This window comes from Pezoporus wallicus, unplaced genomic scaffold (assembly GCF_028554395.1).
Source record: "Pezoporus wallicus isolate ANWC-B61680 ecotype Strahan unplaced genomic scaffold, APGP_CSIRO_Pwel_v1 contig_5935, whole genome shotgun sequence".
Lineage (NCBI taxonomy): Eukaryota > Metazoa > Chordata > Aves > Psittaciformes > Psittacidae > Pezoporus > Pezoporus wallicus.
In genome coordinates, this window is record NW_026637215.1 from 2,260,756 (window position 1) to 2,837,471 (window position 576,716).

The 576,716-nt window shown below is 40.0% G+C and overlaps 2 protein-coding genes and 1 non-coding gene across 23 annotated transcripts; all 3 read right to left on the minus strand.

Annotated features, from left to right (window-relative positions):
• Positions 1-12,429: 12,429 nt before the first annotated feature.
• Positions 12,430-285,771, minus strand: ATP2B2 (ATPase plasma membrane Ca2+ transporting 2). Of its 13 annotated transcripts, XM_057404267.1 has the most exons (24): positions 256,475-256,794; positions 195,596-196,079; positions 137,736-137,933; positions 114,458-114,715; positions 113,350-113,475; positions 105,917-106,042; positions 102,554-102,646; positions 96,673-96,714; positions 94,783-94,947; positions 92,389-92,603; positions 90,707-90,949; positions 68,433-68,674; positions 67,629-67,863; positions 62,124-62,303; positions 61,042-61,129; positions 53,150-53,256; positions 52,255-52,446; positions 45,065-45,278; positions 39,931-40,142; positions 36,728-36,835; positions 32,851-33,033; positions 26,401-26,572; positions 20,406-20,461; positions 15,870-16,006 (listed from the first exon to the last, which is right to left on the minus strand). In XM_057404267.1, exons 2-23 carry the CDS (start codon positions 195,792-195,794, stop codon positions 20,454-20,456), a joined length of 3,606 nt encoding a protein of 1,201 aa, XP_057260250.1. In that variant the 5' UTR covers positions 195,795-196,079; positions 256,475-256,794; the 3' UTR covers positions 15,870-16,006; positions 20,406-20,453. The 13 variants fall into 13 exon arrangements, with proteins under 13 accessions (XP_057260254.1, XP_057260243.1, XP_057260242.1 ...); XM_057404271.1 differs by lacking the exon at positions 20,406-20,461 and having other exon boundaries at positions 12,430-16,006; positions 26,486-26,572; positions 256,475-256,795; XM_057404266.1 differs by lacking the exon at positions 20,406-20,461 and having other exon boundaries at positions 15,835-16,006.
• A 156,424-nt stretch (positions 285,772-442,195) lies between these two features.
• IARS1 (isoleucyl-tRNA synthetase 1) lies at positions 442,196-549,225 on the minus strand. Of its 9 annotated transcripts, none has more exons than XM_057404249.1 (34): positions 549,135-549,225; positions 546,789-546,908; positions 546,119-546,275; positions 545,513-545,632; positions 542,645-542,727; positions 531,667-531,784; positions 528,808-528,955; positions 526,762-526,849; positions 522,808-522,868; positions 521,164-521,259; positions 516,228-516,350; positions 514,728-514,819; positions 509,029-509,127; positions 496,611-496,737; positions 492,001-492,086; positions 491,502-491,696; positions 487,925-488,011; positions 487,162-487,245; positions 481,453-481,600; positions 478,541-478,661; positions 474,599-474,690; positions 474,153-474,230; positions 473,559-473,680; positions 470,353-470,455; positions 470,065-470,148; positions 462,659-462,833; positions 461,781-461,884; positions 461,423-461,518; positions 459,211-459,387; positions 455,463-455,574; positions 454,355-454,480; positions 449,288-449,431; positions 448,184-448,336; positions 442,196-442,767 (listed from the first exon to the last, which is right to left on the minus strand). In XM_057404249.1, exons 2-34 carry the CDS (start codon positions 546,905-546,907, stop codon positions 442,685-442,687), a joined length of 3,801 nt encoding a protein of 1,266 aa, XP_057260232.1. In that variant the 5' UTR covers position 546,908; positions 549,135-549,225; the 3' UTR covers positions 442,196-442,684. The 9 variants fall into 9 exon arrangements, with proteins under 9 accessions (XP_057260232.1, XP_057260234.1, XP_057260235.1 ...); XM_057404251.1 differs by having other exon boundaries at positions 442,199-442,767; positions 492,001-492,074; XM_057404252.1 differs by having other exon boundaries at positions 442,199-442,767; positions 492,001-492,074; positions 526,762-526,845; positions 528,804-528,955.
• On the minus strand, positions 548,430-548,564 carry LOC130596540 (small nucleolar RNA SNORA84). Its single transcript, XR_008971546.1, has one exon. It is a non-coding gene; the product is annotated as a small nucleolar RNA SNORA84 (small nucleolar RNA).
• Positions 549,226-576,716: the final 27,491 nt, after the last annotated feature.

The following is a 576,716-nucleotide window of genomic DNA, read 5'->3' on the forward strand; positions in this document are numbered from 1 at the left end:
GCCTTAGGTGTTATCTATTATGTACCAGTTACCTTGAGTGTCTATTAACTTTCTATAAGAGTATCTCATGTTAGTATTTTTAATAACTAATTTGCTCTGGAGAATGAGAATAGGCTTTGGATCTCACTTCACTCCATATCCAGATGTCCATAACGCTCTGTGTGCAGATGGATTTTAATGCCGCTATAGTTTTGGAGGAAGTTTTTCTGGTATTTTTGGATTTAGATCTCTTCTTGGGGGTTGGAATTAACTGATCTTAAAAGTTCTTTCCAACCCAACCCATTCCATGATCTGTGATCTCAGACATGCTTTGGAACTTTGCTTTGTGTTCTTTAAAAAGTTTTATTTTCAAAATGATTGCTCTTTCAAGACTTTTGTATCATCAAGGTCTAAATCTGGACATGACAAACTTTATCTGAAGTGAAAGCCATATGAGGCAAAAGTAAAAAAAATAGAAATCAATTTCTATTCCAAACACTTTCAGAAACCAAGGATAAAGAAATAAAATATGAAGGTTTTCTTTGGGACTTCTTTTGAAGCATCACTGAAGTAACTTACTGACTTTTTCAGAAACATATGTATGCCTTCAGAATCTAAAATATATTTCAAAAGTTTGTATAAATATGCTTTTGACACGTAACCCCTAGAAACTGGAAACACCAGGGGTAGTTATTTCTCTTTAAATATGAAGATTACAGAGGCCAGTATCTCAAGCAGACAGGAGCTACTAAAATGCACTTTGCCTTTTGCTGTTAGCATAAGGTATCACAGATGGCCCTTGTCCAGAATTTCAGAAGCACCTGAAGACAGCTACATTCTGGCTACTAATGCTTCATCCAGGATGAAACAGAACCTCCTGTGAAGCTTGTTCATTTCTTTAGACATCATAGTAACATTCCAGATGATTTCCAGCACAACTTCTCAAAGCTAGTGGTTAGGCAGAATGCCTTTTATTAGACTTTTTGATGGACTAGGGTGACACTATGTGGCTAATCTGAGCAGTGAAATATCAGTTGCAAATTATCTCTTGGAATAACTCATAAGGAAAATCTAACCTCTTAATTCTAATGCTGAACAGACAAGGTTAGAGCCCATCAGGTTTTATTAACGTCATATGAAGTGGTGAACGTGTCTGAACTTTTTATTCCTAACTGTAATGTTCAAAGTATCACTTGATGTAATTATATGCAACAATGAAAGAAATTATTACACTTAAAGTAGACTCTGCCTTGGAAGGGATAGAAGAGTTAGGCTGTGATCTAACCCTTTTTAGAAAGGGAAAAAAAAAATCTGTAGATATTGTCCTCTCTATCATCAGCTGTGTGTTGCCAAGTCTGTTAGGAAACAAAGAGCAGGTGATATTCCTAGTCCAATATCTTCAGCCCTTTCCTGTTGCCTTGAAGTTAATTTTATTTGTCCCTGTCTCCCCACTCCTTCCCCCATTTCATTCCTTCCCTGGAAGCACTGCTTGGGTCTTATCCATCTGTTTGGATGTGGACAGTCACAATCTAATTCTGCAAATAATAACACACCTCTGTATTTGCGTGGATCATGTCAAGCTGCTTTATCCCTACAGTTCGTGGCTGGCCACACACATATTTGGGTGGCAGTCTGTGTCAGCTCATACCTTGAATCAATGTCACTCCTAATTCCACAGATTGCAAGAAGGCTTCACTGGTTTCACCTCATGACAATTCAAAGTCATCAGCTTGTGAACTTATCCCATGTCCAAGGAAAACTCCCTTTTACATGGGTCGACATAAGCTTTTAATACTTTAAGTATGTCAGGTCCTGTTTAAAGCTTTTCAACATGTACCTGCATATCATTTGGGAAAAACAGTCTGAGTGTGACATACTGCATGGCACCCTCCAAGTGTCTCAACCTGACAAATAACCATCACTTTAAACTTAGGCCTTATCTTGCTATGAAAGCAAGTCTCTTTCATAGTTCTGCAGATAAAACTCCATTTTCAGGTATCCACTTGTAAAATTTAGGGTACGAAGCAGTTTGAGCCTGCTACATTGTCCAGATATCGTCTATTGCAGTGGCAGTAAGTGAGGATTTATATAATTAGCTCAAGTAGTTTTGCATAATCGTACAATCAGATCCTGCTCTTCCTTCCTGCACCCCCGTTTCTTGGTTTGAACTAAGAGTGAGGCAATTTTAATAGTATCTATACTTCTTTGATGCAATTTCTCCAAAGGTTTGTCCAGGCCTCTTCCCAATTTGCTGTAGTGTTTCCCCCAGAACCAGCATCAGTCTGTTTGGAATTCAGAGACTGGCCTAAGAGGTTGTCTCCTCAGCTGCTGCACTTGGCCTATATTTAAACCCACAGTGGGGATGAATCTAATACTACTTCTGGAAATGGACCTTCTTTGTTGTCCCTTCATAGCTTTTTTGTACACCAACATTTACCAGATCCACCGATGCAGTTTGTGACCACAGTTCCCTGTCTCATGAGTTTCAGCTTGTTAGTGACACTCAGCAACTCTCAAGTCTGTCAGTCCTTCAGAGCCATGCAAGTTTTGCTGGTTAAGGATCACCTGAGATGTTGGCTCCCAAACCAGATGTCAGTAGTCTCCTTGGCTATCGCTGCTGCTATTAGAATTTCTATCCCTAGATAATATTTTTACAGCAGAACAGCTCTTTTCCAAATAATTTGTTTATCCAAAGGGAATTTCCACAGTTAGCATTTATAACATAATAAAACCCAGCCCTGGCTGTTTTTATTGTCTATAATTCACTTGAATTTTAACACTGACCTCCAAAAATTAGATCTTAAAAGTTGTAATCCATCAGCATATTACAATCACGTTTAAGACCACTTAGCTATTACTAACGGGAGCTGGGGAAGGAGGCAGGCAGAAGTCATGCCTGATTTTTTTGCCAGGTCTCATATTTTCCTAGCCAAAACATTTCTGTGTGTTTCATTGATCCCAGGTATAAGGAAAAGGTAGATCTTCAACATTTATCCCCTAAACTTTAACATCCTAAATCTCTAGCAGCTAGGCTTTCATTAGCACAATAAAAGTGCTATCTTACAATGGGAAGGTTTCTTTTTCTCCAGTTGCCTTCAGTAGCAGCACTTAATTCCCCGTTATTTTTCTGGAAGTCGACGTGATCCTCCTTAGATTAGGTACAATTATAATTTTATCCGTTTCTGTGGTTAAGGAAATGTATTTTACATAGCTTACACTCTTCAGTTTCCATCTTCCCCACTGACATTTTTGCTATCGTATGGAACAGATTTAAGTTCTGACACAATTTTGACAAACTCTTGAACATTATTGGCTTTGATGCTCTCTGCTTATCATGATTTGTAAGTCACAGGCTAAGTCAATTGATCAGTTGTCAACTTGTCTTTCAAGTCCTTACTATTATCTGGTTGGCAGCCTGTACTGGAAGTCTTCTTCTCAACCACCTACAGCCAATGCATGTACTCACCACCTACGCTGATGGTAGTTTCTTAATAACATTTCAAGTCGTAGAATTAAATGTAGCTAATTCAGGCCCATTTCTGGCTGCACATCCCACAGCATATTTAGAGCTTCAGCTTCAAGCTGTATGCTATGTGCCCAACTCATTTTTCTTAAGCTTTCACACAGACCATATTGCTGTTGAGACAAGTACTGTACTGAGCTTTCCAGCAGAAGGAAGCTGTGTTGTCCCTCTGTTTCCTTGTCACAGTGGTTTCAGCAAACTATTCTAAAGAGCAACCCAATGACCTTTTTTTAAAGCAGCTGTTGAAGGAAGCTTTGATGATCTACATAACTCATGGGTAGATTTGAAGGTCTGCATTTAAAAATATGGTAAGAAACTACAATTAAAAGATGATAAGAAGAGAGCTGGTCTATTTAAATGATTACAGATTAATTTAGCCTGCTGGAGAGTATGCTATTCCCCTGTTTTGAAAGGAATCAGAAGAGTTATTTGGAGCTTGTAGCTACATTGGTATGATGTGTGGAAACGTGTTCTCGTACCCAGGGCACAAAGTTCTGGCTATAGAAACCCAATTTACAGCCTCAAGTCCAGTACACTCTGCAAGCCAATCAAGAATTCTTTCTCCTTGGCAAAGACCTTTCATCTCAACAACCTGCAGCTTCCCAAACTTAGTTCATCCTCCTTGTCATGCCTCAGTGTTCTTCTGTCAGTTATCCTATGCATTCACCAGTGCGCAACAGAATTCCCTCATCTGGAGTGACATTTGTGATGTGCGTTATGCTTATCTGTGCTACAGCAGATAAAGTGCTCCTGCAAAGGGTTGTGAATCACATGCAGGAATAGCTGCCTGTGAAAAAGACTAGTCTTTTAGCTCAACGTAAAGCTAAGAATGGTTTGATGTTACTTGTTTATTCGTCTTTCTTATCATCAAGATGGATGATTTTGTTTATTTTTGTGTAGAGAAGTTCTACATATTATTCCTAAAGATTAAAAAATGTATTACTCAGTCGCTAGACTGTTACCAACCTTTTTTTTTCCAGCCATATTTAAACCAAATGGAAAACAAACCCAACAAAGAGTCCACGGAATTCGTATCACCATCTACATTGCTATTCAGCATGGTTTGTTTGGGGTTCTTTTAAATAACTCCACAAAACCCTCCTGAACCGGTGTATAATCTAATGCTGCCAAAACAAAAATAGCACCCAGAACAGTTTAAATACAAAACTAGAGCAACCAACAGAAAACTGGGAGGAGGGAGCTAAAAAAGGAACATTTATCAGAATACAAAAGCAATTCTTGGAAACAGTTTTTCCTTTTGATCAGAATAACTTAACATATCAGGGACTGCTTCAAAACTCAGCGTTTCCTGAGAATTAGTGAAGCTTGAAGAGTGTGTTTCAAGTGATAATCTATTTCCATGGTGGTGGCAGCTTACACAATGAGATGCAGTTCATGAGATTCAGTTCTAATGGCAAATGGCTCTCAAGCTGTATTTTAATCTATGCTGAGGGCATATAAGATGGGTGAATGAACACAGTTTATATCCTAGAGAAATAAAAATTCATTTTGAAGATGAACTTTAAATCATTTGTAATTACTCATTCTCCATACAAAAGTGCTGATGTGGTGAAAGCAACAGTTACGTGTATGAGATTCAATGAACCCACAGAGGAAATATTTGCACTTTGGTGACACTGTGCCATGGGGGCTGTAGGGCCTGTGGATAATCAGAGCCCTACTGATTTTATACTCATTTTCTCTATTGTTATTCATAACATGTTCTTAAAACCTGGGTTGTACCAGCTGTATTTTTAACTCTGTTTGAAAGAGAGTATTTCTTGTATCATAGACATTATATTGTGGGGAATGCCCTCTTCCCACACCAGTGCCACTGTCAGAGGATTGTATCTGCATTATGAAAATTAAGTATGGGGAATCATGGCAATTATTAGCACATGCATTACCATAGGCCCCAGATCCTGGAGCATTCAGGCTCTCTTATAATGCACAATACTTAAAACAAAAGCAGGTTACGATTTTTATAATTGCATCACTCAGGAATTGTTCTTTGAATGCAGCAGAATGTTTTCTCCTGTGGCTCTCACATACAAAGAACAGCTTTTCTTCCTTCTCTTTTGGTAGAGACTAATGGAGTCTGAATCTTGAGAGAACAAGATTCTAAAAGATCCTGTTCTAATTCATACTCTGTCCAGTGTCCCTTCTGTCATCCCTCTTTGGCAGCTGTTTCTCTTAGAATCATAGAATCACAGAATAGTTCGGGTTGGAAAGGACCTTAAGATCATCCAGTTCCAACCCCCCTGCCATGGGCAGCGACATCTCACACTAAACCATCTCACCCAAGGCTTCGTCCAACCTGGCCTTGAACACATAGATGCTCCGTATAGATAAGTTACAGAGGTTAACGGATGTTGTACAAATCTGACAGGTTTAGAAGCCTTTGTGTGATACTGTGTGTGTCCAATACCAGATTTTTCAATTGCAAACCTCTGAAGGTTTGTCAGAGATTGTAGGGACAAGAACAGATCACCTTAGTTTCTGGAAATGTAACACTGCTTTGGGTTGGTTTTTTTTTTTCCCAGCTTTCCATATCAAAAAGCACATCTCTGTATTCTGATTGGAAATTAGCTATTTTTTATTCCAAAACCTGTGCCTGGCATTGCCCTATGTCTGAAACCAAACCGTAATAATCCTGTTGGCAACACAGCTATGGTGTTATCTATCTCAGCCTTTAATGCCACAAGAAGCACAGAAAATGCTTTGCATGCTTTCTTAATTGCAGAATTGGAATCTGAAGAATAGGTTGAAAATTCTAACAGCAAAGTTACTCCAAGGAATAGAATATGAATATAATGAAATTGAAAATTATCATTGCAAAGGGAAATGGAGATCCACTATACAAGAGGAGGTTTAAATAAAACCAAAACAGCCCACAAAAAAAGCACCAAACCCCAATTATTTCCCTTAAAACTAAACCAATACATTAGTGTCCTTCCTCTGCATGAACATGCTTTAAAATCTTTAACATCAATACTAAACACCCATCATTTCTTGAGATAGGCAGATTAAGCACAAGACTGAGCAGTAAGAGAGTCTGATGGAGTTGAGTTTTTAAATGAATTTAAAGATATATCAGAAGGGTCTTTAAAATCCGACTGATTTCCAGTGTAGGCAATTCCTACCTTAATTCTGCCTCTCTAGACAGCAATACATCATAACATAAGCGCATGCCTTGCTTATAATCAAGGATTGTTTCTAATCACAGGACATGTCTTCTCACACTGAGATACTCTGGGCTTCCACATCAGTGAAGGTATGCTAAAAAGCAAAGATCTATGAAATTAAAAGTCCATAGTTCTCTTGCACCCTAATTGGCCTCCTGTCTCTGAAGCAACATACAAAAAAGCACTGATAGCACTTCTGAGAAAGCTTACACTTGAGTGAAGTCACAGCAGGGAAGAGATGGTTACAGAAATAAAATATCTCTGGTCTATTAGTTGGAAAGCGAACTAAAGAGTAATAGTAACTGTGAGATACTGAAAACTAGAGAACAATGTATCACAATGTGGCACACTTTCAAAGGAAATGAACTTTCAAGTAAACACTACAGAGTTTTAATTATTTTTTTTTTTTAGCAAACTTTCTTACTATGTTAGGAATTTTTTAACTATTTACTTAAATTTTCTTACTAGAAATTTTCTCAAAATGGTGTTCATGTGACACGTTCAAAGCTGATTTTCACAGGGCCACAGCAAGGAGAACAAACGGAGAGAGCTGTGCTGATTTTTCTGTCCTCCTGACACCATTTAGTTGCGGTCTCAGAATAAACATGGTATTTTTTAAAGCTGCTACCATGGTAAAAGCTTCTTCTCTTCTCCTTTGATGATTCCTGCAAAGCCTTACCTTCAAGAATTGGTGTCTTCTGAGCCCAGTTGATCTTTTCTAAAACCAGACTTTTTTTTTTCTAATCTGGTAACATTTTTTGAATGTTTTGTGGAAATAATTTATAAGGAGATGTCATTTGATACAAGGTTTAACTACCTGAGTTAGTCTGAGTTCCCTACCAAATGTCAGATTGTTGGGGAACCTAGATAATGGAGGGGGGGTAATTTGGTTTTGTATAAAGATATGTTTTGGACCACATAGCAAGGGCCTTACATGAGCTATCAAATGAAGGAAGCTCAAATTGCAACTACAGTTTCACCCCATTTCAGGATTCAGCAGAACACTTAAGTATGGTGAGACTGCATTGACAAAGAATGTATATCTCAATCAAACATTTTATTGACTATAACTAGGTAGCAAAATATTCCCCCATGTGAGGAAATTCCAAGTTCTATCAGCTATCATTTTCAGTGTCCAGTGTTCGGAGGGATGGCAGATTTCCACTCTGCTGTAGGAGCTCACTATTAGCAGAAGGATGCTCTGCCAGTGGTGTATTATAGAGCAGCCTGCACTTTTTTAGGAACAAAACATACTGGCAGGATTGGATGGGCAGGAACACTGAAGAGACAAAATGCTTTGACATTATTAGGTAGTGCTTCTCTCCTTAAACTGAAAAAGAACAGAATAGCAATTCAGTCATCCCTACAGCAACCTCACCCAATGGGGCTTTTCTCTGTGTTTTTTTCTATTCAATGAAAACAATTCATATCCAGGAATTACGTGATACAGGGAGACTGGGATATACATGTTGTGGTTTAATCCAGGACAATAGGCTATTAATAAGAGGAAATAGGTAAAAAGGCATTTTTCACTAAGACCATTTTTATCACCTCAGGGTTATAAGTAATAATACAGAAAAATGTAATAGAAAAATGCTGAAAATATCCAAATACTTCGCAAGCAGAGAAAATAGGATAATAAACCCAACTAAAAGTGATTTTAATTCTTGATGGTAAACTCCACCAAAAGAGTGCATATGCAGGCAGAAATGGCTTCCCTAGTTGCAGCCAGTGCAGTACATCCTCCAGCAACAGAGCTCATTCTCTGCAGCCTTGCTGGTACTCCAGCAAGAATGGTTGTTAATGTGAAGTGTGATGGCATTTTGTCAGATGAAAGCATCTGTCTGGCAGAAAATAATTTTGCTTTAGAGCAGCCACCAAACAGATGCTTGTGACTCTGCATTTTTGCTTCTGAAACCATAATTCCCTATGATAGGCTTGGTACCTTAGTGGCAAGACAGTCACAGGCACTGAATGCTCTCTCTTTGGGGTATGGGGAACTCCATAGGCATCTGTTCAATTCCCTCTGTTGTAGGCTGGCTAGAACAGTCATTTTAATCTGAAATAATTGCAGTTTGAGTCTATGATCAGTTGTTGCTGCTGCTTCTCTGCCCCAGCATGAGCCCCCACCAAACCATATGGTAAGACCAGTCATGGAACTGGCTAGAAAGCAGTGGAAATTATCCAGGAATAGTAAAAACCCAGCAGATAAACAGTCTGTTCCACCCATGTAACTACATAAACACTGGTGCTGGCACCTAAGGGAGTGAGTGATGCTTTTTTGGTGGAATAGCAAGTTTATCATATCATAATATGATAATGTAATTACTATGATAATGTAATAATATGTACATAATATGGTATGTACTACCATATTACTATGCAATAGTGTTAGGTGTTCAGCATGCTCCTCTGTGACAGAAAACATTCCAACTTGATTTAGTTGCACCCCAAACATAAAGCACTTTTTACGTACACAATGACAGGTAGCTGTCTTCTGTAACTCCTGTCACCTTTGTCTTTTAGAAAAGAATTCCAGACATGGATCAAAATAACAATTCATTATACCTATGCAAAGTAAGCATAAGAAAGCTTTCCTCGTTGACATGTTTTGATGAGAACGTACTGGTAATATATTCCTGTGGTTTGTTATCAAATAATGGTTGTCTTATTTTCTTTAATCTTTCTAGAAGACTATTTAAAATGCATCTCACAGATCTTAAATAACTTGAAACAACCTGATGTTGACCAGGAGGTTTTAGAAATACATACAGGGTCCTCTTCAACAGATACCGTAAATGCTTTAGAAAGTTCTTCCAAGAAAGCTACATAACTTGCTTTCTAATGTCCATTATTGTACCAACACTGCTTATACCAGATCATCTCCTAATGGTTCTTAAATGCACATAGACAAGAGACAGAGGGAGGTGCTTTATCATTTGCTTGAAAAGAGAACAAGTCCATCACAGACAGAACGAGTGAAATACATTCCCTTACTTAGAACTGGAACACTTCAGTTCAGGTACCAGGCAAATGTAATGTCCCAGATACACTGATAATCAAAATCTATTTGAACATATGGGAGAAAATGTTGTTGTATTTCCCCTGGTTTGTGTTTTTTCAAGTCTGCCTTGTTTACCAAGTTGTTTAATCTTATTTCTCTTCAGCTCCCATCAGGTTAGATCATAATATGCCTGTTAATACCTGTTTGTAGAAAGAAAAAAAAAACAGATGCTTCTTTATCTTATTTAGTACCTCTTATATCAATGTTTTGGTGAACAAAACTCAGTATTCCCTGAACAGATTTCATGTACCAATAGAATTAGAAATACGGATTTGTAGTTTATAATCCAGGAGAATTTACATGTGGACCCTAGTACTGATCTGGGGCATGAATACGTTTTATTACGTAATTCTTAATATCATGTTTATTATGTCAGCATCGCACACTGGAACAGAGACATGGAGCTGTTGGAATAGAAACATAAATAGGAAATGTCTATTGCTTACCTTTTTGTAGTTCCTCAGAAGCAACTCTAATAATACAGTATTACCAACAGGAAGCTGGAAGTATTGAACCCTGGTCCTCTCACAGCCTGTGTAAGTAAATGTGTTGCTAAGTGAGCTACTTACTTCAGTGTAATCCAGTACCACAAAATGTGTCATTTGGTTTTGTATCACAGAAGGGGATGCTGGAGATCATCTGCTTCTGGTGAAAGAGATGCCAGGTTTGGGCTATCAGCTGAGCAAGAGTTTGTTACATCTGTTTTCCAGCTAGAGGTCTAGACCTCACTTTGGGAACCTCAGCCTATTCACGAATTTGGACTGAAGGTGGAAGAGGCTGGTAGGCAGAGAATACTACTTTAGTACCTCCTGTATTCAAACTCAGTTCCTAGATCAAGCCAATAACAAACAATTAGGATTTTATTTCATTCCATTCCATTATATAGCAAACTCTATATGCACCTGCATTTTCTTCCTTTCCCTCCCTACTTTTCTCTTTGCCTCTCCTTCATGCACTATTTGTTAACCATTTCTCCCATTCCATCTCAGTAATATCTGCATCAAACAAATACATATAGTAGCATTTAGTGTAGCATCAGTCTACATGATCAGCACCTAATATTTCTATCAAGGCATGCAGGACTATCCTCTTTGTCTTCATATGAGTGTATTTATTTCATATGGGCGTGAGAAGAAGAGCAAGAATAAACCATGTCATTCTTATTTTGTATCAGGACATCAGTCTTAGTTTGCTGTGACGGACTAGTAACTTTAACTTCAAATACTATGTGCCTTTCTGAATCTTCAGTCTGAGGCAGAATAAAAAAGGGTAGTGGGGAATTTCATCCCTGTTATTCTTCTAAATTCACATGTACAACTCACATCCATGCAGTGCTAAGAAAGTATTTCACAAACATTTTTTAGAAGGTACAACTCATAAAATACATCTCTGAAGCTGACAGAGGCTTAACAGATATTCACTGCTTAAAACGCACCCTGCAGCCATAGTCCTCTTTCTTACTCACACGTCAACACACAGACACTTGTTAGTGGAGACAGAGTGCTGCAAAAGCACTTGGACTGAGCCTGTAAGTAAAGGTATGAGTGTAAGGAGGAGGTAAATGAGTGACAGAGAATTAGAAGATAAATATTTCCAGATTGTTACCTAGGCTGAGCTCACAAAATCAAAGCAGAAAACTGTTTAATTCCAAACCAGTTATAAAGCTAAATTAATATAAGAAATCTGTTAACTAACAACTATTTTTGTAGGGTTTTTGTTGAATTTACTGTATTGAATACGTTTTTATTTCTTGGTAAGTTATCTCCCACTGTAGTATTATTTCACTGTAGTTTTGGCTGCTGTCAAATATTTCTCATCATACAGAATTTGTGAGTAAAAGCTTGAAATCAAGGTGGGAAGACAGGAAAATCTGAAAGTTGAAGCATTTTACCTTTAACAATGAGATTATGTGATAGTCACTCACCTTACACCTTGTGGGAGAAGCTCAGCCCACTATATCTGTTTAGCTAACTTCAAAACCTTGCTGTTGCCAGTACAGTTGCGTGTATGACCACAGGCTGTACTGCAGCTCATGGAACAACAGCATTAGTCTAAGCTGTAAAAACAAGAAGGAACTTTGGGCTGAGGGTCTAAGCACCAGAAAGGGAAGTCCCTTATTTTGCCCTAGCACTGCATATGCAGTGTTTAAGTTCTTAATGCAGGACACGAGTCCTGGACTGAACTCCCTGGTTTCAGAGAGTTTTTTTTCTGATTGCAACAGACAGAGGGGGAAAGAGATGAAAAAAATATATCTAAATGAAGGGATATGTTATGGGCCAAAGTGATAGGAAAAGAGAGTTCCATGTCTGTTGGTTTTAGAATCAAAATTAAATTAATTGTTTCAGACACAAATTTTCTGTACTTAGTAATTCCAGGTGAATTCACTGCAGCATCATTCACATCAGCCACTCCCACCATTGTGCACCACCACCTCAGCATGGACCAAGTCATCTTTCTAGGCATCACCCTGGCCTGTAGTCGGGCAGGGACCGGAAGCACCCTGGTCTGGCTCACAGTCGGGGTGTACTGAAAGTGTAACCACTGACTGCTGAGTAGGATTCTTGCTGCCAGTCCACAAGCTTTATATACACCTCTCCATTAAAAATACCTCAGTGAGAATCCACAGCTAATCCTAATGACTTCAGGTGAAAATAAAGAAAGCTGTTACATTCAGACCATTATTGTTCATGCTGCTTTGTGAATTTATTTCTTTAAATTTTCCACTTGTGCTCCTGCCAAGAGAGATCTATTAGACAGAAAGCAGCAAGAGTAAAACTTCATCATTTTGTTTCAAACTATAAAATAATTTACATCACATATTTTTCTTACTTTTGTCTTTTTTTTTTTGGTTTTTTGTTTTTTGAAACCACAAACATTCCAGCATCACACTGTAGGAATAAGAATAACAATAGAAAGCATAACCTTTTGCATAGTATTAAATGAACAGACAGAGTTAAGTTCTTTATTTACAATTATTGTCTAGATAAAAAAATTCATAAAAACAGATGAATGAACATATATTAATAACCCCTAGTGGGATGGATTGCCAATGTACCACTGTATTGTTGTCCACAAATCTCATGCTGCTAAATACAGTACGTAGAGAGCGAGCATTTATATATTGCAGGGAATTTTAACAAACTGATCATTTTGGTTTTTGATCCATTGTTCCCATCACAGAGAGGTCAAGCAATAAAAGAAAGGAATTGTGATGCACGACTTGTAGTTGAAAGGTCATAGCTATTCTGCTTTAAAAAAAAAAAATCTATCATTTATCATATACATAAAGCACAGTCTCTGCTCACAAAAGCCCAAGTTTTCTATGCATCTCAGTTTATATATGTTTTACTATATATACACAGAATGCAGTGTTCATTGTCTTAACAGTTTTCAAGTCTGCAAATGGTACCTTAGGGAGGGGTACTCCTACAGGAGAATTAAAAGACAAATGAAACCAAGAGAAAACATAAAGAGTGTTTGGAAATAAAAAGGCAAACAGTCAGTGTGAAGATGCTGAAAGTAAATTGTTCCAGTATTAGTAGCTTCTGTAGATGTTCAAGTCCAAAGCTAGAGGCTTCCCTGTAAATAGATAACACTTTTTTTTTCTTCCGAATATGATATCCCAAATAGGCCATAGAAACCCAATACATGTTATACAAAGGTTAATCACCATATTTACAAAGCGAACAATCCTGACTGAGTTTCAATCACTTTGTTGCTAGGAGTTAGCTAAATAATTATGTTTCCATGCTAGCTTTTTACTGTTAAGAAATGGGTCACACTATGTGTTGAAGAGAGAGTTGTATATGCCTCCAAAGACCTGTTCTGCTGTTGAGTGAAAGGTTTGGATCAGATAGCGAACTAAGACTTTGAGCCAAAAAACATTCAAGCTTCTACACAAGAGTCCGGAAGCTGGCAAGTCAAGCTGATTAGAGCGTTACCTGGCTGAATAGTCTTGATGCACCCTGAAAACGTTTTAGTCACTTCAGTCTGCAGTTTGGCCATGAGTCTAATCTTGTTTTGGAGAGTTCTGGCTTGGTTTAGTGCTTGTGACTGCAGAGATGCACCACTTTATGAGCCAACTCTAAGACAACCAGTAAGACCTTAACAAATCAATTTATCAAGCTAGTTTGAGAGTGTTTTTCAACACATCTGGCAGAATCAATTGTGTAATTCAAAATGTCTTTTGCACTGTACAGTTACGGAAAAAGATCATATGCTGAAAAGTCTCCAAGCAAACTTTATATTAAATACAAAAATCACTTATGAAAAATCTGTGATCCACAAAGTGCTTAGCATTCAAGTGGTTGACAAAGCAATTATAGAAGCTCGTAAGTTTTATGTTATCAGGGCTGTTACCATCTTGAGAAATCCTTTTTTACCCTCCATACTGCAGGTTTTCTAAACAGCTTTCTTCGTAGAAAGCTCAAGGTACAATAACGCAGGACTGTGTTACAGTGATACCTTGAGACTACAGGAAGACAAGCTCAGTTAAAAAAACAAAAAATCAGACAAAGCAAACTCAATATACAATTAATAAAGTTTCATTCAGGCCTAATAGTGCAGAAATTATATTGTTTCTTTAAACAAAATCAAAGCAACAACCTACAGTGATTCTCATCCAAAATGCCAACAGCCCATACTTTGCAAGTAGTAAGGAAATCAATGCCTAAAGTACTAACTGAAAGGGATTAACACAATATATCACAATATTTTAACATTAGTTTTTATCTCCATATAGACAACCCAAATATAACTTATTATATTTATAAACTCATATAATATCTCTCTAAAAATAGTTTTGGAAGCCATTGCCATATGTTAAAAGAATGAAACAGCCTCCTTTAGTGTACGTTGCACCAAAACAAAGTCAAGCATATTACTGGGGGGAAGAGACAACCTGATAATTTTGATTTTTATTTGAAACAAAGGAAGCCTGGTTTACCTCCCTGTATACAGGATCACAATGCTACATCCAATGTGTTATATTTTGGCTTCTTTTGTTATCTACTAGCAGTATCTACATTATTTAACACCCAAGAAAAAAAAAATCAGGCAGAAATCAGAGCACGGTTGTAATAAAATATCCAGGGTGCGATATTACAGACATTTTCAATGAGCTGAGCTGAGCCAGTTTTATACTACTTCGGCAGGAAGTGCTTTCTTAATCCTACAAATAGTTAAGGATATTATCTACAGGTTTGTAAACAAATTACATTCTTTTTTTTAGGACATAAATAAGTTAAAATAGTCAGAGCAATTTGAGCAGAAACAAGGCAACATGCCAACAAAGAAACTTTATATATATAACTATTTATATATAGATAGATATATACATATATATAATTAATTATGTATATACTTATATGTATATATCTCTATATATAGTCTCATAAATGTTTACGTTCCTCTGTCCAACTGGTGCAAATCTACTGTGCAAGTTAAGCTTTGCAACTTCAAAAAAGTTATTTAAATTAATCTATACAATTGAGTCCATGCCACACAAGCATTTCAAAAAACTCACAGACCAGTGAATTGGATAAATAGCCTCAGAAAGAAGTCCTCTGCAGTTCCTGCTTAAGGAGGAAAAAACAAAAGGGAAGAAAAAGAAACCAAAGGAGAGAAAGAAGGGCCAGAAGTGTACAGTACGTTCATGCAGGAGGGGTGGTTGTGTTTGTCTGACAGGGAACAAGGGAACAAGGGGGGGGGGGCTATGTAAATCAGCCATTCATTCTTTCCCCAAAACCATTGTGATCAACAATTCATTCACTTGCCTCAGAGTGAACTAGAGTTCAAACAGCTTTTCAGCCAGCATTGTTTTTAATATATATATTTATATATTTCGGTTGCTGTGGGGGTTGTTATTTTATTTTACTTCTTTTTTTTCTTTTCTTTTCCTCTTTTTTTTTTTTTTTTTTTTTTTTTTTGCAGTGACCTTTTCAGCTAAAGTGATGTCTCCAGGCTATGTATTGGGCTTCCTGGACTAGAAGAGGTAGCTGATTTACTTGTATCAGTTGTAAGATTTATTCCACTGTCGATAGCACTGTTGTTCTTGTTCAGCGAAGACGGTGGACTCGAGTTTTTCTTGAGAGCAGAGTCTTCTTCTAGGTCTGTGTCATCAATGAGTGGGATGTGGGGCTGGGAATCTTCTATCCTAAATTCAGGATGAGTCATAAAGTTGTGAATAGAGGTTCTAGATTCTGGTTTTTCTAAACCTTCATAGAGAGAGCTACGGAATGCCTTCACGACGCGGATCTGGGGGGAGAGAAGGAAAGAGGGGTCAGAGGCAGCGCCTTTGAAGGGCGACACTGTGCTAGAGAATACTTTGTGAAAAATGTAGCGTATGGTTAGGGCAGTGCAGGCAGCTGAAGTCCACAGTCTCTGGATGTTATGTGCATAAACAAGTGGCTCAGTTATGTGCATTTTGAATATCTGTATCAACTGCAACATTAAAATAAATCAAGTTTAAAGCCATCAAAGAACTGATGGGAAGTAGTGGTTAAAGAAAGCGAACGTCCACTCGTGTGGTACATCCCTAGTAAAAGACAAGCCATGTTAATTGTAATGCAAATGTAAAACCATGCATGTTGATAGTTTTGCAGTGAGTAGTAGGAAGGCTTTTTTAATTAAAAAAGTCTCTTTTGTATTGTTAAAAAACCATTACACATAACATATCACACTTCACAAACAGAAAAGCACAGAACACAGACACGGTTGGATGGGCACGTATGAGACACACACAGGAGCCAAGTGTAAAAACTAGAACTAATATCAGTGGTTTAAAGCAAAATCTAAATGAGGGCAGCCAAGAGCACAAAAAGCCAAGCAGACAAAGCACTAAGCGTAATCATGCTACCACGGGGAAAAAAAAATTCACAGTTACCACATGAACAGAGATAACTTGCACACAACAACTACACTTGGAAGCCTGGATAATGTGAACATAGTATTGTTGAACCAACTTTTATTTTTCCTTCATGCATATGTGAGGTAAACACTCGAGTATAGACCCACTGTTCTAGCCATTTAGCTTTTTAATATATATAAAATGTGATGAAATACTGTATTGATTGTTGGGTTGAATCGGATTGCATTGTTAAACAACAAGGTTTTTTGGTTTCTATGTCTCAGTTGTAAAACTGTGAAGTTAAATTCTGGAAGCGATAAAATTTGTGCCATATATGCAGTCTTTAAACTATAAACTAGGTCAAGCTGAGTGATGCCAGGGTCAGGCTCATGTCATTAACCCCCTGACAGTAAGAACACATGAAAATGAACTGCAAGGCTCAGCCCAGTAGACCGTCAGGGACAGCGCAGAGTGCTTTCTCAGAAGAAAACGAGAGGAACAGAGCAAGGAGCATTGCAGAGTGCAGGCACTAAGTCCTCTGCGGGAGGGCAAAGGGAGGGATGCTACCTGTACCCCAGTGACCTACCAGCTCTGAAAAGAAGGGAAGGTTTGTGCTGGTTTACTGCTGAAAAGAACATAACTTTTTGAAAGAGGGAGGCGGGGGCAGAGAGGAAAAAACAGAATGGCAAAACGTGATCTGTTGGCAAATGTTTTATGACTAAGTATGAAGTTCTATCCTTTTACTTCCATGTAGTCTATGAGTGAATTTTTAGCATTTCTTAGAGAGGAGACCAAAGCACAAGCAGAGGCAGAAAAGGTGCAAGCAGGCATTGTGAAAGCTTCTCCACACACATTTGAAATGGTTTTGTGGTTAGCATATGTATCTTTTTACACATAAATATGCTGCACATCATCGGTTAGCCTAATACACCCCTAATTTGTAAAGCTTTAATTCCTCTTTCAATTAGCAGACTGCATTTCAGTCATGGCATGGGGTCACAGTGTTACAGCTGTGGAGTCTAGCTGATCCTGTGGTTGGAGTTGTCAATCTGTACAGAATTTCAGCATAGCTGAGAAGGAGCTGACTTGTACTTTGATCTCTTTGAACTTTATCCTCATTTATGTTCTCTAATTTGGATATTTATAATCTTTCAAAAATAACAGCGGAAGTCAGTCATGCCATCTTAAGATATATGGCCTTCAGTCAGTCCAAACATTTTTCCTTTCTTTTGTACGTATATATTTGGTAACAGCGGGGCACAAAAAGTAGTTCATGGGACTGCTTATGTTCCAAATAAAAAGATTGGAGTGGTACAGAACAGCTAGTCCAGATGCTACTATACTAGAAGATTTCAGGAGGCTGGCAGAGGTGCAAGAAAAAAGGCAGATGAGAATAAATGTACAGGCTACAACTACAGAGTGTACCTAACACCTCTTTGGCAGAAGCCCCTGGAGTTACAAACTAGGGATTTAGGAGAGCTGAATCTCTTTGAGCTGTGCTGCAGTATGTGATGGTTCTGTATAGTGAACACACTGAGATAAGAGATTCATTTGCATTACTAAAGATAGGATTGGTACTCATAGGGAAGAGGTGACATACTAATTCCCTCATTATCTATACCTTTCTATATTGTATTTTAAAGTTCAAAGTAATATAGTCTAAACAAGAAAAACAGAATAGTATGTTTTGTCAAGGCAATCTTTAAGACATGTTACTACATCGCCCTATTTTAAATCAGGAAACTCTGCAATACACTTGCTTTATAGTATGGGCTGATACAGTGAAATTTTCTGCAAAGCTACCTATTATTTCTGTTAGCTAACTAATAATAACAGCCATCTTATTCAGTTGCAGCTATTTGCTATATCATATCAACAAAATAATTTCATTTTCTTGAATACAGCCATTTCTTATTGCATACATTTAGGTTCTATTTGCTAGCTGGATTCTTTTCAGTAAAGGTAAATTTTTATTTAAATAAAATGTTTACAATTTGATATCATGCTTGAACAGATGCAGAAGAATCTAATGGAATAAGGCTTTTCTTCAAGTCACACAAACTGCATTTAAGCCTCTGTGGGTTATAGCAAGGAAGGAACCGATTTCAATTTATGAGGCTCCAAGTTCCCTAGTAGGAACTATGTTGCATTTAATACCAAAACTTGGCATCAGAGTTGCATTTCATACCAAACTTTTAGACAGTCTGACTAGCTGACTAACAGCTTACACAGCTGAGGGAAAACTGTAGCTTTAGGTTATATCTGAAAGCCAGTTACATCTGCCTGCCATGACCTGAATTTGGTACTCAGCAGTGACTGTTTGAACAAAGGATCCACTGAGAGAAAACAGTGCACTAACATACTGTGCTTGGACATGCTTACACAGTCTGTAACTGCAGAACAGTCAGCCAGCAGTTGTAGCCCGTAGTGTGAAGACCTGTGGCAGTTTTGGCATGGACTGTGCAGTCTTACAGGAACATTTAGATGTCAATAAAATAGCTTCTAATTGTTCTTAGTGATTTTTTAGTGAAAATATTAGAACTAGTTCAGATCTGCTGATACCTAAAGTAGTTAATCTTATGAACACAGTGGTAATGCAGAAACCAAACTTGGGCAAACCCTAAAGCTGAGAATACATAAAGTTAGCTTTCTAACAAGCTTTCTTCAGTAGGGAGCTGTAGAAAACTACCTTCTTTCCTTAAAATATCCCTTAAGACATGCATATGTATTTTCCACTAATTTTTGCTTAAGGAGAAACTCCCTCCCCAGCTTTAAATTCTGCATATTTAGCTTGGCATCTAGAAGAAAAACGTTCATGTTTTTAGTGTCACACCTCACGCAGTGACAGAATTTCTGCATTACAATGTAATTCAAAATGTTAATAGTCTGTCCCCCAATGTTGAAAATTATTGCTTATAAGAACAAACTTGTTCCTTTCATTATGTATGTTAGTGGAAGCTGAGGTTTATTGGATACAGAAGTGGTATTCTAATTTCCATGGAATATTCTACTATATTTAAGCTGAGAACAAAAAAAAAAAAAACAACACTGTTTACCCACTGTTACTTGGCCCAACAGCAACAAATTCTTTTAATACATGCTTAAGTTCAAGATTTGAACTAGTATCTGGTGTAAAAATGTTCAGGGGCTTTGCTGAAACAAAGTTCATGTTACTTTTCTGAAGATAAAGCGGATGAACTTTCATATAATGTTATGGTCTACAGCATGTAAAAGCACGGACATACCCATGATGGATAGAACCCAGAGGGCGCTGGTTTATTATGAACTATGTAAGTTCATGTCATGATGTTACTTTATGATACTGACAATGCCAAAAAAAGACAAACAATGTGATACAGCTCCCTTTTCTCACAGTAATGGAGACAACAGAAAAAAAAAATGAACTGCTTTTAAACAAAAGACTGTGGGGACAACACTTCAGGACATTTTTGACACTGCTATAAGTTTCCACTTCTTTCTTCTCTGTAGCTGTAATAGAAAAAACTCTTCATGTTCATCCCACCTTGAAAGTTAGATTTATTATACTGCATCAGGCAAGAAAAATAAAAGAAATAGATTTTTAGATACTACAAATTTTTCCCTTCAGAAGAAAAAAGATGACGTTCAGAATCTCACTCCTAAGTACAACAATCTAGGCAAAATACACAAGGCCTGTTAAGCATCAACAGATGTATTATGGTTGGTAGTGTGTGGGCTTATACTCGAATGTTTACCTGGCTTCATATAAGCCAAGTATCTTGAGTTTGGTTCACATTCATTTCAGGCTCAAGGTTAAAGACTCACAACCTCTTTTTATTTCACTCTCTCCTGCTGAACCCTTTTGTCCAATGTTCTCTAGCCCTCTGGGAAAACAAACACATTTAATATTCAGACAGTAGAGAGTAGGGCACTGCAGAAGCAAATAAATTCAATACTGAAAGATCAGTAAGGTGATTAGTATAAAATTGTAAACAAGAGGTCAATTTTGCAAAGAGATGCCAACTCTTAGGTGCAACTGATACTATTCTATATTAAGACTATAACTATGCAAAGGCAAATAAGTTTGGTCAAGTACTACTGCATATGTAAAGCTTTGAAACAGAAGGCCTATCTTCAGCATATTTGGGTTTGTTTAGTTTTGAATCCTACCACCTTTATATGAGTAGAATGAGATTATGTATCCACAAGAGTAGGTATTAAATGTGTTGGAGTCACCTCTAAGTGCTGTGGCTAGTATGCTGTAGATTGTATGATGCAGAAGTTCAACAAATTCAAAGATAAAATACCCACTAAATTTTAGAAGAGTTTTCTGCTCTGATGAGTGAAACAGATGCATAAGATTATCTGCGCTACTCTCTTCTTTCTACATAAATACGCAATAAATCCAATAAGAGCTGCTGAAAAGTCAAAGCATATGCAGCAATGGAATACCTGCATATTCTGTGAAATCCTCAGCCCTTAGTCTCATTTTGCAAAAGGCCCACCTGGCTCTTATTGCACTGAATTTTAGGGCATGAGTTCAGAATCACATGCAGGGCTTCCACTTTCTGTATCACAACTTCTTTGTTACAGGATTGCTGCAGAATTATGGAGTCTGACACTTTGGTGTCAGATTTGGCAGAGTTGAAACGTATTATGCAACCCTGTTGTAAAGAATGAATTTCTGCATTAGGAGTCTAAACCTTCTTGTCATGCTATATCTCCTTTTGAGGACTTGGGTTTATATTTAGACTTTAAACCTACTTAAGTTTCCCTGCAGGGAAGAGCTACAGAAACTGATTTTGATCTTGCATATCCCAGCAGGATTGTGAGAACTTGGTTATAATCAGTAGGAACATCTAAGTTTTAGTACGGTATCCCTGTTTCTAGTTTGATGATGTTCCCAAATAATGCAGCTTCTACAAATATAACTTCAGATGTGGACTTTATAAAGTTCTGCTTCTTGCACTTCCTCAAGTGAGAATTAATCCATGCTGCCACAGAAAGCAACCAGCATCTTCCCTGAGCCTAGTATGCCCACTTGACTTGCTCTGGGATTTGCATGTCCATCAATACTGGGCAGTAATCTTGGCCTTGCCATTTATTAAAACAGGGAATTGTGGGATTTTTTAAGAAGTTTGTTCCCATTTTCTTCAGAAGAAAATCTGATCCAAACTGAAGACTTCAAGTTTTAGTTGTAAAGTTTGTCCAGCTGAATGATGATTACATTTATAGGAAACTAAATATGTAAGAAATACAGAAAAGCAAAAGCTGCTGGAACAGCAAATAATTTTTCTTGATACAAAAGAATCTGATTTTCTAACACAACTATTACAAATAACTATATTAAGCTCTCTCTTTAAAATTGTCTTTTAGTAAATGGACTGTAATATGCACTAGAATGAAGTTTGCTGAGTGTCTTAGGTTAGTTTGATAACCTGCTGATGCCCTTATGCCATGCTGAGGCAAATATTGCCTGTACAGAGCTTCTGCCTGTAAATGACAGTTTCCTGAGAAGTCTGATAAATTTCAACTATTTCCTTAATTTTTCTTTTTTTTTTTTTTTTAAAACCAACCAACCAACCAACCAACCAAACCCTAAAAAACCTTCAGAGATTTACATGATGGACAAATATTTGAGAGTATTTTGTGATTCTTTGATAAGATTTTAATCGGCTGCTATAGAATTTGGAGTCCTCACATTTTCCTATGTCATTCTTAACAAATGGCTTGTTTGAGGCCACTCTTGCTAGAGTTAATATGAAATACTCACTTCTAAAAGTCTCAGAATGGTGACGGACCTCAGCAGGACAAAGAGAAAGGAACTTGCAAATACAGCAGCTAGAGCTGATTCATGACCTGGGAGGCTGCCTTTTGGTGGGGTCTGGCTGGTTGGTTGGTGTTTTTTCCCTCAATGTTTCCAACACTTAACAGTACTTTTTCATTATCATCTTTTATGAAAGAAATTAATTCTTTTTTAAGGGACCTGCAGTTTCTGGCTGCTTCCACTTAGGAACAGTAGAGACTATATATAAGACTGACAGGAAGGTGGAAGAGCAAGGACAAAGGAATATTAAATGTGAGTCTGTCTTGGGAAGTTTGAAACCATGTTCTTTTGAAGGGGACCCTACTGGTAATATAAACATGTGAGAACCAGACAGAAACAGATTAGGATAAATAATAACTTGTTTACTTTGTGTACAGTGAGATGTACTCATCCTCTTCCTAATTAAGCAATGTAGTAGCAAAGCCTTGCAGCATACACTTCATTTCAAGCACAAATTAACTAATTCTGAGCTTCAGAAGTAAAAAAGATGTTCCACTAAATCTGATTTTGCTTTTCCAAAATAAAACCATGTAAAATACCAACCAAAGCTAGGATGGGATAGCCTGCTATCTAAACCCGCTTCTAACTCTGTTGTGTAACAACTTTACAATGATAGAGATTATGTGCATCCCTGCAGAGGACATGACAAAACCTGAGAACTTGGCTGAGACCATATTACAGACAGACTCTTGGTTTCCCCACGTTTTTGTTTTCTGTAGCTTAATGTATGCATGTTGCACATGCATGCATTGAAATAAATGTTCTACTTTTATCTAAGTATATAAAATGCCAGGTTTCAATTTGCAGAAATTTGCACTATGTTCATATAAAGCTGCAGTGTTTTTCACTTAAAAGAAAGATAAGAGACTCCCGATACAGACCTCATTGTTACCAGGTAATGCTGACAGCCACACATTTTTCACTTGTTATTGGCAAAATACCGTGACAGCTAAAAAGTATCACTTAGAAGTAGAAGTAGGGAAATTTTAGTACTGCAATAAATATTTCTCTGTCTAAATTGCTTTGAATTAAGGTATTCCCCAACGCTATGAAAGACTGGAATGAATTCATATTTATGAATAACTGAAACTTTCAGGTAATAATTTGCTAAGCTCTTTCATAAACCACTGTAGATGTGGCTGCATATGACAGGCAGGTTTCTTTTTAAGCGTGAACTAACCTCGGAATTAAACATTCATCTGCCCAACATACTAAAATATAGTTTTGTATTATTTAATATATTATCATATGATATATTTATAATAACATATATATGTTATTATAAATCTTCAGAAATTCGTGAGGTGTCCCAATGAACTATAGATTTAAAAGCGATATCATTAGTGAAGGACTGCATTAAATGCTCTCTGAAATTAGACTTACATATTCTTTTTAATAGAGTAGGATGTGATTTTTGTATTTTTAAGTACTGATCTCAGAATATCTGCGTTCTGGGCACCCAAAATGACACCAATATCCTGATTGCTGAACATGCTGAGCACCACTTCTCTGAAAATAAACCCTCCTGATAGTAGCTCATATTAGACCCTTTTGTCTTGGCCGCAGCCTGAAGTTTTTCCCTTGATACTCCCCATAAAACATCTACCTATGCAGTATTTTTAAGATCCCTGAAGAGCAGGAATGGCTTCAAAATCCGAGGTATAATTATCCCATTATTCCATTCTTCCCCATGAGAAGAAGGTAATGATTTATGGTTTAATTCACTCTGAGCAGCTCAGAGGAACGAAGCCAGTTCTGTCCAGCCACACACATTTTAGCTGAAAGGTAGACCTACGTGTGCGCTTTGGAACTGAAATTTTCTCTGAAACTGCCAATTGACAAAAACAGACACCTTTTCTATGGCATCTGGATTAGAAACAGTTTTCCAGGTTCTAGAAGATGAACCAACTGTTAATTGGAAACAAATTTAAAAGCAATTTATTTCTTCGTTTGGGTTTTCACTGTCGTTCATTAGATTTTTGTCATTGCATTAAGAAATCAAAACTTTCCCTAAGGGTTATAATTGATACTCACACTGGTTTGATACTAAACAGGCATTATAAATATTTTCTCTATATATAGTCATAAAATACTAAGTGTCCAAAATAACCACTTTAAAAGTCCCAATCTCTAACCGTCTTCTGCAATGGAGTTACATATCTTTGGGTAGCTGAACAAATTAATCATGTGGGGTTTATTTTACTGAATAAATGTGGCTATAACTGATGAGCTCCGTAGGCCACTTTCATTTTTCTAAATAAAGAGACATCGAAGACTGTAGCAGATTATGCTTTCTCCTATTACTTAACTTCATCCTGTAACCTAGTAAGGCATTTTGTCAAGACACAAGGCTATTCGATTCTTAGTTGCTTTGCTGCAATGGAGAGAAGAGGGAAGATAAGTTGTGCATTTTCATTTTATTAGATTTATCCCTTCAGACTGCTGGCTGCAGGCTGTTATTGTAACATTTACCACAGCAGAATGAGCTGCTCTCTGTTTCCTGCTCCAATGGAAAAATTAGATTATGGGAAATGGTTCCCTGGTGAAAGGCTGGTTTGTGTGAAGTGCTTTGTGTCCTGCTCAGTATGGAAAGGAGGGAGTGTGGGCTCCGAGGCCTCAGAAGCAGATTACACTGCCTGTGGCCTGGCTGTGGCACACACCTCAGTGACTTGGCTGCTCTTGACTGTGCCCTGCAACGTCTGGTGCTGTCAGAGTAAAAGTTAGAAAGCCAAGCAGCAAAAGATAGAACTTTTCTCCAAGGAGCAGCTGCCAAAGTTGGTACCCCTGTGTCTCTTTGGGTTCCTAGCAAAAGCAGTTTCTCCTTTAGATTTTAATTCCCACAAAACTTCTAATGCATGTCTAAATGCTTGATGTTCAAATACTGAGGGGGTTTACACTCAAACAGAATGAAAAGGTCAAGCTGCTTTTCCTTCGGCAGAAGTTCTGGCATTTTATTTCCTTCTCTTGTCTGTCCCTGTCTGCCTTGTCTCTGCCTGCCTTCCCTCTGTTGGACACAGACAAGGCTGGTTTCTTGGCTGTTTGGCCAGTTCTTCACTAAAACTTGCATAAAGAATATAGTGCATTGTTTTGTAAAGTAAGTGACAAACTTGTGAACTGATTCTATAAATTTAAATGTTTTTTTCATGCTGGCTATGCTGTAAAACACAATAGCAACTTACACTCCAAAGTACAACTACAAAACCAAAGTTCTCTCTGTAAAAACCTTCCTGAGCAACTGGAATTTAACTGTTGTTGAAGCAGCCTTTCTTGTTAGCTGTCTCAAAGTTTTTATTCACTTCACTATTTCTTCACTGGATGCTTTGTTTGCAGCTAAAAGAAAGCTGTGTCAGATTTCACAGTTTATAAACCTGTTACTTCTAACAAAAAAAAACTTATTACCACGTTTATTTTGTTGTTTCAACACTGCCCTTTTAACTTGTCTAGATGCCTCCTTCCTTGATGCTTACCTCCTAGTGAATTTAGTGACAACTGACCTATTCTTTCACCAGTCATATAAACCTTAATCCCTCAGCCTTGCATCATGTACTAGATTCTCTATTTCCTTGTTCCTTCCTGCACCTGTGCTAATTAGAGTACATCTTTCCTGGATGTGAGTAACCTATATTACACACAAGCTCTATTGCTCAGTAGAAGATATTCGTAGAATCATTTAATGTACATATTCATGAGCAGTAGAAAATATATCCAATGAGACTGAGAAAACATGACACAGAAGCTTCAAATAAAAGCAGAATCTCCAAACACGGGATAAAAATGACTAGAAGGTCCTGTCCTAACAGCAAGTTAACAAAACTTGCAGTGGATCATGGAGAGTATCTACTGTACACAAAGTAATCATGTTATGTGTTTCTAGCTACGTGCAAACTAATAAACATAACGGGACAAGAAGGGAAAGGGCAAAGTAGCTTAGTCTCAAATGACTGCTACATAAGTTGGCATCTCTGTAGGTCTGATGCATTAAGAATACACACTCACGCCCAGCCGCAGCAGCAGATGTGCTGGTAGGAGAGGAAAGAGCATTGGATAACGATACGTGACTAGGGCTAGAAATATTGGTTACATCCTGGGTCTGGCTTGTGACGGAGGACTGTCTCCTTAGAGCCCCCTGAAAGGAAGTGCCACTCTTGAAAGTATTGACTACTTCGATCTGTAATGGAGGAAAGAATGAGACAAGTTGCTTAAAGTATGGATACAGTTGCATAACTAACAGGAATAATAATGAAAAAACAATAAATCAACCGTGCACACAGTTTTACTTCAATCGAAATAAATACTTCTAAAGTGTTCCTTTCAATAGTTTTTAGGTATGAAATGATCCAAATTTTCTGCCTGGCTAAAATGAAACAGCTCTATAGGAGACAGTGGAGCTACATCAGTTTAAACAACTAGATTTGAAATAACAATCTTTAAAACTTAAACAATTTTATTTGTATGTAAATAAAATAAATACAACCAGCATACCTGCTATATCTAAACTGTTTTCCTGCTAAGAGTAAATTTACTTTCTTACTGATCTCTAAGTGTTCTCTCAGAGGGAGAAAAATTCAGTCACTTCATTGGAATTGGGGAGGAACAGGGACAATACCCAACAAACAAAAAACCTTTAAAGTATCCAGATTATGACTGGATTTTGCTTACAAAACCAGGGCTGTCACTATACCAGCTTGATCAAATAGGAAGTGTTCCACTATCTCATCTGACTTTTTCTACAATGAAAGTTTGTATAAGCACAGTGATAATGAATATTGATATTTTATAACTACAGATTTAAAAATATTCATATTTTATCTTTATACAGAGCACTTAAAATCACACAGAAAATTATGTGGAACTGGACTGACTATTGCAGCAAATAATATTATCATTTTCTACTTGCTATTTTGTTATGTCTGTTGTATGCACTTTTTGATATATCCTTCCTGAATATCTGTTTTATTCATCACCACAGAAGATGAGTTAAAAAAAGAGCTGAGTATTTCAAGGCATTCTTTGTCACCAGTATAACCCAATAAAAAGCAGGCTCTGCATACAGATGTGAACCGAGGGATTGGCAGTAGATATTATCAAGTAGTATATATGCGACAAATACCTCCACCCCAAAATGTCCTCTTCGTTACATCAGTACATCACAACATGTAGTAGTAGTAGTAATATCAATTACAAGAATTCAACCAACTACTTGTTTGAATTAACCCACTGTTACCAGATTTGTATCTTGCAAGCCAGGTTGCAAGGTACACAGCCTAGAAACTAGTTGGGAGAAGTGGTGTATTGATCAATTAAACCAGCACAAATCTTGGTGCAAGCCCTCCTGAAGAGTCAAGTTGAAAGCACTATAATAAACTGGCTAACATTTCATGCTGTGGTCAGTTTTAGGAATAAACAAATTTGTATGGCTTCATTTTAACACTACAGACATATCCCCTCCCACAATCTGATCTTTGGGCAGAGGTGTTTATTTTCCTGCCTGGTTTTGGGGGAATAACCACATCACAACCAGCTGTAAAAAGAATGAATGGTCACTGCTGTAAAATTGTCACACTGAACTTCTACTATACAAACACAAAATAGCTGATTTGTTCCCTGATGAGTCTCTGAGAGTCCTGTTTACCACATCCATTGAAATGTACACACTCATAGATGTACAGGATTAAGTAGTCATCACATCTCACAGCTTTGCTCTCAGTTTTTTTCTGCAGCAGACTTATTTTAAATTGCATGTCTCATACAATTATCACAGTAAAACATTATGATACAGGGTGATTTTGCATGTGGAATAGGGGTACAAGTGAATCATTAGCTAAGGTTCACATTTACATATAGAAAAAAACACATGGCCCAAACCACTGGTTATGTATGAAGGCATATTAAATACTCACCTGAAGTGTTCAGTGTGTAAAAGTGGAATTAAATACAGATCTTGGGTTTTCATGATCTAACACAGGTGTCAGAGCACTCTTCAAAAGAGACCATTCAAAAAAGATTTTAAAGACTTAGAACATGAAGTATGTATCACTGGGGAAGACAGATGATAAGTCCTAAGCCAAGGGGCAGTTCTAGAAGTACAAATGTCTTCCTAATAAACTGAAAGACCTTGGTGCAAGAGTGAAAAGATAAGGGAAGATCAGTATTCAGTTGTTTCTCCAGAGAACAAGAATTATATGTATGTATGTTATTTACTCATTCTCATGAAGAAAGTAACTACAGCTCTTCAGGGATAAAATTCATAGTGGGAGGACAACAACCTTCTCAGAATCTCAAATGCCCAAAGTTCAGGGCTGTGTCATACCTGAAGCCAAGAATGAAGAGAGGAATTGGGCCTAAAAGTTTATCTTCCAAAAATAGAAAAAGACAAAGAAGAAAGAATTCACAGAAATGTATATATATAAAAATAATGCATTTTAAATTAAGATGAAACTTCTTAATTAATAAAGAATGCATTAATTTAGAACAATTCAAGCTGCTAAAAAGGAGAAAGTAAATGATAAGTCATACATCATGAGAAGTTTGAATCATGTTTTGATTATAGGCCTTCAGGGAGAGAAAAAACCCTGCTGTCCTACATTTGAAGCTTATTTGTCAGGTTGGAATTTTCACCTCTCTCATTTTTCTGTACTGTATTCAAAAAGATGTCTTTGGAGTAAATCACTTTTGGAGAGACTTTGGAGAAAGTCTTGGACGTAGCATGGCTAAATAAAAATACTGGTGATCGGCAGCTAAAAAAAGAAATAGAAATCTTATAGTAGCAGAATAGCCCTTGCTAAATATTCTTTTGTGGTTTAACACAGAACAGACTGTCCGCAAGCATTTCTGTTGTCATTAGTGGTAACAGGACCCAGGGCTCATTCATCTCATCTCCAACCAACAACTTTTCTCATGAAATAAAACAGTATCCATGGGCTACTGCCATCTTTTCTATATTAAAAGCTCTATGGAAAGCCATAAAATGAGGCGCTAGGTTTATAGCTAAATTCAAAACCACTTGCCAGGAAGACTTTCATTGTTATTGGGTTTGCAGTGGTTCAAGAGAAGAGTTTTAATGCAGAAAGGAAGGGAAAGAAAATGCAGTACAGCACCTCCATGTATTCTTTAGTATCTAAAGAGGAATAATGTATTTTTCAGGAGCAGTTAACATGGCAGCTGTATATTTTTCAAGTTTTGATTTTATTCTCAAAACATTTCTAGCTAGTTATTTCCCACGTTAAGCAGATAAAGCAAATTGAATTACAGGATGAATAAAGCAGAGAGAAGCTTCAGGCCTGGTGCTGTGAAAATCTGACATGGAGCTTGAAAAGTTTTCAAATCTACACACTTTACCATTTTTCCATACTCAAATGTGAGGTAACTTGAGAAACTTTAATGTATACAATTAAAAAAGAAGCAATGATTTCTGGTTGTTCCTCAGATTACAGAGTTTTGCCTGCTAAACTTCCCAAGGGCTCTTGGACCTGCCAAGATGGTACGATGAGTCTTGTCTCTTCCTTCAGAATGAAGAAGTTGTAAGAACTGCAATAAAGAGTTGGAAAACAATGCTGAAAAGCAGCAGAGGTTGGCAACTCCTGCCTTGTATGCAACTTGAGACCGCCTTTCTATCTTTCTGAAACTTGCATAACTAGGATGAGTCATTTGCAGAATTTCATGTCAGTGGCCTTCCAAGAGAGTTATCCAGTAAATAAGACATGTATCCATCCAGAAAAGCCCTGGAGTCTGTTTATGAGACAACAGAATATCTAAATGAAGTAGACAAAAAATGAAAATTAGAAGTAGAAAGTCAGTTTCTTTGCCTTAGTTATGTGCATTTTCATACACCTTTCTTTAAAGTATGTTCATGCATGTCTTCATAGAAATATATCTGACACTTCAGTATGAAGAATGGCCAGCGGAAATCCTTTCACTGGTGTCCAGGTTTGAACCCTCAGGTTTAAGAGAGTGCATAAAAAGAAAAGAAATTTCTTTATACTGCTCAGTTTTTGTCAGTTTGGATGAGGTTTTATTGGGAGCATTACAAGGGAGATCTGTCAGAAATCTGGGGGAAAAAAAACCACAAACCCTATCATAGAGTCTTTATAACTGTCTTAGGAGTGCTGTGGCTATCTGCCCAAAAAGAACTGAATAGAAAACAAGCAAATATAATCTAATATGCATCACAAGCATATGATGGTGGCAACTGGTCTCATTAGGATTTGAATGATCAATCTAATTGTGAGAGAGTCTACAGTTCATTCCTAATCTTACTGTCATCCTTATGTATATAAAGTGAGGGGATGCTCTACCTTCTTCTTCCGCAACTCCAGAAGTGCATTAGACATCAGAGGATTCTTGCAAATCCTCCAGCTCCCCAAGGATGCTACAGACATCCCCATCTTCTTCCATCAACTCTTCTTTAGCTGGCTTCCTGAGAAATGTAGTACAAGTGTATGAATTTGGATGGGCCACAACACACAGCACAACAAAATGTGCTCAACTCAAGGTCCATCCAACAGCAGATTTAATTTGACCTGCATATAAGTTCATCACTCTCCAGTGGACACCTTGGAACTCTTTTTGAATCTGTTGGGCCATTTTCTTTTTTCATTATCATTCCACAGATGTGAAATGGATGTAAAAATCAAAGTCACTAAATAAACAAAATGAAAGAAAAAAAATCACAGAGGCCTCTTGGCAGGAGAGAAATAATACATCCTACTGAAGGTATTTCTACAACTAAGAGCAGAAAGGAAGCTAGGAAGATGGATGTTAGCAAAGAAATATTATTCATGTTCATTTCGTTTTAAATAGCATCAAAGACTAGTAATTTATCTGTGAATTAAGTGAATAAAGATATGGAGAACTAAAAGCTACCTCTCAGACTAGAAAAAGAACTGAAAGGATGTAATTTGCTTCTTTGTGCTTGTAGTTGTTTACACTCACCACAACCAGAAAGATATCCTGACAGAAATGCCAACAGACAACACTCTTCCTATAGCCACCAGGAAGAAAAGAATGCATATTTAGAGGTCATCTTTTCATAGAGATACCTGGGCACCTGTTCGTCACCTTTCTACAGGGACAATGTGAATTTTCTCTGATAACAAGTGCTCCTGACTCAACAGAGCCAAGACACCCAACCTCAAAGCTGAAGATCCATATTTAATTACTTACCACAGAACCTTGGGAATTGACCCAAACACTGAAATCTCTCTAATGGCAATTTTTACCCTCTTGATTTTTTGCTCTGTGGATGTGCTGAAGAGACCCAACTGGCCTAGTTTCAGCTTAACTCCCTCACTTTTTCTAAAGGCACGGCTGCACCTCTTTCTCCAAAAAAACAAAAAAAGTATCAATTTGGAGATGAGGAAGGGCACAAAGTACTGTTTTCCTTGGATGAAGACAAAAATCAAAATCTACTGAGATAAAGATATTCTTTCAAATTTTGTTTTTCTTAATTATTCACCTCTTGCAATCATCATGTAAGACATTCACATCTGGCGGGTACATATCTCTGTCAGAGCTGCTCTCTTCTACAAGCTGGCACAACTACTTGATCTTAGAAAAGATCAAGGAGAGAGCGCCGGAGTGTTATAAAACATGCTACTGCACTGCAATGAAAAATGTGAAACAGGTCATAGGGTTTTTAGCACTACAGGACATATTTGACCAGATATCCTCGTCTGTACTATATTTAGCACCATAATTCAGCGCAAATATATAGTACATTAAAAAGTGCCACAGATTTTTGTATTTAGCAAAAGGGGTTAAAATAAAAAGATAAATATAAATATTTTGTTAAGAAATCATCCACAGTGACCCAACACATACATTTCAATATTTAATGGATGCTTAGGCCCTTACTACTAAAAATAAATCCAGAACCACATTTTTCATTGTCTAATAGGAAAGAAAATCAATTCCTTTTAATCACGAGATATATATGGTAGTGCCAGACCAGAAAATATTACCATCTTTTTTAATGAAATGGTACTTTAGACTCAACAATTTCAATTACTCTGTGATTGCAAAAGTGGCAGCAACAAGCAGTTCTTGACAAAATCAAGCAGTTTGCATGAGAAAGCCTTCAGAACATTTTGCTAATCATTGTCCCAGCTAGCATATTCCAAGTGGTGCTATTTTATGGGCTGTCATCCCTGAAGTCGAAAAATAATGTCCATTCACAGTAGTCTCAGAAAAGTATTCTTATTTGTGCATATTATCATTTTGCTATCCTTTCATTTAATTTCTCCTGCTGCACACACACATACCCCCCTTTGTTCAGTTCACCTGTTTTACTTTTTCATGTGCACCTCCTTTGAAAACAGTTCAGAAGTTAACCAGTACCATCAGCCACACACTCAAACGCTGTGGCTTTCCTTACGACGTTATCTAGCCTTGATCAAAGATTAAGGGTGTTTTTTTTCTAGACCTTGTGGGCATTTACTTTTAGCATACCTGGGTTTGGATTCTGTTGAGCCCTCTGAACCACAGAATTTGTCCACGTCGAAGTTCTCTCTCTGCATGATCAATTTCTTCAACATCTTCATTGAGTTCTTCCTCGGGGGCTTCCTCCTTCTCAGTGAGCCTCCCTGCCTCCTTTAAAAACTTTAGCCTACTTGTTGGGATGGTTGCAATGACCTAAAATTACAAAAAAGTACTGAAAACATAAGCCTCATTCAATAACCATAGTGCAATAATCTGCTCATTGCAGAAGAACATTGACATTCTAATGAAATCTACAGTCTTCCAGGGAAGCTAAGATAAGCATATTCACAATAGTACTTTACACTTACACAACTCCATCTTAGTCCAGAAATACTTAGTTTGCTGTGTAAACAATTAGCATTAATTGCATAGCTAAACCACATTGGCAATCCACAGCTGTGGAGTAAGTCTAAGGCTGGGAAAAATGTTCTTTCTCAAAAGACTTAAAGCAGATGTTTTTATTTGAAGGTAGTTATATAATCTTGGCAAGATCAATACTTCTGCAGCTAGAGTTTGGGTATTCCTAATGACTTAAGATAATGAATGTTAATGTGAGCTGAAAATTAGTTGCACCTCATGCTTAAAAATCTTCTCACACTACACTGGTTCCTGTGTTTAGCTTCCTTTTCGTTTGGCAGGTTGAAATGCTTTTGTCAGCATGTCTCAAAAACGAGGTTTCTGAAAGGGATGGGTTTGACTGCCTCCCTGTTGGACTTACAGACCTAGCTCTTCCTCTGTGTCCTTGTAACTAATAAATCCTGATTAACTCAGCCCCAATTCTCATTCTGTTTGTCCACCAAAGTGGTCCTTGGATATAATTAACATAGGAGACAGCAATAATCTTAAAGATGTGCACATTCAGTGTGACTCTCCTGGGTTATTTTCTCTTTGTTCTAATTCCTTTTGCCAGCTTACATAAAAATACATGCAGTTGGCCATTTAAACAAGACACAACCTGGAGCATATTGACCACTTAAAAAAATCCCAAATTTCCTACAAAGTTAAATCCATAAAAACTATTTAGCAAACAAACAAACAAAAAAAAGTGCTGCAATTTTCTCTTTTGTTTGTCTTTGTTTCAGCATGGAGCAATCGCATCTCTGAAGCCCAAATGTGCAAAAGACAGGAGATAAAAACAGTTGCAGGAAAGCTGGTGAGGATGTATCTTACAGTTCTGGAAAACTGAACTGGATGTAGTGAATACACATGAAGAGGCACCAAATATTTGCAGGATAAAAAGAAACTGCTGAGTTTGTGAGGGTCTCCTTGAACTTCATGAGCCACAACTCCACTTATATTCTTTATAAAATCAAAGAAATGTCAAAACCCCCACCAGCTTCACCACTACTACAGAACCTTCTTAAAATGCATTTTGGGGTGGAAAACCAAGATGCAGACTTGGAAAATTAATGAACTGGCTGACACCAGCAAAGACAGAACAGGGTTAAAAAGAAAAGGTAAGTGCTAGTCACTTAAATACTTACTGAAACTCCAGCTTTCCAGCTTTCAAAGCACTACAAAGCCAGCACTCTACAGAAAGGAGCTACCTGGGAGGGTTTGGCATCTGATGGAAGTAATGGTGGTGAAGTACTTGCAAGACAGTACACATAGAAACAATTGTATTTGGTGGTGATTCTGTGCGATAGAACATACTTCCTCTTCACGACCTCTCTCAGCCAGGCTGACACATTCTGCTCCAATTCTTTTCTTAGGGTGTTTGCATGTCTTTTTGTTTGCTCATTTGTTTTCCATATCTGCAGACACCTGCCCAGTTCAGGTAATGGCACACTCAATTGGCCGGATTTAGATTAAGAAACTGAATATACTCCCCATAAAATTCTCATAGTTTTAAAAGGTGATCAATAATTCTGGGACTGTAACATGAAATATTTTAGAAAGACTTGGCTTTCAGAAGTGATGTGGGCCACCTTTTAGAAAATGGTCCCTCAAAGCATCTCAAGAGTGGCTTCCTAGAAGTAAAACCTTAAATCATGTTTTAAAGTGCCGGTTTTAACATCTCAGCCTGAAAATCTTGATTGGTTCTAGTGGTTCAAAGGAACAGAGCACATTCAGGAGACTAATAAAACAAAGGGATAACAAGTTTGTTTCGTGCTGAACTAGAATTAGTCATAGCAGAAGAGAAAAGGCTGAGAAGGAGGGGAGGCACCTCGACTAAAGGAAAAGTCTCTCATACTGTAGAGCTGCATGAAGAGAGGACTTGCAGAGAGTGTAAATCATGCAAAGATGCAAATGCATTTGTTTAGCTTGTGTTTTTCTTCTCTGGACACTAAATACTGCTGGGCTACAAGGGAAAGAGTTTTACCCTCTGTATTTGCTTTATGTAAAAATGTAGTTTTTCAGTGCTAAAATTGTTGAGGTATTCCAACAGCAATTTTAATTTGATGGCTAGGCTCTCGTAACAAGGCTCAGCCAACTATGCCCATCCTTAAACAGCAAAGAGATGCTGATATTATTCTTAGTTTTCAGTGGTCAAGTAATAACCATGTATAACAAAATTTAGAAGTCAAATAGTACATTGATCGAAGGCTGTGGGAAGTTTATTACAGCTGGTCTAATAAACCTGCTAGGATTTTTCTCCTTTTCCCTGCTTTTCTTCCCCCCTTTCCCAAAGTTGGGCATTTTCCCATCAGTTGAAAACAAATCTTTTCGTTCCAAGAATTAGCACACTGACTTTAGATCTTCCTCCTGCAAAGCAAATCCCATCTTCAGCAGAACAACCTAATAGTGGTGGGTTTCAGCAGCATATGCATTAAAAGCTGTCATGTCTCTGAGGCCCAATTGTCCAAAATACTGTTTTCCATTAGAGGACAACTAACTAGATTTGAAAGCTAGCATCTGATCATTACAATGCCATCAGAACCAAATGAGTATTCAATTGCAGCTGACAATTTCTTGCTGTTTCTTCACAGTGGCAAACTAGCTGATCTCTATGTAGCTTCACAGCTGAGAAGCAACACATAATTTCTCATTTTTACTGTGTCAGGTGGCATCAGCTTAAATACATTAATAATGTATTCAGAGATGAAAAAAAATAATGTTATTAAGTTTGCTATATGTGTTTGTGCTTAAAAGCATCGCAGTATGTATTTTAACAATACTGACTGTAGATGTGTTGTAACTTCTAGTCAGATAATCACATAACTTGTCTCACTGACACGTGCTTTTACATCTCTTATATAAGTTTATATGAGCTAATAATGACACAGGGTGTAGCAGAATTTTAATGTGACACATGAATTAAACTGCACTTTCCTGCAACTATTATAGGAAAAAGATCCTTTTTTTTTTAATCTGCTCTTCCATCCTGCAGGGAAGTAGGTGGATGAGAATCACTGAGGGTATGTGTTAAATGCACTGGACTTAGTCCTGCACCAGTAACAAGGCTATCATGGACTGGCTGAGTGGGTGTTTCAGCAAGGAAATGAGTGGGTTGATAGAGAACTGGAACTAAACATACACGTGCTGCCTTGGGTACTCTATTGCAGCGAAGGTCACCATGCACTGGCCCTTCCTATGCTCTTTTTGTGACTAGAGGACTAGGTTATGAATCAGTGTCTTTCCTGAAAAAGCCTAACTGAAGATGACCTTGGTGATAGCACGTCCTGCTTAGGGAAAGAAAAGATATGAAAATTAACAAAAATCAAAAGGAACAGTGGGATAAATTATCCTTATTGCTCTGTCTGCTCTTGAAGTACTTAGAGAGCACCTGTATTTCGGTGTGTTCTACAAGTGGCATTGTGAGAGAGCAAGGAAACAGGATAGTAGGACTATGAGCAATATCACATCTTTGATGGTTTATAAAAACAAAAGACAGAATTCTGCATACCTGACCCCATACAAGTTCTCCTAGTCCAATAAATACACACCACATCCACTGGTCAAGCTGCAGGGGGGAACAGCTAAATGGTTTTCCTCCAAACTGGACAATTACTATCTACAAAGAAAAGCAGAGAAGAAAGGGGGTCAGTATTTGCTGGGGACAAAATAAAACAAACTAAAAAATTACCCCCTCCACATTCCTCCCCCCAAAAAGCCCCAACAACTTTCAGTCATATTTTACTTGAGATTTTAATTTGTCTTGTGCATATTATAGCTCTGCTGGTTTCACTCCAACAATATTTTACCAGGAGAATAGTCAAACATATTGCAAACGACCTTTAGTTTAATGGACTCAATCTAAAAAGCACCAAAAGCAAAATGCTCTCATATTCCACATAGGTTGTTTGGCACTCATTTGGCACTACCCGAGGTACAGTTTGGGAACCCATCCAGCAAAACCTCAGAATCTCAGTCACTACAAATCCAGCCGTATAAACTTATTCACCTCAAATTAGGGGTCAGAAAAAGCCATAACAGTTCAGACTAAGGCTTCTGCAGCCTCACACCTAACGAAGGTGATACAGGAATGCCCAAGAAGAAATAATGACTGTCCCCATGTGATCTCCCAGATTCTGAGTATTCTCAGCTGGAGATCTGTTGATTCTGGAATAGTTTATTTTGAAATGCCCACTGCATGAGAGATTTTTCCTCTAATTAACATTTTATTGCACCGTTACAAATGTGTTACCATGGACAGACTGATAGGATACCAACTCTAGTCCTGCTGGAGAAAGAGGGGGGGACAACCCCACGCCATGCAGCAGGATAACCAGCACACAGAACCTGACCAAGTTTCTAGGCCTGGTTAGATTGTGAAGGTTTTGCTGACAAAGTCAGATATTACTGATATTTTTGTTAGTAGTGCTGTTGCATAACCAGGGAGCTGAAATCACAAGCCAGAGATTTATACTGACTGTCAAAGGCTGAAAAACACAAGTTCACAAAGTGGTAGTCAGGTCTTAGACACAAAAGAACACTAATACACAAAGTGGTTGATTCCCTTTGTGAGTGAATAAACACAAACTATGAACACAAATTCACCCATGTGAAGTGCAAATACACAGGAAGAGGGAAGGGACAGGGAATGGAAGGTAGTAGATAGGAAGGAGGAAAATGATTGGAGAGAGTAAGGAAAAAGGAGGAGACAGAACAAAAACTGTGAATATGACACTCAAATTCTAAGCAAGAAATTGCAAGTCTGTATTGAGAGATTGCTAAGTGCTATATGGCAGATACGGCATGTTTTAATCCATCTGCCCTCACTGTGACAAAACTTTACTGGTTCTGAAAGCAGAGAAAGGATTTAAAGAAATCTATTGCTTGTCTGTGGACAGGAGTGGTAACTACCCTGTTATTTCTCAAGCTGTTGTAGCTCTCTCAGGAGCACTTTCTGATCCTTACTGAGGAGGCATTCTAATAGTCTCCATATTTGTTACCTTGAAAATTTGGCCACTGCTTCTACTTTTTCTTTGTGGAGGGATTTAGGAGGAGGACTAAACTATTAGTTAATGGAACTACTGCACTCAAAGATGAAATAGCAAAGCCATTAGTCTGTACTTCACAGAAGGCGTAGTAAATATATATGGAACTAAGACAGTCTGCAGTATGAAATAAAGCCACTTCTGTAATCTCCCACATCCATCTACATAATCTAACCTCAATCATTTTGGTTTAGAGTAAGATGCTTGGCTCACTCATCCAGCTATTAAAACACACAGCCAAAATTCCAAATACTTTCCTGAGATTGCTTCAGCAAGCAACATTATGCAAGCTGTATTTCCACAACGTAATACACGAAGTGGAAAACAGAAAGATTAACCTTCTGCTGTCTCAAGAAACATGACCTGGTTTTAAAAAGAGACTTAAAAGCAAGTAGGAGTTACAGCCTTTCTTATGTTACAATGGCTTTTTCGATTCACTGTTGGAGTGCAAACCTAGTGTTTTGAAGTTTGCACTTAAAGTATTTCAGCTACTAGGGAAGCAGGAGAGAGTGAGCAAAATCAGCAGCCAGTTCAGAAATGTGGCTAGTAGCTACATGACACTGTTCCTGCAGCCAGACAACTGAAAAGTAATGCCTAGAACTAAGAAAACATCCTCAAACACTACCCATGATTAAAAATAAATAAAGAAAGAAAGAATTAGAGATGAGTGTGAGTTTGTCAGGCCTCTCCTAAAGGCATTTTAGTTCCTGTTAGTAAACCCATGTTTTCAAACTAGCTGTTAAAGAGCATCACTGTCAAGTTCTACTACCAATCACTGGTGTCCTTTTTCCCATACTTAGTTTGAGTGGTTTTCCCTTTGCTGTTTCAAACCACTATAGCCCAGTTTCTAATAGCTCCACCCTCATTACTACTTCCATGAGAAATATCCCAATACTGACAGCTTCCAGCATACCAATGCAGAACTGAGCAATAATGTCGAGACAGAAATAGCTCAAATCTAAGCAACTATGAGGGCTGCAGCAGGCTCCTAAGAGGTAATGTCAAGTGGTATTAAGTACAGGATAGAAGTCAGCAAATGGATGGATACAGGAGTGGAAGGAGGAAGCTGAGTTCTTACAGAAGAAAAATCACAACTATTTGGGAAAAGTGTATTTCTGTCATGATGCTCACACATGACTGAGACAGCAAACTCTTGAGATAGACATGAAGAATTACCACCAAGGCACAGTATTACTGAGAATGTTGAGTAACATTAGGCAGTGGCATTTACCCTCAGAAGGCAGTGGCATTTACCCTCAGAAGAACAGATCAGCATTAGCTATTTGAAAGCTAATTTATCTATTCACAGAGTAGTAAATTAAAGTAAAATGCTTTTTTTTTGCTATTGATTGGTATACTATTTAATAATTTCTTCTACAAAAAAAAAACCAAACAGTTCCAAGACCAAAAAATCGTAATGGATGTTATTATTGCACATATTCAGATTAATTTAGGGACTGACCTACTTAAAACAATAAAAAATTATGCTTTACTAGTACGACTACATAACATACTCCATTACTAACACTTGCACTGATTCAAAAAATATGTGAAACTAGGTGCTTTACTGTTAAGTGTACCCCCTACAACATTTAGGTTTAGAAAGAAAGAAAATGTACAAAAGTTACACTTCTGATGAACACTTACTAATTCTTGCCCAAATCATTACCTGAATAGCAAATGTACCCAATACAATAGTGCAAAAAATAGGATTTCTGAAGATGCCATCAAAGACATTCCTTTCACCATGGATTTTCCGTGCGTTGATTTCATTGAAAAGCTGCATCATGACGAAGGTATTGAAGATAATGGTGTAGTGCTCTGAAGGAGGAGAGTGAAGGGGTGCATTCCTCCCACTGTCAATCTTGAACATTTTCTCACCTAGGCATAAGACAAAAATAAAGGTTTCCAATAGAATAAGTTAATCAAACTTAAAAGTGCATTTCCGTTGTTTGCTTTAGCTAGTTGACTCCTGTGCTCTGCTTTACCAGCTTGCTTTCTGCACTTAATACATATACGCAGAATTTATAACGCCAGTAAGCAAAAGTTATCTAAACTTCTTGAGCAACGAGCTTCTCAAATGACAGAATCATAGAATAGAATCATAGAATAGTTAGGGTTGGAAAGGACCTTTAGATCATCCAGTTCCAACCCCCCCGCCATGGGCAGGGACACCTTAAGCTAAATCAGATCACCCAAGGCCTCGTCCAACCTGGTCCTGAACGCTGCCAGGGATGGAGCATTCACAACCTCCCTGGGCAACCCATTCCAGTGCCTCACCACCCTAACAGGAAAGAATTTCCTTCTTATATCCAACCTAAACTTCCCCTGTTTAAGTTTTAACCCGTTAACCTTTGTCTTATCACTACAGTCTCTAATGAAGAGTCCCTCTCCCGCATCCCTATAGGCCCCCTGATGACTTTTACCTATTAACTCAGTATATCTATGCAAAGTTTTCAGTAGTGCTTTTCCTATAACCAAGTAGTAATTATTCTAAGCCAATTCTTTCTGATTTTCCAAGCACCTGAGACCATGTCTGTGATTTTCTACAATAGGTAGAAGCAACCACTCTTCAGCAGGTTTTACCCATTTGCTAATTCAGTATGGCATAAACTCTTGACAAGCATTCAAGCATTTTAATGATAAAACACACAAACATTCCTGGTTTTAAATGGATTTGGGTTTGATCACGCTGCTTGTCTGCTTTGCAAGCACACCATGAGGCACTGCTCCTTATTTGGATGATTTTACTCGCTTTTAGATCTAGTCAATAAAAAAGCAAGATACAACCTATGATGAGTAACTGTAAAAATGAGGAAAGTTTTGAAAAGATACTTGTACCTGAGGGACCTCTTTCTTTGTGGAATGGTTTAGTTTGGAAGGAACCTTTAAAGATCACCTATAGTTCAATCCCCCTGCCATGGGCAAGGACATCTTTCAGCAGAATATGTTGATCAAAGCCCAATCATAGAATCATAGAATAGTTAGGGTTGGAAAGGACCTTAAGATCATCCAGTTCCAACCCCCCTGCCATGGGCATGGACACCTCACACTAAACCATTCCACCCAAGGCTTCATCCAACCTGGCCTTGAACACTGCCAGGGATGGAGCATTCACAACTTCCATGGGGAACCCATTCCAATGCCTCACCACCCTAACAGTAAAGAATTTCCTCCTAATATCCAATCTAAACTTCCCCTGTTTAAGTTTGAACCCATTACCCCTTGTCCTGTCACTACAGTCTCTAATGAAGAGTCCCTCCCCAGCATCCCTATAGGCCCCCTTCAGATACTGGAAGGCTGCTATGAGGTCTCCACTCAGCCTTCTCTTCTCCAGGCTGAACAGCCCCAACTTCCTCAGCCTGTCTTCATACAGGAGGTGCTCCAGTCCCTGATCATCCTTGTGGCCTCCTCTGGACTTGTTCCAACAGTTCCATGTCCTTTTGATGTTGAGGACACCAGAACTGCACACAATACTCCAGGTCAGGTCTCACGAGAGCAGAACAGAGGGGCAGGATCACCTCCTTCGACCTGCTGGTCACGCTCCTTTTGATGCAGCCCAGGATACGGTTGCTTTCTGGGCTGTGAGCGCACACTGAAGCCGGCTCATGTGCTCATCGACCAACACCCCCAAGTCCTTCTCTGCAGGGCTGCTCTGAATCTCTTCTCTGCCCAACCTGTAGCTGTGCCTGGGATTGCTCTGACCCAGGTGTAGGCCCTTGCACTTGGCATGGTTAAACTTCATGAGGTTGGCATCAGCCCAGCTCACAAGCGTGTCGAGGTCCCTCTGGATGGCATTCCTTCCCTCCAGGGTATCAACCGAACCACACAGCTTGGTGTCATCGGCAAACTTGCTTTGGCAAAATCCAGTGTGACTTTGAACACTTCCAATGATGGAGCATCCACCTTCTCTGGGCAATCTGTTCCTGTGTCTCACCACCACATTGTAAAAAAAATTCTTATGTGCAACCAAACCTACACTCTTTCGGTTTAAAAACACTGCCCCTTGTCCTTTCACTATAGGACCTGCTGAAAGGTATCTCTCTGTCTTTCGCAGAAGCCCCCTTTATATATCAAAAGGCTGCAACAAGGTCTCCCCTTAAGGAGCCTTCTTGTCTCCAGGCTGACCCAGCCCAGCTCTCTCAGCCTGGCTCCAGAGCAGAGCTGCTGCAGCCCTTGGAGTGTCTCCGTGGCCTCCTCTGGACTTGCTCCAATAACTCCATGTCCCTCTTTTGCTGTTGCCCCAGAGCTGGACCAGGATTGCAGGGAGGGTGTCTCACCAGAGCGCAGCAGAGAAGGAGACTTCCCTCCCTGACCTGCTGCTCACGCTCTGGGGGTGCATCCCAGCGCACGGAGGGGTTCTGGGATCAAGCACACTCTGATGGCTCATAACCAATTTTTCATCTACTTTCTTATGCACAAAGTTTACAGGTAACAGTTATTGAAAGAGGCATTGTGTCCTGGGCTCAGCAGTAGCAGTCATTTTTCTCCTTAGTAGCTGGTGCTGTGTTTTTGACCGGCTGGGCTTAAACCATGGTACACTGTCTTAAAGTAAGGATGGTCATTCACATGAAGCATAACTAATGAATGAAGTACCACAATATTACCCCATTTCATAACCAGTGTTTTGTTAATGACAGCAAATTAAAACTTCTCTATCCTACTAGCATAATATTAAGAATTTCTGAAGAAAGAAGAAAAGTTTCTGCAGATTTTCGCCAGAGAAATTAATCATTAATTCCATCAGCTATCAGTGAGCGCTTTCTTGCCTTGCGATATTTGAGCAGTTCATGTTCAAGTCACTTGGAATAATGAGCATGTTTCCAAAGAATTTGGCTTTTAGACTTTTGATAGAAATTAGATTAGGATATCACAAATACAGCAGTAACACAATATGAGGCCACAAAACTTAGAGTGCAAGAGAGCAGATAGTTTAAAGAAGAGGTTTATGCCATACTGGATTAGCAGTTGCTAATCTGGATTCCTAGGAAATCCAGACCTCCACAGAGGTAACTAAGTATTGTATTCAAATATTCTACTTACTACATAAAAACAGTAAAGGAAAAAATTAATGGAAAAACAGATATAATAATTTTATCCATTATAGATACATACACACATACAAGCACACACATTACATCTATTTGCTTTCATTCAGTACACACACGAACACAAATACATGAATAATTCTTCCCTCAGTCAAAGTATCTGTCCTTAAATCTCTATTATTGCATTGCATCCCTTAAAAAGCCTAAAAGCAGAACATGCTGCTATTGTGGAGTGGCACTGGTTAGACCCATAACTACTTTTATTTCCAAACATTCCAAAAGGCACTATAGTACATCAATGTTATTATGCCTAGTTGCTGAGGTTATGATTTATTTTTAATACTACAGTTTGACAGAACTAGACAATGACTTCTGGATTTCCAATGTACCTGATGTCTTAAATGCACTACTGTATGTTCAAACACAATAGATTTATTGCCACATCATAGAAAAAAAAAAAAAAAACCAAAAATGTGATGTACTAGTCTCTAGAGAAACCAAGTACAAAAAAAAAATAAACTATTAGTTGGTCAAAATAAAACTAATTCTCATTAATTTGGGATTTAATTATCAAAACACTGCATTTAGAACATCATCTCACTGCAGAGCTAAGACCCGTGGAGTTTGGAAAAGACTATTTCATAGGCTTATCAGAAAATTGGTTGTGCTGCGTCCTTCAAAGTATGCATGGATTTTCCACAGACACACAGAAATAATCAGAACAGGGTGAAGAGAGGTCAGGAGAAAGTATTTTAAACCATAAAACTTATCAAAAAGCCATTAAAACTCCCCATAAAGTCCACAGAAGTTCTTGTTCCAAGATTCATATCACATGAATTACCAAGAAGAAGGCTCAAAAAACTCCTAAGAATCATAAATTTACAGTTACAGCTTATATGGAAGTCAGTACATAAAGAAAAAAATCTGAAAGAGAACACACGTAATTTAAGGATGATGACACAGTGACAAGAACACAATACCCAACTGATAACATTATCAGTCCTTTGAGCAAAGTTCACTTACTACTGTGAAGGAACAGAATCTATTATTAGACCCTGCTAGTCCCGGCACCAAGAAACATTCCTCCTCCTTCCCTCCCCTCTCCAAAATACAGCTTATGAAAAGCATCTGTTGCTAGCAAAGCCTGAGGAGGAGTCCAGCCATCTCATAAATTAGATTTTGTTTTCCCCTTTTAATATCCATCCTAGATATAAAATGTCTAAACAGAGTGCTATTTGTATCACTTAATACTAATTACTTGCTTACCAATACTACAGAAGATCAGCATTATTCCTGGACTATGGCAAACATTTTGCTCCTGATTAGAGCTTCTCCAGCTATTGGTAAAATGGATCTTGATTTTTGCTATGTTTATATTGTTGCTGTTAATTTTTTGCTACATGCCTATTAAAGATGACAGATCTCAAAAGGAAACTTCGGAATAGAAGAACCAGGCTAGATACTCTGCTTAAAATGCAAACCTATGCTACACTTTAACATGAACTTTTGGCAAAGCCCGGATTTTGTTAGGAGGCAGAAAAACTCACTGAGGCCTTTCCCAGGGGAAACAACAACTGAAAGGTGACTCAGTCGCTCTATTGCATGTTTTCTATTACCCCTACTATTTCTGATCCCATTAAACACTTCACTTCTGCTAGCTCTTTCACTAAGACAGACTTATATGCATTAAGTGGTTACATTTACAGCTTTCTGACATGTTCTAAACCAAGCAACAGGCATAACAAACTTCCTTACCGACAAAAAGAAGTGTAAATATGAGAGTGAGCTGATACACAGCGTGGCCCAGAATGTTCTTCATCATGGTACGGGATATAAGAGGCTTGTTCCTGCCATATGGCTTTCTCAGCAACAGAGCCTCAGTGGGAGGTTCAGTGGCCAAAGCAAGGGAGGCAAAGGTGTCCATAATGAGATTGACCCACAGCATCTGCACGGCTTTCAGAGGAGAGTCCTGTGGAGACAGAAAGTTTCACATTTCCTAGAAAAATAATGGTTGTCAGGTCTTTTACTGGGATTTCATTTCTTCCTGTGTGATGCCAGCAGTGCTGAAGATGGGACACTGAAATCCACAGCCCTTTAGTCTGTCCTGCTATGTCCTTTCTTGTCTTCTTACGCAAGACCAGTATGACAGGACACACAGTGATCTGAGCAAAGATAAATTATTTCTCTTCAGTCCCTTAAATCAGGAATATTTACAATCACACAATGCTTATGAAGCGTAACAGGACGCTTTATGACAGATTTTACAATATCCTCTGTTACTTCATGCATCATGCTGAACTTTCCAGCTGAATTTAGGTAACTAGATAACACAAGTGGGAGTTCCTTTCCTGGAAGAAAAATTATACTGGAACAGTTTAAAAAGTAATGTTTCCGTTTACTATAAATGCCCTATCTGTTTTGTCAGAAACAGCTTGAAATTATTAACAATTTATGAAACAATTCCTGAGACATGTGAACACATCTTACATCGATAAGACCTTTTAAAAACAGTGGTGAATAAAAAAAAGCCTGATATCTGGATTAAAAAAAAACTCAACACCCCAAAACTCATTAAAATATATCAAATATGAAAAAATAATGAATTCCTTGTTATTTCACTGGGTAACAGGATAGTATATTTGAAACTCTGGAACTGGAAAGAAAAACTCAAACATTACTAATTTTCTGAAGCAAATCTCCAACCACTAGAAGGAGCTCTTTCCTCACTCAAATCAAGAGTCTATGGTCATATTACAGAGGACTTGAGATCTCCTTTTAAAACATCCCAAAAGAAAATAAATAAAACAAACTAACACAGATCTCCAGAGAACTCGAGATGATTATTAGAGAGTTTGGATTTGAAATTCACTAGGGCAGCTGTAATGATAGATGCAACCTCTTCAAGGAGCCATATCAGGAAGAATGAAAGAGGTTCTTCTGTATCTAACAACCTCCTTCCTATGCTTTTAGACTGAAGCCAGCATGGGCAGCATTAGTAAGGTCTGCTTTCTGTTTCGGATAGATGTTTTTTATTAGAAAAATAGAATCTCAAAGGTAACAAGGTATCAGCATGACAGATCTTATGATGGAAGGGAGTTAATCTGCAGTGTGGAAGTTGGAAGATCTGAGCACCTATTTTTATGCATTACATTACCATGCTGCTGTAATAACGAAGCAAAAAAATCTATGGACCAGTATACGAGCCAAATCAAAGCCAATAAATTCACCTCATGAACTCTGTCCTTTTTTTCAAAGAGTTAAAAGTTCATTTTTAATGAAATATTGTCAAATAATGAGGGCCAATTCGGTATCTCAGGAACATACGGAGAGCAATGGTAAGTGGTTTGGTCTCTTGTGGATCTGGTTTATATTCCAACTCTCCCTTGCGAGAAACTTATTTCCTCTTGAAAACATGTATTTAACATCCCTACAGTTAGATATATTTTGATACATCTTATTCATAAACAAAAAAAACCAACAAACTAATTTTTGGCTTATTTGAAGGGATGGAGAAAAGCAACCTCCTGTTTCTAAGTTCTACAGGTTGGCTACATTAGGGAAGATTAGCATAAATAGATTTTTGACCTCTTGGTTATGTGTTGCATTAACTGGGCTTATGTGGAGAGTTCAGTCACTCATTTGGTATGCAGCTGCAGAAACAGGAAACATCTTTGTCGTTAGAGGTGGCTAAAAACCTGAAAGCAATCAGGACAAACTTGGTTCCAAATTGAGGCCTCATTTGTTTTTTATTAATACTAATGCCTCAAACAAGGAGAGTACTTTCACTAAAAGCAGTTTGTTGCTAGGGCACAGTATATAGAGAAAAAAGAAAACATGGTTTCTACTGAACAATTTTCCTTGTCATACTTCTACCTGTTGGGTTAATAACTTTTCTAGAGAAACATTCTCTACTTTGAAATGTTACAACAGCTGAATTTCCACTCCCTGTGCTGACTTCTATGTCAGTAAAACTGAATTTGTCTGTTACGCTTAACAAATACAGTTAAATATTCAGGTGTCTATCAGAGCCTGATGTATTCCTAGCATAACGAAGAGGCAGATTATTTCAGTCTCTAAATCACGCAAGTGTAGTTGGCAGTCATCAGTTTTGGCAACAACTTGTTCTCACCATTTCACACTGCCAATCACCTTGTGTGGCTATGGTGCCCCTAATAATTATCTATTATTGGCAGTGCTACACTGCTCAGTCAAGTGTGAAAGCTCATTCTAAGCTGAAGCCAAAACATTAAATACACATTAGTCTGGGCAGGCAGTGGAATGAAATTTCCACTGCAACTCTATCTGATTTCTGATTAGTTGGTGGAAGCTGAGGAAAATACCTATCAGCTAAGGAGCTTAGTCTTCCATTACAGATTTTAGTCACTTATGCAAGTGGGATGCAGATTCAGTGTTCTTCTCATTTTGGTCACTAACTGACTAGCACTAGTTAGCTTCTAACTCACTTTCTGAAAAGTTTGGGGATGAAAGCTGCTCAAATTGCACCCAAAATCACCAGTTATTTGTCAAATTCCTTTCCACTTGACCTTGGAATAGGTTAGCTTTGGCCTAGAGGTAAAAGGAAAATGTCCCTTAAATCAAGTGATGTTACACTTCATCTTCAAAACACTTAAAAGTACAAACTGCCAAAGGCTGGAAATAAACTACAAATCTTTTGTGACATGCAGAGCCTCACAAATTTTAGAGCTTGTTACTTTTGATTTAGATGACAAGCTGTAGGAGAGGAAAAAGGTATTTTCACCTTTACCTCTTCACTCCCACTTGTCAAGAGAACACATGCATGGGTTTAAAAAAATGAGCATTTCTGGTGGGTTAATCTTATATCCACTAATGCAAAGAAATGTCAGCCCTCACTTCTGCTGCTAGATCATCCACTAACTGTATGGAATTGGCATCCTCAATTCTATCTCCATGGCTCTAAGCCCTCCCAAAACAAAGCTAAACAGTGTATACTTTGATTTTATATTATAGCTTTTTCAAATTTGCCAATGCTATGATTTTAGGATTTGCCAAATACAGTTCTGCATTCAAACATTATAACCAAGTAAATTACTGCCTTATACATGTAAGTGTAGATCATCCTCATTTCTTGAACAAGATCTGTAAAAACAAGTGATTCATGCAGTAGTTCACTGCTAGAGTGCTTTTTAATTTACATTTAATTTTCCAAACATAATGTACTATAGAGTCACTGGTTTCAATTCCTAATGTCTGCTAAAGCATTAAGTCTTTCTCAGATTACAAGAATAATAATTTGAATGCAAAGTCTTTTTCCTCTCTGTCTTTGATGCAACCTTTCTGAATAGTTACATTGCCTCAGCGGTTGGATATAGACAAAATTTGGCACAGAGGTAACCTGCTAGCTTTAGACTTCCAGTGAAAAGCTGTTTCCATTTGACTGACCTGCATTTTAAAATCTTTATTTTGTACATACCCAGATTATTTTTACAGCTCCAAACATAATGACCTAATATTCTCTTGGTACTGTGTAGGGGACAGGAAACGGGATGAATCTTCTGGCTTTGTAAGGCGCATATAAACCTCTATATGGTACCTAGAGATGTGGAGCAATGACTCATTTGAAGTGCAAAATTCACAGTAAATGTAGGCAGAGCTGCAAAGAAGAACCCTCATTGAGTCAGGCAAGGGCTGTGCAAAATGGTTATTCCAAGGATGAAGTCAGAATATAAGAGTTTATTTCTCATAAATCCACTGGAAAAAAGAAATCACTGGCTTAACCTGAGGTAACAGTTGCTAAACAGAATGGACAATTACATGAAAACTGGTCAAGATAACCATACCCTGATCAGTTTAAAAGCATGCACTGAGCAACCCAGAGAGAAGAAAGCAAGAGGTAAAGGAATTAGGTTATTTGAAAGACAAGGTGAATTAATACATCTTGGCTGCATCGTGTCACAAACTGCACTGGCATGGGACTAGTAGCAACAGTAGTTGTGATCTCATTGGTGGGTGTTATCTACACGCTGGAAACAAAATTAAGAGCACCTATGCAGCCGCAGAGGGAGTGATCACTAGTCAGCTTTTAGTCAGAGCAGGTAAGCATAGAACCTTCATACTCCAGTGTCCCAGTATGCTGGCTCCAAATTGCAGAACATACTTTTTGAGAGGTGACATAAGAAGCGTGGAAGAAATGTTACAACCTCCACAGAATTTGTCTCATTCTAGATTTGATTAAATATCACCAAAAACGTAACCTGGGGAATATTAATTAACCTGAATATTAATTGTGAACTAAAATTATATTCTGCTTGTCAAAGAAAGCCAAACTGACTACCTAAAAGCAAAGTAAAATCCAGTCTGATGTGGACCTTAAAATGTTCATTTTGAAGGTCACAGAAAGCTATGCTGCCTATAGATTTTAGCTTCACTTGTTTGTTAATAACTTAAACGTTTCAGTCAAGCTGGTAATTTAAGACCTGTGTACAGTTTTGCAGACTTAGATCTGTGTCTGTGCACCTAGCCTGTTTGCAAGGGGTTTTTTGCTATATTCATGCATTTCGAGATAGAGCTATTTTCAGGGTACGGTGATGTGCATGTTCTCACGGGTAATTTTTAGTAAAGCCTATGAGCCAAACAAACATAATGCCCTTTCACTGGCTAGAGCCTTTGGGTAAAAGCCTACATAATGATGTCCATTGTAAGCAGAGAAAGAACCGAGAGCTGCTCGAGATCATCAGCGGTGAGGTCTTTGAGCATAAACTGAACTACAGTGGAAGTAACTGCTGCCCTTTTGCTATAATTAAAATTTTAGCTTCTTTGGACCTCTCTGTTGGATTTGCATTTTTACTGCCAAATTAAGGAACTGCATGAGAATCTATCTGGACAGAAATACAGGAATTCTAGGAGGTGTACATTAAAAACCTTTAAACAGGGACTACAGACTTGACAGGCTCAACGATGGTCTTATAGACCATAAGGGCAATATAAAGACACCGGTCCGTATCCAAGCCCTACTAGAAGCCAGTGAAATTATTCAAAGGATAAAGAAAGCTCTGGAATGAAAAGTTTGCACTGTTTATGCACTTAGACTAGATAGAAAATAGACTTTACACTGTAATGTTTAACCTCTTAAAGAATAAACCAGATTATCCCTCAATTAACAAATGGAATATATTACCCTTCGTGTTTTCATCAAGCAACTGAAAAAAGTACTGGACATCAACAACAACAAAAAAATCACCTTAAATAAGTGTTAGTAGGCAGTAACTGAATGTCTATAAAACAGGGTCTTAAAAGGAATCACTCACAGCGGGCCCAGTCACAGCATTCTCACCATGCTGCCATTAGCACTCTTTTCTATGCTGTTTTGTCCCAGTGATGAAAATCCAGGAGGATTGACTTTCCAGAGTTTCAGTCCTTATTCCAGTACCGTCTGTTACCAACAGTAATCACTTTACAGCTAAGCATTTTCTCAGTATGCTTCGAAATAGTTCCAAGGGAAAAGTTATCCAACTTCTGCTGCCAGGTGAGGAATTCTGTGGCACAGAGCAGCTCAGCTGTGACACCCAGGCATCAGCAGGGCCTGAGGGCAGCTGGGGGAGCTAGCACTTGGCAGCTTACAGTTTTGACTTTTTGGAAAGCAAGTGAATTCAGGTGTCAGTGCGCTCCCTGAACAGGATGAAATAGTTATTGCATTTGTTAAGATCGCTTCCACTTCCTTCAAAAGCAGCCTTTTTGCATGTCTGGAACTCCCAGCACTATCCTTATGCTCACTCAGCAGGGGAGCTGATGGGTGACAGTCCCATCCACCCGGCCACTGCGTGGCGCTAGCAGAAGCTGAAGCTTGCTCACATGCCTGTATGTGTCAGTCAAGGCTTAGGAGAAGTTTGACCTCATGGTTTTGTAAAGGTACCTGGGTTTCAGGTTTCAAGTATCAATTCCATGATTACAATGTAAGTTTACCCTGGAACAGAGCTAATGACTTATTCATTGTTTTGCTGAGGTGTGCATGAGGTGAAATATACCCACGAAAACAGGCCTGTGCATCTGCATGATGCACAAGAGAGGGAAGAGGCAGCTTCCCCATTGTGTGTCTCCACCAGAGGAGGCAGTCTGTAACAGCACCTGTCTGCAGCATCACAATGACACTTTAATTTAGGGAGGGACAGCACTAAAACCTGCATGTTGTGTTTTATCCTCCATTAGAAAAACCTTCTGTACTAAATACATCTTTTCTTTCTAGGGAAAATAAAACTGCATTAGTCAAAAAGTAGTAATTTGAAGGGGGGAAAAACTGGCGTTTACTTCCACGCATGCTTTTTGCAAAAGATGTAAGACACATTGCAAGTACACCAAGACTGCACTGGGGGATTAACATAAAGGGAGAAAAAGAAATCACAGTCCAGCTGCATGTGGCATTTAACTGGTTTGTCATTTGCACCTGAAATTAAAAGGGATCGCCTGAAAGCAACACTGTTTTTATCAGTCAAAAAGCCTCCCCTGCTGGGATTACCTCTGTGTGTCAGAACTGCTCTCCTGAAAATAATAATAATCCCATTCCATAATCCATCAAAAATATACATTTCATAGTGAAATATTCTGAGAGGAAAAGGCCAAGTCCCATAACTTTGTCCTTCCAACCCCTGACGTTTTCTGTCCATCATCACAAGGTTCAGTCATGACGATAATATGTAAGCAAACCCAGGGAGCTATATGGAAGCAGCACAAAAATTAGCTGCCCTTAAAAGTAATCTGCTTCCAAGAGAAGACAAATTAGTTGACTTCCTTACGTGAACTGCTATTTAACACTTAGCAGCTTGATCCTAAATACACTGTTAATGCTCGGAAGAATTTCAGATGGTGTACTTTCTGCTTTGCAAAGTGAGAATCAAATGTAAGCCACTGTTACTTAAGAACAAAAAGTTACCTCAATAGGATTTGACCCCATACTTTTAGCAACGGCTCACCTGGGTAATGCATGCTCCAGTGAAAGCCACAATGACAGCCACAATGTTAACAGTGAGCTGGAACTGCAGGAACTTGGAGATACTGTCATAGACATTGCGTCCCCACATTACAGCCTTCACAATGCTACTGAAGTTGTCATCTGTCAGGATGATGTCTGAGGCTTCCTTTGCCACATCTGTTCCAGCAATACCCTGCAAAAATTAATTGTGACTAAAATTACCTCCTAGAAAGCACAGAGACAGAATACAGATCTTCATACTCATTCGAAGTCCACAGTTATGCAGAGACTTCCCAGCATAGTAACAGGAAATGCTGAATATATTCTGCATTTTCTGTTCACTAGGAAGTTTGCTAATGTGGCCTATTTTTGAAAGTAAGGACACAGAAGAGGGGATTGATAGCAATGGAGTTCATGTGATGATCGTTTTGAGTGGTTTAAATTACCAGCTTGATGACTACTGATCTTCTGAGTTATTTTTATCATTGATTATATCTTATTAATATACATGAACAGAAATGCTAACAAAAATTAGTTATGTATATAAATATATAGTCTAGAATATTAATGTCTTCTGAATCAGAGTACACTGGGAAGACATCTTTACACTTAGTGATGGATTTTACCAAAGCGAAATAGTGCTCCACTGTTGTGGAGAAAATAGTTTCATCTTTCTGTGTTGGCACAGGATTCTGCACATGGCCAGTAATTACCTCAGACAAAATACTGGAAAAGTAACAAAACACAGTGAATGAAAGGGTTCAGAAACAACATCATTCACCCCCTCCAATAACTAAATAATAATCAAGCAACTTTCTCAGCACGTAATGAATGAAAAAGCTCTTACAGCAAATCTACAATGACACAAATATCCATAAATATGCTCAAGATTATACCATTGCAAAGCCAACATCAGCTTTTTTAAGTGCTGGTCCATCGTTGGTTCCATCACCAGTCACAGCTACGACCTGCCTCTGCTCCACCTGGGTGCTGTCAATAATACCTGCAAAACATGTGTGTGTGTATACATACACATACATATAAATGATTAGTAAGATAAAACTCCCCTCTAAAAAATAGCAGGGCCTCTGTAACATAGATTACATAGTACCACACAAGTCTTGCACAGATCAGAAGAGTTATTTTTTTAAGGAAAAGAACCATGAAAGCTATGTCATCACTACTACACACTACCAGACATCACCACTAGAATTTACATGAGAAGTTCTGATCCCGCATCATCAAAACATCAACAAAACTTGCACAGAATTCAAAGGGAATGAAATCAGATCATTTTGTTCTTTTAGAAGATTTCTACTATTTAAAATCATGTGTCACAGTAAACACATTTCATCCCAGCTCTCTGATTAAACATCAGTGGAAAGGATTTGCCAAAGACTTAAGTTTGTACTTAAAGCTCTCCTCAGCTGGGACTGAACTGCAGTGTCTGCTTTACTGGGACACCTTCTGGCAATCAGTTTGACCTAAGCTAACATGCCATTAATGAATTATATTTAGCTGGAGCCAGTTTAGCATTTTAACAGCCATGTTCGATTCTGCCAAATACTGATTAAGAAGATGTAAAATAATTCTTTAAAATCTGGAGCCAAATGTTTTAACAAACAGACATAATAAAATAATTCTGACATTAATTTTGTGATCATTTGAGAAAAGAAAGCACTTTTCACTTCATGAATCAAGTTTCATAGAGCTAGCCTGAAGGGAGTGTTTTCCACTTATGCAGATGGAGAAAGTAAGGAAAAGAATAAAGAGTTTTTCTAAGGCAACAGAAGCAGCCCTGGTTTTTGATAGGATGGGGATCTTTCACCACTCATATTTGCATTTCCATGTCAGAGTCCATTCAAAGCTGAGTCTAGAATACAGGATTGTTGTGTAGGATACAGGAACACCTCTCCAAATTAATTAGGTGGGGAAATGACAAAATGCCTTTTGCTAACACATTTTGCACAGTCATAACCTCTAGAAGCAATTATCAAAACCTTCCCAGTGTGAAAAGCTTTCATTCTACTCTGGAATAAAATAACTCACATATCAGATACCTAAGCAGAAATAGGAAATTGCAGATTACAAAGCAATAGCTGCCTCTTGGTAAGGTTCAGGTTTATCGGGCACTCAGAAGATTGCAATGCAGCATGGAAGCAGGCAGTGCCCTGTGTTTTTCAGTCTTACAAAAAGCAGAAAAACCCCTGTTTGCCTTCCACTGGCAGGATGAACTAAGATAAATGGCACATTATTCTGATAACATCTTAGAATTAGAGCTTTCAATTTGTTGGGGTGATTTGCCTTTGGTATTACTAAATAAACAGGAACATCAGATGCCATTACTGTTAAAAACATTATTTTGGTCTTCCTTTCCTGTTATTAACACATCTTTTGATGTTAAATTAATAGTTCAAGCTTATTTTTAAAAAAGAATAGTTAAAATCTCTGACATGCTATAGTATTAACTGCTCCAAACAGGTAGATAACATCCTCTCACAACTGGATTCCAAATGGGAACACAACCCAAATCAAGCTGAAGAGGCTGTAACAAATGCCCTCCTATGAATAGCACTCTAAGGTCAATGACAGTACTACCAGCTGTCCTCAGCTAATTGCAAAGTCGTTTACAGGGTTCAGTAGTTGTTCACAAGGTTTAGCAGTCATTTTTATGTGTAAAATCAAACTATGCAGCTGGGATAAGACCAGCACAGCAGGGGAATTCCTGAAACTTGGCAAAGCTTCCACCCTAAAAAACTTTTGCTGTTTCATTGGTCTGTTCCCTCATCTTATGCTGTTGGGCCACGACTTTTTATCTGTCAAAAAGACTTTTATTCGATGGCCACAGGAATACACCTAGAACATAACATTACAGTGTGTTCCACACACAGACTCTGCTGATGTGGCAGGAATCTGGGAGGAGTCGTGTGGCTTGCATCAGGCATAGGGTTTACAGAGCAAGCAGCTTGTTTCTGAGGAGGGAAAAGCTGCTATTTAAAACAACTCTGTATAGCTATCAAGAGGGGCACTGTATGCACAAGCTTGCTAGAACAGGTACCGGCACTGAATACACAGGTGAATGTGAAATACATCCAGTACCTCCCACCTTCCTCCCATCTAACATTAATCAAAAAATTTCAAGGCTAATGTCAGTGTTACATGTAATATTACAGACAGCACTGGTGATTGTGAACAGTGCTCCACAGCTTCATGGTATTAGAATACAGGAAAATGGCTAAACCACGTTTCTGCACCAAGCATGCACCACAATGTGCTTTAGGTTACAGGGGAACCATGAAGGCATCAAGGCCTCCCACCAACTACAGAGACCTAAATGATATTTAGAGAGTAGAAAACTCGAGATTCAAGTGCAGTATACTTCCTGCTTCGTTTAAACTGGCCTTACGTTCATTGCTTCAGGGAAGAGTTGGCTGAAGCTGAATTTGACACTGTGGAACAGGTCAACTTCCTGAATTATTCTTCATAGGAATTTGAAGGAAAGTGAGTTTTAACATTTTCTTATAAATGAAAATTAAAAACCACTTGCAATTTATAACATGCTGATATTTAATTTCAGAATTTCAATGAATACACTTCTATCTATATTTATAATCCCACTTAGTCTCATGGCATGTTCACATTAATTGAGCCATATATAATACCATCCTGTGCAATAATATGTGAAATATTTTAGTAATTAAGGGCAATTATTAAAAATCTTTTCTTCTTTAAAGTTCTCTTTCTGCTTATTAATCCATCGGCTTTATATGAGAAAGGAATAGTTGTTTTCAATATCACAGAAAAACAATTCCAGCCTAATTTAAGCATATTGGAAGGCACAGCTTCTTTAACTGATAAAGTGAATATTTACTATACCTTCGCATAAGAAGATGCTCTTTCCCATCAGTTCTCAACAGTTGCTTCCCATTTTAAGTAATGAAAATATTGAAGTATTTCAGCAATAGTATAAGGACACATCAGTATAAATTCTATGAACTTGTTATATTTTGAAATAGGGTAAAAAGTGGAACTATACCAATGGGTGTCATAAACCCCGTAAAGAACTGTATTTCAGTTGGATTGAGATATCAAACCTTTTCACTGCACAGAAACAGTTGGTGATGCTAAACTTTTTGTTTTCAATGTAGCTCTACTTCAAAGCCATAAATACTTGAGACCAGCTGTCTGCCCAGTCTGCAGTGCTGAACCATGCCTTTGTCTAGTCCCTCAGCAGTAGTAAAAACAGAAATGCAAAATGAAAATGATCCTTTAGCAGGGTGGAATTGTGCTATGTTAAGGAGAAAAAATACTCCCTCCAGCAGCTGTATGTCATTAAATATTAAATATAAAAAAGTTTACTTTGTGATGTGTGTTTTTACCCTAGAGCAGATAGAATAAATCAAAGAAAAGAAAACCCTCTTGATCCCTCAAGTGTCTGAGAAAAACATAACATTTTAACAAGAGGCCCCAAACTAGTGAATATTTCAATAGTTTCTTGTAACTTTTAATGGTCCTTGGAGTATTACCAGCCAAAATTGCAGCATGATTTTCCACAGACTTGTTCTTGAACTTTGGATGACAACTTCCTTCTGCAAGTAACAGAGGAGCCGACAAGGAGAGGTGCCATGCTTGACCTCGTGCTCACCAACAGGGAAGGGCTCGTTGGAAATGTGACACTCCAGGGCAGCCTTGGTTGCAGCAATCACGAGATGGTTGAATTCGAGATCCTCAGGACAGTGAGAAGAGCGTGCAGCAAGCTCACTGCCCTGGACTTCAAAAGAGCAGACTTTGGCCTCTTCAGGAACCTGCTTCGGAAGGTTCCATGGGATATAGCCCTAGAGGGCAGGGGGGCCCAAGACTCTTGGTGGATATTCAAGGATCACCTGCTACAAGCTCAGGAGTGTTGCATCCCAACTAGAAGGGAGTGCAGCAGGAGGGCCAGGAGACCTCCTTGGATGGATAAGGAGCTGCTGAGGAAGCTACCAGGAGAATTGGCTACCCTGGATTTAGAGAAGACTGAGGTTCTCAATGACTTCTTTACCTCAGTCTTCACTGGCAAATGCTCTGACGACACCACCCAAGTCTTGGAAGGCAGAAGCAGGGACTGTGAGAATGAAGACCTTGGGCCCACTGTAGGAGAGGATCTGGTTCGAGACCATCTTAAAAACCTGAACATGCACAAGTCCATAGGACCTGATGAAATCCATCTGCGGGTCCTGAAGGAGCTGGCGAATGAAGTTGCTAAGCCACTGTCCATCATATTTGAGAACTCATGGCAGTCAGGTGAAGCTCCCGATGACTGGAAAAAGGGAAATATAACCCCCATTTTCAAGAAGGGGAAAATGGATGACCCGGGGAACTACAGACCAGTCAGTCTCACCTCTGTGCCTGGCAAAATCTTGGAGCAGATTCTCCTGGAAGGCATGCTAAGGCACATGAAAATCAACAAGGTGCTTGGTGACAGCCAGCATGGCTTCACTGAGGGGAAATCCTGCCTGACCAATTTGGTGCCCTTCTATGATGGGGCTACGGAACTGATGGAAGGGGTAGAGCAGTTGATGTCATCTACCTGCACTTGTGTAAAGCGTTCGACACTGTCCCACACATCCTTGTCTCTAAATTGGAAAGACATCAATTTGATGGACGGACCACTCGGTGGATAAAGAACTGGCTGGATGGCCGCATGCAAAGAGTTGTGGTCAATGGGTCAATGTCCGGCTGGAGACCAGTAACGAGTGGTGTCCCTCAGGGATCGGTGTTGGGACCAGTCTTGTTCAACATCTTTGTCGCTGACATGGACAGTGGGATTGAGTGCGCCCTCAGCAAGTTTGCCGATGACACCAAGCTGTGTGGTTCGGTTGATACCCTGGAGGGAAGGAATGCCATCCAGAGGGACCTTGACACGCTTGTGAGCTGGGCTGATGCCAACCTCATGGAGTTTAACCATGCCAAGGGCAAGGTCCTACACCTGGGTCGGAGCAATCCCAGGCACAGCTACAGGTTGGGCAGAGAAGAGATTCAGAGCAGCCCAAGGAGAAGGACTTGGGGGTGTTGGTTGATGAGAAAATGAACATGAGCCGGGTCCAGTGTGCGCTCGCAGCCCAGAAAACCAGCCGTATCCTGGGCTGCATCAAAAGGAGCGTGACCAGCAGGTCGAAGGAGGTGATCCTGCCCCTCTGCTCTGCTCTTGTGAGACCTGACCTGGAGCATTGTGTGCAGTTCTGGTGTCCTCAACATAAAAAGGACATGGAACTGTTGGAACAAGTCCAGGGAAGGGCCACGAGGATGATCAGGGACTGGAGCACCTCCTGTATGAAGATAGGCTGAGAAGGTTGCGGCTGTTCATCCTGGGGAAAAGAAGGCTGCGTGGAGACCTCATAGCAGTCTTTCCAGTATCTGAAGGGGGCCTACAGGGGTGCTGGCAAGGGACTCTTCATTAGGGATTGTAGGGATAGGACAAGGGGTAATGGGTTCAAACTTAAACAGGGGAAGTTTAGATTGGATATAAGGAAGAAATTCTTTACTGTTAGGGTGGTGAGGCATTGGAATGGGTTCCCCAGGGAAGTTGTGAATGCTCCATCCCTGGCAGTGTTCAAGTCCAGGTTGGACAGAGCCTTGGGTGGCATGGTTTAATGTGAGGTGTCCCTGCCCATGGCAGGGGGGTTGGAACTGGATGATCTTAAGGTCCTTCCCAACCCGAACTATTCTATGATTCTATTTGTTAGATACTTAGTTGCTCTATCATTTTAACTTGCCACATCTTCAAAACATTAATTGTATGAGTATTAGTTGCATATGGCATTCAGTAGTAGTAGGTATCTCTTGGATTGCTGCTTGTTTTTTTTCAGCTCTATTTCATTTATTTCCTTTTTCCTGGCAAAGGTTTTATTTTCCTCTTAAGGGAAATCCTGACTGATTCAAATGAGGACTCCCAAGGGACTTACTTAATCCACTTGATGAAACACAAATTGTTGTGTGTTTCGGAAACAAATAAACTATTAGGCTGTACAAGTCATGTCCTTCAACACTATACAACAGTCTTTTCAATGCTCTAGGGAAATGAGTAGACTTCAACTAACTTGATGCAGTTTTAATACTGACCTATAGACTTAATATTTCTGTGGTCCAACCCAGTGGTCTCCAAACCTTTTCAACATGACCACCTATGGCAGATACCCCAAAGTATGTATTTTATTTATAAATTATGCATATGTAATACTGTACTAATATATTTATGTACATTATAAAACATACATTAGAAAAGTATTAGACAGAAATGAAATAGTGTCTAAAAAATAATCTTCTATTTAATAATGGCAAAATATATGTTCTTCCTGCATCCCAGTGGATTGTTCCTGATGTGCGTGCAGCCCACTTTAAGACCACTAATCTAAAGAGTACCTGGAAGGGGTGAGTAACAGCAGGATGTCTCCAGCTGCCCCATCTTTTGCACCGTACCATGGCTTACCAGATTTCTCAGGAATGATTCATGCTTCCAGAGCTCCTCACATACACTGGTCTCAAAGCCAAAGGACCCTACTGAGCCAATCTTCAAATTCACAATGGAACTTTAGCTCCAAAAGCACGTAAACATTAAAAAAAATTACATACTGCTCAAAAGCTTTTATCAATCATGTACGGGGTCTTATCAATAAAACCTTGCCATATCAAAAGGATTCCCTACCTAAATGTGAATTATTTAAGGAGCCAAGCAGCTGATAACATCTAACTGATAAGCCGAATCTTATCCTGAATGTCAGCTCCTGCAAGAATTGCTAAGATGGGTCTCCCCAGACTTTTTAGGGCCTTAGCAAAATAATCTGGTTCTTTCTTCATCAGGAAGCCAGCAAACACCATCTGCTGACAGGGCTTCTGCCGGCACCAGCCCCCCAGCTTAGAATGGCCAGAAATGACGTTATTCCTAATCAAAAATTAGCTGATTTCGTCAGCTGTCTTTGAAGTGTGAACTTCAAGGTCAACAGAGTAAGATTTCAAGTCATGAAGAAGTCAGTAACAGATAGGAAGAAGGCTTTATAAAGAAAATCATTAACAAATCCCTCTTTTATAGGAGCATTCCATCTGCAGTGTTGTAAGAGAACATCATTTGTGTGGTGCAGTCTGAGCAAAAACAGACTAAAAATACAGCCAGAAATCTAAAGGAAGCCAATACATCTCATAGCATGAGTGAGCCTATAAGAAAATGGACTAGGCTTAAAAAGCCCATCTCCATTCATGTAATGATATAAAGGGAAGGCTCCAAGTTTCACCATCTCCAATAACTGCTATTGTAACATGAAAAGCGTTTTATCTTGGAATACTCGTTAAAAATAACTGTCAGAGAACAGATGCGCTTCAGTGACTTGAGATTGTTCTTGTTTTCTTCATAAAGAAGTATAGGCAAAGAATACAAAATCTATGCCCCCTCTTGTTTCATATGAATAACTAAGTAATATTTTCTTTGCGACCAGCAAACACACATTTCCCCTTCCCAGCTACAGCCTCATTCTAGTCCAGTTAAAAGTCACAAAGCAAATATGAGATAGGTATTTCTGTTACTCATGCCAACCAGTTTCCTGTTCTTTTCCATTTGAAGACTCGGGTAGAACACAAACACAAGAGACTTGGTTACTGAGAACACTTCCTTGCATTGTGCATAAATGTGCAATTAAACCCAAGAACACAGCTATATTTGTAACAGCAGAATTTTCACAACACAGATGATGTGCTGAGCATACTTGAGTAACTTCGGCATTAGTTTCCACATACACATAAAGCTGCCAGCACGCACCTTTGACCAAAGTGTGTTTGTCAGTGGGAGATGAGCGAGCAAGCACCCGAAGCTTTGGCCAGATTTTGTCGATCCTTTCTTGCTCAATCTGGAGGGGGAGACACAAAAAAAAACCCAGAACAGTAGAACTGTTAGCCTGTGATTAGCAACATGCAAACTACATTTATGTCTGTGTGGCAGCTGATCTGCTTCACTGCCCTGGTCTGCAAGCTTACTCCAAAAGCACAGAAAAATTACAATAGCCATCAAAACTGCAAATGAAGACAAGGTGAAAACAGGCAGTTTACTACTGTCGAAGCTCAGATGTTGGCTAACGTCGGTATATTTGCCACGGTACCTAATTAGCTTTTCTTATCATCTTTATGGATTAATTCCACTCTGTATCATGACTCTAGATAGAGGATGTTGACAAGTAGAAGAGTGTTATTCTATTCTAACTTTGAAGCCAAATCCTTCACTCCATTTTGACACCAATAGTGGCAGAATTTTCTCTGTATACCAGTATAACAAGTACAAACCTGTTGCTTATACTAACATTCCCGGGATTCCATCAACCAATGCAAGGAATAAATGACTATGTCCATTCATTGGTGACAGACTCAAAGGGACAACACAGCATTTGCTTTTTTAAAGCTGACTTCAATCAACTGTGTGTTAGCTTCATCTTTTATGAGGAGTTAAAAATCTTCTGAAGAATAGATAAAGTTATGCAAATGGTTAGAGTGAGTGGATATAGCAGTACACTAGATAAACTGCTATAAAGAAATGGGAGGAGCTGGTTCTCAGTACACTAAAATTCTATGAGAGAGATCTGCAAACTGCTGTTGAGTTCCTTCTCGTTGCTAACAAACCTGCTTGAAGGTGCTTAGTTTGATTTCTTGTAGACTGGTGCTGTGGTTCTAAACAGCACTGAATTAGGCTGGCACTAAGCCCAGAGTGGCTCTGCATGAGGAGAAGGTGGCCACATTTTCAGTGGTATTCTGAATTGCAGAGGCTAGCAGCAGAAAGAAGTAGCAACCTCTCCAACTAGTCTTTACTGATATGAGGTATACTGTATACGAGGTATTCAGTATATGAATTACCTCTCCTTTCTCATTTCGGATCCTTCTGTTGAACTCTTTCCCTTCAAGGCAGAGAAAGTCTTCTCCTGGATGAATGATTCCACATTTTATGGCAATGGCACGTGCTGTGTTGATGTTGTCTCCAGTGACCATGCGGACTGTAATTCCAGCTCGCTGGCACTTTCTTATGGCTTCTGGGACCTACAAAAGCAATTTAACAGGAGAGAAAGTTCCTAGGTAAGAGATAAAGTTTAAGTAATTCTGTTTTAAATCAGAATATTTTAAGGCTAGGAAATTCATGAAGAAAAAAGTGAAATCATATGGTTTATGGCATATTATAGCTATCTGACTATTACAGAATTGAAGTTATGCCTCAGGCAAGACATGTCTTGTACTGAGGAGCACGCAGACCCTTTTTAAGACAAGCTGCCTAAAGCTTCTCCTGACTTTACTAAAAAGGAGTGCTCTACAGCTTTTCTGACCTTTAGCATCAGGCAGAGCATGCTGTACACCTCAAGAACGGCCTAGACAGACACCTTCAGCATACCACCACTTCTCTAAATTTCATTTGTACCTAGAAGAGCCTAAGGGCATCCCAGGACTCCTAATGAAGGCAGAAACCCTTCCCAGAACTAGTGAAACTGAACTTCCTTACTACAACAGATAGCAAGGAACAGACATAAAGCATTTCTAGGTTGCACTGGTTCTTACATGTGGGGCAGTAGAGAGGTATGAGAAGCAGACAAATGACACTCAAGAGAGGAAAAAGATTCCCTAAAGATGAGCATGACTTAGATAAGCATTTGAACATTAGGCAGTGATCCTAAGTAAACCTCCAGGAAATCTGAAGGTTATCCCTCAAATTAAAACAGCTCCAAAGACCTGGCCCTAGATGCTTGCTCTGCAGTGTTGCCTAACACTCTTAATCTGTGTAATTCATACATAAATCATACTTGCATAAATTCCCCAAATACACAGCTGACCACTGACTGCAAATTGCTGCGGTATGACAGCTGAGCTCCTTCAGTAGACAGTTATGTAAAGTAACAGGATTGTCTGACTGTGATGAGTTATGTCAGCAGTCATGTATATAGAGAGCTGTTGATTTCCTACATAAACTAATAAGCAAAGGATATGATTATGAAAGTGATTTTATCATGCTTATTGAAAACTAAGAAATAAAACCAGCACCCCCCCCAAAAAAAAGAAACCAAAAAACCCCAAAAAAAACCCAAACCAAAAACCCCACAAAAAAAAACAACAAAAAGCCCCAAAATAACAAAGAATTAAAGAAAGGGTTATCAAAATGATATTACTGGCTACAATAGCAAAGCCTCGTTATATTCTACCAGTTCAGTGCAGTTTGCCGATCATAACCTCTATCATAGATATAAGTGTATTGTAGAACTCAGTGCCAATTAGAAGGGATTAATCTCGCCCATTAGTACAGAAAACATTAAGAAAAACGGCCACCATCTACAAGATTACCCTGTTACTTCTGTGCATCTCTAGATATTTTAATTTCCTCTATAGCTGCAATATGTGACACTGCCGAGGGCAGGGCATTGCCTTTTGCATGACAGCCACTGCTCTGATCCAGTGTGGCAAATGCTGGCCTTCTAATGATTCCATGGGGCCAGAGAGGCTATGTATCTCAGGCTGCACGTCAGACTGAAATTACACACCCTTAAACCATATTGTAGATAATGATTACTCTAATCAGTGAATACAATTTCACACCATGTTTCTGCATCTTTAATAAAGGCAGCTGCAAAGCTTCCATTTCCCCTCACTGAGCTAAGACCTAACTGAGGATCGGACTAGTACTTGCCCCATGACTACAAAGGAAATCCCTCCACCCTGAGGCTGCATCCATACAATGTGCTGTTTGGAGAATGACTCTGTCAATTCTGGTGACAGACCCAAAATGAAGAAATAAGGGACAGAGATTTATCTTCCCATTCTCCTATCTCTACTAACAGAATATTATTCCCACAAGTTGGATCCTAGAAACATTATTTGGACTTAAAGCCTTTTAGCATTATGAGCTAGACTTCTGCAGGGGTATACAGTCTATGGGGGCATTAAATCTATTGCTTAAGCAAATGACTCCTGATCTAGCCAGTTGCCACAGTAATAACCCTATCTATATCCCATTTGCCAATTTGGAATGCCCTTAGTAGCCACTTTAACTGTGGTGACTGTCATGCATAGGATAGGACAGATTTAGATGACTTTCTGTAAAACCAGCACAGTGGATGAACCATGAAGGAGAAAATAAATTACAGTGCAAACAGAAAAAGGTTTAGTCAGAAAAAGTGCCAGTCCTATTACACAAGGTCACGGGAGGACAACCTAGTTTCCAAACCATCTCAAAATCAAATAGAACTAGAGATATAATTCTATTTTCCTCTTCTCTCATTTTTTGGACAGCTGGTGGGTGGTAACTGATTTAATACTGTGTACAGTAATTACAGTGAAAATATTGTTCCTATTTTTTTATTGCTGTAAGGAAGAAAGAGTGTTGGCAGACTGAGTGGGCAGGGGAAGCACATATTTTCCATTAGTTCTGCAGAGCTTCAGTACACATTTTAAAATCCTCTGGTCTGCAAAGAAAAACCTCCTGGTGCATGCACACATGCATAAATTTCCCAGTGCAGGAATATCTATCAGAATCAGGTGGCAAATAAATAGGTGGCATTTGGAAGTGGTTTATGTTCATCTCCCAGAAATAACAGCTTGTAGGCGTACATTGGCAAATCAGTGTAAGTCAGTTCAGACTCATTAAAATCAATCCAGAAAGACTGTCAAAATCAACAGAGAATCTCTACAGGAACAAGACATCATTCCATTTGTTCTCATATATTTATCAAAGAAAAAAACACATACGCACACAAAGATAAATATTAAGCAGGTAGTTCAGCGCTGCTGACACGGAATTAAGCCAGTGTCTGAATTAACCAAGGAATTATGCAGAAGTCATGGGTGCCCAGTGGTTACACTCCTGATAAAGCTGTTCAGTTGCTGGATATCACTGTTCAATAATTAATCCAGATAGTTCCTTTTCTTGTACAGAAGGAAATGCAAGTGCAAGAAAGCTCCCAGCATTATCCTCAGAACAGATGGCATAACTCTGAACTCATGCAAGCATGGCACCACTGACACTGCAGGGAGTCCAAGGATGCACACCAGCACTGTGCCACAGGAGCTTAGTGGAAACAAGTAGGCTTCCATTTTGCATGTGTTAACTAAGTCATCTTAGGGAAAAGGAGAAAAGCAAGCCTTTCCCAAGAAAGATGTGAATGTAATTTAAGGGAAACTAAAGGTGACCAGGATGGTGACACTGGATTGTTTCATTGGATATACCTAATCTAACATTTGTGTCAGAACAAATGCTGATACCCATGGGAATAATAAAGCAGCAGCTGCAGTAATAGTTCTATTTTCTTATATTCTTCTTCCTTACAGAAGGCATTTGGAATGTGGTGTCTAGTGGTGACTCTATTTAATAAGTGGGCTTAATTCTGGCAAAATACTAAGATCCCTTATAACAAACAGCTCGACATCTTACTATTTGCCTTTACAATGAGGATTTCACCACTGTAGTATATGTATAGTATGATGTTCCCACTAAGTCAGGTATTCCAGACCTAGCCAGTTTGTCTGAACGTTACTAGGGTTTTGCTGGCTTGGGTTGTTTTTTTTGTTCCTTCCTTTCTCCTTAGGCACTGCTACTACTTTCTATCCATGTATGGTGTAATAAGAAATTAAACATTGTTTTAAAAGTTCTCATGACATTATTACCACTTTAAAACAGCAAAGAGGGAATAGGAGGGGGAAAAAGAAGAAAAGGCAAACCCCAAAGCCCCCCAAACCAATTGTCCAACATTTGGTAAAATTTTGAAATAATAAACATTTTACCATGTGTCTTGCAACAAAGTAAGAAGCATATTCTGGTGCTGAACTACAAGAAATTCAATACATTATTCACATAATTATCTAGAAATAAAGTGCTTCCCTGCCTTCACCTTCTTTGATCCTTTACACGGAAGTCAGAATTGACCTCTTTATTTTTAGCAATGTTACTCATTTTTACCTCAAGCTCCTTAGCAATCATTCCCTATGAGAGGAGAGCGGTTCTCTTCTAAAACATCCTCATCATAATCTCATGACTGGATAGTTTGCAGCTATTTTCAATAATGAGTGCAAATCCCTCATTATTTGGATAATATGCTACCCATCCCCTCAGTCTGTCACACACACACAACCTGACCTACAGCTATTTTCTCACATGGACCATGAACCAGTTTGGAGGGAAAGAGGACTGAGTCACAGCTCCAGTGGTCACTGGCACTTAGAAACTTTCTGGGTGAAATGTAGGTGAGCTAGAGCATTAAGGGATTGCTGCAGGCAGAGCATTTTAAGGCTTTTAAACAGTTTTAGGTGTTCAGTGTCAGGTGTAGGGACAGATGGGTTAGCAACAAGAGACCATCTGACAACAGATAAAGTGAATGCTGTGTATATGATGGCTGTAGAGATAAGGAGTTTATTGTAGAGTCTGCACCTAAGCAAGATTAATCTACATTAGAACAGAAAGTAGTTATGCAGTTGGTATCTGTAGTTGTAATGTTAGTTTCCAACGTTACAACAGTCAGAAGAGTGTACTTCATAAAAGACTTGGGGAAATAAATCTGAGCTTCTCCAGGCAACCTGTGCTAGTGTCTCACTACCCTCACAGTGAAGAATTGCTTCCTAATGTCTAATCTAAATCTCCCTCTGTGAGTTTAAAGCCATTCCCACTTGTCCTGTCACTACAGGCCCATGTCAAAAGCCGCTCTCCGGATTCCGTGACAGCCCCAAAATCTTGTAAGTACAGTAGCAGGCACATGCTTCCAATATGCACAGCCAGTGCTGACCGTCTCAGTTAAGTGGAAATTTTAGTCGTATTTGTACAAGCCATTGAAGTATAGTAGCCATGAAATCTGCAGCCTTTCCATAGCAAATTCCTTAGTGCAAATACGCTAAAACCAGTTTTCCTGAGTAGCCACCAGTTACAACCTTAAGACAATTAGTAAAGTGGCAACTGTTACATAGACTCCTAGCCTGCCTGCAACTTCTGTGGCAAGCGAGCCCACTGCAGTTAAAATCACAGGATCACAGAAACATGGCAATTCTAATCACTGCACGTCTTTACTGTCAGAGTTGCACATCACTGCATTACTTAAAGGAAAATTCTTTAAAACTTCTGCTGAATACTACACCTGGAGAGAAGGTTCAGTCATCTCAATGCTGTCATTCAGAACGCCCTATTCTGCTTTATTTAAACAATGGTTGATTAATAGTTGATTTTTATCAGGTTAATTATTCGACTTATTATCAAGAAAAGTCTGTTTCTAAAGTTCACTCCTGCCTGCTTTGACAGAGCTAATTAAAATTGAAAAAAAATAAAACCTGCAAGAAACCTGTAGTTTCTTGGTTAATGTTCAACTCTCTGAGAAATGCTTTAGAACATAAGAATCAATATACCTCTGGCCTTACTGGGTCTTCAATGCCAACAACACAAATGCAGGTCAGGTCAGACAATATGTCATTTTCATTGTCCCAGTCAGGCTCTGGGCTGCTGCTGAAGTCTCGGAAGGCAACACAGATGGTTCTCAGCCCATCGCAGGCCATGGGTTCTATCACTTTCTTCACCATTTCATCTCGGTCACGGGGTCTGAAGATCCGAGGTTCACCAGCTGCATTAAGGATCCTGGAACATCTGTTTGATTTGAGAAAATACATAAGTCGACTGTATATATGCATGACTGCTGACAGGTATTCCCTTGTGTGAGCATATTTTATTCCACAGTTTCCTTTTTGATGGCAAGATTTGAATTTCCAGTCTAAATATCTACATTAAACAAGAAGATTCACTACTGAACTGCCAGAGAGATTTTGTTTGCGACTTATTACAAAGACACTAAGAGCCCTGCAGCCATTATTTCCTCAATAACCATGTAATTAATGAGCTGACAACTTACAATGAAATTGAAAACTCCTTATTTTCCAAAGGGCTTGAGCATAAACCATACTGAATGGTCTGACCTAAATGCAGACCCAAATCTTTGGCTAGCCAGTGGTAAGAAAAACAAGCCAAAGAGTCTTGCAAGAGTGAGCACTTAAAAAATATATATTTAGAAAATAACAGTAACAGGTTATACTCCTACAGTGTGTCATATTTCTGCTGTAAGTAGCAAGTTCCCAGGACCAAAATTCTCCCATTGTCTTAATAGTGTCAGAACACTTTGCCTTTTGGAAAAACACAGCAACTAATCCACTGGAACTTACTTCTTCAGCACGATTTCAGAGGCTCCTTTGCTGTACATTCGGAAACTGCCATCTGGCATTTTAATGACAGTACTCATTGACTTTCTCACAGAGTTGAAGGTGTAAACTTTATAGAGCTTCTCCTCGGGGATGAGGTTTCGAACAGGCTCATAATCCTGCTTTAAATCCAGGACAAATCCCAAGAGCCCACACTCCGTCTTATTGCCGACCTGGCGAGGCAGGCCACCCTCTTTCTCTGGTGGCTGAAGAGAAGGAAAAACCAGATATTAATTTCTCTACTGATGAGCAGTATACCACAGCTTCTGAACAATGAATGCAGAGTTGAAATGGACTGTTTAAGATCTGAAACTCGCTGCCACTAGTCTTCCAAGTTTTAAAAACCAGCAAAAAATCTCACAGAGCTATAACCAACTTAAAGCAGCTATTCTCACAATGAGGAACATTTCCCTAGCCAAATAGCTACATTTGGTATCTTGCATTTCTTCACTTTCAAATGAACCATTGGCAGTTGAATATCTTGTGATGGTAAAAAATTAAGCTCAAAAAGAATTCATTCTCATTTGTCAAAACCAGGGGATTTAATTTTCTCACCTGCTTAGAATTACATTGTTTTGCTGACTTTCATGGTTGTCTGCTGGTAACTCAGAACCACGCAGCCACTCACTCACTCCCCCTTCCCTTCCTCCCCCCACTACCAGAGGGATGGGGAGGAGAATGGAAGGAATGTAACTTCCACAGGTTGAGATAAGAACAGTCCAGTAACTAAGGTATAACACAAATCACTGCTGCTACCACCAATAATAATGATAAAGGAAATAACAAGGGAAGAGAATACAACCGCTCACCACCCTCCGACCGATACCCAGCCTGACCGAACAGTGATCTAGCCCTTCCGGGTAACTCCTCCCAGTTTATATAGTGGGCATGACGTGCTGTGGTATGGAATACCCCTTTGGCTAGTTGGGTCAGGGGTCCTGCCTCCACTTCCTCCCAGCTTCCCCTCCTCCCTGGCAGAGCATGAGACTCAGAAAGTCCTTGATCGGAGTAACCATTACTGGGCAATAACTAAAAACACCGGTGTTATCAGTGCTGTTCCCAGGCTGAAAGTCAAAAACACAGCACTGCACCAGCAACTAAGATGGAGAAAAATGACTGCTACTGCTGTACCCAGGGCAATGGTTAAAGAAAGATCTGTGCTTTTCTTCCTACCAGGCATTATTTTATGTAAAAATAAATCTATGTCTAATCATAGCAGCAAATTTCAGTGAAAAAGGTATTTCCAACAATCTATAATAGTTCTGCAACTAAAAGTTGCTGTTTCTGTAATTACCGTATTTTAGTCTGCTGCTTCAGACAATAAAGGCTTTATATGTTATGAAAAAATGGAGCAGACTAGTCTAGAATTAAAGAAGTGTTGCTTAAGCCAGGGCTAAACTATACTTAGGGGAACCAAAAGGAGAAGCGCTTTCAAAACTTTCATTTGCATGGAAAATAGATTTGACTCAGGACAAGACTGTAAGTCATCATTTTTAATGAGACTTCAACTACTCAAATGTTGCAGAATTAGGACTGCAGGACAATATTCATAATCCACGTTTAATTCCACTAAAGACTTCAAAATTCAGCCTACTTCAGATATAGGATTCCTAAAGCAATGGAATTCGCTACACTGCCCCTCAGTGTGATGAGGGGGTCACGTAGGGATTGATTAAAGTTGCATACCAGTAATCCTACTTAGATTTGAATTCTTGAAAAAATACAGCCCCAAAAAGGGAAAAGGGGACCTTTAAATAAGTATTAATAAGTATGTATACATTGCAGATACCCACCAATTGCAGCTGGGGTAGAAAATGAAAGTCAGATAGATAATAATAGACTGGTATAGAACTGTGGCAAGAAAATAAACACAGATTTTTCCATAAGAATCATCTTTCCATCACCAGGAAAATATATACCTGATGACAGACAGAGCCATGTAGTTTCTTTTTCAGAGAGAGGCATCTACGGTGAAGAACAGGTAATAAATTTGGTAGTAATAATAGGTAATTTGATAGGCTGAGAAAGTTGGGGCTGTTCTTCCTGGGGAAGAGAAGGCTGCTTGGAGACCTCATAGCAGCTTTCCAGTATCTGAAGGGGGCCTATAGGGATGCTGGGGAGGGACTCTTCATTAGGGACTGGAGTGACAGGACAAGGGGTAATGGGTTAAAACTGAAACAAGGGAAGTTTAGATTGGATATAAGGAGGAAGCTCTTTACTGTAAGGGTGGTGAGGCACTGGAATGGGTTGCCCAGGGAGGTTGTGAATGCTCCATCGCTGGCAGTGTTCAAGGCCAGGTTGGGCAGAGCCTTGGGTGGAATGGTTTAGTGTGAGGTGTCCCTGCCCATGGCAGGGGGGTTGGAACTTGATGATCTTAAGGTCCTTTCCAACCCTAACTATTCTATGAGTCTACCTAAAAATCTCTGTCTCAAAGAGATTTATCCTTCCAAAAGGAGTTGTAACATCTTACCTCTATATAAGCCATTATTTTTACTGAGTTATATGGGTTGCATTTGTGTTGCTGTGACATTTTAGCCTTACTCCAGGGGCAATGTAAAATTCTGATACTCGGCGAAGATGCTAGCATATTAATTTTATTATATGCTATAACAATTTGCCCTGCTAGAATCCAATTATACTGTGATGTAACCTCTCCCTGGATTCTCAAATTCACTCAAGAACCCCTAATGTAAGATGCAAGTGCTCATAGTTATGTGTATTTGGAAGGATTGTTACATTCAGATATGAAAATCTCAGGAGTCAAAAAGACAGCCTTTAAAATACAGTTTTGTTTAAAAACATTTTCATGACATCGCAGGTGCACATCTCCTGAAACATGCTAAGAACTTCAGCTTTCTTAATGCAATAGAGTAGTCATCCTCTCTGCCTGGGTAGGGATGCCAGGAAAGGCCAGTTTCTCCATGTATATCCTGTCAAACTCTTTCCATTTCAGATTTAAATCCTCAGCTAAGCTTTGGTTCTCTCTGCCACCAAAGTCAATAAACCTTGACATTGACTTAAATGTGAATGTGACCAAGCAACTAGCAAACATACACTGGCAGCCAATAAAAGACATCAGTTTCTTTCCACCAAAGGACATACAATCCTAGACAATAGTTAATTTATACATAAGATTTCCTCATGCCCTGATATGAATGGACATTGAGAAAAAAAATCTACCCACATTTCACAATATAAAAACTAAATATTAGAGTCCTTCTAGAATGATTTTCATTTAGCGAAAACTAGATCACATTCTCCTCTTCTTACCATGCTCTAAAAACAGATTTCTTTTACAGAACATCTTTTGAATGCAAATACGTAAGCAAGGAGAAAAAATACCAGTGACAAGAAAATGAACAGACATTTCAGAAAGGTTTCAAACCCTGACAAGTGGCCACCTCCCTCTAGAGCAGCTGCTGTCTCCATATTCTTTGTACGTTACATTATAATAAAGCATATGGTGGTGAGAGCTGGCAAGCAGCACTTCCTTTCCTGTACTGCTTCAGCTCAAAATCTATATGCCAAAAGCAGTCTTCTTGCAGATTGTTCCTGACAATCCTTTGCAGAAGCTGCTGGCTTTTAAACCTTCCTACCGTGCTGTATCTAAATTTATTTCTTGCTGAAATCTGCAGGTTTTGGCACCTGGAAAACAACTGAAAGGACAGCCCAAAGGGGTTACTTTTAAATAATTAACTAGGAACAACTTCATTGACTCTTCAGAGAATGGAAATCCTTTGATAACGTGTGAGAGAACTGTGATTTGTAAATGGGAACTTCACCTTTTTGAATGCTGTTTCTCAAGAGCTCAATGGTAGAGCTTTTGCTAGGCGCAAGGCAGCCACATACTGTGCAAGCTTCTACTAGGAAGAAACTGATCCAGTATCTTCCCCAGCAACAACCTTCCACTGATCCTTGTAACACATTTGCAAATGTTTTTTCCAAGTCTTTATATTATTTAGGTAATAATAGTATTTGAAGTGTAAGTGAATACTTGCATGTAAAACAAACTGCAGGCAGAGGTACAACTACCAAATCAAAATAGGTTTCTAGGTCAAAGTACAGCTGTATTATTAAGCCCTAAAAATAATCCAAAAGCTAGTATTGACCTAACAGGGAATCTGGATTACAAAAGGTGTTTTCAGATTTTTTTCACAGGAAAATAGTTAACTAGTAAGATGGGCTAAGAATGAAGAAAGGGAAAACTATGGGCCTAACTTCTAGAGGTGCTTTAACTTTTAAAATCAGATTACTAAATCATAATGCCTCGATTTTTGCCATAACACTTATTAAACCTCATTTTTCTCATTGCCCCTTTTGATGTGAAACGGGAGGACCTAGCAAGAAGATCCAAGCAGTCTTTCCACATTAAAATCTTAGGTTTTCATGCATTCTCTGAAGTAATTTGTTTTATGTTGTTCTCCTGTGTTCCACACATTGAACCACTCCTTTAGAATAATAAAGACTGGAAATACAGCAATTTTATCAAGATAAAACCCCAAACGTTTCTAGGCTATGATATCCATATCAAATGTTTCATTTCAACTCCATTTGCAACAGGCAAACAGAGGAAAATACATTTTTAAACTGCAAAAAAAAAAATCTACTCTGGAATTTATTTATTCAGCAAAGAGAAAACAGACCAGGCTGTGCGGGGTTTTTCTCTGTATGTTTAAACATTGTATGTGTAAAACCAAGAAGGATCAATGCTGCCTGAACCATGGACTACTTTTATTATTTAATTCCTAATACTGTAAAAAGGAGAACTACTAAAAAACTAGAGTGCTATCAAATTCAGAGATGCTCCCTCATTACATATTTTGAATCAGTGGTTTAATGGAAGAAATCTAAAGGAAGATCAAACCACACAAAATTGATAATCAATCGTTAGGGTTGGAAAGGACCTTAAGATCATCCAGTTCCACCCCCCCTGCCGTGGGCAGGGACACCTTACGCTAAATCATATCACCCAATCTTAAGTATCAGCTTTTTGTAGATATAGATGTATTCAACTGACCTCAAGCTAAGCCAAGACAGACTTAGAAATGACTGTTTATCTTAGAGAAAAACTTCAACATGGAAGGAGTGTGCTTTTTCTAGCCAAGGATTAAGAAACAAAACCTGCTTGACTAAATAAGTTTTCAATTACAAAATGGGAAACAATTTCAGAAGATGTGTTGAAATAAGAGAGCAGTAATAGTAGACATCAGCTCTTCTAGTTTTCATTACAATTTCTCATAGGGAGATCCTGTTAACTACAGAAGTTCAACAGCAGCACTGGTTTTCTGTCTTTCATAGGAAGACCATCTCCACAGATCCTTCACCCCAGCTATAATCTGGATACTGGGTACCAAACACCATGAACAAATTTGCTTTATCTTCTCCTTGCTATTTGTTCTAAGAGTATTTATTGTTTTCTCATGGTATTACCTCTTCAGAACTACATGGGAATGCACATCCCTGTATAAGAATGCAACAGAAAATTGGTTAAAGCTTCCCTGGAAATCGGCTGGGTTTGATATGCACAGATTCTCTTACAGAAATTTGTTTTACATTTCCACTTACAGCTTAGAAATGTTGCTTAATAATCCTGTCTGGCTTTTCCTAAACAACACTGTGGAGCTTGCCTTTGGTTCTACTGAATTTCTGTCCACACTGTACTTTCAACACTATCTCAGCACACAGCACATTGCTGTCTTTCTGGGCAGATCCCAACTGCTGTACTAATTATACACAACTAGGATAATACCAATTAACCAAATTAGAATGCTTAAATCTTTTTGTAGATGAAAACAAGGAAAACCAAACCAGCATCCTAACAATAATAACCAGCATCACCTCTATACTGTTAAAATGTCAGGAATTTACTTTCATAAGGCCTGTATACGTTAGGAATAAAATTAGTGCTCATATCGTGTGCAGATTTGGATCTTTGCTGCCCTTGAGGACACACCTAGAATAATATTATTGCCTTGACTCATGAGGAAGATCCCAAATTGTCCTCAGACTTTTTTGAATTTTAAGTAATTTTGTTCATCTTAAGAATTAAAAAAGTTGTTTTCTGTTTTATATAGAGCACAAAAAGCAACATGCTTTCTAACAATATACATGCTATTTTACAACTCAGAATCATCACTGCAAGGTACAATGCTGTTGAAATTCAGTTAAATTAAAATCAAAAGTCAGTTTTAATTGAGGTCAGCATAAGGGATTGAAAAAGAACAACAAAGAACTTGGAACTGGTTGTGTAATACAGAATCAACCACCTCCCTGGGCAACCTGTTCTGATGCTTGACATCCCTTTTTCAGGGAAGAAACTGTTCCCAACATCCACCCTACACCTCTCCTGGTGCAACTTGTCCCATCACTTGTTACTCGGGAGAAGAGATTGACCCCACCTCACTACCACCTCCTTTCAGGTAGTTGTAGAGAGCACCTGAGCATCCTTTTCTCTAGGCTGAGCAACCCTGGTTCCCTCAAGCCACTCCGCATCACACTTGTGTCCAGACCCTTCACTAGCTCTGTTGCCATTCTCTGGCCCTGCTCCAGCACCTCAATGTCTCCCTTGTAGTGAGGGGCCCAGAACTGACACAGGATTCGAGGTGCAGCCTCACCAGTGCCCACTGCAGGGGAACAATCACTGCCCTGGTCCTGCTGCCACACTGGTGATACAGGCCAGGATGCTGCTGGCCTTCTTGGCTGCCTGGGCACAAGCCCATGTTCAGCTCTGTCAATCAATACCGCCAGGTCCTTTTCCACCAAGCAGCTTTCCAGCCACTCTTTCCCTCTCCAGGTTTCCTGTAGCCCCTTCAGCCACTGGAGCTGCTCTCAGGTCTCCCCTTCAGGAGCCTTCTCTTCTCCAGGCTGCCCCAGCCCAGCTCTCTCAGCCTGGCTCCAGAGCAGAGCTGCTCCAGCCCTCGCAGCAGCTCCGTGGCCTCAGCTGCACTCCTCAGTTCTCCTGTCTCAGCAAGAAATGAGTAGTAATAGTGAAGCAGTTTAAAAGACTTCCTTCTACTGACCAGACATGTGCTGCACACCCCAGCCAACATGGAGCAGGCTCCTCAGATGAGGAACAGCAGTGTCACAGGCACCCACCTTGTTATTTGACAACCATTTACTTATCAGATCTGCTCAAACTTTCTAGGAAATTGGAAACGTTTGACTTATTACTGTATAGGGTGTGAGAAACAATGTATTTGTACAGTAGCCAGAACAATGGAACCAGTTAGGTAAAACTGGCATAATTAGATCTACCACAACAGCTGGAGGATACTCAAATTCAGGCTTCCTGTATCAGATCAGTACTCATGCAGGATAGTTACTTGATTCTCTTCTAGGTTCGGCTGTAAGAGTTACTTTTCTTCTTAGTCACTGGTGCAGTACTGTGTTTTTGGCTTCAGTCTGAGTTAAAGGCTGGGCTTAATCCACATGAGATTTTTAGGAGGAAAATAATAATTTTTTTTATATATATGATCTGAAGAATAACCTGAAAATGATGCAACAATCTATTTAATTAATGCAATGCTCTGGTACCATCTAATCCTCATCACTAGTGCTCCAGATGGATACAAGTTTAGTCAGATGCAGCATGAAAGCAGTGCATTTCAACATCTCTTGTTGCCTCAAATAATGTCAAGGCCAGCTGTAATTATGTAACGTATCAGTGTGACATTTCCCATCACCATGGCAAAGTTCAGGGAGCAGCAGTGGTGTGGCTCAGTGAAGATGGACTCATACTTGTTTTGGCTTACGTAACAGTAGTAAGACAAAAATGATACTATCCATAAATTCCCTCCAGAGTGATTATGAAAGAAGATTAAATCATGCATGAAGAACAGACTGAAAGCCTGGTGTGACAGTCTCTACTCCCTCTCTCACTGACTGTTACCTACTTTTACATTCAAAGAGAGCTAATACTTTGCCCATAGTTTTAATAGCAAATAATTAGATTACACTTTCAGTTTGAAGGACAAATTTACCTTTGTTCCATTTGAATTCAAAAAGTATAGGGCAAAAGAATATTAGGAAATCCATGAAAATTGCTTCTTCTTACCACTAGTTAAAAGAAAAAGATGGATATGCCAGTCCTGCACACATCTGTCACAGACTTACAGACTAGTTGATGCTGACAAGCACCAGCCTCCCTCTTCTGGGAAACCATCTAAGCCCAGGGTAATGTAGAGCAGGTTGCTCAGGGCGGTGTCCAGCTGGGTTTTGAGTATCCACAAGGATGAAGACTCCACAACCTCTCTGGGCACCCTGTGCCAGTGCTTGACCATCCCTTACATTAAAACTTGTTTTCTTACATTTAAATGCGATTTCCCATGTTTCAATTTGCTCTCGCTGCCTTTTTGTCCTTTCACCAGGCACCACTGAGAAGAGTCTGGCTCCATCTTCTTTAGTCCCTCCCACCAGGTGTTTATACACATTGATAACATCCCCCTGAGCCGCCTTTTCTCCAGGCTGAACAGTCCTAGCCTTCTCAGTCCCCCACTTGCATGTCAGGCCCTCAGCTCCTTCATCCAGACCATTAATGACATGAAACAGCTTTGCCCCCCTTACTGAGGATACACCAGGATACACTGTTAGTGATCAGCTTCCAGCTGGACTCTTATCCCAATCCTCTGCGACCAGGTTTCAACCTGTTTCTTGTCCATTTTCTACTCCCTACATCATCAGTTTTTCAGTTCACTCTCAGGAGCAGACAAAACATTTCTGTTCCCTGTGCATATATTTTCAGACATGCAAAATGTTGACACTTGAGCAATTTGCACTATTCGGATGAGAACACGGCTCCTAGTTTTGTTCTACGTACTGTTAGAACCAAGTAGAAAAAAACCTGCTATTTCCTTTAGCTTCTCAAGCAGAGAAAAAGGGATAACAAGAGGAGAAGCAATATCTGAGGTGGTTAACAAAGCTAAATTTAACTACATTTATCTATGCAATTAATTTAATTGGGCCCAGAACAAGGATTCCTGATTTCAAAATTATGAAAACATTACCTGATCTCTTTTAAAACTTATATTTAGACATTGCAGTTCATTAGTGACTCCGCAATCAAGACATGCCGCATGGGCTATTCTGGTACCCTAATTTGAACTTTCTTCTTTTATACCAAATAGCCTACATTTCAAGATTAAAAGAATGGAAAGTGAAGACTTGATGCATTTCAAATTTAAGAAATAATATTTTTAAATCTCTCCGTTCAAACGACAACAGTTCATGGCTGTATTTAAACAGAGGTACAATAATACACCGTGTTACAGTGAAAAGAACAAACTCTGCCTTGTTGTGATACTACTGATTAATCGCAGTTATGATTAGGATATTCCATCTTTAGTGTCTCCAGATGAGATTAAACTGATTTTTACAGGCACAGACTTTCCTCCATATTTTCCCAGAAGAGCCTTGATGTATTTATGATAGTTTAAGATGGTATTTCTCTGTATGAAGGGACTTCCCCATTGTTACTGATCAAAACCATTTGTATGTTCCCTTAAAATGTATCATTATGGGACAATCTGGCTCTCACACTCTGAACATTATGTATTCCATTTCCAAATTTGGACACTAAAAATCTCCACTCTTCTCCTTTTGTATAGTCCTATTCACAGGGAACTGGCAATTGGTAGATTTATCCTAGTGCCATTCCAGCTTTGTTTAATTGCAACAAAAGCTGTTGACAAGTAACCTAAAATAATTAGACATAGCAATTGTTATTAACTTACTTTAATTAACATCCAATTTACTTTAAATATAGTCTAAGTACAAGGTTTCAGTTCAAGCTAGCTATAAAGAAAGAAGCAAGAGCGTCATGCTCCCCTATTACAGATATCGTCTGAACACACACCAGGGACAAATATGCCATTTCTAAACCCAATTGATTAAAATTAAGAACAGATTAACAGATTGCATAGATTTTTGATACTTTGTTCCTTATATTTGGCAAAATGCTTGCTATATTCCCATGAACAACAAATGAGCTGAACATTTTTCTGTAAGTGCGAAAGAGAAACTGCACCTAACTCAGAATTGTAATTGGTACCTTCATAATGAAACCCCAAACATCTGCTACCTTGCTTGAGATGCATTCAACTGAGGTTTCACTGCATGCTGGTATTAGACTGCCTTCATGAGTGTTGCAGGCAGAGAAAACACAGGAGACAAACTGCATAATGTTGAGCTGATTGGGTAGTGAAAATGACATTCCAAAGCAACAACTGCAGTTTAAAAAGTGTATTTCAAAATTAAAACCAGTAGTAGGGATTTACACTTTTGTTGTCAACATTAAAAGCATTAATGCATCTGTTCTAGGGCTGAAAACTCATCTTTTAGATTTGAGAAAACAGATACATTTTCTTTAGTTACAGCACTGATCTAACTAGCTATTGTACATTGGGAAGATGTCCTCTGAGCCACTCTAATACACATATTAGCAATCTATCAACAGTTTTCACCCTCACATCTCAAGACTCTTCCACCAAGGTTGCCTCTGAAAGCTTTACTCAATGGTTCTGAACTTGTCATCATCACAGTTCCAGTTACATGAGCTTCCTCACTTTTAACCAGTTAACTCTCTCGCTCAAAATGAACACCTCCACTAGTAGCCTGAAGTTCATGTCATGCATGCTCCCTACTAGCCATTGACATGAATTTCTGCCACAAAGTTGTGACACCTACCATCCAGTCCCTGTTACCTAAGGATACCAACTCTCATTTCAATTTGTGTTATCTACTCTGTGCTGTTTACTAATTACAACTGGAAATCTTGCAGTACAACGTAGACCTTAAACCTTCATTTGAGGATAATGAATTGGGGAAAAACCAAAATGTGCCCTGGAATAATGATTGTATCGTACAAGAATTCAGTCATCACGTTAAATAACAAAAAATTCATAGCCTTATATGTGCACATCAAAAGCCTGAATTTGAACAAAAGAAATAGTATCTCCAGACAGCTGATCTTTGCATAAAGTTTGCATTAGCACAGAACATATGAATACTTTGGATTTTCTACTTTTCTACTAAATACATTTCAGATAGGAAAACTGAATTTCTAGAAAGACCAAACCAAAGCAAAAACTACCCTTAATACTCACTGTGTTTCTGGTTGCAGCACAATTCCAAACCACTTGTACAGTTTAAAGAGCTAAATTTAGCAAGGGCAAAGCAAATCTAGCCACATGAAACGTAAAATGAAGTTTTTTCACTTGACTGATGCTACTGATTATAGCCCAGCATAATTACAGATTTCTGCTAATATTACTCATTTCCAGGGTGAGGAAAAGGGTTCTTCAAGCATCCATTTCTAAATGAGTCTAAAAACATGAACGGCAGCTATTTTGCTTTTCATACAAAATGTACTCCTCTAAACCTATATGAGCACGTATCAGCTTTTTAAATTGGTTTTCGTTAGTTTGGGTTGTTTGGGGGTGGGACAAATGCATGAGCTTTTGTGTATACAATATCTTAGAGTGATGCTTGCCTAATATTTTCTCAGAGGCATTTTTTTTGCATGATTTGTGGGGTAATGTTTGAGATCCATTATGAATTCAGTCCTCTGGCTGTCCCTCTCCCTGTCAGAATACTAAGAATGGTGTCTTTGCTGGGCAGCACTGCAGCCTGTGAGACTGCAGCCAAGTTTGATCTGATTATTCATCACAAGGAGCTGGGACAGGAATGATGGAGAGGTTGAACATCCTGTCCTTTATAGGAAAATTCTACCCAAAAGACTTGTTCTCTCACCTCTTCCAAATACACCACCCTTCCTAAACCAGCACTGACCTGCCAACCCTCCTGCTTTGGAGTAAGGTAGCTTAACTCTCTGGCCACTTGAATTAAGTGGAAATGACAGCAAAAAAAGAAAAAAGCATAAGAAATACATGGTGGAACTTTTTAAACACAGTATTTTCATCCAGTATTACAATGAGCTGCACCTACTGCCCAACACTCATTCATAATGTTGGATGGATGAGACGTCCCTGCGCCTCTATGAGGACTTGCCAGTAGCCAGCCATGCTCTCTTGCTGGGTGTTTGTGCTTACACACAAGGCAGCTTTGTAGTCATACTTCTTAAAGTTGTCCTAGATTGTTAAAACTTCTTCCAGAGGTTAAGCTTTTCATGCAAGGTGTCTGCCAAAGCAGGTCTGTCATTCCTTCAGCGCCACTACAGAACAGTACAGTTTTGGCTATGTTAAAATACTCTAACAACCTTCCCTTTGAAAACTTCCCACTTCCTCTGCTAGATTCCAGGTAGGAAAAGGATTTTCTGTAAGGGATACCTACTGTCCATCAGAATCATACGTCCTTGAGAAATCAGATCCATCAAAGTCCCATACATTTGAGAAGTCCATGCCCCTTGCAGTTTCCTCAGAATCTATGGTTACAGTTCTTCAACCTCGTGAAGATTCTAGAAGAATTCTAGATCTTAATCTTTAGATTCTAGAGATTTCCCCAGCTTATCCAGCACCACCTCTAAAAGCAGAAAGGCCTTTTCACACTGACTTGTAAATAACACACAAATAGGATTGACTGTAACCCAGAGGGGTCAAGAGCTTCACATATGAGGAAACTGGAAGCTTGAAAGAAAAACTATTAGTGAGGTCAACCTGCAGAAGAAAGGAGAACTAGAATTTGAAGCATAAGTTCTTAGTGACTGTAGATTTAATACCAATTTTCTAGGACTAGCTATTTAGCAAATAAAGTAAGTCTTCATCAGTGCAATCTCATTCATAAAGAGGAGCAATGCCAAGTTGATTTAAAGTCTTTTTCAAGTCTGTAAAGTAACTCCTGTACATTTGTTGCTCTGAGATTAGCAAGATGTTCTCTGTCATGTACTTTATTGCTTATCTGTTGTACTTCGGGCATTGCATCAGAGTTTGGGTGGTTGTTCACCCCCTGCACAAAGAACAGACCATACTGGAATTCTGAGAGTAAAAAGAAAACTTACTTAAAACCTACATAGGATGTAACAGAGACTATATATTTAATGTAACATACTTGAAAGAAAATTAATGTCATATCTCACTGTGAGCTGATACACCCACTCCATTGTTTTCTAATATGCCTGTTTGTGTTTCTTTGATTTTAAAACCATTACCATTTCCTATAAAATTGGTATTAAATTATCACATTTGAAATTATTATCTTCCTGTGCCTGATGATAGCACAAAGAAAACCTACACTAAAACAGATGTGCCTGAAGTAAGTGATTTACACCCACTCAGATAAAAACAAAAGCTCCCATCAGGAAAACATGCTCCCTGGTAATACCCCCTCCAAAGTGTTAGCACTAAATTCTAACCAGCATATCAATCAGCTCCGAAGTGGAAGTGTGATGACTCAGTGTAAGTAAGGTTTCAGAGGCATGAAAGAAGTAAGTATTGAAAACACTGGGCCAACATTATGTAATTAAAAAAACAACACACCAAAAACCTCCAAAACAAACTAAAAAACCCCACCGCAGTACAGAAAACCACAGTGGTCCTAAAAATGCTCTGACAACAGTAAGCGATATTCACATATCTACATGAAAACACTTTGGAACAGCTTGCAGGAAGCACTGACTTCTAAAGCCTGTGTTCATCCACAGGCATATTTGGCAGTAGCTGGCACTTACTCCTGAAAGTGAATCATCTTACGCCGGTACGAGATGAGTAGAAAGTAAGAACATGAAAGTAAGACAAATAACATAAAAGAAAAATGCTATGCATGGTAAGAGGAAAACCATAGCAAGTTAAAAAGCTCATTTACTCATTTTCTTACAAGCAAACAAAAAAACCCCCAGCTAATGTGTTAAATGATATTATAATAACAAAAGGCTTCCAAGCGACTGTCATTCCTGTTTATTATCTTGCAGTGATTTATTTATTCCAAAAGGAATAAATGGAATCTGCAATTACCAAGCTGTAAAGATGACCAGCACTAAGGAGGTTTTTTAATGCCTTGTTTTCTGTCACATGAAGAAAGAAAACACAGAAATATAATTTAACTTGATCATAACTTTTTAGCTAATATGGGAATAATTTGTCATGCTACATCATTGGATGATCTTTAAGGTCCCTTCCAGCCTAGCCCATTCTGCGATTGTACAGTGCAGGATTATCTTATTTACCCATCTTCTCTTGCCATGTTCATTTATGGCTGGGGCAGGACGGTCACCCCTTCCTTTGACAGTACAGGAGACTAGGAACAAAGTGTAAGAGTTGTCAGGAGCTGCATTCCCTTTGTCAAGTTCATTTACAATTACAGTTTACTGTATAATGAGAACCCCAGTGAAAGAACTAGCTCTGTCTGAGCACTTCTTTCACCATTTCTGCCGCTGCAGAAAGAAAACCTGCCTTGCCTCTGACAACTTGGCCACTCCTGAAAATACACAACCTTCCAGAGGGTTCAGCTATGTCAACAGCAATGTACAGGATGGCCCTGTTCTGATCTCTGCTGCCTTACCCCCTCTCTGCTTAGGGAAATCCAGCCCACAGCCAGCTACCAAAAGCTTTCTAGGCAGCTGATTCCATTCTGCCCCTCACTTTAAACTCTCAAAAAGCTTTCTGATAGCAAGACAAAGCCCCTGCACCCTGAGAGCAGAGAGCACACGACCGGGATAACACCAAGTCCCAGTGTGTCACACATTCAAGCAGTCTTTGCTAAATAGAGTTATTTCAATTATTAACTCAGCAGCTAATTTAGGGAGAAAAGCTATCTTGATACCTCTTATTATATAAGACTTCAATGGCAAGTGATGTGTGAAGATCATTATTCTCTGTAATTACCACTCCTAGAATCAGAGACAACTAAATACATGATCTGCTATCTCTTATAATTATTATTTACACAGTAAATACCATGCACACTGTAAGTTTGGGGCTGGGTTTTTTTTGCTTTGCAAAAAAAATCTGAGGAACTGCTTACCAAAAAAAAAGTTGCAAAGAAAGTACTGTTGGGTATTTTTTGGTGATGATTTTCTTGCTTATATATAGAAAGAGACTTTGGCCTGCATTGTCTGTCCTCATCTCTAATGTCTATCTACATTATACAGCTGCATAACACTGGGAACAAAATATGGGAAGTGGGAGAAAAATACCAATTTACAAAAATATCAATATGCTTTTTTAGCATACTTTGTAAACAAAACAAAACAGGGTTTTTTTTTTAAAACAGTTCAAAGTTCAATCAAATAAAATAATATTTTAATTTTAAATGGTCCAAATGCACTATTCAGCTGGAGATTCAGAAATGCTCCACAGTTATTAATGCCATCCCCTGAGCACTTCAAAAACACGAGCATGTACAATTTTCATGTTTCTACTAACAAACTAACGTGCCCTAAATCCAGCCCTACTGAGCTGGAAGATGCCACCCTGAAATCCTGCACTGATTTTCTACATGACTTTCAGCAAAGTAGGCTTTCCTCTATGTTTCTCCTTGTATCATCTATTTAGTAACTTACTGTACCCCTAAGACCTCAGAACGCAAACTGGAGAACCTGGAGCAGAGCATCATGAGCTCGTATAAATCCACTTGTTCTTTTTCAGACAGTGAGAAAATGGGTATCTTTGAATTTCTGCACTAGTTCATCAATCTGCCAGCTGAGGATTCTCTTCTCAGTACATTTGTGTGACATTTTCTGGACGTTTTAATGACACTAGAAGGAGAGGATTTTGCCATTCCATATGTATCCCACAGTGCCAGTGGAGGGAGATGACTGAAGCCAGTTACTCCTTCCTCCTGCCTCCTTCATCCAGCGCCAGATGACGCTTGACAACAAGCTAGGCCAGTGCCATTCATTACATGGGCTAAGTTGCAAAAATTCATCCCAGATCTGTTTCTCACTGTTTAATGGTTTCCAGTATTGTTATGTAAGGGTAAAACCTTGCACAGATCTATCCTGACATAAAATGTCTGTCCAACAGCACTCCTCCTCCTCCCTCCATCCTTCTCAACCTTAGAACACAAATAGAGGTAGAAAAACCACTACGAAGGATGGGCTCTGCTCAGGTTGCTGCCAAAAGTCACTCAAACTACTGGTGCAAACCTCCCTGGGATCAAAGCTTGTAACTGTTCACGGGGGAAAGGCAATGCAGGGAAATAAGGAAAGCCTCACGGCTGCAAAGGGGGAGAACACTGCGGAGAACATGGGCAAACTGCTGCTGCCAGCTTCCAAACGCCTTTCCTCCTCATGCTCCAGTTTTTCCCTCACCGTGCCCTCATTGCAGCGTTGAGCTCTCTGCCTTCTCCCACTGTCTCTTCTTCCGCCAAGCTGACTTGCTTTCTCATAGGCAGGCCAGCCCTGACTGACAACTTGACTACGTCATAGATGACTGATCTTCTTCACAGACTTCAAGCCAACAACTGGAGCTGCCAGATATATTTGTGCTTTAATGTTAATGGTAGGGAACTATGCAGGGAATAAACCAGAATTTAGGCCAGGCCATTTACTTGCGTTGTCATTTAAAGTTAGTATAAATGAAAGCTATCCTCAGTCTATCCTTAGTATTTTGGGGTTTTTTTTACCACTCTGTCCCCATTTCTGGCCTCATTTTTCGTGTATGTGTTTTTGTTGGGGTTTGCTGGCGTTTTTTAAGGTATCTATTTTAACTTAGAACATTGTTAGCAGCAATGGGGGAACTCATCTGGACAAAATACGAGATGACCTGAACCTTCATGTGCAGTAAAAACAAATGGTAATTCTGTCTTTTAACACACGAAACAAAGAGCTTGAGAAGAGGTTTTTAAGAAAACCGTACCCGAGAGTAAAAATATCTTTCCAATTTCAAATACCAAAATAACTAAAAATGTCATTTGCAGGATAAAAGCTACCTTCTCATGGTTCTGCTCGGAATAAAAAGAGGATTCAAGTGACATCCAATAGCAGCTTCGTTCAGCATGACTGCTCTTGGCAGACAGCTACAATAAAGCACAGGCTCTTTTGCTGTTGCCTCAGGAAATATAAATCCTCATGATTTTCCGTTGATAGGTACAGCATAATCTGATCTATTGGGCTTGGAGCTTTGTGTAGAAATGAAACAAACAATCTTTCCTAAGCAGTGAGGGTCTCCTGCTTCCATTCCATTTTGAAAACAAGGCTTCACATAAATAAACAGACACATAATATATGTATACAGGCAGATAAAAGCAAAGGTCAGTGCTCTGTCAGACAAGAATTAGAGAGCTGCAAGCAACTACTGTTAAAAAGATATGACATATCAATCCTCTTTTTCATCACTGATAACTTTATATGGTAATGTGGGGAAATGTATACAAAAATCCATAAACCAACCTTCTACTACTCAAGTTTTTAAATGACCCAGTAGGAAGCTTCCAAATATCCGTATTCCTCAAAACAACTTTAAAGTTTTTTTCAAGAAGTGATGGAATTATGAAAGGCAAAGGGAATTTGTTGGCTAAATAGTATATGTGTGCATATATATATATATATATTATTTTTGAGACAATTTTTTCATCCAGTTAAAAACAGTAGACAAGATAAATTCAAGTATTTGATAAATGAAATCCAGTCTACATTTGACTGAAAGGAATAAAAATCAGTAAGAGAAGTATTAGTGCTTTGCATGAGGGCTGTTCTGAAGGGAAGATTATGTATTCCCACAACCCAGATAGCTGTGCTACATTTGGATGCAAATATATTCCTCACAAATAAAAAGAGCCCTTCACCTGGCTACTACATCCATGTTCTCAATACCCACAACAGATTTCCACCTATTCCTGCACAGCAGCTGCTGTATTAAAATCTTATTTTCCATTACTTTTACCACTTCACTTCAGTAATTTCTTCTGGTTTTCCTGTATCCTGGGTTACCTCCCTGCCCTGCCAGCCTCCCTCCACCCCTCTTCCCCAAGAAAGCATGAAGTGCATCCACTCCAGTCTCCTGCATCAGACAGTCAAAAGGACTCTATTCTTAGCAATAAAATTCTGTGCCAAAATCTCTTGAACCGCTTTCAGAATAAAGTTAGAAATTTTGTTCCACTTATTTTAATAAGATAATTCATTATCTATTCAAGGAAAAGGAATTATACTAAGCAAGAAGGTGAATTCACACCTTCCTTTTTTTCCTCGTAAATCCCAAAGGCTGTGCCTGTTAGCTCCATACTCCTGCTCCGCGCCGATGCCCTGAGCCAGCCCATTTTCTCAGCACCATCTCCCACGGAGGATGACCACTGCTCTCCTCCATGGAGAACTCCTCTCAGGAAAGCCTGTGGAGAATCCCTGCTCTTCGCTGCCCTCCGGGCCCTCCCTGTTGCCTCGTGAGGAGTGGTGGGTCTGAGCAGAATGTGGAGACCCTCATGTAGGGCTATGGTAGAAACATGGTTGGAATTTGGGTGCTGGTAGCAACTTTGACAACTTCACTGTTTCATAGGTAGATGTTATGGTGTCACAAAGAGGTGTTCTTCAGGCAGATGATAAACAGGAAACATTGCTTTCTGTGTCCTGGCTTCCTTCGCCCCTTTCAGTTTTATCCAATAAAGGCCTTTTTGTTCCAAAGTTTTACAAGGCCACATTCGTTACTTGATTAACATTTACAAACACATAGACTTGCCTGTGACATCTCGGCCTTTTTTCCTTTGAGATCCTCAGCTGAAGGATGCTGTTGCATTGTACCACACGCTACGCAAATGCAGTAAATGGTCACTAGAACTGAGAACAGCCCTGCAGCTCCAGACATGCACCTAATACACGCATAAGTAGCTTTTTTGCTCCCCAGGCACTTACGGAGTACCAGCTGAAATGCCTATGTTAGATCCTAATAATAACGGGTTCAGCTGGGTGTTCTCCACTGGAGCTGAAAATCCCTCTATTAAATACTAACTGCAATCTCTTCTTAGTAAGAACTCATTATACACATCCCACAACCATGTCATCTGTGCCCTCTGACAGCTTTCAGGAAATCAGAAGAAATACTCTTCTTACTAAAACTGAATTTTTGCAAGCAGGAGCTCAGTAGAGGAGTTCAAATCACTAGCAGTGGTATTTGGAGTCTCTATTTCATGACTTCTCCATGATATTCAAGACCAATGTGCTTCTGCTCCAAGTGCATGGAAAATACTCCCAAAATGCAAATTTTGTTTTCAAGGTAAGAGATACTTTACAGTCCTCATCACAGCTCACATGCAAAAATGTATGAAGTCTAATCTTTATTTCTGTGTGGGAAAGCTATCGAAAACATGACTGTTGGAAAAGAAAGGTTTTCTGGAGAACAGCTCCACAATACCAGCATAAAACCGGCATTAAAGTGGCTCTGCAGCTAATGGAATGCAAAAGCAGCTCACTCAGTAACTTGATCCTTGGAAAGCGTTAAAAAGAACTATATTTAATGATGCTATTGTTCAGTTGGACTAATTTCTGTTTAATTTCTCAGGGAAATTCAAATCTTTTATCCCAAACAGGGATATTATTTTCTTTTTATATTTTTATCAGTGGTTCAATTGCCCCTTAATCAAAAAACAATGCAAGAGGGAGTATTTATCATTCAGCAGAGCATCTTGACTAATTTTATGGTCCCATATGTGATCACTCTGAACAGAAGTTCATACAAAGCGCAATTTACAGCATACACAGAACTAGATGACTAAAAATAGCATGTGTAAAATTCAGTCTTATAACACATGCACCCTTTGGGTTTGAGCTGATGTTCACAATATGATTAAATATACTCTGGGTGCACAAGTATGCATTCAGTATTAGCAGCTAGAATCATTCTGTATGCTTTATCCTAGAAACAACTCCCTTAGGTGTTTTCAATTGTATTTATTTATGATTTAAAAGGGGCTATGGAACAATACCTTGTATCTTACACTTTAGCTAAAGCTTGTTATAAACAATGAATAAATGAACTCCTCTGGTATTTGGAGTTGTTATTCTTGTGGCAGCTGTACTGCAAGGCTTGATTTTATGACAGAATTATAGCTAAAAGTCACCATTAATTTTACATAGAGAAGTTCAAGTAGTCATCTGCTATGCATCCAGCACAAAGGTGATTTCCAGGGGATTTCACCCATTTATCAGTTTGACAGAGAATCAGTCTCTGTGCGAAGCTAAAAAAGAACTGAAATGGTGAAATACTGACTCTTCCTAACAGACACACGTAACTCACTTCAACAGGAAACAATGAAGTCAAGCCAGAGTTAAAAAAAGTTCAAAATTATACTGAGACCAAAGTGAAATTTTAGAACTATTACTGACCAGAAATTTTCCAGTCAAATGGAACTATTACCACAAGAGAAAGACAGAATGTTATATTTAATACTACATGCGCTTCACTCTGGGAAGTCTGATGCCACTCAGAAACCTAAATCTAGTCTGAGATTCAGAGAGGGCAGTGGAATGGATGTTGAACAGAAACACTGGTTACTGTGTTTGATCTCGGGCATTCAGAATGAACAGTTAAATGTAAAACAAATGAAGCAGAGCTGACATGGAGCCTTGCTCTGCCAGTCGCACCTGACTTCACCGCCACCCAACCTGCTGCCTTCTGCCTTGTTGTTCCTTTGGAATGAACAAAATTCTGCTAACATTAGTAATATTCTCTCAAGGCCCTCCCAAAGTCAGATGCCACAGTGGCAGCAAGGACTGATGCTGGTGACCAGCATCACCTCTGTAGCACTTACACAAACACAGTTATATAGCTTTCTCCCAGCCTTCACCCCAGTTTATCCCTATTACCTTGTCTTAACCACAGATGTGTGCTGAGGATGAGTTTGATTCTGTCTCTTTCTACAGAAGGAAGTATCTAATCTTACTTAGGCTGTAACAATACTAAAATAAGATGTATTAAAATAAGATGTTCCTCTCCCTAGCAATCAAATGTAATCAAATAAATTTCTGAAATCATCATTTACCCAGCAATAGTAAAATACTCTTGCTAACTTACAAATGTGCAGATAAGATTCCAAAAAGCCACTACCATCAAATATGCACTATTACACAGCATTTATACTGAACCACCTGAGAGTGGAAGGCCCATCTTGCACTTTAGTTATCAGGGTCAATTTTGACAGCACATAGGAAAAGGACAGAATAATATCCAGCCTCAGCTGACCAGAGCTGTTTCTCTCTACAGTGCAGCTGTAGAGAGGTGCACTCACATTGCTGTCTGGTTGCACCTAGAAGGTGGCTACCAATGGTGTCTTTGTGAGCAGATGGAGTGTCTGTGTGATTCCCTGTCCACTCATGCTGTCGGAAGCAGCTCCAGCTGCCTCAGGGGCTGGTTCTCCCCACATTTCCCTTTCCAGAGGGATTTCAGTGGGAACAGAAGAGTGAGCGCAGTACAGCACAGATGACTGTCTGAAGGGTGCCTCAGCTGTGCCTTGACGTCAGACACTAACCCTGGCCACACAGCCCTCGGGAGCCTTCATTTCAAAACCACGTTTGCTACAAACACACTTGGTGTATCTGCGTCAGGTTTCTCTAAACAGCCTTCTTCCAAGTATTGATTGCTACTAATATCCAGATGTTTACACTGCAAGAATTCCAAGGAAATACATGCTCCAGCCCTCAGCAGCATTTCTGTACTTGTATCCTGTTTTCTGTGGTTGTATTTTAACAGAATACTCTTAAACATGAAGTGCAGGCAAGGCTACGTTAAACAGCTCAGCACAGAGCTATGAAAATAACACATAAACCCATAAACTAAACAAATACATTTGTTCTGTAATACTAAGATTAAGCTTGGTCTTTACAGGAGCAAATCTATTGGAACTGCAAAAGTTTTCAGCCTCTTAATTAGCTTCTTACAGAAGAATCTGCTGCTGTTAGCAAGCAGGATATTTCCACTTTGCCTTTCTCTACAGAGTGAATAAAATACTTCTGGATGTAATTCACTTCAAACCAGAATGAATAAAGATCATGAACCTCATTGATTTAACCAATCCAATTTATCCTATTTCAGAATTGAAAGTTCTTAGACACACAGAAATAACTGTGCACATATGAAGTCTCAGTGACAACTTGTTCTGCTTTTAAATTTAAGTGCACCAAAACTGGGCCATACCAATCTGACAGCAGGAGAGTTTTAAATGTAGCATGGTCTTGTACTTGTTAAGTACATCCCTATCCTTAAAAGATACAAATATATAGTTTTTACAGCACCTGTTCTCATTTTGAGGACCTCAGTGGTATTTAACGCTCTATTATAATCGACAACAGGACGTTAAGGAATTAACATTGCTTGAAACATTACAACTCCTAGTTTTCATTCTGTTGACAGAGAAAGCCCACGTACCAGGATCTTTGTAGTGTAAGCACTGTTGATAGCAATTGCGTTAACCAGCAGTTCGAGGGTTTTGGCGGGTATGGAGTCTGGGTCAGGGATCTCTTTGTAGTGGACATCCCCAACGTAGGCTTGGACCACTGTCATCCGGTTGGTCGTCAGCGTCCCTGTTTTGTCGGAGCAGATGGCTGTAGCATTACCCATAGTTTCACAAGCGTCTAAGTGGCGGACCAGGTTGTTATCCTTCATCATTTTCTGAGGAAAAGCAAAATAAAGAGCTGTCAAGAGCTGCTTTGACACATTTATAACATCAGTCAGGAAAAGCAAAATGCATGTATTTAGTCTTGTCCATGAGTACACAACGCTCACTGAACTAGAACTCTGACTGGGGATGATAACCCAATGCTTAGTCACAGACAAACAAGCAGTGACTAGCCCTGCAATAATTTTGCCTTCATAAACCGACACAGTCCTGCCCTTTTTTGCAATATATGTACATTTTAAGGAATAGCCAGAACAGCAGAGATTAGCTAAAGAAACTGAACATAGCAAGATTTTTTTTAAACAGTGTCATTAAATGTTAAATAGTAACATTACATGTTTTCTATTCCCAGTGCCAGGATGAGATGTGGCAACACACCGAGGGACCACACATTTGGGGAAAGAAACAAACTAGCAACAAATAACCAGCAACCACAAAAAACCCCACACTACAAAAAACCACCACGGTAGAGTACTCCATTCCACAATGCACCTGGAAATGCAGTGTCATTGCTTCTGTCTTCTCAACATTAAAACCACCCTGTGTCCCATCACCTGACATTACTGTCAGACACTAGCATATCCTCAGAGGGTGCAGTACCACCCCTTGTACACACAGCTGTATGGCAGCTGGACACTGCACATACAGATACTCACCTGTGTGCTGCATGTGTTGTAGGAAGGATATAAGGAGACTGGGAAAGCATTTTAAAAGCAGCTAAAGTCTTTATTAGCAAAATGCCATCCTTGAGAGGAGCTCCTTTTTCCTGATGACGATGATGTTTGGCTACATATAAATAGAGCTATTCCTTCCTAATGTTCAGACATTAATTTGGGTACATACTAAGTAAACGTCACAAAATCTTCATCTAAGATTCGTAAAATATGACCAAGCTGCTAAAACAATCTGAGAAAACTCCTGAGATAAGAGTGGTCCACAAGTGCAGGATTTCAATCCTCTTTCATTTCCTCACAGAATCATTTACACTGGCTACAAAGAACTGCAACTGCACTTCAGAAAAGGACGTGAAAGCTCCGGTGAAACTCTCATTTCTTTGAAGTGTTCCTGAAGGCTTCAAACCCTTGTAAAAATTCTGTACTATTGCACAAGTAAAATGTGAAGACAAAGTTATTCTGTGTCAAAATCTCATAGTAAATTCTGCTCAATGAATTCCTGGTGCCCTTGCAAACTAAGTAGGTGTTTCTGCTGCACTGGGTGGTTTTAAAGACACGTATTAGAATACATGTGTACTTGCAGTTTTGACAGATACTTTTAATATAAAGCAAAGTGTCACTTCAAAGGAATTCCACTCAATATTTTGAGCACATTTATTTACAGGCCACTCTTCATCACACCTAATAAAACCTGAAGACTCACTAGTAAACTCAACTGAACAGCATTTTCTCCCGTAATTATTATTAATGCCTCTTACCTTTACAGAGTAAGCCAGAGAAATAGTGACAGCAAGTGGAAGTCCCTCAGGAACGGCAACCACAAGTACAGTAACCCCAATAATGAAGAATTTAACAAAATACTGAACATAGACAGGAGTGCACTCAGGCAACCACTGCTTCTTGTTGACCACAAACGTGTCAATGGCAAAATATAGTACCAAAATTATTACAGTGATGGCAGACATCACCAAACCTGAAAAGAGAAATAATCAATTACTATAAACCAAAACACAATTAAAACCATGTGCAATTAGAAATCTACATTAGAATTTTCTTATTCTACATGACACTTTTCACCAGTACCAATAATGATGATAATGATATACTTTACAATGCAGAAAAAACATTCCTATAATGCATTTACAACAGCCCTACATTTCAGTGAATAAGGAAATGCTGAACTCTACAGAACAGCTGAATCATATCATGTTAATTTTTAAGCACCATCTTACTGCTGCCACTAAAGCTTCACAGTCGGTCTGGTTCCACAGGAGCTCGCTGTTACTGGAGGGTTTTCCCTTTAGTGCAGTACTTTGGTACAACATTTAGCTGTCCTTTTAACCTCCACCTTTCACAAATTACTGGTCTATCCACATTCAAACACTCATCTTTCTTTTAAATAAGCTTATCTTAAGAGGCTTGAGAAAAGGAGTCTCCTGTAGTTTATGTTGCTGTATAAGATATTTTAGGAAAGCCTTATTGATGTGCCTGACTGAATACAATGAGGCAATGCTGCAGGATCATCCACAGAGCAGGTTTTCCCTGCTTTTCTTGAAAATGTGATAAATACCAGTGTGTCCAAGGTTTCCCTTCTCAAAGGGCCATTTGTAAACCACATGTATTTTTATGAAGAGAGGCTCAAGGGGTCTGACACTGACAACAGAGCACAAGAGACACCAATTCATGGAAGATCTCAGGGACTTAATATGCTCTCCCAGTGACACAGACTTTGCTAAGCAAGCACTCCCCCTCTGCAGTTTTGTGCCTGGATTTGAGCATACAAATACAAACTCCGTTGGAACATCTATTTTGCCTTCTGTGATTGCTGCTCTTTGGCAGGTTTCTATGCAGCCATTAAGCCTGCATTTCAGTGTGAATTAATTTCTCTCTAATGAGATCATATGGGAGATGTAGAATGCTGTGAATTTCATGTCTTGACTGGGTAAGCTGAAGGATGCTAAGGTTGACAGGAAGCAGATGAGCCATGGAGACTGGTATATGCCAGAGGATAAAGGAAAACCATTAAAATATTGTAAAGGCAAATACTCATGACAACGCAAGACATCCCCACAGATTGCCCAATGACAAAGAAAAATCAAATGAGGCAATAATTAATTGAATTCCTATTACTTGCCACATTTTATTTAGAAATCGCCGTTATCGCTTTAAAAGTGATAGTCACATCTATGCAGAAATACCAAAGAGAGTAATAAACAGAAGGCAACGCAGAAAGGTATTTAAGGTATTTAAGATATTAATGATCATGAGAAATGAAGTGGTTTTATATCAATGCAACTGTTTTACAACTAGCAACAAAGCAGAGAAGATTAAGGAATATGAAACTGGCCAAAGCATGAAACTGGACATGAAAGAGATGATACCTACAGATTCTAAGCCATGGACTGTTCAGGTGGAGATAGAAGTGGCATCATGGTGTTACATGATCAACTAAGTGTAATGAACTTAGAAAGGAATGAGAAGGACTAGCAGGGGTAAAATCAAACTGGTAAAGAAGGATAAAGGAGACTGCACAGAGGTAAAGTTAGGAATCTGGTGTAGGGCGTCTGCCAAGGATCTGGATAGAGATTAAGTTCTCTTTAACACCACTAGAAAAAAGAATCTAATGAATATTATGTCATTATGAAAGAGTTTCACTTTCTACCTACATGTTGGAGAAGTGCTACTTCTAACAGTAGGGACCAGGTGGTACTGGATGTGTCATGTTTGGGTAAAAGGCAGGAATATGGATATTAAGAGAAAACAGAATGCTTTCTGAATCAGTAATAGGACATGCTGTGTGAGTGGTATTTTGTGATGATATTAGAGATTCTGAAACTGTGTACTCAGAAGTTCTAAGTGGAGAGGAAATTAAATTTGTAATTACTGCATTTGGGAATCTTAACTATGACATTTTGATTCAAATATTCATTACAATCCAAGTTGCCTAAAGCTTCCAGTTTCTTGACAATCAAAGCTAAGTTTTAGGAGAATAAAAGATCTTCAATACCACATAACTATCTTTAGAAAAGCATTAAGATGACCCATTTCTAAATATTGCAGTAAGAGGCCCATCCTGCTTTAAGAATAACTGCTCTAAACCCCTTTGTCGCCAGTATAACATACTGCTTCCTCAGTCAGTTATCCAGTCATACCTGCTTTGCCTATCTGGACTGCCAGCTTGGTCAGCTTTCCCTGAAGAACAGATTTTTCCTTCTTGTGCATGTTGGATTTCTTCTTGTCTTTGTCATCTCCCTCTCCCCCTTCTGCACTCTTCAGCGGCTGCATCTCCATGGCAGCAGCCCCATCCTGCTGCTTGGCTAATAATGCAGAACAGAACAGTTACTCCAAAACTATTCATTCCTTTTATTCTAATGTTGATACTGAATTCAACCAGCAACAGTCATTGAAGGGGCTGACTGCAACATGAATGACTATTTCTATGCACAGGATTACACTTCACTCCCATGGCAGTCAGATACCCCTGTGAGACCCAGGGGGCTTCTGCATGGCACAAATGTACAAGCACACCCATGTGCACCCCATAAACATGGGTATCAGGGCTGCACTCTTTGTCAAGCACCATGAAAGTCATTGGGTTTTATTTATTGGTTGATCTTTTTAAACCACCGATGACATTCTGTGTTATACACATATATATCACTTAATGTCTTGCAGATTACTTGCAGGTTTTCCTAGAATAGATCTCAAAAGCTTTGGCAAATAGACAGTCTGTGTTTCTCTAAATGTTGTTATGCCTCATAGATTACAATGCACCCTTACAGTCACACCTCTCATGAAAACATTTTAAAGGTAACGTAGTCCCACAGATGATCTATGGGCCTCATCTCTTGACCACATGGGCACCGCAAAGACCAGTGGATCACGTTTCATGAACTGCTATTCTAGGTAAAACCAGACTTTAAAAGTTTCCTTAGCATTCGGTATTCAAGTAACTTAACCATCCGATGGGGACACCATCATCAGTCTCACATAAAAAAAAACACACCATTTAAGGGCCAAACCATCCGTTCTTGAAAGAACGAATGCTAATGCTCATATAAGGAAACTTTATTTTAGTATCAAAGAGAGAGACATGTTTTTTTAAAGCAATGACATTCCAGTTTATATATGTGTATGTATCTGGTTTGTATCGAACACAGACATAAGTAAATTAAACAGAATGAGATGAAACAGCTTTGCTTTGACATTCGTGAAGAGCTTGTACAAAACTGTGCTTATTTGATCTGGAAATCTAATTCGACTACCTAACCTTAAGCCTTACTTGTTTAATACCATTTTATTTAATAGTTTTGTATCATTAACCACTGAGCTTATCTGTTCAGTTTCTGATCTATCACCTCTGCAATCTTCAGTACTATCTGAAAAGAGAAAGCTGTAGTTTAGTTGACTTCTTTGGCATGACCCAAAGAAATTGTGATAACTGTGTCTCATACAGTAGAAAGGGAACCATGACTTTGCTTCAGAGAAAGCAAACTATTTATTTCAATTCCATCCTGAGATTGAACGTTAAATAAGGAATTCCCAAGATTCTTAATCTTCCTGTTATTTATCCTTATACTATACTCTTACATTGCTGAATAACCTCTTGGCTTTTAGGTTTTCTTTTGTTACTGCTTTACCTTCTCCCTGCAAAAGAAAATGTGTCCATACAATGCCATTAAACACCAAGGTGATGAGACATATCAAAAATAGGGTTGGAAATCCACTAACAATACATAGCATACATAACTTGCACAAGAAAATGGATTTTAAATGAGCTTTGTGACATGAAAGCATAATCTATAAATGGCTCATTAGAAATACTGCTCTTCTCCTATCCTAAATATCTGTAAGTTATAAACACCTGGGAAGGTTTCTTTGTCAGGTTTGGTTGGTTGGGGCGGGGTCGAACATTCTGTTTGAACAACAGGGCCACTTTTACACACAGGCAGAAATCACAGATTTTTATGTTACTTTTTAACAGAATTTAACTACATGCTAAAAATAAAATCCACAACCTCCTTAATACGAAAGAAGATTACCTTTGTTCTGGCTGTTCTCCATATTCCCATCCTGCATTTTGCCTATATGATGAAAAATTTCAACAGACAACAGACAGTAAACAACCTTTGCCCAAGACAGAACATGAAAATGGGAATTTACATAAAAAAGGGCAGACAAAAGCAATGAGCATGTTACAGGTACTTCTTTATGGTCAGAGACCATTGCTATTATACATCTACTTAGGACGACTTAGCTGGACACATTCATGGACTGCAGTCAAGTTCAGTGTTGTAACATATAAATATTAAGTATCAGCACATGATTTTGAGCAAATTGCAGAAGTTGAGAGGGTGAAACTAAAAAAAAGAATCCAGTGAAAATTAATATTTGAATAATATTCCTGAAATGAAATTTCAGAAAACTGGGACTTAAAAGAACCACAGGCATAATTTTTGCACACCGCAGTATACAGCATGACTATCTTAATGTAGTCCAGAATTAAATTCACTATTTTAGTAAATTAAGACAAAATATAAATAATTGTGTCAACGAATATGAATAAAAATGTAAATCATAAATGGTTTTTAACTTGCATTTTCCTCCCCTAGTTGTATTACTTAGCAAGTTAATCAAGTGCCATGAGATCGTTCTATAGTCAGGTTTATCCTGAAGATATACTTGCCAAGTGCATCCAATTTCCTATTTTAGCTACAGAGAGCCTCAGCGTTCTAACGTCCTTATGTGATTTCTTTCTTTTTAAAACTGAACATACACCATTTGAAAGTGTCTCTGAAATACCAATGGCAGAACACAAACTGGAGTGGACAAAATCTTGGTGTTTGAATCACCAGCAAACAATTTCAAAGGTACTCAAAATTTCTTGGTGGGACCCTTAGGAAACTTTCACAGTGACATCGGAATTTATCTCATTGAAAAGACTGCTTGAGTTTTGTCAATGTGACAGTCAGAAGGGATGACATTCTCTTTGTATAGTTATGTATAATGCACAATAAATAATGCTAAAGAAATTTAATAGTTAAACCACCTTTACAGGATTTCTGACACATTCCAATCAGAAATGCATCGTTAGAGTTTATAAAACTATAAAGGCTAAGGTGCATTTCCTGCATCTTTGTATTTTCAGTAACTGGGAGATCACTAAAACCTTCCCTGTCCAAAAGAGGACAAATGGCCAAATCAGCCATGAATTCATCACTTCACCCCGTGCTAGCGAGCCGCAGGAACTGAGAACCTCCAGAGTACAGGAGGCCAATCACAGCAAGGGGGTCTCAGATTTCTAACTCTGTTCCCATCTTGGCTGTAATAATATATAGTACATTCCCCTTTGCCATGAGACATGCATGGACGAACCCAAACAAAACCAAGTTTGTTTTTGCTGTGGAATTTCCTGAAGAAATTGTACACAGAGTTCACAGTTGAACTTGCTATCTCTCTAATGGCTATTTTTTTAAGAATGGTTTTTAATAAAGTTAGTGGAAGACATAAAGCATCTCTAGAGATTCTGGCTAGAGGATAAAGCCTTCCTTAAGAACTGGAAAACCCTCATTTAGAGCAGTCTGCTCTATAGCTCTCTTTTCAGAACACAAATCAAAACCTTAAAGCAGTATAATTGATGATTCTGCCATTTAAAAACCAAAACAAACCCAAGCCCAAGGCTTGCATAACTGGAAAACACAACTTTTTTTTTTTTTCTATGTAAATCCAAGTATTTAATTTGATGCTATTTATTTGCTGTTTAGTAGTGGTATTATAATTGTTGTAATGAATTACACTAACAATTCATCTACCCTGGCTACCATAAACCAGCAGGACACCAAATGGATAATCACTAACAACAGTGAGAACACCAATATGTAAGAAATATATTCTTAACCTCAGCAGCTACTGCGTTTAGGTTGTTGGGGCAAGGGGAGAGTCATCACAGCTAGTGATTTTCTGATTATGTAGATGGAATAACAAAGAACAGGTAATTTAGGTAATTATGACAGAGAAAATATAAAGAAAAGAATGTAAAGGATTTATTTCCTCCTGTTCAGAATAATTTTAAGCTTGCACTTGGATATAAATTATGAATAAAGAAAGAAATTAAGAAAGAAAATGAGCTGACAGAATCACTACTGCTGAGAGATCCTTTCTCCTTTCAGTTAGTGCTAGGACCAGAAATACTATCCCATCTTTCTGTTTTTTTTATGCATTGTTTAGAAACATTAAAGGGATGAGTATTTACTGATATTTTGATAATGTTTTATACATAATTCTTTTTTAAAGTGTAATCTATTTTCCCATAAATGTTGCAAATCTTTTCTTCTTTTCTTTTTTGAAATAAGTAAAAGGAACAGTGTTTGGGCCCTGGAGTCCAATTCTGAGTTTATTTTTATCACTTTTCCAAGCAAGGATGATGGTTTGTTATAAGAACACAGAGCCTCCTACTATGACTTGCATTCTGCAGTTGCTCTGAAGGTTCTGAATTTGAATATAACACATTCTGCATGTTGTCTTTGCCTTACTAAAATCTGTCCTTTGGAAAGCACCCATGGCACCGGTCTTGAGCTCCTACTCCGAAAGACAGGTACTTCTCCAAATAAACCTTCCAAGACAAGACTCCCACCTACCTCCTTCTCCCAGCCCTTTCTGAGGAGTCAGTGGCACAGAATAACAAAGATCTATCACTGGCATTAGAAACTGTTTGTACATGGGAGGAACTGCTCGGTATCACCTGAAGCAGCTAATGGAGCTGTGTTCTTATGTGCTGTGATGGAGCAGAAAAGCACAAAATACCCTGTGGTTTTTCCACAAGGGCTCCTCTTGCAATGGAAATGAGTTATAGCCCTCTTCATGCCAAGTTTTAGTCTGCAGCTAGCAGGAACAGACGCACATTGCAAATCTATATATAGGGGGGAAAATGACGTCAAATGGATCTGCAGTGAATACTTGGAATTCTCTCATGCAGGCTGGTATCAGAGCCAACGCATTAGTAAAACACAGGTTGATTACAAAAGTACAGATCTGACTCCACTTTACCTAACAGGAAGTTTTAGCCAATTCTCCTATGCACACACTAAATAACTTCACTTACAGTTCAGAAAATACTTTAAAATGTATTAAAACTGCAGATTGTTCTGCAGGAATTGCACAGTGATGTGCATGCATGTGCCAGAACTGACAGAATTAACGGTACCTATTGAGTATTTCAGCTGAGACTTTTCTCTGGGTCTGCTGGGGTATTTCTAGACCAGAATATAATTTTCAGTAACAAATTCTGGTACCAAATGGAAAAACACCCCCAACAACCTGATATGGAGTAGGAATGGAGCAGTGCTCTAACAACAGCGATGAGCACTCCTTTCTCTAATGAAATCAAATTTGGGGTAAACAAGCTGAAACAGTGATTGTCGTTTCCCGTATTTTCTTCTAAAAAATTTACCCTTTTTAAATGCGCTTTAAAAATAGATGAATTTTCATTAATTACATTTCTGTAACATTTTCTCATCTACTTATTCTAAAAACTGAACATATTGCCCGTAGTTTTAACAGAGACCATCAAACAGTTATGTATTTTAATCTCAACTACTAGAACTCAACAGATGTTATAGCAGTTCCTTCAATACACACAGATTGTGTCACAAACCTGCACAAATTTAACACTATAAGCTCACTGACTGAAAACAACTGATTTCTTTTGTGTCAACTCTATATTGACAACTAAGACAATATTCTCTCTGAAATGGTAACATGTTTTCAATTAAAAAGCAACAGTATTTCCTGAGCTAGGTACTTATTCAAGTATATAATATCTTTTTCTTAATTGGAGGTACTTGCTACACAGAGGTATAGGACTTCAGGTAAAACATGCTTCTTTCCAGTCACATCTCAGGGAGAATCCTCTGACATTATTGAAAAAACATTATTTCATCCCTACTGAAAAAATATCTGCATGAACTTGGTCTCCTTACTTTAGACCTTACTTTTTTCCTTCCTTTCTCCCATCCAAACCCCCTTCCATACATATCTACTTTATTCTCTAACTCATCCCCATCGCTAAGTAGGGAAACGCGTCGTATAAACACACCGGAATTTGGCAATTCCCCAGACAATTTCAAAGAAGGGCTGACCCTACTTGCCAGGAATCTGTTCTCCTCTGCACACAATGTCAGATAAGTTGAACCGTGGAAAGTATCTCCTGTTCATGTTGATCAAAGATCTGCAGAATTAGTTCTACCACCTCACCTCAAAGGAGTTAAAAGCAAAAACATGCTCAGCTGCACAAAAAACTGACTTCTGCACTTTGTGCACTGAAACCAAGTGAGGATCTATCTCTCAACTCCAAGCTAAACAGGACAGTATTGTTTCTGATGGGAAAGTATATGACAGAAAATCACATACTTACTTAAGACACTGACTTAACTTCCCTTGGAACTCCATTTATATACAAGGTTCAGGCAGTAAGACAGAACATAAAAGGTATTTACCAGGCAACTAAAGCTTGATAACGTGGAAACGAGGTTAGAACTATTTAGGACTCATCTCTGCATCCTGCTGAGTGGCAGTTGTCACCCAGCAAAGCACTTAAGCAGATGCTTAACTTTGTGCAACTTGCATGACTGATCGTAACTGTGACACTGCAGTCTGCAGAGGGACTGGGGGGTGATACCTGGCAAGACTTGGTATGCGTACATCTGGTTTACACACAACAAAGTAGAATTATAGAGCATAAAGAATGGGGAATGATACATTCATCGTTCATTTCCTGGTTCTTGGTCTCTAAGGAATCTGAAATCACAGTGCAGGAACCAGGATGATACACGTTCCTGTCATGCAGTGAGATGTAGAAATGATAAATCCTAGTGTCCCCACAAACTTAGCATGTGAAGGAGCAGAGTTAAAATCTGGTTACATGTTTCTTTTGAATCCTAATAAAATTCTTTTAAAATAGCCTAAGAGATTTCCTTTGCCATTGCTTTAAATAAGATATTGCACCAGTAAATCTTCGTACTTGTCTAGTACTTGGCATTGCTGTGTCAGAAGCTCTGGTTTCACATGCATAATGCAAGAATGACTGACCTGCATGGAAAAAACATTCTATCACCAACACGATGAAAAGCAGAAATACTGTTGTCAGTGTTCCTGGTGCAGCACAAGAGTGGAAGGGTTTTATGGCAAATAAAGACTAATGCATCTGATTATTACAAAAAATAGAGCTGCTGCCTAGACTAATATTGACCCATTCCACTTAATACTGTTATTAGACTATTCAAAGAGATATCTGCATGCTAAGAAGTGGGGTCAAGAATCTGTAATAAGAGACAGCCAAAACTGACTACTGCAATATTTTTTTGTTTCTTTTTTGTAAATACAGGCAGGTTCATTAGATGATCCCTGTCTAATCTTCCAAAAAAGATGCTCAGCGCAGCAAAATTCCTAACAGACTGTTAGTTGAAACCGAGCCAGATTCCTGATCCCAAGCACTGTTTCTCAGAGCTGCATGAAGACTAATGAATACTTATGAGAGTGCCACATCAGAAGAAGAGAGAATCATTTTATCATGGTGTTCTTCAGATCTATGCTGGCAAATATGTGAAGAACTTTACAATGAAGGCAGCTCAAAAGTTTTGAAACTAGCCTTGCTTAACTGGTCCTTTTAACTGCAGTTTTAATTAATGACAAATACATCATAATTCCTACTTCTTCCTCTCCCTGCTTAAATCTGTGTGAATGAAGTCAGTTGTAGCATCTTTGTGGCATCTCTTATAAGCTACCATAGAGTTTACGGAGTAGGATCTCTCAGAGGGCAATCACATGCACATATAACATCTGTGCAGTTCATCAAAGGAGGAGGGGATCTTACAGAGTCAGGAGAGGAATCTATCAAATACAGCAAACTGGGTGTTCGTGACGTACCATTGACTAAGCTGGCATTTGCATTACCAGTGGCATTTGCACCTGCTGCACCATCTGTAGCTGAAGGAGGGTGGGAGGAGGGATGGGAAGAATCTACTGAGCAATAATGGATAAAAAAACAAAATATAAATAATAATAATAACAACAACATGAACAAATGCACATGACAAAACAAAACCATTTATGGAATACTGAGGCTTTGTTTTCTTCAAATCAATCTCGTTTAAATTAATTAACATAATTTTCAAAAGCAAAATATCATTACAGAGATGTTACAAAAGCAAAAACTCATACATGGAATAACAATAAGTAAATAAAATGAAAGGCATTTAATAGAGTTGGTGAGAACTGACAGTACACAGTATTATGTGCATTGCACTGGTCCTTTTATGTGTGATTTGTTTAATATAATGTTATGCAAATATTAAAATGGTTGAAATATTTCCCTTGAGTTTATGAATTTACACATTACATTTGTTTTTACATTATTATATTACGTTTATGAATTCACAACATTACAGATCTTGTATTTTATGTCATGTTGCATATTATGATGTGTTATTGCTGATATAACCCAGTCTAACATGGGCTCAACCTATATCCTACCATAACCTAGTTAATATGCACATTGACCTGAACAGAAACATTAAGCTTTTCAATATTGTACGTGGAAATGGCAAATGAAGTTTTGAGGAGAACAAGGAGTTATTTTAAATCCAAATAACAAATGGAACTGGTTTGTTATGAAATGAAAAACGTATCAGAAAATAATTTTTTTCTGGTTTTAGCCATTATCTGCAAAGTAGCGAAACCGGTCAAGAAATCTTTCCTAGCAGGAAGGTGGAAAACCCAAGGAAGGTTTTATTACTTTATTATGTGTTTTATACTAGAGTTCACAAGTTTAGCCTCTGTACATAATAGATTAACTAAGCCTTGTTTGGTTCGTGTTGGTCAATTGTTCTCAACGGAACACAGAAGTCCTGTAATGAATCCTGACTGAGACTCTTGGACTCCTGCAGCACCTAACCCATAGTGGCTGTTTGCCACTGTACTGGTTTGGTATTCAAGAACGATAGCCTCCTTTTATTTACAAATGGTAAATTGGGAGAGGAAAATAAACAGCAGACAGGAGTTAAAAACATGCCCTGGGTGACTACGTTCGTGCAAATTTTAATTGCAAATTTGACTGCTGTGCTGGTAATAACTTAAACTGTTTTGGTTACTCATGCTTATTTTTTATGCCATTTGGATAGTCACACTAACCAGCGCAGCATGAACTACCAGCAGCAAATCATGCATTCCAACATTTAATAGGCTGTAATTTGCTTCAGAGTAACTGATTATTCAAGCTTAACATTAAGACTTGCAACACCAACAATGCACGCACACTGAAATGTTTGCCACGAACAATCCTGCTGATTTAAATTATTCTTAATTTAACTGCACTGATTCAAAGACAATTATCAGTTCAACCATGATTTGCCCCAAAGCTGCTGGCTAAAAGCCTCATCCTTTCATTTGACGTGGTACAATTCTTACTCTACCTGGAAGCTGATGTCCATCCTCCTGTTTCACACCTGCATGATGGTTTTTAACAGAATATTAATGAACAATAAAAGCATGCACCCACAGGAGACTGAAACAAACATTTATGATTTGCAGGGTTTCAGAGAGTTGCAGGTTCATACACAAGAGTACATTATTTGAGGCTGGGCCTCAATCTACAGCCAGCTCTGCCCAGCACAAAGCTGCTACCAACAGTAGAAAACGTGAAGGGATTTTCTTGGTATTGTAGCTATATCCAATTAGATTCAGTGTCTGCATATAAAGTTCTTTGATACATGTGTCAGAGTCTCTGTGTCTGGGTAGTAAGTTACAAGCACAGTGCAGTGCATTACTCTGCTACCTCTGATTTCTCTTTCACTGTCTTTCAAGGCCATCTACAAAGAGACACGAGAGAATCATCAGTGTCCTGAGCAAAACAACACACAGAGAAGGCCAGCCCAGTTAAACAGGGACAGAAGGGCAAATGACTGTCACTTCCAAACAGGTACTGAGCTTCCTCTTCCTCACCTATAATACCCTTTGTCACTGCCAAAACAGATGCTGCCAGACCTCAAAAGGTCCATGGCCAAGAGCCTTTCTTTTAATCGCAGCAACATCAAACTCTAAGATACTGTTCAAAACCAGTCTGACATGGAAGAGCTTTACTTTGGGAAGTTTCAGCCTGAATGGTCCCGGAACTAACCATGCCTAGCAGGTATTGTGAATTTCTGGGTAGAAATGAAAGGGTAAACATTGCATAAAGCCTTCCATCAACTCAAAAGGGATCTCCTCAGAGAAACAAGTGCAGCCACCTTTTCCACGTATTCGGAAATGGAAATTGTAGGTCATGAAAACCATGTGAATTTGGCCTTCCTAGCTGCAGCTTCAAATTAATAGGATGGAAATGACAAAAAAGTGGAATCACACTTCCTGACAGAGACTAAGTCAAACGTTCAGTAAAGCTCTAGCTGCTCTTTTTCATCGATGGCAAAACCCACTGAAAAGTGGTGAAATTACTAAAACCCCATCTTAATTAGCCCTAAAATTAACTCTGACAGATAAATATTCTTAGAACAAACTTGGAACGAGATTCTGAAAGGAGACTTGAACAATGTACAAGACTATGAACCAAACCTGGAAAGCACACACATTAAATCATGTTTCTGCTTATGGGTGCAAGCCATAAATTAGCAACTGCTTATGGCATCACTATATGAAGGCAAAAAAGTCTACAGAGACTTCTTGATTCCATTAACTGGCATCAGACTTCAAAGCTAAATTCTGTCAACAGTTTTTGCTACTTTCTTGTCTCTTATTAGTCTTAGCCAGAACTTTACACCTTAAGAAATTAAAATGCCTCTACAGTCATTAAACACCCAGGCAAGCAAAAAGCCACCATGAATCTCTATTTTACTTTTGAAGCTCAAAGAAAGAGGCTATTTCCATGGCCAAGTTGTTGGTTTTTTTCTGAAAAAAATAGTACATAGAGTTAAATGCACAAGAGCAAAACCTTAGCAAAGTTTTGGTGAGTATGGGTTTATGTAAAGAAGACATGGCAATGGGTGGGTGCCCATGTGTTCCCTTGATTGCATTATGTACTAAGAATCCACAATTTCACACTGGAAAAACATCTTGTTATCCAATGTATTTATTGGTTAACAGCTTTGGCTGTTTTTCTGTGTGACATGTAATGACAAAAATGTATACAAAAAAGGAAGTTGTTAAAATCATATTTATTTGTCAGAAATGGGGGAGAGCCCTGGCTACACAAAGCCCAAGAGCTTTCTTCAGAGCATATTTATGTGTTGTGAAATTTACCTTTCTTATCTTTCTTTTCTTCTTCTTCTCCTCCAGCCCCTAGCAGGGTGAAGATGATGCCTGTCTGAGAATTCACACCCACAGCAGTTACCAGCATCCGTCCAGAGCCTTCCATGACGTGAGTACCTGAAAATATGCAGTGAGAGTTATATGTAGCTGAAAAAATAGAAAGAACCACCATTAAATATTTTATGCAAGACTTTTACTATAGTACTGAAATAAATTTGTTACATTTAAAAAATCTATACTGAGGTAATATAATTACATACCAAAAATAACCCCTATTGTATATTATTCTCTACCAAGAATGGATGCTTAACTGCAAATCCCAGGCTGCACCTGCATGAACCACACACATCAGATTCCTTTTTCAAAAGCAATGTTGTCACTAACCGAGTTTACATAATTGTGGGAAAGTTTAGCTTCATCTAGTTAATTCTTGTAACTGAGCAGTCTTTCAGAGTTCTGCAAGCATTCCTCTGTGACTCTGGTCAAGACTGCACTGACTGCACATGCAATATTGTCACATAAATGAAGTGAAAATACATGTGCGGTTTCTTCTCATCTTGCTCACTTGATTTACATGCATAGAAAAAATGTTTTTGAAGAGAATTTCACGTCTTTAAAATGAAAAAAGCCACACAAAGTCTTCAAGGAGATGTTACAGTAAACCAGCAGAATCCCAAACAGGTACTTGAAAACAAATTCATTGTGAGAGATTTCTATTACTGCGGTACCAATCAAAATGTACGTTAAGTTTTCCTGAGAAGGATCATTTGTTTAACTAGATAATTTTACCATTCTTTAAAGTAAATTCCTTTCCAGAAATATTTCATGCTTTAGTGTACAGAAATTGTTTATTTACAGCTCTTGTTCCTATATTGAACCAAACAATAGATGCATCCAGGTCACACATAGCCTCTAAGAAACCTTTTGCTATGAGTTGTGGGAGCAAAAACCAATAGAAATTCCCAGAAGTGATAGAAAATATTCTGATTTAAATCTTGGAAAAATTTTACAACCGAGCAGAAAACTGTTATGCCCATTAAGCGTAAGTCACTGTGCGAACACAGAGGAAAAGCTGTAATTTCTCAACACAAGAGCAAGGACGGGAAGCTTACTGGACTTGTACTCTTTTAAATATTCTTTCCTGTATATGAAGGAGGAAGTAGTTTGGAAACGATGAAAACAGACTGTAACACACCAGCTGTCAGCCCTGAGAAACAAAATCACAGCACACAAAAAAGACGAGTGTACATTTATACCTCCAGGTGAACTACGGGAAGACCCATGGTTAACTAGAACCTGCTCAGGAAGTATTCTGTTATTTAACAATTGGTTTTAATCCTAGGTGCTACAGTTCTAAATACATTTTATTTTAAGAGCAGTCATTATTCCCCATTTGCAGCTGTGGAACACCAGAAGAATGAGACCAGATGGAATCAGAACAAGTTCACCAAAAATGTGAGATCCACTGACCTTCCTTAAGACAACACCACAGTTTCATTCATGCTGCAGCAGCACGAATTTGGCAGGGGCATTAACTGACTTGTCCTAAATAGTGCTGTGGCTAATGAGGTAAAAATTCTGGTAAGCTTATTCTCAGCTATCTTGCCCCTAGTCACTCACCCACGACCATCACCAACTACCACTCAACATTTTAAAACCGAAGTTGTTCACTGGGGCTTGTAGTTCTGGAATGTACTGCAGCAGGGCACACCTGAAACCATAACAAAAGAGCCATCTTCAAACAAGCTTTCTGCTAGCTCCTGCAACATGGACTCCTGACTGACTGCACCATGAGCTGGCTGCACTGAGCACGTGGGGAGTAGAATTGATTTCGCAATGAGAATCTTATTGGGCATTCAGGTCTCCTAACCCTGAATGGCCACAGAAAGATCTTTTCTCCCCTCCCTTTAAAAAAAACCACTGCTTTTTAGGTACAGAAAATATACTCATTTCAGTGAGTTCTCTCAAAAGCTAAAAAAAGTGAAGATATATGGACCTGTGCCCTTATACAGATTTGTATTATATACACACACAGACACACAAACGCTTGCTGTTCATCCAGTCGCTGTCCTAGAACATGGTAAGCAATGCAACTATCTATTTATAATCAAAATATCTTTCTCTAAATAATCAAAATCTCTCATGTTCTTAAAAGGAAAATAGAAACACAGAACAGAGAGAACATCTGTCAACACTGAACCTAATTTGAGAGCATAAATATCTCATCAGAACACTGAGAAAACTTCAGCAGAAAGAAGCCAAATAAAAACCAAAATGCACTAATGGTCAGACATCGCAAAGAAAAGCAACAGACTTTCTCAGTTCATTGACAACTGTTCCTGTGGCTTTGTGAGACAAAATTTGAGTCCTTAAAATGTCATTTGCTTTCTTTCATATGATTGATAGAGAAAAACATCACAGGCATACAAATCAGGACTGCCACCCAAACAACAAAACACAAGTTATGTTCAAGCCTAAAGGAACAGATCTTTAAAAACCAAAATAAGCTGCATTGTATTGGCTCAGACAAAACAGAAAATGTCTGAAACTTCACTTCAAAATTAGAGGAGCCTTTCTTTTTTAATGTTAACACCATTTAAAACATATTTCAATTAAGAACTTGCTTTTAATATTCCCATGTCTTTTTCTGAAGGACTCTTTGTACTGGACTACAAGGGTGGGTAGAAATATCCTCCAAAACTTGGCACACACATTTCTGTTTCCAAACCACTCTATTAAGAAAACATGTACCCACCAGATTTCACCACCCTACACCAGGAAAAGACAAACCTGCCTTAACCTGAAATGCCTTTCTGAACCTTTTCCTAACATTAGTTTTGTAAAACATAATTCAAACCTGTTCAGGTGCACACAAAAGCATGTTTTAGAGATGGTACTAATTTATCATCACATTATGTTCCGCTAGTGCTATGGAGAATTCAGCAGCATCTAAGCTAAGCCACAGAACTGACCTCCTTTCACCTAACTGGCAATTTCACCATTTAAATGGCATTATACTACCTTGAATAAAGACATGGGCACTGTAACTTCAATCAGCTATTGTTATAGAAATGGAGTTTTGGAATGAATGTGTGTTTTTCACTGATCTGCACACTAAGCACATATTTCAGCTTCATCTTGAACAATTCTACTGGCCCCTTTCCTTCTCAAGACTGGTTTTTCAATATTAGTAAAATCATTCTTTCACATGCTGAGTATTTAATTTCAAGTTAATTAAATACTTACTAAATTACGACTATTCCAAGATACAAAAGGAAGAAGTCTAGTTTAGTAAAAAAAGATAGAAACAGGTTCAATGGATAAGAAACCTATTACAGCGTGTACTTCTCAGACAAAAATGCCACTAAGCATGAGACTGCTCAGAACTACCTGAGTTTAATAGTAGTACTGGTGAAATAGATTGGAAATAGAGCTGAAAAACAAAAACGAAAGCTAGAGCTGGGCAGTTTGGGGGTTTTACACTGATTTGCTACTTCCAGCAAACTTGGGGTGAACAAAAGTTCTCAGCATATCTAAGCAGCTGTTTCAGTCACTGCAGTTACTAAGAGGTAACTGAAATTAATAATAAGGTGAACAAACCACCAGAAGAAACCCCCTCATCCACAAGTAACTTCAACAACCGGAACTTCTGAAGTGAGCTGCTCAGTTCGGACCATTTCTGATGCACTGGAAGCCCAGGGCCGAGTATTTCCTGGCAGGGAATGAAGACAGAATCAGAACTGCTTTTCTCCAAAAAACAACTGACCCGGTTCCTCACTCCAGCTTCCTTTTTTTTTCCAAACCTCACAAAGCACCACAAAAAGAGATTTCTTTTGTATATGTGTTCTTAAATAAGCTCTCTTCGTTTCAGATCCTTGTTGTGCACTGATACAAGTAACCATCTGTAAGAGTCAGGTTAGAGTAAAGTAGTGATCTGTCAAGTTCAGTTCAGCAAGAACTATACTGGGTGAGTTCCTCTATGTAACTCTTTCATACCTTAATCAAATTAATCTAAATGCCTGGGGAAAAAAAAAGGTCTAAACAGTAAGCCTCATAAGGCATTTTATTACTATTATAATACATGGTACTCCAAAATACTTCACTGTGTGCAATACTGAGGCCAGACTCGTATTCAAAATGTCTCTATTTAGGAGTCATGGATTTCTGTGAACTTTGAACTACACAAAACTTAAAGGGACCCATCAGCTTCAATCAAGGCAGTTGAGTAGCAGTTGGTTTGCTTACCCAAGCTGTCTTCATGGTTGGTTGATATATGCCATGCAAAAAAATACTATGTCAGCACAATCTCATTTAAGCTGATCACTACTGATGCAATGGCTTATGCTACACCATGAATGCTTCTTCTAGTTCAGTCTGTTACTGAACTAAAAGAAGGAAAATGTTTTAGACAGAAGTACAGTGGAACTATATAAGAGAAGCTGCTTCCTTTGGTTTCAGGTATATCATATCAGCCTATCTATTTCTATCTCTGCCTTCCTAGGTGGCACCGAATGTGCTATATACAGATGGAAATGAACTATCTGCTTTAGCCAGCACTTGTACTCCTAGAACTGCTTCTCAAGTATGGTAAATGACTATCTGGATGATCAAACAGGACATTAAGCACAGAAACTCATTTAGTTTAATTATGTCATCCAAACTGACTGCATATTAAACAAGTTGTTCCAGGTGCCGATGGTGAAAATAATACTCCCTGATTGGGGTGTTTTATCCTGCACCAAATTTAAACTCACCAAACTGTGGCTCCAATTCAGGTGTTACCTTTTTTCAGTTATTCCTGTCAAGCCTGAACTGTTTTTATTTCCAACAGATGATTAAGGGAGAACAGTGGCAAGCAACATCCTGCCAACATCTGTCTAAACTACAGAAACCTACCTGAAGATAACCGAACGATGTCTTCAAGTACAAAGATAAGAGGAAAATTTATGGTCTGTCTGATGGTTTTGCAGGGGATTGATTCGGGTGAGGGTTTCGTTCTTTAGACAAGTTGTATATAAATACAGATCTGGGCTAACATCCAAGGCAAACTGAGTTCTAACACCCACCCCTGAAAGACATGGTGCTTTACAAGCTCTCAGGTTTTGGGCTACTAATGACTTCCACTGGGCACATCAGCTCTCACGTCACTGGGATTAAACTTTGTACTGTATCGATGGAAAAAGGTCTTTCTTTTTTTTGCTTGAGAGAGTATCAACTCCTGAACAAACAGAGTTTAGAGATTTTCTAACACAGTGTGAGTAAAACATCATTAGTACAAGTATGGAACAAAGGTGAGTGTAGTGCTTGTTAAAATATCACATTAATTCCTCACCTTCTTTGTAATCACAATAGGGATTACATGGGAAGAGAGAAAAATAGAGTACACACTTGATTTAACTCTGCAATAAAAACGTAAAGACAAATTTCTCTCCTCATAGCAAAAAAATCTGAGTTTTAGTAAGCAACACAAAACCATCTTTTCTCCTAACTTGACTGCTTTCCCTTTCTCTCCCTTTCAGGGCAACACCTTCATGTTTTTCACAGCCAGCATGGAAATCTATGGGTATTGAAAAAGATCTGATTCACTTTAGGAATATGTGAGTGTACATGAATCAATGGAAACCTCATGATCAGAAAACCTCTAGAACTCAGCAACAGTTGATTTTGATAGAAGCCAATGATATTTCATGACAGAAGTTTCTATAAGAAAATATCACGATTAAAACGATCTCTTTAAAACGAAACCGTCTGTTGCAGTTACGATGTTTGCAGAACAGCACAACTGCCAGCTAAGAAAAAAGAAATGAAAAAAACTGCACAAATATTTCAAGGACAACACTGGATTACTGATTTTGTTAGGAACAGCACCGGTGAGCTGCCCTTCCTCCAAATATCCCTGCAGGCCTCCCTGCTTACACACCAGAAAGCATCTCCAAGAGAATCCTAAATTAATCCAGAAGATAAACCAAATTACTGTAAATCTAGCAAAAATGAGTCAGTACCTTCACACACTGGATGTCAGGTGGATGTCAGAACACTCCCTTAAATTCCCTTCAGTACCTCAGGGAGCCAGAGGGACACCAAAACCTCAAAAACCCCAACTGGCACTGTCCCCACCAACTGAGCATTTCTGCATGAGCTGCAAATGCTCAGCTCTTCCTCGTACCTTCCTCTCACAAATGCACCCTTTGGAGTTTGCAGATACACCACTAAGCTTTACTATCCTCTATTTAACATGTGTAAACACATTTTCAGGCATCCATAACTTGGAAACATTTAGGGTTTTACAACATGAACATCAAAAGGCCTACACTTGGCAGCACACTGCAGCAAAATAATAAATAAAACCCAGAATATTTTTAAAGAAACTAAAGGATTCTTTTTATTTCCTAAAAAGCCATTTGTTTTGCTGGTTTAGTCTCAGAAGTGATAGAAACTTTTTGTGTCATTTGAAAACAATAATCCAGTACACAATTTCGGGGAGCAAGATGCTTGCAGCTTGCCAAAGTTAAAATGAATTAACATGGTCTTCTGCAACATGAAGTCCGTGGCAATGGCCAGTCCACCAGTAACATTAGCAATTCCTTCATCTTAAGTTAATGCAGCTATGTTTGACTGAAGGCTGGTGGGGTTTTAGCAGCCCACAATTCCATATGTTACATGATAAACATTCATAACCTGACAGTCAGTGCTCTCATTATGTGATGGCAGGTGTTGCCTGAGAATCTCCCGCTCAGGGAGGCAGGCTGGGGCAGGAATGCTGCAGGGCTGCATGTCGACCTGCTGCACCACCACATCAGTGTTCTATTTGGGGTGCCCCTTGGCTGACCCTTGTATATCCAGACAGCAAAGAGAATCCTTTCCATGTATAAAAAGCTCAAGTATATTTGAAAATGACTGTTTCAGGTTATAACACATTGATGATGACTGTGGCATCAGCAGGCTGTTACGTTGTGATGACATCCCAGCTGGGATATTGACAATCAACCTATTTAGAAACTATGAGGATTAAAAAAATCACATTCTATTTAACCAATTTACTGTATAGAATTATATTACAAAATACAAATACTACAAAGAGCTTGAATTTACCACAGAAGCTAAGCTCACAGCATTCTAGTATTCTAGCATTTCCTTCTAAGCACATTGGGTTTTCTCTGTTGTATCTAGCACATACACCAAGTGTTCAAAGAGACTTTAAAATGCTTGTTTCCTCTGAAAATACTTCATTTCCTTCTCACTTTATAAAGCACGGCAATCAGAAATAACTGCACAGAATCAAACCTCCATAGCATGTCCTTTGAATTACAAAGAGAAGGCCAGTGTCTGTGTTCAAAAGATCAGTTACTAAAACCTGACGGTGTGGTAAAACGAAACAAAGCAGTGCATAAGAGGTAACTCAGCAAGAATTCCAGCATATTTACCTGACAGGAGCATTGGGTCTTTGTCAACAGACTTGCGGACTTGGTCTGACTCTCCAGTTAAAGAGCTCTCATCGATTTTAAGATCATTTCCTTGAATAAATATCCCATCAGCAGGTAGAAGGTCACCTTTCAGTAAGAAAATGGTAATGGAAAACCAGAGTGGTTTAGTAAGATTGTTCTTATAACTACATCATAGTTTTCATTGTAAAATCACAATTAACAACAATTGCATTAAAATGTAAAATGAAAGCAGAAGTGAAAGAACTACTACCATATCTGTCCATGTTAGCCACAGAACTCCAATCCTGTTGGGAAGGGCCTTTTGTATTGCGCATAGTTTTTGCCTAATCTTGTCCCAGAATCAAAATGCATCACATTTAACATACAGTGAACACAATAATCACTGAGATTTGGCAGGGGGAGTGCTGCTGCTCTTGAACATGCCATGCAGGTTCCTCTATTAGCCTGCACAGGAATGAATAGTGGCTGATGAAGGTCAAGTTGCCCTTTCCCCTTCCCCACTCTGGAAGCCCTTCGCTGAGTCCAGGAGAAACCTGAAGGTTGACAGAATGGGCATTGTGCTGGAATTCACCATCTCAGCCAAACACAGAGCTCTTGCAAAAGTCACTGGAGACCAGGGCTTTCCCTGGAGCACATAATTAATTATAAAACATCATTCACTAGATGCATCTGATCTGGGGGAACTTACAGGATCCATGGCTCTGGAGCAGCCTACCAAATGGGGTACCCACAGAGGCACAATTCCCTTTCACAGAGCATTTCAAAATACTTCCTCTTATTACTAAGAGGACAGAAACGAAACATTCCAAACAGTGTCCTCCTCCGTGAAAGAGAATTGCCTTTGTATGAACAGTTATTGTCCTTGTCAGTGAGAGACAGTGAAGATTGCAACAGTAACATGAATTACCTAGTGTAATTTGACAGCAAGTATCTCAGGTTTTCCTTCTACCCTAACAGCCAAATTGTTATCTTATCATAGGCAACAATAACACCACATAATTCTCTTTTACATCCCTTCCAGTGAAATGAGTCTGTTCTGCTAGAAAGGGAAAACAGAATAAAGTTCAGGAAAGTTGCCAGAACTTACCATATTTCACCTGTGCAATGTCACCAACTACTATCTCTGCCACTGGGATCTGGATAACCTGTCCACCTCGCACAACAGTAAATTTCTGTTCTTGCTCAATACGACTTTGTAGCCCACGAAACTGTTTCTCCTTGCTCCAGTCATTGAAGGCAGTGACAAGCACAACACAGATAACAGAGAGTAGGATGGCAGCACCTTCAATCCAGCCAGCTTCAGCCTCACCTTCATCTTCAGCTCCTCCTGTTGCAGTACCACATCCTGCAAAGACAATGTGAAGAACTGGTTAGTCACGTGAAGACTGGGTTGATCATGTTTATCACAAGATGAAAAACTTGCTGTGAAATGACAGCAAGGGTAAGAAGCAGAACTGCTTTGTGAAGTCCTGTCTGCTAAATGAAACATGGCAGAATAGAGGAAAAAACAGAGAAATAATGTCTGAGGAAAAGAGAAAGAAATCAACAGAAACTTTAGATCTTTTATTTTTCCTGCTGAACAAGGTATCCCTGATAAACCTAAACTAAACAAACAGACGAAGGCACCAATTCTGTTATCCAATTAGAAGGATTGACAGCTTCACCTGGTCCATCAAGCACTTCCAGAAAGAAGGAGTAACATCAATCAATGCAAAGCAGTGGCATTAAATTATTATAAGAGATTAAATTAAAATGGATGTAAGAAATATTTTTCACTACATACAATTTCTAAATATTTCAACTCAATGCACTTATAAAAAACACTTGTTTAAGAAAACACAGAGTTGATCTAAGAGTATTAGTATTCAAATGTGATACTGAAATGTATTAGGGACCACTGAGTAAAAATAATAGCATAATATCAATTCATCATTCTTCCTTACAGAGGAATACAGTGGGTCGTGCTTATAGAACTGGATGTTATTTTTGCCACAAGTAAAACAATAGGAAAAAATACATTCTGTGTATTAATTCTGAAGTGTTAATTCTGAACTGCTTTAGACACGTTGCTAATTATTTATTTCAAAGTAATATGCAACTAAAATGTAAACCATTTCCTAGATAGTGTTCGCAAAACAAAACCAATCTAGCTCTCCTTCTTGATGAAGTAACGCCAGGGAAAAGGCAGCTTGTCACAGTGGGCAGCAAAGTACAGTTCAGAGATCGCAGCGGACAGGAGAGAAGAACCAAAGGCTGAGCCTGAACAGCACAGCCTCCTCTCCCAGGTCCGAGGGAAGAAGGAAATCTCTTCACTTTTCACACAAAACTGACCCAAGGAGGCATCCAGCATCACTCCTGCATCTTTGCCAGGTACCAGGGAGCTCAGCCCCTTAGCAGCTGCGCTGCTTCCACCTATGGCTGGAGTTTAATTTTGGTATAGTCGTCACCTGTCACCAGAGGGAATTAAAAAGCAATTTGATTTCTATTTTTAAGTCACAAAGATTTCCCTGTAGCATAAGCACCATAATTCGTTAACCAGCCGAGTAATTACTCTTGCGTAAGAACAGCAACAAAATTACCTAAAGCCAAAGGAGGAAAGATGACACTAATGTCCATTTAAAGAAGTTTAAACAAGGTGACTTCGGTTCTTTCTTGTGTGCAATAAAGATGGTTCTGTTAGTAAGGGCCTTGTACTGCGGATGAAGGTTCACACAGGTCAGTGGTCTAAGGACATCTTTGCTAGGAAACGCCCTTCTCTTGGGAGTGTGCTTTGCCTTTCACTTGGGTTAAGTCTACATTTAAACAACAGTAAGATTTCAGAGCAATTTCATTATGGTTTTAAAAGAGATTTTCAGACAGGCAGGATTTAAAGTGCCACCTGCCCTTCAAGGAGTGACCCATCTGTCGGGAAGCGTGTTCTTGAACTATGTTGTGTTCTTGCTTCAAAGCTGTTTCAGAATTATTCCCCTCTGATGGTGGAGGGGATGGGACTTGCACCTCTATTGGTGTAAGTTTGTAGAATTCTTGTTCTGCCATTTTGTCCCACAGGATTTTCTAAAACTTCTAGAAAGACCTAAAAGAATTTACAGGAAGAAACTGGATGTGTTCGTAGGAAAAACCCCACATACCGCTTAACTATACACTTATACTATCTGTCCTCCCTACTGTAGAACACAGAGTGACACAGTATCGACTTTACAGGTAAGAGGAAAATAAGGAATAGAAATAAGACACCCAAAAGACCTAATAACATCATGCCTAAGTAGCAAAACGTAGTTTAAAGCATCTAATGTCTATTAAGGAAGCTCATATGAGCTTTTAAAAACCGTGTTAAGGTGCGAGATTGCCGTTATGCTTTCACAAGATAGTACTTGTTTCCCGATGCTGCTAACGAATCTGACTGAGATTTTATTGAAAGGCACAGCCCAAAAGCAGCACAAAAGAATCTGTAATGTGCATGTGTGATTTGTGCTGGGGTTTATTCCAAGACAGTCAATTGTGAAGTGCTAATTTACAATTAAATTTAACACAGGTCCTATCTGTCAGAAGATTCCATTTCAGAGAAGTAAACAAGTTTTAATGTGAAACTCTTTCCTACTGCAGCTATGAGCATATGCTATGTGTGACATTCCCCAAAGCCTCGGCCTCGTGAGACACAAAATGCATACTGCATCTGAAACTGAGATTATAGATTTGACTGCAAGTCAAGAATGTAAGGAGCCTGAACTCCGCTGGCACCAAAAGAGCAGAGGAAGCCATGAGATGCATTAGCTTATTCCAGAAGTGCACAGGAACAGGCAGGTGAGCCGAGGCCACCGAGGAGTGGGGGGACCTGAAAGTGCCAAAGCAAAGGACATTCAGAAATACAAAAAGGGACTACCAGGGTTGTGTCTTCCATAAGACATCGCAAAATACGTTACCAAAAACCTGTGGGAGGAGAACGGCATTTTATAAGCTTAAATTTGACCAGAAACGGGTCAGCAAAGACTGTTGAACAAGTTCTCTATAGAGAGGAGATGAAAGGAAAATCAAATCCAAAGGTGAAGAGGATCCAGGAAAAAAAGAAAAAAGAAAAGGAAAGTAATTCAAACCAGCACACTGAAGTCACAACAGCCTGGGCTGCTATCTCATGAGAAACATGGGCTACAAAACCTGCTCAAGAACCCGGGGAGCACCCAGCACTCGACCTGTACTAGACCCATTTATGCACCTAATTAATTGCCAGTCATTTCAAAATCAGCCTGAGAAGCCTACTCTGCATTAGCACTGTTTTACTTATTTATTAGGTTTAGAAAGAAAAACCAAGATACTGGAAGGGAACTGTATGACAGAAAAGACTTGAATACACTTGCACCAAAAAGGGAAGGTGAGAAAGCAAAGGAAGATACACAAGAGCAGGTTGCTTCCAAGGTCACAGACACCATTTCAGTACATATTTCTTGTGAGAGCAACCAAATCTGGGCAAATGCAGAGAGCAGCAGGCAAGCCCTGTGCAGGTCAAAGGAATCTGTGGTTGATTTCAAGGAGTTCTGAGGCGATTCTTAAAGCTGCTTTGAACAGCACCGCGACTGCAGTGACAAACTGCACGGTCTTCAGCTGCAGCGTGGTAATTTTTAAATCAGAAAAGGAAGGTTTTTAAAACCTGTGAACATCTGTATGCTTAACAAAGTCCCAACCTACAGCACACACCTCTCAGCCCCTCATCTCAACCTACACAGTACTATTTTTAAGCCGAGAATAGCTTGTGGCATTTCAATTCCCAAGGAAAATCTCCCAACACTCCCAGAGGTAATTTTTTTCAGTCACTCAAACTGGTTTTGTCATCAGAAAGACAACAGTTCCCATGATAAAAACTTCTGATTTAATCACTTTCTGCAAAGACATTTTTCCTTAGCTGCAACTCCAGCACCGATGCTATTAAAGCAAACTGCGCAGCTCAGTTACAGCTTTGTCATTACAAGAGTTAGGCTCTTGCTACTACCACTCTAAGTGATGTCACTTTATCAAACATATCCAGTTGGAGGGCAAAAGGAACGATAACCACAGATTATACAATGAATATCACGGAATCACTGTCTTAACAAGTATTTTTTAAGCTGTAACAGATACGGCAATATTTATATTTACATATTCCTTGTTGTGTCTTATCATTTGCTGCAAAATTAGTCCAAAAGATACTGAAGTACCAAAGTGCTTCCCAAAGCCCTCTGTGAGATGCTGCACCATCAGTGGCTGGGGCACAAAGCAGCAAGGTCAGCGGCTGCTGGCAAAGCTTTGAGCTTTGAGTGTCACCCCAGAGCCACGGCTGACTGCAGAGGTGCAGAAATGACTGGAACTCAGAACAGCAGGGTTCTGCCTTGCTCTCACAGCCTCCAGGGACTCCTGCACCCGTGACAAACATCTGCTAGTTACTTAGAGCGAGCCAGATCGCATCCTCCAGAAGCACAGAAGGGCTTTACTAGTGCGAGATGTTTAGACTACACACATGACTCAGGTTTAGGGGCTGCACATTCTCTGCAAGTGATTTTTGGATACTTACTTGAAAAGCATTTCAGAATTCCTTATTTGTGATGCATCAGTTACTTACATAAGGACTGTGGCGTAGGGGGGAGCAGAAAAACTCATTGGGTCCCTGTAGGTTATTATGTAACTGCCAACTTTGGAGTTCACTATTAAATATTTACACATTTCCTTGCATGTTCATGCAAGGAAACAAACCTGTAAGCCCTGAAAGCGTGTATATATTCACACAGTCCTCCAGCCTGACAGCAAACATTTGTGAGCACAGAAATGGTCATTAAAATACTCAATCAGCTTCAAGACATGCGAGATGCTGATCAAGATTCTTCCTGGAACCTCCAAGGGAAGGCATTTTGTAAAGATCAGTTGGAAGGATAGGGCCCTACCTCCCCCAGAGGCAATGGAGAGGAATGGGACCATGAAACTATTTCTATAGTTCCTATTTCATATTCAGTTTAGTTTCCTTTTGTTGCCACAGGGAAGGCAGAGAAAGGCAACTCTAGGAATGTTAACCACAAGTCCTGTTCTTAGGGATTGCAAGGGGAAAGTTTAACATCTGATTCACTATAATTTCACTGCACCTTGCTCAGATCTAACAATGCCTGGTAAATACAGCCACGTATTCAAAAGGTACCACACAGTTCTCAAATGTAAGAATCAGACCTTTGGAAGCTGCCCTTTGTGTTTATTGCTAAGAGTTCAAGTGCCGTTACTCAACAGCGCTTGCAAGGTCATGTCCTAGCTCAGTTTTACTCGCAGGATTAATACTTCTGGAGACTCTCTTCCTGGAAAATATGTGAGAAAACTTGATATTTCATCCCAAAGTTTTATCATTACCTCATGGCCCCAGCTGAGAATTGAGTCGTGCTTGGCAGCCTGGAAATCTACCTAATGAGCAGTATCTAAAAGCAACCCAGTTTGTTGATGACTTACACAGCTCTAATGAAGGGAAGGCATCTATGGGACTTAATTCTTTGCAGTGCAACACAGATTTGTAGAAAGCAGATGTAGATCACTTTACATTGTGAAACTATTGTTTAGTTTGCAGGTCCCATATGATACAGTATGCACACTTGGCACTTTACAAGGTCTTAATGCAGTGTTACTGAAGCCAGCTCAAGTCTTGAACTGATGTCATTCATCTGTATCATTGACATCCAGTAATGAATTTGCTCTGTAAGCACATTTTGTGCTGGTGAACAGTACAGGATTGATAGTTTTGATACTGTCAAGCAAGAGCAGAGTGAAACCATTACTTCGGACAAACACCTGGCTCCCAAAATGTAATGTTCCACTTCACCCCATCTGTATTTCAGAAGTGATATGACTGGTTTTTTTCTGAGTCCATGACACACACAGGATTATTTCCATACTTCCTTTAGAAGTTCTGTTCTTGGGCAGAGCATGATACCTAGATTGGGCTTTACTTGCTGAGTCCAAGAAGCAGTGTTTAAATCTTTGTTTTCCTTCTTGTTGCTTCTACAGAGACACCAAAGGTATGGATGGTATTCCCAGGTCTATCATTCCAGATTGCCACACTCCAATCAAAATATCAATTGACACAAAAACCCCACATCACTATTGGGTGAGCAGAACCTCACTTGCTCCATTTCACTCAAAGGAAATAGGGGAAAGAGAGAGTCAGACAGACAGACAGACAGTATCCCTAGCCAGCAAAGTGGGAGGGTAAGAATCAAGAAGTTTGTAATAGGGAAGCTTCAGAAAAGACTGTCTGCTAAATAAGACTTAAATGCAACCTTGAGTAACCTAGAAATAGGCTATTTGTGAGAATTTTAAAATACAGTAAAACCCATTATAGCATATTATAAACAACCAATGCAATACGTTTTCATCCAAACACATATAAAAGAGCAATTACATTCACTTAAATGTATTTTCAGTGAATAGGTTTGCTGTGCAACCCAGTATGAATTAGCAAACCAAGTGTTTTCACACATCATCAAAACCACTTTCTCCATAATAATAAACAAACTTAAAGAGCTTCACAGGCATTACTGCATGTACAGATAGTAAAAACTTGTTCAGAAAAGACTAAATGATGAAATAGTCTTCATTATTTCGGGGTTGAGAGAAGTAAAGACCACTGGTTAAAATCCAAGGTTCCCAATCCAAGGTAATATATTCCATAGATGAAGAGCTCTGCCTGTGGTGGGAAGGCCTTGCTGCAATAATTGTAATAAAGACCCTCTCTAGGAAGGAGACAGCCTATAAAGCGTGTGTATCTGTTAGTATAGCCTGTAACCAGCTCATACAGAAAAGTTGTCTTAGAGGAGCCTTCGTAAAAAGGAACAGCCCATTTAGGTCCTGAACACACAGCTGAAGAGAGAAGAACACAGAATGTACATTCGGAGCTGCAATTACCCAGGCATGCCTTACAAACATGTCAGAAAGCCAAAGCTACAGCTAATTTCTAAATCAGGAGGAATGCTCCCATTTCTCATGCAGCAATCCCCAACCACATCCAGCACTTCCCCAGTACAGCTGGATGGAGAGGAGGATTTGAACACTTCCTCAGCTACTGCTCCAATGCAGATCACTGATAGCACCGGGAAACACAGAAGCCCATGAAAAGAAATAAATTCTTCACAGCAAACTGGCTGTCACCAGGCTCTTGACTTGAAACAGACCTAAGAAAAACATTCAACATTAGCACAGAACAACAGATATTTCCTCAATGCCTAATCACACTGAGAGCTCCTTTCTTACTTATGCTTCCTCTGCGAAATCCTAACAAACAAAGCCTATTCTCCTCCTGCCTGGAGCAGAATGATCACTGAAGGTCTTTCAGGTGGATGCTCGAGTAATGGATGCTCATACTGCCCTATATTAGGGACTCTTTGGTCCCTAATATAGAAAAAAAAGTATTTGCTTCCAAAAACATTCCCTTTTTTCTTTTTCTTTGTGTGCTTGATGTTCTAACCAAGATGATTTTAGAGAAAGACTGTATTTAACAGAAATCCCCCCCAAAATTTGCAAGACACTGTTAAAAAAGGTCAAGACTTTGCCTGGAAATCTTGACAGATGTTTCATTGGAGCTTCTGAAAGAATCAAACTGAGCACAGGATGAAGTTGTGATTGCTGACTGATACACTTGATACACGTAGACCATTTAAAGAGTAATTGTCAGCTTCTTGCAACCTACAAGCCCTGCAGAGAGAGGTTACTAAGAATAGGCTGCTGACCTTAACAGGCCCCTTCAAACTGATTCATGGATTCTCAGAGGTCCACAGGCCACAGCTTGAAAGCCACTGCTCAAGAACATTTGCAGCTGGGGAGCTTCACACAGGCAGGATACTGCAAAAGGAGGAAATTAAAGCAGTCTCTTTTGAGCTTAGGCCATAGCAAGGTGCTGTAGAGCCAGTCCTGGAAACCCCTTCACGTCCTCTGCTGCTGTTACTCCCTCATTCATCAGTCATATTCATGAGAACAAGAAAACCAGGATGAATAAGATATGGAAGATTTGTAGACCTCAGCCACAAAACCAGCTCATAAACTGCAGCGTTTATTACTTTCATTAAATTTCTTATCTTCATTACTTTGTTCTATAAAGCTTTAAGCAGTAAAAAATCATGTCAGTAAAAGATTAGATGTTCTAGCATAATGCCTTGCAGCAGAAAGCAGTAAAAACTTCTATTAACATTAGCAAATAGTGGGAACCTATAAAAGTAGTTGCACAGTGCAAACCCATGCTCTAAGGAAATGTGTTTCTGGACCCCATTTTCCAGTTCAGTTTCATCCCAAAGGATGAGGTCCCATCTGAAGGCACATCCTGTTTGTGCGCTCTCACAAAAGCAGCCAAAGCACATTAAGTGGGGAGATGTACTTCTGAATGCATCCAAACTCACATGTTAATGGAGATATGTCCAAAGCAAGCTAAAGCAGCATGTAGTTAGGATAACCTCCATTTAGAACATACACTCTGTATTCTGCATACTGCCTTTGGTTTCAACTCATCTAGTTTTAAGAATCTGAAAGTTGATGCATAACTGACACAAGATGAGCACCTCCTAAAGAGAAAAGGCAAAGCTGCTTACACAGTAACTGAAATTTAATGGAATCAGTTGTTTAAACCACTGCTTTTCTGATAGAATATATGTATGATACATTAAAATCATAGAATCATAGAAGAGTTAGGGTTGGAAAGGACCTTAAGATCATCCAGTTCCAACCCCCCTGCCATGGGCAGGGACACCTCACACTAAACCATCTCACCCAAGGCTCTGTACAACCTGGTCTTGAACACTGCCAGCGATGGAGAATTCACAGCTTCCCTGGGCAACCCATTCCAGTGCCTCACCACCCTTACAGGAAAGAATTTCTTCCTTATATCCAATCTAAACTTCCCCTGTTTAAGTTTTAACCCGTTACCCCTTGTCCTGTCACTGCAGTCCCTAATGAAGAGTCCCTCCCCAGCATCCCTATAGGCTCCCTTCAGATACTGGAAGGCTGCTATGAGGTCTCCACGCAGCCTTCTCTTCTCCAGGCTAAACAGCCCCAACTTTCTCACCCTGTCTTCATACAGGAGGTGCTCCAGTCCCTGATCATCCTCATGGCCTCCTCTGGACTTGTTCCAACAGTTCCATGTCCTTTTTATGTTGAGGACACCAGAACTGCACACAATACTCCAGGTGAGGTCTCACAATATGCCTATCTATATTAACACACACATACACATGCACACACAGATGCACATACTTAACAAGTAGTATAATTCAGTGCCATTACAGCCTGTATTAACTCCACTGCAGCAGATGTGGGCTCTTAAACCACTTGTCCATGCTTTATTCCCAGCAGTGGAGTCTATGGGGTGGGGGCTCGTTCCAGTCGCCCTCTGGCTGCACTTTAACACAAACCCTCTGCACATCTAGGCAGATCTGAAGTTGAGAGATTTTAAGATTCTTTCCCCCAGGTCGCAGTTCAATACTTGGTTCCACATACACGTGCACACACTTCACACCGAGTTTTAGACATTTTGTCCCAAAGCCCTGTTTTATTGTTACTGCTTTCTCAAACAGAACAGGAAGAGCAGCAGCCACGTGCTCTACACCTGCCTTGTCACCAGCTCTGTGTTCACAGGTAATACCTGCTTTGTTCCAGTCAGCTGTACTGAAACAGTTTTATCCAGATAAGAAGTTGCCATTCTAATTCAAACCCACCAACAGATGTGAACCATAACCACATGCAGACCTTGTGCTCTCCCATAGCTGGTTTGACCTCACGCAGAGCAGCTGGTGAACAGCACCCTCCTTTGAAAGTGCAAAGCACTCCTACCACCTCATCCAACTCATGTCCCACCATGAACAGATTGTGCACATGTGAAAAATAGTTGAGATTTTAAAACTACTGAATTAGAAATGATTTTTTTTTTAATTGCAATTAAGAAACCAGTATTCCTGTGTTTCACACTGGTTTATTTCACAAAGTGTTAATGCTAACTATTGACAGGAAAGATGTTCTCAGAGCTTTGGGGTTTTCAACAGTTTGGGGGGATTTTGATGGGTTGTATTTTTAAACAGCAGGTAAATAATTTTAAGATAATATTTTGGTTCCCTTTACCAAACTGATCACAGTACTTGTATCCCTCTGCAGTACTGATATTCAAATTTCAAGTTCCTATTGAAAAAGCAGGGTAAGCTCCCATGAACAGCCATACACTGGTATTTATAATCAAGTTGTCTCCAAGCAGACAAAATGCAGCTGGAAATATTATGACAAATTGGTCTTCACAGCCATGAAAAACAGATCTAGGTGGTGATGTGTTTCAATTCCTACAGGAGACAGCTGGGTTATACACCAGGAGGAACTCCCTGTGTGGACCCCTGGACACGTTAGCAAGGAGAGGCACTGAATTTCCATCACTGGAACCTTTTGAAAGTAGGTAACATAAATTTCTGTCAAGTGTGGCTTAAATATTGTTGATAATGCTTTTGGGTATGGGGACCGACTAACTGACCTCCGAGAACCCTTCAAGTAGGTTTTCTCATATCCTGCCTCTTCTTGCTTGCCTTGGGATGCTGTCAACAAGCTGGGGATTAGCCAGACCAGGGAGGAGCAGAAACTGGAGCACTCCGATTTACATACCCAGCCCTTGCTTCAATGCCACACCCCTAATACAAGAAGGGCTGGGAGCTTAAAGTAAAACAGAGCTTTGCTGTCTGTGTAAGATGAAAACAGGACCAAGCAAGACTTGTTCTCTCTGTTCCAGTCCCAGTCCTCCTGGTGCCCACTGGGTGTTGGGGATGATGCTCAGATGACTCCCACAGCACCTCCCCTGCAGGCTGCGCAGCACCTCCACCCAGTGAGCCAGCCCGAATGCTGCACCCTCCCCAGGCCACAGACCCCATCAGCAGAAGCGTGCCAGTAAAGCCAGGTCTGTCAACCCCCCTGCACAGCCCAGCAGCGCGCACAGATGGAGGCGGCTGTGCCTCTGCCCAAGCTGCTGCGCTATCCTCAGCAACAGCATCTGGAGCACTGGGGTACAAACCCCCAGAGAGGCTCTGCAGGCTCAGGTTGTGTCCTGATGGGGTTGTCAGTGACAGCCAAACACCTACAGCCAGGTTCCACCTGGAGCCACCAAACCATCCTTGCATCAGGCTCTCTCTCCATGGCCCCACACCACCCAGGGCACCCACAGGTCATCTGGTACTGCAGTCCCAAACCTAAACCTGTCCCATCTTCTGCATCTTGAAAGCAACATGAAAAGCAAAAATGTTTCAGAACTTGAACAGAGCATCCAGGTAATGACAACTCACATGTGCACAAATACGTCTTTAGAAAAGCAGCCTTATACAGTATGGGAAGACAGCAAGGTAATCTGCATGCAAGTTAGGACGTGTGTACTATACTAGCTGGACACTCCAACCTGCTCCTGGATATTTAGAACTTGCACTGAAGTACAATTTAGGGCAGGAATTAAAAAGTAAGAGACTTTCTTAAGCAAATTCTTAAAGGAACTAAATTTACTTAACCCAACAGATTGGACTAATATCACTAGAAGCCATATGCTGATTCACCTCATCCCAGCTTTGGAAGGAAAGAGAGTAAATGATGGGGTTCTGGTGGAACAAGCTGTTTTTAAGAGGGCAAATACTTCCGTTTCTCCTGGGTTTAGTCCTGTTTTCCAGGATGTCAACTGCTTCATGCCTTGTACTGCCAGACAGTCTAAAATATCCTTTGTAAATCTCATGGTTTAATTTTTATGAAGAATGACAGGAGTATTTCAGTGTGTGCAACAAGACTCTTCAGAGGTTCTCCTTTGAAAGCTCTGAAATCAATGAATACTTTGAGAGTAATTTATTTTATGGAAAATGCTATTTTCTAACTGCTGCATTTCCATTGTCTCAACCCCTTTTGTGAGTTTTGCTCTTTGGACAGAACAATAAAACCTCCTGTGCAGCAACAGCCAAACAAACAGTGCTGCCTGTTTAGCAGCAAAGATGGTAAAGGATCCACAGTAGGACACATTGGCAGTGAAGGCTGCACGGCCCTTATACCCTCTTACTTACAACCTGGTTTTCCACTGATGCCTGGAGAATGCTATGTAACACACTCTAGAGACTCACAGAATAACACACTTCAGGTTTGTACAGTACAAAGCAAGGTCTGAAACAAAAGGGGGGCGGATTCCAAATCTGTTCTAACTAAGGGCTAAAATGAAATCAAGTCAGAACTAAAACCTCTGAGGAAGTACATGGCATGGCATCAGATTATGTTGTACTGGGCACATGCCTGGCAGTCCTGCCAGACTCCAGCCAGTGCTTACAGCCTGCAGATTGCGCCAGTGATGGGCTCAGGACCTGCAGCTGGATTCCCCAGCCAGGCCAAGGGGTTCCGAATTTACCCTGACAGTGAGGACTACCAGGGAAGCTGTTCCCTGGACCTTTTGTGAGATGCCCTGCGGAGAAGAGCTGGAGGATGTTGATCAATGAGGAACTGAACATGAGCCGGGTCCAGTGTGCGCTCACAGCCCAGAAAGCCAACCGTATCCTGGGCTACATCAAAAGGAGCGTGACCAGCAGGTCGAAGGAGGTGATCCTGCCCCTCTGCTCTGCTCTTGTGAGACCTCACCTGGAGCATTGTGTGCAGTTCTGGTGTCCTCAACATAAAAAGGACATGGAACTGTTGGAACAAGTCCAGAGGAGGCCACGAGGATGATCAGGGACTGGAGCACCTCCCGTATGAACATAGGCTGAGAAAGTTGGGGTTGTTCATCCTGGAGAAGAGAAGGCTGCGTGGAGACCTCATAGCAGCCTTCCAGTATCTGAAGGGGGCCTATAGGGATGCTGGGGAGGGACTCTTCATTAGAGACTGTGGTGATAGGACAAGGGGTAACGGGTTAATAAAACAGGGGAAGTTTAGATTGGATATAAGGAGGCACTGGAATGAGTTGCCCAGGGAGGTTGTGAATGCTCCATCCCTGGCAGTGCTGAAGCCCAGGTTGGACAGAGCCTCGGACGACATGGTTTAGTGTGAGGTGTCCCTGTCCATGGCAGGGGGGTTGGAACTTGATGCTCTTAAGGTCCTTGCCAACCCTAACTATTCTGTGATTCTATGTTTGCTAATGATTGTTTTCAGCATCTGCAACAGAATTCTGGAACTTTCTGAAGCGATCACCCAGGGGTGCAGGGCTGGTTTGCTGTCCCACTGACACGGTGTGTGAAGAGGATGGAAGTTAAGATTCAAATCACTGCAAAGTACTGAAATGAATGAAATGTAGCTGCTTTTATTTTAAAAAGGGCTTCACGTTTTCTGACATACCTTTTGTGTTATGCAAATGGCATAAAGATATAATGGATCTTCAACATACCACAACTATTACATGATGACATTTTTACAATACCAATGGCACACACACAGGTTGTGGAATCAGTTTTTCATCATAATGTTTGTAGCTGGAAGGGCTGGCAAAAGACTTACAGTTGTTTATTTCTATGTACTGCTATGATTTTAGGAGAACTCTGAAGCAGTATTAGTGCTGGCCTTACAAACCGGATTTTTATGCTGCTTCCATTTGTGTATTTTTTAATGCAATCTATGTTACCACATGTAAAATGCTTATAAAAATATATTAAGATCTAAAACTGCCACAAAGAACAGAGAATTAACTTTGTTCAGCTGACTCACTTCTGACATTTCTTATTCTTTCACTCATTATTCAGATCTATCAGTGCATACTAATGAAACCCAGGGAGACGGGTTTTTAGAGACAGGGAGACATGCAACATTTCTCTGAGGAAAACCTTGTGTCCTGGGATCTTTAACTGCCCTGGCAAGACTCTGGGGATGTAAAAGTTTGGCAAAGACCTTAAATATTCATGTGCTTCATCAAGCCTGGGAGCAGCCCTTCTGAATTAAAATGCTAAGGAGAATGTAGGATGAAATCCCGGATGTAAAAGACAAGGTAAAAATGGATAAATGCTGCATTACAGTACTTGGTTTATTTCAGTTATACCCACTGCACCTCATCAGGAAGCAAATGAACTGAATCCCACAGAGGATGGCTCAAGATTTTCACGTGGTTATTTATCTAGGGTTACTTTTAACTAAGTTTAATGAAATTTGGTTAAAGCTCCTCAATAATTCAGGCTTTCACTTTCTGTAACTGTTCTGAAGCAACAGCTTATCCCCCAGGGTCACTTGAGCAAAGGGAGCACACAAGTGTTTCTTGCTCAGATGAAATCTTGATCCATGCACAGATTTGCGAGTGCTTATTTCTAGTGCTGAGGTCACCCAAATGATCAGTACTAATAAAGACAAAAACAATAACCCCGGTCTGTTTCCATTTGGCAGGAACTGACTGTACTCTCTAATTTACTGCATACCACTTCCAACACCAGATGAGTGGGTCGTGCTCCTGCAGAGCTAATCCTGCTATTTGTTTTATACCCAGCGTTTGCCTCCTGCCCAACTGACACCTGTGTGTTTCTCCTGTGCCAATATGTGTTTGCGTACACAAGGGTCTATTTTCAGGTTTCCTCAGCAGGGAATCTTGTATGTTTTCACAGGTTCAGAATAAGCTGATTTCATCAGAAGAACGTAAGATTTCCAGAAGCCCCAGAGAAAAGCAAACCAATCTCCCACATGTCTTGGAAAAAAAAATATAGGAATTTTAAGATCTGGGCAAGAAGTCTAACAAAGCAAACACATTTCTGCGAGAGCAGGAAGGACGATTCAATACTGCAGGAGTGAGCTACTCCACCTGAAAACACTACACCAAACATATCTGTGTCACACCAACAAAGAAAGAGAAGGGATGAAAATCACAGATTAAACACAGGGAACATGAGAAGAACGTTAATCTAAGATCAAGGTGCCCATCATGCATGGCAACGCAGAAATGGTCTTTTTCCCTCTTTTACCACCCTGCCTGAACTACAGAAACCGCTCCAGCATTCACCCTCCTGTGGAAACCAAGAAGTGCTCTGCTGCTTTCCTCCCAAAGAGGAAGGAGGCAGCCCCTCCTGAACACCAAAGCACTGCCCAATCGCACCCCGTATTCTCAACGCGCATCTTGCCAGGCTGCGATGGTGGCTGCTGGCTGCTGACTCAGCATGGCCAGCTCAGATTTCTAGCTGCGTGCTCAAACAGAGGGAAGATTTCTCTATATGCAGAGAAACCCACCCAAGAGCAGAAGAAAAAACCTGCACGTGACTTCGATATCATACACTGGTACAGAGTTTTGGCCGAGTTACAAATACAGGCAAGGGAAGGGGGTAGGAATTACCCTAGGAAAAAATATAAGATAAAGCCCAAATAGAGTGAATTTATGGAAAAGGCTAAAATCTGGATTAGAAACTTCAGCTGTTCACAACTGCAAATACCAAGCAATAAACAAAATTCTTAACATGACCTTAAAGCTAGGTTAGAAAGGTGGCATTCCTTATTTCCCCCTGGATGCAGCGGAAGGTCTGAATGGCTGCTGTACGCTGTTATACTAAATTTCCCTTTAGTAGCCTAGACATCATGTGAGAAGCAATAAAACCCCAATCTGATCTGGGGAAAGCTGAGAAGTGGAACCACAAAAAGATATTGCCTGTGACCACAAAACTTTGAAATGTGTTGAAGGAGTAATGTCTTAATTATGTTATACTACTCTGTTGGTTTTAATCCAAGAGATTCCATAATACCTATACTAAGCGCTGGGGAACTGGGACAGACAGTGTATCTTTAGAACATGACACTGTACTTGAGTCTAGCCAAAACCCAGCAGACAGCCTACTGCAGCTCTTCTGCTCCAGCACAATCTGCACTGAGGGTCAGGAACCTGTGAGGAGGAGAACTGCACTGACCTACACTGACAGAGAGAATTCTTTAATAAAGGTACACAGTACATCACTTCCTTCCACAAGTACCTAGTCACTGGTCAAACCTTTCCCACTGAGCCTTATTCCTACAGACCTGCCCAATGTGTTGCAATGTCAAGAGATGTATTTTGAGGGTATCTTCACAGAGACAGCCCAGCATTTCAGATCCCAGGCAGTGGATCTGCACAAGGTAGGAGATAAGTCGGTTGGTTGTAGGTTTTTTTCCCCCTCAGACTGATTCTTTTTATCTACCCAGCACGTGGCTGACTTTGCTCCTGTGGCAAGGACCTTTACAGCTACCTGGCAAACGTGGCACTGACAAGCATGTTGGCTCTGGCATTTCCATGTCTGACTGTGACCTGCTGTCCCCTCAATCCTTACACATGTACTGTTCCGGTTCACATATAAGGATCGCAAGATTTGCTGGAATATGCACTGAACACACCATGAGTACAAGTACTCCTCAGGAAGGCTTAGCACAGAGACAAGATGGGCAGCTATCCTCACAGGAGCTGTGGATCAGCTGTATCTTCTCTCCAGTTGCACAGACATCCTTTCCGATTTAAATCTCCGACATAAGTCCCCACTGACCAAGTGACACGACACATTATGGGAATGATAAGGAAACAACTGAGTTGTGAACCCCAGAAATACTGTCTCTTGTAAGGGAACTAAAGGATGAGAGGTCAGCAGGCACCCCAGGCCCAGCCCCAAGCAGCAGCTGCCTATCAACGCCACCAAAAGCTTAATGAAAGTGGCTTCAGAGCACCAAATTCCAGGGGACCATGCCCTGTTTCCATGTCTTCTCTTCATTAACTTGCTGCATGAGTACAGGGACAGCTGACCCAGCCAAACCTCTGCTGAACAGTGTATTAAGCAGTGTAACCCATCATTTAACTTCTGTTTCAAGGTGGAGTTTTGCAGTGAGAATTTCAACAGAAGACACCTCAACCACAAAGACTTTTTCCTGTTTTTCCCCATAAGCTGTAAAGAACTGTACACCTGAAAACAGACATCATGCTTGCAGCTTCACACTGAACTCTGGGATGCTGTAACATTCAACCTCAGGCTACTCTTTTCCCCCTTCATGATCCACAGAAGGAAACAGAATTCAAGAAGAAAAGCTGACAGGTTTGTTACATCCATGTAAATAGTAACTGAGTGTCACATGTTGACAGGAGTGGGTTTTGCAAGTGGGTGATAAGAGCCACATGTGATGTGAGGCCTGAAGATAGTAACAAGGGAGAGGACCCAAAAGGCTCAGAAATTGCTAGTGGGGGTGTTAGCAGAAGACTGAAGACTTTTTAACAGCTAATCAATGCACCAAACCTGGGCAATGGGGCTGATGTGCTCTGAACTGCAGGGCAGACTGAGTGAAAGTGGCTTCAGAGAGGGACAGCAGCAGCACAAATCACAGTTAAGTCATTCCCACAAGAACAGGCTGTTTCAGCAGAGACCTAAGGGGAAAGAGACTCAAAAAAAAACCCCAAATAATCCCAAAGCAAAACTAAAATGAACAAAAAAAACCCCAAAAATACAGGTGAGAGACTCCTGCACATCTACAGCTAAAATGAGACCAAGATCTGGGGGGAACTGAGAGAAGAACTGCCGTTTCCCACTCCCTTGGTGGGTTTCTGAGTGTACTCTCTCTTTCCCAAAGGATGCTTCGTTTCCTCAAGTGATGCAAAGGTTTGAGACCCCAAGTCCAGCTACTTCATCTCATGAAGCAGTTCTATTTCTAAAACAGGACACTTGGTATTTCGTTACAAACTGCACACAATAATGATTTCACCATTCACTGATACACAAAGACAGCTTTCAAATTTAGTCCCAGACTAACTACATCAAAACGTGAATGCAGGATCCCAGATATTCATTAACTCCTTGTTACATATCATAGCCTTACTGCTCGGTTTGCTCAGGGAACCCAGGAACCCAGGACAAGGATTTTGCTCTGAGGAGCAGTCTTTTTGAACTGAAGCGGCACCCCCGTGTGATCAGCACTGCAGTACAGCCACATCTGCACCAGGTCTGCCTCTCAAAACACATTTGCTGGAAGCAGCCGCAGTTTTGCACTTTGCTGAAGAAGGAGCCCGTGAGAGCTGTGAGGATCAGTCATTGCCACCGGGCTGACAATAATTTATGCAGGAGTTCTCAATTGTTCTTAATGGCCTGCCAGATGATAAAGGGAATGCAAAGCAGATCACAAAACCAACTCCAGCATAGCCGCTGAGAGCAACGTTCTTGAAACTCACTCCTGCTAAGAAACAGGAAAACACAGGAACTGAAGTGGCTTCCGGAGAAGCAGTGAAGCAAAGCTCCGCTATCGTCCAGTAATTCCTGGAGATGAGATTTTGTGACTGCAATGGAAAAATTAAACCATGATTTCCAAGATTCACCAAGATTTTCAATGGAGAATTGGAGTAGAACAAAAACTTCCTATACTGTCAACAACAGATTATTACTCTTTCCAGTTGGTTAAGAAACGTTGCTACTGATACCTCAAAACCTCAGAAATACCAACTGTTTCCAATAGTCTGAACTGAATGCAACTCAGTAGGTAATAATCCCAGACTGGTTTGTGTTGGAAGGGACTTTAAAGCTCATCCAGTTCCAACCCTGGAGCCTTGAACACTGCCAGGGATGGGGCAGCCACAGCTTCTCTGGGCACCCTATGCCAGCGCCTCAGCACCCTCACAGGGAAGACCTGCCTAATGGCTAATGCCAAATCTCCCCTCTGTCTGGTTAAAGCCATCCCCCCTTGTCCTATTATCTACTTATTTTTCCCAAGATAACACCAAACTGTGTTGTAGATGTTTGGAAATGCAATTATGCTACAGTCAATGGACTTAAATTTGGCAATGTATCAACATTCATAGCTTAAAATGGGCAATGAAACCGATCTAGAAATACACACAGAAAAATCAACTTCTGAGCTTGTAACTGCCTTATACAGCAAAAGGCATCAACATACATACATTAGGCTACACCCTTAAACAAGGTTCCTGAAGCAATTCATGGACACTGGTATTTTCTGGATGTGTGGTCTCTTTGTGTACTTCACAGTAATAGAAAATAGAAGATCCCCTCTCTTTGCGGACTCCAGCCTGTCCAAACCCTTTCCCTGCTACCTGCCCAAGACTTACCATCTTTAGTGGCTTCAGCTACATCTCCCTGACCAGACTTCTCATTCAAGTTGCTCCTGGACATAAACCATGGACTTTCTTAACAGGAGGAAAACGCATCTGGCTAATGCCAATGCTTCTGCCACTGACAAAGACATTTCTGTGGAAACACCAACTTCTGCATCATTTGGACTCCAATAGAAAGGCCCATGCTCTGTTCATCATCCTTCCCTAGGCACAGATGTCAGGGACATCAAAAAAGCATACGATGATCATAGGCACTTTTAGCCAGGACAAAAGAATTTACACAATTATCCCATGCAATGTGAGGTCCATCTGCAGTACAAACTTCCCTGTGACATGAAAAGCGCTGTGTCAGTACGTACCATGGACCTGCAAGGAAACTGCCTGTTCCCAGCAGGGTCTCACACCTCTCTGCTCATAAAGGTTACACCACCTGTATTTATATTTTAACTTCCTGTAAGTCTTTTCCATTGCAACAGTACTGAATTTATATTTACAACTGGTTCTAGACTCTGAAAAGTCCACGTGGATGACAGCAAGGTGATGAGTTCAGACAGTCAGCAGTGATGAGCGAGCAAATCAGTGTGGACAGGAGAAGAATCTCACTGACTCATTTTCCAAATTAAAATGCATTTCATTTGGAAAAACAAAAGAAATAAAATAGAATTTAAAAGAGGAGGCTGCCTCTATTTTGTGAAACAATGCCTTTCCATGTTGTAAAACAAGCATGCACCAGGAAGTAGTGTCCTGTTACACACAGGAGACTTCTTGCTGAGCTATAGACAAACTTGATTGTCACAAGGTTTGTATTTCACACATTGTCATCTACCAGCAAAATCAAATACCCACAACTTTTAGGGACTGGGAGGAGGAAGGGGATGAAGAGAGACAAAGGAAAGAACAAAGTTAAGAATGCATCATGCAGGAAGAGGAATTCTGTCCAGCAAAGCTGCCCATTGGCTCCTCAGCCCACGGAGCTGCAGCGGCTGTGAGCAGGCACAACCTGCAGCCTCCCACTTCTCCTGTGAAGGGCTGCAGGAGAGACCCGAGCCCCAGGACCAGCTCCCCTGTGCCCTGCTCATCACAAGGCTCCGTGCAGGGCTGGGCAGCACAACCACCGAGTTCAGCCAGAAACCACCAGAGAGTGTTTTAAAGTGGGCTGTGGAGGCATGGAGCACATTCAAGAGTAGACAGTGAGCAGGAAGTGCCAGCTCCCCTTCCCAACAGTGGGCTGTATCTGCAGAAGAAAACATGCTCTTCTCATGAAGGAAATAAAACTTGCAACTAAATGTGCATTTCAGTAAATCATTTTCATTCTGGGAAGAGTCAGAAAAGGAAAATACAGGTTTTCACACTTCCCAAAGGAGGATTTCATACTTGACCTAGTCAATGGGCAGGGACTCCCTATTACCCCCCAGAGGCAATATTACCCTCTCACTTCAGGGAAGCGACATCAGTGATACAGACTGTGGCAAGGATGTTAGATATTACATGGCATTTATTTCCATACTCTGATACAACAGCAGTGCAGAGATGGACCAACCTAGAGCAATGTGGAATAACTGAGGTTTAGATAGGTGAGCAGACGCTTCCCAAGAGCTGCTGCCCTCTCAAAGAACTACATCTCCCCAAGACAGGCCCATGTTTGCTCAGAATCCAGGTTCATGTTCAATTCAAGAAATAGTTTAAATTGCCCAATGTACTGGCTGAAGTAGAGGCAAAACAACATACTTTGTTCCTTCACAAAAACTTTGCATTTTAGTCAATATTAGACTATATCCGATTTTATTTTATAATTGGCTACAGAAGGTTATGCAAAACCCATCAACTCAATTTGAAGTATGACTATACCCCACTTCACCAATAGCAAAATCAAGCTTAATATGTGTCAGGTTTGCTATGTTCAGGACACCTACCAATAAATGTACAGCAGTTTGTAATATACTCATTTCAAAAAGAAAGAGAATCTCCCACATACGTGCAACTGCTCAACTCTGGCTATTGTACAGAGGCTCAAAAGGCACTGCAGATTTACAGCAGCCAGGCACTTCCAGCTCAGCAACACAGACGTTTTCATGATGGCACTGGCACAGAAGTTCTTAGCAAACACTTGCTCAACTGGCAAGGTCCAGGACTGAATGCTGGGGCTGAGTGGCCCAATCCCTTTACTGGTGTGGGCCCTCACTTTGATGTCGTAAGTGGTATCGGGCTTCAAACTCATCAAAGTGATACTTGTGTCCTCGGTGGTATTAAGCAGGGTGACAGACGTAGTGTTACACACTTACTCCTCACAGGAACGTTCTCAGAATTAATCCATACATGCCTGGGAGACACTGAGACACCACTGTGACAGAGGCCATAAAAATACTGGGTCTCCGACGTCCGCGTGCTGCCTGTTGGAGATGGGCTGCTTCCAGCTCACCCGGATGGCAGTCGAATTCACAGACTCTGCCTCCAGCTTTCGAGGTGGGGCACTGGGCACATCCCCATCAGAGCACAAATGCAATATTCCAGTGACTCTTAACATTTGCAGGATGGCAGAAATTACAGATACACCCGACCTCTGAAGCCATGTGTACTCCTCTCCCCTTCCCTGCAGTACCCTGCTTGCCAAAGACAGCCAGCCCAGCTCTGCTCTGGGGGTGGCTGGGCTTGTGCTCCTTGAACTGAAAATGCTCTTGATGCACATCACTGGTGAGAAGTGACAGAACGGCGCCTGCACGCATGGAACTGGGGGATAAACAAGCCTTTACTTAACAAAAGTAAGGGACCTTTACAATGCGTTCCAAAAGCTGGATTAAAAGATATTCGGTAATTTGATTTATTCTCCTCATGTAAAACACGGCAAGAGGAAAACGATTCTAAAAACATAGAGAAAATGGTGACCAGTGAATAAAACCCTGTGCTGTGGGAAAACACAAATGCTTTTTCCCAGGCTGTGCTGCTGAGCTTTCCAGACTATCTCAGAATTTCAGAGGTGTCATACCTACCCGTGGGAAAATAAAGGTTTTAAATGCAGCACTAAAGTAAGAAGAATAGTGATTTTAAAACCCAAACAAGACTGCCTGCTGACACATCTCCCCTCTTAACAAAACCCGTAACAATCCTACTTCCCAAATCCCATTCCCACCCAATAAATTAAAAATAAGAGGACAGTCCGCACGTTTACACGTAAGAAAGAAGGTTGCAGAACCAAGTTCTAATGTTGTAAAGCACCATTCATGGTTTTCAACGTCCCCAAGGTATTCTACTATGTCCAGTTATTTGAGGTAGTGGCAATAAGTAACATTTTCTTCAGTTAAAAGACAAATGACTCCTTTATCTTTCCATGCCTAAATCAGATACCTGCTGAATCAATAGCCACATATTCAAAATGCAGTTAGAAAGCAATAAAAGATTCCTGACTGGATAGAAAGGATTAAAGAATCATAAATAATATGCAACAGCTCTGCATAGCTACGTGCTTATTGTGCTTGTAAATGGAAAAGGAAGAAGGAAGGGTCTTCAAGGAAAGCAGCCAAACGAAACTGAAGCAAATGTAAAAAGTATTTTAAGGCTATATTTAGAGGAAGACATTCTTCCTGCATTTGCCAAGCTGTGCACGTCATTTCACACAGCATGTTTTAGCCAGCTTTGTAAGTCTATGAGAGAGCGGGGAGGGGGGGAAGGAATCTGTATCAGTTGCCAGAAATGGAAATCTTACATTTATGTAGAGGAACAAATACTTTAAGCATGTGAATCCAAGACAACTTTCTGAAGGGGGGGAAAGGGGAAGGAGGGGAATGGGTGTGCAAGCATGGTGTTAAATTTTCTAGATACCACAGAAGAATTCTGCAGTATCTAGTTTATAAGTAACATGATTTAGCCTCTAATACTCCCTTTTGAGTCCAGGCTCACTAGCCTTACCTATACCACTAAAAGTACTCAAATGAGTGAATTTCACTAAATTCAGGTCTTCAGCTGGTGTGTTACAAACTATCTGACAACTTGCCCATGTTCATGCAGACAGGATCCATCAGTTACAGAAGCAACTAAGTACTTCTCTTCTATAATGCAGTAAATGACCATCTTGGATAAACAAACACCAAAGGCAAGCACAAAGGTGAAAACAGAAACAAAACTATTCCAGATTCGCAAGAATATGGTGCTTTTTCTTTAATGTGTTTAGCACATGTCACAAGGTTTCACTATTTGCATAAAGAAATGTCAAGCACACAAAAAATATGTCAGTACCAGATGTAATGGTAACAGGCATAAACCACGTGGAAATTTCCTGTTAGTGACCTTCTGGAGGGTGGGGATGGAATTCATTTGAGAGATAGGGCTGGTTTTACTTCAACTTACACAAATGACTTCTAGAAAAAGGTTTTACCTTCATTCCCTTCTCCAGGCGGCTGATAAAATGAAAGTCCCAAAGATATGATGGCTGCAATTTCCAAGATTATAAGAGTCACATCCTGCAAGGCTTCCCAGACTAGCTGTAAGAATGTTTTTGGCTTCTTTGGAGGTATAAAATTTTTTCCAAAAATAAGCTTTCTTTTTTCTAGGTCTGCAGCAGTGCCAGCTAATCCTGTAAAGAAAATAAAACAGCACACATTAAAATTGCAGTGGAATAGAAAATGCCTGCTTAGATCTGCATCCCTGCAAGTTATTTCTCCAAGAGCAATTACAAGCTGTACCACCTATGGCATATTAACAAATAGACAGATATTCCACTTAAATTTTGCCTTTGCAAGACGATACATCCTTACATTCTGAACAGAATCCTTATGGGCTGCATTTGGTACTCATTCCTAACAGTTTAAAGCATACAAAAAGTCAGTAGGTTTACTTTAATAAGACCTATGTATACAGATACATACATACATGTAAGCAATGACTTCTGAAAATAGCCCATAAAGCACAAACACAGTATACTGGGGATGTAGCTGGAATAGCCATTGGCAGCTTTTGGTAACAGCCACAGAAGCAGTATTACATATGTCTGTTCTGACCTCAGGTCCACAACCTTGAAGTATAATGCAATAAAGCAAGTCTCATTCTACTGCAGAGCAGCCTCTCCTGCTGCATTCGTACTGCCACACACCACTAGAACGAACTGTTGGTTAAGTGAACAAAGGCAGCAAAAGTGACAGGTTGCATATGCAAAGAAAGTAAAAAAGGGAATGATACGGTTCCTTAAATCAATATAAAAATCCATATTTTGCACGACACTTCAATTTAAGAACACTTCAATGGAAGGATACAGCGTAAGAACGTGCGGTTGCACTGAACAACCAACTTTGTGTTTTTTCCCCTATTTTAATGATATTAATCTATGCAGTCTAGCGCCTGTTCAGAAAACAAAAAGGACCTGCAAGTGTTAGGATGGAATAACTGTGCGCATCCTCCGTGCTCAGCAGCATGAGGAACTGCAATAAGATCAGTGGTTACATATATCAGCCAAAAAACATTTGACATCATTTGGAACATTTACAAAACTGAAGGTTTTGAACGTGCTCAGCAACATCAAGTTATTCACGCTTATTCACCCTAACGTGACATGATGACAGCACTTGAGTTGAGAGTTGGCCTCGGAGCTATACGAAGGTGCCTGCAATAGAGCAGGAGGAAACGATGGAGCCCACACTGTAAGGATTCAATCCTCACACAGTTTAGGGTAAGCCCTTGCTCCCTGAAGCATGTCAGTATCCGGAGGTACTGGCACTCAGCTGTATGTCTCATTCCTTCAGGACTGGTACAACTGTTCCCAGCAGCGTGCACGTGCCAGGAAGCCTCCTCTTGGATGGAAGCACCGGGCCCAAGCGTCATTCCCTCAAACGAAAGTGATGCTTTCCTGAACAGACCAGTCCTGCTGCAGTGCAGGAGAAGATGTCAACTCGCCTTTCACTGCGGGTATATGATTACAGCTGCTGGGTAGCTTCTGGCTCTTGGTTAACTCATCAAACTTTCATTTCACCTTCAGCTTTTAAGAAACGCTATCCCCCTCTCCTAGATAAAGGCAGGCTGTAGTTATCGTTACCTCACCTCATCTAATTTTCAGTGCCTGGTGCCACAGTAACAGCCAGGTTCCAGCTGTTAGTGTGTCTACATTATTTCTCCATGATTCAAACAATAACACGTCCAACCTCTCCACTCCTCCATGAGCTCCCAGTCAGCTTCCAAGGTAAACACTTCCCACTGCGAAACAGGAATTGCAAGCGATGAGCTGTTTGGGTAGCTGCCCTTCTGTGAACCAGCGCAGATCACAGGAGTGGGGACAACACACGGGAGGCACTCACCACAGCTGGGATCCCACACAGGGCCAAGCCTTCAGAGCCACCCACAGTACCACCGATCAGCTTTCAGAGGGCTGCAAAGCCTGCCAGCACAAGGAAGGATTTTCACTGCAAACAGCGTGCACAGTGTGAAACAGGCCCCCAAAACATAACCTCGTGCAAATACAGCAGGGACTTCACGCATAAAGAGGAAAGCACACGGACAGCACTGGCAGTGGTAAGCATTCAGGGCAAGCAAAACTCTGAAACGGGAAACTCCAGAGCACTTTGGGAAGTGGAAGGAAGAGATGTCTGACAAATGCCTCTGTTCCAGCACAGAACATAGGCGCAGGGTGGTGGGCCAGTTCCAGTGGGGAAGGAGGTGATAGGGTACTCAGCACCCTGAGAGGGATGGCTGAAATGGCACAGGGAATAGCTGTAGTCTTCAGCAATCCTGATAGTCTCCACCTAGACATGATGAACTCACCACTTGGAAATAGTGCTACAGACCTTCAGGAGGCCATAAAAAGTACACATACGCTGTGTACTGCTCATAATGCTCATACAAATACATGGCCAGCCTGAGAAGTCTCCAAAGCAAAAGACCAACACTGGAACTCAAAGAGCTGCCTTCTCTCTAAGATAAAAACTGTTTTCATTTAGTCCCCATAAGGTTGAGGACCAGACTGGATTTAAAGCATCTGTGGTCACAATTACCTTCTAGACTACAGTCTAAATAACCCATGCTGGAATTCAGACATAAATTTCACTTAATTTTTCTCTTTCATTTTTTAATACTAAATACTATTTTCTTAAGACCCCTGAAGAGACACCGGTAAATCATGTGATTCTATTCTTTTCTGTAAGTCTGTGTCTTGGTGAAATTATTCACCAAGTCAGTGTCACCTAAAATAAACAGCACGTTCAGCTTCAATTAGGAAATCTGTTTTCTTGTAAGTCATTCAGAAACACTGGAAAATCAAATGCAATGTTTAGTTCAAGCCAAAAGGTTTCCCTTTTCCTGAGATCTGGCCATTGCTCAACAAAGCTCCTGCAGCAAAACTGTGTTTTCTTGTTTTCTTATCTCCCACTGAATGCCAGAAACTAAAATACTGCATTTAGAGAGAAAGGGAAGGAGAGAATGCAGAAACCTGCAGACCAATTGATGAAACCCCATCTCAACAGTCCTAAGCATTACTGCAGAGATAAGGTCAGAAAGGGACAATAAAAGGAATACAGAGAAGCCAAAGTTATAAAACGAGATACAGCAAAGGGAAACGTGATTGAGAATCTGAGACAATGAGAGAGGTTTATTCTGCAAAGCTTCCATAAAGTCTCCATACCATAAACTCGCAATTCCACTGCCAGCAGAAGGTATGGTGGAAGCGGGGGGGGGGGGACGGGGGACGGGACACACCTTATCCACTTGAAATCACCTGCTTTATTCAGAAACCTTATTTTAAACAGTGCTAAAGGTGTGAAGAGGCTCAGGTGCCCCCGGCCCCCGCCGCAGACCCGCAGGCTGCTCTGCCCTGCTCGCGTGCGATGACAGGCCGGGCAGATGGCAAAGACGTCAATTACACAGCGAGACGGGAAGTGGACATCTGCCCTCACCAGGGCTTCCACCCAGAGACAGCTTCCCTGCTGCCAGCTTCTTAATGGGGTTTTTCCATTTTACACATGCTGACTTCACCACTGCTCCTGACGAACACTTTAGTCATATTTCTTGCTTGCCCCTTCAGTGTTGAGTCCTGGGACGATAATGACAGAGCACTGCAAACCCAAGTAATCGGAAATATCAGTTTTATATGGAGGTATAAAACATCTAAAGAAGTGAAAAAAACCACAGTGGGGACTAAAATAAAATCATACATGGAAATAGCAGTTCAACGTGACTCCACGTTACTGGCTAAAGCAGCAGCCTTCCACCTTGCCTTCTGCATGCTAGCAAGCCACAGACTAGATGCTTTTATGTTCATTTGTCCACACAGCATGAATTTTATTAAGTGCTTTTCCATGTTGAAGCTGTGCAGTACACTTTGACCCAAGTGTTTTGGAATGATTAGAAAGATTTGGGTTAAGTTTATCTATTAATAGCATCCACAGGTTTAGGAAACACTGAAAATTTATTACTGATGCTTACAGCACTTGAGCAATTTCTTAAGGTTTCTCTCAAAAAAGATGCCCCACCCCCCCCCGTTTGTTTGAATTGTGTGGGAGAATCAAAACAACTGCATAAAAGGCCTTTTCCACAACGTCATGCAGTACATGAAATGCATTTCAGCTTTCATCTAGCATTCTTGCTTTTTTGGAGGGAGAAAAAGACTAAAAACCTGGAGAAGCACCACTTAATGAATGTTCTCTGTTCCTTATCTGCATCTGTCAGTTACTGCATGCTGAATATAGAGCCATCATTTCAATTAATGCTTCCCAGAAAATTGTATTTCTCCCACAGTCATCTCCACTGCAACCAAATGGAGCATGACAGAGAACGATTTTGACACTACAAAAATAGCAGAGGCACAGAACTACTAAAGCAACAGTTTAAAAACGGCAGAACTTTAAAGAGAATGTTTTACATCTGCTTAAATGACGAGATGAAGAATGGAGAACTCACATTTGCACCAACTTTGCAAATAAGCCATTCATTACCTACTAACCTTCTGTACATTTTCTGATGCATCCAGAAAAGTAGATTAAAATCTCAAATGGCAAAACCTGTGAACAGTGTCATTTATAAACAACAGCACAGGTACCTTCAAATGCAACAAACTTGTTCAGACAGGAAAAGAAAGGTTTCCCAGTGAGGCTGAGCTGCTATTGGAATTAACCTATAGAGGCAGACCTACTGTTTTGCCTGGCCAACTCCAATGAGGATTAGATATGACATGCAGGAATTCTGCCTATGAGAACACAGCCCTATATTTTATCTCATGAGCTCCTGTCACTCTTGTCTCAAACTCTCCTCTCAAATAATGAGCACTCCTAGCATCACATTATGTAGGTCTTCACCGGACCTAAAAAGTAAAATATCACAAGGTACCACCTTGACAATTCTCTCTGCTGTTTTTCACCACTGCCATTTATTTCCCATTTAACTCTGAAACAATCCCTTGCCACTACTGCAGCTGTGCTTTAGCAGAACTTGCCCAGGCCCACCAGCTTCTATAGCTCTTACATAGCTTCTCAGAACTCCTTAAATTACAAATATTAGCCCCATTACTGCTGTTGTAACACAGAATATTCAAACCCACAATCTCATTCAACAGTTACAGTGGGATTTTACACTCTGGTTTTGGAAGTAAATTTCTGTGCACTATTTACATTTTTCTCTCTTGAAACAGCTCAAAGTGACACCAGGCCTCTTCTTCTTCCACTTCAATCTAAGAAGTATTACCTATCCAGCAACCGGAAGAGCAGAACTTCTCAATTCAAATGAACAGCTACTAACTAACAGAGTCAGTTTCTGAGATCTGCCTTAGGAAACTGTGCCTACCTAAGAAATAGGGCAAGGCAAGGACACACACACAGTAAACAGTGATTACTGTTATGGTTCTGATGAGATGCTAAGTCCTTACAGTTTAATGACAGCATCAAGCACACTATGATGCAGCAATCCAACACAAGTCTTCATTAGGTCATGGAGATTGCATGCCGCTTGCTCGAAGGGTATCTAAGTAAAATGAACACTTGCTTTGCGTCCAGATATACCACAGAAATATATGTTGCCTTAAACTACCTGTTTTACTGGCACAAGATGATTCTTTTCAGAGTAAAACATAGAGAGATGTGAAATGCAAAGTGAAAATACTCCCACCTAGAACAGATACCCTTGTGACCTCCCATGTTCATCAAGTATGTTGCTTGAGAAAGTTTTGGATGCAGTACATTGAAATTCTGTTTAGGTTACACTAAATTCAAATCAGTTGAGAGAATTCAGTCCATCAGCAGCAGAGTTTTTAATGAGAGCATTTACAAGTTTCAGCAAGCCTATTCTGAATTCCACTAAGTGAACGAACCTCAATGTATAATAATTTCCTTCTAATCTCAGAACAACAAAGCTGCCTGTAAAGTGCAATGAATTTCATTACCTGTTGTCATTAATACCAGTTGCTTACATTTGTTTACACCAATTTTAAGAAACTTGCCCCAGAATGACAAGCCAGGGGAACCACAAATCACTTAGTTCATGTCCTGTAAGCTTTATGCTGCCAGTGCCACTATTCCTGCTAGTCCATTCAGCAGTTCAGCCCCCAGACACTCGCAGGACTTAGAGCCTCCTCAAGTCAACCACTCTACAGCTCCCTCTGAACAGCTAACACAGAAAAGAGGGGCCCAGACACAGCAGAAGCAGGAAATGAATCAATTTCCTCTCCCTTTCCTCATTAATCATCCTCCCTCTTCACATGCAGCTGGTCCCTATATCCTGCCCTCCTGAGTTCTGCTACCCTGCAGCACCCAGACCACCCTTCAGCAACTGGAAAGCCACAAGCTAACTACAAAACCCTCTGTGTAAACCTTCCCTGTTACAGGTTGCAATCAAATCAAGCACTCTTAAGTCACACAAAGCACATAAATATGTCTCTAAATCCATGACATTTTAAGAAAGAAAGTAACTGAAGACATTAACATTCTTTCTGATGCTAATATAAGGAACAGATACTTAAAAGCTTGCTCTTCTACAGTGAGTTTCTATCTCTCAGTCTCTTTCCAGCTATACAAATGCATCAGCAGCTTTATCTCAATTTAGCGAAAGGCTGAAGTTCTTGCCCCAGACAGTCTGGTGGCAGCTCAGTAGAGTAAATTTGCATCTCTTGGAATTTCTGATGCACATTCCACTGCAAGATACCATGCAGGATTTATTAATGTCAAGAAGCTCTGAATGCCCCATAACATGTTTCATTCATTTCTCCATCTAGCCATTTTGGTTTGATTTCTTCTCTCTTCTTCTATTTGCTTTTCAAAGAAAAATTACTCTGAAAAGAAGCTATTAACCAAGATGACTGATAACAGCAGAAGCAGAAATGTCTCCCAACAGCGACTGTAACATAGCCCCCCAGAAAGCCACTCATCTGAAATGTGTTACGATTTCATAATAATGTCGTGACTGGACAGTGCAGTGCATAACCATGAGCCCGTATCAAGGCAACAGGCAAGACATCAAACGCTAAAGGCAAGAGACGCATCCTAAGAGATGACTAATACTTTTCTTGCATTAACAGACAACAGAGAACTTTCTGCGAAGGCTGGTAATAAAGCATGCACTGAGAGCTCAAGGTCCAGTGTGAAGAAAGAGAAATCAGGATTTCTTTTTCAGAAATGTACTGCTGTCAGTGGCTGTTGAGGGGGAAGATAATCATCCCACCAGAAATCATTTCTTCAGCTCCTATTCCACTCTATAACCATTACTCTGCTTACACAGATCTCGCCTTGCGTACCACAGGCTCCTAGTGATGCTTTTCATTTGCTCTATCTTTACATAGTATGAAGTACAATAGTCATTATGGACTCAGAGCAGCAATACTAATAAATACTGATAACCCAGCATGTATATCCACCATCTAATTCCCACACCTTACCAACCAGATAATATAAAGAAGACACTAAAAAAATCCTTGTTACATTATATGTAACAGCACAGTGAAGATATTCACCTAGCACTAAGAGACAGATAACCCCTAAGTTATGGAAGTTCTCTACTGCAGTTAAGCTGACCAGACCCAAGCCAGTGGGCACTCCACAGCTGCTTGGTGCTTCAGGTTTGTCCAGCATCACACACCCTCAGCAGTTCACTGGTACTGGGGATTCATAGAAGAGATGGAGAGGAAACAGGGGAACGTAACAGTGTCTTGTCTCCATCCCCCCTTTCCAGGCAGTCAAAGCCTTGAGACAGTTTCTCCAAACATCTTTTTTTTTTAGTTATTTAAACAAAGGTAGGATTTCACTCCCATAGTACGTAACACCATGGTTTAGAGCAGGCTGCACAAATGCCCTCTGCACAGGCATATGTATGACCTACAAAGCCCTGGTTTCCCACTGAAACAGACATGTAAGATGGTACCATTTCAATGAAGTTGTTGGAGAATATAAGGGAAATAGTATCAAAAAAACATGCTATTACAATGCTGAGTTATAACATGATTGTTTCAGATAAAGTTAAAGCTTTTACTTTCCCTTAATATTTAAATCAAATCAAGCATCTCTGACTACAGCTTAAGACACACTTGTTATTCTGCAGGATCAGGCTTGAAAAGCACTAACATATGAATCAGGTAACGGCAGAAGAAAGCAACCATGTAAGTCTAACAGAGGAGATCCAAGGTCTTGGCCAAGAAGAAGAACAAGAAAAAATTAGCACATAATAAAGTCAAAGTGGAAAGCATTCCTTAACTAGCACACCTCCATAAGCACTTACCATCCCTCTTACTGGACCCTACAAAACAGTTCATCACTTTGTATGGCCACCACAGGGGATGGGGAAAGAAAAAAAGACCCTGAAATCAACCGGTAATCATCTCAAACCAAAGTTTGGGTAGCACTGCTGACAAGGAAACCACTCTGGGTGCTGCAGCAGCAGCTTCTGACTGCCTGTGTGGATCCAGCACAGCCTGGGGAAATGCATGGCCCCAGCAGAAACACTACCAGCAGCCATGGTCCATAGGGAGGCCCTGATCATATGGCACAAGTCAGTGCCTGCATGAAAGCATCTGTGTGCCTGCTGGGAGCTGTGCGCATGCCGGAGTTCTTCCAAGGCCTGGAGTAGGTCCATTGCCAAGACCAGAGCTGCCATGGGCAAGCAGCAGAGCAGGGAGGAACACAGGGTCCATGCATGGGATACCCTCCTAGCTGAAGAGAGAAGAAAAGGACAGAGCCACACGTCCATCTGTGAACAGGCCTATACTCACTGACACTTACAGAACTAGTTGCTAGACTGTCTATTCTTCAGAGGTGATACAAAGCCTTCAACTTTAATTTTTTCCCATTTCTCATTATAGTGCAACTTGTTGTCACTTGAAGTGAGTATTCTGTTCAACAGAAACAAATGTCAATGAAATGTCCCAGAAACTGAGGCCACCTGCCTGAAATACAGATGAATATGTACTAAGAAGAACCACCCAAGTCTTCTCCACATGACAGTGTTCTTCCAGATGATGTGGCCTAGGCTTGCTAGAGACTTCTCATGATTTTCTGTTCAGTTCCATAGAGCATGTCCACTCAGGATAACAGCCAAAGTAATCTGAGAAAGCAAATGCCCAAGAAATAAAGCATGTGCAGCTGGGAAAGCATGGCCTGAGAGAGGAAGACATTATGCAGCTGAAGACACATTAGACAGACTTCTGTCAGCTCAGCATGGGGCTCTTACACAGTATCCTGGAAGCCTAGCACACCTCTCTTTATACGAAAGACCTTTATATGTCACTGCAATCCCCGGAGTCTTTAGCATAAGTTTCAAGAGTTGATAGCACACATTTATTTGATGAAGCCTATTGGAAAGGTTAAAAGTAACATAGTGTAACAACATACACCCTCATAACAGCAGCATGGAAAAGAGCGTTTTTTCTAGGAGAGGCTACGAATTCTGGGTTAAGTAGCTAATTCCTCATACAAATATTTTAATCACATTAAAATAAAAAACAGAAGAAGACATCTTACACTCTGAAGAGAGACATGTTTTTGTCATGTCTATTAGGGAGTCAAACTGAAAATATCAAACCCAGCATGATTCTTTCTCACCCCTAGTTGAGAAAAAACAATAAATAAGCCTGATAGCAACGAGCTGCCTTTTTCTGAAGTGTTACCTCCAAGTGCTGCTACTTGGCAACTCTTCTTGAATTCGCTGCTATCTTTGTCAGTGTCATCTGCTCTTCCTGTGAGTAATGTCAGCTCATCAGCTACACAGCAACTGCACTCACTTCCAGCTATGCCTTTGCAAGAGGCAGAGCAAACGCTGTAGTGTCTCTTTTGCTGCTGCGTGTTCAGGAGAGTATTCAAGGTATGTAAAAGAAGGGTGAGAACACTAGAGAAAACAGAGCACTATGATCCTTGTGCCACCTGCAAGCAACACGAAACGCCACTACCACTCCTGCAAGTGACAACGATGTCACTCAAAAACACAACGTCCAACTTGTGAGGAGACAGTAACATAGTAAGATGCTTTTTAAGCATCCAATGGACTACATCCAATGGGTAGTAACATCAAAATAACTATTCATTTGAAACCCCTAACATAGAACACACACTATTGTGCTCCCCATTACCCATGTAACACCACTGCACTTATCACTGCCCATGTGCTCCATCCACTTCACAAACAAGTGAGACCTGTCATTTAGACCACCTTCTGCCTTTCCTGTATACTTAAGCAGCACACAGACTTGGAGGAACAAGTGAAAGAAGCTGTAAAATTCCACCCCAAGGTGCCAACATCATTACTACTACAGTGAATAGATCACACCTGAACACAGAAACATAGCCAAAGTTCAGAGCCACTGGGCACCAATGCAAGTCGAACAGGCTCCCTATTGCCCCATTTCCTAGATAGGTGAGAAAAGGTGCCAAAGAAAGTCTCAAGACTTTCCACTCTGCTGGCAATTAACTAAATCAGCCCACAAAAGCTGTCTAGGTGTAAAGGAACAGCAGAGGAGAGCAGGGCACTCACTCTCAGTAGCAATGTTTTAGTAGGGATGAGGGCACTATGGAACAGAGGTGATGTTACTCCTCCACAGAGTACTCAGCCTTACATAAAGACAATAAAAAGAGGATAATACCAAGAGATGTCTTTTTTAACACTGTAAAAAATGACAATGTTTTCTTGACTCCTGTTTTATTTCTGAATTATTAGAAAATGTAAATGGCAACCAAAGCAATCCCAAGATGTACCGTGGGATACAGCATTCTTTTATTATTATACCCATATGCAGCAGTACTATTAGGAACACAGACGCCTCCTAATTTAGCACACTAAAAAGCCCAAAAGTATAGACTCCCTTTTATACGAAGCACACATTGCCAACCACCTTGATTAGCCCTCAAGGTAACTAACCTAATCTGAATGCAATAATCATTACTGAAGTTCTCCAAATTATTTTTCAGTGCAAGACCAAATTAAAAGACTAACTTAAATTATAATGTAAGTTCCTCAAGGAAGGTGTTTACAGTCACCAGCTGCAGCAAGAGCATTAAGTCAGAAACAGCTGAGGACACCATATATTTTTATGCACAAACTGGTGACACTTCAAAAATCCAATCTTCATAGAAATATTCAAGACCATGTAATACTTAAGCAAGGTTTGCTTATAAGTTTTCTCCACAGATGAACAGTATATCTGACTAGCCTGGTCTTCACTCTATCGAATACTAACTTCCATCATATATTCTATAGGAAACAGAGACTCTAACCTGCATCCCACCTTGCATTTTATCACTGGGATGACATGGAAACCCTTTCAGCTGGTATGGGGCACCTAAATGACCAGAGCTATGGATCTTGGTCAGCTCAGACCTATGGGAATGTCAAGTAGCATAGGCAAACCTGAGCCAGAAACAGCACACATATAGCCAGCACACACCCTGGGAGACTTCTGGAAGGAGACAACTACAGATCCAAACCCCAGTTCTCACAGGTGACAAAAGCAGAAGACATTTTTGGGGGTACAAAAGATGGAGTTCCAGCAATCCAAACTGTCACTGAAAATTGCTCAACTACAAAGAAGCTCTATTCAAGGTGACAAAAGTGGGAAAGGATTTGTATTCGACTCTCTTTACTTACTAGATCATAGTATCTACGTGTTCATTATGTTAACAATTGCTTGTTCCACCTTTTCAATTTTGTGTTCTGTGGTTTCAGGGGTTGAAAACATTTTGTGTCCTTTAGCAAGTGCACATTCAAGAGAATGCAATACGGCAGCTCTGCATCAAAGCTCTGACAGGAGAGCACTCACATTACAAACACTTAATTTGGGCTAGACACAGGGGCAGAATCTTGTGTCATAACAGAAGCACCCAGGTCGTATTAACAACCATTCCTGGGCAACCTCAGTGAGTAAACAAAAATCATATTTTCTGAATGCCCCCTAAAAAGCTTAAGTTTTCATTTAAAATGAGACCTCAAATTAGATGTCATTTAATCAGTTTGTGGCTGTAACCCTCTTTCTTGCACAGCAGTTACCTGTATTTACATTGTGACAGCCATTTCATTTTACTTCTGGCTTATTAATTCATTGCTGTGCTTAATCCAGCTCAACTGGGAAGAGACACTCTTAATGCAAGGTAAGAATGTCCATACTAAGAGATAATTCACAACGGTCAAGCAGGAATACATGTTCCAGAATGAATAAATAGGTAAATCCCTTAGTTTGGGTTTGATTTAGACAACTTTCACCTCAGCTTCTCAAAGCTGCTGCTAGAGAGAAGTTCCTCCTCCTCCCACAGCTGTGGCAATACAGACATTAGGAGTCGAAACCATGCATCATACAACAAGAGAGCCCAACAATTTACTTTGACAATTTAGAAACAAAATCTTGCAAGAGAAACAAAAAGACCAAGAAGCAGAAAAGAAGCAAGAAGAGATTAAAGAAAGGCAACTAAACACAGCATTCTTATTATCTGAAAATGAAGCAGAATTCTACACTTCCATCATGTAACACAGAGACACAGATTTAGAGGCTCAGATTCGGGGCTTAATTACATTCTTTACACTGAAAAAGATGGAAAAAATAAATAAACCTGATTATGCTCACCCCCACCCCAAAAAAAAAAAAAAAAATATTTAAATCATTCATCTGACTTAGCCAAGAGATGTTTGTCCTACTAGGAACTTTAATCTGAAATCTTATTTGATTTCCATATACTTCTCTGCCGGTAGCACAGTAGGCTTCCCTTTGCCCAGTTCCTGAACTGGTCAGCTTATTTCCTTGTATAGTTCCCGCCTCACACAAAACGTTCTGGGGAAAAACAGTCCAAATTCATGGTACGGGTGGAATCCAAAATGCAAATTACTACTGGCCAACTGTTACACAAAGCTTATGCAAGAGAAGTCTTCCCAAGTCCTTTTCAATGGCCACTGAACACAGCATCATCTGTGACTTTATATTATTACTGAAGTTCAGGTTTTCAAGCTCATAGAACAGAAGGCACTGGAATAAGTCTTTCTTAAATAGCAAAAAAAAAATTCCTTTCCCAAGGAAAAAAAAAACCCAAACAACAGAGGTTTGGAAAACTGGCAGCCTCACTGAAGCCCAGAGTGTTCCAGAAATGCAGGCTATGATTTCAAAGTATTTTGCCATTTGTACAACCATTTTGCTTACAGCTGCAATGCAGCATTCTCTTCAGGACTGTGCACTGCACTTAAAGGATAAAATGACCCAACTGCCTACTCTGTTCCATCATTATTCATTAATGAAAAGACTGGGCCTAGAGGATTGTCATTGCAGGATTAAAAAAAAAAGGTTCATTAATACACCCCTTAAGCATGCCACACGTTAACACTAAACAAAAGATGAAAACAGGAAAATCAGACACACTGTCAGTGGATGCGTTGGCAATATTTAGAGGATGTTACCGGCTTAAATAGTACTGATAACATTCTATTATATTATGAAATAATTTTGTTGAATGTAGAAAGTGCAAGCACCTTGAAATAAGGATGAAGTCATTCCTTTCAGGCAGACATCTTGAGTATGCATCTGCTTTCTACAGGTTATGTAAATGATAAGCAGAGATGAACTGAATGGTCATCCTGAAATATTCAGGATGCTAAAAGGCACACTCTATGTGTGTGTGTGCTGCCCTAGTTCCGCTATTCCTTCTGTTTTATACACAGTTATATATTTATACCACATGTTTATTTTTCCCTGTCTCCCTATGCACCTATGTCTACTGCTCTTCCTGAAGATTATCTTAACAAATCTTCCCTCTACATCCTTTTCCACATTCTTTATTTTCCCCTTCATTTCATCTCAAAGGAACCAATGCCACTGACAAAGATCAGATAGCTCTTCCTTCTTTCCTCTGAGCTTCTGCTGCTCAGCATAGTCCTTACTCTCTCCTTGAAACTTCTTCACCACTTCAGGGAAACTGCCTGTCCTCTGAGGCCACAACTGTTATTTAACATTGCCCCCCTGTTTGGGTGGGGGTTACTTGTTTGCTTTTTAAAGACAGAAGCATGAGCATAAAGTAAGTAAAATCTGGGGAGATCAGCATGCAGCAATATCCATATACTGTTGAATTACTGTCTTCAAAGATGGCAAAAGAACATTATGCCCTTCACAGACAATGAGCGACACTGAATGAAAGCCTTTTTAAGAAAACAAACAGACTAAAAATCTGACACAGAAATACTCCATTTATTTAATGATTATGAAAAAGAGCAGTCAACAAAAAACTTCAAAAGGAATTACCTGAGACTATAAATACCAACTACTGATACTACTTTGCATTTATGTGTCCTCAAGATTTTAGACCTTATTGGAAACACAAAACATTCCTGTTATGAAAACAGGCTTGTGCAACATAAAAAGACGCTAACAGCATTAATCTTTAAACTTCCTGAGCTTTGTTTTGTGTCACAGCCTTTATTTGCAATTAAGCTTAGTGCACATGAAGCTGCCACCCCGAGAATACAGCCCCGGATGAGTAATTCAAGCTCCCTTTACACTGACCTACCAAACCCTGACCTATCAGACCTGCCCAGCAGAAGTGAGAAGGTATTACAGTTTCCTTCAGATCTTGATATCTGAGCAATTCATTCAACCAGGGTACCAATTATGTTTGATCCCCTCACCTTTCCACCTTCTTCTGGACTGGACTGATTTGCTGTGAAATGGTAATTCCAAACCAAGCTGAATTTCATCAGTGACCTGAGATGAAAGGTTCTGAATATTGAAAACAATCTTTAATTCATCCAGTTTGTTCACTTATTATAGTTTAAATGCTACAAAAACACTGGCTCGTCATCTATAGATAGGCATCTACCACACTCTTGTTTACATGCAGTCGGGGTGAAGATAGTCATCTGCATTGCTGAAAACGTGCATAAGAACGCTTCAGAGAGCTTATGTGTCCTCTTGTGCTCACCTGTATCAAAACACCAATCTGCAAAATGAGAAATGTTTCCTTGTCAAATGGTTGAAGACGAGTGATATCATGAACTGATGCAAAACCATCAATCCAGTCCACCTAATAACGCTTTTACCTGATTAATACTAAATTATTTAATAACTATATTCTAGAACCAAATACAGCAACTAATGCAACCAACACAGACCTGCCTTCTCAAAACATGATGCCTTCAAAGTGTATTCATGGTTGGATTCACTAGTTCCCTCACTAGGAAGGCCTTTGCTCTCCCTACCTGCAGCACCAGGCACTGATGCCTCTGACTTCACCAGACACACAGCTCACATCAAGATCACCAAACTCTCCCAACCCTAATCATATAACAAGTGGTGACAAAGCCCCAGGATCTCAGGCTTCAGCAACAACCCTATGAGCCCCAGCAGGGTTCTGGGGAGTCCCAGCTTACTCATGAGCCCTCACAGAAACCAAGCTGGACACGTGCTGTCATCACATCATCTCCAACTGCAGCAAAGAAGCAGAGTGCTCCAGGACTGCTTTGTTTTAATAAACAATTCAGAGCTTGATCCCACTTCTGCAGCAAGCAGCAGTTTTGCAGCAGGGATCAGCAGAGGGTTCAGGGTCCAAGCATGCTGCCGGGGCTGCTTCCTGCTGTTAAGGCGCCTCTTCCCTGCACATACAAAAGCAAACACCTTCCTCCCCCACAGAGCGTTACTCTGCCCTTCCTAGGACTGATACATGACAGACACCAGATGCAATTGCCAAGTGGAATATGTTATTGAAAATCTCCTAAAATAGGCTGAGGCAGTTAGAAAGGCCCCATGTCAGCTCCCCACTTGGAAATTCGTTTTCATTTGTATCTTTAAGGTGGTTTTCCTCTGCAATGGCACTCCACATTTGTTTTTGTTAGATGCTTTCTCCCTGCTGCTGAATCCAGACTGCATCTGCTGTGCTTTATGTAATGCTGCTTTGTGCAGCATCACTGGACCTAAATACAGAATTTCAACGGGAAACCGCACCTAAAGATTTTGCTTTCATTGATTTTAGGACATGTTGTTGATTTTTTTTGTTGATTAAGAAGCAGCATCACTACTAAGGCCTCAGCTTCTTAAAGTCAAATTCCCTGAGGCTGAAAATCCATCTGATCCTGAATCTTGGATTTATCAAGCTGCTGCCTTCAACACCCTTGGCTTGTCCTTGAAAGGGCTTTCTGCAGTCATGACTCACTCTGCTACAGCACTCATTTGGCTGTTAGAGAAAAGAGCTGAGTGACAGAGAGGTAATCACAGAGGGACATCTCCATGTGACAGGGAAAGCAGGGAGATACCTGGGGCACATGGAAGGAACACCAAGCACTCAGATCAGTGTTCTTGCTGTTCAAAAATGGAGAGAACTGGTATCTACAATTCAATTTTCCTGGCTTCAAAAGCCCTTTCTCAATTCACAATTTCATTTCTGTGTAGGGAAAAACACAGCAGAGCCAAGCTTTTCCCTACAAGCAACCACTTAAAGGGGGAGAAGCACACAGCAGTAAGTATTTGAATCATACAAGTATTAGGAGAAAAATCACAAACCACAAACAGGCAAGTAATTAAGCTGTTTGCAGGCTACTTTGCTCTTCACATACCACATCAGTAGTCTGTAACTGGCAGGGTATTTGCTCTCCAGAAAGAAACTCTTTTAAAATTGTACTGTTTTTCTGGAAACTTTGGGGTATCATTTTCCAAGTGGTACAAAACCAATGACCAAATGTTCTTGTACTACCATAGACTGCGGAGACTTCTTTCAATAGGAAAATTCTGTCTGGAATTTGCCTTCAGACAGATGAAGCAAAACGTCTGAAAACTGCAATTCCAGCAGCGATAACACAGGATGCTTTCTGGAACGTATTTATTTACCTGAAACCATGTCTGGTCATTAGGCTGTTTGTTTCCCAATAAACACTAATAATCTGGGATCTGTGTGATATCATCTAACTTTCTCATCTTTTCTCCCTCTCCTCTGTCTGCTCAGTGTTTACAAATTATGATTAGATATTAGTCCACTATCTGGCACAGTGGGGATTGTAATTATGATTGAAGACCAGCAAAACACAAATATATTGAAAAATAAAGCAATTTACATCTCAAATTTGGCATATCCCTTTTCATTATGGATATCTGAGTTCATTAATCCTCCCTGAAATTCACATGGAACAGTGGTACCAAAGGCAAGCGTAAGATACCCCTCTTCCTATGTCCCCATTCAGGTCAGCTCCTGAGCCAGCCAGGCATTTTTCCAGACCTATTTCCAAGCACAGTGACACAAACAGCTCTGCTAACATGGAAAACCGGGGGCAACAAATAGCTGGGAACCGGAGAAGGTGGCAACAGGACAGCTTAAAGCATCTGAACTGCTAAACAGTATCTAAGTCTTCAGACAGCATAGATTTACAAGCACCTATCACACAAAGTACCAGTGCTCTGAGAAGTACTGAAATTAAAAGTATTCATTTGCGGCACTCCAGTGGCAAGCACAGGTTTACATGTCCTCTGCACACGAGCCAGCAGTGGTCTCTTTATGCTCATAGCAAGGATTGTTTACCCTCACAGCAAACCAGCCACACGCCTTTTGCTTTAGAGTTCTAATCTTTGCGTAACATAATGCTCAGGCTATTAACAGCAGAGCATCTCTTGACCCTTACATGCCTCTATATTTCAAATGTTTGGATTTTCACAAATCTCAGGAAGCTTTTTCCCTGTTAAAAAAAAAAAAAAATTTAATCGACACGGATTACATAAAGTTTGTATAATAAATGTCGTAACAGAGATCAAAAGTATTTATTCTTATTTAACTCACATCTTTCACGTAATAAAGCTTTTATCTACACGGAGACAGAGAGAATATACACAAATGTAGGAAACATATGGGGATACCACAATGATGATGCAAGGGGAGGTGCAAACTATGACTGGAAGCATGAGGAGCTCTGTTTTAGGCTCACAGGCTGGGCGTGTATGTGGTAAAACCCACCTAAGTACATGCAGTTCTGGTGTCCTCAACATAGAAAGGACATGGAACTGTTGGAACAAGTCCAGAGGAGGCCATGAGGATGATCAGGGACTGGAGCACCTCCTGTATGAAGACAGGCTGAGAAAGTTGGGGCTGTTCAGCCTGGAGAAGAGAAGGCTGCGTGGAGACCTCATAGCAGCCTTCCAGCATTTGAAGGGGGCCTATAGGGATGCTGGGGAGGGACTCTTCATTAGGGACTGTAGTGACAGGACAAGGGGTAATGGGTTAAAACTGAAACAGGGGAAGTTTAGATTGGATATAAGGAGGAAATTTTTTCCTGTAAGGGTGGTGAGGCACTGGAATGGGTTGCCCAGGGAGGTTGTGAATGCTCCATCGCTGGCAGTGTTCAAGGCCAGGTTGGACAAAGCCTTGGGTGAGATGGTTTAGTGTGAGGTGTCCCTGCCCATGGCAGGGGGGTTGGAACTGGATGATCTTCAGGTCCTTTCCAGCCCTAACTATTCTATGATTCTATGATTATACTTGCACAAAAAAAAAAAAAAGATGTGATATCTTTACAACAAAGGAACAGACTATGGTAGAAACACATCTCAGAGATTAGACCTGCCCTACATGGCTTATGCTGATAGAAATCCAGTTTTTCCAAGCCCATGGCTCATTGTCAGTAAACTGATTTAATGCAGAAACCTAATGGAGTCTGTTTAGAGCTAATGGACAACTCTGAGAAGGTCATTTAAAACTCTCTTTTTCAATGTGCAACACAAAATTCACGATGAGCAAATACGCTGTTTACACGCACAGGTTGGATTCAGCTTGGCACTTCTGCTGTTGAGGGTTTGGTAGATTGAAAATAGAAAGGCTGTAACTGCTTTTGAAAGTTTCAGAAAATGACATACCCTACATTCTAGTTATTTCTAAAATTACACACAGTTGAAAGATCACGTTAATGGTCTTTTACTTTGGATCTCTTCATGCCACAAATCCGACCTGGAAAAAGATACGAGACCTCTAGGAATGATCAGTACAACAGCATTTATCTTTAAACACTTAGAAAATAAATAACCACTGACTTGGATCTGAAGCTGAGACAGTAACATACATGCAGATAGGGATTTAAGTAGATGTGGAAGCATCTGAAATGTTGTAAATTCATGCAAAAACTCTAAATCTCAGAGTAATTCTTACTTCAGTTACAATGCAGATTTCCATCGATTCTGCTATTTTAGCAGACTGACTGCTTGCAGCTCACACTCGCTTTTGCACCACATAAGAACTCCAAGACAAGAAGCAAAATGTTTCAAAAGCCAGGGAAAGCACTGCCTTTTCCTGAAATGCTACGAGTGACCTGGCCTCCCATATATTTTTGTTGTCAGCAAACTAACACAGTGTATGAATCCCAAGTGTTCTTGGCAGTTTGTGACATTAAAAAAGCCAGAAGATACCACAGGGATGATTATAGTTATATTTAATTAAATGGCACAGAAAGTGTCAGTCTGATATAAACCGTAAGAAAGCAAACAGGCTTTTCCTATGAATGTGTTCCCCCAGTTGTCCTACCCCCATTCCCTGAGGTATTTTCAAAGGTTGTATGTCTCTTGATATTTATCTTTCCTTTTAGTTAATTCTAACATGCCGATGGGTTTCTGCTTCGTTTTAAGCAAATCCACATAACTAGAGCCACAAGTGCGATCTGGGCTGTAGCTCTCTCTTCCCAGACTGCTTTCCAGAGGTAGATGAACACAAATTTTGCCCGAACTACAGCTCATGCCAAGACAAACTGTCTCCTTGCTCTGCCTCCAGAGTGCACAGGGACCTGAGTGTGGACCACAGATGCTTAAGTGACGATAGCACTGGAGAAGTGTTGCCCCCATCCACGGTCTTCAGACATCTGTGTGACGTGAAAGAAGGGCTGAGCTGAGTACAAAGCAACCAAGCACATCAGCCCAGGTTATCTCATCCAAAGGCTTCATTGGGATGTCAAACCAAGCGGTGAACTCATACAAGTCTGTGGGCTTCACATGCATCTGAACCATTACAAATAATAGTTAAAAGCAGTGCAAAATGCTGTTAGACAACATTTTGAGTTCTCACAAAAATAAGTAAGTTAAACTATCTACACAGTTACAACTACAATTAGTTTGAGGGTCCAGGTATCACAACAAATCCTAGAGCAACAGATCTGCCTGTAGGTACAGAGGTACAATGCCTCAAGGGTTTCTCAATTATGCCCTTACAGATCCCAATAAAAGCAACACTGGAAAACACAAGATGCACTTACAAGTTAGCAAACTGTCCTGCATGACTAAACTAATTCCTAAAGCATTAACATTATTTCCTTTTTAAGTAAAGGTAATTACACAGTGTTCTATAAAAAGATATATACATGCAAGGCAAAAAGCTGCCACTGCCAAGGAAATTATCCATCTATTCCAGTTGTGCTGCTTCCAAAAATTGCCCCAACAGTCAAATTAATCAAATGGTTTATAGCAAAATTCCTAAGAAACACTTTTAACTTTAAAGATCCATAGTGTGCAGTTCACTTCGGATATTTCTACCATTTAGTTTCAGTGCCACTGTCTGGGAAGACTTCTGTAAGACATTGCAACTTCTCTTGCAAAGGGCTTTAACAGTTCTAAGCTCAGGAAACAAACAAAAACTTATTTCCTGAGATTCTATAAGCTAAACATAGCAGGAAAATCTTGTAGATCCTAAAACTGAGGATGCAGCTGTAACCCTATAGCATACAACCAACACGTGACCACTTCCATCTTTGAGCAGAGAAAATTCTAACCTAGCTCATCTTACTCCTTTCAATTAAATCAGTGGACAAGCTGCCTCAAGTACACAACAAATTGAAAATGACAGTGAGAACCATCTAATACTTCTTGGCTCATTTACCATTCCAGCCATTGAAAGGGATTTGAAATATTTTTGTCAAAACACAGATGGATATTGGCTTTTCTTCGGCTTGATGCCACTAACTGTGAATATCAAACCTTAAAAGGAAAAAAAAGGCCAAATTCTGCAGCACCTGAACACTGGGAAACCTCAGACAAGTCTTGAAACTGGGGGTCAGATCCCTAAGAATACGTTACACCCTGTGGTACTGGCACAAAATCTCATGGAAATACAAGATGTGGCAAGCCAGCAAAACTCCAGCACTCCCGCATACAATCAGGTGCGTTCCTTGGAGCACACAAGGAAAACTAAAGGAAACAAAAAAGAAGAAATAAAAAGACAGTATTCATAGGGAAATTCACAGGCTTTCCAGGGAACAGAGTAGCCAGGAGGACAGCGACAATAATGCAGGAGTCCTGGCGAGCTGGTATGGAATGGCACCCCCAAGGCTGATTCCTTGTTTCCAGAACACCCTGTAGTACTTGCACTTTAAAGGCTTCTATCAATATTAAGGATATCCCTGTATATTCATCCCTTTCATTCAACCCCAAACAGCTGATGGAAGGATGGAAAACAATCCTGGAATATACAAGCAGGTAAGTTACACCATCCAAATACACCTGTTTCCTGGAGGGACAGAAACACTCCGAAGCTGCTCCAGCCCCTGCAAAACAGGCAGAGGCTGTTACTAAAATACTGTCTTGGTTCATGCAGGTTCCTTTGACTTTTCATAATCCTACGCGTGCTGAAAATTCAGTGAAAAACAGATTCCTCCTACCAGAGATCTGTTTCATACGTCACGCAGTTCCTCTGGATATAAAACTGATCCCCAGGAGAAGGGAAAGATGGGCAGTTTAAAAGGACTGTGATAGCATAGGATTGGCCAGAGTCAGGAATAACAGCGTGCCCATACTTCAGATAATTGCAATAAGCTCTCTGGGATTTTCTCAGCATTAAACCTGATACGCTGTCACCCAATCCTTTCATCTGCACTGGTTATAATTAGTGATAAATAACTTGCAAATAATGAGAAATAGCTTGTCAACAACACTTCATTGCTCTTAAAACTGCTATGTGAAGTAAATCCTGGCAAATAATCACACAGCGCATACATATGCGCATATATACAGACTCCCACGACCAAAACCCTCCCAATGCCAGATCTTCAAATGATATGAACACGATCTTCAGGCTAAGAAATCATGAAAATCAGGCTCATGGGAACATGACTGACAGGCTGAGAAAATGGGAGCTCTTCAGCCTGGAGAAGAGAAGCTACGTGGAGACCTCAGAGCAGCCTTCTAGTACCTGTAGGTGGCCTACAAGGATGCTGGAGAGGGACCCTTCACCAGGGACTGTAGCAATAGGACAAGGGGTGATGGGTTTAAACTTAAACAGGAGAAGTTTAGGTTGGATATAAGGAAGAAATTCTTTACTGTCAGATTGGTGAGACACAGACTGCTCATCCCTGGCAGTGTTCAAGGACAGGTTGAACAAGGCCTTGACCAACCTGGTTTAGTGGAAGGTGTCCCTGCCCACGGCAGGGGCTGGAACTGGACGATCTTATGGTCCTTTCCAACCCAAACCATTCTATGATTGATTCTCCGCACATTCATTTATAGCCCTTATATGCTGTATTCCTACGTTAGAGGCCTAGGTGATATGAAGTGGGAAGACTGCCAAAATGTGTGGAAGTCTAAGAGGATGACTGGGGAGTTTAACTCCTGCATAAGGGGGAAGAACCACAGCTTGAGCTGGAAGGTGGAAGCAGGGAAGTGGCTCCCAAGCACTAACTCCCTTTAAACACCCCCATATTCCATTGGGAATGATGCAAAAGGACAGGGACAATTCAAAGTGAAAGTAATTCATCAGATGAACCTGATGCCTTGGTTTTCCACCCTACTGAGACAGCAGCCTGAGCCTACACACTGCCTACGGAAGTTCCAGCAGGTCACTGTCAAAGGAGAGCACTACCAGCTCCAGCCTCTACACCAATCTACTGAAGCCTTCTCTTATGGTTTCTCATGGAAACCAAAGAATAGTTAAGTCTTTTACTGCAGAGAAAGTAGCAAGCAGGTAACAAACTCCGCAGTTCTGATGAGGGAGACAGAAGATAATGGCAGTGTTGGCTTCCAGGATATTCATAAGTTTGAGATGCCTCCTCTGCCGTATCCTGTTACAGCTGGGTTGTGATCAGGTAAACAAAGACAGGACTGGAACCTGAGCTCTGGGGACACTTCTCCTGCTTCCTTTAGCTGCTCTCTAGTTTTTGCTAGAGAAGCAAGCTTTGGCAGAGCAGTTTCCTGAAGCCCCAGGTCATGTAGGTTTAATGCAGCTCTTTAAATTCCAACAACGTTTTAGGAAACTACTTGTAATACTCAAAGCTTCAGGTGGGTTTTTAAACACAAGGACCACATTAAGAAGTTTATGCAAGGTGCAAGGATGGAGCGTGTTGCTCTGCCAGCAAGCTCTCCAAGCAGAGGACATGCAGGGGTTTGCAGCAAGCTCTCGAGAAGAGTTCATGCAGTTTTAATTCCTTCCAGAGGAGGACAGTGGTCTACAACAGAAGGAACTGAAGGGCTGCCTTTCATCTGGCAAGTTCTCCGTTTCCCCATGCCGGCCATGCAGACACAGGTTCCCCAGGATTTCTGTGTGCTAACAATGGCAAGCCCCAGCCTGGGCATTATCTTGGATAATCCAAACACCAGTGCTTGCTTAAAAATGACCTGGAGCTTTGGAACGATCACTGAGGGGGGGTTCAGATGTCAAAATCACAACATTTCTAAACAGGGACAAGTTCGACCAGCATGCAGGATGCTGAAATACTTTAAGCGCTTATTTGGACTATATGTAAAATTCAAGAATCAATTTATCTGTACAACACAGTGATTTTCTGGATGAGCCTGTACCATTTTAAAGGCTTGGCTTCCACAGGGAGAAATTTCTTATGTAATATTTAATGTTTGAAAGAAAATGCTGAGAAGGCATGGATCTTAATTATTTAGCTTCTGACACATACCCTCCCTTTAAAAATTCAGCATCTGACTGCAGATCTAAAAGACTTCCCTATAAATAAGTTATCCTCTCTGAAGCTGTAACAGATTTCAGAAAGTACTGCAATGGCTCTTAGCTGATCAGAGGAAACACGGTGCTACTGATATGTAAAAAAACCATGTATTTGAGTATTATTTTAAGGCACCAAACCATTCCAGGTTGCTGGCATTCTTTAACAAAGCAGCTTTAACAAAAGGATGTGATTTCCCCTGCTCCAAGTACTTGCTTTCCAAGAAGTACTTGACTGAGGGAGTAGTTACAGTTTCTCTTATCTGCAACAGACCTGTTTCTGCAGTAAGTATCTTCTAAAGCATTCTAAATTAATTAAAGAAACCTCAAGAGACAGTAAACTAATTACTCTGGGCATACCTAAGATGCTGTGGAGTTAATCTCTATGAACACAAGTGAGTTAACTTTGTATTGACATACTGGGCCAAATTTATTGCCAGAGAAATTAACTTCAGTGGAGTTAAGCCAGGAGTGAATTTTTCCTCATTAAGTAGAAACAGGTCTATCATCTCGAGTGTGAGGATTTACTGCCTTTTGGGAAAATCAGATTGCACTTTCGTTCTATAACTGACTGCTCTTGCACACTTGTCTGCTTCAAAATGAACAGAAGTTTTTGTTTAACCACCCAACAGATTGTTACAGGTGACCCCTTTGAAGTGAGCACTGACTTCACTCCAGAGGATGCAAGCAGTACTGCTAAGCTATGTAAGTAACTTATTCCCAAAGCTACCCGAACTTTCCCTGTGGTGCTCAAAGCAGGAGACAATTCTGATGTCTAAATGTAGCACAAAATGTCTTCTTGGTCCACATTTAACCCAACAGAGCTGTGTCTGAAAATGCAACTCAGGGAAATTTCCATCTACTGCATGGATTCCACAATTTTTCCCATTTAAAAATAATTCTTCATCCAAATTCTGTAACAACTGCTATATACAGTGGTTACAGAATATCATATAATAATTTTTCAAATTACTTTGTATAGAGGAACAGAACTCAAAGCAGTAATTGCTACCAGTTTTTAGGAAACAGACAAGCTAAGCAGCCAAACTAGTACAAAGCTAAGCATCTCTATGTGAGCATTAGAAGTCCTACCAGCTTAAGAGACAATGTCTTCAAACTCCCTCAGCTCTAAACATTCACCTGAAGTAACCACGGTGTCCTTGGCTGTGCTAACAGGACAGCACTGCAGTCATGCATATCAGGACAGCATTTGCAGCACCATGGGGCATCATGACAGTAGACCTGGTGCTCATCAGCATCAGCCACTCTTCCAGACCACTTTGCCACTCAATCTTTTTTTTTTTTCTTCTTGAGCTTTCCTAAGCCATCTACTTAGAATTCAGGAATATGTCATGGAATCATCACATGGTTTAGGTTGGAAGGGACCTTAAAGCTCATCCAGTTCCAACCCCCCTGCCACAGGCAGGGACCCCTTCCCCTAGAGCAGCTTGCTCCGAGCCCCTGTGTCCAACCTGGCCTTGAACACTGCCAGGGATGGGGCAGCCACAGCTTCTCTGGGCACCCTGTGCCAGCGCCTCAGCACCCTCACCGGGAAGAGCTTCTCCTTAATATCTAATCCAAATCTCCCCTCTGTCAGTGATGTCACGTAACTACTAAACACTAAGGGTAAAACTTGGCTCTTTTTTAATTTACTGTATTCTACTTTCCACCACCCTCTGGTTTACATCAGCATCTTAAACAGGAACCTATTTTCAGCATGACCGTAAGAGACCAAAAAAGTACCTGAGGGCAAACTGAAACAGGCTTTGAGGGAGGCTGCAATTATTCAGAAATAGAATTTGTGAGAACTGGCATAGATCCTTAAAACCAAGGGAACTTCCTTGACACAAAGCAAAGGCCTCATATTATTCTTAACATTTCCTGAAGTGTTAATACCTTAGTTAGCCCACCCCTTCTTATGAAAGTCATTCTTAATAAATCTGCACTTCCCAGTGCTATTCATGTTACCCCACCAGCTTGTTTCTCACAAGTCCTTCCTTCAATGTGAGTGTAAGAGGACAGCAGCATAGAAAACTTAATCAGAAATCAGCCTGACTCAGGGACATCCGGATACATGGAAATTTCCATCACTGCAACCTACAGAGCAAGCACAAGGAAGGAGAGATGAGGCAGGGAGGTTACTCCCTTGGCCTGGGATCTAACATCTCATCTGTCCCCATACCAACTACTATCACTTAGTAGCACGTACATAAAGTTTAAATCTTACTTAGACTTATTCTCATCACTATCTTGGCAAATGTAGCCTGAGTGTGGCTTTAAACACGTCTGTGAGAAAAAAAACACCACCAAGTTAAATTGCATTAGGGAAACATCCAAAATTACTAGCTTTAAAATCAAAACCCCCACTGCAGAGTATTATGCTGATCACTGAGAAAATTGCTATAAAAGCCAGAAGGCTGTTTTCTTTGCAATACCAAGAGGATCTTCTCCATTGTTCTGCCAAGCTTCGCAGCAGTCACAGAGATGTTTAGCTTTTTCTGAGGTTCATCACCACAGTACAGCTGCTGTTTCGCCCACAGCAAAGTGTCAGCCTCCTGGAGAGTTTTAATTAAATAAAAGGCAATTTTAGATGGGGGGGGGAGAGTATCATGACGAAGTGAAACCTTGTTATTTGGATGTCAATCTGCATAAAGCTATATTGGCTTTTGATTATATTTATAAATGGCATTCAAATCAAAAGCAAAACTTGCTGAATGATTCTGCTGAAATTGGGTATCAGCAGAATTTAGGCTGATGGACTCGTTAATTTATACTTTTTAGTACATATTTCAAAGAAAAAGCAAACCCCCAGATTTCAGGTATAAGAGTCCTTCCTTCTCAGGCATCCATCTGATGTTATCTCATTCTCCAACACGGCTCACACTGAGGATGAAGCATGGTGCTAGTTTTCTATCACCTGGAAGGAGGAACTGTGGGCTACTACTGTTCCTTAGGAGTAACCAAGACCCAAGGGTAACACTCATCTGAGAAGCAGAAGTTTCCTAATTACAGTTTATTAAGAGAAATGTTCCTTATTAAAAATTACAGTGAGCACCAGTACTGAAACCTTTCTGCCATCTCTAATATTAAAGTGTTGTCAGTGCTGTAAGTGCCAGTCGACTGTACAAAATGACAAGTATCCAGGCACATCCCTTGCAACAACTGGCATCTGCTTTGGAGTCATTTTAGTTGGTTTGAATGGCACTAATTAGAAGTAGTTACATATAAATGACATCCCAAAGACTTGACACAATAAACATTGCTATCTAGTGCCATTCATTTGCTCTTCCCATTGAAATATACACAGTATTTACGATAATTTCCATGTTCAGTGCCACCTTTATCCCACAAATAAGGTCACGAGACACACAACAAATACATGAAGCACCACATGGAAGTCGAATACATAATAAGTTATCAAATGCTCTTTAAAGTGACTAGGCCAGGGTTTTGATTGCTTCTGAAAGTTGTGAACATACTTCTAAGAATGTAGATTAGAAGGTTGTCTCTGTACTTAACCTTGCAAACAAGCCATGAAGGAGTTCTTCACAAACACCTCTTGGTAACAACTGCCCAGGCAGTTTTACATATACCAGCAGAATTTCCTTCTATTCCTCTGCTCTACATGCACAAAACTGTAGGTCTGGAATGTGAAAGTACAGGCCAGGCAGACATGGCCAGCAGTAAGCAAAGCAGCAGCTAACTACAGAGTTGGAACCTGGCCGGGTACAGAACGTAAGGCTGGAGATGAGAAGTTCTGTGACAGAGAAACACTGCTTTATTCACCTGCAATTAAGATCATTAATAGATGTAGCTGCCTCAGGAAAAGGCAGCAACCACCTAGTGACATTCTTTGATTTCCACCATCCTAGGTTTTTTTGCATCCCACTACCCCTATTAGACTTGCAGCTTTTCCCAATACCTGTTCTATTGCAGAGCGTCTTTAACACCACTTACCAGCTCGCTCACAACCGTAGCGGCACAACATTATTTTCAAACACATTTAAATAGTGCTGTTGGTTAAATAACTCATCACTAATATGATTTCAGGAATCCAGAGTGTCCTCTAAGGTGCAACTTTTAAGATCAACTGTACACATAGAACAGAAAAGTCAAGGTGACCAAGTTAAATCAGTAACTTTCAATGCAATGCCAAATTTCTGACAAACTGCATATTGCCAAAGAATAAACTATTCATTAAATGATTACAAATTTAATTCCTCTTAATGATGCTTTGGGTCATCACATTTTTCTATCATGGGAAGGAGAATAATCCTAATGGCTCCCATCCAAACCAGAACACTCACAAAAGATTACTGGGACCTCACAAAATTCTGAATCCCTTCCACCACCTTTTAAAGATTTGCACATGCCCTTTAATTTTCATTCTTTCAGATCTCACACAATAAATGCAGATGTATTTTTTTTTCCTAAGCGCTCCCATTCCTAGCTTTAAAGCTAGATACACTTCAAACAGCTTGTCAGGAAGGCTCTGTAGTCTCGATGTGTTGTAGTTACAGCATAATAGCAAAACTCCCTGTTCACTGAGCAGCATCACCGTGTAACAGAGGAGGATGAATAGAATCTTGGAAACATTTCTCCAGCTCTAATTCATTCTTTTCCAGAACACAGCCAGTCAACATGCGACCTTTTACTTAACACCCAGTTTAGCATCATCTATGGGTAATCCAATCCCAAATCAAACTATCTGAGCATATGCTGAAATTTAAGCATACTTAGTGCATGTGCTTTAAATTAAGTAAATGCTCACAAACTCTAATGCAAACAACATACCGGCCGGGATCCTGCACACGCTGAACTTCCACAGCACTGCAAAGTATCATGCCTAATGCAATTTTAGAGATCTGAGAATATTCCTAATAATAACCTCCTAGATTTGAGCAGATTGCATGCTTCTGTCATTCATGTGTCACTGTGAATGCCACAAAGACACTTCTTAATAACCGGAACCAAGCAGCCTTGCGAGCACAAGACAAGCACTGAGATGGCTGTGGGGCAGTGAAGAGCACACCAGAACACTTGGGACTTTGCTTGGAGCTCTAACAGCTCATTTCTATCTGTACAACCCCATCATCTAAAGCTGTAAACAGAAATTGTGCTGAAGAAGAGGCTATTGTATTTATATGCTTTGCTGCTCTGAGAGCAGGGCACAATAATCTCTGAGAGCATTGTCCATTAAACCATCATGTAAAACAACTTGAACTTTAAGAACCTGAATGTGCACAAGTCCATGGGTCCTGATGAACTCCATCCATGGGTCCTGAAGGAGCTGGTGAATGAAGTTTCTAAGCCACTGGCCATCATATTTGAGAAATCATGGCAGTCAGGTGAAGTTCCCAACGACTGGAAAAAGGGAAATATAACCCCCATTTTCAAGATGGGGAAAATGGATGACCCAGGGAACTACAGACCAGTCAGTCTCACCTCTGTGCCTGGCAAAATCTTGGAGCAGATTCTCCTGAAAGGCATGCCAAGGCACATGAAAATCAACAAGGTGCTTGGTGACAGCCAGCATGGCTTCACTAAGGGGAAATCCTGCCTGACCAATGTGGTGGCCTTCTATGATGGGGCTACAGAACTGATGGACAGGGGTAGAGCAGTTGATGTCATCTACCTGGACTTGAGCAAAGCGTTCGACACTGTCCCACACGACATCCTTGTCTCTAAACTGGAGAAACATCAATTTGATGGATGGACAACTTGGTGGATAAAGAACTGGCTGGATGGCCACACACAAAGAGCTGTGGTCAATGACTCAGTATCTGGCTGGAGACCAGTAACGAGTGGTGTCCCTCAGGGATCGGTGTTGGGACCAGTCTTGTTCAACATCTGTGTTGCTGACATGGACAGTGGGATTGAGTGCGCCCTCAGCAAGTTTGCCGATGACACCAAGCTGTGTGGTTCGGTTGATACCCTGGAGGGAAGGAATGCCATCCAGAGGGACCTCGACACACTTGTGAGGTGGGCTGATGCCAACCTCATGGAGTTTAACCATGCCAAGGGCAAGGTCCTACACCTGGGTCAGAGCAATCCCAGGCACAGCTACAGGTTGGGCAGAGAAGACATTCAGAGCAGCCCAAGGAGAAGGACTTGGGGGTGTTCACTGATGCGAAACTGAACATGAGCCAGGTCCAGTGTGCGCTCGCAGCCCAGAAAGCAACCGTATCCTGGGCTGCATCAAAAGGAGAGTGACCAGCAGGTTGAAGGAGGTGATCCTGCCCCTCTGCTCTGCTCTCGTGAGACCTCACTTGGAGCATTGTGTGCAGTTCTGGTGTCCTCAACATAAAAAGGACATGGAACTGTTGGAACAAGTCCAGAGGAGGCCACGAGGATGATCAGGGGACTGGAGCACCTCCTGTATGAAGAGAGGCTGAGAAAGTTGGGGCTGTTCAGCCTGGGAAGAGAAGGCTGCGTGGAGACCTCATAGCAGCCTTCCAGTATCTGAAGGGGGCCTATAGGGATGCTGGGGAGGGACTCTTCATTAGGGACTGTAGTGGGGACAGTCCCTAAGGGCTAATGGGTTAAAACTTAAACAGAGGAAACTTAAACAGGGGAAGTTTAGACTGGATATAAGGGAGAAGTTCTTTACTGTGAGGGTGTGAAGGCTCCATCCCTGGCAGTGTTCAAGTCCAGGCTGGACAGAGCCTTGGGTGACATGGTTTAGCGTGAGGTGTCCTTGCCCATGGGAGGAGGGTTGGAACTAGATGATCTCAAGGTCCTTTCCAGCCCTAACTATTCTGTGATTCTAACTTCAACCAAATTTTGCTTTTCCTACCAGGTATTTGTAATAACTATTATTCTGCAACCAGTCCTCACCAAAAACAAAAAGTCTCATTCTGCCTTTTACGAATGTACATGCCAGAACTGTGCTCTCTGACTATTTTTTATTTCTAAGTCATCTGCTCATAAATGAGGATTTGAATTCCTTTTCACCAGTAACTGTGTAACCTTCTGAGTATAAAATGTATGAAATCTTTGGGGAAAAGACATCCAGTGTGAAGCTTGTCCTGTTAGGACAATGTGAGATGAAGCCCAACTACATAAATCCATCATTACAAATAACTACCAGACAATACTGTTGCTTGCAAAACTACTACAAGTACTTGGGCTACTGACTCAAGACTGCTGCAAGGACTTCAGTATAATTTACAAATCATAAGACAAAGTACGCTAAGAATTATGTGAAAATTCTTTGTCACTAAACTTGATTAAGTAATCAGATGCTCTTCAAAATCGCAACAATATTTATGTGTACGGGTCCCTGGAAAAGCCCTTTTCAGTCTATCTCTACCCACAGCAGCTGACTTTTCTTTCTTTCCATTAAAAGATCAGTCTAGGGAAAATGGATCTACCTTTTCACCTCAAGTTTCTTGGCTTTGGCAGAGCAGCGCCATTCCCCAGGGCTGGCACGGGTCCCCACAGCTATTAGAATCACTATTTCATTAAAGCAACTGTTGCCATGATCCCTAATAAGTTGGTTGCTCTCTCATCTAACCAACTAGCAAGTTATTTACTACGAATACAGAAATATTATGTTGGATATCTATAAGAATATCCATGTAAACAGCATTACATTTTAGGAAATACCAGTCAGTGGGAATTCCTAACTCATGGCACCAGGTCTGCATTCATTAACCTGTTATGAAGATGGAATTTTATTTAAGAAATTCATTTATCCCCTACTTCACTTTTACCATTGTAACTCTTAGGAATGGTATTACGATAAATTAATTTCAAAATGGCTTCACTTGACGTTGCCAAATGAAGCAGTGAATGTTCACATTCACTTGAATGAATTTATGTTACAGTACACATTAGGATGCAGATAATAAAGAAATACAGGTAAGTGTCAAAAGCCAGTGTAAAATGGCTATCCACTTCTTTCTGTCATTATGAAACGCATAGATGTTCCATACAAATCTTAGGAACTATAAAAAAGATTCATAAAGTTTACTTGTACAGCAATCCTTTCAAATACCTATGAGTTATACCATAAAACCTGCTCCATACCTGCTCTGTGGTAGACGTGGTCAGCATTTTCCTCCATGGCAGAAGGAAAATTTCAAAATCAGTTAAGAGTAAGAGCATTCTGTCTCACGTCGATATTCATTAACATAAAGATAAATGCTAGAAGAATGTCCAAATGCAAAGTTGAGTGAATACATTTCACTCTATCCTGATTTTTTACCCGCACTTCAAACTGTGAAGCTGCTATTCTGAAAAAGCAGAAGAAAAGTACCATGCCTGTGACAAAGTTGTAGGCAACAACCCATACCCTGAAGAGCAATTTCCGTATGGTTACATGATACACTGTGCTGCTTTTCAGAAGAGTCTATCCCTAATAGATATGCACACCTACAAATCTACAATGTTTTTTCAACAATTGCCACTTATTCTGTTAATCCCTTAACACACTGCCTTGCTTCGTGCTCTGGAATAACCAAATTCCAAGGCAAAATACAAATGCAACATGAGGTGTTCAAAACAGGAGGGAAGTGTGCCTGTGATCAGCCCCAGCTCTTCCAGCACCAGCATCCTTCTTAAACTGTTTACCAGCAGCACCTTTTGGGGTTTTTTTGGAGGGGAGTGGTTGTTTCATTGGGTTTTTTTAAGCCAGACCACTGAAGCCTCTGTTAGAAGAACTATGCATATGTCTTCCCTAGAGACCTTGAAAATAACGACTAACTTCTACAGACAGCATCTCTTTCCTATTTAGAAAGCAGCTCAATTTACCAGCCCATCCTCCTTTCCTGGCAGCAGGGAACTGTGCTATCAAGGCTCCTGAACATATTCAGCTGTGACCTACAGTCGAACGCCCTTCGTACATCTGCATTCTGCACACAGAACAGGGAATGAAGCATTGACCTTGCGCTGCACAGAGTAAATTCTAAATATAGCAGGATTTCTAAGTATTCCAATGTTCTTTCACCAGTTAACTGTTAACTCATGACAACAGGCAAGTATTTTCCCTGAGGCACACGTTTTTCCTTTGTTGTCCTCTTATTCCAGGTTAGAAGAACATCGGTAAATAGCCAAGATGACACGCAGCTTATTTCTACAGGTAGCTGGTTAAGGTACTTTAAGGGAAAGGTAAAATGCACTCAGGACAAGTGATGCAGTTAACAGTTTGAATTCTGAAAGTCAGATCTTACTCCTCAACTATCTGGGCTTTTGTTTCGTTAAGTCTAGACTATATATATATAATATGGTGTTGAGGTATTTTAATTCCAGTTAACATCACATTTGGGATGCTGTCTCTGTGGAGCAAAACGGTAGCACAAAAGATCTGCAAAATAGATTTTGTACTCTGCCCTAAACATCCTAATGGGGGAGCAGAGAGGAGTGAGGAGTTGAAGCATCCTCCCTAGTACACAGAGATGTCCAGAAGCATATGCTGAATCAAATGTATCAATGCAGGATTTACAACACACCATAGTGCTACCATATAATAACAGCTGTTGCTGAAAGGAGATAAATAAAAGCAACACTCCCCCTCCCTTCTTTAGATTTATAAGAATTTCAGTCTCTGCTTTGAGCAAGTTCTGTTTTTTCCTCCTCTGTTGGTTTTTCTTTGTAGCTGTTGAAGAAAATGCCTTGAATGCTGTGAATTGTCAGCTGAAGCACTCAAGTATTAACACACTGGCCAGCTTCATAGGTAGCTGTTCTTGCCAATGTAACTATAAAGAGAATCCTAAGGAAAAAAAAACACCAAACAACACTGCCTTCTCATTTTGCAGCAGTTATTTCCCCCTAGCTAAGAGCTTGTCTTTAAGACCCACCTCTAGCACATTTTTCCCCTCATGGGTACCCAAGAAACAGCTCTGTGATGGAGCACTTCCCCGCTGGACACTCAGCCTGTGTCCTCAGCACGTGCCAGAGCCTCTCCTCATGGCTGCTCTCAGAGTCTTGGCTAGGACTTTTCCATGCTCCCACAGACCTGTTTCCTTCAGGGGACTCTGCATTTCTTCTGTTCACTTGGCCTCCAAACCTAAATTCTTCCACTAAGTGTCAGCAACAGCAAAAAGCTATTTTGGACGAAGATTTCAGCAGCAATAGATAATTTCCTGACTCCTTCATGAAGATACTTGGCTAGTGCCTTTCTTCCACTCGCCAAAGCTTGAGCGCATCAATATTTAGTGCAGTCGCAGGACGGGACACCTGAGCTGTGATTCCTTCCCTAGTTCAAGTATTTACAGCAGCATGGCATGGCAAGAGACTTACAGGTTAACTGTCCAAGTACTCCTGCTTCTTCAACGAGTCCTGTAGCCTGAGACAGAGCCATAGGCCCTATGCTAAATGACGTACAAATGTCTTATACTGCCCTAAATACCTGCCCTTCGCTCCCAAGTGTGGCATCTAAACCATACAGATATGGGCCTAAAACTCTCCCTACTTGTTCTGAAGAGTGTCCACACTTGAACAAGGGCAAACAAAAATTACACTGTCCTAGAACATTAAAATCCTGCAAAAAGAAATCCCTCGGTAAATGTCGTGCTGCACATTCAGTACTGACCTCTCAAAGTTTCCATTTCCTGTGATGCAGGATTACAACTGAAGTCTTTCTATTATTTTAGCCCATATTTAAGACATTGGAACACTCAAGTACCAGATCAGAGGCAGATGGCAGGTTAAAATGAGGATTTGTGAAGGGCTATAAATCAAAAGGTACAACAAGGAAACTAATAAAGAGAATATTATTACCATAAAACGTAATGAGAATTCTAATACACAAAGCTCAATTATTTTTCCACATAATAAAAAGCTTTCAGCAGGAAGTTTGCATGCAATCTGAAGCTAAGGATAGAGCATTTTTACTAGAATTATACTAAGTGTGAGTTGCTCTTCCTAATTATTTAAAGAAACTTTATTTTTTTTATGAAGCACAAAAAACACAAGCATCCATGTAGTGCACTACTACTTCCACAGTATTTACCTTTATACCACATCACTGGCATATTGTTTTGCCTCTTATCTATCAACAACTAGGATCTGGGCAATATATCATAAAACAGACTACTATTATGGAATTCATCAGAATTATGTCTTATACACATGTGCAGAATTAAAACTTCTGGAGCAAAATCCACAGCAAGAACAGCAACACTACTTCCGGCTGATTCCAACGGTAACAGCCTTTGTTAAGTAGTAACTGGCAATGATGATGATGATGCCAAATTCGGGATGTAAAGAATTTCACCTTGCCTGCAGGTACCACAGCTAATTAATAATAATAATAATTAATAATAATAATAATATATAATATTATAATATTATATTTTATACAAATAATTATTTTGTACAATTATTGTATTATTTGTATTTTATACAAAATATACAATTATGTATTATACAATAATACAATTATACAATAATACAATAATAATAATTATTGTATTGGTTGTATTTCTACTTGTTTCCAATGCTGCTAAGAGCATTTCTTTAAAATACTTTCATTTTTTGTAGTAAATGTAAATCTATGATTCCTCTTGTAGAACTGAGCAACTTAAATGCTGGTGTGAAAGCAAGCAACATTTCTGTCATATACCTAACAGATAAATAGGTTTATTTGTTCAATGGAAACTATGACATTTCCTTTCAATACAACCCAACATCTGAGTTTAAGCCTTAAACATAATACATACATTTGTGTATAAATGCTGATCTCCCCAAGTAAAATATTATTGAAGGAATACAACTGGTCATTACTTGACTAACAAAACACCAAAATGCTCAAACAAAATAGCTCTGAACAATACTGAATGACAGCAAAAGTATTTCCCTGCTCAACACCAACATACCCGCCTCAAGAGCAATTCCTGCTCTGTCGCACACCGCAGGTAATCTCTCTCCAGCTTCGAGCAGCAATAAGATGCAGTAGGTGGATCTTCTGAAAAGACTACACAAAACCCATTTTTGTCTTCCAGAAGACTTCTGCATCTTCCCCAGGTGTACTCAAGTTGAAATTTGTTATAGACATATTCCAAGCTGAAGCAATAATATTGATGGTATGCATGTCAAGGACACCTCATGCCAAACTCTAACTTCTAAACTACTACAGGCATGATTTTCATCTTTTTAATCTCAGAACTGTGGGAGCAGCTACCTCAGCCCTCTCAGGTGCATTCATCTGTAATTCCCTATGTGGAATTTCAGCTGGCTGAACATTCACAGTAAAAATCACAAGCTGCCACTACCTTTGTGCAAGAAAGACAAGGGAGAGAAGCGCAGAGCTCCAGATCACATGCAGCGTTGGCTGAACAGAGGCAGCTGATGGCTACAAAACCACTACATTTAAATATACAGCACCTGAAACGCAGGGGAGTCCCCTTTGTAAATCTACAATTTAGAACATGCAGCAACTAATCAGTTACAGGGAATAAAGGAAGTAAAACTGCTTTTAGTTTCGAAACAACAGATGAAAAACATCATTTCCAAAATGGTCTGAACGAAAGAGTCAAAATACAAGATTCTTCTTCCAGGAAACCCTCTTGAGAGTAATTCTTAATCACTGCATTGCTGAGTTCGTCCATTTTAACAATTAGCATCTATGAAAGCTGGAAAACTTTAAAGTTTTCCAGCACTTCTCTTATTCCCTACAAAACCACAAAGTAAAAATGACATCATCTTGGAAAGCAATGCCATGCAGTCATGCAGATACACAACTTGATCATTTTCCCTTTGAAGTCGTTTCAGACACAATGCATTAGGCTCCTGCTAGACAGCTGGTGTGACTTTGAAAAAGTCTTTCCAAAGGCCTATACTTGAAGCAGATTCTTGCAGAGCTTAGAAACACAACTGCCCCATCCCTACTGGTCCCACATGATAAACATCTGACCTCTACATGGCAGGCAGTCCCTTTCTATCTGCAACAAGAACAAATATCCATACCTAGACCTGTGCTACTGTGGTAACTTCACTGACTCAGTTCACTACAGCTCCACTGTTTTGTCCAAATTCCTGACAGTTAACTGAACATTATCTTTGCCTGCAAGTCATCTCACAGCTCTTGCTGGGAGGTTTCCAGATGTCAGTTTAACTCTCTTTCAGTTTACAGCTGTTTCAGGTTTTATTTTGTTGTCTTTTATAAAATCTCCAGCTCTTGTTCTAATTCCCTTCAGCCTTTTTTGAATTGTAGGGACATCTCCAATGTTTCCATGAGAGAAAAACTCATTCAGAACCTTGTTCAAGGAACCTGCGTCGTGTCAGAGTGAAAAGCAGAACAGCCACAGTAAAATACTTTGTTTTCTGTGTAAAGAAGCTAGAGCTTACGAAGAACAAGTACTTAAATTAGGAGCAAGTGCTACCTTACAAAGCAAGGCCAATATTTCTGCTATTGGAAACAGGTATAGCTATCTCCATTTAGGCAGACATACCATTGCAGTGTTCAAAACCAAATCCATTGCCAGTATTGAACACAGCTAGACTGAAATTTCTGTCTTCCTTTGCATACCTGCAATTTTGTAGACAATTCTTTCAAACATGACATTCCCTAAATGTGGCTAATTTTGTTAACCCGGTCTTCTAAGTATTCAGTATCCTATGAAAGAGATGCATTTCTCGTTTTGTATAGAAGAAAACAGTTTGGGAATCCAGCTTTCCTCCATAGGTTCAGTTCTTCCTCCTCCTTGTGCAAGCTTTGAAATAAAATAACTTCCAGGGTTTTATCTAGTTAGAAATGTAACATGGTCTGTTGGGTTTTTTGTTTTGTTTACCATTAATAAAATTACCATTAATAAAATGTCCTTTCACTTCTGGTCCCCAGAAGCTCCTAAGATTCTTATGCAGTTCAATCATTTTATTTTCCAGGAGTATTACTGCTGCCTACGAAGATTCCAGGGGGCTTTGACAAAAGATGGAGGGAAAGAGAAGAGTAACTGCGATCTAGAACAGCATCATATACACAATATTATTAGCATTATCAGTGTTAATATTCAGAGTGAAAGAGTATATTTTCATTCAATCTAAACACGAACCTTTAAACAAACACACCTGGATTGAAGGAAAAAGCAAAATATATATTTATCCTGGGGCATTGGAAGTCAAACTGCAAGCAAGAAAACAACTTCCAAGGATGGTTGACACCACATTAAATTGCACTGAGTAAAGAACAAAAAGCTAAGTGAATGTGACACTGAAGAAGATCCATCTTACCCTTGTCAGACATACTTTTTGATACAATTAACCCACAGCTACGGATTTCCCTTTACATCTGCTAGCCTAGCACTCTCAGTGCTTTATTTAGGTGACTTGGTCATTTAAGATTCTTTTATTAGAATAAGTGAAATAAAGTTGTCAGCTCTTCAGGGATGTCAAGGTGGCACTTATCAGTCGCTGATTCAGATTTATAGAAAGGTCAAATTGTTGAGCAAGGGTTTCTGTAGGCTGAAGCTTCTATATTTTCCCTCCTCTTAGAAGGATTAGAGCAAAGCCGTAAGTACACTGCCCAGAAGGACGAATGTGAACAGCAGACTCAAGCAGTAAATTGCAACAGACTCCCAGCTGAAAAGTAGACCCAAGCAAACGAGGTCTCACATAATAACTTCCAGCAATACCATGTTTACTGATGAGAAACACAGTTGTCAGTGAAGGTTTAGGCCTATTACATCCTCTTGACAGATAACCCCTTCTGGAAAAGCAAACTCGCCCAGTGAGCCACTGGCTCCTTGGACAGCCTGCTGTACAAGAGTTAATCTGAACCAGTATTGGACAACATCATTGCCTGTTAAGAAGAGCATTTACCACTGAATTCTGGTTTGTTTCAGAAAGCCTAGAGACTGTTCAGTACCCTGCTCCCGTAATGCTGATAGTGGTTACAAATCCACAGTTAGCTCCACGTATTTAATAGACTGTATCTGGGAATGCAATTTTGTCTCCCCGAACAAAAAAGCCCCCAAAACCCAAACAATTTTTCCTACGTTAATTACACCAACTGCACTGCAGAGATCATGCCAATGGTGGGCTCTTTTTACACAAACTAAGCTCCTTTCACCCACTGCAATATAACAGCCAAACAGAAACAAAAACTGTTGCAGTGCAGAATTTGCCATTACGTTCCCTGTTACACATCACCCAGCTCAGCGTGAGCTATATAATAAGACAGTAGCTTTTGATAAACTGAATGTATTAATTAATTTTGGCTGCCAGCTCACCTTACTTGCACATACTGACTTGATATTAAATAGAGTGTCAGGTGTTCCCCTCTGAAAAGACATGGACATGCTTATTAATTAGCTTTGCCTGCCAACTCACTTTAATGAGTTGTTGGACTACTGAATAAACCAGTGTTTGGCTTTTCAGTAAGGTTACTTTGCACTGAACCTAACACTTTATTGCTAGACTATTATCTAGTCTTTCCTCTTGCCAACCCATGCTATTAATGCTCACTCAGCTCATGCTGAAATGTATTTGAATCCTTAGATTACCAACCTACCAGAGCCTCCTACTGCACTTTCACTTCCACTTTCTTCTCTAGTTTCCCAGTCTTTATAGCACTTCCAATGCACTACAGACTTTAAAGCTATTATGTTTTCCTTTAATTAGTCTTTCATGATGTTGGAAACCGAATGGGAGAGTAAAGAGCACTGACGTTCAGGCAGAAACAGAGCTCCCACAACGAACTTTGATTTGGAAAGAACTCTTAGGAGTATGCCTCTGTTGACTACTAGAAAAACTACCTGGCTTACTTTGCTTTACACACTGAACTCAGTGTAACTAATTAAGGTTCCATAAATTGCTATTCCAGAGTCTTCTTAGTGCTCAAAAGCAAAATTATCTTGAGTACTTTCCAAAAAGGCTTTAAGTAGGAAACAGTTGACTTTAAACTGCTTGGTAAAATAAAGATATTTTAAACAGAAAAGTATGTGCTCATATGTCCTGGGTTCAGCAGTAGCAGTCATGTGTCTCCTTCGTGGTAGCTGGTGCAGTGCTGTGTTTTGACTTCCAGCCTGGGAACAGTGTTGGTGATACCGATGTTTTCGGTTGCTGCTAAGTGATGTTTACCCTGACCAAGGACTTTGTGAGGCTCATGCTCTGCCAGGGAGGAGGGGAAGCCGGGAGGAAACAGAGATGGGGCGCCTGACCCGGGCTAGCCAGGGAGGTATTCCATACCACAGCACGTCATGCCCAAGGTGGGTGGGGGTAACTGGGAGTTACCTGGAAGGACATGGGCTTCCGGGTGGGACTCATTTCTTGGCCGGTGGTATTGTATTCTCTTCCCTTGTTATTTTCTCTTATCATTGCTGCTGGTGGTGGCAGCGGTGGTGATTTGTGTTGTACATTGGTTGCTGGACTGTTCTTGTCTCAACCCGTAGGAGTTGCACTCTTTCGATCCTCCTCCCCATTCCTCTGGGAGCGGGGAAGGGGAGAGCCTGGGGCGGGGGGGGGGGGGGGCTCGACTGCCGGGCACTACTCACTGGGAGTGAGTGAACAAGCTGTCTGGCTAGGGTTTAAACCATGACACCATACCACAGCACGTCATGCCCAGGATGTAACTGAGAGTTACCCGGAAGGGCTGGGACTGCGGGGTTGGAGGAGGTATCGGTCGGTGCTTGGTCAGGCTGGGGGGGGGGGCGAGTTATCGGTCGGCTGGTGGTGAGATGATCTATTCTCTTCGCTTGTTATTTCCTTTATCGTTATTATCATTGGTGGTAGCAGTAGTGATTTGTGTTATACCTTAGTTACTAAACTGTGCTTATCTCAACCCGTGGGAGTTGAATTCTCCTCTCCGTCCCTCCGGGAGTAGGGGGAGGGCAAGAAGGGGGGGAAGTGAGTGAACAAGCTGTCTGACTGGGTTTAAACCACGACATCATATGATACATTATCATTTCCAGTGTTTTCCTATCAAAAATGACTAAGATATTAAAGTCTTTTGACAGCTAATTTTTTTTAATAATTACATCTCGATTTCTTAAACCACTTGAAGCACCAAAATCCATTATTTTTAACAATACTGTAAAACTGTATCAGTTAAAAAGACTGTGTCATAAACACTGAATGCTAAATTAACAGTATCATTGCTAGAAAGTATTTGAAATTATTGTGATATGCCCAAAACTCAAAATGTATATTGTTTTGCTTAAGAAGAAAATAGACATTTCACTGACTTGAATAAAGCGTTAAATCAGGAGACAGAACTTAATAAAAAAATACTTGTGTGTCTGAAAACATGAACACAAGTAGCCAATTTTCCCATCATTTAAACTATGGAACTTCACCCTGTAACTTCTACACAGAATTCTATCATGGGGAAAAGTGGCAGAAGTTTTCATAACTCATTTCTTGCAAAAATATTTTTCTTGAAAGCCTTTCCAGCAAACACCTACTTTCATTCATTTCTTTAAAGATTCAGAAATTAAAACTGATATAATTTTAAATGGTATGAAAATTACTGTGTAATTTGGTTTTTTTTAAAGCCAGAAGCCAAGTCTGACAAATGCTGGTCTTAAGATAGTATCAGCTGGAAGCTGATACTACATTTACAGAAGACCAGTTACTCATTTGATACCCCTCACTCAATTGCATCAATTCTATTTAATATCTCAAATATACTTATTCACAGTCATGCTGAAGTTTTTAACAGTCAACATCAAATCTGCTGCCAAAATTTAATACTCAATGTAGACATAACCGACCAGTTGTACCATCACCACCAATCTGCAGAGCAACCTAAGAAGATCCAGTTCCACCAGAAAGCCCAAGTTCAAGTAGGAGAAACAGTACCAAGCAGATAAAGGAGATACAGCTCTGCCCAAAGGCCCAGGTTCACACAGGACAAACACATGTTTTCCTAACAGCAGGGAGCTCAGATGCCAGGATCTGTGTGTGCCTTCCTCCGGCTCTGCTTTCTGGGCCCACTCCTGTACCCAGAAGGCTTGAGGGCATGTTCACAGGAAGTCCTGACCCTCTTTCTGGAGTAAAGCTGAGCCACTTTTCAGACAGATCCTGTACATACAGGAATCTATTTTGGAGATTTCTGCATTTTTTTTACTATGGTAAAAGTAGTAGAAGGACTTAAAAATACCTAACAAACCAGGTGAAAAAAGTCCTAACCAATGATTAAATAATGCTATACTGCCCTACTGGGAACCACGTTTCTGGAGAGGGATTTTTATGGTATAGGAGACAGGAACCTCAGCAAACAGTTTAAGCCTGCTCCCTCAGCAGAGAAGAGGAACCAGTCAGCAGTCATGATGCCTGTTTACCTACACATATGCTAGTGATTTTACTCACACTGCAACACCAGCAAGAAGAAGTCAGCCACCACCAGCCCCTTGGTAATCCAACAAGGTTACCGTGACTTTCACAGACAGTCCCAGGCATGTAACACTATCAGTTCTTAATGACAAAATGGATTTTTTTGAAACACTTCAAGATGAACATAGCTTTAAGTCTATTCTCCTCCTCCTGCCTCCCAAATTCAAAAGCTGGCAAAAATTTCTTCTTAAAAGGTACCATGGCAACGTCACGAAACTGAATCCGTAAGAAGCCCAGGAAGACTGAAGAAGTCCCCCAAATAAAATTCAGGACCTTAAAGAAACAGTGCAAGTTAAATGGCTCAAAAGAAGAGTAAGAGAGGAGGAAGGTCTCACTAGATCATGGTGAGATAGTGACCTGATCAAACAAGAAATCTCAGTGTTTCCAAACTGGGTACCAGATTCAGGCATTCATTTTAAATACCTCATTTAAAATGCAGGTTTCTGTCCTTACATGAACATGACTGGACAGAAAAGATTACAGGCTTGCAAAAGCGCTGCCTGATTCTGCAGAAAGTGCCAGCAGTCACCATTACCCCAGGAACAGCAGCTCCGACTGACTCATAGGAGCACAGCTGGCACCAGCCCTGAAGGGACATTTCATGTCCACAGACCAAGGTGAGGTGTCCCTTGTAGCAGCTGCTGAGCATGGGAATATTTAGAATCACAGAATAGCTAGGGTTGGAAAGGACCTTAAGATCATCCAGTTCCAACCCCCCTGCCATGGGCAGGGACACCTCACACTAAACCATCTCACCCAAGGCTCTGTACAACCTGGCCTTGAACTCTGCCAGGGATGGAGCATTCACAACCTCCCTGGGCAACACATTCCAGTGCCTCACCACCCTTACAGTAAAGAATTTCCTCCTTATATCCAACCAAAACTTCCCCCAAGTTTCAACCCATTACCCCTTGTCCTATCCCTACAAACCCTAATGAAGAGTCCCTCCCCAGCATCCCTATAGCCCCCCTTCAGATACTGGAAGGCTGCTATGAGGCCTCCACGCAGCCTTCTCTTCTCCAGGCTGAACAGCCCCAACTTTCTCAGCCTCTCTTCATACAGGAGGTGCTCCAGTCCCCTGACCATCCTCATGGCCCTTCTCTGGACTTGTTCCAACAGTTCCATGACCTTTTTATGTTGAGGACACCAGAACTGCACACAATGCTCCAGGTGAGGTCTCACAAGAGCAGAGCAGAGGGGCAGGATCACCTCCTTCGACCTGCTGGTCACGCTCCTTTTGATGCAGCCCAGGATACGGTTGCTTTCTGGGCTGCGAGCACACACTGGACCCGGCTCATGTTCATTTTCTCATCAGTGAACACCCCCAAGTCCTTCTCCACAGGGCTGCTCTGAATCTCTTCTCTGCCCAACCTGTAGCTGTGCCTGGGACTGCTCCGACCCAGGTGTAGGACCTTGCCCTTGGCATGGTTAAACTCCATCAGGTTGGCATCAGCCCAGCTCACAAGTGTGTTGAGGTCCCTCTGGATGGCATTCCTTCCCTCCAGGGTATCAACCGAACCACACAGCTTGGGGTCATCAGCAAACTTGCTGAGGGCGCACTCAATCCCACTGTCCATGTCAGCGACAAAGATGTTGAACAAGACCGGTCCCAACACCGACCCCTGAGGGACACCACTCGTTACTGGTCTCCAGCCGGACATTGAGCCATTGACCACAACTCTTTGTGTGCGGCCATCCAGCCAGTTCTTTATCCACCGAGTGGTCCATCCATCAAGTTGGTGTCTCTCCAATTTAGAGACAAGGATGTCATGTGGGACAGTGTCGAACGCTTTGCACAAGTCCAGGTAGATGCCATCAACTGCTCTACCCCTGTCCATCAGTTCTGTAGCCCCATCATAGAAGGGCACCAAATTGGTCAGGCAGGATTTCCCCTCAGTGAAGCCATGCTGGCTGTCACCAAGCACCTTGTTGATTTTCATGTGCCTTGGCATGCCTTTCAGGAGAATCTGCTCCAAGATTTTGCCAGGCACAGAGGTGAGACTGACTGGTCTGTAGTTCCCTGGGTCATCCATTTTCCCCTTCTTGAAAATGAGGGTTATATTTCCCTTTTTCCAGTCATCGGGAGCTTCACCTGACTGACATGATTTCTCAAATATGATGGACAGTGGCTTAGCAACTTCATTTGCCAGCTCCTTCAGGACCTGCGGGTGGATCTCATCAGGACCCATGGACTTGTGCACATTCAGGTTCTTAAGATGGTCTCGAACCAGATCCTCTCCTACAGTGGGCCCAAGGTTTCCATTCTCACAGTCCCTGCGTCTGCCTTCCAAGACTTGGGTGGTTTGGTCAGAGCCTTTGCCAGTGAAGACCAAGACAAAGAAGTCATTGAGAACCTCAGCCTTCTCCAAATCCAGGGTAGCCAGTTCTCCCGATAGCTTCTGGAGGGGGCCTACATTGTCCCTAGTCTCTCTTTTATTTGCAATGTACCTATAAGAATCCCTTCCTGTTATCCTTAACATCTCTAGTCAAGTTTAATTCTAACTGGGCCTTAGCTTTCCTAACCTGGTCTCTAGCTTCCTGAACAACATCCCTGTACTCTTCCCAGGCCACCTGTCCTTGTTTATACCTTTTATAAGCCTCTTTTTCCCCTCTCAAAAAGTTTCCTCAGCAGCTCCTTATCCATCCAAGGAGGTCTCCTGGCCCTCCTGCTGCACTCCCTTCTAGTTGGGATACAACACTCCTGAGCCTGCAGCAGGTGATCCTTGAATATCCACCAAGAGTCCTGGGCCCCCATGTCCTCTAGGGCTATATCCCATGAAACCTTCCTAAGCAGGTTCCTGAAGAGGCCAAAGTCAGTGAGCTTGCTGCACGCAAGCTGGGCAGGGCAGTGAGCTTGCTGCATGCTCTTCTCACTGTCCTGAGGATCTCGAATTCAACCATCTCGTGATTGCGGCAACCAAGGCTGCCCTGGAGTGTCACATTTCCAACGAGCCCTTCCCTGTTGGTGAGCACGAGGTCAAGCACGGCACCTCTCCTTGTTGGCTCCTCTATTACTTGCAGAAGGAAGTTGTCTTCCACACAATCAAGGAACCTCTTGGATTGCTTGTGCCGGGCCGTACCGTCCCTCCAACAGATGTCAGTGTGGCTGAAGTCCCCTATGAGAACAAGGGCCTGCGAGCGTGAGGCTTTTCCTATCTGTCTATGGAGTGCTTCATCCGCAGGTTCTCCTTAATCAGGCGGTCTGTAACAGATCCCCACAGTAATGTCCCCCACAGTAATGTCTCCCATCGCTGTTCTCCCTTTAACCCTGGCCCACAAACTCTCTGTTAACTGCTCACCTGTTCCCAGACAGAGTTCCACACTCTCCAGCCTATCCCTATATAAACAGCAACTCCCCCTCCCCACCTGCTGGGCCTGTCTTTTCTAAAGAGCCTGTAACCTTCCATTCCAACACTCCAGTCATAGGAGCCATCCCACCAAACATTTATAGGAGAAAAGAGAAGGACAGGAGAGACAAAGACTTTTACATCCGGGAAATGGTATTGATTGTCACTGCGCAGCAAGAACCAATCTATTTTTCTCTGTGATTTTGAGCTGCCAGCTGCAGCAAAGCTCATGTCAGCATCAATATCTTTGGAAAACTGGGGCAGCAGAAAGCACTGCCAGCATCTCATGGCAAAACATGCCACACTGATATCCTTGTTAAACAGGATTAACATCAGGAATTAAAAATAACATCTAGGTTGGGGGAAAAGAAAACCTACAGCACTGATTTCACCTTAAGAGTCTTTGTATGTTGGTAATGCTGAAACAGTTCTCGGCATAAGTTATTTTAAATCATTTCACACTCTCCAGACCTTTTACCATGCACACACTTCAGGGCTGAAGGCAAAAAAAGAAACCTCTGTTTTTCTCAAGATGCTTATTTAACATTCAACACACATTAATACACACTTATTCTCAGCTTGTATACAATATTTTGGAGCAGCTATGCACATGTGTGTTAACAAACTGGGTGTATTCTTTGTCCTCTACTAATAGGTCACTTTAAAACAGCCAATAAGACAATCTGAGATTGATGACTTCTGGCACCTGTTATTTCATATTTAAGCAAATGACTTCAGCTACACTACAGCATTAAACAAAAACAATGAGGAACAACTCATTGAGGAAAAAAGAACCAAGACTCTTGCTCAGCTAAACACGTTTTAATTTCTCTGGCAATACAACACACTGCTCGTATCCATCTTCTGATCCAGTGTGCACAACAGGATTGGATGACAGTTCACTTCTGGAGTTTCAGATTATGGCTTTTACTTTGTGGATTGAAGCAGTTTAGCTTTCATGTCTATAAGCAGGCGAAGGCGTAATACAATCAGAGACTTCCTTGGGAACAAATCCAACAACATATTTATACCTTTTTCCTTAGCCATCTTGTAAATCTTTTGAATTTATCCTTCAGCACCTGTAGCTTTGAAGCATCACTGACAGACAAGGCCAGCACCACAGATGAGCAAATTTAGCACCCCAGGGCCAGCTACAGCCCTCCTGTCACAGCCTCACACAGCACAGTACTGCTCCTGCCTGATGTGCCCATAACACTGGTTATCACCAGTAATTCCCTTTTATGGTTCCCCTTAGCACATTATGTCTTAAGTCAGAAAAACAAGTGTCTGAACACCAAGCTAAGCACCCTGCTCTGCAGCTTGTTTCACAGCTTCTCGCTGCACTGAACCAACAGAGAGGTCAGCTCTGTCAGGCTGCCCTTACACCCTCCCTATGCGCCTGCACAAACCCACTGGCTTGAGAAAACAATAGAACAAAGGAAAAGCCTGAGTACTTCACCATCATCACAAGAGGGGTACACAGTCAGCAGGCAAGCATGCCTCAACACTTCAATGGTTTTCAAATTGCTTTTGAAGGGAACAGGGGTGGCTTCACTGTTCTGCCAGGTTTTGCTTTAAGCAAAAACTAGACAGTTTTCAGAGTGAGAATACTAGGTTGGGACGTGGCCAGTCTCTTCACTGATGTTTTAGCCTTTTCATCAATTATCACTCACTAACAGGAGTGTTCTTTATGTACTCCAAGATTCCCAAGGGCTGGAAGTCAACTGCATGACTACAACTCAAGGAAAGGCACAGGGTTTAGCTGCAGCACGGCTACTGACTGGATGATCCCTGCTATCAGTGCCAAACCACGCAACAGCCACAGCCCTACTGGCAGGGCAGAATGATGATCCTGTGCAACAATACTTTACTACCTTTAATTTTTTTTAAATGATGGCAAAAATAAATAGGTGGGCAGGGGGAAGCCCAACCAACCACCAGTGGCTCAGAAAGGAATTATCATTCCTTTCTATTTCAGCTCCTGTACATGACTAAAGTGCAGGAAGCACAGGGAAACTCAGGACTCTCCAATTTGTCACCCAAACTTCCAAACTAAAGTAACGACTTGAAACTGCTCAAAAAAATGGGGAAAGAAGTACTAGATTTGTTATATTGTTTAAGCAAAGAATTAACTGAGGGGCCTAGAACAATGCTTACGCTAAGTGCCAAGATTATCAATACAGACTTGCACTGTACTGTTAGAGCATGGCCATACTCATGGTCTTCCTGCATTAATGCTGACATGATCCTGAACAAACAGCACTCAGCCTGTAGCATCAGAGCAACTATGCCCTCATTTAGGAAGTCAAAGTGAAATTCTGCTGCGGTTAATAGATCCTTACTGAATGCAGTAAGGAAATTCTCCTCTCTCTTTTGTATCTGCTTCAAGGGCAAGCTCTCCTTTTCAAGCACACCTGCCAAGAAGTGGGCTATTCCCTATTTCTCCTCATCTCCAACTCTAATCAGAAAAGAGAATCATGACAGCTTTTGAAGTACTCTAGAAATCTGGTGGATTTTCCTTCCTGCTACTCTTTTTTTTTTTTTCCAGTCTTTTTGTACCTTGGAGGACTATACCTAAGCTGCCTTCATACTGAAAAAGACAGTTCCACTGTGGGAAGTGGTGGGGAGGAGACACTGACACAAAATGCAAAAGGAATAATCAAAGATGCAGCATAGCTCAAGGAAGCTCAGGTTTTCAAGTCTCTTAACAGAACTGACTCAGCTCACAATTCACACAGCAAAGGAGTATCTGCAGTCCCTGAAGAATTTCATTGGAAAGCAGGGAGGAAACAAGGGTTTAGTAAATGCTATTGTTACAGAAATAGCAGCTACATACACCCAGCTATTTGTATTATACAACAGAAATGCTCTGCATTTAATATAATCTGTGGTTGCATTGCCAAGTTCTGGACTGGCAATAAGGATGGGACATTAAAAGTGCATTGTTTAACCAGCTCCAAGGCAAGGATAAGGCATGAGAATCCTAATAAGCATTCAGAAAGGACATTTTTCTTTAAAAGTTAAAAAGAAAACTACTATAGCATGCTGCAAGCTATGGCAGACTGTGTCACCTATCAGCAGTGCATAATAGGTTCTTTATGTCCTTTTTTCAGGATGTGGGTGGAGGCCACCTTTGTCCTTCCACCTCAGGGGATGCGCAACTGCAAGTGTATTTTCTAGAACACCCAGACAGATACCGGTAAAATATTACTGGAGATGGGGTAGAAGAGAAGTCAGAAACTATAAATGCATCACATTAAAGGAAATCAGTATTAAGGAAAAGCAGTTATGTTTGTCCTGGAAGCACATTAAGTTGCCTGCCAAAAATACATCTTTGGCTTTATTTTCCACTTCCCTCACCTTTATAAATAACAGGCATGACAAACACCATCAACCTTTGACTTCTTGGAAAACAGATGGAAACAGTAAATTTGACCAGTCTAGATTTGAAGGATAAGTAGTGATTGCAAAAGGGGACAGGATCATTACTGCATCACACATGCTTCTTATCCCAAGTCTGTTCAAAAGAAAAACAACCACTCAGTCATGGTAATTCCTCCTGCAAGGCTACTGAACTTAGACTTACACTTTGAAAAGCACTGCCCCATTTCATCCAAAACCCTGCTTCAACAAATAACATGTAATCCTCTTCCATGAAAAACAAACATTACTGTTACTGTGAAGAATGGCACTGTCATCACCTGCGCAACCCACAGATGATCCTTACAAAGACTTTAGCACCAAGGTTTCTGACTTCCCATGGCTCAGCAGGAAGCAGCATTACTGCTGGCAGTGACACTTGGCAGAACGTCTGGGGACACCTACCAGAGATGCAGGTAATGGTTTTATTTTTTGATCTGCAGGTGGCATTGGAAAGGGAACATTTCTTGCACCCCTATAACTGTCAGCTGAGACAAGTGGTCAAGAGCTGCGCTCTTCCATTTCCTCTAGCAGGGGCAATCACAAAAGGATAAAACCACTGCATGTCAAGTGGTTGCTTTCCGAGGACAGCAACGTCAAGCAAAAACTCCTCCAATCTCTCTGATAGACTGCAAAGACAAAGCTTAATTTCATCAAGGGCAAACTGGGTACATCGATTGGATTATTCATTTGGTTTAATGGACTTTGCTTTCCTCCTGCAGCTTTCTCAAAGCAACAACAAAATGAAGATAAATCAGCTCTCACTCCAGGCTGACACACTATATATATTTATGGATTTCTAAGCCCTGCAACACAATAGAAGCAAGGTATTCATTATACAGCATTTGTTCTCTGCAGTGCTGTTACTCTCGCACAGGCTCCACAGAGAACAGGCATGATGGCAGAGGAAAGGCTGCCAGGGAGCTCGGCTCCATGCCTCTCCCCTCCCTTCAGGTCTGGCTTTAGCATTACTGATAAAACACATAGCTTTTCCTTTCCCAGTACTGAAGCCACTTTAGGAGGCACACATGAAAGTGCCCACGACAGAACACACTTTTGATCCCCCAAGCAAAGGGCTAATTGCCTTCTTCTGAGGGAGCACCACTAACGTAATCAATTTCAGCAGCTGATGTAACTGCCAGAGTTCATGAAAGCTAAAAATCACTTCCCCCATCATCATGTGCACAGTTGCTATTATGTTAAAGATCTGGCCTCATCTTTTCGCACACAATAAATGAGCTGGTTATGCCAACAAACTCAAACCACTATTTCTAACAGGATTACACATTTATCAACCGCACCACATAATGGCAACATTTTCCATCACTTATTATTCTGCAAAAATGGAATGACACATTGTATTGCATCATTGTACTTAGATTAAGGGGCGAGACAATTATGGCAATACATCACACAATACATTATGACGAATGTTAACCTACGATAACCTCTTTAGAAAGAGGGAAAGAATTACTTGAAGTTGCTGGGCCAGACTTTCTTTTGACTTACAACACATTGTAGCTGTAATTGAGCTGTTTACAATGAACAAACATTAGACCTGTGCAAAACAGGTGCAAAATCTCACACCCATTCATTATGCTGTCCATTGAAATCTGGGGTGTAACAACAGAATGTGTGTCTGTACTTAGTGAATACTGCCTGCAAGGATTAAATGGACTGCCTTAAAGCAAAGCGGAATTCAGTTTGTGTGACAACAGTCTTCTTTCTAGAAGTGTTGCATTTGCTAAAGTAAGATAATTGTTGAAGGAAAGATGCCATCCTGGGTAATCACATCAATAAATCAGCACTGGCCTCAGAAAATCTCTGATGCTAACTAATGCAACAGGCAGAAGACATTCACTTGCCTTCTTCCTTTCCTAACCTACCTCTAAAGCAACATCAGTTACAGACAGAGAAGTTCTTTGCAAACCATTTAGCATTCTCAGAGGAGCAGGTGATCTAGCTTATATTTATGTTAAAAGCTTTGTGAGGAAAATGCAGCGTGCAATATTCCTCCAGTTTTCTACAAGTAAACGAACAAAGCCAAAGTAAATCAGCAAGTGGCAAGACACGCCAAACCCCAGAAACAAAACAAGCAATGAAATTGTACTTATCACTTTGAAAAATCAAAGCCATTCATTTGAGATGCTTATGTTTGGGTAACCTTTGGAAGAATGTTTGCTGTTCCATTACACAAACAATGGAAATATTAGATAAGGAAAATAACTGCAGTTGCCAAGAATCCTCCATGCACTCCTCTCAAGCCATTAAACATGTAGATATTATTTTATGGATATATAACATACTGCCTACAGCAGGGATGTCAAAAGTCCAGAGCCATTTCCCCTAACCCCTGAGCCTGGCTGGCTCCCAGGAGCACAGTGCAGAAGTGCCTGACTCACCACGTGTACGTGGCCCTGCACTGCTATACATGCCGAGATACAGAAATGAAAGAGCCAACTTCAACCTCATTAAGGCCAAGTATTACAACTTGAATAGGCATGTTATATAGGGCTTTGAGATAGTACTGCAGGCCAAAGCAAACCTCCTTGCCTCACATGAGTTATTAACACCCAACCACCTTGCCTAGATTTTTTCCATCTGTTCACAATCTTGAAAGACCTGCTACAGTAATGGTGTTTAATGTGAACTTGGGTCAGACCCAGCATTTCCCCACAGAACAGAGCTGCAAAGGGCCAGATAAGTAATAACTGCTTCAGCACTTTTCTCCATAGTGGGAGAGCTGGGGCAGGAGCAGCCCCACGCAGGAGGGGAGGCCCCAGCTCACTCAGTGTGTCCCTTCCCAATGCTCACCACTCATCCCAGGGAGGCAGGCACCATTCTGGCTTTCCCAGGCATGTCCCCAAAGGTAAAGGCAGCACAAATCCATCAGCGGGACCTGTCAGGGGTTCAGCAACTGCAGCAGTAATGTCAAAATGAAAGAGCATCCAGAACTGCCTTCCCTGCTGGCTACCCAGCCTCACAGCGCAGCCATGCGTGACCTGCCGGCCACAGCTCCCAGGAGCAGGCACGGGCACACAGGGACTGAGCAAGCCAGGGGAGGCAGCCAGTGTCCGCAGAACTGCAGGAACATGTCAGGTTCTCACAAGTTCTCACCAGCTCAACCACACTTCCCACGGCACGAATAACGAGGTGAAATCCGAGTTTAAACTTCGGTGGTGGATTTTTCCCACGCAAGGTAGGACAAAGCAACTCTTAGAGGCCTTTGCCGGGACAACTCTGATGGCTTTTTTCAAGGGGAAGGCTGCTTCCGTTGTTTAAAACAACCCTTCCATGTGGACAGAGCATGTACAAATAAGGACTAGACATATACTTAGAGCTTGGCTTTTGGCATGGGTGTGTTGGCAAATTGGCCCGAGTTATGTTTTGACACCACACACGAAGTCGAGGAACCAGCCAACATGGTGACCTGGAGAGGGGACGACCGGGTCTTCTTACACAGCACTTTTCAGATGGAGTTTGAAGCTTCCCAAAGTACTTCAGCTCAGCCTCACAAAAAGATTTGTGGACAGCTACATGACATTTGGAGGTTTACGCGTGACTACGTGTATTCTTTTAAAAACAGATAAAATGATGCCATCACCAATGTCTTTACTTTCATAAACTATTTCTGATAGTGTGGCTTTATAGATTTCAATCTCTGGCAATTCAGTATTTTATATTTCTATTTTAAACTTATTTGTCTAAATCAAGTTTCTTTCATTCCTTTCCCAATTAGTTTCTAAATTGTTTACATATGTGTAGCTAATTTAACATACAGCAACATTACTATACGTGGTGCAGCTAACTGAAATTCAGCCTGTACTAGCAAGATCAGCTTCAAAACAGAATATTAAGTTATTAAAGTTGTATTTTTATAGAAGCAAGCTTAAGGAACCAAAACTAGTGAGTACTAAAAGCAAGTGCTTAATTTCGTTGTATTCAGTCTGTCTTCTTCTACCTCACAGTCACATCTGTAAAAGGCAAGACTGTAATAATGGAAAATAAATGCTCTTTGCTGAATTTATACTCGGTCCCTATGTACATGTAAAAACCATGCATTTCAACAGATAGCAACTTAATCTTTGTATCTATCTAAACCAAGGGCAGTTATGATGATTCAATCAACTTCTACACTAGAAATACCATCATTTAACTGCTATTTGGCAACCCCTGGTTGCCATGAGACCTTTTTACAGTATTCTAAAAGAACAGCTACAAAATACAAAAAAAAAAAATCAAACTTGCATTTTTCACGTAAAACGGGATTCCTCCAGCTTATGTAATAATATTACATCTGAAAGCTCCTCACACGCTACCAGAGCGTTCCCAGAAATGGGGAGACTCAGTCTGTCAGGCATCTACTAAACACCTGCAGAAAAACTTCCCTGGTAGAGCTGTATTATCCCATTATCACCAACGTGTAAAGTCTTTTAGAGCTGCCATTTGAGGCCTGATTGCATATATATCACCAATGGAAGACTTTGGTCTCTATAGAAAAATGAGACAAGCAGCACTATTCACAGCTTCACTTCTTGCACACACTGGAAATTCCTGCATCCAAGTATTTGAAGCGAGAAGTCACAGAAGTTAATTCCCTACAGTATTTTTATGAGGAGTAAGCATTTCTTTAATATTAAGGGAATGTAGATGAAAAGCTTACTGTAAACTGGTGCATACTACATGAAATTGTGGGTGAAATATGGGTAAGCATCAGAAAGACTGGATTCCAATCTCATCTGGCATTCACCCAACTAACTCATTACATTTTACCAGCAGTCCTTCATAAGGTATCACTAATCACAGAACCACAAGATCATTAGGGTTGAAAGGGGTCTCATCCAGTCCAATCCCCTGCCAAGGCAGGCCCACCTAGAGAAGGTTATACAGGAACGTGCCTGGGAGAGTCTAGAATGTCCCCAGAGAGGGAGACTCCACAATGCCCCTGGGCAGCCTGTCCCAGTGTTCTGCCATCCTCAACTTCAGAACTTCTTCCTCGTGTTGAGGTGAAACTTCTCATGTTTCAGTTTATGGCCACTGCTCCTCGTCCTGTCACTGGGCACTACTGAAAAGTCTGGCATCATCCTCCTGGCGCTCACCTCTGAGATACGGATGTGGATTTAATGAGATCCCCTTTCAGTCTGCTCTCCTCTAAACTAACCCAGCCCAGCTCCTGCAATCTCTCCTCATAGGACAGATGCTCCAGACCACGATCACCCTTGTGGCCTCTGCTGGACTCTCTCCAGTACCTCCTTGTCTGTCTTGTACTGAGGAGCCCAGCACCAAACACATCTCCAGACGTGGTCTCACAGGGCTTGAGTGAGCCTCAGCCTGCATGGAACATTACAGAGCTGCCACTACAGCTCTGCCCAAGGTGGGATTCAATGGTGTCACTGTGCACAATGACAGATCCTGCTTGTTTTCTGTATTACTAGAATATGAAAGTGAAACTAATTGGAATAAAAATAGTTTTCAAGCAAATGCACGTAGAGACACATTTGTATTTTTGCATATAAAGTATTTCCATAGTTTGTTGTTTGTTTTTTTGTTCTTTTTTATGAGCCCTTAAATGGTAGCTATTCATTATAATATAATCACTTTAATGAAGGAAATCCCTCAGGCACAACTGAGAGCTGGGATCCACACTGCATCTACAGCTAGAAAAGCAGTCAAAGAAAATTTAAGAAGAGACTGAAGCCTTGTAACCCATAACAACATTATTAGTTCATTCAGCATGTAAGTATTATTCTACTCAACATTCAGCAACCTTCTAAAGCTCCACTCTAAATTAACACAGAAAGCACTGGTAAGTGTATCTTCACCAACAGGGCAAACCAGATTTGACTCATGCATAGAATATCTTACCTGGAGAAGTTGAAGGCCTTTGCAAGACCTTCAAAAAGGCACCTTTAACACAAGTGATTGATTCTACCAGTCCATAGGTGGTACATCAAATATTAACACGGGAATTGAATTGCTGAGTAAACTCTGAGCTAATTACTACTTCTTACTTTCTAAATATCAAGTAAGCCAGTAAATTCGGATTAGACCGCATTTTACCAAATTATAACGTGCCTGCTTCCAGGCTACATTTTTTTCCTGCTCCAGTAACTACTTAAGCCATACCGCTCAAAACAATAAAGACTTCATGGAAATACACTCTGAAAGAGTTTAAAGGCCTGGGAAGAACCAAATTCTACAGACAAGTAATTTTTGCCATTCCATTCATATTGACCCCAGACCCTTGCCCAGCAGTTTGTTTGGTTTATTGAAAGAAGTAGTGTCCCACAGTAATGCTTATTCTGATATTCCTCATGAAATTGTGTAAAATGTGCAGCACTCCAGACAATAAAAACGTGGCAGTTAACTGTGCTTCACCAAAATTGTACTGGTTGGAAAAGTGCTTTTCAAGCGTAGCAGCAAAATATGGGATTTCATAAAGATATTCCCATGGGGAATCCACGGTTTGTTGCAAATACCAAAAGATAAAACTCTGTGGGAGCCTACGTCAATAATTTATTTGTAAGTCACGTATACTTGATGCTAAAATTACATTTCCATAGAAGAAACTGTTATGTTTCTTTCCTCTAAGAACAGTCCTATTTTCAAGGATACCCTTTTCACTGTATTTTAACTTTGTATGCTGCGCTTGGATTTAAGAAAAACGAGAGCTAGGCACTTATATGTAAGCATACATTTATATTGACATAAGCCTTTAGTTTTTTCTATGGACTTCTTATGGATATACTTTCTCTCAAATGAAAATTTCCAAGTTTGACATGACATATTTTAGACAGATTCACCCCTAAAATGGTTTTTCCAAGCAAAACAAACAAGATGAAAAAGCAGTATGACTGGGAATTCCCATTATGTGCTCTAATTCTGAATTAAAACCCAGCAGAGTCTCCAGGATTCAAAGGCTATGCTGATTGCCATTTGAAGCTGGAAATGTTTTTTCCACAATGCACAAGTGATGAAGTGCAGGTAAGGCTTAAAGGAAAGTTACCTTATCTGAAGTATCAGATATAGATTACTGCTGGAGTCAGCATGCCACACTAGTTGGATCCATACGCTCTGTTCCGATATGAGGAATTAAGTTTCCCTGATGTCACAAATTGAACAGATAACGCAATCAACATCTCCTTTGAAGTTCACATTGACCAGGTAACCGCTAGAGCGAGTTGGCAGAACTTTACTGAAGTCACTGAAGTGATCTCGCCTCACCCAGATGGAGACTTCAGCTTTGACATTCTACAAAGCGCTGCAGGATATTTAAGATGCTGAACCTCTAGAGGGATATTTATAAATCAGTGTTTAATCTGTTATGGAAATACAGAGACCCTGCACTTCAGTCTGGAATTCCCCAGATGCGTCGGAGATAGGTCAGAATCGCTGCATATATTCTCTATTGCTGCATATCCTCTGAAGCGTTGAATCTCTCGTGTGCAACAGCTATTAGGCTACTCTGACTGACAGGCATCTGGAAGTCCCAGACAAGTGGCAGGGTCTCAGCTTCCTATCTCTGCACTCCTACTGGGAGCAATCTCCAGGCAGGAAAAGAGGTCTGCCTGAAGGCTCAGGTTTGAGCAAGACCAGAAAAGGGGAGAGATCTGTCATAAAATGTTTGACACTAGTTACTCAGAACCAGTTAACTTGGTATTTAGAACACAAGACTGCATGCGAATGCTGAAGCACTATCGAAGCTGGCTGTTCACTTGAATACAGAATTAGTTTAATAATCCTCTTCTGAAAAGATGCTGTTCAGAGCTTTATAGTTTATAATGGTTAAACAATACTGAGTCTGTATATGATAAGCTGTAGGACCACGAAGAATTTACTTGAAGGCTAGGCAGTTATAGCTGCTTCTTTGGGACTTTTCGACTAGAGTTATTTATAATATCATTCTATGTGATGCTACAACTGACACGTTTAGAATTGCCCCACTAAGTCAAGCTCTTTCAAGCATTTAAGCAGTGGAGGTAACTAAATGATCTTAAAAACAAAAGTAACTTCAAATTAACATCCTGGCTACTTTAGAAGCACAGATAAGTATTACAGACTCAAAAACTTTATCATTTCTAAAAATGTTCATTCTCCTTGGAGATGAAAATACAGCGATTAAAATAGTATTCTTAAAATTAAATAGAATTTTACTCTCACTAAAAATGAAAGAATTGGTGAAAAAATTGCATTAGGAGAGGGAAATGTCCCACCATTGTCAATGTTTTACGGGGAGATACTTGGCATGACTGATAATCAGGTAGAGAACTCCACACTCAGAAGGATACTTAAAAGTTACGACTGGTATTATTAAATGTAAGAAAGTCGGGAGTTTGATTATGCATACAAAGTCCAGCTAATACAAAGATCAATACCATCATATATTGATGACTTAAGCAAAATTAAGTGAAATGTGATAATATTGTAAGCCAAGATTAAAAACCACAAAATACATAAGTATATTACATATTGAGCTACAGCATAACATAACGTGTATCTCAAAAGGCCATTTCATATTCTCATATGTTCAAACACCTCAAGATTCTTCTGAAGCAACCAGTCTGCACTTCCTTACCCTCAAGAGCATATATGTCAATGCCTCTTTATAATGCCATAAAGCAGGTGCTGATTTTTTTGTCTGCCTTTTATGGAAAAATTAATGCATTTAGCTGTTTGAATAAACTGCACTTCTTTTATTCTCACGTTAGCTTTACCCATAGCTAGATCGCTTTTATCTTTTTTCTCCAGAGACACTTCTGTTTTATTATTGTTGGCAAAAATGGCAGCACCGTGACAATTATGTTCAGGTTTGAAACAAAACCTCTTTCTTTCACTCTCTGGGGAGCACTTATGTAAAGTCCCCTGTTCCAACTGAAGTGAAATACACTTACCTTCTGTTGGTGATGTCTTCAGATGTCTGCAGAGCCCCTCTGTTTCCCCATATGTCTCTTTAATTTTTACTACTGCTTCTGTCCCTCGAAGTTCCATGAGGGAGCGCAGTTCTTGCAGTGTGCATCCAAACTCTCCTGCATGGTTGGCCTCATTTCTTTGGTTCTTGGAATAAAAATCGCTATTTGTCATGTCACCCATTGTTGCTGATTATATTGCTCCACTCGTTACAGTTGATAGAATCTTAAAACTGTTTAAAAATTGAAGGAAAGGAATCTTGAATTCCAATCGGAGAAATTAAAAAGAATCCAGTATGTGTCCGGCAAGGACGTGGAGGATGCCTCTGGCGTGCAAGGTGTCCCTGACTGGCTAGTGGTCTGCAGGACGGCTGCTTTCAAGGCTGCAGACCAGCTCCACTCCATTCACCATTGCCCATTATGCTGCACCCAAGCTGTAGAATCTACATGGTCATTTCTTCCTCTGGACCTTTGGGAACAAGCAGAAAGGACTCATTACAAGAGTGAGCAATAACGCTTTACAAAGGTGATATCAAATTTACTCTATTGTTGCAGGTTGAGTTGTCATTTAAGAAAAGCTATGCAGAACTGCTGTAGAGATCTGTTAAGTGCTGCGGGGAGTCAGAGCAAGGATAACACTAGCTCTGTTGTACATGAAGCTCTCTGAGGCTGAAGCTAAATGAGATGGCTTATGAATATTAATAAGTAACCAATTAGTCCAGCATGCTAGATGCACCTCCAGTATATGCTCTGGTTCATACAGCCACATCAACCTTTGACAAGAACAAAGACTCGCTCATAAAGGCTACAAGGTAACTAAAATTAGTTAAACACTACTAGTTTTCATAACAGGTTAAAGCACAACTGGTTTTCAGTGCAAGGACAGTAAAACTGGTGGAAAACCTAGAACCACTGTTACAAATTCAGAGCACATTTACATACATTACTCCTGGCAGCATGGCTTCCTGTGAAAGCAAGCAGAGCCCAGGACAGAGATGCAACGCCTGAAGGGTCCTGCCTGAACATCCAGCGCTATGCTCCATGTCATGGCACTGCCTCCTGTCAGCCCAGCACCAACACAGCTTCCCCCCACAGCAGGGATAAACACACACCCCAACACACACGCAGTGTTGAACAAACCACATTTGGATCATCTGGGAGACAGCCGATGACTTGCCAAAACCAGCCTTTAAAAGCAGTTCCCAAGTTCTAATGAAGTCGGTTTAAACACTGCTAAAACCAGCTATTACATTTGGCACAGAGTTTTAACAGAGATTAAATGTTTCTTTTTTGCTTCAAGCGGGTTAGTGGGAGTGCACTGTCTGATTTATAGGTCTCAGAATAGTTTTTCATAATAAAGATCTTTACAAAAGCATACTATCAGTTTGTCTGATGATGACTGACAAGCCTGTCATAGTCAATGTACATATTTTGAACACTCTAGGTACAGCAATGCACAGTGGAAATGGGTACACACATAAAAGGCGTATACAGGATGCTAAAGTGTTTAAAGTCCCAATTTTGTATTTTGTAACAATTTTAACCTCCCTCCCACATATTAGTTAACATAACACATAGGCTTGGTCTTTCCACTGCTCTAACTGCACCGTCCTTGGTCCACATGTGAGGAAGGTCAGGTCCGCTGCATGCATTAGTTCCTCTCTGCCAGTGCTGGTATCTGCTGTGGAGCTGCCTAATGCACCTTGCTCAATCAGACAAACTGAACCTCTACCAGCCCTCTCATTTACAGAGGAAAAACATTCCTTTGATTTCTCTGGAGGAAGGAAAAGAAGGAGGGTGGGGAGGAGAGATGAAGGACCAGCTTTAACACAATATTACAGATGCAATTAAAACAGCAGGCAACTGCTACATGCTTTGTCTACCTGTCCTATTTATTGACATATATTCCAATGCCAAGAAGTGCCAACATTGATTTGATGTCTTGCTTTTCAAGTTCACAACAAGAGAACAATTTCTGCACAAAATGTGGCTTACAGTGAGCAACAAAGAACTGGAGGTAGTAATTAAAAAGGGCCTTTATTTGCCTAGCTATAGCCAAGAAGGAGATATTCTGCTCTGCCAACAACACTCAGCTTTCCATGCTTGCATGCTGAATTCACAGCATCAATTCATTTTTAGACAATTCCCTATAAAGCAAACATAAAAGACCCGACTATTGCTTTATCTGTCTTTAAACCAGATGGATCTGTATTCTGAATAGGAATAACATCAGCCTGGAGCATTGTTCTGAAGGAACTGCAGGACAGAGATAGCACACATACCCAGTAAAACAGACTTCGTCCCAGGAGCACTGCAGCACCACAACCTCCACTGATGATATGCCCTCCCTTCCCCAAAATGATGATTTCAGACTCTTTGCGGCTTCATCTATGATAAGATGCTGCCGACAGTCACATTAAAAAGCAGATTCAGGTTTGACCATGGAAAAGGATACCCAGAAAAAAGGCTGTGAAAAAATGAGGCATCAATAATAATTATAATGAATAGCTAAAGTAACAGACTGGTGTTTACTTCCAGTAAAGGAATCTATTCCTTAGATAAGTACACATCAAGCTCTTGAACACAGGACATGTAAAACAGCCACCATGTTAAAAATGCAAACATGCCACTCCCCTAACAGAGAATTTACTGGGCTCTGCTAGTCCTGTGGGGTTTCAAACATTCCTCTAAAAAATAAAACTGCTCTAAAGAGCATTTGCCAAGGAGAGCCATATCCTGATCTCATTACAGATGCAAAGGGCACTGAACTCAATGTCAAAGATGTTTTCTACATGATTTTTCTGTGGAATGCACCCACCACCCTCAATCAAATCATCTCTTTTGACTCACTGTGCCATCACTACACATTAATATATTTGCTTCTATTTTTAGAAATTCACTGTCATTTGTCTGCCACAGCAAGACAGGTTTGCTGCTTTTTAGCATGACTCATCTGCCTGCTTAATTTTTAATTTCACCTTCAATTAAATATTAATCTATAAACAAATATGAAGTTCACACTTCCTTCACTCCGAGTTTGTGCTCTTTGCATTCACCTAGCATTCCAACACCAGGGAAACACCATCTCCTGGTTTTGAAAGGCAGATGACAAAATATAGAAAGCACAAGGCATGACTAACATTATTCACTGATAATGCATCTCTCATCCCCTGGAATGGGATATGGAGGTGTCACTCGATCCTTGAATCTCTCTTATGAGAAGCCCAGGAACATTGCCAGGGAGCACATCAGGTGAGCATCACTGACACATGACCATCTCTCCCTTCCCCAGTGGTTAATATTCCTTTAACAAAGGCTGAGAAGAAGAAAACTGGAGACTGGCATATGGCTGTACTACCCCACCAGTAGGGTTCAGGCTTTGCATCTCTCAAATAGATCAGATTAATACAAGTGGGTGAAATTTAGTGCCTTCTCTACAAGAAATCCAAGTATTGCATTAGGTTTGGGAAAGTTCAGCACCCTGAAATCCTGAGAGTGTAGCCTCTGACACCATCCTAGCACACGACCATTTCCTCTTCGATTAGGCGTATGTGGTCTCACCATTCCCTATGACAAGAGTTTATAGGGAAAACAGTCCTCCATGCACATGCTCAGCAAAAGAGAAATAAGAACTCCAGTAACTGAAAAAATAATTTCACATACGATGTCACACTGTTCTTCCAGACAAAAGCAGTAGCTTTTAATAAAGCTCGTTTCTTCTTACTTCTCTTACTAATGCTTCTGAAACAAGATTTAGAAACATGAAATTTAGGTTAAAAGGTTCCTAAAGTGCAGCATGCTGTGGGCAGAAAGATAAAATAGCAGCCTGTCTAGATCCACTCCAGGTACCAAAAAGTTTAATGTACTAGAAAGCCTGAGTAAAACACTACTCTCTTTTTTGTCATTTAAAAGTCAGAATTCAAGTCTTCACCTTGGTCTAAGATTCTGTTTGGCAAAGATGTTGCAGATTTTTGTGCACAAATGCATTACAAACTCAAGTTATTTTGTTGGTTTGGTTTTTTTCCTCAGTGTCTGTGTCTTGGGGAATAGGCTTCCAGTCCTGTAGAGCCCAAGTCAAATATTTTTAATCTTCTAGCTGCTTAAAGGAAATGCATGCCAATTAAAACAGAAGCAATTTGGATGAGCTAACTACAGGCCTGCTGGGAAAACCAGTCTTTGATTTCCCTAATCAGGAAAAGTCTCATCTTGGAAGCTTGTAAATATTTTCACAGTGTGTCAGAATGACTTCTGAGTAGATACCATCACCACAGCGCATTGATGCTGACTCCCCAAATTCAGGATATACTCATAATTCAATTGTTTCTTCTAACCTGTCATCTCAGATTATGCTAACTCTGATCTCAAATCCAATGATGAAGGGATCTCTTGCATTACACAGGGAAGGATGGAAAGGGAATCACTTCTTTACAAATTGGCAGAGGCACAGCCAGGTCCAAAGGCCAGGGCAGAGCAATTAGCAAAGCCTAGGTACTGTTCACTCCTCGTGCAGCTGGGCAGAAGGCATACAGATTGGGTTCCTCATGAATGAAAGGAAGGAAATTAGCAGCTCCCACCTTCTGTATGTAGCATTACTGTCCCACTTGCATTAGTGTTTGACTGTAGATATAATGATAGCTGGTGCCTTGGGACTTACAGAAAAACCCCAAAGTAAGGGGGGGAAAAAGCACAGGAAATGTCACATCTTAGTGAGTAGCAGATGTTTAACCAGATTCATCTCTATTCATTTCATTAGAGATACCATTCCTTGAGAAAACAGGCCTGGAAGCAGATTTAAGGAAATCTTCTCTTGAGTCTGAGCAAAATCACCTGAGAGAGGCTTTTTGAGACCACAGATCTCAAACTCTGATGAGAGCTGTGGATGGAAAATAATGAACTCATGGCCGACCTTTTCAGGGTGAAAACTGCTGAGAAAGAAAACCATAACCAGCTCTGGAGAAGTCTCCAGATGTGCAAAATAAATTAAGTTTGGCCCAGTTGTACCACCTTTTACTATTTCTGTTCTTTTCATGTCAAGCACAAAATGCCCATCCTCTTGTGAATATAATCTTTGCAGACCAGAATGGGAAACGGATTGTCTATCCAAGCAGCCAGTGAAGCTAATCAAACACACCTACAGATGCTCAAACTCACACTCTCTTAAAACAAATACTGACTTTGAAGTTTAATTATCAGGAATGCACAAGATGCAGAAGGAACTAAGGAAAAACACTGCTTGAATAAAAGCAGGTTGGCACCTTCACAAGTGTGAAATTTGTGTTTAATACCAGGAAGCTAAGAGTTGATAAAAAAGGAGAAACTGAACTTTGTAGCTTAGTGTTGTCAAAAATAACCTGACTTCATCATTACATTTATTAATGAATTTCAAGTCACGTTTAGTTAGCTTGCACATAATTCAATCATGACTGTGAGGGTGCTGAGGCGCTGGCACAGGGTGCCCAGAGAAGCTGTGGCTGCCCCATCCCTGGCAGTGTTCAAGGCCAGGTTGGACACAGGGGCTTGGAGCAAGCGGCTCTAGTGGAAGGTGCCCCTGCCCATGGCAGGGGATTGGAACTGGATGGGCTTTAAGGTCCCTTCCAACACAAACCAGTCTGGGGTTCTATGATGAACACGCAGGGATGAGACATTTGTACACTCCAACTAAAATGGATCCTTCATTCAGTTGTCCTTAGAAATATGTTTCCCCTGTTAATATGATGACATAAATACAAAGTTAAGGTATTATTTTAGAAAGATTAAAAAATAGGTTTGTTTTGGTTTTTTTTTCTTTTCTGTTTTTTGTTTGTTTGGGTTTTTTTTAAATTATATATATATTTGGTTGGTGTTTCATTTTGGTTTTGTTTTTTTTAAATCATAGGCAACTATCTACCATAATCCCTCAAGTAAACAATTGTTTCAGTCCTTTCAGTATGAATCCATGCTTCCAACCAGCTTGGACTTCTGGTAGCAGTTTTGTTATCAGGTAGGATAGATAATGATTCCATGCCTCCTGTAAAATATGGTTGATTATCTGAAGCAAAAAAAAAAGGCACTGTCACAAAACAAATACTTCTTAAAGGGGCACAAAATGTCATTTGTTGCAGTTGTACAACAAGCCTATTTACCTGGGACTTCTACCAAATGGAATCAAGCTCACAAATTTGCTGCAATTTTTATCCTTTCTTTTTTACCAGTACACTGAGATAAACCTCAAATAGCAATTGTTAAGTAAAACTACCTCCAGTGCCCTGCTACAGTGTACAGTTATTCAGCCTACAACTCGATACCAAGTCTGTTTTCCACCATTACTCATGTAAATGTTTACAGCAAAGCCACATGAACTACCAACAGGAACAAAACTATTAAAGGAATCAATTCAGTCCCATTAAAGTCAATGAAATGACTCTGTCAGTGACTTCTGGGGGATTGGATCAGGTCCTGCACATGAAATCCTTCCTCCTCTGATGCCAGAATTTCACTCTTTATGAATGCTGTTAGGAGATAGACTGCAATAAGAAACCAAATCCCATTTATTATTGCTTATCACTGAGCTCTTGTCTGAGTTACAGAATATTCTTGGCTTTGCTGTGCAACACCCCCAACCCCTGGCGACTTCAGGTGCTGCTGCAGAGGTGCCCAGCTCACCAGCCTCAAGGGGCACAGAGCCCTGCTCACTGCAAAGCCACCTCCTGTGCCTCCAGTAAACTCTGTACTAACCACAAGTGTTAAGAACCCTCTCTCATTTCTTGCTAACACTAAAATGAATTTGTTTTGCTTTGCTCTCAGTGATAAAGTGAAAGGTTGTTTTTCATTAGCTATTTATCTTCTCAGGACTCTAATTCCACACTAAAGCAGCTACTGGATTCCTTTTATTCACCACCTCCCTACACACATTCCTGCTCTTCAGGGTTGCGCTTCTGGCACTGAACAGAGACCCATTCTACACCTTTGTAAGCTTTAGAAAATTCTGGTTTTCATGTATACCTGCATTCATTTTATACAAACACAGCACAGTTGTTCCAAGGAAGGAGCAGTCCCAAACTTCATTATCAACTTAATTGAAAACATAATTGGAAAAAAAGCTAAGGATATTCAGAATTCAGATAGTCAGCTATCATTAAAGCAGACGTAGAAAACAATTTAGGTTAAATGCTCTAAGAGCAACAGCTGATCAGCTAAGGAACATATCCCAGAACAGATCTGGGATCCAGCACAGATCATGGAACCAGTTACCAAGCTTGGGGCAGGGGCATCCTCTCGCTAGCATAAAACACACAAAAGATGCATTATCCATCTGTGGTGTAGTAGAGAGATCTACGGATCATGTATGAGCTCCTTGTACATTTGCACTTACACATTACCAGATATCTTAAATCTAGAATTTGAATTACAATGTGACCTTTACCATCAAGAAGGTATCGGCTTCAAGCACATAATGTCAAGGAATTTTGAGAAGTCTATGCTCAGATCTACCTGGTATCTGATTATATCTCATTTTAATTATTAAATTCTCCAGAGCATCTTAAAAGCAAGAGGTTCTCTAGCGCCTTACAAATAGCATCTTCAGATTGATAGACACGGATTAAATGCATCCGACAGTCCTACTCTACCACACACCACCAAAAATCTGGGGGCTTTTTTTCAACCTGTGCTCATACGGGACACTCAATTTGGTTCCTAATTTTCTTTTCAAGTCCATTATTAATAATTTCATTACAACAACATTAACTGGCCTCTCTAATCTTCATACCTTAAGACTAATTCAAAGTTTTAATACTGTGGTAGATGCTGCCATTGCTCCTGGTAAGTACACATAAATCTTAACCTCAATTTACCTCCCCTTCTCAGATGTTGAAACAGTATTTGACAGAGACTTTTTATCTTAAAAATATTATCTGTGTTTGAACCATCTATCAGCCTTTTAATCAATAAGCTACAATTTCTACTCACAATCCTCCTTTGGCCTGTAAATGTCAGAAAACCAGCATGGGAAAGTGCCTTGCTAATTGTTTAGAGAGTTCTTGAGTGATAGCAGAAACATTTCCGGTACTGGCCCAAATTTTGTCATAAAAGTAGTCTCAAATACTTAAATGAGGCCAGAATTGTATTTTTTAAATAAGCTGGAGATAAATGGAGGCCTCTTCCTCCATGGATGGAAGCAAGAGCAGCACATCTATACTTCTGAGGAAGCACAATGGAAGAGCACTCATTAATGTGAAATACACATTTGATGGATTACTTTGCAGTAAAAGTTGACAAGTATCCTGGTTTTTATAAGTATGGCTCTACAGCATAGATAATAAAGACTGAGGAAATCCATAACTGATCAGCTGCAGCAAAATTCATTGTGGTGTGTCTTGTTCTGAACATTGAGGGTTGAAGGCCAAAACCAACTCTTGCTTGGTCAACCTGTATCTCCTTACATCAGCTCAAATGGCAAGGATGAAACCAGAATAAAAACCGAACCTCTGTCAGCAATCATGGCAAACAGGTCAGTGGGGTTTGTACTCTTAACATGAAATGTAGATAGAAATTACATCCAGCATGCAAAAGTCCCAGTGGCTGTTTTACTAAAACCACCTATTTTAATAGCCATATTCCTGGGATCGATGATTATTTAGGAGGTGTCACAGTTTATTCTAGAACCTACCACAACTACTTCACAACACATGCAATTTACAGGCAAGATTAAATCCACATATTTTTCACGGAGAAAACCTTTCACATTTTAACATCTATTTCCAAGCTACTGCAGTATGATCGAGTATTGACACTCAGATCCCCAAGAAAGAAATTCAAAATTCTACACAGCAACCCAAGGGAAACCATTCAGGGAAAAGATTAAACCAAACAAAACCAGCCCTGGACTTGCTATGCTGTTTTCTCTGTTCTTCTCTCAGCAGCTACCATATAAATCAACCAACCATCAGCAGTGAAAAGGACTGGTTACCTACCGATAGACAAGTCCACCTTTAGAAGAAGGAAAAAAACTCGGAGCATATTAACAGGCTGCCAACTGAAAGACAGGAGAGTCACAGCACAGCCATACCAAAATGGAATCAAGATTGCTATATTTAGCCAAAAATGCTCCATTTCGTAGAATCACAGAATGGCTTGGGTTGGAAAGGACATTCAGGTCATCCAGTTCCAATCCCCTGCCATGGAGGCAGATACCTCCCACTAGACCAGGTTGCTTTCAGCCTTATACATGCAATAATGTCTTTTACCTACAAATGGCTTTAAAACTGAGAGCAGAGGAATCAATTTTTGCAGTTACTCCGCCTTATATTTGTCAGAGGGTTCTCAAGAAGAGGTATCTTATTATGCTATTATGATTTAAAGCCATGAAAGCAATACTGAAGCTTTTAGTGCAGCACCACTGGTGGTTAAAGAGATTAAGAAAACCCAAGTTCCATGCAAGAGGACTCTAAACAGAATAATGAAACAGGAAGAACACAAAATATGAAAGAAATACCATCTGATTGTTAAAAAAGCACAATATATCGTTCCTTCATGAGTGACTACAAATATATACAAGTGGCATTGGAACATGCACATTTCTCACACACACTGCTCCCATAATGGCTGTAAAAGAAAACTGCATGCTATTTGTTCAAAAAAATTTATATGTAGTCCACCAAAATGAGAGCAGAGAGACCAAATTATAATTAACAACTGTGCTTGGTGCTGTAAGAACCATCAACGACAGATTTCGGTGGTGGTGTTGCCCACATATTTCAAAGCAAGTGACCATCTTCATTTCTGGGGCTCGAACCACAAAAGGGCTACGTGCAGTACCAGGATATCAGCCACGTGGAATGTTTTAGTTTTGCCAGGCAGGATTTTTAAGCAAAGAGCCAACACATCTCACTGAACAGGAGATGCGAGTCCAGCAGGTGCCAGTCACAGACAGACCAAGTGGTCTACTCCCACAACACATCACTCAAAGCTCACACCAGTGCTTCCCAGCAGCACAATGTACATCTGTAAAAGCCACACAAGTTCTAAAAGCTTTCTTTTAAGCTCAGATTGTTCTTATCCTGCTTCCTACCTAGTTACATCAGCCACCAGCAGTGAAACAACCCATGCCTTCTCTGGGTCTGCTCCTCACACACACTAACGAACAGTACATGCTGTATTCCTCACTGTATGGCTGCCCTGCGGAGTCAGACCCATCTCTGGACCACCTCCATGACATCAGAAGGCTGCCCTGCATGCCACCCAGTTGCCATGCATCTTTCAGTAGCGAAGCACCCCAACCTGCATCATCACTCCTCTGCAGTGGAGAAAAAGGCTGCTCCAGACTGCGCACAGCCTCATCTTTATCTTCTTTTCTATTGACAGCTTTTCGCCTCCCTTTGACTTACCTGATCATTCCCCACAGACACACAGTACCTCCCTATTTTGTACAGTAATGGGTAAGAAGACACAAAGCAATTCCTATTACAGTGCTGACAATACCGTTGCGTTCTTTCTTCTGTTTTGCTCTAAATCTCATCAGGAATTATGTCAAATTAAAACACATAGCTGCCTTACCTACCTCCTGAGATCAGTTAAGTAAACATATAAAAACAAAGCCTACCCTGCTGCGTGACCATACGTTACACAGCATGCCTAAACATAAACCATATACGCCTCAGAATTCAAAAGCAGCACAATGTGAAAATATAGCAAATGTAAAAATCAAACTTTAAGAGATTTTGGATTACTGAAAAATGAAGCTACCAGTATTTTAAGACCCCCAGCACACATATTAGAATTAAGTTCCTATAAAACTTCACATCTGTTTAAATCTCCTGTATGCCACTGAACTCTGTGCATAAGTACGCAAACACAGGAAGAAAAATCCTTCAGCTCTGCTGCATCTTGGGGAAAACAAGTTATATGGTAGAAGACAAAACGCACCTTTCTTCATAAACATGTAACTGCATTGTGCTCCAAAAAAACCTGCATAAAACTTTTTTAGAGTCATATCAAAAGGCCCAGCTTTACAACATTTCTCTTTAAAACCTTCAAATTACCTATCTTAGCTACTGACCATAGATCCAAACCTTGAGAGCTTTTCATTCCAGCTTCAAACGCAAACATCCTCAGCCACAAGCATGCGCAGATTCTGCAGGTAATACAAAGTTACAATAATATCTTGCAATTGAAACTATACTTTGGTTAGATTTTCCTTAGAGGTTTTCACAAATACAGCCAACAGAGCTAGAAGAGAACAAACAGCCACCCCATATAGCTCCCACACAAAGAGAAAGCCACCTATACCTCTCCCAACTTGTATGGCCAAACATCAGGTAGCTTATTGCTATTACCTGCCACAAAAAGCACATGTGATTCTTGTTCTATTTAACTGGGGGAGAAGGGTGGGCAGCATTCATGGAAGACAGAATCTAACATCTACCATGAAATGTTTAATCTATAAAAAGAAAAAAAAAAATCAAACATGCCTTCTCCACAGTGGTTTCTAGCTATGAACATCTTCACCACACTGAAATAGAAGCAGAGCTACCAGAGAGGTAAAGTCAGCAGCACGTAAATCCATGTAAAAGGATGGGAGAGAGATGAGAGAGAAAGAAAAAGAAAATTCCCTGCAGGACTCAGTTGTACAATAGAAGCTGTCATCCAAGGTCACTCTTAAGAAAGAGAGCAGCCAAAAAGGAGGTTTTAAATCTCAGTGGGCATTAGCTGAAAGACATACAGTGATGGCCTGCAGTGATTTTAAATAGGACATTCACAAAGGATTAAAAGTATATATGTATCAGTCAAATCAATCAAAATACCAGACTTTTGCTAAACGCTCCCTGCACAGATTACTCTCACATACAGAGAATCAAGAAGTTGTTTTGGAAAAGAAATTACAAACCGCAGCTTTATTGAAATCATAGGGACACACCGTATAAAGGCCTCAACCACAAGAATGACGTTGCTCCTTTCTACTGAAAACACCTGAGCAAGATGACAAAGGTTTAACACCACTGGGAATAAAATAAAGGAGCAAACTAGCACCCTGCGCTAGAGCTGACAGAGCGGGGAGCGCGCTGCAGGGGGGGACTGGCACTGTTTGATCTCAGCTCCTCCCGAGTGGTGCGGCACCACATCACCTGGCCACGGCTGGACATGCAGGGGTGCGCCAAAGCTGTCCCAGAAATTCCTTAGAAAGAATAAAAAGAATCTGGGGAGAGGCATTTCAAAAGCAAACTGTTCTTCACATTCAGCTCTAAGGAAAGCTATTTGATTTAGCAAGCTGTTTTAAAAGGGTGGAGGGGGAATCACTCTTCCCTCAAAAATGTATACAGCACAGACACTACTCTTCTGCTTCACAACAGCAACATTTGGAAAACTATTTAACCTTTCTATTTTTATCTGGGTGCATTCAAATTACCAATAATGTACAACATGCTGTAACAAAACCACTGATGGAGGGTATAATTTTCCCTCAAGCACATTATCCTAGCTGGTGGCCTAGAAAAATACATTGATAAAACAGCAGCAGACATCAGTTGATGGATAAAAAGCGATCACAGTTATGTAGTAGATGTTGCTGCCCAACCTTAAAATCATACAATTAGCCAAAAAATAAAAACAGTAGGATGGGACATACTAACACCACCACGTTATTTATGGGGCCATACTAAAACTCCACCTACAAATATGGTTTTAAATAGACCAACAGATTATCATCTCACAATTTAGCTATTAACACACAGGTTTATTTTAAAGCCATCATCATGCCTGGTACTTTTATTAAATATCTTCTTCCTTGCCAAGTTCAATCGGGATCTCATCCTAACCATGATGAGCTTTTAATTTTCTTTTCTATTAATAGCAACTTAAAAATAAAATGTTCTCTTTCGAAACTGTAAAGCTGTAACTTTCTTTAGGAGCTGCAAGGGGGAAGAGAGATTAATCTTCCCACTCTGCATCTCTTAATACACATTAGCTATCTGCATGTATGGGAAAAAAGTAAGAGGACAAGTAAGAAAAAGGAATTTTCTCTAAAAGTATCTTAACTGTAATTCCACACAAGCATTTATCATGGCTCCAGAGCAGTAATAGGGAGTTATCAAAATACAGGAAATAAATACTTCAAGAATTTCCACCTAGGTTTTGAATAATTCTCAGTAATTCTCTTGTTGGTCATCACTAGATAATAGATTGATGAATGACATAGCTGAAGGATACAGAGGCTCCTGCCCAGCAAAGCTCGTCAGCAGATACTCAAATTTCAGCATAATTGGGTCCACACTAATTCCCCTGCAAATGAGGGAAGATGGAAAGTTAGAGACGAGTATCATAGCACTTTGGGCCATCTGACACGTGGATTGGATTGTTCCAGCTGCTTTTCTTCTGTTGCCTCCTTCAAGTAACAGCAGAAGAAGGGACAGACAAGATCATCCACAGGCATAGGATCTAGAATGGGTTATCACCACATGCTGCAGCACTCGCTTTCACCATCACACTGCAGTGCTGCCTTTACTTGCAAGAAATGGAATCAATAATACCAAGTCCTAGGCTGTCGTCGAAATCAGAGAGCTCTACTCTCTCCAGAAAAGCAAGGGACCAGTAACTTCAGCCTGCACAAACACGAGAGAGGGCAGAGCCCACGGTACATGGCAGTGCTGGACGGACCCACAGGTGTGCTGCTCCATGCATCCCTCCAACCCAGCTTCCCACGCTGGGAGCTGCATTGTCCTGCTGTGAAACCAGTGCACAGGCCAGGCCCTGTGCTGCTTCGAAAGGCATTTTCTCTCATTGAATGCTTGTGACCTCTCTTTTAGGATATGGGCCTTGCCACAGCTCTTCAGGCCTATCTTTATCTAACAATTGGAACACTGAAATGTGTTTTAATGAGGGATAAACTGAGACCATCTGGATGGCTCAGCTGCTACAGAGCATAACTGTTTGCTGATTTTAACCATGTCTCTCACAGAGAACATAGACCTGTGGTGCACAAAGTGCACTACTTTGATTTCTCCTTGTAATCAAATGTGTTGATCTAAAAATCCATTTCCAGCAAATTGTCTGTTTTGGGAACAACTCCCTCCTCAGCTCTGAACCATGGGGATGGGGATGAGCAAAGGCAATTGGGCTGAACAGGTATTTTTTAAGAGGCTGACAGCGAGCATTCTCAGTGAAATCTTCCATTTTGGAACATGAGCACTACTTATTCATGAACAAATGTACATTTTTCAATTGTAAATCAATACTGAGTGCTGGGTAACTATACTGCTATCAGAATATATAATTTGTTGACCCTATCTATATATATTCTGCAAGACAAACAGTGAGTCTACTTGGGGAGGTAAAGAAAACAACTCCTTGTAGGTTAACTTCCCATGTATCCTTATGGCATGGTCATAAAAGTGGCAGCATGGAACAAATGGAGCAGCAAAAGCCTCTTCCCACAGCTCCACAAAGCACTGCCTTTTTCAGTATTACCTTGCTGTTAGATAAGCATCTTAGGTTTATGTCACTCAATCAAACTGCACCATTTGTCCGCAATTACCCAGCAATTTTAGCTTAGGATAAGCCTAGGATGCTGCTCAAAGTGGGGCTTTCCATGCTACCTGCTGCCCCTTTCAGCCATCACTACCCTCAGGCCACCGGCAGTGGGGTGAAAATATCTAACTGCACCACTTTTATTTGCCAGCCAAGATTTATACCTGATTGTACAGACCAGAATGCTGTGATTTTAGTTTCTCAAGATGAAACTGTTCCACTATGTAGGAAGAAAAATCAAACCACCACATATTTAATGGTCAGCAGAAGAAAGCATGAGAATAGTTCTATATACTATTAGAATTCTCCCTAGGTAGATGGGAGACTTCGGCTCAAATCTCAAACGGAACAAGGCACCAAACCCTAACTTCCTATGTTCCTCAGGTCCTTCTACATTAGAAGACAACAAGCATTAGCGCTTTGTGAAGCTCCAAATTCTAAAGACTTCAGCAAACTTCACAGCTGCTTTTGAAGAGACCAAAACTGCATGTGAAGGTGTTGGGAACGGTTACATGTGTGTGTAATGACTTCCACCAAAACAACAACATACACCCTTAACAATCTGAGATTGAAACATTCTGTTTCAATTAGTTTAAGTGCTGTTAATTATGCATTCACCAGAAATGACAGCTTTAACTTCTGATTCCAAGCAGATCTGAAAATTAAAAGCATAAACCCAATGACTGTTCTTGTAAGTAGAACACACTTGGGGATAACTGAGATCTTATGGAATTTAGCATATTTTTTTTTTAGCATACCTTTTCTTCATCTAAATAAAGTTTCTGGGGAAGAAAAGTAAAGGTCCTCTGTTGATTATACCTCTCAAAAAGTGATGCAATACAGAATGTTCTGGCCTTTGACCATAAAGTGATTATCTGAAAATGAAATTTAAGTAAGCCTTGCATTCATTTCCTATCAGAGTATCAAAAAAATGCCTAAAAGAGAATTTTTGGAAGAAGTATCTTGAGACATTTGGAAGAAAAACCCCCCAAAATGCTGAGATAGATTGACAACCCCCATTTCTGAAGCTACATCTAGTACATTGTATTGCTTTATTGATTTGTTGGGTTCTCAATTCTTTTAGGTATAAACGCTGCTACAGAAACATCAGTTGGTTACTATGGTATTTTGCTGCCCATTTCTAAACCAAAAGGGCTTTGCTAAATCTCTGAATTCTTGTCACAACCGAACTTCTGAAATTCCCTGACCATGAATGACAGTCACAGATTCACTCTAACTCCGCGTCGCTCCATCGGTCACCGGGCCCAGGCAAAGGATTCCGTTATTAGAGATGCAGATACATCTACAAATGAATCAACAAAATTTAATCCCTGCCTCTACAGGCAGAAGGGGTAACAAGGAATTACCTGCATTTTGTCACAAGTTCTGCAGAGATCCATGTCTAAAAACAGCAAGAATCAGTGATACTATCAGGTTGTGTACCAGGTGTACTAGTTTAACACAACCATATCGTAAACACTGGGATTTCCATGATTAATCTTAAGAGCACTGCTTGACTCATCCTCCTGCACTGACTTAATACCTGAAATCTGCAAGTAAACAAAAAATGTAATCCAGCTGTTCCCGAGGTTTGCATACTAATCAGCTCCTATATATTTCCAAGAGAAGCAAATTCACACCTCCTGACAACAGATTTGTTTTTCATAGTTATGTTCTGTGGACCCATCTGCAATATTTCACACATCAGGGAATTAAAGCCACCTTACTTCTAACAATTTTGAGCAATCTCTGAATCTGTTTTTTAATCAGCAATCATACAAGGACAGCATTCCCCCTCGGCAACCTTGAGAATAAAGAAAGGAAATTGTCAATTTGCCAACAACAATCTTGGCATGTTTGAATACAACCCAAAAAAAAAAAAAAAAATAAACTTATATCTCAGAAAATTAAGCAAAACTAATCGAAACATAAACCACATCTGTGACTTGCATGCACCAAACCCACGTGTCATCCCAAAATGCATATGCAGTCTGCTGCTCCCGATGTCAGGGAGCAAGCCAGCCAGGTTGTGGATTACCCAGATACCACCTCTTGGTACAGCTTACATAAACCTGGTACTCCCTCTGTAAATCAGTGCAAAGACCTGAGGTGAGCACTTTAAATACACAGCTTTATTCGCATCTATTTGAGTGTCCACTGTTTTGCTGCTTTTGAAAATGAATGTAAACCACTTCCTCAGATGTGTTCCTCACTAACCTGATGTTTAGGTTGCTTTTTGTAATCCCTTGCAAGAACAGAACTTAGCAAGTTCAGGCACAACTATTTAAGAAAGCACCTTCGGTCCTATTGTCAAAAATTATTCCAGCACTTGGGAGCTGCACCCATGGAATACACTGAGCAGAACAGACTATCTCCGTATCTCTGTACCAGCAGCTCAAGTGACCTTCAAGAAATTATGCAAATAGTAAAAATCTTCATCTACCATCTCAACTTATTTTAGCATTTTTCAAAGCTGCAGCTCGCCCATGCCTTCCCATGACTGCCAAAACCACGTACACTGTACACCTTCTTTTAACAGGGTGAAAAACATTCCTGTAGCACTCTCTGTACTCCTGCTCTTCACTTACATCACAGCCAAAAGGCAATGACACAGGAAAATCTGTGTATGTGCCTGTTTATCTGCTTCTCTGGTTGACCTGATCTGCCACTTGCAAGCACACAGGAACAACAGCTTATTTGCTGAATCTGTTTACCCCACTGTCATTCAAGATGTAGCATGATGCTTAAATAGGCAACAGTCAGATTAATATAATTGAGGATGCAGTTCAGAGTAGACAGGAAGCCACGCTGCAATTGCAAAGCGCTTTTTCTCTTATGATTAAAACATCCCCAGGGTTCTATCCGTATAAAGACATACCCGCAGCAGAGATGCACAGAAGCCAGAGGACCAAGAGAGACGAGTTCTTCCTTTTCAGACTAGCTCCACGGTTTGAAAGGAAGAAACATGAATCACGCGAAGTTGCCGTTTTCATTGCATAAGAACCACTGGCGGATTTGTCATTCCTTTCGACACATTATCATCAGAGCTATATTTCTATTACAGAAGACGTTTCAGGCACCAGAATGAAATCCCAGCACACAGATACAGAAAATCTCTTAAATGGCCTAATTTTCTTTTACTGCAGTGACATATGCCTCTCTGCTATTCCCAAACAGATTAGAAAGACTCTGTCCAAACACAACAGAAGAAAAGCAAATAAGGAGCAAACCAGTGAATGAAAAGGAGCTCAAGTCTTCAGCATCACAGGACTGACCAGCAAAATTCAGATTTCTTTGTACTGTCATTGCTATTCCCAGTAGAGGAAAAAACAGATACGCAGAGTACAGGCGGCCTCCTCCTGTAGAGATCCAAACACTGTTATCACAGATGGTAGAGGAAAAAGTAATATTGCTGCTGTAGACGCTTGCTGAAGTCTTTCTGACTAGTCTCACGTAAGCTATTTAGTACCTCAGCACAAAAATATGAAAGCATTTCACTTTGAATTACTTGTCCTTGCTCACAAGTTGTCAAGGAAGTCTGAAGAATAGTAACACCAAGAGTAAAGTAACAGCGGTGGAAAAGGGCTTATCAAAGCCTACCATTACCTGCAGCATTTCACAGGTCTAACGACGTTCAAAAGCAGTGTCCACAGACAGAAACGCTCTGCTGCAGCCAGAACTGCATGACAGCCACATCCCCCCCACTTGATAACCACCAACTCAGTGTTAAAACTTGGTATAATGATTTAAGTGACATTTGCCCTAGAAATGAGCCCTCCAACTCCTACTGAAGCACACAGGAGTCACAAGTGGAATAACAGACAGAAACTATTTCTGTATCTGTGCAGAGTTGATCTTTGCCTTTTCTCTAGCCTAGATTTATATCTCCCTTAAGTGATCAGTGTTGGCCTAATTCTACTCCCATTTACTTCAGCTGAAGCTTTGCCATCAACTTCAAAAAAAAATGGATTTAACCCAATAGAGTTCATTTTGATAAATTCTGCTTGCAGAGAGGAGGACCTCTGCTTCTCCATCAGAGGATAGGATGATGTATTTTTACAACAGGCTTCACAGCTAGATGACATTGCTATGTCCTACATTCACATTTTGGTTTTGAGCAACACTGCAGTTCTGAAGCAACTCCTACAACCATCCCTTTTTATTCCATGTTAGTTCAGTTTGCAGAACAGCTTTGGGGCTCATGAACTAAATTTCTTTTGGAGGAAGCAAAGCAGAAGCCCCACTGCAGGTTCACACCAAAAGCACCCACCACGTACAGATCTGAAACAATTGCAGGTCTTTGGAAAGCTGTCACATGCAGTGAGCCCATGCTGTCCAAAGGCTCAGACAAAATCTAGCCCAACATAAAACCTGCACAGATGCAGAGGCCCCAACACTGACTGCTTCAAGCTATTGATCCTATTGATCTGCTCCTAATGCACCAAATGACCTGCTGATACAGACACATTTCTAATTCCAGTTCTACTTCTTATCTCTAGAATCTTTTTATTTCCCATTTAGCATTAGAGATATTCATGACCTTCTGTGGTTTATTACCAGATTCTTACTTAAACAAATTTCCTTTTTTGGATTATGGCCTCAGACCTATGCCTCCAGCTTACAGGGAACTGACTCTATTTGTTTAAAATTCTCTCCCAGAATCAACCTTCCCAGACATTTTTAGCCAAGAGATCATTTGTTTAGCAGTGCATTAACCAGTACTGCTCTGGAACATCTCATTTTATGCACTAGGCCTAAGAACTGCAGTGAAACTTAGGCACCTGCAAATCCATGATCAGAATACAATATTGAAAGGAACACTACAAAAGGAGCCCTTTGGAAAAGGGTCAACATTTCAAAACCCATATTACCTATGTAGCAGGAACAGCAATATTTTAGGCTTTTCAGCTTCGGCAGAAGGACGGACCATTACCGAAGGTATGCCTGCAAACACTACAGTGGGAATGAAAGAAGATGTACTGAAAGACTCATTTAAAAAAACACCGTCAGAGAAAGAGTAATCCCAACACAGCACGGCACAGACACTCGACAGGGACAGAAGTCTGACTGCTTTCATGCAGGTCGAATACGTCAGGCTTTACCCAGCTAAAATTCCCTTTAACAACTATATCCTAAAAGTCTTGGGAAGCCTTCTGTCTGAAGGAGCATCTCGTTCTGCCAGCAAACTGCCTCGAAACCAGGATTTACTTTAATTTATTGCTCACACCCCAAGATTAGGACAGACATCTCCTGACTGGCAGAGCTCTAGCTGCAGGACTGCCTGCCCCTTGGCTCTGCTCTGACCTAGGCTGGGCACCTCTACCTCTGCTCCGCCTCTCTGTTCTACCCATGGAGGCCTCTGAAGGATGAAGTGAGAATTCCCCTGGCAATCCTCCTTTTAACAAGGGAAGGAGCAGTAGTTACCCACTCATTTTTATCCCTGTAACCGTAATCAGCCCACCCTGTATTTCAGCAGCGCCACCTTCAAGTTAATAGAGTGTAAATTTTGTCACAGCTCATTGTCTTCTTTTGTTTACTATTTTGTGGTGCATCTATCACTAATCCCACTGCAGCATAATTCACCAATGGAAGGTGACACTTCCAGGAAGGGTGCTTTAACAACAGAAACACTAATTAAGAAGCACTGTAATTATACTGCAGAAACAAGTGACAAACTTCCTGCATAGCACCAAGTACATGGACTCAAGCAGTCCAGATTAAGTCAACGTTTTTTTCTCATTGCCCTAACTTTTATATAATTTCACACAGTAAATGGAAAACTCATCTAGAAATGTGGGGCAGGTCACTTAGCACTGTTGCAAGCAACTCCATAATAATATTTAAAACGGAAAGACTTTGAGACTATACCTGTAATGTTTTTCAAATTCCCTACACAGGACAAGCCTGTGCTGCTTTCACTCCTCTTTCAGCACCTTCCACTTCTGCCTGTCTGAATTCCACCTGATGGAATCAACTAAAGACACCAACAGAAAATCATATACCTGTCATGTAAAACTATAAAACATCAAAAAGGAAGCCAAGTTGGCCACACAGAAAGCATAACCTCCTACACCAACCAATAAAGCACGAACTGCCGTTTCAAGTCAGTGTTCCAAGACTGGTAGGACCCTTTGACTCCAGAGGTCCCATCAGACCGACAGTTGTACATGACTCACAAAAACGCAGGCTCACACTTCCGTGAGTTTCTACTTTCAAATTAAACCCAACTTTTTTAATCCTTTTCTCCATTTTGTTTCATAACAAAACTATAGGATAATTTTGGTGGGAAAGGATCTTTGAAGGTCACCTAGTCCAATTCATTGCCAACTTTAAATGTGAAATAGGGTCATACCCAGCTGAGCTCTGAATATCCTCAAGGATGGAGATTCCCACCCATCTGGGCCACTGTTCCCATGTTGGAACATCCTCCTGGTGAGCAAGTTCTTTATATTTAATCAGAATTTCCCTTACTGCAACTTCTATTACCTCATATCCTTTTGCTGTGTACCTAAGAGACGAGCCTGGCTCTGCCTTCTTTTATAACCCTCCACTGGGCAACTGAAGAGCAACCCCCTAAGTCATCTCTTCTCCAGACTGAACAACCCCAGCTCACTCCACCTCTCTTTGCATGCTGTGTGCTCCCTACCTTGATGGCCCTTCACTGGACTTCCTCCAGTTGTATTTGTCCTGTTCTGGGGAGACCAAGACAGGTCCCAGCACTCCTGCTGTAACTTCACAAGTTTTAAACAGAGAGAGGAAGTTAAAAAGAGTGAAGTTGACAGTTATTAAGAAGTTTAGTGACCAGATTTTAGCTCAGGCATCCTGCAAATCACAGTTAAGGTCTACCTGCCATACCAAACTGGTTCCATTGCTCATACAATGCCATCATTTACACAATACCTCCAAGAGTAAATGAAGAGTGGATATAATTTGCCAAAATCATTGGGAGTAGGACTTCATTTTCAGAATCAATGATCAGTTTTCATAATTGGTACTGAGGAAAATAAGGAAACATTTGACGTATAATGAAGCACTTCCATTTGATGGAAAAGGTAAACCTAGAGTGCATTTTCAGAACCACATTTCAACCTCAAGGTCAAATTCTGCAAATAAAGATTAACTACATTTATTACATACAGGATTAGCCACGTAAGAGCGATTCTTTTAAAATCTCTTTTCCTTCAGTCCACAAAATATTGGAATTAGGGGATTCGACTCCCATCAGTGAAGGAGTTCAATACATTTATAAACCTCCATTCACTGTTGCTATCAAGCCACCCTTGTTAAAAAAAAAATAATTTTGATTGTTAAGGGGAAAATAAACATATATATATCTGTTTACTAGCTCTAGCAGGTTGCATAATTCCCCCAAATAATCCATGCAATACTGATACTTGCTATATTGGAAGTTTCACAGCATACACAAGAATGCAATACCTAAAGCTGAACACCAACATTAGGGTCCAAGACACTATGAGGCTATTAATCATCTCTACCTTTGTTTTACAAATGCAATTTGAAAAAGGAGGCTGTGGTAAAGGCAACAGGAAATCAAAGCAGCATTCAGAGATTAGTAACTCAACCAGCTTTCCCAAGACTGAAATTTATCCCAAAGGGAAAGGTCTGGACATGCACTAAAGTGGGCAGGCATCATGTGAAGTGGCAGAAAAACAAAGGACCAAATCAATTAGTACTTCAGTGAAGCCACAATATTAATAAAGAGAGAACTTGTGCATGAAGTCATTCTCTCTTGTTTAACCAAAGTAAGATCAGCGCTCACCTAGAAAAAGCAACAGGGAGGCAGTTGGCAGCACTGGTAACAAGGGGTAGCACCCTTGGCATGGGAAAGGATGTTAATTTAGCTCTTAAATGTCTTATAGTCTTATCTCATACTCAGCAGTTGGGCAGCAGGAGTTATGCAACTCTGCAGCACCCGTAGAGATGTGGAAAGTGGAGTCTGTCCACAGCACCAGCAGAGCACTGCTGTCATACTATGTGTCAAGGAAGATGGACAAGCAGAAAAACTGGAGAATGAAGGAGTCATTCAAACTGTCTAAAGAGAGCAGGAGAAGACCTTAAGCCTCTCCCAAAGAACTGTGACCCAATGGAGATGATAGGGAAAGACTAGTATCGATACAGACCTTCACCATGGAATTCAGCTGAAAGAAAACCTACTGATGCTGCTTTGTAGCATGGCTTTCCCACTCCATCTCATGTTACTAACCAACATCCTCACTTCTGCTTCTCAGGTACCAGAACTTGACAGGCACAGACTAGTTTGGCTGAGTTGTCTAAATATGAACATCATTTCCAGCCTGCCTAGACAGTTTTTAAAAGGAGAACCAGCATGAAAAAGATATCTGTTGCAGAGAAGTCAGCTGGTTACGGTGGATATGGTGATTCAGGCTCTAAGCCTTCTTAAATTTACAACCCGCTAACCAAATCTGTGTCCATATTCAGATGAAGTGATTGGGCAGTGAAGTTCAGAGCAGTAGTCTTTTAGAGGCAAATCCAATTAGGATTGGATTTCATTTCTTTAAAGGTGCCTAAAGTTCCTAAACAATGACTGAACAGCTTTCTAAGGCACCCTGCAATAACCTTTATGTTACGATGCACATGGATTTTGCAACACATAGAAATCTCATTAGTAGCAAGAAGGACTGTAGGACTTAACCCACATGATGCATTACCATTGACATGCTCCCTATGGAATTAATAAAGAAAATGCAAACACTTTCTAAGTCAGTTTTTTACAACAGTAAATAGCTTACAAATGGTTCCACAGCCACTTTTACTGGTGCACATCGGCTCCAATCATTCCTTTACCTCAGCTGAAACCTCAGCCCTTAATTATCAGCCACTGTTAAGACCTGATATGTCTCCTGATACTAACAGCATACCTTCCCTACAAAAACTTATAATCATTCTTTGGGAGTTTTATACCTTCACTTAAGAAACTAGGCAATTACAGCTTGCTCATGTTCTATTTTGTGGTGCCAGTAGTTTTCTTCACCTTGAGAAAATTTTGCATCATTATTCTAATTACAATAAGTGGGAGTACACAAAATCTTTCCAACAAAGGAAAGAAACTGAGATGGCAGATGCTGACATTTTATACTGCAAAATACCAGAAGGGGAAATAATGAAATACTAGAACTGCCACTTACCCAGGTAAGAGTCAGCTGCTGTAAATAAAAAACTACATTCTTTGAAAATCATTCAGGTGTTGATGAACTGCCTCAGTCATTTATACTGTTACAGAATAAACCTACAGTGACTAGAACTGTTTATTTAAAAGAATAGTTGCCAGTACAACACAAACAGTATGTATGTGTTTGCGATGCATTTATAACCCCAAACCCCATGCAGGCAAGTTTTCCCTGGTGTCCTGACACACCGTCACGCATGGAAAACACATGTTGTTTCCTGAAGAGCTTTCACATGACATTACCGTGCTGAACACAACTGTGCATTTAAATGCTCTACTACACCGTTTCCATGCACAAGAGGGCTGCCTGCCTAGCCAACTGTGATACCCAACGTCCGAGATGCCATGGAGCAACTGCTCCCCAGCGTTTTGAGGAGAGTGAAGGAGTTGAACACTTTAACAGTTTCCTCTTTAAGTTCTCAAATTTATTAAGGTCTCTGTGCTAGGAAAACTAGAAAGTTTGGATTCAAATAAAATACATAATTACGCAGGATTTTCTCAATCAGAGAGAACTTCAGCGAAATAGAACGAGGACCCTACATGTGTACCTGGTTTAGATGGGCAGAACTGAGGAGTCACAGCCACCTCTTCTGCAGAAGAAACCTTTGGATATTTATGCAACCAGAGAAGTCATAGCACTCTTTTAAAATACAGAGTAAATTCAGTTTCAGTCTGTCCTCCAGATAGCACAGATTTCTCTGTGTTGTACTTGAGTAACCTCTTACATAATCCATCAACTTCCTTATTTTAAAATACATATAAAATACTCTGAGTTTGAGTCCAGTGATAACAAAGTAGTCACACAAATCTGAATGCCTCTTAAACCCACTTTCTTCTTTTGACAACTGCCTGAGAACAGAGAGTGCAGTGAGCTGTTCTTCCTTTAAATTTAGCTTCTACCTCTGTGGAAACTCCTTCCAATACTCCAGTATTCATTGCCTGGTCTTTCCATTCAAGCGGAAAGGGACAATGGACCTGATTTGGCTGGCCCATTCTCATGACGAATTATTAGCTTCATAGCTACAGGGAAGTTACAGAAAGGCAAAACTGAGCACACGTCTAAACAGAAAACACCATTTCTTTCCTTTACATCTGAGCTGTGGAAGGGTTTTGTACCTGTACTAGTGCTTGTCCCCAGCAGTGGGATAGCTGCCTGCTGTAGCAGCTCTGTATCTCACACCTCTGTCTCACAAGAAGAGCAGCATCCAGCACTGGTACCACCCCAGACGGATGTGGTGTCCTCAGAGTCCACGTGAGGCTCTGGACTTGCTCATGAATCTGGTTGACATGGGATTTTTCTGAAATTAGAACATTGCCCCATTTTCAGTAAAGCCTCCAAGATGCCAGGGTTGTCCCTGTTAGCAAGGACACTCCTTGAAAATGAGGACATCTGATAACCTTAAAGAAGGAGGGTAATTAATCTCATACCTGCAACATTTTCTCCTAAAGAAACAGTGATAAAAGTAACCTCCTATTAGAATACCATTAAATGCAGTTATTATGCAATGCTCGTTACATAACCCCGCTTTACCAATGCCGGGTATTTTATTTTCAGGCAGAATTCACTTTCACAGACTTGCCCACATATGAACATATTTAAAAGTATGGATTGCCTCTCTCAAAGGACAGGAAAAAAGCTTTGGTCCTAGATACATTTTCAGCTAAATGGATGAACGGCAGAATGTCTGCCAGTATCTCAGATGTAACTTGAATCCTTAAGAAGTCTTTTTGAGAATCCCTTTTCAGCTAATTCCTTTCAGAGGAGTCATAAATTTCATATAAGCACTTGCAAATCCAAATATATCACCCTATGCAGATATTTGGTACCATCTGAATTTCAGATAAAACTGCACTGTGAATCTGTTCAAAATTTAAGGATAAGCAAAATTTGACTAAGTAAAGCATGACAACTTGCACATTTGTTGCTGTATTTATCAAAACTATTTTTGTCTTCTATTTTCCTTTATCCCTCCTTCCAATGAGGAGCAGGAATAGTGATGCATTCCCTGTTCTAATAAAATATATAGTCTAATTTTACTTAATAGGTTCAGTTGGTTTAGAAATAAATTATAACTTCCAAAATAGACATTTGGATATTTTGCTTCTTGGTGTCTCAGCCCAAGTTCAAGGCAAATAGAAATCCACAGCTAGGAAAGAAATGAATTAAACAACACTGCATGTGAAATTCTGACAAGGCAAGATGCATTTTTAAAAGATTATGTTTAAATAGGAAGGATGGAAACTTTCAAAACAGAAATCCCTGCAAAGTACAAGCATTATTATATAAAATTCATTAATAAGCTGCTTTTTTTTCTTTCCAGATATTGGAAATATTGAACATTTACTATTACCTATTAAATTCATCCCAAAACACTGCATTGATAAGGAGCTTGGAGGTATGCTATGTGACAATTGCTAATGAGAGTATAAGCAGCTGGTTAGTATTTCAGGTATATCATCATCCTTTGGTAATAAATCCTGACAAAACAGTAAGCTTAGTTTTTCTTTTACATAAATGATTCTATTATAATGAATCATTTCTATCACTGTACCTTCTAAAATTAAAGCGTAGGGGATGTTTTCAAAGCAATTATCATTTGCCTTCTGGCTGTACAAGCTAATAATGGACATTTCTCTATCTAACAAGCCCACGTATCTGCCTTATGACTTACAAGTAACTCAAGTTGCTACTCATCATACACACCGCTTGCATACCTTACCTCCGAACACTAAATACTGTCCACACAGCATAAAATTATCCTATGCAAAGCATAGCAAGAAAGTTACCATTAGAAGCATTAGTGTCCCGTACCTGAAATCCTCCAGCCACTGAGATTGTGTTACTGAGCCAAGAGATGAATTATGCAGATGAGAGGAGCTACCCGTTACAGCAGGAAGGCACGAGTGACCACGGTGTGATGTACTCACCCAGGACCAGCTCCAGAGGGCTCTGACCATGAGCTAGAGGAGAGGTACCTCTCCTGGAAGGGGAGCACTCTCTCTCCACCCCTGCAGCCTGGTCTCTCCTCTCTCCTGTCTGTCCTCGCCCCGCTCCCCACGGAGCACACACTGCCTGGAGAAAGGCAGGAGCAGCAGTGCGCTCCTAACGCGCAGCACGCAGCGAGGGCAGCGGAGGAGGGAACGAGAGGAGGTAGTTGCTCCTTTATTAACAAACCCTGAAAAATAAAGTGACGTTGTTACAGTTTCCCATTCCAGAGCTTTTAAACTGTCTCTTCTCCAGCTCGCAAGGGAAGGCAGCAAAGAAATTGGCTTCATCTGCCCTGTCAGCCCCTGTGTGCCTCATTTTTTTAATGCACCGCGGCTATGCAAGAGAATAAAGCCTGGGCTTTGTGCACACCTCAGGCTATTGAGCAGGGTAAAGACAGTTCTTTACTCATGAAACAAACGTTAAGCATGTGCAAAGCTAAGCCAGGCAAGATCCACTGAAGTTAGAGGCACTTAAAGCAGAAATAATGACTTTTAGAAACCACTATTCGGAAATGCCACTGTAAAGACAGGAAGGCAGTAAGAGCTCCAACCACTGCCTGCGAGATTTACACAAGTGTTTTATATGCAATGTAAGACTGGTGGCAAAGGAAGTCTTCACACTAAACCCAAAATACCATGCGAGTTATCAGTTATATCTGAAATATCTGAAAACACGAGGTAGTGGATTAAATGGGATCAAGCAGAAGATGAAACTGAATCCCAGGCTCCCTCCCTCTGAATCCCTCAACTAAGAGGGGAGGCAACTAAGTCATGGCTCCTATTGCTCAGCTTCTCTGCAGAGGTTGTGACACCATGTGTAAGCATACCTCTCTTGCTTTGTAAAACCTATCTGAATGGAACTATAACAAATTCAACTTAGAGCTTGGAGGAAATAAAGGAAAAGAGAAAAGGGAAAGACAGGTCTTAATAGTGTCCATTTTTAAAAATGTCCACACAAAAATAAGCAAGCCATGTAGCAGTAATCTACATTAAATATATATATGTATATATAGACACACATACACACACACCATGTTCCTACTGGTTGTATGTCTGTTCTGAACATCCATCATTTCCTCGTTTCTCCTCACGTTCTCAACAAACCAGTAGGTACACCTGCAGGAGCCCCGTGGAGGTTCGGCTCCCCAGAAGAATCCTGTCTGCTATTTTAACACTAAACACCAAACTGTCAAAATCCAGTCATTTCCCACAGATACACATTCTACCCCATTAATAAAAGACAGAATTGTGATTAGAAAAAAAAAATATAAAATATCCAGAATAAAGGAAGCTTTTAGTGTTGCCTTTTAAAACCATCCTCAAATTATCTCAGCAAAAGTTAACATATTTTAATGGTGCAAATTTTTTATCACTGTCACACTATGAAAAAGTGATCAAATTTCCATTTCAATCTGTAAAGCATAACATTTTCTCCTACAGACCCAATAAATATTTGTGATACAGTGATAGTGATATTATATCTTAGAAGATCAAATTCCACCTGTTGATGGGTTCTTGACCAATCTGAATTTAAAGTATTTCACATGTACAGCAGACCTCCTGTGACAGCGCAGTTGAGAAGAACAAGCAGTCTCAGATTCTTGTGTTTGTTTTGTGAGTGTAAAAACCACTAGAGAGAGCCTCACCCAACCATTAAAACAGTTAAAATCTAAGTAATTAAAACATTTTAAAATCTTACAGAAATTAAACATGGCCCTATGCAACCTGTTAAAAAGGTACACTTGAGGCATGCAACTGATCAAAAAGAAAACAAAATCGTACCTTACCAAGAAAGCAGTATGTGCAACATCCATAAAACACGTTTCTAAAGTACCAAGAAGAAACTGCTATTGGTAAAATGACTTATTTCTTGAGTCAAAGAGATAAATATGATCAAGATCTATTTGATACGACTTGGTCTATTAAAAAAAGCATGGTGTTTTATTCATATGTCATGTCTAAAGAAGAACTTGAGCAAGTAAGCACTGAAACTGTAACAGATTGCTGGGCTTCGTACGCTTACAAACCCAGAATGTTAAATCAAGTTAGAATTAAAACACGTTTAACCCATCTTTTACTGGTGTTTACAGTTATTCTACACTGATGACAAAGCCTTGCAAATACAGGTATTAAAATACAGGTGTATCCTCAAATATACTTCTCTGCCTCACAGGTACTTACAGTCCAAGCCAACTTCTAAAATCACAGCACACTGTGTCACTCAGAGCAGTTTGCTCAGCACCACCTCTCCACGCACCCACCCAAAGCCCCATTCACCCCGGCAGTCCTCGGCCAAACTTACAGCTCATTTCCAACCGGTTCTGCTGAAAAGTAACTCTTTGATTTATCAGGGGTTTGCACACATTGTACAGAATAGTATGGAGCTGATTTAAAGCAGACAGAAAGTAACCCATAAATATACTTCATGATTATTCAAAGCCCAAATGGCACCACGACCTGCCAAAGTACACGGTGCACTAAGCACGGGAGGCCCCAAACGCAGCCAGGTCTGTACACCCGAACAATGAGTGCCTGGAGCTCGGGGAGGGAAGAGGAGCGGGCAGAAGGGAAATGTCACCTCCAAGCAAACACTGCTGGCACTGCAACGCTTACACACATAAACACTTCTTCATACTAATTCCCATTTTTGAGACCCTATGTGTTTACTATCAGCACTCTGAACCTCAGCAGAGGAGTCTAAAGTTAACTAACTTATTTACCTTACCGTTACGATACTTTCCATCCTGAATAACTTGGGAATTGGTTTATCTACATTTATAGAGTTACATGCTTATTTCTTTGTTACTACTGTGATCAACCCAGAAAGGAAAAAATCTTGCGGGGGTGCTTAAAAATTATAGAACAAGACGACAGAAGTTTGGTTCAGAGGGCAGGAAATGGACATTCAAGACCATTCCCAGATACTACTTTAGGAAAGTCATTTTTGCCACTTCTCTAAGTTTGCACGAACCCCAGAGTAACTGAATGTTGTCTTCCCATTATATTAAAAGAATCATCTTTGTTAGCCAGATACATACACATTTCCCTATATATAAACTTAAGTTACTAGCCTAGGTAAATTTGTTAACAAATAGAATATTGTTTCTTATCCAAGTAGATAGTAGAAAAACTGTGTAATCTATGTAAGATAAGATACAGTAAGTCATACAATATGATAGATCACTGTATCAAGGCATATATATGGGGTTAAATGAGAGAGTAAAATGTCAAGACTTTACTAAAGAATGGAGGCGATAGAAAGCCAGTGGGAGGGTCCTATTGCTTGACAGAAGGGCACAACACACTGCTGGTTCCTTAAGCCATATCAGCTTTGGAATTGCATTTTTCTCTCTAAGAAATCAGAAGGTCATTTTCAGCCACGTTTTAAAATCTACAGTACCATTAAAAAGAAAAAAAGGCAGGAGAAATTAAGAATTAAATGAATCACAGAACTGGGAGATAATGAATTTGGCAAAGGGCAATAGGAAACAGAGGACACCTTTACTTCTATTTCCATAAATTTAGTAGTGTGTTGTCAACACTAAGAATAAAACAGCTCATTTAAAAGAAACTAGGATGTTTAAACAAAAACTGCCTACCAAAAGCTTGAGATAAAAACATGCACTTGATGAAATCAATGCACTGTATCTGTTATCATTTCAGAGGTGACCTTTGTATTAGACATTCCATTTCTCATCTTCTGAACAATTTTGCTTACACCACCTTTCTGTAAGCAAGTTGGAAAAGGTGTAAGAATTATGAATGATGAAAAAGGCTACCAGGGATGCACAACCAGCCCCAAAACCTGCGTAACTAAAGGAAATTCTACCTCACCTACAGAAAGGGAAAACCAAACTCAACTGCACAGATTTTTTTGTGCTACGGCAGCAGTATCCAAGACATACCACTGCAGCACATTTTTAGACATATAGACAGCACCTGAGCTGTAATATTTTATAAAGGTGTCAAATTTCTGTCCCCAAAGGTAACTGGGAAGTGCAAGACAGCCATTATGTCTCCAGATTTTAAAGACAATCACAAACCCCTGTAATACAATATTGACTATCATTATAATACACACCAACGTACAAATACAAATGCTGAAACTCTACAGCTTTATGCAGATTGAGTGCAAGGATGAAGGATGTCCTGAGCCAGTCGCATAGGGAGGTAGTCACTGAACAGCCTCCTTTCAACACCAGCTTCTGGGCTGTAGTCTGAATACATGCAGAAAGCCAGGGAGCAGCAACCTCCCCTTCTCTCTGTGCCAATCAGGAACTGAGCCAACATATCTTATAGGAAAATCGGACATAGGGAGACTTTCTTTATGCCATGAACTTAGATGCCTAAGCAAGACAAGACAGTCTTGGTCCACTGATTTCTGGCATCAGAATTGGCAGGCCCCAAAAATTAAACGCTTAGCAATTTTCAAGCCAGAATAACATAAAGAAATAAAATAGGGGAAAAAAATGAATCTATTTCATAGTCTCTATCATCTATGCACATTTCTTTTATCTGTAAGATTGCCCGATGTCCACAACACAGTTTGGTTACAAACGACTCAAACATTCTTGTGCACAACTTTATTAGTCTGAATTCATCCAAATGCATCTGTCCTGACAAACCTTTCTGTAATACAAGAATAGATTTTCTGCTTGAGGAGAAAGTTTCAAAAGTAAATGTCTGATACTTTTTAAAGTTCTATAAAAGATTTCTTTTAGAGGAACGACACAGTCTTTTTAAGTAATTCATCTGCTTTTTAAGTAGCTAGAACAGTGTAAGCCTAAGTTGCAAAACTCCTTTCAACCTCAGTAAAATTATCACTTAATTATATGCTAGGTCAGAACTCCCCACCCAAGAGAACAGGATTTAAATATCACATTCACATACTCTTCTCCTCAGACTGTTCTCACAGGCTGAATTCATTCCCCACCATGTTTTTTTCCATAATTACAACAATGAAAATATACAAACTATAATAAGAATGTCCCAAATACTTGGCCAAAACACAAATACAGCTTTAAAAATATCCTTCTCTCATTTAAGAAGGCCTAATAATCCCAGATAACAAACAGTCAAGTAGGAAGTTCCTGGAATTTACATGTTAAAACTGTTATACTCTGATCCCAACTACAGAATCAGCGCCACGTGTGCATCGAAGAATCCCAAATCCACAGGACACCCAACAGAAACCCTTCCGTGCGAGCATCTCCCAAGTCAGCCAAGCAGCCGTGACACCCAGTCCAGGCCTATGGGAATAGCTGGGGCTGGGCTGGCGCTTGGGAGCTCTTGGCTGGCTCTCAAAGCTGGCAGCAGCCATAGAAGACATGCAGGTTACAAAGCCCTATAACAGTAACTTGCAAAGAAGCACTTAGTGTGTGATGTCCCTGCCGATGGCAGGTGGTTGGAACGAGGTGATCTTAAGGTCCTTTCCAACCCTAACTATTCTACGATTGTATCTCCCAAGAAACTTTAACAGTAGCTACTCATGGAACAATTATGCAGCCTCTTCAGCAAAATGAACAGAGGAAAGTAAGTCTGCATTTTCTGACATCTGATTTGCTTTTGCTATGAAGTGCCAGGTATTTTATTAAAAAAAAAAAAAAAAGAGATCTTGACCTTTTTAATGAAAAAGAGAAAAAAACAAACCTGCCAAAACAAATAAAACATTCACAGAGAATGAGAAAGTCTGGTATAGCTTTTAACACATCATTTAGCAAAAGAGAATTTGCAACTGGTTGTAGTACTGGTCATTGCACATCTCGACAGCTGTAATTTCTGGAAAAGTATGTTTTGCAGTTATTTGAGTGGTGCAACTATTCTATTTAAATTATTTGTATTTTATTGATCTGGAACCCAGCAGCTGCTTACCCTTTAGCAAGTGCAGTACAACTGCTTCTCTGAACACCCAGCCTTTGCATGGAAGTACTGGGACATTTTGCACTTTAGACAGATCAGATATAACCAATACATGTAGTATCCCTGCTATTGTCTTTTACATTTTACAGAGTCAGAGTGATTGCTGTTTAATAAATTACTGTATTTCCCTGAAATTCAGGCACATCATTAAGGTCTTTAAAGAGAAGTCATCAAAATAGAAATTGTTCTCTTTTTTTCCTGAGTGTGCCAAGGGCTGGAGGGATCACAAAGACCATGCTGTTTTCCCTGCCTGCTTAGCTGAAGACATGCAAAAGCCACCTGGAAGGAGAAGAGCATCACTGCAACGTGTTTTCTAATGGAACCTTCAGAATTCTCCTTTCAGACTACTAAAATATACACATACCCAAAGATGTTTCAGAAGATGAAGCAGGAAAATAGAAAGAAACAGTTTACTTGTCCTTATACAAATGACAAATCTCTCGGGTTAATAAAGTTTATACCAATACCCTCATTACTTCATAAATCTGGGAGTGTTTCCTACAGTCATTCAAGCACTATTGTATCATGGCAGCACTATGCCACCAATGCCAAAATTCCAGAATACTTTCTCCAGAGCAACTTTGCAAAACTTTTCTTGTTTCCAAGAAATGACCCAACAAACAGGTAATGGGCCAGGGGGAAATATTCTGCTCCAGCAGCACATTAATGCAAATTAGGAGGAGGCAAGATTTATGCTTGATTACTCACCAGTGTCCTATCTTGCATCAACTTATTTGCTGCAGTAGAAGCCACTTACCAGCCTGAGAACTTCCATGTTCTTCATCCAGCAGAACCCAAACGATAACAGAGACCTAAGCGATTACCCCTCATAAGTGTAAAATAGTGTAACAAAAAGTCATTCTTCACATTTCAACTGTCTCTAGAAAAACACACATGAAAATAAGAAACCATTGTGCACCTGTAAAAATCCCACCAACCTCCTCTGCCAGCAAATGCTACTCAGTTTGAGTTTCAGAACAAGCCCTGTATGTAATACGGTTTCAGCCTGGGCATTCTGAACAACTGAGTTAATTTTCACTTCACCACGTGGAATTCAGAAATGCTCAAGATGATAATTTCTTGCTGAGATTGGAGATTAGTATAAATCCAACCATTCCATACGAGTGACTAAAAAATTCATCATCATCATTCATTTTGCTCCTGTTTATTCCCCCAGGTTAAATTTAAACCATATTTATATTAGTATTTTGCATGAGCATCATAGTATAAGTTAGAAAAGAAAATGCTGCCCAATGTTATTTTTAAATCTAAAAAAAAACTGGTCTCCAGCAGAAAAACTTTAATACTTACAAACATCATAAAAATATAAGCTGGCAGTCCTCAAAAACTCACCTCCCTTCTTGTACAGCATCTTATATTTTTCTACATTTCTGAAAATGATTTGTAGAAGAGCTTAACACATCATAACACCGAAGGGATACATTTGGCTTATAACAGGTACAATGGAAAGTGATATTGAAAAGGAGAAGCCTTTTTACCATTACCAAGAACCCTTAAGCATCAAACATTCATAAATATGTTTACATATATTTATAAATTATGAGTGGGTGACTTTGATATGGAAAGCTTTTGCAAGCAGCAATTAACCGTATTTGTGGTTTTTATATATAATCTTATGCACAAAAAGGACAAAAATTGGAAAAGACAATGTTGAAAAGGAAAACCCATTTCTAAAGATATTTCCATCTTCTTTCCACAAGCTCAATATGAGAAGCATATTGACAAGACTGTTCAGACAGGCCAGTATTACCCCCACAGAGGCAAACTGACATAAATTCTCTTACAACGGCCTGGAGGAACCCTCTTCACAATCCTAACACACAGTCAGGAGGAGTTATCTTCATTGAAAGAATATTTTAGCACAGAGAAAAAAGACAAAAATTAGTTACATTGCTCACAGGACAAATTCTTGGTTCTGGTCACAGGATTTGGGATTTCTTTCTTAGGTTCTGGGCCAGTAATTTGCCTTTAATTTGGAAGAAAAGCAAACCCGATCAAACCTGTTCTCTATTGCACCCTCAGTGAACTCAGAACATACACACTAAGCTTACATGTTGTAACAGATATGCAGGCCTGCATCTACACCACTCAGCACTCAGACACCCCTATTTAACAGTGGATTTTTCCAACACTCAACTTGTGACTACACTGGTTAGAAAAAACAGACCCCAAAATATGTCAGATTCAGCCCTTATTCTATACTACCAGGAAGAAAATAGATAGCAAAGGTGAAACTGTCACTTCCCACCTTAGTATTAAAACTCATGGTTTTGACCATCTGGAAGTTCTCACTGAAAAAGGTATCGTGTTGTATTGTACCTGTGTTCTTCAGGAAAATACACATCATCCTTGAAAAACATTAGTGTCACAAGCTATCAACAGAAAGGTTAAATATCAAAGTCAAACTATTCCTACCTCCTCTATCATACACACAGAAAGCATGGAAACTTTGGTTGCAGGTTTCTATTTACTACCTTTAACTATTTACTACCTTTTGTTATTTTTTATTTTTTATCATATTAGGAACTTTGCAGTTAACATTATAAACTTCATATATGTTTATGCATATATGCTCTGCATAAATTACATAAAATCTTGAACTTCACAGATTGTTTCTATGATAAATCTACAAACAGCAAAGATGCTCACTGGACATGCTGGCAAGAGAGCTGCACCAAGGGGACTGACTTAAGGTCCTTTTTCCAGTTTAAGAACTGATTTATTTTATACTGGTCTCTGAAAGTATTAGAAGTTAAAAATCACAGCAAATATCAGGATGTTCCCCTGTAACTTCAGAGATCCCTTGGATGCCTAAATTTTTGCTTGGTTGGGTTTTTTGCAGAACTGGAACAAGATTCTCCTGAAACAATGGAACAGTTTTAGTGAAAGTAGTTCTTATGGGTCATTTAAAATGTTGCAAATTTGAGAACCAGCTACTTCGAAGCTACTCACAGTAGTAAAACTCTTCCTATGGACTTTATTATCCCACCTCTCATCTCAATCTGTAATGAATGGGTTACAGCAATGCTCACTCAAATGTTAAAAATAACATTATTAATTCAGATTTTAAAGCCAGTCTGTTCCCTGACAGCTGATGAGAAACAAGGTCACAATTATTTCTTTGACAAACAGGCACCCCAGGAAGAGGTATTTTCTTGTAGTACTCTTGCGTTTCCCTGTATGTCTCATCTACCTGTTACTGCTGATCCATAACTTGGGAGCACGTGACTTCCAAGCTCTCTCTTATCATCACATTGGAGAGGATCTGAATTTACTACTCCAGAATTACTGTTCCTGCATAATAGCAATGAGTTGGATTTGCTTCCCAATACAAATGCCTGGTTCGTGCTTAGCTCAAAGGATTTTGCATTTACGTTGCTTGGTTTTAAATACTTCTATTGTATTTCTTTTTTTGGGTTGGTTCTGCCCACCCTTCTGGATGAGAATCTTCAAACATGCAGACACAACGATTGCACTGCAGAAATATTAAGGACTTGTATGCCCTTGAAGTATGACAAGCATGATGATTGTTTTAATCTCCTTTTAAGCACTGCAGGTAGCAGTCCAGTCCTGCTTCTATGTTTTCAAGTGGTCAGTTGGCTTTTCCCAAACAAAACTCACCACATTCTTACTGCAAAAGTTAAAATTATTCTGGGTGCTCTGGAACAAAATGGTGCAAATACACAAGGAGAAAGTTGCACTTGCTGTTAAGAAATAATACTGTTACATAAAAGCAGCGAAATGGGACGTTATTGAAATGGCACATGGACTTCTCAGTCTGGTCACCTGCCTTTCACACCAAGCGGAAGCAGATCTTCTCACCATCCTCTGCTCTGTCAGCTTGCCTGCTAACCCGATCCACATCTTCACACACCAGAGCCTCAGCCATGAGGGAGCAGACTTCTAACAGATGGTAACGGTGTAATCTCTGCTTCCTCTTCAGTTAATAGCGCTTCAAGTGAGTCAGGATGAACTGACAGATTTCCAAGAGACCCAGTGTCACCTGGGGACGTGTCCCCCAGGCTCTGAGGAAGCCAACCCCCTGCTATTCAGCTTGACCTAGGGCTGACCTCATGGGCACAGGGAGCAGGAGGGGTTGGGAATCAGCTATTTAAAGCTCATTACAATATCAATGTCAAGCTCAAGGGACTGCCAAGTCCACTTAATCCTTCCTGCTGAAAACATACCTTCCAAACCGAAAGCCTATTTATCTCAATCTTACTTACGCAAAGCTGACTTATTTTCTTCTCCTTCAAGAAATCTCTGGAGTTACTGCTCCATTAACTTGAAAACTGTTCAATGCTGCACAGCACCTCTTCATTTTACCCTCTTTATACATGACTTAATGGTTCCTTTACTTCCCGGGAACTACCAATAAACCTCGCTGTAATCTGTTTACTACATCCTGTTCATCCAGTTTAGATTGTCCTAAGCATCCGCAACAGCTTAGACATTCCTTATGTAACAGGGCTGGGACATCAAGACTTACCATGCCTGAGTGCACACAAGCCTAAAACTAGCCTTCCACAAGTCACAACACACATCTCAATTGAGCTTCATTTATATTTTCTATTAGGAAATGGATACTTCAATTCTTTTATGTAGGTGACATACATTCCACGGGTTTGCCATCGTTTTAATAGGAAGAAACATAAAACATAGATTTTGTTTTTATTTTTGCAACATTAACATTGTATTGAGTTTGTATCTTTCTTTGAAACAGCCTTACTAAGAGGAAAGTGAAAGCACAATAATATATCCTGTTTCTGGCTGGAAAAGACATTCAGTCACTGTTTTATTGTTCCAAGGAAGTTGGAACCATAGACACAATAACTTCAAGGAATTATTGCCAATACTCAGAGAGGTAGATACTGAAAGAATAATCAAGTAGATTCAATAGGCTTCTCTTTCACTCAATAATGTCCACATGGGGCATATGGATCAGTACAGTATGAAAAACCATCATGATGCCTGTACTCCCCTGAACTGTTATGTGGGCTGTATCCACTTTTTAAATTAAAAGTGAGGTTTTCCCCTGTGAATGATGCTTCTACATTTCAAGTAGCACACTCTGGCTCCCAGGAAGACCTTAGTGTAGTCTTTCAATATATAAAAGGGGCTGATAGGAAAGAGAGAGACTTTTTACCAAGTCCTTGTAGTGACAGGAGAAGAAGCAGTTTTAAACTGACAGGGAGACTGAGATGAGATCTTGGGCAGAAGTTCTTCCCTGTGAGGGTGCTGAGGTGCTGGCACAGGGTGCCCAGAGAAGCTGTGGCTGCCCCATCCCTGGCAGTGTTCAAGGCCAGCTTGGATGGGGCTTGGAGCAACCTGCTCTAGGGAAAGGGGGTTGGAGCTGGATGAGCTTTAAGGTCCCTTGCAGCCCAAACCAATCTGGGATTCCATTTCCTACATCAGTTCTGGGATGAGATTTTCATACTGCTCAGAAAAAAAAAAAACCAACAAAGTAAGTTATAGCTGAATTTTTGAAAAATCGAAGTGCGAAGTCATGGCTAAAACAAGATTATTACATTTAGAACCCAGAAGAAACAAAACACAAGCATTAAACCACCAACTCAAATGTGCCATTATAGATACACAGGTGCAGAAAAGTAACTGCTGTCAAAAGTTATACTAGCTGCCACTCCTCTGCCAGGAATCCCTCACTTGAAGCATCTTTAGAAATCATTTAAGACAACAGAAATCACTCAGGAGAAAACAATTCTAAAGACTGAAACCTCCATAAACCCTCATGAACAGTGCCAGTCTTTGCAAAACTATTCTGCCAAGAAGCTCACAAAGACAAGAGAGGGAGAAGTCAGTAATTCCAAACCTGATCAGGCAGTTTCATTTCTGAATGCTTTAAAAAGATTTCTTAATACTTTAGAAATTACTCTCAGCAACTCAACAACTTTTGATGAGAGGACACGTCACCACTTCTTTTCACTATCTTCCATTGACTTCGGATTATCAACCAGAAAAGCACACAATTTAACCCCAGTCGGATGGCACCCCAATAAAATCTCATCTGTCCAATTCAGTCCCCTTCTATACAGAAAATCCACCTGGGGTTCACCGTGTAATTTTAGTCTCTTTAATAAATCATCACACAAAAGATCTAATACTGTTTTAAATACTGTTGTTATTAATGCCATTATCACCAGGTAATCCAGGCTGAAATTTGGAAGCAGCAATATCTGACTTGAGGGTAAACCCCAGAAAAGAAGCTGGGAAAAGAAGCTAGCCATTTAGGGAGAAAAATAATACATCAGCCTGTCAGGGGTTTAAACCTTTCAAACACACTGCAAAAAAGGGTACAAATAGAACAACATTACTGAAGAAATCAATAATCACAAGCACGACATCCATTTCTCACCCTATGCTGATTTTGGTGCAGCTCTTGCACAAAACAGAGGATCAGAAAGAGCATATTGCCCTTCATTTAGGTTTTCACACCAATCTGGAGTTATTCAAAGGCTCTTTCCCATTCTTCCCACACAGCTGCACAAAGAAGAATAGATGACTAGTGGGACAATAGAGACTAGAAATTAATATAGGCCGAAAGCTAACTTCAGGAGGCAGAAATAGAGGCCTACAGATGGGGACAGGGTTTGTGTGGATTTTTTCCTTAGGACAAGGTCTCTCAAGAGAAATGTCTGGAAAACCTCAAAGCAAAAGGGTGATAATTTTGGTGTCCGCTACACAGCTGCTGCAAGTGGCCGGAACCAAGGGATCAGACAACGTAAATAGGAGGCATTAGTCTCTGCAGCACTGACTGCAACAGAAACCCCTTTACTCCGTATGTCTGGGGAGGGGGAAAATTGAGGACCTCAAGCCCATCATCTTCTGAATTTCTTAGGTTTCTGTCAAATGCCATTTTTGCCTTCAATCACCATGACCTCCTTCACAGCAGTCCAGAATGAATTTCCTGAAAAGACTGCAGTAGGCTTGATGACATGGGGTTTTGTATTGCTCAGTGTCATTCATACTGCTTATCTTCTCTTCCTAATTGTGGTATGTGTGGGTGTGATGTAGCTGGTAGAGCAGCTGGTTTCAGAGAAGAGGACGATGCTAGCATGCTGACAGCTCCTTTTTCTGCTACCTGGCAGCTACACAAAGTTGCAGCCTTTCTCTGACAAAGTCAAGGGAGGTGTTAAGCCCACAGAAAACAAGAGGCTTCCTCCCAAGCCAAGCTGCCCATGTCTGACTGTGCTCCGAGAGACACTGGAACCAAACCCATCCACAAACCAATGCAGTGATACCAAGCGGGCCTCAAAGCAGGACATGCACAGTGGGGTCCAGTTACTCACTGCAGCCCAACATGCAGCTACAAACCAGCCCCTAAAGGCTCCCTGGCAGTGCTGTGCCACTCTGAACGGAAAATACACCAAACTAGACAAGTGTGTAAAGAGAATTCTAAGAATATACCATGTTTGATGGCACTGCAGATCACCCATCCCTCAAAACAACTCCCCCAACTTGTCATTGTTCACAAGCTTAACTACCAACCCCAATCTTAAGGCTTTTCTGTCCCTTGCCACATGGCATGGTTTTTACTGTGTGCTTTACAACAGACACCCAGCTAGAGAACATATGCCTACATGACTGGTTTTCCACTTGGACCGATACTGAAGTTACAATTTATCATTTCAGATCACAAGAAAATAAAGTCCCAACCTTCCAGGCTGAGAGCACCACACCTCACTCTTGGCTTATTGCTGACATATGTGCTATTTTAGACAGATAAAATCCAAATAAGTAAATTTTCCTGTCCTAGCTCCAGAGTGAACTCTCCACAGGCTCACTGGAAAAGAACAGAGCACTCCAGAGGCTGGCACTGAGACTTAATTCGAAGGCTTCACAACAGCAGCTGCACCCTGATTTCAGAGCTGAACCTCCACCGATCAAGATTGCTTCAGGCAAAACCTTAACATGTAGTATTAGCACAAAAACCTAAGATAAGGATTGCATTAAATATTAAGTAATACTCTCATTTAAACACACAATCTCTTCATTTTTCACACTGTCGTAAATTCATTCTTCCTTCATTTGGTGAATAGGACCATACAAACATAGGTCTAAGCACACTGGTGATCTGCTGAAGTCTACCAATTCTATCATCCCTACGACTTGCTTGAAACCAAGCATATTCATGTAAGTGCCTTCCATTTAGACCTCACATGTATGTCAATAAACACACAGAGTAAATTCAGCACAAACTATCAGGTAAAGGCAAGTCTTACGGAGTCAGTTATTCCTCAGAATGCTTAAGATTAATGACATCAGGCAGACAATGATAGGAATAATGTCATTCAGGGGCTTTAAGAATTACTCACAGTTGTAATCCATTTTCCTAATCCAATGATTGGTACTGAACAATAAAACATTCTGGTCATCTGCTGCAAAAATATTTCATAAATAATTATTTTATTCACTGATACTGTAACAGGAGTAATTGCGCAGTTAAAATAACACGTTTTTGGCCTAGTATACCCAGCAGAACTGGGGATATTTCCATGTTTAACAGGTGAATTATAACACACATGGTATGAATAGGTACCTGGAAGCATTATAGACTTCTGCATTTAACACACTACAATAAAGTATGTCTGTAATAATACAAGTAGATCTTCTGAAATACAGTACTGACATTTTCTGGTAGAAGATGCTGGGTTTTCTTGCAGTTTGTACTATTAATACATTGGCAAAATTAGAGGTTACGCTCACAAAACAGGTTTCCTTCCTCTCCAGTTTTATCAAAACACTTTTCCTTGGGGTTCAGCATTCTCTCCCCAGGAAACAAGGCTTTTGTAATGCTACCCATTCCCTGCTCCCGACAAATTAGGAATTCATTTGCCAGTTACAACCAACTGGATGGAAGAAAGGTAACTCAACACCACAGGACATCATGCTCAGCATATAAAGTTGGGAGAAGATGAAGAAAGTGGGGGACATTGGGAGTGATGGTGTTTGCCTTCCCAGTTATGTCACCGTTAATGTGTGATGGAGCCCTGCTTTCCAGCGGATGGCTGAACACATGCCTGCCCATGGAAAGTGGTGAATTCATTCCTTATTTTGCTGTCCTTGTGCATGCAACTTATGCTTTACCAATTACACTGTCGCCATTGCAACCCAGGAGTTTTCACTTTCACCCTTCTGATTCTCTGACAATCCCATCACGGGGGAGCGAACAAGGGGCTGTGTGGGGCTTAGCTGAGGAATGGGAAGGGAAGGAGGGAACTGAGAAGGGAAAAGCAGTTGTGCACCTACCACAGTAAGATATGGATATCATGAGGGTGGTCTAGAGACAGAGGTGGAGATCAAATGCAAAAGGTTAATTACACGGGAAGGAATGTGGACGTTATAGCATAAGAATTTAGGGGCACAGCACAAGATCTGTAGGTAGTCCAACTTCAGAAATTGCATTGTTTGTAAAACAATTTGTCTAGCTGTGTGTTCATATGAAATAACAGTTCAGTCATGTCAGCTACCATCTAACACACTGGAAACAAACCACAGATAAAAGATACAACAGAAAAAGAACTACTATTGATATGTTCTTAATGCTTCTCACATGAGTTGAAAGATGACAATACAATTGTCAATAGGTGAAATCCAGATGGAGCTTCAGAAAGCTAATTTAAGCAGAACAGGTCTTTTAGATCTGGTTTCAAGGTAGAAGATTTCTGCACTCCTTGTGCTCCAGACAGGTTTACTCATCACTAAGGTTTGCCCAGTTAGCCTTTCACCCCTTCACTGAGGATATAGTTGATCAGTAAGATCAGAACTCCCAATAGAACACACTGCATTACCTGCTTCCTCCTCCATCACCTTTAATGGTATCAGCCCAAGCTGAACAGGAATTTTAAAGTGATTAAAAACAAAACCCAAAAACCACATACCAAAACCCCACCACGCTCCTCAAGAATAAGCAGAGGAAGAAAACGCTGAGCAGCAGCTGTCACGGAGCGGGAGGACAAGGACTCAAATAGGAGAAGAAATTGCCAAAATCTTTTAAAATACCCTTCTTTAAGAAAATTAATCTCTTCTAGCAAAGCCAGTTTTTTTAGTCTTTTAAACCGCTACAAATAACCGCATAACTGTTTAGTGTTCTATTCTTTATGTGTTCTTCCTTAGAAAACCTGTCAAAAGGATTGCACAAAAAAAAAATCTCAGCCTTTGTAGACAGAGGAGTCCCAGAGCTACCTTGAAAATCATCCTGCACAAATACAGCCTTGTACAAATACACATCTAACAGCAGCTGCAATACTGGAACACAACACATGTGCCTTAAGTGCTCCCCTTCGCAGCCCTAAAAGTGTGTTCAGATGACAGCACTGAAGCCGGCATAGGAGAAATGCTCCTCTTTATAACCTCGTTCCTTAAGGATAATGGCACAAAAATGGTAGACTTGATAGACATGCCATTGCTGCTATCAAACACACACAAGGGATGTGGGAAAAAAAATGTTCTTGGGAATGTTAAGATTGCAAACCTCAGTGCTCAAGGGCAAAAAAATGCCATTGGCGTTGTTAATGGAATCTACTGCACCTTTCACAGGGTCTAACCAAACACACTCACCGTGGGCTAACCAGGTTCAGAACTGCACATCCTCTGGCACACATAAAACTCAACACTGGTCTAAAATGTTTATTTTCAAATACTATGGCTCTCTTCTCATGAAAGCAAACAGCTGAGACAAAGCCTATCCTACTGAAGTGATTGGAGTCAAAGAGGAATCACGATTCTGTGACCTTCTGAAAAACAAGTGTGGCTTCAGCAACATGCACTGACATGTGCAAGGGGTTACCAGAGCACAGGTTTTTGATATTGCCACCTAAATGATCTGTTGCCTTGTGCTGAAGCCATCATGAGCCTATGTTTGTGCGTGCTTTCTTCAGCTCATTTTCAAAAGCAGCCTGCTTATATAAGTATGTACTTCTGAAAAAAAAACCCAAAATTCAAACAATTAGCTTCAGACATACCCAATTTTAGGTGTTCCCTTTTCTCTGACATCTACTGGCCATAAAATAACAACTACCTTTAACTGTGATTCTGACAATAATTTCGTAATTTAAAACTAAATTTCTAGATAAATCTTTGCCAAAATGAGAATTATATTAAAAGAAAAGAAAAGAAAAAGAAAACACGAGGCGAAATTCAAATGGAAGAACATATATTACTGCATTGCTTCAATTCACGGTATGATTTGTCTGATTTAACCTAAATAGCCCAGCTTTTTTCCACAGAACATAAATAAAATTAAGGTCAAAGAAAAGATTCACTTGCTACCTCTGTGACAGATTATATTCTTAGCATGAATCCAAAAGATAATCATAAATTGCAAATAACTTCCATGTTTCATGGACCGAGTGATGAAGACAAATGAGACTGCTCATGAAAGCACATACCTGTCCAGACAGGCATTGCTGCCCAAAGTCCAGATGAAAAGAAAGAAAAGTAACAGCATTTCAAAGCATTAGAAAAAAGCACATAAAGCTTTTACATTTTATTCATGTTGCTTGCACATTTGAAAAATGAGCAATAGCTGTATCATAATCATGTAATTTATATAGACTGTAGTCCTCAATTTGCATGATACAAAATGTTTCATCTGGTGAATGATCTGATTAATAGTCCATTATGATTTGCTTGGTTTGCTTCTCAGAGGTTGTTTTTCCATTGTAGAAATCAATGTTGTAGCTAAACTGTTTTCTCCAGAAAATATTATTAAAAAGAATAACTGGAAAAGAGTTATCTGATAGCCAATTCATGTATGTTTTATAAATAATTAGAGGGTCTTCTGTTCTACATACCTCAAAATATTCAAAAAAAAGGAAAAAGCCAAGACCAGATACATGAAAAGGCCTGGACTGGTTTCAAATGGTGTGTAGAACTTTGGAATATCTTCACATGCAAAGAGGTGATACCTGTAGGTGCATGTCAAAATTATTCATCACAGTTCTATTTTACAAAAAGGTGCTTTTAAAGAACACACAGGGACAGGACAAGGGGGAATGGCTTTAAGCTGACAGAGGGGAGACTGAGATGAGCTCTTAGGCAGAAGTTCTCCCCTGTGAGGGTGCTGAGGCACTGGCACAAGGTGCCCAGAGAAGCTGTGGCTGCCCCATCCCTGGCAGTGTTCAAGGCCAGGTTGGACACGGGGGCTTGGAGCAAACTGCTCTAGTGGAAGGTGTCCCTGCCCGTGGAAGGGGGTTGGAGCTGGAGGAGCTTTAAGGGCCCTTCCAACACAAACCAGTCTGGGATTCTATGATACGATGAAAATGGAGACTAAGGAGTCCTTCAGTACGTGAAACAAAGTCTACAATAAGCCAATAAACTTCTAACAATAAACTTTTAATAACCCCAAATGCATCTCAAGATGTAAGCTCTACTTCCTTCAATAGGTATCAATCACTTCACCTGCGTTCCCCCTCTTAACCCTCTTAATTCTGGTGTTTCTATGTTTCAGCCTATCTTCACACACCAGGGTCTTTGCTGTGTTCTTGGCCCCACGTGAGCCTGCCTCTTCCTATTTCCTGATATGTATTTACACACAATATTTATTCAGTCCTTAGACTGCAGGGGTCACACGTTCAATTTACACTAAACCAGCAGAGGGGGGGTTGTAACAACATTAAAATATGCAAGCACCATCCAACCAAAAACCAGTCCCTTGACAAACTTTAATGACTATGAGAAGAACGCTGCAATGAAACTCTATTGCACCTATAAACCAAGACAGACATGACCATAGCATTTTCTAGGAAGCACATGAAGTGGTATGCAGCTGTCATGTATCTGTAGTCTACAGATATGCCTAAAATAGAGGCTGGGTTATTGCTCTCTCTCCCCATCTAGTTTCTTTAATACGAATTTTGTTTCTCTGAATGACCTGGAAATTTGGCTGGTTTAGCCATGATGCACCTGATACAGACACGCTGGCTGCCTCATCTAGTGTAGCTCCATTAGAAAGAAGCAATTTAGGGTAAAACCCTGTAAAACAGATGCAATTAAAAAAACACTGCAAGCAGTTAGTAAATAACACAGCTGGACACACATGAAAATAAAGGCTGAAATGCTTTAAATAAACCTCGTTAAAATTCATATTAAGATAATAAATTTGAATTACTTCAATTTGAATTACTTAAATTTTTTTTCTTTAACCTATGAGTATTTTACTGGTCATGGTCCTCATTACTCTGTAGGACTGATGTCAAGGGTATCTATGCATATGTAACCTATATTACTTTTTAAAATCTAAGATAATGTATGTCAGAACCAGAGGATGTTTCGGGGAGGCCACAGGGTTAATGGGATCTTTTAAGAAAAATATATTGGCTTATATTTAGGACTTCCACTTTCATACAGCTTTGGAAACATGCTCTCTAGAATAAAACAGAATCATTTCAGTTGAAAAAGGCCTTTAAAATCATCAAGTCCAACCATTAACCAAGCACTGCCAAGTCCAGCACTAAATCATGTCCTTTATGTGCCATATCTACACATCTTTTAAATGCCTCCAGGGATGGTGACTCCACCACTGCCCTGGGCTGCCTGTTCCAGTGCTTGACAGCCCTTTAGAGAAGAAATTGTTCCTAATATCCAATGAAAACCTTCCCTTTTGTGCTATCACTTGTTACTTGGGAGAAGAGACTGACCCCAGCTCACTACAACCTCCTTTCACGTAGCTGCAGAAAGACAGAAGGTCTACCCTGAGCCTTCTTTCCCCCAGGCTAAATCACCCCAGTTCCCTCAGCTGTTCCTCATTAGACTTGTGCTCCAGTCCCTTCACCAGCTTCATTGTCCTTTCCTGGACACACTTCAGTACCTCAATGTCTTTATTGCAGTGAGGGTCCCAAAACTGAACACAGAATTTGAGGCTTTCCAGCCACTCCTCCCCAAGCCTGTGGCATTGCATGAGGTGGCGACCCAAGTGCAGGACCCAGCACTGAGCCTTGTTGAGCTTCATACAATTGGCCTTTGCCCATTGATCCACCCTGTCCAGATCCTTCTGCAGAGCCTTCCTGCCTTCAAACAGATCAACATGCCTGCTAGATGACAAGCATGGCAAACTACATTGCCTCTTGAGGACTGCTATTAAACATATCTCTCCAGGAAAATCTACTGATGAGAGTTCTTAGCCAAAACATCAGAAGTTAAAGGCATTTCTACCAGCACAATCAATATCTGACAATCCCAAAATTCAGTTCTGCTGGTTTTATGCATGTGTTATCCCAGTAAAGGGCACCAAGCTATCTCCCTCAACACCACACTTGCCATTTTCTTGCCGAGAACAGCATACAGCAGGAACTGCCGTGCTTGAGTTTTGTCGAGATGTGCTTTGTTGGGTTTACTACAGTAACCCTACTTACCCCCAACAACACACAGTTAAAAATATTCTTTGCACAACACAAGCAAACAATTCTGCAGCATCATACCAGACTCCTTCTCCTTGATTAGGAACATTCGCTGGAATGAGGTTATTTTCTTCGAGTAGCAACCAAGTACATTAACTTGTGTTACCGTGAATGATTCATGCATGCAGATTTTAATAAAAAATTCAGTTATCTTGTGCATAAAACACTATTTCATGTTTTAGACCATGTAAGATTTTAGTCTGAATGCTGGGCAGCCCCACAGTTTCCATGCCTTGATTACTCAAATCCTTATCAAACAAAAAAAAAACACTGTTTGAGAAGCATCCATTCTTAAGAGATTAATATATTGGTTATATGTGACAGCAGTTAAATCACTAAAGATCAGATTGAATTTTATCTACTAAAAATAGGGATTTTTTTATCACTCTTTTTAATATGCGTAGAAGATCTGAATATATAAAAATCATCTGTTGCAATTAACGGATAGTTAACATGAAGGATAGAATCTAACCACATCCAAAATAACAGGTATATTCATAAAGATGGGAACGCATCCAGAAGTTCAGTGGCAAGAGATCTTCTATTACAATGCACAGGCAAAGAGTCCCAATACTGCTTCGAAAAAGTGCATTAAATTATGCTTCCCTGGGTCTTTCTCTGCAGGCAGATGTACCTACCAAAAATACCAAAGCTATTATGCCAGATGTTTTACATCGGGCTTAGTAAGAACTGTCAAAATCTGGCAACTTTTACTTGCAGAAAACACTAATACTTTTCATTCAATGGATTTAACTGTGTGTGCCTGTACCTGACCTCTCCTGTTGCTCCCACCCTGAAGACATGTGCCTACAACACTGTATCATTCAGGGACAAGTACTCATTTCTGAGACGCAGGGCTATGAAAATATTTCACTTGCAAAATGTCTTCATCTAGCTCCTGAACCACCATCTTGCTGCATTCCATTAACGACATTCTCCCTCCTGTTATCCCCACTGCAAACATACTTAAGGACATCCCGATACTGCAGAGCAGTACCAACGCAGCCATGTTCACGCCATCATCACAGATCTTCCTTCATACCAAACCAACAAAATATCCTGGCTGCACATGTAATTGGAGAACTCGCCACGTTCTTTGATTTCAGATGAAACTGCATTTAGAAACTAGCAGGTAAGTATGTTTTGCTTGCCACGCTATAGAATTCCTACCCAGAAATCCCTTTTGTGAAGGAAGACTGAATAAACCAAAGCAGCCATCGCTTCCTCTGGCCGTTGATGGCTGCTCTGCAGTTCAGCTGATGAAGAAATGCAGTAGCTGAAGTTCTCACATCCTGCACCGCTGACCTGCCGACAGCATCACTTCTCCTACCCGGGCCTGCGCCGCCCTTCAGCAGTCCCGCAGAAAGCAGCCTGTGAACTGCTTTGCTACCAGCCAGCCCCTCGCTGTCACACAGCCTGCATGACTCAGAGCGTCCTTGCCGTGCTCTTGCTCCCATCCTTTGGCACAGAGCTCAGCGCTACAGCAAAACAGTGCGAAGGCTCCGATGGCTGCGTCTCTAACAGGGGGGCTGTGCCGTGAGTGTTGCTGTAGAGGTCAATCCAAACCAGCTTTCAGACAGAATACAAGCTTCTTCACTAACAAAACTGAAAATTCCAGTGTGCATCAAGCATTCCTGAACTGTGCCTTTTCCCACAGTACTCATTAATCTACAGTGCTTCCAAATCACTGCAGAGAATTAGCAAGCTCTACTCTGTTGTTACTACACACAGCAAACGCTCACAAATTCAAATACTAGGAAAAGCTATATTCCGCTATTACCATTAAAAAAATCTGAGTGTGGCAATTATAATTTGACTAAAACTATCACTATCAGGGATTTTAACATGAAATCTTACATACAAGATTTTTTTCCTGCTGCTGGAGAGGTATTGTTGTGTTACAACATAAATAAATGGGTTAATATCAAAATCAGAAAAAAGCTGCAGGGATTTGTTTCACTGGTCTTGTTTTGTTTGATCATTGAGATATTAGACAAAAAGAATCTTGATAATCTTAAATCTGATTTACTTGGAAATTACATCTTTTTCACAACCACTGTCAACTGCTTTCAGCCACCAAAGCCATTGGACAGGTCAGTTCCGCCACATGTACCTAGCGACATAATGAACACAAAGAACTTCACTGAAGTCTATATCTGGAGAACTGCTTTTGATCACGGTTTTTAGACTGAATATAAGTTGGACTAAAACTGTATTTCAGCTTTGTGAACACTATTTGAAATATTTAACCAGATATCTTGAACCTTATTGCCACATATTTTTTGAAAGGTTCTTTCTTGTCTAGGAAGATGATTGCTAAAATTCACTTCCAATCACAAGGTGCTGTATTTGGGGGTTTAAATGCTCCCAATCCTAAGAATTAATTATGCAGTCAAAACATATCTTCCATCAATGAACACGAACTTGTTCAAAATGCAGCCCATCTGTGTAATACTTGCACCTCCAGAGTTTCTGCATTAATTTTCCCTGGGGAAATACATTGATTTCCAATCATCTACTCCTTTCTTTTGAACTACACGTAAGGGATTTATGGAAAGGATTTTTCAGGCATGCCATCAGTCAGATAGCTTTAGAAAGAAGTATTAGGTTCTCAAAAGCATTTTTACACTACTACTTGGACACTCACAAAAGCAATCTTCTCCTCTTGCCAGATCCAGATTATAATGTAAGATACCCAAGCTCTTACATTTATTCAGCATACACAACTGTGGTTCCATTTGGCACATTTTTGGTTTTTAAATATGAATAAGAATACTTCCAAGAATAAAACTGAGTCGGGAAATATTTATATGAGAAACTGAGTATGGATTAAAATTACTTGGCTTCCAAAGTAGAATTAGATGATGTTTAATTTAGTTAAATTATGAAGTTGTATTTGTTCAATTTAAATATGTAATCTCCTTTGAGAGAGTTCAGCTTTGCAAAACGATAATCTGTTCCTATATTTCTATTAGTTGTAATTTATTCTGATTCATTCCTTTGTTCAAAAAATGCTAATGAAAGCAGATGATGCTGAAGAAGATCAACAAGCTACAACAACCGATACAACCATCAGTCTGAAAAAAGGAGGAAGGCTGTACAATAAAGTCAAGCAAGAAACCTGAGACAAGGATTTCTAGGGACACATTGGTTGTGGAGAAAAACAAGCAGAGGGACTCAGCTGCCAGGCTGAACTAGCATGACCTTAATTCTCAATAACTCATCTCAAAAAGACATACAGCAAATTACATTTCTCCTATGGGTATATACTTAAGAGCAATAAAGAGCTAAAAATCAACCTTACTGGGCTTTGATGAGGAGGCTCAGGGGAGACAAGTCATTGTTGAAGGCTTTGGGACATGCAGATTGTGTAGATGCATGAAGGACAGATTGACAGTAGCTGAGCTATCCATGTTGTGGGAAGGCATATAAGAGATTTTAAATCAGACATACAGGCTTTTAAGCAGGTTTATTTCCCTATCACTAGTTGTTTATGTATTTCCTGTACTCCTTGGGTAAGATCCTCACAACTGCTGTTGTGTCTGTACACGAGGACGAGAACTGTGCCATAAAAGCCTTCTTCCAACACCAGCATCGCAGAGTCATATCGCTGCAGTCATAAACTCCTACCATAAGCATCGGTGAGGCTTTCTAGGATCAATACTTCCATTTGAAGCAAGACAGAAGAGTTTGCCACCGCAAAAATACCTTACTTACAACAAGAATTTTTCCATCCTCTTAAGTGGCTCAAACCCCCTCCAAACCACTGTCACTGGTCTGCAGACTGTTTACTGTGGGCAAGCACAGACTAGCACACCTTCTGCCTTTCCCATGGAAGCTGATCAATCCCCACTTTAAGTCATATAATACAAGGTTTGGAGGCGAATCTATATTTCAAGACTTCTACTGGGTGTGTTCACCTCACCCTCTTCCTTCCTAAACCAAATTAAAACCAGCTTCATCAGCACCTTATGGGTATCACCATAGATGTTTGTGCTGTGTGACTTAATGGAGTTAAGTGGTTCATTCCACAGTCTGTTCACTCTTCTGCAGGAATGAATTCCATAGCTCCCAAGAAAGTTTTATCTCAAGCAATCACAAGTGTTCTCATATTTGTCTTTTTATTGCCGCGGTGAAATTTGGTTGCTATAAAAAGCCAGAGCCATGGGAGAGAAAGTCAAATCCATATCAAATTTTGAATTAACTACGACCTCCACTTTGAGGCTCTGTGTTCACCACCAAACAAATGCAAAAGGCAAACCAACACAGTAATGTGCTGCTGGCACTCCTCAGGGCAACTCCTCAAGAGAAATAGCTGGCATGAAGCTTTCTAGAGAACTAGTTGTAAGGTCAAACAAGAAGTACCGAGGAAGGGAGTGGATCTTATGTGTGGGAGGGAATACAACATTGGTATTGTTTTCAAGTGAGCCACTGAAAGAACAACTTTGAATTGAATTAAACTACACAGTACACTAAACAATAAAAAGGGGTTTATAACAACTCTTCTCTGTTTAGGGTGCTTTTATATTTTTGTATCTATATATAGATATACACACACACACATATGTATTTTCTCTTCTGTGTTGAAGGATTCATCCCTTTCCTAATTCACCAGTGGTCAAATCTCTTCTCAAGCAAGCTTCACAATGGAAAACGTCCTCATCAGCAGAAAAACTTCTGCAGAGTTCTCAGTGTCTGCTTTGGCAGTTTCAGCACTGAGCCTACCCCTTTAATTTTTACGCCACTGTCACAACCCCTAGGTCATGCCTCTGCCTAAAGAGAGTCCGGCTGGGGATTATATTTCACCTCATGTAACAAATCCAGCACAGCAGCTTTATACAGAATCACAGACCCTAATCTCCTCTGATTCCCATTGATCACAAGCAAGAGGATCTCAGGATGAGATCAGTGGTCCTGTCTTCCCAGTATAAAGTGCCTTGTTTTAAACGAATAATATGGATGCCTATTTCTAGTTCCTTTATCATCTGTTCTTTCATAGCATTCTCATTCAGGTTTATTTTAAATGTTACAATTACTCTTCTCTCAGGGTTTGGCAATTAAAGCTCCAGAAGTACTGCTGCTTACCTTATTGATAATAAAAACTAAAAATAACATGTCCTGTATCTGCTGCTTTCATCAGTTAGAGGGGAGCAAGACCTCCTTAGAAGGAAACCAGTCCCAATTTAGAAATTATATTCTAGTTTTCTCCAAGAGAAAAAAAAAAAAACTAAATACTGTCCTAGCAATATTTTTAAAGATACACTCTTAATTCAAATGAAGATATGTAAATGAAGCTTGTATCGTAAGACCTCAGGCACTCAATTTTAATGCTTCAAAAGGTTCAAGAAGAACCACTTCAGATGTCTTCCATTTTCTCTTTCATTTCTTTCCATCCACAGTTCTAGTATCAGGATCATGTTTTTAGATTAAAACTTCCAAGTGTATTTCTAAACTAGAAAAAGGAGGACAAGGGCAGGGAAGAGGACACTTCATTTATCATCTTTTCACATTAGAGTTACAGGGAACCTTAATGATATATCCAGCTATAAACCCTGTAGTTGGTACTATATTAATCATCTTTCTGCATGAGAAGTCAGATAAATATATTATCCTATTTCTGCATTGCAGATTTTGTGTGTCCCTTTCTCAGGTTGCTGGTTATTTTTTTTATTATCCTGTAAACACTGCTTTGGAGAGGGGAATGATCCATAACAAGGTAGGGAATGGCACAGATAATTTCTTCAAATGAGCTGTTACATTAAGATTCAAAAGAGGATAACCAAAGAAAGAGACAGCAATTCAATCTTTGCAGCACAGTACCTTTTTTAACAGCCTGAGTACACTTTGTCTCTATCAGCACACTGTGCCTTCCCCAAGGTCAAGTGTGACAGCAGGCACAGGCAGCAGCTGGCCCTCCAGGTCCTACCTGCATATGGAAAGAACTTCATTTGAGACAGACTCCAGTGGTCTCTATCGACGTGCCACTGGTTTTCATGTCACATATTCCTAGAAAACATACAGTCACCTCTTTTGTCTTCACATTACAGCCAAAACATACAAATGAGTTTCACCCCTCCACATTCTATACCTACCTCTAACACCTAGGCACTTTGCAGAACAGATAGAAAATACACAAGGCTATTTTGGATGAACCAGAGCAAGACTTAAATTAACAGAAGTTTCTCCAAACAACGGTGCATATACCAAGTGCCCTGTGGGCTAACAGCTCCCCACATACGCTTAGTAATAAAACATCAGCTCAACCCCCCTGTGCCCTGAAGCAGACTCCTTGGTGCTGCAATAGAAATATTAGAACATCAATGGATGCTTAGGGAGAACCAAATGGAAATAGCCCACAAAAGTATGAGTTTGCTCCCAAGCCTATATGGAATGCTGGACAGTATAATGCATGGAAATTAGGCATATCATCACTTCTCTAATCCTCCTGCTCCAACAGTTTATTTTCATGGCATTTTCAGCCATCTTATTCAGTAATGCTGATTCAGCACTACCATTTTATCCTGCAGCTCTCTGCACAGCAATTTACCACCACTGCATTACAGAGGCAACTGGTCCTACTATAATGCAAATGCCCTCCTTGGGTAGCACAACAATTTGCATTGCATCTAAGAAACTGCACACAATTCCTCTTCCAATTTCCCAGGTTAGCTAAGCTATTCATAAATAGGAGGGAGGATGACAATCTCCTTTCATTGTGAAAAGCAACACAAAATCATTATTCAATTGCAATTACATTTCACTGATGCCTAATATCAAACAGTAGCCAATGTATTTTTAGGACAACATGCACAAAATCTTCATTAGAATTTAAGCAAAGGAAAGAAATGTCAAAAGCACACAGTGCAGAACTCAGTATTTGTCCTCAGCCAGGACAACAGTTTCTTCCTAAACAGACTTACAAATGACACAAATCAATGCTGCCTCCTGACATTTGCAATCACACCCAAAGAGGCTGGAACAGTTTACTGGGAACACTGTTCTCTTCTAATTACCTATGTGACACAACGCGTACCATTCTGAAAGACAAGTCGTAAGGGTGGCAGCGGATTCTTATCATGCTTCATCAGCACCAGCGTCTGTGACAAGGTTAGTTAGATGCTGAGCGTGACCATTACAATATATCCATCCTGTAAAACAAACTGTATATACTGCACACGCCAAAATACACACCCACCATCCTTCTGTAAAGCATAACTCTTTTCTCAAGGTCCACTAACGCACAGAAACCTACTGCAGCAATGACTGGATGGCAATGTCTGCTCTCAAAAGGCAATGGCCTGAGGTAATCAACACAACAGGAATGGAGGTCCTCACCACCCCTACCAGTGGAGAAGCATGCTACAGTTGGAGGTGAAAAACAGCTTAAATGTTGAATGCAGCAGATAAACGGATGGACGGGAGGGTGTAAATACAGCGAAGACTGTTCCATTCTCATGCCTAGGCCTGCTTCTTGCTGCCTACAACCTGAATGGACTGGTTGCAAGTTTTTATAATACCTGGACAAAGCAGCAGTGGGATACCCAGTTAATGAAGAGACACAAGACAACGCCACCAAAGAGGCTGGTGATCGTGCATTATGATTCTGTGCAGACTCCTGAGATTTGGAAAACTGAGGCCCCTCAAGGTCCAGAAGGAAAAGAAGTGCTCCTCAAAGAAGTGGTCTTAGTGAAAAGAAGGGTGTCTGGGATAAAAGCAGTGAAGACTGAACAAAAGACCATGGGAGTAAGGGGAGACCCTGTCGTACTGAGATGCATGGAGACAAATGCTAGTGGATGCCTAGGACAGCCTACATGTGAGATCAAGTAGGTTATGGATCTTAAATAAACCTGTTGGATCTTGGAAAAACCCAGAATCCCAACCCAGCGTGGGCTGACATCTCCTGCATCACCTGCAACAACTGGCTGGCTCGGCTCCTCTGGACAGAGCATGCTGGCCCTGACAACATCCCGGTCAGCACGAGCCTACACTTCATATGCTGGATCAGCTTCAATTAGCCTCTTGGCTAGTGGAAAAAGTTAGATGTATTTCTACTTACACTTTTCCCAGAATGTTTAACACTGACTCTATGTGGCCTTATGTTTAAAGGCCAGTACCAAATTCCCACTTTGCCAGTGCTATGGTAGTATGCAGAGAGACTCAGTTTCACCTAAAAGAACCGTTAAATCAACCCAACAGGCAGTTCACTTAAGTTTTACTTAAAAGCTGTGGTAGACTGACTGTTGTCTCAGCAAGACAGGAATTGCCTTATCAGATGTTGGATGAGGTATACAGAGGGAAGAATCCTTGAAGACATTTAAAATGCTGTTTCTTGTCCTAAACTGAGGTACAAAGTTTGCACTGAATTGTACTATGGAGCACCATTCAAGTAAAAGCACAGAAGGTAACTTATCATCCTGAAGACAGCTCTTGTCTAAGTAAAAATCTTCTCAGATGAAGTGTATATATGAGGAGTGTCATTTACTTCAAATGCCAAACTCATCTCCAGAGGTCAGGAGCTGGGGAGGCCAGTGAACTGGACAGATGACTGTACCAAAATCTCTCTTTGCCCAACATCTAACAGATAAGCATCTTCTATGTGCTGTTTCCTCATTTTGTCTGATAGATTCAGCAAGACTCAAATCATAGTGGACTAAAACTCCTTTTATTTTTAATTCATTTCATACAGCTTTATTTTTAACTCACTTTATTTGAAATGTAGTGAACAAAATTATCAGTTGAAATTACTTCATCAGCTGTGAGTCTTCATTCTTAAATGTAAAATAAGCTTTTAGTAAACCTAAATCACTGATTTTCCTTTTTCATCCTCATTAAGTTTATATCCATACCAAACTGCACCTAGGATGCTGATACAATATATTAGACTTCAATATTGCAACTTGCACACTCTTCTCTGTTAAGATATCCAGGCCAACAGAAACCTCAGGATGTCCAGCAAAGGGAAGCGCCCCTGGGGAGGAATAACCCCAGGCAGGATAGGCTGGGGCCAGGCGGCTGGAGATCAGCTCTGCAGAAAAGGCCCTGGGGTTCCTGGTGGACCCAAGGTGAGCCAGCAGCACATCCTCACTGCAAAGGCTGCATTAGACGGAGCACTGCCAGCATGCCGAGGGAGGTGAGCCTTCCTCTCTCTCCACTCAACACTGCCGAGACCTCTGGAGTGCAGTGTCTGGTGCTGGGCTCCCAGTACAAAAGAGACATGGACTCCCTAGAACCAGAACAATGAAGGGGCCAAAGATGATAAAAGGACTGAAGTACCTGACATACAAAAGGGAGATGGTGAAGGCTGGGACTGTTCAGCCTGGAGAAGTCTCAGGGGGTATCAATACACATAAACACCTGATGTGAAGGACTAAAGAAGATGGAAACAGGCCCTTCTCAGCGGTGCCTGGTGAAAGGCAAAAAGGCAGTGAGAGCAAATTGAAACATGGGAAATTGCATTTAAAGATGAGAAAACTGTGAGGGTGGTCAGACACTGGCACAGGATGCCCAGAGAGGTTGTGGAGTCTCCACCCTTCTGGATACACAAAACCCAACTGGACACAGCTCTGAGAAACCTGCTCTCTGGGAAGGAGGGCTTGGACTGGATGATCTCGAGGCACCTCCCAGTCGCAACTCTTCTGTGATGCCACGACTGAAATCAGCTAGCTTCTACCCTTATTTTGCCTTTACCACATGTGGAAATGCGACAATAGGTTAAAAATGCACAAACTCTTTCAAATAAATCACAGTTATTACTGCTGGTCCTCTTCTAGGTTTCCACATGAATTGCTTCTAAAATGTCTGATAGAACGATGCATAATCCTTGTATGCTCTAACTGTACAATGGCTACTTCAGAACCAAGGCAAAACACATTATGAGCAGGATGAACTTGTTCGTGCAGGATGTGGTAGAAGGGAAGTAATTTGTAACTTGGTTACCATTTCTCAACTCTGCAAAGTCTGATATTCAAGCAGGCATCCCACACTTCTGAGTCTTCATATTTCACTGATCTGCAGTGTTACGAAGGAACATGTCCTGCGTTTTACAGCAATGCCAGCCTCTTAGAAATATTTTCCTGTTACTGGGCTATTTTAAAATATGCTTCATTCCCAACCCTTCCGTTATAAATTGACTCTTTTTTCTTCAACTGCAAATCTCCAGGTGTAATATGTAAAACAAGATAATATATCAAGAACAACATTAAAAATATGCTTTTTCCCACAGACATGCGCAAACCCAGCAAAACTTTAAACAAAAAAATCCACAGCTCTTAATATTGTACGATATGCTTGTGCTTTGTACAACAGGACAAACTTTAAAGATTAAAATGAAATGTTATTGATCATCTTCATTGCTTTATGTATGAAGTTAAAGCCTATATATCTATACAGCCTGTATAATCTTACATATCCTTTATTCATGTGTACTTACAAACCATAACCTATCTAGGCAAAAATATTGTTATATTATGCAACCGTTCCAGTAAGGCTATATTATCTCTGAGCGTGATGGACACACAGGTGTTACCCAAGGATAAATTCATAGTCTCAGGGTGCTGAGCCTCCCTACTGTGCATCATAAAGCTCTGGCAAGCTAACTCCGAGCCCAGGTTTCCTCATCGCAAACCCAGCGCCTGGACTGCAGGTGCTGCAGAGGCACAGAACTATCCCGGTCACAGATTCCTGGTGCTGGATTTGCAGCTGAGCCATGCAGAGAGGGAGCCTCCATCCACAGGGCATTCACTGCTCCCTTCCTGCCTCACAGGAAAGGAATCTTCATGAAAGCACAAGAGAGCCTGCCTTCACCAACACGTTTTTGGAGACGAATTAAACAAAAACACCTCTCTAGGAGCAGATGGTTCAATCATAATCATCCTTTGCTTTTTTTTTTCTTTAAACCTCTTTTACAACTGACGTATTAAAATTATTCAGAATTGTGTCATTTTAAATCTGGGGGGGGGGGGGGGGGGGGGCAGGGGGGGTTGCAGCTGATCTGGTAAGGTATAATAGGGATGTAATTAATTTTTGTTTGCTTTCAGCCATCAGCCAGAAAGGCACAATTCCTTTCTGGCTGATGGCTGAAAGCAAACAAAATTTCAGTCAGTTGTAATACCCTTCTTTGTCTCTCCTTGAAAATATGATGAAGAACCTGGCAAAAGGCAAGCTTGTTCTCTGCAGGGTTCCACAGTCAGGTGAATCAAACACAAAACCACTTTCTTCCCTTCAGAACATTATTTTAAGTCCAACCTGTAAAAGTATTTACATCTCTTAAAAGGGAAGTGGGGAGAGGGGGCAATTTACAGAACTATGGGCTGCTGGAGCCCTACTGCAGTAGATTAAGGTTTCAGGGAGAATGAGATATAGTCACAAGGTCACGACATCTATATGTATTTTAAAACGTAACAAGGGATTACTACATACGCCACTGACATCTGACAATGTGAACTGCAGGATGAGCATGAAAAAGTGAAAACACTTGTCACGTTCTTACACCAGCAGAATGTATGAGCCTATTGTCAGTATTCAGACTAGAACCTTTTTTTTAAGTAGGATTAAGAAAAAATGATTGCATCCCAAATCCAACAGCACTGTATTATAAATGATGGGAAAGGCGAAAGGGGGGAAAAAAATCATCCTTGAAAACAGTTTCCTTGATACACAATATGAAATTTAAAAGAAAACAGCACTCAGAAAAGTCACTTTATGGAAGCTCTTAAAAGCACAGCGTGATACCTGGGTCATCAGCACCATGTCTTCTGTAACCTGCAATCCCACTGAGAAGCATGCAACTTTAGCAAGCTCTTTGAACATACATGCATGAAACCTTTTTATATATGCAGAAAGAATGAGAAAGAGCATTTGCAACAGAAAAAAAAACACCATCTTTTCTCTGAAAATACATTTATCACTGATGTGGGCCAATCTCCACAGAAATGAAGATAAAGGAAAAGGATAAAAAGGGGGGCATACACACACACAGAAAGGATAAAAATATTCCTGCAGCATTATTACGCACAAGTTATCTCCAAGTCTTATTTTACTGCCTTATTCAGAAACTTGTTCATTTTACCAGCACTACAGGGAAAATATAAAACACTCCTTCACAGGTAGCAATTTTGATCAAAATGAGAGAAAGGTAAACAAAGTGAAAGCTGTAAGTGATCAAAGACCTGCTGGATACCTGAGCCAAACAGTGGTTTCGGAGCAAGGTACAAGAGCTAGTCATGCATATGGACGACCTCTCACAAATTAAATGCTAATCAAGAATGCATCTCAACATATAATATACCCAACATGGACTATGAAGTAGATCTGTAATCTCCTTTTACTAAGGAAAGACTAACAAAAGCCCCCATTATCAATTTCATACTGTATATATCTCATATTAACCACAAATGCCAGCAATAAAAGTGCATTTTTTCCATCTGAAGCATGCCAGCCATCTTTCAAACATCCTAATTTGTGTAACAGCTCTGCAATCCTTTAACAGAGTCCCTAACAGAATGGAATCAGGAGGTCAGATGCTCAGAAGTCCTAAAAAGCGTGCAGCTCTTTGGCTGCATGGGAATGGGAGGACGCGCAGGTTTATCATGAACGAATCCACATTCCCTTTCAGCAACTTCCATCCTTACCTTCCAGAAGATGTGGGTAGCACGGGGCTAAGCATCTGCTTCCGCTGCGGAAGTGCTCCGGGACTGACCCCAGCCCTCAGCAAGGACGCGCCGCGCCGAGCACCTGCCCCAGGCGGGCAGGACCCCGGTGGATCCGGGATGGGGCAAAGCTCGCCCGGCACCAGGAGCACTGGGCAGCCAGCTGCCAGCGCCGCAGGCAGGGATCAGGCGCACAGCATCTCCCTTTACATAAGAGGAAATGACTCCTGTCATCTTATGCTTTCTGTTACAGCGTTCTATGTTTCATCAACGGCTAAAAGCTTCCTCATGCAGTAGCCAGGGATTGGGAGCAGATTCTTCTTTTTAAAATTAATAAATAAATAATAATGACATGTAAAGCTGTCAGAATTTTTAATTATTGCACCATACACCACCAAGAGCCGTTCCCCACCTTACCGCAGGATACATCATGCATGCTTAAAAGAAATTACATAAAATCCCCAGTTTCTTCAACTGCATTTTCTAATCCACTGCAACAGAAAGGCAACATTGGGTTTTTTTTAATCTGTGTGCCCTCTACTTTCAAACATACATACTGGAAAACTGTAAGCAGCTCTATAAATACACCCAGCTGAGGATTACATATCTCCTAACAAGAAATGTCTTTTCCTATCACAAGAGACCATTAGTCAAAGTTAAGGGGAAAAAAAAGTCAAGCCGTACTGCTCCCATTTTAGTGTCTTATCTGCACTTCACTTCTGAAAGAAAAAGGCACATCTGACCCTTACCAGCAATGATAAAAGCAAAATCGCATCCACGTGCTTTCCTCCTCACTAAAGAACAGATTTAATCAAAATCAAGCCCATATGCTTAAACAACAAGAAGATCATACAGAATTCTCAACCTACAAAAGCTCAGTGAATGACTTCTGACACAAGAGCGCCTTTTAGCAATGCAGTTCTCGTTTGACCTTAAGGAATAATCTACAGAAGTCGCAGCATTACCTTTCCAGAGATTCACAGGGCACGAACCAAAACCTAAGGCACCACTCAGACCCAGTCTCCACACCATTTTCTCATCAGCCTGCGCCTCCACGAGAAGCAAATCGCCAAATAAACAAGCTCAGAACGGAAAGGGGAAAGATTATTTTTATTATTATTATCATCATCATTATTATTCTCATGCTGTGGATGTCGCTACTTACTTGGCTAAGATATCATCACAAATCCGAACGGATTTCAATTACACAGCGGAGTAATCGCGGTTCGGCATCTGCGCGGGCTGGGCGAGCTGCGGTACATTACAGGAGTCCCTCTGCAGACTGTACCACCCGGCGGGCAGGTGGGGAGGGAGCCACAGGGCTCCGCCGGGCCACGGCGCGCCCCGCATCCCATCGCGTCTCATCCCATCGCGCGGGAGGGTGCCTACTGCCCGCACTGCGCGGCTGCCAGAGCGGGGAACCGAACGGCAGACATAGGCAGGGAAAGGAAATGTTTCTCTGCAAGGAAAATGGACTGAACCACCATGTTGTTGTTTGTGATTTTAATACTTCCCTTGGGATAATGACAAAAACGGAAGATGGCAAGCTACCAGGAATATGCCACTTACTCAGAAACGGGAGAAACCTTCAAGGACAAGGGCTGTCAAGTCTTATCGCCATCATTTGAGAAGGGGGGGGGGGGGGGCCGGGGAGGGGGGAGGAAACGCTGTGTACGGAAGGGGCAAGGGGACGGAGGGAAGCAGCAAACCCACTACGCGCAGCCCAGCACTCCCCCAGCTTTGTTCCCTACTGAGACCCCGGACAGCAGCCACCCCACACGGCTCTCCTGCAATCCCTTCACAGCCTCCTTTGCTAAGAGGCAGCCTGATCTCCCTGTTTATACAAGAACAATGCTGATTCTGTGAAAATACCAAAACCTGCTTGCAGGGCTGTGATGGACTTGTGGTACCTGTGTCTCTGTCATGCCTTCCACAATCCAAAACCCACGCAGGAGAAGCACACAAAACATCCTCCTGTTTAATCTGCTCTGGTCCCATCAGCATATACTGTAATCCCATATGTGCTGCCAGAGGAGCTCTCTGTCCTTTCCCTTCCTTTTTAAACATACAAAATACAGCACTCTGCCTCATGATAATGACAGCCTAACGCTCTGAGGAATCAGTGTGTTTTATTTAGAGCTTCTCACCATCTAGTCTGTAATACGTCTTTAAAGAAATCTACCTGTTATTTTGGTTTATTAGTCTATGCAGGATTCTGAAATGTGACTTTTTTAATGGAATGCCATGGGAAAGAAAAAAAAATAAATCCAAGCATTAAAAATAAGACAGAGACATCAGTCCTTTAAAAAGCATCACATTTTCTGTGTGTGAGTTGAGTTTTTTTTCACAGTTAATCGGGATCAGTACATGCACCGTGTTCAAACTGCAACTTCAGATTCTGTACCTCTAACCGTTCAATCCCAGCAGTGACTAAACACAGAAAAACATCAGGTTTTTTCTTGAAGTAGGTATAAAGCAGTGCACATCAAAGTTGGAACCTTTCCTGTGGCAGCCCAGGACAGCAGTGGTTCGTGACTGCGCTCTGTCTCGGGCAGGGTGGGCAGTTGCACAGAGCGTCCCTCCTGGAGCACTGATGGGAGTAGCTGTGCTGGTGCTCTGTCATCCTGCCTTACTTGCTGCTCAGAATATCAATTCAGCCAGTTAAACCAAAAGCACTGCACTGCACCAAAATGGAAGCGATTTAAAAAAAAAAAAAAAAAAAGAAAGAGAGAGAGAGAGTGCCAGGACCATTGATCCGGAGTTTCATCTGTGATAAGCCATTTCTTTAATGAAATAAAATGCAAGTCGGGACCAAGATTGATAACAGATCTTTCTCACATGAAACCGCCTTTATCATTAGAAAGCTACAGACAATTATACACGTGCCAGGACGCTATATACAATGACTGTTATATTAAGCAGAGAGACATGTCCTCTTTTCTCAGCAAATCTTTAGTAAAAGTGGAGCTGTAAGGAGTGTGGAGTGCAGGCTCCAAACTCAACTCCAGCACTGAACAAAACCAGGAATGGAACAAACAGCTCCCACAACTAAAATGTGTTGTGCTTAGGTCTAAGACCCTTAAGTGTTAGTGACCTTTACTGCTCTGTCAGAAAAGCAGGAAAATACTAAGATAATCTGCAATTATTTGGCTACTAACTTTAAATATAATTTAAAAAAAAACTCAATAAAAGGTTGATTGACACAGTACCAAAATACATTACAGAAGACTTTTTTAACCTGTCTTTCCTGGATTAAGAGAGGAATAGCTTAAAGAAATTAAATGCTTTAATAAAACTTGTTCCATACATTTGACGATTGCCAGTTTGAGGACTGCTGCTCTCAAAAGATTGTGTGGCATACCACAGAAACTTCAGCCTGGGTCGGGAACCACAATGCCTACGTTATACTTAATCAGGAGATACTCTAATTCATATATTTGATTAGCAGAGTAGGCAAGGGAGTAAGAGGAGAAAAATAATAATAAAAATTGTTCAAAAGGAAAAATAGTTTGAACATATTATTGTTATTATCTACCCAGTCCAACTGAACAATTTCTCACATGAATATTCCCTGTGCTCATTTAAAGTAGGGCCTCAAATGTACCATCCCACGTAAGGTGATGAACAAGCTATTAACCTTCTTATTAGGCTTATCAGTTTGGAGCCTGTCCACTCTGCTGCATGTATTTGACCACTAATGTTCGTTATACTTCAAGCACAAGGCTCTTGTCCTGCTGCCAGCTGGGCAACAGGAGGTCTACCACCAGTGTTGAGCCCAGATGATAACACTCACTGGAGTAAGAGCTGAACTACTGTGCCATGGCAGCATCCACACTGCAGGGAGCTTGCACTGGGTTGGAACAAAGAAACTATCAATGAAAACTCCCATTCTATTTGTCCTTACTTAAAGGTACTGAGTACAAACTTTCCTGCTGCACACAAGCCCTCCTGCCAGTCAAGGCAGGAAGTCATCTGGTTTCTGCAGCAAGGAGGAGGTTCCAGCTTTGCAGTGCTTGGGACTTGCTTGCTACCCTCCAAGTTACAAATCCACTGAGCACAAGGAATACCTGCTGTACATAGCAGGCAGATACACTGGTATCCTACAATCAAAGCTAAAACAGTAATTCCACCCCCAGAAGTGGGCTATCCATCACATAACACCAATACTAATGTTCTGACCTCAGAATGTTAAGGGCTGTGGAGGGTTTTTTTACCTTTTTAAACACAACTGTGAAAAAAGTAACACTTCCCAATTTGGTTGGTTTCCAGCATGTGCAACTCAAAATGGCTGCAGTGTCAGCTGGTGCTTTGTCTAGATATTCCATCATCAAATTTAATAGCAAAGCATTGCAGAACAACAGGACATCTGAACAGTGCCTCTCCTGAAATGAAGATCTGTCAGCACGTCTTCCTGCCTATTAAAGCATCGAGTGGCATATTATTTAGCTCTGACTGAAGAACAATTTAACACCTTAACTTGGGGACAAGGAGTGGAAATGGAGCAGAAAAACGGAAAGGCAAATAGAAAGATAGTTCTTGGGACTAGGCTCAAAAAACACAGCAACGCTTCTGGGATGAGAAAGGAATGAGACTTCGGCTGCTGAGCTTGAAAGGCAACTTGAAAAATAGCCTCACCGGTAAAACTTCAACCAACAACTCAGAAGATACTCAGAGGCAAACAAGTCCACCTCATCTCTTTGGAGAAAAATTTCATTCCATATGTGCCGGGCTGACAGACTTCAGAAGCACATTTCAAGGTCTTTTTGAGATAATTAATGACAGGAAATGCAGAAACGTCATTTTAATTCCTCTCTCAGGATCTTGGGGACCAAGACCTCCTTTTCAGCAAGGCTGTCCTATCAGAGGAACAGTGCTGGAAATCACCAGCTCATTTCTAATATTTTCCTAATGACAACCCAGATACTTAAACTAGAGCAGCAGACTGGCAGCCTTTCATATTTTTAAATCTCATTTGCTACGTTTTAAAAACAAGAATTAAAGCTGTTTTCAGACTCGGTGTTTCTCCAGTTTTGTAACATTCTGCAGTAATATTTCTGCAAAGAAACAGCTTGCATTTCCAAACTGCGCAAACATGTTGTTATCCTGGGAAGCAACATGACCTAATAAAAGAACTAGAGGAGAGGGACCTCAGAACACTCAAATTCAAGGACTTGCCCTGCTGTTTCTTGACTAGGAGATGTTAGTAGGTCACTTGATCCCACTGTGCTTCAATTTCCCTAACTATAAAATAAGTATATTCACTAGTTTAAATTACAGCCGTTATAAGTTGCCTGACTGGTTAACTCTTTCCTGCCTTTGAGGGAAGGGTTTGACAAATCTGAGTCTACTCAGTGAAGTACTGAGGTTAGGAGATAAGCAGCATGCATTTAAAACTCATAAGCTCAGAGTTGCCTTGAACTGTTCTATTGCATCTACCACATCTATTTCACTGTACAAATCACTTCTTATTCTGACTGACAAATTATTGCAGTCCCTGTCAGCTCATGTCCTAGATCAGGATCCCGGTTTCCTCTATACCTGAAAGGAAACCTACCAGCCAGCCAACACTGCAGTTACCTCCCATCCTTCAGTCATTGCCACCTATGAATACACAATTTTTTCTTCTCCCATTCCCCATGCCCCAAACAAGCAGATGTCTACAGGGTTGGGCTGGCATCACTCCCCCTCTCCCTGCCCCAGCAGTAGTGCTCGGAAAACAAACCCAGACTCTCAGGATCACCCAAGCAGGAAGAAAGGTCATCAGGCTCCTTCAAGAAGAACAAAACCTGAGGAAAGCAGAGCCAAGTGGAAGATGCATTAACAAGCCTGAGCTTCCCAATAAAGTTTAAGTAAACCTGCCTCCCTGCCATTGCCTCACCACAGCAATGAGAGAGAAGCATTGTAACAGTCTGCTCCAAAGTGATCTGTATTTGCCAGAGTAAGCATCTGCAACATCTGACACAGCTAAACCTAAATCAGCTTCTTCACGATCTCAACAGTCTAAGATGTTCCCAAGAACAAGAAACAAGTATTGTACGAGCATGCCACTGTCTTTTTAAAGACAATCTTCCATAACACATGTATATGAGAGAAACAAATTTTTGACACTAAAAACAAATCTTAACCAACAAACTGGCCTTTTTAAAGAATAATCAGCGAGTGCTGCATCTTTTAGGAACTGAAGAACAAGGCAATCAATATGTTTAGGAGCATCCCTTTCATTTAGTATGGATTTAAACCCCATAAATATGCCAGTCTTTGAAACAGGACTTGTGCAAACTGTCTTCTAGCATTAACCTGTTTACTTAACACGAACTAATGGTACTAGCAGGTGGACTCACAAACCATTCGTGGCTTTCCACCATATAAATTCCCTTCTCTGTGTTCTGGAAAGGACAGTTACACTTCCTCTTTGGTCTCCTATCACCACTTTTTTGGTTCTAATGGAGATTATAGAAACATAGAATAGTTAGGGTTGGAAAGGACCTTAAGATCATCGAGTTCCAACCCCCCCTGCCATGGGCAGGGACACCTCACACTAAACCATCTTACTCAAGGCTTCATCCAACCTGGTCTTGAACACTGCCAGGGATGGAGCACTCACAACCTCCCTGGGCAACCAATTCCAGTGCCTCACCACCCTAACAGGAAAGAATTTTCTTGAGAAGCAAGGTCCCTGAGAAGCACTGGTAGGAATCTGACATTTAAATTCAAATTATAGGGTTTTACAATTAAAAAGGATCACATTAGATTCATCAGACTATAGATTTCAAACAAGCTAACTTTCAGGGATGGTTGGAAATAGGGTTGAAACTTTGTACATAGAGATGGGTTACATGGACCCATCTCACTACCTCACCAAAACCATTCTCTGAGAAAAAAAACTGAGATGTTTAGAGGAAGAATTTTGATTCAGTACCTTCTCCTGATACCACTGATGCAAAACACTACAGTTTTAGAGAGGTTGTTTTTCCTTCTTACTGACTAACTCTCTGTACAGAAAACCACTTATCTTCAATTGGAAAAATATAAGCAAAGCCAGGATGCATTAGAAGGGGCATCCTTCACTATAAAAGTGCACATGACTACGATATGGATATGAATCTCCAATTAAGTACCACCTTTACATAGCTAGGTCACAGCATGACCTTAGACTGCACCTTAGAAAAGAAACATTAGTCTTTTTAAATTGATCAACTGTTACTGTTATAGTCATATTTCAGACAGATTAGACAGTAATAAACAATAGCAGAGAATTCAAACACTAATATGGCCTGTTAATAATACTAATAAGAAAATGTATCCCCCTTTTAAGACATTCTTTAAGCTTTCATTTTTCAATATATGGATTTTTCATACATACCTTGATATTCTTACTGTAAATCTCATGAGACTTACATGGTAGGTACCACTGTAGCCTTTTTTAAGATTATATCAAATAGCTAAGAATTGAAGCCTGTACTAGCATTATTTAATATATTGCCCTAGTAAAAGCAAATGATTAACATCATAAAGGGAAATAACAGTGGGACAAGGTTCAATCACTCTCAACATTTAAAAAGGGAAAATGAACTTTTAACAAACTATTTAATAAGGACCTCTGATAGCTCAGCAAGTAGTACAAGTAGGATACATATTTCCTAGAAAATAATCACCTTGAGGGAATTACTTCTATTTGTTGAGGGCTTTTTTTTCCCCCAATATAATAAGATAAAAGAGTATGTATAAGCTTATAGTTTAAAGCAATCTGACCTGTTAAGCTTTGTTAAGCCGCAGGTATATGTGACCTGTTCCACGAATGCCAGTAATCACTCTGCACAGTGAAGTGCACATGCAGGAGCCCCAGCCAGGGACCACAGAGCCACCCTTCGGGAGGCTGTCCTCACATCCCAACCCAACCACTGTCTCCTTGCTGCAGGGGCACAAAGCCAGTTAAAAGACATGCAGATCCTGACCTTCCTCACAGGGCAAGAAGGAACTGGAGACTGCCCACCACATAAAGCACTATTAACTTCAGAAGGCACTCCCCATTCTAGAACCTGCTTCTGCTGTTGAGTTGGCTGACATCACTGGGGCTCCCTGAACAGCACAGTGCTGAATGGGGCTGGCAGCCACCACCTCCCTGCTGCAGGGACACACAGACCAGCTCCCCTGCTTGGAATGGATTCACTGGCACTGGCTGGAATGTGTTGGTATGCTCCAAAATGTTTCATACCTGTCCTGCCCTTCCCTTTCATGAAGGGATTTCACAGACTGGATGCATGTCAGCCAAAACAAACTAAATTATTAACCTCAACAAACTGGTCCTTTCATTTCCACTGGAACATCTTGGAATACCTTAGACAAAAGCCATTCCAAGAGTTCAAACAACTGTAGAGTCAAATCTAATCTGAAGTTATCCTGATGGCTGTTTGTGGCATTTATATATAAAAATACTATGAGAACTCTGAATCTGTGTTCATAATTATACACAGGTAAGTGTTCAAATTCTTTAGCAAAGGGATTTCTTTTCTGAGCTTTACATATCAAAGTTTAAAGAATTACTGGTGTAGGCACTGGAATACTGAATATTTACTTAAAAATGTAACTTATAATTGGCACAAAAATATTTATTCACATTAGTATTAAACTAAATATCAGACCCAAATCCTACTGTAACAAATATACACAGTATATGAAATAAAAATACGCTTTTAAATAAAGATCAGCTAGGCGTCGTGCTGGGCTTCTAGACTGAACTACATCATCGTGATCCATGAGCCATTTCTTAATCCCAGATTAACTACTATGAAACAATGACAATTCTGCCAGTACTTTTAAAAGCAATTGAGCTTAAGGGCTTGCCAAACCAGCAATGTTGTTCTAGAATAAAAGAGACAATCTGGTGCAGGAAAATTCTACCTGTGAAGGAAAATGTTACTGGAGGAAAAAAAAAACCCACCCACAATACCTAGTCTACAAAAAAAACCACATCCAAACGCAATTCTTTTGTGTGTGCCCCTAGTAGCTCCATAAGTGAAATAATCCTTCAAATCTTGCATTATTAAACTACTCTTTCTCCAGCAAAATTCCCATGCTGCAGATAACTACATTCCTCACCAGCAAGAAAGTTCTGTTCCTTCAGAAAGAGTTAAAAAAAGAAAAATCCTTGTGTTTGGTCACAAAAGCATTTATGATCAAACGATGCATGGCAGCATCTCCTTTGCCCCACAAGGATGCTGTAAAGCAGCCAGGCAATATAAGATCAAAAGACCAAGAAAGAACCCAACACGCTTTTATTACTTATGGTGAGTCATGGTGGATCACACCCAGGTTTAACCTACCAGTGAGCACAGGCTGTGAAGTCTGGATGATTTCTTTACTAGATTTTTAGCTACCTTTTCTTAGAGGCATAATTGTCACTCTTTTCATCACTCCAAAACCCCAACAGTGCTCACAAACTAAGAATACGTTTCCAATGAAGGAGAGAAGGGACACCTAGTTTTAAACCCAAAGAACAGGACACAGCATTTTGCAGGGGGAATAAATTATAATGATTCCTCATGGGTTATTTGTCAGGTTGTCAGCTCACATCACAAACACAGGCAAAGTCCCCTTCCCAGAGTTAAAGGAACCCCAGGGAACTGTTGCAGGACCAGTAGTAAACTCACTAGAACTCAAGGTCTTTAACCAGAACTTGTCCATCTGGATGACTGTCATCACCATGACCTTTTTCCAGAGCTAATTCATGGTCATGATCTCTTAGCAAGACTTTTGTACCAACTAAATGTTGGATGTCTTAATGTCCAGTAATAAAACTGCACATCATAGTGCTAAAATCCCAACAGCCTCTGCCTAACTGAGGCTGGCACAGACTACCACACTACTTGTTCCATGGCATATTGCCCTTACCTGATCAAATGTGAACATCCTAACATAAAATCTCCATAAACATATAAAGAATGGGTGAAGGTTAAAAAATAATAGTATCTTTAAAAATGACTAGCAAATAAATACAAAAGCCTCACTGGAAGGTGAAGAAAATAAATGGGCAAAGTTTATTTAAATCACTCCAAAAAAGGGAACAAGAGGGAAAAAATCTGAAGCGCTTGTAAACCAGTGTTCTCCTCTTTAACCTGTTACAAGATGGTTTGTGCACAGGCTGTTCTGGTCTGATAAAATTTAAGACCATTAAGCACTCACCTGCCATTCCAGCTTAGCAGTTTTGAAAGTGTCCATCACCATCAGATAAGTAGCTGCTACTCAAATTCTACCTGAAATAGTATTAATTCTTAGAAATTATTTGGAAGGATTCCTTAACAATTTCTGCCTACAAATAGTCCAGGCTTTTTTACACAGCACTGTCCTACAAAGATGAACTACATAACTTTGTTAGATACCTTGTTTTGCTGTCTGAGTCAGACATTCCGGTCTCTAAAAATACACAGCTTATATATTCAAATGTTCAAGGAAAAGAAGATAAGCAATACATGTACTTGTGTGTATGTATAAAATTGTGTACAGTGAAACGAAACAATTACATTCAAGGTTAGGATTAAGACCTATATTTCCTGAACACTGATGCCAGTGTTCAAAGATGTTAGTTGACCTTGAGGATAAAAATAAATTTTGCAGTCCTGCATCGTGTCCTCAACTTAGTTCACTGAAGGCATCTCAATGTTCTGTGTTAGCATACCATAAGACAGTTAAACACAGACATTCCATAATAATTATATTTAATACCCCTAACTTCGATTTGTGGAGAGGAAAATTAGGTTTCCAGAGAGCTGCTGTAGCTTCCAAACATCATCTTATTCACAAGCAGCCGAGCTGCTTACAGCGTTATATTTAGATAAAGTAGTGATGAGAACCCTCAGCATATTATTTGTTGAATTAAATCCCACTGACTTTTTTTTTCTTCTTGCCATTTCATTAATTCTGTCTCAGGAGCAATAATAATAAAATATATGATGAAGCATAATTCAGAATTCCATGTTTTCCACTTCTAAAAATAATGGAATTTTTGGAATATCTGTGAATGGGGAGAGAAGACTCAAAGCTTCTGACAACCACGGAGATGATAAATACTAGCGCCGGCTTTCAAGTCATTAATTCTCTAAAGAAACCCCAAAATGCTGAGCTCAAGTATCCTTTAAAAGAAGCAATGATTTCTCAAAGAAACATTTTACATAAGCTGTTGGCCTTTGATTTTCCCTGGTTTATGAAAATCCTGGGGTGCCCTTCAGTCAGGGATCACACACCACACTCGGTGCAGCCCACGGCGCCCCCGAAAGTATTCGCACTCGTTTGCTGCTGTGTTTTAGCTGACTCCACACAACCAGCCTTCAGGAGCTCAAAATTGGTTTAGAGCTGCCCAAGAGGTCCCTCTCCAGCAACCTGCTCCATCTTCCATTCAGTGCACTCAGCAGAGCAAGTAACAGCGCCTTCAGCTCTCGAAAGCAATTTCATGCGTTCTGAAGAAAGAGGCAGTGCATTCCCAGGCTTTAACTGGGAAAAATGCACAGCAGCTTCACACAATACTGTACAAGACCACAGTTAAACCTAAACAACTAATGCAAGTGCAGGATTCTTTAGTTGTGCGAAGGATTCTACCCTAGGAGAAAATGGGATCCCCTGGTTGCCAGAAAGACCAGTTTCTAGCTGAATGAGTGTACTTGTGAAAGGGCAGAATGCCCATCTCACCCCAAATTTGTAGCCATGTTCTCAGTAACATCATCTGGAGTCTTGCCACTGATGCTAACAGAACACAGAACACTCCATTATAGTCCAGAACAGTTTTCAGAGCAAACATACAGGTATGAGAATGAACATTTGCCATTAAGGACATTTAAAAAAAAAAAACCATTTCCTGTATCTCTGTGCTAATACCATTGGGAAAGCATCTTTGTGATGCCTCTTCTTCCTCCCCGCAAGACTGCAAACGCATTCTGACACTTCCGAAAACAGAACTTCATTTTACATCACTTACTTTCTCACGTCTTAAGCTAAAAATAAATTGCATATACTTACACAGAAATAAACACAAACGCTATCACATCATTAAGAATCTGAGTAAATTCATTTCCTTTAGCGTACATTGTTTCCACGGGCGTGAAAGGAGGTATTTGTAAACCAGCTGATGAAAGAAACTCAATGCACTGGGGAAGGTAGAGTACCTGCTTGCATTAACACTTGTGGAATACTTTCAGCAAATACGATTTCTAGTTACAGAACTAACTAATGTAACTAGAGACCAGCCTTAAATTGTGTGGATAACGAAATTATCCATATTCTATAGCAACATATTCTAACAGGTTATAATCAATTACATTGCTAAACCCAAACCAAACAAAAAAAAAAAAACCTCACCACAGTCCAAACACACAAACCCGCAGTCATCTCCATTCCATCAATAATATCAACATTTACCTTTCATTCCCAAAGAGCCAGGTACTAAGGCACCAAAAATGTTACTTTTTCTAGTGTTTACACACCAAGCGCTGATGATTCTGTTCCCACATTGCAGCTGTGTGTCTACTTACTTGGTACTGAGAAAGACCCATGAAAGGGTGACCCTGATTTAAGGAAGACAATATCGGCAGCCACTTGAAATACTTTAAGGTGGATTAAATACCTTTCAAGGTATTTAAGGAATCCAGTGGGAAAACATGAATCATACAAATCACAGATATAACAGCAATAGGCTAAAAAACTACACCAGGATATTGAATTTATGTAAGTTTTGGATCCTATGTTTTCTTGAAGATAAAAATAATAATAATCACTATGAACAAAGGACAGAGCTCCTGAAATCACAGTTTGTAAAGAGCAAAATTACCACATTTGGAAAAAAAAAAAAATCTCATTCCTTTTCTCCTGTTTCATAAGCAAACTTAAACACGATTTTTTTTTGGAAAATATGAAAAGAGAAAGTGATTGCAATGGAGCTGCATCAGTAGAATGCGCTGTGTTGTTTGCAGAATCAGCAACAGATGGGTCAGTCAGTGATTTCTATCTCAATGAAAGAAACAACTAGTACAAAGAAATGGAGGCCAGGCACTTCAGTTTTTCTGCCCCTAACAGAACCAATCCAGGTAATTATATTACAACACAACTTGCATAGTACCTGTCTGCTCAGCATTCAGCAAGAGGAACTAAACTATTTGCCACGGGACACACAAAAAACCAGCATCAAGTCAACCTAAGTAATATAGTTGTACAAAGATTTAATTATAGCTTTAATGAACTGTTTGCATTTTTAGGGGGTTTTTTAGAGGGTTCAGACCTCAAGCTGTTAAGAAGATAAAGCATCAAGACTGAGATTAGTCAGAAGCCTTGATTTTCAAACCAAGAACCAATCTTTTATCAACCTGGCATCTAATGAAATCAGGCATCAATTTCAGTTTATATACTGAGCAAACTGGGCAATAACTCAGCACTTCTCTGGAGATAATGTAACAGTGAGATTCAGATCCTTTACTCCCTTCCTCTCACTCCGCACTTCATCTGTAAATAACCGCTTCCACATTTATAAGCTCTAATATGATCCCTGTGGAGATCTTGCTCAGATCTCCTACACACACCTTACATAAAACGTTGCCTCTTCTCTATCACTACACAATCAGCTCAAGCTCAGCAAGACTACAGAGATGTATATTTAGCTGTAGAAGAATGAAAGTTAGCACAGCTTATGTTCAGTTACATCATCCTGAAAAACACTTGAGTGAAGAACTGAGCAACTAGTTTGTGCTGAACTCCAGGCTGCCCCATTATATTATCAGTTTTCCAGCCAGACACTTAAAACTAGGTTGGACAGTTCTGCCTAAAAGCAGTGCAAGCATGTCCTTGTCCATCCAACAGTTCCTCTGTTTGCATCTTCTCCGAGGTCTATGGCCAGTTCTGAGCTCAGTTCTACTCCTCATGCTGAAACTACCTCCAAGACACTTGTTTGAATTACCACCTCAAATAAAGCGCTTCCTCTCCACCCAACTAAAACATTAATCGAGGCTCTTTCAAGCTCTGACTCACACTTTCATAACAACTCCCCAACATAAGGAGGACATGGAGCTGTTGCAGTGAGTCCAGAGGAGACCACGAAGATGTTCCGAGGGCTTGAGCAACTCTGCTCTGCAGACAAGCTGAGAGAGCTGGGCTGGTTCAGCCTGGAGAAGAGAAGGCTCCAAGTGGAGACCTCAGTGCAGCTTCCATCCCCAAAAGGGGCTACAGGAAACCTGGAGAGGGGCTTTGGACAAGGGCCTGTAGGGACAGAAAAACAGGGAATGGCTTTAAATTGACAGAGGGGAGATTCAGATTAGATATTAAAAAGCTCTTCCCTGTGAGGGTGCTGAGGCGCTGGCACAGGGTGCCCAGAGAAGCTGTGGCTGCCCCATCCCTGGCAGTGTTCAAGGCCAGGTTGGACACGGGCTTGGAGCAAGCTGCTCTAGTGGAAGGTGTCCCTGCCTGCGGCAGTGGAACTGGATGAGCTTTAAGATCCCTTCCAAGGCCAAAACCATTGGAAGGATTGTTTTTTGGGTTTGAAGGGACCTTCCATTCTAGAATTCTATGAACTCCAAACTTCACAACACTAAAGGAAACAGGGGCTCATACTCCTCAGTAGTTTGGGGTTGGGAGACAGAGGCTGCTTGTGTGAGAGCTTTTCAATTAAAGTTTCCCAAGTTGGATCCCACAAATTGATTGTGTTTGCAGTAAATTAAGCCAAAGCCACAAACAAGCCTATGATGAAAGAAGAGATTTCTTGACAGAGGATGGTCATGCTGTGATAGTGTTTTTGCTGCAGGCTAGGAAGATCTAGATTTAATTTTAACATCCACCACAAATTCTCCCTTTAACCTTGACCAAGTGATTCAGTTTCGCCATGTCCATTCCCTATATGGACACAATAGATCATGTCCCCAGTGTACAGTGAGGACAAATACAAGATTGCTACATACTCAAGCTAATCTTTCAGCATTGAGGCTCTTTCACAGACAGATACATCTACTGTGTTAAGTCTAAAGTAAATATTAAGGAGCCAAAACACTGAGGAATTTTATTGCATTGCAGCAAAAATTCAGGTGTCAGCTCATGTTCTGTGCTTTACTGAACATCACCACACAGAGCTGAGGAGGAGCTCAGACTTGCTTCAGCGAGCTCTCAGAAACTTATTTTCATGGATTAGAAAAACCTCACAACTGTTCGAGGAGGCTTTATCCCAGTTCTTAGCCTACATACATCCTGGTCAGTTCTCAGAACACAGACTTACCAAGCGTGAAAGTCAAGACAAGAATGAGGTCTGAGGAAACCCCAGCCCCAGCTAGCCCTGCTCTGCTGTCTGACTCGTGAACAATTTCTACTTCTCTTGCTTACCTTCCACATTCTATATTCTTTGCTCCTTGTGTCAAAATTACCCCTACAATTTCAATTCTGTTTCCAGGTCTCCTCAGATGTGACACTGAACTGTAACTGCTTACTCAGATTTCAACTAGGATCTCTTAAAACACTGCTCTTCAGAACACACACAACTTTTGTGTTAAGTGAATGTCAAGTTTCTGTATGCACTGAGCAACACCTAGAGCACCTCCTCAAATCCCTACACAGAGCATCATTTCCGTTGGGAAAGACCTTTGAGATCAGTGCTTCCAGAACACTGTAAAAATCCTCCAGTATTAGGCCTGTTTTCCTCCTCCCTGCTCCCTGCATTTTACAATTCTGTTTCTGTCTTCCATGAGCTCCTAGTAACAAGCACTGATCTGAAGAGTTTGTTTCATCTATATTCCAACTATTTAAATATGAAAACCATTAGTGATAATAACAGCCATACTTTCTGCAGGGAAGGAGTCCCAGACGGACTTCACCTGTGTATGGACACTGGCAGCAGGACCTCTGCACCTCCAGAATTGTTTCCCATCTTGCTCCACAAAATCCGCATCCGAAGGCAATGCCCTTAACTCTGCCCACAGCCTTCTTGCATGGGCTCATTCTCTGCCCTGGAGAAGCTGTCCTTGACAGCAAGTGCCAGGCTCCTCACCACCAAGGCCCTGTGCAGAATGGTGGCATGAAACGCAGTGCTCAGCTTGTGAGGAAAACAGCTCCCATAGGAAACCAAGCAGGAAAGCAGGACAATCCGCCCAGCAAGCCACAGCCTGCACAGAGACATTTCATCTGTGCACGCTCAGTCGGGAGCTGCCCTTTCTTTACACCAAGAGTGATGTTAGAACCACAGTGTAGAAACCTCTGCTTCAAAAACGTGAAACTCCTCCAGAAAACAGGAGTGGAAGAGACCTATTAAACATTCTGAAGTGAAAATTCCATAGAATACACTGAAATGCCACTGCCCAGACTGCACTGCATTTCTCTACAGAAAATCTTGCAGTCTAAGCTGCAGAGCTACTAAGATAACTATCCAAACATGAAATCCTATGCTCCTGGCTGCATAAGTCTGCTTAAAGGCAGAAAAAGAAGCAAGGGATCTGAATCTGTCATTTGCTTCAAAGGAATGCTAAACAGGAAGCAAAAGAAAATGTAACAGCTTTTAGAACTGTTTCAGAGTCCATTTCAGCAGAAGCACCCAGGTCGAGCGCTTAGCTAACATGACTGGAAATCCAAAAGAAATTAAGAGATGGGCAAGAAAATGCACCCATCACTAAGAGTGTGGCAGCAATTCCTCCTTCCTAACAGCTTGTTCTATTGTCTTTTTCACCTCTGCAAACACAGTTGCAACCACAGAATGCTGCTATTCTTTTTATTTTACAAAAGCAGGAGTTCCTGATACCACTGTGTGTTGCTTGGGACATCTTTATTAACTTTGTGATACCATTTTGCTTTCTCACTGGGGGCACAGGCAGTGTCCAAGTGAATGGGACAGCAACTGTGGAAAAAAGTAAATGGCTTTTTTTTCCCTTCCCCTCCCCCAGTTAACCTCTGCACTGTTCCCTTTTTGTCTGTCCTTCCTAGTAAAAGACAATGAATTCATGCTCTTACAAGAGAGGGATGAGTGGTTGTTGCAAGGTGACTGGCAAACAGTAAGTGTCCAATCAGCCAAATCTTCCTCCAGGTATATTACAGAAGTAACAGAACAAAGAAAAAAAAAACCACAACAAACCTATTTGCTGGTTCAAGGTCCCCTTTGATTTGGGTTTATTGTGACTGACTGCAGTTTTGCTTCCCTTCCCCGCTACAGAGAAAGCAAGTACCACCGTTTGCTTCCACAGTGTGTAGCTGGCAACACACAGGGCTACCATCAGCCAGCCCACAGTGTGGAACAGGCTTTGGGACGCTGAAGGCCCTGCTTCGCTTTGACCAACATCCCAACCTGATGCCAGCTGAGGTTAGGTCAGAGTAAACGTGCTAGGGAAGGGGAAGAAAATCCTGGATCTCATTTCTCTCCTTGAAACGGCAACCAAACAGGGGCATTATTTTCCACCTTCCATCCAGTATGGTTGTGGTATTTTGGATTTCCTTCTACTCAGCTGAGCAATCGTGGGGGAGGAGGAGGAGGAAGAGCAGGAGGAGGAAGAAAAGGTACTAATCTCTTTCTAAAGCAGCACTTGACACTTGAGTGTGTAGGTGATAATGACTACTTGTAGGGAGCTGACATAACACCAAGCGTTTACAGTAGAGTGAAGCTTTGCTGTAAGAGGAGTGAAAGTCCATCGAAGCGGTTAATTCATGACTTTTATTCTAGCACACCACAAAAGAGACACAATATGATCAAGGTGATTCTACAGTTTTTCCAACATACACTACTGTCATTTCTCACTGTGGATTAGCCCACCTGGGTGACTGGAAAAGAAGGTGCAGTTCACCTGTCTTCAGTTCTCCTTTCAGAAAGACTGAAAATGCCAGCTGGTAAATTTAAAACCTGGAAGAATGCACATTCTGCCACGCAGAAAGGAAAAAAAAAGCCTTAAGTGAGGCAAGTAGCAAATACACAGGAAGCAAATTTAAAATGAATCAGAGAATGAACATTCCCCAGCTCCCCACACATCTCTCTCCTACATAATTAAATGAAAACTGCCCTTGCAGAGGGAAAAAAAGCTGCAATAGCTCTATTTACATATCAACAATTATTCAACTGTCAACATAACTCACACATTCGAGTTAATGGAGAAAGCATCAACACAGCTATTGACTACACTTTAGACCTCCTCTTCAACATGCCAGGTAGCAATTTCAGGCTCTTTCACCTTGGGAATTCCTAAATATTCCCTTTATCTGGGGTAAACTTGCACCGTTCCTATCTCAAACACGCCAAAAGCTGCCTCAGGTTTTGGATTTGGGGGTTTCTTCTAGTCTGGACCAAAAGCATATTTGTGCAAACTGTGTTTGAGCAACAGTACAAAACTAAAAATTAACTAGGAACATACAACTTTATACAGCCTACCATAAAATGCCGCTAATGGCACAGCAACACTGAACCATGTCCTCTTTGGAAATGCACAGATGTTTGCTGAAGAACTGTACATGAATCACCAGAGGGCATCTCAGCTTCCCAAGTGACAATACTAACGCAAGACTCTTTGCTAGTGCATGGCTTGGGCTGAGGCACAATTTCCCTCCGACTCTGCTTATTTGACTGCTCAAATACCGCTTTTGCCTAAGATACGGGCCTCCATTCTTTACTCCCAACTTGCACGTCTAAGTTTTTATTGTACACATGGCACATGAAGAATGAGGTTAACTGGTAAATTATTACCTTATCTTCACAAGATGAATTAGGCCTAGACACAAACGTGCCAAAGTAATTATCACATTAGACAGGGCCTGGTAAGAATCATAGTTAACCCCTGCACAACTACTGCATACTTGCTTATGCTCCTGAAGTTTCTCTGCACTCAGGTTCCTCATTCACAAGTGACAAATAAACCTCCTCCTCCTCCTCCACATTAACGTCTTTGTGAGAGTCACACTGATCCCCTAACCAAGAACAAATCTCATGACAGAAAACCATGGGGAGTTTTGTTTCACTGAATTTTTCTGCCTGGACACAGGTGCTGCAGGTTCCATGCAATGCTGTGTCACACTGCAGACCATAAAGTATTCCCATCTTGAAGCTAAGGAGTTCTTCCAGCCGGCAGAGGCACCCAAGAATGGAATATACCCAGCAGATCTAACAGCTGCCTCCTGTGCATGCTTCCATCTTCCCTAGCCAACTCACTGCAGGGATAAATGCAAGAAAGAAGTGATAACGAGGGAAAAGGACATGGGATTCTACTTTTGTCAATAAATATTCCTCATGGGTCTTGATTTCAGCTACAGCACATTATCACTGCCCAAGTGAAAGCATGTGGACGGGCAGTCAGCTACCGGAAAGAAGAAAATCTTGAATGTAAGCTAGCTGGTGCAGTATCGCAAATGTAAATTTAAGGTCACAAACGCACAGAAGTTTTGATTTTGCTTTCTGCAATAATGACTTCTCTTAAAAAAAAACAAAACAAAACAGATGAAGAACTAAAGTTTTTCCTTTTAATGAAAATGTAGTTGAAAGTGCATTAACCACAGAACAGTCACAGGGTATTAAACCAAACGCTAAGTTACATACAATCTTACGGAATGTTTCCTGCCACTGGAAAAAATGGAGCACATATCCTACAGAAGTAGTGATTTTCACAAAATCAGCTACTGATCCTGGTTTTTAAAGTTTAGATAGGCAAATATTGAGGAGCAAAACTCCAAGCACCACCTCAGGGCTTTTCCTTCAACCTCAGTGTCAGCTTTATGCAGTCCACAGGCTTCTTCTGCTGCAGAGCTGTGGCTTCCCTGCAGCCTAAGCTGGACTGGATCAGTTCCAAGATGAGTGCAAGAGCCCAAGCAAGGCAGGACTGGGACTGTGACAGCAACAGAAAGTGAAGTCAGAAAGGCCAAGAGCCAGTTTTCACATCAACTGAAGCCATGATGAAACAGCAGCCTGTGTCAGCCCCATCAACCCTTACAGCCATGACATGGCCCAAGGTAGACCATTACCATCCACAAGAAGGTAATTATTCCATCATAATGATTCCTCACTGACCACAGAGCTTCTCTAATTTCAAGCTGCTAAACTCAACTGTCACATACCATTGGAGAACATCTACATGTAGTGCACGCTTGCTGTCCAAAATCACTTCTGCTCAGGAAACTCTGTGGTTTGCACAGGTGCCAAAAAAAGAATTTTCCGTATCTGTCACAAGTTACAGCCTCTTTTTCTAGTTAGTTCTCATAGCCCTTTACTATTTTTTCCAACAATAGCAAATAAAACACATATTGGGATAGTCTCAAATACTAATGAAGTTATGTGCTCCCAGCTGTTAATATGTTCCTCTCAGCACCTTTTGCAGTAAGCATTTATACAAGCACAATTTGGATTAGTTAAAAAAACCACACAAAACCAAAACCAAAAACCAACCAACCAACCCACCCAAAAACCAGGTCAGCTATAAAACCTAGGATGGATTTTAACAGGGCTGCAAAACTGTTAAAAAGGTTCCCTAAATCCTATTTTTAAAATCCAATGTTAAAGTTGCTCCACAAATACCAGTGATGGTAAAACAGAGCCCCCAAAGCCAAAGAAATGCCACACTGGTGTTTAATAATCCAGGTGGATACACAATGGTGCAGCTGTTACATACATTTCATGAAGGAGAAGCCAGGAGGCTGATGGAGGTGATATAGCTGCTTTTCTTGGAGTAGCTACAAACTACACACGGTCCCTACTCCAGCAGTACCTGGGCAGAGCCAAGCGTCACCACTCTGGAACAAGGCTCCTTGTATCAGGCTTCTCCTGCCAGGTGAAAGCAAGAAATTGACATTTCTACATGGCAGTATAGTACTGCAACTCACTCCTTGCGGTTACCAAGATTTTGGACAAACTCTGGGCGTATCTCACAGCCAGGTACCACAATCTTCCTGGGAATTTTGCTTTGCTGTGCCACTGATGAGAGGCAAAGTATTCTCCTATTACAGGAGGAACAGAAGAGCTACTCTAAGCAGAGAGCAGGAAAAGGTGGATGAGTTTTTAAAGCTTCTCCTGCATTTCAGTTTGGGTTGTTTAAAGCTGAACTGCTTTAAATTGAATTAATGAATACTATGTATTGTATACACATACCGTAAAATAGACAACTGAGTAGCAGCCTGCATAAACTCCTAAGCACTGAAATTAATCTGTCATCTTGCAAGGTCACTATCAACAGAGCAGCTCCAGAAAAATAATAGGTGATGGAAAGACAGGAGTAAATAAACCAATGGCTAAACATTGCTTTCTAGGAAACTGTATTTTGGTTTAGATTATATTCTGCTATGCAAGATATCTTTGCAGTAGGGAGCAAGATCATGCATAATATTGCACTAACAACATAACAGCAAATAAACAAGAGATTTGGCAGAGTAGATAGAAAGAAATTTGCTAAAAATTCTTCTTCATGAACAAATAATGAAGCCATAGAAATACTTCCACATACCACATTCCTTTGAGTGCATCTTCATTCTAAAAATATTCTGGTTTACTGTTTAGCCATCAGCTGAAATGAATATTCCCTAATCCTTTAATAATAAAATTAAAAGGGAAATGCAATTTGTAGAATCCCAGCAGCCCTTCTGAAACATGCTGTGCTGACACACACATTTCAAACACACATTAGGAGATTTTTGACCTTCTGCTCTTTCAAATCAGTCATAGTAAAGATATAGGTCATTTTGCAATAGGAGGTCTCCCTGTAAAACAGTTTGCATAAAGCATTAAGAATGTCTTCCAGGAGAATTGCCTTTTATTTCTGAATATGAGTTACAGGACTGCTTTAGACCAAGATAAAAATCACAAAAATGAAATTTTAAAGATCTATCGGAAAGAGCTGTTAAATCCTGTATTGCAGAATTACTTCAGAACTACAAATATCTTGTCTATCAAAATTCACCCAACACCACTCCTGCACCAAACAATTTATAGTCCAATTTACAACAGGACCATATAAGTTCATTTAACAAACCATTAGAGGTAGAAAAATAGCTGAATAAACCCAGTGTACTTAAGACATAGAAATCCCATGCACTTTAGACATAGAATCACTGAGATCTCATGGTAGAGTCCTTTTTGTTCAAATTAAGATGCTTCGGTTAGCTACCCTCAATCTGATAGGGAATTAAACCAGTGTGATATTTGATGTAATGATGTAAATATTGTGAATTACAACCCTGACTTAGAAATTCAGGAGACTGACATTGTGAAATGACTGGTAAGACTTTCTTCAATGCATGAAAGCATTATCAGGACAAAAAAAAGTCTCTCTCGCAACAATACACTGCTCTCTGTACATGCAACTCATTTTGGTGCGGGTGATAAACACCAAGCACAACTGTGCCATAAGCATCAGAACAAAGCTGAACCTCTTGGGAGCAGCTCCTACTACTCATATGGCAAACCTGAATATTTGTCCACCCTAAACTGTAAAAGCCCAACCTTTGCAAAGCAGGCTGCTCTGTCACCATCCGCCGGAGCGGCTCCAGCCCTACCTGCACTGCAAGAAGCTACTGGCTGTGACTTCAAATTTGGTCTTTGTGGCTTCCTTGTACACACTGCTCCACTGGTAAACAGAGTATTTCATGTTCTTAAGATATCTATCAGGCATTGTTTTAAGTGGCAATTTAAATTAAGAAATCAAATCTACCAATACTGTAAGAAGAAACAGCGCAGGAAACACATGGGAACTTACTTTCTCTAAATCCAAAACTTTCTTTCATCCATTTACACTGCCTGCATATATCATTAAAAACACAGGAGCACACCAAGTGTATCAGTCATGTCCACAGCATGAAGACAAAAAAGTTATTTCTTTCTCTGAGCACACTCTCTCTTTGTTCCCTTTTAAATATTTTGACAAAACACATAGTTCCTACAGTAAACATGTCCCAGATGGGAGGAGGACTAGACTAGAATATCAGACAAGGACAGATAATGACAAGGACTAGAACAGCAGAAGTACCAAAGGAAATACTTATGACAACATTTCTGCCCAGACTTGGAACCACCATCTGCTCACCAAAAAGTGAGTATTCACCACTGACTGGTCAAACCTTGCAAGCGTACGTTTCATTCACCTCCCCAGGACTTTTGCCTGGATTGAGTTGTATCTGCAGCATGTAAAGAGAAATAGTGCTGTAGAGAGGTTAAATTAAACCCTTAAAACTGCATGATTCACAATTCGAGTGGAAAAGATAAATGATTATTAAAAGTGCATTTTTGTACGTCACCTTCCTGTTTCCTGATTCACTCTCAGTAATCGAGGATTACATGCTCTGTGTAACAGAAGTTTCCCTAAATTCATTCACTGTTCAAAGCTGTAGTCAAGTTTTTTTCAATATACTACTTTATTCTGATTACATATGAAAAAAACTGCATTGTAGTTTTAGGATTTTGTTTCTGCACTTTAAAAATAGCTGTCTTATTATCATAGTATTTTCTTGTTCTCTTAATGCTGCATTTTGCACACCACAAAACAGACTAGCAGCAATCTGAAGCCAGTCCCCACAGAAGCAAAAATAACACGACTGTTAGCAGCCAATGCAAAAGATCCTCATTTCTTTCGAAATCACATTAAAAAAAAAAAGCCTAATTTTCTCATTGAAAGGTTAACTTCTCTGAGGATCTTTTTCCCAGGAGCCTCACCCATCCAGCCCTCCTCCAACAACACTACTGAAAGACTCATCCTCTCCCTTTCTTCTCCATCCTTCCAAACAAGTGAAAAACCAACCCCCAAAAACCAACCCCAGCCACTTTGGAGAGCAGTTGGTTGTGCCTCAATGTGTGAGAACACTTGCAGATCTTGTCTTCTGCCTTGCTGCAGTTTTGATTTTATTCTATTTCATTGGATCATTTTATCTTCAGGCACTGCAAACATCTGTGGCTTAAAGCCAAGCGTGAGTTTGGGTACTGCCCACTGAATTTCCTCCATTTCACAGTTAGCTGATCACCATTCACCAACCCAGAGCTCCTGCCTTGGTTTTTCCTTACTGTATTTTTAATGTTCTTTCCAAATAAATCCAAATGACAGTCTCCTGATCAAGTTTTATGGATTTTCATTTAAATAGATAGGTGGAGGAGGTATATAAACTAGCATTTTCCCATCCATTTTATGTAAAGTCATATCTAAGATGATGCATGCACCACCAAAATAGCTATTCAAAATGAATCATTCATACCAGTTTCCAACTTCTTGTAAGAGATAAGCATTGAGCCACCATTGCAGAAACTTTGAAAATCTCTTATAATAAGAGAGTGTTTTGTAGGCCAATGCAATGTGGGAATGAAAAATAAGGGGGGAAAAACCTAAATTATGCTTTTTTTAACTTGGGAGTATGGAAATTACCTATGTTTTACTCAAATCTGACTACAGAAAACTAACGAATGCCTTGTCACACACACAGCTTATGAAAACAATGAAAGACCATCACAAGGCCCAAGACTTCTACAGCAAAATCAGAGGATTAAAATGAGACTCTAGATGGAAAACAACCAAAGCTTTTTGCAAGTTTTAAATCTTACTATACCTTGGCTGGTGATAAACTACAATGGTGTATGTATGAACAGGCACACAAACACCCACATGCATTCATATGCATGAACCCTGTGTTTTAAAAGTTTATTTTCTGTTCTCAAGATTCAAAAAGCTTATGATGATTTGATGATTTTGGGGATTTTCTATTTCTGCCACTTTTCCTTTCCCTGCAGAATGCAATATGATGACTTTTTCAGGTTTGAAGCTGTCCTTTTCTCCTCCTTTCTCCTTTTTTTTTACTTTTTCTTTTTACTGGTATGTATTTTAACAGGAATAATTCAAATTCCATGAAGACGAGACAGAAAATTCTCTGGTCCTTAATAACCTCTTGTTAACTACTGCAATCTCCTCCACTTTAGCCTTTTCAAATCCTAATTTTCTTTCCCTGGATTCTGTTCTAAAATACACAACCAATTGTGCTGGCTCTTTACTTTGATTGCATCAGGTGGGTTTTTTCTTTCTTCTTTTCTTTCTTTCACAACCACCTCCGAGGAGTCAGGCCTGTCGGGTCCTTGCCTGAGCTGTTATCTGGAGCTACGCCTGCCTTTGCTCTGCAAGGACCTTGCTGACCACCCATTTCCCAGATTTTTCAAGAACCAAGAGCTATAGCCTTATCCATTCACCTCCCTCACCTGCAAAATACACCAACCAACCTCTGCCAAACCTCCCTCCAAGACTGAAGGCTTCTCTGATAAGTACAAATGATCCACTCCAGAGCATTATCAACTCTGGTTCAGATGCAACTTCTGGCCCAGCAAGTCCCTTGTGTACAGGAACAAGAAGTTCCATCATTATTAAAGCTCTTTCCATAAAGAAAGGATCTGCTACTAGCCCTTGTCAGATCCTGATTTTCAGGAATGCTGCTTCCTGGGATTTGGAAAAAAGCTGATGAGAAAACTAAGTTTCAGCACCACCCTTAATCTCACCATATTGCAAAGTATGCGCTTTATTTTCATCTCCTCCACAATGCACAGGTAGAAATGCACATACTCGTTGAAGGAAAGGGAGGAGAAAGAAAAGGGTTTAACTGTTGAAAGTTACATCTATGCCCACTGGGCACAGATTTCATTCCAATTTCAGCACAGTTTCTCAAGCAACACTGACAGAGACATTTACAGTGGTGAATCATGCTACTCAAGCAAGACTGCACCATTTCCCTGGGGACCTGTGGGACGATGGAAAGAGGAAGAATTCCTCAGCAGTGATGTCTGGGGAGGGGACGGGAGGAAAGAAGAAGAAAACACAACAAAACATAGGAAGCAAACACATACGTACAAAAGGGAGAACTCGGCTCCAGCTCGTGAGAGCAGGGCCAGCATCCCAGAAGGTGACAAGAAGTGGCGCAGGAGGGACCCAGCAAGGTCTCTCTTATGACTGTTTCAGCAGTATCATGGACCATTTCATAAACAGGTTTCTCCTGCCTAATACAAGCAGTTTATAAAAACTAATGTGTTCTCATCTCCCTTCAAATTGTGATTTATGTCCCAGGGGCTAAGATAGAAAGTAAAGATAAAAATATCAATAAAGATGATAGAAAATTATTCTTTGCTCTTCCTTAGGCACGACTAGTCAGTAGTTGTTTCTCCAGCAGCCTCACTGGCAGCTATCAGATGAATTACTGTTGCCAGACAGCAGCAGTTTTACCTACAATACCGTTTCGTCTCTGGTACATAGCTCACACCAGCTGCTGCAACAGAATTCAGCAGAGAGAAACAAAACCATTCCTTCTCTTTCCTCCTACAGTTTTTAGGCTCTGCATCTGCAGTTGTCAAGTCCCTCTTTCGATGCTGGAAATCCAGTACAATTTATGTTTGCCTGCACATACACTCCTACTTCTTTCTGACACACTCTAACCTTGCTCCAGATGATGCTGACAGAGAAAAGAAACTACCTACTACAGACAAGGTATTGGACAGCTCTTCCTGTGATAAAAGGTTAGGGTTTTTTAAATTGAGTAGGGAAAAAGTCCATTTAATGGACAACATCAAGATACGCATTTGCATTTCTAAAGCCAGTAGTTGGCATAATTTGTGTGTGTGTGTGTATATATATATATATATATATATATATCTCTTCCGATTTGTGCAAAAGGATTCACAGTACATCATTCCATGTGGTAAACCTCTGCTTACATCCTCATTTTTAAAGTCGTCTTTAAAAGTACAGTAGCTTCTGGAATAGAGATGTGAAGTTGCTGCAAATGACACTGAGAAGATGTTCACCACATTTAGAATAAAGCTGTGATTTCCTCTGTATCCCAGCCCAGTTCAGAGAAGTCCCTCTGAACTGAGCCTTGGTGCTTTCAGTGCTCTTTCACTTTAAGGGAAGGGAAGGGAAAAAAGCCATCACCACCACAAACTCAAAGCAGAACAAACCCTACGAAACCCAGTCTTCCATCACACTCCCTTGTGCTAAATTTAGTACCAGTCCAGTACTGGGACCAGGCACTGGTACTAAGGGATTTGGGCCAATATAAACTAGAAGCAGCAATTTTCATATCTATCAGATGATTAAGTTTTGCAGGACAAGCAAATGATATGTAAAAATTCCATGGAAGCTAATCTAAAACAAAACTTGAGGAAGCAGCAAAAAGCTCATAATGAAGAAATATATTCTACCACAGGTGGCAGGAAATTGTAGCTACTGATAACAAATGTTATGGGGCTCTGGCAAAGAAAGAAAATTAGCATAAGCATGAAGGCAAAGTAGTGATAGCACCAAAAAAAAAAAAAAAAAGCCTTAGAGCACTCTCCAAAAATCTATCATGAGAATCAAAGGAAAAGTAGTAAGTAATGCATTTGCATTTTCTGTAAGACCTTGCATTTCAACATATTCTTAAGTATTTTGTGAGTGTAAGTAGCTGGCTGCAGACCATGTGTTTCTTGCATACATAAAAAGCAAAGCATCACTTCACTCAGTGCTGAAGCACTGACATCTGCAGAGAGAGATTACTGAGGAACCCAAAACAAGACCTAAGAATAAGTCACTCAGTCCATCCAAATAGGCAGTGTGAATGACTGAGAATCCAGAAAATTCAAACCATGGGTCTCAGAATACTACAGGGACAAGTAAGGACCAAAGACATAAGGAGCCCAAGGCCAAGCTGAGGCACAACATGGTCAGGGTGACAAGAGGAGCAGGGTGAAGCGGGGGGGTGTCACACCTTGCATCAGTCTGACTCTTCTCCAGTTCCACTGGCTTTTCTGAAAGACTCTGTCTCAGGGAAGAAATGTAGGAAGTGAGATGGATTACACCACTCTGCAAAAGCTGGGAAGTCCCAAATGGCCATTTGAGAACGGTGTTAATACTTCTGACTCAGATGAATTCTCCCAGGGAAAAATGGATGGGATACAGAAGATGACTGTATCATCAAACTGACAGCAAACAGAATTTACCTACTTTGTTCAGCCAAGAGTACAGTATTCAGTGAAGTCAATGGAACTCCAACATGGATAACAGCAGGCAAAAAAGACTTCAAATTTAAAGCAGCTAAACAAGGCCCACAAAGCAAAATACACATTTTAGTAATGACAAGGTAAAAAAAAAAAGAAACCAACACTGGTATTTTGTCTAAAAAGAGCTAAGCCTGATCTCAGCAAGGAGCTACACCAGCAGGCCAAACTGAAAAGAGGGGAGAAGAGCATCAAAGTGTATCTTCCTCAGTAAAAATCCTCCTTAGTAACTTAGAAAAGTCATGAGAACGACGAAACAAAACCGTGAAGGATTTCATACGGGAACGAACATCTTTAGGAGAGGACAAGAGCTGCAGTTACCTTAGTGAAGAAATAGTCCTCGTGTGCTCCTGGCCTCCCCAGACAAAATCCCCCGGTCAAAGCACTGCTTCTCCTGTCTCGTGTCAGGATCCAACCCCATTATGTACATGCAACCTCCTGCTGCTTCAGAGGCACACTGAACAACAGTGAACTTTGGGTACACAGTTAGACTCTGAGCCCACTGCATGTGCCTCGAGCAGTGTTTAAGAGGCTCAACACAGAGTGTTCCCTACAAAGGTTTGTTTGGGGTTTTACAGGTGTTCTATTTTTACAAGCATTCTCCATTGTGTGACTGTGCCTGGCAGTTTGCCTTCTACGAAGGAAACTAACAGCGCTGGGTATTACATTAAGGAACAGAGAAGATGATGGTATTTTGACCTCTTCCTATTTCTCTGCAAAAAACAAAAAGTACAAAAACCTTGGGGAGGCTTTTCTTTTTTTCTTAAATAGCTGAATGACTAAGTCCCTCTCTAGTAAGTCAGTCAGCTGTTCAGCCTCTTGCAGACATGTCTTGTCAGACAAATGTCTGACAACTAGATTACAGACTACTTGTTTTAAGAGTTTTTGAAAAACAAAGCTTGAATCTCTAGTATTTTGAAAGACAAGCACAGTAGTTGGTCTGCACAGCTTATAGCACCTATTCAAACCTTCATTAAAGCAACAGTGCCAACCTACTGCAGCCAAAGACTGATGTCACTATGAGGCAATGCTCAACTCAATGTTATAGTTGCCCACACAGTCATGATGAATATGATTTTATTCTGCTCTATATCAAAAAAATACAGGCACTAAGTAGAACATTTTGATAGAAGTTAGATTAGTTTTAGTTTAAAAAGTCTATCAAACATTTACATGTAGGAGAACTACACACTTATCACCCTGGTGGAAATTCATCTGGAAAGTGTTAGTGACAAAAGAGAACAAATCTCTGAATAATTTCTATCCGCATAAGCATTACTGAATATTTTGAATGTATTAAAGCTGATTAAGTGCCATTTTGCATCACATAATGCTTTTTAGAAATTTCAGAACACAACAGTTACTTTAAGGTTTTTACCATACAGTATAAAAGTAAATAAATATTCTAAACCATGTTCATACAGTCCTCTTCACAGCAGCTGTGCAGAACTGAAAGCTCTACGCTACGGAAAGCTGCCTTAATTGCAGAAACTTGCCCAGACATCTTGCAATCATAAAAATCAAAAGTGATCTTATACTTCACTGTACTAAACTCTATTAAGAATAAATACTGATCAATTTTTCTTTGTTGGTTCTACTACTTCATAAGCCCCAAACTTAACTTAGTAGGCAGTGAGTGCTATTACCACTTTTCCTATAGTAGTCTGAATATTGTACCTCATTTTCTCTTCTTGGTTAAGAAACCTTCAACAAGAGAGGCACTAAATGAAAATACAGATTACACATTTATCATATTGCCACTTGCAAATCACTAGAACCACTTAGTATTTGACAGAAAATCCACAATAAAAACCAGCTTTTTCCTTGTACTTAAAAAAAAACCATGGAATTCTCACACATTCAGAGCAAGTTGAGCAATTTCATTTTAACATGGTTAAAAAGTTCAGCCAATACGAGCTACCTGACTGCTAGTATAGTTACAACCAAAATGCTTTAAGTAAGTTGGTGCTGCTCCATACCTGACGGTGCACTCCTCCTGCACTCACGTTACGGCGCCTGCCCTGGATTTCAGCAATGTCCCTTACACAGCCATCATCAGTGCTACCCAGAACACACATTTGTCACATTCACCACCCCCACCCTTCATACAACACAAGGTAAAGAGAAAGCAGATTGGTCTTTCATACCAAGGGAAGCTCTCCTTAAATGATGTGAAACCATATGTAGCATTGTAACGTATGAAAGAGGAAGAAATCTCTTAATAGTCACACACAGTAAAGCAAATAGAGAACTTCTTGGCTGGTGTCACTAAGCCAAAAAACAAGATGATATTTACCAATAAGAGTTGAATTCCTCAGGAATTTTCTATTTTTGACAAGTTCCATTAAGTTACAACAGTTGATTATTCATTTTGGGGAGAAAAAGAAAAAACTTACAGTGCTGTTGTCTTGTGAAAACGAATGAGTGCTTCATAAACAGGGTTCCAAGTCATAGAACCAGCTGGGTCTTTTTGTGTTGGATAATCAATTTCGATTTCAAAACTGGAAGAAAGAAAAGCGATAATTAGACTTGACAAACTCCAGAGAATTAAGCAAATTAACAGAACAAACAAGGACTGATCTAAAGGATACCCCACAAAAGAAACAGATCCAAGAGCAAACATCCAGTGTCATAAATAGTTACAGACATTTTGCAGTAAAATAATGTGATTAAAAAGTTCTAACTCTGTGACCAAAGATCTGTATTAATAGCTCAGAACTATGAGCTTCATTCCCAACTAGCTCTCGCTTTTGGCCATTTATCAGTGCTGTAGCCCTCTGGCCTCTCGTGGATGTAAATAAATGGTATTTTTAATGCACGCAGCCCTTTGGAGACTTTCAAATGGCTGCAATTCCCATCATCTTTAAAAATAGCTAGCACCCTGAAGAAAATAAGTCTAAACCTTCAGCATTTCAGGCTGCTCTAGAACAGCCACTCAACATTATTAATATTCAGTACTAACAGGACAAATACAGAACATTAACCACAAGGGCTGGTGTGTGTGTGTGTGTGTGTGTGGGTGCGAGAGGAAAGGTGGCAGACAGCAGAGATTCCCCTAGTGTTCACTGCATGGCATAAGAACCTGGAAGTGAGTAACTGAGTGGTCTTAAGGTCACCATATGATGTCATCATGAATAAATGACACTGTGACTTATTTCATAATAGATACTCAAGGAGGTGCACTAAAATCACAGGCAGCAGTTCTGCCAGAAAGAAAGGTCCTGATGAGGATTCCCATGTGCAAACACATCAACACTATACCATTAAGAAAGAAGAAATAGTAAAATTGTCGTATTTTTGTATTAAAAGGGAACGTGGTGCTCCAGTGTGATGCCATTTTTGACCCAACTCAGAAATTTACTCAGTTACTCGTGTTACACAGTAGCATATGGCACAGCCAGAGGCGATGTTCTTGGTAGAGAAAACATCCACTTCTGACTTCTAAATCCTAGCTAATGATCAGTTCATCATACCCTCAGTAAAACATGCTTGGATCCATCTTGCAAAAACTGGCTTGTTTAATGCTGTTTGAACACTATGCGAAAACATCTTGTATTACAGATGAGGGCTTCCCACAGATGCTAGTAAGACCACATCTGCTTCACCCTAGGTTAGCACAAAGGAGCAAGCTTCCCCCAGACCCCTGCTACTAGGTTTTGAAAGTGCCACATTCCTGCCCATCAGTGACTTCACTCAGTCTCCACCTTGTGCCTGAATCAAAGTTTACACTACCTGAATCCATTTAAATTCTATATTGCTTGGCTGTGTAGTACTTGTCTTAGGGATAACAACAGCCTAGAAGTGTTCTTACCATAAATTCAGTTTGCATTATTTTACCTGGGAATTCCAAGCTATGGACACCAGTCCTTTTATACGGTACCTGAAATTTACTTTGTGCCATGACTCAGTGTTCCAGAACCATATGAATACTTCTCTTCCCTCATGTCTTTAGAAATCAGTGTGGGGAGGGAAACAGATCCATTCAATGCAAAGACATGCACAACCTTGTCCTGTACCTAACATGGGATACTGACAGAATGGAGGAAAACCACACTGACTTGCACACTAAAACCCAAGAACCTACTTTATAATCCAGTCTTAAATTCAGCTCTTCAGATCTTGCCTACCAAATTCAATGACTCTCAGAAGAGGTTTCTAACCATGTTTTTATTGCCAGAGTATACCACCAGGTGGCAAGATTGTGAAATAAAGACATTTCAAAAATCATTCCTATAACCCACTCCGGGCTGCTTCAAGGTCCCTTCGCTGGGCCATGGTAATTGTTTTGTGAGGACTTAGGCAAGTACTTAAAATGTCCCTGCAAAACTATCTGTAAAATAAAGTATTGCAACAGCTTTTCATGGCTCTTCATGTAAGTCAATTTACAGTTGCGATAGTTAAATACTACACATAATCTCCAGTAGCTGAAACACGAAAGCTGTGCCCATCAGCTGTACTTCTCAAAAGAGCTTGGTTGTCCCACCATCTCCCCTTTGCTTCCTCTTCCTACAATACCCATTTTACCCTTTCTGAAAGAGTCTAATGTCTGACATGACTGCAGGGAATTATGTATTTAACATGGACTACAACTCAACAAAGGTGGGTAATAAAATTATTCTGCGAAGAGAGAGAAAAGACTTTACTCAAGGTATGCTTACGATACATCAGGTCTTTTTTTTTTCTCCATGATATTTTAATTCCTCATGTTATACCCTAATTATCTGTAAACCAAGACAAAGGACAGTGCTTCTAAGACAGACCATACAAGCAGTAAGAGTGTCCTACAGACAGATGAGCTTGGCTCAGTGGGCTGCATTTTATACAGAATATGTTTCTTTACAATGCCATTTGAATTCAAACTTTAGGAAAGATAGAAGCCTTCAGTAACCACTCCGAAATCTGTCACTGTAATGCCTCACCCCTAGATCACAAAGGACACAATGTAAGCATGCAGTCCAGCATTATGTATTCTAAATGCATCTATATTCCCACAGATACATACAGGTAAATCAAAGGACGTGAAGTATTAGTGAGGCTTTACCCTCCTGGTAACAAAGCAGATAAACAAGTTGCACAGCTGAACAAACTGATGAACAATTCTAGCGGAACCTGAAACAGACCACCTGAAAACCATGATTCTAGGAATAGTTTAGGGACATTTTCCTCCCATTTGTAGTGTGGCACCTGCTTAACAACATACAGCTACGCTTCACAACTGTTTAAAATATTGTCCTTACCCCTTGAGCTGGAAGAAATTAGGTAGGTGTAAAATAATCAGGATGTCAAGCGCATTAAATGTCAAGCATAGATAAGAACCAAAATTGGAATCTCTCGAAGATGCTAGTGCTCCCACAGTTGGGTAGAAAGTGTTAACTTAGTAACTACCACCATTTGGGAGTTGTATTTTGATGCAAAAGACAACTTTTTTTGCTTAAATGGCACCTACTAGCTTGAAAGCTGATTTGCCATTAGAAAGTAGAAGTAGATGTTATCAAAGTTATCAAGAAAGCTTCCTGCCCCAAAAGAGATTTTTATTTGGGACTCTTCAATTCAAATACTTCAGGGTACTGAAATTAAATAATATTAAGCATACTGAATAATAATAATAAAGAACAAAGAATAAAAAATAAAATACAAACCCAAACAACCCCCACCCACCCACACTTTGCAGGAGAAAAAGGAAGGGATGAGCCCGTGTTACTCAGGAGGGCACAAAAAAATTAAACTGCTAAATAAACTGCCGAGTTATAAAATTTTCTTCACCCACTGAAGCAAAGTAGCTTGCTTATTCAATTTTTAATTGCAGAATTCAATCACTATCAGAATTAAAAGCGAGCACTCTTTCCCCAGTGAGTATACACTAACTGAATATTTTAAAGGAAAGATAGATAAAATCTGAATTAGATTGGAGGCTCTTTCAAGAAGGAATTTTCTTTTGACTAAGTTCATACTGTACTAGCAAAGCATAGTCTCAAATCCAGAAACCTAAGCTGTGGTTAACTAAAATTAAAGCACTGAAAAAATACATAACAGAACACAATGCACATCATGCTGTGATTACATAGTAACGCCTACTACTAGTTGTAACAATACACAAATGTATTTTTTGTCTATAATGAGCTTCTCCTTTATTATCTGTGTTTCCTTCCACATCACCTATTTAATTTTCTACTCAAACTGCATGGCAAAAGTAGCCTTACAGGACATTCAGTGCTTAGGAATGGCTCTACTTAGAAGGCTTCAACTGAGAAATTCCCTAAAAAAAGCCTGTGGCATTGAACAGGCCATGACCCTTTCCCAGAGAGTTTTACATCGCAAGAATGCATCACAAAATACTGAGGCATTTAGATACTCATGTGGAAGTGATTCAGACTCTTGAACAGAAGCAGAATGGAAACTTCCCTCATCTCTGGTCATTCCAAGTCTACTCATCTGCTTTCCTTCCAACCATTGGGTGCTTCTCTGGGAAGAGCAAGAACAGAATCAACTGACTGACAAATGGACCAAGAGAAATGGGACTAAGGTCACCAAATCATTTTGCCTCAGCCATATCAAGCTGTCAGCCAGCAGTAATAATGAAACTGATGTGATCTGAAGTAATCAAGCATCAAGGTTAGAACACCTCCATATAATTGTGTCCTAGCTGCACACCCAGTAGCAGAAGTCAGTAGATTTGAAACATGCTTTCCTTTAAAGTTACAGAAAACATCTAGTAGGTCATACCTCCACCAGCATGGGTAACATGGATTTTTCCAGGTTTTATGATTTTTAGATTATAAGAGAAAAGTCTCAAACTCACAAACCTACACAATTCTACAATCAATTTACAGAATTAGGCCAACATGCATTTACTGCCCCGGATTAAGCAACAAAGGCTCTGCTGGCTGTTGAGTACTTTCTAACATGCCATCTCCTTCTAATCCATAGTGCTAAGATTACCATGCCAACTTAAATCTATACCTCAATACAATGCTCACAAGAAAGTACTAAGTATACAACTATTAATAACTGGAGGGAAAATGACATTAAATGATTTTATGGCTTTTTTCTTTGCCTAATGAAACAGTAAGAAAATGCATAAACCCAAAAATTACCCATGCAGAATGAGCCAATGCCATATAGCTGAGCACTTATTCTTAAGGTCTTCATCAAAATAACATCTTTTCCTAGAGAGTACTGTGAACTCATCCCAGACTCAGACAATTGAGTTTGTGTTCATATTAAAAAAATAAATATATATAACCCTCTTCAACGTTCAAGAACACTTTCTAAAGCACTTACTCTATAAAAATCAACCTTACTGAGAGAGTACATACACCCGATTTATTTCAGGAAACCAAATAAAAAGAACATGAGTGCCACCAGTCCTTTATTAGGAGTAACAGAACTTCTCATGGACTGACCTTGCTGTTCAAAATCCTGGACAATAAAACCTGACAGTTAAGAACATGCAAAACGCTCCATCTGGGCAGAAACTTGGTTAAAAAATAGCAATCAGAAGGAAGTATTGCATGTAAAAGCAGGATGAAAAAGAAATAGGAGGAGGAGGATTTGGGAGATAAAAAATTAAACAGTATTTTAGGTATCAGAGCATAAAATGCAAAAGATTAAACCCAGCAAATTGAAGATATTTTGAAGCTTGCAGCTTCATTTTGGCTTCAGCAATGATTTTATAAGCACACATTTGTGTGTAACATGCCACTAGCAAGCTGCGTATAAAGCAAGGTGCTGCACACAAGCAGTGACTTGCCATGTAACAGGCAAAAGGAAAGGTTCTTCCCAGGCACACAGGCTATGGCAGCAGAGCAGGGGAGGGTGTTGTTCCTTTCCAGTTTTTTAAGATGACAGAAGCTATCTGGGTAATACAGACCAGTAATCCTGGCACCTCTGCCAGCAAAATTCAAAAAGAATTATTAAATCTACACCTTTCATTAAGGAGAACAGTTGCTTTTCCTTTGCTGTAAAGGGAAGTCATGCCTCACAAACCTGCTGCATGCATGTGCATGAGGGAGAGTCGCCGGACCTATGTACGTTGGTATTATCAAAACCCAATGGATATTCGTAGGCTTCAAAAACTCCTTCCACAAAGAGAGTCATATGCAAATGAAGCCACTACAAGATAATCTAGAAAGCCTTTGCTTTTAAGAAAAATCTGATTAAAAGATGGGGTCAGGAGCAGGAGTAAGTGTTTGGCTCTCCTGCTGGCAGCAGGTCACCAGCAGAGCCCTTTGGGAAGTCTCTGCGTGTTCCCATGTTAACCAGAAAAGGGAGCAGGCAGCAACATGGCAAAGCCAAGTGAAGATGCAAAGGTATTCATGGCAAAATATTGAGGGGAACGTGCGAAAAGACCTTTCAAGGCTCCAACTAGACATTAAAGTGACAGATGAAATTCAACACACGCATAAAAAGCAGCCCTACCTCTATGCCTCCAATGGGTGATCTCCAAACTACCCGTTTCCACACAAAAGCAATGTTCTGGGATGACTGTGGAAGTTGGCCTTTCCTGGGAAAGCATCCCTTTCATTTCATATGCAAAATCTCAGGGCATGACCACACATAGCAGAAAACAGTCGCATATGTACCCTCACACAGCAGTCACCACTTGATGGTGAAGTAATATTTTAGCTGACAGGTAAACAATCCCCAGAGCTAAATCTCCAGAAGGACTGGGGACCCTGAGCATCAGCAAATATTGCTTACAAAGCAGATCCTCTATGGAAAGATGATTTACAGGATAAACAATATGCAGTGTCATGTTGGAAGGTCACAAAGATTACTTTAAACCTGTTAGAATTCACAATTTTAACACTTCAAAAAGTACCACCCTCCCTGGTTTATTGCAGGAAAAAGGTGCGAGTTTTGCAACCTTGCCAAAGACCAAGGAATGAAATCAAAATAAGATTTAGATCTATCAAGTTCCCCAGAAGAAGCTCCACAAGGAAGAGCTCCTATGGACTGATTTATATAATTTATCAACTGATGGAGTTTTGGCTCTAGTGGTTTATATAACATCAGCAAAGTCCCTCAGTGTAATGACAGCCATGTACTCAATTAGGGACCACACTCTCATTCACCTTTGTTTGGAATCACATCCAAGACATTAAAAATTGTAACTTCAGTTATGGCATTAAAAAACCCCGTTCTATACTCTCTCATAAGAGAAGTTTCTAAGGATGCTGTTAATAACTATTGCAACATACAAAAAATGGCAGAAAAGCAAAAGTGTGACAAATATTTCCCATTAACGTGTGCACACGGTCTCATTTAAAACAAATTTTCTTGCAAGAAACATGTTTATATAATACTCTTAAGTTGTTACATTATCAAATTGACTCTAAGTTTATAATGGGGTCATTTTGATTTAGGTACTGGAAAAATTTAAGCTGGAAGAAACAATATTCAAATATATATGGAATTAACAGAGGTAAAATCCTGGAGGAAAACTCCCTTAATACATTTAAAATGAGGAAAAGAAGCAAAGATGAAAGAAACAAAGCTTTGTTTCTGGGTTCCTAATGAACACCAAAAGCCCAAGCGCAGAGCAGGGAGCTGGGATCCAGCCATCAGCTCATACCACAATGTGTAAGACAGATTCATCATGTGCTGCACTGCACAAATTAACTGTCTTTGCGATGAGTAGGAGGGTCACCTGTTGGCCTTCACTTACTGTACCACAGGCATTTCTAAGGAGCACCTTGGCCTTTCTCCCAATCCATCATAGAATCAGAGAATGATTTGGGTTGGAAAGGACCTTAAGATCATCCAGTTCCAACCCCCTGCCGTGGGTAAGGATGCCTCACACTAAACCATGTCGCCCAAGCTCTGTTTAACATGGCCTTGAGCACTGGATGGAGCATCTATCACTTCCTTGGGCAACCTGCTCCAGCGCCTCACCACTCTCACAGTAAAGAGCTTTGTTCTTATATCTAACCTGAACTTCCTCTGTTTTAAATTTAAACCCACCACCCCTTATCCTATCACTACAGCCCCTGATGAAGATGTACAAACGTAATCAACTCCACTTGCATAACAAACTTAATACAGGATTAAAAAAAACCACCAAAACAATCAATAAAACACCACACCAAAAACTCCAACAGCTATTAGATGTAAGAATGGGAACTTCACTTATACAAACTTTCAACTTGAAGAGATTTGAAGGAGCCCATCCTGCAGCAGGGACCACCTGCCCAGAAGGCACTGCTTGATCAGCTGGGCTGTTATTAATCTTACCAAGGCACTATTTGAGCAGCCAGCTGCAACATTACTTTTAAGCAACATCACTTTTAATCCTGCTTCACGCTTGGATGAAATAAATAATTTGAATAGAGAATTCTGTTGTAAATGGCAATTTTTTTTCTTGGCATTTCCTTGCTTTTGGAATCTGGATTAACCTTCATGCTCAGTGTGACTGAAGTGGAACCGATACATGATAATGCCATAAATACTGCAGGAATTTTATGCAAGAAGATTAATAAGAAATACATGCACAAAGAAATTATCCAAACTATGCAGGGTTAACATTACCCATGGTATGCCAAGGACAGAGAGAAAAGGGATATCAAATCACACTTCTAATTCCCAAATAAAGGCCTGTTACAAGCTTCTGACCTAGGGAAAGCCAGAAGCTGCTTCCCATGGGTGGACAAACCCATGACAGAGTGTACAAGACCAGCCCTCTTTCCTCTGACAGTAGCAGCAGCTTATGACTCCTCCTGAATCCTCAGCTGCCCTGTAGTATGGCATTTCAAAGGTGTATTTGGCTCATGGAAAGACATCTCAGGAGCTCACAGGACTTAAAGACACTTGCTTCAACAGGTAAAGGGTGAAACTGAAACTATGTACATACGGTGCTGTTTAATGCCCTGTGCTGCTAACCCTACCTTGTACTATTGTGGTTCTGGAACTTATAGCAACCAAGGAAAGAGCAGTCGGGAAAACAAGATAATGACTCAATAGAAAAAGTTCTTGCAGCTGGGAATGGGAGCCAGCACAATGACACACCTACACTCTTCAGGCTAGAGTGACACTAGTCTTTGTCAAGCGAGCATCTTGCATATTTAAAGGAAGGTAAAAGAGAGAAAACACTTAAGGAGAAAAGCAGATACATGAACCCTCACAGCAAGCATCCAGTGGTGGAAGGAAGACAAGGATTTTCAGCACTGTCTTCTACCACAGGTAAATGTGACTGTAAGAATGACCCAGCCATGTGCGCTTGGGGCTCAGAATCCCCCCATGTGCTGGGCTGCACCCCCAGAGCATGAGTGGCAGGTCAAGGGAGGGGATTCGCCTCCTCTGCTGTGCTACGGGGAGACCCCCCTGCAGTCCTGATCCAGCTCTGCGGCAGCAAGACAAGAGGGAAGTGGAGCTGTCAGAGCAAGGCCAGAGGAGGCCACAGAGATGCTGCAACAGCTGGAGAGGGACTTTTTACAAGAGCAGGCAGGGACAGGACATGGGGGAATGGCTTTAAACTGACAGAGGGGAGACAGAGATGAGCTCTTCACTGTGAAAATAATTTTTTGAAATTTTTCTAATTATTTGTTGCATTTTTTTTAATTATTCTAATATATGTACAGCTTCTGACTAACCCTATTTGCTTCACAATGTAAGAAGTTGTTACATTTTTGCTTTTGATCTCTGAAAATAAGGAGAAGTATTCACAGGATCCCAGACTGGTTTGTGTTGGAAGAGACCTTAAAGCTTCTCCATTTCCAACCCCCTGCCACAGGCAGGGACCCCTTCCACTAGAGCAGCTTGCTCCAAGCCCCTGTGTCCAACCTGGCCTTGAACACTGCCAGGGATGGGGCAGCCACAGCTCCTCTGGGCACCCTGTGCCAGCACCTCAGCACCCTCACAGGGAAGAGCTTCTGCCTAAGAGCTCATCCCAGTCTCCCCTCTGTCAGGTTAAAGTTTCTTAGTCTCCTGCTTCTTTACAGCCATCACCATCTGCTCTCCAGCAGGCAACTTTGCAAACTTGTTTTTCCTTCAGACTACTACTCAAAGACACCAATAAAACAAAAGCTACTCAGTAAGCTGATGCAGATTGCTAGATACTGGCCTACATAAAGCTCATCACCTTGGCTTGGATATTATAATCAATAATAATTTAGATATTGCATGCAAAATGACAGCCTATTCCCCACTCGGAATTATTAAGCTTCGGAATAGGCTTCCTAAGCCAAAATGAATCAGTCAGAAATAGTTTCATTTCTTTCCAACTAATTCAGACTAGCTCACGGGGAAAAAAAGGCAAATTTTATTCGCCTCTGAAACACAGAAGACTGTTCCGTATTTCTAGTGCTTGAAAGTATGCAAGTAAGAATACTGCCCAAATGTCTCTTCCTTTAAAATTAGCACCTAGAATTAAAAAAGCAGCTTCCATATCCTGCAGGATTTCCTTATGCGCTTAAGTCCTCAAGGGTTTGCTATAAATGGGGCAAAGAAACCTAATACTGGAGCAAATGAAAAAAGAACCATCTTGACCTTGTTCCAGAAGGAAAAAGATTAAAAGAAGCAGCATCCAAACACTGCCCATAAAACACGAAGCTCAGTTTGGTGACTGCTGTAGCTCAGAGCTCCCATAGCCCAGATGCACCCACTCGGTGCAGAATTAGGCAAAGCAGATCTCACAGCCCTTACTATTTTTGCATTGACAGTGTGAATGACTGGTGTGTTGGCAGCACTTCACAAAGCCTCAACAGCCACAATGCAGCTCCCCCAAGCCATGCCCCCCCACAGGCAGTACAAGCATGGCTACGAGGCTTCTGAGCTCCCGACACAAGGCACAGAGAAGCGCTGTGCACAGCAGGTCTGCGTTTGCAGGGCGCAGATGTGAAGATAACCAACCTAACTATCACATTAAGTTTACTTCAAGCTGGCACACAAAACATCCACTCGCTATAGCAACACAAGCTGCAAACACTGCCATTTCCCACCTGACACTCCCTTCACCTCCAGCTTCCTGGGAATTGCAGCTACTTGGCCAGCTTTCTGGGCACTGTGATTACCCTGCTCACCATTCCACTACAGCTGAAGGATAAGGTGAAGATGATCCACCAGCTCAGGATGGCACAAACTGTGCCTACCTGCTTTCTTAAAGCTTTACTTCACTGTGACGCAGCAGGTATATATCAAGTATCTCACAGGCAACTCCAAAAGCAGTTCAAGGTCTCGTTCCTAATTCTTTAAGCAACCCCATTTCCTTACAGAGTAAGTTTTGACACTAGGCTGTCAGACCTACATTTCTCTGGAATGGATATATACCCAAGAAGAAAAAATGGGAACTCTGTGAATGAAGTCTTCTCTGGTGACAGTACAGACACAAAGCAGCCATTTGGCTGGCAGACAAAGCTGAAATGAAGCCATCTCTGGGAAACCCCATTCCTGAGCAAGATCATCACAACACCAAGAGTGGCTCTGGAGCCCAACATTTTATATTCACTAGCAGCCTCTTTCCATCATCTTTTATTGCCCCAAATTCTATACTGAAATCAAAGTTCTGACCCAGAAAAGATTGATTTCACATAACAGTGACAGCTAGCAATGGCAGCAGCTCTTTGTAAATGACAGATAAGCACTACACTAAAAATCCTCCTTTGGAAATGACTGATGGCTATAGCTACAGTCCAAGGTATTACACATATTTTGTGAGTACCACCGAAGGGTAGGTAACTCAGAAAGACAGGACAAATACCTAAAAGGATGATTAGACAATCACGTTACTCCCCAATTTTCAACGACATGAGAATTCCTAAAGTACATACTATGTATTATTCATTTCTAACACAAATGCTTCAAGAAAACAGGTCCAGTAAAAACTCATTGCTCTTAGTCAATTAAAGCAGTTAAACATTCTGGTACTCTGTGCCACTGTGGTCCACAAGCAACCAAGGATTGAGATTTGTGGGCAGAACTGTGTGGAAAAGGCACAGACCTCACTGCTGGCACTCCACTTGGCCAAAGGCACAGCTAATACCTTGTACTGTCAATTCTGAACGCCTGTAGCCGCGAGTCAGCCTCAGTCCTAAGCCTAGGATTACATCTTGAAACACTCATATTACTATTCAGAAGAGTGTCTTCAAATCCCTGTTAAACTAATTTAATGCAAGAATTATTTTTTAATATGCTCCTAATTTTTCAACATCAAGGTCCTGGAGCAGGAATTAAAACCAACCTACAAATATATTTGAAAAACAGAATGAATTGACATAGCCACCTAATTGCACAATGAGAGGAACAACCTTTCTGGAGATAAAGCAATGCTTAGTTTGCTTATCAGACAATTCAGCAACTAACCAAACACCTGAAAATGCAAAAATGTGTTGGGAATGATATGAAAAAAAATAATAAAATCTTAATTGAAAAATAATGGCTTGTCTGGATTTTATTTTCTTTGCATCTTTTCAAAGAAAAAATAGAGAGCTCTGCACTCATCTTGAATCTAAATATAATTGCAATACATGGTGCTAGCTAATTCCCATTGGAGAGATGACATATCAGTAGCAACCAGACCCTGATGTGGATTAGGATAAGAGGGAAGACAGAGGAGGAAGAACATAGAGCTCTGTTCTACCTAGCGCTTTTCATGCACACTGTATATTGAAACAACCAAACACCACAGTGAATTTGGTGAATAATGAATGCCAAAATGAGCAGAAAATTCAGAGGCAGTAAGCAAGGGAGAAAAGCTTCAAGCTGACACTTCCCAGCAGAGAGGCTGGGCCAGATGGCAGGAACTCTCTTGGCCAGACACCTGCCCAGGCAGGAGCCGCAGTTTGGAAAGGAAAGGGAACAGGAGGAAGGAAAGGAACAAAGGGAAAAAACAATCATCAAAAATGGGATTTGTAGCCTGCAGGACTCCTAAATCAGAATGTTCTAAGTAAGAGAGGGGTACAAAATAAACCAGAAACTCACTATGATCAGTTAGGAAAATTAAACCAACTGCCACTCCAGATTATGGACACAGAAATTCCTTCTGGCTGCTGAATGGATTTCCTGGCTTTCTAGAAATATAGCTCAACTGACTGTTTTTTAATTAGCAAATCCTACATGTGCTGTAGGCAACATAAAGCATCTTGCCATCTAATTGTAGTCTTCAGCTGTACTTTGCCCCCATCAACCTCCCTGACAGTACTGGGAAGAAAGGAAAAGCCTTTCTCCATATATTCAGGTTTTTTCTTTGTTTGCCTTAAGGTTTAATGTATATTTGAGCTGTCAAAAGTGATTTCCCTGCTCACTGAGCAAGTATTCTCAACAATTACTTTCTAATTTACTACTATTAGTGAATGATTACACAGGCACAGGTAGCAGTAACGCAGGTAGGTCAAAGTGCATTGAAGATTCCTTTCTGGGTAGGAAGTTTTATTAAATATAAAAATAAAGTTTATGGAAGTGGAGCACAGGGCTGCTGTGAGTTGGCTTTGGGACATAGGTGACAAAGGTGGAACTAAATTAGGAAAGGATAATAAAGGACAAGAAGAACCTCACATGACCCCAAACCTATGTTACGTGAAATAATACCACTTTCAGAAGAGGACTGCTTGAAACAGTATATCAAAATATACCTTAAAGACCTGAAATTGGACTATTTCTTATGTCCTGATGTCTGCTAAGGCCAAATAATTTGTACACTATTGCAATGGGCTTCATGAGAGAAACAAACACAAGGTAAGAAAATGGAAAATGACTGCAGAATGGATGTAAGGTAGTTTTTGTATATATAGGGCTGTCATCTGAAAGGAACATGCACCTGATAACGCGGTTACAAAAAGAAACCCATGGCTAAGCTGAGAATCAGAAACAGGCATGTAACCCAAGCACCTGGTGGCAGGGACATTCATCAAAGAAAGGGTAAAGCCTTAAGCTGTGCAGCTCCTGTTGGAATGGCTGTTCTACTGCTGAGAAGCTCGGCTGGTTCATATGCAGATAGTGGTATCAACATTTACAGAACCCAGTAGTTGGTACAGTGCTGTGGTTTAGATTTGGACTGAGAATAAAGTTGATGTTTGAGCTGTTGCTCAGCAGAGCTGACCCTAACCAAGGACTTCTCAGTGTCTCAGGCTCTGCCAGTGAGGAGGGGCACAAGGAGGCAGAAGGGAGCAGAGCTAGGACACTGACCTGAACAGGCAAGAGGGGTATTCCAGATCACAGAGCATCGGGATCAATATGGACACTGGGGGATGGCCAGGGGGAAGCGATCGCTGCATGGCGATGTGCTGGGGAGATATTGTGCATGCATCACTTCACATTCTTTAGTTTTATTCCTCTCCCTTTTTTTCTTTTCAGTACAATTATGATCACAGTTTATTTCAATTATTAAGCTGTTCTTATCTCAACCCATGGGATTTTACCTTTGCCCTGATTCTCCTCCCCATCCCATGGGGGCAGTGGGGGAGCGAGCGAGCAGCTGCCTGGGACTCAGTTGTCAGCTGGCGTTGAACTATGACATAGGGAAACTGAACTAGAGGCTTAGGGTGTACTTTTAAAAACCAAATGAAGCATAGCCACCTTTTCATTGCAGAATTAAACACCACTAGCTTCCAGTAGGACTTAGGAACCTAATTGCTGGATATCTGAAGGTTTTCAGGCCCAAATAAGCACCGATTACAATTTCAATGAATTCCCAAATTTCTTATTCTAACCCCCAGGTACAAGCAGAGGGATTTACCATCTCAGCTGAACTATATTACTCTCTTTGGCCCATCACAGGGTCTCAACTGCACAGAAACCCTACACCTACACAAATATTTTAATCTATTAAAAAAAAATGTTTGTGTATGTGAAAGTTAATCAAGAGTTACTTAAAAAATGTCTAAAGCTTCTTTGAAATTACCACAAAATGCCAGCAGTTGTTGTAAGTGAACTGCTAAACAGAGCTAAAATTCACTAGAAAGGTTGAATATAAAACTCAGGAATACTTCATTAAACACCATGACAAAACAATAGACTGGAACATGGACAAAAGGATCAGGACAGTTTAAGCAAGTGAAGATTGAACAACATAAAAGACAAACATCAGCTTGTCAAGCAACAGACTTACCACAGATTGGAATACCCCAGCAAACACACAAAGACCATTACGGCACACAATATAGAAAATGCATGGGATGTCAAAAGATGCCAACATGCAGAAATCAGGGGGTTGTTCAGTGGGTGGAGCAGAAATGCAGGCAATGCCCTTCTGTCACTAAAATAAAGTGTGAACCAAGCAAACAAAAATCACACAGCAGCTCCCTAAGAATGACTGGAACCATGCTCAATACACAGGTACTGCCTCTGCATCAGGAACACAACTACAAAAACAGACTCCTGTTTCTTTAAGTAAAGAAAAAATAATGAATCCATAAATAACAGTCTAAAGTTTGGGTTTTTTTTTCATTAAAACATGTCACAACGTTAAACTATTTTAAATACAAAAAAAAAAATCAAATCAGGTTTGTTAAAAGAAGTACTAAACATCTGTGTGAAAGGAATGAAGAATAACAAGGCTTCTCATTTTTTCCTTACTATTGAAAAGCATTAAGTGGACACTACAAAAACAAGAAGTTGTTTGGTAGACAAGAGTAATGTTAGGCTCTTTAAAGAAATCAAAACTTGCACAGAAAATAAGCTTTTGCAATTAAAGGCCGGTGTGTTCTCTAGGCACCATGTATAAGATAATAGGAAATCTGGAAAAATAAAAGATATATGAGATTGTGAGACAAAATCCAAGTTTTCAACATAACTGATTTCCAGTATGGTTAGGGAAGCTACAGACCTTCCATGGCTCCTGCTTCTTAGGATATGAAGCACTCCATACTGCTGCAACAGCAACAATAGTTCAGATAAATGAAGTAAAACGAAGTTAACAGATCAGGCAGAGAAGAATGCCAGTAATGACAAGCAGTTGAGAAGAAGCTATTCCTAGGGAAATATAAATTATGAATGTAGAATGGTTATACAACTAAAAGCTGGAAGAAATCAAGAGCCAGGCTCTGTGACTAGCTGAACTAATGAAGCCTTGCTTGCTCCTCTGCTCTGTAATAATACATAAAATCAAAATGAGCCTTCTTCCCAAATTAGTGACATTTCACAAGAGCCTATTCCCAAGCAGCTTTTTGGTATTCAACAGGAATCATGAGCCTTTTCTTAGGTCTTTTTTACCCTCCACCCGGTCATCTGTTTTCACTTCTGGCAGGAACTCAATGTCTTTCTGTCTGTACCTGCCTGCCAAATAGGCTAAAACCAGCCCAAGGAGTCAAGAGTTATGGAAGTGCAGGGAAAGGGAGTATAAATGCAAAGACACACCAAGAGATTTGATCAGCATGTTTCCGAGGGTCACAACTGCCAAATCTTGCAGCTCCTCCTCAGTTGTTTTGTCTTCTCCCTTTGCATTTCCCCACTCCTATCCCCGTTCATAAGCACAGACTAAGTCAGGAAAGGAATCTAGGTTTCGTGAATGTATCACGTTCCAGCATTTACCTTTGAGATTCTTTTCCTTTTGGAAACTCAGCAAGAAATCGTACATATGCAACAGAAATCTTAACAAACCAAATTTACTATAAGCTCAGAAAAAGAGAATTATGTTGGGTTTTTTTTCCTAGCTAGACGAATACTTTGCACAAGTTAAAATCAAGCTGCTTCCTGATCATTAATAATGAGGACAAAGAAGGCAAATGGTCATGATGAACCTGTCAAGCCCTCACAGCACCTCATTGTGAGGGAAGCTACCCTACTTTCCAAAGCAGTTTTCATCAGACTCATCACTTTATGCTAACAGATGGGAAGCTGAAGATAGAAAGCAGGAGAGTTTATGCCTAGCACCAAGGGAGGGAGAAAGAAATCTCAGCAGGATATCCTTAAAAAAAAAAAACAAAAAAAACCAGCAACTGTCCTTGTCCTCAGCAAGTGGAGGGGAGGGGGAAAAGTCTGTGAAGAATAAGGATTAAAGACTGTTCCTGGTGGCGCCCATGCTCGAAATCCCTGAGCTAAATTCTGCCAGTCTCTTCTGTCCTCTGCTTTTCTGCTATACTGGCTTCTACTTGCTCACTTTCTTAATTGCCCATCAGCTCTCACACACAAGTAGGAAATGAGGTTCTTCAGAAGTCTAACAAAGAATTCTATCAACAAAAAAACTTCCTTGCACTCTAAAAACTGAAAACCACGTTTCTGCTGCAAGAGCCCAAACACTGAGACTAATCCTTAATCCAAAATTCCTATCTGGATTATTTTCTTCACCGAATAGTCAGGATTTCACTAACTCAACGAGGTAATGATGGCAAAACACCATATAATCACACAATGACAAAACAAATGCAGTACGGTGGTACACACTGAAACACGCTCTCTGATGAAGGAAGTTTGTATTTTGCCATTGAGAGGCAGAGCTTTCGCAAGGTTGTGATGATACAATAAAAATACCACTACCCTTAAATCATGTAACTTCACTTCTTTCTTGCACCACAAAACAAACCATGAGTGCTATTGGCTCATGAGAACATTTGTTAGCAGTGGTACCAAACACAAACCCCTCAACAAATCAGGTTGAACTAAACATCATTAAACTTGCAGGGGGGGAGAACAAACTGAACAAGCACGCCTAGTGCTGGAAACTACAATAGGCTGAAAGCTTTTTTAGCATTATTTGTCATCATTTTCTAGACAAAGCAGCACACTACATTTACCTTTGCATGTGTTTGTGTATGCATGTGCCCTCTTCTACCTGGTTACATATACACGTATAAAGACTTGAGAAATACTGTCACTAACGCACTGAAAGCACTGACATCATCTTAGCTACACCCAACTTTAAATACAGGTTGGAAACCAAGAAATTTTGCACAATGCTGATTGTAGATTCTTTAGCCTGAGCAGTTCCAGTGATCCTATAGTAGATAGGTGGCATCTACAAATGAAGTTGTTCACCTTTTTCTTGTTTAGTAAAAAAACACCTTGAGGTCCTTAGCATTAGCAGAAACACACTCCTGCAATCTTCATGTGGTCATCACCTTCTCACTTCTAACCAGACTGGAAAGACTGCAATGAAGAGAAATATCATATGCATGTTTTAATATAAATACAAAACTCTGCTTCTAAGAAACATCTGCTTCTTCATATGACATTAACAATGTTTGAGACCTGATGACAATATCATCAGCTCTAAATCAAACTTCTAACTCGTGCAAATGAGATTATACCACATGAGACAGAACAGGATGGAATCATATACTTCCCTTTAGGTCAAATTTCAAGAGCCAGCTGAGAGAATGCAGCGATTAGAAGTAACCGTATGCATATTCCTTCAAGTAAAAAGCCTCCATTTCTCTTCTCTCTGAATGAAAAGAGGTCATCCTTGACAGAGTAGGATGATAATCAGGGTGAGAACATTTCTAAGGAGGTTTGCCTTTCACAGGGCCAGCAAGAATGATTCTGAAACAGGAGTGTGAAGATAATCAGGCTCTGTAGGCTAAGAATTCTCAGGCCATACACACACGCATATCTATCTATATATATATATAACCCAAAATAATCAAAGTTTTAATGAAAGGACTAATACTTCCATACATGATTTCTGCACAAATACTAGGCACCCAACAGAAACAAAGAACTCGAACATATACACTCACATACACCCAGTTATGCAAAATGAAACCAGAAGTACACCATAGTTGGTTGTATATTACAGAAGTCAGAATATTGCCAAAGTAAATTAAGTTATCCCCTTACTGTCAGAAAGCAAACTTCAACCTCTGTAGACTTGAAAAATCTACATGGATCTGGATGAAATAGAGAAAATAAAACATGAACTGCCTCCTTAACTGTCAAGCGATGTAGGAGGATATTTGATTTCTTTTTTGCCCTGTAATGTGAATATAAAAGAAACTGCACTATAGCAAGATCTCTGCCATTGGCATCAAGCACCATTTTGCCTTGGAATTATTGCATTGGACCATCAAGTGAGACAAGCACTGATAGAACAAATCAAAGAGGCATATTTATCTACAAACAATGCAACATATTAAATTGACAATAATTACAGCTATAAAATTCAGCAGATTAGTCTATAATGTGGTTTTGTAACCATCTATTTTGTTGAGATTTATATTTGGCACCATCCTTATGAACTCTTCTGCAGTACCATCATAAAGAAAATTTAAACCAGTTTATCTCACTTCCCTATTTTGTTCTTAATAGAGTGACATATGTCATTGAACCATGTAAAGTATGGGGTTATTTAGAGATTTGTCCTCCATCATTCCAAAATGAATCTTCCTTGAATTCTCATTTCCTGCCTGAAGTCTGAAAGAAAGTAATACAAAGAGAACTTCCAAGATTAACCTTGACTATGAAGCAGATTAGGAGTTCAGAGGATCCTCAACCAGAAACTGCTACATCTGGCAGGGTGATGAAAACAGTAAAATAGGTCTGGACCAGTCATCAACAAACTTGTAAAAGATGAGTCTAAGAACAAGCACTCCTCATGGTGAAGACTGCCCTCTCATCACAGATTTCCTGTAATTCCTGCAGAAGTCTCTGACTTCTCATTGCAACTATGAGACAAGTCAATTACAATGATTTTGTGAGTGGCTGGAATTTTCCCAGGAATGTTTCCAAACACAGTTAAGTTCATGTGGCACACAGGGACCCGAGTATAAACACAATCATTAACGGAAAACCGAGGGAAGTCCTTAGCTGGACTGTCAGAAGAAACTTCTGCAGACACAAACCAAACTTCACCTCTGAATTTAAGCTGTCTGTGCCCAGGGTAGCCCAGCACAACAGCAGGGCTGGGAAGTGGCAGTGAATCACAGCACAGTTACCAACTCCACTCTCTGGTCAGCTAGAGGGAAGGCAGAACAGTTTTCAGCTTCATTATGGAAGGAAAGCAAAGCAACCTCTCAGTGAAGACTTAGAACTTCCCTTTTTACTTCATGGGAATTTTTAAGTAAATTCACTCATTGTTGGCCATTAAAAGTAAGTCCTAAAATTGAAGGTATTCCATGCTCAGTTCTTAAACAGGGGGGTAGTTATGTCTACATACTATTCCTCTCTCAAAAATAGCCTCAGTTCAGGATAACTTCAAGCTGTTTGGGTTGCAGTACTGGGATAGTTACCGATGATCAAGTTCTATCAGCAACATGATTAAGTTTACATAATTATTTCCTATGAAGAAATGACAAAACAATGACAAAGTATTTTAATTTGACCCAAATAAGATGCACATTTTTTTCATTTATGATTAAATAAAAACTGAATACCATTAAGAACTCAAGGTGGGAGTTCAAAGTTGAAGTTAACCTGTGTTACCAGCTTAATGTCCTACTCTGTAACATGTACTAGAATGGAACAGAAAGTAAAATGGAATAAAACATATCTAGACGTTTTCAACTTCACTTGATATTTCATACAGAACACAAATTTTATTTGACAAGAAGAAAAGCAATAACAATAAAAGTCATTCATTTAAAATTGTATTTTTTGGTCCTATCTTGAAGATGTGAAAGGAAGTCTAAGATTCCATGGAATATGTTCTATTAACACAGAACTGGGAAAAAAATATCCTGTGCAATAGGCATTCAGCAACTAGTAGATGAAAAAACATTGCTGCCAAGTGACTAAAAGCAGCATTAAATTTTGTAATAGTCTGAAATACAGTGAATTTCACTACAATATCAATGCGCGCTCAGGTACGTGAAATACATGACACAAAGGACATCTACGATCACATTAGAAAGACGTTTCAATTTATATTCAGAGTAATAAAACTTCTTTTCCTATACTTTATACATGAGTTAGATATATGAAACTGCTTCTCTCTTATACAACGCAGCACAAGCCATTCCCAAGAGTGGGAAAAACACAGTAAAAGAGGATATTAGAAGATATGTTTATAGTTCTTGTAAGAAGTCTTTTCTTCTTTAGTGTAGCTATCCTTCATCATCAAAACTGAAGGCCAATACAAATTCATAACAACTTGCTTTTTTCTTAAATCAATAAGAATAATCAATACTGCTGTATAAAACCACCATGTTTTCCATTCTGGATTTTTTATGTCCTCTTATGGAGATTACAGTACAAAACGTTAAAACATGCAGCAGATTTGGCTGCTTTTCCTAGACTGAAATTTGCTTTTCTGGCAGAAGATGGGTGCTTCACCTAGCAATGACATACCAAAAAGAAATCACAGCAAGCTTCCTCACTCGTATCTTGAGTAATGACTTGTCATGAAAATAATGATATTAGTTAGAACATCCTGAAAGTAACCATTTTTTGCCCATTCCTAGCCACCACTACACTGGACAAATATTTGCACTGTTCATAGCTCTTAAGTATATGTCTGTCTAAAGTTACATAAATGGATTTGCTGTCAACTGACATACCTGCATTTTACCTATTTTAATTCTCAACTTCAAACCCAAACTGCTTAACCTGTCACCATCTAAATGTAATACTAACTAAATGTCACGTTTTCAGATAGTCAGAGAATTATTTTATTGATAGGCCAATGATAACAGAAGGCATCAGCAGCTTTCACAACTCAAAATTCCTTTGTATTGGCTGCAGCACATAAATTTCCAGGATCCAGAAAGCCTGTGTAGACACAGTCATGATCTCTTAAAAATGAAAGGTCTTACAGTAAGCAATATGTTGTTAGACTAATGTGCTTACACTGAATGTTAGACATTTATGTTCATATGCTGCAGACTCTATCAGTTACATATTCTTAGGACCAAAGCTATTCTGTAGCACAATAAAAAAATAAAGTGAATACAAATTTAATTCTAAGCCATCGTTCCTGTCATCGCTATGCTGTGTTTGTATTTTTGCAAGTCTAGTCAAAGCATGCAAACTTGCACAGCATTTAATAAAATATGCTAAATCAGCATATTTAAGGCACAGAAATTATAATTTTTAGTGAAAGCATCACTAAGCATTATTTATACAATTTTTTCCACTCAAATATTCCAAATTCAAGTCATCTTGCACTTAACAGTCAATTACATTGCAAAGCAGGTGGGGGCGAGTATAAATATACGTATGAGTTACATTCAGCATGAAGCAGCTGAGGCACATTCAGAAGGAACAGGAGCAAAAGAGAACTTTGAGCCAAGGCACAGGTATGTGTTAGTCTACCACCACTATACACACTCCCCTGCCAGGGGAAGCAGGTTATCCTACCTTAAAAATGAAGTGGACTCAGGTCCACACTTTAAAAGCTGTTATAAGCTAAACGGTACTTGATAGTTGAGAATCTACTGATCCTAATTTTAGAAACATCATATGGATAGGATGGAAGATGATAGAGGTACTGTAACCCACTATGAGAACACAACGGGGAACACACAAAAAACCTCCAGTTCATTTTAAGAACATTTAAAGTTCCTGAAAAAGCTTCAGAACACTGAAAAAGCTTCAACCTCATTTCTTCTTGCTATAGTTTCTTTTATTTTTTGGATTTGGATATTCAAGAATCACAAAGAAAAAAGAAAAATTGAGCAAAAAGAAGAAAACCAGAGTCATTATTTTAATGCCAATTGAATGATATTTGCTATCACACTTGTAACATGCATGTTCCATATTAGAGCTACCAGTTCGGACCTTAATGCTGCTACTGGCACATGCAGCACATGCACCTGTATAGTGTATTTTCAGAATAAGAAAATACAAATATAAAACACAAACACTAAAATAAAATATAAATAAAAGAACATACATTTGAATTGGCTGTTGCCTAAGGAGTGAGAAGATGAGATAGCAATGACAATTCCATTACACAAACCAAACTTCTTCAAGTGAAAGCTTGAACGCTTAAAAACCCCGAAGAGTAGAAACATCTATTAAAAACATACAGCTGCTCCTCTCAAAGCCTGCTACCCACAAGCTCAATTGCCAATTCCCATTCAGGATGGTGGAAATGCAGTTCAGGATGGAAGTGACAAAACACAGCATTTTCTTTCACCTCCTAAGAGTGGTGGCCAATATATTTTGGCCAGCTTACTGCCATTTCTGACTGGCAAGGACCTTTCCTAGCTATGATTACCACCGGCAGCAGAAAGCTATCTCCTGCTATCTACTGCCTTTTGGACAGCCAGTTCATTTTTTTCCCTAAGACGTTCAGACCATAAAACTGACATCCAAGTATCCCCACACACTATTTTATGTTCATTTTTCATACATGTGGATGTCGTTTCAAATCAAAATGCTGACTTTTGGTCAAGGATCTATGGCCGAGTCATAAGGCACATATAAAAAGAGGTTTCAGAGGGACTACTTTGCCCTTAGACCATCTTTTACATCAAGTACTAAGTCACTGTCATAGCTATGCTTCAAAAATTTCAGCAGAAACCTCTCCTGTGCATACATTTGTAGGAACATTTTGAGGTCAGATACTCCCTTGAACAGAAATATTAGATACTTAAACCATCAAGACAATACCAACATCATAAATATTATTATAGATTTAGAAATGGAGCTTAATCAGTAGTAATTTAGTTCTGCATCTTGGCTTGAGAGCACCATAGCAAATGCTTTGGAGCAAAGAAGAGAAGCCTGAGAAGTCTGTGATCTGGTAACACCCAGCTACTGGGGAGGGTTCCTCAAACTCATTTCTAGCTCTTCCTATAGAATATAAACAAGTGAAACCTTAATTACAGTAAGCTTCCACATACAAATGGAATAGATGTAGATTTAAGAAAATGTAGAAAGCAGCAATTTACTTTGGAGTAATGGTAATTTTATTTAATTGCTTCTAATTAAAATTATTTTACAAATGTAAAACAAAAGTGACTATTAATTCTCCGCATAAACTAAATTTAGCTATCAACCGAGTAGCTTATTCACAGCGTTTACTATAATTATTGCAATACTTTTGTAACTTGGATGATTTAAAAGTTTCAGGACTTGATACCAAATAATGGTTTCTGCTGCATAAAGCAAAATAACCTTTCAAACTCCTGGTGCCTTTGTACTTTGAATGTGACTCACTAAATTTACATTTAGTGAAAGTACATGTGGGTGTAAAAGCACTTATGTATTATCAAGGAATATGACATTATAATCCCATGAAGTTACTACTTATGGAAAAAAATAAAACTGTTCCCATTCTCTTCCATAGCGAAGTGTGAAGTGAATACCTTCCATTAACTTCACCTTCTATTAACTTTATAAAGGACACTCAGTATTTTTGCATATATTTAAGTTTGCTTTTAACACAAAGTTTAAAAACTGTCCACAAAGCATAAAAAAGGAAATATTTTTCAAAAAAAAGTTAACTCATCTGAAAATAAATTTTGTACTTAAAACTATTCACTGATTTGTGTCAAATCTGACAAAAGGATGTGGCGACAAGTTGGGGTGGAAAATTAAACAAAAACCATGGAGAACATTCTGCAAACATCTGTATTTTATAAACAGACCAAGGTAAAGCCAAAAAGGCTTTAATTTCTTTAATTTCTTCATCATTTTCCTTAGCCTCTCTCCACATTTTTACTATCCAGTTTCTTGTGTGATTCTTCAAACACCAACAGACCAAGAAAGTGAAAGCACTGCAGTCAGTGTGCCATTTTTAGGTGATGTTTGCTAACTGAAAAGTAAAGCTATTACTAAACTCTACTTCCAAGACATTTTCTCTCTGCAGAGAAGCGATTTCATTCACCAAATTCTTTAATACTCAAAAGTCACAGTTTATCACAAGAGACAGTCATGAGCAGCTTCTTTCCCAAGGAGATGACCTGAACACATGGTTGAGCTGCCCTGTGTAGTTCACCCCACTGAGGCTTGAGCATGTACCTCTGGAATCAGACACAGAGAAATGGAAAACAACTGCAGGCACATCACCTGCAGGTGGGTGCCAACTGAACTGCCAACCAACCCCCCTGGCACCAGTGTTCACAGCCCAACTGCACGAGGTGGTCTCAGGAGTAAAGGGGTTACCTTTGCGTTTACTGTGGCAGTTTTTTCCTCACCTGCTTTCCATGAGGGACTATAGCAGTGCCCTGGAGATCAGGAAAACAACTGTGGTAAAAAGTACTGGGTTGGAAAAGCAAGTTTGATTAGAAAAAACAGCCTTAAAAAGCAAACAGTGCACAAAACATGAAATGTGGTTACAGGCTAAAAGCTCAGAAACGTCTTGAAAAGCTCCTGTCAAGGACCTCCTCCTGGAAATCAGGAGACAGACAAGGGAACAACCACACACCCAGCTCCCTCTCTGATGTGAAGGCACCTGACACAGCCACAGAGTGTGGAAACAGGCATGCTTTTCTTTTTTAAAAGAAAAAATAACTTTGGCAGGGGGAAGAAAGCACACTTGCACTAGTTAGCAAACTTGATAGCACTTGACCACTGGTTTCAGCACAGAAACCAGTTCAAGAGCCTCCTAAAGACCTCTGCGCACAGAGGTGTCAAAGAAGCAGCTGTGCAGGGCACTGTCTGGTGTCACTACTGCACCCAGGTAGAATCTCTCAGTTACACGAATACAAAATGCAGAGGGCATATTTAAAAACTGGCCAAGATTACAAGCAGGAACAATGAGTTAAGTCACCAAACCAATTACTCAAGCGCCTGTTGTGAACATCTGAAAACTGAAACCTGGAAAATGTACTGTTTCAGGGAAAATTCTGTAGCTCTGCGAAGATACTCCCAACGAAAGTTAAGATTTTTTCTTAATTTCAGTAATACACTAACAAATCATCGAGTCTTGATTGCCTGAGCATCTTAGAAGCACTTTTAGAGCATTAATAATAGGTCATTTAATTCCCCTAGTTGATTTCTAATGTCTAATTAGGCTTTAATTCATGATACAACTTAAACTTTCATTCTGATAGCCTGTATTCTTAAGGAAACAGGAGTTCCCCTTGCTGAACCAGAAGTTTTTACAGTGAAGATTGCTGGATTATGGTGTTCTTTCTAATTGTTCACCATCTCCCTCAACCCATTCTAAAATAACCAAAGTGTTTATTATGAAAACACTCTGGTTTGTCCCTATCTGCTTATTCTTCTCAGCTGGCAACTGGCTTAATTTTGGAAATGTTTCATCTCTAAGGTTAGAGTTGGTAATGTTCCATAAATTACTATGTCAAGCCACAGCCAAAGATACTCTGTACCGGGAACCTTGTCTTAAAACAGTCTTGAAGAGTTTCAACATGGAACACTGAATAAACATATTGCTTCACTGCTTATTATACTGAAAAGGTATGGTTAACAGGGGCTCATTGCCCTTATTTGACTGCTCCTAGCTATGCACTGCCGCAGTATTTGATACTCTAAAGGTCTCTGCAGGACAGCTTCTTCTACTGTCAAGCTAAAAATAAAACAAAGTTTTAAGGGAAGAAAAAAAAAGAAAAAACAAGCAAAAAAACAACCCCCAAACCAAACAAATAGCAAACCCAAATGACTACAAACTAAAAAACATCCCACACAAACCTGCTTTTGCATTACAATTCTTAGTCCATCTTCTACTGCACCAAGCAGTGCCCTGCTTGGTTATTCTAGTAACCAAGTTCAACATTACCAGCATGGTACATCTATCTCCAAGACCTTTAGTGATTTTAAACAGACAAGAACTAGAATTAGGGTAGAACAAGAGCTGGAGTAGAACAGAATCAGGGAAGAGAAACAGACTGAAATCAGAGATCAAACAGAAGAGAAGAGGAGCAGAACAGAATTCCTCTCCCTTTTCCCTCCACCTGCAATGCAGCACACTCCCAGCTCTCCCTCCGGGATTCTGGCAACAGCAGCAATCTGCCGAGGAGCAATCAGCTGCACCTTGGGAAACCTACTCCTGTACCAACCCATATTGTCACTGGAGAACCATCTCAGGATCCCCCCAGGTGCCTGTGCTGGGGAGGAGACTATCACGCTGAGAAATGTTATTCCTTTGGCTCTTCGTCAAATGGAAGTCTCAGTTTAAGCCTTACGCCCCACAGATTTTCCTGTCATGTTTCAGTTTAACTTGTTTCGTTCTAAAGATCATTAAAACATAGAATCAAGCAAGAAGAAAGAAGAAACGGATTTCTCTCTCCCAGATACAGCCCTGCCTGGATGGGGCTAACAGGCGACAGCACCGACCCTGGCTCCACCCCACGGGGGTTAAGCAGCATTACTGCCCTGCAGTGTCAGCGTTCCCTATGGCACTAAACCTTCACACCCATACAAATGAAACAAAGCAATTGGAATCGTTTCAGTTCATATTTTTTTGGAAAGAGCAGTACATATTGTTCATGCTAAAAGATATACTGGGTTTTTTTTTTTTTTTAGTTTACTGAACTCATTAGAAGCAAATATGATGGCAATCTAATTTTTTCTGCCACAAAACAAACCGCAGATTCAGTTTTCAACTTCCAGCCAAAAGCTCTTCTGGTTACAACTCAAGTCTAAACTTATGCAGCATGATCATTACCATAAATAATCTGCAAAGCGTCCAGAAAATAAACTCCCCCCTTTGTAACGTATCATTAAAAAACCAAAAAGACCTAAACATTGTCAATTCAGCTTTTCTTTTCCTTTGCTCTTAAGTATCTTGAAAGACCAGCTGAAAAGTATTCCTCCCACAGAAACTGAAGAGCTTAAACTAACCAAAAAATGCTTCCCAGTGGTTTTCTTTTCAAGCATATCTTAATAAAACTCTCTAAATAAACTTAAAGGGAGATAAATGGTGTTTCCAAGGATAAAAAATTAGGGAAGGGCTCTAAGCATCACAAAATTATACTCATGTTTCATTTAAACTGATTTTGTCTACCTTATCCCAAAGAAAAAACCCAAAACAACATTGACTTTCATCTTCAGGAAAGAGAACAAAATATTATTTTAAAATCTGACAGAACAATTTCAGGTTAATAATACACATGTAAATAGGAAATGTGCAGATAATGGGATTTGTGTGAAAAATCTAAACCCCATCGCTCTTCATTAAATTCAGTATAATCAGCACATTCTGCTGGAGATTCAATTAAAAAGCAATATTCTAAATTTATTACTCAGCTGTAAATATTAATTCTGTTTGCAACACAAACCAATATAAATCTGCAGTAAACAGCTAAATCATTCTAGAGGAGAAAGTTCTGAACATCAGCCCCAACAGCACCAGAGGACCAAAACAACGTTAGAGCCACACCACCTGGATACTTGAAATGCGGTACATTGTGGTATTGTGCCTTAACAAACCAAGTTAACTGATAAAAACTAATGGTAACCAAGATGCACAATGAAAAACCACATAGTTCTTTGGTTATCGAATGTTGTAAATCATGGCTTGAAATTTATGTGTTGGGATTTTTTTACCATATGGGAGATGGGAAGGGCCTGTCAAAACACAATACTGATGAAAATTTCCTAATCAAGCTTGACAGATAACCAAATAAACAGACTGACAGATAGACACAAATTGCTATGCCTCATTTCATCTAAAAAAACCCAACAAACTAAAAATAAGGTCTTACTAATAAGTATCACTATCACCACATCTATTATAGTGGCTCTTACAGCCCCCCCAAACTTCAGCACTACGTGCATTTGACAAAAAAACAATCAGACCAGAGAATGTATCACCCTGGAGGGCACAAGAAAACCAAGGGGAGATGAATCAAATCCCTGCATCTGTCCCTACTTTTACTACTTCCTTAATGTCTTTTAGGCGTCCTGACTGTGCTGATGAACAGCACTGCAGCAGCATGAAGCACCTCGTGGGGTGAGCTGCCTCACCAGGCAAAGTGAATGAAGGAGAATGTACAAAGGACAGAAGGACAGGGAACGGAGATGGGCTTTTAAAACTCAGTTCTGGCTTTTCAACCCAAGCCTGGCAGCTGCTCCCGAGCTCCAGCCACAGGGATATCCAGCTCTTGCACAGCCGGGAGCAGTGCCACTGCACATCTGCAGTTCCCGCTGAGCCTGTGGGACAGGGACTCTGCTTCCAGGCTCCAGCAGCGCCCTACAAGAGACTCACCTCTAATGCTTTCCGTCCCCAAGTTCCCCTTCATGATTTTCGTATTTTCTGTTTGGCATCTCGAAACAGCATAATACCAAGTTTGAACTAAGTATCTCCATGACTAGAAAAATATTTTTGATTCAACAGATGTCAGCAAAATTTTATGGAGTGAAAATTGAGTGACAGATGGTGAGGTCTGGGCAGTTCAAAGAAGCTGAGTTTTATTAAAAAGGAAATTTGAGGGAAAGAAGTATTTTGCTGGAAATATTGATGCAGTCTTTAAGCAAATGTAAAAGTATTCTCATTTGATAGAAAACAGTAAGTTTAAAAAAGAAATAAAAAATACAGATATTCAAGCCATAAACCTCAGAACACTGGAAAAGGCATTTTATTCCACTTTCTTGTACTGAATACAGCTTTTCATCCATGACATTCAGATTCTCAAAGAAGAATAATATACTTTGTGGGAGAGAAAACTCCCCAACTACCAAACCAAAAATAACAATGACCTTGATGAAGGATCCTGGACAAAATACATCCTTTATGTGACACATCAGTTATTGTGAAAGCAAGTTTAGGAATACTGAACATGGGATAGTACAGTTTGGGATAATTATCTAAGTATTAAAATTGCAAATAATGGCAAATGCCCTATAGGAAACAAGACCAAGGATTGTAACTCCTGCCTACCATTTATTTATCTCCTCTTTCACAGCTTTGCCTCTTAGAATGGCAGAAAAACATTGACACCAATGTAATAGAGACAGTCAGTGAAAGGAAAAGAACGGCATATATACAATTATCATAGCATAATATGATTTCTCTCCCCATTCCTACGGCTCTCAGGTCTTTCCCCCACCCCACCCCCCCCCACCCTGGTGATGTTTTAAACATTTTAATGCATCAGTCACAAATAAATAAGAGTGGCAAGCAGCAGTTTCGTACTTGTGATCAGGCTCAGCCTGCATCAAAGAGAAAGCTGCCCCATGGAAGTCAGTGAGCTACTTTAGATGTCCAGGGGGAAGGACTTTGAGAAACCTAATAGTTCCAGAGCACTTAACCACCCGGAAAAGAACTACCTGCTCTCCAGATCAGTTATGTGCACCCAAGTCAGCTCACATCTGAGACACAGCCTGTGATAACTATGTTGCACTGGTACTGTCCGCAGGAGGCCCAGCAGCAGGGAGCTCACAGAGGGAAGCACGGGAAGAGCCAGGCTCCCAGCTGCCCACTGATGCAGCCATGTGCTGAGCCTCACCAACACAAATTACCTGTGTCCAGCACAGTGTGCAGTACATCTCTCCTACCAAAAGACTGTTGGAAGCTAAATCCAACTCTAATCTGCTCCTGGTGCAGCACAACTTGGAGTTTTGGTACTGCCTTGGACTGTCTTTAAGAACACTCTGACATTACCAGGAGTAAAAGGATCACAGACACATAATTACACAGACATTTTTGACCACGCATCTTAATTTCTTGGTGAAATCTTCTACCAGTTATTTAAACTGTGCTGTCTGGATTCCCAGTGTGTGCAGTCTGACAGAGACGTGGAAGCTGCTGTACCATCACACTTTAGAAATGCCACTTATTTTCCCAAAAGTGGCGCAATAAACTGACACCTTCCTCAAGACTTTGAATCCAGAACCACTGCTTCAGCATTAACATTTATGGCTTATATAGTAATATCGTATCTTAGGTGCATTAGATGAGGCCACATCAGGAATACCATGTTCAGTTTTGAGTCCCACACTGCAAGAAGGCCACTAAGGTGCTGGAGTAGGTCCAGAGAAGGGCAACAGAGCTGATGAACGTCCTGGAGCACAAGTGTGATGAGGAACAGCTGAGGGACCCGGCAGGGTTTAGTCTGCAGAAAAGGAGCTTCAGGGAGACCCTACCACTCTCTACAACTACCTTAAAGGAGGTTGTAGTGAGATGGGGTCGGTTTCTTCTCCCAATTAGCAAGTGACAGGCCAAGAGGAAATGGCCTCAAGCTGCACGAGGGGAGGTTTAGACTGGAGATTAGGAAGAATTTATTCCCCAAAAGGGTCGCCCAGCCCTGGAACAGGCTGCCCAGGTCAGTGGTGGAGTCACCTCCCTGGAGGTATTTAAAGGTGTGTAGATGTGGCACTTGGGGACATGGTTTAGTGCTGGACTCCGCAGTGCTGGGTTAACAAGTGGACTTTACGATCTTAAAGGTCTTTTCCAACCTCAACAGTTCTGTAATTCTGTCTTATTAGTGGCTTTAGACTTCGACACCAACACCACAAGAAATACATATTTTGCTACAAATACTGAATTTTACTAGTGAAATAAAGTATAAACATTCCACTTAAGTTTGACAGAGTGATAAAAGATTCAGCTAATTCAAGCCTACACAAAGCAAAATACCCTCCTCGAGTTCTATACTTCAGGTTATTGTACAGGTACAGCTATTCAGAGGCAATGTTCAGCTTTACAAGTCGCCCGTCATTCCTTCCTCTGTATCAATATATTTATCTGTCTCATTCAGGTATCTTACACTTGTTCAGAGAAACCAAATAAGAACATGAAAATTCTCGGAACTGTGTTACTACCAAAGTAATTCAGGTCTCGTTTAGAAGAGCCTTCCAGCCTTCACAAGGAGAAGAGGCCTTCAGATAAATGATCAGACTCTGATCTGATCCTGACAGCACATACACATTGCCTAACATACATTTACAGTGCTTTTAGACCAAACAATTCTGTAGCTAAACAAGAACAAAAAATGAAACATTAAAGGGAGATGTTAATTCCTTCTATTTACAGGCTTCTTTTAGCAGTTTTCCCTATCAGTTAAAATTGAAGCTGTTTCTTATTTTCAGTGATTCGAAAATCAAGTGACAGAAATTCATCAGATAAATGAGTCTACCTTTCCAGAGATACATAAGAAAATGCAGCTTATGCATCTCAGGCCTCCTCTCTTAGAGCTATTCATTATCTTCCTAAGGCAAGCACAAGGATCAGCCTGCAAACCTGAAATAATTACCCCAATACCTCCTATCTCTAGCTCTTCAGGAACATAGACTTTTCAAAAGAGCTCTGAAATGTGGTCATTTTGGTTTTTCAAGTATTCAGTGTTAATGAACTGCAAATATCACGCCAAATTTCAAAAAGGGATTTCAAAAGCTTGACCCAAGCTGATAACCTTGGTTAAGATTTTCATTTCTGGGTATTTAAGATAAAATGGCTCAGGACTTACTGAGAGGGAAAACAGTTTTACACTGGGGAGAAGGATAGTATTTCAGCTGTGATAAAATTCTGAACTATAAATGCCCCAAGTTAATGTGCCAGGCTGTTCACTGTGTATTTTTGAAAGGAAAGCCCACAGTGTAACACTGAAGTTGAGCTGATGGTGCAAGGACTGATCATCAGTTCAAAATTTGCAGGAAATCTAGATTTAAGCTCTACACAAGAGGCAGATCATTATTTAGAAATATTCTAAGGAAGGTCTTGCTCTCACCAGTGCTGATGCTGAAATAAGCGTTCCTAATTCCCTCTGTCACATTTGAATCTGTCAGCTGTGTTCCTGGGTTACCTTTTCATCCCTGTGTTTTGGGTATTAACAGCCAAGGAAATACTTCACCTGGTACAACTAACAGCCCACTGGCACTGCACAAGGGAACACTCAGAAAAAATGATAGTATTTCCATGAGTAGACCTGGTTGAGTACACAAGGGCAGGGGATTCATACTAAAAACAATAATTCACAGATAACTGAATATTCAATGTTAATGATATGGGGCCTTGGTCCAATTTGTCACGCCAAACCTGGCAACTGCCAGCAGAGTTTATTGTGAAATGACCCAAGGAAAAAGTATGCTTTGCACAATCTGATGGAACCTTCTTATTTTCCTGCAGTGAGAGGCAGAAATGCAAGATCTAAAACAATCTAAAAATGCAAGACCTAAATCTAAATCTAAAAATGCAAGATCATTTGCCAGTGGATTAAGAAAGAAGGAAATTTGTATCGATATGCACAGTACTCCCAAAATGGAATGAACTTACTTAAAAAGCACTTGTTAGAAGCATCATTTTAAGGACACCTCAATGGCTAATTGTTATCATATTGCAACCAGAAGTTTCTGAACAGCTGCCTGTTGAACGCTTTCACTGACAAGTTGCTGTTTGGTAAAACACCATGTCCATGCTGCACGAGGTTTGTACTGCAGGGGATATTACATTGAAGAGATGCTATTCTCAGTCCAGAATAAGAATTAGTTCTGTGGGAGTTAAATCTATCAGTTATTAATAGTTCAGCATGGGAAATCTTTTGAATAATGAAAATCAAAAAATACTTTTTTTTTCCCTGGCTTATACCAGTACTATACTTATTACTGTGTAGTACTATCTTTGATGAGAATTCATGCCACTTAGAGCTACTGGTGTAACTACACTGGTGTCAATGGAATTTAATGAACCCACTGTTAGGCAGGACTGAATTAACTGGAATTTATAGAGAAATTTAGGGCAGCTCCCAGATATTTCCACAGCGAATGCACTCTGTATTTTGTAGAAATACACTTTGTATTTTGTTTTAATTTATAGGACACACTCCATGCACTGGGAATGTCAGTGGCTTTCTGAAAGTAGTACAATGTTCGTGGTACTGCTCGTCACCAGTGCTGACAATCTGCAAGATGCACATGTCACAAGGAGACAACAAGTAAACTGTCTTACCAAGTGCGGCTTTGCATTAAATGCCTTCTTTAATGGGAGCTGAAAGCACACTGTTCAAGATGATCATTACAAAAGGAACCAAACAGCTCTGGGCTCTCTGATTAATTGCTCTACTTTGCTAATTTGATAAGCTCTCAGTCACTTTTCCTTCACTGCCTCCTTCACTGGCTTGATCTACTTTGTAAATTTATCTATTTCTGAATACCTGCAGTCAAAAGCCCACCTCCACATGAGTTATGACTCTTATTTATACACAGCATTTTTTAAAAGGTCAATTAAAAAACCCAAAAACATCTTTCCACAAGGAGCATTGCTGGGCTACAGGAAAGCAGAAATTAAATGAGGGTCATAGTAAATACATGCAGCACTCCCTGCACTCCCCAATGCTTCATTCCTGCTCTATTCAGTCATATGAACTGCATTCTTCAAGAGAATTCTAATAAAAATTACATTACAGCAGACAAAAGATGACAAATGATTCGAAGTAATTGCAATCCCCAAACCACATTAATCAGATAAGCCATACATCAGGAGGTGAATAACAATGCCAGGTTCCACTTAGAGTACCACGGTTAGCTGAAAATAAACAGGGACTTCACAAAGAAAGCTCTGTATTATTGTACCAGAAGCATGTAAACTGATAAAACTTTGGGGGGTTGGGGTGGGAGGAGATCAGGAAGAAATTCAGCATCCTCTATAATGGATCTATTTCAGATAATAAAAGATTCCCTATGTATTTACAAGTCCAGGTGTGTGACCTGATTCACAACTGATAAACAATCCGTTTACACTTGCACCAGTCCTTCATGCAGAGCAAGGACTCTTTGCAAGTAGACTACAAATACAAAAGCTGCACTGCAGTAATGTTGAAAGGATGAACTATTTTACTTCTTAAAACTAGTTGTACTGATCACTTTAATTCATCTTTCTGATTGGTATTTCATCCTAATGCTTTCTTGGAAATATAAATTAGAAACAAAAGGGAGAACCAAAAATTTTATCAGACTATGAAGATTTTTGACACTAGATTTGTAATTCCTTTTCACAACATATTCTTTGTGGAGAATTTTCAATACTCTCTTTTAATCATCATTTTCTCCCTCTCAAAACCTGGACAGCATAAAAGCAGTTTTTCCATCTAAATCAGAAAAATTATTGTTCAGTTTATGATCCTTGATAAACCGTATTTAAAAACATCAGACTGACAACACCACTGTCAGACTTGCCTAACTCATAAACACAATTTGCATTAGTATAATTTAGTTCTAAACCCTTGAGATTACAATCATTTCTTGTATTTGCTGTAAAACCTATTTCAGCTAGGCAATGCCTAGCTTGGGGCCTCATGCAGTAACTGTGTGGAGAAAAATCCCTGCTTTAGAGAACATCTGCAAAGCTTGCAGTGGAGTACTGCTAGATGGACTCCAAAATGAGGGACACTTCTATCATACATCGGAGCACAGAATATTGGTGGAGTATTTTCAAACTAAGAATATAAGAGAGTAAAATTATTCATAAAGCTATTTACTGCCTTTCTGAGGCTCCCAGATTAATTAAACTGGCAGACTCTGTGCTAAGATCCTTACAGCCTTTCCAAACCTCCAGCAAGCACCAGCAAAATTGTAGAACTGCTTCAAATATCACTACGTGGTACAGGAGACTTTGCAAAAATTAATGCATTACATGGAAAAGTTGCTAGAATGAAGGAAAAATGTAGAAAACAGACCAAAAACTGGAATTACAGGAATTTTGGCATAGAAAGACCTGACAGATGTTAAGCTTTTGTTCCTGCATTAACTCTTCATCCAGAGTGATGAGCAATTAAATGCAAGATGCAATTGAGCAAGGGCTTGTCCTTGGTCATGATCTGTAAAGATGCATATGAACCTTTACCACCAGCTCTTCAAGAGCCTGGGAGCCATGCTACTCCCATGGGTTAAGTGTGATTACTGAAAAGCCAACGAATATCCTAGGATTAAACATTGTTATTCAGGAAGCAGCAGTACGTTTATGAATGTGACTGGACTCTCCAAAATACCAAGAAGCAGCTTAACTGAACATGTCTATCGATTACCTTGACAGCTTAATAAGGCAGATTTTCAATGGCTGACTGAACTTAAGTGAGCTAGGGAAGAAAATTAAAAGACTGTGTCCCTCAAAGCCTTGGCCACACCTCTGACATCTCTAATCCCATCAGCCAGCTAGGGAAAGCTATTAACTTTTGGTCTCAAAGGTAGAGACCACTGAATAGCACAGACATCCTATGGTAGGTAAGGGAGAACATATACAGTAAGAGAAAAACAAAGGAAAAGAGATGGGAGGAACCACATGAAGATTCCAGTTACTTTGAGTAAAAAAGCAAGAGGAAAATTATAAAACATATGTATCAGTAAACTCAGAAATACAGGTGTTTTCTACTTAACAGCTCACAATATCCCAGAACATCATTGGAACTCATCTGATTAATGTGAAGTTTAATTCCAAAGGTTTATTTTCATGTACTAATAAAAGGGATAATTTGCTAACATTTGTAGAAGGGGAACAGCAGAAGTGTGTGCTGCTTTGGAAGAGCACAGAGGCTTATTTTGCCTCTACAAAGAGTTTATGAAGTATTTTTAACCAAGTTATTTTAGGAAGTGCCAAAGAGCTGGCAGCCTTCAAGAGTAACTTAGCATAGATGAAGAGCCTGAGGCCATAGAGCCTGGACAAAATGGGATTCACTGGGCCTTCTGTGTTTACTGTTTGCACCTCATCATTTGGTGACCAGTCATGAATTAAGATGCCACTGCATTACTTAAACTACAAAAATGTCCCCATCCTCCCTGCCGGGAATTTTTAAGATAACCATTATCAGGCCATTATCAGTTTCTTCACGATTTTTAACACTAACTTTGCATTGGATGTTGACTAAAACTGGAAATGGGTCACCAGTTCCATAGAAAGGCTAAAGACTAAAAATCTTGTCAGTGTGTTTATGAACATTTCAAGTGACTGACTGACAAGATAACCTCCTATCCCATGGAATAATAACATGTGTGACTTAAGATGAAATAAGGCTTACCATGAACACAGCGCACAGGGTGATGTAGACTTTGTGCCACAGCATATGCAAGCCCTAATAAAAATAAAGAAAAAATAGTTTCAATTTTGGAAATGTAAATTATTACTGATACAATGAATGTAAAATCAGAGTGGAGGAAAGGGGAAAGAGTCCAACCATTTAAAAGCTTCTGGTGTCATTTAGATCCAGATGGTTTTATTGCACCATTAATAAAATTAACCTCATTTCTTCTTTACTGCTGCCTAAGTGCTAATTTAAAAGTAAGTCTTTAAAAAAAAATTAAAATATCTAACACATTGAAGTGTTAAAAAATGTCTAATTAAAAAAAATCCATATAATAATACATGTAAAAGTTATTACACTTGTTGCCATTTATAATTGTTCTGTGGTAGCATTGAGGTCTATAAGCCTTTTAAACAGAAATGGTAACCTCAATTTTTCTTAGAATCAAAGATTATGAAGGGCAGAAGGTCTAGTAAATAAATATGAACTAGGGTATATGAAAATTTTACTGAGTTACTTTTGGAGGAAATTAAAACAAACATCTCTGCCAAGAACTGCATCAAGACAAACACCTAGATATCTGTCTGGTTCACAAATCTAACTGCAGGGTTACTACATTTTCAACAGAGAATCTATTTTAAAACCTTCTGGAGATTATTTTAAGCAAGCAGAGACATAATACTGTGTGCATATTGTATTTGTCAACCATCTTGCCATTAGCCAGGGAATTGTTTCACTAAGAAGTGGGATTTATACCACTACATAGCAATGACAGCCACGGAGGAGTTTCAATAGCATTTTCTCTTCATTCAGTAGCAATTTCTCTTTCAACTTTTCAAAGCGCTGCTGGAACTTAACAAAATGATCCATGAACTGAATGTATGAATGCTGTAGTTTGGCTGTTCTTGTTCAGATTCTTTGAATCTATGAGTGTCCCTGTGAGCACTGCACACCTGCTCATGTCAGAAATTCAAAGGATGATACAACCTCTTGCAGAGTCAAGGTGGAGTTAGGGAGGTGATACATCAAAAATGAAATTAAATCTGGCCAAAAAAAAACCTATTTGGTAGAAGCGCCATGGAGACTAATTACTACAAGTGATCAAAATGTCTGTCTTTCACCCTATGCTAACACAAGTACTTGCAGCAGTTCCAAGTCAAGCACCTTGCTCCACTACCTGGGCTACCAGCAGAACTTTTCCACATTTATTCTGGTGTTTTCCCAGTACGGAAATCCATGAAAACAGCTGAAAACTAGAGCTTGCACAAACAATACCAGAGTTAAGCAAAAGCAGTTCCTGTTCTCTGTGAGCTGGCAATGCAACCCATGCAATGGATACCACAGATACCATGCCAGGCAATCTGCGGGTAACTCCAAGAAGCAAGAATGGGGAGGTGCAGCACAGGAATCAATCAGCACAGCTGCAGTCCTAGTGATGGCAATACTGAGATCTGTCTTGTCTACACCACAGCTCCCAGTGCTCACTACTGGAGGCTAGGCTGCAAAAAGTGTCTTTCTGCCCAACAGCACAAGTACACCATTAAACCTCTGTCTGCCTCATCGGTAAAGCACTTCCACCTCAATGAGACTGGGTTTGAGTGTAAATTCAGCAGCACCCTGAAAGTGCTCAAATAGTAGGGTGATAAATTCAAATAAATGTGTAATCTGTGCTTTATCCAACATAAACCATGATTTATCTGACTCTATAGAAGACCCAACATTTTCAGGCAGGTAAAGACAACAAAAACATAGTCCAGGATTATAAAACTCCAAGTCCCAGAGTAATCAAAGCTAGTTTTAAAATGTGTTGTTGCTTTGATCTGGGATTACTTAAGGCTCCATCACTTCAATGTTTCTTTATGCTTTCATCTGGCATTCCCAGAGTTTTGGAACATTATAGTTGGGAAAGGTACCACATGTTGCTGTAAAGGAGTTGGATCTGAGAAAGCCAGTCACTGGAGGGGAGGAGAGGGGGGCTAAATTAAATTCATACAACATTTATTGTTAAACAAAACCCCTTGTGCTTCATTTGTTTCCCTAAGTAGTTTACTCCATGGCTGAAGCAGAAACTCCTTAGGCCTGCAATCATTCCCTTGCTGCAGTTGGCTGAAGATATGAATAGCCACAGCAAAACTGGTAATCAAAGAATTTGCTGGAGGGAAAAGTAGTTTATTGTTTTTTCAAGACTGTCTTTGATGAGGGAAAGGTTTCATCTTCCTAAGTCAAACTGAAGACTGAAATATGAGGAGATGGACGGAGGTTCCCATTTATTCAAATTCTAAAAATATGAAAGTATCACAGAGGTGGCAACAGCAGACTCTTCATTGACAACCCAGCTTCTTGGGACAAAGAAAACAGGATATAAGGGCACAGCAGAAACTTGATTAAATAATAAAGGATTCTTCTAAAAGGGGAGGGGAAGGTAAGAAAAGGTTATTTTGTCCCTCTTTCGGGCAGCTTTGGGATACTCACATGTTATCAAATGTCTTGACAACTTCGTATTTAGTTTTATAAAATCCCCATAGATACTTTGTAGATACTTTGTACTGTGGGCTGCTTAAGTGACTTTACAATGTAAGTCAGAGCAGCTACAATCTCTTCCAGCCCACTCCAAGACCTGTACCCCTACCTGGGGTTTCCACACAACCCGGATGCACCACTACATGCTTCTTGCAAATGATGCAAGGGCGGAACTCCCACGTCTCCAAGTATAATGAACAAATCTGAAGATGATTAAAGGTTGTAGATACCCAGAAACATACCAGCTGCAGACTTAACAGATGCTAAGAAAAACCTGTAGAATACTGCATGGTGCCTTCTTATCAAACTTGGCACAGTTGCTGTGTCTGCCTGTTCTTCCACCCCATGCCTCCTCTCAAGGCAGTGTTTCTATCCTACTGCTACTTGTATGGTGGGGTCTTGTTTCTTCTTGGTTTTAAACACTGATGAATGCTCAGGCAAACAAAAAAGGTCTGCAACTATTTTATCATCTCTTAAACTCACTTGTAATGTTGCAGTTAAACATATTTTTAATTCAATCTTGGAGATGATTTGGAACTGCTAAAATTGTACCATTTATCCAATATTCTATGGGAATTTTGGAATAGCACTCAGTAAGTTTATTTTTAGTAGGTGCACTTCATTCACACATTCTGTAGTGCTGCACAAGGATCACTGATCTATATGCATGACTGCAGTGATAAGATCTGGCAACATTCTTTAATAACTGTTTAAACTGTTCTAGTCGTGTGCTTCTAGCAACATACAATTATTCCAACACCTAAAAAGAGCTTTTCCACTTGCAGTATTTTCCACTACTCAATATGTGCACTCTTGCCATCTGATAGGTAAGATTTTCCATTATTTCCTTTATTTGATTCACTCCTTTACAGCTGATGGACAAAGCACATACCTGCAGTTCACAAAAGACAGCTTAAATGTCATGTACAAGGGCTAAAATGTAAGATTCTTCTTTTGATGCACAATTTCATGAGGATCAGGCTCAAAACTATGTTGCCCATTATTACATATTTCTATAAATACAGAGAATTAATATCCATAAAGACAAAAATTAGAAAGATGACATCAGTATTTGGCATGATACTGAACAAAGCCAAAATTTATACTGTAGCTTGGACAGATCAAAGTTGATTTGGATTTCTCAAGTAACACCAAATGCCAGTAAGATACATTCACCACAGCATTGCTGAATATGTTCCTACTTGATTCCTGATGTCCTAAAATGCTGCAACCACACAGTACCATCTCTTCACGTAAACAAAATAAATTGAATTTGTTAAAGTTAGCATGGATGCAGGTTTTGAAACATGCATCATGCTTTTCTATTAACAAAAGGCAGCAAAGCTGTGGCTGAGGCAGGGATAAATGGAATAGGCAGCTGTGTGAGGACTGCCTCCAGGGGGAAGGCATCCTGCTGGGCAGAGACCCCAAAACACCACTCCACTTGGCCTCTGCATCCTACGCCAAAGTTTACTAATACTTGAACACTGAATGAATTAAACTCTAGACCAGGTAAAGCAATATGCCATTTTTCTAAAGTGGATACTCTGGCATATTACATATACAGTAGCAGGACTGGGGCATCAGAGAAAACTTCATTATCAACTCTGCATCTGCAACTCAAGTTGGCAGAGAAATAAAATCACATTTGCAAATCAGGAAAGAAAAACTACAGATACTTGGAAAATGCATTACCATCGAAGGAGAAGAAATTACTTTTTCATCTTACTTTTCTAATTAAATGGTTATTGTGAGGGAGTCTGTCTTCCACTACCACCCCCCTGCCATAGTGTTTGAGACCCCTACTACAACTTCAATTGTTTTCACCTTCTGTAAATGTAGTATTATTCCAAGTTTAGCTTACAAAGTGAAATACATCTCACCCTTCTTATAATTCCCTGGGATTTCAGTATAAGTAATTATAGCATTACAAAACAAAACTGACAGCCTATGTGTTAGCTCAATATGTCAAAACGACAGGCAGTAAAGCCTCTCAGTGGCTGTGGTACATCTACTGTCATCTCTCATCAGATGATAAGCTGAGAAAGCAGCAAGTGATGGGTTCCCTTGTTCCATTAAATAAGTCAAGGGCATTCTCCTAAAGAGGTTGTTCTGGCTCTCAGACAATCCCTAGGTAGAAATGTGAGTGGAAACACTGCCCCATAGCAGTCTTCTATCTTTTCAAATAGGCAAACCTGGTGCTTCCTTTTGCAAAGTGGCTGACATTAAAATCAAAGTGAAATTCTAGGCACCTAGAGTTGCTCTGGAAGGTAGGAAAGGGCTCCTGGCACCAGCCAGACAACACTGCTTCTCTACATGATCATGACAGTTCTAGACACATCAGATGCTTTATTTCACCAGTGACCGAAGCTGATGGGGATGGGAAGTCAGCAGAGACGCTGATAAAAACATTACTGTACCATGTCCAAACCACACTAGAAGGGGCCTTCATGTGCCTCAACATTATTCATATTCCCAGAAGTCAAACTTTTATTCTTCTGAAATTGGTTTGGTTATAAAAACACTTAGTAGCTCAAAAGACATAGTACCATCTTTGCCACAGACGTATTAGACAGACCTTCTACATATTCCATTTTATTTCTAATAAATGGGGCTGGATTTCTAGCAAAACTCAAAACTATTTCTCAAACAAGAAAATAAAACTCTGACCCATCTTATCTGCAAACTCCATCCCTGCATTTATCAGCACTTCATAAAATGCAGTTATTACCAGTTCCTTTAATAATTTGGCTCTCTGATACTAGAGCATTATCTGGGCTAGAAGAATCCTCAGATAACAACAACTAGATGATATTCCAGGGCTTTACACATCTATTCAACAGAGATACTGGAATGTTTTTTCCCATAGATCATCAGTTCAGTGATCCAGTAACATTCTGAGACAGTTTAAGGCTGTCCAATAAACACCCTATAAAAATTAGTTCAAACGGGAATTAGATTCATCTCCTATAAAGTCTCAAAAAATTGAATTTGTGTTTGAAAAATATTTTCTTAATTAGAAAAAAAGCCACTTTTTTTTTTTATTTCTGAAAACAGAAGCCAAGGACTAACAAAATGCTGCTTAAGGAATTCCCAGCTGTAAATCACATATTTCTTAGGCACAGAAAGCAAGCTTTTGCCTACTTACAGTGCTGCCTGTGTGCAGCCAGCTCCCACCTGGCTAATGGCATGTGGAAAGGGAGTTGGTGGAGGATCCACATGTTGCTAGCTATGGCCATTACCTCTGCTGTGAGGCAGCTTCACACTCCAACAACACGGACACACTAACACACATCTCCTTCTGCTAAATCAAACCTGCCATCAACTGTGTGCCAAAAGGAAAAGAACAATAAATTTTTGTGAAGAAATGACATGACCAGAGGCCAAGATGGCTACAAATAAGACAGATGTACTTACAGCAGACAAAAAAGTATATGATCATGCAGAGTACAAGAAAAGGTGTTTGTTTTATCACACGAAGCAATGCCCCCACGGCTTGGGCATGACAGCGGCAGGTGTCCACAGGGCACAAGCAAGACCACAAAGCAAGCACCCTGCTTTAGCAAATACAGAAAATAAATAAAGCTGAGCTGCTCACTTCACTCAACAAATGAGGTTTAATGGCCACAGCCACGCAACACGTAGTGTCCTTCAGCAAGCATTTTGGAACCAAACCAACTGTGGGACAGAGGAACCCATCGTTCTCCCTTAGTAGTCCTAAATTCACCATCTGGGAACATCTACTACCCCGGTCCTGGGGATGAGCCACCCATTTGTTTCATCTCATTTCTGATTTTTCAGCACCTGTTCCACAGAACAGGAGTATCATGACAAAGTCCAAACACTTTTTCCACTGTAGCCATTATTAAAAATTACATATTCCTCCCAACTTACTTCTTGTACAACGTGGCATGGGAACGTTTGAGCTTTACTTCCCTAACTGCATCATGAACAGTTCTCCTTAGACATGGCCCCTTTCTCTCCTTTCTACTTTCTTAATATATGCAAATGCACAGCAAGCATTCTCAAAGCATCTGACAAACCTGGGTATCAATTTCTCATTAGAAATCTCTGCAGCAGCTCTGGGAACCTCAGCCTCCCCTCTGTGATTTTGTTAAAAGAGAAAACAAAATCCATGTTCGGTGGTCAAGGAATCATTGAGATTTTCATTGTATGGATGTACTGGGTTTAATTTATTCATGAAGAAATCTTTTTAAAGGCTCTTTTTGGTGGCAGAGGATTTAACACAGTTATGTAATAACTGGTTCAACAGCTTCCCCCACCATGTACTTTTGCTCTGCATGTAAATTTGTTTGAAGTTATTTCTAAGGCAGTAACTCGATATCAGAAGTTTAATTTCAGAGTGTGACAGATGACAAATATCTTCTTCCTATTTAAGTGCTCCCCCCACAGTGCTATTCTGGTCTGTGCAAAATAGAAACGATTGACTGAAGGAAAAAAGGAAAATAAAGAAAGAGAATTAGGGAGTATTTTCATAATAATATCATCAAAAGCATTTTTCAAGGTTTTTCCATTAAAATCCACATTTAAAAGAGGATCAATAAAAGGGGGGATGAAGCTGCCCTTCCCAAATGATGCTGATTGAAGTACCTTCCCATCCTGCTATTCCTTTTGCAATGCATCACTTTCTTGTCCCCTCTCAAGGAAAAAACGCATGCATTTAGACTTTCTGTTAGCTACACTGCTTGTCAATATCCTTCTGACATTGCAACACAGGAATGCTGCCAGGCTCTCCATGTATAGAGAGGACTCATTTCTGCAACCTTCTCTTAGTATAAAGGACTGTAATAAGTTCAACACAGCAGTTCAGCATGTACTTAAATGCTGAACTTGGACATATCTCAAAAGCTCGTAGTACTGCAAGCCTTCAGGTAAGAAAGATGAATCAACCTTCACATTAAACCCATCGGCCTGTCAAACTCGACTGTTAACCTTTTTAGTAATGCAAAGAAAATAGGTTTAATCGACTGATCTGCTTGCTGTCAGACCAGATGCTGGCAAGGGCATCTGTGATTCTGACTGCATCACAGGCTGAGCTATGCTATTAGTGAATTTTGATCATACTACTGCCTTTTCAAATAATAAAGGATAATAAGAATCTTATTTGTGTGTCCTTTTTACCTGAATATCACTGGGAAGATTCTCAGCTGATGTGCATGGGAAAATAACTGCAATCCATTTGAGAGACCCTCTCTCAGGCACTGTAGACAACTGCACACACGTTCATTCAGCCCTCAAGAGGAAAGGGTTCTAATTCCTTTCTCATTGGGTTTTGTTGGCTGGTGGAGCACGCGTCCTGCTTGATAAAGGTCACAGCCATGGGCAAGGCCTGCCAAGGGATAACCTGCAGCTTAGCTGAAGATCTTCTCACTGCAAGTGAGCTATAAACCACTGGAATTCCAGCAGCTTGCCAGGAAGGCAGATTCTAACCATAAGCATCTTATTGTGAATTTAGAAAACTAGAAGCACCCCCACCATCTCACACAATGCTTTTGTATACCTCTGTCTTCTTGTATCCACAGACACTGTTTGCAGGACAGCGGACAAGTGCAGCACCACAGGAGGGTTTGAGTTTCCAGTCCCCACATAAACACAGACACTGGTGTAGTGCTGCTTCGTAGTAATTTAGACTCTGTAAAAGTGTTACTGGTGGTTCTGGAGGGAGTTAGGCACCTCTGCTCAGCATCCCACTCGTACTGTGAACGCAGTGGGGGGGTTCTGCAGAAGGTTTATTCATCCATCACACAAAGATGCCTGCCTGGGCAGAAAGTCTAGGATTGCTTGATGCAGTGCTCAAAGGAGGTCCTAGAAAGCAGTCTGAGCATCCAGACGTTCAGGTCTGAGAAAGGATTTACCTCTCCCTGTTGGCACAAATGCACTTAAATTGTTTTTCCCTGTTAAGGTCTTCCAAAGCACCAGGAAAGTGTGGTGACAACATTCCCAAGAGAGATTATATATATAAAGATGCCTTCTAGCATTTTCTTAATATAAGTTCAATGTTGTCATAGCTGGTTTTCCCCTCACTTACAGAAACCATAGACGTAATTATCCATTGCAAACTATTACTGATTACACATGCCCCAGCACCAACTATTGCAAGGTATCTTGCCACTGTAGTCCCATACCACGCAGTGCTCTTGCAGAAGTAAAACAAAAGTAAAAAGGCGCATAGGCTACCAGAGGATTTACACCCACTCAATTGCTGTCCACAGGCATTGCAAAACCCTGAACATTATAGACTGCTGCTATGTTAAAACTCATGAAATGAAAGGCTGGAGAAATGAAACACATTCTGATCACAGTGACCTGTAGATACTGCATTCTAGCACAGGAGTACTATCGTTCTACCCCATGCTACAAACACAGTAACTATCAGACAACCGCAGCTCCAATACAGCTTTTAATCATATGTTGGCTGATTTTAACCCCTCCAGTTCAAGGAGGAAAAAAACCTAATTTCCCCTGTGTGCAGAAAAGCAGCACTGCTTCTGCAGCACACTGCCCACTATTAACAAGAATTCTGGCATGGAGTTTATGAGTGGATATATCCTTATCAGAAAAGTTAACAAATATTATAGGAAAAGCCTACAAGACAGAGAGAAAGGCTGTCAAACTGTAACAAAAAGCCTAAAGTTCCTGGAGTTTATTAATATTTAGCCACCCTCCTTAAGATTTGTTGTTTATTGTTGTTTTCTCTATTTCTAAAGAAACAGTCCCTGAGTTTTCTTGATACGGATCAGAAAAACAGTGCAGATAAAAAGAAAACTAAGCCTGATGCATCACCTCTACCCCACTAGAAGCATAATCCTTGGATGTCATCAGCTTTCCTTTTCTTTTTCCTTTCCTTCCCTTCCTTTTTCTGTTTTGAAAAATATTTGGCCAGGGCAGACTGAAAATTTCCTAATGAAGTTCCAAAGTGGTAGAGGCAGGATTATCCTCAAATTATTTCTGGTCTAATTCAGGTTGCCCAGGGAAGTTGTGAATGCTCCATCCCTGGCAGTGTTCAAGGCCAGGCTAGACAGAGCCTTGGGTGACATGGTCTAGTGTGAGGTGTCCCTGCCCATGGCAGGAGGTTGGAACTGGATGATCTTCAGGTCCTTTCCAACCCAAACAATTCTACGATTCTAACAATTCTTACACGGAACAGGATTATAGTCCTGATAAAATGGTACTGCCTAATGTAGAAAGAGAAACTACACAAAATTAGATCTTTCTAAGTCCTTCCTCTGATCTTGGAATTTTTAGTTTCTTTTCAGCAGCTGTTTTCTCAACACCACCACCAACAGCAAGGAAGGTAGGAAGGTAGTTCTGGAGTATGTGAATGCCTCTGTAAATAACTCTGTTGGCTTTTTATGCCAGACGTGTTATGCTTTGCCTGGTTATTAATGCAGCAATCAATTACATTTTCTCTGATTAACTAAAACACAGAAAATATTTTCATGGCACATACAGAAGTGGTTCTAGGTTAATTCTTTTGATTACAAAGGAGACAACAGGCCATTTATCAATTCTAATGTAACACTGAGATGCCAGGGAAGATTTTCTTGTGGCTGACAGTTAACTTGATTCCTAAACTATTCCCTTTGCCGTCTGTGGCTGGAATTTTGCAAGAATGCTTAGCAGAGCTGTTTGGAGAAATACTGGTTGGTTACCAGTATTTTACAGTGCCTAGGACTACTGCTGCAAGATCTCCATGAAAGAATTCACTGGAGCACACCACCAAATACTCTTTTTAAAACCCAAGTGATTCTATTAAAGGCAAAACAGTGGTCTTGCAGCAACGCATGAAGGAAAAGTATTTTTAAACATTGCTTATCTCTTCAAGCCTTCCCCTGCACAGCTTTCCCCCACACTATTGTCACAAGAAGGCACCGCTGACAGCTCTGCAGGCTCCAGCAGGAAGCCACCTACACACAGATCCAGAAAAACTCTCCCTTGATAAACTGGCTTCTCCTGGCCAGGCCTCGATGTGACGCCGCACCTCTTCCTACAGCAACACAGCGCTGGCAGGATCTCCCTCTGGGGACTCATCATCTGCCACAGAAAGCATTTTGCAACCAACAGCATTGCTTCCAGCCCGCTTACCTGCGGGATCCAGGAGCACAGCAGGCTACAGTGCCTTTTATGAAGTCTCCCATTTCATATCCTGCCTACTCTACCATCAAAACACACGATGGTCACCAGAAGAGTGTTCCCCAGGGGGGCCAAAACCAGGCGAACTCTACTGCTTCCCCTCCGTAGCAGGGCATTTTATGGGCAGGATCAAGGAGCACATAAAAACAGAAGATGCAGTCTGATATCAGTGAACGTATTGGAAAAACACAGCCAAAAAGAGACACATCAAGGTCAGTTGTGGACCCGCTTAAACAAGTCTAGAGGATGCCACGATGCTCCAAGGGCTAAAGCAGGCTGAGGAGCTGGGCTTGTTCAGCCTGAAGAAGAAAAGGCTCCTTAAGGGGAGGCCTTAGAGCAGCTCCAGTGCCTAAAGGGGCTACAGGAAACCTGGAGAAGGGCTTTGGACAAGGGCCTGCAGGGACAGGACAAGGGGAATGGCTTTAAACAGAGAAAGGAGATTTACATTAGACATCAGGAAGAAGTTCTTCACTGTGAGGGCACTGAGGCACTAGCACAGGGTGCCCAGAGAAGCTGTGGCTGCCCCATCTCTGACAGTGTTCAAGGCCAGACATAGAATAAGAAATACAGACATAAGACTGTTTTAAAGATTAGATCACTGTACTATATTTATCTTGTTTTCAGATAAAATGTGCCTTTTGCAACAGAAAACAGAGGGGGATCCAACGGATAAAACCCACTGCCATCAACTAAAGAAAATGTAAAATTATTTCAGTTGTACTAGAGATCAGACATATGAAATGCAAATACATGCAAAAACACTATTCATAAAGGGGTTTGGAGGTCTTAAGTAACTTTTTTGTAAAACATGTCATTCACAGAATAAATGCAGATGTATTAAATTATGTGAGATGTGATGCAATTCATCATTAACTGATGTATTACATTTTGTGAGGATTTTTGACCCTCATGTGAGATTATGCAGATCTTCAGTGGCTTCAGCATGAACAAATATGGCTAAGTGCATGAGAATCTTACAAAGCCTTGCACAGTATGCTCAGAAACATTTACCACCTCAGTGATGATTATATGATGAACATGCATCACGATTATGTAAATTCCAGCTGATGCCAAATATTTCACTTTATGCAACAAGCAGGCACATGCTGGACTAATGATGCTGGAAAGCAAGATACATTATCATTACCATTTCTTTCAACAAGGAGAAGCGTGCCAACAACTAGAAGTTGGCAAAATATTAGCGCTACTTTTTAGTAACTGTTTGCAAAGGTAGAAATGGATCAAGGCTTTTAACAAGTAAAAAACCCTAGAACTAATATTTGTCCACAAAACAGACTGAAACCAATACAAACACAGGTCATGTTGGCATACTGGGTATTACCTGTTACTTATACATGCTGGCATCTTTATTATTCCAGGTTTCCCCATAGAGAACCCTCTAGATTATAATTCAGAGTCTTTACCCATTGTTGTCACTATTTCTTCAGCTAATCAGCCATGACCAAAGCTCTACTCACAGGTGCTTCTAGTACCTGTGTTGTGCAAATAAGCCAAGTTTTGTTTTTCAATCTGCCTTTAGTTAATGCTTGACCTGATGGTGTCTCTTCAGACACCTACAGCAGTACCACGGAAGCCATTTCTCCAGTTTCTAATAGGGTTATAAACAAAATCTGAATAGCTGCTTTTTCAAGCAGCAAATGGAAACTACAAGTGAAAAGCAATACAAAGCCTTTCTTTCCTTCTCCCAGAAGTCACTTATTTTGCTGGAGCTCCATTATTATTTAGGGCTGGTCTCTATTTGTGATACTTGGCTTTGACCAGTCCTGCTAGTCAGAAAACCTGCAGAACAAAACATGTCCAAGAGCAGCATGCTGCTGGTAAAGTCTGCTCCCACAGACAGCCAAACAAAGGCCACATTTCAGAACCAGGATTTGTGTTCCGCCAAAAAAATGGGGTCGAGGCTGTGGGGGGTATCCTGGTTCAGCACTGGGACCATCAATGCACCATGTGTTGTGCCCAGCACACTTCTACAACAGAGCAGGCATCATGGGAAAGCTTCTGCCTGGCTTGGGGTTTGTATTTTCCACTTCTTTCTCATTACTGTCAATTGTTCTTGTTAGGAACAAGAAAAGAGTAGATTTCAACTTCAACAGCTGAGCTTAGGCAAAAGTTTGTCTTTAAAAAAAAAAAAGCATTTTAAAACAAAAAGGAAAGAATAAGTGAAAATAAAGAGTTTCATGAGCTTGGCTTTGAGGTATAACCTTCTTTTTTTAACAAAAAAGGCACAAACCAGCTCAAGTTGTTTAAAAGAACACTGTAAGTACAAACTGCCATGGCAAAAAGCAACAACATCTGTAATACTTTCAATACTAGCAGACTTCTATAATTACATTTTCTCTCCACAGTACAAGATTACCTCCAAACAGTACCTCCCAGACAATGCAAAGTGCCAAAGACTCAGAGCAATACATTCCCCAGAATATTTCTCATATGAATATCACATTATATTTACTATTTGATACATTTACCATGCTACCAGTGGCACACTTATGAAAAAGGCTGGATTTATTTCCATCACGTAAAAAGCCATAGAGCTTTCCACCCAAAAGGACCAAGCTAATCATGGTGCATTCAACAACCATACTCAAAACATTCATTTAAGACAGCTCGATTACTTTCCTGCTGAGGACAGATGGCTCTTGTAGCTGAATAAAACCCCAACATGAGTTTATGGAATCAAACAGTTAACAAGGACCCAGATATTCAGACATAAAAAAAAGCATCCTTCTTCAATAATCTTATTTCCACAGGCCAAGAGAACACACAAAATTGCTCACCAGAGTCATATGTAACAAAATATTCCACATTTCAAAGTAAGAATGCATTAATTTTACTTAAAATTTCTCTACGTCTATTTTACGTACTTACATATTTAGCCAAATAGTGGGAATTTTCTTTTATTACACTCTCTACTCTCACTTTCCACTTCAGAATTTATTTAGAATTCCAGTTTCCACTTTAGTCAGTGAAAAAAGGCCAGGTTTTGGAGGAGCAGGGGAGAAGACTGCTGTTGGGGTAGTTGAGTAAGTCCACTTTCAGCTGTCTCAGATTGACCATCTCTAACCAGGAAGAAGCTTTACAGTAGCTTGGTCTTCATCTTTTTTCATTTACCTGCCTTTATTCCCTGTAAGCTAACAAAATAAAAAGCTTTCAAAGGGATCCATCCCCACTGATGCCAAATGGAAAACCTGTATTTTATTGTAATGTCCCATAATGACAATCCTGTTGCACAGGACACTCTGTATGACATAGTTTGCAATGAAAAAAGGATTCATACATTGAGATGAGATCTTAGACAGTTCTTCCCCGTGAGGGTGCTGAAGCGCTGGCACAGGGTGCCCAGAGAAGCTGTGGCTGCCCCATCCCTGGCAGTGTTCAACAGCTTGGAGCAACCTGCCATCGTGGAAAGGTCCCTGCCCGTGGCAGGAGGTTGGAACTGGAGGTGCTTTAAGATCCCTTCCAACCCAAACCAGACTGGGATTCTGTGATTCCTTTTTTTTAAATGAAAATTGCTTCATTACACTTCAAGTATCGAATTTGTGCAATGCAATAATAAACATTTCCTTCTCAGAGAGCTCTCTCTCTGTTATCTGAGGGTGCATTTTACCTTTACAATATGCTGCATTTTTTAAATCAATGTAAACACAAAATAGCAAAACCCCACAAGACACGTTTTTACCCCAGCTCAACATAGGCAGGTGTCTCTCAGCTGAAGAGCAGTACATTGCATCAGTGTGAAGCCTTTTCCTCAACATCTGGTACTTACACAAGAGTCTAGAAATGAATCATCTGACTTCCCTAGACATACAGGTTTGGAATAAGAAACTAACAGAAATACCAGGATTTATCCCGTTAAGGAATTAAAACTGTAATGCTCCATGTGAAGACAGAGCAGTTCTCAAATCCAGTAATTTATTATTCCATAAGACTCAGATCAATACCCATCAGCTTTATGAACTGTTTCACTCCAGTTGCTGTTCCTGCTGCACCTTTACTTCACAGAGATGAGGTTTAAATCAAAACCTCAGAATGAAGAAGAGATGATGTGCCACGGGAGCCCCAGCTGAGATGCAAGTTCTCCTGGTGCCTTCCCACCTCCTGCGAGCCACACACTCGGAAGTGCTCAGCACCACAACCAAGCAATCAAACTGTCAAGTCTCCCTGCCAGTAACAGGAGTTGCCAGATAATCAGCACATTTACAGATCTTGCACTAAATGCAAGAGCTGTGTAAGAAAAAAAATATTTGGTAGTGGAGGAGAAGGCTGAAGAGAAACCAGTGGCAAGCTCAGAGCCACGTCTGAGGGTAGAACTCCTATTGAAATACTAACATTTACACGTATCGCTGTACAGACAGCGTTTTCAAAAAGCAGAACAATGCAACAATAAAACCCCCAACAAAACCAGCCTTTGCTTCCCTAACTTTGCTTCAGTATTCCCTGCTCTCATGCACACAACACCCGCCAAGCCTGGCTGGTTTGCACACACACCTGAAAGACAAAGCAGTCGTGCAAGCTTCTGGGAAAAGCAGCCCAACAGTGAAAGGGAATGAGCAAAACTGAACACTTTTTTAAGTAATCCAGAGTGAACGTTGTTAAATTCTTCCTTCAGCTTTACAGTCACTTGTGTGTGTTTGTTTATTCCAATGGCCACCTGCAAACCTCACTGAGGTGTGATAAAAATTATAGTGCTTCGTGAACATAAACTATTACAAAAAGCTACCATTTGTTACTAACAATGAACCAAGAAATGGCAACCCTCATATACCCCATCTGTCAAAATGGTAATAGGCCTATGCAAAACTCATTGCAGGGGCAGAACCTAACCACCTCCCTTTGAATCATTCAGTGCAACCAAAATTCATGTCAATGCAGGTTCCAGCAGCAGAAACATTCAAGATGAAGTGCAGCTCCCAAGATTTTATTATGCTGAACAGGTATTTCTCAGATTTTGAAATCTTTTCAGTACTCACTTCAAACTGATTTCACACAATCTGAACTTGAATTAGAATTTCTATGCATTTCAGAGCTCTGCTAACCTATTTGGGTGCTGCTCCCAAAATACAGATGTTTGTCTTCCTCTGCAGTGTGATATTTGGGGCAGTCAGTCTCTGTGTTGGCTTCAAAAATCAAAGCACAGATTTTGCAAAGCATTTTATCTTGTGCCTTTGTAAAGTGCTTTTAAACCTAAACATACATCTTTATCCCCTAATGCTAGTTGTGAAGCTGGGCTCCCTTAAAACACACCACTCCAGTGCACCCAAGAAACAACCCACGCATCAGAATGTCTCCGCTATCACCAACCCTGTTGCTGGAGGTGGAAGCTCAGCGTGAAAGTAAAACACTGATAATAACAGTTGTAGCTACTATCCACTGAGGTTCGCCATAGTCACAAGGTACAATTTCCAAAATTTGCAGGCCTTCAAAGCATTCCAGGCCACCCCTGGAATACTGGGCTGCCTTATATACTAGTGGTCCTAGCTATACAAACAAGATGGGGACAGGCAGGAGAGGGTCCAGAGGGCCACAGAGATTATCCAAGGACTGTGAAGCCATGTCAGGAAAGGCTGAGAGAGCTGGGTTTGTTCAGCCTAGAGATTAGAAGGCTCAGGGGGAGACCTTGTTACCATGTTCCAGTATTTAAAGGGTGGCTACAAGGAAGATCCTATGATTCAAAATAATAAAACCACCAAAATACTGAGAAATTTAAAAGAAAAGCAGATCCCTAGATGAAACCTTACTAAGAAACCAGTAACTGTAAAATAACAAGGAAGAAAGTTAATAGCTGCAAGACAAAATTGGAATCAGTAGATCAACAGTAATCTTACATTACTTTATTGTATGATAGGAAAATAACAACAGCCTAGTCTCAGGCAGGGGCAAGAGCTTATAAAGCAGCAATGCAGTAATTCTATATCCTTCTCTAAGTCTTGATGCTGCAGTGGAAGAGTCAACAAGTGAGACCTCTTTGCAAGTCTGAACTGCACTTTGGGGGACTGCTCTCAACTACCTTCAATGATGGGACTGGAGTCTCAAAGGTTTTTTAGGTATCAGAATAGTAGTTTTTAAATTATGAAGATTTGATTGTTCAGAGGGATACTACTGAAACCTTAATGATCAGGGCAAGGGATAATGGTGAGGGGGGGAAAAGTATCCAAGTTACCCCAAGCTTAGAAGAATGGGCTCAAAGCCTGGACCAGGACCCAAAGTTTACAACAGATTCTAGTCTTTTCATTAGCTTAAACCAAAATGTGTGTTCCATGTGCACTTGGCATTATAAGATCTATCTGCACCCATCTCTATTAAAAGCAAGTACTTGCTTCAAGTTATTTCTTATGTAGTAGCTTTGGTAAACCAGCAAGCCCAGTAATTAGCCTCAGATGCTTATCTTAAATGTACTTGGCAGAGATCAAACCAGCTCGACAAAGAACAACAAAAAAATAAGACAAACAAATAGAGAATACACATCTTCCACAAACCACAAAAAAATAGCCCTCCACTTTTTCTCCTACACTACTTGACTATAAACTGGTTTTGAAATTGCTCTACTACAAATGGGTGTATAGACCCTGAAAACAAACAGTATTACCTGTTTTCCTCTGCAACCCTACAGGACCAGCATCTACAGCAGACGTAAGCTTTGGCTTTTGTTTCTTTGCTTGTGGAAAATCACGTTCTCCCAAATATTCAAGCAGCCCTGCAGGCTTGACATTATAAAGCAAGCAAGGCTCCCAGAGCCAAAAGCTGACTTCTCTGGGAGCCTACAAGCAGCCTTTCCACATGTGCTTCCGTGGCCTGCACATCTTGTGATGCAACCCCCACACTGTGGACTTGTATGATAAGCACCAGCACATCAGTGTGTAATCAATTCGTTACTGAGTATTTCATATGCAGAAAAGACAGCTAATTGCCTGAGATGAAGAGAATTTTTATCATTAGTAACAGCTACAGGTACGTCTGTGGACCTGCAACTCAAATATAACATTTTCAGCCCATAGGCAGGGACAGATCCTACTAAAGCTGTTCACAGAAGAATGATTTATTTTTTTCATACTCACTTCCCACTAATTTTATTACTGACATACCAGTAATTACTATCTCTAAATGCCTTCCCTACTTTCTTCAATTTTAATTATATTGTGTCAGCACCTAAAAATGTACAAACCATGCACAAGACAAAGAAGATATGTTTCCTACAGAGGGTGCAGAGTTTTCAGAAGAAGGAATACAAGAGCAAGGCCCCATGAGGCAGAAGACACCAGCTTTATTTTGCAGAGCTTTGCACAGGGAGTCCCCAGTAGGGATAAAATTAAACACCTATTTTTGAAGGGCTAGGACAGACAAGCAGAATAGAACTGCAAAAGCCAACAGAGGCAAAAGGCTGTTCTCAACTCTTAATCTCCCTTGTCATTCTCCCCAGACTCATTTCTCCCTAAAAAATGATGACAAAGTAAAGGCTTGCTTGTCACTCAAACTAATAAAAAACAAGGCTCACCATCAGCTTTTAAAAGCTTTTTGTGTCCTTTCCTCTCCAGCCTTTCTACCACATCTAATACACTAGCCCGTTTCAGTAACAACATACATCAAACCATTTATAAAGGTGATAGCTTTTCTTTGCAGGCCACTTTCCTGAGGGGAAACACAGTAGTAATTCTCCCTACATCCAACACCTAAAAGCACACCTTCAGCAGTCCTCTCCATTTCTCGCTGAGTAGGTTAGGTGAGTGCAGGCTCACATTCTCCCCAACTCTTTATAAATCAATGCAAAATATCTACTTATGAGAAGTTCCGTATTAGAAGCACATAAAGTAATATCTAAGAAGCATTATGGTGGTTCAATAATGATTTGTCTTTAAAAGCAAGTAAAGGTCAGAGAACTACAGTCACAAGTAAGATGAACTGCTATGGTTCAACTTTCTCAGATACAGTTACGTTCATAAAAGGCTTCTCAGACTCAAACCCACTTTCCATCTCTAGAAAACACAGTTTGAGAAGGCAAAGGGGACTCTAAGACAGGGTCTTTTCAGGAGACCACTGTGCCTCTGCCTGATAAATACAGTTGCCTTCCAATCTGCAGCTATTAAGAATCACTCCTCTTCTTATGTGAGAGGGAATTACCTAATTCATCACAGTTCAGCCTTCACCTGATAACAGCACCTACAATTAGGGTAGGTGTCTGTAATATTTCCTCAGAAAGTTAACTCTTCTCCTAATCCCAAAAGTCTCTATCCATCCAAGGGGAAAGTCGCTAAAGCTATGAAAGGAAAGAGCTGTGACTGGATCTAAGAAAAAAAGTAAAGCCCCACTATGCTAAGCATACAATACAGTAAGAAAGGTGGAGAGAGGCTTTTTTACAAGGACATGTGGTGACAGGACAAGGGGGAATGGCTTTAAACTGACAGAGGGGAGACTGAGATGAGATCTTAGGAAGAACCTTTAGGTTCTTCCTGTGAGGGCGGTGAGGCGCCAGCATAGGGTGCCCAGAGAAGCTGTGATTACCCCATCTCTGACAGCGTTCAAGGCCAGGTTGGACAGGGCCTGGAGCCTGCTCTAGTGGAAGGGGTCAGTGTAGTAGGGGACTGGAACTAGATGAGCTTTAAGGTCCCTTCCAAAACAAACCATTCTGTGATAAACAATATTATTCTTGCTGCAGCAAAGCTAATACATAAAAGAATGCAGAGAACTACTTCAGTGATGTGTAAATACCATCCACCTGATGGAGGGTATAATCCAATATTTTACAATATTTATATTTTACAATAGGAAGCAGAACTGTTTCTTCTGCTTTCATCCATTCTATGTTCTTTCCTGTCTCACTAAGTAATATTTTTAGCAAAGAGACAGTAGCAGACCACAAAGCAACATTTTACAGGCAAGGTACACTTTGCCCACCAGTGACATACATGCAGTGCTTCCTGTTTATTTTATAAAATATTCCAGAGAAAATCTGGGTAATTATTTTGCTCTGATGCAAAGACTGCTGTTTAACAGCATGTCAGAATTCTGCTGGCACTCTAATCGGTTGGCTGTGTTACTTACGTGCTAACAGAAGGACATACAAATGAATTACTTAAGAGATTATTCTGAAATGCCCTTGGTGGGAGTCACTTCTTGACTTATAATTTTAAAATCTATTTAAAACATTATTTTTTTTCTTTAATATATCACCAGAGTCATCTTATAAAAATACAAAACACTTCCCTGCCTCATTAGGATTGTACTTAACAATGCCTAATTAAAAGCTAACAGCCAGTTTCCCACCTTAGGTCTTCCAACAGACAAGAGAAATGCAAGTACTCCTCATAACCTTAAGATAATTCAGAACATGTTTTAGAGCAGCATCACTTCTTGAAGGGTTTTATCAGCTAAGATTTTAATACAGTATCAGTTTCTTCCAGAATGCTTAACAATATGCAGTGCCTACCTCCTGTTGCCTGACCTTTCAAACATACCAACAGTACAAGCTCTAGAGGTGAAGCTTTTGCTAGCAGAGAAAGTATGGTTTTCCTGCAGTTTTCCTGCTGTTTCAACACTAATGTGCATGGGTATCAAAGGCTTCCGCTAGAGAATTTTGCTCCACAACATATCAAAGCAAACACACAGAACCCAGCTCTAATCTCACTCAGCACACAGGAACTGCAGCTCCAGTAACATTCAAACTACTTGAGCTCAAAAAAGGAGAATTCTGTGTAAGTATTAATTATGCAAATTAAATAAGTATATGCTTTTGAATATATTTCACTTATTGAAGTGACCCAGAATAATAACTTCATTAGAATTATCAGCTCAGCATCACAGTTAATTTTATTTCAATGCAGCATTAACTGGGGGAGGGGGGAATAATTTGTTTCCAAAACTATTTTTAGCCTCATACCCAAGACATGTTACTGTAGAGCAACATGCTGCAGGTACGGCTTGAGAGGTAAGTGACATCTTCATTTTGGTCAAAATTTTAATGAAGTGAGAGAAAAAAAAGATGATTAGCAAGAACAACATTATTCCAGCTGGGGTTTTTTGGTGGGTTTTTGTTGTTTTTTTCTTTTCTCTAGTTTGGCATTAAACGTGAGAAAAACCAAGCTGAAATCTGTGCATTACTGATCAATATTTGCATGAGTAGCTGCAATAGAGACAGGCAGAGTTAAAACACGGGAACCTACCCAGTATTGGCGTTCCTTCTTTTTAGACATTTCCTCTTTTGGGTTGTTTGTTGGTGATTGTTGTGGTTTAAGCAGTATGTAGTCCTCCCAACCACTAGATTTAGCCTTCACTTAAACTGTGTCTAACATGATCAATAGTTAACTGTGGTTTGGGAGTTTTTCAACAAGCTACTGCTAGTTTTTCCTCTAGTTTTCACAGCCACCACTAACCTAGCTCTCATCTTCTCCCCTTTAAAATGTATACAAAGGAAGAAAAACTACTAAAGCATATGAAATATTGGGAATTAAGAATATATATATTGGAATCTTTTTTTCTCTAGTTGTGCAAGATCCACTCTAGAGTTTCCCCCCTTCCACTTTCCTCCAGTTAACAGTCATCACAGCACCACCTTGGGGCACAGAGAGGAAGTTGGGATTAGATGAAACCACATCTGAAATCGTTTCATTGAATAGGACCATATCCCTGCTGGTGATCCTAGTAAGAAAAGGAGACAAACCTGCACTACAGGGCAGAAGACAACTAGCAAGGAGACAGTTAAATGGCTAGAAAAGAACAGCTAATGATCCTCCAACTCACCAAATGCCTCTCTCAGAGGATTTACCACATCTTCCTGCGATACATTAGGCATCACCCTGGAGCATATCAAGGCCTGCTTTTAAGTATCTGATTCATACACTTGACCTGTAACTTCAATCCCAGCAAGAGGAACCTTCTGGAGCTCTGACAATATTCTGGCAAAATCCTACTCAGAAGAAAGGAGAGAACAAGAAAGGGGTTGGCAGAAGGGGGAAAAGAAAGGATTGAGAAGTTGCACACTCCACAGTAGGAGAAACAGGAGAATCAAACCACGAGCACCTGTACTGTTGAGAATTTAGCTAAAGGCAGTGGAAACGGCTTTATTACCCAATGACTAGTATTATCCAGTCTCTACACCTGGGCAGAACAAAAATCTGTGATGAGAGAACAGACACAACGACTGACCTCAGGAACTACATGGTTGAAGAAACAAGCCAGGGTTTTGCCATAAACCTATTGATGGCCCTGAAAGAATTAATATCAGCTAAGGCAAATTAAAAAAAAAAAAAAATTACAAGAAAACCCCACAACTTTTAATGACTAATGTGAGAAACCCTGCTCTACAACACAGGAATTTATACTATAACCCAGCATACTGCCCATTATAACAGCAACACCAAATTATAACAGCAACACCAAAACACCACCCATTTAAAAGTTTAGTTTTAACTTACTGATGGGATGACTGTTTTTATTTATAGGTTAATTGAAGCAAGAATGATATACATAGATACATACATACACAAACATCCACTTTGGATGACTTCAGTAATACCAACCTGTAAATTTTATAAGGCTATGGCACCAGCATCATGTCATTGGCATCTCTTGACATGACAATGACAGTTCCAGTCGGACTGTGTGAACATTTTGTTGCTGTGCTGACAAACTCTGAGCTACCACGAGGCAACACTTGGTGGGTGGAAAGAAATTTTTTTTCCTTCACACTCTTGCTGGCGATAAAGGCCAACATGAAATTTTGGAAAATTAAAAATTACCCTTCTGTTACTCCAGCACCACTGCTCCTGAACTGTTTAAGTCTGTTACTGCCAGAATCTTTGCTCTTCCAAGTTTGACAGAAGCCTCCTTTCTGTGAGCAACAAGCATCTAACTACAGCAACTGCCACACAGCTGTAGTCCCAGTGAAGTTTGATCAGCTACATTCAAGCCAAAATAATTTGACAGCAAGAAGAAATACCTCACTTGTTGGATGAAGATAAGTTGTGCTGAGTATTACAAAGGCCTTACATGAGATAGGAGTGAGCTGTAGGAGAACAGCTTCTTGCCGGTGAATAAGATAACTGGCATTGTTGTAACCTAGTTCACTTTTTTCAGACACTGCTTCCCACTGTGAAACTGAGCAGTTTCTCAAACACTGATGTTTCTTCTCTTCCAAAAAAAAAAATCAGAGAAAATAGAGTGAAGCAAAAAATGCCTTCAGTTTATCTGGGGCAAGGGGACAACACCCAGTGCCCTGACACATATCTGAATTCCTGCTGATCATAAAAGTCACAACAATACCTTGGCTGCCTTGTTACACTGCTGCTAAGAAGAGTAAATGGAAATGCTATGGGATTACTAGCACAGAACAACCAACCCCCTACTACTTGATGAAAAATACAAAACTTAGGTCTAGGCTAAATAAAAATTGGAGTGTTTTAAGGAAATAGTGCGTTGATATAACAGCAGGAGTGAAGAGACACTGTTAGAGGAGAGTCTTTGTGGGTTTCACTCTCTCTCAGATTGGCTTATGTATCGGTAAGGCTTTCCTCCTGCCTAGCTAGTTTGTAAGGGGACAATTTGCATTCAAACTACTTTGTTTCTGTTCTAATAGTAGTAGTGCAGACATCATAGAATCATAGAAGAGTTAGGGTTGGAAAGGACCTTAAGATCCTTAAGATCATCCAGTTCCAAAGTATTTTTATTTTTACCTTTTTCCATTACCTATTTTCTGCATCTCTATAAAGATGCAGAAACATCATCCACAGAGTTCACTAACCAGAACTACTCCATTCCCATCTAGAAGGCAGGCTGACTCCACCAACAGAAGCCAAGCAAACCTCTAGCACTGCTGAAACAGTTAACTACATCATTTTTTCAAAGGAGTCTTGCATTTGCTCTTAATGTAGAATGGATCTGACCCAGAAACAAAAGGGAACAGACATTGCTAATAATAATTTATCCCACTGGTGTGATTTTAACTGTTTCCATGGTTTAAGTCTAGCTGACAGTACACATCAACTTACCTAGCTAGGCTTCATCTGAGTAGGCTTACTAAAGACAACCTTTCAGAAAGAGCTACATGGCTCAAGAGGATGATGGCATATGAAGCTTTTCATATCTAAGTACCTACTTAAAACAACCCCTAAATAAGCCCACTTGGATGTTTAACAGGTTACGTGAAACAAATAGAACAGTTTGAGCCCAGTTTCCAGGGGAAAAGTAACCTGCAGATTGGTTGTAATTTACACTTGAGCAGTAAATTACAATATGCCTGTGTCACATGGACTATGCAAACTGAACAGCTCTTTCCTGAATGGAAACCTGCCCATACTAAACTGGATATAGAAGGGAGAAAAGGAATTCTGTAATTTTGTGACAAAATGCAGGACCTCACCTTCAGAAACTCCTGTTATATAGGAAGATGAATTTACTTTAAAGATCTGGCCTCCAAAAAAGCAGCAACTTAATGGAGCTTATACTGTACAGACAATAAATCTAAATTAAGGTCTTTTACTTACAAGCCATATAAAACAGGAATTAGCATATAAAAGCTTCAACACTGTGTAGGACCAAATTCTCCTTTACGTGCTTGTGTCCTTTTTATGCACAAGGAAGCAACATAAGACATACCAGTGCCCTCCCACGACGTAATAAATTACCCCTTTCAATAAACTAACTCAGAAAACCAAAATGGTTTCAATAAATTACAAGCTGTGTAACCCCAGTGAGGTCTAGAGATTTTTACCTTTAAAAAGAAATAACTACAGTGCAATTTGAAGTTACCTGTTCCTCCATGATCCATAAGGGAAATTATGTATTATTCCGTGCATCTTCACAAAGAGCAAATTACAATGGCTGAGAGAACCTTCAGTTAAATGACAGTGGAAAATACCGCTAGGCTCTTCAGATTATTTCCGATTCTGATGAGTTTGGCAATCTGTGTGCATTTGTAATAAATACTACTGCAAAAAAAAAATAAACATCTAAAACATCACTAGACTGAGTTAAGAACTTCAAGCCCAATTTAAGAAGCATCATCTATAGTCACTGAGAAGCAAAGGAACATGGAGAATGAAAACAAAGATATTGCACATGTCCGCAAAAGTACATCACCACTGTTTTAGAGAAACAGAAACTTACAAAGGGCAAAAGATTCCGTGTTTCTCATCATTAGAAATACTATGATGTCTGTTCCTACCTCTGTAATAATTGGATCCAAATGGGCTCTATAAACCAGGTGGCATTTGCCATTCATGTGGACTATCATGACCATGTCTGGGAGAAAGAATGCCAGGCAGTATACAGCTGTAGCAGTGAAACCTTCAGAGGACAGTCACAGTGAAGGAACAGGACAAAGTGAACTTGCCTTTGTTCACTTTTTGTATTTTTCCGAGTGCCTGTGAAAAGCTGTTGCCTTCCTATCCAGCCTGGACTACTAGGTCATTGCATCCTTCAGGTAAAACAAAACTTGTGTGCCTTGTTTGCCTAAGCTAAATGACTTATTTCCTGCAGCGCTGATTCCAAGCAGCCCCTGGCCCCTCTATAGTGGTGTGACAGTTTCAATAATTGACTTCAAGAGCAGAATGAAACAGCACAGTAACGTAAGCCAAATTTCTCAGCAGTCAACATCTCAGCTGCTAAACTGCTGTCAATGTACAGTGATAACCATCTCAGCTGTTCACAGATACCAAGCAATTAGGCTGGCTGAAAAGACTTCAGTTTGAATTTTGCCACAGCGACTGATGGATTGAACAACAAATGCCAGACAGGCCCTTACACCATCACTAACTCTTTAGTTTCACCAAGGCAAGTTAAAACGTTACGCCGTGCTTTTCACACACACACAAGCCCATCCTTTTTCCAAAGGAGCTTCTATCTGCTCAGAAAGTTTGCAAATGCTCTGCAGACACAAGAGCTGAGGCTGGTGCTCCAGCAGGCAGAAGCAGTGGTGAAGCAGGAGACAGAAGCTACAGCCCAACCTGGAAAGACTACTCAGTGGGGCAAACCCATGACTGATATTCAGTTTATGCACAGGGAGCCATATGGCTGTAAATGTACAGTAACGCCACAGAAAAAGTGGGATAGGACAGTACAACAGTACTGAGGAAGCAAACCAGGATTTTTGCTTTCATCTGACAAGGTCTGACAGAAGCCTCCTCCAGAGGAACAGAGCTGCATTCACTCTCTTCAGCAATAACAACAAATTCCTGGCTGGGCTCCTCCCGAAGGTTATTTTGCCATAAAAAGAAGTGGGTTTGCTTTGTTGTGGTTGTCTTTTTCTTAATGATTATTTTGTTTAAGTCAATATGCTGAACAAATAACAAAGCAGAAAAGTCACTCTAAAGGAAAAGGAAGGCTTTTTTACACTATTTTAAAAGAGCCAATAGCAGTCACCACTTACACTTCACCTCAAGGTTCTTTGCAATGTACTTAAAATAACAGGGCATAACAGTTGAGGATGACTTACTTACAGATCAGATACATCTTCAAGTATTATTAAACTCTAAAGAGCTCACTTACAAAAAGCCATTTTTCTAAATGAGCATAACTGTTCCTCTGATGTAGGGTATCAGATCATAGAGACAGTGTAATAAAATTGAAAGGGAAAAGCCCTTAATGTCTACACCTATTATGGGATTATTGCTTTTCTTATAAGACATTTGGAAGCTACATATATGTGAGAAATTGCAGCCCTACCTGCCAAGCAAAGAGATGCTCTCCACCATAGAAGTAAGAGAGACCACATACCACAGGTTCCTACAGAAGCTACCTGTCTCATAAGTGCTCATCAGCAACCTACAGTCTTTGGAGGACTTTTTGCTGAGTAAAAACTGCTGTTACATCTGAAAGTGTTACACATTTGTACTACAATTTTAAAAGGGGAAATGGTGTGTAATTGCTAGATGGGGAAAACAGATCCACAGTTATTGAAAGAAAAGACCTATTCAGTTAATTTTTAAAACTTTTCTCAAACTGAAGTCAGGAAGACTTTCAAATAACAGTGACAAAAAAACCACCAACCCAACAAAAAGACTGATCTACCAAGAATGGTATTTCCAAACTAAGCATCAGCAAAGCATGTTCAGGACATGTTAATTTTTACTTTCATCACACTCTTTGCTCTTTTAAAATGTATAAATAATGGTCAGATATTTGAGTGTTTCTATGATCACTGTGGAGAAACTGGAAAACTTGAATTTGACCAAATAAAATTTCAGAAAATAATAATCTAGGATAACATTGAAAGAAAACACAGTCACAAACAGAATTATAACCTCTGAAATATGTAATAATGAAAGAAAGCAAAAGCCTGACAACTCTACGTAACTTAAAAAACGCATTCAAAGCCTACGTATTAAACTCCATTTATGTTTACATACCTCAGTGCTTTGCAATTCCTATTCAAATCAACAACTGAAGTAAAGTTTTGCTCCTGATTTTTAGTCAGGCACAGCTATTCGGTTCCTGCACTGTTTGTCCATTTGTGTGCCTGTTTCTGTATGTAAAAACCTGAATGAAACAATACTATACAATACTTCTCTGTAAATGAAGCTACACACCAGGTAAAAATCTCTCTTCAAATGCTAAACATGTGAAGCTCACTACAAGTGAAGAGTGAGCAGCTGCAGCAAGGCAAGAGGATGCTGGGGAACACGAACAAGGGCATCACCACTATAGACAAAAATGTCAATGTCCTACTCTACCTGGTGCTTGTCAGGCCACACCTGGAATACTGGGCTCAGTCTTGGTCCCTGTTATACAAAAAACATGTGAACAGGCTGGAGAGGGTCCAGAGAAAGGCCACAGAGATGACCAAGGACTGGGAAGCCATGAGAGAAGCTGAAAACTTCTCAGGAAGGCTGAGAGAGCTGGGCTTGTGCAGCCTGGAGACGAGAAGGCTCAGGGGAGACCTTGTCACCATGTTGCAGTATTTAAAGTGTGGCTACAAAGATGACAGAGACTCTCTTTTTACAAGGAGTTACATGGAAAAGACAAGAGATGATGGGCACAAACTACTCCTGGGGAGATTCCAACTGGACGCAAGAGGAAAATTTTTCACAATAAGAACAATCAGCCACTGCAATACTCCCCCCAGGGAGAGCATTCCCTAACACTGGACACTTAAGATTGGGCAGGATCCTGGGACATCTACTCTCGGTCATGCTTTGCCTAAAAAGGTTGGACCAGATGATCAGTGAGGTCCCTTCCAACCTGGGATTCTGTGATTCTAAAACAGACAAACAAACAAACAAAATAAGCCCAAGCTCTTAACGTGTAAAGTACTGAAAAGCTAGAAACCTCAAAATGGTCACATAACCATAGACCATCCCATAGCACCATTTTGCTTAGCTGCTTGCTTTAGTCACAGTGGGTCACTTTCACGCTTGTCTGTCATTCTATTAAAAAAGTCTAAAAGAAAACCATTAAATAAGCACTTTCCAGCTGGGATTTTTTCATTGGCAACATAAAATATTCAAAGCTTACTCTGCCACATTTTAGTTTTATATTGCAATATCAAGTTAAAATAGCAGAAGGTGCTGGATGCCCGAAGTAGGTGAGTGTTTAGGTGATAGTTTACACATACAAAAACCACACAGAAACATGTCACTCTAGGTTAAGAGTGTCTCTGCACAAATACTAATGGTTTTACTGGCTCTGAACTGAATTTATCTATGGTAAAAATCTCATTTTCTAGGCATGTCATGACTCTAGTCCGTAAGATTATACTGAACTAAGGCTTTAAAACCTATTCATGATGTTAAACCTCCTGCAAAATAATTAATTTAGAATAGCTAGGATTAACACTACTTTCATACACTCAAGTCATTAAGTCTGCAAGTATCCAGATAACATCACTGCCACACCGGAACTGCCATTCCAGTGCACCCAGTCTCACTCACCAGAGTGGCCTGCACAGGGAGCCTGACTCCTGCTCCACACACCCTTCCACTCAAAACAAAGCCACACATGTGACCCAATAATATCTTATTTTACCTTTTTGCTCTGCTTAAAGCTCAGCCAGGCCAGCTCTGAGAGCGAGACTGCTGTGTAGCACCTGTGGGCTCCCTGCCTCGCTTGTGACAGCATTTGGAACAAAAGGAACAGCACATTTTATTTAGCAAGAAATTCTGAAAACCAGAAGATAGATATTGCAACACTTCCCACAGAAAAAGAAATCAAAATACCTTTGAAAAATACGATTATCAAGGCTTGATTTCTAAGAGTCAGCAGTGGTTCATGGGGCTTCTGGACACACCTGGCTGCCTGCAAGCGCTGAGCATGGCAGGGCAAAAGTGGAGGAGCCAAGAGCCTGGATTTGTGAGGTCCTGTTGTGAAACAGGGAGCCCTAGCACTGGTCTCAAATCTCCACATGAAGTGCCATAGGTCTCATGGGGCTGTGAATCCCAGCAGTCCCCACAGAAGCTCTATCTACAGCTGCCAAGCCAAAGCTGAGCTAGCCAGAAACAAGCTGTTTCCAATGGTCTGTTTCCTTAGACTTTCTAAAGGATCCATTTCCATAAACACGTTGGGTTACAGTGAATTTCATTTTTCAGCCAAAAACGGTTTTGTCAGAAGTCTCCACCATTCCTGCCACCAAATTTAAAACCATAAAAAGAATGAATTTGTTAGGCAATTCTGGCCAGCTGGATTCTTTCTCTGCAGCTATGGCAGAATTCTTCCATGATCTGGAGCCAATTTCTCACCCATGCTTACTGATCATGTGCTGTGCATTTTCTGTATCCAACCTGAAACCACCACATACACTGAACCCTCACAGCTCCAACTGCAAGTTAACAGGTGTTGGAGCCTGGAACAGAATGAGTACTGTTGATACATTTAAGTTTTAAAAGGAATGACAGGGTTGCAAGTCAATGCTCTTCACAAGGTGACGCTAGTCAGCATTCTGCATCATTAGGTTATCCTTTTTAGTTACCTCACAATTCCAAGATGAATAGAAATGTACTATCACTGACCTACTGACATCTCAGCACAGAAGCCTCTCCAACACCCACAAAACAGAGCCATGCCAAAAATACGTTATTTCTAACACAAAGATTATAAACTCAGGTTTCCCCACCCCAGATCCTGCTAGGGAAAGTGATACTACAACTTCCAGTAATTATCCCTTCCTGATGAAAGACATCATGTGGTTTCAGAAACAAAGTAATTACTTTCATTGACACTACTGATAACATTTTAGCTGGAGCTATCAATGTCAGCATTGCTGTCAAGCTGTTATTGGTGCCGGATCGCATAACAGACCTGCGGCCATGGAACTAGCTCAGCTACTGATCCACTCTCCCAAGACTGGGATATGAACCACTGTAACACATAACGGCTTGGTGGAACATTGGTTTTTAAAAGATTAGAAGCTTGATTCTGGTTAGCATGACTTTAGTATTGGTGTCATTAGTGTAGTCAGTATCAGTGAGACCCCTCCCTGGAAGGTGTCCGTGCCCATGGCAGGGGGTTGGAACTGGAGGAGCTTTAAGGTCCCTTCAACCCAAACCAGTCTGGGATTCTGTGACTGCCAACCTTAACTGGAAGCTACTACTGACATACAAAGCTGTAATGCATTTCAAAACAAAGACGCTTACTTTGTCTGTAGGGATTAACTGGATCTCCCACTTCAAGCAAATACAATTTATTAAAGTATGTTAGACCAGCCTTTGTACTTGATCTTACACGTAATATTGGATATTCCAATAAGACAACTCAAAGCAACAATAAAAAACAAAAATAAATTGCATTTAGTTATTTGTACTAACAAAGAAGAAAACTGATGTACCCGAAAACTCCGCATGGTAATTTGTTAGCGTATTATATTAATTTAAAGGCTCTCATAATGCTTCCTTTCAGGAAAATCTTTCTATATAAAAAACTGGATCTTACAGAGATTTCCAGATACTCAATTTCCCCTTTAATTTACATACAATTATGATAGTGTAAAAACAAACAGTAAACATACACAACAGCATTAATTTCAAATGTATTAACATGATGTCTAGAACCTCTAGGTTCCAACTCTGACGAGGGATACTGAAAATAGTATTTGATTCCTGTCTTCAAACACTGCATTTTTCTATAAATGCAGTTCTTCTGAAATGCCCAAGACTTAAAGATTGTAGCAAATGGCCATGGGTTGTACTAAGGAGCTTAGCAACAAGCTGCAAAACCTGTTCTGAATTCCATTCACAAACCAGAAGCTCCTCCCTGATCCACCATCACAGCTCATGGGAAACAAAGGGTTCCTTTCCTCAAAGGACCTGTCAGCTTTTCCTTCTTCCAAAACTAAGGTGGTCTGCAGTACCAAGGAAAACAGAAAAATGAAAATTTCTCTCAGAAGTATATATTTGCTGAAACTCTGAGAAATCAATTGCTCGTGGGCAGAAACACACATTTCATGCCACAAAACATGTTCTAGCATTCAAGCAACTGCTGCAAACAGAGATGTGATGGTTTAATTCCGGACTGCAAGGTCTTGGGAGGGACCACTTGGTACTGTTATGAGCTGGCTTTTGGCTCAGATTTGATTGTGTTTATTCTCCAGCAAACTGGGCTCCCTGATTTCTTCCTCCTTGGCCCTGCCTTCTCACAGCTTAACAGTACCCAGTACCACCATAAGGAAAAAATGAAGAAGGGTGGTGGTACTCAAACAATGAGAATATTTTTCCATGAAAGGAGTAACAATAGAACTGTTTTTACTTCGAGTCATTTACTAAAACTTTGGTAATTAAAAAAATCCAAAAAAAAAAACAACCCAACAACCATAAAGCTAACAAAACTGAACAGAAAACCCCACCTTAAATAACCCTCCTCTGCTCAATTCATCACAATTGTAGAACTACACATTCTTTCTCAGGGAAATAATACTGTTTGAAATACTTGCTTTCACCAGTCTTCCGGTGAAAAAAAGCCAACAAAAAAACCCACGAGAATTTTAAACAATAATAATTTTTATTGATCCTTTTTTTTTATTTGATGGAAAATAAAACTAGCTTATGGATTAAGATGCATGAGAAATAGGACAGCTGCACTCACAGTCATGTGATGTGTTGCTTATCCTCAGTGCTGCAAAAGTCCTAGCCCACAGTCCTCTGATGCTCTGAAGTGACTTATGTACCCTGCTCCATAAGATCTACCACTGATCACAAGCAATTTCCCAAGTTAGGGCATGACTCATTTTCTTGTTGTAGACAGGAGTGATTCCCCTCCTCAGAGCTATTGAGACAACATGTCATAATATTATGGTAGTACCATCACAAATACTAGTGTAAGTATCATAAAATACAACTAAGTGACAATACTCACTCACACTCCAACATCTCCCAAAGCTTCCAGCTCTGTGTTAGAGAATTCCCTAAGGACTGGAATTAGTTTGTTTTTCTGCAGAGCCTTGCTGCAGAAAATGAGATGTAAGTTACTGAAATAGAGAGTCCACCTTCCTGGGAAGAAAACAAAAAAGGCAAGCTTTTAGCTTAAGACGCAATCACATCCCAGCATGGAACAGGCCTAATGTAAACGTAGGTCTTCTAGTAAGTCAAGAGTCCAGCCACATAACACCTTTTAAAAGCCATAGTTAGACCCTCATAAAATGTATTCTCCTGATTTTACATTGACAGAAGCAACTGTAATCATTTAAGTGCTTCCTGCCTGCAGTAATGTCTGAAGCCTTTGCTCTTTGTATAGATTTTAAAATGTAAGTGTCCTCTTCATCTCTACTGATCTACTGAACAACTTATTATTTTGGAATATTTTAGTTTGTCCTAGAAGCTTGAGGAGATGTTAGTTATAAAGAGGTCCTTCGACTAAATGAAGCAGTCATTAGAACAAGGTAAAACAAGCTTACAGCAATTTTATGTACATGTACTGTTGGCATGAACTGCCCTAAATACTTCTAGAATTCAACAGTGCTGAAAATACTTGCATCTCTTAATGCGTATTTCACATTTCATTCTTAAGATACATAATAAGGAACTATAGTTGCTGAAGTAATAGTCTCTTTTTGAGACTTTTAAAGTTTATACACTCAAAACAGAAAAAGAAAAAAGCTCATTTCTCATATTGTCTTTTTAATGCCTTTGGCTTTACAAACTTTAAATGCTGGAAGTGCAGCATGGAATAAAGCTTACTGAATGTGTGCCTTGCTGTGGTCAGGAATGTACAGGATTAAGACAAGCAGCACTAAATCATGCTTGACAAGACGTTTCCAGGGGATACAGCTCTGAACAAACTTGACTCAACCTTCAGCAGTTCTGTTTGTAAAATACGGTACTCCAAACGACAAGCTTTAAAAAACACCAGGGACAGTCACATCTAAAAAAGGCAACTCAGCACTCACTAGTGACCTTTGAGAAAAGTGTCTTATAAATCCTTTTACCATCTACTTGCCAAAAATCTTTGCATTCAACACCTAAGGTACATGCTGTCATAGAAGAAATACCAACAGCTTCAGAACAGTGTGTGAACAACCTTATGTTACTTTTTGGAAATCCAAGGTAAAATCCCTGAATTTGAATACATTTTGGTCATTGACTCCATAAGAAGATTATAAACAATTAGAATCCTGAAAATATATTTCAAATAACTAGTATTTGTTTAGCGTGAGGCAGAAAGTCAGTAGTACAGTACATGCAAAGCAAAAACAGCGGGGAGAAAAAGCATCTTTTATGAGAAGAAATTATATACTTGGAATATAGAAGAGCATCAGTGTATAAGTATTTTTTCTTTTCAGCCACAGATGTGACATGCAATTATAGTATAAGTGTTTTTTTTCTCTCAATAGGAAAAGCAACCAATGCTTTCCAGCTAAACCAAAGTGAAGTTCATGATATACCCTACATCACTGTTCAACTTCCCCGGTGATTGGGGGGGGGGGATTAATTTCTGAAAGCAATAGCTGAAGAGGTCCAATTGGATGCTGTGTTTCAGTGAACTACAATCCCAGCACTAGCAGGTAGGTATACCCACTAAAAAGGGTTTATAAAGACTGCTTAAATATTAAACTATCCATTCCTTTTTCTTTTGTAATCCATCAGTATTAGTATCACAGTTAAATCCAAGATTTATGGGAGAAGCATCAGCTACTGTATAAAGCGGGAGAAGGCTAAAAACAAAAACCAGCATATGCCAATTAATCTTGCAGCATGACGACACGGTGCTAAAATCAGACTACTAAGATACAAGTGCAGGCACAGAAGTAATTTGTCAACTGTTCCAAGGCTTTTTTCCTTGGGGGAGGGAGAAATGAGAAAAAGAAGATGCAAGGGCCCAAATAGAAATAAAAAAATCTTCCCATGCCCTTTTTCATGCAAGGTTGGAAATATCCCACAATCTTCAAAATAAGTAGAATCTGCTAGTATGAGCTAAATTTAGTTTTTCACAACATATGCAAGTACCACTTCCGCCCTTCTTGCTAAGGGTACACACTTTACACTCATTAATCCATATTCTCTGTAAAATAGATGAGGAATATTGAATCATACAGAGAAAGAATCCATTTGTGATAAGAAAGTCTTGAAATAATGTCTCAAAATAAGAAAGCAAAGTTTCTACTTGCTTCCCTCTGCCCTGTAACTTCCTCACTATGTTGAGGATCAGTAACTATCAGACAAAGTATGCCTGTTAGCTATGGCTGAAAAAAAAACACAAGCGTACACACACAAAAAAAAAACCATCTTTGGAGAATGATTTCTGCTTCAATTCTGCTTCTCACTTGGGATAAATTCTGTATTCTATCACAGAATAGGGAGAATTACTTTTCTTCTTCCCAATGATACCAAGTACATTACCCCATAATTATTCCTTTCCACCCTACACGCTCTTTTCCAGGATGTTGTTAATCATCTTATTTAAAATAAGAAACCCAATTTCTATCTAGATAATATTTCAACTGCATTAACAATTTTATTACTAGAATAAAATGCTCACTAACTACTTGTCTTTGACTTCTATACATCCTTACCTCTTCACAAGAGGAGTGATTTCCTATACTCATCCCCTATGGTAATGAAAGAAAGCAAAAATTTCCCCTTCTAGAAACCCTTTAGTTCCTGTTTCTCAACAAAGCTACAACTGTCTCACTGTTCCAGTGCAGCAAGTATTGCCTTCCAGTGGAAATGCTAACACAAGGAAGTGCAGTCAAGTACAATTCCTCCAAAAAAAAACACAACTCTTCAATGGACAGTGGTGGTTGAACTTGTCTAAAATATAGTCATAATGATGATGATCAAGTCAAACCACTTTAAAACAAAAGTGACTTGAAAACTGCTCAAAACATAAGGAGTAATTTCTGAGTAATATTCCCACCACCATCACTGAACAAAAAGCATTATTAACCTGAAACAATCATGGTTTTGCAAGATAATAATGAAAAATAAATCAAAAAGTAGCAGCGACTACTCCTTACACTGTCAACCCCTGCTGGTAAGATTTGTGAAACTCTACAGTAACGCAGAACAGAAGTTATATTTAATCAGGAATAATTTTAAGCAATACTCAACATAATACTCTTAAATGGCATCATACATGAAAACAGCATTTGAGAAGATGAGACCATTATCCTTACTGGTGCCTCAAAATATTTCTTATAATGACGATACTTCTGCTCCAAGGAGAATACAACCATGCAGGTAGTAAGCAAGGAAAACACAGACAGCAATGGAGGTCCTTCAATATTTCCCATTCTACTCGCAGAGCAGCAGCCAATCCAGGAAATTAACACCTCATGATCCAATACCTCTACCCTATACCTGTACATCTACGCTCAGAAAACATCACTATTAGTACTATATAAAAGGACGCTATTTAATGCTATGTAGCAGAGGTGAAATTTCTTTCCTACTGTCATCCAAGCTGGAAGAGTGTATTGATTCTGCCTCTGAATTTCATAGTTCTACTATGTCTCCTGCATGGGTATAATGCTACATATCATTGCTGATTATATCAAGATTTGCCTAAATCTCTGCATGTTTCTTAAGGTCATTACCTGCATGCCTTTCTTTTTCCTTTGCCTCAACCCACAGGAAAACCTCTAGAGACCAGGAAAAATACAAAGAAGCGTGAGGGCATATTCTAGTTTCCAAACTAGACACAATCTCTCAAAATGCCAAGCAAAGCCAATATAGTCTCACATTTTATCCATAAACCCTTCCCCAAAAATCCTTTTCCCCTCCCACACTCCTTCACACAGTCACTAGAAGTAAAAATACTTCAGGAAATATTCAAAATTTCGGAATAGGGCACTTCAAAATTCCAGTCAGAACAGTTCTTTCTTGCTTCACATAAACACTCTTTAGAATTACAGAATCATTTTACTTTACTTCTCCCTCCACTCTGTTTGAAACCACATTGAGTCCTGAAGCACTGAGGCAAGGAACTGTGTTAACATGCAAACCATATCAGAATGGTGCTTTCTTCATCTGCTGCTCTTACAGTAATTAAAATAGAAGAAAATTGACAATTACATAATACCAACTCCTAGCTGAACTCTGAGCAATTCAGTGGTCAGTTTGATTCTCAAAATGTACTTTAATGCAAACCTCTGCAATAAATACTGGTCCTGAGTGTTTAGAGATACAAGCTCAACATTACGCACCTGCAAGTGATCAGCAGGCCCATTCCTACCAGTAAGGCTAACGAAAAATTGTCTATCTGAGCCAGCAGGATCCTCAAAGCACAGCTGTAAAATAAAAAACATTGTCACAGAAACACCTGCAATCCCAGCAAAGTAGATCACTAGATTTTGTCTTTTCTTTTTGAACATCCCATGGGGCACACTCTTAAACATAACATGTATAACCTGAAAATTAAGGTAACTTTTCACTTAACATAACCAACAAATATATTCAAAGTCACTAAAACACAATATTTAGAATAACCATATTGGGAATTCACTTCCCATTTTTCATTTTATTTGTAGGCAAAATTTTATCCACAGATAAGCAGCCGTATATGTTTTAACATTTTTTTGGTCTCTGGTTCAAAAATATTTATGGGTCTCAGTCACCAGAATAGTAGAAGTATGAAGTCAATACTGGCTTATTCACAAAAGTGATTTTAGGAATCATGCTGTGGAGAAGAGGAGCCACTCCAAATAAAGAGAGTTCAAGGAGAGCCATCAGCACTTTGCTGTGAAGGAAAAAGTATACAAAACCAAATATATATACATGCACATATACACACACACACACACACACACACAAAATGCTGAGATCATTGGTACACATGCCCTCATGAATACTTACACCCTTAACCAAATTTTCAGAGAAGCAAGCAAAATCTTCAGCATTTCATTGCATTCCTACACTGGACAACACATCCACACACACTTACAAAACATGACACAAAAATAGACAGTACCTTTCACTGGGAAACTCACCTCCCAGCAACCCTTTCAGACAGATCCAGAACTGCCTATCCAAACAGCTTCCTGGCGAGAGCTAAGGACTTCCAGGTATGTTGGCACAGTATGTTCTCCCATCCAAGTAGGGAGGAATTGACAGTTTCACAGTACAGGAACTGTATCTGTGTATGGCCGCTCACTTGCTGAAGAACAAGTTCACAAAGGCATTACTCAACTGTAAAGTTCCCTATCACCAAAAGCCTCAGAAATCAAATCAGGCTGACCTTCACCTTCTAGAAGAAACTATAAAATAAAGGAAATAACGTTTTGAGATTTCCCACTTCGGAAAGGGATTTCCTGCACACAATCTGGCACCTTCTCAGAAAGGACAAGTTTAAAAATAAATCAAAAAATAAATCCACCCCCGGAGCCATTCATCTGCATATTTTATGAAACCATTTTGCTTTAGCTGGGCAAGTCGCACCTAAGTCAGTCCTCTGCTCAACGGAGGGCTATTTATTCCTGAATAAATTAACTACAAACTGCTCAGAGCACAAGCACAACTGTGCAACTTTCTGAAATAAGCAGCATTAAAAAGCTTTGCCAGGTTGCATGAGGGACAGCATCAAATGAAATGTGGTGAGTCCAACACCGATTCTGAAGTTGTTCTAAGCTGTTAACAGACTTCATTTGAAAGGACTGACATTAAAAAAAATTCCTCAGCTTGTTTTTCTTTGAAAAAGTATATAACTTTTTTATTACTCAGCCTAATTTTCATAACCAAAATGCACTGCAGCTTGCTTTGATGCTGTGCAATGCTTCTTGGTTCTGTTAAGTGGTACATAATTATACTCTTCCCCTTCCCCCAAAAGATGTCATAAATTCTTCGTCTTGACAGCTTCAAACAATTAGACTTCAAAAATAATGCAGTTGAGGCATATAGGTTAGAAGTTCTGTGAAGTTTTTAAGCTTTTGGATGACAGAAGGGGTCTGAGTGTTATTTAGTGCTTAAATAGCAAGCTCTGAAGATCTGAGGAAAGTGGCAGAGCCACCTTCGGTCATTCTAATATCTGGAAACAATCCACTTGCATCTAAGATTATACCAGCACTCAAACCTCTGACCTTTCAACGCACACAAAAGGACTACAGCAGCAGAGACTCTGTGTTATGAACTTACTCAAAACAACTTCATGGGGACATGCTGTTAACTCATTTTGAGTTTTGAAAATAAAGCAATAAAAGTAATTATTGGATGCAACAGCATTTCACAAAGCTGCAAGGAACATTCTAGATACCAACGGCTAAATTTCAGAGCATGCCTGAGATTTTCCTATTAATTATGCCCATGCTTGCTCCTTACAAGAAGGAATGTAACAACCACATTTGTTGAGACCAGTCTTTTCACACTGGGGTAACAGATGGACAGTCTTTACCAGGGAATAATACCTTCCATTTCACTGAAAGACCTCCACTAAGATGGTGTGAGCTAAAGAGGCCACATAGGAACTCTGAAGTGAGGTTTGCTTACCTGGAAAAGACAAGAGGCTGAAGGAACCTCACAGCCCTTTCTCACAGCTTGGGCAGAATATAGCAGACTCGAGGAGTGTGCCTGACGCTGTGCCTCCAGTCCCATTTACAGCCCTTCACACAGCCTCCACAGTACACCCACTCCAGTGCTCCAACTCTTCAAGCGTAGTTCAACTCTCAACTCTCCCCCCACCACTACCCCATTTAAAGCTTTGCTGCAAACTTATCTGATGATGATTTCTTGTGCTATGCTTTTGGGATCACAGGAAACAACTGCTTACCATCCTTTTTTTGGAAACCTTGTATTTAAAGAATCACATTGCCAGCTGATAGTTTTCTCTTTTAATTCATTATTTTTCAAACCCCACACATACACATCATCTTCCCCAACCATTATTCCCTTATCGACTGTACTGCTCACAATTTGTCCATTGCTTTCTCTTCTCTTCTACTTTTTCAAGTGCAGTGCCCAAACACAGAAGTCAGCTCAGTGAGCCTTCACAAACTCTGAGGCTGAGCTGAGTTGGTGCATGTTGCAGAGTGCAACTCCAAACAATCCAGATTAAGAGGTTTAGAAGACACTATGCTGTCATGCTCGTAGCACACTGTAATCCAAACATCCTCCCCTAATTCCTAACCCTAATTCCCTCTGTGCCTACAAACTAATTAATATCTTTTTTTAGGTCTCTTCTTCAAAGTGTTTGCATCCCCATCTACCCATTCTAGCATCAACCTGTTAAAAGAGTATGTTCTGGGCCTTATTCTCCTGTGTGATTTTTTTTGAGTGACCCATTCAAATTAGACAGTGAATAACTGATAACTCTGAAGATTCTCCTAAACTGGCTGTTCCCCTGAAAATATTTTGCAGTCATTTCACCTAGATCAGATTTTTGTTATGAAAATGTCAGATTAGACCATGTCTAATGCCCTGCTAAAGCCACAGTTGTGTGTTTCTCCTCTTCTCGTATTCCAGCAAGCCTGTCAAAGCTGTAAGGTAGGTGGGTTCTCAGCAAAACCTGTCAACTATTTAATGAAATCTGTCCTCTATGTACTGTCAAACTCATTTCTTAAAAACCCATTTTGACATCTTTCCAAATACCCAGTTAGGCCCCTCTTTACCCTCCTACAAAGAAAAGTAATATTGCTTCCCACCCACATCAGCCAATTCTCAGAGAATTTCTTAGAAGGAAAAATTTCCAGTGTCAAATGGCAGTAAATCATACTTAAAAGAATTCTCTAAATAGCAAAGAAAGTATTTTCATTGGGCTGAACAAAGTTGAATTCATCTGAATTACTTAAATATTTTCTAGCATGTTCTGATGTTCAGGCATGCATGAGTATTTTGAAATTACATTAAGCACAGATAACATCTTCTGGATAGGTGTTGTGGACGATAGGCTAAAGGCAAAAAAAGGAAGAGATACGACAACTTCAGCTTTCTCCATATCATCCGTTCTCTCTCATTCACTAGGAGAAAGAGACAGCTCCTTCTCTATAGCTCTAAAGACAGCAGTCACTCTGGTTTGAGCAGTCAGTGGTGATGGAGAATGGTCCCAGCTACCAGCTTTCCACTTTAACTGGAAAACCTTTTTCTGAAGTCAATTAACAGCTTGTAGAGAACCCAAAGTGTTGAACCTCATTTTGAAGCAAATCACTATTTGACTCGGAAGAACACACTGTCAGTTGAGTGTCTCTAGTAATGCTTCCCAAAAGGCAAAGTTAAGAAGTCTACAGCTACTAATATGAAATTCCAGTTTCTTCTTTCAGCAAGCTCAGACAGACACACACATTCATGCAGTTTCTTTTGTTGAAGAGAATATCCTGCAGTAAGTAATTCCCCATTAGGCTCTACGTCAAAAGGTTCCCAGCAACCTATGTGAAAAACACATACGCACTTGGGGTTTTCTAGAAGTATCCTGAATCTATAAAACCAAGACAGGATTTTCGTGACTAACACAAGCTACTGATATGCAAGAGCAACAGGGAATTTATTTATTCTGTCCTACTTCCAAGCTGAAAATACAAGGACCTACATACTCAAATTAATTAAGTACCAGCATTGTTCAGGAAGGTTTGTAATTATTTAGTGATGGGGCAGAACAATTCATAGTCTCTCTTCACCTGCTCATATAACAAAACTTTAAATAGCTCAGATGATATTTACAGACCTTTTAACACCACAGACCTTACTCTTTACTCAGATTAACTGCCAAATGGACAGAAATTTCAGGAAAGAGCACTACTGCAACACAGTTAATTTATAAAAGCATCTATAAGCATATCTGTCAAGATGCAATAGATGCAGGATCTAAACTTTCCCAGGAGTGGGAAAGAGCTGTAGCTATTCAAGCTATGTTTGGCACTTCAAATAATTATGGTTTTATCAGAGGCAAACATGAGAGACGCCTGCTTCCTGACAGAAGACATGCATCTGACTTCTGAATTTACAGCCTTGAGCCCTCTATCACCTGTACATTAGTTAGAAATCATTTACTAAACACTATGGGGTATTTTTGATTACGGTAGATTGCCTGACATTCTCAGATCCTCCCCAATCTAAGCCTGTAGTCTCATTTTAGATTTACTAGAATGCATTCAAATAATGCCTTCCTTGCAAAGTAAAACATGATAGCCAACTTCAGCAGACTTTTTAAGAGGCCAGTTGAGCCAGTTGACCTAGTAAGAGAAGGAAATCTCTTTTCAAAAGCATTTTTTATCTGTTCAGAGCATTTTAGTTTGTGCAGTTGGATTTCTATGGAAGTCATTATTTATTATCAACAATGAGTTTATTTTATAAATAATTAGAATTGCTTAAAAATATGCAGTATTTCTTCAGGATATAAATATATATATAACAAATCTACAGATTAATTCATATTCTACATCATTATGGCAGCTACTAAATTATTTCTAGAAAGAAATGCCTTTCTGGTTCCTTCTGGAAGATACAGGAGCTGATTTAAAGCCAATACCTGGCAGGAGTCTGGTACTGAGAGAGATCAGTTTGCTTAAGCTTTGTATTTTGGAATATGGAGTTTCAAATGCAGCATCCTGGTAAAGATACTGGTTTGGAGCAAATCAAGAGTTCTGGGTTTCTAACTCGAAAAAAGATTTATACATAGACAAAACTATAAATTTATGTAGAGATGTCCCGGCAGCTGGTACTGAGCGCAAGTGCTCTAAGTGCCTGTGGTCCATTCTGTACCCCAGGTGAGAAAGAAATATTCTGCATTAGGATTGGATTCTGGCTGGTGTCATAAATGACAAATCAGTGGGAAAAGCTACAGCTCTGTTTTGTGATGTAACAAATACTGAAAACAGAAACCTGAGCAATCACTACCACATGCAAAGCTAGGAAGAGGGATTAGTGTAGTAAGCCTAAAGACCACAGGACAAGTATGTACTTGGTAAGCAGATAACATAAGGAACACAACTGAGTTGTGTTTCTCACAACTTTGCTCCTTTCCATCAATCATTATTTTCAGCTGCATGGAATCCTTGCAAGTATAAAAAATTTTAGGTATTTTCAATTCTAGACTATCAGAAACAAGAAGAAAGAAGTGCCTCTGAACAGATTTTCAAGGTAAAAACCATCTAAAACATGAGTGATGCTACAAACTGTGATGCTTCACGATCTTTCCCTACATCTTCACAGCAGGGCCTGTGATAATACTGTTTCCTTTTCAACATCACGGGTGTTGGAACTTCACAGTGAATACAGCTACCAGGGTTTGAAATAGAAATCAAGAACATGTCATCCTTCCACCACCCCTCTGAGGTCAGTGAATGGGTGAACTGCTCCACCCGCACTGCTCAGGAACTGAGCCTTGGCAGTGATAGAAATGCTTTCTGCTGACCTTGAAAGTAAAGTAAACACAATACCCCATGCTGTCTGCAGTGGTTCTACTTTGTCTAGTTATCATGCATAAGCATGGATTTATACAGTTTATACATAAAATATAGGTTAAAATTCTTGTCCTGAATCCTGAGATTGACTGTCTGAACTGAGCAAACGGAAATACATAGCAGACAATAGGTTACAAAGGGAGCCGCAACAAATTATTGTTGATTTTAAAAGGTCCTCTACTAGAAATGAGGAAACACATGAGAAGTTGAAATGTTTCAACATAAGGAAGTAGGGAACAAAATAATTTAAGCTGACCTCAAGAAGATTCGAGTCTGACAGCAAATCCTTGGGGCTGCCCTTGGTGAAGATCTGTAGGACTGTGATTCTGCTGATTCCTTCCATTGTGAGACATTACAAGAAAACCACTGAAAACACTGTTCTTACCAAATCTAACCCGGACACACACAAAAAACTCTCACACATGAGAGGGGTGGGAAGAGGGTTGGGGGAGATCCAGTAGGAGATCCTGGTCTCTTCCCTCGCTACAAGCTGTTTGCGTATGACCACACTAGCTGAATGCAGGGCACTGAAACACATTCTAGCACTTTTAACTTAGCTTGAGTATAACCCTAACACACTTAGAAAACTTCCAAAATTTAAGAGTTGTAGTGAAATAAGCACAGATAAAGAAGAGTGAATCAGAAGGCACCCCCACCCTCAAAAAAGACTTCATAAACCTGATCATGTTGATTTATCCTTCAAAATTCTCTGAAAAAAAGTAATAAACTTGCTGATGCAGAACTCTCTCCAAAGAAAATCAGTATTGTGCTGAATCAGTAAGTTTGGTTAGGCCTCCAGTCATAAATTTCCTTAAAACCTCTAGCTACATTTTATTGTTGTTCTCACAAATACAGTTGTAGAAAGCCAGAATTCTCACCATGATATCCAGGTGAACAGATCAAATCTGATGTAGAAAATTCAAAACAATGGGCTACCCCTTTACTGCCTAATTACACTATTAGATGCCCAAGGATAGACAGCCAAATAGTTACACCTTTACTCATTTAAATAGTAACTGCAAGCTGAGCATCAGCGAGAGATCTGAACCTACAGGATGGAGAAAAACAGAAGGTCCAAAACCTAACTGTTACATATATAAGCACTAGAAACTTTCCCAAATCCTCTTCCCAGAAATTCGGACATACACCTCTATGAGAAATCAAGTTATACAATCCAAGTTGCACAAATAGCTTAGATCGCTAAACCTGCTCCTATAGTCAATGCAAGGTGAAAATGCCTTCACAGACCACCTCTCACTTCACCATAATATTGCAAAAATCAGAGATAGAAAATGGCAAATCACTGACAGAATCTTAAAACCTGATACACATAAGGCTGATACACATAAACCTGACTAAGCAGAATCTTAAAAACCTGATACACATAAGGCTAAAAATTCTTCTCTTCTCACAAAGTAAACATTTTCTTCTCATGAACTACCAAGTTCCAGCTGGAGTCCAGTTTTCTTGTTTGCATGCACAGGGCACAAACACCCCACATGCTGCATGTTTCTTCACATCCCAGAGAAGCAAAGTCAGTAACAGCAAATGAGCTGTAGTCTAAGGGGTAAAGCAAGAGCAGGGGAAAAGCCACAGAGCAGATCACATTGCATACATGCTGACAGCAAATTATACACAAGTACAAATTACACACAAAGTCTGGCACTACAGTCAAACATGACACAAGTAAATATCTGACACTCCGAAATGTGAAAGCATTATTCTGTGAAACAGAAATAGGTTTCTAAAGTAAATGCAGGAAACCCCCTCTAATTTCACTGTTGTCACAATTTCAATCCTGTAAATCTAATCCTTGTCAGAAGGCTGGGAAAAAAAACTCTCTGCATTCATTATTTTTCCTGATAAAATACTGCTGGCCTTTCACCCTGAAATATTTCAGTTCAAACACCACCTAATTCCAAAAACCTTCATCCAAACCCAAGCTGGGTGTCTCAGCATGCACCAGATGTGACTTGAGCTTGCAAAGGGAAGCGGTTCCAGTAGAAGCAAGAGGGGAAAGGCATATCTGACTACACTGTATCAGGAAAAGACACGAAAGTTTTCCACTTTCTACATCCAGGAGAGGGGAAAAAAAACACCCCAAACCCAAAACATACAAACACATTCCTTCACCCAGGTTTTAGAGCCAGCATGTTTAGACACAGTGAAGGGATAAGCCTACAACTGAATTAGTTCCAACTAGAGAGGGACTGAGCAATGCTTTGTGCATACCACAAGAAGATGTCAGCAGGAAGGTGTTTAGTCAATCAAGCGCTGGTTTCCTAAAACAAATGAAAGGCAAGCAGACATATAACTTCCAAGAATAATCTAGCTTTAAATACATAATTTATCATAATGATAAAACAAAGATAAACAAGAATATCTAGACAAGTCTGTCTGCTTTTTTGATAAGGCTTGTCATACAAAAAACTGACTGCATTAACAGACAGAACTTTGTTGAAGGCATACCAAGCAGAGGTTATAAAAATACACAGTAGCTTATTTAATCCTAACTTGATTTTTATGCTACCTCTTGAAAATTTTAATAGTTGTAGAGATAAGTGTATTTTCATGTGTCTTCACTTCATATGTAAACACACTTATTAACATACTTCGTATGTGTCGTATAGCTGCTTCTTCCTGGTGAGCATCTTTTGGTGGTCTCTACAGTTTTTATACAGGAAAAAAAAAACAAAACCAACAGATCTTCAAATAAAACTGAGAAGGGTATTATTATCAAAGTGTATAAAAGAGCTGACAGAGACAGTGATGCCTTAAAATAACAAAGGCTCACAACCTCACACAAAACAAAAATTTATTAGACACTCCATAGGCAAGAGGGTTGGAACTGTTGCAATCTGTTAAACTTTACATAAAACCATGCCTCTGTTGTGCATCTGCAGTAGCAATGCTTTACACAATGTACAAAAAAGGCCCAAGGCATGATATCATACACATAAATGTAACTTGTGAAACAAAACACACAGGAATTATTGCACTTTAACACTGCCACCAAAGCTGGTAAATATGCAATTGCATCTGGCAGCTTCTGGCACCCAACAGACTAAATAACCACAGCTGGCCAGTCCAGCAACAGAGCACATATTTCAGTGAACCTGTTATCCCATAATCTTCCCTGTTATGGGTTTATTGCAATGCCTGACAGCTGAAATATATTTCATTTTTTAAGAGAATCATAATCCCAATTACCCCCCAGTTTGGTTTGCTTTTCAGCAGACAAGCTCTGGACAATCCTATCCAAAAGAGTTCAGCACTTTTTATCTTCAAAAGCACGCACAATTACTTCACATTGATTTAATACCTGAATCTCAAAGTACAAAGTTTTCTTATGATCGCTTGTTTGTCTGGGTAAGACCATCTGTAACATTCACAGATGATACCACCAGTGATTGAGTTTAGTTTATAAAATCCCAAATAGTATAAGCACTATAATACATATTTGGAGGGGCAAGGAGGAGTAACAGGCACTTTTCTTGTGTTTTGTTAGGATAATGTGTTAGTGGACTAAAAGAAAAGATGTTACAAAAGAAATCTTAGCAAAATACAGTGCCAAGTACTGAAGTTAAATGATTTTTCATAAGCCCCAAGAAAAAAATGCCCAAAATAGGTTATTTTAATGAACTGCATTAGGAGAATTCCATAGGTATTATCTTCAGCCCCACCTCAATTTAGAGGACTAAAACAGTGGAAAACTTTCTCATCACGAGATGAACTTTTTTAGAACTACTGAACTAAGCACACGTTAAACAAATTAATCCCTACTGCATACTCAAGGTGAAAAGACTTTTCCTTCAATGTAACTGGAAATATTAGCACAAATTCTGTGCTTGTCAGCATCTCTCTAGTCAGATACATCATTCTCTAGTGTTCACAAAGGAAAAATCAACATCACCATCTGTAACCCTGTTACATTCACCACCACTGTATGTAAATACCTATCACAAATACACAGATCAAATTATAATCTCAACTAACACCTAAGTAAAGCCAGTACACAAAGTACAATTCTCAGTGAAAGGGGAAAAATTTCTTTCATTTTGATGAATAGGTTTCAGCCTTCTCTGTGTCCAAACCCAACCACCTGAATTATAACACTAAGAGTAAACACAGAATGGACTTTAAAGCCCTTCTCTTGATTTTAAATAAAATAACTGGGAAATTTGCCAGGTCTAAAATATCTCCCAATGTAAGAATGTGGGGTAGAACTAGGCAGAAAAATAATTTAGAATATAATATTTTACAATCCTATAAAATAAGATGGGTGAAAATAAGTTTACCTGACGTAGGGTGTTTTGCACCTATTTGTTTTAGATGCTTTTAATTAATATGGAATAATTCTGCAACTGGGTCTTAAGCAGTCAAGGAAGTTAAACTGAAGAACCTCCACCAAGGCAAATTCTGCAGGCTGGAAGTGTTCCATCACATTCCAGGTGTAAAGGGCAAACCAGAGGAAAATAAAAACATTCACAGAAGTGACGTTCCTCTATACTGTTGCAAACATTACTGAAGTCTTACTGAGTCTGAAGGAGTCTCAAGGATGAGTTACAGCTGAGAAAGTCAAAACAAAGCAAACCATCACACTATATAACCCTAGGATATGAAAATTTCTACCTGATTAAAGAATAAATATAAGAGGGATGCAGAAAAATATGCTGCATCTATTTCTGACTGCTTTGAAATTAAAGACTCAAACCATATTTGAAATGTACTTTCAGATTCCAAATACATCTTTATAACACTCCATCAAAATATACTCCATGTACATGCATCAGAGAGAATACTAAACAAACACTGCCAACTGTACCATGGGCACCGTTGGTTGCACAACTACCACAGGTTCCTTTGCAATTCACCATCATCCACAATCTAAGAGGAAGTCAGGTAAGAACATTCTGTAACATTTAAACAAATTAAAAACCTCAGGTGACTTCATGTTTGTCACCATACTCCATCTTTTGGTACTGATAGCACAGGTGCTGTATTTAATGCTTCACAGGGGTACATGTTCCAATACCTGTTCCCACACATGTCTGGGCAGTCCAGACAGCAATAAGAACAGCTATTTCCCAAATAGCTTTTTCTAAGCATCTGGTAAGCTTTAAGGAAATTATTTGAACTCAAAAGTATAAATCTAACAAATCTAACTGAAAAAGCAGAGATTACTACTCAATTAAACTGCTTTCCAGCATATGGCTGTAGCAGACATGGCCAAACAAATGCAATCTGTTTGAACCAATTGCTCTCAAAAGCTTTCCCTATTTCCTTAATGGTAACAAGCAGCCACTGTTTCATATACTAAGAAACCCGGAACCTCCTTTCATCACTGCAGTTCTCTCTAAAGCAATGTATATCCAACCTCTTCACAGATAAAGCACAAGTTTAATTTCTTGTGAGCAACAGGTTGCAGAGCTATCTCAGTCTCTTGTTATTCTCTCACAATTCATGCTAATACCTGTTTACAGGATTTGGTGATAATGTTAGAATTCAAGGATACCAGAAGACTGATGTTATACCATGAATTTCACTAATGACGACTCATTATTTCGCTAAGGAGTCCCAAAAGTTCTGTTCTCTAACACCACGCATTTTACCTGTAGAACCTGTTTTCTCACACTGGTTCAGATTTAGCATGTCTCACAGCAAATTTCTTGTAAGCAAGTGCCATAAAAGGTGTGGGGGAAAACACTTTCAAATCCCGTATGTTTTGATTTTTCTCATTATAGAGAACTAATTCAAGGACATATCTGCCCTTTAAATTAGGAGGCCTGATCTGTATAAACAACCATTCCTGTTGGGAAACATTCCTTGTCATGGTCTGTCTCAGCTGCCATTATATCTATTCAGCTGGTGGTTCACTGCTGTCACCTTAGCAAGGGCTACCACACTTTTGCCTCTGTCCACGTCAAGCATTTGTAGATGGCTGTGTTGCACAGTCGTGTGTGTTTGCATCTATGTTCTTTGCCTACAGATTAGTTTGCTTAATACTGAAATGCCCAAACACCTACATGGTGTCTTAGACCTCTACTATTTCTATGGTATTTGCACATCTTTTCATTGGTGCCTCTGGAATTCTGTGTTTCCTCTCAGTATAAGATTTTGCAAAACATCACATAGATAAACTTTAGTATGTTTCACTGCTGAATATAATAACTCTCTTCATCTGACTCCATGTAGAAAATCTGAACTGCAGCACATGCCTCTTTCCTAGACTTTTCACCTTAATTAGAATTATTTGCCAAATCTGTTGACAGCAACCAGTGAGTCCTATTGTTCTCTGATTACAGACAGTGAGGTCTGCCTGCTTACAGACAGCCACTGAAAAATTTCTCCCTTTCAAAATCCCCCATTCATCAAACTTGGATAGAAAACAAATTTTTTTCCTAAAAAAAGAACTACAAATATATTTAAAAAATACAATCTTTATAGCTACTGGAAAACAAAAAAGCTTTTTTAAGTACCTCTTCAGAGGGGAATCTTTCCAGATTTGGTATTTTTCTACCAGATTGGTTTCTAAGTGACTAAGGTCACAACTTCTTACTCTTTATAGATCAGCTTTTCAATTCTTTGCCTTCAGCAAGCTCCCAAGAGTTTTGCTTTGTTTCTATGCCCTCTATCTCTCCCTTTAAAATGGAAATCAGCTTGTAATTTTAGTCTTCCTTCTGACAAAGGCAGGTCCAATTCAACATGCAAACGAATTCATTAACAAACAGAACACCCTGTCTTGTCACATAGGGATGCACCCTTTAACTCTCATTTTCTGAGCTTTAAGAGCTATAAAGTATTCTACCAGAAACGAATGATGTTTTTATCTTAGTGTCCTCCTCCTTTCAACAAGCATCATTTGACAGTCTTTTCTCCAGTTCCACACTCTTCCTGAGTATGTCCATTTGTCACTCAGGCTTCCCAGTCTGGAGCTAGAACACCTTCTGACCTCTGCTCCTTTACTTGAAAACATCAGGCTGACCTGGCTCCCTGAATTACTTCTGTAAAATCCTTAAAAAACCCAAAGTTATCTTACTTATCCTACCTTTGACAACTGCTTAAGGCATTCCCCTCTTGGCATTCATTCAGTTTCCACAACGTCTTAGTTAAACTGAAGTTCCTCCCTCAGCCTTTGCAGAGCTGGCACTGCACTTCAGCCCTTTTCTCCTATTCTCAATGTCATTACCACCTACACAGGATCAGCTTTTAAAATGTCTTCAAAAGGGCTGCACACTGGAAGCAGTGGCAGAAAAAGTATTATGAAACTATGTGCTTTGAGTCTGCAGAGAACACATCCAGAGGATCTAAATAGGAGACTATTTTGCTAATATTATAATCAAAGTTCAGTCTTATAATTATAACAGGTATAATAAATGGCTGCCTTCACGCCAGACAGCTCCTTATAGCTATTATAAATCTGCCGTTATTTTCATTTTTATGCCTAACAGAGAAGCTGCAGAAGCTAACAGAAACCCGTCACTCCCAGCTCTACGTTTGAGCACAAACAGGTGTTTCTCTAGTAGAAATGGTTCATCACTTCCCACTCCCCATGCACTCCAGGGAAGACAGCAACTTACAACATTTAACTGAAGTCTGAAATCCCTTCACACTCCAGGAGGTCAAATTAAAGTCAGTCATTTACACAAACCATAGAGAAAGCAGAGCTGGGTGAATTTTAATTAAAATGAATGGCTGTGCAGGCAGGATGAGCTGAGCCATTCTCCATCACCTGTTTTGCTGAACACAGAAGGCAGTACAGTATGTACTGTCCATTGAAACAAAAAGAAGCAGAAACATGTTCCGAATAGTCTTTCATAAAGGACAGTAGCAAGAAAACCAATTTTGAGTCATATTCAACCTCCAGAAAATACTTACCAAATGCCACAGAGCGCTATGTTTAAGTTCCCACTCTGTCCAGCTACAGCATGTAAACTGTACATATTATTGTAAACCACTTACTAAATATCAGAAAAATAACATATATATTACAGGCATGTCACTCTCAGCAATGACAGCAGAGTAACTTTCTGCAGAAAGTTACCAGACTAACATGGAACCATAACACTACCTAATGCCACTTCAGCAAACGGGAGCATTGTGAGGTCGATGAGGTTGAAGTTCTGAATTCTAGAACAGCTTTCTCTGCCAAAGGAGTGGGCCTTGAACAATTTCTGACTACAGGTTGCATGGCAAGGTGTGGAAACTGCCACATAACGGCAACTTTTCAAAGAAGGATGCGGAATTAATGCAAATTATAAAATCTATGCAACCTCTAGTTACAAGAAAAAACAGTACCACACCTTGGCAGCTCTTGCAGTGTTGGCATAGTCTGGTTTCCCATGTATTAAAGGAACATCTTCCTAAAACTCAGTGATGAGAAGTCAATCAAAATTGCTGCATGACACCATCTTGAGCCACCTACATCTACTTTTGTTCAAGCTGTAATTTCTTGGTAGCTTCATCACAAACTCTCCTCACAGATGAGATGGAAAATGGGAGCATTATTGCTAGTCATCAACCTTGTTTCTGGGAGCTCTGTACAGCTATTCGTGTAGACAATATTCAGCTTTCACTCTATTTTGAGGGCTACCAGCTGTTGCTCTCAGAGATCTCGAAGTATCTTTTGTAGGAGAAAGGACAAAAATGCAATGTGTTTCACAGGGATGAACTGAGCAGCTCTTAAATTAGCAAAAGTAGATAATCTCAGTAGGCAATTTTTGTTGGCCAAACCAATTTTATGTTTCAGTCTTATTTAAAGCTATTAAAAGCACTATTAAATTCAGTAAATTCAATATAAAAATTAAATATAAAATAAATACAAGGGGTTAATTCCTCCACCCCAACTTTCTTATTACAGTCTCTGGCTATTGTTAGCACACATCCATCTGTCAAGTTACAGAGCTCAACACAATCCACCAAAAGATAAGGTTAATTATGGCAGAATAAATCAAATCTGTTAGAGGAAAAAAATTACATGAGAAAAAGTTACTTTTCCCTACTGAATGGCATGCGTATGTATATAAATATATATTACAGATAGATATCCAAACTGCATAGCTCTGCAACCTCCTCCGCCCAGACTGCAGTACTGGCAGCAGGCTGAAGGATCTCAACGTAAGTAAGTAGCAAAACTCTGATGCTTCAAAGCTTGCTTTGATTTTGATCATGAAAAGAAGTTTGATACAGTGGTTCGAAAAAGGTCAACATTACCATATTACAACAACTATAGCCAGCTTTATCCCTCTTGATAGAAATAAATATAAACCTTGCTTCACTGCTGAACATTTCAGTCATTTAGCTATGGCAGGTTATAATGTAATGCATTTCATACTTCCATCCACCAAGTTCAAAGGCATATCAAGAAAACTGACTGTAACAAAATGCAGTAGTAAACGAACAAGTTTTTCTAAGGGAAATATCATAAGACATCTACAAAACCTTCAAGAAAGTGCACTGCAGTTTATTTCTTCCATATTTAAAACAATAAAACAAAGCAACCAACCACATTTCTGTGTAATGCTTCCCCATGATGAATAATATGCATTTCAGAAAAAGACTGCCTGACTGTCCTCTAAAATGACTTATCTACTAATGCCAAATTCTCTCTTCATATCCCTACCAGTGTTGATAGCATGATCAGAAATGTTCAGTAATGGCAAACAGAGGTTTAGAACACAAAAATGTTTCTAAGTGCATGGTAAAGAAAGAAAGAAATCCACTTAACAGCACTAGGTGTATTTTGATGAATGTTTTAAAAGAAGCTAACATTAAAGAGGTCAGTCCAAAAGAAATGGAACATTAAGTAAATAACCTCTTAAAATAATATGATGGATGAATTTATTAAAAATAAAATTTAACATAGATTTTTTCCTGACTATTGCACTTGCTTTCCCTGGCAAAGGAAATGGGAATAATTAATGGATTTGTCTGCTTCTCCCTAGGGACGAAGCTGATCGATCTGTGGGGGAAGGCATTTATCTAGCACAGAGACAGCACTGGTACATCAGGCTGGAGGGAGGAATCTTTTGCTGGCATACCTCCAGAGCTGCTTATCAGCTCCAGCTGCTCAAACTAACTCAACTATAGGTACCTGAAATGCTGATAAGGTTGCCAGGGGTAAGAGTCTTTCCTTTATGAACCAGAATGAAGGGGGGACTGGGGGTGAAGGCCCCCTATTATTACTATGATAAGCAAAACCTCAGAATCCATTCATCCAGAAGCTATAAATCGACTACTTGTTCCTTTCTGGGAGGTACAGCTCTTTAAACCAAGGACATTTTTTTTGTTCACATACCCTTGGCCTGACGACAGGTAAACTGCAGGTTTAGGAAGGGGTTTTTTAGTTACTTATTTTACAACTGCTCAGTTCATTATCTGCTCCACAGCTGAGTAGTTCTTGAAACATAAACCTTATTTTCAGTGTATGAGAGATGCAAGTTAATTCATTACTGCAGACAGCTAGTAGTGTGATTAAAACCTCAAACTTTTCCACATCTTCTGGAGCCCCAAAGTCCATATAAGCACCTCTCTGTGGTCATTCAAGAAACCCAATTCTCAATAGTCCTACAAATAAATAGCTTCCACAGAAAAATAATAACGTTTGTTTTCTGGAAAAAACTAACATTGACTAAATAATTCTATCAGACCAAAACAAGCTCAAAACTCACACTTTGCATGTCCGATTCACTGAGAGGAAGAAATTAAGATAGAAGAAGATATTATCTAATTATATATATATATATATATAAAACCCAAATAAATAACAAAACAACCAAAACAACCACAAAACAGCAAAACAAAAACCCAAACACACACATGGCATGGCTCAAAACATGTGAAACTGAGAACACACAGGAACTCACAGGTTCCCTAAAGTCATTTTAAGGAAGATTAGAACATTTATCAAATTAGGGCATTTACCAAAGAAGTAGTAAATGCTCCATCCCTGGCAGCATCCAGGGCCAGGTTGGACAGAGGGTGAGGCATCCCTGTCCATGGCAGGAGGGCTGGAACTGGATGCTCTTAAATGTCTTTTCCAACCCAAACCATTCCATGATTCTGTGATTCTGATGATTTTAATAATTCAGTTTATTAAAGCCACCATACAAGTGGCCTTAAACCAAATTCGCACAGAGTCAAGGTTAAAAACATTGGCTGGACACACATATATATTAAGCACACCAGGCATCTGCACTGCTACTTGTGACAAACTCAAATGGCCAACACATCTGCACTCTAAAACCGGAAGTATTATCTAGTGTCTACCAGTGCAACTGATCTACCAGTTAGCAAATCTGCTATTTCAAGAACACTAATTAAATACTGATGAATCACAGAATCATTAGGACTGGAAGGGACCTCTGGAGATCATCCAGTCCAACACCCCTGCCAAGGCAGGGCCACCTAGAATAGGTTTTACAGGAACGTGTCCAGGTGGGTTCAAATGCCTTCAGAGAGGGAGACTCTCCCCAGGTAAGAATTCTATATACAATTAAATATTTTTTATACAATACTACTGTACAGAAAACACAAAACAGGAAATATTTTATATTTCAGTTAAAGAACTTAAGTGAACATTCATTTACAGTAACAGAATTTAATTCTTATTTATCTTCCCTTTTCTACCTGCTGCCTCAGGCTTTTCCATAGCTATCATGTGGCAAGCTTTAAACAACAGACTTAAATTGCTATTTTGATTTGTGAAATCTGAAACTAATAGTTGTTAAGTATTGAAAAGAAACCACTGTATTGGAATTTATCACCACACTGGGAGTAACTGTATATGGCCTTTGGTTAATGTCCAGCAGATATTCCAGTACCATCAAACACCTTCCTTTCAATCTCCAATGCTTTTACACTGCCTAATGTCTCATCTCGTTACTACAAGTTTGACTATTTTAGGGAGCATATGCAGCAAATAAAGAAATCCACCCCTAGTCTCCAGTTTTATTTCAATAAAGCACTATTACAGTTTGGCTCAAAATAATTAACAGACTGGCTGGGTTTTTTTCTTAAGTATCCACTACTCAGTCTATAAAGCCAGACTATTTTGTGGCCTTTAGCCATTTACATGTGAACATCAACATCATCCAATGTGATATTTAAGAATCAAATTTCAGTTACAATTACTGACACCTTTCCAAGATAGTTGGAGATGAGAAATTAAAGTATAACAGGTGTTAATAAGACAAATATTAATTGGCATTCAGTGAGACATCATAAATTTGTCCAGCTTTCCATATATAATCTATAATCTTCCATGAAATCACCAAAAGAAATGAGCATTAGGAGACTGTCAGTTTAACAATATACAAAAGACAAGTGAGTACAAAACACTCATATTTGTACCATGCAAAAGGTCAGTACTATACTACGGCCAACAGTTCGGCTGCAATCCAACCACACAATTACATGAGACAAGTTAATGCTAAGCATGTCTAGGTGTTTTCTCAAGCCAAGACTAACATACTGAATCATGCCAGACACTGTCGTAAGAAGTCAGCATTACAAAAAGATTCCTACTTCCCAATAATCGACTTAAAAAAAAACTAAAAAAAAAAAACAACCCAAAATCCCCCCAAAATATAAAAAAAAAAAAAAAAAATCAATCACTATGATTCCTTCCAAAACCAGGTTCAGACACTACGTGCTCCAAAGGCAGGTTATAGTTGGGTATTAGGTTGCTTGGTCTGGGGTTTTCTCTTGTTTGGTTTTGGGTTTTTATTTTCCCTCCCCACAAAATAATCCCTACAGCTAGTCAGATGCCCTCTTTCAACTCAAATATAAAAAGCTGATTCAACTTCAACATAATTTTATTCAAAATTCCAGTGACTACAAGTACTTCTTATATGAAAGCTCTCATACTGCATTAAATTTAATGAGACAATTAGCCTCTTAAGCCTGAAAAAAACACCAAAAAACAACCCAACAAACTAAAAACCCCAGAAAAACGAACCCACCTCTCTTTATATACATCTTTCCACAGCCCATCAGAATTAAAGAAACTTTCAAGTTAGGATACAGAAGGGTTCCCTATTTATTTCTTGTTCATATAAATGCTTTTGTAATTCATTACCAATATCTTTCATTACTATATGACCCATTATTTGGAGGGCTAAACAAAAAGCTGAAGGACCACCAACAAAAAAAACCAAATACATACACACAACCATCTCTCCCCCTTAAAAACAAACCAAGAACATACCAGAAACAGTTATATTGTTAGCAAAGGCTAACTTAACTAGCAAAGTCTCTTCGCACTTCACTGTCACTTCTGCTCTTTTTGCCATATAAACAATTTTTATGGGTCTGCTCCGCAGAAGGTCTCACCAATCATTATTAAATAGCACTGTTTAAGTAACAATTATGGGTCTACAAAGAGTTGTCATTGTTTTACATAACAGTACTATAAGGAAGATTAAAATCTCATTTTTTCTACAAAGTGTAAGTCCAAATAAATATGTCAAGAGAGAGAAAGAGCCATATTCACATTAAGGTTTCCATATGTTTCTTTTCTAAAGAAGACAGCCATATTTTGTAGGAGACAGTCCATGAACAGAGAACGCACTGCACATCCAAGAATACTCCAGCTAGTCAAAAATCAATGCTAATGGTGCTTCAGCCCCAGATCTATCCTGGCTCTTTTTTTCTTCACCTCTTTTACAGATGATGTTTCAGACACCATCTTGCTTCATAATGAGTACCTGAATTCCAGGCAAAGTGAAAGCAGTAAAGCAGAACAAACAGCTTTCATTATCTTCTTCAAATATTGTTATGTCGGCATGAAAGTGTTTGGCTCTCACAATGCCTTTTTTATTATTTGAAACATGAATAGGTTCAGAGGAACAGAAGCACAATGAAGGCAATTCAGTACATCTTTTACACGGACACAAATCCATTCTCAGAGCAAACACTGCTTTCTACATTCACCAATACAAAGGTCTAATAGGCATTCCTTACTACACAGCATATCTGCATCCCACAGTAGCAACCTGAGCTATTTCACCGAGAAATCAACTAAAAACGTTCATGTTTTGAGTCTGTACAACTGAATCATTTGCCTATATACATATTTACATAATTACATCGCCTCCTGGATATTTATTCTGTCAGTATACCGAGTTTCAAATAACAATATGAGCTTTTCTGGCTGAGGTAAATCCAACACAAGCTGTAAAAAAAGTCCTCTCATTTTCAACAACCGTACACTACTGGAACCATTCTCTTTGGTTATCAGAAGTTATTAATTCAGGAGAACATTGTCAACATTTCAATTTTATTTTGCATTCTTCTGCCACTCATCTACTCAAGGATATAAAATCTCCTGGAAAAAAAAAACATGCAGAATTTGACAACATGGGTGCTACATCTCAACAAACCCATTTATTTTTTCAGTTTTTTTTAATGGTACTTTCTCCATTTTCTCTCTCAATTAACCAGCTTCTCTCTATACGGTGTGTGCTCAACTACCTTCTACCAGTTTGCCTCATCAGCTTTCTAAAATAATTTTCCTCCTTTAGAACGACAACACATTCCCCTCAGTATCCCTGAAACAGTGCCTTGCTATTGCATCTGAAGAGAAAACCCAGAATATCAAAGACCCAACCTCCACAACCTAAACTGTAAGGGAAAAGTAAACATTTGGGTTTTCACCACTCTGAGCAGGGAAAGGAAAACTGCTTTGAACATCAAGAAAGAGATTCAGACCATCTCTTGCCACCCAGAATCTTCAGGCAAATGAAGCAAGTACAATTTAAAGACCATTCACTGTGTTAACATTCATTTTCAGAGATGGACAGTTAGCACATACCTGCCACTTTAACCACTAAGTATATATACTGAAATAATGAAACCAGAGCATAAGTGGAACATGTGGAAGACAGTTTCACCGAGCAGTCACTTAACAGCACTTCTCCCACAGCTTCTCTCCAAACTAGAATACTACTTTCCAAAATAAAACCAGGATCACTAACAGAGTTTTTCCTCAGGTTCATCTACAATTTTTACAGCTCATGCAGGCCAGAGAGACAATCACAATACAATATTCACTACAATTCACAACAATTCATTACAATCCTAACTCAAGATGCCTTTAATCCATTAATCCAAGACGCCTTTAAGTCTCCTTTAACATGCACATTTAGGAGCAAAGAAATAAACATCTACATAGCATAGTTACCTTAAGGTTTTAGTTATGACCCCCAAAACATACTACTACTAAAACTTGATGTTTCCAGAAAGCTGCTTAGACAAACCATTCAGCTGATATATATATAATGCCAATACAATAAACTCTCTTCTCTGAGGCAATACCAAAACAAATATTTCACATACTGTTCCACTGCTGCAAGAGATTTTTTTTTTCCTAAGGGAACAAGAGAGAAATAACCCAAAAGATCATCCTGAAAATTTCACAAGCTTTTTGCATATAGCTCCATGACCATAATCTCTGCCCCATCTCACTACTCCTGACTCTAATACACTGCTGAAAACACTGTTTGTTACTCATATCTGATAGAGCATCATTCACTTACATTCATAACAAACAATCGGTAGCTGCGCCTGGGATTGTTCCGACCCAGGGGCAGGACCTTGCACTCGGCATGGTTAAACTTCATCAGCCCACCTCACAAGCGTGTTGAGGTCCCTCTGGATGGCATTCCTTCCCTCCAGGGTATCAACTGAACCACACAGCTTGGTGTCATCGGCAAACTTGCTGAGGGCGCACTCAATCCCACTGTCCATGGCAGCGACGAAGATGTTGAACAAGACCGGTCCCAACACCGATCCCTGAGGGACACCACTCGTTACTGGTCTCCAGCCGGACATTGAGCCATTGACCACAACTCTTTGTGTGTGGCCATCCAGCCAGTTCTTTATCCACCGAGTGGTCCATCCGTCAAACTGATGTCTCTCCAATTTAGAGACAAGGATGTCGTGTGGGACAGTGTCGAACGCTTTACACAAGTGCAGGTAGATGCCATCAACTGCTCTACCCCTGTCCATCAGTTCCATACCCCCCTCATAGAAGGCCACCAAATTGGTGAGGCAGGATTTCCCCTCAGTGAAGCCATGCTGGCTGTCACCAAGCACCTTGTTGATTTTCATGTGCCTTAGCATGCCTTCCAGGAGAACCTGCTCCAAGCTTTTGCCAGGCACAGAGGTGAGACTGACTGGTCTGTAGTTCCCTGGGTCATCCATTTTCCCCTTCTTGAAAATGGGGGTTATATTTCCCTTTTTCCAGTCATCGGGAACTTCACCTGACTGCCATGATTTCTCAAATATGATGGACAGTGGCTTAGAAACTTCATTCACCAGCTCCTTCACATCCACAGCTTTTCAGTCTTCTCCATTCATACAAAGTCATTTCTATTCTCAATGTTTTTACAAATAAGCCTTATGAAGAAAGATTTTAACCCACTGTCTTGCCATACTTGGCTATATTTCCTTTTTTCGTACATGTGTTGCTTTCTGTCGGACATCTGAATAAGTGTTTGGTTTTTTTCTACATGAAATAGTAAAAGCAGATGACTCAAAGTCAGGTCAGAAAGTAAAAACAATAGTGATTTCTGAGAGTCTGTAAAAAACTAACATAGCTGTGACTTAAAAATGATCACCTGGGAAGAAATCTGAAGACACTTGGATAGTAGAAAGAGACCAGCAAAGGCAATACTGGTCTAGAAGGCTGTAACCAGAGAAAAGAGCTTGTCATACAACAGAAACTAGAGGAAAAAATAGTAATAATGAAGCAATAAAATACCTTCTATTCAGACCCCTGATGACCCCTAATTCAGACACCTTTGGCCCAGCTAGCTTTACTTTTTCCCTAAAATGAGTTATCAAGATAAGAGTCAACTCTTGAGAGATGAAAACAAGAAAAACACGGACATTACTACAAGCATTCCTTTCCTCATTCTTAAGAGGAAGACCATGTGTCCTCTGTGAAACAACCCAGTAGGCTCAGCCACTTCCTTGAACACTAGTCTCTAACTGCCTACCTTACCACAAGTATTGCCATCAGAGAGTCACCCCATAGTTGCTAGGAGTCTTAGAGAAAAAGTACTGCCACCTTGAAAATTCTGTAGTGAAAAAACAAAACACAGTAACAATGAAAGAATAAAATATTTACAAAGGTATCTTTTCTCTCCTGTGAATTTTTACTTACTGAGTAATAATGCAGGTCTTAAAAAGTACCATGTGACAAATGATTGCTGCCCACTACAGAGCCTCTCTAGTATCACATTTGTTAAAATTTCATGCTGCCAGAGGCTTTAATGATGCCTGAAAATTTTCTACTTTTAAACACTGAGATGAACTGGAAAGTGAAAAATATGTCAAATTATTTGGAAAAAAAAAAAAAAAAAGCTCATTCAGAAAATGGTGGATAAAACCAAGGGCCTCAATGAAAAGTGAGTATTGCAAAAGAACTGTGAACTGACATAAATCTACGTTTGTGGCTTAGAACAACAAAAAGAAAGTCATGTCCATCATAACATAACAAAAGAAGAACTACTGCATGCCTAGGGTATTGGTGTTAGTCCCTATTGCCAAAACAGCACAAGTACTTCATGTCCAGGAGGACAGGCTCCATTGAAAGAAATTAGTCTTTATTGCTCTCAGCCCTAAAACTGAAAGGAAGTACTTCATGATGCAAAGCAAAACACAGCACTAGGAAACAAGCATCTGAACAGCAACATAAGCTGAAGAAGAAAGCATGACTCATGTCACTGTATGTTTTACCTATAAAAACCCCTGCATGCCAGAAAAAGGCATTTTATTAACCCTGATCATGTGGCCATGCATCAACATTACTGAATAATCACAAGAGATCCTAAGTCTCTCCACTGCCGTCACAAAAGCCTGGTGGTTTCTTCCATTAAAGCCAGGCACACATTCCAAACGAATAGTTTTTAATAGCATATTATATATCCTATGTGTTACAGACCCTTACAATGAAGACGCTCCAGACACAGCACAATTTATTTGCCCTACGCTCCCAACATTTTCACTGCTTCGCAACCTTGTGACAGCCTAAGCAAGAGACTCCTCACCCCATCCTAACAAAATTAATTCTCTAGCCTAAAGCAAAGGAAAACAAACTACATTAGAAAACAGATCTCTCAAAAAAGGCAAGCTAACTGCAAAAATCAGCTGCTGGTATAATGTTTTAATAATTACCATTTTCCCAAATGAACATATATGTAATAGATGAAAATGAACATGGCAAATCTGAAAAATAATCTCAGAAAATACTTCAAATTTTTACTAATAAAAAAATCTCGTCAGAAAAAAAATAATTAAAAAATTGCTATACAACACTGCTTACAGAGTTTGCATAAGACCCTATGTACTAATATTTACTAACCTGGGTATTGTCATGAGAAAACTGTGCTTTTTAATTATATTTTGAATTTTTTCTTTTTTTGAAAAAAGCTAACTTAATGAACAGAAGAAGAAAACAGAACCATCAATATGATAGAAAAGAGGCGACATAACCGAAACACAAAACATTTTATTTCCATTAACTAGTTATTTGTTATTATCTTTTCTGCAAATGAGTATCACTGAACATACTGACAAAAAATAGCCAGGTGAATCCAAACCAAACCTACTGAGATGTCTTGCATGTACCTGTGACCCATTAATGAATTAGAAAACCAGCAGCCATGAAACCGTAACTCAATGAAATCTCGGACTAACAGAGCAGAGTAACTGTTACAGAAATAAATCTACAAATCCCCTTAAAAATTGAAAGACACAAGCAATGTGCTTTGCCATTTTAGTAAAATAGTAAAATGCTCCTTAGTAAATCTTATGCATTCTAAATTAAGTCTATAGGTCCTGGCGATCATCCTATTTTGTGCCACATCTCAGATCACGTAGTTTTGCTGCAAGTTATTTTCCTTTAGAATACCTAAGCACCTCAAACTTTCTGACCTTGAAATCACCAGAAGCTATCTAGTCAAATTATAGAAATTTCGATAAATAGAACTTTCTAAATTCTCTCCTTTGGTGCTATATGTACATCCAGTAATCAGACTCTGTTCAAAGTTAACAAATCAAATTTCATTTTGCCCTCTTTTAAATCCCCTGACTATTCCCAAGTTGGCTCTCTTTTCTTCTGCTTATCTTTTTATAGCCCTTAAAGAGAAAAATCATCTCTCCTACAATTCATCCAGCATTACTGTGTTCAGATTCTCTACGTCAGAAAAACTGCCAGCCATCACAGATGAACCTCCCATTCCCCATCGGTACAGCTCCAGTACAAGGCAGATATGCAAAGTGGAATTCACCATGTTAGCACACCCGCTGGGTCTGAGGACAACCACCTCTTTTAACATCTGTGGAGCAACAGAGGGCAGCCTTTTCCTCTGGTGAGGTCTTTCCACACATGCTTCAAGGTTCTCAATAAAGCAGAAGAAAGTGGTTTTGTGCCACATATACCTCTCCCTTCACACTGGGCTTCCCCTCCAAGCCTCAGAACTCTAGTGGCATAAAGGAAACAGCATTTTCTATGGATTAAGGCACTGGAGATACAGTATAATTGCCATGGTCTTTATAACCAAATGCAGCCAAATCAGAGAGGTATCTGTCCCATAGTTTTCATTAGCAAAACAATTCTAGCTTTAAGTCCAAGAACAAGAATGTAACTGGAAAACATATAAATATTTATAGAACCTTAAGTAACAAAATGGCTCTGAAATACTGATGGACTCATTCCAGAGTCAGTTTAACACAGCAAACAGTTACAATTATTCCTTCAAACGTGGAGTTGAAAATACTTCTGGCAACCATTTAGCAATACAAAACCTATGAAGAGAAACAAATTTCAAACTCATTTCTTCCCTCTAACAGAGCTAACAAGAAACAGCAAAGCCAGAGGAGTATCACTTGCCCACATATTCTTACCTCCTAGATCTGACTATGCACCTGCCACAGAATGACTGACAAATTACACCTATTGAAAGCAATTAGTTCAATCAAACACAAACTACACAGATTATAGACTAGGAAGCCAACCAGAAAAACGCTTTGCTAGCAAACATAACGAACCCCAAACAGCTCATTAGTGCATGACAAGAGTTTCCAAACCATGGTCTGTAGACAACTTGCAGTTGTCACACCAAAACTTTTCTTACCAGATTCTGAAGCATAAGCGCTGCACTGCAAGCTGTGCATGACCTGCCTCACCTCACAGCTACTTGTGGTGCTTTCGGCAGGCACCGGCCAACACCAGACATCTTGTGCCCAGAGACTCTCCTTGCCCTGCCAGCGTCTCAGCGTGGTGCAGGAAGACTGCTCTGGCTTCTCCAGTCACATCCCTCTTGCCACACACAGGGAGCTAAGGGAGAGGAATCCTTCAGCTCTTCCCCTTCATAGCTACTTGGCATCAATGTGACAGTGAGGAGGGGAGAAAGCAAGCCGCTTGGCTGGTTCTTGAGTTAATGCAGCCTAAACAAGCACTGCTGTAGTTTGCTCTAAGCTGGACAGTTTCCCATCTGCAGGGTTCACTACTGTAAATAAGCAGATCTCAATCACACGGTTGCTTCCTCATCCTTCTGCAACACCTTGCTGCAGATGCTGCCAAGAAGGAACCTAGGATCCTGATCCATTAATCTCATTCCATGCAACCAACCTCTGCAAAGGAAACTGCCAGCAGTTTCAGAACTCATTTCTCCAGCAGAGCAATACAACGCAAATAGGGCGCCTTCCTCAGGTAACAGCTGTAACATACCGACCTTGCTAGAACACAACACTTAGCCTTTCAGGCTGCACAAACTGTAACTCTGGTGCCAAGCAAAAGGCATCGCCACAAACTGCAAACAATCCAAGAAACCGTTTGCTTACATGTCAGGGGCCAATCCAGCAGCACCCAAGCAGCAAGTCCTCTGTTCCACACACTGTCCGCACGCAGCAGCCGCCGCAGGGCCATCCCAGCGGCAAGCCTGGAGCCAGGGTGCAGGATTTTTCCAAGCGGATCGGTGCAGCTCCCCCGTTTCGGCAGCAAGGGAACTGCGAGGGTCTCTGTGGGAAGAGACCGCGTCCACCACAGCCCCGCTGCGGGGCCAGCAGGAGGCGGCCGGGGCGCGCCACGGGCCTGTGACGCCGCTGCGAGCACATGGCGTCGGAATGGCGGGCACCGCCGGACGGGACGGACGCGGCGGCGGGGCGGGAGACACGGCCGCAGGCACCAGGGCCCTGGGCGGTCGGCGGGGCTGGGGGCATTACTGAGAGGAAGGGGCTCTGGCAGAGCGAGGGACGAGGAGCAGCGCAAAATGCCTGCGCTCACCCCTCCCTCAGGGAGGAGTGCGACCCCCAGCCACAACAAGGGAGGGGAAGGGGCTCTGTGGTGCGGCCGACACCGGCAGAGGCCTGGAAGGGTACTTCCCCCCAGGTGTTCCAGTTCTCGTCATCTTCGTTTCCCAATCAGCAATCAAGTGTTTAAGTTAGATTACCTGTGTGCAGTCTCTTTTCCCCAGCGAGTGATCTCTCCATCTTTGTTCTGACCCATGAGCTTTCCAACTCCTGTTCTTCCTAGTTTGCTCATCGTGGCAAAGGAGCAAGCAACAAGCTAAGCGAATGCTTTGGTCCTAGCTGGGGCCAACCCACCACACCAGAGCATATGGTAAAGGACTGTATGGTTCATTGCCACATTCCACAGCAGTGTGCACAGCCTCCATCATTAACGGAATAGAATTGTAATTGCACATCGGGAAGTCACCAAGGACATAAACACAGGCCCCAGTCCTTCCCATTTCTTCCAGTGACTACAGCCTTAGTTTTTTGGTTATCTGCTATAAGTCTCAAGGTTCAGACCAAGTGTCCGTACCCTAGTAGGTACAGCACAGGCATTCCACAGACATTTCTTCAGCCAGAAATCCATTATAGGGTTACCTGCAGCCAGAAGGGCTGGCCTGCCGTGCAAAAGTAATGTGTTCCAGCCCCACATCCCAGTTCACACCAACACACACGTCTCGGCTTCTGCTGGCAGCGCAGTGAAGGTCCAGTACCAGCAGCTTTGCCCTAGTGAATGAGCTGCTGAGGGAGAATGACACCCACAGACTCTATCCTGTACTCACCGCCCGCTGTAGCATGCTCAGGTGGAACACACACATTTAATTAACTCCCATTACAGCTAGGTTTTGCTTTGCTTAAAAAAAATACCAAGTGTTCAGGTAGCATGAACCCCATTCTCAAACTACTTTAGATATTTTTGTACTGTGTTGGAACTCTTTTTCCAAATGCATTTGGAAACAGAACATTTGGAATTTGGAATCAAAACACTTCCATTCTCTTCTAACATGCCTCAGGTCTTGCTTATCTTTTCCATAACAATGAGTGTTAGAGGATCAAAAACTCTTACCTTTAAAATCTTCACCTCAAAGCCTTCAAGCAAGGCCACCAGATTTCATAAATTGTCATCAAATCCACCCACTTGGCTGCCTTATTTACCTTTGAAGACCAACAAAAAGTACAGCCAAGTCCTTTGATCAAGGGCAACGCAGCATCCATAAATAATATTGCTGTTGCTGGTATTCTCCATTTTTTCTTCATACTTTTTCTTTAAAGAATCTGTTTTACTTAAAAGTCTGCACAATATTCTGATCACACTGTGTTACCTTTTTCCAGTAAGGAATCAGTACATTGAGAGCACAAAATCTTCCCCCTTTCCTCAAAAGGCAGCAGGGGCAGAAAAACAGTTCATACAGATCAGTCTTGCATGTTTGTATCTAAAGAATAACAGAAGTATAAATCATTTCTGAGCAAGTCCAGAAAGTTCTTTCTATTTCCAGTATCTTGCTGGAGGTAAAAACGTAAGCTTTTCACTGAAAATACAAAGATAAATTACATAAAGCATACCTCCATAAGAAAAGATCCCTAGTATAGGGATATTTTTTACCTATATTTAACCTTGTCTAAATTTAACTGTGGCCAACTTATCAGAGTGTCCAGCCATGAATACATGGGCCACAGTTCAGCTTTTTTGCTTTCTGAGAAACAGGAATTGAAAACTTACAGCACATAGGCAAGCGTGGATTTTGAATGCAAAATGCAAAGCGGTAGCATGCATCTTTGTTCATGACTTTGTAAATTCTTAATCTTCCTCTTCTTTACCAGCAGTTTTTCCAAAGAGCAGACAATCAAACCCAAAATGCTTTGCTGTGTCAGCACAGCCTCAGTTGGAGTGCTAAGATCCAGTTAACAGAAAGACAATGAATGCGTGAAAACAGGGGAAAAAAATGGCTGAATTAATCTGTTGTTGTTGGTTTGCTTGAATTTTATTAAAGCATACATGAAAACTGCTAAGAGTATTAAAAGGATCAGCCTGCAGAAATAATAATCTTGTTTTATTTATAGTCAGGGTCATGGGAAGTCTGTCCAGATATATATAAAAAAATACAGCTTCCCAGATTAGTTTTGGTAACAATTTGAAGAATGAACTGCTATGGGAAAGTTTAAATTCTCATCAAATACACCTGAGTGCCCTTGGCTCCAAAGAGTTTGTACTTCCTGGCACTCATTAAGCAGCAAGTATGAAGGCAATTGTAAATGTGAGTGTAGCCAGGACAAGTTTTTGTGGTAACCCAGTTTTTACTAGGAGTACATGCAACTGTAGTGTGTACAGACTGCAGTGTGTGATCATGGCTAATTACAGCATGATTAAAATATTATTCGAATAAATAAATTTGGCAAAAAAACCACACAAACCACAATTACTTTATTAATTAATAAAAGCAATCACTAGCCTTCTATTAAATATCCCATAACAGAAGTCTGCTGCACATGGTATTAAATTAACACTTATCTCTAAAAAGAATGTTGATGGCAAGAGGATGCCTTTCTTGTGTAGTTACTGCATTGTTAGGTGCTCGCACAACAAAATTCATCTTCTGTCACTTCTGCTTCACAGTTTAAAAAGCTGTTTATTCTGAGTACTGCATCAAGAAAGTACATCATCACAAACAAAGCAGTATGGAACAGAGCCTGAACCTCAAGATACTCATTGACCTTGAAGAAATTATTCTATCTCAAATCAGTTTGTATTCTTATGTGCCCTGTCATTCACCCTGTTGCTGTACTTGGGTAAGCGGAGAGGCTCTGCTCTCTATCGTGTCATAACTGGACAGGTAAAATCTTTGTAATTGACACACTTCCATCTGGATAGCCATAGCTGTGGCTTCAGACAATCTTTACACAAACACTACCAGACTTGAGTCGTCACCGTACGGATGAATTGTATTCATCCTTATGAAAGTTTTCCTTTCATAAAGGTATGCTTTTGGTTTTATCCTTTCAGGAAAATCAGTAAAAGATGCTGAATCTTAACAGTAAATCCACATAGTGGCATTATTCTCCAAAGCATCCAAGCTGCAGGCTACCATCTCTGGAAGCAGCTTTCTGCTAAACCTTGCAGAATCTGGCAGACTGTGACCAGAGCCTTGAACATAATATATCCATTTAAAACAACAGGGAGACATCAACACGTTCTAGCAGGCCCTCATGTCCTATACCACAAGGAAGAGGAATAAGGATACCTTTGTAATTCCATAAAGCGGAATCACTATATTCTCTGCAGCACATTGAATAATCCACTCCGTTCTTGCTGTTCACTGCAAGAAATGAATAGACCCTAGATGACAAGTTCTGTGTCACACAAAACAGGTGCCCACCTGCAGCAAGGTGCCTCAGGAAGCATTCCCCTTTGAGCTGACTGCCATAGGACTGTTTTTTCTCTTCAGAAATGCTGCAATTATCTTTGTCAACACTGCAGGTAGGTAAAATGTTGGTGTCAGGTGTCTGCCAGCTGGAATGGAGCCTGGAATGCAGCACCTAGGGTCCCAACTGTTCGGTATCTCTTCCATTACATTCTCAAAGAGACAAGCTTGGCCACTGCCAAAGTCATTAACTTTTCTAGTGAAGTGCATTCATTAACCATTATGAGAATCTACAGCAGCACTCAGGTAGCACGTGGTCTTACAGCATCACACTGAGATGTATTCTTTCTCCAGACATATACTAATACCTGCCTGCATGTCATATTTCCTTCCTTATTAAGATTCATATCTATCATTTATAGCCCATGCCCCATTTTCCTACCTTCATCAAGAATACAGCTTTGTGTTAATGCCTTCATTTGACTGAATGTGCACTGCTAGGCAGTTCATGTACAAGCTACTTAGCTGTAGATTCCCAGATGAAAATAATGTATACTAAATTCAACGATGACAAATTCATCACTTCTACCATTCTTTATTTCTGTCACCACCTTTCCTGTCCACCTTGATCACTTCTGTCCTTAACACTGCTTGACTGTTATACAAAGCAAAGGACTTCTCTAGTTCTTGAAGTAGAGTAGGACAGTTCACTGAGAAACCTCTTACAACTCCTGCTCTTCTGCTTCTCAGCACTGCAGAGGACTGCACAAAGACTATGTATTTTCTATCACCAGCAAAGTCAAAGCTCCTCATGGTGACCCATCAAAAACTTCCTCAACTTCTGGAACTCATTAGAAATTAAAAAAGTACCTATATTACAAAATGAGACAACAGAAACATAATTAAGATGAATGCAAAGCCCAGCTCAACCTAGCCAACCTTTTAGGCACACCTAAACCCACTGGATAATCTGTGTCTGACTCCCGCCAGCGCAGCACCCTCTCTTCAGAGCATCATGACAGGGCATTTGGGTGTGTGGAGCTCAACAACCCCCACATCGACATAGAAGAGGGGCAGAGGCCTAAAGCTGCCTTGTACAGAGCCACCACTTTGCCCTGCAAGGTTGCGAAAGGAAGGCTGAGAAAACTTGCCCTTATTGGCCTCAGCTCAGAAGCAGGCGCCAGGGCTGTTCAGCAGCAAACACTGCCAGTCTTACCTACACAGACGTACGTACCAGTTTCAGCTGCACTTCATCACACACTTTTAAGACCGGAGGCTTAAATATTACACAGTGTCAGTGTTGTCACTTCTCTCTCCAAGAAATGTTGTTGTCTCACCTATATAAATGTCATGCTGTAACCGAGTTCCTGTATTTCACCCTGCTCAGAAGCAGGTAAAACAGCCACATTCCTTCTCTGACATGATTAGGAAGGATATCCAGTGATGCACTGCAGCAAAGCAACAGCCCCAGGTTATCTTGCAGAGGTAGGTTAAGTTTTTTTACATTAAAACATAGGCCTTTAAAGCATAACATTTTGTGAAAGGTGGATCATGCAGCAACTCCAAATTTAGGTTTCCTAATGAGATGATCTGGGAAAACATTTGTCTCACATTAATACAACCATGTCCAGCCTGATCTTCCTTCTCATAAAGTGCTCTGTGCAGGTACAGAAAGCCTTCAGAAGAACATGCTCCCTTTTGCTTAAAGTATTCTAAAAATACTGCTTCTTAATGAGGAGCTCATTTGCATGACAAATTCTCTGTGCACCGTCAGATACATCTTTAAATGAAGATGTCATGCTTACAGGAGTTATTCTGCACACAAATGACTTCTCACCAAACTTTGCTTGTGACAAGTTCATTTCATTTTCATCATCATATGCTTTGACAGCAAGGTAAGAGAATTACAGCTTTTCCACAGTGAGAATCCTTCACTCCTACAGAATTTGGCCAAAGGAATACTATCCAGTTGAGTTCATCCCTACTTTCCTGGCCAAATATTTGAAAGCAATCAGTCACTTACAAAGCTAACAGGTAGTACGTAGATTACCCGTGTTTTCCACTGGCATTCTCACAGGAGTAAATGCAATTATTAAAGAAGAAAACCATTACAGGCTATTCTTCCCCCCACTTAAATTAATTTTAAATTAAAGAGTCGATAAAACCATCAAGGCTTTAAACTGGAGAAAAATAGCATGAACATCTCATTTAAAAAAAAAAAAACACAAAACAAAACTTGCAATGTCTGCTCTCAAATACTGAAACCAGTATTCTTCAGCTGTCCACACAACACAGAGGAAGCTCGGTATTGAGAGGCCAACCTATGTATAAGCCTTCTATCTTGAGAGAAAGCAAATTTAGGAGTTAATTCCTCCTCCAAGATATGCAGAAAACATTAAATCCGTCAGGAAAGCCTTGGCCATGTCACAGAAAGCGGACAGCAGTGCAACTTCAATCGCAGGTTGAAAAACTTCCCTTTCCTAACCCCACCTTTACCAATGTCTGCAGCACCCACAGTGATGGTTTGGATGTGTTGCCATGGGAGTAAGCACGCCTCCTCAAGTGTTCAACCACCTCTGCCAGTCTCAAGACCAGGCTAGTGGGTTCTCAGGGAGCCAGCACTCATGCTTCCCTGGAAAGAAAACACACTAGATTTTCACATGACATCCCAAAAGCTTGGTGGTGGAAATGAAAAACGTTTCTTACTGTACCTAAGTCTGAGAACACACAACAGCTGTGCACCAGAAAGCTCTGACCCTGTACACTTGTTTTCTCTCTCCTCAGCCTGAAAACTTTGGGAATTGATGATGCAGTCATGTAGGAAACCTGAAACAGACTGTTTCCACCATCACCCCACTTACTTTCTCAGATTTTATCTGCTTCAGTTTCCCACTCAAATCTTATATTAGATTTTTTTTCTTCTGCTGCTTTCTCTACCTCCAAGCTTTTCCCTTTTCTTGCATAATACTGAATAAATATTTTCTAGCCAAAGAGGATTTCTACCTGTTATGCAATTCCATTTCTGGAGGCAGCTTCCCATCTTTTTCTTATGGATGGAGCCTTCACTGAAACCAGAAGCTGCACTAATCCAAGAAAAGCGTGCCTAAACAGTTATATTTATGCTACATTAAAAATGCTAAATGGCATGAAATTTCATTGCTTCAATATGCATATGGGGTTGACAATATTGAAGAAAATATTAATGCATGGATATAAACATCAACACAACTATTAATTTCCACATTATGAGGGACCAATTTCTGTGTGCTGAGCAGATGCACCACAGCTAAGGTGAAAAGAAGTCACATTCTAGTTCTGAAACAGGCCAGGATACATGTACGTGCTTTGGATGCTCAGTTTCAGATGCTTCCCAGAGCCGGAGAGGTTCTGAATAGCCTCCTTTAAAAAGTGCTCAGAACAGAGCTCACCAAAACCTGAGACGAACTCTTCCAGTTTTGGACTGCAATCTCTATCCAAAAGCTAAAAGCTGTTTCTTCAGCTCTGTCTACAGCTTTTAAAAATCAAAAAGTAATGATTTTCACCTCTCTCTAGCCACCCACCTGTTTGTTTACACAGAGTAAACCCACTACAGGAATTATAATGCTGGATAGAACAGGAAGGCACCTGGGTTGTAAAAAAGGCTTTAAATGCTCGTCAACATACAATCAGTCAGCAGTGGATGGCAAGAACTCTGCATAGCTGAGAGCCTGATGTTTCCAGACAGGACAGCAGCAGTGGCTACAGAAGCAGACCAAGCTGGGTGCTGATACAGCCTAATCTCCCTCACCAGAGGAAACGCTTTCATTACTTTATCTCAGCAGCATGTTTAGCTTCAGCATTAGGGTTTTCTGAAGAACAGTTATTTTAAATGTTAAAAATTAAAACATTAGTTGTGATTATTTCCCTCCCTTATCAGTTACGAATCAATAACACAGAATCCCAGACTGGTTCAGGTTGGAAGGGATCTTAAAGCCCACCCAGCTCCAACCCCTACCACAGGCAGGGACCCCTTCCACTACAGCAGCTTGCTCCAAGCCCCTGTGTCCAACCTGGCCTTTAACACTGCCAGGGATGGGGCAGCCACAGCTTCTCTGGGCACCCTGTGCCAGCACCTCAGCACCCTCACAGGGCAGAACTTCTGCCTAAGAGCTTATCTCAGTCTCCCCTCTGGCAGGTTAAAGCTATTACCTTTGGCCTGTCCCCACCTGCCCTTGTAAAAAGTTCCTTCTCCATATACTCATACAGTGTATATATATATATATATATATGCATATGCTATATATATACATATACTACATATAAAGATGTTCCCTCACCAATAACATTCAGAGACAAAAATATATTAAAATGTTAGCTTTAAATTTGATGACAGCAATAACAATACAAAAGGTTCAGGTGTTGCACTGCCATCATCTCCTTTCAGTAGGTGTCCTGAATGTTTAATATTTTAAGAAATGCAAAGAAGATTCCATAAAGCTATTAAATTATAATTGGATTTAATATCATCAGCTGCTTTCACTTGCAGTTCTGTGCTAGAAAGCAGATTACAGGAAAGAAGCCTCATGTTTTTACTTGGTTGCTTGAATCACTTCAAGGAGATCATGTAATAGGCAGAAAGCTCACATTTCTCCCATCCATGTTCAATAAATGGCAACATGGAACGGCACAAACCAGGTTTTCAAATGGGTGCAGCATCCTGGGTTCTGCATCCGAAACGAGTAACTAACTCTGTGCTCAGCACCAAGCACTTTACATCGCGCCATGAGAGCGGGCTGTGCGGGAACCCACATCTGCGAACACAGAGCGCTGCTAAGGTGCTGCCAAGCACATGGATCAGCCAGGCCGGAGCTCCCCTCGGCCCCGCAGCTCCCCGAGGGTACCGCACCGCACGTGCGGCACTGCTGAGCGCGAGAACACGCAGGGCTCAGCTCTCTGTGCCCCTTGACGGCCTCATACCTTGGTGGGCAGCGCTGTGCAGCACCCTGGATACAAGTTGTGCCCGACCTCAGCCCTGGGCCTCACACAGGGAGCAGCACCCCAGACACAGGTTGTTCTCAGCCTCAAGTCTGGGGGCCCTGCAGGAAGCAGCCTCCAGGAGCCTCCAGGATCTCCTCACAAAGACCCTGGAGCAGCCAGCAGCAGGCCAGCCACAGGGGCCAAGCATGCTGGGATTCCCACAGCTCTCAGACTCCACCAGACCACCAACCCTGGGCTCTTGGTCCACGTTCAGCAGATCAGACGCTGCCGAGTCAAACACAGCAGTCTAGATGTGAGCAGGAAGGTTGCGGCTGCTGCAACTGGGAAGTGCCGCATCTGGCAAGCACTGCGAGTTCAGGCATCACTGAGCACTAAACCATCCCCTCAGCCTGCAGGAAGGGAGGCTGCTGACAGAGCCTGCGCCTCTGATCTTCATTTATCCCGAGCAGATCGCATTATCAGCAATGGAATGAACCCTCTGCAGAGAGGGAGGTTTAACGTCTAGTCTTTTGTCCTGGATCTTTAAAACCCTTTGTAACAAATAATAGCTCAAAGCCCATATTCTTTCTGTCTTAAAGAGATGTCAACTCAATATTTGACATTTGAATACAATTATCTTCTACTGCAGATAAACCAGAACTGAAGATAAGGCAAAGGATGAGGGAAGTGTTTGCCCCCTCCCCTCACGTGGGCTCTGTCACAACTCAAGGGCTATTGTACACTTTGGAGAAAATTCCACTGGCCAAGGACGGGGAGCAAGAGATGTATTAGCACTCACACAAATGCACCCACATATATATACATATGTATTAAAAAAGGACACTTGGCTGAAGGAGTTTGCAGAAACATAGCTGCTAAGCTCAGGGACAAATCTGCTGAGCACCTGAAGCCCATATTGTCTATTTATCAGTTAAAGGGATGAAAAACATGCATTCACCAACCCTACGTAGTCAGGAGGGTAACAGCACGTGCACACATACTCATTCCTCCACAGACAGATGTGGTTGGCAGAGAAATTACAAGACTGGAATATCACTAACAGGGATTTGAAACAACTGGTTGGATAAGGCACCCAGTTCCTTCAACCCTCAAAAAAGAGAGAGAAAAGAAAGGCCAGTTTTATTTATCAGTTTCCCACTGCAGAGAAAGGCTGTCTTTAGTCTTTGAGCAAACAGAAAAGATAGAAGCAGCAGACATTGTCCACTGACTGAGCCAGCAGCGTAAGCACTTGGTTTGGTGGCACCAGTCTCTCAGGGGCTTTTTCTTGTCATTATAAGGAGAATTTTTCAAACAACTTTGAGCATCTCTAAATAACAAGGCAGGAGAGGCTAACAAACAGGAGAGGCTAACAGCAAAAGAGCAGAGCTAGCCCAGTACTCCCACCAGGAGCAAAGAGCTGCATTACAAGCAACAATGCCAACTCCTGTGCCTGAGAAGAGTGTCAGCAGAACTCACAGTGTCTCTAGTTAGAAGATGAATGTCCAGGATATCTGTCAATCTCGAACATGAAAACAAGCCTGGTGACATAGTTCTATACCTGTGGCTGTAAAACCTTTTATATCTACCATAATGTCAACTTGTTCTGCTGTTATCTCACTCTCTGGGCATAACTACCACCAAAGAATATTTTGTACTGAGAACTGCACGGACATATACCTCCAACATTAGCAAAAAGTGCTGTTTACAGCTGTTTTGGTTACTGTGTAAGCCATCAGTAGTGCTGAAGGGTTAGAGTTCGAGATCAACAGATCAAGGTTTTAACTCTTAAAATACATTTGGGTTATTCCCACTGAGAGTCAGGCAGCGATGGTTGACAGAAGTACTAATATGCAAAAACTACAGTAACATCACATTAACTAGTCACAGAAAGAGCTAAATGCCATTTCTATCCTGGGGAGCATTTAGTGTCTGTGTAAACTTGCCCATTCACTCCCTTCTGCTCATCCTATACCTTCCATGAGCACCATAAAAATGCACTGACAAAGCAACTTCAGTGTCTTTATACATGGCAGCACTAACATCAGACTTTCCCATGTTGGCAAGAATGCTGGGAGTGGGGGCAAGTCTCTAATGATACAGAGTCTTTAGAATCAGTACTTCATCCCTAGCAAGCGCAATTCAGACTTCAGCCAAACTGCTGATTAGTCCTGTGTAAGTCTGGTACCAAAAAACTGGAAGACCCTACAAAAGACACTTTGATCCTTTTGAACAGCCATGCAAACATTTAGCTGCCACTTCTTATTTCTTGTCTTGAATTCTAAAAGGAGTAAAACTGCAACATAACTCTGATTTTATTTTTTGTCCAGAGTAGAACCTTTGAAAGGTTGATTACAGCTAAAAGTTTAAAAAGAACAAGAAGCATTTAAAGAGATTTCAAAGCTGTGCAAATGAGTTTTTAATCTTCTTTCTTACTTTATCCCACTCCTATAAGAAAACACATCCTAAGGAGTGTTTCACAGGCTGCACTCCTCTGAGAGTTAAATTTTGCTGCTCTGCTTTTTTCTTCTTTAAGGCCAACTGTATGCTCTATTTAGTTCTGCCTTCCCACTCACACACAACACTTCAAAATTTACAAGTTACAGCGATATCAACTGCTTAGATAAAATTTATTCCCTCTCCCAGAAAACCTTGCTTCTCTTTAACCTTCAGCCATTGCAGTTACCGTAAAGCTATTACTATCAGGTTTCACATGCACACTGAAGTCCACCACAGTGAGTAGAAAAGTTCCTTTAAAACACATAATCAACAAAAAGCAGGAGGTAATGTAACCCTTCTGAAGGGAAGCTTTGCCCAGGCACAAGTCTAGTCACAGCTCCATGAAAGAGATTTAGGACTCACTAAGACATTTGAGAACCATCAGCTTCTGCAGCTAGAAAAACCAGTGTATCTCAGAAAAGGCTGCTGTAACTAGCACAGGGATGTTTAGCCAGAAAATTAAGTGTGCTTTTGACAAAGTTTTAAAGGGTATTGAATAGCAAGCTGAGGCCTTAAAATAAGATATTCATTCCCAATGACAGGACAAGGGGGAATGGCTTTACCCTGACAGAGGGGAGATTGAGATGAGCTCTTAGGCAGAAGCTCTTCCCTGTGAGGGTGCTGAGGCGCTGGCACAGGGTGCCCAGAGAAGCTGTGGCTGCCCCATCCCTGGCAGTGTTCAAGGCCAGGTTGGACACAGGGGCTTGGAGCAAGCTGCTCTAGTGGAAGGTGTCCCTGCCTGTGGCAGGGGATTGGAGCTGGGTGGGCTTTAAGGACCCTTCCAACACAAACCAGTCTGGGGTTCTATATTCTCTAAAGCAATTCAAAACCAGCCTTTTCTAACACAATAATATTCCCCCACTAGCTCCTGAAAGACCTGTGAGGCAGCTTGCATGCCCAAGTCCCATGTCCTACACACTGCAGTGAGGTAAGCGGGGGAAAAAAGTACATAAGAGGAGGAAAGATACAAGATGGGAAAAGGCTTTTATTTTATTTGTATTTCTGTCTTCTTGCTCATCATGAGCAAGACTCCTCAAGTATTAATTCTGCTTTCCAGAAATGACACCAAGAGGCAATTTTGAGTTATCATTCTGAAATATGGGCTAATTTTAGGATGAATAACATGCTATTAACTGGAATGCAATTATAACCATTTGCACCAAAAGTGAAATATAATGCACTATTTCAGAGTTTTCAAGCAAATATTTGGCTAAACTGGTTTACAGCAATGCACGGAAAGCTGCTATAAAACAACAACATCGCTTTTGTCACCTACAGCACCCATTTATATCATAGTTTTTACATAAATAGAAGTTCCAGAGAATACCTGCAAGGCTTCTGGAGCAGCAGAGGCTTTTGAGAAATCCACAACCATCCAAACTAAAAATATTTACTTCTTTTTACTTTTCTTTCTTTTACAAAGTTTCTGCATTATACATGCCCAGTAGAAATACCTTTGCCTCAAACTAATTGAAATCATCAATCTGGAGCAAAGAGAAAATAAAGCACTCAAGAAAAAGCAAAAACTAAAATTTACAGCTTACCACCCTCGACCCAGGCAGCCTAAACCTGATTTGACACAATAAATCTCAAGTATTAATGTTGCCCACCATCATCCTATAAGAGCAACTAATCTCCTTAGCTGCAATCCACTGACTGGAAACATATTGAATGCACTGTGTGAGCAGTTTGAAATGACAACAAAGTGCCAGAGAGAGACCATAAAGGTCCCATAAAACATTCTGTAAGAAGGGAAATGAAGGAAGAGCTAGACATGGCCAGCAGAGACCAGACCAAATCAGGAACAAAAAACGGTGAGCCTCAAGATTTGTAACACTTCCAATGGACCTACCTCATCACGGAAATTTTCTGTTTTCCTTTGGGAAGCAGAAGATGGCACCTTGTGCACATCCTTTTCATCCTCTTCATAGATGCAGAATATTCAAGTGGCTTGAAGTTCTGTGAGTTCCTTTGAAATGCCCACAAGTTCTAGTTTAGTTTTGTTGCAAGTGATACTCTGGAAAGCTCAGCACACTGCTCCTGCAGCCCCAAGCCTGGGGTCTGTATCAGATCAGGCTGTGTTCTTGCTGGATGCTGGGACCAATTTAGTACCTGCACTTGGTGAGAACAGCTGGCAACTGAGAAACAAGGGAGCAAATGGGAGAGGGAAAAGCAGCCTGGGTGAAATTCTGACCCAATTCAAGTCAGCTATGATTGATTTAAATCACTAACGAGCAAAAACCAAGCCACCTCCTTTCCTTTTCTAGCTCATTCAGTGAAATAAAAGCTTCTTTTACCATTCTGATTGGAATAATGTTGGACTGGTGTGATTTTTCATGACACTACCTTGCCTCAGAAACCACCTTCAAACCATCAGTAATAACTGGTTGTTCATGTACTGGGGAAGTGAGCTCCAGCCATTCTGTTCAGTACCTGTCCTGACAAATGCTACCTCAGTGGTTTTGTGCTCTGTTTTAAAAAGCTATTTTTCTGTGTTCAGATAAATTACTCATCTGATATGAGGGCTGTACATGTTTGGTGCTCTCTAACCATACCCCTGGTTCAGGCCACTCTGGCAGCAACTTCAGAGATCTGTTCTTCATAGAAGAGTAGAAAAAGCTTCAATATTTGTGAGGTGTGGAAAAGCTTTGCATCAACCATGTGAAATCCATCTAAATAAATGTTAATGAAGTCAAAGCAGATGGCACTTAGCTTGAAGTCAGTGCTATGGGATCAATACAAATAAACCGCTTCTGCCTTTATAAGTCAGTCATGTCTACCCAAAGAGAAGAATGTTCAAGGCAGTCACCACGTGATTTGTAGCTGGTGGCATTACTTTATTTAAATAAAACATTCATTTAGCAACGCAACACTGATTTCCTTTAAGCTGACTTACCTTTCTGTAAGAATTATTAACCAGAGAAAACATTTTTTCCCCTTCAACCACACTGCCTCAATCCACTTTGTCTTCCATCTTTTTTATATTTGTATTTTGCTTCTACTGAAAAAGAGAAACAAAAAAAATCTCTCCCAGAAATTAGATTTGACAAAAACTCTGTCACTGAAATACAAGCACTCAGGTGATGATGAATCCATTCCGTGGATTCCATTCAACATCATCCAGAAGCTACCTTGGGTTTCAGAAGAGAACACCATTAACTTTCATTGCCTCTGATAGAAAACCTGCTGAGCTTATTTCAGAAGGCATTAGCTTCTATCCAGTATGGGCCAGCTGTCAGCATAAAGACAAGGCAACAGAGATTATTAAGAATATAACTGGAACACTACAAGAAGCTGTGCATGGGAGCTTCAGATAGTTTAGGAGAACACTGTACAATGCACCAGGAAAAAACGAAATCACATTCCCATCAGAACATTATTTCCTTCACGTTAATGAGTGTGGATGAAAAACATCAGTGTTGAATCCTTGATAGTGCAAGTGAACATTGTATCCGCAGGCACAGGAGAAAGCACACAGGGAGTATTTTTTGTAATGTGGACTTTTGTCAAATTGGAAGTGGACTGAAAAGACAAGTACAACCTGTTAGGCAAAGGAAAGGAATCGTTATGTCCCCACTTGCCAGAAAGATGACAGACTCTCGTGGAAGAGTACCTAGGAAGCATTTGATGCTGCTGGGTATTACCATTTTTCATCTTGGGATTTAATACGTCGCTTGGCTCAGGTGACACTGTGATTTAGGGAGGTTCACTTTTCCCTGGATTGAAGCAGGTTTGCTAAGAAAGACAGTCTCCTGTATACTAATACCAACAAACCAAATTTTAACCAAAAAAAATCAATCCCAAGCACAGCAACTTCTAAACATCCTTTTCTCAATGATAATGTTGATGCAGGAATTGCTCCTTACTTCATTAGTCCCATTTTTTCTTGTGTCTTAGGAACCCCAACTGAGACGTGTTTTGACCAGCATGTTCCTTATTCACTCACACTTTGAAACAGGATCATGAAAAAGAGCAAAATACACCTGCCATAGCTCAGCTCTCTCTTAAGTTCAGAGACAAGAGGCTGAAGAAGAGATGACTGTGCACTGTAGAACCACCACACCTGAAATATCTCAGAGTACCGAGATAAATTCACGCAGAGGGATCTTTCCAGAATGGTGCTGAAGAGCTGAATGACTAGCAGCATGCAAAGTCTACACATGCAGTGTAGACGGCTAAGGTACGCTCAGGAAAGTTCAAGTGCAAAGAAGTGATAAGGGAACAAGATGCTTGTTCTGATACCTCTCACACTGACCCCATCCATATTTTATCTGATCTCTGATCCTGTACTTAATGCAAGTCCCTTCAAGAGCTGCCAAAAGCCTCAGCAAAGGGGAAGCGTAAGCTACCAGGAGAATTTTCTTTCCGAAAGAGCCTTCCATGGGGGATTTGCCACTTGAACTCCCTCAGACTTCTACCACATTGGAATCTGATTTGGAATCATTTCATTTGCTAGTCTAGCTCCAACACGACTGACCACCTCTGTCTTTTACTGAGGGATTTCGACATGAAGCATTAACCCAGGATACAAAATGTTACTTTTTTTTATGCCTCCTTTGAATGAACTGAAGCAACAGACTTTATTGCAGGCAAACCTCAGGTTTTTAAAGAAAACTACAAGCAACCTGCTAAGGCAAAACATTCCTGTTGTCCAAATGCAAACAGCACTCACTCAGCAAATGAGAGCAACTGAGCCCCAGGAAGCATGCTATATACTTTATGCTTTCTTGTGCAGAGCATAATGAACACAAACCACTCTGCAGGTGCTGATGGCTATAAAGGCTCTAACCTTCAACACACACTGTGGATGTGGACAATTATTCAAAGAAGTCTGCAAGAAAATGAAGGAAGGGACTGTGCAGTTCTTACATACAAACAAGCAAACCTCATTCTCTGTAGCACCTCTCCCCAAGATCAGACTTTACTAACTGCAGACCTTCACAATTTTCCCCATGCCTTGTCCTTACAGAACTACTTGTGAAACTCAAGCAGTGACACATGCTGCACCTGCTGATACAGCCACAAAACACAACCCATTCTCCTATGTAAAAAAATACTAACTCACTTGTTGAAGAAAATACACACGCAGCCAAATTAGAAGAGCATTTACCATACTCCCATTTCATCCCCCTTGCAGTTATTGCATTTCATGTACTGCAAAAAGCTAAGGAAATTGAGCTCCTTACCTATAGAAACTACTGTAGTTCTTTTCTCAGATTTGTCTCCAAGAACAACCAAACGTCACGAGTGAAAGTCTAATGATATTGCACTCGTGATTCTGTTTCTATGCAGGCTAAACCTCTCTTTTCTGTTTTGCATGACTCCACCAGCTTTTTGAGATTTAAACTAATCCTATTTCACCAAAACATTTTTGTTTGCCTCAGATCCAGTTTCCCCCTCTCTCCAATGGAAGTCTGGATTCTTTTCAGTTAGCAGGCAGAGGAAATGGGGGAATACATTTACATGTTTTAAAAACTTTTGGCAAATAAGTAAAGGACACTGATTATAGCTCTGATGAGAATTTTAGGTCTTGAAGTCTGTCTTTGAAGTGTTCTGTTTTGGAGATGACTTAGTTCCAGATATGTGGCACATTAAAGGGTTATTTCAAATGCTTGTGAAACCAAAAGTGTATTAGCAGTGACTCGAGCTAATGCCACTGTGGTTGCAGCAGACACTGCCCACCACACTGTTGTGTCAGAAAGGCTTTCAACAGTTACCACTGGCTGTGAGGTTGGTGAAAATAACATAGTCCTTGCTCCATTCCCTTAGCTTGTTATTACCTTCCAACACAGAGGTAATCATACAGGCATTTTACCACAACATTTTGTGGATTACCTGACAAAGACAGCTGGTATTCCTTACTCCTCTCTGTTAGGCTTAGAGGTGTTTGGAAAACCTTTACTAGAGAAAATTTGATCTTCTAGAGAAGTCATTTATCCCTTGTTGTTCTTGTGAGATTTCAATTTGCAACAAAATCCCTTTTCTTTTGGGTATCAGTAAAATATACCTGCAGGGTCTGAATGTACCAGCAAAACTCTGGTCTTATCTTTCCCATGCATCACTGGGAGACAAAATTAATTGGATAGCTGGATAAAAAAAATAAATCCATCATAGCTGATCTTGATCAGCTGCAAAACTGAGTCAGTGGACTTCAAGAAGTGTTGAGAATTCACAGCAAAACTTCTTCTGTATAATTCAAACTATTTCTCCTTTCCTATTTGGAGACCTTGAGCAGATCCAAAGATTAATCACTGTAAAGGTTCCAGCTACATTACAAGACTGTAGCAATCAGTGATGCCATTTCAGTGATTTACACAGCCGATTCTTCTCCAGAAGAAATGGAGAGAGGAAAAGTGCTGCAATGAGTTCATTGCTCAGCAGAAGATTTTAATGGAAGGACAAGAAAGAAAAGCCAAGCCTGAACCAGGAATATGCCCAGATGAATATGCAAATAAGAAATTTGTGGGCAGACAATCCATTTTGTCTGGATTTTTTGACAAATAATTTTTGGCCTGTGAAAAACTGCCTAACAGCTGCGTTAGGCAGGGCTGTGGGAGAGCAAGGAGATCAAAGCAGAGAGACTTTGCATTTAAAACTAGGAAGGATGACTAACAGATACACAAAAGTCTTCTAGAGCAAATGACAGGAAACTCCACTGAGCAACATAGTCACTGCTGTACTTGGGGTATGACTAACAACTTTATGTGGCACCTTCTCTCATCCTCTGCACTGATATCCCCCTGCCTGAAACTTAATTTTGGCAACTCGTCATTAAGTATTTCTTCCTAAATTAAGTAATTTTAATCCAAGTCTGCAACAGCAGAATTTCTAACAACTACAGGAAAAGAAGCAAAAAAAGCTTTTAGACTACTTATCAGATAGAAGGACATATTTTGCTTTTACTATATACATCATATAATAGCATATAAATCTACTGTAATAACCAGATGGTGGGAAATGCCCTGGATGAAGAAACAGCTACATTTATTTTAGATGAAAGCTACAGAGCATGGTTCTACTCTATTCTGAATTATGCATGTGTGCTTTTCTTTATGAGCCTAAAAATAATACATGCTTTAGATTTTTAATCCATTTGAGAACTAGAATATGAACAAATGAATATAGACCTCTTAGATTTTCCTGCTTTCAGTACTTAGGGAGGGGGTTGTCCATATCATTTCTCATGCAGTCATCCTGGAGGTAAATGTTTTCTTGAGAAGTCAGTAAAACTGCAGTCGATTGAAAACCTCAGTGAAGAGAATGTCATTCCTCCAGATGACATTCACTTAGCAGAGGAACATTCTGCAGAAGTCAATGGGATCAGTAATAATACAGCCAGCAAGCTGCAGGCAAAATTAAGTGTGTCTTGGGGATAGTTGGGGAGTGCAGGAATAGGAAGGAGGTCATGATTAAAAACAATTATTATTTGAAGTCTTATCTGACCAAGAGGCTAAGCTGGAAAAAATGTGAAATCAAAAGTTTTAGACTATAAGTCAAAGTGAAATATTTATTTTTTTGACATTTTAATGTTTCATGTCTAAATATTTTCATAATGTTGTGTTTTCATTTCAAAATTCGCCTAATTTTATGAAAATCAGAAAAAACAGTTTTAATTGGCTGGCAAATATTTTAGGCTGAGAAGTAAAGCCTTATACCTTGTTTTGCCAACAATTCTGTAATTGCTATTTCAGTTCAATGCTGGTTTTGTTTCTTGCAAAATAGTTGGTTCAGCCACTAAAAATGTGAAAGCAAACAAAATTTACCAGCTTTAGCTCAGGAATAATTCACAGTGATTTTAGTCCAGTATGGAATTCAAGTGTGCTCCTCCTCGCTGTGTAAAATCGTCAGTTAGGATTCTTACAACAGAGATGCCCCTATGATTAACATAAGAACACCCCTGCCAGTTGACACCTGTCCTGGTAGGCGTAGCTATGAGGTATCTTTGAGGCCTCAGGTGCATTCACCTTCTCTAAGCTGAAAACAGAACTTCAGCAGGGAAAAATAAAGCAAAGATCTTTCATTTTTTAAGCACTGCTGTTCCTAAATGCTGATAGTTCTGAAAGGGCAAGACAGTAAGACTTCACAGCTTCCTCTGGGAAAATCTGGGCAATTGATTCACTGTCTTTGATGGCATCAACAGAAAACTGCCTCTAAGCTCTTACCTAGGTATAGAGAAAAAGGACAGGCCAAGGAAACAGTTAAGAGACACACAACCAAAATTGCAGTAAGTTTGCTTTGTATAGCAACTTCTGAGGTCTTCGCTTACAGTCTCCTCCCTTCCTCAACAACTAGTATTTGTACTCCTTTGTGCACAGTTTGGAATGTTGAAAACAATTAATATTTCAGCAAGGATAAAAGGTTAGGCAGCTTGAAGTCTATTACTTACTTACAGCCGAGGTATACCCCAGAGGGCAGTTGATACATAAACATGCTTCCAACCCAGGAGTGGAAGGACCACTTCCAAGGATGAGAAGGCAGCTCAGTCATTAATCATTTTTATTACAGCGGTACCCCGGCACTGCATAAATATTATTTCTGTCTTAGTAGCCTCTTGCTGAGCCAACCAACAGGGTGCCAATTAGTGATCACTTTCTAATCTTATTTTTGGTCCTCTCCTTTAAACATCTGTTTACTGGTACACTGACAGAGATCTCTTTACCCATTTCAGTGGCACAAACAACATTCCAATTCGTAAGAGCTACACTATATGTATTCTTTCTGTTAATACTTTTGTAAGAAAACTACGAAAATCCAAAACAAATAACAAAACCAGAAAGCTAGGTACACACAGATGAAAGTGTATGTCCACATGCAAGAATAAATATGCAGTACATTTCTGTAGCATCTTTTATCAAATTTTCAGTTATCATGTTGTATATGTAAATGTCAAACATATTAGCAAGATGCAAAGGAGACACACAGAATATTTAAATGTCAGCAAAGCGTAATGGATTTCTAATTTTCGCAGTCACTTCTGATATGTTTCTATGTTCTATTGAGTAGTCAGATATGAAATGACATCTTTCAGAGAAATACTTAGCCTACTGCCCCTAAAACAAACAGAAAGAAGAAATCATTCCTTCTGCGCCCCAGGACAGAGAAAACAGAAAGACTGTTTGCTCTGGGTGGTAATTAAATGCCACTGAGGACAGCATGTGTGTGTTTATGTACATGCACACATCCACCGTTTACTCTGAGTTGTAATTAAATGATGTTGTGTTTGTACGCGCGCACACTTATCTTTGCCAAATCAAAGAACACAGAAGAACAGATCAAACAGTACAGAAAGATCAGTTAAGAGAGAGACAGAATACATCAAGGTTTGGGCTCCCCTAAATCTTTCATGTAGGAAATCAATACATCGTAACTCTTCCAGAAGCACAGCCCTGTTCTGGCGACTAGTTCATGAGGCTTTTGACTTGCTTGAATACATTCATAAAGGTTTATCTTCTCTGCTCATGCAAGTAATTATTCTTCTCATTCACACTATTTACTTTAAAACTTGGCATTTCTAAATTTCACCGTGCTGCAGTGAAACATTCAGCATCCCTGACATGGGGTTAGCAATGAGACTAGAGCCTAGACAACACAAAGGTTACAATCTCTGCTAAAAGTCACTGCCAGATTTATAACCATCTCCAAAGCTCTGCTAACTTCGCACTGGTTCACTTTCCAGCCAGTTACATTTACTCAGCAGATGAATTTTATAGTTAAAACACATAAGTGACTCCATGGAGAATTCTTGTGTCTATGTTTAAAAGCATTTATTTATACAGCAATTAAATGTCTCTATAATTACATTTTATAAATGTTTATAGCTCATCTTCAGAACAGGTGAATAAAGAGGAATTTAACTGAAAATTAAAGGTACTTAACCCACACTGTAAAGCAGAAATTGACAGGAAAGGTTATTTTTTGTAAGACTTGTTGAGGAAGGAAAACAGGTTGTCCATTTGAACAGACACAGAGATTAGATTACCACTGGAACAAAAATTTTTTTATATATATTCAATAGCTCAGAATTGCATTCAGCTTTAATTGCTGTGTTCCTACCCTACTACTCATGAGTAACTGTTCTTCTCTGCTTCTATATGGGAACTACAAAAGGTCATGTCATCAGTAGGGTAGGCAAAAGAAGAATAACATACTGATGTTTCCTAAAAGACATTTGAAATTCAAATGTGCTTTTGACACACACTGCTAATGTCTCTGCTTAGCAGTATTACTGCCTTTGGGAACAGTACTTATTTTCAGATGAATACTTTGCCTATTGTATATTTTATGCACTAATTATCTGTAGAAGATAACATTCATAGGACTTTTAATTTCTCTAATGTAATAACATGGCAGGAGATTTTTAATTTATGCTGCATATTCACCTCCTGTTGGCCCACTGATGGCTGTGTGAGTCCACTGATGGCTGTAAGTTCATACACTATCAGATGAGCAAAACACTTCTGCTGAATTATCAGAAATGCAAAAGCAGAGAAATAGAGAGGAAATACCCGAAGAGTGAGCATGTCCACCTCACTCAAATGCAGTTACAGATTTGCCTTTATCTGAATTTTGTCTGCAGTCTACAGAACACTAAAGAAATGGAAACCTTACCTGAAGGAAGCCCAGACACGCAGACAGGACAGTGGGTGCACTGCACTGATTTCAGGTGTTTGCCATTTTCCCCATAGACCACTCGTACACAGTTGCCTGTCTTGAGTTTCGCAGGACAAAAAAAAACAGGACACAAACCCTGTAGATAAACCACTATCACTCTCCCTTGCTTCTGTGTGGGTTTTTGTGGCACTTGAGGCATGACAGCCAGTGAAGGTATTGCCTCATCAGCTGCCTCTTCCTCTTCTCCTCCTCCTCAGAACTCACGCTCATTAAAAATTCAATGAAAACATTTCACAAGGTTTTCAACATCCATGGCCTTATTTTCGTTTTTATCCAATAGTTGAAGTGATTGAGCTAACTTCTGTCTGACTTTGAGATTAAACAGACTCCAACTTTTTCACATCTTGTAGCACAGTTTTCTCTTGGTCAAGGTGTTTCCTTTGCTTGCCCAGTTGCTCAGCACCAGCACTGCCAGCTCCTGCAGCTAATTCAGTCCAAACCTCCTAAATGCCAATTTTCTTCCAGTTCCCAAGAACAGGACAGGAGACCTAAGCTGGATTCTGAGAATGCAGTCACTGAACACTCTCTGGCACCCAAGAGTCTCACCTCATACTTGGTCTAGGATTTCCCTGCGTGGCCTGCATGCATTGAAAGAGCCCTGGGTATAGAGTTTATTATGCTTTCATCCTCTTCACACAGTCATTAGATCCGGAACTTTTTGCAGTGAAAACACACACAATACACTGCACTCTGCTGTCTGCAGAGATACATGTCATATTGCAGTACAAGAGTACACAGAAGTCCACTGCGCTGTGCTAAATAACTAGTTTAGGCAGCATCCCCTTCACTCTCGAGTCTGCCTGGAAAATAGAGGTTACAGAATATCCTCATCTAGGACTAGCTAATTTTATAACCTTACTGTTCCTTAGAAAGTCTTTTGTGTATATCAGCTATTGTTTAAAATTAGCCTAGCAGCAAAGGTGAATTTCTTAAAGTTTAAGTCTAGAATTAGAATTACTGCTTGGAGGATTTATTCTAACACTAGTTTCTACTCACCATAACCACACTGGAATTCTATACAACATAGCTAGTAAGAATGCCTGTTAAGTTTAAACTTATCTAACAGAACTTGGATTTAATTTCTAGAAGAAAGAGCTGTGTAAAAAAAAAAAACCAAACAAAACAAAGTACAGAAAATGCCAAATGGTACTACTTAATTTCTGTACTCTGTTCTAGTAAAGTGGCACCGTCATATCGAGACTTAACATGCACTTCCTTCATTTTGGGCCACTCTTTTCAAGTTTATTAAGTGATTCTGTGACTGCAAACTTGGTGGAAACAGGATACTCCACTTCATATGCAGTTCCTGCCCCACTGAGTTTAAATGCTATTTTACACTCTCAATTGAACATTCACAAGGCAATGTTACACAATAGGAATTTCATGCATCTGTATTAATGCTGACTATTGTAGCAGAGAACTGGCTTCCAAAGCAGCCCCAGCATTACCTTGTAAGACTTTATTACCAAGAAATTGCAAAAAGTATTCATCAGGTCCCTCCTTCCAAAAATGAAGGCGGCGGCAAAAGACAAAACTAGGGGGTTCTTTTTCTTCTCTTTTCCTTTTCTTTCATCTTTTATTTTCTCTTTTCCTTTCTCTTTCCCTTTCTTTTTTCTTTTCTTTTCTTTTCTTTCTTTTCTTTTTCTTCCTTTTCCTTCCTTTTTTTTTCTTTTTTTCTTTTCTTTTTCCTTTCCTTTCCTGCATAATTATGAAGGATTTTTTTTTTATTGTTCTTTTAAAGGAGAGTTTAAAAAACCCCAAATACCACTTCGCAATATTATCTGACTCCACGAACCCCAACTTGTAAGTAAACCGTCACATCTCAAGACAGAAAAACTTGTGCCAGAAGCAGAAAATGAATTAATTTAATAAACTGACTGTATCATCACAGCCAAATTCTCATTTATAAAACGCACACCTATTTGGTGGCTCATTTGCTACAGAATTCTAGCACCATCCTCATCAAAACTGGTGTCTTCTAAGATCAAATTTTCAGCCTGCAGCCTGCCTTACTTACTATTTACAGTTGACCAGGGTTTCATAAATATTTATATAGGAAGCACTTTGCTGAAGTTCCTTGCAATTCCTAGTTCCGCATACATCAAGTTATTTGTCCCTCTGAAAGCTGAAATGTTACTATGCACATTAATAAGTATCTTATGAAGTATAATGTATGTTTTACTTGTATATAAGCCTTTACATTCTGATGATCTCAAACAGCTATTCATGTAAATAACAAAGAATGTTTTGTTATTTATATGAATACAGCAAATATTACCCCAGCTGGACTGATGTGTGAAGAACTTCAGTTCCTACCACACCCCTGGTGCTAAAAAGCATCTTGGATAATTGGGAAAAAAAAAAAAGGTAAAAAACCCTACAGCTTCAAATACTCTTGAGTTTCTCAGAACAAAGATATTTTGACCACTGTTACACCTTTGCATGTCTACAGTCCTGCTGCTTAAGAATGAGAAAAGTGACTATGAAAAGATGCCATCAATCCCATCCTGTAAAAGCATGAGACTGTCACAGACATCCAGTGTCTGATACATGACCAGAGCTGAAGGAAACCTGCCTTCCACCTTCAGGAAGAATTTGGAATGAGAATATAAATTTTTCTGAGTTAGCAGACACATTTTTTTCTCTCTCTTATTACACCTTTACTCCCACATTCCTATGCAAATGCTTCTACATGCATTTCCAGATCCACTTGTCGGTCATCGCAAGAAGCAAGGAAGCATCTAGGAAAAACCCCACGGTACTGCATAGGGGTGGCCAGGGGAGAACTTAGAAGCAAGCTTCCAGGTCATCATTGCCTCTGCAAGTTGGTTGCTCAACTCACTACTAATCTGCTGCACAATGCAATTTTATTTCAACTTCCCAAGGAGGTGGAGGAAGGGAGAGAGGAGAATGTATCCAGCTGATGTGCCCCACTTTGGTTAAAAATCTCTTGAAAGCTCTCTGCAGAGAAATGCAAAGAAGGGACTGCAAAGGAGTTCATGATGGTTCATGTTTCCAAACTAGTTTTTCCTTTATTATATATTTTTGTTTACCATTTCACAGCAATATCCTATTGGAAGTTACACAGTCTGCATATTTCACGAAGACCAGCTCATTAGTTTCTTATCTACCAAGCTGCTTCATTACACCACACAATATGATATAACTTCATTAATTCTAACAGAAGTTATATGTCATTCCACAGACTGATTTTCCTGTTTTGATCCTGTTTCTAATAGGTATTTTCATCCTTGCTACAAGGATGAAAGGAAGTGATATTCACACAGTATGAAGTTCAAACCAGAGAAAGCTCATTTTGTATAACTTGAAGTGCCAAATGCAGCACACAAAATAAGAGAACATTATGACATTAAACATGATTCGTAACAGTTGACCTTTGAATCAGATCAAAATGGCAGTTCTTCAAAACTATATCTGCTCTAATCTAATGTAATGTAAAGCAACAAGGGACATTCACTCAAATATTGACAGAGGGGTGTTTTTAATTATACAGCTGAAATATTTCAGCTTTATTACAGTGGCGAGATTTACATGAGCTTATTATGACTTTATAGACTTGATCTGGTTTAAGTTAGAAAACTACTTTGTAACTTCCTAAGTAAAGATGCAGATTAGAATTTCTTTAATCAGCTCAGAGGTGTAACATTTGAATTAACCATTCTTACGCTGTGCTTTTCCTGATAGGAACTTAATACACACACACAAAATAAGTATTCAGATTTGCTCAGCAGAGGAACAGTGAAGTAAACAAAGCAGAGACAGTGTGCTCTAGCATTGTGACTGATGGGCAGTTAGCACTAGGTATGACTTGAGCTGTAGAGACTTCTCTTTAAGGAGTCCCAGTACTTCAAGCCTATTTTTGACAGTGGTCTTCTATATCCACTTGCCACATATATATATGTCTGCCAAATCATCACAGCAATTCTGATTCATTAAAAACTTTTTGCTCAAAACTTCATTTTATCAAAAGTCCAACTACTCATTACTTACCTACTTCACCCAGGTGTCCATTGGAAAGAAAAACAAAAAGGTACCCTAGCTGTAAAGATGACTCTCATAACTAATACACTGAAATATATTCGGGGAATCCTGGGTCTGACTAATTTTGAGTGATCTCAGATGTGAAAGTTGTGCTGCCAATCAGAGCAGGGCTGGGAGCAAGTTTCTCAAAAGCCATGTCTGTACCTCAGAATTCCTGACAAGGGAATGACACACTGAAGCTTCCATCCCAAGTTTTATAACCTCCATACTCACACAAATTAAAAGAATTGCCTGGTTATGTTGTGTATGTGCATGTTATAACAAAGCAGGATGCATTGTATTTCCATTATTCTAGCCTGACTGAGACGCATCTTTTAGGTATTGCCTTCTGATGGATGCAGCCAGCCATCACAACCACCCCTCACAGTACGTGAAGACTTTTCAGGGACAAGATCACTAAAAATAGTTAGGATCCCTGTAGAATAGTTTCCAAAGTGACTTAAACTTTGAAATAGTGAACTGGTTAACTAGATTTCATTGTAAGAAAATAGGTGTTATGTGTTTTCTGAGAAAATAAGCCTTTGTAAGAGCTGTTATATAGGTAACTAAAAAATTAAGAACTAAAATGCATATGAAAACTCCTTGACAGAGTGCTGAGGCACCTAGCTTGAGAAGACCAGTGTCTGAATTCCTGAGTACAGACTGCTTCACTGGTGTCATGAGGAAACTCCTCGTTGTATTAGTTTTACTAAGAAACTAGAAATTCACTTTGGTTGCTAACACAGGTCCTACTGCTACAAAGTCAGCAGTTATCACTAAGTCTGACCAATTTGCAAACAACAGAAGAACATGATTTTTGGAATATCAGAGCACAATTACTCTCTAATACTTTAATGCCCAATGGTTCTCCAAGTTAACTGGTCAGTGCACAATGTCAGAAATTTCACAGAAAATATTATGCCACAAATGCTTACAATACACTATTTGCCCTTGACCCCCAGGTCTCTCTGTGGAGATACAGCTCCTAATTCAGCAAAGCACTTACACCTTGATGTTTAATGTTTTATTTCAACACAACTCAAATGCACAGGTAAGTGCTCTGTGGAACAATGAGGGATTTAGGCATATGCTTAAGTACTTCACTGAACTGGGACTGTGCTTCTATTTATAGAAAGCTTTTTGTTCCGGTTTTATTGTTCAACACTTCTAGTGATCCTATGGCTTTTCCTTCTGTATACCTTCCCCTCGCACAGCGAAGTTTTTAGGGCTATAATTTTCTTCCAGAAGTCATAGGTTTAAAATCAGAATTGATACCGTAAACTCCTCCAATATCATATTTCTTTCACCATATTTACACAGAAATGTGCAACAACAAAAAATAGGCTAAATCATAGGAAAGTTATGAAGCCAGAAGTTGCACATAACAGGTTGAAAAAGCTTCCTCCCCTGCCTGCAGTGAAGAAAGCATCCATATAGGATCTAAACAATAATATGTGCACCCTTAAGTGTTCATTTCCACTTCTCCAGGTGCCCTTCAGCATGCAATATTCTGTTCCACAGACAGAGAAATTCAGGCAGGGTCACGTCTGAAGCAGATTTTATTCAACTTGAAGAGACATCAATGTTGAACTCTCATTGCTGCTGCAGAAAGGCAGGCTGCTAACAGGTGCTGAGTGGTGTTGTGAGAAGACAAAAATACTTCCAAATGACTTCCAGCTCGACACCAGTACCTCTGTATTCTGATTCAGAAAACATCTCTCTCCATTGCAGGGTACCTAGACCTATCAGCTCAGCTTCCAGTGTTAATGAACATAATTTCATGAATCTTTTTTCATTAACCAATCTCCCTTCACAGATACTGTTATAATAAAATTTCCACATCTACTGAAAAATCTCTATTATATCTGCTTTATTAACAACAGTGATCCACTGTTCTTCTTTTATAGATTTTATGTCCCCCACAAACATATACAAAGGACTTCTATTTTGTGTATTTATGCACAGATTACCCAAAGGCAGTGCTGTGCTTCTGGGATAACTGAAAATCTGGTTGGCTAAAACCAGTAGATTTAACTGACACCCCTCTATTAAAACAGCTGCAAAAGCCATGTTTCCATCCAAAGCAATATCAAATATAAGGCTGTTTAGGAATTCAAAAGGTTTGGAGGAAAGGATTCATCTAGATATTTTTTGAGAATGGAAAGAGAGTGCTAAAAGGAAAGAGGAGAGGCAGACAGCAAAAGACAGAGAAAGGGAAGGAAAGATGAAAACAGCCAGCTCCTCAGTGGTGCGTAACAGCAAAGGCTGCGGCATCTGACGTGCCTGTGTGCTGGTGGAGGGAGGCTAGGAGGCAAGGCAGAGCACTGCTGCTGTTACGTTTGATGCAGAGCCCATGCTGCACAGCAGTAATATCTACTGCACAGCTCACCTCCCACTTCCCTTCCCAAGGAAATCCACCACTGAGCTTTTGCTACGGAAAGCTGGCAGAGAGAAACTCACTTTTCCTGATTCTTCCTGTAAACAGGACCAACTCCATCATCCATTTCTCCTATAACTCATGACTTCCAACTCTGGCTGCCTACATGCATTGGAAGGGGCAAAATTATGTCTCAGAAGCATATTATTTCCACAAAGTGCCCTAACAACATAACCTAAAGCCACTAAAAAATGAAAGAAGCTTTTCATCGTTTTCAGGAGGTACTGAATCAGACTCCAGTAATCTTCAGCTGAATTATTCACGGTAACTTGTAAGCCATTATCATAGAAAGACCTCCATTAGTCACCAATTTAGAGTGCAGTTTTCAAAAACATCCAACTTGCAGATGCACAAATCCCATTGACAAGCCAACAGGATGTAAAAATTCCATTTGGCTTCCATTCCTCACCTTTATAAAAATCCTGCCCTTAAAATTCCATTTGGCTTCCATTCATCTCCTCTTTTAAAATCCTGCCCTTAATACATTAAATATTTCTACTGTGTTATCTATAACTTCTTTGACAATCAGGCCATAATTGTTACTTGGAAATGGTCTCCTGACAAGAACACAGCACTTGGTGCTAACTTTACAAATGTGAAATTCCCTTCACAGAGCCAGATGAAATTTAATGGAAAGGGTGTTCTGTTGTAGGCAGGTTCTTCTACTCAAAATGCACTGGTTCTCAGAACTGTGCCTGCAAGGACACCACCAAAAACCCTGATGTTTGCACACAGAGACAAGACTTTGTTGGTTGTGTGTATGTAGAACCAACCACAGTTCACCTCTACCTAAGTAAGTGGCTTTAATAGTCTTTTTTAATAACATTAGAAATAACTTGCAGATACAAAGAGTGTTTTGCACTTACAGCAGCATTTTCTATCCAAAATTATCAGTAGGCTTACAAGTAGTGATGAATTAACCCTTGAAATGTGCAGGTGAAGTGCAGACCATAGCAGTTTAATTACTAATCTGAAAAAAACAGCACAGCAAAGACAAGCAATTTGTACTGAAGGCAGAAAATGTCTCCTAACAAAGCAAGTAAAACCACAGACTCTTAGTTCCCCCATCCCATGCCCTAGGCATCACATACCTGCAGTTCTTGAATCTTTTCAAGCTGTTCCCTTGAGGAAGGAACATGGTATATTATCAAGGTGGATCTGTGCTAACAAGACAACGGTATGAACATGGAAGACATTGCTAACACTGCAGTTGTATTTTATTCTGATTAATAGGAAAGCACTGGCTGAGATTTTAAGGGCAACAGTAGATTTCAAGCAACTGCTACAAGTCAAGAGAATTCACTAGCATATTGAAAGAAGATGTGAAAGAAGCCCAAAAAAAGAAATGGAATTCGGGGGTGCAACTTCAGCAAACTCAGCCAAATGATTTGTAACATCTCTTAAAGGGACGATCAAGGAGTTCAGGAAAATGGATAGTTACCAACACAGCCTGTATAAAGTACTGCAACAGATTATCTCAGTGCAGAGGGAATACAGGAAGCATTGTAAGAGACCATGACTGTTACATCCAGAGTCTTTAAAGGCTTTGACTATCAGAAGAGATTGTACAACAGGTGAAACAAGAGCATTTAACAAAGAACAAGTAGAAAACAATGGCCCAAACCTCTCAGTTATGAGCCAGAGGAGCCAACACACAAAAGAATCAACAACTAATGAGGGACAATAAAAAGGCAGTGGGAAAAGGATCTATAAATATAGTGAAAATAAACGGAAGACTAGTAGAGGTTCTTGGATTTAATGGGAAAGGAGAAAAAATAACAGATGATTAAGGGAAAGCTGAAGCATTTGACAGGTCCTTCATATTCTTTTAATGTCTCCATCTAAAAGACAATGAAAAGTGAAAAATTTTCTACAGTGATTTTTACCAAGAAGACAGGACTACAGGCCCGAACGAACAGGCTAAACAATACTGAAAGAAGGCAGACACATACTCAGTTTGATAGAGAATGATGAAGTTCACTGCAGAGTACTTAAGGAATTACCTAAAGCCATCCCCAAACATTAGCTATTATACTCAATAATGCACAAAGGAAGGGTCAAGTTCCCAAAGGACTGTGGCGAGGCAAAAACAGTATGCAATGTCAAAAGGAAAGTAGGTCTAACTGGAGAAACTGCAAACCAGTCCACCACCCTCTTACACTGAGGATGCCAAAACAAGTTAAATCATCACATAAGCACCTGAATGATTAAGTCCCTGAAAATAAGCAAAGCATCAAAGGAATTAAATGTTGGTTTTGATATGCTAGCCAGCCTGCTAAAGAAGGAAAAACCAGCAACAGGCAATTTATACTGGCTCCAGTAAGGCTTTCAGTAACTGTCCAACATGACATTCTCACCAGACAGTAAGGACTTGAAGCCTTGGGTGGCATGGCTTAATGTGAGGTGTCCCTGCCCATGGCAGGGGGCTGGAACTAGATGATCTTAAGGTCCTTTCCAACCCTAACTATTCTATGGTTCTATGATTCTATGACTGATACAAAATCACAGCTTAGTGTGTGCACAGCTCCTTAAAAAGCAAACAAACCACCACACAAATTAAAAGCGATTACTCAGATTCACTGTCAATGGAATGCAATATCACATGGCACACTGCAAGAATACGTCTCACTGTATACAAATAAGCTGGATGTATACATTACCATATCTCAGGAGAGTAAAATGTTTGGGAAGTGAGCAGGTAGGGTTCATATTGCCTTCAGTCCACAAGCAGACAAGATGAAAATTAAAAATAAAACTTAATATACCAAAGAATGTGTTGAAAAGTAACCTGTAAGCAGAGCAAGTGCAAATCTAGAACTCAAGCCAAAATCCAAAATGAAGCTAAGCCGAGTTCTGCTGGGAGGGATGTGGAAGCCACGGTAGGCTGTAAGTTACTGATAGTACAACAGTGGTTTAGAAAAAGGCGTATGCCAGGATGTGTAACACATAAAATAACCTTTTAGTTCTTCTCTATTGTCCAAAAACTTGCAAAATTCAAGTTGAATAAAGGAAGGGGAAAAAAACAATTGCAAGGAAATTCACAGTAAATCCAAGTCTGTCTTGTCACTTTGTTTAGCTGGGGAGCAATAAATGTTAGGAGTGCCAAGAAAATATGTCAGAAACTCTTCTGGGTCACAGAAAAGGCAACACAATACTGTATCTCCTGGAGGAAAGAAACCTATCAACACCAATCCTCACTGACCATAATGGCATTTCCTTCTTCCTATTGCCCTCAAATTCTTTAGCACTTGACACAGCACCACCAGGGCTGCAGTATACAACAAATTCATGTTTCAAAGTATTTAACCTTTCAGGAAGAATCATTCTACCTCTTGCAGAATGATTCTTGTGTCATTTGCAATTTTAATAAAAAACGCGGCCTAATTTTTATCAAGACTTTTGGATACTTGGTACTTATTGTAATGAAGAAAAACCCAATAATATGAAATAGATCTTTTCCAGACATAATTTTGACATTTTGTCTTCATGTAACTACTTTCTGCTATTCATAGACCAAAACTGATGCCAGTCTCCTATTTTTAGTCCTCCACAAAAAAAAAACAACAAACCAAACTGATTTAAAGCTAGCAAAATAGTTCACACAATAGAAAAATGTGGAGAACATGTAGATCTTGTAGACTAAAACAATGCATTAAAACTGCATTTGAACCTAAGACTACAAGTTCAGTGCAGCAAAGCAGTTGTATTACACTTAATATTGCCATTTTTTCTTGTGTAAGTTTGTTCTCAAAACCACCATTTGGCTTTTACTGTGACTGTAAGCCAGCACCTAAATATGCAGAGATTCTGTTCCCCAGATGAAAAAGAATATGTTTTTATTTTTAATAAACTGAATTTATCTTAAGTTTTGGCAACTGTTATCAACAAAATTGCTAAGAAATCTATATGATAGCAAAGAACATTCTTCTGCTCTTGATTAGCATAAATCCCATTTAATACTGCTGCGTAAAAGCATTTCAAGACGCCTGTTAGAAGACTTTCTAGGAACCCATCATCTATTGAGAGTTTCCAGCTTAGGTTACAGATAACATTCCCTGAAAACAAAATTCATAACAGCTCAATCCTGTCAATAGTTATCCTGTTTAAATAGTAACAATATTTACAAAAATGTTTAAAATACCAATACCTTCATCACAAAAACTGAAATGCTGGGTAGTCTAATATATGGGCCTATTTTCTGTGTTCTGCTGAATGCAATTACACCTTCCACAATGAAAGATTTCCCAATTAGTGGGAAGAGCTTCCACCATTGAAGCATTGCTATTCAATATGCAGAATAGAATATATATATGATCAGCAAATACATTCAAGGTGACACGGTGACTTTGTAAAGTAAAGCCATCCAGAGGCTTGGAAAGTATCTCCTGCTTATAATGAGATATCAAAAGGAACATGATAGGTGTTAGCCCCACTGTTAACCACCAAGAATAAGCAGCTTCTCCTCATCAGAAGTCCTGACTCATAAAGGATTTCAAGAAGACATGAATGTAATATCCAGTGGACATCAGCAGCTGCAGTATTTTTAAGCAATCTTCATCCCTGCTAGATGATTTTATATTAGGCATGCTTTTCGTGAAGTTCAATGCAAGTTATTTTAGGCATGTTAATAAATAAATTAGGCTAAAGCTAATTCCCCATACACTATGAAATTAATGATTTATTAATCTTAGAAATTTAACTGCTGAGTAGAAACAGCTTCAGCATTCTGGGCTTCATACCACAGAAGTTTTTCAAAACTTGACAGGCATATCCATGGTCAAACTGCTGTAAAGCTTGGTGGCTGTGAGAAGGAGACGCGATTCAGTCTTGCAGCTCCAAATCCTCTCCCTTCAACAAGTAAAATCCATCCTTCCTTAATGAATTTCCACACCCATGTGATGGTTCCCATATATACATACAATACATACATACGCAGACTGCTACATGCAGCAGGACAACATACCTCCTTCACAAGAAGCACCAGTGGAAGAAAACAGGTTTGGAAATACCACAGTGCTGTTATTTTTTTAAGGGCATTCCACTATACAATTAATTCCTAGGGCAAAGATTCATGTATTATGATGACTGTAACACCTAGCACACAGTATCACTGTTGCTGCTCTTCCACTGATATTTAGAAATTGCACCACAGCGTTGCCCTTACAAGTATTTGGCACTCCAAACGGGGCAACTTCTGGAAACTGAGCAGTTCTTGGGATGATGGCCTTGAAACAGGAGTGATGAGAAGACTATAAAATATGCCAGCAATGTGAATGAAGCCTTCAGATCAGAGAAGAGAAATAGCTGCAGATAAATAACCTTCCAGAAGAGAACTGCTATTGAGGATGTGAGGGCACTGACCTGAGCACTCAGACTGACAAAACTCAGGCTCTTCAGAAATTATGTCTTTTTCTGCACACTTAAAAGGTATGCAACGAACCCTTCAAAATACACTCCTTATTGTATGTGTCAAATACGTACTGACTTCTGCCTCCAAGAAACATTTAAAGCCTTTTAGGTTTACCTGCCAGTGTGTGGAAGGCGTCTCACCAGTGGTTTTATTTATATGTTAGAAAATGTTCAATAATCTGAACCTAAGGTTCAAAATATGTGAAATCAAGGCCTTTTCCAAAATGACCTTGAGATACATATCCACACTGATGCGCAAGGGGTGACCCAGGAAAACGCCAGTCAACTTCGGATATGCTATATTACATCAAATCGATGTGAAAGAGTCAGTCAGTCACACCTGTAAAATGCAAGTCTGAAATAGTTCACTACTAAATAACTTCACTTATGGAGAATGAAACTTTTTTCAGAGTAAGCTTCAGCAAAAAATAAGCTTGATTTAACTGATAATTTTGTCGCATGAACACAGAGAGACCAATATGTATGTCAGCCACTATGACACACGTTATTGTCACATCTGTTATCCTCTTGCACATAAATATTACTTGCCCATGCTCATTTTTCCTTTCTCAAAGATTCTAGATTTTTTCATTTCAAATAATTTTATCCTTTTGCATTTGCCACTTCTATTCTTAAATAGTCTGTGCTTATCTTTACTTAGTTTTTAAAAGTTTAAAACTCAAGTTCCACTTTGAACTTTGTGAATTGCAAACACTTACCGCACAGCATACACCATACATAAAGCCGTTTTCAAACAGAATTCTTAAGTCTGACACACACATTCCAATGGCAAGCTTCACCAGAACTTTGAACTTCGTTCAAATGTCTATTTTAAAAGATTTCAGCAGTGACACCATTTTGTCTAAATGCAAACATTCATCCCAATCCCAATTATCTATCTCCTCCACTATCATCTCCCATCAGACTGTCTTAAACCAATCACTGAACTCTTGTACAATTGCTCTGCTTTTTCTTGATGGTCCACACAGATTAATTTTTCCAAACTGCAGTCACTGTCCTGCCCCTATTCTAAAGTTACGATGCAAGTTTCAGGGTATTTTGAGTAACAATTTTCTTTTTAACCTCGCTTGCTATGCTTTAGATTGCTATTACAAGCTTTGGACAAATAACCAGAATATGTGGGGTTTGCTGATGTAGATAAACCCTAAGCTAGCAGCTAGAGGATTATCTATATTCAGACAAATAGTCCTACTTTCAAGTCCCATCACTAAAGTTACTGTGGTAGGTGATCTGCAGGGCTTTATTCTTAGCTAACAAAGGATAAGGAACCAGGCAAATGCACCAGGTTTGACTCAGCTATCTACAAAGAGGTAGCTAATGGTGTCTGAGATGCCCTATTGTGTCTGATCTGTGATGTGGGACACAGTGGAGACTCGCAGCCCTCTGAAGCAGTGCAAAAAGCCTGGAGGGGTGCCCTGAGGCATCTCAAATGAGGGGAACACCTACCTGAGGGGAACCAAACCAAACCCACTGGCTAATGTAATGGTCCATCACCCTCCCCACTGTGGTCCTCCAAAATGAATCCTATTGAGGGGACAGCATTAGAGGATATCATATAAGTATATCCATTATCTCCCCATGGAACTTATCAAAAACAATAAAAATTTACTTGGCATAATCGTAATAATAAGGAAATAGGCACTTGAATAGGTAAAATATATGGTCTGGATAGAGGTACATGCCGGAAATTTGGATCAGCATCACATTCAATAGACTAGATATTCAAGAGGTTGTGGTACTGGGTTTATAGCATGTGAGCAAAGAATAGAAGTGGCAATGATATCAAACATTAATTAAGGGTAACATAATACCTGCATTCATGCCATCAAAAGTTAAAGCGAAAATGTTAATACCAATACTAAACCAAACATTTAATACATATAATTCTGCACTAGGGAACTTATAGCAATCCTCACACTGAAAATTAAGCTCGACATTAGATCATGAAGTCACTAAAAAGAACACTGAACTGGTTTGTCAGCAAGATACAAAGCCACAGGCAAGCAATCACTTCTTCACATAAGAGTCAAGAAAATACTGAATCCTGTTTGAGTCCCTACATGAATATCAGTCACGTGTAGATGAATGGTCGGGATCAGAAGAGCTACTTGTGAACATGACCGTATGCATGCAGTCCCACTCAGTTCCAAAGAGCTGCTTACGTAACCAAGGGCTTGCAGCATCTACCAACAATACACCAGTATCCTTTAAAAGATCCCTCTTTGCTCTCTGGGAGTTGAGTTACAGCAGTGTCAGTTTTCACGCTGTCCATAAACTTACATTTTAGTTTATTCCAGCAGCAGTCCTACTCTACACCACTGCTTTCAGCCTGCCTATCTTCCCAGCACCTTATCTCAGTACCCATGCTTCTCAAATGCCACTTTACCACAAAATACGCTTTAAATAAAAAGAAAGTATTAGCATAGCATTAGGTTGTGTTGGTGCAATGGGATAAAACAGCACAACAGTAAGAAGGAAAAAAACCCACAAGCAAAAAATGATCAGCAAGAGATACACACAAAGTAAACTTTTTGACAGTTTAATTCAGTAAAAGAGAGGCTTCCTCTCCTACAACACAACAGGCCTTTCCTTCAAAGGCACACAGCAGAGAACAGTGTTCCTTATTTCTTATTTCTAGTACAGTCTCGAAGTCAGAATTCTGGAGCAGGAGCCCCTGTTGTTCAGCCACGATCGGGAAGCACACCTTGAGGAAGGACATCCGAGCACAGGCGGTGGTGATGGAGCCTGCAGCAGACCCGACCGGGACCGCGGGCTCCTCGAAGGCGTTTTCTGGGTGACCTACGGAACGTTATCTCCGGCCGCGGTTTCTCCGCGGGCTCCGAGGAGCTCTTAAAGCTTCACTGGAGTGCCGTGGGGCTTTGGGAACTGCTTGCAGCACACCTTTACATCCCCCGGTGGTGAAAAGAGAGCAGAGCCCCAGCCCTGCTGTACCCGGCTCAGCTGAGGGCGCAGGAGCTGGGCGAGCTTCTCCCTCCTCAGCCCCCGGCCCCGCACAGCCCAGCCGGGGGCGCGGGGCACAAATCTCCTTTCAACTCCCTCAAATGCACATTCCCAAGAAGAGCGTCACCCTCTGAAGTCCGGAGCCCGGCCCCGCCGGCCGCAGCCCCCCGAGCAGCCGGGGCTGTGCTGCGGGGACAACACCGGCTCCGCCGCCGCCTCCCGGCCCCAGGCTCGGGGGTGCCCGGGCAGGGCAGGGGCGAGCGCGGCCACTGCCCACCGCAGTTTCCGTTACCGGAGAGCCGCCGGGTGCTAAACGCGCGCAGCCCGCCGGGCAGCGGGAGGCGGCTCTGCCCGCAGCGAGCTGCCACACAGCGCTCCCGTCCCGCGGAGCGAGCCCGCGGCGGCGCCTGTCCCACTCACCGCCCGAAAGCATCCTCCAGCCGCATCCCGCTGCCCCGGCAACTCTCCGGGGCGGGCTTACCCCCGGCACCGCTCCCCTGCCGCCCTCAGCTCGTCAAGGTCACCTCAGCGCGGGGCAGCGCCGGGAGGAGCCGCTCCTCGCAACCCCAACCCCGCGCCGGGCTCCCGCTCCTACCTGAGCCGCCGAGCGGAGCCGAGCGGAGCCGCCGGGAGCGCCGAGGCAGCCGCTATCCCCTCAACGGCGGGGCCCGGGAAGTCGGGCCGCGCACGGCGCCTCCCTCCTGCGCCGGGCCGCTGCGCTGCGGTGGGCGGCGGCGCTCCGTCAGACTGAGCGGGGAAGCCCGGGCAGGGGGCGGGCAGCGCCTCTCCTCGCCTCTCCCCTCCCCGCCGAGGTGACGGCCCCAGCCGAGCCGAGCCGAGCCGAGCCGAGCCTCCCCCGGCGGGGTTGGGGCTCCCCTCAGCGGGGAGAGGCCGGCGCCGCGCCCAGCTCCGCCGGGGCGATGGGGGGTGAAGCGCCCCTCGGCCCCGGCTTCCCGGCCAGGGCACCCCTCAGAGGCTAGAGCCCCGCAGGGAGCGGGGCCGCAGTAGGGCCGCGGGTACCCCCGCCCCACACGCAGTTTTATACTGGTCAAGTTGTTAGCGTTAAAATATACCTGTGGCAAGATGTCGGGACAGGGGTGGGAACCGTGCACAAGCAGGTGAGGGCGGCTCGGCCAGCACAGCCACAGCCGATTCCATCACCTCTGTCCATCGCCAAGGCTTAACGCAGAAACTACCTTATTTTCTGCCTTGTTTTCTTTCTTAATACTCTCTGTTTTCAATCGGAATTCTCCAAAAAGAGCGAGGGGAAGGCCAGACCCCGAATCTGAGATGAAGAGTCCTGCCTGGACTGCAGAACACTGCAGAGGCACAAGGCCTGTAGGAAAGGATGTGTATTTTTCCCTTTATGAAGAAAGTGTGATGTACAGGTGATGTACATTACAGACTGAGGAACTAGCACTCCAGCATTACAGAATCAGTGGAAAAGAAAAAAAATACCCCACAGCATAGATGTGAAAATGATATTTTTCCTCACAAGATTGCTGAAAAGAGGATGGTATCTTTGGAACACAACCAGAGTAGTTAACAGTAGGTATGTAACCAAACCTTCCTGGTTTTACACATAAATTAAGACTTCCTAACAGTTCTGTTATGCCATATAATGTTTTCACTGTGGCAGTTAAACCCAGTTACCAAATGTCTCCAAAGGTGAAGTGAAATAGAACAAATTTTGAAGAGAGGAAAAAAAGTATTGGGTAGGTGGGATGGATTTTTGTTTGGTGTGCAGGATTCATATACATCACAGAATGCAGCACCTGTAGACTCCTACAGCAAACAACACTAGCATTTGACTTGGAAAACTGGACATATTCCACCACTTTTTATTGGTGAATAGCAGTGCTGGCCAGCCCTGGTAGCTTGAGAGATGATACACTGTTAATTGTATTCTGATTACTATCTTGGGTTCTTCCTTAACACCATTTGAATTCCAGTCTTAGCATTACTTCAGCAAGAACTTAAAAAAGTAGGACAGCCAACATCACAAAAGCACAAATCCCCCCACATCATTTAAAACTATTTCTAACTGACCGAAAACCAAGAGAAGCTGTGACCATATTTTTGTAGTGCTTTCAGACAAGTCCATTAGTGAAATACAGACTTGTAGCTCAGTTACTAACCTTGGAAAAAACTAGAAACCTGTAACTACTCCACAAGTATCTAGACTGGATTTCCCATTCAAGTCTTAAAGCACATGCTTACTGCCAACTAAGAATCAACATTTCTAGTGCTTTCCCATGATGCATCCCTGTGGGTCATGATGAAGATCAAATAAACTGAGAAAAACTAATCAAGAATAGCAGCATTTCTGTTTTGACAATGCTTAGAAGGATGGCAGAGAAAGCCTGAATGAAATGTTTACAAAAACAATCATGCAAACATTAGGTAAATGCGGTGCTATTTTCAGCTTGTGCTTATTAATTATTTAAAGCAGATGACTGGAGAACTGTTTGAAAAGCATTAGATGCGCCTTCTTACTAGCTGCATGCAAACACGTTTGGCTGATAGTCCTGTGCTGCATAAAAACATTACATCCTAGAGACTGTTTTTACAAAAATTCTGAATTCACGTACAGCCACACCTGTTAAACACCAGGGACCACAGCTCAGAGCGCAGGATTTAAACAGTATACAGAAAGATAGTCTCCAAGCATGTAATTTGTCACATCATAACATCCACAGCTGGTCAGCTACTGCAGCTGGGCCTGATAACATTGGAGCAGTACAAAGAAACAATTACTCTCCTTGTCTACTCTCCATCTTAAGGTATCTAGCCCCTACAAATGATTTTTGAAATCATGGTGAAATAGCAGAGGTGCATGGCTGTTTGTCACTTGGGATAAAGAATGAATGAATAACAGGGCAGCTTCATTTTAATATCTCCTGCCTATGAAAAATCTTTTCCCATGCAAACAATCATACAGAATTCCTTAAGTTTCTGTCAGCTTTAGAAGATAGCCTCATATTTTTATAGAGAGTACAGGACAGATGTCTCAGCATCTCCTTTTTCCTCTGGAGATCTCTTTATTACAGTATTTCAGGGACTCAACCTCTTATGTACAGGTTTTAATACTACTACAACATAAATAATAATATGACAAGATGTTAACAATAATAGCATCAACTAATCTACTATCTAACACTTGTCAATATGCTTTGGAGATTAGGACCATTTGCATTACATTTTGCCCTAAATTAATCGCACGTTGTCTCATATAAGGCGAGGTTTATACATTCCCTTAAATTCTTCCTAATTTTCCTGGTTAATGGGGGAATATACGCATCGAGGAGTCAATCTGCTTTGGCAAAAGAATGTGAAGGAGAAGAGGTCATATAATCACCAAACACCTTGGCACTATGCTTGCCTCAAGTTTGAATAATCCAATAGTAAATTATATTTGTCAGTCATTCTTGGGTTTCAGCCGTACATGATTTTCACAACCTACAGCTTAATTCCCACACTAACAAAATGGATGAAGGAATTTCAAGAATATTTCAAAAATGAGGGGATAATGGATGCAAGTTCAACAGCTTTGGCTGTATAATGTTAAAATGAAATAGCTATTCATATTTCAGCATCCTTTGTGAAACATCTAAAGCTAGATATATGCATTAAAGCATATAACTTGATATTTGCATATCACATAAAGAGAACATCTTTCATTCCAAGGAATCCTTACGCATTTACAGAGTTTACACATTTGAAGTGATGTTGGTGCCAAATGGCAACACTAGGAATGAAAGTGAAGAATACATGACCTGCCAAAAAATGTAGTAGCACATAGATTAAAAGAGCAAAGTGCAATCATAAAACCTGTCATCATTCTTTATGAAGCAGGCAGAAATGTTGTAAAAGGAGTTGCTATAGAGCAGCACAGAGCTTTGTGAAATATGAGGACCAGGCAGGGTAGCTGGAGTACCTATATTTGACTCACAGCCATGAAGTCCTACTCTTTTATAACAAATTCAGACATTTAATTAACAGAATGTCCAGACCCAGCCTTAGCTGCTATCAAGAAAAAACTCCCATGGTATCATATGCCACCAAGCTATGGCCTAAGTCCAGCATCTGATACAGCAGAAAGCATACCCCTGTGAATCACCAGTGCCATCTCCTGCAGTAATTTCACACCCTAACATCACAGTCTCCCAGTGAAAAGCCAACCAGTCCTAAATCTCTATTGTTTTTAAGAGCAAAAGTAATGACAACCAAAGGCTGTGCCAGTAACATTCTGTGACATTGCCATGAAGTTTTATAGCAGTTAGCATGAGGAAGTTTCTTTCTGTATTTAACATCTGAATGTTATATGCACTGAAGGAGGAGACTAGAGGGAGATAACAAAAATTCTCCCTCTGCTTTCTGTAAAAGAAAAGGTTGAGCAGAAGGTTATTAGGTATATTGGGATATTCTGCAACTGTCACAGTTGTAATTCAGTAGCAAAGCAAAAACAGTCAAGTGCAAATCACACATTATATTTGTACTTAAGTGAAATTACCTTGATATGGCCCAGCTTCAGCTATACAAAAAGTAGAGGGACTTCAGCATCCACCTGGTGTGGAAGCAGCTATATAGGCCAGACACACTTTCTAAGCTGACTTTGTTAGCACTCTGGCTAGAAATAAGTTTGACTACAAGTTAGCAATTGATTTCTCTGTAAAATAAATATGGTGTTTCCCTGGCAAGAATAATTCTCAAATTGTAATGAATTTGTTAAAGCTGACATAAAGTTGATGAACCTGCCTCCAAAAGCACTTAGAGACAACAGAAAAGGCCATTTTCTGTGGCATAAAGGACACGTCCACAACACATTCATTCTAAAAATACAAACAAAAAAACCCCACAAAACAACAAGAGGCCTGAAGAAAGAGGATACAAAAGCCACCAGAAGAGTCAGGAAAATATGGTGAAAGGAAAGAACGTAATATTCTGATTGTATATTTTCTGGAATGACCACAAATCAGTTTGCCAGACGCATAATCTGATTTAGTTTGTTATAATCTACTGAATACATGTATATAAATGGGGCAGAATATCTTTTTTTACCTCTGAACTTATTAGCAGTCACAAAGTTATATGCTTTGGGTAAATTGTAAGAAAGAGCTTTTTGCAATATTCAGACCTATCTGCAACACATTGAGGGAATCCTCTTAAGTTATGCAGCAAGTCTCCTTTAAAAAAAAAATCTCAAATCCCATGTATCATCCGTTCCACAGATTACTCTGAGAAAACAGTTGGCAAAATTTAAGGTTTTAGTAAAAATTGAGTCATTTTAAGAACAACTTCCATATTTTGATGAATTTATTTACTCACAAGAAAGTATGTGAGGAAAAACGCTCAGGTGGACACAGTGTTGAGTTAAACCCCCTGAAAACACTGATCACAGCACAATTATTTTACAGTTCAGGAAAAAAGACAACTTTTAACTGTATTTGGAGGACAGCAGTCATAATCACAAATAATGTCCTGAAACACAGTTCTTTTGATATGTCAATTGTTTCACTTTGCTGATCAAGAAATAATACTGATAAGAGTGAAATAGGCCTGAGATTGCATAATCCTTAGCGCCAGTAACAAAGATTTTGCATGTGGAAGATAATGAAATCCTTGGACATGGGACGTGGGTCATTTCAAAAGCAAGAGTAACAACTGAAAAAGCAGTAAAAACAAAGCAGGATCTAAAGGTCAGTACTGCAAAACAAGCTGAGTATTGGCAAACTTGCCTCAACATTGCTATAAATTTAAAAGTCAGCCCTTGATTTTTACAGCAGTTTCCCAAGGGAAAACTGAATAATTGATGCAAATACTAGTTGTCATCAATGGTTTCCATAGAAATTTCCAGAAAAAATACTGCACAAAAATGTCTAAAGGAAAATACGTATCAGTAACACAAGATTCATGTTGTGAATCAAAGTGGATTCTGAAAGGCAGGCAGAATCTAGCCATGGTCCCAGTGGTCACTGAATAAACACCAGATTTAGCTTGTGACTGTTAGGGTAACAGTAATTCATTGGCTTTGAGAATAAAAGTATTTTAAAATACCTTCTTTGCACTTAAGGTTGTAAATTAAATCTGTGCAATATTGTTGGGAAGCCCACTTACCTTTCATACTGGAACTCTTAATAAAACCAGCAGAAGGGCAAGGCAAATCTGCCAACATGCATTTTAAGCAAGTGGTCATAGATGCTAGTAAAAACAATCAGGAAGCTCTTGGATCCACTCAGGAGAGCTATGTCACTGCTAAAGGGAGTTAACAATGCTGTTGGGCAGCTCTGCAATCTATTAACATGAAGTCTGCTTTTTCACTTTTTCAGCTTCTGGCCAAAACTCCGGCTAATGAATATAGTACTTATTTCTCCAGTGCACTCTATAAATAGTTACTTTGAATCTCTGCAATTACTACAAATGAGCTCTGAGGTGAGTTGAACAGAAGCATTCCTGTCAGATGCGGATAGACTCGGGTACCTCTAAACCAAACTACTTGCAAATGAATCCCGCAATTACCAGCATCCTTGATACAATGTGCTGACTCAGTAGTTTATGTAGTTAACTGCGTATGGAAATGGCAGCAGAAAGACAGTTCATATTCTTGTCGTGTAACCTTTGCGCATCTCACCTGCAGGCTTTAATTCTTGAAAGAGCGAGTTCTCACCAGGATCTTATCTGTACATTTAATATCATCATGATTAAATATTATTTTATAATCAATTCGATAGGTCTAATGATCTTGGAAATGCATTCTAGCGATGAGTGCAAACAGCAAGAAGGAAAAAAAAATGTGGACAGCCTACACTACGAATGGAAAAAGTACACGCCTTTTTTCTTATTTTCCATAGTAGTTTTCATTTTTCTCAGACAATAAATTCTGATTTTATTTGCATCAACATAAATTTAAAGTCTCAACTGATTGCCCCAGATAAGAGAGGGGGAAAAAAATCTAAATGTATTAATAGGAAAAAAAAGCCAGGCTGCTGGGCTGCCTGCTGGTCACAGGAGGGGATCCATGCCCCTGCTCAGCAGTGGGGAGGAGGCATGTCCAGAGCACAGGGCCTGGCACTGGTGGGCTGCCAGTGCAAGAGAGGCAAGGACTTACTGGAGCAAGTTCAGTAAAGGGCAAAGCTTTGTCATTTGAGGGGATGAGTGATGGAAGTGTGCAGCCTGGAGAACACTTGGGAGAATTCATTCATGTGGCTGAATTCCCAATGGCAAGGAACAGAGAAGATGGAGTCAGACTCTTCTTAGTTGTGGCCAGGGACAGGACAAGAGGCTATGGGTACAAACTGAGTATCAAGAAATTCCATCTGAAATGGAAAACCCCAAGCCCAAACCCTCACCTTCTTTTACTGTGAGGGTGGCCAAACACTGGCACAGGGTGCCCACAGAGATTGTGGACTCTCCTTCCTTGGAGATACTCAAAACTTGACTGGACCCAGTTCTGGGTAACCTGCTGTAACATATTTTGAGCTGGGAGGGCAGAGGTGCCTTCCAGCCTCAACTCCTCTGTATTCCATATGGCTTAACTAAATTAGCCTTTCCACCACCAGTGCAATCAAACATATTTGATGAGACTTCATAGGAATAACTATGGCTACATAAATTGTCATTTCAAGTTTTAAACTCAGTCTTTGTCAGCAACAATTTACGGACGAAGAGCATCCAGATCCCAGTATCTCTCAATCTAACTTTCTACACAACTTTTAATTAATCATGGATCAACACAGGGATGAATTTTACTTTGAAATGTTTTTCTAAAGCAACCCTGGAAATACTACCTTCTTTCTAGGATCTACTATGATAATTGGATCAAAACTACTAGTGTTTGACACAGAATGCTGTTGCAGAAAAATATCTCACCCAGACACCCATCCCTAAACTTTTAAGATTTAATTACCTCTTAGAGATGGTTTAAACTCTTTCTTATATATATATATATTAAAAAAAATAAATATATATATGATATCCTACCACAAACAAATCACTGGGAGAAGTATCCTTTTAAGATGAAATGTGCATGTTTTAGTGTTCTCTGCAATGCCTATGCAAATGGTATTTTGCTATTAGTCTGTTGTTGCTTCTGGGCTTATGCATATTCTATCCTCATTTACAAACTCTGCCTAATGAGGCAAATATTACTTTTATATATTGCATTACAATTTATATATCTCACCGAATTTTCTGACTGAATAACCAAATAGCAGAAGAAGAAAAAACCAAAACTGATGTAACATATTTCCTGAGTGTGGCAACTAAAAAAGTTATTACACATAGCTAGCTGTCCCAATTATGCCTAGAAAAGCTTGGATCAAAATGGCAGGAACCAACTGGGGCCTGTTGGAAAACAAAAGCTAAAATAACATAAGAAAAGATCATTGGTGAGTGGTCTGCCAGTCCTTCCATGAGCGCTTGGCTAAGACAGTTCCAGAGGGACTGCTAAGACTGAAAAGTCCCGGAGTCTTTCAGAAATCCTCCTGCTCACAGTTAGATAACTTGTTTTCTCCAGGAAAGAACAGGTTGGGATGAGCATCAAGATTTTCTCACCAATACCTCTAATTACTCCAAACTGTTTCCTTACTTTTTCTGTTGCCGAGGAAGGGAAGGAGGTACTTGCACAGAACAGAGCTACCAAAGCTAGACTGTTCTGTTAACAGTGGAAGGAGGCTGGCAGAACTAGGTCTTGTAAATCAAGTTATCACTGTTTTGTGTTTTTTTTTCTAAGTTATCACTTTATATTTTCTACTGCCTCTGGTTTATTACTTGGTTAAACCAACATGCATTAGCTGTTTCTCCATTTAGCCTCCGACAATTGGCAAAATTGAAGATACACTTTTGATTCATTGTTATCAGAGCTTCAGTAAGGAAAATCCAGGAATTTCTGCACTAAGGCAGGCATTAAAGGTTTAGATGTAGCAGTGATTCAACTCTTACAGTACAAATTAGTATCTGCACATACACTATGATCATCTTGTCATCTGCATATAAGCACAAAGGACAGTCTAACCGTTATGTCCAGTTATGTAAGACCAAAGAAAGCAAACCCAGGTAGGAAGATATAGTTGAAAAAAAGGTTGTTTCATTATATTAGAAGAAACCCATAAAGGAAAAGCAATCACCTCTTATAGCACAGCAAAAAGATAACAGCAAATCTTCATCCATTCCTTAAAACTTCTCACAGATTTGTATGCACATTACTTTTAATGAAGTGCAATGACATATTAGTCAGAAAGTCTATACTAAAGCAGTAATTACTGCAAAGTTCTGCAGTTATAAGGGGGTGTTCCAGTAGATGTTCTTAGTACAGATTAATATTCTTTTAATTATATAACTTACTGATCTGAATAAAAATTAAGCGATACATCGGTGTGCTCCAACTTGGCAGTCATAGGGGTTCCTCAGTGGTAGGCATACATGACAAAGCTCCACCAATCTTTCATTTTCTACCCCCCCCATCCATTTATCATATGGTTACATAAAAACAGCAGGGAAATGAATTATGCATATTTTTTAGCACACTGAGAAGTTAATGAAAAGTTAAATACAACTTACATGTGTGATTGCACAAAGCACTTGTGCTGAGCTTTAAAAGGCATTCTAAGATTAGCCTGGCATGTATTTCAAGTGTACCAAAAAAAAAAACCAAACCCCAACCAAAATTGGTTCTTAAGATGCTGGTACAGACTGTTTCATGCCTAAATCCTCATTATGTTCAGTGTATTTATAGGAAATGACTCAACTTTAAAGTGGGTAAAGACAAGTAAACCGTCCTTTCTTGTGGAAAAGTGGTACTCGTATATTCAGATGTTACCTCATCAAGCTACAACCTTCAGTAAATCAAGTTCTGCATAGGAATGAACAAAGACCACACAAAAGTTTCCATCACTTGTTAAAGTGATGATGAAACATTGCAGCATTTTATAACTGAGCAAATGGAAGGGAGGAGACAAAGAGGTAAATGAGGAAACAAAAGTCCAGCTCTTCCACCCTTTACATTTCAGGGTTTGCTGACAAGCTTAAGTGCCCCAGAAAGCTCATGACAACACTTTCACACTCCAGCTCACTTCTGCTTTACCAATATTTGTCACATCTCCATTTACTCTCGATCCACTTATTAGCCACACCAGAAAGCAAATTACATGAAGAGATACTAAGGCTAGAACACACTTTCAGCAATATATAAGCAACACAGAATATTTTTGCTTTATTCTGTCCTCTCTTTCCTGTTCTCACATAGCAATGGAGAACATGAAAGTCAGGAGTAAGATATGTACCCTGCTGCACCAATTTGCCACCCCTGCAAGGAAGACAGGGGTAACAGTTGCTTCCATTCATTCGTTTGTGAAATACAGGCAATAGTTTATGAAGTTGAACAAATCATATTAGTTCAGTATTTCTCAGAAGTTCCAAAGTCAGCAATTTAGATGCTGTACTTGAGATGTAAAAAAGTTATTTCATTATTTCAGCTCTGCTCTGCTGAGAACTTCTGGACTAAGTTTCAGTGTTAAGTTGTTAGAGGCAGGTCAGGTCTAGGTTTTCATTATTTTATTCACAGAATGGGAGAGTGACAGCATGAGTAATAACATGTTACACTGTTGTCTCTCAAAACAGTAATACAGATGAGCCATGGGAAGTGATTTTTTAGTATTATTGCTATAACGGGAAAAATAGACTATCCATGACACGCAGACAGGAGCACACATACCAGCAACCACAGTTCTTCAACTAATATCCAGTGGAATACAGGAAAATGCTGTAGCACAGAACCACTAGCTACAGCTGTGAAATATTTCAGGAACTCTTTTGAAGGGAGTGACATTTTTTCAAAGTGATTCCTATTCCACATAAAAATAGTTTTAAATTGGCAATATTTTAGGCATATTATTACAAAGGAGTATAAAACCTGTTTGATATTGTTGCCTCACTTTAACACCCTAAAACCATCTGCTTAAGGAGACAATCTTGCAGTAAGGACTATATGTACTCTGTATTTCTGTTCCCTTGCCATCTTTTTCTCTTCATTATATAGAGTTGTGTGTAAATCTTTCACTTTGCTACAATTTCATTTCTTTTTCCCTCTCCATTATGATGGAAACTATTTAAGCATTAACCTGCTGCTAGTGACTCCTGGGTCAGTTTCTCTATTTTTGTGTTGACGTCATGTTACAAAGATTAATCTGGACTGAGGCTCTGAATGGCAGCTTTGAGAGGAATAGAGCAGACGAAACCTGTACTTTGCTACTGAGCTAAGCACAAAGCAGGACAAGACGCACAGGCTTCAAGGTAATGTACGAACCTCTAAAAATGCAAGCCTACAAAATAATCAGCGTATTTTGCCTTGAAAAAAATAATGGTTTTGGACCTTCCCCCCCCCACCTTAATGACCTTACTTATTCATATCCATGATGTAAGGAGTAAACTCACAGTTTCATTTAGCAACTCAGGCACATCACAAAAGAAATCTGAAAGTAGGAGCTGACTTTGGACAGACTGAGAACAGAATCTTCAAAGAGAACTTTAATGTTTTAAAAAACAGACACTACTGAACTGTCAGCTGCAAAACTCCTTTCTGGAAAACAGCAAAGCATCCTGACTACCATGCTTATGAAGTTCAAAGTGTGTCAGTGATGGGAACAACAACAATAAAACCAAAATATAACAACAACAATAAAACCAAATAAGACTGGACCCCCTGGCAGCAGGCACCATGTTTATGCCTTTCAGGTTCAGCAGAGAGACAAGTCCTGCTTAAGAAACATAGCTTTGAGTCTAGTCTCTTGCGCCCATACACAGGAAACTAGAATAGAAGGGCAGGAATGTGAAACCACTGTGCAGTCTGATGCCAACACATGCTCACAGTCAGAGAAGGTTGCAGTGTGCAAGGTACCATCACAGAGAAATACAGAGAAGGGAAACAATGATTTAGGATCTGTAGTGGTGTGCTGTGCAACTTCTGGTTAGCACGTCCTGAGAAATCCACCCAAATCATAGGCCTGTGCATCCACTAAGACCAGTTGAAACCAGTATTTTTACACAGTAAGAGGTCAGTGCTGAGTATCTGACAATTTTGTCCAACTCAGTTTTGCTAAGATTGCTGTCATTCTTTATGATGTGCTTTCTGTGCTTGTATGTGATGATACCATCAGAAAAACATCACGTGGACACAGACCATTACGTCTACATTTGTAGTACCTTTTTGTAGATTTTTCCATTTTGAAAGCGATGAATGTTAATGGTTCCTTGCTGGTTTCCTTGGCAGAAGGAAGACATCTTATTTGGATTAGGTATAGCCTGAAACATCTGATGGTTTTGGCTAATTCACCAAATGATAAAAGTGAAAACAGGCGTTCACAGGGCAGTGGCTGTACTCATCCATGCAGTGGAAAAGATTTGAAGCCTTCTGTAAAATTGAGGTTCAGAACTCAGTATAACGAAGCCTAGCACAGAACATAGGTTAGAAAAGAATCCTAACCCTGTGATGCTGACCATCAACGCACTCGAAACATGACAAATACAGATGTTGATACCATGCCATCTATCATCAGTGATCACATCCTCGCATTATCACTGTGTAAGAGACATTGCACAGCTCCTTTATGACTTTTCTTCAATGAGATATTCAATTTTCCCTTAATTTAATTTTACGGTGGGGAAAACAAACTCCTGTAGCTGTTGACCACTTAGTCTGCTTTGTTAGTTTTGAACTGTAAGTTGATGCCACTGAGAGGAGGACAAAGCAGCCGAGAAAGACATTTTTAAAAGAAGAAATGGTAAAGGGGAACTCAAGACACTTGTCTGTGCTAATTCATTTGGAGAAATAAGATCTCAAAACCAAAAGCTCCTCCCGAATACACCACACTGTGTGCAATGATTTGCAGTAGAAGCTAAATGTTACAGTTTGAGTTTGTTCTCTCTGTTGCCATTTGGGGCAAGCACCTATCATGAACATACATTTATATAACCTGTGTTAGTTGTTTTTTTAACCCCCTTTCTATGCCTTTAATGCAGTCACTTCCACTTCTCTGACAGAGCTGATGATTTAAGTTAGATGCTAGCTAACATCTGGTGAATGACAGATTCTTGAAGGCAATATTGCCAGCCAAATCTGCTACTGCATGTGGCCTGTACACGTAACAGCTGATAAACTACACGCAGAATAGCCTACTATGTATGTTCAAAAGCGGGTCTGACTCACCTAATCAGTATTCGTGCTGGCGTGCTGCTTTCAGGTGATTTTAGCACAGTTAAACGTAAAAGGAAATAAGGAATAAGGATTGGAGGTACTACAGAAGCCTTCAGATGTTGGAATGATGGACACATTATTATAGCCACCTAAGGTATGTCTTCTGTTTAGAACTAGTAAACAGTTGATTATCATCTCTCCACAGTAATTTTCACAAGCAGCTAATGACAGGCTGAAATCGGTCAATAATTTTTTGAAAACTCATTTTTTCCTTAGGTGACAAAATAAATGTGAAAACAGGGTCAGAAAAGGCTTTGAAGGGGTTTCCAGTTTACCCCCAGCTCCACAAAGAACAATGTAGATGCAAGCTATTCCTTGGATACCTCATAATCCCAGCTTAAACCTATGCTTGATGAAAACCTTGTCACCTTCCTAGGCCACCCATTCTAGGGATAGATTATTCTATAGTCAGGCTCTTCATAGAGCCATAGAATCAGCTAGGTTGAGAAAGACATTTAAGATCGAGGCCAACCATTAACCCAGCACTGCCAAGTCCAGCAGCAAACCATGCCTCTAAGCACCATCCTAGTGTATGTCAAATAGGGAAACAGGGTAAGAACAAAACAGTCTCCAACAAAATCTGTGTATTAGAACCTTTTGAGTAAAAAGCTACATTTTGACCAAAGAGGGGAAAAAAAAAAAAAAAATCATTCACAAAGATCTTCCCTCAGTTCCATAACCACTTTTGAAACAAAGAAGCTGCTGTACCTGCAAAGCTTTTTTCTTTTTATTCATCCCCCCATCTTGCATTTCTAATTGAGCTACATGTTGCATATTATCTGAAAATTCATGGCAGTCACAAAGCCAATACCCTTCTCTGCAACAGGATTCTCCACTCACCATGTGCAGCCCCACGTCATGGAATCAGGCACTGCAAATGTGGCATTCTCCTCATATGTGACCTAAATTTTCACCTGATTTAACAGCAGGCCTCTTCAAAACTAGTTCATGACTATTCTCTTTGCAATTACTGTTTATTTATTGGAAGACTTACCACATCTCACTCTCAGTCTTTTCTGCTGTAGACTAAACACGCCAATTCTTCCAACCTTTCCCACAGGTAATGTTTCCCAGACCTTACTCCTGCTTGTCTGTACGGGCTTCCCTCTAAATGGTCAACATCTTCCTCACAGCATAGTTCCCAAAATCAGACACAGTGCTGCAACTGGAGCCTTATCAGTATCTGAGTAGAAAGATTACTTCATTTTCCTCCAGATAGTCTTGTTTACACAGCCCAGCACTTGCTTTTTTTGGTCTTTATGTCATTTGGCAAGAGTATGAAGTTATTAGTTCTTGTTTAATTACTAATCCATTGCAACTCCCTCAACAACTGTAAAGCTCTTGGTTTCTAAGAGCATAAGCCTATTTTTTGGCTTGTTCAGTTGACACAGTAAGCAACTATTCTTTTTCACTTACATTACCTTCTCTTCAGGAATATTCAGGATCCTTCATCCTTGTTTGGACTACACTGTGTCCACAAGCAGGATTTGCAGTATAAGATCTCCTACCTTAAATCTGTCATGCTGCTTCTATTTCTCCTCCTCCCACTTGCAATACTTGGCATATGCTACCCATAAGCAATATGCCAGAGATACCATGATTTCAGGGTTTGCCAGCACTATCAATCACAGAACACAGGCTCTCTCTAAGTTCTGATAGTCTTCAGCTTTGCAAAATTGCTGACTTGAAAGTTAATTTGCCCTTCAGGTATACTACAAAAGATATTCCACAGCAGTACCTTAGGCATAGCTGTCCAGCTGTCGTACATGAGCAAATATAGCAACTATTACATGCCAGGGTGCATTTTGCTTATTTGGGAGATTTCAGCTGCACTGTTTTGAACACTCAAGAGAACTGGAACACACTGCAAAATCAGGACAGTGTATACAGAACTGCCTTATCTCTGACTAGACAAAGTTTAATCTCTTTAGGGGCAATTTGATTTTAATTGCATCTACTAGGAACCTTTGAAGTCTTCTGAGGAGCTTTGTGACCTCTGATTAGAACTTCGTGCAGACAGAGACTGGAAATTAACTGAAATACCCAGACATACCGAAATAGGAACCTTTTTCCCACCTCAATTACATAGAAGCTATAATTCTATTTGCTACATAAACATTTTCAGCAGGAAAACATTAGATGACTGAAGACACAGCCTCCCCCAAGCCCAGTGAACCACCACTCACAGCACAGCGAGAGTAAAATTAACTCAGCAAGCAGCGCTCATGCTGTAAAATTTCTTCTGTGCGGGAATGACACTGTGCTGCTCACTCTGTGAAAGAAAGACGTTAAAGGAAACTAGTTGAGACAGTTTTGAAGTTCACCTTTTGTTAGGCGGTTGCACACATTCTTTTTTCAATCTGTTTCATCAGTGTGGAGTCTATACCATAAGAAATCAGATAAAGAGCAAAACAATGGTTTGACGTACTCAGTAATTGCTTTGTGCTTACCCAGTGGTAACAGAGATACCCAGGCTCCACCTTTACCAACAGGAAAAACAGATTCTGAGTTGCAAGAGGCCATTCAGCTGATCAGCTGCTATTCAACTTACAACAGGATGAAGAGAAACAGATTTATTTTTTCTCTCCTTAAAACCACTCTTCTCTCTGGAAGGAAGTTACTAGCAGAAGGATACCAACAGTCAATACTTTTTTACCGCATAAAAGCAAACCAGAAATGCAAGGCTTTGACTGTAGTTCTGAAAAAGGAAATAAAACCACTATGGTTTATAGCTAGGCTGACCCACCATTATATTGACTTACTCTGAGGAAAGAAGGAAACAGGACTGGTGGGCAACACACAACCATGTTGCTCTGCTGTCCACATAGCTTCACGGTGTTTCCTGCTAAGCCCAACAAGCATGTCATCCTCGCACCAGTCTTGATCAAGGCCAGGCACTTTTGCTACATGCACTGTCAAGGGTGCCAGTTAGGATCTGTGGCTCAATTCCTAGCTGGTAAAAATGGGACAGATAAATCACTCTGAGCCCAACCGAGCCTCCACAGATTCAAGGGGCTGTTGCTTGAGAGAAAGAGGGGAAATGGCAGGGGTTAGAAGGGCAGGGGGGAAGATGTCTCTGGTTTTCTTTTTTAAGCTGCTGCACCACAGTTTGTGGATACAGCTCTAACAATAGATCTGGTTTGTACCATTCCTACAGCTCCCTGACAGCAAAAAGCTGGTTCAGCAAGTCCAGCCCTTACAGGTCACTGGATGCTGCCCACATTTCAGTGAGCCTGCTGTCAGGTGAGAGGCAACAGCAGGAGGCCAGCAGACTGCAACCAAATTCAAGAACATAACCTCCAGAGCACAGTGAATGCCATAACTCAGTCCTGAGCGCCTAGACAGTGTTTTTCCCTATGCAGAGACAGGCAATAGTGGTCTGGAACCTAATTTGTAGAACAAGCTATTCAAGAGGGAAGCTAATTGAAGTAGATCAATCCTGAAAAGTACCACATCAGACCAAGATAAGGTAAGTCCAACCTAGATGAGGTGATACATGTGCATTAAAAAACTCAAAAAAATTTGGAAGAAACATTCCCCACTCCCAGATCCCATGAGAAATTCTCTCAAGCAATGACATTATCCAGAATAATAAAAAAAAAATACTAAAAACAGATGTGCAGAAGGAAGGCAGAGAAAGCACAAGTTCACCCAAACATGTCACAACTTGTTCCTAACGTGCACTGTCAGTGTGTTTTAGAGGTGAGAGATCATAGCCAACCAAAAGCGCGGCGGCACCTGAAAGCAAAATTAAACTTTAATTCTGTAACAAAACTGTTTTTTAAATTACATACTTATGTAAAAGGTTGATGTCAAGTTAACTGGCTCAGAAGCATTTTCAGCAGTGTCCTCAGATAAACTCTGGTCTCCTCGTTCCATTACCTGTTCTAAGCATATTGAATGTACCCCTCTGCCAGCTTTTACCAATCCTGCCAAAGACAGAAATAGCATTTATGGGCATTTCCATACTTGTGATGTGACCAACCTGGAGAGTGCAAGGGCACACTTTGGTTTCTGTTCCAGTCATCATAACCCATGAAGAGTATGTGAATGTGGGCAGAAAGCCACAGCTGAGAAATTAACAGCAACAACAACAACAAAATAGACAAAGGAAAAGGAAGAAGGAAGGATGAAAAGTATGTGCCATGAAGAAAAGACACTGAGGTGAAGCAGAGCCAGGAAATCACCAGCAAGCACCACGTACAATTTCTGACCCTGCAAATAAAGTCCATCACCCTGGAAAGAAAGGTAGGGTAACTCTGCCCATACAACACCCACTTCTCTTTAAACAATACCTTAGAAAAAAAGCACAATCAAGCCACATGAAGAGACAACAGCTTCAATGCAGTTGTTTACACTGCATGCCCTACAGAAAAATTCCCTTGAAAAACTCCTCCCATTTTTAGGCTCAAGCCTAGTTTGGAAAAGGCAAAACAAATCCTACTGAAGGATTTCTTGGGTCAGCTCCTCTAAACACAGACATAGGGCTCACTGAACATACACCTTGACAAGGAAGAGAGTTTTGTCTCCCTTTGGAAGAGTGTCCTTTGTGTCACGCTGCCACTTGGAATGACACTTTCAACATGGGAGTAGGAGTACATGCTTACGCTGCTCAAAGCATGCTTCCATTCAGTTCCAGCTCAAGCAACAGGAATGTATATTTGTATTTTACTGAAATGAAGGAAATGCAGCCAGATAACATCAAGAAAGCCTAGAAGACATCCTTACCAAAATCTGAAGTGCCAGGTAGAGGCCCTCCCTCGTTAAAGTGGTGTCCCTGCACAAGTGTTAGGTTAGAGGCATACCCTACCCACAGCTGTTCAACATTCCACTGTCTTTCTGGCCATGTTGTGTCTCATTTTTCTGTGCTAAGACCAGAAACGCACAGGAAAGCATTCCTCCAGCCCCCTGTTTGCACATGAAGTTGTGGTGAAAACAGGAGTAAAAAAACCCCAAACAAAACAACGAAAACCAAACTAACAACCAACCCTATGCTTCACTTTGAAATCCATTATCATCTCCTTTTCTTGAAGCAACAGCCTGCCTCCCTCTGGTTTTGAGGTCACTCTTCAGAGTAAAAACTCTCTGAGAAGCAGGTAACAGTTCTGCTCATACAACAGTCTTCACACGGCCTCATGCACAAACCAAGTCTACAAAACTAAAGTGCTTTCTTTGATAACTTTGTCTTAAAGCTTATTTGATTGCATAGGGCCTGAAGAACTAAGAGAGACAGAGAGAATTATCAGCAATACTTTTCCGTCACTCCTTTCCTGGGAGTGAATAATTTAAATCCTTTCCCTCTGAGTGTACTTTTTATCAGTATGCCTTTGGTCTTTTAACAGCACATTGCAGGTAGTGCTGTTCTGCAGAACACCTTCACAGAGGAAGCTTAGGCATCAAATCAAGTGAAAGGACAGTGCATTTTCAGCATTAAGCAGTCACTTACAGAAAATCCAGGAAACCCAATTCGACTCCTACCACATGTAAAATGTGAGATTATTGCACTAAGGTTACAAGAAGCACTTCTGCTCTTAACAGCAACTTATTTTTTTTATATTAAGCAGTTATAAATCTATTTGAGAAAGAAAAAGGGTTCTGCTGAAGATTACTATCTTTTTGTGTTTGCAATTCCGAGGGAATTCATAGATCTTAGCTGTGGTTTTAATTCCCTGTAAAAGATGAGTATATATTTTACAGATCTAATCGAGTCCTTGCATGGAACTTGCAGCACTCTTTAAGAAATAAAATACACATACACAAAATGCTAAACTCCACATAACTCTTTAAAAATGCAAGTAACATTATCCCTTACAGTGTCTCATTATTAACAAGGTTATACTGCAATCATCTGCATCTTCATTTATTCTCCATAAGCAATAAAGCAAAGTTATTCAGCTTAGGAACAGCAGAAATCTTACCTTCACAGCTGACATAACCTGAACATTATAAATGTGACAAAAAAAAAAGCCAATACAAATTGATTTCCATGTCACTATGTCAATAAGAAGATAAGCAAGCTGACTTACAGGGAAAGGTAGAGGGCAATGTCCCATTTTCATTAAACTGAACAGGCCAGTGATTCAATAGGTTCAGGCACTGACATTTTTAATACTGATAAAAATAATTTTATGTAAGCTGAATGCCAGAGACTCGATTTACTTCAAATGAGTACTTACAGTTTTGCTATGGTCCACTGGAGCACAGTAGTTACACAGAACATTTATTTACAGTTATTCCCACTAACCTAGTGTTATCACAAAATAGCTTTGGTTTATATTCAGCGTAAAGATGAAAAAACATAGAGCAATGGAAAAACATGCTCAGTAAGACTTTGCTATTCTTACCAATGTTACTTGCTGCTAAACACTTGTTCTCGGGGTACATCATCTTACTCTCAGGATGGTGAACATGGTGCAGCAGCAAAGGCAGCTGTGTGCACAAGTATCTTCTCCAGTTCAGCACACTGCATGTTCCAACACTGATTAAAAACACTCTTGAAATGCAGCGAAACTCAAGTGTGCTTAAGTTTCTAGTTTAAGTCAAACTAGTCAAAAACCATCCTCAAACTGAAAAAGGTGGCCTCTTCTTTTACTTGCCTACAGATGCACAAGTTAACAGTAAAACATTTGGCAAGCTGTATTGACCATTATAACAACTAAAACCCCAACACTAATTTAAAACTAAAGCTGCTTTTAAATCTGAAACCAAAGTGAACAACCCACCCCCCAAACCCTAAACAAACAAAACCCCCCAAACCTGTCAGTGTCACAATCCAGTCACTGGCATTCAGTCTGGACATTTTCAGATTTCAAGCTTCTGCAGGTTTACCTGATCTACACGTTGTGCCAAGTCTTATCTTCTTTAGAAAATGTAAGGAAGCAAAAGTACTCTGAAGTCAGGGAAACAACAGTTTGGAGATGAAGCAAATTTATTGTTTCAGGTGTTGAAACCAACAGCCACACACTTCATGAAAATCCAGCTAGTATGAATGAACAAAAGAGGGTAACCCTTAAATAAGTTTCAAAGCTATCTGTCACATGAGATATATATCTCATAGAGCCTTGTAGGTAACCCATAGTTTAGAAAAGGAAAGATGCCCTCTGCATAAAGGATAGTCAGAGAACAGCATCGCTGAGGTACTAGTCCCATTTCTTTCAGGCAAATTACTGCATAGATATCTAAGATTAAGTAGTTCTGACATTTTTCTGAACAGCTTTTACAGTATCATAAGGTAACAATAATGAAAATACATCGTATTTGAAACCAAAGAGCAGCATATTAGACATGCACTTGTAGATAACAACCTGTGTGCAACTTGAGATGTCGAAAGTACCATACACACAACTTGGATGTTAATCTAAAAGCCTACTCATTTAATCTGCCTTCAGTTGTTGTGGAAAAAAGTCTACATGGTCTTATTCGTAAAAATGGAATTCTCAATATTCAGCTGTGGTGGGTATAACACGAACATACAGAGTCTTCATGTTCAAGTTCTTCATGGAGATGTTCTTTGTGATCTCTAAACCAAGAAAACAGAGAAACAGAACACAGTCAGTGCTCTTGCACACAGGTAAGACTATGAACACACACTTTTTTTTCAATTCAGTTAGTTCTGCTGGTTCAATCAAAATGGAACTAGGACAGAAATTGCTCAGCTTAAAACTCCCTCCTGTTCAAGCACAGTGCATTAAAGGAAGGCTCACCACATGGCAGGATTGCTGCTCCAAGGGTTTAAGATACCCTTCTAGGTTATAAAGTAGAATTTTTTTGAAAGCCTAAACCAGCCCACAGCTCCCAGTTTCACACACACACAGAACAACATCAAGTTCAGACAAATTATATTATGATGCAATGATATGAAGCCAATATTCACAATACAACACCATACACTGAAAAGCAGTCACAATGGCCATACAGACACCCAGTGCCTCTGATATCCCATCTCTGACAGAATACAGAGCCTACATAGGAAGGAGCACAGTAAGAATGTGCAAATACTAACTTGAGTTTTATACTCAAGCAAGGATTGTAGCAGCATCTGCTGTAAAAAAGAATGTTGCAATCTGAGAGAGCACGCAGGAGGAATTTCATACCTACCAGATCAATTCCTTAAGTCTTTTCATAGCTATATGCACATAGTTCAGAACAGTAATAGGATAAAGTCTCATCACAAAACCTCTTGTAAGGATACTGCATACTTCCAACAGGCTGTTTCAGGATTTATAATTATTTATGAAACACAAACACAGAGTAACAGCACTTTGTGGCTGCAGAAAGTCATTCACAAAGGTGGTAGGAACTGAAAATCTTTCACTGTTCTTGCCACCTTATGGAGCATTTTTCCTGAGAAGTCAGATGCTTACTAGGCTCAATGCTTCTCAGTGCCTGGCAGCGGAAGCAAACTACCCCAGTAACAAAGCAGACTGGTTTTAGTACTGGGAGGCACAGCTTTGGAGCAAACATAATCTGATTTAACAAATATACCAGAGGTCTCTCTACTACAAAACTTCAAAGTGCTAAGTACAAATACATGCACTGAAACCACAGCAAAGGGGCATCAGGGCTGCAGTGTTAACCCTGCACACTAGAATTCCTGTCGACACTTGCAAATAAAAGATCACTTTAAAATTGGCACTAGCATGAGCACAACAGGTCAACATTCAGAATGGCTGGGTGGTTTTGCACTAGAAAGGATTTTGTAAGTGCACTGCACTGTATCACAGACCTGACATCAGATATCCATGTGCCCTAACCTGGGCTCCCCTCCAGTGGAGAGAGACTGAGGCAGAGGTGTGAAGGGAGACAAGTCTGTGAAGCACACCCATGGAGTTAGTGTCAGAGCAGTTCAGTTGCAAGTAACAGGATGTCCAAGTGAAAGCTGATTCTAGAAATGGCAGCAGGGAGCTTTGTTGCCATATAACAGCATGCACACTCCTTCTAACATTGAGGCCCCAATCTTATTTGGTAAACATTTCATTTTTAGACTGAGCATGTAGTCTGAAGTTTAAAAGCTATCTATGAATTAAAGAATTAAGAAACCCTCATGAATCATGATGGCACTGTTTTTAAGGAGTTCTCTTCCACTGTTGCACACTGCTTTAAGCGGCTGAATACCCATCTACAAACTAGAAGTACAGAAGTATAATCCAATTGAGCAATTAGGGCTTTATTCCCTCACTAACCTTCCTTCCCTTCCCATAAAAATGTTACATCAGTAACATTTAGCTATTTATTATTTATCACCAAAATGTAAGGACATCCTCCTTCCTGTGCCAACTCCTCCAAAGGAAGGCTTTGGAGTTAGCACACAAAGAAATACTGTCTTCATCCTGAACTCATCTCAGAGTTATTACCTGTAACTCCTGTGTCGAGCTCACACATAAGCAATGCTCACTACTTTGACATTTAGAGAATGTTTTTCCAACATTATAAATGTGGGTTAAAACATACTTGTTTCTGAAGAGTTGGTGAGCTTTAGGCAACAGGCAGCAGCTGCCCAGCTCCCTATACCTGAAAGTGTTTTAAAAAAGAACATTTCCAAAACTAAGAACTCATTTTCCACCAAGTGATTTTTTCTATTAAACAGGCACTAAACTCCCAATTCCTGGGTTATCTTCATCAAACACTTCAAATGGTTAACAGCAAACAACTTTCTAATTTTAGAATAAACCATAAAAGGACCCTTACTCAAGAGACTGAATGTTTTTTGTCTCGAGGGCAAGACCTTGAAATATATTGACAAAAAGATGAATATGGGATTACACAAAGTTGCCTTTATAGAAACACCCGTAGTATGGGGAATAAACAAGAGGAATTAGAGATGAGTGCACATCTACAGGGATATGATACCACTGGCATCACAGAAACATGGTGGGATGGCTCCTATGACTGGAGTGTTGGAATGGAAGGTTACAGGCTCTGTAGAAAGGACAGGCCTGGCAGGCAGGGAGGGGCAGCTGCCCTTTATGTTAGGGATAGGCTGGAGAGTGTGGAACTCTGTCTGGGAACAGGTGATCAGTTAACAGAGAGTTTGTGGGTCAGGGTTAAAGGGAAAATAGCTATGGGAGACATTACTGTGGGGATCTGTTACAGACCGCCTGATCAAGGAGAACCTGTGGATGAAGCACTCCATAGACAGATAGGAAAAGCCTCACACTCGCAGGCCCTTGTCCTCGTGGGGGACTTCAACCACCCTGACATCTGTTGGAGGGACGGTACGGCCCGGCACAAGCAATCCAGGAGGTTCCTTGATTGTGTGGAAGACAACTTCCTTCTGCAAGTAATGGAGGAGCCAACAAGGAGAGGTGCCATGCTTGACCTCGTGCTCACCAACAGGGAAGGGCTCATTGGAAATGTGACACTCCAGGGCAGCCTTGGTTGCAGTGATCACAGGATGGTTGAATTCGAGGTCCTCAGGACAGTGAGAAGAGGGTGCAGCAAGCTCACTGCTCTGGACTTCAAAAGAGCAGACTCTGGCCTCTTCAGGAACCTGCTTAGGAAGGTTCCATGGGATATAGTCCTAGAGGGCAGGGGGGCCCAAGACTCTTGGTGGATATTCAAGGATCACCTGCTGCAAGCTCAGGAGTGTTGCATCCCAACTAGAAGGGAGTGCAGCAGGAGGGGCAGGAGACCTCCTTGGATGGATAAGGAGCTGCTGAGGAAACTTCAAAGGGGGAAAAAGAGGCTTATAAAAGGTATAAACAAGGACAGGTGGCCTGGGAAGAGTACAGGGATGTTGTTCAGGAAGCTAGAGACCAGGTTAGGAAAGCTAAGGCCCAGTTAGAATTGAGTCTGGCAAGGGATGTGAAAGATAACAGGAAGGGATTTTATAGGTATGTAGCAAACAAAAGACAGACTGGGATAAAATGGGTCCTTTCCAGAAGCTACCAGGAGAATTGGCTACCCTGGATTTGGAGAAGGCTGAGGTTCTCAATGACTTCTTTGCCTCAGTCTTCACTGGCAAAGGCTCTGACCACACCACCAAAGTCTTGGAAGGCAGATGCAGGGACTGTAAGAATGAAAACCTTGGGCCCATTGTAGGAGAGGATCTGGTTCGAGACCATCTTAAAAACCTGAACATGCACAAGTCCATAGGACCTGATGAAATCCATCTGCGGGTCCTGAAGGAGCTGGCGAATGAAGTTGCTAAGCCACTGTCCATCATATTTGAGAACTCATGGCAGTCAGGTGAAGCTCCCGACCACTGGAGAAATGGAAATATAACCCCCATTTTCAAGAATGGAAAAGTGGAAGACCCAGGGAACTACAGACCAGTCAGATCTTTCACATCATTGTGAACTGTCACTTTATACACTTTAATTAAAGTTTAAATAGCTCTGGAGAATTCATACTACAAATATGTTCTAGTGATGCAACTGATTTCCCTTTTAAGACGTTTTAAAAATCCTCACTTAAACTGAGAGCTACACATTTTCCTGCTTTGTCAGTTACTTCCCTCTTTCAAAACTCAAGTTTCCTACACTAGTTATTTTTGTACCTTCACTAACCCACATGCTGCTGCTGTGAACCCCTTCTGCCCCGTAACAATGATAGAAACCAAACACAAATGTGTACAGCATCAGTTGCTCTTGAACAGCTGAATTTTGAGTCCACAAGGTTTCACACATGAATCCATTTTTCGGTTATGCAATAAAGTGTGGTTGATGTACTTGGTTCTTACACCTCATGCTGTATCTGAACATTACAGTCTTCAGATCTCTGTGAACACCATTCAGCACATTATTTTTAGTATTAGCTCAAGCTATCACTAGAAAGTCTCATCAACATTTGAGATCCACTTAACTTAGAAAATGGCTTTTGAATAAAGAGTTCAGGTCACATGAAATAAAAAACAACCAAAAACCCATGACAAAAACACCCACACCTTACTTGCTCAGGTTCCAACCTGCTCCCTCAGCTCAGGAGGCAGCAAAGTGACCCCAGCTGTGGCCAGCTACACAAAAGCTCTGCTCCTCCTCCCCTCATCAGGTGCAGGGTACTTCCCAAAGAATCATCCCATCCTAGCTAGCTTCTGGACAGGTAACCCAGCATATGATAACTCAAGGATACGTGCCATGTACCCCTCCCAAACCACTTTTATATCATGCCACTATGATTCATGGGAGACAGAATCCTTTGCATTGTTTTATTTGAAGAGCTAAATTTCTCTGAATACACAGAAATACCTGTTTGGTTTTTACCATGTTGTTTACAACCCATTCTTTCTGTCAAATGAAGTCCAAAATCTTTCTTGGGTCCAACTTCTTAGCACTACAGGTGGCTACATCTTCAGCCTTATCTGTCTCATGAATCAGAGGTTTCTGTTTCTAAGCCTCACCATCTGTCTGCAGTTTTGGAAGATTCTTTAACATTTCAGATCTGTGACTATGTGATAAAGCTTCCTGCTTCCCAGGTATCCTGAATGAATTGCAGCTGCTGCACCCAACCAAGTCTGACCTACTCACACAACTCTAAAATAGATCCAATATTCTTTTCCACCCACTCCCCTTTTCCAAAAGGAAGGGGAAAAATATCTGAACAATATGAATTTAACCAAAAAAAAACATGAACAGGCTCTTAAAATATTCACACTTCAGATTCAATCACTTCTGGGAGGAGATTCACTCTCTCCTTAGTCACAGCAGCACATAACTACCATTTACATTGCTAAGTGACCTTTCCATTTGAAAAGAAGAAACTTCTGTGGAACTTGTCTTGGCCTTTTCATGAAGGGAGTCCACTAGAACTTTGTGTATCTACATGTATGTGTGCTTAAAGGCTTTACAAAATAAATATTGAATTACCTGGCAAAAGTAGAAACCAATGTGTAAACAGTGTGTATTTGGTAGTTAAACTAGATCTCAGGCTGCATTAGCTGCTCCTCAACAAAAACTTCCAGGTATCCTTGGACAAGCAAACCAAAGGTTTGTGCTTACCCTGAGTTTGCGCTTCATCAAGGAACAATTTTAGCCTCCTGCTTCTGAGCCCAAAGACTTTTGCCGTTTCATGTAAAAGACCATGGTATGTTAATCCATTCTTCCCAACAGGGTTTTCCATCAGAAGAGTTCCCACTGTTCCTTTCTGACATTCTGAACAGGAGAAACAGTTGAATTACTATTGGTGAGGAATGGTATTGTTTCATTTATCTTGGAAAACTGAAATTTAAGATTTCTTCTTCCATTTCGTCTCTATCTCTTTATAGTGCTGAGCAATACCAATACCAATCTACTTACAAATATTCATGAAATAAGGTAATGAATTATAGAAGTACAGTATTATGAGAAGTGATTATTAACAGTTTCACAAAGAAAATTTTGCAGAATTCTTTACATGAGTCAACAAGATAACCTAGAGACTAGGAAACATCAAACAGCTCAACAGGACACACAAACCATTAAGAACTGCAAAAGCTCACAAAGCACCTTCTGATGATCAAATCCCAGTAAAAAACACATTTTTGGCCCAAGTAGGGATCTCAGTAGAGTCAGTAAGATGTCACATGGAAAGTCCAGACAGGACTCATACAGGGCAGAGATTAAGAGCAAGATATTAAAACCACAGCTATTCCAGTGTGAGGTTTCAGAGTGGAAGTTAAAAGACTGACAGCTCCGAAACAGAATTACGTACACATATCTACACCACAGATCAGGTTAATAATACAACTCATTTATCTTTTAAACAGCACTAAGAAATGTTTCACTGGCTGTTTACAATGCCTTGGTAAAGAATTGGTGCCTCATTCTTTTTTGGTCAGTTTAGACTCAGCCTTTTAAAATAAGCAGCACAGGTGAGCTGATGGTCAGAAAAAGGAAAACGCTGAAGGACTCCTGTTTAAATGCTGTCCTTACCTCAAACTGGCTCTGCTTTTCCTTTATGAAAAGAGGGAGAAAAGCTACGTATAAAGATTGTGTTTATTAGAAAGCAAATACTAGGAAAAAAACGGTCACCATCTACCAATGAAAATGTATACTTATCTCCATCAGTGGGTGATGGTGTCACAAGCAGCTCAGTCTGCAAATGAGGAGCAGTGTCCTACCCACCTTGTGGCTTTGCATCCACTAGCTGCAAGTTGATGTACTGGCAGAGGAGAGCCTCAGCAGAGCTGGGCAGGTCAGGCGCTGCCCCTGCTGTCACATGTAGAGTCTTTCCGCTGAGACTCAGCAAGTCAGTTTTGTTTAGCAGCTCTGAAAAAGAAAATGGGACCAGTCAGGCCATTACAGCAAAGCTGAGGTCCAGGTCTCACTCAGTTAGCACCCAACAAGTCCTTCTAACTACTGATTCCACTGTGGAAATGTTTCCCTCCTTGCAATTCCCTCCTCAGGAAAGAGAATTTTTCCATTTTGAAAAGTGGGATTGTGCAGAAATACTTTGTTTTCTTAACAACATGGAGCACTTCGTCTGCTGTGGAAAGTAGCTCTCATGCACATATACAGTGTGATCACTAAGGCAACAAAAATAGTTAAACTTAAAACAAAAGCAAGAAATTATTCATTAAATCAACCACTTCTATCTCATTAAGACTGCCTGACTTCCCTAGCTGAAGCAACATGGGGTATCTGCTATTATGCAACATCAGGGTATTTCCCTCATTCAACTCCAGATAACAATATATGTGAATTCAGTGGCAGCTCAGCTCATGAATAATGCCCTCTACCACAATGCTTGTGTTTAATGCCAACACAAGATGATGATTCAGCAGATTAAACCAATCACATGTATTTAGAAAAGGGTGGATAAGCAGACCCAGAACAGGACATGTATCTCAAAGGATTTTAGAAGTAGCTCCAGTACCATGACAGCATTCAACTAAAAAGCTAATGAGGTTTCTGTAACACAGATTAAACACGTAGGGCAGCACACTGCACTGCATACGTGAGCCTCTCTGCTACAGAGGTAATGAGAGCCGCAACATTAAAGATGGAGAGAAATGTCACCACTCTGCTGCAAACAACAACAGAAAACAAATCCAGGAAGAGTTAGTAAATTTAACTTCTTGTAAGAACTGTGCATTGCCTGTACATGTACAACAGGCACATCTGTCACCTCTTTCCAACAGGTTTTCATCCCATGTCAGCGCTATTTGTATGTCACTGAGCCCAGGCTCAGTTCATCTGAACCAATTTCAAAGGGGCACAAGTGGCATTCCTTGTTCCAGGGATGCCTCTGAACTTAAAAATGAAATAAAAAACCCAAAGAAACCCACAACATACAAGAAAATCCCCCAACAACAATAAAAGACTTGAAAACCCACTCAAACAAAACCCAAACACCCTCCCCCCAGAAAGGTGAAAGTAATCACAGGTTACAAGCTCTCCAAATTTTGCCAACTGCCACAGAACATCAAAGTGCGACACACTGTGGAAGGCTTATAAGCCCCCCCCAAGGAAGGATGAAAACCTCAGACTACCTCTGCAATTCTAAAAGTCTATCTTTTAAAAAACAATGGGTTTATGTATCTTTAAAGAAAAAGGCAAAGCTTCTAAATTTCGCTTGTCAAGAATGCCACTGCTGGCTACCCAAACACTTCCTTGGTACATCTGAGGTGCAAGGCTCATCCTCAAGCAGAGAAGGTACTTTGCTTTTGTTTTTACTTACAGGAAAGCAAGAAAATAACTGAATTAACAGCAGATTTTTCCTAGCATAACCTTAAAGCAGCACTGCTTGCCATTCACACGCCGTTCCTGGGTCACAGCAGGACACAGCACCCTGAGCAGAGTAACAGAGCCAGAAACTCAAGGAACTTTGGGTCTGGCAATACCCAGCTGCTGGTATCTGTGCAGATGGATGCAGCACAACAAGGCAGCAGCTACAGTAATGGCCATTTGCATCACCAACAAACCTGGTATGTTGCATTACAAGACCACTGACATTTTCACAAGGAAAGGCTCCTGCACAGTGCTGCCAATGGAGTCAGTTTGTACAGCCCTCGAGCAACAGCAAGAAGAAAGTGGATTGTTTTTTCATCTATAACAACACACTTGAAAACAAGCAGCTATTACAAGTGCTCATCAATATTAAAATCACTTTTAAAGTCAGCTCTCCTTGCAGCTTTAAATGGTAACACTCGCCTAAGGTGCCTTACAGCCCCATGGCCTTTTAAAAATTGAAGATTAAGAAAAATCTTTTTGTATTCTTGTTCAGAAAACAGTGCTAAGAACAAGATAATAAAAAGAAAAAGCCAACTGTAAATCATAGAGATGAAATAAGACATGGACTGAGAAGTTTGTGGGGTGATTTTTGCCTCGCCTTCCATCTTCCTCTCCCCCTCCCCCCCTTTTTTTATGCCCTACATGATTTATGGTTTCATTTATTCCCTCAAGATGAACAAACTGATTTTATTAGGACTTCTTCACTATGGGCTACCTCCACGAAAGCCAAGTGCAAGTCAAAAAATATTTTCAGTAAGTTCAGAAACTTTTCAGCAACCTAGAGCAAAAAGGAAATCCTACACAACTGTTTTTACCATCCGACTTGAGCCTAGCCCCGTTCCTTTAAATTATTAAAGTTTTTTAATGTATAAAGAGACAAATTCTATTCTCAGTTTCTGAAGGTCAGTACAAATCCCAGGGCCTTGCTCAGTGTTTGTGCAGTTACTCAAAATACATCGATACACTGTTGGGAAGCAAATGTTTATCCCATTATTTCAATGTTGCACTAAGAAACAGGGACATATTTTAGCCTGCCTTAATACAAGAACTGCCATTATGCAACCTTAAGTAAATCCTCCTTACAATTAGAAAACAAAATAATAAATTACTGCAAGTAAAGTGGACAGCCCTAAAAACCACAGGAAGGAAAGCAAGGAGCCAGAAATATGGTTTTAGTGGGTCACAATTTTATTACCACACATGGGAACAATTCGGCAACAATTTGTCCTGAGTGCATGACCTTTCCTTTCAGTTCCTCCCAGACACACTGGTAGATACCAACCTCCTGCCTCACCTAAGGAAACCCTGGAACCACCATTAGGCCTTACCTAACATTACCTGTGCATAGGCTGGGCTGAGAAAGCAAAGGGATTGCATCCAAACCTAACATCATGAATTTCAGTTCTTTTCTCTAACATCTTGAAGAGCTATTTTCATTGTACGTGCCGCCAACCCTGACTCATCAGGGAGCCATATCTTCTCTTGATCAATACTTGGGTAAGTTCTCTGCCAAACTGCAACAAAAGTGAATTTGATAATCTAATCTTTCCAAGGGAATTCCCATGTTGTTAATAAGCGGGCAGGGAAAGAAAAAGAACACTGCTCTGCCCAGACCACTTCCAATGAGTGAAAGTTTAAAATCAGCATACCAAGATAGGGAGTCCCAGAACAAAAGTGACATGGAAAGACATAAAGCCTTTGTTACTACAGCAGAAAAAAACCTTGGAAGAAGAGGGAAGGTTGATATTCTCTCCCTTTTTTTATGAATTCAGCATTAACAGATTTATGCTTCATCCTTTTGTCCTGTTTGAGGCTGAAGAAATAAATGAGGAATCAAAATGCTTATAGTCTTACTGAGATGAGTTTCCCAACCCTTTTTGGCCTTAGCAGGTCATCCCTTAATATGTGCGATGGCAATGAATTGTACTGGCACATACCACATTGTTATGAAGTATATCACTACTTTTTGGAAAAAGATTTCAAGAAAAACTATTTTCTCCTTTAAAACATAATTGAAGCTTGAAGAAGATACAGAGGGCTCCAAAATTTCCAACAAATCACCTATAACTGAAAGCAAAGCATAATCATTTTGTATGATAGAACTATTCACTTCAGCTGAGCACCACATGGAAAGAGGTTTTATCATAGCAAGGTAATGGATTACATCAGATATGAAAACCCCCAAAACATTCTTCTAGCAATACCTTCAGGAAAAGGCAAGTAAGAAAACCAAAGACAGCGATGATAACACTAACAGTGCCATCACAGGCACAAGGAACACTATTTCCCTTCTGACATTGCAGGTAGGCACAAGCTGGTGATCCTTCTCAGCCCCGTGGACACCCCAAAGCAGCCTTTCATAACAGCAAACTAAAGTATCTTCCCCTTAGTTGCTGCCATAATATTTCTATGAAAACCCACTAGCACTGTTTCTGTATCTTTCCAGTTACCATTTTTGAAGTATTTTATCTTTTCTTTATCACTCATTTAGACTGAATATGAATGGTGTGGAAACAGATGAAGCTTGTAGTAACACCAAGACCATTCAAAGGGTTTACTATTACTGTTGAAACATCTCTTCAGTGGCTGTTGAGGCCACTGGCATGGCTGCTATTAAGTGGTCTGATCTCTGCATCTCTTCACTAAAGTGTTCGGTTATTAGTGTAATCCTGTTCTGAGTTTGCTGATTTTTAAGTTGTAACTTGTTTTAATGTACTGAAATATTATACATAATGTAATAATAAACCAGCATCTTCATCTTGGGGAAGAGAACACCAGTCTGCTGCTAGGGTCTCCTAGTCACGAATTGCAACATCTTTCATGTTTTTCTTCTGTTTCAGCTATATTATCTTTGTAATGCACCAAACTGTGAGACAGCCTGCAAGTCTGTGCATAAGCTATAGAAGATATTCTCGTGTCCTAACAGAGGCCAACTTCAAGCTGCAAAAATATTCCATAGATTTTTCTAAATAAGAAGAAATGCAGAGATCCTCAGGTTTCTCTCAGGTGAAAAAGCAACATTTTAATCTACAGATAGAAATTTGAATCAACTGAAGTTCTCACTCTGCCCACTGAGACATTAGGAAAAAAAAAAGAAAAGCATGCAAAACCTGCTGGCAGCTTGCCACCAATATAAAGCATAGGGATGGACCTGATGGAAACACTGCCTGAAAGAAATCAGATTCTGGCCCAATGAGAAATGCAGTGGACTAAGATAACAGAAAAGCCGAGCATCATTTAGCAGCAGCTTTTGGAAACATTCCGATGTGACTATAAACACAGTCTCTTAAGCTAAGTACTATAAAATATACTATTTCATTACACATTTTCTAGTCAATTTTGTGTGTATATATATATACACATATATATAGAAAAATTATACAGTAAATAATTATACAGTAAATAACTCCTAGCTGCTGCTAGAAAACATTTCAATTTTCTTTGTCGCACTCCATTTACCTGTTTTTCCATTAAAAACTGTCAATTTTGAATTTTTAAGACCAAAAATGCAGGAGATAGCATCTACAAGTCCAGTGAAGTTCAAGGTATTATCTCCTTTTGGATTTTCCAGCAGCAACACACCATCTGAAAACCAAAATTGAGAAATTAAAGTACCGTTTGAAAGCAACATCCAAGTTTTAATGATTTTCTAATGACTTTTGCAAATTGCTTCTAGTGAGTTTCTAAGCTAACTACTAACTGACAACACTGGCAGTTTTTTAGTAAGAAAGGAAAGAGGAAAGAAAACAGGGAAATGGACTCAAGTGTACTTCAGATTTAGTGTGTGGAAGTTAAATTTGTTTTTATTGACAAAGCAGTCAAAATTCTTACATCACTGAATTAAAATCTAGTATTATATTAAAACCCAAGAGACCGCATGCCCTCTGAAACATTCACCAGCTTGGTTACATTCACTGTTATTCCCAGTAAGCAGCTTTATAGCCACATTAAAAAAAAAAAGCACAATTACTCTGATACATAAACTGTAAACAGGTAGGAAAAAAAAAAGTCCAGAGAGTGCAGTTTTTTCTCCTTTTAACATACAACTCACCCTTCTAATACTTTTAATGATATCCCTGCACTCAAGTTTTCATTATCCAAGTCACAGCCATTGTATTCTCTAGTTTTAAGTATTCTTTTTAGCACTATACTTAATGTCCAAGTTTCTCTAAAGCGGTATCTCACAGAAAGGCATAACCTATGTTTGCAGTACTACTTCAAGAATTAACAATGCTCCAGGTACACACTCTGCACTTGGGTGACTGCACACACACAGACATGGAGTGTGTATGCCCCCACACAGATATTCACATTTAAACCCTTCTGCAGAATGTAAATAATTCATGTGCACACCCAAGTATTTACCTCAGGTCCACATAAGCAGATATCATGGACAACATGTGGTTTTGCTTTTAATGAACTTATTTTCAAGAATTATTTAAAGCTACTATTGGAAGGGAGTTTGCACCACTTTTCAAACAAATTCACAGCTCCAACATTCATCACACTCTTTTCTAAACAACCTTTTACCACCACTGCTGGCAAATCAAACCTCGTACGTTCCTACCTTGCTCCGTCCCATTAATATAAACTTTGAGGTTGACGTAGGCACAGGCTGGACCAACATCCTGACACAAACCACCTCTGACAAGTGTGATTTCTAGCTCTGATCCCTTCAGCTGAAGAAAAAGAAATATTATGATTATTTTAATACTGTTCTATTAAACACAATCTTTTCCTTAAACATTAAGATCTTCTTGTACTATACTAAACATGACTTACAATAAAGGAGCAACTTTTACCTCTCCTTCAGAGACGGAGCACTTCAAATACACATTTGTCTTTAATACATGTTAAAGGTACAACAGTATTTTAACATAAAACCCAGAGGAATAAACAGTCTAATTTTCACAAGTGATGCACAGTGATCAGTCTCCCAGATATAATCCCAATGTAGTCAGGAGGCACACTCTTCCAGAAGTAGTTCAGAGCATCTGAAAACAGGGCCCTGTTCAGTTACCACCTGGAGAAGATTTCATCTGCCTCCCAGGGCTGCTGAGCACAACCAGGGGGAGCAGCTGCCTTGTATCAAGTCAGCCTTTCTTTGTGACTGTCTCCCCAGTAGCTATTAGTGAATCAACTACAGCTTGAAACACCCCATCAAGAATGTAAAGTGTATTTTGCTGCGCAAATGAGACACTGCATGAAGAGACTTGAGGATCTGTAGCAATACTACAGACACAGGCTTATTCTCTAGAGACCTTAAACCACAGCTGTTTAAAAAATACGTTTTTTCCAATCACAGGTATTTTTCTGAACTAAGTACAGGCAGGAATTACTACTGCACCTACACCAATTTTCACAAGAACAACACTTTAAAAGATTTCTTAATTAAAATGTTTAATTAAACAAATGTTATTCAGAAACCACTTCAACGAACAACTGGTACTAAGTGGCTATTTAAGCCCTTTTTTTTCTGTAAACTCAGAGACAGTCTTTGGCAAGAGTCACAGTCCAAAAGGTGACCAGACAAACTTAGAAGTGCTACTCTATACTGAGCTACTATGACAAAGCAGGGAAAAACACTGATGGAGCAGCAAATCTCATCCTGTGTTTATCCATTCTACAAGCAATTAAATATTAATTTTTCAAGTAGCTGCTACTCTGTCCCAGTATTTTCAAGGAACTGCTGGTGGTTTTTTTGTTATTTTTTTCACAGCAAGTCTTTGGGACAGGAATTTATAGTTAAGGCCTTGTATCAAAAATCGAATCAGAATAGTTTCACAGCAAAAATCATCCTGAATGTAATCAAAATACTTGTAGAAAGGACAGACTGCATTTCATTTTTGTCTCAGTATCCACACATATTCAATATCATGCACACTTCTGTTATTCCTTTTAATAACTTCAAGAAATTTGGTATAATGATCCTGTCACAGCTAACTTACGCACTCACATGTGGAGTTAAACATTTTGTTCTTTTAACTTGCATTTGCTTTTACACCTGAAAGCGTGTAATGGTCACTAAAGAATTTTTCATGTCAGTGCTGCTTATCAGCACCCACCAACAGAAGACAGCTGATGCACAGCTCAACTTGAACTCGCATCTCCATGGTCTTAATGCCTGAAGCGGCTAGTACAAAATGCCACACAGTTATGACTGAAGACCATTAACCACAGCCACATCTGATGCGCCAAACTACAAATTCATTGGCAACAGCTGCAGCTATCCTCAACTCTCTACAAAAAGCCAAACTTGAAAGGATTTCCACCAAAGGTTTTTTTAATTTCAGGTATGTTTATTCACTGCTCTTACTGCAACAAGCTCGTTGCAGCAGAACAGGGAGTACAGAGTCAAACATCTGCCCTGAGCAGTCCCAGGAGGCAAGACTTCACAAGGAAGACTTTACAGTTGCTCTGTTATTTGCTTCCCTCTACAACCTCTATTTGAAAGCTGTAGTACATGACCACCAATTCAGAGGGACACCAAATCCGTATGCACAGTAACCAGCTAAATGTGCAGCAGGCAGACCATGTGGCAAAGACACAGCTTGACTCTGTACGGAGGTACTTCGTAGTGATCGAGACTCCTTAAATTAAAATAATAACAAACAACTCTACATTTAGTTTTTCTTTGGCTCAACTACCATCCGTAAACTGTATAGCTTTGGTACACAGAACTTGCTATAACTCCCTGCTAACGGTTTTGTGCCCCGTTAAACAAGTCTCATGCCTAAGATTTCAAGCTCTCAGCTGTAGGACCACTGCAACATGATGACATTTTTATCAGCTTGGTCGTCAATCACAACAGCCACGCAGAACTATCTATCATATATAGTGGTACCTCAGTTAATTTTTTTTAGGTGTTCCCAGTCTCAAACTTGACATCTGTGCAAACGGACAGCCTGACCCACAAACCTCCTACCACCAATTCACATCAGCTCATCACCCCCAAAATTGACTGATGTCTGTTTTTTGCTGTCATCCCAACAACAGCTATCAATTATACCCATAAAACCTTCTGTAAGGGCAAGAATTCATCTTTATGTGGACAGCATTATTCAAAATTATTCCAATAGACTCATCTTTCAGCTTTCCACAATGTTTTTCTTCACTAGAATCTATTCAATTATGATTCAGAAAACAGAAAAACAGCAGTGGGGGGAAAACATACTTGCACAGGCATATAATCTTTCAGAGAAAGACAAAGACACAGCAGCCAACCTTACATCTCACGCACTAGGCAATTTCAGAGGCAGACAAGTGCTTCCCAGAACTACACATTTTTTCCAGCTGCTTTTACATTATAATTTAGATTTGATGTTGGCTTTAACATCAAACTGTCCACCAAAATCAAGTAAGTACTTAGAAGAAACAGCAAAGTATTGTCATTGATTTCTCAACCACAATATTCTCCAATTTCATGTAGCATTTTTCCATATGCTTGTCACTAGATTAAATTAATAAGCTCTAAAATTTCATAATAAATTAATGGCTTTGAAAAAGGCCAAACAGAGCTTTGTTCAACAACTTCAGAAGTGTAATTAAGTGTAAAACATCTCCTTTACACATACTGTTATTAAGATGGATAAAATATGTGCTTTCCTATCACCTATTTTCAGATCTCCAAGCCATTCTGTAAACCCAAGCCTGACACATCTTCTTATCTTCCCAGTCTAGCATGGATTGAATAATATTTCATTGACAATTCCACTAGGAATGTCTTTTGAATAAAGTAAATTTGAATAAAACCATGGCAAAAGCATTCTCAAAACATGCAAGAAGAAACAAAACAAAAGAAATGGTTCAAACCTGCTGCTGCAAGAATTACCAACCTGCAGAACTGCACTGTTACCAAAGACTGAACTTCAGCAACACAGGGGAGAAAAACCAAACATACTCAAACATTAGTAAGTGAAGCTGGTCTTAAGCCAAAAGGGAAAATATAGCCTTCAAGGAGAACATTTCTAATAAAAAAGTCTATTAACTTAAAGAGATCAGAGCAGCAATATTTTTGCTGTGTAAACAATGCACTAATCCAAATACAAATTACAATGTGTATTAAGCTTACACAAACAACTACCTAAAACAGTTAATTTGGTATTCAAGCAGCTTCATTTTCAAACACAGTACACATAGAGAACTCAATTCTTCTTTATTAAACCAAAAATACTAATATGGAGATTCAGATATATGAAAATACCCACTATACCCCACAAATAAATACTGACATTCACTTTTTCTGTAATTGAAGCACTTTGTTCAGTTAAAAGCAGATAAAATGAACTATGCACTCAAGGCTTTTTCCTTCTTACTTGGGTTGTTTCCTGGATAAGAACTTCTTTTGAGGTAGGCACGGGGTAAGGCTTCAGGGCAGCCTTTATTGTTGCAAAAATGAAATCTGTATGTTCCTTAATAACAGTATCCAGGTAGTCACCTTCTGGATGTGCCCTGTAGTACACTGTAATCTCATCTGTAGGAACCAGGTTTCGCTGTAGGATATACCAAATATATTAGACAGCAAGATGACTTTCACATACACAAACCAAAAGAATACTTATTAAGATAAAGAAAATAAAGTATCTTAGACATTTACCAGACATTTGTTAAAGTTTCTACAAAAGATTTAGAATAAAACAATTCTTTTGTCAGAAGGTGATGTCCAAATAGTGTACCTTACTCAAAAGGTTTCACTTTCCAATTCATCTACCAACTCATCCCCTTGGCGAGCTGAAAGCCTACCAAATTTATTAAAAAGCTTTTCTTGATGCACAAGGATTTTTCCAGCATTTACACACCCTGTTTGCCTGAAATTAAACTTCTGTCTCTTTACTGAAGATTTGCTCAACCAGTGACATTTTCTTAACACCCAGCAGCCTCCAAGACACGCTGGTATTGTTTCGGAAGGTGGTGACCGGACTTTAAAGTTGTCACACTAGTTCTGTCACAGCTCACACAGTAAGATATACTTCACAAAAAGAGCAACTCATGCGAATGATACGCTTATTAAAGTTTATTAGAGCAACATGCTGCTTCAGTAAGAAAATTGTTTCAAGGGAAAGACAGCAGCACCAAGGAAACTTGATTTCCCAAATCTGCTAAAAATAATGACTTCCCTAATGCCAGTAATAGTTACTGTGGATCTGGAACATGTGGTCTTCACTACATACACGCTTTTATAACAGGAGTAGGAATGAAAGAACAACAGAATAAATGCACATTGGCATCATGTTAATTATTAAAGCAAGATTAAGTACTTTGATACTGATTTAAGTGAGAATGAGTTACAGCTTTATGTCATTATGGAAGTAGATTTAAATCATCCAGTAACTCAGGAGACAGTTTTCTTCTCACGGCCACATTCCCTCCTGTTTTTATTTTATACAAAAATAAATCTACGTAGTTTTTTTTAATTATATAAACATACACACATAAATAAATACAAACTATTCTGGTATAGATCTGTCATTTTTCAGTCTTATACTGAAGATTCATGCTGTCTTAACTCTACAGATATCTTTTCCCAAAAACATGTCCCATGAAAATTCTCCCTACACATCATTTAGAGCTCTTGCAAGATTTCGTCAAGCCAAAATCTGAAAGAGATAGAAATTCTACCATATTGCCACCAAGTTAGTCAAGTAGGAAAACCCTGCATGTGTCATAGAACAACACGTCCCATGTTCGTAACATGCACATCAGGGAACAGAAGATTGATTTGTGTTTGTGGTTTTTTGTTTGGCTGGTTGGCTTTTTGTTTGTTTGTTTGGCTCTAACTTGCAGATTCTGAAATCTTCAGAACAATTTGTACCAATCTGAATATTACTTAATGTTCTCTTGAAATTAAAGACTTTTCAGAGTTGACATTACCTCCACAGTGACCATGCTTTCTTGGCACAAAATGGAGATAGCAAGCACAGCTCTTCCTGGATTGGTATTGTAGAGAGAGGGAAGTTACACTTATTTCAAAGTGCTTTGTGCCAAGGTCTGACAGCATCATTTGTATGTATGATGAGAACAATTTAGAGTGGAATCATTCATGTAGGTATACAAATTGGTCCCAGAAATGGCTCCTGCAATTTACTAAGACACAAGTTTGTTTCTTTGGACAGTCCTAGGCTCAGACATCTCAGCTCTCACCAGCTTGGCTGAAGTAACACACAGGAACAGAGCCAGAACAGAACCTAACTCTTGTCCGGAAGCATGCAGGCCCCAGAGCAGCCTAAATGGAACTGAATCTCTGCAATGTGGCTGATGATAGAAAACAAGAGGAGCTCAGTAACATACATGAATTAGTTAATTCACTATTAATGCTGCATGTCAAGCTCATTGTTCAACTGTAGCTACTTAATACGTGAATTCAAAAATCAAAATAGTTATTTGTAATCATTTATGTCAGTCAAAGCTATATAAGGGGAGTAAATGATACAGGGCTGTATGTTTATTTAAAAAGATAAGCTTCTGCTGTATACTGCCCAAAGATTGCTTAAAAGTAAAATGTTTTGTTGCAAAGCACTGCTTCCTAACCTTTTTGCGAAGCTTCTGGATGCGATTAATCACTTCCCGTGCAACTCCTTCATCCACCATGGACTGGTCTGGGGTAACATCTAGCAGAACTAAAACCTGAAATAACACACAAAAGACAGTTGAATAGGTCACAGACTTGAAACAAGCTGGTGTGACTTGCTCAGAAGCTCAGGTCCACTTTTATAGAGCTCCTCACTCTTAAAAGTACTTGTGGCATCTCCAAAATTCAGAAGATAGGCTCCTGGAATTTGCTGAACTGTCTGAACAAACAAAACACCCCAGCTTTCACCACACCCCTTTCATATTACTTTGAGAAATACATCCCTTAATCAAAAAGAAGAAATGACCAATACACTACCTGAGCATCTGAATGTGCTTCAAACTGTGTAGATCCTCCTGCAACCTGATACATGAGACGAAGATCTTCCCCATGGAGTTCATGTCCTTCTACAACAATGGTGCCTGCAGAATTGGCAGGGGAAGAGCATCTCTTAGAAGTAGAGTAAAAAAGTTCTTTTAAATCTAAAAAGCTTGAAACACTTATCAGACTTGAAAAATGTTCAAAGCAGTGTACTTGTGATACAGTGGAAAGCAGTTGAGCACTGATAAGAAAGACTGAACTATCCCACAGTCAGATTTTTCATACAAGCAGAGCTCACTCAAATGCAGATGCTTCAGCTACTGTGTATCATCTGAATGAACCAGAATAAAACTTAACAATAACCTGTATACTCAATGAAATGAAAATTCACATTCCAGCAGTTAAATAAATTGACAGAGCTGGAAAATTCACATCTACTTGTAAACCTGGAATTGAAGCAATGCTTTTAGAATAAAAGCTATTGCATATATACTCAGTTCAAGTATGATTCAGTCATACAGAACAGCTTAGCCTCCACTTCATCTTGGCCTTACAGTAACACTTAAACAGGAGAACAGTGTAAGATTAGCATATATGGCCACTGATCATCTACTGTCAGTGAAATAAAAAAAAACAAAGAACTTTTCTCCTAGTCTCATGAACATAAAATTTAATAGGGTACCAACAGCAGGGAAGTAGGCCTACAGTCTCCCTAAGCCTACAGGAAGATACTTGTGCAGTTGTTCCTGAAAATGCTCAATTCATATATAAAAATCAGGAGCAATTCCTCGGGTTTTTCTCTGATGAGCCAAAGAATTTTGGATTCTTTTTTCTGTCAACATTGCCATCGTTTAGTGGTTTGTACCATTACGTACCTGTCTCCTGGAATTCCTCCAGCTGCTCGCTCTTCAGCTCTTTGATTGCAGCCATGACAAGCTTAAACGCACCTTTCAAGCGCTTCCCAAGCACCATGTGATCTGGTTCTGCTCTCAGTCGGACTCCATATTTCTCTTTATCAACAGAGAGTGTCACTTGACGTACATTAAGTTCCTATATAAATACACCAAGAGAAAAAAAAATGAAGTTAAAGAACAGCCATCTCCAACAGCTGTGGCAAAGGTACAAAACCAGGGCCACAGCACTAGCGAAGTTGTAAGTCCCAGCTGCTAATCTTTTACATGGTTGCCTCTGTGAACTAAATAACTTACCAACACTGCAAGAGCAAATAAACCTGCCTAATACTGAAACTGGCCTTCAGAAGAAGGCCCCATCCTTCTCCCCAGCCTTTAGATAGACATTTCTCTGTTATTAGTAGATACCAGTCAGCCCTCAACTGAAATCAGATCCCTATTCAAAAGCTCTTTTTATTTTATCATTACAACTGTCTGAGGAGATAAAACTACTACCTTCATGTACAAAGGTATTAGAGAATGGCCTGGCAAAATTCAGGAAGAAAAATTCTGCTAAAACAGACTGAAAGGACTATCCATTTAGTCAGAAATCTGTAACCAAAGTTTTATGGTTTAAGTTGTACAAATGCTGCTGCCTCATTTCATCTCTTTACTTGTCCCAGACCAAGGATGTTACTTTGCCACTACAGACTGTGCCCATGTTTATAAAGTAAAAGAGCGATGCTAGAATTCTGGTGAGAAGAAAGCTGAAGGGGAATATGATCGAGGTTTAAGAAACTATGAAAGAGCTGGGTGAGGAATGTAAAACTGTTATTCACCAAATCTCCAAACAACCTCTCAAGTAAAGAAGCACAGTGGAAACAGTGGGAGATTGGTTTGCAAGAGATACGCAAGTAGTTAGCCTTCAGTACTTAATGGCACAAGAGGAGATAAGGGGGAGAGTACCCCAAGTTCAAAAAGGAATTAAACTAACACCAGGCACACGAAAAGACACTAAAAGGAACAGACAGGCACATGCCCCCAAATACAATAGCTGCAGATGGTGACTACGACAGGAGTCTACCCAAGTGGCCAGATGCTTGTGCTTTCTCTAAATGGATTCTATCATTGCAGGAGACAGCACGATGTGCTAGATGAACCATGAGTCCAAACCACTAAGTCACTTCTTACGTTCCTAATTAAAATTATTTCTTCATCACATAAGCACATTAAACACCACCATTTAAAAAAAAATAATCCCACAAACCTTCCTGCACACCCAGACCATCACACAATACCAAATTTGAAAATACACAGCAAACCTCTCTATTCCACACTTAATTCTGTCCAATGAACAAATGCATTACACACACTGTTAATAACGCAAATAAATAATGTCTTTGTATATCTCCTGTAAGCAAGAGCACTGTACCCCAGTGTTGCTTTGTGGCTCTAAGAAAGTCTTGTTTTGCCCTGCTTTGTAAAGCCAAGTAAGAAACACAAAGAAGACAGCACCCGATAACTCAATTTCCAGTTCCACGCAGCTTTACTCTCTATTCTTACTGTGATGGTACCAAGGAGAGATCTTGGAAGTTTTAACTGCCAACATGCAACTCTTCCACAAGTGCAAACCTGCACGCATCTGAAGCATATTCACTGTAATTCAGTGGGTTTTGTCTGTCAGGTTGCCCCATACTTGAAGCATTTTGCGTTTAAATCTCCACCAGAAGGCGGTTAAGAGTTCACATCAATATGATATAGAATCACCAAGTGCATCTGGCAAGGAAGCCACTCCAAGTCAGTTAGGAAGCAGAAGTAAATGACAGCATCAGTATGACAAGGCTAGCAAGTAGTCAAACATAAAGACTGAGAAGTAATGCTTAAACATAGTCTCTGAGCTACAGTGTAATTCCCTAGGAAGTCCTACTGACATAAGAGAAGCCAAGAATATAACTGAATCTAATTTTACTTAATGTATCTTTTAGGAAGTCTAATGAAAATTCTGCACTTCAGAAATTCAGTTTTCATGGGGTGCTGTTGGAAATAAGCACACAAGTAGCAAATGGTGACCTTACGGGGAAAAAAGAAATAATCCAAAAACCAGAGTAAATTGAAAGATGACTTTGGGCCTGATTTGGCTTGTATGTATTTTATCCATTCCATCAGGAAAAGTTTTCTATCTTAATTAGATTGGGAAACCGTTCTTCTGAATACATTGCCAATCAAAAAAACAGAATGATGCTTGAAAAACAAAGGCAAGTCTGTATCTTAGGTCCATTTATATCTTCTTCAATATAGTGCTTCGACTTAAAATAGTTATAATTTTATATTCCTAATAAATCAAAATTAGCACCTTAACACATCTTTCAAGCCTCATACACACAGACTGAAGCAACCAGTCCTTCCCATCACTGGTCCAAAGACCTGTATATATGGAGGCATTTCTTGTGTACAAGGGCCTTTTCTTGGTGCCATGTGCCAGACACAATCAGATTGACCAGTAACCCAACTATAGCCAGTTCTCAGAACACAGAAAAAGAAATGCCAGTGCTGTGCTTCAGCTGGTCTGGGCTCTCTAAGCCAACATCCTAAAAAAGAAAATAAATACCGATTTTGTAATACTGTAAGAAACAAAACACTGAAGGACCACACACTGCCACAGTTAATGCATTGTTAATTCAGCCCCTTTGTGGACTCAGTCTAGCACGTTACTGTAACACCACCAATGTGATGAAATCCTGGTAGACTTTAGATGTGATGGAAAGCTAATTTTCTCAGATTTATTATAGCCATACATGGGGGTGGAGTTTGCAGAGTATACAAAGGTTGGATGCAAACACGATTCTAACTGTACATAAAGTAAAACTTATTCAGATAAAACCTTTCACTGGAAGAAGTTAGGAAGAGAAGTCCTGAACTAAACTTGTAAGAGGCCTCAAATACTAATGAATAAAATGCCACTGTGATCAGTTGTTAAAAGCCTTCCAGATTATTTTTTTTTTTGCTGTTTTTGCATGACAACTCTGGGCAGTTCTAATGTTAAAATCCCCTATTTAAATGATTTGATATGTGCTGCTGATGAAAAAGTCAGACTGCAGATCAAAGACTACAGCTGCTTCTAAAAAAGTTATGAATGAAATTTTCCAAGAATTGACAAGCATATTTTTCAAAATTTTTTGTCAGCAACTGCATGAAATTAAATGGCATCAGTTTTTCTTACAGATAACCTCTGGAGCTGTAAATTTACCAGAAACACTCTTCTGGCAATAACTACAGGTTCTAAAGCTCTGAATATGTAGGAAGTTGATGAACAAAGCAACAAACACAGCCCAACACTACCCAGTCTACCTGCATTCATTGACCTCTTTAGCTCTGAACCACCCAAGTAACCAACTAGATTGACTGGTGTGCAATATAATAAAAAGTACACTAAGTTTCAGTATCAACCGTTGAATTTAAAGATATGTAATAAAAATAGGACCATAGACAGTATTTTTTTGTGCTTCCATAAAGATATTTCAGTTTGTTGTAACTCATTTCCCCATAAGTCAGCAATACCTTGACTTTGTTTGCAGTAGCAAATTAATAGAAATAACACACTTGTACAATCAACTTATGTAATAACTTATCAAATTTTTAGATTCCTTTGTTACCTTTTACTACCTGTAGAAGTTGACAGCAAATTTTTGTCAGCTATCTTTCTGGAAGTAATTTGAGTAAGCAAACCTCATCTTCCTTCCAAATGGATTCTGTAAAATCCATAGATCCAGTTTTCAGATCAAGAAAATGTGGTAGACACTAATCTAAATTTCACAGCAATGTGCTACTGAAAAGATTCATGCCAAAATGATTAATAATAACAGTAATTCTGAAGTGAAGCATCGTAACTGCCAAGTCTAAGAGAAATATTCCATCCACTAACGACAGAAAAGCCTTCCAATCCCACTCCAAATCAATTCAGATTTAATTAAAATTCCTTTATTTCGCAATTCTAAAGAATTTAAGTCCCACAGTAACTAAAAGCAAGAAGCACACACCACTGATGTAGAAGTCATGTGCACTGAGCCATGACTCCCTCAGCCAGTGCTTTTAAGTCACCCCCAGCTGAATTTTTAGAAGCTTTCTTCAGATGTGTATTTAGGCTTGTGGAAAGATGGTATTGCTGGAGTAATACATAATTAGAAGTTTAAGAGGTTCTCTGCTGCTTCAGTCATCTCTTGAATTCTTTGACTGACATGGTTGCTCTCACCAAGACAAGCAAGGTGAGTTGATCTTGCACAGATAGACACAGACTTCTGTTCTCTGTCAAGGTGAAGCAGCTGATCTTGCTTGGCATCTCATTTTAAGCAAGTGCCTAAATCTTCTGTTGTGCAACCCCCTGAAAACACCTTTTTAAAAGGAAGGAGGAATCCTTAACCTACCAAGTACAGGCATACTATAAGGGCTGTGCCATTTGGCCATGCCATTTCTAGACAAGGGAAAAACACTTTAGACTGTACTGCCAGTGGTTATTATGACAGAGAAAGAATTTCTCTATCACGTATCTTTGAAGACCTGTTTCACTGGCTTTAGAGAATCCAAAATGCTACAAACACTTATGGAAGAAAAACATCTATTAAATGGAAATACTTCATGTAGTACCAGAACGTCTTAGAACAGCCACTGGAACTGGCTCTTTCATGAACATATATACAAACCGACCTGGAAAGAGGCAGATTCTGACAAACAAAAGACGACAGAAAGGTCAAATGTCAGTTATTAGTAGAGATACATTTTATTGAATAAACCAGAGACCATCAAACAGAAACACAAGACATATTGCTGAACCCACCAGTCCTATATTATATCAGCTTGTAAGAAGTACAGAGGTCCTAAGGTGATACACCATGGAAATAATTTCCTGAAGACAGAAAACAGACAATTTCCTTTGCAGTGTCAGATTCAAAGTTTCAACACTGCGGATGGAGCTGAAGGAAAGGAATCACTCTGAATGTCAAAGATATTCCTGCATTTCCCACCTAATTACTGTATTTGGACATACACAACCTGTGCACTAATATGTCAGTATCTGGGAAGTATGCTGGAGGCAAAATAGGACAAAGAATGAAGTTGTAACAGTAATCTAAGTGAGCTACAAGCACTTAAAGTAGAGGAAGAGGGCAGACTTCAGAGGATAATGAAAAGTACACTATCGCTCACCTCTCCAGGTGCGTTATCACAGGAGGAAAGGGAAGGAGGGCTTTCATGAACAGCTCAGATTGCTGTTCAATTGTTACATTGCTATTCAAAATCTTTTTTCCTTCCTAGTTTCGGCTCATTTAAACAGATTGTTTCTAACATGCAGATTTGAGAGGGCAAGACACAAGAAGGCTAAGCTTGTAGTTCACAGGCATGCAGAAACTGCATTAAGACTTCTACATGAAATCTCTTATAACAGTTAAGGAAGTTGGTATTTTCGAGGAATTGTTAGTTTTTGTATTGCACTGCAGTTAACTTTGCTATCAAGGACCTTACGCTGAGGCTAGTACCCCTTCCTCAGAAACTTTACTAGGTCTTGAATGGAAAAGATCTTCCGAACAACTACCTCTGTGTTTTGTTTTGCAAGACCACTCCTTCAGTTCTCATCCGAGTTAAAAAAAGCTGGTGTATATTCTGCCTCACTGAATTAAGAGCCACACAAAAATACAATAAGATTGCATATGGGAAGGATTCATGTGAAAATGCAGACAGATTAATACCCAGAAATTACTGTCATGAAATAATCCCCAATTTATATTCAAAGTCTAATGCCCAACATCAACACCAAATCGGTTCCTTTAGAATTCTGCTTTCTTAGCAAAAAGCTCCTATTCAAAATGCAATTCCTTCCTCCCCAAAACAAATACAAAGATGAAGTCATGGCTTATCTCCCCAAGGAACACAGTGAAACATCTGGGTGAAAAGGGATCATCAATCCCAGCAACAGATGACTGCAGCAAGAGGAAATGAAGTCTGCTCAGAAATAACAGCATTGCTTAACCAGTCTTCCTTCTTCCCTCACTGCCTTTCAGAGTGGTTCTGAAAAGCCTCTGGTCTTACACTGGAGATGACATTACCTCTAACCCCCTGTTCAGCAAAGCAATTATAAAGCCCCTAAGCTGCTAACACTGAGAAATTACACATAGCATATCTCCTAACATCAAATAACATAGCATATCTCATAACATCTCATAGCATATCTCAAACATCATGATCAAAGGCATGATCATGACAAATCTAAGTAGTAAGAACCACTCTTTTATAAACATGTTTTGGAAGCCCCAACACCTAGAAAAGAGGCATACCGGCAAAGTAACTTCCCTTCACCCTCCCTTTTCTTTTAGAATAAAAATACCATGGCTCATCAAAATTCATCACTGTAGCTGAAACACTTCCTTCTCACTATTCCCTTTTATTGTTTGATTTCTCTTGTACATCATAGATGTGAAAGATGCATATAAAGTCTGTTTGCAATAAAATTTAATTTAACATAAGGACTAAAAAAAGCCCACTCTACTGTCTTTTAAGCAAAAGTAACAGGCTTCTTGCTTTCACTACAGCTTCTGAAATGCAGTACTGAAGTTTAAAATATATGTTTATAGTATAAGCGTATAAATTAAGTTTATCTATGAGCAAACTCCTTTTTCATTTCGCTTCTGGAAATACTATGGATTTCTACATGACCGACTAAAGGCAGAAAGTGAAGTCAATTTTGGCAAGTTAAGCTCCAAAATCCAAGACAGGTTACTTCTCTTTTGAATGATGGGGCTTTTATCCAAACAAAGATTTAGAAGTAGGGCAGGCTGCATTTCTCTAATGGACACACATTACAAGAGCACTGCAGTGGCATACAGGAGCATACGAGTGTAAGAAATTGGAGAGACTAACATTTATTTGACATTTTATTTCCTAAAGAACATCCTGTAAAAATCTTGACTTGTCCCCTCACCTCCCGTATGTGGAACTCTCTCTCCATCAACCCTTCCATTTACTGTCAAACTTGTTATAAGTTATCTCCTGAAGGAGATCACAGATTTTGCAATCCATCCCTTGCACATGTAGTTGACTACTGTCTTATTTTCACTCAGAAACTGTTTTTTTCCTTTCCCTGATCAAGAACATTTCTTATAGTCTCTTAGTCCCATGTGGTCAGTTTGAGGAATTTAGTACCTCTCAATAACACAACTGACAAAGGATCATCACACATTTTACCTTCATTTCTGTGCACAGAAATGTGCTATCCCCTTTCATTACAACTCTCTAATTTTACCTAGTGACTTGTTAATAACACCAACAGGGAAGGTTTGAGGTTGGTTTGTTTAGGTAACCAATAAACACAATCCAGCTAAGCATCACATTCCTGATGTTCTTACCTCAAGTATGTACTTCTCTAAAGATCTGATGTTTTCCAGAGCCTCTGGGTCTTGATGGATAACAACTACTTCTTTCAAAGGATACTGGGGAGAAGGAAAACAAACAAACTTTTGTCCTTCCATCTAAAAATGAAAAACTTCAGCAATTATATATTATTTTAAGTATTTTTATTCTTGAACTGTTTGCCATTCCAAACTTAATTATGCAATTTTCTCAGGTTTATCCCAAAGTTACAAAGCTATTGCACATTCCCAATGTATTGATAAGAGATGGTAAAGAGCTCTAACCTTTACTGGAATGGTTTTTCTGTCCCTGATTACTCGTCCAAGCTCAATAACAGATTGCAAACAAGAAACGGCACTTTCAATTCTTTTGTCAATGAGATCCTCCCTAGATCAAAAAGGAAATATTGCTTCATTTCATTCTGTTTGCACAGACTGAAAACATTTTACCCCCTTCTCTGAAATTCTCTACAAGAGACACAATTATGCCCTGATGGAGCAATCTGAAAAACGAACAAACAGGTTTTTCTTCTCTTTGTGGAGAAGACGAGGAAATAATGTGCTGAAAACAAAAAACAGAGTTATTTTTAAATCATCTTTTGTTAGCATCTCTCACAAGATGGAGATGAGGGATTGAGTCATACTACCTATTCTATTAATATCCAATGAAAAGTAAGATTTACATTAATAATATCCTAAGAAGATGATACAAGAAGATATTTTAAATAGGATACTTACAATGACAATGGAATAACTATAAAACAACCAACTCACTGGGTCTCAATTTATAAACTTTTCCATGAATCCTAGATGGTTTAGCTTGAATTTTTAGACAGTCTTGCCATCTTTCCTGGCTTCACCATTTTGACAGCCTTCCATTTTGAGGCAAGGAAGGGTTGGGGGACTGGAAGGGTGTTTGTGTGTCTTTTTGGGGTCTGAGGGGTGAGTTGTATGAGCTGTTTTTGAGTAAGCCAACATTTAGATCTTGTTTCCAATGTACTGGCAGCCAACAGTTCCAAAAATGTGGTTTTCCTGATTTATTGAGCAGCTGCATAAATTGAGCAGCTCCTTTAAAACCACGCAAGTGTCATCTCAACCTGATGAGGTACAGGTTCAAGAGACAGTTGTGACTAAAAATGAACAGCTGTGACTAAAATGAACGAAGTCGTTAGCTGTAAGTAGCAAAAGCACTGGAATGAAAACCATGTGTCCAATCAGAACTGTCTAGAAAAACAGAACTGGCAAAGCAAAACTTACAACTGAAACATCTCTGTGTTCTGCATTAGGACTTTGATTAAGATCTTACTACCTATTTTGAAGCTTTTCTTCCAAAAGCCAGTCTTCCAGCATGGTTCTCCAAAAACTTGAAATTATGTAAACTGTGAGATACAAGATTTTGCTCCCAGTAAGACCAATATAGCACAATGTGGCAGTATTTCAATATTACTTGCCACTATTTAACAATATTTTGGAGCCACAAAATAAGAATGGTCTTCAGAGACTGCATGAATAGCCACAACATTTAATTAATGCAACCAATCTTTACAGACACTGTTAACTGAGTGGGGTTTGGTAACACAAGTGTTAAGTTCAGCTGTGAAAGTGGCCAAGTCCCTTAGCTTTATCTGCACATACACCATATTACTAGAGTAGTATTTTATTTAACTGCATCAAAAAATGTCTATTTTTATTAACTGACAACGTTGTCCCTATGCAATCATCAGAAAAATAGTCAAACAATAATGCAATGCTGTGCTTAGCAACTCAAAGTGAAACTCTCAAACTTCAACAATAATTGAGTTCTAAAAACATATCTTTCTATCTGACGAAGGGCACAACTGATACATAGGGAATCAAGTAAATTACACAAACTAATAGAAGTCAAAAATCCAAAGTACAAGACAAGTACATCTTATGTTTATATGATGCGGCAGCAAGTCTGCGCTAACAGGAATAAAAGGTGACTAAGCCGTTTATAAATGCTCATGCTAAGCCCATGCATTAACTGAGCTCCTGCAAATAGCTCACTACTCCTACATTACTCCATTCTACAGGAGCTCAGAACCATTTCTGATAGCTCACTGATGAGTTTTGCATTCTTTGATTACATATTCTTTACAGCACTTTCCCAGGGAACAGAGAATCAGCACCATCATTATGTCAATCCCAAACTCCCTGTTGCAGTAACTGTCACTATTAAAGCTATCAGCGCCTTCCTCAAAGGATATAGTACCCATAAAAGAAACTTCATTACTAGGAGGTTTACATTTTTGAGCAGGCACATAAAATATCAAGGTCAGCTCCCTTGTCCTTAAGGGTTTTCAAACTGTGCTGTAATGCAAACGGAAACTTTGCTTCTCTTCCTTTCAGTGACCAATACTAGATTGTAATGCAGGCACTAACTTTATCCACTACTGTGGCATATCAAAGCACTAATTAGCAAATGATTACTGTAATACCCTCAGTCTCTCTTAAATATTAAAGATCGAATTAAGAAAAAAACAAAACAAAACCTAACCAACAAACAGCCCTGCCCAAACCAACTTCAGTTGCCAAGTTCTACCTGGGTTGAGTTGATACTATGGATAACCCAGAGCGTACATCCAGTACGACCACCATGGACCCAAACCTTTTTGAGACACCCTGGCACTTACAAAATAAACCTCACTCATCAGCATCCAAAGAAATAATCCGTCTGGAAAGCACTCTCTCATATGATGCATCCTCTTACAAGGAAGTGGCAGTCTCTGGACAATGGTCTAAATTCTTGACCTGAAGCCAAAAGAACGCAATCTGCTGGCTCCATATGTGGTCGACACAAAACAGTAATTCCAATCCTTGTGGGATCTGGCATCAGCATTCACTAAGAAAGGCCTCACTATAGGGGGAAGCACACGTTCTTCCTTGTAGGGCCTACAATGAAGTTCTATAATCCTTTTGAGCCCTTCGTAGGTAGGCATTATAGCTTCTAGTCAGTGAAAATTTTGAAGAGTAAAAGGATATGCCTTGCCCACCATAAAGAAACATGAGCTGAGTACATGCATTCCTCCTAATTGTTTTCCTTCCTATCTACAACCCTTTAACCTAGCACAAGTCTACTGCCTAAACATGGAGGGAAAAGAAAATTCCCAGCTAACACAGAGTGGCGTGTGAAGTGTACCCCAGGAAAATGCTATCCTATGGCTAAGAGGCTAACGTTAATGACAGCTTCATCAAAACTGAAGCATTTTTTTGCTTATAGAATAGAATGTGTTAACTACCATCCCAAAATTCTCCCCCAGGCAAAGGAATATTCACATTAAAGCAGCTTGTTTTCTTGTTATGCAAAACATTTCTGAATACAAGTAAGTGAAGGAGAACTGTTCCATGAAAAGAACAGGAAAAAAAGAAAAACCACAAACCAAAACAATACCAACAAAACAACCACAATCAACCAAGGAAAACCCAACCAAACCAAAACCCCTTTTTCCCACACAGCAGCTGGCTCTCACCTCACTTGAGGAAGCATGAGGTAGTGGATGCTTTCAGTATTCTTTTCCTGAACTGAGGCCGGATCAATAAGTGTCTTCAGATTCTGGTATATCAGCTCAGTGATAAACGGAGTATATGGTGCCTGTAATGTTGCACTCAATCATCATCTTTTCTTTACTGTACATTATGAATCAGTAATACTTATGAATTGCTAAGGATAGTTCAGTAAAAAGAATGCTTTCACTGTGTCGTCAGTGCAGAACTGTAATGTTATTCAAAATGCAGACTGAAATAAATGAGGAAATTTCTGCTACTTATTCACCTCCTTCCTGACATTTATGTGTTACTTTTAGACGTCAGACAAAAATCATGTCTTTTTGATCGGTCAGGTGATACAGTAGGCCTTTATACTATCACAGGGCAGATAAGCAAATAAAAGAGGAAGGAAGAAAACAAACTGTGCTACAGAAATCAATAGCAGTATGGTTTTTTTCTCCCCACGTTTAGTCTCTGTACCCCTAGTTTCTATGGTCAACTACAACACAAAGCAGCATGCTTTTAGATTAGCTGCACTAAAAACACTAGATAGTTACAGTGGGCTGTAATTCCCTTACCATAAGTCTGCACATGGAGAACAAAACACTGAACAAGGTTTCCAAGGCCATAATGCAGTCTTCAGTCCCATTCTCACCCTATTTGAAGCAATCACAAAAACCAGCAACTGTAATTTTAAGATAAGTAAGCTCATGACAATAAACTTCAAAAATTTTATATTTTTATGTAATAAACTGGTTTCCAAACTGTATTCGTTTTGCTCGATCCCGTTCAGCAAGTGAAACAGAATTATTGGGCAGTTTGTTGGTTGGTTTTCCTCATAAAATAAAGTTGAGGGGATAAAAGTCAACTTCTCATTCCCACTACCAGGTACAAACTGATACAATTTAAAATGCAGCATAAAGATTTTGTGTAACACAAGCTGCTATGAAGCTGCTATACATTAAATTAACATAGACTGCTGGGATTCTATTTACAGGACAAGACTGCAGAAGTAGGTACCTACCTTTAGTCTTCTGCGATTCATTCTAACATACCAGTTGGTCAGAATATCAACAAACTTCACTAATCGAGGGACTACAGTGTACAGACGGTAAGCTACAAGGAAAAGTGTTTACTGCAGTTAATATTTGCCCTCTGCAACAAGCTCCTCACTTAAAGAAACACATTATCATTTGCAGCTCTGGTGTTAAACATAATACTTGAGCAGAAGCATGTATGTAAGATCAGAAAAGCAAGTAGACATATTATTATGTTAAAACTGTATTTTGAAATTGCGTATTATCAATTCTCATGCCTCAAGACAAACACATCCACCACCAAATTGCTTCCCTAATCCTACAGAGACAAGCATTATGGAAGCCTTATGCTTTTATCTGACTCGTAAAGAGGATAGTGGATAAGAGACTATTAATCGCAAAGGATTTGGCAAATCCTAGATTTGCACATGCTGTAAATACAGCCAAGTCACTAGACGTTTAAGAGAAATCATTGTGGAATCATACAAAGATATTTTATTAATTACTGCCAACACTGTCTCTCTTGTTGGCCAGATTTAAAATGAGACACCTATTTCAATCAATTCTCCCTCAGTTAACTGCAATCTTTATTTTTCTAAGTAACACAGTAAGCCTAGAAGAATGTAAAGTAACAGCAAGCCTGACGAGGTAAGAAGATAAACATAGCTGCATTTTCAAGTTCTGGGTAACTTCAAATCATGGAAGATTGCCAGAACAAAAAGAAGGTCACCACAAGCATCACTATGCAACTGGGAAAACAAATTTCAGTTGTTCATGAGAGAATTGGTGGGATGGACCTTAAATAGGACTCCATTTTCTAAGGAAAAACCTGTGTATAACATCTTTAAAAGCAAAGAGCTTTTTGATCTCTATTCTGAATCGGTTTCATTAATCAAGCAGCTACTGAATAAAAAGGATCTTTGCTTTAAAAGCTCCAACATGCTTTTCACTGCACTTTCTAAAATAGAAGTGTTTTTAAAGGCACAGTACTGGTATTTAAACCTAAAAAGGAAATGCTCAGAATATGCATGGCATTGTGGGGAAGACATGAATAATGTGGGAATTTGTATTCCTTAAAAACTCCCATCTCTCTTCTAGCTATGCAACATGTAGTTAGGAGACTGGTTAAAACCGAACAGAAACCTCAAAACCAAACACTTCAGGGATGAATCTCTTGTAGATACACTAAGTTAGCCTGGAAGTATGCATTTCTCCCCTTAATAGCTGTAATCCTGGTTCATAAACCAAATGGTGAAATTTTACTGTTTCACGACTCAAGAAAAAGCCATGGCATGTACATAGAAAACCACACACACTGCTTTCAATTTACTGGTTTTTAACTACAGAATTTTAGCCTCCCCTTAAAACACAAAGGATTGTTTGCCCTATTACTTTGCATAATATCCTCCTGATATTTTCGTACTTGGCCTGTTTATCAAAGGGCCCAACTCCTGGAAGTTTCCATCGTAAAAGATGAGGTTGAGTGGAGAAACTGTACTACTACTTACTAGCTAATAATCCATGTGGATAAATGTGTTATTATCAAAGTGAAGCTAAGTTAGCTGCACCAGCAGCCAATGAAGAGGTTATTGGTGCACATCTACCCAACAATTCTGAAGAGAGAGCATGTCTGGGCACCTGTTAAACCAGAGATGCCACACCACAGCAAAATCCCTCTTACAAACACACATGTATGGTTTCAAAATATTTGCAATTTTCCATGAATAACTGAAGTGACGCTGCTTTCTAATACTTGCTGTGTCCTATTCTCCAATTGCATACATTCTAGGAAGTCAAAAGCTTTCCCAGGCCAGGATTAGCAGAGGGTCGTTATACCTTTCTGAAGTTTTCCTAGGCTCCCCAAAGCATCCCAAAGCTGGGAGTGTGCACAGGTATGTTGCCCTTTCCACCCTCAGTCTATTCAAATGAGGTCAATACCAAACTGACAGGGACCCCATGCAGGCTGAAATACTGCTGGCTATTCGAGCTACTAGCAAAAACTGGGGCAGAATTAACTAAGTTTTCCTTAATGGGAACATTTTTCTAGAGGCAGGCAATCAGTGTAAAATGTGCCTCCACTATAAAATACACTTGATTAAATGGAAGAAGCTAAGCTCAATTGCGACATTTTTTCTGGTTAGTGGCATCTCCTTGAAATTTAGAGTTTCAAGCTTATGTCTTCTTGATCACACACACAGTTCCAAGAAGAGCACATTACAGTGCAGACTGTGCCATTCCTTTGACAGACAGCCTGAACATCCCCTCAGTACCACTGCCTCAGGTATGTTTTAGACATAGCAGAGACAACATACCATTTTATGCACTTTGCAGTAAGAGCTGCATGGCATTAGTTGGCAATCATTTACTTTTGCTTGCATCGTGTCACATCTACAACAGCTTGTGCATGTTTATTACTTTTTCATCTTCCCTTGCCTCTTACTAGCATTTTTCCTAGTTCAAGCCATAGCACAAGTATCATGTCACCATATACCAATTTACTGCATTCACTAATACCCGTCTGACTGAATTCAGAGTTTATGCAGAAACACAAACTGAAAAAATGTTTATTAATCACTTGCAAATAAGAGGTCTCACTCATCTGATGAGTGCATCCTGTTATATTTATCTAACAAAAGACAATAGCAATTAACACCAACACCAGTCTTGAAAGTCTTTACATTGTCATTTTCCAGCAAGCATTTTCTTCTGCTTGGAACAATCTTCTTGCTATGTAAAGATGTCAGCTGACATAACCCTTTTTATTAGCTTCATCTTCCTCTTAGAAAACCAGAGCAGAGAACTTGAGTTTCTAGCCCCACACTCATCTTCCTGCAAATACTGTTTGTTTAAACCATGCACTAATCTAAGATCCCAGGTATGCATTCACAAATGAGTCTTCCACTATCCTCAAAGGTGTTATGTGCTGCTCTTTACATGCAGCACATAAGCTTGCATAGGTTCTGCATATTAACTGTGTGGCAACAGATGAAACTCCCACACCACCACTGAATTTCAAGGACAAAACTTCTAGGATGAAGCCACATTTTCATCAACAACACACAGCCTTTATCATATTCCAGGTTTTGGTAGCTTGAGAATTCTTTCTTCCTTTAATGAAATGTTCTTAGATGACCTCACCTGAATTTTCTTATTACCAAAATGACCTGGATAAACACTGTAGCCTGACAAACTCATCTTAGTGATCTTTGGGGAGAGTCTACATCAATGCCAATCTAAGAAAGGGAAATACAGAAATGATTGAAACAGTGGAGGACTGTCCTGTGCCCTCAAATTCAGATCTTGCATTTAGCCGTTTCCTCGTTATCCATCTTCCCAGTAATGGTTTCCTTCGTCAAGCCCAAACACAACTGTGGAAGGCTTCTAAAAATTCTTCTGAGGGCAACTTATTATCACTGGCTTTGGGGGTTGTTTGTTCATTCATAGACCACATTAATAGAACTATGCTTGGGAAAAAATTATTCCCCATGCTCATGTACCTCTCGAATTTATTTTATTTAGCTGACTTGAGCACTGCCCATTTTATCCTTTTTTTTTTTTTACAGCTTCCCCAAATTCTATTTGGCTTCCTTTTCACTGCTTTCAGTTACTCTTATAATACTATTAATGGCTCCAAGCACTTCAGATGTTACAGCATCAAGCTACATCACTGAGCTCATAGCATTAGCCATGACCCAAAAAAAAAAAAAAAAAGCTTCAGCACTTTTTGAAATCTCATGAACAAGAACAGCAAAATCTGTATTAACAAGCATGAAAGCAGCATTCCATGTATTATGGTAGCTGGTTAAAGATTTCTTTCCTTTTATCTGGACTGTAATTCTCAAGAGGAATCTGTAAATCTCTGGATGAAATGGCTAGTTCTCTCATAAAAAATGAAACACCTGCACACACACCCAGCCAAATGCGCATACCTGCCATTTCAGCTTTGAAGAACTGAATGAGTGATTGGGTGAAAGAAAGAATCCATTTATCCATGATGTTTTTGCTCTCCTTAACTGTATTCTCATTGTAAAGGAATTCTCGTCCCTCATCCTATCATCAACATAAAAACACAAAACACATTTTTCAAGTCATAAGGGTATATATTCAAGCCTCTATATGAAACCACCTGTCAGCCACTAGTATTTTGTCACCTTCGCTATTTTACATGGTTTTCCAAGGAGAGGACATGAAATTCCAGAAGAGAATAAGCTAAGAGAATTAGTAAGAGAAGTAGCTGAGGAAAACCTGACTCCCACTGCTGCTGATTTCACCACACTACTCCTTCAACTACAAAGGAGGCCAGTTATCTGGATCTGTTAAACCAGGTATAGAGAAGTACAGCACACAACAATATGCAGTCGTTCTTCCCTTGTGTGCAGCGTAAGCCACAGCTTCCGCACACAGGGCGGAACTCTCACATATACCTAACTCCTTCATCTAGGAGGATCTGAAGCATTTACAGAAAAGGTACTATGAAGATAAATTATATATGGGAAAAGGGTAGATGAAGATCATAATTATTGTTAAAGAACATGTGACAATTTCCACAGATTAAAACATGAAAGAACACAACCTAAAAAAAAAAAACCCACAAAAAAAAACAGGTGGAATCTTTCAGCATCCAACATACATACAGGGCATTTTGTTGCTTTCCAGAACACTGATGTTTGCACCCATCTGAGAAATTGCAAGCAAAACCACAAGTAGCCACACTTGTCAGTGCCAACAGTGTGAATCTTCTTATGACTGGTTGAAAACAGTAGTTTTAATATTCTTTTAGATTTACGATCAGTATTTAACATCTGGTTATAAGTCTTGGGCTTGCCCTTCCCCCAGAGTCCAAATGAAAAAGATCTCTTGGGATTACTTGACCTAGTAATTATACACCCACTTACGTAGTTTCGAGGACAAGATTCTTAGGGAAGAAATACCTCTGCACACCCAGAAATACAGCAATCCCAGTTGTGAGGTCAGCAATCATTCAACCAATTACAGTTACTGTGGTAATTACAGCAAGCATAAGATTACCATTAGACTTCACGCACAACATTGAGATTGTAGCTTCTTTCTTGCAGAAGGCAGAATACAATGAAAAAGTTGTTTAAGCCTCTGCATGAAATCTAGCACTATCACCTCCAATAGCACATTATTTTGCCTAATATTGTGCACAGGAATGGTTTCAGGATCTATTTAAAAAGAAAAATTACTTCTGCTTAATTACCAAAACTATCTGGTTAGGCACCTGGATTTTCTACTGGGGTATCCCATCTCCAATTTGGCTGACCTTGCAAGATTTACTGGTATCAAAGCAAAAAGCTGCAAAGCACTGTAGATAATTCAAAGCTCAAACAGGAAAACCTGAAGTATATTTCTGGGCAGTGAATAAGTTTGCCTGATGAATGCTGTCTAGGGATCCTAAGAAAAGATTCCTTACATATTAGGATCTCAAGTTACCAGACTTTCTTCCCAAAAGGTGTTATTAAAAAGATGAAACCATTTATTTAAGTCAGCTATTTACTGTACTATTTACTGAAGTCAGATGCCTTTATTGCTTCAGCTGTCCACAGTGACTAGGCTGCTAGTGTAATTTCTTGTGTAGTATAAGGTTTGAACTTTTTCACTTAGGTCCCATTCTTCCATGTAAGTCTGCACTAAGATGTGGTAATCTTCTACCATTAATCTCAGCTGAAAGATAAAAATTGGTTTCAACAGAAACTATACAATATACACATAAAATATTCAATTTAAATGAAAATTTACTATCAAAAAGAAATTTCAATCTTGCTTTCATTTTGAAAGGGTAGAAACTCATGTCAGTCACTAAGCACTTTTAGTAGACTTCAAATGTAATCTTCAAGTCTAAAGCATTATTGCTTTTATGATTTGCCTTTCTTCCCATTCCATTTCTTCCCCCATCCCCCAAAGTTGCATTTAAATTTAACTTTAAGAAAAATCAACTGTCATGTTCAAGACAACAATCTTCTGGCTGCTGTTAATGTATTCACTATCGAGTATTCCCAAGTTAAACATTTTTATGCAGATTCATACTTAAAGTTACAGTAAATGAGTTAGCTCAAGAAGTCGTCACAGCAGCCAATACTGAAAATAGCTTTCTTTACTTATTTGCAGTTGCATTTGTGTTAGGTCTCTATGCTGCTAAGCAATGTCCTCTGATGGCATCCTTCCTACAACATAGCCATTCCTGACTACATAGCATGGGGCAATGGCAAAGAAAAAGCAGCAGCAGCACTCAAGGCAATATTAGTGACACCTGTTGCCTCCAAGCTACTACACAATCACTGGTAAGAATTAGCAATAAACCAACAAGGCTTAGTATGGACATTTCAGAAGGATTCCCTCAAGCACACATGGTACCTGGCTTTTAAGGTGACTGACAGCAGATAATCGCTTAGTATGTATTAACCCCATAAAGTCCCTATCAATAGATGCAATAGCATCATATTTATCTCAAATAAGAGGGAATCAAGAACAGCCTAATCTGAGAAAGGATAGCTGTTATGTCTTGACAGGGCCTACCTTCCACTCCTCCTTTCTATAGAACAAGCTTGGTCAAGGAGAGAAAAATGTAGGGTGGTTATAGTTTTATAAAACAGGAAACAAACAGCAAACACCATAGGAATTCACAGTGAATATATACAACCTGACCTAGCTTTGAAGTCAGCCTTGCTTTAAACAAGGACATAAAGATCAGATGACCTCCAGAGTCAGAATCCAAACCTCCCTTCCAAACTAAACTTCTCTATGGTGCTAATTCACTCTAACATTGGCAAAAGCACAAAGCCCCTTCCACTTTCTTTTTCCACATTCAAGAGATCTGTACCTTATGTTGCAGGATCTGAACATTCTGAACAAGAAAGCGATATGCATTGTACCAGGGCAGGAAGACATCTTTCAGTATATCCCTTACTCCTTCCTCTTTAAATCTCAGGTTTTCTGCTCTTACCACAGGAGAATTGATCAAGTATAACCTGCAAAATAAGAACACAGTACTCAACAGCTTAAAACTATGTATACCAGCAGAAATGCACTGAAATGTACAGTAAACCCTAGAGAGCTGCACAGCAAGAGACATACCCAAGGGAACAGTTTCACATTAAGAATTCTGAGGAAAACAGTACTGTAAGCATGTAACATACTGAATATATGACAATTTACTTCCTAGTAGACAGGACTATTTCTATGATGCTGCTTATGGAATTTGATTTATTTTTTTTCTTTTTTACCCTAGAAGTCAATTGAGATGATAACACATGCTCAGATGCTATTACAGTCTAAAACTAGAACTGGATGCATGGAATTAGTAGACTAGACTGGAAGAGGCTTTGAGCAACCTGGTCTAGAGGAAGGTGTCCCTGCCCACGGAAACTAAATGAGCTTTAAGGTCTCTTCCAACCCAAACCAGTCTGTGATTCTATGCTCTTTAGAACGGCACCTGTTGTTTTGGTAATATTTTGAACTCCTTAACAATGAAAAAGTACCTTTTGATTCCATCTAGCTCATCTCCTCATTTATAAAAAGCTTTGCACCCACTGCAAACACAGGGCTAAGGAGCAAGGCAAAACAAACAGATCAAAATCAAAGAGCAGAAATGAATACTTTTAAGGAAAAACAGTGCCAAAAGAGAAGAAAGGATACACCTCTGATCAATACAAATGTGCTTCAGCTCCTGAAACAGCTGACAGAGAATGGCAGAGGATTCAAGTGATGTTAACTTCTATATCAGCAGCAGCCCCTCACACAATCATGCCCAAGTCAGCCAAAGGGGTTCTCATCTATACATTAAATCCACCCTGTCTAGGGAGATCCTCCTCAGGTCAGTCTCTCTCAAGCTGTAAGTTCCTCATTTCACAGAGACAGACACATCCCTGGCTTCCTTGCTAGCTCTGAGTTTACAAAGAATCATCACTATACTTCATCCCATTTTCTTCCTTAAACAAATATTCTGTCTGCAGAGAAAAAGATGTACCTATCAAATTAACTCAAAAAGAAAGCAGGTGTTACCCAGGCATCAAAAAAACTTGAATATAAACTTGATTTAGATACACTTCATTTAATTTTCCAAATATGAAATCCAAACCAAACATTTTATTTTAAAGATTGATGTGTTTCTCAACAGAAATTTATTTACTCATTTTGTCACATCTTAGCAGCTTTTAAAACTATGATTCTAAACTAATACATCTTTACAAGGACTTCCTTTAGGAGGCTTTAAAATCTTAATGGGGTTTAACACAGCACATTCAAGAATACCAGATCATCAATTCTTCAGGAGAGGGCTTCTTTGGTAAAAAAGAATACATAAAAAAAAGCTGCCAGAGTAAACAGTAATGCAGCATAGAAATAGGCATTTTCAGTACTGTACTGGGGAAAAAAAAATATCTTTAAGTATTATATCTGAATTCAAATTATGAATTTAAAAGAGTACAGGACAACTAAGCATGATAATGAATGAATAAGTCCCTAAATTAAATTAGAACTTATAGGCATATATTTAAACTAAACTTCCAATCACAATTACCTGTATGCTTATTACTCTTTATTTCAGAAGTCAAACATAACTTTAATCATAGTACATAGCTAGCCTGGCCGCAGGGTACACTAAGATACTCCAGGCTTTTTATCAGTTTGGGACATACCCAGAATAACAACTACTTCAAATATTCCCTCCACTACTTTCCTGCTGAAGAGGCTGCAATGCCAACTTACCAGACCAATGAAGGATCCCATAAATTGCTAACTGCAATCCCCAATTGCTTAAGTGAGCAGCACTCACTTAAGAATCTATCAGAAGTCTTCTTAAAATAGTTCTTTGCATGAGCAATTGAACTAAATAACAGAAGTAGCTCTCTAAGGCTACAGTTTTGGTTTGTGGGAGTTAGGGGTTTTTGTTTTGGGGGAGGGGGGGAGGGTTTGGTTGGGGTTGTGGTTTTTTTTTCTTTTGTTTAGCTGAGGTTTTAAAACATAGCAGCTCTACACTGCCTCACAATATGTAAAAATTGAAAGAATAGTAATTGCCTGAATTATTCCAATACAGAGATACTTAACACTCATCATAGCAGCCTTCCAATATCTGAAGGGGGCCTACAAAGATGCTGGAGAGAGACTCTTCATCAAGGACAACAGCAGCAATAGGAAAAGGGGCAATGGATTTAAACAGGGGAAGTTCAGATCAGATATAAAGAAGAAGTTCTTTACCATGAGGGTGGTGAGGCACTGGAACAGGTTACCCAAGGAAGCGGTAAATGCTCCATCCCTGGCAGTGTTCAAGGCCAGGCTGGACAGAGCCTTGGGTGACATGGGTCAGGGACATCCAGTTGGAACTAGATGATCTTCAAGAGTGACCAGCAGGTCAAAGGAGGCGATCCTGCCCCTCTACTCTGCTCTCGTGAGACCGCACTTGGAGTATTGTGTGCAGTCCTGGTGTCCTCAACATAAAAAGGACATGGAACTGTTGGAACAAGTCCAGAGGAGGCCACGAGGATGATCAGGGGACTGGAGCACCTCCTGTATGAAGACAGGCTGAGGAAGTTGGGGCTGTTCAGCCTGGAGAAGAGAAGGCTCCATGGAGACCTCATAGCAGCCTTCCAGTATCTGAAGGGGGCCTATAGGGATGCTGGCAAGGGACTCTTCATTGGGGACTGTAGTGATAGGACAAGGGGTAATGGGTTCAAACTTAAACAGGGGAAGTTTAGATTGGATATTAGGAGGAAATTATTTCCTGTTAGGGTGGTGAGGCACTGGAATGGGTTGCCCAGGGAAGCTGTGAATGCTCCATCCCTGGCAGTGTTCAAGGCCAGGTTGGACAGAGCCTTGGGTGAGATGGTTTAGTGTGAGGTGTCCCTGCCCATGGCAGGGGGGTTGGAACTAGATGATGTTGAGGTCCTTTCCAACCGTAACTATTCTATGATTCTATCTTAAGGTCTTAAGGACAAGTTATATCTAGTAATATTACTCATTGGGAAGAACATAAAACCTTTCTCAAATCAAGCCAGTATTACCAAGTTTCCTAACAATATATGAGAAACCATTTTGTCTCTCTAAAGCAGCAGTCTATGACATTATGCTGTTTCTTCTGCATTTTGAGAACAGATTGAGAGGAGAATGTAACACATCACATCTAACAGGAACACTTACCTCAGGATACATAAAAGTAAAAGGCTTGTATATACTATGACCAGCAAATTCTCTTTCTGACATACTTCAGCTTTAACAGCTATCCAACTCAAGTCATAGGTCTCAGCAATATTGCAATATAACTGGTTTTGACAATTCATAGAATCACAGACTGGATTGGGTTGGAAGGGACCTTAAAAGTTATCTAGATACAATCTCCTGCTGTGGGCAGGGACACCTTCCACTAGACCAGGTAATTCTTAGAGATTTCACACAGGATTCCAAGTTTCATGACATCTGAAGCTGGGTTGTTAGATTTACTGTGCTGTTATTTCTTCTCTATGCTCTTTCCATTCAATTCCATATTCACTTAAATTCACTTAATTTACACCTATAATTTCTGCTATTTATGAAGCTACTCCTGAGAAGTTGTAGTTTAAAATACCAATAAATATATATATAGATATATACACACAAAGACACACTATACTGCAAAAGCTAAAGTAACTGCAAGGAAACAGTGCCAAGCAAAAAACCTCAGTAGTAGCTCTTTCTATAAACAGAACAGATCAAGTGCTTCAGTGAGTAAGCAGAGACAAGTGAATCGCAGAGCTCCTTCCATAAATGAACCTAGCCTGCAATGCTTTTTGCTCTCCATGTGGGTGTATGTATAAATAAATGTGACATTAAAGAGTGAGTACACAGGAAGAAAAATGAATTGGCTTTTAGAAATCAAAAGCCATGAATAATGGAAGTGTAACTTCCGGTGTTTGAGATTTTTTTGTTTGTTTTCCAAAAAAAAAAGGAAGATTTTTTCCAACAGAGACATCATCTGTGATTTAAAAAACTCCAATTTGAGCACCTCCAACCCTTTTGACCCATACTGTTGCATCTACCAATTCACTGATATTCTCCTAATACACCTTGATTATTTGTAAACAACAATCTTGATCAAATTTAAGAAATCCACCCAACTCTCCATTGTAAACATACATGAGAAGATGAATTACTAGGTCTTTAAAATGCTAAAGCTTGAAATAATGAGTTTCACATCTATTTCTTTTCATTACCTAGAGCATCCAACCAACATCTTCCTGAAATAAACCAAAAACCATCATACACTAAGCTTTTATTCAGCCCAATCATTACCTTGCTAATTGTAACATACAATTCAATATGTGTGATAAAGTTTTCTTATATACAGCAAGAATTACAGGGTCCTTGAGAAATGTGCAAGTTATTAAAATGTCTTTATTGTACCTTCATCTCAAGGTATCACTGCATGCATGCAGTTAGTGCATCTAACAAAAATCTAGGAATAATTACATTTATATCATGAAATCATAAATTAGTTTTGACTTGGACAGGACCTTAAAATCATCCAGTTCCAACCCCACTTCCATGGGCAGGGATGTCTCACACTAGACCATGTCACCCAAGGCTCTGCTCAACCTGGCCCTGAACACTGCCAGGGATGGAGCATTTACCATTTCTTTGGGCAGCATGTTCCACTGCCTCACCACCCTCACAGTAAAGAATTTCTTCCTTAGATCTAATCTGAACTTCCCCTCTTTAAGTTTGAGCCCAGTACCCCTTGCCCTATTCCTACATGTCCTACTGCTATATATGTTGTCCCTAATAAAGTCTCTCTCCGGCATCCTTGTAGGCTCCTTTCTGATATTGGAAGACTGCTGTGAGGTCTAAACCAGTTGGTATAATTTTAATTAAGCACTTGAACTGTGTTTAATCTCTGTTTGGCCAGGATGAGATATACAGATACATATGTATACACAATGCACACACGCACATACACACACACAACTTGCATATATACAACATATATACACACATTAAGCTGCTCCACTTCTGCTTTTCTGGTTTTACTACTATTAGGTACATATCATATCTTTTCACCAAATAAACACTTTCTTTTTAGGAAATTTATAACGAAAGCATCAAACAAACACTTCCGTGCATTATACACTAATCCTTTCCTAAAGTAGTGATTTAACAGCAAACTAATAGTATTGTGCTCAAAAGATGTTATACAAATTTTCAGTGGGTCAGCTCAGACTATTAGCTGCAATAGCAGAGAGTGCTGGCTTCAGTGGAAGTATTCTGTACCAAGTGGACACACACTTTCTGACAAAAGGCCTCCAAGTCAGCACAGCAGCTTTGGTTGTTACCAGCCTTGAGGGAGGTAAGACAAGGGTACAGAAAGTCCAAGAACTTAACTATTGCCAGTTCTTTTAAGTCATCCACTCTTTCAGCTACTTCGCTGCCATAGTGGTCTAAGTTTCAAATTTAACTTTCTTCCTACTACAAACTGTCAACACCACACAAGCACTCCTGGTCCGAGCCTGCTATGAACAGAAATCCAACATATCAGATTGTATATTAATTAGGGAAAACCTACCTTAATGCATCAGCTCCATAACTATTTACAATACTCATTGGATCTGGGTAATTCTTCTTCCTTTTGCTCATTTTTTGGCCATCACTAGAAAAAAATCAGAATGTAGGCCTAAGTTCCCAGAATTCTTGTAATACATGGATAAGGAAAAAAGGGCCCTTCAAATCCAGCTTAATTTTTCTGTCCTATTTTGTTCTTGGTAGCACAGACACAATTAGATATTAGTACATCATTTCAATATGACTGTTGAGCCCCTGAGAACAACTGAAAACAAAACCAAAAAAACCCACAAAACAAGCCTAGAGGCTCCTAATTTACAAATCTCAGCAGGAAATGTGTCTTTCCTACCAAAGCTGAGGGAAGATGCACTTGTTTCGAATCAATCCCTTCAGCCAACTGGCAGAGCTTTATTTGAAAATAAACAGAATTAACTTATTTAAAATTGCATCTAAAACTACACTTATAATCCCCTTTACTCTGCATAACAGATACGTTATTTCCTAGTCTTTCCTATTTTGAATTATTACTCATTTTCTCTCTCTCTAGGAAGGACTAATCCTGCTAGAAAGAACCTAGGGTAGCAGGCAGCTGGGATGTGTAAGGCACCTGAGATCCTGAGGTTTATCTCCTGGAACACCAATATCTCCCTGACAAGTCTTAACAGCTCCAAAGCCCATTTCAGATTAAATTTACAATTTGTAGGGACTTATCTGAAATATTTGTTAACCAAAAATCTGTTAGGGAAAGAAGTGACTGACATACCAACCTGGCAAGAACAAGGCCATTCACAATTACATTCTTGAAAGGAGGCCTTCCAAAAAGAGCAGTGGACAGCACCAGCAAGGTGTAGAACCTGAAACAAGAGACAACATAAATGTCACTTTCTAAAAACACCAAGCTAATGTCTGCATGCCTTTCATTACAACAGAAAATTTTCATTATGTTGTTTTACGATAGCAAAGTTAAAATTTAAGTATGTCAAACATTTACACTGCAAAGGCTCAGAAGAGGAGCTTATTGTAGGTAGACATTTTTTCTCTTTGTAGCATATTGCGCTATTTGCTCAGTCGTCATCTATTAGTTCAAGGCAGCTGAAAAATTGTAGCAGTAGACATTAGGAAGGTTGTGAACACAAAAAAAAAATGTAGCTTTTTCCCTTCCAATACAGAAAATAAGAACTCTGTCCCTGAACAAGCTCCCTATCTGCTCACTGTAATCCTCTGAACTCAGGATCCATCCAAAACAAAACATGGCAGACAGGACCGGCACACTCTGTACACGTCTGTGTGTCTGTTAATGTGTTAATTCCTCAGTCGAGCAGACTGAAGAAGTTTTACTTCCAGGAGCATAAAACCAAGTTAGCAAAAGTGAGCAGAGCCTCCTTCCTTTCACACAAATTAAATCAGCCAGCACTAGAAAACAGGAGAATGCAGGCATTCCCCGCAGCAACAGCCAGTAGGGGTTTCCCCCCACATCAAGTGTGTTTACAGTAACACCGTAAACTGCCTAGGACTCGTTAAGAAACCAGGGTCGGAGCAAGCACAGGAACCAACCTATGATTCAGTATGTCAGTAATGATTGTACCTGAGAAACTAAGCGGAGGTGCAAGAGGATGTAATAATTTCATACTCAGGAGGTGGAACCTTCACCAAAGGAGCTATCTATCAGCTTCTGCAACTGCACTGCTAGTAATTACTTTTGAGAAAATAACTGGAGGGTGGGCCACAGCTTTCCTGGTTAAAAATTAATATTACACTGACAATTGCTTAGCAACCTTAAAAGAGCAGATGATATAGAAAAGCTAACTGATTTAGAATAAGGCACAGGAGGTTATGCCTCAGAACTATGCATTTGCATGAAGATCTAGTGCAGAAACACTTGGGGAGGAGAGAATTCCATCTGTATTCTCCAAAGTTGTTTTTATCAAAAAGCTGCCTATAATTGCAATAGCATTATTCTGACACTTGAAGGTCCAAAGCTCTGTAAAGGCTGCAATGTCCATTACTGCATTTATTAAGTGGCTTATGTGACAACTCTGATGCTCTACCTCTAACAGGCTTTTAACCCTCAATCACCTCAATGCACACTGCAGGATGCAAATTCTCTTTATTCAACTTCATTCAATTAATTAATTTCATGAATTTTGACCGACACTCCTTCACCAGCAGACAAGCACATGCACTGAAGATCCCCATCTCTATTTTTAATCTTCTTAAGAAACCCCCTGAACACAAACATCTGAGCATTTACTCACCTCAAGCCTGCAAGACTAACAGTTTGTTACAAACACAGCAGTACTTCTTTAGTATTTAGTTGAAAATACCTCACTGACAAACTCCCATCACTTCCTGCAAACCGGGTGCAAATTCTCTTACTAGAGGCAGGTGCAATCACAATTAAAAAGAGACAAGTAGAACCAGCTAGAAGAGATTTCAATAGTGTTTGCATTGGGAAAATTGTACAGACCGACGACTGGCACTGAAAATAACACATCCAAGAACTGTTCACAAATTTAGTATTATTGGCCTTATCAAACCTGATGAGCCTCAGCAATGAGGTACTTTAGTTGATGACATTTACAAGACTCTTAGAGATCCTGCAAAGGTTTACACACAATTTTTACAACTCTTCTCATTCTTTCTCAGATTATCCTTTTAAAAAATTCACCTCAGTCACTCTTAATATTTTAAAGGAATATCTTTGCACCTTATTTTTTAAATATCTTGTCCACATATACATACGTTTCTGACAACTTCCTCAACATCTCTGCTGCTTCACAATTCACCAAATCTGTCTGCTTCTAGTCATGTCCTTGAGATACATATATATATATCTATATACACACATATATATGTATGCTAGATATGTCAGCCAAAACAATAGTAAAAAAAAACCCTAACTCCACAAAGACACGTAACTCAACACCACACTGAAAAGCACCATGACTAATAAAGTGTGATATAAACAAACCTTTCTATGATTCTACATAAAATTGTGGAGAGCACAAACAGATGGGCTAGCAAAGACTACTTCTGGGGGGTGAAAAAAAAAAAAAAAAACAAAACAAAAATGAGAAAAAAAAGTACATGCAAGAAGCCATTTTTAACGAAGTTCATGAGATTATGCTAATGCTGAGCTATGTGCAGTACTGCTCTGAGGACCCACTGCAAACATCTTGCATAGCACTAATGAGGTATGGTGCAGCTATATTCTGACAAGTATTTAATATGCCACAAGGAGTCCATGTTTCACTGAGTGAGACTTCAGTGGTGCCTCCTTAACTGCCAAACTCAGAAATATAACTTTGTTTGGAAGATCAAGACAATTTTTCCGCATCAAAAGAAATGGGTTGTAAAGTGAAGACACCTTTAACTTGATTCTTGAAACTTATTTTTCATGCAGCATCATGCCTCAAGTTTTCCTTGCTCAAGCCCCCTGGCTTTGAGAGTACATAATAAACCTCCTCAACCTCATCAGCATGCAAAAGCCCACCTCCTACTGCTGTCTTTGAGTGGCCGACTGGTTTGTTGGAGGAGGAGTGGGCAAATGGAGGTCACAATGGTGTGGGTTAGAAAGGACCTTAAGATCAACCCTCCTGCCATGGGCAGGGACACCATACATGTCACCCATGTCACCCAAGACTTCATCCAACCTGGCCTTGAACACTGCCAGGGTTGGAGCATTCACAACTTCTTTGGGCTACCCATTCCAGTGCCTCACCACCCTCACAGTAAAGAACTTCTTCCTTATATCTATTCTAAACTTGCCCTGCTCAAGTTTTAACTCATTACCCCTTGTCCTATCACTACAGTCCCTAGTGAAGATTCTGCCAGGCACAGAGGTAAGACTGACTGGTGTGTAGTTCCCTGTGTCTTCCATTTTCCCCTACTTGAACATGGGGGTTATATTTCCCTTTTTCTGGTCATCAGGAACTTGGCTTGCGCACATTCAGATTTGTAAGAGGATATCGAACTTGATCTTCCTCTGCAGTGGGCTTAAGGTCTTCATTCTCACAATCCCTGCATATTAGTTTATTTAACTAATAACTCAAGTTACTGGAAAGAGTTCTACCTGTATATAGTCAAATGTACTACTCAAGAAAAAAAAAACAAAAATTCATCTTAAAAACCTGTCGGCTTTCACAGCCAACAACCGGCCTCAAACTTCAAAAATAGAATAAACACGAATTCCAAAACTTTGTCACCAAGCCTTAGAATACCTTGCATTTTACTGAGGGAAAAAAAACCAAATCATACATTTCCCTACACAACATTAAAGGCTCAACCAGATGTAATAGCATTGGACACAGGGCAATAACATATAATATAGTGGCAGAAAATTACCATCCTCGGGTTTGGTCAATGCCTTCAGCAATGAAGTCAGCAGGGAAAGCATCTTCAAGTTCTTTTTTGTTTTCAAATGGATAATGGACTTGTGCATAAGGCATGCTTCCGCTCTCAAACCAGCAATCAAAAACTTCAGGGACCCGGTGCAGTAAGCCCTTGCCACAGTGTGATGGGATTGTTAGGTGATCAATACTATGTGAAAGAAAAAGATTGACAAATTCTAAACAATAACAAGAATTAGCACAAAAAGTTAACATAATACTTTTAATGATTATTCTAAAAGGTCAGCATTTACTTTGACAATTTTTATTTTAGAGGGTTTTTTAATTTTTATATTAACAGTGTTCAAGACAGAAGAAAGGAAAATTGAGGCATGTTAATCACAAGTCTTCTTACTACTTCTGTTTTCTTTATATCTGTTTCCCAGGGTTAGGAAAAAAAAGACAATCTCTGTTCAGCTATTTTATATAACTAATTAAAAGTCTCCAAGACCAACCTTTCTCGATGGAGGTCAGTGACTTTCACACCAGACAGCTCTTCCAACTCTGCCACTGAACCAATACAAACTACCTGTAAGAAACACTCCAGAAATTTAAAGTTATTTCCACACAGTATCAATTTTTTCTTTTTTTTTTTAACGTTAAGACAGGAGACATGTAAGTCAGTCAGTATCTTCTGATGATACAGCTGAAAAGCAACAAGAATTTTGTACAAGGTCCCCTTCTTCAATCTAACCAAGCACTAATTGATGCTAGAGACCACTGCCCTGATTTAATATAATTCATGTCAGAATAACTGGAGACTTCGAAGAACAAGCATGCTGTCAGATATCAAAAACGGTGGGGATTTTTTTCCCCAAACACTATCACCTCTGAAAATCCAATAATCCTGACTTCTATACAGATAGGAGTTTCAGATCCCAGGTTCCTCTTCTGAAGGTATGGTAAGCAAAGCAGCTAAATTGCTCATAATTGAGTGTAAGTGTTCCATCCCAGGTACACTAAACTGCTTGTATCAGTGGCATCTTATTTAAAGTGAAAAGCAGCATCACAGCTAACAAAGGGGTTATTAAAAAAGGTACAGACTTTTCTGGGGTCTATTGCATCAATGAAAATATCACACTATCTAAAAAAAAAAAAGGCAAAAGGTTTCAGTAACAGATTTGCATTGATACCATGAAATGTTGATGAAACAAATTACCCTGACAAACTGCATGTAGGAGAGGAAAACAAAAACAAGGCTATCTTGGCTTTATGTTTTAATGAGTTTAAGCCTCCCAGAGCTCTTTGGCCCTCTCTTAACTGACAGGATTCATGAGCCACAAGCTGCAGTCCCTGTCTGGATTTTGGAGAGCCTGTCCTACATGCTATTGGTCTCAATCCATGGCAAAAAAAAAAAAAAAAAAATTTTTTTTTGACAGATCTGACAGGGAAGGAGTTAAATGTACCAACATAAAGAAGCTGTAAGCAGGCTAGACATTTTTCATATAAGATAACTTTCTAAGTTGCTCTTGGGATACAGTAAGTCAGAGTACTGCTCAATTCTTACAGCTAGTCTTAAATAAATGCATATATATACAGACACAAAAATTGTGACTAACAAAAAGGTTTTGGTGTATTTAATTCCAAAAACTTGTAATGAATACAGACAAGATAGAAACTCTGTCCGATCTGTTTTTTAAGCTATGATTTTCCTAGTCTGATTCAACTGCTGACCTGCATTACTAATCATCATCTTTTTTTTTAATGAAGTAGTTTTGAAATGTATTTTTCCCTTATGTATTTGTCTTATTTTTCTTTAAGAATTGAAGCATCACAGTCATTACAATAATCAAGTACAAGTCTGCAGTTTACACAGCAACCTACACCAGGGGACTGACCCCAGTTAAAAACATGCCTTTATCAACAAACTATTTTTAACACAGATCTGTTCTTTATTCACTGTGTTGGCCCCATAACAACTGAGCAGGCAGCAGGTACTTAGTCCATCACTGCTGGTAGAAGGTTTTAATAGCAGCATGGGTAAAAAATAGCCTTGGATACACCGATTACTTCATCTGAACTAACCTTAATATTTGAGCATACTTTCACACTGTGCTCTGGGTTAAAACCTGCCCATTAGTTGCTGCTTTTTGAATCAAGCATTATAATACTTAAGTAAAATTCTCAATACTGGATGCATCTGCAGAACTGCACCCAGCAGAACATATTCATAGGAATAACCCCAAGTTCACATGAAGAATCCAGCAATCACCAGAGGAACACAGATACCACCATACTGAGTAAGATTGTCGTTGTCCAAGTCAGAAGGATGGAGCTACTCTGCCTTAAGGGTAGCTCATTAGATACTTGAAGGCAAGAGAACAATACAGTGAGTAGCTGTTAATTATCTCCAATCCCTCATTAGGCCACACCCACTCGTTTCTGCAAAGAACAAACAGGTTTATGTCCTCAAAGCTGTTGCTTTGGATACATTTTTTTCAACACCAATGTCTCCTTCAGTAGCCTGGCCTCTTTCCTTACAAGTCCCTTGCTCCCCCTCCATTTTATTTTTCAGCCACATCAACTACATAGCTAGCTATATCAACATTTAATAGCAGACAGCAAACACTGAGATAAATAGGCTGGGACTGGGGGCTGTTCAACTCTGTTTCAGCATCACTGAGACCTAATGTGAGATCAGATGTCAAGGTTAAATACTTCTAACAAAATGAACATTAGCATTACATCTGGGATTATACATGTAAACAAAAAGAATAAAGCCACCCAGCAGCATTTGTAGACCTCAGTGTTCCTGTGACATAGCTCTGCAGTCCCTATTAAATAAAAATATTCACTTTTATTAGTTTGTCATTTCAACGCTGTTTAGTACCTATAATCAAAGAATAAGCAGTGTTCATATAAAGCAAGAAGTCCATGTAGTGTATCAGTGTATCAGCAAGACATTCTAGGATCTTTAGAAAGCATCTTCTGAATAGAAATTAGAATTAATGACTGAGAAGGTCAGCTAGAAATGGCATTCTTAACACAACCTCAAAGACCAGAAACTGACCTAAGGAAGGTCGCTCACCCTTCTAGCACAGCTAGAGACCTCTTCTTCCAAACCTGTTGTGAAAGACCAAGGGCACCAGAACTGGTGGAGGGTTAACAGTTTACTTAAGTGACAAGCAATGAAAGGGAGACTTTCTGTAACATCACTGAATATTTCACACTATAATTTGTATGCAAGTCCTATAAAATTAGCCTACGTCCACTTTACCAATTTGGGTGCTACATTAAAAAAAAGTTATTATCTTAAATGTGTTCCTCCACTGAGGAAATCATTTGTATTGGAGAGGTTAATATGATAAACTGACTGTAAAAATGTGGTAATAAACACAAGCTTTGAAATTTAACTTCCATGATGTATCTCTACCCGATAACTATGCTAAAAGAAAACTAAAATAAAAGATAAAAGTGGGAAACCAGATATAGATTTGTAATAAAATTCACTTTAATACCAATTAATTCATCTTCCTGTGTATTAAGTAAGGAACTGTTATTACTTCTCTAGGATTTAATATGCATAGCATAATTGCATGCGACAGTGTTCTTTTGAGAACAAGACATGAAGAGGCTCTGCATGGCACTAGTCTGCAGTAAAACTGAAGTCAGGAAATTCTGAGTGACTATTATTTCTGTATGAGAGCAGATATCACTTAAGCCTTATGCTCCACATCAGTTCTAATGGCATTTAGTTTTCAAGTTATATCCCACGTGCATAGAAACCCTAGATTGAAATATAGCATTCAAAAGCCATACTTGACTACTGAAGCATGACAATCAGACTCTGGACTAAGAAGAAATGTCTAAATCTATGGATAAATGTAACAGGCTTGTTAGTATTTCTGTCATTATTCAGAACACCAAGCCCTGAGGAAGGAAAGGTCTATCTTCCAAGCTAGACATCATATAGTTATTAAAAAAAATTAAAAAAATCAAACCTAAAAACCCAAACAAATCTGTACATACAGGAATACAGACATACGGAGAATGGACAGAAAATGAAACATTATTAGAGGCAAGGAGTGGGAGTCATGTAACCCTTACACAATCTTTCTCAGCTGTAGAATGAAGCCTTGAAATACTTCAGCACAAAACTGAAAGCCTTTTCTCTGTCTAAAAATACTGTTATACCAAAAAAAGGGACTTAAATTAACATTATTAAAAATTTTTGGATATAAACTGTCAGCCTTCAATCTAAACTTTAACTGTTATATGAGAGACAGAAAGACTTGGTCTGCTAGTAATTTACAAACACACAGCATAAACAGAACTCAAATGCCAAGGCTTTCTTAGATACTTAAATCGTAATTGCAATGAGCATCTCCCTCCCGCTCCCAATATCTCCCGCCTATCCACAAGATTTGCAATAAAGAGGAAATAAAAAATGCTTTATGGTGCACTTCTATGCAACAGTGGAGCTTAAGGCAGTAAAATACTTTTCAAGAAGACATTTTCCTAGTTGAGGTCATCCACACCTAGAACATAAAAATTTTCTCATCACATAAGATAAAAAAAAATAAAGGCTTGGGATGCTTCAGAAACAGTTTTAAACCTTAGTGGTTTGACTTCAAAGAGGGCAAACATCAACACTGTGTAAAGTGTTTGTTCACTCATGCAGTTATCTTTATGCTACCAAGTACAGGGTACCATACAATTCCAAACCCCTCATTTCCAGCATTCCCATCATATACTTCCATTATTCCACTAAATTCAAATTTTTACATTCTGCTGTAAATTTGTAGTGAACTTGCTTTTACTCTTTCAGAGTTCCATTAATTTACCATCACTGTAAATTCTTCTGGCAAAGATTATATTAATGCTAACATAAAACCCAAGAAAAACTGATTGAAGTTTTCAGGGAAAAGCAAAGGAAACATGTATGATCACACAAATGCATGTATACATATGCCTATATCTATCACCTACTACAGATAAATATGCACTGTTGAGATATATTAATAGGACTTCAGACTGCAGCAGCTGATAATGTAACAGCGTCAAAATAAGCAAACAGCATACACAGATAAGCTTTTCTGTCAACTGGAAGCTTTTGGTTTCTTACCTCCTCAAGATCATCACTGACCCACAGAGGGATGGGTGTTCCCCAGTACCGGTTCCTAGATATAGCCCAATCTCGTGCATCTTTAAGCCAGTTCCCGAAACGCTTCTCCCTCACAAAATCTGGAACCCTGTTCCGAAAGTAAGAGAAGTATTCTTTTATCATTGCATTTCACTTAAGAGAAAGCTAGTAAGAACGGTTATTTTGATTTCATCCATAAGGCAAGTTAATTTCTGCATACTGCATGAATCAGAGCACATTCTATTACAGCACTGGCTGCTGCAAGGCCTATAGGCTTGCTGCCAGAAAACGAAACACCATTTCTCCTGCCTTTCTTGCTTTCTTTTATATTCAGGAAAATTGTAGAAATTAAAATTACCATCTTAATTTTACTCCCTTATGATATTTTTCAAATTCCTAAAGGGGCTTGTCCTGGGTTTAGCAGTAGCAGTCATTTTTCTCCTTCTTAGTAGCTGGTGCAGTGTAGTGTTTTTGACTTTCAGCCTGGGAACGGTGATGATAACACTGATGTTTTCAATTACTGCTCAAATGTTTACTCTGACCAAGGACTTTCTGAGCCTCATCCTCTGCCAGGGAGGAGGGGAAGCCGGGAGGAAGCAAAGACAGGACACCTGCCCCAAACTGACCAAAGAAATAATCCACACCACAGCACATCATGCCCACTGTATAAACTGGGAGCAGTTACCCGGAAGGGCTAGATCACTGTTCGGTCAGGCTGGGTATCGGTCAGAGGGTGGTGAGCAGTTGTATTCTCTTCCCTTGCTATTTCCTTTATCATTATTATTGGTGGCAGCAGCAGTGATTTGTGTTATACCTTAAGTTACTGGACTGTTCTTATCTCAACCTGTGGGAGTTACATTCTTTCCATTCTCCTCTCCATCCCTCCGGGAGTGGGGGAAGGAAAGGGGGGGAGTGAGAGAGCAACTCCGTGATTTACAGCTGAGCTTAAAACACAACAGGGCTGACAAGAAATCTGGAGAGGGACTTCTTACATGGGCCTGTAGGGACAGGACAAGGGGGAAGGCTTTAACCTGACAGAGGGGATATTAAGATATTAGGAAGAAGGTCTTTCATGTGAGGGTAGCAAGATACTGGCACAGGGTGCCCAGAGAAGCTGTGGCTTGCCCAGAGAAGCCCTGGCAGCGTTCAAGGCCAGGCTGGATGCAGCTTGGAGCAACCTCGTCTAGTGGAAGGTATCCCTGCCTGCAGCAGGAGTTGGAACTGGATGAGCTTTAAGGTCCCTTCCAACCCAAACCATTCTAGGATTCTGTGAAATATGTGCAACATGCAGTAAATTCATTGAGGGTGCAACAGTGGCCAGAAGTCCTCAGGACAGTCCACCACTAGAGGACTATGGCTAATGGTGGATAACAGTACTACTGCTCTATTTTACATACAGAAAAAAATGCCAGTTACTGATTTGGATGCTGAATGAAATTACAAAGTTTCAAAAGGAATAAAGGCACTAAAAGGCACCTTGCATTACGCATGAAGATCCAGGTATCTGCACGTTACTTTTAGACTTTGAGAATAAAGACATCTCAGGTTGATGTATCCTACCAAAAAAAAAAGACAAAAACAAAACCAACCAACAAAAAAAGCCCCACAACTATTTTCACGCTATTTATCATCTACACTTTAAATTCTCCATTAAAAACCAACACACACATATCCCTGAATATAAAACCCTATCAATGCTTGCTAAATACTTATTTTGAGCACTAATTGGCTCTGAGGGATGTTAAAGACAAATTTTCATCATATGGAAATGCCTTGGAGCTCAGAGAATCTCATGATCCCTGGGTATGCTAAATGGCCTGATGGTTTGATCAGGAGCCAATTGCTTTCTTTTATGATGTATACAATTAACTATTTATACAATGATTATATAGCACATAAGGAAAAGCAATGGGCTTTGAGATCAACAATACATTCCCTTCGTGCCTAAAGAAGCACATAAGACCAACCTCAAATGAAAGAATAACCCTAAGACAGTGATATTCAGGCACAGAAGCTGTGAATAAACAAACAATAATACAAGTAACTCTAAGCAAACCATGGCAAGTCTTCCTGTTGTTGTTTTCTCTCAGTGTAACTAGAAGGGCCTTTCCCAAAGTTTGAGCTGGATTTAGAGACACAGATTCTAAAGGAGGAGCAGCCAAACTACAGAACACATATGGTCTCTTCCTCCTTTTGTTCTGGAAGCTCTTTGTGTCTATCAAATTTTTCTGAAGAAGAATGATTTTTAATCAGAGATCAGCCCCAAGAGTAAAAAAGATGAAAGAATCCTTTAGAGGAAAGGGAATGGATTCACATGACACTCAAGGGTAGGACTTGGTCCAGCAGCAAGAGATTTACAATGTAAGAGTGAGCATTCCTAAAAAAATCTACTGATGGAAATGAAAGCTACTGTCTTTTACAAGTTTCACCCATGATGATGCCATGTGGAGATCCAAGGGCTTCTTGATTCCAGTATTGCCTCAGGTGGATAAAAACTACTGTTAAAAGACTCACTAAGTATCACCCTGAAGTTCCATAGGCTCACTAGTTAGTCTGTATTTACTTTCAGCTGCAAAGTTATCTTCCGTAACATGTCTTCAACAAAAATGTGATATAAAAAAAGATTTTAAACAAACTTGGTGACTAACATTTCACATGACATCTGTATCCCTGAAGTTTAAAAACATATACAAGCTTTCACAAGTTGTTTTAGAGTGGGACTCGTGACTGGTAACTTTTTGTGATGACCTTAAGACACCCCCTCTCCAAACACAAGTGGAAATTGTACAAAGATCCTTAGCATTTGCCTAGCATCCCACTAATGTGGAAAACATCTCTTTACATCACCCCTAAACTAGTTTCCATTTTTCAGAAGTTGTTAGACCCTGATTAGCTGAAATTATGAGTCCTATTTAACATAGCTAGAGGCTGAAACAATCCCCTGGTGACATTAAAACGCTAAGAGTTTCAACTCTACCTCCTCAAAACATGCATGAAAAATTAATTTTTATACCCAAAGTGGACATTAACCACAAAAACGTATGCAGTGTGATTGGTCTCTCTCAGCTATGAAAGCATATAATTTACGTCTTCTGGTAGAACTGTCTGATCCTGCTGCCAGTTTTTACTAGAACGTAAAACACAAACCACTTGATCTACTACAAACCACATTTGCAACAATGGTTTATGGCTCTTTAGAAGTACAATACAAAGAACACTGACACAGCCATCAAATAAAATAAAAAGAGCCTGTATCTCAGGCACATTTTGAGACCATCACTCAAAGAAACTCTTATTTAGAACAACTGGTTCTTACCGCTGCACAGATGCTGCCCACACACCAAACAGCAGATACAGGCTCCAACTGGGGGGAATAAACTAGAGGAGCTATCTGCAGCAGAGAACAGCCTTGCCACTCACATGGCTCTTTAAGGCTGAAGCCCATTTATTTATTCTCACTAGATACAGCTACAGGTATCTCTGTCTGACACTTCTATAAGGAAACAGAAAGAAAAAGAAAAAATAAAAATCAGAGGCACCTTCTATTTCAATATTTCACTGGTCTGGGAAGACAGAACAAAGTATTCTCAACCATGTTGTTACTAACACCTGATCATTACGTTACACCAAATCCAGGTTAGTGTTTCTATAGTTTTTTTTTTCATTTCCTTTAATCCTCCTCTCTGATATATTCTCAGTATACTTCTCTTGTTAAATTTTCAGAAAGGTAACATCCTATCACAGGTATGTATTATTAGTTAAGAAAGTACTCTTCCATCTACACAAAGCAATGAAGGTCTGTTCGTTTTACACAACTAAGGAGAGTGAGGGGCAGCCAGAACAATGCCATCCCCCAGTGATATTCTGCTTCCTTTTCTCCTATCCAGTGGAAACCTGGCCTCACCCTGAAACTAGCTATACCGTGTTTAATCCTATCAGCTCACAGCCTTCCTCATAATTCCCAGTTAAATCTTCCATCTGTATTCCCAGGTACACTGCAGAGAACTGTGACATCAAACACTGTGATAAAACAGTGAATCATTACTGCCACTGGTCCTTAGCTTTCAGGACATTTGGGGCTGTGTTAAAAAAACCTGCTTGCCTAAACCCAAGAGCTGACAGTCCCCTGAAAGTTAATGGTTGCACAGTTTGCCACACACTGACCTCTCTGCATGACAGAAGGCTTCCGGGAGACATCAGAGCAGACTTCCAATACCTAAAGGGGCTGACAAGAACTCTGGAGAGGGACTTCTTACAAGGGCCTGTATGGACAGGACAAGGGGAATGGCTTTAACCCGACAGAGGAGAGGTTTAGATTAGATCTTAGGAAGAAGTTCTTCCATGTGAGGTACTGAGGTACTGGCACAGGGTGCCCAGAGAAGCTGTGGCTGGCCCATCCCTGGCAGTGTTCAAGGCCAGGTTGGGTGGGGCTTGGAGCAACCAAGTCTAGCAGAAGGTGTCCTGCCCATGACAGGGGGTTCGAAGTGGAGAAGCTTTAAGGTTCCTTCCAACCCAAACCAGTCTGGGGTTTCATGATATTTAGAAGCTTTAAAAACAGTAAGAAAAAGACGGAACCGAAAGGCCACCCACATAAACAGTCATATTTTACAACAAAGATATATGAAAAGTAGCCCTTTCCCATATGCCAATACACGTGCTTTTCCTGTCTAATCAGGTATCTATCACAAACCCCCTTCAGGTTGAAAGGGCAGGTTTCAGTATATTCAGTACATTCATACCACTGCATTCGCAGCTGGGTATGACAAGCAAGGTGATGAGTGCTACAGCCCATATAGAGCAGTCTACTGCTAATGGCACTGCACAAATGCAGAACTCGGAAAAGTTCAAGTTCCAGCACTAAGCAGTTCCACAAGACTGCAAGTGAAACCCAAAGCAGCAACTTCCCTCCTAACGCAATCCTGCTGCAGCTCCTAAAACTGTTAGAAACGGGTATTTTATTTCCCAACTGGCCTAGAATTTGTGTTGGTTTCTAACTTCACATTTCTCTGCAAAATGACACAGATAAGATTTCATACTTCTTTCTCAAACACTTAGCAAGGTTAAGGAGCCTGCTGTCTCAGCAGGTCATGAAGCTCTTGATTCATGCATGCAGAATAAGGTGGGTGACAGCGACTTCTACTTTCTTGGCACCCAGGATAGTGCACTAAATAAACGTTAGGATGCAGACATTTCAGCAGTTGAAAAGTTGAAATTCAGGGAATTGAACTTCACAACACAAAGGAATACATAATGATTTGTTGAATCATGAATTAGATTTTGAATGAAACTACATCAGTCTCAATGATTTGAATGTTGATTTCTGCCTTACTCTCCCCAACATCAAAACCTTGTTATAACAAGGTTAGAGATTATGAAAATCATTAATTTGCTCCAGATTTGTATGTCCTTTTTTGACTGTTTCTTCCTATTTTTTTAAGCAGATTTGGGGCTTCACTAAATTCATGCATTGCTAAGTCCTCTGCACAGAGAACTCCCACATCCTTTCTTAGTAGCTACTCATTTTCTTAGTGTCTAAAATAAAAATGCCATTTACCAAGCAAAAAAAAAAAACCCATGAAGAGCAAATCCAATCCTTTAACAACACTTATTTGCTTATTACAACAGAAACCATTTCCTTCGCTTTCAAAGTCTATGTACTACTCAGCATCCGAGTCACACAAGCAAAGTGGGCATGGACTTAAAAATAGCCCATTAGCGACCATCTTCAATCCCAGAGCATGAATGGGTGTGCTAAGAGCAAGTTACCACAGCTGCTGAGCCAGTGACTTCTCATCACCAATTAATACCAAAGGAACAGCATCCATTAAAACAAATATATTTGCTTTCTGACTTTGTTTCCAGAAGAGAAATGTACAGGATTTAACAAAATAAATCTCAATTATTACATAATAAATAAGGAAACTTAAAAGGATTAAGACATCTATTCCTTTTCTGTACTTATATTTTGAAGTATATCTCTTGTGCTCATAACAGAACTGCAAATACTGACTTCAACTTAACACTCTATTTTAAAGCTCAGATGTGCTCTGCATGACTCTGCGAGCTGGCTCACCTTGCCCTAGTCAGAGGATACAGGACCTCCATCTGAAAGCAATACTGCCCCTCTTTTCTGTAAGCACAAACAACACGGCTGAAATAAACAGCTGTCAAATACTGCCAAAGCAGGTTTTGCCTCATACATTTTATCATCAATTTATCACTAAAAGCTGTTTAAGATGTTACATAAAGGTGCACTAATCCTTTCTAACTCTTCACCATTCTTACCATTTTATGACGTTCTTAGAAAAACCACAGCAACTTTAAAAATTGGATAAGATTTATTTTATAGCTACTAATTTAAGAAAGCTCTTAGCTTATGAATTATTTGAAAAACAGTCCCGTAAGAGTTAGAGCATAAAGTTGATACACAAAACACTACCTCAAATAGTGTGAATTAGGAGATTTAACACCACATAAGTACACAGCATCTGTTATGTTTGGTTCTGAGAAGATGGTCCCAGAGCTTTCCTTTCATTTGGCAAGCTGGTAACTTTTAAACCAACAACTGAAATCAGGAATCACTTGTATTTCTGGAAAGGAAAAAGTTTTCCTTTCCACAAGGATAGCTGATTTGCAACAGTAAAACCAAAGCTAAGTATGTCATTTAACTAAATATGGATTTCTTTAATTTCACACCATAACAGATGGGTTGGGTTTGTTTTTTTTTTGTTTAGGTGTAGAACTTGCTTTTCCTTTTAAATATTAACCAAGCCTTAGAAGAGAAAGTCTCAAATTCCATTATGTGAATTTACTCTAATAACAAGCCTCCTTCAACATGCCCTCAAATTGATTTCTAATGGTTTTTAATTCAAGGAGATAAAATAAGCAACTATTCCTGCCCTTCTGACCCTTTAATTAGCACCCATCTATATCATGGACCTAATTAAACATTGGGAGAGGCAGGAGGAAGGAGAGGGGAGAGAAGAAAAGTCAGCTGTTTGAAAGCACACAGAATTTCCACTGCAGCAGACTCATTCTCCTCCTCAGTTCATGAAAGCTTATTAGAATGGTGCCACAAGCTTATACCCATATGAGTTCAGGTGGCCTCTAACACTGCAAGAGTATTTTCTGCTTATATGAAGCTTACATTTGCTAAGTGAATACTGCTTTCAATCATTTTGATATAGCAATGTTTTTCTTTGCTCTTTTATCCTGGTTCCCATAGCAACCCACACTCTGGCGTGAGACTGCAATGCTGCTGCAGACTGCATCACGGCCCTGCCGCCGTCAGCACCACGCAGCTGCCTGACAAGCTAAGATGAAGCCCTGACCTCCAATTTTGTGATACTCATTAAAAATACCTTGCTAAATTTTGTGTGACCCGGGCACCATGCTAATTGCTATTAAATTCTTAGTCTTATCACCAATGGCCAAAACCCCTACACGCTGAAGCCAGCTTTCACTTTTCTTCTTTCTGCAGTTTCCTTTGGAGTACTTTTACATTTATAGCTACAAAATACTTTTATACAGCATTACCACTTAATATTCACTTTTATTTGTATATATAAATGTCTAAATTCCTGTAATGGTGGCAGACATTCAACAAACTGCACATGCAGCTAGATTTACAAGCTGCCTAAGAACACGGTACTATAATTTAGTGAACTGACATTTGAAGTCTTTATTTAGTAAGCTGTTCCCTGAAGCAAACAACAAGCTTTTGATGACCATTCACTGGGACTGAAAAGATACCTGCTGCATTCATGACATAACCATCAATCTCTGCTCAAGAGCCTTTGAGTGGAAACAGAAAAATTAGGACACAGCAGAACACAAGCCATCAAAATCAACTGCAACAAAAATTCACTTCTAAACCTCAGCTATGTCTGAAAACAGTCAGTAATAAAAGCGTCTGATTTACGCTGCTCTAAATTAAGCAAACACAAGGCTAAGCCCTGCAGCATTTTTTTTTTTCCACTTTCTCCTGCAGGCAATACAAAAACGGTATTTTCCTCGGAAAATGTTGCCATCTAGTGACAGTACGGTGCTACACACTTCACAGTCGCTAATGAAACGAGGACCTCATTTGTATTCCCATCTCCTGAGTAAGTAAAGTGTGATCGATGATTCAAAAAAAAGAACAGCAGCAATTTCATGGTCATATTAAAAAAAAAGTTTAAAGTGAACCCTCATACACACATGCAAGAAGCATTTTAATCTGTTCATAGAATAGCTGGAAAGGACCTTAAGATCATCTAGTTCCAACCCAACTCCCAGTAAATCATGCCACTCAAGGCTCCGCGAAAACGGCCAGGGATGAAGCATTCACCACCTCCCTGGGCAACCCATTCCAGTGCCTCACCACCCTAACAGGAAAGAACTTCTTCCTTATATCCAATCTAAACTTCCCCTGTTTCAGTTTTAACCCATTACCCCTTGTCCTGTCACTACAGTCCCTAATGAAGAGTCCCTCCCCAGCATCCCTATAGGCCCCCTTCAGATACTGGAAGGCTGCTATGAGGTCTCCATGCAGCCTTCTCTTCTCCAGGCTGAACAGCCCCAACTTTCTCAGCCTATCTTCAGATAAAATATACTTATTCAGATAAAATATATTTATTAATGGTAAACTAGGAAAGAAGTATCCTACAAGACATCCTACAAAAAGAAACAAAAGGAGGAAAACAAAGGACTCAGCTACTGATTTTCTTTAATTATGCCGTAATTCCATTATGCCTTGTAATTATGTTGCACCCACCAAACTCTGATTTCTCATCTGCACAAGAATTACAAGTTCATAGAATAAACACTACCTTTCTACTGCAGATGGGCTCTATAGCCCATCTTCTGCAGACCCTGCCAGCCTCAGGATTTATGGTACAAGACAGGCATCATTTGTGGTCACACCACACCTTTTAAGAGGTGGGAGACAGTTTGCTGTCTTAGCAAAGGTGATGGCTAATTAAAGATTGGAAAGACCAAGATCAAAAGCTTCTCAAAAGATGAATGTGTTTGACACATATGAAGACACTTGGTCCTAGAGTGCTGAGTGCTCATACAGGAACAGCAGGAAATGTGTGCAAAAATCAAACTGTGTAAGCCAGGAAATTCACTTCTAGCAAAAAGGCTCTTCAAATGTGTTCTGTGTGGTGTTTCCTGTAAGAACTAACAGCTTAAGTGGTCAAAGTGGAAAAAAAAAAGTATTCCTTCAGCAAAGGACCTATACATCAAACTCTATTACAATGCTTGAATTTTTCAGTATCAAGAAGACGGAAGAACAAAAGGCTTGGCTTCTTTGAAGTCACTCACTGTCTTCTGCCACTGCCTTTCTTCCACTGATGCTCATTTTTCCACTATACCAAGTGCTGCACATCTCATGTAAGCAACGTCAGAGCAGTGCAGTAGTTTCCAACAATTAAAACTAGGTAAACCTTTCAGGAGTTACTGAAGTAGAACTTCAGGTGAGGAAGGATTTAAAAAAAATAAAAATAATTTTGAAAAGAGTTCAAAGTTGATATTTAAATATCAAAATACAGTCTACAGAACCTTTTCTATCAGCCTGCAAGTACAAAAATATTACATACACCACCAGAAGTGCAAGCTACAACAGTTTAGAAACAGGGATAAACTGGTTCTATGATTCTGATTTTACAAAAATGCTGGCACATTACTCATGCAATCATTCCAGAAAGCTATAGTTAAATTCATTTTGAAAAGTGAAGATACTGTTGCTGGCTTTAATATATTTTGACTACCCGTGGCTTTATCACTAGGCTAATTCATTAAAATCCAATTAGAAATGCAATCAGGTTGCAAAGTTTGTCCAACTATGTTTAATCTATAAAAAGTGCAGCTATTCTTAAGGGACAATATACCTATCAGTCATTCATGGGAATAAAAAAAGCAATGCAGTCAAACTCATTTTGCAAAGGTTAATATAGTCTGAAAAGCATTTATCCCCAATTTTCTCATTTTCAGGACATGTTGAAGCTCCAGAGAGCCCAAAAATAAACTCTCTAAAAGCTAAGTATTATTCCTGTGACACTTTCAGAGATCAGATCTGTTCAAAAGCAAAAAAAAAAAAAAAAAAGTAGGTTTTGGGAAGGATGGAGTTCCCAAAATTTCAATAAATAAATATTGAAGAAGGTTAACGTTTACAACACCAACTTCAGAAGTTACACCCCAAAGTAAATTGACATCAATGGGGAACACAAGAAGAAAACCTTAAAAAATAATGTCTTTTTCTTTTAAAAAGCTAGATTTTGAAAGCTAACTTTATGTAACAAAAGATACCAATATTCAAACTAGTAATTATGAAATCACATACTGGAAATACATATTCATATTATTTTATCAATCATTTAGTGATAAGACATCTGTATTTGTAGGCATATTGCCTACAAAAAGATTCTCAAAATCTCTAAGACCATGCTGTTTTGACAGAAGTCCTGAGGAATCAAGGTTTATGTTCAATTACGGAATTATGTTAAGACTCAAGAACCACCTAAAAGACAAATGGTGACTTTAATTCCAAGCATGTTGAGTACTGCCAGTTAATACAATTGGCCTGGTGTTCCTACCCAACCTTTGCAATGGCAGCTCCCACGTTTGGTTTGAATCTCCACTATTCAACACTTAGAAAGAGCAACACTTAAACCCCAAATCAGTAGATAAGGCAGGGTTCAAACTGTTTACTAATTCTTACTAATGTCTTCTGGAAAAGTGGAGGTCACTTAGCAGTTTCCTCTTGAAACTTTGCTTCTGGAAAAGCAAAGCTGATCTCAAACATTCAAACATTTCCTTAATAGGATCTCTATGTATTTTTTTACGTTCATGTGAAAATTAAGTATGCAGGTCTACTGTCAGCCATCAAAACAGTAAAAGCATCTTGAGGAAGCTAATTAAAGCTAAGAACAAACACTTTCACCCCCTCTCCAGCTTATTTTTCCCCCAGAGAAGGATCACAGTATGACCTGTTATGGAAAACAGAAATCAACACTGACTAATCTATAAATCTTACATATCCAGACTGGGCATGTGCCTATTAGTAAGCCAACACTGCAGCATTTTTGGATGGTCTGTATCATGGATCACTAACTTTTCCCACATATTTCAGTATTTACCGTGGCTGTACCACGTAAGCAGTTATGCAAAAGCTGCTCACAGAGAATTTAACTGCTAACTACTGCCCATAAAGAAAATGCAGCATAAGCTGTAATTGTTCACTGAAAGTTGAGTCACCTTCTTTAACATCATTTCAGTTGCTGAGCAGAGGCACACAGCTTCCCTACAGTACTCATACGGAAAGACTGAATGGCAGCCGGAGCAGCACGCAGTACAACTGAATGAGGCTGTAACCTCCATGCTTTCCCCACCCAGCCTCAACTTCCCAGGCACAAGTTACTTACGAAACATGGGGAAATAAAAATAAAGCTTATGGAGGTGGAGAATATAAGATCCTTTTGTTCCTAACACACCATAAAGCCATGACTGACTCTCAAAATGGCTCCCATCAGCAATAATTTCCTCTTACTTCTAATTTAATAGTGCATTTAAATAATCTAAAGTTTTCTGCATAAATTTTACACAAATGTTTTTCACACTCCCTGCAGACATATAAAGATTTTGGCTTTGCCATTAGCAGAATTTTTTTATTTAAGCCTCTGAAACTGAGCTAACTTACAACTGTTTCACAAGCCAGGGCAGCTGGGTTATGGTTTTTGGGGGTTGTTTTGAGGGAAGGTTGTTTTTTTTCTTCAAATGCACCTATGACAAAGGTGCATTTGTAACAACTAGATGAAAAAAAAAAAAAAAGACCAAAACACTGATCTAAAAACTATTCTGGAACAACATATTCCAAGAGTTTAGCTGCCTAAATTCTTCTCCCTAGTGAACTCTTTTGGGAGGCTTAACTATGCCTCAACAAAGGTTGATTTTCCTTTCTGTTTTCTCTCATGCTGAATTGCTTAAGACTGTGTAACATGATCTGAGGATACTTTTAATGGATCCTGTAATGTATTTCACTGCAAATTATTAATACATATTTAACTTTACACTCTGAAAATGTATTTGTCACTAGGTTTCAACACAAGCCAAGAATATCTTCTTGAAACAAGAAAGGAACAGTGCACAAACACATTCAAGCACTGGGCTGGTATGCAACTAAATAGGTTGTATCTGTTGACTATCCCACTCCTCCATCAGTTTGAGGCATGTTTGTAAAACCAGAGGTAAAACACTATTTAAAACTGGTTATGACCCCCATTCCAATAACACTGGCTCAGAAAAAATGGAAATCTGTAAGTCAGCACACTAAAGGTGATACAGAGCTTTGTAGAGTTCCAGCACCCACATCCCCAACTCTGAGCAAAGAAACAAAAAATACAAATGCAGGAGACATTACCAGTAGCATTGGGCATTATTCTCCAGTAGCTTCTCCACCATGTGTTCCACTCTTACAAACCAGCTCGGCACAGCTTTGTATATCAAGGGAGTATCTGACCTGTAGAAGGAAGGTGATGGGGAAGGGAGCAAAACCAAACAAAAACCATTTTCAATGCTACATTATTTATAAAGTACTCTTCAATGTAGGGTTTTTTTTGTACACAACAGTCCCCTCTCCATTCACTGAATTCATTGTTCCTGAAATATTATCAGTTTCAAATGTTGGGCTTTGTTTTGTTTTTTAAATTACACACACTGTTACACAGAGCTCCTATTTTAAAAAGAAAAAAAAAAATCACATCCTGAAGAAATAAATAAAATTTAAAAGCCTTCAGACACAGCAATTTAAAGAATTTGTATAGCATGAGAAATCATAAGAACATTCAAACCATACTTGAATTTGCAATTTCTGTTCCTAAATAGTACAATGAACTTCAGTAACTATTAAAATGAGTCATATTTAAGCTTTCTATGTGAGCTCATTCTGTATCTTTATGTGTATATCAAACCGAAAAGCCAGAAAACATTTTGCTATGTTTTTACTATTTGATTTAAAAGAATAATAATTAATCAAAAAGGTAAATTAATATTACCCAGGGTTAACTAGAAGAACATCCTGTTCCAGGAGGGGGAGGAGAGATCCAGATAAACATATAAAAGTAGAATTCCTTAATTCAACATTCAGTGAAACAAAACCCTATGGGATGGCAATCTCAGTTTCAGAACTTGTGATTGCTTAGAAATCAAACACTATGGAGCAGAGTGTACAGACTGATAAACTCCTAAATTACCTAGTAAAATTTGTATCTCTAAGCATCTGACTGCATTGTGTCTCAACCCAGTCACTCATTTGTTAGCTCCATAATGCAACTGCTTACAGTCTCGATAGATTTGTTCAAGTAGCATACATCCTTCTAAAGCATCCAGTAATCAAACAGTGGGTAAAACCTGTTATAGGAGAATTCAGACATTTCTGATCCTTCACATTCTTCCATTTTTTCAGCTTGAAAAGGGAGAACAAGCTCCAGGAGGTAAAATCTATCTATGGATACCGAGCAGCTTCAACACCACTGGGACAGGAAGCTCACTCTCCCTTAGTATCAATTGACCCCACAAAATGTATCTTAAATTATTACTTTCATTTAAGTCACTTTGCCTCAGACCTTAGAAATACACTTGCTTGACAATTCACAAGCAAAGACCCTGAGAAACTGTTGTTCATCTCCTATATGCAGTCGCTACTGTAAATGACCCATCTTACAAATTTAATTCATATTACTTATATCCATAGCAAGAAATGCACAAACTGCTAGAGATTATGATGCAAATTAAAATTTCTACTGTGGAAGCACTTCCAGAAGATAAAATTGCCTGACCAACAGACGAAAACTGTCCTGGGTTCAGCAGTAGCAGTCATGTTTCTCCTTCTTGGTAGCTGGTGCAGTGCAGTGTTTTGACTTTTGGCCTGGGAACAGAGCTGATAGCGATGTTTTGGTTTGGCCAAGGACTTTGTGAGCCTCATGCTCTGCCAGGGAGGAGAGGAAGCCAGGAGGAAGCAGAGACAGGACACCTGACCTAAACTGACCAAAGAGGTATTCCATACCACAGCACGTCATGCCCAGGAGGTAACTGGGAGTTAGCCGGAAGGGCTGGGAGACTGCAGGGTTGGAGGAGGTATCAGTCGGAGCTTGGTCGGGCTGGGGGCCGAGTTATCGGTCGGCTGGTGGTGAGATGATCTATTCTCTTCCCTTGTTATTTCCTTTATCATTATTATCATTGGTGGTAGCAGTAGTGATTTGTGTTATACCTTAGTTACTAAACTGTTCTTATCTCAACCCGTGGGAGTTGCATTCTTTTCGATTCTCCTCTCCGTCCCTCTGGGAGTAGGGGGAGGGAAAGAAGGGGGGGAGTGAGTGAACGAGTTACCTGACTGGGTTTAAACCACGACAAAAACACACAGCAAAGGTTGTTCAAACCTTAAAAACTGTATTCACACAGCATAAAGCAATACACTGCTTCTCTTAATACTATACTGCAAAAGGCATTTCTTTATAATCTATACATTCCAGTTGGTATATTTTAAGAGTTAAGTTCCTATAACCTTTCAGGAAATGTTTAACAGCTCAAAGTAAAAATAAATAGCTAGAACACTACTAGGTTAATGCAAACATACTAAGCCAGGATGTTCTAATTCTCAGTTTTAGGTCCAAACACGTTAAAAAGAGAATAATTCATTTAACTCCTCACACAGCAGCAAGATCATAGCAAAAAAGAAGTACTCTACAAGCTACAAAGCTCTCCAGAAGTATTCTGGTTTCACTGAGCATCTTGTTTCAGATGTGCTGAGCAATGAATTGCCAGCACATACAAGATCTTGAGTTACTGGAAACAAGAAGAGTAAAATCTGATAATAAAAGTTTATCTCATGGTTTTAACATATTGCAAGAAGAGTGCTGGGACAATAAACTGATACCCAACCTCCATCAGGAGTAAGCAGCTGCCAGATAGTGCTAACTGAAGACAAGCTTCAGTGCCAAAGTAGATTCAGATAGAAAGGATCTATAAAAAGCACAGACAAGCAGATGAAGCCATTACCATTCCCCAGGCTTTCAAGTGATCACTTTATACTTGATAACCACTCTGAAGCACCCACAGAACACTGTTTCCACCTATATGAAGATAGTGAAAAAGGGGAAGATGGGACAGTTTCCCTGAATATTTTCTTTCTTCTAGCTGAACTGCCAAGCAGTGCCTCAGCAGGTGATAAAAAGGGAACAATTTACTGAAAATCTGCCTAACCAGTGGCATCCTACACATTTCTGTTCCCCACGACTGGCAAGAAGGTTGAGGAAAACAGATTCACTTCTTTGCTGTACAATCAGATTAGAAATACCCCTTATTGTGTTTTCCATCAACAAAAGGGAAAAAAGACCCAGACAGAGCTTAAATCTGAGACTGATGCTTACAAAATTCCTGCCTAAAATTCCTCTCTGTCTCAACTGAATGATGTTCTGTTCCCCTTGTAATATGTCCTTTAGAATTCTATCAGAGGAATCAAAGAAACAAAGCACCTGAGCAAAGTGCCTGTTTGCCAGCAGTGCCACAAAATTCGTATTCTCTGAAACACAATCTTTATACCTGAAAACGTGAAGATTGGAAAAGATCATTCTCTATGGTCACTACACACTCCCAATAGTTCTCTCATTCCTGTTCTGGACTGCACAGCCATTTAAAACAACTTACTGTGATCTTGTTCCCATTCTATTTTCTCGTAATTTAGGTAAGTGATAGACAATTTACCTCATGCTATGAAAGACGCTTCTTGGCTTTGCTTTCACTGGCTTGAAAAAGATGCAAGTTCTGTATCTGTCAATGACAGAGCTCCCCAATATTGCCTCCTAATACAATGGCACACGGTAGCTGGGATGGACACTTCAGCTGTCATGCTAGTTACCTTTGCTGTGTCAATAGTTAAACTGCTACGTAGGTCATACTGACTCTCAAGATCTCACATGGACATAGAGCGGTTTTGACCATTATCTCCGTCTTCAGCAATGGGAAATGCTTCTCCAGTGCAGGGGCATTCAAAATCAAAACTATCTATTGCATACTTACCATGTTGTTGCTGTTTTCTTCTCTGATTTTAAAGTTTAGTTGACATCAAATTATTACATATTACAAGAAAATGGTTGGGGCTTTGAGCAACCATGTCTACTGGAAGGTATAGAGAAGGACCCTAATTTGATGATACATAGAAAGGGAAAATATCTCAACATCCTGAGGATTCAACTACATCCTGGTTTCAGGGAAAAGCATGAACAATCTACATCAAGCAGAAGAGTCTGATTTCAAAGTTTTCTTACATTAATCAAAATAACTTGTAACTATGTTCAAAGTTAAGAACTACTCTTCTACTTTTAGCATATTTCAATTACGGGTTGATTTGTGATGGCAGTGAAATGAGCTTTTCAAGTAGAATCCATTGTTCTGTTCTTCCCACTAGGTAATTTGCTCCTAGGTGCTGCCTGCAACTTATCACCAATCAACAAAAATGTCAACAGAGTGGCAGGATTATGTGGGCTCCACAGAATCAGCATTTATGTATTATAGGTTTGTCTCCGAACTGAGACTAACAACAACACATTGTCTCGGGCAGCCATGACTGCACATTTAAATTGCTACACAAGGAAAACACAAGCCTTGCTTGGTTTTGGGCTGCCATTTTTCAAAAATTGTCCCATATCATCAAGGACATTACTCATTACTTGAGTAATTTTCCTTCTTCCTCTATGTACCCATTAGAAACAAACCAATCCTGCTATTCAAAAGCAAGTAAAGGCTGTTCTTTCTATATAATAAAAATAAAAGCACATTGCCAAATGCTTCACTTAGCAGCATTAAAGCTAGACAGAGAGAAAAGCTTTCACCACAGCTATTTCAGTACAGTTGCTGTACGCATCAGATGGGACTTCAAGTAATTTCAGATATTAAATTAGGTATTTTACTTTTTTAAGTGTCTTTATTTGTAATAAAAGTTTAATATAATATTCCTACTGAAAGATTACTGATATCTTTTTTAAATGCGACATTGTTCAGTGATTATGTTTCTCTCAATTTTGCAGTAGCAACTGTAGACATTAAAAAACAAAGAGGATATTAACAAGAACGTGCTTCACTTCTTGAGTAAATCTGCCTACCTTGTATTTCTCGTAACTTTATAACTGAAACTTCTTATGTTAGTTTACTGTACTGAAGACCCATAGAGACTTGCACATGGAGGCTCCTTCAGCCTCTGCAGAATTCCCAGTCTGACAAGGAAGATTTCTGACAGTCACTGTGCTGAACTGCCTACCTGACGTTCCAGAGCTGATTTTGAATTTCTAAGTTGACAAAACCCAAACTTTTTAAAGAAGTCCCTGCAGATACTAAAAACATGTCAATTGCTACTTCTGATCAGAGACATAACCATTGTTTGTGATCTCCACTCAGGCATGACAGCAGAAGAAAACCCGCGTTTATGTATTACGCTTACTAACCACTGCAGTGGACAAATGCTAACTTGCATTTTAATCAACAATAGAGATGTTTCCACATTATAAGCAACTGGGCTCTACTAGACTCTAAAGAAATAAGTAGTTTCCAAGATTAAAAACAAGTAACTATGATAACAGATATAATATAGCCATTTTCTCCAATATATGGAAAGTATGAACACAAACATTTAAAGGCATACTGTAATACACTTATCCAGATACAATTCAAAGGCTACCAAAATATCCTTTTAATACTCAGTACTTGGCCGCTTAGAAAATAAGCTTTTCAGACTGATTACAGCCATCTTCAGAAGGCAGTTAGCAGTACTACATGCAACACTGAAGGAAGAAATTTAAACCACAAACACACACCTGTAAAATCGTAGCAGAAAAAAAATCTTCAGCTCTACACTTAAATTCATCAGATTCACAGCAAAAAAAAAAAAAAAAAAAAATTAATTCCCTTGATTACCAGACCAAAATTGGAGCTCTCCTCCTAAGCTTGATTCCTGTTACTTTTAGTCTTGATAAGAAAATAAAGTAGGTCAAGGGAAGGGAAAAATTAGACAAATCTGAAGAACTACTCAGCTAGACCCCTCAAAGCCATATGCACTTCTTTCCTTACCTCCAGCAGAAAGGATAGCTGTGCTTAAAGCTACTGCTGTGAACCAGTCTGCCTTTCTCTTTCAGTAATTTAATGATGTTCTTATCTGCATCCTAAAAACAAAACAGAACAAAAACATTTCTTTGGAGTACAAACTTCAATAAGCTACTAAAGGATCTGTTGACAATACTCAAACTAAGAAAACACCTACAAGTGTTTTTTACATAAACACACAAAAAATATCCAAAAAGCTTTATGTAATTTATGCATTTACTGCGGAAGCACAGTAAAACATTAAATTTGGAAAGTGACTTGCTCTCCAAATCCTGGTATACCGCATCAGTCCTTTTTTGCCCTTAACTTTATTTCCACATACACACAACTGTACAACATTCAAATTTTCTGTAGCAGCAACAGAAGCCAGAACTCATATTAAATAATATCTTAATTATCGAGTCTTCTGATTTTCTGGAAGAAATTCACATAGTGCTTCTTACCTAATATTTAGACTTCACTACAACACATTAATGTGACTACAGAAGTTGAAGGTAGTTTATAAAACTTTATACAGGATTTACATTCTAAGCTGGAACTGAAAGTCATAATAATAGAAGACAATCTACTGAACAAACAAGTGTCAACATGACATTAAGAAAGGAAAAAGAATAGAAAGACTTCTGATACAGCAATATTCATAAGCTTTCAGCATCAGAAGAGTATTTTCCAAGAGCCTTAAGTTCAGATTTCTACCAGCAAGAAGCTAAACATGTAGCCTCCAGTGTTCTCTATTTGCCTTAATATACAGCAGGAAGCAATTATAGTTGTTCGAGTTCAAATGCAATACAATTTTTAAGTCTTTTTTTCAAGTAAATTCTGGTTACAGGAATATTCTTTGCTACAAACTGTAACAGTAGGAAAACAGCTAAAAACGATTTGTTTTCATAGTATATAAAATTTTAAAAGACGCTCTTTTCTATGGATTTATGCCTGTAACAATCTGGAAATCCTGTGGGTTCCTTTTATGTGGATTCTCTTGCATCTACTGGCAAGTTAATTCACATTTCAACACATCCCCCAAGTGGGGAAGTGACTGGATTTCTCTCCCCTAACAGGCCATGTAACAATAACTGGCTGGGATAAACTTAATGATGACATTTGTGAACTCAGAAGTCATTCAGAGGTAAGGGAGGCTCTGCACACTTGCCTACAGACTACATGTTTAAACATTTCCATAAGAAACAAGGATAAAATCATACTCCTCCTGCAGCAGAAGCAACCAGGAGAGAATCCAATTCCAGTTTACTAGATACATTGTATTACTTATGTTTCAAATTCTTTACTTTTCAGATATTGTAATTAACAATTGCAACATGGTTGCAAATGTTAACACATACTTTCATTTTTCCAGCTACTAAAGACACACTGGAGACAAAGCCACTTAGGGAAAGAAAAGAACACTTCCATCAGCCATAAAATTTATCTTGAATCAAGCAGTAACTTGCTTTCTCCAAGACCACTGACCTTCACATACTGTCCAGCAAAGTCAGTTACTTCTGCTGTAAAGCAGCCCGATGCATCAACAGGACAAACGGGCACAGAATCTTTCTGAATTATATTAAAATCCATGCAGACTCTGTAATCATCCTACAAAACAGAAAAGCACTAAGTTACAGAAATACAAAATACTGGTTCAAATACCCATCCCTGGAAAAAATAAATTTTAAATAGACAATGTGATGACTGGACAAGAATAGCAAAATACTCAGCCTTCACCAATCCTAAATGTGCACTTGAAAATAAGTATTTTATAGGATTCTAGTTTTATTCATCAGAGAAAGTACGATTTCTGCATTACATGTTTTCTCATACCTAGTAGAGGGGATATGTACACGTGCTTCTGTACATATACATTATTCATATGTGTGTACATACACACATAATGCAGTCAACAACTTAGGGCTACTATTGCATAGCAAAGGAACTAACAAGCACCATGTCATGCTCTTTACCAGCCAGAGCCTTATGCCTGTTTAGCACACCAGCCTGAATACATTTTTCAGAAGGTAGGCTCTTTTGATCAATCTAACTCCACATAAAAAAATCCCATTTTCCCAATGTCTTGATGTTCCAAAGCCTTTAAATGTGCATTTCTCAATCTTTGTTGGCCCATAGGCAAAGCTACAGACCGAGAACCACACATGGACAACATCATAGTTGATTTTTGTGGCCAGCCTGTTTAAATTTTTAATTTCCTGTAGCAGTAAGGAAAAACAAAAAAAGAGGCAAGAAAAAGAGGTTCACTACAAGACTTTCCTGCACATAACTAAATAACAATGGTATTTTAGAAAAGATGAACACGAAATTAGTAGGGGAATGGAAAACTTCAGATTTTAATGTCAAGTTTGAATTCAAATTAAATCAGTATCTTACCTCCAGATTACCCACTGTCTTGCCCTAAGCCAAAAGAACATTTCTGAGGGTAGAAGGGGGAAGGCAAAAGAGGTCAGCTGCCCATCAGTCACTCTCAGCACATTCACAGAATCACTTCATTTTCCTCAAAGGAAAAGGCCCTGTTCAAGCCTGTATCAAGTCAGTAGGTTTTTTTGAGTCTCAGAGGTCCCTGCGTTGCTACTCTGATAGAACAGGGGAAACCATAGACTTCAGGGATAAACCCCAAAGTTCTGTGTCATGTGAAACAGAACCTGCAGTGATCCTTCCTGCCAGAACTGGTAGCAGTTGAACTGTTCCCCTCCTCTGTGCCTAGAACTCATTCACCTTCCATAAAACACAGCAGCTATTTCATTGGAGTTGCACTCTAAAGCAGTTTGTCCACCTTGATCAAGCAGACCACACCGAAAGCATGTGTGTAAATAAGCATTCAATAAGCAAGTGCTTCATAGCTAGCTGAATTCTCCTTTCCTAGACATAACTGCACACAGTCAAGCCAGCTTTGGAGTCACGGAGCAGGGTTTCCAGATCCTTCCTGTGGTCCTCATCCTGTACTTCCTACCCTACCCACTAATCCCTGTAGTTACCAACTCCTTCAAGCCAGATCCGGTAGATGTAAACTATACTGTGAATCAACAAGCAACAACGACAAAACTCATCCATAACTATAGCGAAGTTAGCTACTTCATGTAGCAAAGCATTACACACAGAAACAAAAAAAAAAAACAACCCACAACACCTCAGCTACAGTACTCATTTATTGTAGACCACGGTCTCTTTCCACTCTCCAGCAGCTGAAGACAGCCATCACGATTATTCAGCTTCCACATGGTCAACCAGCTTCTTCAGTCAATAGAGTAATTGAGATAAGCCCATTCCCGGTTGAGCTTTCACCAGCTATTATTGCTGAGATACAGCAAGCAGACTGCAGTATTTAAGATGCAGGCTGGATGACAGAACTAGGGTCAACCCTGATTTGGCAGCGAATTCTAAAAGGCTTATGAAGAAGCAGCCAGCAAAGACTACAAAGCTTGGCATGCTCACAACGTAGCTAAAGCAGGACCTAGGTCAAGAGGTGGTTCAGTTCTATTTGCATCACTGATGCAGCAAATTATAAGGGGCTTTGCTATTTTGATTTTCTGCAGTTAGTTCCTTTCTTTTGAAGAACATGAATGTAAAAGCTTTCCAGAGTGACCTGCCATTTGATTTAATGAATATTTGCCTCAGCAACCACAATCTAAGAATATATTCAGGCACATAGAGAAATTCACAAATGCTAAGCTCCACTGGAAAGCTAAGAGAAATTTCAGTTCTTTCCAGGATGGAAATCATAGTGTTTACTTTTGTACCACTGCCACAAATAATTCTCTCAAAAGATTACATATAAAAGTTGTAATACAGAAAATTAAGCAGAGGCTATTAAACTGCTCACTGATGAGACTTTGAGATTTTTCTATATGAAATTAAAAAAAAAAAACTAGCATCTTTTAAAAAATCAAGTAAATTGCAAAAGTAAAGTGCAACAGTAAGGCATCTATGAAACTTTGGTGACTCAGTCTAGCAGGCACTGGACGTATATAGGGCTTGATGCAAATTACAAAGTTACCAAAGCTTTAAGTTGAGTGTAGGCAAATTTACATATGATGAAATGCCTTAGTAGCTGAATTTTAATATTTAATGAATTTTAATCTGGAGGTACAATGAGTTTACAGAGTTTTTCTCGTTCTTTAAGCTTGTCTGTGAGCTTTAATTTTTGAAATGAAGTAACAGTGCTCCGATAATCGTGTGGCGGCTTGTGTTTGGCAAAAGCATTGCAGAAGACAATGAAACTACATACCCGGAAACTAAATGAAGTTGATTTCTTACTTCAAATTTTGTTGGAAAAGGATACATTTCTAATCAGCAATACAGAATATGCATCAGTAAGCAGGATTTAAAAAACCTTTATCTCTCCATTCCTATATATCGAAGGGACTTAATTGAGGGGAAGGGATAGAGACAAGACACAATACTTTCTGTGAAGGACTGTGCTCTATCTCTTCTCCTTTGACCCTTGCCTCCTGCTCTTACCTTTTCTGTTCAACTTCAACACCACAGTAAAGGAAGTCTCAGAGAAGCCAATTAATTACAACGACAGTCCTGTCTGCAATTAGTTCTCCCTTTATCTAGGCTTGCCTGAAGGCAAATACTTCATGCCAACACATGCAACACTTAGCATTCTATACAGACCCTTCTGCATGATGATGAATTCCTGCATCTAAACCAATCTCCCTTTGTGAGCTTTTCTAAACACAAAGAATCAGTGAGTTGTCAAAACTGAACTACATGCATCCCAGAAGAAAAAGGCAGCAGCACTAAGTGTGACATATGCTGTGCAATTTCCTCCTAAAAACAGCACAGCCAGTTGACTCAGGTCTATGCATCATGCATTATAAAGTCAAGCTGCTCCTAAGCTAATGAGTGCAAAGTTTTGTTTGTGACCTTAGTGTACTTTTCCCCCGACACTAATATTTTACAGATTTTTTTTTCTTTACAATGCCTTTAAATGACACTGAAATGGTTTAAAAAAAAAAAAAAAAAAGAAGGTCTTACAGGTAATTGCTGACATCCAAGAAGGAGACAAAAGATTACTTTTTTCTCCTGTGCTTACAAAAACCTGTGTGGGATTATAACAAAATCAAACAAAAGAGGGCAGATAATCCTTGCTGTAACTCGCCAGTCAGGCTGTCCAACAAGGAGTTTCCAACAACTAAATTGTATTGTGCAAATACACAACAATATAGCAGCCAAAGGAAAGTTTCTTCCAGAGCTCCTTCTCTGTTAGAAGCCTGCTGTCTTCCTGTATGCCATCTCCTACAGCAAGAGCTCCTGACTCAAAATCAAGTCTGCTGCCTAGACCCTCAGTCAAGTCCTTGCAGGAGTTACCTGTAAGGGAGTGTCTGCGGTGCAAGTAGTGTGGTAGGCTTTAGGTTCCTTAAGACACTTCACCAGTTACCATGAATTTCTTTATTAACTAGTAACTTACAGCCCAGTCTGATTTTCTTTATTCACAGCTATATTAAGCTAGACATCTTTCCATATCCATGCTCATCTTGATAAGGGAAACACCACCCCAGTGGATGCACCTTTTGGAAAAATGCAGAAAAGCAAAAAGACAGACTATGGATAAGATATTTCACATGAATACAAAGAGGCCTATTACTAATGCCAACAGTTTCTGGAAATTATGACAGAACTCATGGTCCAGGGATTGCTAATTGCTAGGCATTGGCAGCTCTACTGCTAGTTTTTTGAGAGCATCTTTGTATAATGGCTGAAGACAGAACACTATACAAAAAGGACAATAAGCCTGAAATAGTGCATTTAATTCATGTGTCTTAGAACTGAAATTTTTAAATCCATTAAAATGTATGCCTCTTAAACTTCAGAAGAACAGACTGAAGGAAAAGACAATAAAGACCTGGGGGGGTGGGGAGGGAAGGGAAATGGAGTGCAACAAAATCCTTTCCCACCAAGGGATAAAGTTTCAGTACAAAAGCAGCCTAAGCACTTTTTCATTCTCTAAAAGCTCAATGAGTAATGAAATTGAAATGCTGAAGAGGCGCAGTGTGCTCAGCAGAACTGCTGTTACTATCCAAAATTATCACTTAGCAAAGCCAGTTTTAACTATCAGTGCAACAGGTCATTTCTTCTCCAAGCTGTAAATTCAGACATTGAGAAAACCTAAGATCAATGATACTCAGAAAATACATTGGTGAGTTCATTTCATATAGCACAACAATAACCAAATCAAGGGATACCTGAAATTTCCACTATAGCACACAAAGGGCACTAGTGAGTGTAAGAACTCATGAGAATACAATGCTCCATTGTATTATTACATTTGTGCATAGCAAATGGCAGGATTGTTTAATATCACAGTCACCCTAACAGACAGTCCCCAATAGCTGGAAAGCCAAGTAACACGTGTTGGAACAAAATTAACATTAGAGATGTAGTTCATACTCACTGCACCAAAATAGGGGGCCTGATGTACAATGCCTGTGCCTTCCTCCTCCTTCACATAACTGTCAACCACCACAGCAAAGGCACCTTTATCTCTGTACTGTAACACAAAAATATGGTTTTGATATATATATGTATAAACATATATAGCAAAACAGAATTCTTAAGAACATGGAAGAGGCACCAGCCACCTGTGAGAGTAAAGAACTGCATCAGAAACAAGCGACACAGTAAGATGTGACATTCCTGACATTAGTTAATAATTTCCCACAGCTAAAACACCCAGGCTGTCTATTTCATTTAAACAGAGTCAAATGTGATTAAACCCAAGACCTTTCTGGAAGGCCTCATAGTCAACTACTTTTCAAGCCACAGACCTTCACACAGTTCTGTGCTTAACAGAGTATAAATGAATATGCTCCTTAAGGTGAGGATACAACCAAGAAATCGACAAGGATTCTATATACAGAAGTCTCCTTACTTTATGCCCACTGTACCCTCTAATTTCAAAAAAGAAATTTGCTTGTATAGTCATATGTGCTCGCTGTTTCCTTCAGAGAAAAAGTTGGTAAGTATCAAGTAAAAAATTGCCAACAAAAAAAAAGACAATTTAACTTCCAGTGTGTTCAATATGTAGGCAATGAAAAATCAAGAGATAATTTCTATTCATTAATACAGAAGTAGTGAAAAAATTGCTGCAGTCACAATTTTCACAGCTGAATCAAGTACGCTGAAATACACTAGGTTTGGCTTGTTCTCAAGTGGGATATTTTGAGATAAGACATACATTCTAAAAAAACCAAACCCAGAAGGTACCCATCTGCTCCTCAGCAGTACAGCAGGACTCAAAGAATGTATCCATCCCAAACCTCTATACCTGCAGGCCCATTTTTCAATTCGGCTGTGTGTTTGACCTTTCTCTGGAAATAACACGTCCTGCTCCCTACAAAGGTTCTCTCACCTTTGCAGACTTCAGCACACGCTTCAGAACAGATGGTAGTCACAAATGACCAAATCCCTTACAGGAGGTAACAGCTGCTTGTCCAGCAGTACTGTAATCCACTTCAACTCTTTGAAAAGTTTAATCCATTTTTAAACAGACTTTTTTTTTATATACATAAAGTCTCTACTCCTTCTCTCACTCTATTATCATCGGTGGTGCTATTAACTACACTAGACTTAGTGCTGAAATGCTACACAGGAAGACATCCATAAAGAACAGATGTATCTGCAGTTATTTTAGCAAAGGCTTTTAACTCTTCAATGAAAACCACTACGTGCCTGCAACTGTTATCCACAAAGTCACTCTCCTGTGAGAACAAAACCTGTGGACTTAATAGGCAGACAACAGAAGCTCACCACATGACAAGTTTAGAGCGTGTTGCCTACTCAGTAATGTATACTGGAAGTTTCTCTGCAGTAAAATTTATCACTGAATTCTTACTCTAGGTATATTTAAAACTTAAGGGGAAAACCAGAAAAAAAGTAAACTTTCTTTTTCGACCTTTCACTAGCACTTTGAAGTATTCCAATACAACCTTGGGTTTGCTATTAGGACACAAGATTTTTATCACACAAACAAGGAATGCTGACAATGGTTTTTACTTTTGTCTTTGTATCCTGTATCACACACCAAACTTGTTCTTACCTGAATAAAATATTCAAAGAGTGGTTTATACCTCTTGCCCTTAAGAGCAATGCCAGGAAACCTGAAGAGATGGATTTACATGAACACAAATTAACAACTAGACAATTGCTTTTCATTTCCTTTTTCCCCCCATCCCTAACAGAATTTTACTTCATTAGGTGGAAAAAAAAAAAAAAAAAAAAAAAAAGAAGCATCTCCTAACACTTTGCTTCCCATTTCTACACCTGTTTGGCAATTTAGACTTGGACAAAAACCCTAATATGTCTTAATACATCTCTGCTAACAATCAACATGGATGTTTGTACCCGATGGTCTTGCAATCAAGCAACCATTGTGAATTAATGTAGGAATTAATCACTAACAACCTCTTTCAGGTAAAGCTGGGCAAGAAGCTTCTGAATAAAACACAATTTCAATTTAATATTCATAACAACAGAACCCTAGAGCTCAGCATGTTCAGCAGAACTAAATAAGCATGGATCCAAAACACCTACAAGTTATATGCACAGAGACTGTGATCCAGGGTATTGCAGCATTTAAAGCTTAGATACCTCACTCCTTATCCTAAAACTAGGCATCCAAACTCTCCACAGGTATCTCAAAGATTCAACATGGACAGGACTGAGGAACCAACTAAGCTTGACAAGAAATGCAAAACAGAGCCAGAGCCTGTAGACCTGGCTCTCTTCAGACTTCTGACAATAGTTGACAAAGATGGTGATTAGGTTGGGATTTACTGCTCAGAACTCTGTTGGAAAGTACTTAAATCATCCCTTTCAAGAAAAAGTCTAGTTAAAACACAACTTCCTATAATAGATGGGACAGCTCAGTGAATATGTCACAGCTGTGGTCCTTCCCTGTATTCTTCCTGATCCACATCTTCCAAAGCAATGGTCAAACCATAAAACACTCAGTTATTTCAAAGCGTAGCCACTTTGAAGTATGAAACAAAGCTGTTTCATTGCACAGAAATTAACTCAAACAGCATTTAATGCCTAGTTAAAGAGCGTGACTCAGCTCCACATAACATAATATCCACCAGGTAAAGGGAAGATTTCTATTTTAAGCCACAGATTTACATGTTTTATATTTCAAACAGCCTTAAGAATGTTTGAGGTGCTTAATCAGGATCAGATGAGAGAAAAGCATCCCAGTACTCAGCCATACAGATGTGAGACACAGAACATGAGGCACTAGAACAGGCTTTTTAAAAAGTAGTTAAATTTTACTATTGGATTTACTATTTACTATTTGGATTCTTTTCAAGAAATCCAAAAGGAAAAAAGAGTGGGAAAAAAAAAGTAAAGTCGAAGTGTTTAATATGCCAATAGACTGAAACTTAACACAAAGGAGGAAAATGCTCAATCATTTTGTTTCTACCACTGCTATGAATAAAACAACAAGCCACTCAAAGGCCAAAAAATAGGGTAATATACCGAAACCAATCATTGTGCAAAGTAACCAGAAGTATTCTGATAAAGATGGCAGTCATTTCGTCAGGGAAACAAGGAAGTATTTCCATCTGCTCCCACACTAAAATCTACCATCTGCACCTGGGAGGAGAAGTCAGATTTGAGGCAGGGTGGGAAGGCCAAAAGTGCTCAGGAAGTTCAAATGATTTCAGACACAGAAAATTTTCACTGACATCATTCCCTGACCTCAGCCTGCCACCTGGTATAACACAAATGTCATGGAATTTTCCGTCTGACAATTCAAAAGTGAGCCAAAGCAAGAAGAACGTTAAGAGTGGAAACAGGAAAGTTCATTTCCATGAACTTATATTAAGAGATGTAAATCTTTAGAAGATCTATTTACCTATCAGCCACCACTTAACCATCTCACACAGTTAACATTTGAGAGAACCAATTTACTATACAACAGAAAAACTGAAGCATGACCAAAAAAAAAAAAAAAAATTCTATCAGCTTGAGAAGACTGCAGCATTAATACAGAAAGAAGAAACATACATCTCTACAAGGAGAGTAAAAGCTGCTAGCAGCCTTAGGTATAGGCACAGAAAGGTAAAAAAATCAAATGGGGGAGGCAGGTAGGGAGAGGATCAAAAATACAACTAGCCAGGGACATAAACAGCAACTGAAACGTGTATGATTGTCTTAAGAGCAAGTGCTTCGCAGTTCTGATGAAAACACAACACCAGTAAAAGCAAAAATGTTCAGTGCATTCCTGGATACAGAATGACTGCAGCCAAGACTGAAATTAATCTGTACTCCTCTAAACAAAGAATTTGGAATCAAAAAAGACATTAAGAGGTTTAATACATCTACCTTTAAGTCTAAAGGAAATGCATTCAAAAATATTTAACAAGTGGGTTTAGAAGATTAATTTTTTTAAGACACTTAAAGAGGTTTCAGAAGACTGGAAAGGGACACAACACAGTATCTACACTTCCAGTGAGATAAGTACTCATAGACCTAAAAACCTGTCAGACTAACATAACAATCAGATTCAACTTGAAGTGATGAAAAGTTTTTAAGAAATGAAGTGCTAAAGAACATACAATACGAATTTGTCAAGAACAAGTCACACCAAGCCAATTTACTTCTTTTTAGGCAGACTAACCACCTTAGATAAGAAGCAAGCAGATAGATCTCAGTCTTACTGTTACAATAACACTTCAGACACTTTGTCATCTCGTTCTGGCACACACAAATATTTTAACTGGGTGACTACGTATACATGGATGCACAACCACTTCGAGAAAAGAGTTATTGTTAATTCAGTATCATACTGAAAGAAAATTTCAAGTGGTATCCTGGCAGGGACTATCATCATGCTGACACCATTCAATGGTTTTACTGATAGCTCTGAAGGAGGAAAAAACTCTCGAGATCAGAAGTTCTGTCAACCCTGAAGAATGAAAGTAGGCAAAAATCATCTTTCTAAACCAAGCACTAGCTTAAATTGATAGAGTAAGTGACAGATGAAGAGAATTCAGTTGGGAGAAAGGAAGGGAAATCAGTGCAGAAATACAAAATAAGAATTACTCAACTGTCACAGTATGAGGCACCAAAGTAGACATCTTAAGCAAACATTCCAGCTCTATATTCCCCTAGTTCAATAACTACATGTAATTGCTTAGCTGAAATAAGATGTATCCTCCTTTTTAAAATGTTTTTTATTTTTTAAAGCTTTCAACTGCTTGGTAAAAATAAAAAGGATAAAAATAAAAGTGATGGCAGTGAAAAAGGATAGTTTTTCTCAGAAGAAATGTTAGTCTTTGCTTTCTAATTATTACGGTTTTGTGTGGTGTGGGTTTTTTGCAAGGTTTGGTTGGCTTTTTACCCACTACACAAGACTGAATGAAGTAAAAAAAAAAGAGAAAAAAAGAAATTGCTGTATTTCACCTCATTAACAGGCTGACATCTTACACAAAAGATTTAGAAGCCAAGCTACATGTTTTAAGGGAGCTAGAGAATTTAATGACTTACTAAATAATTCCTATTTTTCCACAGAACCAAGATGAATAAGCTGTCTTCAGAAAGCATTAACTGCCACTAACTACATAACTTAGGTAGAACACTCTATAGAAGCAGTATTTGCTTCCTAAAGACAATGGTTTTGCTTTTGCCCATTTCCCTTTAAATAATTACATAATATTTAGAAAGCATTCAGCATTTGGACAATCTCCAGGCTTTTTTTGAGACTTTTAAATTAACACCTTTCTATGAAAACCCACAGTAAAATTACTAAAGAACCTTCCCACCCCTCACAGAAATACAACAAACCAATAAAATTTTTATTCTATTTGCAGCTTCATGTGCAAGACCAATTTCTTCAAGTAAATTTCCATTTCTTTTATAGATTTTAGCAAGACACACATAAGCAGGGAAGCCCATCTTTACATAACTGCAAAATCCAACTTCTTGAAACACTTAAATTCTAATCTGTAAAAATACTGGAAGCTAACAAGTGTGCAATAATTTATGTACTTGCCTGTCAAGTATCTCATATTCACTGTCAGATTTGTAAAGCGCTATCAGCCTAGATTCCATCAAAATGTAGATCTTTCCCGTGGCACTATCTAGAATATAAAATAAAACAAAAAGTTACATAAATCTCAATTTAATATCCTCACTTGCACCATTATGAAACCTTTCAATTTATGCAAGATTGTATCATATTAGCTATAAAACTAATAGAATAATCCTGCTGATCAACTAGTTTCCAGCTGCTTCTTCCCCATACAGCCACTTAATGAACACTTTTCAAGAGTCAAGTTTGAACAGAAACCACAAGATGAAACCCACGGTACTGATTTTCAGTGTGTTTTTTTGTTCGAGGCAGAAATACTCTACCTTGCTTATTATCACTGTGCCAATGAAAAGCTATTGAAAGTTTCAGTGAAAACTGAAATAGAGGGAAACAATTGGAAGATGAACACTTAAAACATAAAATCAAGATTAGGAAGTTGACATCAGGGGTAATGACTACACTTCATGCTGCCTTTCTGAGATTTACTATTCCAACCAATTTTATGCCGGATTTCTTTTCAAAGGAAGTAAATACAAATAAAAAGTGAAGCGTTACAAAGGAAACCCATTTTCTACCCCCAAACAACCCTAATCTCTTAACTTCAAGAAGTTTTATTCAGACTACTACCCTCTCAATTTATTCAGGGTCTCTATCGCACCAGCAGTCTGCAAGGCAAAGACAAAGACATCCAACAACTGAGCATCTCAGGCAGGTGTAGGTGTTAATTCTGAAAGTACCCAGTGACTCTTTTTAAATGAGGTCATCTTTGAAAAATCAAAATATATTTATTTCTCTCTTAAAACAAAGAAAACCCAAACATACGTAGTTCACTGTAAAGTACTCTGCACCTTTTCATGTTTAACATTACCTTAGACACACCCTAGATTCATAGGGTTATGTTGGAAGTGGAAATTATACCTTTGGCATTCTTTTACTCCAGACTAAATGCCATCATTAACTTGAATATATAGTTTTCCCCCACCTCTCTTTTAAAACAAAGAAAATGTACACTAAAAAGTAAGAAAAGGTAAGCCGTTTGGGAGAACCTGAAAACAGGAATGCAAGAAGTACTTTCATACAAATTCCTGACTACTTTTTTTGGGGGTGTGAAGGTTTTTCAGATGACAATTGCATATCCAAGATAAAATAAATTCCTTTCCTAAGTGAAAAGGAAGACATCATAACATACTCACAGCAGGGGGATTGGAACTAGATGATTTTAAGGTCCTTTCCAACCATAACTATTCTACGATTCTATGATTCTATACTCCCTTGCCAACTGAAAAAAAATGGAACTGCAAACCCTGGAAAACAACTTGAAGTAGTAACAAGAAAAGCAATAGCCTATATTGTTTATGCAGCCTACATGGCCTGTTGCATACAATTCCTGAAGTGCTGGTGCTCTCGTGAAAAAGATTACCCTGTAGTACAACTTATTTAGCCAGGCACAACTTGTCCATGAGTAAGCCAAGGCACATGGTCAAATGTAGTGTTACACTGGAACTCAGGGTATATATCTTGCCTTGCATTTGTGCTAAAAATGCAAGGCTAGCACCTGACAGCTTGAGCCTATTATGGGTTAAGAGTAGAGAGACATTCACTTACTGCAACTTAGCTGTCTTATAGCAGTAACTTGTTCATGAGTCTTAGCCCTAGGAAAGGTGGGAAGAAAAAAAGTTGGGGACACCCAGTCACACTTCCCTGCGTCTTAAATACAGTGTTACTTTAATACAACAGACAAAACATTTGCTCTTCCTCTTTATTTCATCTATGAATATATCTTAGGGAACAGTTCTCACAACGCATGTAAAATAAAAAGAGCCCAGCAGTCAAAAATCATCAGCCACATGGGTAGAAAAATCTCATCCTCCAAAATAACACTGATCCAATCGCTGCAAAGCGCTATAAATTCAGCATAAAACAGTCTATCATACAAAATGCAAGTACATATTCACAGGCACTGAAGAAAGAAATGTTCATTGTATGTCACCTTCAGTTAACACTTGCCTCTCAACTTAACATATTGCAATTCCGGATTAACGCAAAGGGCCAAGTTACTAGGCAAGGTCCAAGGAGTAGTGGTCCAAGCAAGAAGAGAAATATTTGCATCTTCATCCAGCGGGAAGCTCACAGTCACTGCAGGATCTTGAACATCCTTAAAAACAAGATAAAGTTAAAAGGGGGGCAGCAAGATGCGAGTTTACTTTGTGCATTAGTGAGAAAAATATCTAAGAAGTAGTAACTCTTACTGCTATCCACCAAAACTCACCTTGCAACTTGCCTAGCTCATCACTGTAGTGGCAAAGCAGCAGCCACAACCAGTCCTAACGTACCTTCATTATAGCAGCACAAACTGTCAGTCCAAAAAGGCCACAGAGTTAAAAATTCAGATTAGAACTGAGATTTTGGGAATTAGATGCCAGAACAACACAGAGCCTAGTGTCAGTTCCCTCAGGAACTCTTATAATCCTATTTTAAAAGTTTATAAGCAATCTCACCTGTCAAGAAAGTCAGCAGTTTCTCAGATATTGCTACACAAAGCCTTCTCCTACCTTTTCCTCTACCGTAAGGGAGTAGGAAGAATAACTGTCGCTTAAGAAGATGGAATCTCTCATTAAGAAGCTGTTTAAGGATGAATATATCTAAGCGTATTTAAGGATATATTTATTTCACAGTATTTAAGGGTTTTAATTAATATTTAAGTGTAAATATTTAAAGATTTAAAAAAAATCTCAGAGCAGGAGACTTTTGTCAGATACTCTACAGAATTTTGCTTTCAGGTAAGTCAAAAGAACCAGTTGAAAACAAAGCTTTTCGTTCAGACAAGTACAATCCTGTTCAGTCACTTCACATCTCATATATTATGAAAAGCAGCTTGAAAAAGCAAGTCTAATCTTGCAAATATGAATTTTTTAATTCATTATTAATTTTAAATGCCAAAACAAAAATGGGTTCCAGGTACAAAGACCCTAAAACCATGAATAGGTCCTATCCCCTCATTATGTCTACAGCAAGGCTCTCTAGTTTCCCATGGAACAGTTAACAGCATCATGAGACAGGCAGCTATTTATGTCTGAGCTACGGACTGCTCCAGAGGGAATTTTCTGTGAACATCTGGTACAGTCAGCAGTAAAACATAAATCTTACATAACTCTCAAATCACCCTTAATACCAAGTAAAGATGGAGCTATCACTACAGTTCTGTCTCTACCAATTGTTAAATGACACTGTAAGCTATTCACTCCATTTTTCTGAAGCACTACGTTGACCATGCAGATACAAATAACTGGCAAGCCATAATAAGATAACATCCAGGCTGCCAAATAAATAGCACTATATAATGTTTCAATGTGTTCACAAAAGTATACCTGCTTTCATCCAAAGCACTTCTTCAGTCAAATCTAATACAAGCTATTGACATAGTTGACTCAAGTGTACACTGGATGCCTAACTCAGTTTCTCAATTTGCTTCTCATGTCGTTTATTTCTCATTATTTTTGTCCTGCTGGATAAACAGAAGCCAAAGCCTGCTTTCTACAGTGAGAAAGATAACAGCTGCCTTACACCCAGAAATGACTGGTTTTGCTAAGAATAAATCATGTCAGCTTATGGACCCATAACATTTCAGTCTTCAAAATACCACCTCTGGCAGACAAAGAAGATACTCTTTGCATGAAGTGACAGAGCAGCACACCCTCGCCCCCAGACACACTACTGGTTTTAAAGTAAGAAAGGACATCTAAATATTTCATTAAGTCTCTATAGAAAAAGGGCATACACACAAACAAAAAAAACCCCACCAAAACAGAATAGTTTTTGTGCTAAAGAAAGCTCATGAATCTGAGCCTGTCTGAAGTGTCAGTAAGTACAAGCAAAGTAATTACTGCAGTTGTCAGTCATAAACATCGAGGTATCATTGCAGGTCACACTTTCTTAAATCACAAAACCTTTATTCTTCTGTATGGTCTAATAAGCCCTCAGCAATATGCAAAGCTCCAGTATCTGTGGACTGCACTGTACTACAAGTCTACTGAAATTTCTTTCCTAAATGCTATTCTATTTTTGGCCAAATTGGCCTTTCTTAGGCAAAATGTGAAAATGACCAGATGTACAATTCGTGCTAGCTCTCCATGGTAACAACCTAAGTAAATAGAGAGACCTAGGTGGAGACTGGAAACGAAACCTCTGTCCACAAACTTAACATAAAATTTGGAAAACTGGGACCCAAGTTCTGCCCTCACATATGCGAACATAAGTTTGGTTCAAATGAGAAGCTGCACCTACTGTATCTAGGCATTCATTTTAAAGGAACACCTTCTACAACACAGCATACCACGCATGATATAGGTAAAACATTTCCTGGAATTTCTCAATCTGAATTAATGATTTTCTGAAGAATTAGCCTAGTGCTCTACAACCAAACACAGCCTTTGACAATTTCCATTAATCCCCTCACAAAAGACTTTGACTGTGTCAAGGACCTTCATTTTTTCTGATCTGGACAGACAGGGACAGCTACAGCTCTCCTCCAAGTATTTACCATAAAAACCCAACACAGTGCAATACTCATCTTGAGAGCCCAGAGAGGAAGTGAGAGTAATTTATCAGAATAAAACAAAGTATGTATTTTATAGAACTGTAGGTAGTAACCAAAAAGAATGAGGAAGAAGGCTAAGATCAAGTGATCCAAATAAATACAGAAAATATACTTAGAAGTAACCCATTTACCTAATTTTTTACTTTCAATTTGGAGTGCAATAAAATGCTTATGTACCACCAAGCAAAAAATACTAGTTTTCCAAATCCAAACTTAAGACAATAGAGAAAACTGATTGCAACGTATAATGCACATATATACTGACTCACCTTGTAATTCTGGTGGGACTCAAAGTTTGACAGTGGAGTATTGCATGCAGTTGAAAAAGGCATGACCTTAACACCTCTATACACCAGTCCTTTGTCATACAGTTGCTTGAAAACCCACCTGGAAGTAAACAAGAAACATGAAATAGCAGTTGGCATTTCAAATGTCGTAAATCAGCCACAGAACAGGGTTCTGCTTGAGCTGAAGTGCCATTCTGAATAACACCTTTCTTAAACAATCAATTGTCAATGAAAGACAGTATTTGCAAGTCAAAAGGAAAGAGATTAACTGATTGCAACTGTATTTCTGGATGACTTTTACCTTTAGCTGATTCAGCCAGCTTGATTTTCCATGCACTGACTGCACAGCACACAGTGTTTAGTTGACATATAAAACTGTATTGCTGACTAACCTTTCTCAAGTTTCTTGAATACAAAGACCACCTGAAATTTGAACTATTAACAAGACTGCAATCAGTCATAATTTAGAGAGAAGTCGTGTAGCGACATGGCTGCTCACTGATTACATCATCTTAAGCACCTACTTACTACAGCAACTAGTGCTATAGAAGAGAGACAGATACAAGTTAGATACCTGGAAACCCACCCTCAGTAAAACCTGACTATCTGAAGAGCATTTTTCACAAAAGGGCACAGCTAACCATGCAGAGTTTACATTAATGCTCTCCTTGATCAGCTCATCTCACTCTGGACTCAGTTCCAGTCCAAAATCACAGTCTCACATTAAGCATTAACTCTGTTTATGAAATCTTCAATACAGCCTGTAGCATATTTGGATCCTTACAGTGTCTCAAAATAGTCAAGACAGCACATAATATTACAATATGACAAATTGTGTCAATGCTCAAGATGAACAGAAGCTGGAAGAGAAATTTCACACAGCAACTCATCAGGCATCCATGTGAAGGACAAACTCATGTGATTCTCTGTATCTAAATACTGTGGAGCTTACTAAAGGATCACGAACCTTACTTCAACCTACTACACCATCAATATCAGCTGATCAAGTCTCACTGACTTGCACGCTTAGACTTGCTCTCTGCAGAGTCTGGTCATTTCACATTCCAGATCCAAACTGTTAAACAAAGCTGACTTTAAAAGCTCCTTTACTCAAACTATGTTTCCAAACTGCCCTGATCTCTTTTCTGGGTCCCTTTCCAGATAAATGACTCATTGCTAAGCAACCAGCCCCATCCTGGCAAGCAGCACTTCCTTCTGCAGGCTGTCATATTGAGCTTGAGAATCTGGACCTGTATTTAAGTCAGCATCTTGCCTTCTACGTTTGAAATCATAACCCACAACACAAAATGCAAGCAGACTATTGCACTGATTTCTATCTGCAACACAAAACAAGAACATCAAAAGATATGCACTGGCCTGCTGTCATGGAAGTCACATAGTGTCTTGACTGGAATAACTATTACCATACAGATCAGACAGTTGAAAAAAATATAGGCTTTCATATTGATAAGACATGCAGACCACTCAGATTCATTCATGGGCCTCTGAAAGTCCAGAATTTCCTACAAACAGTCATTAGCATCAGAAAAAAATATATAATCTGAAGTCTAAGATGGATAACAGAGACCTTCAGCAGCATCAAGTTCTGCCACAGGCAGAACCAAACCCGGAAGTCTTTCGGAGCTGCGCACTCCAATGAAGGTGTCTTACCTTACACACACAGTTCAAAAGTTAACTTTTAATGTAATAAATGTCACCCACAGGCAAGTTACGACTGCCCAATCTCTAACCCATATTTGACACATAACAGTGAGTGCATCTGTTTTACAACAGACTCTATCAACTTAAACTGGCATAAATACAAATCAGCCTTTTATTAAAAAATTTAAAAAAAATACATTTGTGAATATAGTTTCATCAGCTTCCAGCATATACACTGGAGCTGGCCAATTGTAGTGATAGGACAAGGGGTCACAGGTTAAAACTTAAACAGGGGAAGTTTAGATTGGATATAAGGAGGAAATTCTTTCCTGTTAGGGTGGTGTGGCACTGGAATGGGTTGCACAGGGAGGTTGTGAATGCTCCATCCCTGGCAGTGTTCAAGACCAGGTTGGACGAGGCCTTGGGTGAGATGGTTTAGTGTGAGGTGTCCCTGCCCATGGCAGAGGGGTCGGAACTTGATCTTAAGGTCCTTTCCAAGCCTAACTATTCTACGATTCTATGAAGTTAAAGATTTAAATGCATGCTTATCATCTCAGAGCATAACTAACACAGACTGTGACAAGTGACAGCACTTACACTGAAGGTGTTCTATTTGCCTACCAAAACCAGTTAACTAAACTATCTATAGGAAAAAAGCTCCACTTTATGTTGAGGACCATTTTAAGAACACAATGCAGCTGCATATGCGAGACTAACCACAAAGTGTTGGCATAAGCAGACCAAGGAGAAAAATGATGTTTGTTCCTCATAGACTGAAATAGGAAGCTCTGGGAGCAGAAGGTATCTTGTGCTTAACTGCTATATAGTTGTAAAAAGAAACATAGTCTGCTTAAGCAATAACATAGCTTGCTACATCTAAAGCACATTATCAGCTAGAAACAGTAACAAGGAAATGATTATGAAAAGTGGTGATTGAGTAACCTGTAGAGGAATATTTGTCTGGCAGGTTCTTATTGGTTATTGTAAGCTTAAAGCATATAATCAAGCGACTTTGTTAAATAAACTATTCTGTACCTGCATGGAGTCCGTGACAACATACACCACACCTCTACTTTCTGAAAAACACTGCCAACTAACAGCATAGAAGAAAACTAGTCAGAGAAACACTGAATATTTAATTTGCCTGTAAATATAACTGTAAACTCAGAAAACTGTAAACTCGGGAAGGTGAACACTACATGGAGCTGCCAAGTTAAAAATCCAAGCCAGCATCTCCCTCTTGTGGCAATTCTGCCCTGTTGCAAACCAAGTGCTCCCCAGTTGTCCCACCGCTGAACAAAGAGATGGGCTCTACGAACCACATCACTCTTCAGAGCTCACTCATTTGTAGTTTATAACCCCTACCCTCAAACAGCCACTCCAACATAATAAGTAGAATTACGAACGAGTCAATACTGATGCATAATGCAACAGCCCTCACTGTCACTGCAAAAAGCTGTTCTCTCAAGAAACACCAAACTGGTTTCCTTAACAGAAGTTTCCAAGAACAGTTCTTGTGTGACCATCAGAAGCAGCACATAGGAGATGACTCCCAACCAGCTTCCTCCTAGCATCCATAAAACCCTCCTGCCCACCTGAAACAAAGCAGCTCCTAAAAGTGGACCTAGTTCTAACAGTCAGAGTCACTTATACAAAGGAGGATTTCAGGTTTTGCTTAAAAGTTTGAGACTTGGTATTTTAGACAATAACCCATCAAAACATGTTTTAACCCTTATGTTTGCAAAATGCTGATTATTCGCAAGAAAGAGGGTCTAGGTTTGTAAGTCAAATAAGAAACTGTGGTTCTTTCTGAAAAGAAATAAGCTAAGAAAACCACATGGCTCCTTTTTACTGACAAACAGAAAACATTTTCTCTTACAGGTCAGAAATCAAAACCTATTCCTCTACTTCTGCTACGTTTCTCCTCAAATGTAAATAAATATAGTTGCATCCTCTTGGCTGTGGGAGCAGCACTTACATATTCCTTTACTGAAGAAAAATGCCGTTAAGGAAACTGTGAACTGAACATGCATATTCCAGCCACTTATTAACAGAAAACCGGGTCCCTAAAGATGGGTGGCACTTTTAACTTCTAAAAATAGTAACACACACTGAAGTTTGTTGTTCCTAAAGTGTCATGAGGGGATGATACACAATAACCAGACTGTAAGTTACTCTCACCATACGCATAACTTTAAAGAAATTAGAACTTGGCTACAATATTCATTGATCCAAGTCACATACACACCATGCAACCACCACATGGATATAACCCCTACAAAGGAAGCTTTTGCTTGCAAAAGATACCGATCAGTCAACGCAATACTCAAAACACCCTTAGATTCCCACACAAAAACAAACATTTCCCAGCATCCTCCACCAGATGCAAAAGCAAGCTGTCCTCTTCAAACACATACACTGACTTCACATTGAAGAGAAGGATTTCATTTCAGAGCTTCTCAAATTCTTAATGCATTCCTTTTGGGTATCAAGCAATTTCAAGTGATTCTGTGTGCAAAGACTCAGTATCTAAAGATTTGCTAGAGGTTTGAAAGCTCCTAGCTTTCCAGAAAATCAAAGTACTTATTACTACCATTGAGAAGTTATTTTCAAACTCACAGCAAGCGCTTTTCCTTTTTAAATTAAAACCAAAACAAATAAACAAAACCAAAACAAACAAACTCCTCCCCCCCCCAAAGCACACCACAAAGGAATTGCAAACTCAGTTACTGACAAAGACTAAAACCAAAGTGGGCAAATCATTACAACAGCAGGATCTAGAAGTGCATTATTTCAACTTGTCTATGGTAGTATAGATAAATGTACAAAATCACTGCTGTGTGATGTAGCATCAGTTCATGTCAAGATAAATGACAGTTTCTGTGAAAGAAATTGTATCAGTCCAGCAAGCAGAATGCATCCAAACAGCACCGTAAGCAGCAGAGATTAAGGAGTAGGCTCTCCTGTGATTCATGAGCAACACTTGAAAGAAAAAGATGAAATCAAAAAGAAAACAACAATGAAAAACAGATGCATGGGGATGAAAAACAGAAAGACTCAACACTGAACATGAGTCAAAAAAGCATAAACCTAAGAGGAACATTAAGTCCAATAACAAACACAAACAGCCTGTCTTTAGAACAGCATTTCTGAAAGACACCTTAAGACAAAAAGGAAGAGCAATTGTTCTGGGGCCTAGGAATCCTAAGTACAAAATTTGTCAAGTCTTATGTACAAGTACCAGTAAAAACTAGAAGATCCCAGCATAAAGAGATCATTCTCTCCCAGAACTACCCTCCAACCTTTGGATCAGTGTGTAAAATGATTCTGGATCAATCCAGACGTGTAAAATACCTGTATAGCAGAAAATACAAACATCTAAACTTGATGCTAGACTTAGCCCAAAGATCATCCGAGTAGGAGTTCAGTGTGCCTTTCTTCAAAAGACAGGCAAGGAGGCAAAACAATGAGGACTGGAATGGTAAGAAGGTAAGAAGCAGACTAGAGCACTAAATGCACAAAAACCCATACAAGTATGAAAAAAATTGGAGATAACTAGTAGAAAAAAATGGTCAAAACAGCGTTGAATCTCTCTAAATAATGAGAGAGTCATAAAACACACAAAATGCAACAGTAATTCCTATTAGGACTTCAAATCTATTGTTCTGAAATCATTCTGGTTAAGTGCTAGACAAACTACACATGTGGGGGGGAATTGAATCAGAAAACAACTTTTACTGCTTACACAGAAAAAACAAAATAAAATGTAACAACCCAGCTGTTTTGATCTTTATTTTTCTGCCAGTCATCCTCTCAAAGGAGACTCCCCGTTCACCTACTCACGGAGAAGGGCGGAGGCAGCTGGACATGGACATGAGTGGCAGAGCCCATCCTGAGAATACAAAGTACAGGGAAAAAAAAAAACCACAACACCAATCATGCCAAAATGAAAATAAAGTAACACGTAAGGAGTCAGGCAACCCAAGGCAAATGTTGTCTACAACCTCTTCAGCTGCAGCTTAGAAGGGGTGCAGTGGCACCCCAAGCCTGATGCTCATGCAGAAGAAAGGGCAGGGCCAAAGGCCACACCTAGTAAGGAAAGAAAAGAAGGTCCCCTCTTAACAATCCTAAAGGGAAAACCGAAACTGGAACAAAGGCGATGGGTCCACTGGAAGGAAGGCAGAACTGGACGAAGTGCCCCATCACCAAAGGAAGCTCCATACTGCATTTTTACAGTAAACAGCACAGTTTTAGTGCACAGCCACGACGTCAAACATGTAAAATAACAATTTTCTACTGTAACTAGGGATGTTTCTCATTCTCCCCCAGCCTATCCAGTGTTACCAAAAAAGGAGTCAAGAGAACCTTCTTCTTAGGGTATTTAGTGGAGTGTTTCCACTACCTGTGGTTTCACACCATATAAGCAAGACATGGAACCTTAAAACAGTTGAGGTTGGAAAAGACCACATTCAAGAAAGGATGGAGATCCTCCTTAGCCCCCCTTTTGTTGCTAATGTATTTATAGAAACATTTTTTATGTTATTGTCTTTTATGACAGTAGTCAGATTAAGCTCTAGCTGGGCTTTGGCCCTTCTTATTTTCTCCCTGCATAACCTCATGATACCCTTGTAGTCCTCCCTTCTTCCAAAGGTCATAAACTCTCCTTTTTTTCTCCCCCCTGAGTTCAAGCCAAAGCTCTCTATTCAGCCAAGCTGGTCATCTTCCCCACCAGTTCACCTCTTCACCCATGGGGACAGCCTGCTCCTGCACCTTTAAGATTTCCTTCTTGAAGTATGTCCAGCCTTCCTGGATTCCACTTCTTTCCAGGACTACCTCCCAGAGGACTCTGTCAACCAGTGTCCTGGGTACAGGAGTAGCAGTCATTTTTTTCTCCTTCTTAGTAGCTGGTGCAGTGCTGTGTTTTTGATTTTCAGCCTGGGAACCGCGCTGATAACACCAATGGTTTTTAGTTGCTGCTCAGTAATGTTTATTCTGACCAAGGACTTTGTGAGTCTCATGCTCTGCCAGGGAGGAGGGGAAGCTGGGAGGAAGCAGAGACAGGACACCTGACCCGAACTAGCCAAAGGGGTATTCCATACCACAGCACGTCATGCCCAGGATGTGAACTGGGGGCAGTTACCTGGAAGAGCTAGATCACTTCTTGGTCAGGCTGGGTATCAGTTGGTGGGTGGTGAGCGGTTTTATTCTCTTCCATTGTCACTTCCCTTATCATTATTATTATTGGTGGTAGCAGCAGTGGTTTGTGTTATACCTTAGTTACTGGACTGCTCTTATCTCAACCTGTGGGAGTTACATTCTTTCGATTCTCCTCCCCATCCCTCTGGGAGCGGTGGGGAGGAAGGAGGGAGATTGAGAGAGCGGCTGCATGGTTCTGAGTTACCGGCTGGTCTTAAACCACAACAACCAGGCTCCTAAACAGACCAAAGTCTGACTTCTGGAAGTCCAAGATATCAGTTCCACTGACACCCCCTCCTTACTTTTCTGAGAACTGAAAACTCTTTATTTCGTGATTGTTGTGCACAAGATGGCCTCAAACCATCACATCACCCACAAGTCCTTCACTGTTGCCACACAACAAGTCCAGCAGGGCACTTTCCCTAGCTAGCTCCCCCACCTGCTATGCCAAAAAGTTCTCTTCCACACACTCCAGGAACCCCCTAGACTGTTTCCTCCCTGCTGTACATACTTCCAGCAGATATCTGGTAAGCTGAAGCACCCCCCAAGAACAATGGCAGTGGCTGTGAGACTTCACAGCTGCCTACAGAATATTTCATCTGCCTCTTCATCCTGCTTGAGTGGTCTGTGAGAGACTCCCATCACGATATCTGCCTTGTTGGTCTTTCCCCCCCTGATTCTTACCCATAAACACTCGACCCTACGGTCACCATCATTAACCCACAGAAGATCAAAACACTGTTTTTAAAACTGAATTACACCCGAAGTGCAATAGCTAAACTTAGACACTAGATGGTGATAGGAAGCTGTTTAACCCTAAAGCTGTGCCAAGGAGGAAAAAACTCCTCATCAGACCCACAAATGTGTCATCACTCCGCCCTCAAAGTTATTCCCATCCTCCTCTCCTCAGCACTTCTCAGGCTGCTTCCTCAGCAGCCAGGGAGAATTGCTCCTGAGATGCAAACTCACAGTCAGCCTGAGAACTACGCAATAAGCCAGCAGTAAGACAATAATTCACTAGCTGTTTTTCTGGTTTTGCTCTGGTTTTCCCCAAAGCTCATGTGCTTCTTTCAGCCCAACTGTAGACCAGTAAAAAGTTTAAGATCACAACAAACTGCTCTCAATTTCACTCTCACAAGCTGTACAAAAAAATAAAACCATTACTACATTGCATGTTTGTTCAATGCTAGCTCAAGAACATCCTTCTTGTTGCACCGCTTTCAGTGAAGGACATACTTCCATTGAGATTCAAGCTGGCTGCAGGATGGATATACGAATTCTGCAGAGTGAGAACTTACAAGTTCTATTTAAGTTATTTCAGACATGAAGAGCTGACTGTCTTCTCTATATAAGAAACCACTGCAGAAGCACCTTTTAATGACATCTACCTTCAGCATTTCCAGAAAAACTCTACCTAAAGATGCCACAATTTTATCACTGGATGAAGTTTTGTTCTGGGTTCAAATTTACCAGCCTGAAAATGTGTTCTACTGTCAGCCACCACAGACATAGCAGCACAATGCCTACAAAGCAGTTGTTTCCAAGAAACCCATTACTGTAACGCATGAAAAAAGAATTAAAAATACTCTCAAGCACCCTGAGCTTGTACAGTACCTATACAAACCACAGATATCTTTAATTTCTGAGTCCTTAACTACTTCAAGACTAAACAATTTGAATAAAATCAGCCACCACTGGAAACAATATTTCAGAGAAAGCCAGAAATTCCACTTGAGATCACACCAGAACTGCAAGCCTCAGGAAAGGCGACGGGGGAGGGGAGAGGTGGTGGAGGCAAAATACTCCACCTGAACAGATAGGTCCAGCTGATTAAAAAAAAAAAAAGACAAAATCCTTACCATATTTTAACTACAAAAATCCATGGTTGCCATGCTCACGGCCATTATTATCATCAATGACTTTTTCTGGGACAAAGAGCAGCATTCTACTCCCACAGGCAGAACAGAACAAAACAAAACGATAAAACCACTAGACAGGCCAATATGGTCACCAGGTTACAGTCAGTGCAGAAATTAATCTGCAGTTTCTCTTTCATACTTAGTTGGACACTACAGGTCTCAAAGAGGTTTTGTATATATATTTAAAAAGAACTATTAAAAAAATTAAATCATAGAATGGTTTGGGTTGGAAAGGACCTTCAGATTGTCCAGTTCCAATCACCTGCCAACAGGCAGGGATACCTCCCACTAAGCCATGTCACTCAAGACTCCGTCCAACCTGGCCTTGAACGCTGCCAGGGATGGAGCAGTCACCACTTCTTCAGGCAACTTGTGCCAGTGCCTCACCACCCTCACAGTAAAGAGCTTCTTCCTTGTATCCAATCTGAATCTCCCGTTTACGTTTAAACCCATCACCCCTTGTCCTACTGCTACAGTAGCTGACTCCCTCTCCAGCATCCTTGTAGGCCCCCTTCAGATACTGAAAGCTGCTCTGAGATCTCTACGTAGCTTCTCTTCTCCAGGCTGAACAGCCCAAGTTTTCTCCCTTTGTATGGGAGGTGCAGTAGAACTGCCTAGGTAACAATCTATTTTTTTAATTGTACATTACCCTGTCAAAAGCACTAACTTCAGCTACAGTGCTCTCTTTAAGCATTAGCTCCCTTAGCCTTGAAACCTGCATCCCACACTCCTTTCCCATTTCTCTCCTCCAGCCATTCCATGCAAACACCAGTGGTTCCACCTCCTGTTCTACTAGAGAGCAAGCTGCCAACAGCACTGTAATGTGGCCCTTTGAGACTTAGATGACTTTCCAGAAAACACATTTTTAAAATCCTGGTTTTAAAACATGTATTTCACTGCATTATTACACAGAAATGTAACAGCATCAGGAAGCAAAAAACTAAGAAGTTGACTGCCTACGTATTTCCTAAAAATCTCATGCCACAGAGATTTCAGATCCAGAGCAAGCATTAGAGGAGGTCACTGCTGGAAGCCAGATGAAAGACTGGAGATTTTCTTTCAAAGGGAGAAAAAGCACACCAACCAACCACAAAAGGCTTGGGCTGTTGAGAAAGACCCTGCAGCTAGTTCCAGTCAAGTATGTTTTTTAAACCACCCTTGGAAGATGCTAGTTAAACAGAATTTTAGGTGCCACTAAGGATTTTTATAACTTATAAAAAGGTTTATTGTCAGTCAGCTTTTTAGCTTAGATATGCAGGGTTTCTTTGGCTAACTTAAACATCTGCTCCCTTCTCACTGTCTTTTCAATGCTCACTGACATTTCAGCCCTCTACATCAGTTTCACAGACTTGCAGAAGTTCTGTCAATCCTTTAATGTAACTATATGTAACTAACTACACAATCACAGGTTATTAGTAAAACTAATATTGAAGTACATCAATAATACTTTAATATGTACATAATTTGCTTTTCAACGGCTTTTTGTTAGCATATGCACTACTAAACTTTCCCCTGTAATTCAGCTTGTAACTCTATCCCCCAAAAGACTGAATGTCACTATCTCTTCAGTGTTAGCTCAATTTGATTAGCCTTAATCTATAAGTCTTGTCTTTCGGAATTCCAACAGTCACCCTGAATATATTGCCAAAATACTCAAACTTCACTTAGCTCTGCACCAGGAGCCCAAGACAGTTATCAAACTATGCTGCCAAGAAAAAGATAACAGCAGATTCCCAGTCTCTTAAATTCAGACTTGAAGAAGAGGTTTAGTGTTAAAGCAAGTTTGGATAGTTTGGCAATTGCAGCTGACAGTGTGAGGAACATCAAGAATGCAGAAATACAATGGAATTTCCTAAACCAAGCAAGGAAGATATGAGGAGATCTTCAGAACTGCTTTTAAGTTGACACAGATTAGTAAGATTTCATGGCTCAGTAGAAGCGGTACTGTTGAATTTTATTGTGAAGCACCCTGCTATCTTGAAGAAAAAAAGCACAGCAATTAATTCTGTCACTTCAACATCAAGAGATTTCACATCACCTTAATTACTCTGTCCACTGTTTATCTGGATTTGGCATGTTTCAAAGTTCCAGTGATATATGGACTGACATCTTTACAATAATTGAAGCCTTCTTAACATTTCAAATTTATAAAGCATACATGCAATGTATGTAAGTTAACTTACCACACAGACTCCATGAACTCAGGATAAAGAGTTTTATAGTCATTTTCAAAATCAATCCAGCGTCCTAATCTGGTAACACTGAACTGTTAAGAAACAAACACACAAATTGGAAATTTATCGTGATCTTTCAAGATGCCTTTCAATATTTATTCTGTGAAACAGCCTGATTAACCGTAGTGTTTGTCCCATACCAATGAAACACATCTAGGAAATATTTTAGCCTGGCAATGGTAACAAAGTGTGTATTTAAACTGGCAAAGAATGAAATAAGCAAAGAATGAAACTACAAACATAATTGCTTGGAAAAAAGGTCACACAAGAAGCAAATATGTTCAAGGCTACTGAAGAGAAACAGCGGATCATTTGCATCATTCATCAAACAGAAATGGTGGATCACTCAAGGTTCAGGTGAGGTTCAAGTGCCTGAAAATTGCTTTTGATTACAGTGGTCTTGCTTCTATTTTTAAAGCTACTCACTGCAGAGACAGACAAAATCCAGACCCCACAGTCTATCAGCTTTCAGTTATATGAAAACATGATGTAATTCGAAGACAAAGAAATGCTGAAAGAAATTGGTATGTCACAAGAAGTTATCAAAACTTATTCAAAGCCAACTACCCAAATAGCTATTACAGGGCTGCCAACAACCACAAGACTGACAGATGTCAGTCCTGACTCAGGACAGATTATGGTCACATCTGTTGGCACAGAGTATAAAAACTAATGAGTAATAAGCTAGCTATGGGATTCACTTGGACAAGTGGTACCCTCTTGCTAATGTCACAACTATCAGAACCCCCAGCTCTGCAAATAACCACAGACACCTGTTCCAATACTGTTAGACACAGACCACGCTCAGTGTCAAACCAGTAAAGTGAAAACAAAGCAAATGAAGTCTCCCACCTCTATATTTTCACATAATACCTGAAGTATATCAGTTTTGATTCTGACCTTTAAGCCACTCTGACATCCCACTATTAAGATCCAAAGCCTAGGACTGATCAGTAGAAGGATCCATGAAGTTGATCCACTGAAAGGTCTTATACATCCAAGGAACTTTTCATATATTTCATAAGCTTCAAACATTCGTTAGCCACTCCAGAGAGAAAATAAACACTATCTCCAATAAGAATGTTTGGAATGCCTAACATTATCCCAAAATACCTGAATTTATTACCAGCCAAATCACAAACAAGATACTTAAATTTCATTACTTTTATTATTAATCAAAAAACATATGTCTGTAAAAATACACACATATACATGCACAAGTTTTCGCACAAACCAAAATACAAATCTATTTACCATCTAAAAGACTAAAGTATTTGGACTAATCAGCACTGCAAAAATACCAGTTGCTGAAGACACAGCAAGTTAAAAGGAACAGCTATGGAAAACACATGAACCAGAATTAATCTTTATATTTCTATTTAAAAAAGGCAACAAAGAATCATTGATGATGTTTTTGAAATACAAGATTTCAGAGTATACATGAATGCTGTATTTTTGAAAAAACAAATTCTGTGCTTTTCATCCAGCCACTTGCTTAGATTTAAGTCACAGCTATTCTGCAAAAGGCAGTTGCAGTTTCTTTGGATACTGCCATTAACTTCAGAATACACCCAAGGGCAAGAGGCAAGTGATACTGAAGTAAGAAATCGCTATTTCAATCAAAAGAAATACAGCAGGACTAAAGAACATACAGAGGCTTGTGATGACGTAGAACAGCTTCTGCATGAGGAAGAACTAAAGAATTAGCGCTATCCTGGCTAGGAAAAGACATAACCAATAGTGAAGATACAGATTTACTGGAAACTGTATTATAGAAGAGCTCTTCAAACGGTGTGTAGGAATGCCTTAATGCATATACCTAGATTAAAAATGTAGCTAGAGAAATTCATGAGGGAAAATAAAAATGTTAGGGATTATAAACTTTGAAGAAAAAAAAAAAATATTTGGCCTAGGAAGGCCTTATGTCATAAAGGCTGAAAAGATATGGTCTGCTCTTCCACCCTTCCTTTGGCACTTGCTATTGCATGCTGCCACTATAATATAACAGCACAGCTGGGAAAGCACCTGAGCCGCTCCTCAGCTCCAGAAAGCCTCATCTTTCACTTCAGAGACATATTAGGCTGACAATAAATAAAGTACTGGGCTAAATGTACTTCATTCTGGCCACAGTGCTAAGGAAAAATTTAAGAAGCATCAGGTTCTCTGTATGAGACTAATATTATTCAGACTTAGGAAAAAACCAAACCTGTGCCTCTCAAGAAAATACCTAATCCATCTACTTGGAACAGTTCTTCAGTCTCAAGAGTCTGCACAGAGAAATGCTCTCCCTCTCACTATATTCATGGGATGCAAGATTTAGACCAATATTTTCTTGGAAGATTGAGGGCTAGAACTTCTGCTGTTCCAAAAATACAAGCTACAGTTCTACACTTCAGCAATTACAAGACTGCAGGGAGGCAGAAAAGCCCAGAGGTTAACGTGCATTTTCTTTATGAGGTTCATTTGAAAATCAAATTCAGATCTTACTTTCAATTTTCCAAACAGAGAAGACATGAAGAAAGAAATAACTTGTTCAAGATATCTATTATATGCTCAATATATCTAGTTAGACATTTTGAGTTTCAGGTTACCTTAAAGTAACCTTGTCTGGACATCACAGCAGTCTCCCTGTTCTGAGCCCATAATGTTCCTTCTGTTCCCCTTTTAGGATCACCAGTGAGAAACACAGAAGCTAAAGGCATGAGATTTATGCAAGTAATCAAATAGACAGAAGAATGAAGCTCACCCCAGCTGAAAATCACCTGCACACGTATAATTAGAAGCATACAGCAGAATATACATCAAGTCTTCACTTACCTCCCATTCCTTTGAGTATCTCATCACAATTCCTCTGCACTGGTTGTTGTATTCCTCAATCCCCATCTTTGCCACATCCTCTGGCCCTTTAATGCCTAAGGTCTTATCAATCTCGTATTCCTGGAAGCATTGAAAACAACCAGACAAAAAAAACATGCTGTCATCAAAAGCTTTCAGGATTTCCCTGGATAGTTTATTCACGCTTTGTGTATTCTAATGAGGCTAAAAGGCCTCCTTTATCCTTTTGAGATTTCATGAGTATTGCACCTGAACTAAGCAGATATTTCAAAGGGTAACCCTGGTGTGATTGTTTCTCTCCTATCTTCAGAAAAATCATATACATACCAAATAAACAAATGTTTATAGGAATTTAGGAATTAACAGTGCCTGAAGAAGGGCAGGCGACTCATAGGAAGCACACACAAGTAGACATCACCACACAGGCAAAAGCCAGAGCAACACAGTGGACAAAGAACTTCCTTTTTTTTTTTTTTTTTTAATCAAAAAAGCCAGGAACAAAAGCAATAGAAATGTGATCGATAAGAAGGTAACAGCACGCAAATAGGAACCAACAGAAATATCTGCAGACAGATTTATTACACATACCACAGGTAAGCCATGGCAATCCCACCCAAACCTTCTGTCAACATGAAAACCACTCTGATGAGCAAATCTGGTCACTATGTCTTTAATGGTTCCTGCAAGAATATGGCCATAATGTGGAAGCCCAGTAGCAAATGGAGGCCCGTCGTAGAAGTTAAACCTACAACACAAGACAACATTCTGAATTAAAAAACTAAGCATCAAATCTTCTAACAGAATACCTGTATGCTTATGCTTCTTACATCTTAATAGGTCAACATCAATTTCTTCCTCTTTTATTATCAGTCAGCAGAGGTACTACATTGGCTGTGGGACTAAAGAGAACACTTCAATTCATTGAGTTCCTTCTGATTGCCAGTTCCACCAAGATTACTACTGAAAATACCAGTGTGCTGCTCCACAACCGGCAGATACAGGAAAGAGTTGCCCTTGCAGATTTTTCTTATAATCCCACCAAATAGGAAATTAGTTTTATTACTACTGCCTGAAAACTGTTGATACTTCACAAAGCGAAACACAAATGGTCACTGACACAGCGACAGCAGCATTAGCCAAGGCTATCTGCAAAGGGAGCAGCTGTTGTTAACAGAACTGAGGCGATAAAAAAGTAATTACAGCTAAACCAACCTTGCAATGTCACACACAGCTGCTACAGCTTCTAACAGGTTCTTACCTAGGCCTGTTCTTTGATTGCTTTAGGCACTCCCGGAAACAATTCAGATTTTTCCATAGTTCCAGTATCTTCTCTTCCTCTTTTGGAAAGTTTATGTTTTCTGGAACTTGTTGAACCATTCTTTCCCAGCAACAACCAAGCAGAGAAAAGAAAATACATATTGAACACAAGTGAGAAAAAATGACAAACACAGTTTATTGTCTTCCAAACCTGTATCACCAAACCACATCCCATTTTTCTCCCCCCAAAGAGTTTGATTCAATACATTTTTTATTATACTTCTTTTTTTGTTTCTTCCATCTAGCCAAGCCAACATTCTCAGATGCTCCTAAAATAAGCTAGACTTCAGACAGCACACTTGAAATGCATTGCCACGACAGATAAACACGTGAGAAGAATTCAAACAGAAGAGGAAAAAGCTCAAATGCCTCATCTCTGAGTCTTGAAAATCTCTAACTTCCAGAAAACTGGCAACACTCCTAATCTCTTTCTGGCCTCTTCTGGGTGTTTTCTTCAGTTTTACAAGTACGTCAGAACTAAACTTCTTGCTGGCCATTTCCTGAAGGTCTTTTTTTATTTGATGGATTTTGGCTACTAGAGCCTAAAGCCATTCCCCAATTCTGGGTAAGTCAACGAAAATCACTACAAGCAAAATTATGTATAAGCAACATAAGGAAGAGAATTCTCAACATCATTAGAAACACACAATAGAGCTGCCTGTTGTTCCAGACTTGCTAAAAGATTCAAAGGGGTCACATTTAAAAAAAATGCTACAGCAAACACTAAATAAGAATAAAGATATTTAAGACAGAGTTCCATAACAGAAGAAAACTGTTTAAGGACGTTGTAATAGATGACAGCAGAGAAGAAACAGGCATGCCCACCACTAACTTTACTGCTGCTGCCCCTTGGCACTTACACCAAAATGAGCTGAGCAATAGAACAGCCTTAAGTTTTGGTTTCATTGTAGAATTACAACTAATGGCACATGAACAGAGTCTTCTGATTTACTCAGTTTTCTCAAATAGTAACCATAAGCACCAACAAATGCAAATGCATGAAGAAAATACAAGTTACAGTTGACAGGCTGCTTGGTAGTGCTAAAGTTCCAAAACATGTACTTAAATGGAAACCAAAACACCAGAGAAATCATTACCTCAATACTTGAACACTTATGAAGTGTGCCCCAAAATGAAACCAACAGACAAATCCCACCATTCATACTTTTTATTAGCAGAGAGAATCATCTGTCATACAAACCCAAATTATCAAGTAAGACAAGAAATTCATTGAGAAATGGACAACCTAGTACACACATGACACCACAGATGGAGAGGAAATTACTGCATACACAACTTTTTCTTCAGTACAAAAGATTTCTTCACATCTCAAAACACTAATGAGGCCATGCCATTTCTCAATAATTTGATCACAGCTACAAGATCACAGAGACAATGGAGATAATACAAAAAAATCAGCCTTAAACATTATTTCCTACAAGCTAGTTGACTTGAGGATCTGCACATTTTACTTCTATCAAGCTCAGCCTTTGCAGTGTAATGGTAACTGCAAAAGTTTTGGCAACTGGCCCAGCTGTCAAGTCCCTGTAATCTAATAAATTAGACAGAGGTTTCAGGTTTGGTCTGTAACTGTGACCAGGCTATGGAAGCTGCTCACATATCACAGGCTCCATGCGTAAATCACAGCATCACTTTCGGCCCATTCCTACCAACTGAAGCACTGTACGCACCAACCAGTGTCCAGTAACCACAGGGCACAAATTCATACTCCATCTGATCAATATTACATAAGTTTATTATGTCAGAATTAGGGAAATAAAAAAAAATACTGATGAGAATTAATATGTAACAGTCACTACAGGTCAATTTTTTCAAGTTACAAAACAGAATTTGAAACGGATTGACCTAAAACACAAACCATTTCTAAAATCTGTCTAAGGCTCAACCTCAGCTGAGCAAAAAGGCAAAGAATTTTGTGTACAAGAAAAGCATCATCAGTCTATAGACAAAGGTATGAATAACTCCACATATCTACAGAAAAATAGTTCATTACTATCTATAAGCAATCTAGGTACTTTAAAAAAAAAAATCAGAAAAAAAAAAATCAAGGCCAACTCATTACTTAGAACACAGACCGAGTGAAAATATCACAAGTGATGTTACAGAAGGCATTATACAAAAGCATCTAATAAAGCAGCACTTTGGGACACACATTAGTAAACACAAGCAGGGTTTGTCTTCCTGCTTCTCTATTCAGTTTCTGCTGAAAAGAAATATTAAAGTTTGAAACAACACACTACTGGGGAACTTTTTCAAGTACACTCACGTTTTCTAAAAGATAACAACATTCAATAGGAAAGGTGTCAAATTCTGTAGATTGTACCACAGCAGTCTCAAACTTAGGCTGGGCTTCTTATCTAGAAGAAAAAAAAATTAACAAGCATTAAAATCAGAAAACTCAGATGTCCATTTTAATAGTAAGATTATTTTTTTAAATCAGTATATTTTTTAATCAATTAGGATGTCACAATGAATGAACCAGTATTTTAGGAATTCGTTGGATTTAACACACATCACATACAGACAGATGGTTAAAACAAAGTGGATTTGAAGATATTGCTAATTTTGTCAACTGAAAAACAGAAAAGAGAGAGAATCAGAATGAATTAAAAGTGTACAAACAATCTCCTAATTTCAAGGGGTTTATGGTCAGTCTCTAATCCTTGTTCCAGGCACCTTCTTACACAAACTACTAAGCTAAGAGACCTAAGCGCAAACTTCCCTTCAGAAATGAGAAGACTTCTTTCTCCACCTACAGATGCCCTCCCCAGCATTACACAACATGCTGTTTTACATGCACACAGAACCAGACTCTGCCTTTTCAGGTACTGAGCTTTGAGACAAGGCAATTTCTGGGGTAACAATCTTGTAAGCTGTACATCTGATAATCAGAAACATCCATTTTCTAGAACTGATGGAAACAACCAAGTTTAAAATATAAGGAATAATAGATGGGAACAGAACACTAAGCAAACAAAGGTTTGCTTCTGAAAACCTTGGGCTAATGCCTTATCTATGCCTTATATGGAATAAAACTCCAACACTAATCGAAGGCCTGGGAATGGGTGAGGAAAAAACCAAACAAATCATGCACACCTAGCTTTAAAACCTCTCCAACTGAGGCATCTCACCCTACTCTAACCACAACTTCATATAAACCACCAGAAGGATACAAAGCTGCCACCCTCATGGCCAGCCTCCCCAGTACTGCAATTTGTAAGCGTAATTACTTCAGGAAAGAACCATGGTTTTCTTCACAGAATCTGGGGGTTGATGGTAACATTGAAGATTTATATTTACACCCTATTCATAGCAGACTGATAATGGCCTGATTTTCAACTGTTCTATTTGATGGGTCATGAAACTGAGGAATTACAGATTTTTCTTACAATACACGCCAAAGTGAGCAAATTAGAAAACTAAACTGGGAAACTATAAAATGATATCTTCAAGTTTCTAAACAGGTAAATTCATTCTACTCAAGATGAGCCCAAGGACAGGTTAGGGAAAGTGTACCAAGATTAATCCATCTCAACATATCACATCAAAGATGGACCATAGCCCATCTGTCTCCCACTACAGAAGGTTTCTTTTTATGCTGAAACACTGATTGAAAACTTGCTGAAACAGTGAGTAGATTCATAAATACTATGTTCAGACCCAAATATATGTAATACTACACAAGAACTCAACTTTACTCTGACTTACATCTTAAGCAATTCTTCCTTTTGCCTTCATACTGCCTTGATTAAAAGTGTAGAATTCGTCATCATCAAAAAAAACCAACAAAAAACTAGGTTATTTTGAAATAACTTTGAACTATGTATTTAAAATAGATAGAAACTAGTGTTATTTGACTCAGTGAGCGCTGTTGCTGTGTGCCAGCAGAACCCTGCCCTTATCTGACAGCTGCTTCCTAAGCATGTCACCGACAAACTTAAAACATCTGCACTTTCTCCAGCTCCCAGAAGACTCCCGGGGTGGGGGAGCAACATTTGCTGAAGACAGAGTATCACAGCTATCACAGCTAGTGTGCCTTCCTCGGAAACTTCCCCTCTATTATAAGGATGCTGAAGTGGAATGCTTAAGACATTCTACACAAGGAATTTTAGATTCTTTGTTCAAATAACTACGGAAATTAAACCTCGACTGGTACTGAAGTCTGCAATAAGGAAGCTGGTTAACCTTTAGTAAGTAATTATTTTAAGTAATCACTAAACTCCTGGGTGGGGGGGAAATCTGAAGAGCACCCAGGGGAGTAAAATACATTATATGCAAACATAACGTTACAAGTACAACACACATTTTGGAAGACCTGAAAAGACGCTAACCCCGAAACCCAGGAGGGGGACAGCCAGCCCGGCCGCTTCCCCGTTAATGGGCTCCATAGCTCCGGGCGGCGAGAAGAGAAGCATCAGCTGCACCGAGCAGGAGCGGACCAGCAGCATACCCAGAGCCCAAACCATCTGCACAGACCATATAGCCAGCAGGACCGGCACGCCACGTAAGAGCCGCCTGTTTTCTGTGACACTCTAAAAGGTGCCTCCCGGCACCGGCGCCAGCACGAACCGCTTCCGAAAACTCCGCAGCGCCCCCGGTAGCCGACGCCACCCCGGCCTCAAAGCTGTGAGCGGACCCCCGAGCCTCACTAGCACGCCTTTGACCGGCGATAGACAGAAAGAAGGTGCGGGAGGCTCAGGAGAGCAATCACAAGGACAGGAGGGGACAGGACCGAAGCCGGTCCAACCACCACCGCTCACCTCCGTACAGCCTGTCCCGCAATGATGCAACCAACCATCTGCTTAGACCAAAATCCCAGGGAGCTTTGCTGGGGTCCTCTCCATAACCAGTGTCCACGGGGGTCCCATGGGACATACCTCAGAAGCATCACCTTGCCTCTTAAAGATTTGGAGATACTGTTTCTGATGTGAATACAACATAAGTCCCCTTCTTTCCCAAGTAGAAAAATAAAACCAAACTTGCAGATGGGTTCCCATATGTCAAAGGAAGCATAAGAAGTTGAAAAAATATTATTGCTGGCTGGCAACCACAGCATTGTGAAATGGCAAAACGTTTCCTTCCACCTGGAGAATGCACTGAAAGCAGCTGTGGCTAAGGCTCCCAGTGGAAAATGGGAGAGAGCCCCAGGAGGTGATGAAGTGAGATGTGCTCTCTTCCCAGCCTGCACACCTGAGCCCCTAACCAAACACAGCATGGTGAACAGCACTGGGATCAACAACACCCTCAGCAGCTCAGCTGCCTCTGTGTAACGATTTTCAGTTGCTCTTAAAACTTCTATACCAATACAGATTTAAGTGATCAATAAAAACTAGCTTTCACTTTTGATTTTCAGGACTCAGCAGTCTGAACAGGGCAGTGTCTGCGGACACAGGAGTCATGTTCAGCAGAATTCTCACCTGCACAAAGCAGCACATGAGTGTTTTCTACACAGATTTTCATGCATCACTCTACAACACCTAAAAGAGTAACTCGACATGCATCAAACTGAGAAATAACACAGAACATGTGAACTGAGCCCAGACAAAGCAGGACTGACCAACAGGACAGGGGCAGACTGAGGGATGTGATTGTCAGCGTAAGATCTCCAGTATAAGCAGGATGCAGACTCCTGCCAGTGTGGATCCAGGATGATCTATGTCCAGGAGAGAGGTCTGAGGTGGCAGAAATCTGTTTAACCCATATTGCTTTCTAAAAGCATATATGGAAAAGGAAGAATATTCTGTGACAGCTCAGAACCAGAAGGAGGACTTGGATCATACACCGTCATTCTGTCACATTTTAGGTTTTTTGGGTTGTGTGTTTGGGTGTTTTTTTAAATCTAGTAAGTGTCATTCAATAATGAAGATAGGTAGGTAGGAGAGGAAGAAAATGCAGAAAATAATAAATAATTCAAAGATTTTTCTCATCATTATGGACCTTTTCTATACCTAGAAAGCTCTCTCCACTATGCAGACAGATGAGAATTACTTTCAGGAAGCTGTGGATTTAATTTAAGAGTAGTTTCTGATAATTTAGTTTGAACTTCCCTCCCTCCCCCTGCACCCCTGCCCTGTACTGTAAGTTTACTTGAAAAAAGTCACCAACAGCTTCAGAGCACTTTGTGCGCTATTCCTTTAGAAACATACAATTTATCAACTCTGGAAGTGCTGCAGCCTCCCCCTGCTTTCACATTGCTTCACTTCACAGAGGTTACATGTTTTTAGACTTGTGCTTGCTCCAGTGCCAAGTCCTTCAGTTTTGGATTTTAATTTATAAAACATACAGGTGATAAGGCCTTTAGGAGTTTGAATACCATATAATTTCTGAATGGAATTTAACATAAACACTGCTTTAAAAATATGGACTCTTAAGCAATAAAATACAAATGTTGACAATCTATTGTGTACAACGTTGACTCTGCAGTTGCCACACAGATTTCCATCCTGTTCCCCCCTGTAATAGTTTGCACTAGTAAATAGTTTTTTCATGTACTTTATTACAGTACATCAAAGTCTACTGTCCTTATGCATGGCCTTTAATTGAAACTGTTCGGGCCACAACTCAGCTCATTCTTCATAAACAAACTGACCGTGAAGGGGCGAATATGGAAAAAGGGAAGTCACGGTCAGATTTGTTAGTGCAGTAGCTGCACACAGAGGGATCAAGGCCTAGCACAAGTAACTGGGACAATCCCTGAACTGTATGAACGCATGTCTCTGCTCTATTTTTCACAAAATACTTTTGAAAGAGCATCTGGAAAGATTAAAGGGAGACACAAACCCCCTTAAAGCCCCAAGAGGGAACTCCCCTCTAGCTAAATGCGCCCTCAGACCCCCTAGCACCCTAACCGTTCTCTCCGTTTCAGCCCGGCCTCAGCGCCTCTATCGCGGCGGCTGCCACGGGTGGGGACCGGCCTCGCCGTCCCTCAGGCGGGCTTGTGCCGGTAATCGGCGGCGGACAAGGGATCCTTCCCGCTCCGCCGCCGGAGCGGGTCAGATGGGAGGGAACCCCTGAAGCGTGAGGCAGCCCGCCGGGCGCGTCCTCCCCTCCCCGCTCGCTGAGGGGGAAGGAGCGGCCAGGCTCCCTCAGGCCCGGGCACCATTTTGTGGGCTACCATCGGGAAGACCACCGTTCCACGGAGGTGGCGCCACGCTTAGGCGGGAGATACGGAGCAAGTGGGGCATCAGGTGCTAACACACGGGACCACAGCCGACCGACACCAGGCACACACATGCCCCCCCTCACACCCCCGTTAAGAAGCGACTCTACTCGTGCCTCTTACGCCACACCGTACCTCATGGGCGGCTTACGCATTTTACGTACCGCCACTGACGCGAAAGGGAGAACAACTGCGCTGGCGCGTGGCACTGAGCGTAAACAGCATTCGTGAATAGGGGATGAACAAAATAACGCTCGCGCAGCACTGAGCCAAACCAAAACACGCCGGATGGGGGAGGAAGATCCCGGGACTAACCCGGGAGACACGAGCCCGCTGCCCGGTGCCACTCGTCGTGCCGCAGAGCGCTCGTGCCCACCGCCATGGCAGGCAAGGTTTAGCGAGGACTGGCTTGCTCAACAGAGACTGTACTTCTCTCCCCTCGCGCCCCCCTCCCGGGCAGTTGGATCGCGCCGGGGATATAAGTAGGCTGTGTGGGTGCGCGCCGCTAGGCGAGGGGTGGTGGTCGCGTTTCGATCAGTGTCCCGCGCCCTCAGCTGTCGCTCCCCCCGGGCCTCGCCTCGGACCGCCGTGCCCCGGCGGAGCGCACACAGCCCGGTGCCGGCCGGTCGGAGAGTACTGAGACCATCTCTCCGCGGCAGCGGCTTGGAGCCGCTCAAGCTGCCCCTCAGCCCGCAGCCCTTCAGCCAGGCTATGCACTGTAAACCGGCTCCGCTCAAGAAAAAAACGGAGCGGATTGTGAAGAGGTAGAGGCGCCCCGGGAGGCCCCCGTGAGCGGGGACGCAGCAGGGCTCTTGGGAACCGGCCGCTCAGCCGGGGGCAGAAGGGGGAGAAAGCGGACAAGGGCGACGACGGCGCTGAACCTGCTCGGCGAGGCTGTCCCGGCGGCTCGGAGCATGTGAGAGCCGCGATGCTGCGACGCGCGGAGCTGGTGGTGTGCGGCGGGGCGCGGCGGCCGCCCTGGGAGCGCGCCCGCGGCGAGGGGGTGCCAGGAGGAGGCTCCCCGCAGCCGCTGAAGGGCGGCGAGCCCCGGCGGGGCGGCAGCCGGTCGCGATGGCCGCCTGGGCGGCGCGGGAGACACCCCGGCGTGTCGCGGAAGCTGCTGGGCAGCCGCACGCACAGCCACTACCAGCACTGGCAGCACCAGCAGCAGCTGCAGCAGCACTGCCGCGCCTTCCGCCGCTGCCAGCGGCCGCGGGTGCTGCTCTCCCTGAGGCCCGTCAACGTCTTGGGCAGGCGGGCGCCGGGCATGCGGGCGCCCCGCAACACCAACCAGTTCCTGATGCGGGAGAAGTACCAGCTCATGCACCTGCGCTCGGACTCGGTGGGTACCGAGAGCGGTGGGTCGGACTGCGAGATGGACCCGCTGGACATGGACTCCTATCTGGGGGTGCTGGAGAACGCCCGCGGGGCGCTGATGGAGTGCACTGGGGAGGCGAGGCCCGCCTCCCGCCCGTCCGCCCAGTGCCCCACCGGGAGCTGTGTGGCCGCGGGCCCGCTGCAGGAGGAGAGCCAGCAGTACTTCCCCTCCGAGGACGATGTGATCGAGAGCGAGCTCTTCATGGAGAGGGACTTCGACGAGTTCTGCAGCAGGATCGCCTGAGCCCCGTTGCCGGGCGCTGTCGGGCCGGGCTACTGCATCTTCCCCTGGCCGGTTTTGGGGGTTGGGGGGGGTCTACTTACTCGCCGTGAAACCTCTCGGGGGAGCGGGAGAAGTTTATTTCTCAGTCACCCCTTTGCATTTTCGTCAGGGGGGCTGGCTAATTTTATAAAGGTGTGTGTGTAAGCAGGGGGGAACTCTGCGCCTCCCTTGGAAATAAAGCGAACTTTTCTGCTGGCGAGCTCGGAGCCGTCCGCGCTTTGCTTACGGGGGTGAGAGGACCGCTGCTGCCCGCCTCGGGGCACCGATGGGGGGGGGGGGGGGGCTGGGGTTGGCCTCTCCCGGCCCTTTCTCCTACAAAGTCACCACGGAAAAGTTAGAGGCGTTCCTGGCGCTCGCCCCTGTTTCTAATTTACTACGGAGAAGTCGTTCAGTGATCGCTTCGGACTGGAGAGGAAAGCCCTTTCCCCGCTGGGGGGGGGGGGGGGGGGGGGGCGGAAGGGAGCTGGAGAGGAACGGCAACGGGAAAACAAACTGCAACGGGGGAACGAACAGCGCGCCGGGGGGAGGAGGGGAAGGGCGGCCTCGGCCCCGCTCCAGCACGCACCGCCGGGGATGGGGGGATGAGCACGCCGCGGGGTATTGACTGTTTCCCGGGGGACAGGGAACGCAACCGAACCCTAATGGCCTCCGGGCACCAGTTCCTGGTGCCATGGCTGCGCTGGGTTCCTGCGGCTATTGGAGCGTTTTCATGGCTGCCTTGTACTTATGACAGCGGGGGGTTTATTCCCGTTTTACCAACTACAGCAGGGGAAGAAATATCTAGAACGATATTTAAAGGGCCTCTGCACACCGAAGAATGCAGCCACCTACCAGCTGAACCAAGCGCTGCTGAGGCAATAGCGAGGTTTCTGTTTTATACCTACCGTGGAGGGAACAAAGAAGGTAACCATCAAACTCACCAAACCCTTGAAAGGGAAGTGGGAGGCATCCATTCAAGGTAGGGGGAAATTAGCAGTTACTTTACAAAACAGGTAACATTCCTGGAACTTGTTGCCACAGGAGAAGATGGGAGCACATTGTTTCCACTAGATTAAACAAATTGGTGATAGCATGTCCGTGGACATGCAGGCACACAGCACCAGTGATCAGTGCTGGGGTAGCAGGAAAGGAGCAGGGATAGGAGAAGCAGCTCCTCACACAGCCCAGCCTGTGAGCACCCGTGCTGCTGAGCCAGAACACCGGCCCTGTGAGACACAGGTCTCATGTAACGCCTTTCTTACATTCTCAACCCCAACTACAGCACAACTATTGCACGCTTGGAGAGGGGTATCTTGGAATCATTTTTCCACGTGCCTTCTTTTCCCTGCAGCACGGTGTCAGCTGTCACATGCCTTGTGCTTTTCACTAGGTAACAACATACGTGAGAAGTTCGTCGTTAGGAACATTGCTGTCCCTCCTCTAATACATGCCTGCGAACGCGAGGACAGACATCTGCCCTTCCATGTCAGAACAAGTGTGATGTTGAGAGACAGAGCCAGATAATACCTTTTACAATTAGAGACAGGAGTTTATCCTCACAAAGGAAACCAAAATTTAAGGCAAAATATTTGAAATTTCTAGTACATCAGTTGCACTCCTATGAAATGCAACATCCAAATACACAATTTTCTTCACCTTTCCTAAGAAACAAAGCTGATGAACACACTAACATCAAGATTTTATTTGCAAATGGCACATACATACACATATAAACTTAAGGCAATATAGTAAATTTGTTAGATGCAAAACATAGCTGTTACTGGCAACGGGAGGTTTTATTAGAACTATGATTATACAGGGAATTTCACTCAATGGGAAGCTGTTTTAGAAGAGAGGTAAAGGGATAAACCTCACACACAGGTAAATCAAACCAGGAAAACTGCAAAGATTTGGTCTTCAAGCAGCTTGTGTTTTATTAATGAATCTAGATCTGGTGTAACACGTTAATGGTTTGAATGCATGCTCTTTTTTTTTCCTGACTTGCAATTCCAACAGGTGTGATAAAAACCTCCGAACACTTACTTCAAACTTGGCCTTTGTTCTGTAGTACTGCTGGTAAATTTGTCTCCTAGTATGGATCTGCTTGAATGCCAGTGAAGCAGTGGAGGAGTGTAAATTAATAGAACAGCATAGGAACATAATTACAGGTCACATACTGCCTTACAGAACTGTTTGGTGAGCAAGCCCTGTGTTCTCACCTCTAGACAGAGTGACTTGCCATGAACAATCCATTCCTACCAAAGCTGTAGATGTACACAATGGCACCATCCCTCCCCGCCCCCAGATTCCCTGCAGTACTCACCACCAATTCAGATTGCAGGGCCCTGTGAAGGGCAGGAGCACCAGACACCACTTCAGCCTGTTCATCAGTCATGGAAGAAGGAGGGAAAGAAAGATGACACAAATGGGATTCCCCTTGTCTTCTGAGTCAGTACAGAGCTGAAACATAGATGTGTTTGGCTACACACGAAGCAAAGCTGATACCAGCACCTTCAGTGAGGAAACCTCGCATATTGCCCTTTCATCTCCATGCTCTCATATTCACTTTCTTACTCCACACCTATGCAGTTAGTTACCCTTGTCTCACCAGCAAGCCCCATTCCTCTTAAAGACCTTTTCTTGGTGTGTTACTTGTATTACTCAGATCTGGCTTAATAATTTCTTTTTTTCCTGTTTCCTTCCTTTATCACTTGAATTGCAAATTTCTCAAATGTTTGGGAAGTACCTCCCTTGTAATGGATGCAACCACAAATAACAACTTACTACTAAGTCTGAAAGCACTTTACAAAGCTGAAATTCAAAACATAACGAAGTTAGTCAACATCAAACCTGGGAAAAGAAACCAAAAGCTTACTTCAGAAGGTCACTGATCAACCCACTGGCCAACAAACTTGCTCCTTTTCTTAATCTTTACAATGTCAAGTTTTATACGTGCATCATCTGCTTCTAAGTATTTCTTGTGCCACTGTCCCAAATCTGATTCATAACACACAGATACTGAAGCAGATCACAAAACTACAGGAAGAGTTCTCAAACTGATCAAGGATATCTTTGGGCCCTAATTATTTCATCCTTTGAATGCTTAGAGCCTCCATTTTGCTTTGACAAAGTATTAGTTTGATTATCATTGTAATCTATCCAATTGCATTATAATGACATATTGAATACTAGAATTTGTAAGAGAGGTGTTATCAATCAGGAAACACAAGCCTGTGTTATAAGTCACACTGTAACTGTTGTATGGACATGATAAAACATTAAATATATGCTTGTAAAACCAGCACTATTTTTAGAACTATCCTACCTTATTTTCTTTTTAAAATAGTTTCACCAGAAAAGGATTTTGCTTTTACAGCCACACTTTTCATACAGGTGAGTTTTACAAATTCAAACAAATGTCATTAACAGAACCTTATATATATTCATTAAATCACTGGGGTTTTTTTTGTTTTTTTTTTGTTGTTGTTTTTTTTTTAAGAGAACAGTTAAGTCACTTATAAAGTATCTACAAACTGTTTGGAAGTCTAAGGCAAATGGGAGGAAAGACTAAGGCCCAAGCTGTATAGAAGCTACAATGACACAACACAAGGGATTCTGCTGTAACCTATATGATTTGGTTTTCTGGCCAGTCTGAGCACTAAATGTCTTAGGAGGTGGTAAACTTACCTGGAGAAAAAGTGCTTGGTAATACCATTGAGGTGGCAGAATTTGTCTTTTATTATGTGTCATTACAATTTCAGCACATTCTGTGGAGCCTGTAGATAAGCAGTTTGTATGGCTGCATAATTGTCTGAAACCTCCAGCAAGGTAGAAGTGCTATTTTTTTGTTGAGGAACAACAAAATCGTGATGCTGCGCAATACCTGGAAGGCTTTCAGTCACATTCACTAGGAAAAATTAACCATGACTGGAAGAAAATTGTCAGCCAGTCACCCCTCATTTCCAACAATGCATTTGTAACACATCTGAGGATGTTCAATTCAAATGTGGCATGATAAAAAGGAATGTTTTTTTAACTATCTGCTGTACATGAATGACCATTTTGCTGCCATATGTTACAAAAACTGATGGACATTTGTCCCATTTTATTTTTGCTGGAACACTAGATCCTTTTTCATTATAAGGAAAAAAAACACCTCACAAACTTGTCTTGAAAACATATACACAGTTTTGTAACAACTGCAGTAATCTGACATAACCCCACAGATGACATTTCAGAAGCAAAGGAGGCAATTTTTCTTCAATATCCAACACAGTATTTTAGTCATTTATTGACTAAATATTGACTACTTCTGTGACTTTCTCATCTTTGGGTTCTTTTCACACACAGACCAAAATAAATGTAAGTTAAAGCAGCACTAATTTACAAGCAAAGTGGTCACATATGCAGTGCTACTTCAACAGATTTACCAATTCCTACCACCTTCAGTTCCTTTTTCCCTTTGTACTTCCACTACTCCTTTATACATGCATACAGTTACACTAGTGTGCGTGAGATTATTGCACTGTGTTCTGCCTTTCTATAGAGCCTCTGAAAATACTTTTTTCAGGCTCAATATCTACAGTAAAAATGAAATATAAAGTTTTTGCATAAGAAACCGAAGCAGACTCTCAAGAAGGAAGATAAAAAAAGAGAATCCCAACTGCAAACCATACCTTGGACTCACAAGTCATCCAGCCCCAAAGAAAGTCACTTTCTAATGTCTCAAAGACATAAGAAAAAGATTATACTAAATAACGTTCTCAACTCAGTTAAAACCACTGTGTTTAAAAGAAATTAACACATACTTTTAGAAAAACAGGGAGAAAAGTCCAGAAACCAGACAGAAGGCCTGGAAATAATACTCTAAACTGTAGCGTTTCTTTAGTGAAAAAAGTCATGATGTATTGCACCATAAGTACATTCCTAGCTCCTGAAGGAAGTGGAGACATGGCAGTGGTCTTCCTGTCACACACTAGGCTCTGGTGATTTAGTTCTTTTGTACAAATGGTCACACATTGTTTTAAGGTGATGGAGAATTTTAAGGTGATGGAGAATTTTAAGGCGATGGAGAATTTTAAGGCTTGTAGGAAATGAAATACAAAGGGCAAGTCCTGAGGACTCCTCCTTGACAGTTTCTCCTACAGAGAAGCCTGTGGTTTCAAGGGACTGCACCTAATTCAGCTTGCATTCAGGCTTCCATCCTGAGCAGCAAACAGAGCTAGGGAGAAGTGAAAGGGCCTGTGGAAATTCAAAGTGCAGAACAAATATGAGTAACAGATTGAGATAGTGAGACTTACCATCACTTATGGCCACATTGCAGCTACATCACATCCAGCTACAACATGATAGCTTTAGCCACGAAACAAGAAAACTGACATATCATGCAAAGAGAAGCTTCCATCTAAAGTGCAACAAATACTTTCACGTTTCATGTTATCTTTAATATTGATACTTCTATTATGAAATTTTGTAGTCAAGAGGATCAAATGTTTTATGCGATTAAAAAAAAAATTAGTTCAGAATAAAATTTTTATTTATGTACACCTCCTCCTCCTGTTTCTTTAGGAAAAAAAACCAAAGCCTAGCAGCAACAGATTTACACTGAAATAAATAAATGCACTGTCTAGCAGGATTACTCCAAGCCAGTTGAATGTTTTCTCCTTAAGAATAATACTTTATTTAATAGCAATGATTTAACCAAAAGATGATTGAAAATAATTGCAATCCCAAGCTCCAGAACAGTTCTTCGAAACACAAGCCACTAACTTCAGCCAAGAAAATAAAAATAAAGCCTGCTTCTGACATGCCTGAGCATCTCAATCAGGTTAAGGAGTTTCAAAGGGGGAAGTACTACAAAAGTACTGTCCCACCAGTATCCCTATGCACTCCAGTTGAGAGTCCAGTCCAGCTGGAAACTGAGTCAATAATCTTTGCTTCAATAAGAGTAGGAGCCCCCAGAATATCACAGTAATATGCTATTTTTTTAAATCAAGGGTTTCTGCAAGAGTCAAGTCAGTGGTAAAAAAATTAATACTCATCTATCCTTAACAACTAAGTCAGTGCAGCAGTGCTATCCACTGCCAAGCTAAGGCCAAAGTTGAGTTTATCCTCTGTGTTACTACCACAGAGACCTGCCTAAGCTAGCATTTCCTAGTTACCTTGCTCAACCCTTTTTCTGTCTACAAATCAACCCTGTCATTCAGTTCCTGTCCCTAATTAGCCCCAAAAGCATGAACCATGGAGACAAAGTTGTGCTGCTTCCCAACCTAGACCTGCATCCATGTGCTTTCTGAACACCCTGAGTAATATGCCCACTTGCCATTTTGGGAAACACTCAAGGGCAAATTCTCTGCTGCCTGTGTTTACACACTTTGTTTCCACAGGATTCTCAATACAGATGTAAATGGAGCAGGGTCACTTCTACAATGAAGTGACTTAAGTCCATCACTTAAGTATGTTCACCAGATCAGTGAAAAATTCTGCTGTGTACCTGCCAGGGGCATTGGAAGTATCCCCTGCTTATCCACAGCGCCCACATTCTTGATCACCGAATCTGTCCATTGAAGACAGAAGGCTACAACCCAGCTATCTGACTCCTGCTTTAAGCTGTATTGTGTTTACTGTGGTTCAAATGTCCAAACATGTTGGTTCTGCAGGGCAAAACAAACAAAATGATATTCAAACTCTATTTAAAAAAAATATTCTTCTTAAACCAGGTTTTAACATACAAAATTGAGATTAGTTCAATAAAGGCAGACTGAAAGATGGACTAGCCTTCTGTCTTCAACATTGCCACATAAGACTGTAAGAAACAGGAAGGGCAAGGTACAGATTACAAATATACAGCACTTGCTCCAAATGCTCTTCCAAATTGTGGCTATTTTCAACTCGGGGAACCTTCCAAGTCAGATGTGGCTCCCTATGCTTAGCAGTCCTCAGCATATTTCTATTTCATATACCACTTCACTCTTGCAGCACAAGTAGACCTTTAGTATCCTTTGGAAACAAGCTTCAGAAGTCTACCATGTATTGCATCAAGTGCACATCCTCACTCTGTTAGGCTTATGCAATATCTCCAAAGTTCTTGTATTAGAAGAGGTGCTGAACCTTAGGTTTTAACTTGATCTCACTAATAGCTCTTTAGCCTCTGTCACATCCCAAGTTTTCTTTGTTCTGAACTGAAGACTTTGAGCCTAATCATCTCTTTCTCACACTGATCAACCCTGTGATTTACACAGAATTATTGCAAGGGTTGCAGCTCCTTTTGCAGACTTTATAATCAGTTTCTCTATGAGTCACTGATACTATCTAAAAATTTATTACCTAAAATCTTCATCTTCGCATTTTGTCTTGTAAAATTACAGGTGACTTGTGCTTAAATTGCTTTACACCTAGAAAGGTCATCTTACATTACTGAGATTACTTCATTGTAACCAGAAGTTATTTGGTTTGTAAATTTTACCATAGATCAACTGCAAAGTATTCAATGCTTCCCATTCTCAATGTAACAGCTGCCAACAAGATGTCTCTAAAGAAAATAGGACTAAATAATTTTAAATAGAGAAATATTTGGTTCAGTATCAGGAAGGAAAGACTATTTTAAGCACTGCAGTGTTTGCCAGGTGATAAACTTCTTGTGCTTCACTGAATGTAGGAGCCAAGTTAGATTTATCTTTTTTTATGAAACAACCTAAAAGTAAATTCAGCTGTTTGTAAACAAACACAAAGTACTTGCTTCCAAACGTGAAAAGGCAGAGAGAAAACCAAAAACACAACTCCCCTGTGGTACTCCTTATTAATCTGTAGATGGGAAAACTGAGTGAGTTGACAAGTCAGGGAAGAGTCACATTTCTCTATTATATTACAGTCACATCACTACAATCTCATCTTCTGGAAGAAATGCAGTGCATTTCTATGTTCCAGTTAAAATTCATCACTTTAAACAGCAGGATTACTGAAGTCTGTTTTCCAGTAGGCTTATGATTTTCAGAACTCTGCATTCATGAGTTCACCCTTAGGGATGACTGCCTGCAAACTGACATAGGAGACAAATTTTAACCAAGAGCTAAATCTGGGACTTTCTGTTGTGGACTCTGATCCCCAGGTTTAGTTCACATTGCATTCTCTAATACAGCATCACAGTCTGTGAATTTCTCCCTCTTCAGAACCAAAATGACTGGTGTGTCCTGCCTTTCAGATCTTTGCATCCCTCCTGGCTCTAGAAATTATTATTAGGAACAGATAACAGCACATGGGCTACAATATGATCTTTAACAGACAAAGCCAGTAAAGAAAAAGAATCAATACTATATACTTCAAAACATTTGAACAAATGTTTCTATTCTGTGGCTTGTATTAAAGTACTTCCAGTGCTGAGCTTTACAAGCACACAAAGAAAGGTGCTATTCTTCCTGAAAACTAGATGTTAATATAATGGTAGTATTCATGCAGTTTATGAGATTATGAAGAATTCAGCTTATTCACTTTTCAGGAAAGTTGGGTGATATGCATCTAGACTGATATTAAAACATATCTGAATAGCTTTAATATTGAAAATTAAAATGTTACCATTGGATTATGTATGCAATTAAGTAGAGCATGATCATTACTACTGTGATGATTATAAACAGCATTGTGATTACTATAAACATTGAGTTTGGGATCCTACCTGAGTTTATGTTGTTCCCACAAATGTTTTCCAAAGGGGGGAAAAAACTTGCACACACACAGTAACAAGCTGTTTATTCTTAACCACTGACATCAACAATTGACCACTAGTTACTAAGTTTCAGAGGTAGAAACTTTCTTACTTCCCTCTCAGTTCATGTAGACATGCATGAGTGTGAGTTACCCCAACTGCTAACCTGTTTATTACCTGGCTTATATCATTGTTTACTCTGATCCATCAGTACCAGAGAAGCTGCACATGCACGCACATATATCCATGAGTAAAGAAAAAATTTAGTATGTCTCATAGATACCAAGGAAATACTGGATTAAAAGAGATCCTTTCATTCTGATTGCTCCTTAGCTCAGTTTTTCTGTATCCCTATTTTAAGTAACCCATGTTCTGAGAAAAAAGACAAATCTTTTCATGTCTTAAGACCTGCTTCAATCCATCTTACAGATAATAAAAGCCCTGTTACACATCAAGAAATTCTCTCTATGCACAAGAGAATGTATTTTTTCCCCTCCCGTAACCAATTACTGAAAAAATTAGTAAGTAGTGGATGTCTGTCTAAGGGTATTTACCTAAAGGTGCAGTGGTAGAAGCATTAGCCTTCCAGAACATAAGACAACCTCAAACATAGGTTTGATGTTTTCCCTTTTTGTTCAGAGAGGAGAAATTAGTCAGGCACATTAGAATCTGGTTTCCCTTTGGATCTGAGACATGTACTGCTTAATTAACAGTAATAAGCATACAAGCATGAAAGAAGCAATAAGCATGCGTGGATTTATTTGCTAAAACTTGCACAAGGAAAATTGCTCCTAAAGGGGTAGGAAAAGTAAGTCAAACAATGCAAGTGTTGGTTTATGCTGGCTCTTTTGTAGGTCATTACCCAGTATATCAACACAAAATTCTACCAATTAAAAACATTAATCTTGAGTTGGACACTCCCAAAACCTTAAGATTTGCTTTTATACTAATTGATCATTTTCAGTTTCATTTAAGGAGGAAGCTTAAGAGAAGAACACACACACACCCCTTCGGAAGTTTATAGCTTTTGAGGGAAAACTGCCAGGCTTCTAAATGCATAGCATTTTGAGGGTACAAATCCAGCCTTAGAAAGTGCAAGCAAGCCTTCTCACTAGTGATCAGAAGGAATTCCCCATCTCTCTGCTTTCTGGAAATCATTTCTTGTGTTCATAATACTCTGCTTTAGCATCCTGCTGCTCCAGCTTTCTCCTTTCTCTCATTCCCCTTCTGCTCCTGTTTCTCCCCTCTTATCCACACCTCTCATTGTCTTATTCTCCTTACTGTTCCTACACCCCAACATTTGGTCTTGCTAGGACTGTAAGAGATAGTGATTATCATAACAAGAAACTCCTTCTTTCACATTGTTTGGTTAGGATCAACTTGCTGACTTCAGTAATAACAGGAACTTGCTGTTTTCAATTAAAAATCACGAGATAGCAAAGTTTCAGAACACTAGAAATACATTATTAGTCAGACCACTGGTCCATCCAGCTCAGTATTTGACCTCCAACACCAGCAAAAAAAGTTGTTGAGAGGAAAGCACACATTCAGCCTGCTTTCTATTATTTGTTCCCCTCATATTCCCACAACATCTACTACTGTTATGCTAACTGTTCCAATTAGCTTATGGATCTGTCATCACAGATTGGTCTAATCCCTACCAGACCAACTGATACCATCTGCCCCATGCTATTTTACTGAGGCAAGGAATAGAATCTGTATTAAGTACTTCTTTTTAACTAGTTTAAATTAGTGCCCCCTTTTCCTTCTACTGTTTTGTGATTAAGCACACCAGGTACTTCGTACAGGAAGTATTCATACTATAAACATTTAACAATCATAAAAAATATGGAACTGTTCTAAGGGCGCTTAACTGGTACACATTTCCCCACAGTTATTTAAGCTAGACAAACTTTAGCACTGTCTTACAGCCTAACCTTAAGCAAGGCAGGTCTATGCTAGTGCTACTACACCCTTACACCAACACTCTGGACCTAATTCAACTTTGCAAAGCCAGCAGGAGCTGTGTCTACACTTGTCAGGAGTGAGGTTGTCAGTCAGCTATGCTTCACAGCTTTCCATCTGCAGCATTCAGTCCTCCAAATTCTCTGGTGTTTTGAAAGGTTCAGGAAGTATGTATTGACTAGGTGAGAACTTGTACAGCCGTTGTCTGCCCTATCACTGGGTCTGTCCATCCTAGCCTGCTAACTTCTGAAGGCTGTGGAAACAAACGGGAATGCAGAGTACTAGTTTCTGACATTGGTTTTTTTTTGCTCTTTTAAAAAAAGAAATCCTTGCTTGCGTTACATTCCCAAACCCTCAGTTTTCACTTCAACATTTTTCATCACATGATACATGCAGGAAATATAAAAACTGACAAAAGTAAGAGCTTAATTGTGAAGTAGTGTAACAGGAGTTAGATATCTCTATTTAACTACTTTGAGTGGCTCGGTAAACCTGCTGAGCCAACACTATGCTCTTCTGAAAAACTTCAAACCAAAATCCTTGCATAAACCAGTTTCTTCACCTGTAATAAAATCTGCTCTATTAACAAATTTGTATTCATATTAGTTTACAACGGCCTACCTAGTACACAGTAATACTAGTTAGAATTACAGAAGAGATCTTTGCAAATCAGTTTTTACAGTAGAGACAATTAATCTCATGTCCTATTTATTTTGGACTACTGCTTTGCTTTGCCAAGCCCAAGACAAGCTACAGGTTTCACACTTCAAAATACAGCCTCTCCAAAACATACCTTAAATGCATAACAACTTGCATTATCTCAGAAAGAAAATGAGACAACAGAACAAAAGCTGTTACAAGCACTTCTCCAGTTTAAGGTCTGCATGATATTCCCTGCTGAATGCACAGAATTTAAGGACACTGATGGCATCATTTGCATTGTGCAGGTTTTGTTCATCTGTAAATGCCAGCCACACAGAGGAAATACTTGCCTAATCACAGCAGTGACTGCATGCACAACTCTGTTTCAGGCTAGAATCAATTCTTACTTAGGGAAACAATGCCTCTGTAGCACAAATAAAAGACTAATAAAGCTGTTAAGTGTAGAAAATGGCTTTCATGGGACTTACACACAATTCTAAGAGGTGACCTGCTTTTTAGTTACTGGATCAGTGTTTCCTAACTTGTTAGATGTTATTTTCAAGATTTTTAAGAGATACTCAGCTGAGATGAGGAAACATGGGAAGCAGCAAGGCACTGTGAATGAGTGGGGAGGGTGAGCCATTTGCTTCCCCAAGAGCCTGCAGCTCTGTCTTCATGCAGACCAATATCCTTAAGCCTTACTAGTGGGAAAGAGCAAAAGGGTGGGGAAGAGGGAGAGAAAGCACCAACAACACTTTAAATTATGTTAAAGTACAACTTTATCTAATTGTAGCAAGAAACAAGTTCATGGGGGGGGGGGGGGGGGGGGGGGGGGGGGGAAAGCCTCCTAATCAGAACTACAGTTCCCCAAGTTCCTCTCAGCATTTAACCACTGAAGACATGAACTCAAGGAAGTTCCGTGAAGACTCACAACCTTACTTCTGTAAAGTAAGAGATTTGGCCAGACTCTTTTTGGTGATGCCAAGCAACAAGAGGCAAGGGGTATAAACTAAAACACACAAGGTTCCACCTGAACTTCTGTACTTTGAGCACTGGAATAGGTTGCCCAGAGAGATCATGGAGTCTCCTTCCCCAGAGATACTCAAAAGCCAGCTGGACACAATTGTGAGCAATGTGCCTGATGTGACCCTGCTTGAGCAGGGAGGTTGGACTTTATGACCCCCACTGGTACCTTCCAACCTCAACCATTCTGTGATTCTGTGAAACAGACCAGGGATGAAAAGCATGAGAGTTTAAAAAATGGCTGCTGGTACAGATGAATTAAGATCATAGCAGAAGGGATTCATGCCAAGATACACCGTATTACATACAAAATGTAAGGGCTAAGTGGTAACACCAGTTAACCTCCTGAGTCACTGCCTCTGCCCTCACATGAATATGACTAGCTTTGTTAATGTTTGGTGGGGGGTGGTGTTATATAAATAACTCCTATTACTGCTGACCAGGGCTGCCCTTTGAACACCTTCCTTCACAGAATTAAAATCAGGACCAACTTGTTAAGCTCTTTCTACTGTAACCCTCTCATGCACTGGCTGCCAGGTTCCCATAAAAATCCCAGAGGGGGGAACAAGAAAACAAAACAAGCAAATGAAGAACCCAGGGGAGAGGTTAATGCCTGAAAACTCAGAAAGAGAAAAGGAGTGAAAATGAGAAAATATAAAACATGGAGGCTACTTCAGGAGGAGGCTGTGAAAGTAGTTAGATATCTAACTCCTGTTACACTACTTCACAACAGAGAAGAGTTACTCTGAGTTATGCTTCACCTGAAGTGTTTAACTTTCCTGAAGCATTGGGAAGTGCTCTCCAGCACTAACTTCCTACTCCCTGTTTATTTCTGAATCAGGCTTCCATTATATCCTAGATTATTTCCCTTTCCCCATTATTCAAAATCCACAGTTCCTGTCCTTGCATTAGCGTGGATTATGCTTTGATTTAAAAAAACAACAGAAACAAAACAAAACAAAATGAACAAGCAAAAAAAAACAAACCTACACCCAAAACCCAACAAAAAGCCCCACAACAAACTTCTGGATATCTGGGGGAAAAAAAAAAAAAAAAAAAGAAATCCTGGAATGCCTGGAAAAAAAATTGAGCTTGGACTGATGTTTCAGTTCTTCAGGAAGTGTTTTCTGGTAAGAGGGGAAAAAAAAAGCACACCAATAAAAAGGTTTTCTGCTTGCTTCTCTGAATGGGCTTAGGATTTATTTTCTAATTTTCCCAGATACAGCCCTGAAGTCTTCAGCAGTACATCTCTGTCCATATCCATCTCACTCACACTTCTTGTGCCCGTGTGATACAAAGTCCATGCTTGGTATATGCTGGCTGTGAAGCGATCCTTCCTGCCAGTAAGTCCCACCAGTTCTGAAAATGATGGCCTTAGCCACGCTTGCGTAGCACAACTCAATCACGTTTTGCTCAAACACACTCAAGAGAGAAGCAACCCTTCTTCCACTGTGCAGCATTTACAGAGAAACTGGTATTTTTTATATGCATCAGAGTTGCTGCACATCTGTCCCCACTGCCATGTCCCTAAGCAGGCGTGCAGGGCTCTGCAGACATACTGGATATACCTGATGCATGTGTCACGTGCATTAAGCTGCTGCTCTGGGATATGCAGTACAGCCACATCCTTTCAGAGACCCACCAGCCTGGCTTCTCATTCACTGCATAGCTCTTTTGTACACCCTCCTAGAAATGCTGGGCAAGAGTACAAAAGGGCTGTGTTTAGAATGCATCGAAAAAAGGATTTGCCAATAGCACTACAAATGATTAGTTAACAAATGACATCAAATTTAGTGTGGTGTAAGAAATCAGAATTTTTCAGGTATCCTGGACTGGGCAGTGAAGTATGGACATTGCCTCTCATCCAGGCCATGTTCAAAGACCCATAGTCAGGCAACTACTTCCATCTCTTCTCTGTACCCTGTTTTCAGGCATACTATCTACAGTAGAAGTGACAAAAATTTCACTTGGATGTCTGTGTCTCTTCGCTAAGGCAGAGATGTGTGTGTCTGAACACGGCCCCAGAATTCTAGGCTTCATGAGTACTTTATAATCACATAAAAAAAAGAAAAAAAGAGGCCTGCTTAACTGATACGTATCAATAACTGCTATCATAACAGGAGACCAAGTTGATTAAAAACATCAGCAACTATAGCTAATAGGGAAGCTGAATAGATAATTACAAAATGCACACAACTGTCATTGTAAACTTTCCCTATGATAAAGAGAAGCACCAATTTTCTAGAGTTGTCAGCCTGCAACACTTTGTATGTGGATTAATTTACCAACCACTAAAAATAAGATTACTTTACTACATCACAGAATCATAGAACAGTTAGGGTGGGAAAGGACCTTAAGATCATCAAGTTCCAACCCCCCTGCCATGGGCAGGGACACCTTACGCTAAACCATCTCACCCAAGGCCTCGTCCAACCTGGTCTTGAACACTGCCAGGGAAGGAGCATTCACAACTTCCCTGGGCAACCCATTCCAGTGCCTCACCACCCTTACAGTAAAGAACTTCCTCCTTATATCCAACCTAAACTTCCCCTGTTTCAGTTTTAACCCATTACCCCTTGTCCTGTCACTACAGTCCCTAATGAAGAGTCCCTCCCCAGCATCCCTATAGCCCCCCTTCAGATACTGGAAGGCTGCTATGAGGTCTCCACGCAACCTTCTCTTCTCCAGGCTGAACAGCCCCAACTTTCTCAGCCTATCTTCATACGGGAGGTGCTCCAGTCATGCACTACCCTGATGTTAGCTCATTTTGATCAAAAACCAAAACAAAATCCTGTTAACAGTTCCAAATCAGGATGGCCCTGGACCTCACTGGTAAAGCAATGAAGGCCATTATTACAATCTGGTTAGAAACTGGTGTTATATGAGACTATATCGCTAGCATTGCTTCAGATGGTATTTGTGACCCCTCAGCAACTCCCTTAACCTTTCCATGCCTCAGATGGAAGGCATGAAGGAGGTTATTTCAGAGGAAGCAACATCTCTTTCCCACGCTGGAATCTCTGAATGATTATCTGTGAAATCCTTGGGGTTTACTGATAGGTTTTGATAAAAGATACACTCATGGTACAACATTTTTTAGTCATATATACCATTCCAATGCACCTGTGAAACAAGCTTGAAAAATGCACTCAGTATTGTATAGCAAGAAATGCAAAACACTAATTTGCAACAGAGCTAAAAATGATTATCAGATGACAAAACTAGGGGAGAATAGGGAAAACAACTTCTCTGTTACAGCATCTACCCACAGCTTCCCCCTGAGAACTATGTCCAAGATGTTTTCCCTCACTGACCGCACAACATACCTTGCTACTACAAACCAGGAACCAAAGATACTGCTTCCTATGACAGCTACTATAAATATGACATCACATTAATTAACCTTTTATTCCACTGTATGAGTAATATTACAGTAGAAAGTCTAGGTAATATGCTCATTTACTTTTCCATTCTTTGAACCAGTAAGCAGTCAAATTCGAGTGAAAGTATTTGAGGCAATCTTCCTATGTCTCAGTTTTTACTAAGTTATCTGCTCAGCATAAGAGACAATTTTTTTCTGATACATGAAGCAACAATTCTGTAACAGGTACTAACCTGCAAGCTTTTCTTTTGTACCTATTTTACCCTGAAGTGGTTCATTCAATCAAGGAAGACTTTTAAGCAGATAGTGGAGCTGCAGCAATGGCTAAGTGACAATAATGAGACCAGACAACTTAAAACCTTGATTTTGTTTCTGCCTTGTACCCAAGCTGACATCCTGCTGAGATCCTTCCACTTTTGCCTCCCCTTATGGACCTGCAAAAGCCACAGCTCATCACAGCTAATAACATTAATGAGACTTCTATTGGGGTTGCAATACAGTTTTGTATTGAGAGCATTTGGACACTACTGTTTGCCTAATTATTCCTCACCTAATTAATTATACTGACAGTTGCAGATCTTCAGGTACATAAATACTGTCCTGTGTTTGCTCAAGTGGAAGGATTCCTGTAACCCACTATATTGACATTAGCATAAAACCAGCTGCATAACCTCACCCAATATGGAAAATACTGGAGCTTTCTAAAAAAAGTGCATTAAAAGCTCCTTAGACCTCTATGTTTTCCCACTATAAGTAGTTCCTTGTTTTCAAAAGCGTATTACAATTCTTATTTGATCATTCAGAGGGAATAAAAGAATTCATCACTCCGCTACATTACTCAGCACTTGCACATACAGCTAGGGATGAAAAGAAAGAAAAAGTACTTGTGTCTAAAGTGTAATATTTTCTCTTAATGGTTTTAATTCCACTGGAGACACAGAGAACTCATTCACCCAACTCTTCAGAAGAGAGCCTGAGGGACTGACTACATCAGCCCTGTCTTGTGAAATCTGGCCAAGATTTACTTTAAGGGAGATCCACAGAAAAATGGATTTCTCCCAGCAGGAAAAAGAACTTCACTCTGCAAAAGGACAAACCCTCTACAACTGACCACGTGCACAATTCCATTAAGAGTTAACTGACTATCCAAGCTTCTGAACTGACAAATCACTTACCATGCCAAGCACTCCTCCCCAGACTATACACTCCATGCAATATATTCACTTTAACACATGCTTCAGACTTGCATCTTTTTTCGAACAATTACAATGTAGATGAATGTCTCCAGTAATTCCATGTCACCAGTTTCTGAGCTTTCCAATGTGTGTACAACCACCTTGTTTGGTTTGGTTTGGTTCAAGACTAGTAATATACAAAAGAATTTGCTTTTGAATGCCAGAACTATATATGCCAGCAGGTAAATATTTCAGCACTACAGGCAGAATTAACTTTAATGAAATGACAGTCAGAAATTTGGGGACATATTTATGGCTAGTAGCTCCCTTAAATTCCATCTTGAGTTACACAGAGTGTCTTGGGACGCCTGTTTGTGACTGTCATTCAGTTACATCATGGATCTGATAATTCTAAACATTTGTATCATTTTGAGAGTTCTCATTATCACTGTACTTTTAAAACAAACTTCTTATTACACAGACCACCCATAATGTCTCTACTGACTCTCCTTTATCACAGACTAAATTCAGGTTTCCAGTTGGAAGCCATCAGCTTTGAAAGAATTGGTTAAGTATTTTAATGAGGTGCTGGTTTAGAGCACCAATTTTAATACTCAGAAGGAACAACAGCTGTAACTTCCAGCCTCCAAGGCTACATGACACATTATTTTTTAAGAATATAAACAGGATTATTTAATGTTACAAAACAGAATTAGACTTTTCATTCTCTGGGACTGTAAAATTCTTTCAATATGGATTACCTCTAGGTTTTCAAACACTATAAACATTATCAATTCTACTCAATGCAAAAGCTTCCAGCTGTGTCAGTCTTAAGACTGCAATTAAGAAAAAAATCATGCCAATTAATTGAAGAGCCTCACAAGATAAAGGCAATACAAGGTTCTTTCTGAAGGACACATCCCAGTTAATATAAGACTCCTGTTTAATCGTCCAGCAGTCAAGCGCATTCTATTACTTGGCATTCTTGCTTAATTGGAGTTGTACAAACAGAATGACTCTGCAGCAGGTTAGGCATGGATTTTACATTAGTCACCACAACATAAATAACGTATTTGAAACCTCAACTATGGATACAGCAGATTATACACACAACCAAAAAGAGAACGCTTCCAGAATCATACCTCCTACTATCCTAATCGTCAAAATTAAAAGATACATGTTCCCAGAAGGACCCCAAATGTGTCTTGTCCTACTCCCTCACCTCCAATGAGCAGAGGCTAATCAGTGGGTAGAACAGGCACTGGTAAGAATATAAATACCATGCTTTAGCTAGGTATTTAGCCTGGTAATAAACCTGCTGTAAAACAAAATGTAAGAACAGCCCTTGTACTAAAAATGCTGAAGTGAAAGGTGTACGTCTTATACAAAGTTATGTGGAAATAAAAGGCTACTTCAACCACCTCAGCTTGCCATCTGTCTCTCTGCCAGGGTGCTACCATCTCTTCTACAGAGTCAGCAGATCATGAAAGTGTTACCTTATCATTCAGGCAAAAACTCAGACAAGTTAGCTCAGAAAACCAATTTACATTAGGAAGCCTGTCTAGCTCATTTTGCCTGCAGGGGGTTACAAGACACTCCCATCACCCTTCTAGGTGCCTTGCACATGGCAGCAGGTAACCAGAAGTGACAGGCCATAAATGAAATAAACTACAGTGGATTAAAACGTCAGATATTGCGAGTTTCTATTGGTATTTTGGGGCTACACATTTCCTCATTTCTGTTGGCAAGAAATGAAGGTGAATTCTACCTGATCTTTTCAAATTCCTCTGCACTCAAAAAGTCGAATTTTAACTGAAAATAGTAATAATTACAAAAAGTAACAGTGAATTAAACCTAACCCCCCCCCCCCCCCCAAGTAAAAAAAAAAAAACGAATGAAGCTTGCACGCATCTATCCTCCCTTGTGTTTCAAGGTTTGTTATTATTATGCAACAGGAATAAATGTGCTCCATGTCATCTAAAGACATGCGATCCCCTTCCCTTTCATCATATAAACAAGATAATTCACAAGAGCTGGTTCAAGTTCAAGATTACAGTTATTTCCCAACAGCTAACCCAGGCTGTGATTTAACCATGCCATGGAGAGCACAGCTTGGCTGCTCAGACACAGGACTGCACACCAACAAGCTCACATAGCTCTGCTGTTCCCATGGCTAACCTATGATGTAGCACTACCTAGGGATCCAAACTGCTCCAAGCCAAAGCGAACTCAAGTATTACTTCACTGTCACCTTAAAACTGGAAGCACACTACCAATGTAGCCAAGCTGCCTTTCAGCACAGCCAGGTTGAGCACAGCAAAGCTCTTGAGGTTCTGCTGCCCATGACTTGCCCTTGCAGAGCCACCTGGCTGTGCCCATAAAATCACAGTAACAGTGAGGCTGGAAAAGACCTTTAAGATCATTCGAGTCCAACCTCTACCCCAGCACTGCCAAGACCACCACTAAATCGTGCCACTAAGGGCCTCATCTACACGGTTTGTGAACACTTCCAGGGACAGTGATTCCACCACCTCCCTAACATCCAGTCTAAAGCTCCCCTGGCACAGCTTGAGGCCATTATTTTCTTGTCCTAGCACTCATTACTTGGGAAAAGCCACCTCCGAGTCTCTCCATCCTCCTTTCAAGTAGTTGTAGCCCATGCTGCACTGGTCAGCATTCCTTGCTCCAAGAATGAGGAATCCACACAGCCTAAACACGAGGAATCCACACAGCCTAAACACGGGGAAGCCATTAGGCCTGTTGCTACGGGCTACAACATACAGGATGTATACTATCCAGATTCTTCTATAATCAGGAATTACAGCCTTATACATGTCCCTGGCAATAGTGAATTCACTGTATATAAATTGTGAGTCAGTCCGCATTCTCTCCTAACAAGAACATGAGTTTTATAACATTAGAAGGTCTCTAAGAGGCAGCACTTCAATCAATTTCTAATTACATAAGCTAAGTTACTCTTCTGAATAAAGAATAATGATTTAGCACACCAGAGTAGTTCCTAAATTTTGCATGGGGTTTCTTGCCATTTTCTCTCCTGCTAAATGACAGAATTCAGTGATTTCTATTTTGTCCCAATTATTCATTAACTAAAAGCATTTCTTCTTATAAGCTTAACATATAAAACAAACTTCTGCTGTCATATGCTTCACCAATTATAATCTTAAAAATTATTTTATATATACACATACAGTATTTTAAATACTGCAATGTCACAGAATTTACTGGCAATCCCAGTATCACCAAAAACATAAGTTCAAAGAAATATAAACAGTAAGATAAGAGCAAAGCAAACTGTAAAGGTCACAACCCATGCTAGGATGATCAAATGAAGGCAGGTAATCAAAACAAACTATCACACTTCAGAACACTTAATTTAGCAGTTTCCCAGCTGTTAACTTCCTAATACAAATTATTTAATTTCTTTGGAAAGAAAAATGGAAGACACACCACAAAGATGATATGGCAGAGAACTGCAAGGTCCTGGAACGCCACTGAAGAACAAAGTCGCACTGTCCACAGCTGTGTGTCCTTAAAGACATTTTATGTCAAAACCCTAGCTCTCCAACTAGTAACACTCTGCACCTAAACAAGAAGCTCCTCTGAGGAAGTATGAGCATGTAGCTTCTTCAGCTTATGGCCCTTCACAGAACAACACAAAACAAATTACTCTCATATAGTGGTAGGGGGCCTTAGGGAAGGAGGCAGTGACGATTCCAGAGGAGCAGTGATAATTTTGCACAGCTCTTTCTACTTATGTATTACTCCAGGTTGTAGAATACAACAAACATAAGCAAGAAATAACTGCAAATATCTGGAGGATTTCTGTCAAGTGCTAAACACTGCAAACCAACCTGCCTCCTTTCTCTCCCACTTCTGTTTTAACAGCCTCTCCCAGCCACCTGCTCCTCCTACATCTCTTGAGCTGTCCCTGGCACAAGACAACAATACGTCCCAAATCAACTGCCACAGAACAAGAATTGGCCAAAATCCTGTGGCCAGATGAGCACTAGGCCTGGCACTAGCTACATGAAAAGAGCACATGTTCCTTTAAGCATCAGCAAGTCTTCAGCTTAGTTTCTACTGTTTACACACAGGTAGAAAACAAATAAGAAAGTGCAGTGTAGAAGAAGATATGACTGAA

What these genes read in the sequence shown, in the direction of transcription:
- ATP2B2 (XM_057404271.1), bottom strand. Translation starts at nt 195,794, where the DNA reads ATGGGTGACATGACAAATAGCGATTTTTATTCCAAGAACCAAAGAAAT. An exon ending in CATTGCACAGGTGAAATATG is followed by an intron (nt 113,476 to 114,457) that starts GTAAGTTCTGGC and finishes TCTTACTGAAAG; the next exon opens with GTGACCTTCTACCTGCTGAT. An exon ending in TCACAAGCCAGACCCAGGAT is followed by an intron (nt 16,007 to 26,485) that starts GTAACCAATATT and finishes CTCTCCCCCCAG; the next exon opens with ATCCGCGTCGTGAAGGCATT.
- IARS1 (XM_057404249.1), bottom strand. Translation starts at nt 546,907, where the DNA reads ATGGTTCAACAAGTTCCAGAAAACATAAACTTTCCAAAAGAGGAAGAG. An exon ending in CAATCAAAGAACAGGCCTAG is followed by an intron (nt 546,276 to 546,788) that starts GTAAGAACCTGT and finishes CTTGTGTTGTAG; the next exon opens with GTTTAACTTCTACGACGGGC. An exon ending in TTATCCAGGAAACAACCCAA is followed by an intron (nt 455,575 to 459,210) that starts GTAAGAAGGAAA and finishes CTTTTTCTTCAG; the next exon opens with CTGAAGGGATCAGAGCTAGA.